Source organism: Nesoenas mayeri (genome assembly GCF_963082525.1).
Source record: "Nesoenas mayeri genome assembly, chromosome: 14".
NCBI lineage: Eukaryota > Metazoa > Chordata > Aves > Columbiformes > Columbidae > Nesoenas > Nesoenas mayeri.
The window spans coordinates 16001660-16494758 of record NC_137556.1 but is presented as its reverse complement, the minus strand read 5'-3'; the positions used below and the strand labels follow the sequence as shown (position 1 = coordinate 16494758).

Sequence of the window (493099 nt, the reverse complement as noted above, 5' to 3'; positions counted from 1 at the left end):
TTTATTCTGTCTCAGAGTAGAGGTTTTGCTTAAACTAGAAGTTTAACCCAGGCCTGTGAGACTTTCAGAATATTTCTTATCTTCTTAGACCAAGTTGATGCATAGGATATGAGCACTTTTAGACTGCAGCTGTTTGTTTTATACAACCAATTCCAAGTGGTACTTGTTAACAACTATACTAAAACCCTATACAGGGTCTGTGTGGGATGAGTCAATGTGAGAGGATCCTATATGAATGATATACCTAACGGCAAGGATTTTCCTTTTTAAACCAGTGTTACTTACAAAGATGTTTTGGGGTGACACACAAATTGTCTTACTACTATATTAGAACCTAATTTCTTTATTGGTATGACTGAAGTCAACCAGCTGGATCTTAGTGCTCTAAACCATACTTTGGTACCATACTTCAGTATTTACCTTAACACAGTTTAAAAACAAAAATTAAAAAATAATTTTAAAAAAGCCCTACCACCCCAACAATTCAGTGAGTGCTTTACTCAGAAAAAAAATAGGGCAGCTTAAGAGGTGCAAAATATGCTGAGGTATAATGAAGGAAGTTTAAGCTCCTCTAAAGTAACTGTCTATTGTGTGTGCTCTTATCACAGCTAGGTGAAAGCATGATAGTATCTCGTGTGAAGTCCCAACGTAAATTACCTTGTGGTATTTGGGTCCTGTAACCTCACTCTGCATGAAGCATGTCTAAAGCAGGGCTGAGTCATTTGCCCATCGTTAACAACCCTTCTCAGTGGACAACCCCGGCTCCAGTTGCTTGTCACTTCACAAAAATTCAGTTTCCTCAAGTGAAGATTTCATGTTTAGTGTCTGACCTGTGCTTTAAGTTTCAGATGAAACCATTTCCAAGGATAAGGCACACCTGCATCTGCGGGCCCCTGAAAATGTAACGGACTGATTCCCCAGAACTTGGAGCTAGTCCTTGAGCACAAAATCCATCGATCCTGTGGGACTCGTGTAACCCTCTTTGCTCCCTTTCACATGTCTCTGAAGCAGGATGTGTATTCTTCCTCCCCAGGTGAGGCACTACAGTCACAAAAGATTATTTTTACAAAAGAGGAGTGATCCTCGTGCTGTGGGGCAAGAGTCACAGGCAATAGGCAGTGTCACCCCCAGGTTACCCTGAGTGTCACTTCACTTTGAAATCACAGAAGCCCTAAGAAAGGAGAAGGTCAAAAGATCACGTAGGAACAAGATGCAAAGCTATGCACGTCCTGCAGCAGCTCTTGTTCCTCCTGCTTGTGAGACTGTGGGCTGCCTCTCTGTGTCCTGGTGTAAGTTTAAGCTTCCTCATACTAACAAGTGCTGCTCATACCACGTGTGCGCTCTGTTGCATGCTTGAGGAGTTTCTCGCTGCCTGCAGGGCTCTCTGAGGGCTGAAGGTGCACAAAGGAACTGCTGCGCTTTCTTGCATAGCCAACAGGTATCATGGTTGCAGGGGTGTGCACCTGCCAGCTCCGAGCAGAGCCCTGCTGGGTAACAAACTCGGCAGGCATGCAGTGTGTGAGCAAACAGCAGCGGAACTAGGGTAGAAACAGCAGAATCCGTTGTTACTCCATAAGGTGCTAGCACCAAAGTAACAGTGGTAACATCAACAGCAGCCTCGTGACACCATTGTGACACTTTCCTGAGGCCACCACAGTGCACAGGCACCAGCTGCCCTGCACACAGAGTTGTCGTCCTGCTGCAGAGGGATGGTGACAAAGAAGTGTTGGAGACACTTAGGTGTTGCACGTGTCCTCCCAGGGCTCGGCAGGGTCATCCTCCTGCTGTTGGTCCTGCCGAGCCCTGAGATGGGCTGCAGGCTCCTGGCCACAGTGACCCCACGGCAAGTCACAGCTCATGGGGACAGCAGGGTCTCCTTTCCTTACAGGACCAATGTGAACAACACTGGGAAGCTGATGGCACACGATCAAGAAAAACTGAGAAAATGTTATTTAAAACTCCCCAGAAAATCCACGTATCACACACACACGTGCTCCTGTAAGGAGCAGCCGAGGACTTTGGGCTTGTTGAGTTTGGAGGAGCCTGACCTACGACCTCATGGCTTTCTGCAGCTTCCTGAGGAGGGGACATGGAGAGGGAGGTGCTGACCTCTCCCCTGGATCCCACGGTTCAGAGCTGCACCAGGAGAGGTTCAGGCTGGACGTGAGGAAGCATTTCATTACGAGAGGGGAGGTCAGATACTGAACAGGCTTCCCAGGCAGGCGGTCGATGCCCCAAGGCTGTCGGAGGCATTTGGACAATGCCCTTAGTGACACGCGTGGGCTTGGTCAGCCCTGACTTGCTCAAGCGGTTGGACTAGATGGTCGTCGTAGGTCCCTTCCAGCTGAAACGCTCCGTCCCAGTCCGTCCCAGTCCCAATCACGCCGCCGAGTGGCCGGACCGCGCTCTGCAGCGCCACCTGCTGGCGGAGCCCGCGCAGCGCCGGAGCTGGGAGCGGAGCGGGGCGGGGCGGGGGGAGGAAAGTCCCCGCGTGTGAAACAACCGAACCCACCCGGGAGGACCTTAAACCGAAGGGATTACTTAAGAGCACCTTGGGCTTGGCAAAACTAAGGTAATTCTGGCTGTCTATTGTCTATGGGTTGTGAGGCGTTCTTTTATAAGCTGAAGTAGGAATTGGGAGGTGACTCATACAAGAGGTCACAGAGACCAGAAGTGACAAGACCCGCAGAGAACAACAAAACCCACAGACAAACACCCTGCGGGCAGCAACACCGTCTGACTCGTCCCTGCTGACTGGAAAAAAGATAAAGGAACCTGTGATAGTTTCTCAGCGCTGTTTGCCCCAGATCAATGGCTAAAAAAACCCTGATGCCTTCTGCAAGCAGAAGCACAATGAGCATTGTATCCTTGGGCTGCGGCTGCTTGAGGACCTGCCGAGAAACCTGTGCACCGCAAAGCCACGGGCAGTGCAAACAACTGCTGTGCACACCCGTTACTTCAGCCAGTACCTAGACATTTTTGAACAGATCTGCTGGCTTTTTTAGTGGGCTCAGCTGGGTTTGCTTTAGGTTAAAACGCTACCATCTGCTACAATTATATAATTAACCTTCATGGTTCAGGCTTAATGACACTCATTAAGGTTGAGTGTTTTTATTGGCTGACTGCTGTCACCAGCTTTGCTTGGAATGGCAAAAGCAACTCCAAACGCCGTAGTTTGAAGCATAATTAGCAACATGTGAGTGCTAACACAGGGGTATGGGTGAGGGAAGGCTGAGGACTAGGTGGGAGCTTCGTTTTGTTCTGTGCTAAGGCTGGAAGGCAATGAACAGAAGAGGTCTGTTATGTTTGGGTCGCTAATAATAATCAGCTACAGGTGTGGCAGCAAATTTGGAATATACGCGTGTCGGGACATTATGAGATCTTTGTCATCCACTGGTGGTTGGGTGGTTTCCATTTCCTCGGTCAGCCCTCCTCTGACCCCAATTCCCAATATTTCTTCATTTATTCTGTCATTAGTTAATAGGCGCATTTTCGCTGCAGGCCTTTCTCACACATTAAACAAAAAAAGGCAGCAAATAAAGTATTTAATTGAAGACAAAGCCCAGGCTCAAAAATGAGGTGGCTTAATTCATCTGTGTGTGTAAGACTCCTAAAGCATTAGGTTGTGATGCCATAAAAATATGTAACCACTGTTCATACTACGTTTAACTACAGCCATTGTCTGACTAGATTTGTCCAGGAGGAACCTGTGCAGTTGCCCCATCATTTTTCGTGAGTTACCTCACATACTCTAAAAGGTCGGACTCAACACCTCAAATACAGATAAAAATAATCTGCACCACAAGGTATGTTACAATCTTCCATAACCCAACAATTTATTTAAACTTACATCACAATGAGAATCTATTAATAAAATACATCAGTTCACACCAGTCTGCATTGCCATTTTTTTAAGGGTAAGCATCTTTCTTCACTTTATATTAAAACTTTATAGAGGTAAAAACTACTGCATTGTACTCGCAGTTCTTGAAATCTATTGTAACATTAGGCAGGTTACAGAGGAACTTTCAGAGCTAATTACACTTCAGTTAACCTCACATTTTTGGCACATCTGAATGCTTTTTATTTTCTTCTTAACATAAAATAATTCTATAGCACAATAGAGAATCAGTGACATAAAGCATCACTATCCAATGGCAAGTGCTGCCTAAAAGCATACAAAAATTGCATCATTTGGTTACAAAATAGATATTCCTAGTCCTTTATCCCAACGGTTAACATTGAAGTGCCATGACAGAAAAGGGACAGCCTTGCTCAGTTGTTGCTGCTCACTTTGCTGCAAGGCTTGGCTTAACTAAATCCCAGAGTGAGGTGTTAATAAGACGATGGCTTTTGCCTTGCCAGTCAAGGCCATTCCTTTTAAAACACCCTCCAGCAGGTGCGAGGCCACGAGTAAATGTCACCTTCTTTCTCGTGCGCATTGCTGCTCAGGGACAGAGCGAACACAGCTTTAGGGGCTCAAAAGGGGCCGTGTTCCTGCAGGCCTGGGCAGTTTAGTGGCTACAAATGGCACAGCGGAGCCCACGGAGGGCCTGCGAGCCACTGCGCAGTCCAGATTTCTTCTGCCTGGCACCATAGCAGCTGCTTCTTTAGGAATTGAAGCATTCTAAGCAGGAATGAAACATTAATGGCAGTGGTGTGCCCGGCACATATTTGCACAACGGTCTGCAGTTACTTGCAGGAATCTCTAAAACCTGTAGGTTGTGGGTTTGGGTGATTTTTGTTGTACACCACAAACTCCGGCTGGTGTGAGCTTCTGACGTTATATTCAAAATAAAAGGCAGCCCACAGAACTTAGACCCAGGGTTAGTTTTTCCCTGGCTCGAGCTGTACTGTTTTCAATCAGTTTGGCATGTTAACTAGTGATTGTTTTGTTTCACTGATCACAGGCTCCACATACTGGTATTTATCTTGCAAGACAACCATTATATTGGTTATGTCTCTTCTGCTGAATTTGCTCTGGTAGTAAGAAATAAATAAGAAGTGTTGCAGTTAGGGAGAGATTGAAGAATGTGAAGCATGTTAAAGCTTTCTGGGTACATGATGGCTAGATTGTCACTTTTCTTTAATGGGAAATAAACTTTCATACCTGTTATGGCAGGGATGCATTCTGTGCACCTTTCCAAAGCCCCAGTCAAACAAAAGCCCCATTTACTTGATTCAACTTTCCTACTCATCCTTTGCTGAATCTTTTTGGCGAGACCAGCGAGTGTTCCCAAAAGGAGCTTATAGCTATTAGGAATCACCTCTGACTTCACCTCACTTAGAGGAAGAGAAATTGAAGAAAGGACCATGATACTTGCTATATTAGCGAAAGACATTACACTGATAATGGGATGGTTGTTGATGGGGATGTTTGAAACAGAAATTTCAAGGTATTCATCAAACTTACTCCCAGAGTCAACTTTTGCCTCACATTCACAGTGAGAATTTATCCCTGCATTGATTTCCATTTCATATTCAGCGTTTGCTCTGAACATACAGCTAAAGTTACCGGGAGCCCTTTGGGAGGCAGGAGTGCAGGACACGAAGCTGTGCAGGTGGAAAAGCTTTGGCTGAACCGGTCGATCTGCACCAAGGGTGAGAAGAGGGTGGGACGGAGCTGTGACACCTCTCCCTGTGCAGAGAGGGCTGCTACGGTGGACAAATGTCAGCTGAATACCTTCACGTGGGTATAGTGCAACTTCTGCTCGTTTAAAAAGCTGTGGAAAAGCAGCCAGCTGCTGGGTACCAGCGTGCGGATGAACAGGCAGCTACAGCCCAGCTTACACCCCTGGCTCAAGCGACACTGGGAGTAAAAGCTGTTGCGTTGCAGCTGCGTTCTGGCACCTGCAGTATTTTCATGCTCTTTACAAGTTAAAGTGTCAAGGCGTGACAAACTATGTAGCAGTGCATTCCTTATATTTCATATACAAAAAAGGGCTCAAGGCTGGGAGCAAGAAGGCACAAACTTGGGAAATAACATAGCTGAGGAGTTTACACAAAAGTACTATGTCATTTATTAGGCGTTACTTAGCACTTATTTCACATTTTGCCCCCAAATTTCCCAAAGCGCATATATTTCCCCACTCTCTTTCCCTCCGTCCCCTTCTTTTGGATAAAGCTGCCTGTGCTCTATAGATACAGTTGCTGAAGAATACAATGTGAACACAGATCAATACAACATACACAGCAAAAAATGCATTCTAGTATTACAATAGCCAAATAATGTAGTCAGCCTCAAGCTAGGGCGGTGCTGTAGGGAACCAGTCCAAGACCAGCAAGCGGAGCCACTGTACAGGAGCAAAGCGGCGTCGGCAGCATCAGGCGGAGCAAGGGATGGAGGGGGAGGATTCTCGGGGTGCCCGAGCAGGTGGGACGGCTGTGGGTCGCGGGATCCGCTCTCGGGACACCCACCCAGAGCCTTGCAGAGTTCTTCAGCCCGGATCAGTTCCGTGGCAGGTCCTTGGAACACCTTTATGTTTGTTCGTTGTGCACACACATAAAGTCACCCCCACGTTTCTCCTGTTCGGCTATGTTTTCTTTATATATATTTTTTTAAATTTTAAGTTTTGAATTTTTTTTTTTCTTACAACTGTTAAAAAACTTCCATGGTAAAAATAACTCACTATATGATACATATACCCAAAGTGGTGCGATACTTTATATAATAAAAGATGAAAATAGTCACTTTCCATAATAAAAATAAGTTCTATTTTTTGCTTATTTTACAATATACTTAATAATTCTTTTCTTCTTCTTCACTCTGAAAGTAAATAGGTCCCGTTTCGGTAGCGCTTCTGAGTTGATTAAAGTGGCAAGAGACTGGAGAACGGCTTACACGCATTTCGAGCAGCCGCATTCCACGTGTCTCTCCAGTTCTTCCGTGAAGGTGGATCCATCCGTGCACTGGAAGAAGTATTTCCGCCTCTTGCTGCGCAGCGGGACGCAGCACTGCCCGCTGCCGCAGCCGCCGCGGCACTCCAGGCGCGGCACTTTGGAGGCCGTGGCACACGCCGTGTAGCCCTGCTGCTTACGGACCACTTCTCGAATGATCTCTCCTTGGCAGAGATTCTCTGGTAAGACAACAAAGATGTAAAGGAAATATAAAAAGGCGGTAACTATTTTGCCAGCTATCCCCCAAACATCAGCAGGCAGCCCTGTACATGTAATGACATTCAAGGCAAACAGATGGCATGAGCAGGACCGTAATCTTTTACTGCTTTGTACCTGCCATCAAACCAGAGCTTGTGTTACACAAATGTGTAATATCCGGCACACGGCAGAGGCCAGGCAGGCCTGCTGGCTTTGATCAGCGCTTCTGGAAGTGCTTTAATGAATGCTGAGTGTTGAATCCTGCAACACTCCTGCAAAATATGAATTAGTTTTACTATGTCTGCTTCTCAGGATCAAAGGTCGGCCCGCTCTGCATGACATTAGCAATCTGGGGTACCTGACGACGCCTGTGCCATTCCGCAGGCACTTCGCAGCATCCAGATACGTTTTGGTGAGGTTGTATGTGTGTATAATTTGGAAAGTCTGTGGTTCATTCACAGGAGAGGCACAACCTAAATAAAAATAATAGAAGCCCGCTCCTTCCTTCTGTACAGGAACAAAAAAAAAGGCAGAACGCATGAAGACAGAATTCAGCGAGTTTCCAGTGAGTCTTTTCAGGTCAGGGCAGAAGAGCTGAGCCCCAGCCCTAGTAGGAAAGTCCAGCATGATCTGTGGGATTCGCAGGAAACCTGCAGCTGCACCAGAGGGAGCAAGCTGAGAAGGTGAGCAGTACCTCCTGCCTTCCAGGTCCTGCTTATGCCATCTGCCAAAACCCCTGGTACGCAGGGTAAGACATCCTTTCCCAGCACTGCAATTCGCCAATCAGTGTTTGCTGAGGGTAAACCTCATGGCAACCTTTTTTAAACATCCCACCAGAATCCTGGGAGCAGCAAACCTCGAGGATTCAGGAGACAGAGAAGAAAACCCTCGTTACAGATGTCTCCCTTTCCATAGGTTTGGGTAGTAGCTAGCTAGCTGTGGTGTGGTTCTTTTCTCCTCCCTGATCTGCAGAGGCTGACTTAGCTTTATCTCCTACTGTTTACCCCCAAATACGAGTCACATGGAAGAGTGTAAAGCAGAAAAGCAGCAGCCCTGCGGCCAAGCGTACCTCTGTCACAGTGCTCTCCGCTGTAGTTCGGTTCGCATTCGCAGTAGGGTTCCCCGTGCTCAGAGATTTTACACTGCCCATGGTTGCATTTCAAAATCCTGCAGGGACTGGAGGAGTTGTTCTTCTTGTCGCAGTACATGCCCGTGTAGCCCTCCACGCACTTACACGTATAAGCAACGTTGGCCGCCACGCACTTCCCGTGCAGACACCTGCAGAAAGAGAAGCGTTTAGAGCCGGCCCATGTGAGACGTGAAAGTTCCTTTTCCCAGAGATGTCTGGGTCTGGCATTTCTGCCTGTTTAATTCCAGGATACTAATCCAAAGACAGCAGTTCAGTGTCAAACACTCTAAAGAAACGGTGAGTTTTCAGCGAATACTGGATAGCGTTCAGAGAATACATTTAGAATTAGCGATCTAAGCGATCTCTTTGAAAACCACGAGGCTCTTCCACGAGCACGGTCCAACGCTTGGCACCCACGCAAGCCAGCTCACATTTACAGCGTCGGCGTGTGGAACTCAGTGCCAACAATCACGCTGCATGCCCAGGCTTCCTTAGCAGAATTACTCTGCAAATAATATCGGGTGATGAAAAACAGTGTGATAAATGAAGGTGCGTCCCTGGGAAAGTAATGGAACAACTTATCCTTGGTGCTATCTCAAGGCATATCAAGGATAAGAAGGTTATTAGGGGCAGTCAGCATGGCTTTACCAAGGGTAAGTCATGCTTGACCAACCTCATAGCCTTTTATGAGAATGTTACAAGGTGGATGGATGATGGCAGAGCCGTGGATGTGGTCTACCTTGACTTCAGTAAAGCCTTTGACACAGTCTCCCACAGCATCCTAGTTGCTAAGTTGCAGAGGTGTGGTCTAGACAATAGAGTAGTGAGGTGGGTTACAAACTGGCTTAAGGAGAGAAGCCAGAGAGTGGTAGTCAATGGTGCGAAGTCTAGTTGGAGACCAGTATCTAGTGGAGTACCTCAGGGGTCAGTACTGGGGCCAGTATTATTCAATATATTCATTAACGACTTAGACGAGGGAATAGAGTGTACTATCAGCAAGTTTGCTGATGACACTAAGCTGGGAGGAGTGGCTGACACGCCAGAAGGCTGTGCTGCCATCCAGCGAGACCTAGACAGGCTGGAGATTTGGGCGGGGAATAACCTAATGAAATTTAACAAGGAAAAGTGTAGAGTCCTGCATCTGGGCAGGAACAACCCCAGGTTCCAGTATCGGTTGGGAAATTACATATTAGAGAGCAGTGTAGGGGAAAGGGACCTGGGGATCCTGGTGGACAACAGGATGACCATGAGCCAGCACTGTGCCCTTGTGGCCAGGAAGGCCAATGGCATCCTGGGATGTATTAGAAGGGGGGTGGTTAGTAGATCAAGAGAGGTCCTCCTTCCCCTCTACTCTGCCCTGGTGAGACCCCATCTGGAATATTGTGTCCAGTTCTGGGCCCCTCAGTTCAAGAAGGACAAGGAACTGCTGGAGAGGGTCCAGCGTAGGGCAACCAAGATGATTAAGGGAGTGGAGCACCTCCCTTATGAGGAAAGGCTGAGGGAGCTGGGTCTCTTTAGTTTGGAGAAGAGGAGACTTAGGGGTGACCTTATTAATGTTTATAAATATATAAAAGATGAGTGCCATGAGGATGGAGCCAGGCTCTTCTCGTTGGCAAACAATGATAGGACAAGGGGCAATGGGATCAAGCTGGAACACAAGAGGTTCCACTTAAATTTGAGAAGAAACTTCTTCTCAGTAAGGGTGACAGAGCACTGGAACAGGCTGCCCAGGGGGGTTGTGGAGTCTCCTTCTCTGGAGACATTCAAGACCCACCTGGACATGTTCCTGTGCAACCTCACTTAGGCGTTCCTGCTCCAGCAGGGGGATTGGACTAGATGATCTTTTGAGGTCCCTTCCAATCCAGAACATACTGTGTGATACTGTGTGATACTGTGTGCTTGTGGAAAAGCTCTGCACAGACTTATTCACGAGCAGTTGTAGCTGAAGGGTTCGCTGTCTCATGTGGTTTGCTGTGTGTGAGCTTTGGTATTTCTGAGGAATACCATGGGGGTGTTGATCCTTAGCAGGTTCTCTGACACCATCCCCACTTCTGAGACAGGGACAGACTTGGAATGGGCTGAGGACAGGGAAGAAAACACTGTCCAGCCAAGGGAAAACTGCTCAGGGCTTATACACCCTTACTATATCAGGTCCTTCTTGACACAAACCCATGTCTTTCTCTTATTTTTGTTTGTTTTCTTTCTGGTAGTTTAAAATTGTTCCCTGCTTATGCGGAATCCTTGTGCATTTCATTTGTAAGCTTTCAACTAAAAAGCACAAATTACAAAAGCACTTTCAGCCAGGTCAAGACATGCAAAATACTGTAATAATGGGAGTCACAGTCTATATAAGCCAGTATTAATCTGCGAGTGTTGGAGCAGACACCTGCCAGCAGGACGCCGTACTCCCTCGGACACAAAGGGCTTGGCTTTAAGGAGTCAACTCCAAAAGGGCTGAAGTGATGTAATGAAAGGTGGGACGGTATGTGAGCATTATAATGCAAAGAGCTACTTCTCTTAGCAAAGGGGATACATTCATTATTGCATCACTCTCCTTGGTGTATGAGAAAAACAATCTCTCATCATGTAAACATCTGGAACACCCTCATTTTTCTCTGTCCAACTACAACAGCTTCATGTTGACATTGGAAATTCAAGGAAACCTTTGGGCCTCTGACTTTTTCTTCACTTGGGTCTTCATAGCTTTGACCTGTAGACTGTCAGGTGCTTCTCAACACCCTCCAGCGTTCAGCACTTTGCAGAATTAGACTCAGAAGAAAGTTTAAAATGGTACCTCTGCCAAGTTAAACTTCTGCCCTTAAGAGAGTGATTATTCACTGTGTCAATTTACCTGTCAAAAGTATGTGCTTGTGAAAAGCCCCTTCCACGGAGAGCGCAACCAAAGTACCTTCTAAAACAAAAGTACTTCCATCTGCTTATGAACCAGCACTGAGCTATGCAGACTGCTGGTCTGCGCTGGACGGTTTCCGTGTGTACTTGACATAAGTAAGTGATTCATCCCGTGTTTCTGATGGGGATGTGGTTACTGAGCCTTTGAACTGTGAATGCTTTTCCACTCGTGCTCCCCTCGCAGGCAACTCCATGCCATCCTTTAAACGTGCACTTTAAAGGGCTGTTCCAGAGTGTAATATTTAAGTCAGCTATTTGGGAAATTTAAAACTGTTCACGCTGGAGCGCAGAATGGTCTTCGGGGAGTTAGTCTGAATATTGCGTCCAATGGTGCTGTGAGCGTATCACTGTAACGTGTTCCTCCCATACCTGTTAACAGGAGTTTTCCTATTTTAATGTGTAAAATCTCAGCTGAAAGCATGACCTGCAGTATTTACAGCTTGGCTCCTCCAGGACAAAGGGCTCCTTCAGAGACTGAGCAACATCAGGACAAGAAGTGGAAACTGAGAGTTGCGGTGGATGCTGACTGACAGCTGTCAATAACCTCCATAGTCAGATATGTGGTGTTACAGGACAAAATCTGAAATATGCATTAGCCACAAAGCCTCTGCCCTCCCATCAGCATTCATTTGAACTTACTTGTGGTTAAGACAGGGGTCTCCAATTTCCTGGTCACACAGGGGTCCCGTCCAGCCTGGGTGACATTCACAAATCACACTTGTTTTCTCTAGGGACCGGCAAATACCGTGCTTGCAGATGTTACAGGATTTGCAGCCAGGAAGGACTCCTAGTGACTGCTGTGGTAAATCCTTGAAATCCTGCAGCTCGTTATTGATGCGGACATCGTGAATGCATCCATGAAAACCATTTGGTGTCTTATCTGCACCCTGGCGCAGTGAAGATAGTCCAGTGGAGGTCGGGATCCCTTCCGATAAAAACAAAAACTCACCGTTACAATGATAGTACATCAATTATGATTGCTAACGTTTCTTTTGTCACAGCCCCTTATAATCTTTAAATAATTGATTTCTATAGAACCTTCGTAAGGTAGCCCGGCCTCATTGTCCTCATTCTGGAAAAGGAAAGAAAGAAAATCACTTGCCCCAGATTAAGTAAGAAGAATATGACAGTTCCTTCTTATATTTAAATGGAACCTCCTGTGTTCCAGTTTGCACCCATTGCCCCTTGTCCTATCACTGGTTGTCACCGAGAAGAGCCTGGCTCCATCCTCCTGACACTCACCCTTTATATATCTGTAAACATTAAAGAGTCACCGCTCAGTCTCCTCTTGTCCAGCTCCAGAGCCCCAGCTCCCCAGCCTTTCCCCATAAGGGAAATGCTCTGTTTTCAACCACATAAGACCTCTGAATTTGCTATCCCTAAGTAACTCCACTGCTAAAGATGGGCTTAAAACAAAACCAGCATCTCTGTTTAACTGTGCGTTAGGAGGAAAGTTGCTGGACCAGGTGATGTAGTTGGAAAGATGGACAAGGCTGTGTGCACACGAAGGCTCAAGTCTATCTTAAAGCTTAGCTTTGGGGTAATTTAATAGACTACTTTGACTACACATTGTGAAGCGGAAGGGCAGCTGCCATCCACGCAATTCTATGTGCAGAGAGGTGGCACGTGCAGAACACTGAGGGGTTAGAAAGAAGCAGGAAGAATTTTAATGGGCAATAAAAAAAGTCTCCACTGAGCCCATGGCTTCTGGTACCCAACAGTCCCTCATTTCAGGGCTCTGATTTGTCCTGTGAATGCATTTTTGTAGGTCTCTGAGAATTAGTATTGATCCCCAATGCTCATCCGCTAACAAAGCTTTTCTGTGTGATTACTTCCCACGTTCCCTGTGTATAAATTGCTGTGGGGTCGGTATCTTTCATGCTGTGCTAGAGGGAGAAATTGTGATGGCCTCATCAGTAGATTATCTTTGATGCATAATGCTCTTTAACAGCCTGTGACATTCTTAATAGAAGCCAATTATAAAAGTTCAGCTCTGTACAAAGCAAGATTAGCCAGTTTTCTGATTTACAAGGGCAATATTCAGGGTTCTTTTAGGAAAGTATCATTAAAAGGAATTATTTACAAAAGGCTTGACCAGCACCAAGTGAAGTTGGGCAGAGTTTTTACTACTGGCTTCAATGATTTTGTTAGAAAAAGCCCAAAGACTTTCTGAGTCTATTATAGTTCTGCTGACTTTTGTATTTAGAAAACCCTGATTAAAAGGTCAAGAACTCTGTGTCACAGAAAGGGAGATTTCAACTTTCAGTCCAGAACAGAGCTGGTGGTTCCAGCAGAGCGCAGCCTTCATCTTGCCCTTTGTATCCAGATACCTAATTAGTGGGATACTCATTATTCTGGGCATCTGCTCCCCACCACACTTGGCTCCTCCTTCCCCCAAAATTCAATACGGAATGGGAAAAAACTTCCTAACCGAGGTTGGGTTAATCCTCATATCTTTCTAATACTGAAACTCTGGCTTCATTTTCCAATGATAAAACTACTAGCCAAGAAGTTCTTAGTCACCTTGGGTGCTAATATGGTTTGGATGTCTTAATATATTAAAAAAAAAAATAAAAATTTAGACCTCTATACAACTTCCATCAGAAGTGCCGCTCATTTATGGTATATTTAAAACTACTGACTACTGATTTGCCTTTTTGCCATGACTGTGATATTCTTCCACCGTGACATCTCGGTGCCAGCCAGCGATGACAAACCACCCTGCGTGTGCTGAGGGTCCCTCCCGGGGCTGGCTAGAGGATGGAAGATGATTTGCTTCTGAGAAGAGCTGTTAAAATGTCAAAGTGCAGAGGAGCTCGCTGTACCTCCGATGTAGAGGGGTGTGTTGAGGCTGCCAGAAGACTGTTTCTGGAGTTTTCCTAGGCTCTTGGGAGTTCCCTTGTCCACCACCAGGTTCAGCGTTTGGTTCAGCATCACAAGTTCCACACTGTGAAACTGCCCATCATTTACTGTTTCCACACTAAAAGGAAAAAAGAGAATTAGAAGATGGTGTTAACAATGAACTGCCTCTGTGACATCCCATATCCCCGTATTACATCCTACAAGGCACAGCTCCCATGCCTGTCACCGTGTTCTTGACATTTCTTTTAGCATGAGCCTCCGAGGTACAAATCTAAACACCGCTGCTTGCCTGTGCAGGCAGCACCTGCACATACATAACACCTGAGAGGGCAGCTCATCAGGTTAGTAGCTACTGTAGCTGTGTTTCACAGGGCGGAAAAGCAAGGGTGTAGTTACATGATACACTGGTGGCAAAACTGCTTACAATCCCCTGTTGTGCACTGTCAGCCACAGCTCCCTGCCCCTCTGTCACACTGCTTGGGGCCCACGTTGCAAGCCGGGGCACTGAAATGATTTCTTTTTGTATGGTTAGTTTAAACTCGAATTATTTTACAGGGACAGGGAGGGACTGCAGTTTGGTGCAAGAGACAGCAGAGGACTCTGAAACCAGCTTTTCCTCGCAGCAGAAGCAGCTTTTAGCTGCATGCTGAGGCACAAGGACAGGCTGAGTCCCTTAAAACCGGAGGAGGAATTAATGAGACTCTGGCTTGTAAATGACTGGGGTACTTTGTTCAATACGATACAGCCCTGCCTGACCGCAAGGAAAACTGACCAATTGCCCCTCCTCTTCGAGAAACATTGAAGTGTAGATTGAAGTTTGAGAATAAGGCAGCAGGAATTTTTTGGGGAGAGGGAGCAGGTAGCCATCCGAGCAGACAAGATATTAAAGGCATCATATATTTATTGCTCAGTGTTTTGAATATGATTTTTTCAAATGCTTGAAGCATGCATGAGTCAGATAACTCGACAGCTAGTCTGCACCACATACAATCTTCACCTTCATTTCTGCCTCCTGGAAATTAAAAGGTGCAATGATACAATTCAGTTTGCATCACACTATCGTGTTTTGTTTTCAGGGCAGCATCAGCTCTCAAGCCTTTATGCTGCATGTTGAAATGGTCTGAAAAAACTTGATATCTTCATGTGCTCCTAAAAGCAGGGAGGGCTGAGGGTGGGATTACCTGCTCTTGAGCAAAGGGGGTTTCAAATTAGGCTGGTAGTTATAGACGTGATGGGACTTTTCCACTACTGAAGATGTAATTAAATGGTACAGCCTCTGTTCCATACGCTCGCAAACACTACTGCATAATGAGAATCTAATAGCAGCAGTGGTTACAGCCGAAATTAAACTGTGTGCTATGTAAACTGCCCACATGCACAGTGCTGCCAACACATTTTAAGCTCGGCCTGCGAGCACCCTTTCCCAAATTCCTCCCGGCAGGCTCATTAGCTGGGTGGTGGTTCTGTTCCATATGGATAAAGACAGAAAACACCAACTGTGGGGTTTAGGCATCCTGACACACTGCTTAGCCAACAATCTGCATTGAGGATTGCTGCACAAGTGGTAAATATCATATTAAAATGTCAAAGGTTAGTTTTAAGAATGGTCTTCTGCTCATTCAAATGGCCCATAAGCTCAGCATCCTCAGCAAGTTATAAAGTCACATGCCAGATTCCCTTCAGGTGTTTTGTAAAGCTGCCAGGTAGATGTATATGAGTTATTTACGCAGATTTTCTTTGCTATCAGTGGAGAGGAACAGGCAGCCTGGAGGCACAACTCATCTCTAAGGATGAGCCACCTTCTAGATGTGTCCATCTCTCAAGCTCGATGGCACGCTGCCCATCTTCAGCACCTCGTCCTGTGTAACTGATACGTATGGCCGTTGTAGCATGGAAACAGGACCTCAACTTCAGAAACAAATTACGTGACTTGGAAATTACCAGAATTCAGTTGTTCCTGGAAGAAGTTTCATTTTCATGGTGTTGTACAGTAGACCTGACATAACCAATTATACATGAGCAATGTCAGGCAGAGAGCCGGCACTGCAGGCACTTCTGAGGACGTGCTTGTTTAAGAAGAGCGTACCGCTGTTTGAGAACGGAGCTGGCGTGCCCTGCAGCGCTGCCATCCCCACAGGGCTTTGGGATGAAGCACAAACACGTACGCCTTCAAAAGTTTACATAAGATTTCCCAGGTTGTAAGATAACAGCAGTACATGAGCACCTTTACTGCCCTGGGCAGCCAGGCCTCGAGAACTGGGAGCTGATGGTACTGTTTGAAGTGTTTTAGAGAAAAAAATATAGTTATATCAAAATATAGCTATATCAAGGCCACTGCAAGGGCAGCGAGTCGCATGAGCCAGGACAAGAGGCTGAGGACTTAAGGAGACACATTCCCGAAGGCAATGCAGTGCCTGCACCTTGGAAAAGCAGCCCTGTCCTCGCTGTACCCCCCGCGTTGGGGCCCACACCTCTGCAGACCATGGATTGACAACTCAAATAAGTTTGAAAACAGCTGGTCCAAACTTTCTCTTTAGATATTTTTGAATTCTGCTAAGTATCTGCCACGTTACAAGAAGCAGCTGCACTACAGCAATGCACGGCCGGGTGATCCTTGTGTCCTCCCTGCGTATCTCACTGTTGTGTCGCAATGCTTAGCACTGAGACTTCCAGCTGAAAGGTGCGAGATAAATGGAAATGCATATTTGCAATTGTTAGTCTGTGCAGAAGTGCCAATGACAGGAGGAAGCACAGCCAAAGCCCATCAGCTCTGGGAGTGGAGCACCGAGGTGGGATGGATGGGTGTACGACAGAGAACCCTTCCCTGGTGGGATCGGTGTCTGAAGCCAACGCACAAAACTACATCGTTATCTGAAGAAGGCCAAGCTATGACCATTTGTCAGAGGACAACATTACCACATCTGGCAGGGCTGGCTCTTCCCCGGGCCAGGATTTCACAGGCATTAATCACCTACTCCTCCACAGCATGTGCTTTTTCCAGATTACGCCTGACTAACAGACAAACAAAAGTCTATGTGTCCTGGCGATGGCAGCGGGACCCCACGGGGTGCTCACTGCTTTCAGCATACCCAGGGCTGGTGGTTCTGCTGGAGAGGTACTGAGAGGTCCTATCTGCAGGTACACGTGGATGAGTATTACTCAGTTCTGACTCTTCTTAACTCTGAATTAAAATAATATGTGTCTGGACTTTGAGAAACAGAGTAATTTACAGCCATCACCCAACACTGTGGCTTTGTAAAGCAGGTTAAGTCAAAACAGGCAAAGCAGTCATTTGCCTTATTGAGAAGACGCAAACACATGATAGAAAAGCTGATTGTGGACAGGCAGGATGGCAGAAAATCCCAGCCAGGGGATACTTGTGTTAAAGCACTTATTGCTGTTGCTGACAGAAAGACGTTAAGATGCCTTTGGATTTTGAGAGAGATGGAGACAACACTGGGGGAGGAACCGGTGACGAGAGAAATGCTACATGAACTCTCCTCAGAGCCTCTTGTGTAGCTGGGCCTTTAGGAGACTCAGCAATCGTCTGAGACAGCTGGAGACAGTGGCTTGGCTGGAGATGAAGGCAGGAAAGCCACAGACGCTGAACAGTGCATCACCACGCAGCTCGCAGCGCAAACTTGCTGCGCTCGGCTTTTCTTTTTTTCCAAGGGGCCTCTTCCTGATCCAGCTCTCTGCAAGGGTTTCATTAAAATCTTAATCGCATTCTCATTAGGGATCAGGTGGGCTTGCGGAGCTATTCCTCCCTGAAACAGCCTCTGGTGTGTAAATACCGGCCCGGAGGCGGGACTCGCCGTGCCCCGCCGGCACGGCCCGGAACCTGCCGGGGGCGCCGGCAGCGGGACGGCGAACACGGGCTGCGGGGAGCGGCGGACACGGGGAGCGGCGGGACCGCCGGGCTGGGAGCACCGGGGGACGGGGAGACCCGGCGCAGGCGGCCAGCAGGGGGCGGTGCAGCACCGCGGCCGGGCCGCGCCCGCAGCCCCGGGGGTCCGCAGCCTCTGGGGGGATCCGCAGCCTCTGGGGGGATCCGCAGCCCCGGGGGGAGACGCATTGAGGGATCCGCAGCCTCTGGGTGTTCCGCAGCCTCGGAGAATCCGCAGCCCCGGGGTTCGACGCCTGGGGACTCCGCAGCCCCAGAGTGGGGATCCACAGCCCTGGGGTTCCGCAGTCCCGGGGGGATCCGCAGCTCCAGGGGATCTGCAGCCTCTGGGGGTTCCACAGCCCTGGGGTTCCCGCAGCCTCTGGGGTTCCACAGCCCCGGGGGTCCCGCAGCCCCGGGGTTTGACGCCTGGGGACTCTGCAGCCCCAGAGTGGGGATCCACAGCCTCTCGGGGGATCTGCAGCCCCGGGGGGATCCGCCACCTCTGGGGGGATATACAGCTCCACGGGATCTGCAGCCTCTGGGGGTTCCACAGCTCTGGGGTTCCCGCAGCCTCTGGGGGATCTGCAGCCTCTGGGGGTTCAGCACCCGGGTGTTCCACAGCCTCTGGGGATTCCGCAGCCCCGAGGGATCCGAAGCCTCTGGGGTTCCGCAACCCTGGGGTTCCGGCACCCGGGGGCTCAGCAGCCCTGTTCCCCACCTGGCCCCGCACCCTCTGACCCACTCAGGATCCCGTGGAGTCGCTCTGAGCTGCCCTGCAGGTTCACATGGGCTCTGTGCTCAGTGTTTATTTACTAAAACAGACCTTGCCATGTCACCCAACTGACAGATGACTTGATGCTACACAATCCCATCCTTTTTGCAAAGGTTTTTGTGCGCTATAGTTAAATCAAAATAATATGTATGAAGAATGCAGGGGAGAGGGGAAAGGAGCTGAAGAAAGAAGCCAAAGGGCTGCTAGATTTGAACCCACTGCTTTTCTCAGGGGCACTAAGAAACCAAGTCCCAGCTTTTGAGATTTTTCCAGGCTATTAAAATAGACAGTCCTGAGTTTTTAGCCAACTTCCAACTGCAGTATTCTGGGCCACCACCATTGGTTATTATGTAGTTTAAAATATATTCTTGTTGATAAAATGGAGGAATTATGTTTGAAGTGCAAACATGTGAAGCGTAAGCAAAGATTTTTCAGGAACTTAATAATTAAACTTGCTAAAAAGTAAGCAGTAAATGGAGCCAAAAGACCAGTTTTATAAAACATAGGAAGATATTTTTCAGGCCCCAGAAACTGCTTCTTGTAGTGCAATGAGCAGCCTGGTGAGGGCTCATCTCCTCTGACGTTCCACAGACTCTACCCACAGTCTCTGCAGGACCTTCACTTGAGCCTTGTTACGAACGTGATGCTGAGAAACCTTCCAGCAAAGGGGACACATCTGCTGCTCCCCAACCAGCAGCACCGTCACCTTTCTCTTCTCCACCACATTCACCTTCTCACAGCTCAGGTTACATGTCTTGCACAACCCATTATGTTGCTTTCATCAAGGTGATCCTCACAGAGACCTGGCCATGGCCAGATTGTATTAAACCTAAAACCCCAGGGAATATATGAAAGAACTGATTTCTACTCTCACTTTTGATCTATTTCTCTTCTCCCTCCTCTGTGTTTTCTTTCCCCTCTACTGCAGCCCTGAGCACACAGATGTTATAAACACTGCCTCCCCTTGCTCTAATACCCATGAGAGATTTAGAGCTGAGCCACTGTAAATATGCCAGTGAACAGAAATGCATTAAAGGATTAAGGCATTCGATTCAAACTTGTAAAATTTGGGCTTTGGGGTTAGTGTTTTCACTGACTTGTAATGCACCTTCAGCGCAGACAGCAGGGCAGAGAAGTCAAAAATAAAAATAGCTTTAAGTATCGCAGCAAACCATGTCACTGAGAAGTGTACAACCATCAATTATGCGAATGAGGACATCGATTCATTAGCTACAGTCTCCAGATTTTCCTGACCTCTGTCTGAATGGGACATGCCTCATTGGAAGCACAGAACAAAGCAAGCACAAGGATGGTAAGTGACTGGGGAGTGAAGGCCACGGGGAACGCTGAACTTAGATAATCTTTGAAAACATTCAGAGTAGAAGGGAATAACCAGAAATACATGTCCAAAAGAGCGGGAGGAGCTCACAACTCACGGGAAGAGCAGGCACCAGAGAAGAGCTACGAAGATCAAGAAACAGAAGGTGAGAGCTGCAGGGAACCGCACTGAGATGGGAGTGATTTGGGAGCTGTGGAACTCATCCTGTGCCAGGCTGACTTCAGGTATCAGCAGGGATGGGTTTTCACCTTTCCAAGCTACAGTTACCTCCTGCCCTTAGTTCCAGCTATAATCACTCCTCAGCTGAAAATAGATTTAAACTTCTCCATGGCAACAAAGGCAAAATCATAATTGGAGTAGTGTTTGTGCTACCTCTACAATAACACATCAATTCAAGCACTATCATCTTCAGAAGCCAAATAAAAACCACATGTTGAGAAAAAGGTATGAAAGATGCTAATGAAACGCAAAGCTAGGGAAATAAGAGGTGAAAGAGATATATTAAAGCACTCAAGTTCATGTTCAGCTTAAAACATACTCTCTTTTGTTACGTTTGGTAATGTTTTCACATGACTCGAGCATTAGGTCTCCCAGGCTGAGAGCACTTGACATTAAGACTTTTTTCCTTCATACCTCCATTTTCATTCGCTCAGTTTTATACCTTTTCTCCTACGTGCAACTCTGTGGACCACCCAAATAAACCATCCTTCTCTTCCTGGTGTTTACAGCCCTTAAACACTGGCAGCTGATTACCGTATCTCCCTTAATGATCTTTTGGCCAGGCTACGCATATCTAATTTCCAGTCATAATTCAATTCCTGCAGCACCCCTGCCAACAGTGAAAAATTATTGTATTACAGAACTTCTAAGGGAAAAGCAAGGACCTTTTTTATACCCTTGCACCATGCAATTAACACAATCCTGACCCCTTTCCCTAGATTATTCATAAAAGGGTCAGGTTCATGGCCAGGGTAAACAGTCCCTGTTTGCAGTGCATTCTCACCATGTCCCTGCCATGGACTCCTGTCCCAGCGCTGCGGTGCTGTATCACCACGGCTCTGCAGAGCTCAATACTTCATTCTGCTAACCGAGGATTTGTTAAATGCAAGCGTAATGGCAGTAAAAATAGCTTGAAGTAACTCTTCAAGTCCAAGGCCTCTCCTGAATGACAGATCGCAGTGTTCCTCCCTCACCCCCCAGAACGAGTTTGTGCGCCACGGCACAGGCGTTCTGCAGTGCAACGACCTATTGCATCTTTACTGTAACATGCATCATATAAAATAACAAACCCAGTAAATATGGAGTGTAAAAACAGTCACATATATATTTGCAGTGCTATCGGGACTCATTAAATCCATTGCCCTTAAAAACTGACATGGCACACGGCGCAGAGGACGGCAGCCCTGGCAGAGCTCCGGGCCGGTGACAGCACCATCCATCCCCTTTTCAGCTCTGGAAAATCTGAAGGTATCTGCCATTTAGCATCAGGGACCAGAGCCGCTACAGATTTCAGTTAGAAGTGCTTCCTATTAGAGCTGTGTATTTAGAAGCCTGATGCATGGCCAGGAAATGAAACTATTTCCAGTTCACCTGTGGCAGCATACCTGTATGCCTCTCCTTCCACAAAAACAAACCAGCCCCACGGCTCTTTGACAAGCGGAGCAGCAGCTGCCATGCCCACCTTCTCCGAGGCAGAGCTGGGGGTCACAGCGGCATAAACGGGATAGAAATCCATCACATACGGTACACATCTGTGTGTTTGTCAGCACGTTTACCAGAAATTTAGAGGCAGAAAAGAAATACACGTTACGTTAGCTTGCTACATTTTGTTGCAAGGCAATACATGAGCCGGTCATAAGTGCACGGGAAGTTTATAAAGTCATTTTGACTATGATTAGGTTTATTCCATCATTGTCTATTACAAGGATACTTCAACTTTATTCTGATCTAATCAGTATAAACCAACTTTGGCAATAGAATATTGGACTAACAACCTGTGCTACAGCAAAAAAAACCCCATGTTTTAGAATACCTTTGCACACCTTTCTCCTAGTTACTCACTGGGAACAGAGTTTGGCACAAGAGCACGTTTCCAACATGCAAAGACCCAAATAACTGTGCAGAAGGTGGAGTAACCTTGGCACTAGTTACAAGGGTCTCACTGGTGCTCTCACTGGAAGAAACAGGGAGGCCACATTACGGACCCACTAGTGACTAAATCAAGTTATCTGCTGGGGCGGAAGAAATAGTTCTTGTTTCACATTGACTTTTGGGTTGGCTGGGCACTTTCAAGGCTTGAACTGAACTGGCTAAACCTCAACCCAGCTACCGACTTTAACAAACAGGGGAAAACCTTCATTTATAATGTGGGTTTCTACATTTTCAGCACCAATTTTCTTTTGATGCTAGAGCTATATTATTTTTAGTCACAGTCACATTAGTGTAGAGAACAGCTCTTAGCTTCACCATTCATTTTCACTTAAACCCAAAGACTAGCATGAAAACCAGCAAGGCGCTGAGCTACTTCTAGAGCTCACCAAGCTTCCAAGAGCAAACATCCTCCTTCTTGAGGCTCTTGGAAAGACTTTTGAACGGTCAGCACCCTCCACTGCAAAGTAAAATGTCATAACTGTGAAGGGTTTGCTTTCCACCATTAGGCGCAATCCTCCGACATGTACCAAAGTTGTATGTACATGTGTGCTGCGCTCCCCTGTTGTGTATAGCTCTTCCTAAAAAGCTGCTGATCGACAAAGAGCAGCTTATGGGTGTTGGGTTTAGAAAACAACATCAAATCAATTTGCTTAATACAATACACAAACTACTCCAAATTTGCTTAGATGTTGTCTATGCATGATAGCCAGCACAGTCTGCTTAAAAAGTAATTTGGGAGGAAGAAGACTGTCCTCTGCCACCTGCTTGAAGTTGATTTGGGTCTGCAGCCGTATTCTGACTTTGTTAAAAAACATTGATAAGTGTGGCAGTGTGGATGGCCATATTCCTAATCAAAAGGATACAAAGGCCTCAGGTTGCACCAGGAGAGGTTTAGATTGGATATTAGGAAAAAATTATTCCTGGAAAGGGTTGTTGGGCATTGGAACAGGCTGCCCAGGGAAGTGGTGGAGTCACCATCCCTGGAGGGGTTTAAAAGGTGTTTAGACGAGGTTCTCAGGGACATGACCATGAGCCAACACTGGGCCCTTGTGGTCAGGAAGCCAATGGTTCCTGGGGTGGGTTAGAAGGGGGTGGTCAGTAGGTCAGAGAGGTTCTCCTGCCCCTCTACTCTGCCCTGGGGAGACTACACCTGGAATCTTGTGTCCAGCTGTGGCCCCTCAGTTCCAGCAGGACAGGGAACTGCTGGAGAGAGTCCAGCGCAGCCACCAAGATGCTGCAGGGAGTGGAGCATCTCCCGTGTGAGGAAAGGCTGAGGGAGCTGGGGCTCTGGAGCTGGACAAGAGGACACTGAGGGGGGACTCATTCATGGGGATCAATATGGAAAGGGAGAGTGTCAGGAGGATGGAGCCAGGCTCTTCTGGTGACAACCAGTGATAGGACAAGGATGCAAACTGGAACACAGGAGGTTCCACTTAAAGATGAGAAGAAACTTGTTCCCGGTGAGGGTGGCAGAGCCTGGCCCAGGCTGCCCAGGGGGGTTGTGGAGTCTCCTTCTGTGCAGACATTCCAACCCGCCTGGACACCTTCCTGTGTAACCTCATCTGGGTGTTCCTGCTCCATGGGGGGATTGCACTGGATGAGCTTTCCAGGGCCCTTCCGACCCCTGACATTCTGGGATTCTGTAATGGTTTAGTGCTACAGTTAGGTTATGGTTGGACTCAATGATCCTGAGAGTCTCTTCCAACTGAAATGATTCTATGATTCTAAATAGCACCTCTGCTTTGACTTTGAGTGGCCATAATACATGTTCATTCAAAGAGTCAGTTAAAACAGCATGAAACACTTTGTGGCAGAGGAGGAGCTACAGAGTTTATTGCCTTCAGAGACTGTGGCGTGAGTTTTCCAGCATTCAGTGCTGAGGGAAGACAAAGCCAAGTGTGTCCCTGCCATGGCCACGGTGCTTTGGGCAAGCCAAGGATCGACAGGACGCCTGAGCACAGTTACATCCATAGCCCCAGATTTGGGTGTTGAAGGAGGTGACTTGGGACTCAAGAATACCAACTTCTATTTCTGTCACTCCCACAGATATTACACTGCATAGAATAAGCTGGGTGGAGGCAAGGCCAGAGAGGAGAGATGAGAAGCTACAATTCTTGCAAGAGATACTGAAGAGATTTACAAAGAAAAAGAATTAATTCAGCTTAACAAGATCTTGCCTGCTAAGTCTTCAGGCAGCCTGAAGGACAAACCTTTACCCTTCTTAAGCTTCATCTCGGCAGCACAAAGTTTTTGAATTTCATGAAAGTAAATATTTGATTCTGAGCCTAATGATAAAAGTTGGATGATATTTTAAAGTCTTGGCCTTACATTTTCACTGCCCTGCTACACAAAAATCCAAGCAAAACCAGGGAAATGCAATGTTTGTAGTCTGACAAGAACTCCCACGCTTGCCTTTTTTGTCCCATTGAAATACACCAGAGCCCTTTATAAAGGCAAAAAATAATTCATCTGTCCTTTGCCTTGGCTCATGCAAGATGTATAAGTACATTCAAATTTTACAACTTCTGCTGTGCAGGTCAGAGATTAATCCTAGTTTCTTTCATTATTTTTGATGTAAAATCCCTAAGGAATACCTGAAAAAAATAAAAGTGCGCGATAGAGAGAATAAAATGAAATGCAAATATGCAGAATTGTTAAGAGCTCCGTGATGTCTCATAGAAATCTCTGAAAAACAGTCTATTTAGGGACCACGCGGCAGGATCAAACAGGAATCCCACCGGGGACAGGCACAGCACAAGCTGCAGACTGGGAAGGGATGAGGAAGAAAAGGACCAGTCGTGCAGTGAGCTCTGCAAAGAGACTTGTGGTAGAAACTGAGTTTGACAAGCTCTAATAATGATCCCAAGAATAATTAATGCTTTCACTCCTCCAGCACATTCCTCCCTAGAAGGCAGTGAATTAATGGTGAAGCCTCCCAGGCTCTTTTGCAGATAAGCAATTGCAGCTGAAGAGAAGAGATTACACCAAAATCCTGCCTCCCTGGTCTGGGGAAGGTGTGGAAGTTCTTCTATCACCAAAGCAACTGCTCAACCTCAGCACCAGGAGCACGGAGAAGTCTATGGGATCTGAGTAGAGGACCCAAATCCTCAAGCACGACCAAGCTCAGCTCTTTGGAACAGCATGGCCAGGGACCTGATGTTGGCCACATCCCACAGCCACCACATATGAGGCTGATACAGTAAGAATTTAAGCTCCCTTATTTCAGGCCTTTTTCTTTAACCACAAGAACATCCATCTATGATATGTAAGAATCAGCCAGACCATGAGAACTGCAAGATACAGCCTGTACGAAATATTTGCAAAACAGATTACACAAGGATACTTTTAAAAGGAATCATAAGGTAATTTGGGTGTAGGCTTTGCAAAAAGACAAATACAATTAATTCTTAGGTTTTCCTAACTGCCTCCTTTTTCATCACTGTCAGGAAACCTGCATGAAAACATGATTTTACACCAATGATGTCTGCATCTTGATCTTTGACAGCCTGTATTGGACATGGAAATCTGGGCACTCTAGAGGGAAATAAATTAGTAGTTTGTGTCCAATTTCTATTTTCCATTTCTTATAAGGAAGGATTAATTTAGCATCCAAATCAATATGACTGTGTAGCAGCATAAAACCTGCTAAAAATATACAAGGCCTCGTCATTGGTTCAAGAAACAGATGTAGGAAAAAAGACTGAAAGTGGGAAGAATATAGTTAAATAGATACCAGTATCAATGGCTGAAGGCTGAAACTACAGAATTACATACTCTTTGTTAATTCAAACTTTTAACAATTGGAGCATGGTGGTAAATAAAAGCAGCACATTCCTCAGTTGATATCTTTAAATTAAGGTAGGGCAACTGTGTAAAAGATTTACTTTACTTCAAGAACGGACTGTTGGCTCAGTGCTAAGTACTGACATGGCACGGAAGAGTAACTCTCACCAGTGCAGAAACCTGGAGGTCAATAAAGCACTTAAAACCAGATTTCTGTTCTCATGTGTGAAACTATAGAATAATTAAATAGAATAAAAGAAAAGAAAAATAGGAATTCAACTTCAAGAATGGGCCTTCTATAAGGTGTTTACTATGACATCCAGGAAACTGTAAATCTGCAGGTTACTTGTGAGGAGTTCCAATAACAGACCAGCCAGCTTTTCTTTTAAAAGGGTGAGTTCAATCATTGCATATTCATGCATTCACTTGCATTCTTTTCTAACTTGATGACAAATGACAATGTATTTTAGGCAGTCTTTTCCATGGGACATTTGCTGACCTTTATCTGACTAGAATGAAAGAAAAGTCCAATGTCAACTTTAACCTTTCTATCCAAACATGCCATAGGCATGAATACATGTAAAGCAAACCTGAACGTACAGCGAGCTAATCTTGGGCTTTTCCAGACTAACTTTGTACTGCAGTTCTACGTAAATCTGCTCCACTCCAACAGCCAGAGACAACTTCCCTTCCCAGGGCAGATCTAATGCAGCCTGCAGCTCGCTGGGGTGCTGCATCCCTGCCCTGCATCTCACACCTGGAATCTTGTGTCCAGCTGTGGCCCCTCAGTTCCAGCAGGACAGGGAACTGCTGGAGAGAGTCCAGCACAGCCACCAAGATGCTGAAGGGAGTGGAGCATCTCCCGTGTGAGGAAAGGCTGAGGGAGCTGGGGCTCTGGAGCTGGACAAGAGGACACTGAGGGGGGACTCATTCATGGGGATCAATATGGAAAGGGGGAGTGTCAGGAGGATGGAGCCAGGCTCTGCTGGTGACAACCAGTGATAGGACAAGGGGCAATGGGTGCAAACTGGAACACAGGAGGTTCCACTGAAATCTGAGAAGAAACTCGTTCCCGGTGAGGGTGTCAGAGCCTGGCCCAGGCTGCCCAGGGGGGTTGTGGAGTCTCCTTCTGTGCAGACATTCCAACCCGCCTGGACACCTTCCTGTGTAACCTCATCTGGGTGTTCCTGCTCCATGGGGGGATTGCACTGGATGAGCTTTCCAGGGCCCTCCCAATCCCTGACACTCTGGGATTCTATGATCTCCCTAATTTTACAGTTCTTAAGCACTATTAATAAACCTTATCATGAAGACTCTGATGAATAATTACAGATGATGTGGTCTGCCAATGATTTCCTCCATCCTATCATGGGAGAACCTCGGCCAGCCAGTGAAACATCCTGGCTACAGCACAGGACCAGGTCGGCTCTAGATGTCCACTCTTCCCACCAGGCAGTATTTTGAAGCCTCCCCCTCTTTTGGCAGACTCTGCTGACGAAAAACATGAGCCAAAGCACTGCTCATCCCTTCCAAGAAGTGGATCCCTTCAGAGGACAGCAGTGCCTGATATGACCTGCAAAAATTGATCTAATAGTCTTTTGATATTGCTTCTCAAAGGCAAACAGTCCACTTTTGCTGAGATGGAGATTTAAATGCTGTGTCTAAACAAGACAGCAAGGAGTAGGCAACAGAGAAGGCAAACTTTTACCAGTGGTGAGGCTAAGATTGGAATGTTGCAGGTTCTCCAAGTAACCTTATTTTTAACGAAGAATGAAAAACTGTAGAAAAGAGTTGCCCAAATTCTTAAGGTTTAGGTAAAATGCATCACACTGAATCAGCTGTTCATTTAATCAAAATGCAAGTTATGAGGCAATGCACTTGGAAGTACAGATAAACTCATGGGAGCCAGCAGCAGGTACAAAAGGACTTTAATTTCCCTGGAGAAAATCTCTAAAACATTCAAAGCATATTAGTGACACAACTCAGAGATTGTGGCCAATGCCTGAGTAATGGAAATAACTGACCATTGTCCAAGCCACTAAAGGAAATGGGGGATTTTCCATTATTTGGTGTTTTCCTGTCAAAACTTGGTGCCAAGCTGGAAATCATGTCGTAGCCAAACAGAACTTATGCCTTAGCTAAAAGTCAAACAGGATACACAGGGAGGTCAAATCAGATCCACTCATGCCTTTTACCCTTAAATCCTATGATTGTAAGGAGAGAAGCAGGCTTCCTCTCCCTTCCCCAGCCCTTAAGGAAAACAAGTCTTTTAATCTATTTAGAGGCCCCTTTTGACATTCTTTAGCTGCAGTTTTTCTCAATCAACCTAATCTTTTCCCATCAAGCTCCATGCTAATCCCATTTTGCTCCACTCCTTAAACTAATAAAAGATTAGAGTGACATTTCAGAAAGGGCATCGTATTAAGCAGCTTCGTTCCCATCTCCACAGATCACACAGTACAAAACGTAGTGAACACGCCATTAATCTTATGGTAATGAGGTGTCAGTCTGAATGGAGACCTCCTCCTTGATCAATATGAAGGGCGCGCGAATAATGAGGACGCTGCCGCTCGCCATCTCCGGCAACTTGGCGAGAAGGCAGCAGATCCATAAGTGTTGCGATGGTGGCAACAGCTCTTGTCACCGCACCCCTCTGCCCTTGACAACGGAGAGCAAGCGCCCGCACCGATCCGTCACCCCCTCTGCTGCCCACACATAATGAGCTCTGCCCCGTGTTCTAATTAGTGGCATAAAACTGTTTAACAACTTCAGCTTTGCTCTAACATGAAATCAATTAGGATTAGCAGCCACACACAGAGACATTTTTCACACCTACCCAGCTGGTGAAAATCACTAACAAATTGCATTCTCCATTCCTACAGTGGACATGCCGTTGCTCTTCCTGGTGACGAGCCTGTGTTGGTATTATCCAATTTGCTTTTATACAGAAAGAATTTTTTCATTTTCTTAAACAAGTCACTGTTGCCCTTAAAGAAAACCCCCTGGAAGACTCGAGTTTTACTAAGCGCTGAGAAAACTTACCAGAAAAAGTACCAGGCACCTGGTGGCATCCTCGCCCTTGCTCTACTAGGATGCTCTTCCATAAGGAGCGAGGTGGGCTGGGAAATGCAGCTCTTCTGCGCACACACCGTGCCATGTGCACTGAACCCAAAAGGGCTCCGATGTGGTCAGAACTGCACGTTTACACAGAGCAAACTGGAGTGACAGGGCTTCAAAATAATCAGAAGGGAGCTGAGCCCGGCAGAGGTTTGCTGAAGGAGCAGCGGAGGACGTGAGCAGCACATCCCTCTCTCCTAGGAAAACGCCTCTGTGCGTGGGTTTTGCTTTTACACTTGCTTTTCGTTCTTAAGGCTAATGAATAAAAACCGTGGGTTTGGTATCCCAAAAGTCAAGTGTCTGAAGGTCAAATTGCTCTGCACTTTACCTTTGTAATTTGTGGTTTTTTCATGGTTTGTGTAGTTACTACTGATATAAGTAGGAGCTCTTGCAAAAATATTCACCCTGTAGAGGAATTCGGTTCTTCTCCTCCTATTTGACACAGTCTAATCCTGCAGTGGCACACTCACTGCTCCGTCTTGGTACAGTAAATTAATCAAAGAAACTCATTACTTAGAGCTATTTCAAGGACAACATTCACCAGAAATTGAACCTTTACAGTAGGTGAGAAAGCACAAAGTTTTTCTGCAGTCACAGTAGGATGCAGTATCACTGCTATTGTAAATAAATGCCAATCTTTAACCATGCAGCCTCTAGCCAAGTCTTTTTTTCTGATTGTCTCATCAAATTGCGTACATAAGGGATACATTGAGGTAAAAATAAAAGCTTATTCTCCCATGCACATTCTTAAAAAAAACGTGCCTCTCCATCTTTTTTTTGGAAATCAACTGTCTCGGTTTAGCTTAACTATTTACCTGTATACTGTGGTAGGTGGAGAATTCAGCGTGTCGTAGATGAGCCTCACGTGTCCTTGATACAACTCCAGAGCCAAAGGGTCGTTGTCTCCTTTGTACAATAAGATGCCATTGTCCTTGTCCGTTGCCACCTGCAAAACATTAAGAACAAGGTAAAGTTGCTTGAGAACGATTAAAAAAGAAATAAACCTGCATTAAAAATCAACCCCAAAATCTTATATACATTCAAATAAGATTTAATAAGTCGTCTATATATGCAAAAAGAAGAGTAAGAGCCATGAGACACAAGGTCGGTTTCCCACTAAGGAACGTCTCCCTTGTGTCAAACAAGAACTAGTTTTCAGGAGACGAAAGCTACAATTTATTTGATCCCTGTCCACAGACTGTTGCTGTGTTTTTGATGACACACGAGTTTATTTCTCAGCTACTACTGCAGCCTGAAGTGGAGGTTTATGCTTCATTTGCAGGGTGAAAGTAGCACAGAAATAGCCCAGATTAACAATCAGTGGCGTAAGAGAGAGATGTATTGTGTTGTGTATGTGCTCCATACATCTCTTTATTAGAAAACATATAAACCTAGAAATTATTCCCTAATTTACTTTGGGATATTAGGGAATAAAAAGATCAGTTTAATGCTTAATAGATTGCTAATGCAAATAACTTCCAAACCACTTAAATATCATACTGGATGAAGCATCCAAAATACCTTTGATCTACAACCACAAAGATGACAGCAGTGGTAAAGCACTTTAGACATCTATTTTCCATTGCCTTCTGAGCCTTAGACCTCAAACCAAACTGAGGTGTAACTACAGGACTGTCACAAAATCCCAGGGCTTTTACCTACTGAATGTGCACAGTAAAAGAGTAAGCAAAATATTGTTTAGAAAGGCCATTTAGAGCAGCCTCTTTTAGTAAGTGTCCTAATATTAAGCACTGATTTCTACAGGATGAAACATACTGCTGTACATCAGTAAAACAACAGAGAGGTTTCCTGACTCAACTCTAGTTACAGTGCCAGTCTGGGAATAAGAAAGGGGTAATGGGTTCAAATTGGAACACAGGAGGTTCCACTTAAATTTGAGAAGAAACTTGTTCCCGGTGAGGGTGTCAGAGCCTGGCCCAGGCTGCCCAGGGGGTTGTGGAGTCTCCTTCTCTGCAGACATTCCAACCCGCCTGGACACCTTCCTGTGTAACCTCATCTGGGTGTTCCTGCTCCATGGGGGGGTTGCACTGGGTGAGCTTTCCAGGGCCCTTCCAACCCCTGACATTCCGTGATCCTGTGAAGTGCTGAGATCTGGAGGCAGGATTTGTGTTCACAAAGGTACAGTGGTGCCCTAGTTGCTCCTTAACTTTTCACTAAGTTTGGAGCAGAAAACTGGCTCACAAGTTGACTCCAACTTCATCAGCATCTTGGCCAACAGACCCCGTTCCTTCAGAATGAAAAAACATATCCGTGTAGATGTATTATTGCTTAGAGGAGCACTGCGCTGGCAACTGATGTTCTGCGCGACATACCTGCAGGGAGATGTTTGCCTGAGGGCGAATTTTGGCTGATGGCAGCTCCACGTAGGAATCCTTCCCCACAAAGTTGACGGTGATGAGCTTCTCGCACTTCTGCCCCGCGAAGCCGGCGAGGCAGCGGCAGACGGGCTCCTGGTGCGCCACGATGCACTGAGCCCCGTTCTGGCACTCGTAGTTGTCACAGGGGCTGGTCTGGAGCAGAACCATGGGCGGAGGAGTTTCACAGAAGAGTCCGCTGTGGGAGATGAAGGAAAGCAGCAGAGGCCTCAGTTATCACCATTGTTTTAGGGAAGGAAACACCTTCAGGTGCTGCTACGCTGCTCCTGTGCTACAGCGACTGAGATTCAGCTGCCGTGCGCCCGCTTTGCTGTGTAAAAGTGATAATATACAGCACAGCGCTGTACAGAAATCCCCATGTGCGGGCTGAAAGAGCCAGTTCAAATACTGACAGCGATCTGTATTGTGCTTTGCACTGGTTACTCAGCTCTGCAAGGCACCACAGCCTGTCTAAAATAGCTCCCTCCCGCGCTGTGCCACGCAGAGGTTCCCAGCAAAAACTGGCAGCTCTTTAAGCCCAAACCTGAGGTTTCCCCATCCTAGGCTTTGTGATTTGAGTCTACCTCTGCTGCTCTAAGTGGCAAGCAAGGGGAAAATCTCTATTTTTAGTGGTCTTTTTACACCCCCCTCACTTGGTTTACTGTATATCAGAGAGCGTATCATCAACACATGGGCAACTGCAAAAAGTCTCAGAAGTGATGCACTGATATCATGCTATTTGATGGGCAGCTTCCCTGAATTGATTGCTTCTAACAGCATCAGGATCATCAACTTTATTTTAGCTCAGTTTGTGGTTGGTAATGTCCTGGATCAGAAAAATGCAAAGGAAAAGAAGGTCTCCCAGAATCAGAGACGGCCGAAAAGCAAATGCCAGATCTGAGTACTTGTGAACTCGAATCATTGAATCATGTTCGGATCTGGAGGAAAGTGCTGTGGTTTGGTCTCAACTCTATGAGAAGCTGAGCAAAACCCACAGGTAGGAACCTGTGAGCTCTGGGGCTTGGGTACATGTCCTGGTGCCAGGGCTGCCTGCTGCGGTCCAGCACAGCCACCGGCTGTTTGCTGGAACGACTCGGCTATGCTGAAATATCGACACCAGCATGGAAGGAGCAGGAAAAGTGACAAAGTGCAAAAAGCTGCAGTCATCTTTTGAGTCATCTTTCCAGCTCTTCTCAGTGACAACCAATGACAGGAGAAGGGGCAATGGGTGCAAACTGGAACACAGGAGGTTCCACTTAAATAGGAGAAGAAATTTGTTCCCGGTAAGGGTGGCAGAGCCTGGCCCAGGCTGCCCAGGGGGGGTGTGGAGTCTCCTTCTGTGCAGACATTCCAACCCGCCTGGACACCTTCCTGTGTAACCTCATCTGGGTGTTCCTGCTCCATGGGGGGATTGCACTGGATGAGCTTTCCAGGGCCCTTCCAACCCCTGACATTGTGTGACTCTGTGATCTTTCACAGTGTTGTCATCTGTCAGACTAAGCTGCAAAAAGTAAATGAAAAGTCTCTGCCCTGTGCACCCACTGGCCAAGGGACGTGCTGCCAAGGGACGGGGCCAGGCTCCCCGGCTGGCTGCACACTGTGTCCCTGCATCCCTACCCCAAATCTCTCACTGCAGCCACTGCCCAAACCCAACAAACCCTTTTTGTACTGATGAGAGAACATAAACTCTTCGCATTGAGTTCTGTGACTGATGGAAAATGTGCAGACAGTATAATGATGAAAAACGGGTAGGTGGTGAACAGGGAGCGTGCGTCAGGCTGTGCCGTGGGGGCTGCTGTGGCTCCTGTGCTGTCCCTCTGTGTCACGCAGCGCTCACCAGCACAGGGGCAGAGGAGACCATTGTGGCAGACCCATCGATGCCATGAATAACCCATCACCGCAGCCCTGGAACACTGAAATCCCACTTGTCACACCAGGAATTTCCTGCCGTTCAGGGAGCACTTTGTGGAATAATAGTACACTTATAAAAACAAAGCAAAAAAAATGCCAAAAACCTCACTGCTCTCCAGAAAAACAAGTGAGACTTGGAAGCTCAGTGAATTTCTAGGCAACCTTCCTAGATACAATTAGAATAGAAACCCAAGCCATTACCCTGCACTAAATAGTACTGATAGAAGACGTGCAAGAACAGCAAACAAAACATCCACAACATACTCAAGAACAATCTTGCTTAGCCACAGAGACCAGAACCTCTGGAACACAAGGAAAAGGAGATGAGTGCTTTCCTTTTCACATTTTCTCATGTGAAATTTTGCAGAGTACCATGGCGCTATTTTTAGCGCTGTGTGGAATGGAAGCCCAAACCTCTCCCTGTCCCTATTCTCCCAACACACACCAAACTCTGGTCTGTCTCTGGGAAACATGAAAGAGAGAGAAATGCACAACAAAATATGGCTGGGCTAAATCCTGAACTGCACCAATCAGAGTTGTTCTGCTTTCCCATCTTGTCTGAGAGAAAAGACACAGGGGTTTACAGTACTACTTACACAAAAGGCAAACCTGAAGAATGCCTTGAAAGATGGAGGAAACATTTGGGATCTGCACCTGGGAGAAGGCCAGAAAAGCTTTGCTTTCCCCACAGCAAACAAAAATCTGTTCCACAGGAATAATCTGTTCCACGGGAATAAGCAGGAGGAGGGTGAGAACCACTGCTGGGGATTTCCAAGGGCTGAAGCACAGTGCTGGGCTGGCCCCTGTGCCCTCCAGCCCCAGTGTCCCTCGGGATGGGCTGTGCTCATCTACACAAACACACAGATGTTTCCTTCTCAGCCAGAACCACCTCTCGGTACTTTCCAGGATAAACTGCATTTCAACGCTTCTCTCATTGCATGGCTCCGAATCTCCTTTATTCACCACACAGACAGGGGGATGTTTCACAGTCAGCTTCACCATCCCATCCCATTCCATCCCATCCCATTCCATCCCATCCCATCCCATCCCATCCCATCCCATCCCATCCCATCCCATCCCATCCCATCCCATCCCATCCCATCCCATCCCATCCCATCCCATCCCTCTAAAGGGACCGGGAGCTGTGGTTAACAGGGTCCCCTTATGTCCCCTCACTGCCCGGGCACTGGGTGCTGTAAGTGACCACAGCCACAGGCTGCTAATACTATCAGCAAAGGGTTTGGAGGGGGGAAAGAAACCACTCCCCATCAGCTAAATATCCTTTACCAGAATAGCAGAATTTTGCATATGGACAAGTCAATCTATTCATTTAAACAAAGGTATCTCAAAAGTGTAACCTGGTAGGCAATACTGCTGGCAATCAATAAACTCCATTTACTTTGCTCCAAGGAGTATTTGAAGGAGACGTGGAGGGTCAGCGGGGTGGGCAGCAGTGGAAATGGGAGCATGGCAGGCAGTGCAGTGTGGGGAATAACTGCAGATGGGAGGTGGTTCTCTTTGCTCAGTCTGATGTGTTTCTCAACATAAATTTGTTCTTGTGAGCACACTGAAACTATGAATTAGTTACAGACTAAGAGACTCTGCCATGCCGAGCGAGACCTTTTGCTGCAGCTCCTCGGTAGAGCACCCCAGGCCACCCCGCTCCCAGAGGGTGAGCACAGCAAGAGATGCTTTGGATTCCCCTTCCCAAGAAAACAGGGAATATTAAATAAAAGAGCAAGAACCTCAAGGGAAGACAGACAATTGAAGGTAGTTACTGTCGTAGCTGCTAATCAGCCCAGCAGTCAGATGCAGGCAGAGCTGAGGACACATCAGCGCCATGTCCCCATCACTGGCCAGGCGCTGCGGGTTCTGTCCCACCGGGGCACCTTCCTGTCCGGATCCTGGTTTCGTTAAGCGTGTGACCTCTCTCCTCAGTGTGGGGCTTTGTGGCTGGCTGGCAAACACGTCCAGAGAGCCAGCAGCGGGACCAGACTCGGGTCACCCCACGGATGGCTGTCACCCCTGGCCCGATGTCAGGTGCCATTAGTTTTCCAGAGGTGACCAGCAGAAAGAAGCACTGCTAACCCAGCCCGTCAGCTTTGTTCTGCCTCATGCCAAGCATTTTGTTTTGTCTATGAGCAACAACTAGAAAGCAGAAGTCAGTGTGTATAATTCTGATTTCATGGAAGTTAAAAATAATAAAAATAATAAAAAAATCCACGCGCCCCGCAGCAGCCTCCACTAACAGAAAGCAAATGTCGCAAGAAGCCAGTGTGTCTGTGCTTGGTGCTGCTCTGAGAGATCCCTGGGCTCCCAGTACAGCTCCTGCACAACCCGTCCTTGCTGTGAAACCCCTTCGGTGGGTGGCTTTGCAAGTGCGTGCAGCTGTCCTGCTTCTGGCATCTACAAGTTGGTGTCTGTCAAAGCCATGGTGTCTGTCAAGGCCTTTTTTTTAAAAAAAAATTAAAATATTTTAAACCATGTATTTTTAGAAATAATTAATACTGTTTTTTCCCCCAGCAGTGGAATGTGGAGCACAGCCTGACTTGCAAAGCTTGGCCGAGTCCATCCTGCCTGGTGCGATCTCACTGATTTAAATAATCACCACTGAGTTTCTTGCAGCAAACTGCCCCGGTGGGGAACTGTGCAGCATCCACGGGCTGGAGGAGCCGTGCTTTCTATCAAGCCCAGCAGTCGTAATGTGCGCTTCCCCACTAGAGCCACATTTATCAGGACAGCACGACTGCGAGGCTGATTGCTAGAGGGAAGGTTTGATAAGTCAGGTTTTATCCAACGGGGCTAACAAATTCTCAAAAACATTTTCATCTTCGGGGGGTAAATGAATGTTGTTTTGGGAAGAAAACACTGAAAACATTTCAGGAGGAAAGTGTATTATGTCATTGGAAAAGATTGCTGAGTGATAAGTAAAGGTGTTGCCTGGAGGACAGCTACACATGAACAGTGAATAGGAAATGCTAAGATGGGAAAACAGGTGTGTGCATGTTGGTACTATTGAATTTTGGGGCTGTCATCAGAGGTGCGTCATTGTGCACACGAGGCCCTACATTGTTAAGAGTTACCAGAGTGACATTTGTTCAACTGTGCAGCGATGTAAGTTTTAACATCTTCATTAACACGTGAATCCAAGTGGCTTTGACGTATGGCATAGTGACAACCATAAAATTGTTACAGATCTATGCATCTATTACTACAGCATAAGCTCCAGGTAACTGGAACGTCACTCTGCGAACTCACTGCTGGGAAATTATTCTTGATACTTAGCCAAAAAACTTTATTAATCATCATCTTAGGTCTCCTAGACATCTTTGTCAGGCTACCCCTTGTGTTCTCTCCTTTTCATCAACACTTGCAGCCTTCAAACACTTGCAAAGTTATCTCCTTGCCGCACAGCCCAGCGCCTGAGGCACGCTTCATGGAGCTCAGTCTACAGCCCTCAACATCAGAAGGCTGAACTCTGTCAATCACCGTCTCTGCAACTGCAATCTTAAGAGGGAAGAGAAAAATCAGAACCCCCTTCAGAGCAGCAGGCCTTTAAACTACAAAAGGCTGGCGTCAGGGAAAGAATAATGAGCAGATCGTATTTTGTTAGCAGAATTTTAATCCCGAAATCAGTCAAGATCAGGGACTATTCTGCATGGAGAACACGAGGGGCTTCAGCTTGCTCTCCCCCTTGGCAGGGGGAACCTGTTAGTGCCCACTGCCATGTTCATCTCCTAAAAAGCCCTTGCTCCCTTGCATCTTGCACAGGAAATTTAGGGAGGTGGCATGGCCTGCTGCAAAAAAAAGCAAGCAAGCAGGAGACCTCAAGTTAATCCTGGCTCTGCTGTTGACAGGCAACAGGACTACTTTGCTTGCCCAACTCTACATTGGGCTATGAAGTGCTGCCTAAGCTAGCAGCTGAGTTTTGAAGCCTTGTGGAGAAAGATGTTTCCTCTTCTTGGAGGACTTTTAGTGGAATCAAACGCCCTCATCTGAGTGAGAGAGCAGGCTGGGATGTTCCAGATTCTGCTCTTGAAGGTCTTGGTGTGAGATGAGCCTACCTGGAGCCCTGCCCAACCTACCAGCAGAGCTGCTTGGTACACAGGAGGGGACCCACCTACCCTTGGTGCTCTGCTCAACTGCGTCACAACTCAAAACATCTCTGCCAAACACTGTGCACCTGCCTTTCTGGGAACAAGACCCCTCATGTTCATCACTGCCTAGTCTTGATGTGCCTTAAAACTCAGGGGACCTGCAGCAGGAGTCTCCCAGTCACCAGCATCTGATGGCAGGTTCGAGTTGTCCTTGACTCCATTTCGCCACTCTAACAAGTAGATAACACTGAACATTTACACTGTGGGACAGCCTCTTGTTATCCTTGCCAGTCACCAATTTGCAAGATCCCTAAGGCCATCAAAGGGATGGAAGGAGAGAATAAAACATGGAGAAAGGGGTATGAATTTGACATTCAAAGGATATCTGATATCCTGTAAATAACAAGTCTGATTCTGTGAAGCCAAGGGCTGATATGTTATATATCAATGCCTATTCAGGGAAGGCTGTCTGCTTTGCAATAAAAATGTGTGTTGAGAGTGGGAAAAAAACCCAAAAACCAGCAAGGATGAAAGGGAGAAGAATGAAAACAGTTGCAGATATAAAGCAGAGAAAATGATTTATAAGTGTTCATGCAATTTCTGCTTTGTCAAGACTGATCTTTTCAGGTACTCCTCCTTTGTCTCGTGTGTGTATTTCAAACACAGAAAAGGTTTAGCTGGAAGGAAGCCAGTAGCCAGCCTCAGGCAATGATTAGTGAATCCATTTGGAGCAGCATGCTTATCTTTGACAGACAGAGAGATTTCCAGGAGTCAGATATATTGGCAGCTGTCACAATCAGAGACTGGAAATTTACAGCCCAAATTGTACCAAGTCCATCCACCAACAGGCACAGAGGTACTGGCACAGAACCTTCAGACTCGTGTTTGCTTTCAGTCAGGTCTGAGGGTTTATATATGTAATTTTGTTACCCTTTGCTCACTCTTGCGCAAGCAGAGTTTATCTCCATATAATTTCTGTGAGTGCATTACCCAGTGTTTTACCAGGAAAAGCTGGGGCAGGCAGGTAAACTGGCACAGCACTGCACAACAGGCAATCTGCTGCTTTCAAAGCGGGAATTGTCAATCCCCTGTATTCAGTTAACTTGTTAAGACCTACTTCAGCTACAAGATGTAAAGCAGTGAGCCACCCATTCCCCTTGGGATGACAGATCAATACTGTATCTAGAGGCTGATTAGCTCTGAGGATGGAAGCAATTAAAGAAAGTGCCCAAACACTGTGTACAGATACAGTCCAGGGAGGAGCTGACTCTCACGTACCTGAAGCCCTGAGGACAGACGCAGGTGTAGCCATTGACGGCATCTACGCAGACGGCTCCATGGCGACACTTATGGCCCACGCAGTCATCATCATCTATTTCACAGTGTTTTCCGCTGTAACCCGGCAAGCACTCACATCTGAAATACAAGACGATCACTGTTAATAGCTTGTTTCAACATTCACAACAATAGCACACACAGGCAGCCTAGCACCAATCTGATTTGAGATGGAAAAGTGTTAGCAATTATTCCTGGAAACATTAGGCACGATTCCTGCCATCAGAAGCGCTCAGGTTCCTCCTGTCTGTCTCCAGCTGAGGTTCTGCAATCTGCTGAAATTCAATCTGAACAAAGTGATACCATACTGCTGCTTTTCCTCAGCCAAGTCTGTGGAGAAGAGTGATCATACAGTAGTCTCCTGATTATTCTAAAGATGACAACATCTTCCCTAACCTTACAGACTCAAAGGGCAATATTCTACAAGGGCAGAATCGCTCTGACGTCTCAGATGATGATTTTGCCAATGTGCCCACTGCTGAGTGTCTGAGGTTGGCCCTGTGCAGCTGCACCGAGCACAGTAAGGTTCTACCTTCCAAATGGAAGCAATCTGCAAGCAAGCCATAAACTGCAGCAAATTTAAAGAAAAAGACCATTGGTTTTAAGACCACCACCTGTTTGTCATTCATTTGCAAGGCATAGCAAATGTTGCTGCAACTATAAGAAGTTGTCTTTGAAGCTTGTCCTTTCCCATGATGACGTTCAGGAGAAGCAGGTACCTGCTGTGATGGGGTAATGCCATTCACAGGAGCAACACAGTGGGATGTGCCAAACCTGCAGACATTGGCTTATTTAATTTTATACAGTCCTCAAGTTTGTTGTATGAAGGCTGCATCAGCATTTCTATTATAAGCCTTGCAGAAGTTTACAACCTGACAACAGAAAATGTATCCCAAAGTCTCTGACTTGGAATACAATTTTGGGATTGCTGAACAGCCTCTTTTTGAATCTATAGCGTAGACAATCTTTAGCCATGAACACACTTTAGTCCATTAAACACATTTTACTCCTCCCAGCTGGATGTTACTGCACATCTGGAAAACAAAAGGCAGATCGCTTACACCAAAACAAGGGAGGAGCTTCAGTTAACTTCAGCAATAAAACAGAGTTCTATGCTCTCTCTAGAGCCCCTTGTTTGGACCCAGTGTGCTTGCCACTGCGAGCTGGAGGAGGAGAAATCATAAATTTGAGGGCAACACCAGGAGGGAAACTACTGCTCCACCAACCTATTCTGCTGGCCTCCTCCTCCCTGCTGGCAGCCCGGTGCGGCAGGTGCAGGAGGAGGCTCCTTATAGAAAACCTCTTCAGAGGAACCAGACACATGGGAGCTGATGAGAAAAGGTATTTGCACTTGCCAGGCAGCAGTCTTTGTGCTCTGCCACCCTCACCATGAAGAAGTTTCTTCTCATCTTCAAGTGGAACCTCCTGTGTTCCAGTTTGCACCCATTGCCCCTTGTCCTATCACTGGTTGTCACCGAGAAGAGCCTGGCTCCATCCTCCTGACACTCCCCCTTTATATATCTGTAAACATTAATGAGGTCACCCCTCAGTCTCCATTACAAAATGTGGCTTGTGACAAGCTAAAAAGAGCAGGGAACAGGGCAAAGCCTATTATCCCACGGGCTGTAGGATAGATAACTTCATGTAGATGCACATACTCCATCCTCCCTACAGGAGACACCCCCATCACGACTGCACAGCCGCAGCACGGCTGATGTTCCAGCTCTGCACGCTTCAGTTGCTTTTTTACACCTTGGCGGCTCGGGGAATACTGTGATTAACATAACGGAGATGACAAAACAGAGCAAAAAGCATTCCTTCCCCAAACCATAAGAAGCGGGCAACATTTTTTGGCAATGTTTTAGTCACACCTGCAAGCAAATAATGTCAATCAAACGGCTTTGTGGGGGGAATTGGCAGCATTTAATCCTGTTGCTTTTTATTGATCCCTGCAGTCCTAATATAAAGTGATGTAATAATGAACGATGTGCAGTTCCTTATTCAGGGCTGCCATGCATCAATTTTATGATGTGTATTGGCTATCTCAGTAATGACAGAACCACCACTTTTCTCTGCAGGGCTGCATTAAATCAGCATTTTAAGCTGTCAGGTAATAATTCCAAGCTTTAGAATAATAAAGTATATTTATATCATGCTCCAACATCAATACAGTGAATGGAAAAACACGCTCCTTTCCTGAAGTTATTTTTTTTAGAAGTAATTTCATTGTGTTAAGTGGCATTTTTTGTTGATTTTTGTTTTGTTTTCTGGCATACAGGAGGCTACTCATCTTCTACAGTAACAGCACCATAAAGTTGCGGAGGCTGGAAGTGAGGAAAGCCACCTGCAATTTTAGCTTAGAAAGCAAAGAGCTCTGTGCAGCCAAGCACACGCTGAAATAGTCCGGTTTGTTTCCAAGCTTGGCTTTCCCTTCAGAAATACGGAATTCCTTCTGGGTCAGTCATCTCTGAGCTCTTAGTGTGTCACATCTAGGCTGAAGCTACCAAAAAATGCATGTCTGGAGTGTCGCTGGTGAGAAGCTCGGTCACACACGTGCCTCATCCCAGAAACCTGGGGAACGATGGCACATTGCCTCCATCCCTATACCACACAGTGCCAGCAAGTGACTGAGTACCAGTAAAAGTATGATGAAGTAAAAGAGAAGGCAAAAATAAAATTCCATATTCAAATCCTGGTAAGAGAGGAAGTTACGCCAATAGGTCAGTTATCTCATTTCTCAGTGACCATCTGACACCAGTATGATTGAAATCTTGTTTGCTGCTATAGCCTTGTAGTGATGGCAACATTCCCAGTATCAGAAAGAGCCGAAAAACACGCCTAGTGCTATTTAAAATGTTGGTCTGTCCATTGGGATTTACATCTGCATGCACTCAGTGTCTATTGTATTAAAGCCGTGAATAATGGCTTCTACTGCACGGCCAGAATGGAATTTCGCTCCCCATATCAATAAATAACTTGGCTTCCTATTTTTTTTCCTGTCTTTGTCATCTTTTCCTCCCTCTAGAGAGTTGCAGACCAGCTAGAGCTGAAGGCAGGACAGACAGACTGACTGGTGTCCTTGCTGCTATGATGTTCTTCACCGGTGTGTCCTCCTCATGTGCTCAGGGCACAAGCCCAACAAGGGGATGCTCAGCTCAGGAACAAGCCTGAACCCTGCCATTAATACTCCCCGTCTCTGTAGGCAGAGCAGATGGCTGGTGCACGAGCCTGACTCATTCTGCACGTGGCATTGCTCTGCACCGTTATGTGATAAGTGTGTGGCAGTCACAGGCCAGGGGTTCAACCTGCTCGAGGGACCAGCAGCAGCGCAGCACCAGAGGTGGCAGCTTCCAGTGAGGCCCAGCAGCAACCACACATCACTGCAAAAGCTGCCGAGGGCTCTCGGCCCATTTCTGAATGGTTTAGTGCAGCTGAAGTATGAAAGAAAAAACAATGCTTGGACAAATCTATGTTCGAGGCTGGGCAGACTTCTTCACCTCTCAAGTCTGGCCTGCTAGAAAGCAAAATGGGACAGAAAAAGTAAAGAAATGATGGATTTTTGTGTAATAGTCTATGAATAGTGGGAAGAACAACACAACAAACAGTAGCAGAAAATACTTACAAGTAGTTATTTAGGCTGCCCTCAAGGGTTACACAGCCCCACTGTGAAGAACACTTTTCTAGCAAGCAAGCAAGAAAAAGTGTCTCATTTACTCCAATTATTTGGCTGGCACATATGAAAATGCTCCCAGCAAGGGTAAAACCATTCAGGACCACAGCTGGCTCCATCCCTTCTTACATCTAGCAACATAAGGTAATTTGAGTTACAAACCTTTGCCTCATAACATGATGTAGCTACTGGATTAGCTGAGTGATGGATTAACTAGGAATGAAAGCTGGAAAGAGCATCAGGGACTATTTTTGTACCAGTTCACACCTCCTTATCCAGCCCTGTGCATAATTTCAGGAACTGTCCTAATCATCTAATAGTTCACCTTCCTGAAGAGTTGCAAAGATTTCTGTCTGGAGGTTTTCAACCAAAAGAAAGGCTTGAGTTGTACAGACTGACTGTCCAGCGCAGAATCAGCTGCCCTTGAGATAGGCAGCATCTCTAAAATTTTGGTTTGCTTCCTTTTAACTACCCTGAAGTGCTCTGCGTATTAGTTTACACTACTCTGACATGCTGGTTGCCTCACAGGACACAATCTGACCCCAAGTGCAAGTTACCAGGCAGACCAGGGACATGCTGGGAGTGATGGGCAAGGGTGTCCCTCACCCAAACCCCAGCCCTCCTTCCCACGAGGGAACCGATCAGCCCCGGCATCGCATCGCAGCACTGAAAACAGCCTTAGGAGAGAGTGTAGAAAGCAGCTCAGATTGCACTGAACTCTCTTGAATTCGCCCTCCTATCTTACATCTTTAATTCAAAGATCTTTTCTTGATGAGCTTTCCACAGAGCCTGGCTTTTCAATTGACTGACTGTATTTGCTACATTGCTCTGAAATTCCATCTCCCTACAAGTGATGAGCACTGCTACTAAGTGCTCAAAACACCCCGACCCTCAAATCTCCAGATGTTTTACTGCCAATTGGAACATGAGGCTTTCCTTTGCCCCTGTGAAGCTGTCAGTGTCAACCGACTCAGGAGAGCTGAGTTACATCTGTTAAGGCTCCTGTTGTGCTGCTTGAATTGAAGACTGCCCTAAGGAACACAAGGAAAGTCCCGAGTTGGAAGAGACCCACAAGGATCATGGAGACCAACTCTGTGCCTGTGGACATCAGGAAACTGTCCTTAGTTTCTGAGGTGGGATATTTTTCAGGAACTGTTCCAGAAGTACTCCTTTTGCCATGCTCTATTCCAGAACAATTTCTCTGCTCTTGAGGTACCTCCGTTATTTTCAAGTAAACTGCAGAAAGCTAGAAAAGTATGTACAGTTGCATTAAAATTAAAATGTGACATGGTCTAAAGCATAGATATAGTTTTCTACTATTTGCATTAATTTTGAAGATTTTTACCCCAAACTCACTGTAAATTCAGCTCTAGTCAGGCCAATGGATGGATCCGCCCCACGTGTGGAGACCAATATACACCCACGCTTACCTGATTCCTTTGTCAAGGGGAAGACATTTGGACTCATGTTGGCACGGATTGAGATCAGGAACACAGTGGTTAATCACCTCATCACACAGTTCACCTGAGGCAAAAGAAAAGCAGTAAAGCTTTAACACAACTTGGACAATTCTGAACCAGCTTTAAGCATGATGTTTGGGAATGCTGAATCTCCCTAAATGGAGACAGCTCAGTAGTTCAGAAGGAGGTGACAACATTGCTTGTGAGGGCGCGTGAGACTTCATTAAAATGGGCTCCTTTGACCTACAGTGACTGTACTGTTTCTATCACATGAATTTAAAAGGCTGGTATAAAAAGTACTGACATATAAACTCCACTTGGAGACAGACTAAGGATCAAATGGGCAGTTCCTGACCCAGAACCTCTTATATCAAAGCAAGCAAGTGACATAAAAGTGAAGCTGCTCATTAGACCATAACATTTTCACACTGAAATATATTTTAGCCGTAGTTAATACTCTGCCAAAGAAGCTGATTTGACATCATTCTGGAAAAGAGCAACAACCCACAAACCCTCCCCCCAAAACCTCTGCGACTCTCAATAATAGGAACCAGCTTTAGGACTGCATGCAATTATAAAACATTCACTATTTATAAGAAAAGTACTAGCTCTATTGCGCTCACAGGAGATGATGTCTTTTGAGAGAAAAAACACATCACATGTAAGCTCAGCTCAGCTGTTTCTAGGTATGGTGTGTTACATGCCATGCGCCTCCCTGGATTTGTATGAATTTTAATAATTAATAGTTACAGAATGTTCAAAAACAGATAGTTTATTTAAATACCACCCTTCTCTGAGTCCTAAATTATTAGGTCACACTTTAGTACCCCAGGATTTGAGATCCAGCCAAAGACCACAGAAAACTTTGCCTTCCCAAGAAACCAACAGAAACCTACCCCACACCTCCCAAAGCCTTGCAGGAAAAGCAAAGGTCAGGTACTCTCAACATGGAAACCCCCAAAAGCTCCAGTCCCCAAGTCCCCTATGCAGCTATATCAGAAGACAACATCTGCCAGGTTTCAAGGTTACGCATATCTTGTGTGCCTGGACATGATACATACCATTACATGAGCAACAAGCCATGTGGATAGCATTGGAAAAAAGATAATGTGGGAGGCACTGGTGGGCTGGCAATGTTTTAGCAGTATTTTCATGAAACTCCACCTGTCTTGGGAGAAACTCCATTTTGAAAAATCCTCACTCGAGTGGCTACAGAGAAACACCAAGCCAAGCAAACCATGAAGGTCAACATTCAGATGGAAAACGCAAATCAGAATCATTCATCTTTTATCAGTCTTGTGATCTGGCAGGGATGACTGAGAGCACAATTCTGAGGATGCCTGTGGTGGTGACAGGTACGGTTTTAGTTGTTAACACCCCCAGCTCACTCCTTCTGGTAATTTCTCCAACATCTCCAGCCTCCCTACACTACAAACTACATAGCTCTTTATTTGACTCTTCATATTAGAATGGAAGTAAAATACATATTTGCAAAAATTAGTTTTGTTTGTTTTTGCTTTGTTTCAAACATGGGACATCTCATAGGTCTGCTTTTGAGAGCTGTCAAGCATAAGCCACCAAGTGGAGCAAGAATGCAAGCCCTGGAGGCACAGGAGAGGGTACCACCAACAAACCCTGTATTCGTGTGCCACACACACCCTCACGACTTTTGGTGGGTTGGGTTTGGCAATGTCGGAGAAGTCTGGCATGGCAACCTGCAGTGGACAGTTGATTATTCATAGCATCGGCTGTAACACAACCAACTCCCTCTGGAGCCAAGGGATCCCAGGAAGCCACCACTACTAAATACTTTTAAAAGTCTTTTTACAGCCCTGGACAAATCTTGGGCAAATGCAACAAATGCGTCCAGCTCAGGAAGGGGGACATGCCAATGAACCGGAATGCTGCAAATCCACAGGAACCACGGAAACAGATCATCTGCTGGGCTTGATGTTTGCCATTGTACTGTTATGCCTCCAAATCAACTAGAGACACTCAGGTCTTACAAATATGAACGCAGCTGTCATTTGGGACAGCTATTAACACATTTTTGAGGTGGCAGAACTGGAGATATGTCTGCTTACTAAGCAATCCCCAAATCCACGGCCCACCAGCCCTCCCAAATACTAACTAGGAAATGGACTCCCCTGGCCCACGGGCAGACAGGAACATGAGCAGGTCAGAACTTGCTGCGATGCCTGGACAACCGCCAGTTCATCATCTTGGTGTTCCTTGTGTCCCTTGTGTGCTATGAATCTGATGTGAAAATAAACACCAAACCAAAAATGGCTGGTGACATTAAAAGAACTCAATGATCTAGAGCTGGAAATATTTTTGGAAGACCATTCAATAACTGAATGCAGTGTGGATAGATGCCTTCAACTATTCTTTCACTAAAAATGGTCAATACATACTTTTGAATTGTTTTTTTTTGGTTGCTTTGAAGAGAAGGAAACAGGCTTTAAAAAAAAAAAAAAGTTTCATAAATTCTCAAAGGAAATCATAATTCTTCTTAAAGTATTCTTCTCAACAGTCTTGACAAGTGCCTAGAGATCCAGTAAAAATCTCCCCAAATGTCAAATATTATGATTCACTGTGTCATTCTGAAGGCACCACTATCAAAATGTAGGAGAATTCTAGGCTAGGTACCAAACATAGCATCCAAAAAACTTTATCATTTTTAACGCAAAACTTGGAACGTTTAAGGACCCTTCCTGTTATTTTTCCCATCTATCACTCATTAGGGAGCTCGCTGGGGAATGCCTTGCAACCAGAGCTGCCTGATCTCGGGGAGAAAATTCTTCTTGATCCATTAGTGCAGGCTCCACCAATGTTCACTAGATGCTGCAGAAAGCATGCCAGGGAAATAAAACACTTTCTGAAAAGCAAAACCCAAGGCACCAGTTGCACGAAGACTTTCTCATGTTTTATTCACTCAGAAAATATTTGGGCCAAAAAATCTGCCCTCAGATCTGAGAGTGCAATGTTCATTGGCCGCTTTAATGTTGGTATCAGAGGAAGAATCTGATCCTCCCTTTTTTTTTGGAGTGACACAGAGCTGCTTCATTGTGCAGCAATTAAAGGTCTTGTCCAAATTTCTCACTGGATAGCTATGTGAACCAAAAAGCAAACCGGACATTAATCTTAGGCCAACTTCCAGCAGCACTGATTATCTTTGTGGAAGATACTTGATTATTCTAAACCAACAGAAATGTTCCATGTAATGCTTTCCCAAATGTAGAAAATAATCCAACCTCCCTATTTTCCTCTCTCCTATGTGTTGTCAAATCAGAGCTCCAGTTTGGGTACACGAGGGTTTCTGAAATGCTTATATAAAGACAGGAAAGTGACACCTGTATTTCTTTTCTAATCGGTCAAGCAATTTTTTAAATCCCAAATAATGTTTCTTGTTTCATCACGGTGCGCTTACTCTCTTCCATCAAAGCCAAAGAGAACAGATCAACACGCAATGCACCCCACTGCAGAACACGTTATGACTATGTCAGATTTACAGGAGGAAAATCACTTATGCCATGAGATTTGACTTTTCACAGTAGCCAGAGGTATTAGGGTCAATAATATTCTGTGATCTGTAGAACTGAGACATGATACAAAGAAGGCACCTCTATAAAGACAGGCACATCCTGAGCTGTGTGAGCAATGCATTGCAAATGTCTTGGTAATCAGTGCTTGTTTTGAAAAAGCATTCTGACATACCACAAAAAATGAAACTTATAGATTAGAACCAAGCTGCACTGACAGGTGGAACACTAACAGGTGGACCTCCCATTGCTGCTGTCTCATGCATTTAAAAACAATAAACAGAGAGAAAAAAAAAAATCCCCAAACAATACATCTTTTGCCCCCATGCAAATACTGCCCTTGTCCCCTTCACCAGCGTTGCTTGGTGCTTTTCAAAAACAACACAACAAAACACTTTTTGTCTCACGCGACATTTTCCTGCTCTTAATTTTTCAGCAAAATCATGAATTTCATGGGGCTTTCCGCATTCACCTTTCGCAGGGCTCCCTGCTTAGGAAGAGCTGCCAAGAAACACGTTCCGGCTCTTCTGTAGCCTTCTGCACGTCTCAGAATGAAGCCAAAACAACAATAGAGCAATAAATACGACTTTTACACACAGTTTAATAATAATCTTTCTTTTTTCCCTTCTGTGCTGTCATGAGAGCTACATATTTCATGCCACATTAGACTTTTAAAACCAGGATCCAAGTTACACTATTTCTCCTTAATCGGTAAAGGAGAGATTGGATGCAGTAACAGTATTTTACTTAGCTGTAAGTAAAACTGCAGTTCTGAAAAGACAATCTAGACCACCGATTTGCAACCAATGAGTTAGATGGTTGTTCTTTTGTTTCACACGTCTGTTGGATGATAGTTTGTGCTCCCATTCTGAGTATTCATTAAATAATTCATAAAGCAACACAGGAAATATTCTCATCCTTAACGTGAGAGAAGCTTTTGAAGGGCCTGGAAGACTATAAGAAAAAAACGCTGTCAAGAATTTCACAATATTACTTGAGAAAAGGAAAGTGCTTACAATGAAGAAATGATGAAGAAAGCCTGGCTTTTATCCACAGAGTAAACTTTTACAGGCTGCACAGGGAGCAGATATATATTTGAGTGGTTAAATAGTATGTTGCAATTTTCTGAACTTTGCCAGGTAAGTCAGACTGGAACTCTTTACTGCTAATAAAAAATACTGTACTGTTTTTCTCACAAGAGATTACTCAGTTTGTATCTAATAACTTGTATCGGAAGAAATGGTTTTTGCATTTTGTTTTCCCCTTCCCTCTTCTCAGCTATTATAAAGAAGTCAGTGCCAACCGGACATTTCAGGAGAACACAGAACCTAAAAATGGTTGGGTGGAACAGGCATAGCGTGTTCCTCCAAGCAAATAATTCACTTAGGAATGCTGTTGATGTTTGATGACAAAGATTTGAAGCTCTTCTTAGAAAAAAAAGAAGGATTTTTTTAACTTCCAAACTGTTTCAACTTGCAATGAAGAAGAGGGAAACTGTGAAAAACCTTCAGTAGGAAATGCACTCGGCTGCCATCTTAGATATCAAAATATAACAGAAATTACCTGAAATGCACTGCAGCAGAATTCTCTGTCTGGATTATTAATGAAGTTGGCTCTTGCTTGACAATCACTGCCCACAATACTTAGTAGAACTAAAGAACTAAAAGGTACTTGATGCTTTTTATTCCATGCTCACACTTTAAAAGCTCGTCATATCAGGTTTTGGCTTATTAAGTGGGAACCTGAAGTTAGACTCCACATTGAGGTTCCTAAAGTGGCTTGTTTTTCAGAATTAAGGAGCAATTATCTCTAATCTTGGGGTAAAACAAAGGGATAACTGATAAAACAACAAGATCTAGGTAGAGCAATAATGATCCTTGCAGTATTTCTGAATCTTGAACAAGGAATATGTTCCAGTTCTACTCATCGCCAAAGTATGAAAAATCATGTTCAATGTCACAAGTGCCACAACACCACAGTGGGTGAAACATTAAACTAGACAATTTCCAGTGCTCTTAGAAGGTGGCAATATCCTTCACCATCCCTCAGAACCACTGTGTCTGAACAGATCCTCATTTTGCTGGACCCCTAGCATTTTGAGCTCTATTGTTTCATACAGATGTATTCCAATTATGTGATTTGTCTAGAATCTATTGGGGCTTAATCCAGTTATTCAGACAACGTAGTGCATCCAGCCACATCTGAGATATCCTCTCAGGGCTGGCAGACAAGACATTGACACTGACTGGGGGATGGGGAATGGGGGCTGTGTTTGTTCACAGGGCTTTGTCTCTGCCACTCCTTCCTCCTCATGCTGTTCCCCTGTGGGCTCCCACCCATGGGATACAACCCTTATGAACTTCTCCAACGTGGGTCCTTCCCACAGGCTGCAGTTCTTCAAGGACTGCTCCAGCATGGGTCATTTCCATGGGATACAGCTCTTCAGGAACAGACTGAAGGGACACAGTTCCTGTCAAAATATCTGTTCCTCCATGGGCTCCTTCTTTCTGAGTCTGTCCACCAGCTCCACCGTGGACATCTGCTCTGCATGGTCCTTCACTGGCTGCAGGGGGACAGCCTCCTTCACTGCGGTTTTCTCCAGAGCAGTTGCTGTTCCAGCACCTGGAGTACCTCTTCCCTCTTCCTCTTCTTCATGGACCTTGGCATTTGCATTGTTGCTTCTCTCACGTTTTTCATCAGTGTTGTTGCTGGGCTCAGCTTTGGGCAGTGGCAGGTCTGACAGAGGAGCAGCGCTTGATCTTTTCTCATAAACCCCACCAATACAGTCCCCCTCCCCCCTGCTACCAAACCTTGCCACATAAACACAACACGGTCTTTGAACCAATAGAGGTCTCTGAAGAATTCTTTATACACAAAAAGATGTACTCATTTCCTGCTGGCAGTTCTAATGTGGCCATCCCTGCAGTGTCTGCATGCCGAATACATTGGGTGTCCATAGCTGGACTCGGCTCCTCCCAGCTTTATTACAATAACTATGCAGTGTGCACCACCAGCATGCCAGTAAGCAGCTAACTAATGGGCTGGTGGTGAACTTCTAATCCTCTGATGTGTTTCTTCACAGAGCGGATTTAATGAATCATGAATCCCATCTGAGGATGATACTCACTCCACCCATCCTTTAAGACAGTAATAGCTGAGATTTCATTTCCTCAAGAGATACGCTGTGGTCCTGATGAACACAAGAGAAGATCTCCGGTATATCTGGTTCCCAAAATATGACACATTGCATTTTACAAACGGGCCAGAGGAAATCCTGGAGCAGAGAGCTCCAGCATGACAGGACACCCACATGGAGACCACAGACAGGCTGCAGCACTGCCAGCCTCCTTCTTCAGCCCCAGTACAATGAGATAAGAGAGTCCAATCTGATAGCAACGACATGTGGGTTCTCAATAAAACAGGGCTGGAAATGGGCTTAAGCTCTTGAACAAAGCTAAAAACTCCCAGCTCTTCCAGCACTTCTCATTCATACTTATGCAAGTGGGAAATGTGGGTGCCTTTTCATTTTCTGCGCAAAAAGCAAATACACTTCACGTTTGTCAAGTAACTAAAACTGAGAAACTTCCATGTAAGGCAGAAATCCTTCAAATAAAAGGAAGAAAATACATCAAACTTTGACCACAATTTTCTCTGTTTGTCTTGAGGAAATTGTGGCTGAAGTTCCAAAATTTAAAAAGAGGCTGATGTTAAATACTTGATAAAGCTTTCAGTGTTTACGAGGCGGCCCCTGTCCTTGTGGAACCGCAAGGCTGAACCACATCACCTAAACCCTCCCCGTTCCTATGTCAAACACGTAGTTAAAAATTCGCAAGGGGCAAAAAACCAACCTAGAGTGCCATGACGCACTGTATTTTCATTCAGCTGCCACCGGTGCCTGTCTTGGGGACTGGCGCAAACCAGCCTGGCGATGGGTAGTGCTGGGGAGCTCCAGCACACGGTGTCAGCCACACGGCATCTTTCTTCCAGAGCTGTTTAGCGTGACTAAGTGCTTGGCTTTGGCCACGCACCATTGCCGCAATCAGCTACGCCAGGAAAAGGGGCCATAATCACTAACAGTGAATAGTGTGCTGTCTAAAAGTAGCTTAACTGCAAAAATCTCAGATACCATCTACCACAGGACACCACAAGGTCCCCTAAGGTAAAATACGTCTTAGCCTTCTCTTCCAAATACATAAAACCAGAAATAGTTTCTAGCTTTTTGTTTTTTTGAGCAATATTTTTTTTGTGCTGTGTTACAAACTGCTTGCAGCTTTTTCCCAGGGAAACAAGCTATTTTAAAACACTTGCTCCCCATCATGGGATGCCTTGTCTTTTAGAAAAGACCTATTTTCAGTAGTAGAAGCCACTAATTTTCTTTGTTTAGGTTTCAGAACAAAGAGGTGTAGCTATTTGCTGAGGCTTTTTAGCATCCTTGGCAAAACCTGAAGTATTTCCTGATGTTTTGTGTAAGTGCTACACATTTCTGCTTCTGGCCAAAACTGAATAGATAGGAAGAAGGAAAAGTCAGAGCAAACAAACAAAACTAAATAAACTAGCAAGTTGAAAGCATAAAACCATAGTACATAGTTTGAAGCATAAAACCACAGCACACACTTTGTACAGCCGATTTTGTCTTTTTTACATGTTTGGACACCTCTTCAAAGGAGAACGACAGTGAGACTGAGGAGGGGATCTCTTTTTGGAGGTATGAAATCCTGTATTTGGATCTGGAAATATAAGCACACAGTGATGGCTCTCAAGGAGGTCTACGACAGTAGTGAATGGCCTACCCTCCCCTCTCCATTTTGTCTTCTTTAACTTACATTCACTTATTTCACAGAATCCCAGAATGTCAGGGATTGGAAGGGCCCTGGAAAGCTCATCCAGTGCAATCCCCCCATGGAGCAGGAACACCCAGATGAGGTTACACAGGAAGGTGTCCAGGCGGGTTGGAATGTCTGCACAGAAGGAGACTCCACAACCCCCCTGGGCAGCCTGGGCCAGGCTCTGACACCCTTGCTGAGAAGAAGTTTGTTCTCATCTTTAAGTGGAACCTCCTGTGTTCCAGTTTGTACCCATTGCCCCTTGTCCTATCACTGGTTGTCACCAGAAGAGCCTGGCTCCATCCTCCTGACACTGCCCCTTTCCATATTGATCCCCATGAATGAGTCCCCCCTCAGTGTCCTCTTGTCCAGCTCCAGATCCCCAGCTCCCTCAGCCTTTCCTCACACGGGAGATGCTCCACTCCCTGCAGCATCTTGGTGGCTGCGCTGGACTCTCTGCAGCAGTTCCCTGTCCTGCTGGAACTGAGGGGCCACAGCTGGACACAAGATTCCAGGTGTGGTCTCACCAGGGCAGAGCAGAGGGGATTTCATAGAATCCATTTGTATTTGCACATTGTTTTAAAGTTGTTAGATGGAAAGGAACTAGGAAAGTGGTTTGTGAGTGTAGGTATTTTTTTCTTTAAATGAAAGTGAGATGGGGCTGGAGTGTGGGAAATTCCTTCCCCCAGCAGTCACTTAACTAATTGCCCATTTTTCATCTACTTTGAGTGGGGGGAAAGACTGTCCAAGAACGTGAAATGAAAACACTGCAAAAAGCTATTAATTGAAGAAAGATCTTTGGCCTTATTATTCCAACCAATGAAAGCAAAATTTATGCATCATTATTTGGGATATTCTTTCCTTAAAAGGCTGTAACAAGTAAAACTAGACAGGCAGAAGATAAAGCAGGAAAATACTAAGGTATTAAAAAAACCCAATCTCTGGATACTGCACTTCTGTCCATAGTCAATATTTCCAACACATGCATTTTTAATTTGCATTTCATTTAGGAACATAAGATTTACTACCACGATTTAACCATTAGTCAACTAAACCAAGAGCAACCCTAAATATTTCTTATAGAGCAACATACATGCACGCTCTTGGATCTTCTTTCTCCCTGTATCCAGACTATTATTTGTATTACAACATACATTTATTTCACACACGTAGCGTTTACTGTAATATCACTGCAGTGTTACCAGTCTTATGGCATCCAAGAGCACAGGAGTGATGTGGGATGCAGAATCCCTACTTTGCAGTGCTACCAGAGCCTTCCTGCCTCCATGGTCGGGAAAAGAAGGGACCTGGGCATCTATAACCAACAGCATGAATGGTGCTCAAAACACCACAGATGCTCAGTACAGAAACATCGAGTCTCATCTCCAGCATAACACAGAGCACTCGGGCACCAACTTGTGTTTTAACTACAGCACCTGCTGAGAAAGCTGTTTTGTATCTAGAAGCAACAACTCTTGTAGAACTACATTGATAAAAATGTGTATTCTGGATTTGTTCAGCCCCAAAGGCCAGTCAATGAACCTTCTAAAGAAATTTCTGTTCTCCATACAAATATTTGTGGAGGTGGAAAAACAAAGAGAAAAGCTTCATCTATCTGCCTACTCTTTGTTAAGCCACAACAGATATTTTTCCTTGAGATCTCCAGGACCTATTCTCAATCCCTCACTGCCTCTTTATGTTTCACCTCTAATCCTCTCTCTCATCTCTCAACTTGCTCCTTGAATTCTGAACAATTCTGAACTAACTATAATATTTGGGCCCAACACAAAGAGATATGAAGTACATTTTCTGTCCTACTAGACTACTCTGCCTATGGATATCACTGCCCTCTTAGGCAAAGTACCACACTGAGAGCTCATTGTACCCCTGACTACTTCACAGAAAAATGCTTCCCTGGAAAGTATCCTCTGTCATCCACTCTTTGTCCAAACAAATATAGATAAAATCCATACACTTGGCAACCCTGAAGCACGCACAGCTTGCTAAAACCATGTTCAGCATAGTCAGAACCTGAGAGGGAAGCAGGTGGCTCAATGCACATTTCTGAGCACAGAATAAGCAATTCCTGATTCCTCCAGTGACCCACTTTCCTCCTGAAATGTTAGCGTTCACTATCCTTAGTACATTCAACATGATATTAAAGCCATCTGCACTTTTTCTTTTTTAATAGATACTGCCATAGTAGCTTCAGGTATTGCTTCAGTATAAAAAGGTTTATTTAAAGAGAATATACACAGAGATGCCCCGGATGCCACAGGAGATTTCAGTCCAACTCTTTGGCCAACAGAGCCCTCTCTTTTCAAGCCAGGCACACAAATCCTTTCCAGGTGCCTCTTCATGACTCACCTCCGTGCCTCCACGGCATCTCCTCAGCTGCTGTTCATTCCAACAGGCAACTTCAGATGCTGTCCAATTTCTTGTGTTTGGACTCAGCTTTTAGAGGACCCTCAAAAACCACGGCTCGGATTTGCTTGGCTTGTATGCAACTTTTGTTTGGCTGGTGGCTTCAGTTCTTCCAGGCATTTTAGGCTGTTCCCTGCCTTTCTGCTCAGAGAGCACCAGGGGGACCTGTGAGGGATCCACCGGCCCAGCTGAGTCCTTCCAGGTCACTGATCGGGTTTGATGAAATATCCCCCTATTGATTTTGAATTTAAGCAACACCCCTATTTTTGCAACCTTTTGCACTTATGACTTGTATTATGTTTTCCAGAAGTATTTCCTGCTCTTCTTCAAAAATACAGTTTGTTTCAACTATAGTCAAAGCTATTGCCTGCATTGTGATAGCAAATACTTGTGTAGTATATACAATTGTGTGCCTCCCACATTGCAAGACTGGGGTCTAGTACTTGACAAGCTCCTGCTGAGAAGCGTAAGCACAGCAATATCCAGGTTAAAAAACCCCAACACACACACAAAACAAAACCAAAAAAACCCCTGTAAGCTGATTAAAAATATTTCAAGACTGAATCTGAAGTATCGTAATCATAGGAGCACTCTGGCCTCTATCCAGACTGCCATTTGAAGAGTCCCAACCTAGTTCTTTCCTACCATTTTTGTCTGCAAAAAACCAAAATAAACTGCAATATGTCCATGAAAAGGGACGGGTATCTGCGTATATACTGGATTCCATTCCTCACTAAATATGTCTTTTCTTGGCTGGGCAAATATATTTCCTCTTGTAAATGTAAAGACTCTGCCTCCTTCTATAGAGTTTTGTTTGAAACCACCCAAGAACAGCTCACATAAATAGTGCACAAGTAAGCACAACAGGCTCAACATCCTATAAGCAGAACTCTTTACTCTGCTAAGCTGCAGTTTTTCAGTTTTTGGCAGAAAGATCATTTTATAACACCAATAAATGTACATTTAAGTCATAAGGCTTTTCTCAGCTAAAGATTTACATGGGCCTCCTTTGTATCAGCCACAAAAATATTTTAAGAGTTTGGAAATTCTAGAAGCTTTCCTACTGCCTTACTCAGCCACTCAAGCTTGATCCTCATTAAATCCCCTGACATGTAATATATTCCAGTGTACAAGAAGCCCTTCATTACTTCTGCATGCTGGAAGGTAATAAACCCATTTCAAAGGATGGAAGCAGGAACTATCGCAGGTGTTTCCTCACCGCGCTAACCCAGTTTGAATGAGTCAACGCCGCTCCACTAACGACTTGAGAAAAAGCATTTTTAGATTCCAGTTAGGAGGGTTTCTGCTCCTGCTGAAGGTTTAGGAAGGAATTTATCTGAAATGCAGGATGGGCGCTGGAGATATTCATTCCATTTCTAACTCTGTTACTAACTTTTGACACTGTGGACCTGGCAGGTGATGGCACATCTGCCATGCAGGGCTCCCCATGGGTGCACTGGGAAGACTACAAGGACACCGACAGTTTCTTACACAGCCTTTGCTTCTCCATTTGTGAACTAGAGATAACGAATTCAAACAGCACGTTGTCAGGCACATTTTAGTTAATAAACGCGGGCCTCTGAGATCTCAGGTGAAAGCCATGCCCCAAAATCTGTTTTCCTACCATAACTCAAACAGGAACTATTTTTATTTTCTAAGATTCAGAACAGATGCACATCAGACTCAGCTCAGTACTGGGAATATTTCTGAAAAACATTTACACAATGTACATGCAAAAGTAAAAATTTCTCCTACACCTTAATCTTCACTATATTTTAATGTATTTTACAATGAAGCATCAGTATTTCGACTCGGAAGAGCGGCCATGTTTGTGAGCATGTGTCTTGCAATACTGGTAGAACTAATCTCTTTCCAGTAAGGCATCCAGGTGGCTTCAATATGGGACTAGATTCTTGGTTAATTATACACTCACAGAAAAAGCAGATGTGCCTTCAGACCCTCCTGGATTCCTGTTCTTCTTTGGTTGTGGCCCTTTCTTACCTGTGTAGTTAGGAGGGCAGAGACAGACATAGTTGTTGATCCCATCCACACATGTAGAGTTGTTCTCGCAGTCATTATCTTCGCAGTCATCTGGGTTTATTTCACATCTTTCCCCCTCATATCCAAGGACACAAGAACAGCTTTGGAGAAAGAAAAAAAGGAATAATGAAAGTTAGCATGGATCTGAATGGGCAGGAGGTTTGAGGTATGAAACTGAAATTAAAAAGCCAGTTGTTAGAGCCCAATTCACCGCAGTTTAACCATATGTGTTTGGTGAGGGATGCAGTCTGATGGTTCATGGGGTCACATAATTATTTACATGAGACATAAAAGCATCAGCAGGAGACAGCCTCTGTGGTGCTTCTTTGTGGATAACCCCAGCCCTGAATTAAAGTGAGCAACTCCAGGGCAGTAAGCAAGTCCAGTTGCATCACGATACTCAAATCCTTGGCTTCTCTGTTCATGATTTTGCGAGTGATACTTGCCTACCGAGGACTAAACACTCATAGAGCGACTTGACAGCTTTTAGATAGCTCACTCTCTTCAAGGAGCAACAGCTTGACTTGAGTTTGCAGACATGAACCTTTTCTTCTCATTACCCCTTTGTCACTTGTCCAAACAAGAAATGTTTGGGAACAATTGCTTTTGCAAGTGCAGTATCGTTTCTGTACTTCTACAGCTTTTCCAACACCTATTTGTAGAAGAGCTGATGATGTCTAGATAATTCAGCTAAAACACAAACAAACAATGGCAGAGCTACGAAAGGTTCTGTCAGGATGTGGACACACATCTTATAATCGAAGAATAATTGCACTAAATATTTTATCTCACAAGACTGTGATATATGGTCCCTAGAGGGACTGTAAGAAACTAAGATGTTGAAGAATGACTTCAGTTTTTTTTGTAAATCTCAGTTTTCTCTCTAGATCCAGAAGTTATGGTTGCTAAGAGAACCTTTATATTTTAAACTAACTGTAAGTGATGAAGAAGTGGAGGCCACAGTTTCTCAAAAGAGAGTCTAAAAACATGTGTTAAGTGCTCCAGTCATTTCAGTGGCTCCTAAGAAGCCAGCAACGATATTTGCAATGTTTGAACAGCATTGCTGTTCACTGGCCACAGAAAGCATGTGTGTGGAAGGGAAGCTGTGTTGAGTTCTAGTCCAAACTACGCATTCATTCAGCTGTTCCTTTCCCATGCAAGTACTGGTGACAGAAAGGGATTGAACAAGCACTAGCGATTGATGAGAATGAAACCCAGAAAGCACCAGAGCAGTCACACTAATTGCCAGCCACTGATTCCTGAAACCAGGAGAGTTTCCAATGCAGAGATGGCTGCAGAGGACTTTTTTCATCTCAGGTGCACGAAGTGGACATGGGGCAGTCACCCTGTTGTATGTAGGTGTCATGGGGTTGAGATGGGGAATGCCCTGGAGAAAAAGATGTTCAGAATCTGTGAAGGAAAGGGTTGGCTGCTCTCAGGGTGACACTGTGACTCTTGCTCCTGTGTGTCCCAGACTGAGCGGGGTGCAGGGACTCCCAAGGCAGGGAGAGTACAGAGTTCTGCATCGCCTTAAGCAGGTCCTAGGTTGGACCCTCAGGATCAAATTAGACTTTTCAAGACATGGGCAACCTTAAAAATGAAGGGAATACTAAGGAGAAAGAAAAAAGGGCAGGGAATGTGTGTTGAGCCACCACAAAAGTAAGATCTTCTAGACGGGTACAGAATAGGCACACAGACCCCATGCTAAGAGTAATCGTCATTCAGTGCTGCAGGGACCACTCACAGGTCATGAGAGTTAGAAAATCTTCACCGTGAATAACCAAAAACCAAACTGCTCAAATAAATCCAATTTAAGACACAATAAATCAATAAGAAATATTTTCTTTTCCTGTCTCAAGCTCATTATTGCTAATAAAAGATGTTCTCTTGCTGACTCCGCGGTGATCCAGAGGATCGCAGGAGGCAGGCAGGAAAGAAGAGCTGGCACACCATCATTTGTGGCGATGCAAGTGTCAGGGAGGGGGTTAAAGACATCTAATTAAATACAGTGGCACATTCGTCATGTCTCCCTTTCTGATTACAAAACCCCATTTTCAGAGGTTTATAACTCAGCCATAAAAATATGCTCCAGGCTGCAACTTGGCATCCAAGGTCTCAGTTTGAGAGCGCATTTTTTCTTCTCTCCATTTAAAGAAAAGCAACAAGAGTGGCTTTGTGTTGGTTATTTTTATGTGAATATAACACCATTTTCCTTCCACAAAAGGACTGGGACAGCTTGGATGTATGCAATTAAAAATGACATTATTAAATACTATCACAGTAATGGTTCAACTCAGTAGAGTTACCATTAGTAACAATACATGTGGGATTGTTAACATACAATTGCTCAGTATTAGGACACATTCCATACTGAAGGAAATGTCAGCATAATTGATGACATTTGGCTACTGGTGGCTATGTATTATAGGGGGTCTTTACATTATTACTTACGTACCATTCTTTATTTTGATTTGCATTCAAATGTGCCAAATATGAGGACTGAAATTAAATGATAAAACACACAGTTTGGGACCCAGACCGAACCATATGTTGAAAGAGTTGCTGCTTGGGACTGTTTGTATGTATTTTCCCAGAAAAAGCTTAGAAGAAAAATGAAGTTTGCAGAGTGACTGGAAGGTCATCGAACTTGGGTTCCATCTGACCAAGAGAGAAAATTAATTCCAGAGACAACGATGAAAAGTTTGTACTGACTAAACATTGAAGCGGTGTGAGACGGCATTTCATTTGGACCTTGGAAACAATACAGTCGAGCAGGAAAGAACTCTTTCTTAAGCTGTAGTGATTGCATAAATGTCCAAACTCCCTGTTCCTTCAGGTTAGGGATTTTCTGTCAGTGTTGTGCTTTCCTAAAAAGAAAGAACTAAATGAAACTCCAAATCATCATTATCCTCATGAAGGGGCAAGGGAACACAGAACTTAATGACAGCATTTGGGGGTAAACTTTTGGAGCTGAAGTATACTGAGCATTTTGTAAGTTTACTATATTAAACAACTTTTTTTTTTCCCAAACTCTAATGAAACAGTTTGGCATCTGTTTATTAACATAGGCATAGATATAGTGTAACATGTTTCAAAAAAAATCAACTTTTAAACAAAGACCGTAAATTCTTTCAGGAATATTACAGTTTCTTGGTAAAGGAGCTTTATACATCTACATCCCAATGGAGCAGCCTGTAAGTCTGGAAACGCAACGTTTTTCCTTGAAGTAAGCAGAATTAACACTAGGGAGTTAATGAGATCCAGGATTTTACATTTATGAGAGAACTTAAAGTTTGTGGAAAATGCTCAAGAAAACGCTCTGGAAAAATGAGTGGGGGTTTATATGGAGACAAGTTAAAATAATCCAGAGACTTTGTTTCCCAGCACAGTAGGTTATCAAAGATCAGCTGGTTGCCTGTGGCTAAACTGAAGCTGAGCTGGCGGCTCTGCCTCCTTCGTCAAAGTCTCAACTTCCAGGCATACTAAAGGATCAGGACACGTCTGACTGACCGTCTTATTTTATCAGTCTGAATAAGCACCTTTTTTGGCAACTTTTTGTCAAAGGAGACATATCTTAGATTAGAATGAGTAATTCAAAGGGAGGAAGAACTTCATATTTTAATCCCCTGAGCCACACAACGCTACTTAACTATTCTTTCATACAGAAGTTACCTGAAAAAAAAAAAAAGAACGTGAAAATTATTCCGAATTGAAAAAGTGCAAGAATAAAAGATGCCAAGGAGGACTGAAGAACTCCAGCTGAACCTTTGCCCTTGGCTGCCCCACCAGGACCTGCTATCACCACAAATCTGAGCGGCTCAGTCCCCTGCTGCCGCCTGTGTCCCGGGTACCTGGCACAGCGGGCGCGTCGGGCTGGAATCTCAGCCATAACTATGAATTTCCTGCCTTTGCCTGGGGAACATCACCACCTCAGCATTAGTTAAAAGGTAATTTTCTTGTCTAGGGCTGCAGAAACTGGAGAGTTAAACTGCTTGGCATTTCATAGGGAAAGAGCTTTGGCTTAAGTTTCCTTTTTACAAGAGTAAAGATTTGACAAGTTTGGCAGCAGAGCTTGTGTATGAATATATTTCCCCAGGGAAGAGAATATACAGAAGATATAATTTCTTTTACAGGCCACACAACAGAAAAAACCAAGGAGGCCTCTCATGAAAATGTTTCTGACATCCACTTCCTCACAGCATATAATCCAAGGCAACGTTTTCCCATCTTGATGCATAGAACTCTGACTGCTGCCATCCAATGGAGAGGAGATTTCCCACCAAAAAGACCCCAAACCAACCAAATTCACTCTCAAAATGTTTCTTGATCTTCCCCTTCACTGTTTCATCCCCACACCACATTTCTCTAAGACGTGCAAAAGCCCCACGCTCGTGTTCTCCAGAGCAGCTGGGGCTATGGACCGACCGAATTAAAAACATGGAGAAAAAACAGAGCAATGCATAAGTGGAACATTCAGTTTTATGAAGCAAGATTTTGACGAGATACAGTTTTATGTGTCTTTTATTAGACCAACTGAAACTACATAAATAACTATAAAAGCAGAAATTTTCCCTAAAAAGCCTCAAATGTTGTTCAGCAACGAAACCACCCCCGTAGTTTTGCAAAGGATCTCAAAACCTACATTCATTTGGAGCTGAAGCAAAGCCTCTGAAATTGTAAAACTACTTACTCAAAAATTTCAGAAGTGGCTTTCATTTCAGATCATTCAAAACTTTTTACTTTCTACCACAGAACAAACGAAAAATGCTAAAGAAAAATCTGATGTAAAACAGAAGCTGAAGCCTTTCATTCCAGTATTATGGATATTATAAAACGTTTTACTAGCACATTTTTAATATCAGCTGTATTTTTGAGAAATGAGTACCGAGTGACAGAAAACAGATATTCTAATACGGCGCAATTTTGCTTTGGCACAAGCTGGAAAAAATCTATCTAAATAGTATTGCATGAGGGCGACCAGAAGGGAACCCGAACTGAAGACCACCAGACCTTTATTCTCTCAAGGAGAAACCAAACCTCAACTTCTACACCAAAAACTGCTGGACCTGCTAAAATGTGAATCAACAAAAGGTCTAGCAGATCACAAGGGTAGAGTAGCATTTCACCCAAATCTCGGGGCTCCTGCCAAGCAACGTGCCCATTTGCATGTGCTGTGATCTGCAGAGCCACCTCATTTCCATTTGCTGCTTCCCCACTCATCCCACCCACAGGGCAAAATGGAAACTTTTCTGTGCCTCGTTCCCACAGGAGGGATTTGGGGAGCCAAAAAGAAGCCGCAATGCTCTGCTGGAAAGATAAAGTGCATCCTGCCACTGGTAGGGGACAGGACACCCAAAGTCCTGCCAGCCACCCAAAGTTTCACCTGACCCTTTCTGTTTTGAAAAAAAAACAACCTATTTTCTGACGTAAGATGATATGAGTTTGCTGACTTGGTTAAGAAACAGTTAACTTCGTTGGAACAGTCTGAAACCGAACTGCAATCAAACTGAAAAAATGAACTGGTTTGTCTCCCTGCTTACAGCGCTGATAAACCCTGCAAAATTCAGTATCTCCCTCCAGCTGTCACTGATAGGAACCTGGACACAGGAGAAGACAAAGCAGCAGCCTTGGTAATGCAGAAAAGCTTTTAGACGTGAGGCTTTCGTATATGCAATTGGAACAGCAGCACGGTGTACTTTTGTACATATTTTGTGCAAGAAATAGGATAAATACTAAGGACCAAATCTATGAAAATCTGAGCAACTCTTTACTAAAAAGCCAAAACCAATCCAGCAACTTTAATGACAACAAGTGACCAAAGCCTCAAACTTGTATTTTCTTAGTGGTAAAGCAGTGCCTGTAGCAGCACAAATCTCTCAGTTACCTCATGAATATATTTGGATTTCTCTTTGAGTAACCCCACTTATGCTACATCTTTCTCGTATGGGAAAACTGAAATCCATAAAGTGCAGCTGTAAAGGTTATTGTCTTGCAGGCACAGCACTCAGGATGTGACAATCCCTCCATGCTTTCTAATTGTTTCTTTAAAGCCTGTTTGTCTACATGATTCTTCAGTATGAAAATATTTTGCATCTGGTTGTCAAGCAACAGACATTTATTTTACAAATACAAAAAAGGGTATATGCGAGTTTGAAATGCCCCAAGGCAAATTAACATACAGATAACACAATGCAGATCAGGGAGATCACTCCAAATGGTTCTTAAGACTATACTGCATTATGAGAAAATAAGGAGGCTTGTTTCAGAGGAAACAATATGTCACCAGTGAAACCAGATTAATTTTTTTGTATGGCAAACAGAAGTGTCACATGCAGCAGCTTTTATAATGTAACCATTATAGTTCATTAATGCAAAGTAGAAACACATTTAATTTTATCACCTCATTTTAAATGAACTTTGTGTTACTACCTGAATCCATCTTTATTTGCCTCGGTGAGGTGGCAGGTCCCTCCATTCTGACATGGATTTTGAATGCAGGAATTAATGGGCACACTGCAGTCTCGACCCTATTTGGGAAAATTCAAAAGAAACAAGGTTAGTAAGACTCATGTCATCTAAATCAACGTCTCTTGCTCTCTTGCCCTACACGTGGCACCATTTACAGGAGGTCTGTGGTGTTCAGACCCAACACATCACCTGATGCTCTTTATTGATGGTCAGATATATTCATCACTTCAGTGAGACTTTGGGCAGGGCAACTGTTCTGACCAGTGGGACTGGTGGGTACCTTGGTATCGTTTCAGTTTCAAGATTTTGGTCAACTCTTTCATTTGACTGTTTTAGGGAAACATTTGGTTTCAGCATTACTCTAACACACTTCAATGTCTAACATTAGCTACAATGAAAAGAATTAATCATGACCAGAGGTAAGCAGAAGGCCACACACAGCACAAGACCGCATAGAGTCAGTGCTCATTTACCAAGTGCTCAGTTAAACACTGCAACAGAACACCCTCCTCATTACTGCACATTGTCCAAACCTAAAGGGGAAAATTCATTTTTATTGTGGGAGTTGAGTTTCAGTTTCTGTACAGCACACAACAAATCCTGTTTGAGATACCATCGTTGAACCAATTCCCTTCTTAAAGTTTGTCCTAAAATACACATTAGTTCCAACTGAACTTCACCAGCTTGAACAACCTCAGCTGCTACCAGCTGACCTTTAATTGGCTTGTCAAGGCACAGACATATTTTTCTGAGCATTGTGTTGATTAGAACAAGCTATTTGTTAAATTGGCAAATACATCAAAGAGTTTGGTCTTGCTTTTCACAATAGGGTGGAATAAAGATACCTGAAAGCCTCAATATCCAAGGGATCTGTGCAACCACAAGATGTTCAAGAGATCTCTCTACTCTTCCTACCAAAGGAGGAAGGGCTAAAGTCCCTGGGTTTGTTCAGCCTGGAGCAGACTGAGGGCAGAGCTCATGGGCTGCAGGTTCCTCAGCAGGAGCAGGAGGGGCAGGGTGAGCTCTTCTCTGTGACAGTGACAGAACCCGGGGAACGGCAGAAGATGTGCCAGGGGAGGGTCAGTGGGACATGAGGAAAAGGTTCTTCACCCAGAGGTGCTGGACACTGAACAGGCTCCCCAGGGAGGTGTCACGGCCCCAACCTGACAGTGTTCAAGAAGAGACTGGACAACGTCCTCAGACACATGGTGTGAATTGTGGAGTTGGACTCAATGATCCTTATGAGTCCCTTCCAATTCAGGACATCCTAAGATTCTATGATTCTTGAGGCTCTGTCCCCAGCATTCCCCACAGACAGGTGAAGTACCTTTGCGTTTTAAAATTTGCACAAATACATGGAAACAGGGACATCCTTGTCCTTGGTTGAATCAGAAGAGAAACACTTCCAAAGACCAACAGGAAGACCTGGCCATCCCCAGGCACACTGCGAGTTCACTCCCCCAGCGCAGCAGCGCGGGCAGCGCGCGCAGACCTGACCCCAGAGCTGGCACATAGCTCTGCTCCATCCAGCCCGCGCTTGCCAAACAGCCTGTCCTTCTCCATTTGAAATCCCCAGCCCCCAAATGTCTTGGGGAAGAACTGGGAAGGTGCCGAGGGAAGCTCACGCAGGTTTTATTCTGGCACCGTGCGTTGCGCAGCACTTGACGGATGCGATCCACACAGCATTAGCGCTAATCCGCTGCCATCCTTCCCAGCGTTGCCTGCTTTGTCCATCTGTGTTGTGAAACCTGGGTGCTTTCCATGTTATCCTCGTGCCATTTTTTATATTTCCAAGATCACAAATACTTTTCCTGTGCTCTCGAATAACTGACTGTTTTATAGACACTTCACTAATATCAACTGCTTCTGTATCACGTGAACTCGTCATCCCTGTATCACTCAAATGTTAAACGCTTTGCAACTAAGCATAGCAAGAAGCAAAGCAGAAACCACAGCATCCATTTTTCTGAAGGTTTTTGTCACAGTTGAACACTATGTAAAACAGTCCCATCACTTCTACTGTAATTATACGGCTTATTTTGAATGTTCTCGTAAAAGATTTAATAAAGAGAAATGTTAAAATGGTAGCAAGGCATTTTCAGTCTCACTGGCACATGAATTTTCTCATGACTTAGACTCAGCTGTCATTTCTGTACTGAACATGGCTGAATTATTGGCTTCTTGGGCCTCAGGCACCATGGAAACCAATTAGTACGTGCTGCTGAATCAGACTTAATTACAACACTAAGTTGCTATGTGGCTTTAGGAAAATTAGAGTCTCTCTGACTCAGTTTACTCATTGTAATAAATGGTCAAACAGCACTCCATCCTTCTCCAAGGATTATCTTCTCAGTGTTGAATTTATCAATCGCACATTGAGAGCCCAAAAAACAAGTACAATTTCTCTAACACAAAAGATTATGAAAACCAAAGCATTCTGAAAGGAGAGAACCCACAGAAAATATTGGTACTGATAAATCTACAGCAAAGCAAGACCATTTTATTTCTCTGTAAGACTGCCACTAACCAGAAGAGCCTAAAGACATTCTAGAAACATCTTTCAAATGAATAATGCAATTCTCCAGTCTCAATTTACAGTAAGACTGTTCTTACTGGAAAAATAGAATTGCTGTCAAGCATCACTAAAATTAATTTATCTGTGAGTTAGGAAAAACTCTTTGAATTAGATTCCCTGGAAATAGCTGTCGTTACAAAGGAGAATATTGTATATTTGCTTGAGGACTAAAGAGCCTTTTCATGAAGTCTGAAGCAGAAAAAGAGGTGCGGACTGTGTTTCAAGGACAGGCAAGAAGATACGACTGTCTCAGCAATTCACAGAAAGAGGATGAAGGTCCCTCTGTGTGCAATATTTTATTTCTAGAGCTTTTTTAAGCTGCAATAAATTTTTGCCTAGTCTGATGGGAAAGCATCAGTTCCAAAACACTTTTATAAAATTTCTCTGGTTTTCTGTAGGAGAGGAAAGGATTAGGTGTTGAACTAAAGTTTCTGCAACTAATCAGGAGACAAGTATGTTCAGAGTCCAGCTGCATTTTAAATGCAAAGTACCTCAACTGGTCCAGATTTTATCTGGGCTGCTCCAGCTCCGTATTTCAGTGAATGAGAATAGAAACTATCCGCCATACTCAGAAAGTGCCAGTTCTTCATTTCATACTCAACAGTAATTAACTGTACTCACTTTGTGAATAGCGAGACCTCTTTCCAGTTCCTTAAAGCCCTGTTCAATGACTACAGCGTTTTAAACCATGCTGGAAAAATGAGCTATACAGAAGAAATACCAAAGTTTGTTTTGAGTTGTTAAAAATATATAATGTGTTCATAATAAATTTTATTTAGATGGTGTATGTCGAGAACAGATGGTAGCATTAATGTGTTTAGTAAAAATATTAATACTAGACGAAGACAAATATAGTGGATAGAGACTTTAAATAAAGAACTAGGACATTTTCATAAACAACTTAATTATCAAGCTCTAAATACAGCTTAAGCTTTTAGGGAAATCAGACAAAAGTACCAGCTACAAAGATACTGTATTGCAAACATAGTCCTTTCCTTTCCTGATAGTGGAAGCAATGCCTCCGCATCCAGCTCTCAGGCTCACACATGTTAATACACTTGTCTTATGGGTGTCCTGGTCAGAAGGTAATAAGCAATCAGAAGTTAATAAGCAGTCATTACACTAAGGGAAAAGGCTAAGTAAGTCTTCCACTTCATGATAGGCTCTGAAGAAAAATTCAAAGAGAGAGAAATTGAGAAATATGCTGTGTTCTATGAGTGTGTGTTCAGGAATGCTATTCAAACTTACAAGTATCTGCCAGCTTTAAAATTTTAACCTCCTAATGTTGTGAAATTAAGAAAAGATGGGCACTTAGAGCCGCTATGTACAGCTTTGCTCTGCCTCCACAGGGCTTGGGAAGTAGTTTAAACGCAGTTTCCTGAACAATTCTGATGTACATAATTGCTTGAGTGTTAAAACTACATCTGCATGTGCCAGCAGGACTGGTTCATATATTCAGATCTGCAAGGGTCCATCAGCAGAATGAGATGAGATGGGATGAGAGGAGAGGGGAAAAAACATCCAGAAATAATAGAAGACACAGCACAGAAATAGAATTCTGTTTAAACACTTGAACAGAGTTTTGAGTTTTGCTTCTTTCATGTTTACTAAAGTAAGAACTACAATGAAAAGTTTTCCTACAGCCATCCAATAAGCGGTAAACTGATGCCACAGTCTTTCACCTAGTGGCATCTTTACCAGTGTTCTTGTTTCATCATTTGAAACCTTTATCCTCCTGGCATAAATGGTCAAAACTGGAGAGTAAATTGAAATATTACCAGCGCAGGAAGGCAAGGAGATGTCTCATGAACAAAGTTTTATCACATTAACTTCAATTTCACTAGAAAATTATGCTAGGAAATAGAAATGAGGTACTCAGCAGTTTCCCTGTAATGAGTACATTTAGCAGCGGTAAATACAAAAAAGAAACAAGAAGACTTTTGCATAATTGACCAAGGAAACCCAATGCCATGAGTTCAGCTACACAGCCAATACATCCAGTTACAAGTCTGGCAGGAAAAATTCTCTCAAGTTCTATTCACGGTTGTGCATTTCAGAGCTTTTCATTGCAAAGAAACCCAATACTTGCTATAATGAGATTGTGAAAAGGAACAGTTTTACATGCACTGCAAATCTTAGAGCAAGTTATGGAAGTTAGCATGCCATCTGATGCCAACTGCAGCATGAAGGCCTCGATGGCCACCTCAGCAATCACTGCAAACACAGCTACTCGGCTTTGTGTATAGAATAAATATGTAGTTATCACGTAATGAGTGGTATTGCGAACTGAGTGAAGGATGAAACTGAGTTAAAATATAAAATTAATCTAAATTCTTTTGCAGGAAAGGCTAAGAAATACAGCATTGGGAATGACTCTACCATTATATCACCAATGGAACCATTTGAAATAGATTTCCTAATTGATGGCACTGATATTAAGAGATATGCAGATAGCTTACACGCTGATATGTATATAAAGATATACAGTAGTCTGAAGCTCTTCAGCAGATCCAGGTGATACTGTTTCCTTGTTCATGCTCTTTTTGCTCATGGACATAATGGCTAAGCCTCAAATCTGGAAAAGATGTAGATGACGCTCATTGGCAAGGTCAAAAACTACAAGAGCTGGCAGGGTGTGTGTCAGATCCATCTGCTTAGGCATATATACAAATTATTTGGCAAGGCATGGGAAATATCACAGTAATTTTGGATCAGATTGCTTTTAGATTGCCAGGTGGAAGCTGAAAGATTTTGATCATCTGTTGTTCACAAAAATGCTGTGACTTGTCCTTCTGAACGCAGACCTTGCTATAGACACCCACGCCTTTGATGCCTATAGATTGGGGTACTCACAGTGCTGACAAATTAACTATTTCTCTTTAGTCACCTATCCCAATGGGGCAATTAAAATGTACCTTCCGAGCATTCCTGTTTATAAGACAATTAATATAACATGCAAAAGTAATTAATTTCATCCATTTCTAGTTTTGAAAAAAGTTTCAGAGTAAATCTGAATTTAGTTGGACAATTCTGACTTCTTTTTTTAGTGTTTTTTCTTTGTAATTATTATTCAGTAAAGTCATTTATAGAGCTGTACTTATATTGACACAGCAACACAACAAAAAAGTTGCCTGCTGCTCACAGGCATCATGAGAAAGACTATTTGCTAAATGGCAGAGAAGCTAGATTATGAAAAGAGGATCCATTGATATTGATGTTGTTGCCGCCCCCCTGCCATGTGGCTGATTTAACTCCCTCTGAGAACTTTCACAGCATTAGTGTCTGAAGTAAAAATACAGATAACAGTTATTTATAACCCACCATCTTCAGCACTGTACAGTTCTCTTCTATGCCAGTCTAGTTTCATCTGGCACTTGATTAAACAATAATTGGGCATGGCAGTGGCACTTCTTAGTGACTTCCTTGTCCTTGTTAATAAATCACAATTGTCAATTTATAGCAAATTAGGCTAACTCTGCTCTCTTAAGCCTCATTTTATTTAAATCAGAAAGATTTATGATCCTCCAGGGTATAATACACCTTCCATTACCTCCGTAGCTAGTAATCAAGAATATGCCAGTCAAAGTCAAAGTGCAAGGATTCATCATATTATTTTTTAAAACCTCTGGTTCTTCTCCTATGAGTATGAAATTTAATTCTCAGTGGACATCTGGGGTTTATTTTGCAATTATATTCACTACCACGTAAATCCTGATTGTCCTTCTAAACCTCTCCTTACAGAGGCGCTTTGGGTTTCAATGGTCTTCTGGGCTTTTAATCAATGACAGACGAGATGCCATTTGTCCATCAGGGGGCGAATTCACACAGCACACAGCTGAACTGAGTCCAGAGGTGCCAAACCAGAAGGGGCAGGTGCTTCCAAGGTTACTCCATCAACCCCCTGATGCAGATCACCGTGGGAATGATTTTGGAAGATGTAGAACAAAATCAGAGACATAAAAAATAGTTGATTTTGCCCAGGCTTGCCTCTGTACATAAAATGCAACCCAAAATACTTGATGTGAAAAAGACTTTGAATATTTTATGTGTAGTTTCCAATTCAACTGATATTTATGAATGAGAACAATGTTTTCAGCGCCTTCCAAACACATAAGGGCTTATTTATTTTAAAACACACATTTCAGTGGCAACAAAACTTTCCCTCTCAGGCTATCAAAAGCTGACAGGTATTTTTTAACATGAACACTGTAAAGATGTTATAAAGATGGGACACTTGTATAGAAAACAGAATCCTATTAATAAGAAAATATAATTGTTCTATGCTAAACTTATTGCTTAAGGTAATCAAGCTATGATTAACACTTAAGCTGTTGAATGCAGCGGCATAAGAGAGGAGGGACACATGACATGCAGGAACCCCATGAAACCTGATGTGAGGCAGGGCTTGTGTGATTAAAAACCCTTTGCAAAGCACTCACTAGATTTCTGAAACAAGCAGAGCTAGAGATGCTCTCAGAAGCAAACACGCACATGAATTTTTCACGCTACTAAAGAAATCAAACAAGCAAGCTAGTCTGGCATTGTATCGTTTCCATTAACAGGAGGGAGTTTAGTCTCACATGATAAAGTTTTCTTTTCAGCTTAGCTTGCTTACAGCAACATCCCCAACTTCATCATCCCCACAGAAAAGGGGAAAATAAGGCAATTAACCTCCTAGGACAACCTCTGTTCATGTCCTTGGGCAACAAAAGAAACCCAAAAGCCATATTGTCAAGTACAGTCAATGGTAAGAAAGCCTCAAGGATAACAGATGACAGGCAGTCACAAGAAAACCTAACAAAAAGGATTTTCAGCTGTGACCAACTATTTCAACTGATTCAGTTATGTGGTGAGATGCAGAAAACTAAGAATTGGTTAAAGAGAACTTGATTAAGCAGAGTCATAGCACCCAGTCATCACCTGAAAGACAGACAAACCACAGAGGAAGAAAAATAATTATATAGTGTAATAGGACTAGGCAAACGTAAGAACAAGAGCCTGAAATTCAGACTAAATGCCAACAAAAACTTGTCCTTTATCCTGGGAAAAGAAAGATTGGAAGCCCGGTCTCTTTAGGCATTTAGAATTAGAGCAGAAAAACAGTCATAAAAACAAAGCGGAGGGGAATAATCCCCGTTGGCAAAAGAATGAATCTGACGGTGCCCACCTGTGTGTGTGACACTATTCACCTCAACTGCTCCGCTACTTCTGCTGGTGCCGCACTGAGCAAACACAGCAAATGCCTGAAGCTGCTCGACATCTGCTTTCTTGCTGGCCTCACAAAAGCAGAAATACTTCTTCAGAGCTGGCTTCGTTGTTAAGAGCCCTCATTAGGACATGCCACAATAGATTACCATGTTTTCTACAGGGCTTGCGGTGGGTGTATGCATGCCTCAGCACCTTCAGCCAGCAACTGTGGTGGTAATCCTCCTTAAGCCTTTCATTTTTATGCTCTTCTAGATGTAAATCTCATTTTCTTTAGACCTACCATAACGGAAAGGGCAAAAAGAAAGAAACACAAATCTGACTGATGCATTCTAAGTTTTACGGAATGAGCATACAATGGAAAACACCGTGATTTCTGCAGTTTTTTTCTGCCCTAGGAGCATTATATGAAAGTATAACCACCTACTGCTGACACTGGTGTTTGCCCTAAAAATCCATACATAAACATAGGTGTACTCACTTCACTTGGCTACCCATTATTTCTCATCCCTAAAGACTTTCTGCTTTATTATACTAAGAGTGGAAAATGCTTCTTCAACATTCATTAATAAGTATTTTAAGCGTGGCTAAAAGAAACACAGAAAAACTAAAACACCCCAGATCACATAAACACACACACCAGGAGAATTGATCAGAATAAAAGTTCCAGGCAGAATCAGCTGCACTGATTTCTCCATATGAAAACTTGGCATTGAGCTTAACATTCCACTGTCTGTCCCCCCGGCCCTGACACTGGGAGAGGAAAGAGGCCAAGACAAAGTAACATGTGAAGGCAGAGACGTTTGCTCTCCTGTCTCACATGGATCAGGGCAGGCTGGTTTAAGAGTTTCTTCCAATTTCTCTTTGCTTTTGCAGTTCCAACTGGGGGATTTATTAGTGCAACGACTGATGTGTATGAAGACTTATATGCATACATGGATAGATCCAAAGAAACAAAAGGACAGAGTTCCATTTCCTAACAGCCTAACAAACTAGGCACGAGCTCCTGCACAGCTGGCATGCATCAGCAGCCAAAGTCTGCACTCAGTTACATTCATATAAGTCCACCCAAAGCAGCGTAACTAGGTGAGAAATGCCCACTGGAATACACAGAATCCCAGAATGTCAGGGGTTGGAAGGGCCCTGGAAAGCTCACCCAGTGCAATCCCCCCATGGAGCAGGAACACCCAGATGAGGTTACACAGGAAGGTGTCCAGGCGGGTTGGAATGTCTGCACAGAAGGAGACTCCACAACCCCCTGGGCAGCCTGGGCCAGGCTCTGACACCCTCACTGGGAACAAGTTGCTTCTCAAATTTAAGTGGAACCTCCTGTGTTCCAGTCTGCACCCACTGCTCCTTGTCTTACCATTGGTTGTCACTGAGGAGAGCCTGGCTCCATCCTGACACTCACCCTTTATGTATTTATAAACATTAATACACTTGCACTGGCTCAGCCTCGAGCTGTAAGAGCTGCCCGGAATATCTGCACACGAGCAAACATGACCATATCTACGTTTTAAGATCAGTCTATGTTGAATACGCCTAAACCAGTCATTATTCTAAGACTGACTCACTGTTGATGTAACACTACAGAAGTACATCTACATGGCAGAGTGCAAATACAGCAAATACCTTTTGCCATGTGCTCCAAGCAAACGCAAGGCCACGTGCACACCCCTGAGCAAACAACATAGTCAGTGTAACACTTAAACCATGCCCATGGGACGGGCTCTGTGCTGATATAACCTGCTTATTATCCCTGTGCTGAGCAGCCGTGGCTTCTGCTCAACTACATCTATCCACTCAAGTGCTGGCACATTAATTGTATCTGTGTACAACGTGACAGACGTGAATCCTGCATATCCCAGAGACACTTTGTTCTGAGATTCTCCATTTCTAACCCTGTTTACAGGGATGAAAACCTGGCGCGGGGGGTGGGGAGGAGGAAGAGCCAAATTCCTAGCAGAACTTTGGAACCAGCTTCCTCAGTAAATATCATTCTGGCTTCACGATAATGCCTCCCACCACAAGAGTCTGGCTGCAAAGAATACTGTCTCTCCAAAGCCCAAGAGCTTTACCCAGGATTTTTCCAATTGTATCTGTTATTCTGGATGACTGGTGAAATTGCTCAAAGCCTCAAGATACTGCAGCGATGCTAGAGAAGTGAGGACACTGGATGAACTCAACAGGGAGGTGAAGAGAGTTGGATAAAATTTACAGGGCGCCTCCACCACAGGCACGCATCAGCATCTGTTGCCTGAAGTGTGCGATATGCACTGTACTAATTGTACTTATCTTCACTTTCCGTTTCAGACAGCTTTTGGTAACAGCAGAACCCATTGCAAACATCCTGCACCCCAGCAGATCAGGCTCCTGTTTATCTGAGCAATGGAAGAGGCTCAGATGCCTGGGCAGGTACTGCACTTCACACTCCAGGCTGGCAATGTTCTCCCATTTCAGATAAAGCACAGATGTATTTTAAGCTCTTTTGCCTCAGTTCTACAAATAACTCTTTTTGGGAGAATGAAAATTATTCTCCTTCATTTGTTACCTCAGTTTTAAGAAAAAAAAAAAGAAGTATGAAAGACACAAAAATCAGCCAAAAAATCAAAAAAGGGCATTTTCAGAATACAGCAATAGCAAATTACACCAAGTGACGGGTTCACTCACCTTCATTTTTACTACAGCTATTCAAGTAAATCCTCTCTCAATGGCTTATTGATTGCAAGTTTGATTATTCTCTTGAATTCTAATACCCATAGACTCGATTTTACAATATCAACAGGAATACACAAAAGCCACACACTGCAGGGTAAGTGAATTAGTATGGTACCGTTATCTATTTACCAGCTCCACTCACACACACTGGCACTGCAGGTGGGCAGCAGCATTTAAAGCAGGAGAAAGCTTCATTTCTCTTCTTGTAATCATACTTCACAATCTAAACCACACGTATTATTTAAATAATCTTTCAAAGAATGTTATGGAGAAGAGGGAAAAAAAACATGTCAGGATAATTACACCTCTGTCTGTGTTTAATAAGAAAACACAAGTTTCATTACATGAGGAGACATTTCCTGCCACCCTGGAGCTCAAACTTGTGCTGCCTGCCAGTTGCGGTTGGTGACACTCTCAGCCCATCTCCCACCGTCTTTGGGGCTTTGTGCCCAAAGAACAACCGAAACGCATTGTTTCAACCATGGTTTATCTACAACAAGCACGGTCAGCGCCCATTTGAAGGAAAGAGCAGCAGCAAAGATGGCTATCAGCACACTGCCTTCCCCACGCCTACGTGGGCAATCTGTATTTCTGTCCTCACAAACCACCTGCCCGGCCACTGACCCATCTCAGCTCAGGCGGTCCATGAGCTATCTCACTTTTCAGTTTACTCAAACCCATCGCAGGCAGCGTTACACATCGCTAAAAGCCCCATAATGTATACATTAAACAGCAAAACTGTTTTGGTGAGTCATCACCAGTGTGATAGTGAAAAATAAGACTAAAGGCTTTTTGTGACTAGAACTGACTGGCAGAAGCTCCTGATTCCATCAGGTACCAGTTTGGCAACCAGTAACTGAGGTGGTTTTCTGCTACCACCTGGACTACTAGTTTTTTTTTCCTAAAGGCCACCATGAGCATAAAAAGCACCCCAGAAAGTGGCCTGTCACTGTCTGTCCCTTTCCAGGGAATGTGATAGAGCCATCAGCTCATTTGAATGAAAAATATTTGAAAAGGGGGTGGGTTTTTCACTTTATTGATGCACTCTTCCACACAGGATTTTTTCAAAATCTACATCAAACAAGGAAAAACAAATGCTGAGAGGGCAGATTTAGGGCAATTTATCAAGGTCTGGGAAATCGCTTCCAGATGGATAGAGCTGTTTGGTGCTGGCTGGTGAGAAGGAAGTAAGGTATTGTTATTGAATTAGCATGAATCTCTGGTGGAGAACCGCGTGGTAGATAGAGTGCTCCTTTCATATGGTTTGCATTTGGACCTGTCAAATTTCATTTTTATTCAAAAACCTGTGGTAAAGACACACAGTTCTTTTTTTGCTTATTAGATTTCCACCAGTTCTCCCCGTGCTGTTATCCAGTCAGTATTTTTAAACTCTGCCCTAAGTGCCATGCCTGGGTCTGCCTGCTCTTTGCCATGCTTGGATAACAGCTTGCTGCTTAAAAGCACACAAGTGGTTTCAGCTTTTGCATTCCCACACTGAATGTTATCTGAGGAAGTGTGCGAGACAGGAGAAAAGCTGGATGCTCTGTGAGATGTTTAAACTGAGTCACTTCAAGACTTTATCAGAACCTTTCTAAGTAAAACAATGCACACTGAGGTCTAATGTACACTAGAAAGTGATTGCTAATATAACTAGAGGTTTATTCTTGATTATCCTTGTTAATAAATCTTCCCTTTGTAAACGTGTCTTCTAGTAGTTAAATGTATCTATACTAGTGCATTTCCTAGTAAGAAATCCTGTTTAAAAAACCAACCGAACAAACAACACAAACCAAACAAAGGAGATATGCCCATAACAAACACATTTCTCCTTTGAACTACCTGCATATCTGTTCCACAATATGTGCCCTGTAAAGTAAGGCATACACAAAGATTTATATATTTTCCTGCTAGTTTTGAAAGCTTTTACTTTTCAAGTTATCTCAACAGTCACCTAGTCTCATCTGACAAATTCAACCGAGTTTATGTTAAACGTCAAATTAAAATGACTGTTCTATTAACCTGAGGAGATAAACAGCCACAGTTTCCCTTATTGCAAAGACAAATCAATTGTTACCAATTAGTTTGTTTCAGTTGAATGGATTTTTGACAATGTGGTCTTTTAAGATCCTAGAACTAGTTGATATGCCAAGGGGCAGAAGGATTTTTAATTAAACTTCCAATAGCTTTTTCAATTATTTAAGACAATTGTTGTTATTCTTGAGTACCAAGCATGGGGGCCTTGGGGGGAAATAGAAGAAATGAGCTTTACATCTTCCCTTTTCCAATGTTCCAGGTATCTAGCACAATTACTCTGTGACCATCTGGGATGTATCCTCAGCGAAGAGAAAAGGGAAATCATGATATCATCAGAACCAGCTAATTCCTAAATCCTACCTGAAAAGCAAGACATGGACACTTGTGCTTACTTCCCACATGTATGTCTGGTTTTGCCTTTTTTTTTTTTTTTTTTTTTTTTTTCCCCTCTAGTTCTTACTATTCTGTGTTTTATGAGCATCTGTTTCAACTGGCCAAGACTCTGCAAGAAATACCCAATGAGGCACACAAAATCACAGCCTGCAGGATGCAACCTACTTTGTTTGCCATAACATCCAATCCCCCCCGGCTGTGAACAGATCATATGCCTCATTTATTACTTATACCTAATCCTCCAGCTACTGACTACTGAGCTCGATTTCCAGTTAGATGGACCCTGAAACAAAGTCTTGGTAGCCTTAAGCTTTCATGATGCGGTGTTAACAATGGGAGTTATAAATGGCTACCAAAATTTATATTACTTAATGACATGATTTTCCGATTTTGAAATGTGTTATCAAGAACCTGACACTGCATGCTCACAATACTTGGTATCTACAGGATTTCAGATCTGCAGATCACTCCATGGACATGAGCACTCAGAATTTAAAGACAGCTAGGCCAGTGGTTGTGTCTGATCAATTGGCACCTTCCTGCTTATCAGTCTGTGTGAGATGGATGTAAACTGGCGGGTATCAACATTCTGCCACCATGGACTCCACTGGCCCTTGATGGTCATCTGAACTGCCTCACCTTTGGCCTGGCAGCCTATTCAATGATCGTCTTGTTGCTGGCAAAAGAAAAGAAATGGAAAGAAAGATAGAATCAACTTGCCATTTCATATGGATGTCTACATTACAGAATGCCCAAGGTTGGAAGCGACCTTTGGAGATCATCTAGTCCAAGCACCCTGCTCAAAGTAGGGTCAACTACATCAAGTTCCTCAGGATGATCTCTACAGTCATGGCACAGAAAGAAAGAAACGCCTTTCCTATTGCACAGGATAAAATTTGTAGTGGGGCACAGCTGAAAGGTCACACACAATCTTCTTGGGCAAGGGATCTTTTGAGCTTAGTTGCCTGTAAATTTGACTTCTCGTGGTACAACGATTAAGGAAACAGAAGGGATGGGGAACACTTTATTGGTTTTCATGTAGTTCATTTGTAGTCATACCTTGAAGCCAAAAGGGCAGGTGCATTGATAAAACTCCACTGGATCATTGCTGCATGTCCCGTTGTTCTTACACGGATTGGAGAGGCAGGGGTTACATTTGGACAGCACGCTGATATCTGTCGGCTCTGGAAAGGCAAAACACAGTGCATTAACAGAGAACTGGACTGCAGAATTAATACTTCCCGTACTCACACTAGCATTGTTTCCGAATGCAGTATTGACCCAGTGTTGGCACAAATGCATACGCTGTGGGTGCAGTTTCACACAACAGCATGGGATTCCCAGGGATTAGAGAGATTTTAAGTACTTAAATCAAGTGCTAGGGAAGTCTCAATGATGCTTATATTTTCCTGGACATGCAAACATCGGCTCTGAAAAAACATGCTGGGACTCTCCAGAGAGTGGGCTTATATATATATGGCTTTCAGCAACTTTCCTTCTCTCAGTGCTGAAAATTCTGCAATAGCAACCCCTAGGGAATCATAACATGACATTTCTATGGCTGGTAACAAGAATGAAAGTGCAGATGCAACAGCAGAAATGAAAAACATGCATAAGAAAGATTTAGTTAGAGGCTTATGGGAATATTTAGGTGCAAAGTGTTCTACCATCCTTAATTTTAACAGAGTTCACAACTGATTTTCTTCCTGTTCTGCCCAGGAGAATGATTATCAACATCCAGGTATCTTGGCAAAATGCAACAAAGACAAATATACAAAGACCTAAATGTATGCTGGTAAATACACATGGCCATATTTAAACCATTTAATAAACCACATTTTTTAACACAACTCTTACAGAGAAGTAGTAATGTTTGTGGGTGAGCAGCAAAATGAACACAGACCAAAATAATACTAAGTACATTTGGGGTACCAAGCCAATCAATATTTTGTTGTTGAGATTTTACAGAAAGCTGATTTTGGCAGTTATATTTACAGCTAAAGAAGTGGTGATTTTGAAATGGCTACATTTCAAATATTAATGAGATAACACTTTTACACGTAAAAAAACTCCAACCTTACCACTTCAAAAAGGCTTTAATTATATCAAGCAGTAAAGACCCTAAAATAATTTAATGTCACTTTCAAGGAAATATATATTAAAATAACTTAAAATTGGTCCTGTGCTAATCAGAAGTGGGCACAGAGCTGCTGTTTTGCAAGATAAATTATAAGAAGGAGTAAACTGTGAAACATCCTGAAAGAAAAGCAGCTTATACTTGATGTTAGAGAGAAGATGGAGCTCTAGAAGATAACCAAACTAGGGACGAAAAAATCCCTTCCAGCCAAGGATTTGCTTTGGACCATCCTGTATGAGATACCAACATAAACCCTCATTATTAACTTTGAGCACTTGCACAACAGCAACAGGGGGGAAGAACACGACAGAAATGGGGACCAAGGAGCCTCAGCTGCAAGAGTCTGTTAACAGGGCACAGCTGACCCCAAACTGCAATAATGAGGAAAAAATACACAAGGAGTAACAAATAATAATAATAAAAAGAAATAAAAGACTTGTTGTCCTCTTCTGTCTTTGCCTTTATGTCTAACTAAATGCCACACATGCTTTTAACTTGCACAGGACAGCAAGAGGAAATAACATTTGAATTCCTGGTACTGACAGGGGGTGGAATGGGACATATCTGAGCTACTTTTGTCTTGAAGGTAGAATATACAAAGAATATAGGAAGGTAGCTCCTTGGAGAGCTCATGAGACAGGCAGCAGTGCTGCTCTTCTAGATTTAGAGGTCACTAAGCCAAAATTTGCTCTATTATTTATTTATTCTGCAATATACACACATATATTCTCCATTTATTCCTTTGGCGTAGATCAAAGCTAATCAATGCAGGAGCTAATAGGAACTGTGTTAGTTCCTAGCAGTTAAGTAGTTCATTAGTTTGCCCTTGTGGATTTGATTTATAAATCCATACAGCAAAATACCCTCAGCCCAGCACATTCCTTTCCTCTACTGCATAATCAGGAGGGCAATTTAATAAAAAGCAGAGCTGAGTTTGCATGACTTGCACATTACATACTTCTATTTTCTTGGCTCTGCTGAGACATAACCTTCTGCTCAGTCACAGGCTAAAAACATAATTTTAACAAGAATAAGTTAAACTCTACATTATTTTTTTAAATGTAAGAGTTACTGGAGGTCACAGAGGACACGTGTGCAAACCTGCACGTGGCATCGCAATAAACCCCTGACGGCCAGACGGACGCGCACGGGGCAGTGGATCTTGAACACGCACATGGGAAATGCATTCGGTTGGACTATCAAATCACACGTTGCTTTTCAAAATAAATGTATTACGATGAGAAAAGGTGAATTTTGCTACGGGCTGGAGCTCCTTGGAGTATGCTGCCACTCATCCTGACCATCAACAGTTTCTGCTTGCCCAAAGATCAGCTCCAAAACAACACTTTTTTCTCCTTTTCCATTCAGATAAAACGAGCCATGGGGACAGCTGGAAGAGTAGAAAGTCCACCAGCTTCCTAATAGATCAAACTAATATCTACATAAAAAACCATGCAGCTGTCATAGTCTGGATCACAGGTTTACTTAACTCTTGCCTAAGAGTTGCTTGCTCAGTTTTGAAAGAAAGTGAGCATAACTATTGATATATCGCAGTTTCAGAATGAAGAATTCATCTAGCTTCTGCTTCTCAATTCATTTTCAGACCCTGTTTAATATGTAAATACAATAATTCTCTTTGTTTCGCTTCATGTGAACAAGTACATTATTTGGTATTTTTAGTATTCAGGGTATATTTGTACTTCACATTTGAGAGACTATTATAAAGTCTGTAGTTCTGATAACTATAGTCAGAGTTCTGATGGTTTAGAGACTGACATTTCAAGTAATTAAATTATAAGGTTACAGTTATTAAAAACATATTTGAAAGGACATAAAATTCAGCCCAAGCTTGGGAACTTGTGTTCTAAAAGCACTTCAACACCTTCATTTGTTTGTTCAGCAGTTTAATCCCAGCCTCTATAAAATCACACTGCCAAGCAGTACTGTAAATGTGCACAGCACTCTGAGAGACATAAAACCAAGCTTTATGCCCTCATTTCCATTTCTAAGAGAGGCTACTGATCCATCTTTTCCACTCCGTCGTCACACACTTGCTGGTAACTTATGTGAACCTCCAAAACTTTTTCTACAATATAAACATACAGGTATATCTTAATCTACATTCAGTAATAAGCTACTTCCTTTATCTACAAAAAAAGTGTGCTCCTTATAATTCGTCTTCCTGCTCTCTAACGCAGCATACTCCTACTGTTGACTACCCCTCATTGCTAATAGTGGCACCTCAACCCTCTCCTGAATGAATTGCATTTGGATGTGAAACATTTTCCATAATCCACAGCTTCTGATACACAGCTGACGAGGACAGCTTGCAAATCTTCAAATGAAAATGTACTTCTGGTAGATATTTGCTTTCCAGAAGAATCCTGAGCTAGAATCATAGAATCATTTCAGTTTAAGAGACCCTCAGGATCATCAAGTCCAGCCATAACCTAACTGTAGCACTAAACCATGTCCCTAAGAACCTCGTCTAAACACCTTTTAAACCCTCCAGGGACGGTGACTCCACCACTGCCCTGGGCAGCCTGTTCCAAGGCCTGACAACCCTTTCTGGGAAGAACTTTTTCCTAATATCCAATGTAAACCTCTTCTGGTACAACTTGGGGCTATTTTCTCTTGTCCTATCACTTGCTACTTGGGAGAAAAGACCAGCATCGGTTTCTCAGCTTTCTAGTAAATGTAGATAATAACTAGAGTGCTCTATGTTTTAAAAACAACCCTTGTTTCCCCAGAGTTTTCTGGGGTAGGTAGAAGGCTGAAAACAATGTATTTGTTCAAATAAATCCTAACAATATCCTGCACGCTACCTTGCCATGATATAATCTGGTGCAAGGAACAGTAACTCTTCTGAGGTTTGCTGATTTGCCTTCCAGTGGTGCAGTTCACCAGGCTTTGCAGAATGCCACTTGGGTACAACGTGATGGTTCAGAAAACGAAAGCTGAGCCCAACCGCCCCCCAAACTCGCTTTAAAACCAAACGCAAAGCACCGCAGATGAGGAAAAGCCCAGAGAGCGTCCCAGCTGGCTCGTACCTCTGCACTGGAAGTGGTGGGTGGGCGTCGTGAGCAGCAGCCTGTCCCCCATGGCGTCGGGGCTGCTGCAGCGCGCGATGCCCGGCTCCTTGTATCCCGCCTTCACCCACTCGGACAGCCAGCGCAGGTGGCAGTCGCAGTGCAGTGGGTTGGTACCCAGAGCCCTGGAGGGGTCAAACAACCAACAGCGGTTATTTTGGCTCGCGAGCAAAGAAAACATCTCACCAAGGCACATTTTATTCCACGCTTTTACAGGAATGCTTCACTTCAAAATGTGGGAAAGATCTTCTGAGTATTCAGGAAGTCTCCTAGATTTATCTCCTTCAGTGTTCCCACTCTTTTCCTTTCTTCCCATCATTAATTAGGGAGGTTGTATAAATACCTAACAGCAAATCACTTTTCCAAACAATAAATCACTTTTTCAAACAATTGTGCTCAAGCAATGTCGCCAAACATGTTGCTTTCATCAAATTTATCACATTGGTTTCTTTTATGTAAATCTTTGGTCTTCAGGAGCAGATTCTAACAGCAAATTGTATATTGAGTGTGGATCTGATGACTCGTGTCAATGTCTCCTCACTAGATGAAAGATACAGAGGATACCACTGGTTTCAAAACTGCAACTTGGTGTCCACTAAGTTTGTTTCTGGCTTTGAAAAGACATTTTCCGCTTAACCCATCACTTGAGTTAGGTCATATGGTTGAAGCAGACACATTCACATAGTGCAATTATAATTCCAAAAACCTTTTCATAATTCATAGCAACAAAACATAGAAAACAAACCCATTTACCTTAAATTTAGGTGCTGCCTTGACTAACTTATACTGATTTTTTCTCTTAAGGAAAGTATCTTTTCAGGCAGTCAATTACAAAGTCCAGACTTCAGAAAAGTCAGTTTAAAAACAATTAATTTTTGAAAGTGTGAAGAAATGCATGTTGGAAGTCTGAATTTATTTTGCTGAAAGTAAACGTAAGGCTTTAGCTGTATAAGACTTACATAGCCATGGGAAGAAAACTAACTACATAAAGATTAGGAAAGAGATACCAAAGAAACTGGTTTTAGACTTCATTATTTCTGCATCTATTACAAACTATTTTTAAGATGGTATTTAAAACTCAAGCTTCTTTCAAATAAAAATGTATCAGACAGGATATTAAGATAGAAACCTCAGTAAATTTGTTGATACGTTTCTATTGGAGTGACTAATGAATCCACAGTGCCCTAGACAGATCCATAATGAGAGTTCATAGGTTCAAACGCTGTTTAGTGCTCATTCATCAAAATTAAATGTGTACTGCAGCACAGTATTAAAAAATAGCCATCCATTCCTTCTGTAAATCCATTGCTTACAATGGGGAAAAAACTACTGGGTTGACTTTTTGACCCTGTAACTGTGATCAACTGGCTGACTTGTCCAAGGTCAAACAAAATGCAGCACTGAAAGCTGGACCAAGAAATTCACTTTAGTGTTGAGCAACTGCCATATATAAAGTGGGAGTGGGAGGACAGTGGAAAGCTGGTTGCCATGTTAATTAATCTTTATAAAGTGCATTAAAAATAAAGCTGCTCTACAGACACTAGAAATCATCACCAATAATGTTGTACAACTGCAGAAATTATCACAGGTATTTTTCCCTTCATTTCTAGGAACTACAGTGAATTCTTGTATTTTCATTCGCGACGTCTAGCATACTCTTATTTCTTTGCCCATTATAGCAAAATATTTCCATAAGGTAAAAATATCCTGGGCTGTAATGAAATACCACCAGCAGCATTTTCAAAATGTTGTGCAAACCTTCCTCTGCAGTGAGGTCTATCAGCTATATAGGTTGTTATAATAACTGCATTACAACAATATGATGTTTTACTATGTAAAGGAAGTTTGGTGAACATTTTCTTGTAGGCTTTAAACAGCCATGGAAAAAGTGATTGAAGTATCCAGATCTCAGTTTTGTTCTTCCAGTTACAGACCAATTTAAAGCTCTTACAGAAGACTCTGAAATCAATAATAAATAAACAAAATATTTCTTCGCAGTTCTAGTGGTTAATTTGATGCCTTCCCCCAAGTGATGCTGAAGGCTCAAGGCTGATCATCCTACTCGTAGCCACAGAGCTTGTACATTTAATATCCAATTTAGTTCTCCCACACATTATGAATTTGATGAGCAGCAATCCCATGTAGCATTTTTAAAATGCTTTCTCCTTGAAGATCTATATATCAGGAAGAGCACAAGAATTAATTTCTTTTCAATCACGTACGAATAAGCACAGCTTTTTCTGGCATGTGAAGAGCAAAATCACCGTGCTTGCTAAAAGTTTCAGAATCCTCTTTAAGAAACTGGAGAGCACAATTGCACTGTAAAATTCAATTGTTCAGCTGTGCAAATTACACCCCAGACAGGTCTTATTTATTTTATGGATCCTATTTATTACTGTTCATTTGAGCTTTGTGTATTTTACATTTCTGGCAGCACATATATCTAAACAGATAGACTGCAGTGATTGTATTGGGCCAAAGGGGTTTTTATCACTCCCTAAGGTGAACAGTTTACCCAGGAAAATTGTATCTGCACTTCATTTCAAGTAAACCCCGAGGAAAATCTAAACAAATGGGGCATGATATGTTTATCTCTTGAGTTCTAAAAATACCCTCAGAAGCCAGATTCCCAGTATGGAAGGTGTCACTGCGTTTCCAAACGGAGATACAGGGCTTCAGCTCGGGCAGACCCTCATTCCAAAACAACCACCAAAATGACCTGACGATGCTGGGAACGCGCTGAAGAAACACATTCTGTGCAAAACAAATATTTCCTCTGACTTAGATACCAAGCCATAAGCATGAAACAGAGAAGGTTGTTTCTCAGTTGAAGTTGAAATTGCCTAAGTTGGTCACATATGACTTCTGTCCCAACCAATCTGACGTATCTTTATTTTTTACTATCTAGAGAGAGAGACTGGGACAGAAAGCTGTTACACACAAATAAACAGTCTGAGGACATATCTGCTATCCAGAAAATACGTAAATATGCACTGAACCTAGTGTTAAGTGTTCCGGAGGGCACGTTTAAGGTTGCAAAGAGAGGAACAGAGATGTAAAACCTACGTTAAATGTACCTGTTTGTATGTCTTGATGTGTGCACATCAACATCAATTCACATGCATGAGAGCAGCATCAAAACAGAAAATACCAACCTGGGAAACTAGTCATTCGGCAAAATGAGCAAGACATGCCCAACCCTCTGATTACTTGAGGACAGTAATCAAGAAACATGCTACACAAAATTACTTTTCCTTTATATCTATTGTCTAATAAGGTGCAGTATCACACAGTATCTCAGTGAAAAAAAACATCTTCTGTTCATTTTCTTGGTATCAACACTTCAGGTTTATTTTGTAACAATTGCAGCTATTTGGTTTTACAGTTCTTTCATCAACTGAACTGTATTTAAAAATACCCTGGACCTCCACCAATACAATAGTAATTTCCTCAAATATCTGACACGTCTAATAATTTTTGCAAATTATGGAATGAAGTTTTAATGCCATGAAATGACCAATTTCCACATGACTAAATATGTATGTCTGAAAGAGTGATTCATCAACAAGTTCATACACTGGCAACGCTTCACTATGCAAAACATATGACACTTATTAAGCAAAGAATTCACATTTGCTTAATATTTGCTCTTTGTGGGAGGTTTCCTGTCTCGCTCAGACCATAACACACTCTGCATTTCACACAGACGATGCTGAAAGAAAGCCTTAAACACAAAGTCCACAGAAGAGGAAACTCACATTTGCTCATTTGGGTTTCCTTAAGAAAATATTTTGGTAACTAATAACAACAGGTTCTAGCATTTTTTTATTTCCTTTGAACAGATGCGCTATGAATATCCAGAGCAGACTATGGAAAGTGAGCAGGAAAACCAGAAAACCTATGCAGTCTGAAATATGTATTAATACGCACTGTTTTATAAATCTGAGACTGTCAATCAGCCAGATGGCTCCAGACAGAAGTACTTACAGATGGGAAAGGGATATCAGGTCGTTGAAAGAACCTTCAGGAACACTGGAAATATCATTTCCATGGAGCGTCCTAGAAGAAGGGAGAAGCAGGAAGGCATCAAAACACAGTATTATATCTGCTCCCCACAAATGAAGGAATTGGTGCTTAAGAAAGATACTTCATTTTGTTCCTTTGAGAGTTTATATGAGCTTCACAACTCTGGAGCTTCCACACTTTATTACTTCTAGATGTTGACATTTAAAACAATGATACAATCACTGTTGTTGGTGACTAATGTTTTACATTAAAAAGGTGACATACTATTTATGCTATAAAGAGTGTACTGATGACAAGCAGACCCTCACGTACAGATCTGTATGCTCTTATAGAATCCCATTAGCTGGAAACACAGAAAAAACAGAACGGGAAAAATGGGAATTGTGAAAGTTAAATTGAATATTGACTTCAGAGAGATCCAAGGAGAGAGTCCATGAGGGCAAATATATCTGCACTTCCACATTCTATTTTCCCATTCTTACAGTAGGAAATATCTCTTTGTGTGGTATTTTTAATATCTCTTTGACAAATACATTTATGCTATCAGGGAAAATACTTGAAAATAGTTATTTTAAGCATGATTCACCCAGTGCAAAGAAACTAACGTTTTTCCAGCAGGATTTTCAGGAACCTTGTGAAAGGGTTCTCCACCGTTTCCAAGGCAATTTAAGCAGCCACTTCATCTCTTTTCTCAGAAATATGTTTATAAGTGAGTTACACGGGCAAGCACAAGTGGAAAGGGTTTTTTGCAGCTTGTAGAGCATGACACTTCTATTCAAAGCAGCAGACAGAAGAGTGAAAGATAATTATTCGTAATTACTTGTGGTTTTCATTGCAATGGCAACTGCCGGCCCCGCTACAAAGTCACGCACCAGCACCAGAGGGGTGGCAGATAAACAGAGGGGACGAGCAGCTCTCGGAGCACCAAGGCTGGGATCAAATAGGAGAACAACAACAAATGGGTGTGCGGGGGGGCACAGGATGCTGGGGGTGACAACTGCATAAAAACCCCCTAAAAAATGCACCAGGGAAGATACACAGTCCCGCCAGGTTTTATTTTATAATTAAATAAAGCAGCCGTTCAGCTGCTGCATCCTCTGCATCACTAGATAATTATCTGGCAAAAAAATAGCGTAGAGAAAAGTATTTATAGTCGGTTCTAACTCTTCCAGTTTGCATGTCACTGAAAAGCAGTTTACTACTCCATGTAATAACAGACAGGAAGGAGGAGCCAACAGGCGTCGATCCCGCTGGATCTCACCAGCCGTTTCTGAAGCAGAAGTCGGTAGAGAACTCGCAAAGGCGAGGGACATCAATATTTTAAAATTATATTTTCTGTTGCACTTCTCCCCTGAGCTGGTTCAGTTACAGCAAACTGCTGTATAGTTTATGTCCTCTTTCCGAGCTCCACGAATTACTGCCAGTGCTGCAGACCTGGCGGAGGAGGCTGGAAAACAGAAACCTGCCGTGTGTCAGGTTTGTAGCAGCTCTTTCCCTCGAGTCATTTATTTTCTAATTTACCTGGTGATTTGCAGAACACACCAATCACGTTTTTTTTTTTATTTTTGTGACTGTACAAATGCTTGAAAAGGCGCACACTGAGTTTGTTTAAAACAAACCAAATGTCTGGGCCCGGGGAAACAGATAATAGCCCCAGATGGAATATTGCGTCCAGTTGTGGCCCCTCAGTTCCAGCAGGACAGGGAACTGCTGCAGAGAGTCCAGCGCAGCCACCAAGATGCTGCAGGGAGTGGAGCATCTCCCGTGTGAGGAAAGGCTGAGGGAGCTGGGGCTCTGGAGCTGGACAAGAGGACACTGAGGGGGGACTCATTCATGGGGATCAATATGGAAAGGGGCAGTGTCAGGAGGATGGAGCCAGGCTCTGCTGGGTGACAACCAGTGACAGGACAAGGGGCAATGGGTTCAAACTGGAACACAAGAGGTTCCACTTAAATATGAGAAGGAACTTGTTCCCGGTGAGGGTGTCAGAGCCTGGCCCAGGCTGCCCAGGGGGTTGTGGAGTCTCCTTCTGTGCAGACATTCCAACCCGCCTGGACACCTTCCTGTGTAACCTCATCTGGGTGTTCCTGCTCCATGGGGGGATTGCACTGGATGAGCTTTCCAGGGCCCTTCTAACCCCTGACACTCTGGGATTCTGTGATTCTGTGAGATGGAAATAAGAGCATCTCTTTTTCCATCCTTTGCTTCCTTTCTCCACCTTAACAGCACTACATGCTTCACCAGGATCCACACAATGCCTTGTAACTTATGAATTCTGCCTTTACCTGCTGTTTTACACCAGCATACACAGCAAGGAAAGGCAAACTCGCCAGGGGAAGATACATCTCATGCTGTCCCCAGCATGGGGCTGTGAATTCCGTGAACAGCGGCATCATCATCACATTTCACAGCGCTCGTGGCAGCTGCAGTTTCTGGAACATCTCAGAGTTTCCCTACAGAGCATCAAAGCTCAACATCTACAGCAGAGTTGCCCTGCTGGCACCTCGCTCCAGCACCAAAAACCTTCCCCTTCCAGCATCCCAATTGGGAAATTTTCTCTTAAGCATACCGAGGTTTCAGCTGTTCATGATAATACTTGGCATTTATAAGGATGGATCTCCAAGCAATTAATCTGAACAGGAAGAGGAAGGACATGAGCTCCCACACAGTAACTCCAGATAAAGCCCACTCACTAATTCTATGCAGAATGACTGAGACATACCCCACAGCTATTAAAATAAGAAGCATTTTTGTTGGTATGAGGATGCAAGATCAGGTCTGAACAACTTGGCATCAAAATGTTCCCTTCTTTAATGAAATAAGCATATTTAAATAAGCAGAAGTTTATGTGAACTTTAAGTAGAATGTAAAATATCTCATGTTAGTAGAATATTTCATAGCTTGTTTTATCTTTTTCATCAATATAACATAGAAAATTGTTTGGTGATGTGGAAAAATGTTTTTATTTCTGGACTTTGCCTCTTAGTTAAACCAGCACTAAATGTCAGAGGTTACAACACTGTCACACAAAAATCATCTCTAAAATTACCCATTCAAGCCTACCAGAGAGTTCTAATATTTATAATTATTTTGTCTCAATCTTGGCTTTAAAAATCTATTTACATTTACCTTCTAAAAAGACTTTGGACAAAAAAACCCACGCAAAACAGAAAGAATAAAAACCCCCACTACTTTCTACTGCAATAGCTTTGGTACAAAAACCTACTGATATCAACGTTTGCTTATGAAAAATCTCTAAAGACTATGTTGAAATTGCTCCCCAGCACACTTCGGCTGCCATTCTGGACTAGCCACATGAAGACCAAAGATTAAAGGCCTGGTTGTGTAAATGCTGATATATATTCAGGCTTAAACATAAACTTGTTGACTCTGCACTTTACTCAGTTGGGTTTGTGCTGAAAAGTCTAAGAGACAGAGGACAGAATCGGATATCTGTCAAAGATCAACATCATACATCTGTGATTATTCTCATTTTCAAATACATATTTACTTTATTTACTACAGAGAGGCTAAAAGTAAAGAAAACATAAGGAATCTGGAAGACACAGAAGCCTGTATGAGAAGGTTCTGCTACCCTCAAAGGCATGAACAGCCAAGGGTAATGAGATCTCGATACTATTTTTATTTAAAATAAAATGTGGAAATTGTTTTGCTGATGTTTTCTCTTTTAAATTCCCCTGAAAATATGGATAATAAATAACTGACAATAACAGATTGCACACTGCCACTCAGAAGCCATTTTCTCTCTGGAGAATTGATTTTTAATAACCACGTTGATGACATGTGGCAAAAGTTGTAGCTGATACCAGAGTTTTGTGGGCCGTGATAAATCAAATCAATCTGCATGCTTCCAAATGCATGGAGCAGAGGCAGAGTTGCCCCTTTAGGCTCCATTTCAATCGTGCTGCTCCATGCAAGACAGGGAGGGCTTTTGAAAAGACATTTTTTCAATTTGATTAGCAGGTCATTGAGTAAAGCCAAAAGAGAACAGTTGTTATTAAAATATTGCCCTTTGTTTCTGTCCCTACGTGACCTGCAAGAATAGAAATGAAAAGACAAATTATAGCTATTGGAAAGAGTGAGGCATGGTATATCTACACTGTAATTCACAGAATCACAGAATCACCGAATCCACTGGGTTGGAAAAGACCTCAGAGATCATCGAGTCCAACCCTTGGTCCAACTCTAGTCTGTTTACTAGATCATGGCACTAAGTGCCATGTCCAACCTCACTTTAAAAACCTCTGGGGATAGCGAGTCCACCACCTCCCTGGGCAGCCATTCCAATGCCTGATCACTCTCTCGGTAAAGAATTGCTTTCTAATATCCAGCTTAAATTTCCCCTGGCAGAGTTTAAGCCCATGCCCCCTTGTCCTGTTGCTGACTGCCTGGGAGAAGAGACCAATCCCCACCTGAAATTCAGGGTAGAGTGTCTTAAACTAGCTTTAATCAAGCTGGCTTGCATATCGGAAGCAGGCCAGAAGATGGTTCTATATGGAATAATTTATTTGGCCATGAAACAGAATATATTAATCTGTGCCCAAATTTCAGGACTCACGAAACAACTCAGATGTGACCATCCTAGTGCACTAAAAATCAGAGTCCCAAGCCAAACTTAAAACAGCAAATCCAAATCACATATCTTTCTAGTTTTTAATGATGAAAACGGGGAAGCTAAAGCTGTCTTGTGAATTAGAAGGTGGAAACGTAGATATCTATTTCACCACTCAAACCACAGTGAAAGAGCCTGGCCAAACAGCATTGCTTTGCCTCATTACTTCCACAGTTGCAGTACTGCCCATGCCAGCACCTTAATTCCACACTTACAGAGCCATTGCACAGCAACCACTGCTCTTTCAATTCACTGAAACCTCTGCATGTGAATGACTTCTTAAAAAAACCCCAACAAAACCAACAGAAAATACTACGTGAATAGTACTCAGGACATATTCTTCAACTCCTCTGTCCTGACCTTTTAGCATTCAAAGCTGTTTCTCCTTCAGCACACTGAATAATCTCATCACAGATACGCTATTTCATTGCTTCGCTTTCAGTTCCCTGTGGAAGAAGTGACGACCCCCGTTGGCTTCTCCACCTTGGCTGGGCAACTGTGCACCGGGTAACGTGTCCACGCAAACACGTGAGCAAACCCTGCCCAAGGGTTGTTTCTGATGGGGCAGGTGGGGAGTGAGAGACAGTAAATATGAGTGTGAGCAAATTGTTCAATCCAGAAAGCTGCTGGAAGTAGCTACACTGGAAGCAAAGAGTGCAGAAAAGGATTTCCGAAGAAAGAAAACACACATAGACATCTCTGTGTGTGCCACCAGTCAACATGAAGCGAAATTTCATTCGCAGCTTAATGGCATTTCAGACAGGCACCACAGCACCACTGGCACCCAGCTGGGCTTGATTTACTCATTGTTTTAGTGTGGGGACTTCTAACTTACTTCCCTTTAGCTTGCACTCTTTTATGCAAAGACTTACCTGCAGAAACCTAAATTAACAGAAAATATTCCAAAAATGTGCAAGTTTTCAGTAAAGACACTCTTGCTGAAGCATCCAATGGAAACCTACACTCTAAAATATGATAACATTCTTATAGACAAAGAGAAAAGTCCTTTCCAGTGGGGCACCCAAACATTGTTCAAGCAGAAGAGAGAAACAGACTTTATGCAGCCTCTTGGAGGCCTATTCTCAGTATAGTTCTTGTCCCTGAACTATCAGAGAAAACTCATTCATCCTGAAAACAGGTAATTGCTTCTTTTCAAAGTTTAGCATTCACCTGCTCTAATCATTACCGGACATATTGCACCTAAGTACAAGTACATTGAAGCTAATTGTGTGAAAATATTTATGACTACTGAATCAAGTGAAAGCCATCTGCTCACGAAAAGCCTCCCTGCCATCAACAGCATTTTAATAAGCTGCAACTCAGCTGCGTTGAAGAAGTGGTACTTACAGCACCCGAAGAGACCTGAGCCCATTGAACGCGTGGACCGGGATGCACCGAAGTCTGTTGTAACTCAGGATGCTGAGGGAAAGAGAGAACAGAGTTACAACCTTGATTATTTCACTACTAGAACAACCACAAAGCAGCACGGAAAACCCCATGCTTAAGAAACAAGATGTATACTATTTGTTCAACACCGAAGATGGTGTCTGAAAAACAATTAAAACTGTTATCAAAACTTTGGGCTACTTACAGCGTTGATAACTGAGTCATGTTGCTGAAGGTGTAATTGGCCAACACACTTATGCTGTTGTTGCTCAGATCACTGAAGAAACACACAGAAAATATCATTTATATATATGAACTGAGAAATGTCTTTTTTAAAGATTACATAATACGTGCACAGCAAAATGCCTGAAGCGATTGAAAAGTCACATATTATCAACCGACACAATATTTTCTAATCAATTGTGAATAAGCTCTAAAACCAAAGCACATCAGACTTCCCTGAAACCCTTCAGACTCATAAATATTAAGGTGCATTTACAGCACATAACATTCCAAAAAAAAAAAGTGAATGCAAGCAAAATTTTTGAAGAAGGATAAATTATTAATAATAGATGATAAAAGCATGGGTGAATATTTGTTGTACCAACTTGCTTTGCAATTTATTACAGGCATTCCATTTCCATCTGCTTTTCACATTGACAGCTATTAGAACAAAATTTCATTTTTCATTTACGAAAGTATTTTAGGCTCAAACAGAACATTTTGTTTTGTTGTTGCTCTCCCTTGAAAAACAAAATCAGATACACTTCCAAATAAGAGACTGTTTTAAAACAGAGGATGCCAGTTTTCTTTCCACGTTGTTTCTGTGTGAGGTTGTTCTGCCCATTTGACTGGAGTATCCACAGCTGATTCGAACAGCATTTGAAAATTTCTGATAAATAGTCCAGCCAAGAAATTTCACTCTTGTGTATTTCAGGGAGCAATTGACTGAAAAAAAGTCTGGTTGAGTCTACCTGTATCGCTGTTCATAGCAGAAACAGCTATGCAAATTTTCATTGCCTCAGTATTATAAATACTGCCTCACCATTATAAATACTGCCTCACCTAGAGCAAATGAACGCCGGCTCCTCTGTTAATGACCTTTACAGCTTCGCACAGATAAATCTGCCAAGCGAAGCCGTAACAGAGGCTCCGTGGGAGCTTGGAACAGGCTCTCTGGTGCCCTCAGTCACCTCACTCTTTATGAACACTTTCTGGCAGCAGTGGCCACTGTGAAATTCTTTCTAAATTCAAATTACAGAAGTCTGTTTACCCCCCCCCCAATACTAATTATTTCTGTTCCACCTACAACATAGTGCAGAAAGCGTAACGCAATTTTCTTGACATTGAAACTGTGTGTTTCTTACATCAGTGTCAGGTGTCTAAAGGCGGAGAGCCCCTTCGGCACAGCAGTCAGATGGTTTCCTTCCAGGTATCTGAAAAAAGTCAGATTTGACAATTACACAAACATGTTAACAAGAACTCCTGTCACTCAGTCTGCAGGATGAATGAGGAAAAGATAAACTCAGTCAATAAGGGAATTATCTTTGATTCATTGCTTGGAATTTTTTAACAGTTTCTCTTTTAAAAGTGAATTATCCAAAATGCAAAGCATGACAATAGCTTATTGCCTTTTTTTTTAAAAGACTTGGAAGTGAAATAAGGATCTCTGGCCTACAGCAAACAGAAATGACCATCTGGTGCTTCTATGACAGCAACTGGAGAAGGGGAGAAAAAATGTGGAGCCTGTGCCCTGAACTCATAGACACCTTTAACAAGTTTCTATAATAGCGCTGAGGGCTTATTGACCCTGTTAGGAAAGTTTTTGTCTTGTGCGTGTAAGTCTCATTTATTCCAGTGTCAACACAAACATCCATCAGTTTGACGCCACATCCATTACAGCAATTCCTACCATGGCACATACACCCTCCTCACCTTCCCTTTTCAAAGTACGCTGGTACAGGAGGAAAACTTGGTATGAATCAAAGACCAAAGACCAAGTTCTCCTTGAATACAAGCACTGAGTGCATTTAATAAAATAGCTTGTGTTTCCAGGGTGGAAGTTGTTTGAGATGGCACTGAATGTGTCTCTATTCAGACACACACACAGTAGGGCTAAAGCCTTTTGGGATAATCCTGGGTCCTCATATGGTGCCTGTATTTTGCAGTTTTTCTCCACTGAAGAAACAAGAACATTCAGTAACCAAGGGAAGAATCCTGAACAAATATAACATTTTCCAAAAGTTTGCCTGGAAGATAGCACAGGTACTCCAGACCACAGCTGACGTGTGCTAGCAACGAGACATGGGGCTTTTCCTGGTTAGCACAAAATACTGGAGACAGAGCTGGAGTTCTCTTCCTTAACCTTGGCTTTTGGCTGAAACTGCATCCCTGGAAGACACCAAAATAACAAGGCTCCAATGGACATTGACCACTGGGGTCCCATGACACTGCCAAGGTGATTCTCCAGACATCTGCACATCCAACCTTCTCAGCAAGTACTATGGAGGAAGAAAGCACTTCTCCCTCCTCAGCTGAGCATAAAAGATGATATTTCTCTTTCTTACAAGATACTTTGGGGGATTTTTCTTAAGGTAGACATGGGGCAATGCAATTGATGTGGGATGTGGGAAAGACAATTAAGCATAGCCAGGAAATGCAGCCCACAGCCATCGGAACACTGAATGTGCTACCTCCTCTTCTGCAAATATGATCTGATAATCATGTTAAAACTTTTTATCCCACACATACAATTTCATTTTCTTTGGCAACAAACCTCCTTGTTCTGCATTTACTATAGCAAACAACAATAATAATAGATTATTACTGTGCTATATGTTCCCTCTCTACATTAACTGTAACAACACAGAGATATTTGTGTAAACTAAACCCAATAAAATTTTCCCACAAACTTTATTTTTACATCATTTAAAAATAAAATCTATAAACACTAACAGAATTTTTACATAAAACATTTTATTAACTGTCACATGTTATTCTTCCCTACGGCTTCTATTTCAGCATAATGCCCTTTCTGCTGCTTCGGTTCTCTTTTCAACTGAACTCTTCCAACCAAACCTCCCCAGTCCCACGTTTATCCATCCTGCCTGCGCACAGGATCCCAGCAAGGCAGGGTCACCTTAGAGCACGCACTGGAGTCGATCTGGTTCCTGCTTAAAATTAGGCTGGACAACGGAGACTACAGGCTTTTGAATTTTTAACCAAAAGCAAAATCATTCCTTAATGAAAAAAAGCCATTGAACAAATTAATCTCTCCATTCACAAAGGTCACAAGCATCGAGTGACAGTGTTGGACATCAAACAGTTAGCTCTCGCAAAATCGTGACAGCTGCTGTGCTGGTGCAGATTATCACAAACCAGAGCACGGGTTAGTTATGCCACATTAACACCTCCCGTGGATATTCATATTCTGCAAGTGTAAAGTCACTTGCTTCATTTTGACTAAATTTCATATAAATTATTTTGAAAATGGAGTTCCTTGGAGAATTCACACCACACATTATGTAGAAGATCCTCAGAAATCAGTCACATGTGTTACTATTTAAAGAGGGCAAACCATGCCTCATTTCCCCAGCCATGGTTTGCTATGGATGCAATAAGTCATGGGGAGTCTGCACCTTCTCTTTCACCCCAGAAAGTCACAAATCTTAAACCCACGCATGACGGTGTGTTAAGGCTCCAGTGTTTATTCCAAGTGCAAAATCCAAAGGATTTCCAAAGGAAATCAAAAGCAGGTCATGTATTATGTATTTGGAAGCTATATATGATTTTCCTTTAGGAAAGGAGACTGGGCTCTTGCAATGTGTTGAAAACTTTAGAAATATATTTTCAGGATATTCTCCTGTTGATCCCAATATAAAATAGCCTGCAATTTGAACAAAGTGATGATGACTGGCCAGGTTCTTCCCCCCTGTTTTGCTTTCTGGTGCAATCAGAAGTCAAGGGTGCACATTTTAATCCAGTGCTTCATTACTCAGCTAACACAGACCCCCAGAGATAAACTCTACAGAGGATCTGCTTTGAATAGCTTTGGATTTGTACTGCATGCAATTTGATGGTTATACAAATGTGCTAGCAGAAAGCTGCAATACTTATACCAGTGGTACAATTTCTGAACAAATACAATTTTACACGGAAAAATTACTGATTATATGCTTTTCGTACACGCATAAGAACAATTCACCACTGTTAAACCTTTCAGCACATTATACAAAGAGTGGCAATATTTTTCAAGCAAAAGGCATTCATTTTTAAAGCACATTTAAGTGAAAGGAATTTGAAATAATGGGAGCTTTTAGGGCATAAGAGCAAGGCAAGAATCAGGAGGATCTGAGCGGCAACGTTAGAAGAAACCCTTTGCTGCAGGTGAGCTGCTCAGAGTGGGCCAGGGGACATAGTGAGGAACAATTACAGTTACAAAACTCTGTGTAATTATGTATACGTATATATAAACAAATAAATCTGGATGAAGCTACAGACACCCTGCCCAAACAACCCAAGCCATAACAGAACGATGCGGAGGAAAGACTGTATTTTGAATTCTTTTCCCTCCTTATCCAAAGTAAGATGACGTACATGGCATCTGGTATGCAAAGTCATTCTGGCATGAATGAAAAAACTATAGGTCTGATTTTAATGCTCAGAGTCAAGTTATTAATACACAGAGTGAAGAGTGGGTGTCAGCTGCCTTAACACAGACATGCTGACTAGTATCCAAAACAACCTCATTTGCTTCCAGAAGTCTCTAGACTCTATAGTTTAATATAGCAAACTGAGCCTGAAGTCTCAATCATGCCTTATAACCAATAAGCAGTTACCAGAGCCAAAACTGAAAAGAACACGGTCACGCCGCGCTCCGGTTGCCGCAGAAGCCCCAGGGCTCATCCAGCACCTTTCGCACACACTCCCAGCGCATACAGAACATTCAAAACTCTGCATAAAAGATGACAGCTGTTCTTTTTCCAACTTGTCTATTTTTATACTGAAACCACTTGGATTGGAGGTGATATAACCAGCGCAAGGTGCCAAAGCGTCATGTAACAATTTGAATCACTTGGAACCTTTTTTTGCACTGAAATGTCTATTCAGCCATAAAGTCAAGCTCACAGCGGCCATCTGTGCTAGGAGAAGAAACTGGAGAGAGAAATCAGTTCTCAAGCAGTAATTGAAAAGGCATAAAGCCTTCTTTAATTTAATATTTCATATAGAATGTTACATTACAAAAAAAGATGATACTCAACAATTTTATGCACCTCTAAAATTAAGTTTAGTCTTATCTTTTTAATGCAGGTATCCCACATCCTAAAATTTTTAAGCAACTTTCATTTCCTAAAAATGATGATCTAGAAGAGCATTGGATTGTGAAAGATGAAACATATCTGCAAAGCATGAATGTTAAGAGCTTCAATTATAGTTTCTTAGGGAGGAAATAAAATTCAAGTGTGGATCTAGGTACAAAGCTGGATCTTGATCCTTTTTAAGTTTGCCAAATTTAGACTCTGGATTTTCCTGCATTTATACATCAGACAACAGCCTACAGGTTTGACACGCAGAAACATGACTGTGTTTGGCAGAAAATTGAAGGCCCTAAAGTTAGATGTACCTCTCTGAGTGCTAAAGTCACCTTTCCAATATGTACCCACACTTCACCAGTCGCTGAACACCCTATTTGATAGTATTGATACTATTTACTTTTTCTAAACAGATTTGAAATACAGATTTAAGTTGTGTACTTCAGCTGCAACTAAAATATCCTTCTGCAGAACTATCTATTCTCTCAATGGGAGAGTTTTCCTCCGCAGTGAATTAAGCCGGCTGTAAAACCTTTTATGACACAGGACCATATAAGCCTAAGCTTTGGTCTAAATTGTTTCTCTATTTTATTTTCAAAGGAAAATTCACTGAAGTCTGTGTTAGGGGTCAGTGTATGAAGCAGTGCAGATTGCCAGACAAGCAAAAGCATTCTGAAGCAGATGATTTTCATCTGATATCTCACTTCAGAGTTATCCCTTTGATCAACGGCAACCCAGGCACGCTGAAAAATGGCACTAAATTGTTACAATCTTCTACATGCATCATAACTAACTGCTTAGAGCATATTTATTGCATCAGTCTGCACGGCCCAGGTGTGAGCCACTATTTGTAGTTACGAGTCAAGAGAAATCACAAGTGCCTTGGAAGATGGAAAGAAGGGTTGAGATCGGTGGCAAATACCTCCGAGTACACGTGGCAGCAAATGCATGGAAAGCAATTGCCAAAATCATCTTGGCAGCTGGGGATTCAGTTGAATAAAGGTGCCGTGCTAAGGCCAAGGCAGCAAGAGGCAGCAAACCAGAGGTGGGGAATAAAGAGCTAAATGAGTTCAGTGGGATCTCTGTGCTGGTGAGCAGGTCAGCGCTTGGGAAAACTGCAGGGCTGTGAACTGAATGGGCTTGCAGGCCACATGAACCCAAATGGGAGAGAAAACGTTTGTGAGGAGAGAAAGAGACATAGCAAAAGTAATGCAAATATTAATGTGTGTTATTATAAATGGCAAGAAAAATAAACATTAACGATGATGCATGGATGCAGATTTTCCTAACCAACCTATCCGTGCTATCTTATAGCTCAGTGTCATGATAACATTTGGAGTCTAGAGATGACATGATTAGTACATATTTATTCTAAAACACACCACGCTCATTATGTTACAGCTTATGCACATGCCGGCCACATTATTGTCTCCCAATGTTTTTCCCCAGTGCAAAATATTATTTGCTGTAGGTCCATAAAAGCAGCTGGATGCCATCAGATAAGACTTCATTAGAAATAGACTATACTTTTGTTTAAAAAAAAAATAGCATTCACACACAGACATAGTATGTGAAAAAAATAAAGAGCATGGGAAACTTAGTTCATATCGACTGCGGGGAGGAGGAAATAAGAAGAAAGAAGGGAAGCCTAAAACACTAACCAGCAGCGAAGCTAAGTTCCAAACTAGCTCGTTGCATGAACATTTTACTCCTGAACATCTGGACTAGAAAACCGAGTATGTTAAAAAAACCCAAGGCTTCTCTTCAGAGCAAGCAAACAGTGGGAAAAAATGTCAGCAGTACGTAAATATACAGCAAAGGAATTTGGAAGAAACAACATATTTCCCTATTCCCAGGAAATTGTAAGGAGGCTTGCCCATGATGATGGGATTTTGTGAAGGAATCACTGGGAAATAGAAACTTCTTGCATCATCATCCCTCTAAAAAGCCAGGAAACTTAGTGATCTTTTCAACTCTCTTCTAGATGGGAGCCTCCCTGCCAAGGTAATCCCTCCTCCCAAGGGGGGTACAAACCAAACACAGGGATGTCTCCTGTCATTCCAAGCTCTAAATACGAAGGAGATAATGGTTTTCACATGCTTTGTGTATATACAATCCAAAAGAGAAACTCAAGAACAAAGTTGGAAGGAGCAAGCCTATGTCTTCAGTCCACCATGTAATAAAACATTGCTGGTGATCCTTTTTGCTGAGCTTTCATACAGTGAAATCTGACCCAGCGAGGGGTATCATTTTCCCTATGGGCCTGTGCAAGAGGTATGTTCATTTTTTGCACGTTGCTATTTAATACCTGTTACAATGAAACAATTCCTGTTTTAAGACCTCTAAAAGAATGTAAAAGAAGTTCTGAGAAGGTTATATTCAGCTGTAACAGACTGGTTTATCTAGATACACGGCAGTTCTTCCCCTTAAACCATGCTGTCTGGTTTACGAAACACACTGCCGCTTAATAAAACGCACTGCGGCTAATATGCCTTGTGAAGGAATATATCAATAATGGAAGCTTATAAATGTCAAAAAAAATTACTCTAAAATGCTCCCCTGCATCATATCGCCATTCAGGCCTCCTGCAGGGAGGGAGCTGTGGGCTACCAACATTCGTAGCTTCAGTACCTGCAGCTCATCTTTTGGTACAGATACAAATAAGGAGCTCAGTTTATGTTGGTTGAGAAGAGAGTGAGATCAGGACTGAATTTTGAGACAGCTGGGACAGTTTCAAGGTTATATTTGCAGAACATGAAATATTCAGAGCCAGCCAGTCCAAGGCTGACTGTTCTGCTGACACATTTCTGGACCGAAAGCAGAAAGGCAAACTAGAGGCTCGCACAGCCAAGAGGCTCCTACTGAAGAAGACAAGTCACGTCAGCTCCTGTGAACTCAAACTGTTCAGTTCCAGGCTACTGACTCATTTGCCAAGAAACAGCTTAAGAAAGATGGCAGTTTTCGAGAATGTGAGATTAATTTCACTCATTCTGTGAAAGTTATGTTGTCAGTGTATCAGAAAGTATCATTAAAAAAAAATGCAAAATTTAAACCTAAAAATTCCTCAGTGGGGCAGTGACAATCATAGTAACATCTGTGGTATCTTATTGTTGGCAAGTCATATTGGAACGCAATGAAACCTGAACAAGAACAGAGCAGAAACCACCTTGCAGACCTTTTATCACTGACAGCAATATATAAGGGAATACAGGCCTGGACTTGGATTTTAATTCAAACCACAATTAACCATGCCCTGGCTAACAGCGTTCCAAGGATGTGCATTCATTAATGCAAAATTTCCATTGTCACTTGAGTTACGACAGACATCTCAGTACACTTCTCATTCAGCAACAGTCTTGTATTTGACTACACCACTGGTAAAAACAGGGCAAACCCCATCCTCACACTGCAAAGGGAGTAAAAATAAGTGTATCTCATTCATCAGCTGTCTTGTTACTAAATAGTAAAAACACTTCTAGATACTGAAAACCAGCAGAATCAGGTTTTAGTTCATTACAAAATTCAGAGAACTTACCAGCTAACTTAACCAATTATTTTCACATAGAAACGTTGATGACATTGCAGCAAGACTCACCTGGGACAGTTTCAATGAGAACCGAAAGGGAAAACAGCTCAGTATTTCTATTACCAACTGTTTAAGCTAAGCAGTTCTACCAGTGTATTTTCTTTCCATGGAAAGAACCAAAATCCACTGTAAAGTCATAGCAAGGGGTGGACAAAAAGACAACTAGAAAGATGGTTCTCAACTAGGATGAATTTACTTTACAATTTAATCTAATTATCTGTTATTTTAGACATCTCATGAGGTTTGGAGAAAATAATCTATTGTTTGTTTCCACCACTGGCTTTCTTTCATTTTTCCTTTCTTTTTCTCTTTCTTTTTCTTTCTCCTTTTCTTTCCTCAGAGGATAATTAGCTCACAGCTGCATAAGTCAGGAACATGTTTTCATCATCCTTTCAAACTGCCTGTTCTGAGTTTAGGCTGCTCAGAAGCACTGCAGGATTATTTGATACTAATATATGCATTTGTTCCCTACATAGAGAATTAATGGACACAGGGATAAACTCTGTTCCCATTACGGTGCAATGTATTCAGTCAAGGGACAAATAAGTACAAAAATACCTGTCAAAACATATGGAAAGCACCAAAACACCAGTCACTACAAGGCAAAACCCCCAAGGCCCTACAAAGCCTCACTATGATGTAATTTCATGAACTTCTCGTGGAAGGAAACGTGTAAAAGGGAACTTACAGCTCGGTCACGTCTTTGGGAATTCCTTTGGGCAATATCCGCAGCCCTTTGTTGCTGCACCGAACCACCGAGTCCACGCAGGTACACTGGGAAGGACAAGGAGGGGAAAGCAAGCAGCTGCTTTCATCGTTACCTGCACAGGGGGAGAAACAGGGCGTTAGGAAATCAGTTTTACAGCCCGATGTTGTGCGCTTGGAAGATAACTGCTTACGAGGGCCCAGGAGGGACACCCTGGAATCCATGGGGACCATCCCAGGATTTTGAAGTAGATCCAATGCTTTGGATGAACCCAGCTTCTTACAGGTTATTTAGGCAACATGAACAACAGTTCAAAAACTGAATAGCAATATTTTTAAATAAATATTTTTTACTAAGGAGTATCAACTTCTCTGTAATTATGGAAATCGCACAAATATCAGTTACGTGAATCCCAAATCCTTCCCCCCTGCCCCCAAATGCACTAGCTGAAATGGAGAACTTGACCAGAACCCTACCTTTAAACTCATCTAGGCAGATGATATCCACTATCTACTCTGCTTTAACAAGATGGTTTTTTTTAATTCAGCTTTTAGATGTTATTTTTAGATGTTAATTTTAGGTGTTCATTTATCAACTGAGTTGTAAAACCTCATTGTTTTTGACAAGGATAAGCAGGCAAAACCCAAACGGAGCAGCATACTTCCAACTGCTGGCAATCCATCTGCGCACACATAAAAATATCTACTTTCTCCAAAAATGGTTTCAAAGTTCCATAAACAGCAGATTAAATCTTGTAACTGAAGAACAATAGGGTTTCTGCAGAACAAACCAACTCTTTGAAGTGAAAACACATTAAAGCACGGATTTTCCCCAAAAGCAACAGGCTTTGCAAAACATAAGGCAAATGCACGTTGAAGTCTCCCAATGTATGTGGAAGGAAACACTAAGTGGCACGTTCTCTAGATGACAGGGAGAGGAACCGCGCAAGGGCTGGTGAGCAGAGGCAGCCGCAGTCCGCAGACCCGGCGCCGCAGTCCCAGCGCACACGGCAGCTGTCGTCCTGTGCAGCTTGAAAAGAAAGAAATGATGCAAGGCCTAATTGAGACAGATCTGCTGCTTTCTTCTCTCTGCTGGTTGTACCCAAGAGCATTGAGATCAAACAATAAGACTGGAAGTCCTGACACGAGATAACAAAATTACCCATAAATGTATGGGTAGGGGATCGTTTGTATTCAGAGGGATGGAGGAGCATGACCAGCCTGCAGAAGAACAGGGGGAATTTGTTAATTTTTCTCTCCTGCTGAGCTTAATGAGCTTAATGACTGGAAACAGAATTCAAAGGCTTTCATAAACCTGCACAAAAAGCACGTTGCTTCAGCATATTCGATTTTCCCCTGTGCTGTGTTTTACACCCTGCCACCATCTACCTTCCAGTCACCGCCGCTGCCTGAGCGACTGTGTGACAGAGAAAGCTCCCGAGCATGGAATGTCATTTTGTGGACCAGGATATTTCCTCTTCTTTCCTCCTAAACTAAACGCAAACTTCTCTTTAATGACTACACTTGGCTCCCTTGAGCTCTGAGCCCAAGCACCTGGGCCTGTTGCCAGTCTGCTCGACTAGGACAGGAATTAATTTCTACTCTGAGTAGGAAACTTCTGTCACTCTCAGGGTCTCTTTAGAGGTATGACTAACTGCAGCTCCAGCATGTCTGGTCTTAGCAGACAATCACAGCCTACAAGTCAAGTTAGCAGTGCATTCATCAGGCAACTTTTCTCCTTACTATTTTCTCTAAAATCTGCTTGATCGGAAGACAAAGAACCACCTGGAGAATGAAAGAAATGTCAAGATTTTTTTTAAACCTATACGGACCCAGCAAAGCATTAAACATCACTGAGTCATTTCAAATCATACCTAAGCTTTTTGAATTCCCTGTATTCATACCTGTTATTGGTGAAACTCAACAACATCCAAAACTAAAAGACTTTCCAAGCAAGCACTGTTCTCACTGGTATCAGAGTGTTAACTAAGTGTATGAATAAGGAAGTGGGAGGAAGGACCAGGAATATACGAAGCAGAGCATTTGTCCATAATAAATTAATTGTGACATTCAGGTGTAGAGTGTAGAAATTCAGAAACTGGGAATCAAGGATAAAAACAAACTCCTGTTAGGGAACAAGGATCTTCAGTTCTAGACGGCTGTCTTCCTCACCACTAAACTGAAATGTTCACCATGCTGTATTGCTTGATAGGAAGGGAGGTGCTCACAGAGGTGCCAGAATTATCATAAATGCCAAATCAAATGGGATTTTCTTACCATCGCAGGTGAAGTCCTGGACATCTACATCTTGGATTGGAATATCCTTTAAGAAAAAGGGTTTCAAGCAGCGTGGATTTCCACTGACAATTCTCTTCTTCCTCAACCATTTTCCCAGCCAGGCCAAGTGGCAGTTACAGTTAAAGGAGTTGGCCAGCAAATTACTGAAATGGAACGGGACAAAATTGCATGAAACATGAGCGTACAGAAATACTGAGGTAACTACAGAAAGGTGACGGGTTCCAAGTCCAAGTGCCTTCCTGACACGTCTTTCTGTGAGATTCTCCTCTGTTCTGCAGATCAGGGAAGGTCTATGCAGGTTTTACACTACAACTAAGGTTGTAATACAAAAAAGACCCCCAAAACATATATATATATATATGTGTTTATAAGCCCATATGCTCATGCATTTCATTTCTATTTCTTAATAGGCTGTGATCCTTTGAATGCAAGGAGTGTAAGGTGACAGTTATTTGGAGCAATCAAATAACTTGGAATTAGTGCTGAGAACCGTGGAAAAAAACCTTTTTCTGGAGTCCTGTACTTAAACATCTCTCCATTATTTTTGTGTAAGCTTTTTTATGACTTAATTTCAGATGAAGAAAAGAGGCTGATATCCCTGGTATGAAAAAAGAAGGCTATCTTACAAACACAGACAGGGAGAATCAATAGCTCCGGTTTGAGGTTGCCTCAAAGAAAAAAACGAGCTGTCACATTCCCATGTATGGAAAATGAAGTAACTAAACCAACATCATATGTGAATATGTCCAAGAATTATTATTTTGGTAGTACAGAAAAAAAGATAATAATGAAATCGCTAAAGCACAGCAAACCTTAAAGGCAAAAAAATGTAAGGCCTTAAAGAAACAGGCTCTTCAAATGCAGGTGAAATAGCTGAAGACCTTGTAAGTCTTCCCTTGCGACATACTTTTACAAACCTAAACATGTAGCCCAAATCACATTAGGTTTTCAGCCAAGCAATTCCTTCAGAAAACAATAGTGCTGAACACAAAAACATATGGCACAGTTGAGGTGTGGCAGCAAGAAAACAAACCCAAATGAATTCCTAAATTACCCGGGTTCTAGGCCAACCTCACATAGGCACAAAATGATTTACAGCTGTTCTCGGCACTGCAACACAGCACAATGCAATCCCCGTGATAGCCCGGAGCTCTGCGTGGGTAATTACGTAGGGGTCTTGCACATCGCGTAGAGGGAGAAAATTCAGCATAATGTTCAATAATAAAAATACTCAACCTATTTCATGCTGACCAAGGATTCAAAGGCAAGGCTAACTTGCTGTATAAACGTGAGAAAACAGATTACTTAGGAGCTTTCAGACTGAATGTGGAGAAAAGCACTGAAAGCATTATTCTAATTCTAGTTACTTTCTTTTAAAATTGTTTTCCATTTTCTTTAATCCATAATGGGACCACATGCAGGATGCCTTGTATATTTTCCATACTGACATACTTTGGCATGAACAGAGTGTTTAAACCAAATGTTTAAACCTCCAACGCTAAGTGAACCAATGCTTCAAAGGCCATTTGTTCCACTGACGGAGGAGCGTGAGATCATATTCACAGAACAACTTCCGTGACTCAAATCTTTAGAATGAAATAATCCACAATTGGAAACAAACAACAGGTGCACATAATCAGGTTTCTGGAAAAACAGCAGCTCTGAATGTAAAGAACATTTTGCATATCTAGAGAGCATCTTATTGGGACATGTCAAGAACTTTCCGAAACATTCAAATGTTCAATCTACAAAATGCTTCCATTAAAAACAGTAATTATCCCTTTACACAGAGGTGAGATTGCATTGATAATGTGTGACTGCTTGCTAGCTGAGCAGCAATAACTGTCCTCAAACACTCATTTTCTTCTTGGCACACAGAGGTTAACAAATAATCTAAGTTATTAAATCCTTGGATTAGAATTCGGATCGTGCTTTTCTTAGGAACTAAGAAAGAAGTTGTTATATATAAAATGAATACATACAGAAAACAAAAATAAACACAGAAACAAACCTACTGTTTTGAAATTCAAATTAAAAAAAAGGACAACTTTGCCTTGTCATGCATTACACTTCTTCCTGCCATTTTAACAACATCTAAATGTTGTCCTTTGTCCAGCTGTAGAGCAGTGATTTTTTTTGCTTTAAAGCAGTATGAAGTTCATACATGTCCCTACATCCACAGCAAAACTATGATGCACCTTCTGGAAAAAATGCAAGATCAAGGCTCTCTATGAAGTATCACGTGGATAAGAGATTCCCTACTGCACTCGAAAAGCAATTGAAACTCCAGAAAGGCCAATTATTTGCAAAAGCTTTATTTCGGAATCCGGCTATTCAAGTGGAGTTCTCAAATCATCAACAGTAATGTTGGGCAGACAGATTGTTATAAAAATTCATAGTTAGCAATCAGAGTTCCTACATGTAAGAGAGTGATTTAACCACTCAAACAGAAGCAAAGCAGTCACGCTTTTAGCCAAGATGTTGCACTAACATTAAATCCAGAAGTGTTTACTCAAGGACATAGACATATTTTTAAAATCAAAGGGGAATAGAAGTCTTGAGGAGTGAAATATGCATATCCTACTACAAGTGTCTCTTAAAAATTACAAAGGAGCCATAATATTAACTATTTAAATGGATTCTAGTGACCTGTTAGAAAAACATACTGAAACACATTGTTGAAATTAGGCTGAAAATATATCCTGGAGTTCAGGTTAAGTTTATACTAGAATATTGTGTGTCATTCTGATGAACCAGTTATCACTCCGGCATTAGCTCCATGCAGCTATTTTAATAATCATGCAAAACCTGTTCTGCTTGCAAATATGCCCACTTCAAATTAGGATGCTACAGTACCTACTTTGACTACTAACATACAAAACTGCTATTTTTTCACAATAACTTACAAAGGAGATGTTCTTCCTCTATTGAAAACCATTAGTCAGGGCATTGTTTTCAGAGCTGTGTTTTGAGAATATCAATGGGGCTGATTCACAGAGAGTAATAACCAAAGGAGCAATATTTTTTAATGCTGTAAATATGCCAAGATAAAAATGGAAATGTTCAATGTTGTATGAATTTCTGGCTCACATTAATAGATGCAAAAAAAAAAGTCATTACAAATCCTGATTAACTCACAAAGTGTGGGTTGAACAGGAAAGGCAGTCATACGATCTATCTTCAGTAGCGTTGTCATCTAATATATCCACCTACAACAGAGCGCTGCCAGGAAATGGACACAGCTGAATTTTGCATTCATATGTGAAATATTACAATGGCCTTAAATCAATGTCTAAAGAAGTCAGAAGCACGCCTTCTCCCGTCTGCGGATCGAGCATCAAGTGAAAATGCGTCAAAGAACAAACTTCTTCATTAAGACACAGCGAGGAACTCGCTATGATCAACATGATTACAAGTCAGTGCCAAAGCAATCCATTCTAATCAGCAGCAGCTTTAATTGCTGTTGCTAGATATTGTAATAATCTCTATCCACAGTTGAAACAAAAGAAGGAAGTGGGCTACCTGCTAACAAAATATGACAAAGATGCTTCCACATAAACAAGGTAAAGACTTTATAGACTTATTGAGAGAGTCGCAGCTATTCAGGGACTCTTGGAAGGAAGCACGGACACAACTGCGCATGAAAACAGTCAATAAAACCAATCCAGTTGTGTTTTCTTTGCCCATCAAGTTTAAGGAGGCTTTTGGGACTACAAAATGTAAAGGGAAGAAAAGTCTGTGTTCTTTACACTGTGTGGAGCTAATGCCAAAACGAAAACTGATTTGCTGGTGAAAAGTTGTAACAACAAAATGAAAGTGTGAGGAACACAACAGCTGAGATTCAACACTTCTTTCTTCTCCCAAACATGATGGAGAAAGCTTTAACAACCTGAAATGCAATAGCACCAGTAGTTTATTTTGACTGGACAATTCGGATGTATTTTCAGGGCAGTGTGAAGGGAATTAAGCAGACAACCTCCATTAACAGCAACATCAAGGTCCCCATTCACAGCTGGAAACAAAGAGAAGACTTTCTTTCCATATTTATTTGTCTGTACTTTATTACAATGGACACACTACAAAAAACATGTAAATGTATTTAAGAAGCAAGTGAAATACTTCAAAGAAGGCTTGAGAAATATAAGGGAATTATCAGAGAAGCTTAGGTTGGAATTTTCAAATTCACATTAAGTAGGACTGGAGTATTTTGTCCTCTTAGGCTCTTCTGAAAATGTAAGCATTAGCTAGCAGATTTCTTCTGATATTTAACTAATTTAACCGAAACCCGAGAAAGCTGTTCTTAAAAAAATTAGACTCTGCTGACAGTAAAGCAGCTTCGGGGAAATGAGGTGTATGATAAGCTGTGCACTTCTGAGTGTGCAGAGGTTGTTTTAGGTGAGCTTCTGCTGTGCACTGGCTATGGCACTGCAGAACATGCAGTCGTCCTGCCTGACGCTGGCAACCTCAAACATTTGCCAGCCACTCCAGCTAAAGCAATCCAAATATTTTTCTACATCACACCTTGAACACTCCAAACCTGTGATTTCAGCATGATGGGGTTTTCTTTCCCTAAATGAGTTTTTCCATATGTGATCAATAAGTAGTTTGGTTTTGAAACTCAAATGTTGTAAGCTTAAAAGGAAAGCACAGAATAACGGCATCGTGACATGTTTGCACCATAAAAAGATAACTTACATTGTAGACAAAGAGACTAAAGTGCTGAAAGCTCCGGGCGTGATGGTGCTGATGTGATTGTCATACAGAGAAAGCAGCCTCACCGAGCTCAGTCCAGCAAAGGTGTCGTTGTTTATACAGCTGATAGAGTTGCTCCTCAGCATCCTGGAAGGATTAAAACAGAGAATTAGGAACTACTGGAAGGAGGTACAATTTCAGGATAGGAGGTCTTTTATCTAGGGCATCAACAGATGCTTTGGCAAGCACTGTTCTCTATTTTTATTGATTGCTGAAGTACAACACAGCTGGGGGGGGGGCTAAATGCACGTAAATGATCTCATGAATTTCAAACGTGTTTCTTCCACACAACATCAGAGGCTGATGAGAGCTCCACGTCTGAAAGTAGCATGCAATTAAAATTATGACTAGTGGCAAACTTGAAATAAAAACTAAAGGCTTAATTTAGTAAATATCTGAGAGTAAGCATATATGTAATTCAGAGATCAATTGAGAAAGACTGCCAGAAACGTGTGACAGTAACAATGCTATAACAGTTACATTACTACTACTTCTGTTATGGATTATTTTTTTTGTAATCCACACTGCAAAAGTATGGAAGGAAGCAGCATCCTCAGCAGAAATAAAGCCGTAGCTTAGGAAAGATTTCCAGACCCAACACAAGCTCTGAAATGTTGTTATGATCATTAATTGACAAGACAGAAAGCAGTAACCATCCTATAAAATGGTCTTTGCTCAGTGCTCGTACCAGATGAATTAGTGCTGTGTTTTGGAAGATACATCTCTGAGTTGTTATGGTAACAATGAACTCGACGATAAAGCCCAATTAGTCTCAAAGACTGTAGTATCTTGTTTCACTCCATAGCAAAAAAGGCTCATGTGTATTTGTTACACTGCATGCTTATCAGCATCTGCATCAGTAAACATCACTACACAGTTGTAATATTCCTACTTAGGCAAAAAATTATTCCTAATTAAAGCATGCTCCCAAAGATCTATAAAATATACGCAGCTCATGCTGCAGTTCCAGTGAACTGATCCTCCAAACTGAGGAGGGTTCTTTCCTTGGTATCAAATTAATACAATGAACAACGAAAATTCAGACTCCCTTAGCTGTCTGGATTTAAATCTCAGATTGGTATCTGCCAGCTGGCCATTCAGATGCTACATCAATAGATGCTTAAAAAACACCACAGAGATATTAGATACAGCTGGGAAGAAATCCACAATGTAATCAACAAACACTCAGTGTTTAAGAGCTGAACACTGTGTTGCTTTAGCATTACCTGTTCTCTATGTACAGCCGCCACCACAGGCACTGCAGTCTCTACAGTTTTGGTTTGCAACTGGGGTAAAGCTGTGTCAGAAAAGTCACAGGGCACAGAGACACACACCTTACATGGGGAGTATTAACCTGCCTGAAAGCCAGGTCCACAAGCTCTAAAATGAATAGGGTAGTAAATCAGAGAAGTAAGGCCCTTAGTGTCTCAGTAGCAGTAGGAAACATTCTCTCAATTCCGTACGCAAAGTACAGGCAGCAGTACTGCAACATGGGGTGACTGCATTTGGATGCCAATACGTTTTGCACAGCGATTTCTTACATTTCAGGAAACACACGCTCCTTTAAAAACTGGACCATGACTGTGCAGTGCGGTCTCTTGGTAAAAGATCCCAATGTTAATGCTCGGAGAAAGTCAATTAATGCATAGAAATGTAGGTCCCTCAAGCCAAAACCTTTGGTTTCGTATCATGGTTCACCGTGCACCGCGTGACCTTCCTGAAGGAAAACTTATACTGACAGATCTTCACCTCATGCTGTGTATATTTAGACTGCTTTATCAGCTAGGGGGAAATGTAGGTCAGGTCAGCAGGATAGCTTGAATGTTAAGCATCTTTTTATTAAAAAATGCTGAGTTTTGTTTAGGAGCACTGCCACGGGCTGCGTTACAGTATAAAAATTAATTTAGTATCTATGGACAGTATTTTCAAATGCCTTCGTGAAGTGCATACATTAAATTAAAGAACAGATGCCTGTAACCACAGGAAAAAAAAAAAGGAAGAGCAAAAGAAAAGTTCCCTATTCGTCATTACAGTCCTTGAAGTGAAACTTGGATTTCTTTTCAGACTTGAGTAAGGACTGAAGTAATTGTGACATGACACTTTGCAACATAAGTATTTGCTGCTAATGAATAAACTGCAGATTTTAAATTGCATTTTGATTTCCAGAGTCTATTTACTGACAGCATCCTTCCAGCCAAATGCTTGCTTTCTACAGTAGGGAAGACTATGCAGGAGAGGTATTGTTCACATACAGATCATACATATCATCTGGTCTTTTCTGCCACTAGAAGCCTAGTCCCTGGCTGCTTCTCAGAATCATCAATGGGTGAATTAGTTACCATCCTGAAATCTTGTCTATGTTCCTTCTTCCTATAGAACTTTCAACATGAAAATAAATCAGTGTTAGGTACTGTGAGTTTATGTTTCTCAGCCTAGAAAAGGCTCCATAGAGACCTTATTGTGGCCTTTCAGTACTTAAAAGGGATGAAAGATGGGGACAGACTTCTTAGAAGGGTGTGTTATGACAAGACAAGGGGTGATGGGTTTAAACTAGAGGAGGGAGATTCAGGCCATACATGAAGAAGAAATTGCTGCCCCTGAGGGTGGTGAGAGCCTGGCCCAGGTTGGCTAGAGAGGTGGTGGATGAACCATCCCTGAGACATCCCAGGCCAGGCTGGATGGGGCTCTGAGCAACCTGAGCTGGTGAAGATGTCCCTGCTCATGGCAGGGGGGGCACTGGGGGAGCTGGGAACGTCCCTTCAACTCAAACTATTCTATGATTCTATGATTCTATGTATAAGTGTTAGTTGTCCAAAATAAATTACACAAATTGTGCAAGCACACAAGTAATACCAAGCTGACTTCTTATGCATCTGGGCTCTGTGTCTCCTTTGGACTCCCCAAAAACAACCACATTAATTGTATCCCCGTGCATAATTTTTCTGGTACTTGGTGTGGGCAAGGAAGAGCATTCTGTGGCTAGTGTCCGTGCTCACAGCTACTACACCTGGTGCAGAGCGAGTGGCTGGTCACTTTCTGTCTGCAGGACCAGTGACAGTTTGGTTATGTCTGTCTTAAAGTTGCTTAGCTATACCTGTTTTGCTGGCAGCAATAACTCGACTCTTTCTTCTCTCTCTACCGATTTCATATAATTTGTAGGATATTAAAAATCTTTTAGGCTACTAGCCTACTCCTAAGACTGGTTTAAGCAGTTTGGATGGAGGCAGAGTGGGAGGGTGGACTAACAGATAGCAAATAGATAGTTCCTATGTGCTTTGTTTCCATAGGAAATACCAAAATAATAAAAGTATTAAATGATTAAGCCATGACAGGTTCACCATCGTGTTGCTCCTGAAATTCCTGAAAATCCATTTTTTCACAGAAATAGCAGACAAATCTCAAACTTACTCAGGACTTCATGACATCGATACAAGACCCTGCCTTAGAGCTTGTTGTGTAGCAACGGATACTTCAGCAGACATTGCTGAACTTCAGCACTCCCACTCAACTCACAGAGGAACAGAGGAAGACGGGTCTTTGCACTTACAACGTCTTTAGCCCTGTGAGGCCTCTAAACATTCGTCCATGCACTGATTCCAGTTGATTCTCTGTCAGGATCAGTTCCTGCACTCCTGAAGCTCCATCGAATGTGCCTTCTCGGATCTCCTTGATCTTATTGTTGCTTAGGTTTCTGGGAGGACACAACCAGTCACAATAAGAAAATTCATAGTGTTTTATTGCAAGCATATGTCATCACAGCAGAAAGAGGAAAATGGGAAGAATATATGCCTTTTGGTGATTATCTAGAGGGACATTCATTCAGAAATAAGTTCAAAAGTATACCTGCCATACTTACGAATAGCTCCCCTTCACTCATCCAAAGCACAATTATGTCAGATATATCAAGAGTATTTAAATTAATGGAATTATCAGCTCTTACACCTCATGTCGTTCTTGCTTATAAGGGCCACAGGTATTCAGTAAGTGGGCATTTCTCATGAAGTTATGGACTATACGTGGGACTGGGTGCTCACCTGGCAAGAATCAGTTATCGTTACTACCACTGAAACAGGTACCACACACTGACACAGGGACCACTTTATTTAGAGTACCAGGACCTTCACTCTTTTTAGACCCAGCACTGGAGTAACATACAAAACCGTGTGACTCCACGTATCTGATACAAATTTTAATATGTGCATTCATGAACTCCCAGGCACTTAAATGTAACACCAGCATACAAAATTAAACGAGTACCGCTTACTTCTCAATTCACAGCTACTGCAATATACAGCATTATTTTCTAAATATTTACTTTGCCTATGCAGTCACAAGATGTTTGCTTATAGATCTACATTGGAAAACTGCAACCTACAAAGTCAAATGAAGTTCTGGTGAAATGCAAAGTTAATCTTTTGAATATTTCATATTTGGGAAAAACACAGTGAACAGAAAACTTCTGAATGATAAAATGCCATTAGAGAGGCATAAAAATAAATGGCATTTAATTATTTAAAACATTTATATAAAAGGCCTTAAGCATACCAAAACCTTAGGCCTCCAGTCTTCAAGCATCTCTTATGATGCTCTGTATAGATTATGATGAATAATCCTATTTGTTTAGGTTTATGACAGGAAACACTATTATTTGTTTTACTGTCTACAACAAAAAAGAGAAAGTAAAAAGTATCTCTTGCTCCCAAGAAGATGCCAAGTTCCAACACTATTACTCATACTGAATAGCTCATTCTTCAAGAAATGATCCCAGTACACAAGCAGCATGAGTAATAGCTTCAAAATCCAATTCCAGGTGATATAAAACAAATGACAAGGTATCAGATTAACACCTGGGCTACTCTGCTGGGGAGAACAGGCAATCTTGTTGGGATAAAAGTTGACAGAAGACACGGCAACAGGACAGCTTGGCCACAAATAGAAATAATGTGGGTCTTGTTCTTTGCAGAAGTCATCACTTAAAAAAAAAGAAAAAGTGAAGTCTCGGAGATATGTTTCATGTGGGAAACTCGAGTATGCTGGTTAATGTCTGCGGAAGAACTGTCAGACAGCGGGCCCTACGGCATGTGGCCCATCACCTCTGGTGCAGTCTGCGATCAGAAAGAATAGGAGTATGCCAGCAATCAGCCAAAAATAACATGAAAACATATAGAAATACTTACATGCAGATTTTGCTTTCCAGAAGTTTAGTGCTTTGTGCTAACATTCACATGAAGAGTTTATGTTCAGTGTCAAAGCGAGTCAAGGAAGGATATTCTGACATATGCATTTAATTTTGGGGCTCAGCTATTTCTCTAGTGGAAATGTTTATAGCTCGGCATCGCTTTTGAATGCTGACATAAATAAATGCTCCCAGTGATCCCTTTCCTGGTAAAGATCATTCCATGATGCATATTTGCACAAAAATAAATGAATAAATAAGCAAATGTTTGCGGTGGGAAGTGAGGGAGAGTTACTACAATACAAAAAGACTTTGACTTTCAATTCAGAGATTGCAAAATGACCTATACGTGTAGTTAGAAGGTTTTATTAGTTTTTACCATCTAAAGATATTTAGTCACATATACTAAAACATGGGCACAATTTTCATGTATTATTAGATACTTAAGGCAAAAAGAGCCAATATTGGACAAAAAGGCTGGCCATGATTCCAAAGGAACCATCCAAATCCATCCGAATCTTAACTGCTGCCAAAGAACTTTTGTAGATAGGGAACTTCACTCATTTAAATTAATAATTCCTAATCATTTCAACAACACAAAATTATCCAAAAATATGCTCACAGTTTCAGAAGCAGCATATTATATATACCTTTCCCACGCAAAATATTTGCGGTGGTGGAATCAAAGTTGCAAGGCAGAGCTGTACAGTAATAAATAGGTAAAGATACTGCCATGCAATCCTGCTTGGAGTGCTGTCAAAGCAGATGCTCTGTCAACCTGGATTTCTTTATCTGTCTTCTTGAATTAAAGCTTCCTGTATCAAAATGCAACCAAAAAAAAAGGTAGATGACAGCACTCATTCACTAAAAAAAAAAAAATCCTCCTTAAATTCTGACCTACTAGAATAATAAACATGAAAAATTACATACTTTTCAGTCCAGAATTACCAGCAAAAATAATCAGCTGATACAAACCTTGAGAAATAAAAGCAATGAAGCTTCTGCCTGCCCTGCAGCTCAGAAAGCTCTGCTCCCTCCTTCCCAGCACTACAAGAATTTTTCATACATGATCATAGCACTTGACAAGGAATTTGCTTTTATCAGAAGAAAACTTGTGACAGACTTTACAGCAAACTCCCATTATAGAAAAGCCCCATACTCTTGCAACCTTTAGCTTCTATAAGGAATTCTTCTTGAAATACTGGAAGGCAGTGGAAAAGAAAATGAGTCTTGGGTATTTCCCAGTATACCTGTGCCCTCTGGCAGGACCCAAATGGGAACCGACAGTCAACCTGGTCATTCAATAAAGGTTATTGTTGCCATAAGGACTCCCTGATTTATCCTGGTGATAAAGTTTAATCCTATTTCCAGACTTGTATTTTGGGCAAGAGGTCAAAATAAATTTTTGGAAAGCCTGGGTTTACTTTATGTGGGGCTGTGAATAGGGAACGAACAGACCTAAGAAGCTATCAAGGTGACATTGTTCACACAGCTCACTTTTCATTCAGACTATATTTCCTTTATGGCTGGAGTTTATGATAATATTACTTCTGTTGATTTTTTTAAAGTTCAACGCAGAACAAGATGGATTCTACTTAGACTTAACAGAACCATTCATGCTGCTGTACCTGCTGGGTCAGTTTTAACATTCATCGCCATGTTACCGTCACACCTTCCACAAAAACAACCTCCAGAGCACAGTCCAACTGCAAAGGCTCTGCCCGGTCTCACCCAAACCCGGCAGTTTTGTCACACAAACAGCCTGTGCTGAGCGGGGCTTTCCCCAGGACATTTGTGTCTATTCGTGATGCATTTGGAATTTAAAAGTATATGTTAGAAGGAAAACCCCAACGCTGTCGCATTCTTCTGGAGGATGCTGAGAAGGTTTTACAGCATTTACCAACAGTCTGACCGGCTTCTATAGAGCTTTTTCTAGAGTTCCTAGAAGCTGGGTGGCACTGCAAGCCTGAGTCACTACAGACAGAGAACTACAACCAGTGACTGTCCCCCATTCATCCAGCAGAGCAGACTGGTGGCCTCGCTGGGGAAAAAGGGAGGCACACAATGTGCCCAAATGCCACGTACCACAACACTCTACAATATCATTTCCAGAAAATAAAGTCCGATTCTGTACAACAAGTGACAGACGACGGCAACCTCAATTGCCATGGCAAAACGTATGCTCAGGGGAAAGAACAGCGGGTAACAGCTGTTTCCAAGGACACAAACTACTTTTACCTCCCCAAGTAACCTGAGATTCTGTTTTCGAAACTGACTTCCAGTCTGCAAATTTTATCATGATTCATTTTTATTTTGACTGGAAAATGTGTTAAATCCTAGGCTGACACTCCATACGATTTAATGTGGAAGAAATATTTACAGACAAATTAAGCCTCCAAAAGCAATTATATACTAGAGGTGGGGTTGGCAGTACCAGCAATTGCCAAGACAGCCTGACACTTCCTATTATAAGGCCATATTTTGAGTTCACTTTGTAACTTTGACAAGATTTAACAGAATGAACCATCAGATGTCCCTTGCAGGTTCTGAGGTAAATATTTTTTATTGTTCCTGTTCTCCAAGAAAAGAGGTCAGTCCTCTTTGTCCCTAGCAGTGCATGAAGTATGGCAGTTCACCTTTTTATTCTGAATGTGAGCTCACTGACACTTTTCTCTCTGCAGAAACTTCTGCTGGGACCTCAGTGCGGATCACAGAATCCCAGAATGTCAGGGGTTGGAAGGGCCCTGGAAAGCTCATCCAGTGCAATCCCCCCATGGAGCAGGAACACCCAGATGAGGTTACACAGGAAGGTGTCCAGGCGGGTTGGGATGTCTGCACAGAAGGAGACTCCACAACCCCCTGGGCAGCCTGGGCCAGGCTCTGCCACCCTCACCGGGAACAAGTTTCTTCTCATCTTTAAGTGGAACCTCCTGTGTTCCAGTTTGCACCCATTGCCCCTTGTCCTGTCACTGGTTGTCACCAGCAGAGCCTGGCTCCATCCTCCTGACACTCCCCCTTTCCATATTGATCCTCATGAATGAGTCCCCCCTCAGTGTCCTCTTGTCCAGCTCCAGAGCCCCAGCTCCCTCAGCCTTTCCTCACACGGGAGATGCTCCGCTCCCTTCAGCATCTTGGTGGCTGTGCTGGACTCTCTCCAGCAGTTCCCTGTCCTGCTGGAACTGAGGGGCCACAGCTGGACACAATATTCCAGGTGTGGTCTCCCCAGGGCAGAGCAGAGGGGCAGGAGAACCTCTCTGACCTACTGACCACCCCCTTCTAACCCACCCCAGGTACCATTGGCTTCCTGGCCACACGGGCACAGTGCTGGCTCATGGTCACCCTGCTGTCCCCAGAACCCCCAGGTCCCTCTTCCAGTCCCAGTCCCACTGATTTCTCATGGGCACCAGAGGGTGGGCAGGACCTGGAGCTGACACTTGGAGCTGCAGCCTCTCCCTGTGGGTCAGCATCCCCTTTCAGCCAGCAACTGCATCTCCGTGCTCCCACTGAGTGAGGTACCCAGCTGGTCTGTCACCTGAACCTGTCTGCTGTGGCCACAGACCCCTCCAGGCTCCCACTGCCATGGGAGTCCCCAGGCACTGGAGGGTTTTTTCACTGATTAACAACTGTGGGGCAGCAGGTCCTAGAGCCTTGTATCTCCCAGGGACAGGATACCCCCAAAAACCCGAGTCATGGAGCTGCTCCCGCTCCCACGGAGCTCGGAAATGCACCCCTGTATTTGTCCTGCACTTCATGCAGATTCAAATTGCTTTTTTCTGACCATGCTGTACAACACCAGCAACACAGTTCTGGGGGGCTGGAAGTCACCGTAATGAGACATTAACTTTCAGAGACAAATTGTCCCGTTACACTAGCAAGATCAGGTGAGGTAATATGGTAAGAATGCAATGAAAGCAACACAGAGTTCAGGGCATTTTGCAAAACCCATTGGAGAAGCCAGTAAATTCCTTCTGGATCAGGTTAGATGTGTCTACAGGAGCCTACATCAGCCTTTTTATTCTACTGTAAAAAAATATTAAACATAAAGATGGATTAAAATTTAGGTTATGAAAAATGCATTATGTATATGGGATTTTGCAGCTAATTATTGAAGTTGATTTTTTTTTTAAAGGCCTATGTAGACATGTTAACCTTTTAAAAACCAGCAGGCTAATATTAGCAATTTAATTCCTAAATAAAATGTGGCATAACTTTGCATTATGGGTCTGTGACCTTTAAATTTCTATATCAAGAATTCAATTTTGGTTTGCATTAAAATGTATTAAATCCTGGGCTGACACATCATACAATAAGATTCAGCTTAGGAGGAATATTTACAGAAAAATTACACCCCAAAATCTAATTATAGATTAGAGGTGGGGTTGGCAGTACCATCTCTTGCAAAGGTGGCCTGACACTGCCCATTTTTTTAATGTTTACTTTATAACATTTGCAATATTTAAAAGAATGAATTGTCAGATGTCCTTTCCATGTTTAGAGGTAGATACTTTTTTGTTTGTTTTTCAATGAGAAAGAAAAAAGAAGGAAATTCACCTACTCCTGTAAATAAAGCTAACCAAAATATTCTTATCTCAAAACTCTGATGATCTTTTTGTGAAAAGCTCAAAGTGCTCAAATTCTGATTGCAAATTTGTTAATTGGTAACTACCATGTAGGTATTTTATCCAAAGGATACATCTTCCCTGTGAACATCTGTTACAATTCGGCTGAATTCTTAGCCTTTAACAAAAAGATTAAAGATTCCTGCCACAATCCAAGGAGACTGCAAGGTGCATCTTTTGGAAAATTTGCATTTTAGGAAGCCATCTTCCAGAGATTTTTTCATTTGAGGTTGTTCTTTAGATGCCATCTTCCAGTGTTTCTCAAGACCAAATTTGCTGATGATGCCAAGTCGGGAGGCAGTGTCGACCTGCTGGAAGGCAGGAGGGCTCTGCAGGGATCTGGGTAGACTGGAAAAACGGGCTGATTCCAATGGGATGAAGTTCAACAAGGCCAAGTGCCAGGTCCTGCACTTTGGCCACAACAACCCCCTGCAGCGCTCCAGGCGGGGCACAGAGTGGCTGGAGAGCAGCCAGGCAGAAAGGGACCTGGGAGTGCTAATGGACAGGAGGCTCAGCATGAGCCAACAGTGTGCCCAGGTGGCCAAGAAGGCCAATGGTATCTTGTCCTGTATCCAAACTAGCGTGGTCAGCAGGACAAGGACAGTGATCATTCCTCTGTGCTCTGCATTGGGGCGGCCACACCTGGAGTGTTGTGTTCAGTTCTGGGCCCCTCAGCTCAGGAAAGAGATTGAAGTGCTGGAGCGGGTCCAGAGAAGAGCAACAAGACTGGGGAAGGGACTTGAGCACAAGCCCTATGGGGAGAGGCTGAGGGAGCTGGGCTTGTTTAGTCTGGAGAAGAGGAGGCTTAGAGCTGAGCTCAGCACTCTCTAGAACTACCTGAAGGGCAGTTCTAGCCAGGTGGGGATTGGTGTCTCTCCCAGGCAGTCGGCAATAGGACAAGGGGCCATGGGCTTCAACTCTGCCAGGGGAAATTGAGGCTGGAGATTAGAAAGCAATTCTGTGCAGAGAGAGTGGTCAGGCATTGGAATGGCTGCCCAGGGAGGTGCTGGACTCACCATCCCTGGAGGTTTTTAAACTGAGATTGGACATGGCACTTAGTGCCATGATCTAGTCAATGGGCTGGAGTTGGACCAAGGGTTGGGCTTGATGATCTTTGAGGTCTTTTCCAACCCAGTTGATTCTGTGATTCTGTGAAGACAGTGCAGGACACTGAGTGCAAGGTTTGGAATTGGGCACATATCTTTATTCAAGTATTTATTCTACCAAACCCAGGCAGTATTAAGAAGTTATGTCAATCAGAGGGCCATCATTCAAATGCCCATTCAGTTATCCAGATTCCAGATATTCAGACTCTTTTCAGAAGAAAGAGAACTACAGAGATTAATCAAAGAGAAAAAAAAGGCAATTTAGGTTAATGGTCTGCCACTTCCAAGCTCTGAACTGTTTTCTTAAGCCTAGGTAGCAAAGCAATTTCCAGCCAGATTCCTCCACCTGCTGTTTTCCTTTAACACTTGAACAGACGAGGAACATGATGAGGCAGATTCAATATTGCCAAACAAATAACAGTAAAATTTCTTGTTCCTTATACACGCTGAAAAATGGGGGCTTGTTCAATATTCTTCCTCCTTAATTTAACAGCAGCAGTAGGACTTAATGAAGAGCACAGGCATCCCATACCTGCCACACACAGAGAGCTGCTGCGTTAAGCATTAGCAGCAGCAGTTCCAGCCACTGGTATTTCCCTACATTTCCCTTCTTGCATGATGGAGAGAGGCCTGTTCTTTTTTCCTTCTGGTAACCCTTTCCCTTCACAAAATGAACTAGGATAACTCAGAAAGAAGTCTAATCTGGCTTTTTGAGGATTAAGCTACTGAATAAGGTTATGGCTGAAATATTGCTCTGCTTATATGAAAAAACAGCCTTTTCAGAAAATGCCTTTAGTTAAATTGAGATACTTCTTTACAACATCTGGTAGAAAAAAATAAATTAGCTCAGCTACCAAGATTATCAAAAGAGCCTCTGCTTAGAGGCTGCCACCAAAAATCCATATGAGAGACACTTTTCATGAGGTGTGGGCACAACTTTTTGCCATCATTTGAACTGCACCTGCACACCTCGGTTCTCATCCCCTACCAAGAACAGAGCAGAAAGACTTTTTGCCTTGGAGAAACAAACTCTTATAAAAAGCTCGGATAATTGTTTCACGCTGCACTGATGCGCAGCAATCCAGCCCCGTGGAGGCATCCCTCCCACCCGAGTGATTGACTGGAATGAGGAGGACAGCACCATAACTTGGCTATGGTAAATTTTAAATAAAATGAAAGAAATTATTCCAGCTATCACACTTGTCCAATTTTCGAAACGTAAATCCTGAAGGTTTGATGAGGACAAATGCTTTCCAATTTGTGTATACTTCTATATACCGTGCATTTTTCATTCCCATTTACTATCTACTTACATAGACAACACAGCACTTCAAGAATGGCAATAACTTTTTCTAAATGCACTGTAGCTACAACTTATGGATCATTCATAAAACACGAGGCTAACGCATATGATTAATTCCCAAAGTCTAGTGGCCTGTACTTGCACGAATATAACCCCCACTCCCAAACTTGCAGTGCTGCATCTGAACCTCTGGCAGAAATACAAATGATAAAAGAATCCCACTGCAGTTATCTCCAAAGCCCCTGAGATCTTACAAGGGTTCAAATGGCCAGGGAGCTCCAGATGGCAGCAACCATGAGACGTGAACGTGGAACAAAAAGCCTGGTTGGTTGGCTTCCCTAAATTACCTTGACTCTAGCAATAAAATCTTACTAGAAGTAAACAGTTAGATGGAACATTAGCAATGGGGACAGAGGCTTAAAGCTTTAAATAACTTCAGAAAGATCCATTTAGAAGGCTATTGGGAGGTATCTAACATATGATCCTCTTTCTACAACACAGCTGTTATTAAGTATATATATTGCACAGTGTCAGGACTCAGGCTGTTAAGAGAATTATACAGATATATTTGAATAACTGGCCTCTAATTTAGCTAATTGAGTTTCCTCACTAAAACAATAATGATCAAAAGAAGATGTTATCATCTATATCTTGTAATATTATTTTCCTTTGACTATTTGAAACAATCACACTAGTTGGAGTCATGCAGTACATCCAAAAGACAAAACCAAAACGCTAAACTTTGTAGCCATCTCTAACAATAAGCATACATTTGAATAAATGGGACAGAATTCCTATCAGTCTCCATGATTCAAAGACTTTAAGAAATATAGCCTGAAGAATACTGAAATGTCAGCCTAGGGATCTCCATCTGTCACTGCGGTTTAACTGGGCCTGTCCATCTCACAGGCAACTCACTCAGTTTCTTTAAATTCACATTAAAAAAGCAATTTCTGCTGCTGCAGTACTAAACAATTAAAAAATCATTCCTTCTTTCCATATAATTCAAGGCAGCACGCATTCTAACACACAAGTGGCTCAAACTTACATTTTTCTGAGGTTGGGCAATTTCTTGAAGAGTCCCGTAGCTTCCAAAACAGAAATATCATTGTCATTCAAACGCCTGATAGGAACAAACAAAGAGACATTTAATACCTCACACATGTCTGTACATATATCTCTGTGACATATAGTGCTGCCACATAGAGAACTATGACCTTTGTTAAGCAAGACACTGTCTGCCATCTCTTTCCGACTCCTGGCGTGAAAAGAGTTTAGTTTTGAAGGAAAGGGAACACAGAAGAGTATCTACAGTAAAAGCTCAGGCAAAGGACAGTGTCAGAATGACACCCTGTTCCAACACACAGGATAAGGGATTATCAACCTTAACCATTGCACAGCCTTGTTGGAGGGACCAAACCTCCCTCATGTATTCTGCTACAGAAGACATGCCACTGGAGATGTGGTCCATGTAAACAGGAGGGATCTGCTTTTCAGGTCCTTCCCCTTCAAAGTCTACTGATCTTCACAATTAATGCAAAGGCCACCGTCTTGGCAGGCTTGGGATGCAAAATTCTTTCTCTCATTACAGGTAGCTCCATTTTTCTATGTATAGACTTTGCTGTGCTTCTGGATGTTTCCCTCTCATATTTCTCTATCTTAACTAGAGATCAACAGTTTTTATGGAGGTTTAAATAGAATACCTTAAGTACAATAAATACTAACACAAAAAGAGAATTGTGTTTGAAGGGGCTACTAATATAACAAAAGATTCTTCAGTTACTAAGTAATAAACTTATTTTCTCGTACTCTCTTCAGCAGTATGTTTGTAATTCTGAAGAATCTCTAAAAGCAAATAAGCTTCATAATACCACTGATAGCGTAACAATTAATTAGTTTTAGTGAGATCCATCTCACCCAAGTAGCAGGCACTGCTGAGATGGAAGGAACTCCTGATCACAGATTCAACTCAAAAGGGTTAATCCACTTCTTAAATAAAAATGACCAGATGCAAAAATAAGGGACTCAAAGGTAGAATGGAAAGGAGCCATAGAGCCTGGGTCACATAACAGGCCAGCACTTCAAGAAGGCACCTACAGGGCCATGGCTCCTTTCTCATCCCCACACTTGACATGAATGCGAAGGAAACAAGAGAGGCATGGTACCCCTTTGAAATAAAATTAACTCCCCATGTTTTCACACGTGGATTAAAGTAGAAGGTGCCTTCAATCAGTCTGAGATTCTTTTACAGCCTTTACAAAGTAGGAAAACCAGCATGCCGTGCTGGTTTTCCAGCACTTACAGATCAGTAGTGTATTCAGGAAGGTGAGCGGGTAACCGAGTGAGCTTTTGGTTAGAGCAGTCTACAATCGTTCCCTCGCAGCGACACTTCTCAGGACAGACCAGGTCCATGAAACACTTCCCGGTGAATTTACTTCTGTAATCCTCTGACCCTGCAATTAAAGGAAAATATATTTCAGCAAACAGTTCCTGATAACTGCAGCAATCAGAGATTTTATGGAATCTATTCTCAACGCTGCCTCCTGTCAGCTCCCAGCTCCTGCGCACAGTTTTAATACTTGCCAAAGAGTTTTGTTCAGCAGTTCTTCATATTAGTCCCAAGATCAGTCTCTGCTTTTTCACTCTTCCCTTGATAAACTAATTCCTTGTATAACTAGCTTACTTGTTAAGATATTTTTTGAAGCATGTCTAATTAGCTGTTAGAGTCTGCTTCAAATGAGCCCCAGTAAAGTCACTTTTTCCCATTTGGAAGTTAGTCTAGCAACACGGAAAAAGGGTCTCACGAAAGCAGGAGCTATCTTGGTCCATTCAACTGACAAAGGATTTTTAAAGATGTCATTACAAAGCCCGAAATTTTCAGACCTCAGCTATTATAGAGTTCTTTTTGAGAGCAATCTTTTATGAGAGAACCTTGTCGATTTTCCAACAATTAGATACCTTTATTAACTACATTAAACAAACAGCAGAGGAAAGTAATAGCAGTTTAAATCATTTTCATTTTAATTAAGAAATGGGTAGACCATACTTAGTGAGAAGCACTCCCTAATGTACCATTATACCATCATTGCCAGACCTCTTTGACTAGGTTTTTGACCCGTTCTAACAAAATGCTTTTCCAATTAGGCTCAGTGAACTAATCTGTCCTTTTCTGGTTTGGTTTTTCTCTTTTAATAACAGCAGGTTGGAAACTTGATCTCTGTGCTTCAAGGAACCAGGAGTATTAATAAACGTGTATGTGAGCAAAGCGTTGCCAAGCCCCCGCCATGCAAAACCTGCCTGCTCACTTCATATTTCATAATGGAAGCACCAGAGTCGTCTCAGGAACCTTGTGCAATGCCCAGCGATCACAACTACCCAGAAGTACTGTTTAGTTTTTCTAGAGTTTTAAAAGTCAATTGCAAGGCTTTCTCCGGAATGGTCTGAGCAAGTTCAACTTTTAAGAACCTGAAAACATCAATAAAAACTTAAACCTGAGATGAGATTTTTTTAGAGGCTTGATGACATTCATCACCTGCTTCCCCTTCCCAGACTGATAAATACACCACTGCTCATTTTATGACCAAATACTATTTTCTGTAAGAAAAAAGAAGTCACCTAACCCCACTATTATTATAATTTATGTTACACATTACCTGCACAGTGAAAGCAAGCAGCTCTGCAGGCAATCTAACATTTCATTCCACAGACACGCTTTGGCTTAGTTTTGTAATTCCAAACTAGATTATGAGAACCATCACATACAGCTTTGTACATTACCACTTCTGAGGTGCTAAATACTTTGCAGATGATCATGTTTATTGTAAATTATACCTCTAAAGTGAGACTTTGTTCCTTTTTTTTTTGTTTTACCTTGCCAGCACAGCACTTAAAATATTAGGACAACCAAGCATTTTAAAGTATAGTGAAAATACAGGCTAAGCCTTTTCCCACACCACCATCATTTAAACTCTTATCCTTCAAAAAAAACCCATCTGATTTGCAGTCCTAAAAATTCCAGGCTTGGTAGTCAGGCTAAAATGTCAAGTGATGAGTGTATGGCCTGATTACAAGAACATACAACTATTCTTTCTTAGGTCTATGAGACAGTACAGTTCATGATTCTTTGGAAATAATACCAAAGATGAACAGATATCAGGACCAGAGTTTATTAAAACTGCTACAATTACAGTATGTCTTGAAAAACCCAACAATTTTTTTTTCAGTGATCACAAAGTGTTTTGAAAACCCCCAAACTGACCCTTGAAGAAGCACTTTAGTTTTCATTGTAAAAGCTTTCTTTGAAAGAATAATCACAAACATCATGAAGTTACATGGTAAAAATTTATGAAGTATAATTTTCAGTCTACCGATGGATTCAAGATTCATCTTCCTACGGGAAAAAGAAGGATGGGAAAGTGGAACGCTTTATGAGGGAGAAAAGGGGGTATATAACACCAGAGGGTACAAATCAGTTTTTGGGCTTCTCCCAAGCTTTTTGGCAAAGTAAATAAAGAATATTTACCACATTTTGACTCAGCAGTATCGATCTCTTGATAGCACACAACTTTCCACATTGCATCAGCTAGAAGATGATCTTGCCCAGGCATCAGTCCAGGCAGCAGGGGAAGCCCCCTCCGCTCAGGGGAGGAAGGGAACAAACAGCACCTTTGTGCTCTTTCTTTCTTTTGTTTCCCTTCTTTCTTTCCTTTCTCTCTCTCTTTCTTACTCTTTTTCACTCTTCCTCTCTTTCTTCTTTCTCTCCCTCTCTTTCTGTCTTTCTTTTTCTCTCTTCCTCTCTTCTTTCTCTTTTCCTCTTCTTCCTCTCTCTCTTTCTCTCTTCTCTCTCTCTTTTTCTCTTTCTCTCTTCCTCTCTTCTTTCTCTTTTCCTCTTCTTCCTCTCTCTCTTTCTCTCTTCTCTCTCTTTCTCTCTTCCTCTCTTCTTTCTCTTTTCCTCTTCTTCCTCTCTCTCTTTCTCTCTTCTCTCTCTCTTTCTGTCTTTCTCTTTCTCTCTTCCTCTCTTCTTCCTCTTTTCCTCTTCTTCCTCTCTCTCTTTCTCTCTTCTCTCCCTCTTTCTGTCTTTCTTTTTCTTTCTTCCTCTCTTCTTTCTCTTTTCCTCTTCTTTCTCTTTCTTCTTTCTCTCTTCCTCTCTTCCTCTTTCTTTCTCTCTTCCTCTCTCTTTCTCTTTCTTCTTCCTCTCTTGCTCCCTTTCTTCTTTCTCTCCTTCTATCTCTCCCCCCGCTGCTTTTTAATTTTTTTTTTTTTTTCCAAATGAGTTTAACTAAGAGTTACCCAGGTAAGCGCTGAGTCAAAAGTAATCAACAGCATGTATATGCTCAGCAAGCACTCGGTCATCCGTCAGACTGGCAGACAGCAGGAATCACCTGCCAAAGACTAGAAAAAATTTACTGTTTGACCTGAGCCTTGAGATCCCTTGGACAGGTGGCTGCTCTATTAAGATATTCCCATCTGGGATACTAATGTGAAATTCAGCCATCTGCTTGCAGCACTACTTCAGCGTGTGTATCTGTTTCTGCACAGAGGGCTTTATCGGCGTCCTGTGCAGGACTGAGCGAACACGACAGGACTGAGGAGGTACCATTAACCATCGCATGTGTGCAGTACGTCTGGCACACCATAAAATCACCCGTGGAAAGCCATGGAGAAGAGATGCAGGACAGTCACACAACAAACACTTGGCTCCAGGTTACTATCCCAGGCCAGCCAGTTGCTCATTTTATTATACCTGGAAGCACATGTGCACTGTAGCTGAGAACTCTGCAAAGCTTGGCTGAATGTAAAACTTGACCTGGGAGTTTCCAGTAATTTCCAAAGCTGAAAAGGATTAAGTTTGCTGTAAAATGAGTAGCCAAGGCAACAGCAAGGGCTGTGTTTAACTGAGGGCAACTGCTTATCTGAATCGCTAGTTACTCTGATAACTCTTTCATTACATGACACCACTATCAGGTCCCAGGGCATCGCAGTTCCTCAGACACACATGCTATTCAACAAAACAGCAGTACTGAGATAAAGTAACACCACAATTCCAAGTGCTCAAAAAATTCAAGTGCCTTTCTAATAGCCACATGCAGAAATTAAACAACTGAGACAAATACCTTTTTGCCCTATTCTTTTTTAAGCATTGTTCAGACAACCTGATTTCAGTTTTTGAAACTTAGCTTTGCCCAAAGGACTTAAAAGAGTGATGGATGGTATGTTCTGGAACAAATCAAGCTGTCTCAACAGCGGCTTGAATACTGACCTGATTTGTTCATTCTAGAAATGATGGATCCAGTTGCCTCAAATCTGGCACCAAGATTATGATCACAGAGATCACTTGGTCTAAAACTTGGATTAAAAAAACCACCAGGAATCCAAACACTTGTTTCTTCATATAATCACTGGATCACAATTCTCATAGGTTATCAGGAAAAAAAAGAGGTACGTTGTCATAATTTCTCATCACTAGAATTAATTCTTATCAGCAATTACAGATAAAATCTAATAATCGCAGATGTCCTTCTGATGGCTCCACAAGAGATGTGTAACAAATTTGCAAGATGAGGTGGTATTTCTGTATAAGAAAACTTCTGTATAAGGCTCTCAAAGTCCTTTATGAAATGTGTGATCATGTCTACTTTACATAAGGGGGAAGTTTGTCAGAACTATGTTAAAAATCTTATCAAAGCTAAAATGGCCCATTTGGGTAGGCTGACTCAGCTCTGTGCTATGTAACTATCGGATAATAATGTTTTTATACAGGCCACGTTACCCACGTCATTTCAAGAGAAAAAATATAATGCTTTGCAGACTCTTAGGCAGTTATTTTGCCGTATACTTCTTCATAATGAAATGCCAGTGCATTAAGGTTGCTCAAATCACATCCAAAGTTACGTAAAGGAGTAGGCATCTTGTTACAGAAACGACATCCAAAGTGCACCCGGAGCAGAGGACTCACTGGACAGCTCAAACAGAGAGATGTAGCTTACATTATTTATAAGGTAAATGATTTTTGATCTTTGTAGGTATGGCTGGAATCACCCTTGAATCACATTGATCAACAGGATGCCTAACTTCTTCATCTGAAGCGCAGTTAAACAGATTAATTATTTAGAAACGGTTATTCTGCATGCAGAAAGTCTGTCGCAAACATCACTAGGGCTCCCCCCCGCAGTGCCCGCGAATCTGGGGAAGCAACACTTCACCTTTGTCGTTTTTTCCTGGGAGAAAAGGGGAATCTCTCACCTTTCGATGCTTCTGAAAACAGCAGGAGTTTCCCAGCATGCCATGCGGCAGGGAGTATGCAGCCTTCCATGGTGCTTGACAGAACCATGTTCCATTTGTATTGTTCTACCACATGGTTAGATCAAGCACAAAGGAAAACCCCACAAACAGCCAGAGTCAGAGTTAGCGCCAAAGAGAGAGGAGCGTTGAGAGGAAGCAGCACGGAGAAGGACAAGCTGAAGGTTCACGGAGAGCTGCTCTCCACTCCACCCATGCAAAAAGGTGCTGGATACCAGAGGTCATCCTGTACGCTACAACTGCAGGAACACCCTGGAGCACAATCGGGGTTAGTGTACAAGAACAGAGCCCAGGCGAATCCAGAGACAGAACTCATACGACAGAAAATACGACCAAAGGGCTGCAAACGGCTCCTTGCAGGAATGATGCGCAAGTTCCACCACATATTGAATGCGCAAGCTACGCTGCTCTTTATTAGCTACTTACTCTCGCCCGGTGTCTCCTTTCAGTACAAATGCCATACTGGTTTGCTCCATTTATTTAAATGCAATCTTAGAAATACTGTAGCTTATATTAATAATAGTAGATCCTGAGCTGATGGCCGAGCTCTGGCATTAAATGCTCCCCAAGCTCCTTTGAGCCTCATTTCACCTCCCAGTGGCCTTTCATGCTGGTGGCACTTGCACTGACAATCTGTTTTTACCACTGACTTTTCTTTTTTAATTTCAGCTGCATTTTGCAGTAAGGTATTACACATGTGCTACGACAGACATATTAAGGCAAACAGGAGTATTTTGTTATTCTGTTTCTTGGCATAATATTTGTTGGGTTTTGTACATCATTTGCTGACGGCAGCATTCTCTTTTCCTGCCATCGTGGATTATTTCAAACAGCTTTACTTCTTGTAACTCATTCCCACAACTTTGACGCATAAAATAGGGCATTTGTTTCTGGCTCGACTGCTCCCTCTGCAATAAACCTCCCATTGACTTTAACGTCCGCAGAGCCAGGCCAGAGGAGAGGGCTTTCGAGTCACATCCCGAATGTTCTTGCAGTCTTCACAGAGGAGGGGAAGCGGTTGTCCTCTGCAACCGCACACAACGTTTTGCTGGACTTGAGTGAAGGCCAGTGCTCGTGCTTTTAAAAAAAATACCACTTTCCTTAGAAAGGGGTTTGCATTGGCCAAAGAACAGCGTCAGCATCCAGTAGGTTATTCATTGCCTGCATGGAGAGCAATGCAAGTGTGTGAGCGGAGATGACAGATAATACAGCAAAGGGCTCTGCTTCACCATTTTGCTATGAACCAGCATTATTATGCAGAAAAGTCAACACACAATTACTTGGGAAACTCGAGAAAATAAGTACAGTGTTAACTTAGTCACCTCATACTGTGGGTTTGCACACAGCAACGAAAGTAAGACAATTTGATTTACTGTCTATCTTTAGAATCTATGAAAGAAACTAAAGCAGCTTTTTAGGGGAGCCTAACACAATAAACCTTCAATCCCCACAAGAGGCCAAACTAGCCAGACTCCTGATACAAAAAATAGATTATTAATTTTCTTTTGTGACTCATGCAACATGGGACAAAGACACATTAATTTTCTTCCATGATTCATTCAAAGTATGTGTAACCCTGGAATCCACACCTCATTTATTTAGAAAATATACCTATAACTAGCATTCCTGCCAATAATTTTGTATGGCCCTAGCGAAAAAGGATGCAGAGTTCCATATCCTGCACTGGTTTAATCATGCAACAATTTTGGCATGGGCTCTTCAAATAAATTCATCTGCAGTACTGTGTTAAGTAATGAGAATAGTTCCTATCTTCCAAAGACTTTTATATTATATACTGATTTTCAGTATTAAGTGGAATATCTGTAATCAACTCAGTAATTTCGGTGTCAATGAACTCTTTCACTCCTACTGGAAACAAATGCAGTCAGAGCCCCGCAAACGTCTTCCTGAGAAACCCCTGGAGAATGTTTTGAACAAGTCTCTATTCCTCCGCTGCACTAATTAAACACCGCTTACAATGACTGCCTAAGCTCATCATCAAGTACAACGAACAAGAGGTACCAGCACACAAGGAAAAGGTTGCCAAAACCCTCATTTATGTCCCCAGAAGATGAGAGGCCGAGTACTCCACAGGCACATTCTGGCCTTTCAGCTTGTCGCAGGCTACTGCAAAAAATGTGCAAGAACACAGCCTCCTCCCCTCTTTTTTAAAAAAAATATTCCATAAGAATTTGCTTATAAGATCATTCTGCATAAATCTTTGCAAAAAAAAAAGAAGTTGAAAAGGGGTGATCGTATTTCCAGATATTTGCCGATTTTAATGCAAACCCCCACCCTTTAGATACACTCTAGATCCAAGCAGCATTGTATGGTTTGGTCTCAGCATTAATTCACCTCTAGTAATCCAAGATCTGTTTGTTTATCAGTCACTGAAGCTGCAATTTGCTAAGAATTTGTATATAGGACCCTATTTTTAACTGTCCCATCAAGCTGGAACACCTTGAGAGACTGCCGCAGTACCAGAGCAGTCAGATGAGAATTTATTGCCCAATTGCCGGCTCAGACGTTCTTGCAGTGGTTTTAGCTGACCAGCTCTGTCCATGCCAATGACTCTCCAATTATTTTCTTTATCATATTCAGGTGACTGCTATATACATAAAAATTGGCTATCTTTGCATCTCTGGTAAGCGTTGCTCTGCTTAATCTCAGCACGTGCCATGGCAATGTGAGTCAAGAGCACAAACTTTGTCCCACCTTAGTTCTTGAGGTGTCTCAGTCATGAGAGTAATCACTCAGCTTTCTGCCAAAACTAATGAAGGCACCTCCAGAGGACAATGCAGATCTCAAGAGAGGAATCTGTACAGCTCTGTATTCTGCCTAACTGGAGAATCTAGGCCATCTTTGGATGCCTAAGTGATATAGTTGCATCTGTGACTTAACATTCATTCTCCTTCTTTTCATTGTTTCTTTACTATAATGCCAAATGAGGATGTTGGCTGGTAACAAACCAGCTTGGATGTTTAGATTTTTGAAGACTACTTCAACTTAAAAATAAAACGAGGCACAGCCTTAAAATAAGCTTTTAAACTGGGATGTGTCAATTTACTTTCTTATTAAGAACTGGACTCTCTGCCAAACAGCCCCACCTGTTCTATGTCAAGCTTCTGCTTCCTCGAGTAAAACAGTTTCCATTCTGCTTGCTCTCCCCTACTGCAGTGCAGGAAACATCTACCGTAGTTTTCATCATAGCGAAGGGCTGGAGTAACTGCTGCAAATATTAACATAAAGATCTGAACGGCTATCAAAGATTTACCAAAAAGGAGGGCTATAATCAGTATACAGTATAGCCAAATGACTTTTTTGACAAGAACACTTCTACAGTACAAGGGAATTGAGCTCCATTACTATCAAACATAGCAGCTGTGTTGTGTTCTTTAATGACTTCAACTTCAGAAACACTTAATGCAAAATGAAGATCAAACATACTCAGTTACAGTGTACAATGCTCATAATTATGAATTTACTCTAGGATTTAATCTGCAGGTGATTTGTTTCTGTTAAACAACCTCCATTCAGATAAAATTACTCACATGCACAGCAAATGCATATCTTCAGTTTCACTATATTCAGAGTTTCTGAAGGTACATTTGCTGAGTCTTTGTCTTTCTCTCGGGGAAAAAAGCAGAATACACAGTATTTAACTGAATAAAACCAAAACACAACACACAAAAAAACTCACAGAAAGAAATGGGAATGCAGTTAATCTTCCAGTTGTCCAGATGTTTTGTACTCCTCTCCCTCACGCCGCTCAAGCAAAAGCCCTCATGAGGAAAAGTGCTGGAGTTTGACCTCAAACAAGATTTCCCGCAAACCTGCGCAGGACACCAGTCCCCACCGCTGTCACCTCCGCATGGACAGATGGACAGACCAACATGGCTTGGTGCATCCTCAGGCAGGAGCTGTTGGACAGAGAGCTCAGGGCAGACACAACAGAGAATCCCCGAGCACGTGTCACCGCAGCACTGTCACCAGGCACACAAGAGCAGGTGGACATCAGCACTTTTCATCAACCAGAGAATGCTAAAGGCAGGAACACGAATACATAGTCTGTCAATGACTATTCGCTCACAGAAAAACAGAGGGAATTTGCAAAATCCTCATCAGAGTGATTGGCAAGCTATGGGAACAACTGTAGAGCGTTTCAATCGGATGCATGACGTAAGATTTGGATTAAATTGACTTTCTTTTCGTGACTTTTAAACACTAGTGGAGAAGTAACAATACGCTGCACCTTTCATTTTGAGAGCTCAAAGAGCTTAAATCGTGTTTACGTGTCAGTAAGAGCAGAGAAGGGATAACCGAGGGAGACCAAGGGACAGTGTGAACTGCCACAGGGACTGGACCAGAAGCCCTGATGTGCAGCCATGTTCTCCTGGCTGGAGCACTCCATCCATTGCTTCCAAGGCTCAAACAATGCAGAGAAGAGGGAGGGAAAACTCAGGTGATCACAAGTAATAGGAACTCTGTTCTAAAGCAGACAGGTAAGCCAAGAAAGATTAATATCTATGAAGACAGAGGCTGGAAAAGACACAAAGAATTAGGAGGAAAACTGCAACTAGTAAGAAGAGGCTTTATCAAATACCTTCAAAAATTATGAGTCAACAACCAGCAACTACATTACTATCTAATAATGGATAGCACAAGAAATGACACTAGTCCTGAACACGCAAGCTCTGGATCCATATGTACCACAGAGTTCGCTTTGCTTTGGGTTGGGTTCACAAGAGGCAGTGTCCAAACAGGAGAGAATTATCCTGGCAGATGGTCCATTGTCCTCCTATTATTATTCCCTGTGCTTTTGATTTGTACAGCACTATCTGGAAGAGAAGTAACTAATTAAAGTCACTTAGATCCAACACATGCCCCAATGCAAGAGGAAACTGCAAGAGAGGTTTGTTTCATAGTATTTCAAATAGTAACCTTATTTCTAAGATTCTTATTTCTAAGAATCAGAAGATAAAAAGCTTTCATGATGTGTTGCTCGCGGATATACATATGCTTTGATTGTTATCAGAAATGGTTTGTGTCAGTATGGCAGGTGGAACTTTCATTGCTTTTGAAATACACAATATACTGAAAAACACAAACATATCTCAAGGAACAAACATACAGCTGAACACAAGGGCAGCTCTCTGCAAAAGCTATTTCATACACAGTGTCACACAGCAATCGAGGATCCTGCCAGCTCTTGAAGTGACAATAAGATACCACAGAGACAACACAATCTGCTCATATATTGAGTTCCCTTCCTCCTAAAACCCGGTGCTGCTTCAGAAAACAAAACTGCTGCGTAGTGAACTTCATCAAATTCCCCACACACACACCTCTTATTGGTACTAAGAATGGGAGCTTCCAGTGACCTAACACTGGCAAGTACCATTTGGATCCTTGGGTGGACAGTGGGCAGATGCAGCCAAAAAGAAAATGATCATCAGAGTTTTACTGTTGTCACTGAACATGCAAGAGAATTAGTCACAGCCTGTTCCTCCAATTTCTCTTTCAAGAAAAACCTTTCTTAGTCTCAGATTTTATAGCTGCGTGGGGAGAGTTGAACAAGGGGGAGGTTTATTATCATTTTGGTGCATCGCATTAAATGGAAGGCAGAAAAACATGGAAAATAGTATTTGTTGCAATCTGAGGCTTAAACATATTTGATAGTATATTCAACAGCTTTGCCTGTCTCACAGCCCCAGGCAAAAACACGACCCTTTCCCTGCCGTTCCTTCATTTCACACTATAATGCTTCAAATTCTCCTTTAAAAAAGAATTATGTACATTTTCTACCTGTTGCAAAGAATCTCCTTCCTATGGCCACTCATAACCTTTGCAGATGTTGTTCCATCATTATCAGTAAAAGCTTGAGTCATTTGTTTCAGGGAGGAAATAGCATCTGGGAAAAGTGGCTCAACGATGAATTAAAAAAAGAAGGCAAGTTCTTATTGCTAAATACCATCTAAAAGGATGGTGGGAGCTGGAATAAAAACTGAAGGAGACAACTTGCAGAACACAGTTTTCTAGATATGATTTTTATTTTTTTCACTATGCTGCATAGTTTTATCTTTACAGTTTGAATTAATTAATGAAATATGGTTCTATTTAGCCCATCTGCACCTCTGAATGTGTCCTCTTGACGCTCCTCTATCATTTCAGATTGATGACACTTCAAACATCTCAGCTTTTCTTCCCCATTCCTGCTATCCACTCCTCCCTCCCATCCTCACACAAAAAGCCCTTCCCTTCTCTTAATTTACTGAACAATCACCTATTTTCTCCCGCCAGGTCCTTCCTGACAGTCCCCTTCACAATACCTTTTAGAATCCAAATAAATCTGGAAAACACACAAACTGCTTCAGGACAACCTCAGAATTTTATGACTTCAGAATTGGTCCTTTCCCTGATGCCAAGGTATTAAGATCACCTAAATGTAACTACTCACGGGTGTGATGCTGACACCGGCTGAGTATCTCTAGTCCCACAGAGCTCACACTGTGCGTCCTCATCACTTCTCAAAGGTCAAAGACCAGGTCAGGATAAAATCTCTCATGTATCTACTGCTTTTTGCCCCCCAAAATCATCTTTCTAACCATTGACAACTACTAAAGGTATTAAACAAGCTACATTAAAATATCAGGATTCTGAAACAAGAACCCTTTGAAAAAAGAGATGCACAAAAGGATTTACAAAAAAAAAAAAAAAAAGATTTACAAAAGGATTTCAAATAAAAATTGAGCAAATAATGTAAAAGCTGGACTGTGAGAAAGCCACAGGCAGCAAGGACACTGCTGAGTTGCTAAGCGCTGCATCCCAGCGGGACTGTGCAGGCTCGTCCCCGGGTAACACGAAGCACTGCTCAACAGTCTGACTTTGAGTGATGAGGATTCATACCTCATGGACGTCTCCGCGCAGAGACGTGCTGTGCTAAATCCTGGGATGAAACATGGAAAATTCCTGCTAAATGCCAAGTCTGAAGCAGCCATGATTCAAAGGGACAAGTTGAGCACAACAGGTGCCAAGGATGTCTGTTCTCTGGATTGATTTACAAACCAAGACTCTTCTAAACCATTAGACATTCCCCCATCTCATGTGCGCAGACAGTGAGTCGAGTTCAATGTATCTCACTGCCATCTGGAATCTCTACAGGCAAGGATATCGTCTCTATTGAGCTTTTGAATAGAATTAGTTTTCATGCAGCTGAAATCTTTGTTCTGAAGCTGTACAATCCCCGCTCTCCTCCTTCATAAGTCAGGTTTCTGCCTTTTCCATGTGGTTTTGATATACTCGTAGAACTGGAGACCAAGGGAAAAACAGCCTAATGCCTCGAGGAAAGGACCCCCAAGATAAGAACTCACACCAAACCTTATTCTCAGCATCACCAGGTACTGTGTTCTGCATTGTTGCTCATCTTAGCCATGACCTTTCCTAAATGATATCAGATGGCGCTTGCCTCATCCAATAGCCTGTACCGTTGTTCAAGGCACGCATGCACATCCATAACATTAATTTCTCTAGCCGATTAAAAAAAGCAGAAGAAAATAACAATGGCAAATTGGGTACAGATTTATACTGATCTGTTTCTGCAGCCTGCTTTCCTTTCTAAACTGTATTTATGCATTTTCATTTCCAGTTTCGTTAAATATGAATATTACTGACTAATTATCTTGTTACTATGTTGGACATAATCCAAAAACCTAGATAAAAGTATGTCATGATTTCAGTTCTGGTTACAAATTTTGTGGCTTGAGTCACAAGTGATTGAAGACTTTAACAAGCATGCCCAAGAAAACCTGACTGCAAATGAAGTTATCCTCATTTTATTTTCCCCATAAAGAGAAGGTTTAGCTCAGCATATTGCTCGCAGAGACACACAAAGCACAACGGCTTGTTTTGGGCTGCTGCCATTCAGCCTCATGCTGCATCCCCATCTAGACTCATTAATCTTTTACCACCAGGAACATAGTTAATCACGGTGATTTTTTTTTTTCCAGAGGAAAAAGACAAAAATCATAGTAATTTTTATAGAAAACACCGCAAGGTAGTCCATCAATAACAGTCATTTCTCTTCTCAGTGCACACTAATAGACTTGCTCACTGAAACCTGCTTGTCTTTACAGTATACAAAAATGCAGTAATCTAAAATACATACAACCAATACAAAAAACACATGAAGAAGCAGCCTGCTTAGCTGTGCTGTATAAGGCAATAAATGTCCTTTTACTGGTAGCTGGACCATAAATAAAGAACGGGTCGGACTGAGAAAAAGGTGTTTATGTTCCTTGGGAGGTTATTTTCAGATGGAAACACTTTTCCATCTAGCCCACAACACAAAACCTTCGCCTAAACTATGATGCATGTTTAGATTCAAAGCTTCCTGAAACAAAAAAATCTTACCCACTTCAATAGCAGTTTTACTTGAATTAGAGCAGGTTTCTTGTAGATACACATAAAACAAAGACCTAGGAAAGTATGTGAATCGATGCCATCCCCTCGCCCTCAGGTTCACTCACAACCTAGGTCAGAAATGCCCATTGCCAGTTATATGAAAATCTCACTCAGTGTTCTCAGTCTTTTAGGTCTGAGAACTTACTTGAGCTCAGCTCTCATTAAGGTCAATAAGAGTTCAAACGAAAATCCATCCACCTTCCACCCCTTCAAATTATGACATTTGCCACACGGATTAATATACATCTTAATTGTTTTCCTCAGACATTTTATAACTTAGTAATTCTTTAAAATTAGATGTCGAAAGCTTTTCTCTTTTGTTTTTTAGAAGACACACAGAAGACAGCTATAGACTGCCTTTTTTTTTCTTCCCCCCCTTTTTTTTTAAAATCCATAAAGTAATTTGCTTTCTGAAGAACTAACTGAATTTTCCAAATTTAATTTTAAAAGATGCTCCATAATATCCATTATAGCAAACACTGTCTTGCAGATTCGATTAGTAGGCTCTCTGGACCTGCTTATTTCTGAATTGAAAGTGCAGTACAGCCTGGATAAATGAATTACCTGAGCAGCGGAACTTCTTGCTCTTGATCTGGCTGATTCGTTTGTTGGCAAGGCGACGCGGATTGCTGCATCGAGCGCCGCTGGTTTCTATCGGATTATCCTGCAGGTAATCAGCCAGCCACTTCAAATGGCAGTCGCACACAAATGGATTCTGAGCTAAATGTCTGCGAGAAGGATGGGATGTTTAATCAGAAGTGACCTGTGACACTGTACTCCATCACTGTTTTTCACAAACGCAAACCTGAAGAGTAATTGAATAAGCTTCCAAAAACCCAGGCCTGGCGGAAGCCACACAGAGCTGCGCATGAATGGGAGAATTCTGTGGACTATCACATTTCGGAGCTCATTAAGTCTGCTGCAAGTCCGTTCACAGAGGAAACAGAAATTAAGATAGCAAAGCCTGCTTTAAAGAACACAGACCTCCTGCCTACAAAGCCAAATATTTTCTCCTGAGAGCTTGATATGCTGCCTTTTGAGAGAAATGCACCTTCTCAGATGCACCTGGCCTGAAGATCATTTTGCATCCAGGTTTAAAAGAAATTCAATTGGCAAGCTCAGTTTCCTAGAGATCAAAATGTGAATTGATAAGGTGGGTCTGCGGGCAAAGCAAGAAGTGATCCAGAGGTCTTTTCTCAAGAATTAAATTGCTATTTACATATTCTCACGTGTAATAGTACCCCCTTATATGTAATTTTTCCTGGATCAAAACTTTTTACTTTTGAGATTGAACTGTTTATGCAAGGTTGAATTCTACTCAATCCTGCACCAAACTTTGCACAGCATATTTCCCATTTATTTGGAAATAGGTATTATAGCACTGACTTTAACTGCATATTTAGATTTTGTTCATATTAATCTGCTGGGGTATCTTAGAGAGAAACAGCATTTCTCTGCTGCTGTACTGATTCATTCTGCTTGATAAAGTTGAGCACTACACCAGGAGAGCTCGGCAGGTCTTTCCCAGAGCCTGACTCTGATCTCAGTTAACTCGCACCAGTCCCTCTGACCTCCAAGGCAGCAGGACACAGCTCTCCAATAACTACAAAGACAGTTTAAAAAGACAGATGTTTCAATCTGGTTCGGACAGAGGTGTAAAGTTATAGCCTCACAAGAACTCTGCTCTGGTCCTGTTAGTGTGATTTTTTCCAACTGCAGAAACTTCTTTTCTGTTTGCAGTTATATTTATGAACTGTCACTTAACAGAATAAGCATAAAACACAGGAGGGCAAGGGCTGTCAAGGGGTGGGAAGTGAAAGCATATATTGCAGAAAGTGCCTCAAGAACCTAACAATTACTTTTGTAATAGAGCCATGCCTGGTGTGAAAGGTCCAAAGAACAAGTAAGCATATAGAGATAGGATATGGGACTGGGTTTGTAGCTCTAGAAAAAAAGGCAGAAAATGGCAATCACTTGGAGTACTAAAAATGGGAGAATGAATCAAAATATTTCATGAAAAAGTGTCTCGGTGTGAAGCAACAAGTCCATTCTAAGTAACTGTCATGAGGAGTGCCAATAAAACCCCACGGAAACCAAGGAGAAAGTTTTATACCTTAAGCGTGTTGTCTGTTGGTTAACTTGACAAATCTTATATACCTCTGTAAAGGAACCTTCTCTTTCACCCTTGTTTTTATGTCTATATATCTATGTACATACATAGCATGTTCAGCAGAAAGAAAGTATGGTAGAGGTGTGGGGGGCAAGACTAGGGAGAGGCTGTACATGATTATTCTGCCTTAATGGCTTGCAGCAATATCTACTGGCCAGGTCTCTGTTGGAAACGAAGGTTGTGCTTGTGGCTGTCTGAGGAGGCAGCAGGCAGCATTCATAAAACTAATTTGGCCAATGAATGCCCAGTATTAAAATATACATGTGCATGTGCATATATACATTTCCAGTACTATAGTATGGGTATGCATATATATATATAATGTGCATATTCCAGTATATGTGTGTGTGTGTGTGTGTATATATATATACACACACATACATAAAGACTGGAAATTCATATACTTACACACTGCATAAGCACACATAGCCTTATATCTATATATGCACACACAAATATATCTAAACACACATACAGAATATTGGGTGGGGAGGTTCTTCCTTGTTTTTCACTTCTCTCAGGCTGCCAACTCCAGCTTTGAAGGAGTACTATTTACCTTATTATCTTGCTACTCACAGCTTTAAGACGACACCGTCTTCTGTAAAATACTGAGTCACTTCATTACTTTTGCTTCCAATTTTGCTTCTGATGCCTCTTCTCCTAATGCCTCCAATTCAAAGACTCTCAGAAAATGCTTAGTGGATTTTCTTAACGGATCAAGTACTACAATGTATCATTTCCCTTATGTGGAATGTCAGCTGAAATATGATTTCAGAAGTCACGAACTGTACGGCAGGACTCGGACCCAATAAGGAGAGATGCCAAGTCACTAGCTCATTAAAACCTGTGAGGTAACGGGTTTAACAGAATCTGCTGTTGATGCACAGGACAGAGACCAATTTATGTATTATCTTCCCAACAAACAGTATGAATGAATTACTTTGGGAGCTTAATAAACTTATGACATTTCTGTCACTATGGGCAGGCTGTATCGATAGCTGGCTGTGCTGAATTTATGCAATACTTCTTTTTCTTGCTCCTTTTATTTCTGTCAGAAAAGGAGGGGCTGCTACCTTGGGGCCTCTTCCAAACTGTCTTAATGTCAGACGCAAAGCCTTTGCAACATCTTTGGGGGAAAAAGAGACAGCTGTCATTTATGATACGCCTGCATACTCACAGAGTCTGGATCGATCGGAGAGGTGCAAAGAGCCCCTTGCTGATGGTCTGCAGTTTGTTGTCATAAAGAGATAGCAGTTTCAGATTATGCAGACCTTGGAACGTGTTTACCCTCAGGCAGTTGATCTTATTGGCATTGAGAAGCCTGAAAACAGAGGAAAGGTTTGTAATTCATTAATCTCGCAATAATCAAATAAAAATAGACTGAACTTCGGGGTTAAATCTAAAAAAATATTAACCCAGTCACCAAAGCCAACCCACATATAGAGGTGTTCATTTGTCTGTTACATTAAAAAGGTGAAAAAAGCCCCACAGTCCACATTACTACTCTCATAACTGGGGAATATACAGATATACGAGAGTGTCAGCTATCTTAAAATACCTTTTTTTTTGGTAAACTGAGCACACCCATTTGTTCAAAATTCTACTCAAATATTTAAATAAGTCTTCAGTTTAATATACATAGAAATGGCAAATACTCCCCACCTTGCTATTCTACACACACACTCAATGCACGAAGTCCACAATGAGAAGAACCTTTCTATAAAATTTTCTCTGCTAGTGGCGGTCTTAAGTCTAATGGAAATTCACAGAGTCACAGGATGTCAGGGGTTGGAAGGGCCCTGGAAAGCTCATCCAGTGCAATCCCCCCATGGAGCAGGAACACCCAGATGAGGTTACACAGGAAGGTGTCCAGGCGGGTTGGGATGTCTGCAGAGAAGGAGACTCCACAACCCCCTGGGCAGCCTGGGCCAGGCTCTGCCACCCTCACCGGGAACAAGTTTCTTCTCATCTTTAAGTGGAACCTCCTGTGTTCCAGTTTGCACCCATTGCCCCTTGTCCTGTCACTGGTTGTCACCAGCAGAGCCTGGCTCCATCCTCCTGACACTCCCCCTTTCCATATTGATCCCCGTGAATGAGTCCCCCCTCAGTGTCCTCTTGTCCAGCTCCAGAGCCCCAGCTCCCTCAGCCTTTCCTCACACGGGAGATGCTCCACTCCCTGCAGCATCTTGGTGGCTGCGCTGGACTCTCTCCAGCAGTTCCCTGTCCTGCTGGAACTGAGGGGCCAGAATCGGACACAATATTCCAGGTGTGGTCTCCCCAGGGCAGAGCAGACGGGTAGGAGAACCTCTCTTAAATACTAATTTTCTTTCTAATATAACAGTAATATTTTATGTTGCAAGAGGTGCTTGTAACAAAACATAAAGCAAATATGAAAATAATCTCAGTAATAAGAGAATTTACAACTGAACTACAGTTTATTTGTATATGTGGACAACCGCATGTCTTTTTGTGATACTTAAGATGCGCACACACAGCAGAGCAGTGTTGTACAGATGCTGTTCACTCCTGTGCAAAGAGTGGCCTTGAAGTCCAGCTATCACCAATGCCAATTAATGAACCCTCAGAGCAAAGCTGACCCAGAACTGCAGTGCATCAAATCCATTCTCTGATTATTTTCAACAAACATGAATAAACCCAGAGCTAGCAATTAGAATTTACAATGTGACATGTTTTCCTGGCATTAATTTTCGATGACTAGATTCATGGTGATATAATCTGTGACATTTCTGTAAGAGCCAAATACCAAAAATGAGAGAAACTGATCCAGAGCGGCACGCTCTCTCCTGTAAGGATCCGAGAAAGTAATTTGGAACACGAAAGGGCTTGTGCAGACTGTTCAAAGTGGGAACTCAGGTCCTACAAAGCTTTTCTGAGGTGCCAACACCTATTCTGTATATCATCTATGCAATATATGTGCAGGACCTAAATCTAAAGAGGACATAGTGTGCTCAACAGTAGTAAAGATGTGGCCATACTCAGTGAGATAAGAGAAAGATTAATGTCCTATTCCTGGTCAGAATCAGGGAAAATGGGGTGGGGAAAAGTGAAAAACTGTGACAAAGCAAAATAAATCATCCCTAAAAATTTTTTCCTCCTACTTAGAGTTAAACTTTCAGCCAGATGCTTTACGGTTTACACTCCTTTCAAAACTCTCAGCTATTTTAAATACCCCTCTATGAATATTCCCCTATATAAATTCCAACTCTTTGCTTAATCCTTCTTCACTACCACAGCCCTGCTAATAGCATCTAATTAGCAATTAGGTATACGAGGCTTAACTCACATGGAGTTAGAAGTGGTTATAAGATTTTCTTATTTTTTTTTTAAACTAAAACAAGGCAGATGAGAAAAACATATTCCAGGAAGCAGAAACACCGATCTTCCTTAAATACTGAACCATGCTGTAAAACCCACTAAGGCTTCCTTTTATTGGACTCACACCAAAAGAAGGGACAATGTTAAAAGGTGAAACCTATTTTAGCAAGAATCACATGGTATTTATTTTGCACCGATTTATGGTGAAAGTAAAATCCACTAATTTTCCTATTTCGTTATCAGCTTGATTGGATGAGATTTACACACGGCCTCCAGATGTGGGGCAGCATTCAAAAGGAGGTTAAAAATTCAAGTAGAAATAAAGCCGCCTGCTACGCAGGGGGATGATGGATTATTAACTCAAGTCTCCATTTTCATCCCTCTGGGTATGTTAAAAACATGAAGAAATCGCTCGTAATCCCAGGACCACCTCAGAATACAGGCGAATGGTTAAAGACCTTGTGGTTTACACACCACTGAAAGCAATGAGCAGAGCAGTACTACAATTCCATGAACCCATTTCCCGAAAAAGTGAATTTGTCCACACACATTGAAATAATAATGTGTTTCAGCTAAGCCCTTTGAATGAATGTGTACTGAATTGGCACTGTAATTGTATCAGATGCTCATAAGCACCATCTGCATAATTAAGATGGTTCCATAATTGAATTATATGCCCAAGCACAGTTTCAAGTGATTAACATTTAAATAACGTTTTGAACTCCAAACCCAAAATGATTGAATAAATTGTTTTTTAAGAGCAAACGGGGATGTTTATATGGCTTTTACCCTTAGCAGTGTTTGCATTTTCAGCTCAGTCAAGTCAAGTAATCAAACTATCAGCAAATAGTTACAAAACTTGCAGAACAAACCAGCAGCATAGCAACCTTAACACATGCTGGAGACTGCAAGCTGATTTCTGCTGCGGCAGGGTGGACCAGAAACCATCCCAAGTACATTAATGAGCCAAAAGAAAAGTGTCGGGGAGGAAAGTTGCACAGAGCCACTGGAAAACTCTCTCTTTATCACTAGCTTTGTGTTTTGACAGTGAGGATGACATGATGGGAGTGAAAATGTTCAGCATCCCATGAACTGGCTGGCACATCCCACATGCCATTCTCCGCCGGGGAAAATGAGAAATCATCAGGAAAAGGCAGATGTAAAATGTATAGGAGACTTGTATGGAGAACTAGGCAACAGTTTTGCTTAACAGCAGGATAAAAATTGAATATACATGACTTTTATAGAATATCACTAGTTAAAGGCTTCACCTACATTCAAAGGCACTGTAGGGCAGCAAAAAAAGGATTCTTGGCAGGAAGCATAGCTTAGGATATACAATACCTGGTACAAAAAGTAAAAACACCTTTTTGGTGTGGTTTTTTCCCAGCATTTTCTATCGAAATTTATAGGGAATCCATCGTCATACTTGATTTAACATAACTTATCACAGGAGAACAGCTGAAGTGCCCCTATGGAAGTATCTACTCAAGTACGTCTTCTTCCCAGCCATCAACGACAAGCAACGGCTAATGGAGGAAATGTGTCTGTCCCTGCTTGCTTATTGCCAAAATAATTATATTAGGCTCCAGGAATGGTTTAAAATGGCCTGGAGTTTTGGGGAGCAATCTGATTGCCTCTCACTGCGTCAAGATATTTAGACGTCTACTAAAATTTTCATTTTCTAATGTGATGACTGACCACTGAACAGTCTGTCAGTACTTCAGGTGATAATAAGCAGTGTGAAATCATCATCATCCTTGCTTGAGCCAGCTTCAAGTGTTACTCCGTGTTCAGGAAACTGGGTGATGGTGATGACAAATTTATTCAACATAAATTAAAATGGGGAAGTCACGAGCTGATCACGAGTTAAGAAGGAAGCACAGAGCAGTCCGGCAGTCCTGTTTTAGAGAGATTTTAAGGATGTCCTTTCATTTCTGGTCCAAAAGACTGCAACTCCATTTGAACACCATCCATAAAACAATCCTGCAGTACTCGTGTTACTACCTAGAGAATTACAGTTATTAGCCACAGCATCTGGGCTTCTGTCATTCAAAATTCAATGCTGTCTGACTTACACCTGCAGGTAAGGTCATAGCTGATTTTAGATAACCACGTGGTAACTCGGATGCACAACAGAATAAGTCCATTTTCCCAGCTTTCTGTGCTATCAGGAAGCTAGTTTCTTGTGTAATAATGAGTAGGGGAGCTTCTGTCAGGTGAGTCCAGCCTGGAGCGCTGGCGTCAGAAGTGCTAATGAATTACATGCTGACGTACGAGCTACCGGTTGTTTTGGGAAGTTGCAGGCAGGCTACAGAAGTGACATGGAAAAGGCAGATGCTGCTTTAGTCTTTCATTAGTGCTTGACTGTAATTGTATTTCTGTGTCTGGCAGATGCTGCTCCCTCACTTTAACAGCAGCTATTGAGTTTAGTAATATCACTACAATGGCAGCCTAAATGAAGAAATCAGGAGGAAAAAAAGCTTGAGGCAAAGGGCTTGAAAACAATTCTAAAGCTATTAAACAGGTCTGTGCAGAGTATTCTGCCCTGGACTAGACGGACAAGGGTCGCATAGCATCTCTGCTGTAGCCAGAAATCTTTTGAGTAATAAAGGGAAAAGTTCCCTGTGTCATTTTGCTAAGAATTTATAATGGCAAAAGTCAGAAATGACATAGGTTGCAAAGGACCTCCAGAGGTCACCTGGTCTGAACCCCTCTCAAAGCATGGCCAATTTACAGATATTTAATGCAGATATTTGCTTTATATGAGAAAAATAATTACTTCATCCGATCGTGGGATCATTCAGAATGGCAGGAAGCTTGAGAGTTTTCTTGTCCTATTAGACTGCCTTAAATGGGGTGAGATATCAGGTCAGAGCATGTTGCCTAGAGTTTTGTTCAGTCTGGTCTTCAAATCTCCAAGGACAGAGAACGCACGGCTTTCTGGACAGCCCACTCCACTGCCTGATTTGTAACTGTGAACATGTTTCCCCTTACATCTAGTCAGAAGGTCTCTTTTTTTATGGCTTGTCGTCTCTTCTCCATGAGAAAAAATGAAGAACTCCATGGAACAAGCAGATTTCATACATCACTTAAAGCTCAGAAGATTCCTATGGGGAGGAGGAGAGACTACTGTGCTATGAAGGACCTGGAAATGGAAAACTGTAATTTCTTTATTCTGGCATTTATATACCGTTTGCATCACTGTTTAATGCTACTTATGCATATAACAGTGTAATGTATACAATGCAAACCACTGGAATAGATGTACATTCTTTAGAGTAATTTTATATTTTTGCTTTTTCCCAAATCCTTTGAATGGGTTTGTGCTTCACTGGATTTTCTTTGAGCTTGCAGCAAGCTCAAAAAGTATACAATAAATAATTGGCAGATTCTATCTAAAGCTCTTAAGTACTGGGATTCAATTTACAATTACAAATCAACATAAACACTTCAAACTTGGCAAATTTGCCATGGAGATATTTTCCAAACAACCTCACCAGAAGAGCTATGGGAGTACCAAGTATCTCATGATTCATCCAAGGAGAAACAGCATAAAAAAATGGTGGAAAAGGAGAATAATTCAAAGCAAAATTTGACTGGTTGCATTTTGGGGAAGTACACACACAACTAGTCACTTCGTGCAAGTCTATTTTAAATGAAGGTCAGTTGAAGTTTCAAATATTAGATCTAGTTCCAGTTTTAACCCAGGTCAGATGAATTGATCTGGAACTCTAATTTTTCACCACTTTTGAAGTTAGTTTGTCTGTCAATATGTCAGACTCCAGGCACCAATGAGTATTTTTCCAACTACAATGTTGAATTTTCCCTAATGATCAGACATCAGGAGGAGGAGGAGAAGGCTGTGAGCTCCTGGCTTCATTGTATGCAAGAGGAATTCAACAAACCTCTGATTTCAATATACATGTACCCCAGGAGTATATCTACTGCTAGCAACATCAAGTACACTACAGGGATTCTTTCTTGCCCAGCAAGCCACGGGGATCTCAGCCATAAGACGGGGATCAACACGCCTAAGCACTTGTATGATTAGTAACTATGCAAAGTAATTTTCCCCAAGGCAAAAGATGCTTTGCAGACATTTAAAAAATTAGATTTCATCCCCTATATTGTTTTGCTATACAATCTCTTTAAACAGTAGAAATTTCATGGCACCTTCTTGTTGCAGGAAATAGAGCACTGTGAATCACACACTGTGTAAGTGTAATAAAAAGGCTCCTATGTTTGCTTTAATATAGCTGCAGAGAGGAAAGCGTATTACTTAGATATGAAAAATCCTGGTTAACAAACGCGGTGCCCCCGACTCGCTGTGTCCCTATGGACGGGCAGAGAAACCCTCAGGTTTATTTGTCACGGGGCTGCTGGAAAAGCAAGAGCGGCGCAGGGTTGCGTTGTGCCCCCTGTGCGGTGACCCATGGACAGTTTGGCAAAGCCCAAGGGCTCCTGGAAGAGCTTGTCCACACTCCAGGGAAACTAAGAGGCAGGTGGGAAGGACATTTTAACATAATCCAGTTTCTAGATCAACCAAGGTCAGTCTAAAGCAGGGGGTGTCAAACCCATTTGTACCAGCAGCCACATCAGCCTCACGGTTGCCTTCAAAGGGCCGGATGGAATTTTAGGACTATTTATACAGTCCTAAAGTTACATTTATACAGTCCTGTTTTAAAAGGTCTATATAAACTAAATCAGATTTAATGCTTGCATTTTGGAATGCTAGGTTTGGTTTTAATTAACAAAAGCAAATATTTGTAATAATCCACTAGACGTGAAACTGGTTTTGAGAGCAACAGGAAAGACTTTCAGAATAGAATCAGAAGGGGTGTGTGGCTTCTTAGCACTCCACGGCAACTCAACAGCACTAGTTTCACCAGTTTCAATAACACTAGTGGAAACTCAATAGTTTCCACTCAATAACTGCAATTACATATTAACTAAAAAGGGATAAAATATTCAGGTACTCTTACGCAGCCTTTAGCTTTTTCGATACTTCTCTCTGACCCTCTTCATTCTCTGAACTGTTACACATGAACACATCGTCTAATCAGAAATACCATAGAAATTACAGCATAATGCTCCTCCACACTTCGCTTGAGCATCTCGAAATATCCCTGTTAGCACAAGCAGAAGAGGGCAACGCTGGCATCACGTAATAACGCAACATACAGCTGGTAAAATTATAAACACCGGAGAGAAAAACAAACAGACCAAAGTTATTTTAAAAACTATGCTGTGCTCTCTTCTGCAAGGCCCATTTGTTCTGTGCACAGAGAAATCCCAAAAGGTGTTTTCTCCAACCGCAACTTTATCGCAATGATAATCCTGTAATCAAGGCCTCCTGGCCAGGAGTTTAAACTGGCCACAGCTGATGTGCACTTGAAAACTTCCACCTTAAGCTGAACCCCTTTCCATTCTTTCGATATTCAAATGTAGGCTACCCAAACAATGATAATTAATCAAACACTGTTTCACAGTGTTTAATTGTTAATTGTTGCCTCAATTAAATGAAAGTTTCAGCTTACTGTAAGAAAAAAAAATATATCAGACTCGACTGATCGCTTTCCAGCTCTTTCATATCCAAAATGATCTGAAATTCTCAGAAGACACTTGATCCAGCCTGCTGAAAAGAAGAATGTATGAGGACAGGGTACAGCAGCTACAGCAGCTTTCTAGCATCCTCTCTCCTGGCAACTTCAAACAGGATAAGGAAAAAGACGGAGGCCAAGAAAAGCTTCTGTTCCACGGAACAGATGCGCAGTTGGACTCGTACAGTGATGTTTGCTGCTGGGTCGGGTACAATCGCATATTCAGGAAGACAAAAGATTCCTGAAATAGCAATTTCGCAGAAATCCAATTGTGATTATTCATGTAGGAAATATTAACCACTTAAGATAGCTAATTATGAGGAAGACTTAAGGCATAACATTTTAAATTAAACCAATATGGTTTAAAGAAAAAACAACAACAACAAACACACCACCACCCCCCTCCAAGAAAAACCCCTTATTATCTAACCATGCCTGGTTATTTTCTTGCCTCACTGACCTCTGCCTTATAACACAGAAATACAGAATTCTAACGCTAGCCAGGTGGTCTAAAACTTGTTCTGAATTCTTCATTTCCCACCCAGCGAAGTCAAATGGGGCAGCTGAAGATGCAGTTACGCCTGAGCTGAGCATCGCTTGACCCAGCTATGGTGTTCCTGCTGTCAGTGGGGCTGTCAGTGGGATTGTCACAAAACAATTTGGCCAGAATAAAATTGGAATAATCTGAGCCTAGATTGTGACAGTATATTTAAACAGAAGGATAGTGACATGCCTGAGAAACTCTGATGAGCCTTATCCAAAACAGTAAGTAGCAATATTATCTGCTCTACAATTTCACAGAAATTACTTTTTCCTTCTAAATATAATCTCAATGATTTTATACAGGACCCACACTGACTTCCCTTTACTGACTGTGTCCTGCCTTACCATAATGCCAGTATATTTTAAAAAATGCTCCAGCTCAAACTTAGGAAATTATACTGGCTACCAGGATACCTTAATCAGAGCGTTCTTATCAGTGTGTCTCCAGACTAATAAGAAGAAATCCAATCTAGAGCCCACTGAACACTAAATTAGATCTAATCATAGGGCATTCTTCCAACTGTTCAACAGCAGGTCTAAAACCAACAAATGCCTTTTAGTTGTTTTGGTTTTTTTTTTCTTTTTAAATCCATTAAAATAGTACAAGCAAACCCATAATGACTGCTTCAAAGTCACAATCAGAAAAGCGTGCAGACATTTGTCTGCATGTAAAGCATGCTCACTTTCCTTGTCAAAAGCTACTTTACATTAAAACACTTTCAAGAAGACCCTGAAAGGCTCCAGAGCCAGAATACTCCAGGAATCCCACAACAGGGCAACCTACTCACACCTCCTCGGCTTGAGGTGGTTTGAATGGTTGAAGCACAATACCTTCTAATGGTTCTCTGGCATACAGGTTCTGCCCCCTTAACAAAAAAGCATCACTTGAGCTAATTCAGACTGGAAAATTACTGCAACTGGGCTTAAATATGTAATTCATTGAAAGGCTGCACTACATGTGCACAGGGACTATAGTATAAAGGCAGTGAAGCCTGCTTAATGCTTTCTGCAAAAGTTCTAGAACCACATTTTTATAGGACACGGTGAGCCTTGTTTTGATTTTTATCTTCCCTACTGGGAAAGATCCTGTCTGTAAAGTGTCCTGGCTTAGGCAGAGCAACTGGGCATCACTTTGAACTTGTAACCACCAAACATTTATGGGGAGAACCATGGTAAAGCTCAGGTTTTTAAAATATAGTTTTTCTCAGAGGTCAAAGGGACACGTTAAGTTTTCTCTCTCCTTTTGCTTGCAGTGCCTTCATTGTACCAAACACAACCTGAGTCTGACGATGACTAACACGCCAGTTCTACCAACAGCTACCGATCCCAGCTTCTGGGCACTTTCATGTTTATTGTTCTCACACATGGCAATCCACCTCCCCCTAATACAGTCTCCTCTTGCTGTGCAGGCTGTTCTTAACGTACTAATAAACTTGTGAGGTATGGGACAAGACCCTTGGAATGGAGCTGCCAGAAGAAGGATGTGCAAAAGGCGAAGACAAAATAATTGGCTGTGTGCAAGAGGGGGCAAACAGCTTCCAACCATCGCGGCTCCAGCACTGTCATAACCAAACCACACGTGCTCTTGCTTGTCCTTCTCTAAAACAGCGTGGCCCATGTTTGCAATTAAGACCTTATGGATAAATTACACATCTGACTAGTGCTTCATTGAACATATAGAGCAATTTCAATTATTTCTCATTTTACTTCTTTGATTTTGCTCACGGATTTCTAGTCTATATCTATGCTTATTTTTACATAGCATATAAGTGCAGCAAAGACTGCAATCACGGAGTGACACATGCAATGGTAATCATGAACTTTTGCATATTCGTTTCCGGTTATGTCGAGACAGTCAGAAAGGTTTAAAATACCATGTGTAAAAGCTACTCTTCATTTTATATTTCACATAATTTATTGTTTTGGGGTGAAGCATTTCGTGTGATATAAACCACAATTAATTTATCATATATCACCTTTCCTTACTGAGTGCGTTGTCCATGATGGTAATCGGAATGCCAGGAATACATATTAAACTCACTTCACTTCTGCACCCTGTTCTGACTGGCTGGAATCGTAGCTAATTGTCTTCTCTTTGAAGGAGTTACTGGTTTCCAGTGTGATTAAGGACAAAAGAATGAGTGAAATTTGCAATTTCCCATTTGGTTTAGGAGATTTTTTTTATGCTACATCGATAAATACTGAAGAGAGTATGATATATAGCTTACCCCAATCATGACCATGTGTTAAATCACACATGGCATATAATATTCAAATACACAATATATTCTGAAATCATTTCTCCAGTAACTAAGCCAGATTTGGCATAAGCAGAACATGGGACTGAGCATGGCTCCCAACAGTAAGGTCTTTCATGCTGCTGTTTTGTTTGCGTGCGCAGGTACTTGCAGCACAGTAGCCCTCAAGGATCTAGATAATTCAACCACAAGTGCTAAATGTGTAACAACAATCAGATGGCACCCCGCTCACACATCAGCCGGCGACCAAATTTCCTTCCTTGGACTTCAGTCTCTCATTTCCTCCCCACACTTAAATCCTCCATGTCTATCACCCATTATACACACTGTGCTATAAAACTGTTGGCACCTTCTCTTTTTTTCTTTTCCAGCCCTTGCCTGACACAGAAACAACAGAATAGCACGTCCCAGCGAGTTTTCAGTGGAAAAAGGTGATTATATTAATGTCAGAAGCTGAAAACCACCAGTAAATCTAGCTAGTCTGTAAAATAAAGAAGAGGAAGGGATCATACTCACAGCAGCTGCAGAGACACAAGATCATCAAAAAGGCCCTGGGGAATCTCCGTGATCTTGTTTCCATAGAGCACTCTGAAAGATTCAGGAAGACAAAACAAATCTTCAGTAACAGAGGAGTTTAGTGTCCTCCCACCTCCCTGCATTATCATCTTTATTGATCTTGTGCACCGTGCCCGGGATCTGTGGCCATTTCATTTAACTACCGCTCTCATTTTCTTTTCGGAGAGCACATGGTATTAAATGAGTCGTTATGATTCAGGCTTCGTCTGGTGTTGGAAAGCATTTTTAATGTAGAAACTGGACATCATCCAAAAACTGTATCTGAAATATTTTTCATTCTCTTGAGGGATTTTTTTCCACCCTTTTTAGAAATATTTTAACCATTGGAAGGCACATTGTCTGATGGAAAAACCTAGAATTTTGCTCAGTGATAGTGAATTTAAAAGGCAGGGAGCATGAGCTGGCTGTACATAAAAATTCATATAACTGAATCTCTTAAGATATAATAATTGGCATGAAATGTGACACAGGCATCATTGGATAAAATATTACGGCTTCGCCAGCTGCTGTTACCATTTCCACCAGCTAATATAAAGAAATGTAGCCTCAACTGGAAACAGACATTTATTTCCGAAACTCAAAAATAATTTAGGTATCATTTAGTTATAAAAATCAGTAAAGATTTAAAACACAAATCAGAGCTGCTGTATATTAATTCAACCATAAATATATACAACCTGATATCCATGATTCAGTTTTAATATGAAAAACATTAAAAAACCCCACACATATATTACCTTTAGAAATTGAACTAAAGGGAAAAACAGACAAAACCACCATTATGCTAAGATGTGTTACCTAGATATCAGAGCAAAACCATACATGACAGGAACATCTGAATTTCAATCATGGCTGAAGTATTTACTCATGTCATGTCTGCACGTTGATAACATTTGTCAACACCAGAAAGTGAGCCTGGAACCTACATGGGTCCTGGTAAAAAGCAAGAAGATTGGGCTCCCTCTGAAAATTGTATGCCTTATCTACACATTTTAATAGACTTCAAATTGTGACAAATAGTATTTCTGTCATTTCTATGCTCTACATAGGACATGGTAAATGGTTATAAACCAGCTCATGCCAAAACTTTGTTGCTTATGAGTCCCTATGCTGGTCAATTCTCTATCTTTTTAGTGTGGAATTATATGCCAGCAATGAATCAAATAGCCATGTGAGGCTTGGATGATGGCTGAAATTCTGGCTTACCCTGTCTTTCAACACTTGAAATATTACGGTGATTTGAACATACTGAAAAGCAAAGACTTAGCAGGACGGACCATTTCCAACCCCCCCGGCCCTCCCAGAGCATCCCAACTTCAGTTCACTCTTCATCACTCACTGGAAGCATCATCTCTGCTCCCAGATCAGCTCATTTCTGAACGTAAATAAAATGAATCTAAATAAAATAACACCACTTAGATATGAAAACCTCAACTTGAAACTTCATTTTTCATTACTTTTGTAGTTTAGCAGGAACTGAACTGCTATGCAAGAAGCTAATGATCATTCAGCATTATATTTTCTGTAAACAAATGTAACATAATTTCTCTTTATTTACTGCAGAGTCAGAAGGTTGGATTTTAATGTGCTGTTACAGTCAGTGGGGTTTGTGAGTAATCAATGCTAGTACCACTAATTTTTTCTAATTGTTTCCTAATTTCACCTTCAGAAGACACACAATTTCTTCTTCAACAAAATTCCATGCGATGTATGCAGGTTTTTATACTCTATGCAAAATTAGACAGAAATGATGGTTTAATTTTGAAAGGTCTAGCAGGTCCATTTAGAGAGTGGTTTCAAAATATGAGATAATACTCCAGTCACTGAATTTCACTGGGCTCTAAACCAACATCCAAATGCTTGTCTCACTCACTTCTTCCTGAACATAGAAACTGATGTGAGCACCTGTGTTAGGAAGCAAAAGCAAAACCTCTGCAAAGAAAAGATTTATAAAAGGTTAAAAAAAAAAAAAAATCAGTATATTTCTATTTCAGGGCATAACATCTATACAAAGTTTAGAGGATAAACTCTGTGATGCTGGATGAACATCTTCCTCAGTTTTGTGAAGCAGCAGGATCATCAGTGCTGATCAATAATGCATAATGCTACAGCATAGAAGAAAGAGTTGAGAAGCTTTACAAAATGCCCATGGAAAGTGGTAAAAAATTCCCCAGACTCAGGGTTACTCTGGCTGTAGAGGTAAAAACACTTATGAAAAGTAAAACCTTAAAGAAATCTCAACACTCACACCCAGTGCTATCGTTAGCTATGATACTACTAAATGCAAATATCAAAAAACTACTCTTCTTAGAGCAATTTTTCATTTACTTTTAATTAAGAGTCAGAAGGCGACAGGGCAGTGTTCCACTGAATTTTAAACCTTGGATGTGTTTATACATCCTCTTTATTATTTTGAGTGAAATTAAACAGATTAAAATAGCTTATAAAATAAATCAGAGGTTCAATTTTTAGAAGCCACAAAAAGAAAAGAGGCATTTTCAAACCTAATTGGGCTTATGTGCATGTGGCACATTAACATTCAAACAAATTAACAGCTAAACAAAAGTCAGTATGAGAGCTCAGGCACTTGTCTCTAATTCATATTCATGTGGAGCGCTACGCAGAGCCAAATTAGCTAATGCCATTGTGTGCCTGCCATGGCAGAGCTGGAGTCAATCGGTCCTCCAGCAAGAAGCAAAGAGAAGGGGACAGACACAACGCATTGCATCTCATTCCTCAAGGTCCACATTTCCATTTACTCTAATAAAAAGCACAGAAACTTGCTTTTCTCAGAGTTCTCTCTTTTTTTTCTGTTTAAGATAGAGGCAGATTTTAAGACATATTCATATGGCATTAGAAGTTCTAAAAATATATGTTCGCTTGCATCCCTCACATATATCACAGGACATGCAGGTGTCCTGGCTACTGTGCAAGCTCGGCACAGGAATACAAGCTTCCTTCTATCCTCTAGCACCTCAAACTTTAGATCCCAAATATTCTTTAATTAAAAATAAACTAAAACTCTTAATATGTAATAAAAATAATCTCAGTAATTGCTGCCAATAGGCAGCAAATCAGTGAATCAAAACAACACTTATTAGAATGCAGGCCTGACAAATACCATTTACTATCATTTACTATTAGGTGGAGAAGATATTACCCTAAATACGATGTACATTTTGAGATAAACAGAAAAGTGAGCTACAGCTTAATTCTATGTTCTCAATGTTAATCTTAAAAGTAACAACTGGAGACGAAGACTGAGAGAACAGGTATCCTTTTTGTTGTGGTTCCCTTCTTTATCTTATCACCACACATGGGAGTCTCTGACAAAGACGGAAACCAGGCTGAATGGAGACAACAGTCAGAGATGTGCAAACACATCAGACTAGCCAGTGCATGAGGTTTATTGTTTTCCACAAGGCAGGTACATCTAACATCAAACTGACCAGTGTGAAGTCAGGGACAGGGTTTAGAGGTGGAATTGACAGTGCTGGGTTAACAGCTGGACTCGATCTTAAAGGTCACGAGGATGGAGCCAGGCTCTTCTTGGTGACAACCAGTGACAGGACAAGGGGTAATGGGTACAAACTGGATCACAAAAGGGCCTGGCCCAGGCTGCCCAGGGAGGCTGTGGAGTCTCCTTCTCTGCAGACATTCCAACCCGCCTGGACACCTTCCTGTGTAACCTCATCTGGGTGTTCCTGCTCCACGGGGGGATTGCACTGGATGAGCTTTCCAGGGCCCTTCCAGCCCCTGACACTCTGGGATTCTGTGTTTTCCAACCAAAACGATGCTATGAAGAATCATCCACTGTGTTTTTAACCCATGCAAACTCCTCCCACGTTTTTGCAGGTGGGTTTCTGACAGCAGCCGGTTGCTGCTGCGGCTCAGGTTCTGCTCCTAGCGGCACGTTGAGCCACCCGCTTTGCCACTTTGCAGCTAAACGCTTCCAGCGTGGCCACAAACCACTGGTGCAGTGCTTCAAAACAGCTTGGCAGACTGACTCACAACTCACAGCAGTTTTCAGGCTGCCATCAACCTTCCGAAGAATGGGAAGGGCAAGAAACACAAAGCACAGACCCCTGGCTGCACTGTACGCATTGGAGGAGAACCCTGGAAGAAGCACCCCATTCAGTGGAAGAGTTATTTTGGATCTGCAATAAGAAATTAGACAAATATTTAAGTCATAATGAGGTGTTATTCTTCTTCAGCCTGATTCTGGCATCATATTTTAATAATCCCCTCCCCAAAATGTATCTATTCCAAGACACAAATATTACATTTCCAGTCGAACAATTAATTGTTACTACTATACTTAAAATTTTGCAGATTAATCCAACTGATGTACTAAGCAGTTAAAAATAAAGATTAAATGGTGAAAATAGCCACTGCAAAGATTCATCTAAAAGCTTGGGACGTACCAGACAAAGAAAGTACTGGAAGGCCACATAGCAACAAGTGTGTTATCTTGGGTGAGAATGCAATTCAGCATCTAACAAACTTTCAGTGGCACGACCTGGAAACCCACACGTCTCACTGGTTCTTCACAGTCTCTACACATTCTGATCTCTTGAACAATTTTAAAATTAAGGGATTTGCAAAGACTTTACCAACATGTGGCCTTTGAAGCACACTGAAGTTTAGCATACCGTCTTCTAAGGAAATGAAACAAGAACTCTTGTGTTGTTTTTATTTTACAGTTTGTTGGCCTACCTTCCTTGCAAATGTAGTTGCAATTTAGCTGCTTCGTTAAGTAAGATCACAGAATACAGCGATTTTTCCCTGAAAGGTGACATGGAACTTTTTGGGGGTATGAAAGCCTAGCACAGAATCCTTACTCAAGACCATATGGTTTCCAGCTAAGTGTGCCTTTATTTTGGCTTGGCTGAAACATTCTGACAGAAGTGTCAGATTTTGACTTTATGCAATGTCTTTTTCAGTCCTCAGAATGCTTTTAACTTTCCTTTAGACTGTGAAAAATTCTTGCTAGGAAGAATTATATTTCCCAAGCTACGTACAATGGCACAGGCTCAATAAGAATTCAAGTTTTCAAAAGAGGAGGAATTGATAGGAGTAAAAACAGCAATAAATTTCTAATATCTGAAAGAAACTTAGACATGTAATTTTTTTTCCCTGCACTATTTCATATTTCTTGAGAACAAGTTTGGCTAAATAAATCACAATAAAACTATCCAAAGCAATTCGTTACCTTAAAATAAGTTTGGCAGTTATTGCAATAGACAGTGTTTTATTGCAGATTTCAAATTACCATGAATGACACCACATACATCATCATTCCGGAGATGATGGTCTAAATGGGACTGCTGTTGTCAAAATCTAAGCTGTCTCTTGTCTTTCTGCCCAGGCTGATCTAAGCTTTTAAACTGTTCACCAGCTTAATTCAGCATGTGAACAAAAGCAAAGGAATTCTCCCTCTGCAGTGGTCTAAAATTTATTCGTTCAGTTTAACACACTGAAGGCTTAGACCATTTTGTCATATCTCATAAAACGTCCCCAGACAGTCTGGATAAGACCTTCCAAACCTACATTTGTAGGAAGTTTACCGATCCCAAGAATAACACATATCTTTGATACTATTAACAATAACCAAATGCTGATACAATCCTCTCAGTGATATTAGACAGATTTTTTGAGTTGATTAAATGAAAAATTAATTTACTTCAGAAAGTGCATACAGCAATCTTGAAACATGAAACTACTCACAACTTAGCCCCCGTGGTCTGCACCGAGTTATTAGCTGCTCCAACGCCGGCAAAGAGCAATTCTAACTATGTAACACAAGCACAATATACTACAGACAAGGCATCTCTTAAAATTTTGCTAAAGATAACACATTCTTCAGCAATCAACAAATTTGCCACACTTCTCAATGCAAGGGCACTCTTTGCTCTAATGTTTGTGTGGAAACAAGTATTGGGTGGCAAGACTAATCCCTCCAACACAAAAGCGCTGGCTACATCACCACAGCTCACATCTGTGCTGCTTAGTGGTTTTTTAGATTCAAACCATTCCAGCTGTTTGTTTTTTTTTCTCATCTTGGATATTTCATATGGTTCCAAGTAATTGCAGTATCACTACAACTCACAGATTTCAATGATACACCTTTGTAGAGTCTCTTTGAGACAGAGAAATGCTTCCGCCTTTTCAAGAGGGGAGACTTAGGTATAGAAAAGCAGTTTATTTGTCCAACAGTTATCACTGAAATCAGGCAATATAAGTTGTTCTGCCCAAATCCCACAGTAGCATCTTTAAGACCTGTTTTCTCATGGTCTGATCCACAACACCCTCCATTCTCCACCATGGCTTTATCGCTAGCTCTCCACAACTCTTTTCTCAAAACCAGGGGATAGATCTTCTTGCATCTGCAGTTTTGCCCATAAACAGGTTTGAAGTTTGGTTCATATAAAAAATATGTTAAGGATCTAAGCCCGAGGCCCTAAATATTGAAAAAGAATTTCAGACACCGTAACAGAATTAAATCCAGAGAACAGACAGACTGAGTTAACCAGGACTCACAGTGTCACCTGCATGGGACACAAGGGGAACAGGAAAAGCCAGAAACTCTGGCAAGAAGAACAAAATGTCACTGCAGAACAATGATTTTGGTGCCTTAACTGTTGTCACAACCAGGAAAAAAACAGTTGTGCATATACCCAAATATTTCTAATGGATCTCCCCACAGTCACTATATGACTAGGGAACAAAATCCCACTGAAAAATGGGCATAGAGAAAACATGATTTTATTCTCCTGTATGTGGGGAAAGGAGAAGTCTTGAGTCTTTACAAGAACAAACTTGCTTTTCTTTTGCTAAATGCAGAAAAAAAGTATGATATAAGCCACTTATTTAAAGCGTTAAGATTTTGTGACCCTTCTGACTCCCATAGGTGGATTTCTTGTTACAGAAAATATATAGATTTAAAATAAAAACATATGACCTGCTAGCATATAGATCACTTAGCACTTTTAAAAGATTTAAGGTTTATGCATTTCAGGGCAAACTGCTCCTGTAATAAACATTCCTGTGTTTTGAAAACGTCAATACCCCACTTTTTCTTCCCTCTCTAGATGGGTACAATAGGCAGAGTACTCTGGGAAACAGTTCTGCCTGGAAACGCTGGCCAAAGTTAACTTCAAAAGCAAGTAGAGCAGCAACCCACCATATCTAGGGCTCCATTAGCCAGCTCCACTAACAATGTTGGCCATCTTCCAGAGAAGCACTTTCCCTCTGCGCGACCCACAGGGAGCACTGCAATTGCATGCTAGCAGGAGGAAAGGGAGGAGCACAGAATGGGAATAATGAAGGTGGGGAAAAACGCAAGGATTTTAGGCAGTACAGCAGTACTTCATTTTTAATGGAAGCAAAGTTGCTCACTTTCGTGCATTAATATTTCCCCCTCTATTCTTGTTTTAACTCAGCTAGCAGAAGTCCAGCTGCTCTGGGCACAGATTAAGCCTCAATGGTGTCTCATTAAAACGTGTGCCGCTAATCACATTTGACTTACATGTACGAAAAATACAAGTTCCTCTCAGCTGAGCTGAACACTGTATGAAGAGCCGCGTTCCTTCAGGGCACACAGCTGACTAAAGTTACTGAGGCCTCAGGCACCAAAAACTGAGCTGCTTCAAAGAGAAAACACTAGTAAGCAAACTGTGTTATTAATACCTCATTTCTACATCCCGGGTCTTTCCCCTTTGGCAGGTTCACCGGGAGTTGTCTTCTCTTGCACCTACTGGTCTTTCTGCGGGTGACAGAACTGGACTGGAAGCTATAGCAGAGTTCAGCTAAAAGAAGATCCTCTGCTTCTCAGAATCAGAAACCCGGGGGAGATTCCTCCAGAGAAACCCAGGTTCTGTACAACAGCTGACAGTCTTGCTCCATAAAGGGCTGAGAAACTGCAACAACTACAGAAGTGCCCAGTGGGGAAGAACCTGCCAGAGGTCTGGGTGACGGGTCACGGAAGATCAGCAAACTAACTCCTGCCTGTCAGCCACAGCAAAAACATTTCTAAGACCTACCTGCAACACACAACGAGAGTAAAACTTTGCAAAAGAAAGTAAAAGCCAACAGCAAGCACAATGGGTAACTGAACTTAGAGAAGGAGGCTGACTATTTCAAGGCTGGAGTCAATACTGTCCTAGAAATGAGTCTGCCAAAGAGAGAAGACACAGACTGTGCGTTACAACAGCTTCGTGCAGCTGCAGCAGAAGGAAACTGAGGCAGAAACAAACACTGAACAAAGGAGAGGCTGTTGAGAGGCAGCTCCCCTACTACAGCCCTTTCTGTGCTGCATCCCGGCTCTCTCCCCTCTCTTTTCCCCTTGTAACCTCCTGGTGCTAACTTAAGCAATATTTTACCCACTTGGATATAAACATATTTAAACATCATTTACTAAAATATCGTTTTGGATGACTGGGCAGAGAATACACAGTCATTTCACTTGCTTCTGTGTGCAAGTCCAAACACTATAAATCCCTGCCCAGTTTATATTCTCATTTCCTCTCTGTCCGCTCTGATGTGTTGTGTCCCAGTCCTGGGGCCACCTGGGGGTATCTGAATTAGCTACAGAGCTAAAGCCAAATAACTTCTGAGTTGGGAAGTCAACCCCAGTAGAAGTGTCTTGCCTGTGCAGCTTGCTCCTAGCCAGGAGGTTTGCCAAGCCCAGAAAGATGCAGCATTGCAGCATCGGCAGTAGGTTCGGACCAAGCCAGAAGTGTAGTGTTCAGTAAATGTCATTCTCTTTCTTACTGAATCGTTTCCAGACAGCATTGAGGGATTTGGCCATTTCCACAGCATGTTGAGTAACACCCCCCTAAGTATTCAACAAGAGCTAGCAACACTTAATATATATTTCTGGCAATCTTCCAGCAGGATTCAGGGCACAAAAAAAAGGCCCATCCTTCTGCATTCTGGCTCAGAAGTTTACTGCAACATATAAGTTCAGTACTGAGTAACCTTCTAATATTAGCATTAGACAACAACGAGTCATAGAGGTTGTTAGAATTATCCAGTATTCAGAGAATAAAATTATGGCAGCTTTCAGAAATGAATTATACTCTTAAAAATCAAACAGAGCTACATGAATATTAATAAGATAAATGTTTTAAATCTGTCTTTAAAATTAACACAAGTAAATATTCCAGTTGAACCTGCCCTCTTATCTCAGCCTGGGGCTCTTTCTAATACCCTATTCTAGTTCATTCTCCACATGCAGCTTTTGACCTTCTATTGCTCTTTTTACCCATTAAAAGCTCCACTGTTTTAATAGTGCTCTGGGTAGCCAGGTTGAAATACAGCTGCATTTAAATTCTACTTGGTGCTAAAACAGTTTCTGTGTTCTATAAAGAGAAACAAATAGTTGTCAAGAGATCCACCTTCCTTTTTTCTTCTGTATGAAGTCATATTTTAGTCCCCTTTCAGATTAATAAAGTAGTGATGACAGTTAAGAAATCTAAACATTTTCTTAAGAACTTAGGTTCTTCTCTAACTCGTTTGGAAAACAAACAAGCAACAACAACAAAATCCAACCAACCAATACAACAAAAGAGAAAACAAATAAACCAAATAACTCACAAGAGACCGCAATTTCAGTTCCTTAATATGGATGAAAAATTTGGGTGTGGAAGTATTTCCTCTCTGATTAACACCACTACAAGTGTGTCTGAGTTAGGATGAGGCGTTTGTGTGCTGTGATGAGCCAGGGGCATGGATTAGCCTACAGGCGCACATGTACGGCAGATCAACAAATGCACTGATTTGAAGAAGAGACCAAGTCAGTAATCTTGGGGGTGTTCATCTATAAAAGAACTTACTGGAGACATGTTCTCCCTTCTAACCTTCATGACCAATTTTTCATTTACAAAACATGAGATGCTTCACACAAGCTGACAATTGCACAGAGAAACATAGTTCTCCCCTCCCGGACAGAACATTATCATTTTTATTTCTCTGACATTCAAGCTTGTCCCCAAATGCCCATTCAGTTCTGTCTTCTACTTACAATGAAATGAGAGATTTCAGGCCTTTGAATGCATCAGGTGCAATGTCAGAAATCTGATTCTTGCTGATGTCTCTGCAAAGAGAAGGCAGGATTAAAAAATATATTTGTAAACAGGACTTTGATGAAAATATTATCACTGTATTTTATTGGAAAAATGCACTTGATGCAAAACAGAACTAGAAGTTCATGTTATCTCAGAGACATTATGAGCTATGTAAGGACACAGGCAAATTCCAGGAACGATCAGAAATCATCAGCCAGTACAACAGCTCCCCTGTTAATACAGTCTTTCATTTTACAGACATTGAAACAAAGAGTTTTACGAAGACTTCTGAAGAACAACAGTGCAGTTGCCCGTTGAATAAAAACAGCTGATAAACCTTCTTAGGAACTACTAATAAATGAAACTGCACTGTGACTCTAAGGGGTGGCCCTCAAGCATGGAGTTTGTCTGAATGTTTAAAGGCGGGAATGGAAGGGTCACTTTGTAACAGTACAGAAGACCATATTTTGATTATCAGTGGAATTATAGATAAGGTGAAATGAGGTTCTGAGGTAGCTGGAAAACGCTAGCAGGACATATATTCAGGAAGATGATGGGATTAATGCTGTCAGCCTGGCGTAGACATGAGGGAAAGAGCTTCTGAGGCAGCAATACCCTGTTTGTCTAAGAGAAGAAACCTTGTGGTGAGATGATAAGACTCTACTGAGGCAGGACTTTTCCCACACCACCTCTGTTTAATACCAAGGGGAAAGGTGGTGGGAAACAGACCACGCAGCCCCTGATCTCAAAGCAGGCACCAGCGTCGCTGCGGAGTTCGGCACCGTACCAGGGGTGTCCGGTTTCTAATGGCCTAGAGAAAACAAGTGGCACAAAATTCTCCCATGTCCTTCACCAGGCAGGTGAGAGAAGGGCCGGCAGAGCACCGGCAGCTCTGCCCAGAGCTTCCAGGCACTAGGGAAACCCTTCGAGCATCTGGATGGGAATCGCGGACCTTGGGATGCGGCAGCACTGCAGGGAACGCCCAGCGCGCCGCAGACCCAGTGAGATTCCACCCTTTCAGCTACGATGTGAGCGGAATTCAATGCCAGCCTGCAGTCATCTTCAAGGGAAGCTGTGCTCCTGGTTTGGGAAACAACCCTCAGTTTTAATCACAACCAAGTACACAAACATAAATACAGATTATGTCACTGTTTCTTCATACATGGAGTCACATTTCCTACACTTGAGACTCAGATGCTCAGAACTGGGTGCCTTATCGTGACTGTCACTGCAAACCAATGTTTCTGTCAATCAGTTCAAGCAGGTGCTTAGCTACAGGCAGAGCTTTCAGCCACCTCGTTGCACTCACTGACAGTTGGTATCAGCTTGTGTCAGTAGTATCAAATCTTCCCACTGATAGCTGAAGGTGGAGTAATACAACATTTCATGTACATCTTCACTGTTATTTCCACTTGGGCACATAGCTAAAGAACCCAGTCAGACTCCAAATAAACATCACTTGAAGAAGGAGTTAAGAAAGTACAAACCTTTTCCATCCTACACCTGTTTAAGCTACAAATTCTGCCAGTTAAAATTTTAACAAAGTCCTTGAACTGTTTTCAAAACTAGCCACAAAAAGTGGGGTTTTCTTTGGTTCTTTTATAAGGCTATGAAACAGCTGCTCTGCAACCTACTGATGTTTTCTGTTACGACATCCTGCCTACGAGGACAGCGTTCAGTGAGGCTTTCCAGCTCTTCAGCTCAGCCCAGAGCAGCCAAAGTTGTGACAGACAAAGTAGGAATGTTTATTTTTCTACAGCTTTTTGTGAAACTTGTTTAGAGTGCCTGGTGGCATTTGCTGCTTTTTATCTAGTAATTCTTATGTAAGCAGAAGTCTGATGTCACTCTCTGCTATCTATTTATTGAGGAACATATTAAAACTTATTACAGTGCCATGAAATCATGAGTTTGCTGAACAATGACAAGCATCTGAGAAGAGGCATCTTGTTTTTGAAACAAGTATTTCAGCACTATTTTGTGGATTTGCTACATTTCAACATTTCCTCTCTTCCTCTCTCCCCATGTCTGGATGCTAATGAGCATATAACTAATGGTGCCTGAACGTGCATAAATGCCATGCTGGGTGATGACACTCATTCACTTCATGCAGATCCACTACAATCAGCATTAGAAGATAATTAGACACATTATTTCCTTTCCATTAGGGCCCAAGCTCCACTGCTGTTGGATAAAGAGGCTCCACCTCCTTCTGACTTGACTGAGGCAAAGATTCAATAATGTCCTTGTACTTTGTTCCCTTCCTTTGGTCTGCTTTGGTAAGATCATTCTCTTCTGTGCTTGATTTACACCAAGGCAGAGAGATATGGATTTTTCTAACCTGCACAACTAACTAAGGCTTATTTTCATGGTTTAGGGTATCTCTGAATCACTCAGTGGAAATGTGGTTCTTTAGATGGAAACGTAATAAACTTATCAGGATTCCACCCAGGCAGGGAATACATTAGTCACCCTACGCTTGTCTCCCTGCACCTCTGACAGCACGGCAGAAATCTTCTTTGGAAAGGCTGTTGAACCCCCGTCGGGGGGTGGCTGTGCTCAGCGACCAGCTTGGGACAGAAACTGGGTTTGACTTTGCACCGGGGGAGCCAGGATGCCCTGTGAGTCACTGTATAACACATGCCTGTATGGCTTCAATGTCTTTACTGTAAAAGGTTTTGAAACAAAACAGATTTATTTTTAGATGCAGCCAAATGCAAAGCTATTAATAGCATTGGATGAATATTCTCTTTGTCAACTAACATTATTAGGAACAGATTACTTGATTATCTCTAACATGTAAAATAGACCGTACTCATTTGACAAGAGTACTCAGCAAAAATCCATGTCATATATGGTTTAGTTTTGAGAAGCAGCTTAACATAAGTAGGAATGCTACAGAGCCATTGGGAAGACTATGAAATCTCAACGTGTTTTCTGCTAATATATGGTAAAACTGACAACGTGAAATGGCACTACAAGCAGCAGAGCTAGAGAGGTCCAACCCCATCTTTCAAGGCAGTCTTGTGCTACAAACTTGTTAGCTAAAAGCTTCAGGAAAGCAAAGACAAAATGTGGGAGATAATGCCAGAAACTCTGGAACTCGTATGCTGGAAGTTACAAAACTATGGCACAAGCACAACTGCTCTGTAAATGAATTCAAAATGGGATGTCTGGGCTTGGATACTTCATGCAATAATGACAACAACTTCTGTCTCTGGAGATGGGATGTATCCCCTTTGAGCCCCTCAAATTTCTTCTAATGCCCTTGAATAATGAAGCACAGAACTGCGACCTGTTACATTCACCCCAAATCAGGGGAATCATCATCCCAAATGATATAATCCAACTGCATATTTGAATCCTACAGGTGCCAAGTCTTCCTTCTGAGACAGCTTCATGTGAGAAGATGTGGCCAGTTATGATGAAGTCCAAGACACCAAAGATTTCCAGCTCCTTCACTATAACTGAAGCACCAAAGCAACTCTCTCATCCTGGATGCTATTGAGGAGACATTCTAAACAGCAAACTTCAGCTAGATGCAAATACAACACTTCAATTAATATACATATATCTGCTATCATCTTCTACTAGTAATATCAAGTCATATAAGATTATCTTAGACAACTGGCTCTTACCTAAAAATGAATCTCAGTTATCCAATTATCTAAGGAAAATGCATAATCTTGTAGGAAGTATTCGGTAAACAATCAAAATACTGGGAGAGCTGCAAGTGAGCATGCTACTGTCCTTAACATTCTTGCATATTTATTCATCGGGAGCAAAATACAATACATTTCACAATGTTATGCGAATGCTATCCTCTAAATTATATAAAGATATTATTATGAGTAATAGTTAACACTACTACTACTACTGATGCTCTTCATTTGTACCCCATGTAAGGCATCAATTAAATCAACCATCTTCACGCTATTGCACTGCTCATTAAAGTGACACAAATTAAGAAAGTCCGACAACTTCTGTATTATTGAACATGTCTTTCTTCTATAAGGAAAAGGATGGATAATTCATTGTTTTAAGAGGCAGTCTTTTGATAAAGTATATCTTTGTGTTACCAGTACTGGGAACCTTGCACACTGAAAAGATGATGTTAATAATCTCTTCAAACAGTGGAACAAACCCCCTCAATTAAACTTTATGCACAAGAGCGATGCCCAATTTAGAGCCTCGCTGTCCAGCAGGAATAAAACTCTAAAAAGGAGACAGGGCAATAACCAAATGGCAAAACATCCTATTTGTTATGGGACATTCTGCAGCCTTCCTTTCTATCCCAAGTTCTTATACAAAACGCTGTCACATTAATGGAGCTTCGATACAGATGTGGCACAATAACTGATTATTTAACTAATAATAATAAGTGCCACATTGGTTGTGCAGCTAGTCAAGTTAAAGAACATTTTTTGGTGAACTCCCATAAAACTACAGTTCAGCAGTCATGAAAAACGGAAGGACATTAAAACATTGCCAAAATCTAAAATTAGTCACACCTCAGAAAGAGCTAAGTAGTGACTTTAATAATGAAAAAGTTACAAGTTAGGTCACTGAAAAAGGATCCATCATTTTTCACTGAAATTACCGCCTTGCTATCTAATACAGTACTTCTTTAAAAATACATACAGCTATATCCAAAGTGAGACAGAAGAAGAGAGACTCATAAGATTGATGATTTGACCTGTTAAATATTAAGATTCGTATTTACAGCTCTTCAGCTCGAGGAACTTGATAAATTTGGACTGGCAAACACGGTAATTTTACCCTTAAATCCAAAGGTACAGCACAATCTCATTTCACTTTCCAAGCTATCTGAGAATCCAGTGAAATTAGCTGACACTGTCTTAATTCCAGTAAGTATTGTTCATGTCAGAAAACTGGAAAAGGCACCTTTTTAGCAGTGTTGGCACTGAGCTACAAAGCCACAATGACTTCTGGAAGCTACAGGTTCCCATCAACACCTTGACACTATGGCAAAGCAGGTGCAACCCGGTTTACCATTGTCCGTATGGCTGTATTTTTGTCACAGCATCTCTATACGTCACTTAAAAAGGAAGACTGCCAAATGGGAGAGCCCAGGTTATCTGCATGGCAGTGCTGCTACAAATCAGGAGTTTTTTGCTTTAAATCCAAAGAGAAAACACAAGAGCTAATAAGAAAATAATTGTCTGGGTATCGGCTGGTGATTGAGAAAGCAAGAAAACAAGGTCCAGCAGGTTTCTTTGTTTTCTTGTAAACAATCAAACCATTTCAACATCAGGACATTGAGTGCACTACAAAAAAACCCTAACGACTCAGCTAGAACATGCATTCCTGCTATAACTGGGGTCAACTATTATAAACTGAAGTAGTGCGAACATTTACCAGAATGAAAGAAAAAAGCAAACAAAAACACACCATACAACTTAAAATCTTTTCTGAGGAAGCAGATTTGAAGTTTGAACAGACTAACAACTAATTAGCTCACATCGTTTATAATAGGAAGTGAAATTAAGCATTATTAAGGATTTCATGCACTGTTAATCATCCTGAAAAAAATTCCATTGTTGCTTACACTTTGAAGAGATTATCTGAGCAATCCCCAGTGATTTCAACATAGAAATTGCCAATGTGTTTCTAAAATAAAGATGCTGTATTTGAAGCTAGAAGATTCACGATTGCTCTTGCATGTTGGTCTTATTAAAACTTACATTCTCTTCAGCTTCTTGTACTGAGTAAAAGCTCCAGGGGGAATGACTTTGATGAGGTTTTGTTCCAAACGTCTGAAAACAAACAAAGTAATATACATGTTAACTACACAATTACAGGACAGGAATATCATTAAACATGATAATACATTTTTATATAAATATGAAACAATTTTATAGAGTTTTTATGCAAAGCAGATTTTTCTTTTGAAAGCCACTAAGTAGAGAAAATACTGAGAAAATAACTTGGAAAATAATCGCACTGATTACGCTAAGTGTGCAAAGACAAACAAAGGCACAGGCTATAGAAATTGCACCTTTAAAGCTCACAGAATTACTTAAAAATACTAAGTATGTTTTATTGCTACTTAATCAAAGGTAGAAAATACAGATGCTTTCCTTGACTAGCTGTTGTAAGTGGAACATAGCTACCTAAATTAAACGCTACGCTACGTTGTGACAGCTTAATAAGCAGATTAATAATACTATCAGAGCGAGTGAGGAGAAACAATCTGTGGGAACACGCTGAATAACAAACTGGAATTCACTGCAATATGAATCCAGATTTTTAAGGTGAGGGGAGTCTGTGTTGAAGCAGAATAAAAAAGGACTGTATCTTCCTATTGTAACTACCAAATACTGAAAGTGTTTGAAAATATAGTCCAGACTATATGAAAATGCTGTTTTAATTTCTGAGATTCGTTTTGAAAGAAACATTCTTTATGAAGTATCATAAATGTATGTATCGCTAACATAAAATGCACGCAGCTTTACGACACTGCATACAATAACCACTAAGATTAATTTCTGTTCCTTCCAGAAGCGTTTTCAAGTCTTTCACAGAATTCCAGAATGTCAGAGACTGGAAGGGCCCTGGAAAGCTCATCCAGTGCAATCCCCCCATGGAGCAGGAACACCCAGATGAGGTTACACAGGAAGGTGTCCAGGCGGGTTGGAATGTCTGCACAGAAGGAGACTCCACAACCCCCTGGGCAGCCTGGGCCAGGCTCTGACACCCTCACCCCAAACAAGTTTCTTCTCCTCTTTCAGTGGAACCTCCTGTGTTCCAGTTTGAACCCATTGCCCCTTGTCCTATCAGTGGTTGTCACCAAGAAGAGCCTGGCTCCATCCTCCTGACACTCAGCCTTTATATATCGGTAAACATGAATGAGTCACCCCTCAGTGTCCTCTTGTCCAGCTCCAGAGCCCCAGCTCCCTCAGCCTTTCCTCACACGGGAGATGCTCAGCATCCCTTCAGATGCTCCACTCCCTTCAGCATCTTTGTCAGCACGTTCCCCAGCTTCCTGCCAGGACCATCTTGTCCTCAGATGAACCCAAAATATTCAACTCAATTAGAAATATAAAAGTGGACCCCAAGCAAAAAATTCAAATGACCATGGCAGCTGAAGTTCTACAGAGTTGGGACTGAAAGCCAAACTTGATTTTACCTAGCTCATGCTTATTATTCAAATATCGTGTATTTTTTCCAAAAACTGTAATAAAAAGAAACAGTTTCAATAGCAAAAAATCTGTGGTTGGAAATGGTTTAAAACTAAAATAAAAAAACCACAGTGAAGTGATGGAATGAATCACTCCAGCCATTTAGAACTGCTGCAGCAATGCAGAGGAGAGAAAGAAATTTCAAAGCAGGAACAGAGATAAAACGAGATGCGGGGAGAAGTACATCTTGTTTTTTAAAAGACTTGGGAATAACGCAGAGAAAATGTGTAGGGCCCATCAGCCCTTTATTGCAAAGCACATCCTTGTGTTGATCTGTGCTTTCAATAGCCAGAAGAAAAATCTTGAAAATAAGACATTTGCCAGCTCGGTTGTAGTCTATGAAGCTGGTTAAGTCATTAATATTGTGATACTTGCACAGTCCACATCATGCATCCTCTTCTTCCTGCAGCCTCTTTTACAGGTTGTGATCAGAGTTAATTCTATCCCTTGTTTTGTGATTTGAATGAGTGTCTGAGATTTCCCTTCCAGTTGGTCTAAATATAACGTGCTTAGTTTCTGGCAAGTCCACAGTGAAATGCAAATTGCTGGAAGCTTCAGCACGCTACTATTGTTGGGTGTTTGTCACCAGAATTAGCAGCACACATACTCTTCCCAGAAAGGCTTTTTGTCAGCTTGCCAGCTTGGTGTGTAACTCCTCCGAGTATTTCCATGCAGACACTTCTAGGAACAAAAGAGAGACCAAGCCCGTCCAATTCCTTTGCCTTGGGGATGGAAATTGGGGGCTCAGACACGCTGCACACTGGGGCAGCATCGCAGTCTTTACAGGGAAACTCAGATATAGCGAAGGGGGGAAATACGGCCCCTTTTAATAATAACTGCAAATTTCAAGGAAATTTTAGTGACTCAAGGGTCAAGATATACACAGAAATATTGCCCCCAAAGGGCAAAAAAGCCAAAATTGGAATAGCCACAGATACCGATTAATAAGAGAATAATAAATTCCTAGAAAAGGTGGAAAAGAATACAGAAAAGAGTTGTTTTGGAGAGCTACCTTCTGAAGCAGTATTGAATTCTTCACGCTCTCCTACAAAATTTGCCTGTACAGATAAAGATGGACAAGGCTGTTCTCCCATGCTGCTGTACCTTCACCGCAGCACCTTGCATTTTATTAATTGTATGACTGTGACTGAAGAACTAAACACTACACACGACACATTAGATTTAGTGCACTACGACTCGCAGATGCTGGCAGAGAAGCGACCAGCAGCACCGTGTGCTTCCATCAGGGGTGTCTGCAGGTGGACTCCAATAGGGCACAGAATGCAGGTGAGCGTGGAGCATTAAATAAAGTGCAGCATCAAATAAGCATATATTTTTAGAGTATTTTTTCATAAATGCATGTTATAGATTGGCAGGCATAGGCTGAAAAACCCAATGCAGTTACAAAACTAAAATAGTAGAAAACAAATTATTTGTATTAATTCTTTCTGCTGCCACCTCATGTGAGCTCATAAGTGACGGCTGAAGGACAGTGCAGGATTAAAATTCTCTAGGAAACGCTAAGTTTTGCCAGAAGGAGTGTTGGCAATTTCAAGGTGATGAAGGCTTAATTATAAACCAGTGCTATTCATAATATAATGGGAAACTGCTGCTACAGGTGCCATCTTTCAAACAAACTGAAAATCAGAGTTTTTCTTTCTTAGTGTTGTCATTTTTTTCCTCCAAAAACTGAAAAGTTAATAACAATTTTACAGCCACATTTTATTTCAGAGAAAATTACCCAGTTTACCTAGAACACAACCTCTGGAAAACTGTATTTTTCATGGTCTATCCCTGCACATCCTGTTTCCCCAAATATAAGATAGGGTCTTATACAATTTTTGCTCCAAAAGATGCTTCCTTTTTTACATGTATAGCTGCCTGGACACTATTTAAAATTACTTTTTAAATGAAATGTAACTAGGGCTTCATTTTGGAGTAGGGCTTAAATTTTGAGCATCCTCAAAAATCCTGATAAATCATGCTAGGGCTTATTTTCAGGGTAGGGCTTATTTTCAGGGAAACAGGGTAGCACAAAGTTCTGTCACACACTATAAAACCACCTGCGCTAGTGCAAAGAAACATCAGTGAGTTCATTTTTTTTCCTGTGTCACCAGAAAATAATATAAAATAATTTCAAAATACATTAGAGAACTCTGCGCAAGAGACACAGCCCTAAAAGGCAAAAATGTTGATCATTCAAACTACTATCCCCCACACTTAAGATTTCTTACAACTCCATAAAATTTTCCTTGTTTTTCCTCTGATATTCTATAATAAAATCTACTTAAAGGACTCCACAAGTAGATTCACAAAAGGGATAAAATAAGATAAAAACGTTGAAACCCCTCAGGGGCTTTAGTTGCTCCTTTCAGTTCCCTGTGTCACCGTGCATGTCACCCGCTGCCAGCTCCATCGCTCAGACGAACTGAAGCGCATCTCCTTCTTCTGACACACAGCGATGCTCCGTCTGCCTCTTGACGCTTTATTTTAGAGTCTTTGACAACAACATCAAAGGACAAGAACAATTTCCTTTCTCTTTTCTAATACTCAGACGCATTTTTCTTGCGCTAACATGATGTTAGACAGGATAAAATCCTCCTTCTTCCCCCTCACTTTAAATGACTTAGCAGTGATGAGAGCAAAAAGTAAATATATTGGAGAAAAAAAAAAAAATAAAACAAATGAGGTACACTATGAAGTTAAATAGGAAAAACTATCCTGGAGTAAAAAAATAAGCACTCAAATTCCCATTCTCATCCATCTCAAAGTTCACTGAGGTGCAAATCTTTTCATCACCTCCTCATCTGGCGCCTGTACCGCTCAGATCCAGGATGGCAAAACACAAAGGATAAGAAACTCCGCCTAATGATGCTTTCCAAGAGTCAGCTCGTGCTCTCAGGAGTGACGAAGCCGTTTGTCTTGAAGAGTGATTCCCCCCGCAGAGTGGGGGAGACAGGCGTATTAATTCAGGCTTTAACTATCTCTCATTCATTGAGGGAAAGAAAGAATTTGTTATTTGGGTCTCTAATGGAGCAGTTTGCTAGCAATTTTCCCGTTTCAAACAACGTCTTGGCTGCTAATGTGTAATGTTTTGTCAAGCTCACCTACCCATAACATAGACAAATCACTAGCTCGGAGAAAAAGAGAGAGGGAGTGAAGCATCAGTCCTGATAATTCTTAGCTGTCAGATGAGCAGAGCCTACAAATGAGACAGCCATGCTCTATTAACAGTGCCGTGAGCTCTTGCCCGAGACGTGTCAGAAACGTCCCTATGCACTGGGCAGTCGTGAACTTCCCTGCTGGGAAAGTGGGGGAATGATTCAGGCTGCTCTGGATCGCATCACTCTGCTTCCCGCACTACGGCTCTTTTGGGCTCGCATCGCTCAGCCCAACACCAAAAGCACAGAAAGAGCAGATCAGCGTGCAGCACGAACCTGGAGCACGCTGGTGTGCGGCGGGACGCACACAACCTGCGTGAAGGGTGTTGGGAAGGGTAAACCCCTCGCTTTTCTCCTGCCCTGCAAGCAGGGATTTGCAGAGAGCTGGTTAAGGGCTGTCTGGGGGAAACAGGCAGCATTGCGTCCCCCACAGTGACAAAGCCCAGGGCTGGGGAGATCTGTTTATATTAGGAAAGAGAAAACTTCTAAAGCACATAACAATAGAGAGAGACTGCTCGTCCTTGCCAAGGAGTGAGAACAACTGGATTATAAAAGCTGCTTGGACCCTTATCTTACATTTATCTCATATTTTGGACTTATATATCTTATTGTATATTTTGGACCCTGATGAAGAAAAGCCCACAGATATATTTTCAGTATACAAGAGGACTAAATCACACTTAAAATCTAGTCTTCTTACTACAAATATGGGCTAGATCCGATTCCTGTCCTGACCCCACTCTTGCCTCTTCATTTGAAATATGAGCTTTATTCTTACCATGCACAAGAGGCTGAGGCAGCTGCACTGAAGACTTTACCCACAGACAGCCCTGGACAGGAGGCACCCTTGCTGGGAAGAAGGGGATCCTTCCACTGTCAGAACCTGCAGCTTATTCTGCACTGAAAGATGCAGAAGCCATCACCCTTCATCACCCCTCACAGCCCAGTGCTGCACAGGGCACTGCTCTGCAAAGGGCAATGCAAAAAACCTGCGTTTCCACTGCTTCAGAAAGGGTTTGTGGACCTGCATTACCAAGGCGCAGCCTTTTCATGGCTGTCTCTCACCCCTCAATTCTCTGACAGGTACAAAACAAAGTGCTTTGGGATGAGAAGACATTCAGCATTTTAAATATCTATGCTTACTGCTTGTTTCAACACAGTTAAAGCCTTCGATCTCCACCTCAGCCAAAGACTCTACCGCCACTATAAAAACCCTAAACACATACGCTTCTCCAAGACTCTTACACTGCTGCCTTCCATCACAGTACCGCAATGACTTCCAAATAAAATTAATAATATGTATTATATATCCCTCCCATTGAGTCTGTGTTAGGAATTGAAAAGCTGAGAGCCAGTAAGCTGTCCGCCTGTATTAATACAAGGTGACAAATAGAGTTTCCCTTCATATTCCAATGGTTGGTGTTGATTTTCAGGGTCCAGCTGTCGAGCTCCTGCTATAGTTTCCAAAAGGATTCCTTCCCAACTATTCACCCAAGGGCAGATCTTCAATAGACAAAATCCCATCAAGAATGAAGTAACTTTTCAACATCAATCTACCTAGGCAGCCACACAGATAATTCTGCTCACCAAAAGGCATCTTCCAGAATGAAAACAGATGTTTTGATCTGTTCCTTGATACTACAGTGTCCACCTCAAAGCAGTGCTAGTGAGATGGGATCTCCTGGCAGAGCACACCGAACTCAGTTGAAGCCAATACAAGTCCATAGTTATGCAACTGGTCAGGTACCTGCTGGTAAGTGTGGGGTTCCTAAGGGCAGTCACGGCCGGCTCTGTTGCGGTGTGGTAATTTTGCACCGAATGTGGTACAGACAAACAGGAAGACACCAGAGAAATCTCTAGATGGGTATTTTGCAAAATAATTCTTGACACAACACCAATGTCTCTACCAACACAAACAGCCAGAATGCAGCAATATACCGCCAAACCTCGAGGGTTCCCCATCTCCCACTGTGATACTCCACATTCTCGGTGCTGCTTTTGGCGCTTCTCATCACCTCCCATCCTCAGTTCTCCTGCCAGCCTCATTCATTCTCGCACTCGCTTCAACAATGCAGCACCTGCTCAACCTGAGATCCCATCTGAGCACTCTGGATTGGGCCTTGGGGAGTTTATTTTATTCTTTATCTATTTATTTATTTAATCTGAACCTTGAACACTTGTGAAACACACAGTTTCTCCAGTGCCTACTGGAAAACAACAGTTGGCAAATGGTTGCATTTCATAAATGTAAACAAGTAGGAATGGTTTTTAACCAAGTAGACTCATAACGTTTGCTTTACGGAGGGTAAGTTCTTGTTCCGGTGGTTTCCAGAAAGACACATTGCTATCTCATCATTACTTTAGTAGGTCAGTGCTGCCCACCCTCTATTGACTTCCAATTACTTCAAGAAACTCCCAGCCCAGATCGCTTTCAATATTTTCTAGCAATGCAATAACTAGCTCAGGGATCTGAGGATTTCAAGTTGCTTTGCACTATATTTGTCAAGTTGTACCACAACAATATATTTTTAGAGTTAGTGGAAATGGAAGCAATAAGCTGAAAGGAAAAAATTGTTTAGTCTATAATCTGACCTATTGTGAAGAGCTCCGTACATCCTGTAGCGTCTATTTTTAGCACACATTTGCAAATGCTGACAAGGAAAAGGTAAAACACAAGAAATAAGTAGGCAAATCAAATAGCCTTCTGGTAGTTGAAGTTCTGCCATCTGTATTTTGTTAACAAAACAGATTCTGTCATTTGAACATTCCTCAAATCCTTAGTTCTTTACTTTCTTTTTTAGCAAAATAAAGAGACGAACACATGTAAGCCCAAAGACAAGTAGTGTTACCTGCAGTAAAAAATCTGATCAGTATTATTTATGCAGCCTATTTTATTTTCTGTGATTCATTCTAAACTTTCATAATGAGCTTTCAGGATGTATACACTCATTATACATTGAAATGTTCTCATTTTGCTTGGCAAAACAGGAACCTTTGAGTGACATTTGTGTTAGATAAAACAGATATGTCTTTTTGCTCATACAATTCATTTTTATTAATAAAGTCTCAGTTTATGTTCCTGCTGGACTGAAGTGATATACTCTGGGTAAAAAACTACCACCAACAAAACAACCCAAACAGAGAAACAACAGCAACCCCAAACCTACAAACCTTGTAAGGTTACTAACTTCTACACAGCTCGTCTGAGTAAAATTCACCTGCACGTAGATTCTGCTCTTGCTTTTAAAGAAACCTCACAAGTATAACAAGGAGAGAAGCAGGTAAAAAATGACACAGACAAATGAAAGTTGTCCTGCGTTGAAAGCTAGATTTATCAAAACAAACCCATCTTCTTATGCCTATAGGTGACATTCGTTACACTTAATTTTACAAATAAAAGATACAAGAAATAAATCCTGCCTTGATCTCACAGCAGAAACCCCCTTGCTGTTACTGCTTGTTTCTTTAATCTGTCTCAGCACAGAAAACCCCCTCAACATTTCGCATATATTTATACTTTCTCTACTTTCAATCTAGAATATTTTCTTTATTCTTTCCTTATTATTTTCGCGTCTTGCCCTCACAGAATACGAGATTTTCTGCATACTTTTGGCCTGACAATAAAACTCCCTTTTTTTACATGGAATGCAAGGAGTGAACGACACAGATTGCCTAGTGAGATCCAGAAAATAGTAGTCAAATTTGACATGTGAAGTTGTCCAGAGGCAATTTACAGCAGCGAACGAAAATCATATTATATGATTTAGCTACAGGAGCCAACCTGATTCCCCAGCCAGAGAACTTGCCACCAGAGGCAATTATGGAACATTTATTACAGTGTTCAAAAATACAGTGCTGGCTTCAGCTACAGTATTTACTGGAAGCCTGGGAAAATTATTATAATTTTCTTTTAGGACAAAGAACACTGTTAAATGCAGAACTGTCATTCCACTGTTCCCAAAGTTTACAGTTTCTACACACTTATATTATTGAAAAAAGAAAAAACACTTGCCTTTAAGAGGCCGAGAACTTCAAAGCCAGTTGTTAATATACATGAAAGTGTTATGGTGCAGTTAATTTAAAATTTATTTACGAAATAATTATTTTCATTACAATAAACAGAGTTAACCAGTGCTCAATCTTTTCATAATAGCTTTCTGACTTTCTTTTCATTGGTGGAAAGTTTATTTTGTATATCCCAGTAATTTAAATGCCCAGAATCTGTTGATCACTTGTTGATCACAAAAGCTCCATCGAGGTTCACAACTGAAGTCCCAGCTCTCCTACAATACACACTCCACCAGATACTGAGCAACAGAGGAGGGAGTTTCTACCCAAGAGAATTATTGAAGCAACAATAGCAACAAACTCATCCATCTACAGGTCTGTCTGCAACACTGCCCAGCACAGGGGTACCCTTGCGACTGCAATGCCCTAAATACTCAATTTGGCAGAAGAGTATCCATTAAAAGGTGGGATAAGTGGAACACTACATTTCAAAGTGATTCGGTTGCAGAAAAGTAGGTCATTTTGACAGAGCCAAGAGAAAACCAACGGTTAAGTGTATTTAAATTTTTCCTAGTGCTCAGACCCTAGCATTTTTCCTAAAATTAGAAATTATGCACCACAGTCAAGCACTACTCATACCTACAATAATATTAGTCACCAATTCAGCTATCAGCTATGAGAATGATAAACTAACCAATACAGAACAAGTGACTCAAACCTGACCTTAAGCCGAGCCTGGAGGCTGGTCGAAGGGCTGCCATCCTATCCAAGCACTCAGCAGCCCGGGGGAAGCAGAGCTTTTCCTCAAGGGCCTGTCAGTCTCTTTACTCCGTCTGGAGCAATTACATCAGTACTCAAACAAAAGCTCCCCGTTTCCGACTTAGATGTGTCCCATCCAGCATTACTCTTGGTTCACACAATTATATTTCTCTTAATCTCACCAGAGAGTATTGCAAAGGTTAAATAACAGTGATAAAGCAAGTGTGATATGAAAAAAGCACAGGTTTGAAGTCTAAGATCAGTTTCAAGATCTAAGGATATACTTTAGATTGCGGAGTTTGATTTCTAAGTCTGCAGATGACTGGGACTTGGCTTTTCAAAGTAATTAGCGTTGCACGGCACACGTTCAAAGCGCAGCTCCGATTGACTTTTGCTGCAGCTGTGAGTCCTCAGCACTTCTGAATATCTCAGCTGAGTCAGCCAGAAAGCGAGGATTACATCACTAGTGACCACCCACGAAAAGTTTGTGCAAGTCACTTGCCCAGAATCAATTAATAAAACCTCTGGCAAGAACAGATACAATCTACTTCTCTGAACAGCATTCATGAGGTTATATTCACCACAGTCCCCATTTGAGGATTTTCCTGTTTCTGCAACAAATAAACAGATCCTATACATACAGGCTCCCTCACTACACAACCCTGATGCATCCCTAGACAACAATAAACTAATCCAGTCTTTTAACAGCAACATGAGACGACACTGTAATTAAAGCGCATACAACAGATACATACAAAAGTACTGAATGAAGACTGCAGCTACAAGCATTAGCTGTGGCGTTTTCTATTTTTTTTTTTTTTACTTTTAAAAAATAATATATTTAATTTAGTGGATTCGAAAACAAAATCTGAAATAACTAATTCCATCACAAGTAAACTCACGTGCAACAAAAGCATACCCCCAGCCCTGCAGTCTAACTGGAACAGCAGCAGTTAAAGCAGTAAACCCCTGTGCAGTTTAATAGTTAATCTCTGCATAGATGGTCACTAGTGCACAGGGACAAAGATGTGCAAATTGTTGTTGGGTTTCTCCAGCACACGGTGACCAGGCAGGAAGGCTCTGGAGGTTGTGTGTGTTTTCTGGTGGGAAGGGACTCCTTGGCTCATCCTTTGGTCGTGTCCTCCTAACACATCCCCAACACCTACCTTGCAGAGATGGTGTCTCAGGCTCATTACCAGCAATCTCAGGCCTCGCTTGCTCAGACTCACAGGACTTTTATCAACCAGTTGTGATTTCCTTTGTTCCCAGTATTTATCATCCCATGTTTTGTTGTTTCCTCACTCAAGTTCAGCCTTCTTTTCCCAACAGTGTCCGGACTGGACCCAGCCAGCCTTTATTCTCTCAGTGTCTGTCCTCTGCCATATGCTCAGGACCAGACAGCGGTGCTGTTCCTGCTTTGGCTCAGGATGCTCTTACACAAAGTTTTACAGAACGCAAAAGGCAGCAGCAGTAGACCCTGCACTACTGTTTCAGGGTGCACAAAACTCTCAGACAAAAGCTGTTCAGAACACAGGAGGTTCCACTTAAATATGAGAAGAAACTTCTTCATGGTGAGGGTGGCAGAGCCTGGCCCAGGCTGCCCAGGGGGGTTGTGGAGTCTCCTTCTGTGCAGACATTGCAACCCGCCTGGACACCTTCCTGTGTAACCTCATCTGGGTGTTCCTGCTCCATGGGGGGATTGCACTGGATGAGCTTTCCAGGTCCCTTCTGATCCCTGACATTCCATGATTCTTTGTAATGTCCTAAAATGCAGTCTTGTTCTCAGCGATAAATAAATTAAGTGGATCAGGCTGAGATAGACAAACAGCATGAAAACTTCATTCTGAAGAACAGACAGAGGAAAGGTGTAGTGAGGCGGGGAAAAGATTAGCAGGGAGTTACTGATCACTCTCCATACTGGGAGGCATCAAATGAACCTGGCAGGCAGCGTGTTTAAGCAAGGGCCATTTGAAACACCACAGCCAGGGACAGCAATGCCCTTCCTGCCGGTGCCCCGCACCTGCAAGTGCAGCAAAGCCGTCCCTTCCCTGGTGTAAAACCAGCCGGACACTAATGACTGAGAGCGGGCAGATAGTGCCAGGGCTCAGACCCCTCCAGCCCCACGTCCTGAGCCAACCACAGCCCAAACCACACGCTGGGTGTTGTGGCACGAGCGTTACTCACAACACCCCTCCAGCGGCAGCGGCTCTCGCAGGCACAGCCCGTGGCTTTGCGTTTAACAGGTCTCTACTATGTCCTGGCTGAGCTTTCATTCGGTATGACAGGCACTGGCTGCAAGGCTGAGATCAAGTCTGATCGGAACAGATTCTTTGGAGACTTTGTCTCCGACTAGTTTGCAGGTCATCCTTCCCTCTCTATATCCCTCCAAGGTCAAGTGCATTCTGCATTCACACTGTGTTCCCTGTTTAACTTGGATGCGTTTTCCCTTACCCTTTCTAAACAAATGCAAACTTCTCCTTTTATTGCAGATGCTGTTGCAATGTAGTGAAATGACTATATTGTTCATTTACCAGCAAACCATCAAGGCATATTTGTTTTGGTATTTCTTTTTCAGTAAATGCCTCCAGGTGCCTAATGACTTTTGTTTTCATCCAAGTATTCATACAAAACTTTTCTGTGCTTATTCTCATGTGTTTCTCTATAACATACACTGCTCATTTCTCCTCTGAAAAACACTTTGTAAGCAGAGAATCTTTTATAACATTCAACCATACAGCCTGTATTCCTCAGCTTCAATTTCTTGTAACTCATTTTTCCTCAGTCAATTTGGCTGCTGCTGTCAGCTCCCCACTGAACAAGAAGCTTTATAAAAAAAATGAATTGCATTCTGTACTTTCTAGCTGCCAATTTTATGAAATTATGAAAAAGCAAGGCTGGGATACAGATTTCTAGCTTTCCTAAATTCCTTTATTTAATAATAACCACTCTTGCAATGTGGACCTCCAGGATAATGCACTTCAGGGAGACGTGTAATAGAGCAACACAAGAGAATTCTAAGTCGCATGTGGCAGAGGAAAGCAGCAAGGGAAAACCAGTGTTATATGAGGCTTGTTTTATGTTCTGCGGCAGGCGAGTTGACTGTTTTCTGGTAGGTTTTTATCAACAAAAACAAATTTAGACTTGTTGGCAGCTTTGTCAGAGAAGGTCCTGCCTACCCATGTTAATGAAGAAAGGTGGGAAGGCTGAGTAAAAAAATCTTTAATTAATACCAAAACACATAGCGAAATGTAGGTCACCTTTAATCACCATGTTAGAGCAGCAGCTGTGTGTTTCATTTTGGTAGAACAGTTTGTCAGTCAAGGGTTCTTGTCGGATACAATTTGGCTTACAAAGAAATACTGAGTTAAGGGGAAATACAAGAACTAGAAAGCTGTAACTGAATGCAACTAATAACCAAGCAAAGGAACTTGGAAACGCCCCAAGTGGAACCGAGGAAGGAACAGCATTTCTATACTATCATATAAATATTATGAATGGACTACAGTCTTCAGGGAGAAGTGTATTTTAGTGGAGTGGGTATTTACAACGTTAGACAGAAACAGCTGAATGAAAAATACACCATCTCAAGTAATATCCCTTAGGATTCTACGTAATAGCAACCCAGCCACGTAGTTTGTCAGTGCCACGTATGCCATAGGAGGAATTCCATCTCTAGGAAGAGTCAGCTCTCCCAAAGTTGACGAGGATCAGATCACAGGATTACAGGATCCAGAAAGAAGTGCTCAGGTAGCACCACTACGTGGCCACCTTTTACATAAAGGGTCTGACTAAATGCCAACCATGGGGTATAAATCCCCAGGGAAAATCACCAGCAGTCCTGCTGTGTGAGAGCAAGAGCTGTGGGTTCAGTGTGTACGGAGAATTTGCTTGGCCCCATTACTATAACATTACAACAAGATTATTATTCTGCCTATCATATCCAATCAAGAGTCATTATTCCATGTGTAGCTGGAACCAGGCCTCCGGATGAATTTTATATTCAATAAGCCTAGAGCAGCCTCAGACAAACTGCATTTCTGAGCAGTATGACAGACTCCCGCATAAACCAGAATGGCTATCTTGCTCAAAAGAATTTATGTCAGGATTTTCCTGGGAAAACACTGTGGCAGCTTCTTCTAATTTTCCAGAAATATTTTTCTATGTGACTATATCCTTTCTGTGCAAGTATGTAATACTTTGCCCCTGGATATAAGGTTAATTGCTCTTTTTTACTAGGACCTTTACAAAATCAAAATACCATTAGGAAAAACTATATGTGATGTCACTTGCTAAGCCTTATTCTCATAGTATCATAGAACCACGGTATAGTTTGGGTTGAATGGACCTTCCAAGCTCATCCAGTGCCCCCCTCCCATGAGCAGGGACATCTTCCCCAGCTCAGGTTGCTCAGAGCCCCGTCCAGCCTGGCCTGGGGTGTCTCCAGGGATGGTTCATCCACCACCTCTCTGGGCAACCTGGAACAGGATCTCACCACCCTCAGTGTAAATAAACAGAACTACTTAATTTTATATTTATATCTATATATATATATCTATATCTCCCATAAAAATGATGGGACTGATTCCCACAGAAAACGAGCAGTAATTTTTTTCATGAGGGTTACACGGTGAAGCTCTGCAGAACTACTCCCACCTGAAGGAGCTGTGCATGAACATGTACGTGCAGGATCAGAGCAACATAAGAGGTTTATCTACAGGTGAAGACTCCAATAAGTACGGCCTAAAATGCAAGAACTCTGACAGATCTAAATCATTAAATAGTGTGCTAAGAGCGTTATGTGGTGTTGCACAGATCTAGAAGGTTTCTTAAAATATTATATGCATCTTGACTTGCTGCCTACCACTGAACTTAAAGCCTCTCCAAGTTGTCCTTCACTTTCTGCTCTCCTAAGGAGAACTTCTAAGTTGCTTTTAGCACACGTTATAGGGCCCATGTTTGTGGGCTGCAGCAACCACGATGGAGACCCGACATGGGTGCTCGATTATAACCACACCAGGGGAGAACATTTTCACTTGGTTTCTCACACTGCGAACCGCTGCTGTCGGGGGAGCGCCGAGCACACCAACCTCGGTCTTCTTGCAGATACTGCTCTCCATGTGACTCTGGCACGGAGCCACACGGATCATCTGATTCCTGATAGAATTGTCAACACCACAAAACAAAATTTTAGCTTTCTCCTTGCTCAACTCTGGACTAATTTAATCCTCTGTCTCTTACTGAACCATTCCAGCCCCTCCCGAAAATTTGTACTCCATGTGACAGAATTGGAAACAGGACAGAACATTGAATATTCTTAGTATGCCAAACACAATTTCTATTTTCAGGATAATTTTAACCAACTTTCTTGCACAGAAAAATAAGTATTACAGGCGTATTTTCTATGCCACAATATAATGGAAATGAACACAACCAATACACTCTGTTAGGGGGCGACAAGCAGGTAATGGGCATTCAGAACAGCTCACACAGAGCTTATATTTCCTGTAAATATTTTTACATGCTCTAGACACGTTCTCAACAATGCTAATTTTAAGATGTTGTTTATTCTTTGCATTTACTGAGCTAATTTTTGCATTTCTAATATATCTTTTCTGTGAAGGTGCAGAGCCAAGCATAAGCTACCTCTGAACTGCTGTGCTGAGATAGCAATCCAAACAAATTTGAGGTGAATCTTAAATTATAAAAGTAACTGTTAAAGTGACTTAGAGGACTGGAGGTGTAGAGGAGATCACCAGCAAACAATATAGCACATCATCTTCATTGGCCATAACTGTCACATTCCTGGCATAACACTGTGGGCCAGGCTACGCAGGAGCAATTCAACTCATGCTTTATCTAGTGAAATTTGCTGTGTAGCAGCATTTCTACAGCAATGAGAAGCTGAATGAGTCCAGTGACTATACAAATATTTGAATCTATACTATGTAGACTGTAAAAGCTGTTTGGATGTCAGTAACCTCTGCATGACGAACACCTATATAGGAAAAGACCTGATCTGCATTCCCTACAGACTAATCAAAAGCATGATTTAATGTAACAGTATTGCAGGACTAGAGTAATATGAAGTCATGAACACAAAAATAGATCATTACAATTCCTAAAGGTAGTAAAGACAAACTGGTCTGTAACAGCAGCATCTGACTTCACCACACAAAAAATGTCACAAAGCTGTTAACCAATTGGGAAAAACAAAATGCAGGAGACAAGAAATAGAAGGTAAAATCAGCAGGAACGGTGTGTTCTGATGTCATACTTCACTTCATCACAAATGCATCCTGCCAAGCTCACAACAAATCCCTTCATCTCTTAGGGAATTCACCAACTAAAAATAATTAAAAAAAAAGACTGCATTTTTCCTGCTCTTGACTATAAAACTATAATCCCAGATTTCCAGATTTGTGAGTTATAAACACAATCTGAACGTAATACACTAAGAAATTAATTTTGCTTTGGGGTAGAGCAGCTTCAAATAAGATCTTAATTCACACCAAAGAATGGTTTGAGTCCTTAGATCAATAGCAAAGAGGACAACACCTCTGATAACTGCTCAGAATAGTTTTCAAAACACGTGCCTTTTTCTACATAGGAGGCTACGACATGGACTAAAACCAGACAGAAACGGAAAAGTGCATTACATTGGCACTTACATTTCCCAAATGTCCTCTGGCAGGTTGGCTGGAATTTCTGTTAAGCCCCTTCCTCGACAATCCACCACGTTGTTGCTGCAGGTGCAGGCAGATGGGCAAGTGATGGAACTGGCACTGCACGACGGAGGCTCAGACGGGGAACCTGAGACACAGGGAAAACATTCAACGTTAGTTTTGAAAAGTGATCGCCTGAGAGTTTAACAACAAAATACATCAGCCTCTGAGTTTCCCAGATCCTTTTACTGTATTAAGTAATAATTTATTTGCATTCAGTGAATATAATGTGCTACAAAGCAAATGAAAACATATAAACCATTCATGTGTTCTTATTCTACCTCAGTCTCCACTCTACCCAACTCTGACCCTCATGAACACTTTCTTGGTCCCCTCCACAACCAGTCATATAGATTTATTCAAAGATTTAAAAAATAAGCCTAAAGAACAAGTAGTATTTCCAAAAGCTATCGTTGCCTGGAAGTTTCCATGGCACAAACACTCCTTGAGTATTTTTATATACTGAGAGAAGACTGTCATTGACAGTGACTTATGGTTTTGAAATGAGGTAGCCTGTTATGGCATGAAGACTGGAAACATAAAGCTAGTGTTTTCAAGATGAGACAATGCACCTAATGGAAGCACAAAAAGAATTTAGGAAAATGTGAGTTCAAACCTTCAAATCCTTCCTTGATCTAATAAGACAACAAGCTACCTATAGAGCAAAGGTTTAGCATGACGACGTTGCTCTGTATACGTAATCGTCTACTCATTAGACTGAGGTTTAATTGCCATTAAGTTTTTTGATGCTGTCGCAATTATGGTAATTTTACTCAAATTGTTATGATACGTACATTTAATGTTTTGATAGACACATACATTTAGACATAGATAAAATGGTTTTGCTACACTGAGGTTATCAAAACATAGCAGTTATCGACTGACTTATGGTAAGTCATATTTCCAAAGTATATGTAACACAAGAAACCTCAAGTATCTTTTTGACCAGACACAGAGGACTAAATGTGAAGGCTTGTGTTGGTAAAAAGTGACAATATCATAACAGAAACAGGAAAAGCTGGTATTTTTCTAGATTACAGCAGATTATAATCACAAAACATATTTGGTCTTTTGTTTGGAAAAATTAAAACATCATAATCGTCAAATCACGAATACATATCAAAACATGGAAAACTACACACAAAGCTCTATATTCTTGGGGTTTGTCTTGGAAAAGACCCATGACTGATACTTTCATATATTAGAATTGCAGACAACAAAAAGTCCAAAAATGTTTGTTTGCATCAATTTGCAATCCTGTATCATTATGACAATTACAATTTTATAGCAAGGCAATGTTTTTTTATAAATATGCACCATTTTTATAATTTTTTTCTCTGGATTTATGCCTCCTTACCCTCTGGGTTAGCCCTTAACCATGCACAGCAATGGCAACTCATACAGCAAGTCTACATATGTTCCTATTTTCAAAGACTTGTAAACAGCAATTGAAAGTAAACATCAGAAAGACATTGGGTGGCACCACTAAGTATCGACACCTGCAGAGGGAACCCTCTGGAAAGCAAAAGATAGATACTCCAAAATCATGCCTTCCCTTAGAAAGGGATTAAATTCCCATGTGAATCCATTTCTGATTGTCTAAATTTGCCTTAGTTCAAGTAAGTGGTCACCCCCTTTAGATGTTATTTTGTAGCCAGGGATGACAAACTATCTTATATTAAAGTATATTGTTGAGTTTCACGATAAGATGATGGTTTCACAGTGTTGCCAAATTAAAGTACTGGGTTGAATATCTTTTTTTTATTGGGTCATCACCTGACTTTCTGTCAGGACAGCAGGAGAAAAATGTATGTGTTTCCAATATAGCTTTCAGTGATGCTAATCAGAGCTGTGAGCGACTGCATTTTGGCAGACCAGACCCCAGAACTCCAATTCGGGCATGCAGAAATTAGATTTTAAGAGGTAGTGACCATCTTGACAACAAATTAATCTCACAGGACATTTGTGGCACGGGTAGGAGTCAAGTTCATTCTTTATGAGAGTGGGCAGCTGCTTTCATCATGAGATCATCCCAATGATCCTTTCTCTTTGCTAAAATATCCTGTCTCCTTTATAGCCCACTTCCCAACCTCCGTGACAGTTGCAGATAAGGATTTTACCAGCAACAGTTTTTTATCTCAACACAGAGCTGGTTTTAGTACTAGAGCAGCTCCACCCTACAGAATACTGCACAAAAATAGACTGTAAAAAAATCATTCAATAATTAATTAAAATCTAAACCCTAACACACATAGCCCAATGAATCTAATTTATACTTAACAGGCAATCTGAACTTTGTGTTGTTCCAGTTTCAAAATCTTCTTGGACACTGTCTTAACACAGTCTACATATGTGACCATGTGTGTAAAGCAGTATTGAAGTTGTAGCCATTTAAACTAAGCAAACAAACAATCTTCACTAGGTAAACATGTCCAGTTGCCATTTGAAATGTGGTCCATCTCTTGGAAACACCTTGTACCTGTATAACAGGCAGGACAAGCAGCTCTCTTGGATCTGTCTTCTGCAAGACAGACATTGCGAATGAACAGAATTCCTTCAGAATTAATGGAGCAGCACCATCAGCTTCGCCCTTTATGGAGTTTAAGGTTTCTGTAAGATTTTAACTGTGACTACTTCCAAAAGTAGTTTATATTACCTCAAAACGCACACAGGCCTCTGTTATCTTTGCATAAGAACAAGAGGTTTGTTCTTACAACCTGATCACATATGCCTGACATTTCTTTCCTATTTGCCTGCCTGCCTTACGGTGCAATGTCCAAACCGAAATGAAGAGTGGGGAAGCGCAAACGAGCGACCGCAAGCTTTTAGGGATACGGAGAAATGATCAAACTGGGAAGAAGCACTTCAGAGCAATCTTCGCTCCCTGGGAGGCAGAAAGAAAGTCGGCGGCAAGGTCAAATCTTCCACACACCCTTTATCATCACGCATCTGATGTGCTTTCTGAAGAGGCTTTGTTGCAAGGAGAAAAAGCATTTTGCATGGTTACAACCCCACAATGTATCCCTGTGGGTTAGAGGAGCAGTAATACACTCCCTCTTCATTAGGGCACAGCATCAAAAACCCTGACAGGTTGGCAGGTGGAGTTTTAAGAGTCTGTTCCTGACTGTACTGCACCTAAATCAACAGTGGGAGGTTCAGTGGGGCTCAGCCCATCACCCCCACGTTTTGTGCGCTAAGGAACGGTTGGAAAGGTGGTTATCATCTCTGAAAAGAGAGAGAAAAGGCAGAAACACCAGTCTCCCTTGCAAAAAAAACCATTAACAAAGCGATCATTAACATCATACTACAGTTACATATCATGGATCTCTCCAGCAACTTGTTGAATGGAAAGGCCAAAAGGTAAATCAGAACATTATTTGTGCCGCCGTCTAAGCCTTTCGGATCCTCTCCAAACAAACACCTGACATACAGTTGACTGAAGCCAACAGGACTCCTTTTATTTACCCTGAATTTGGACCATAAACCATTTACCTGTGATTTTCCACTACGAAAGCGGTACTCTTATGTGAGCAGAGTTTTGATTTATGCCTAGTGAGTAAAACAAATAACCCATTAGTTAACCAGAGAGGGAGATGATGTCAAAACAGTGAAAGAGAAAGCAATATAATGGCTTTATTCTGAGCACAGATGCAACCAAAATGGGATAAAAAATAACAGCTTATGATGAAAGGAAGTAAAAGATAAAGAAAGAGTCTGTCTTTGTGTGGATTTCTTTGTTTTCCACATGTAAGTGACCATTTTTCTCATTTCACTTAAAAACAGGATGGGAAAAGGAGTGTTTTTATAAACTTAATTTCTCATTATGAGCTTGAATTCTCTGAGTGCCCCAAAATATCCACTACTCCTGCCACTTTTCACTGACATTTTGTGCTTAGAGTAAAAATACTTCTGACGGCATGTTGAATACAGCCCTATATATTTGCTGAATTTCTTTCTTCTCCATGAGCAAAAGTAGGTCTAGACTATAGATTTACGAAAACTTTAATGAAATAAAAAGACACTGTGCAAAAATTGCTATCATTATTATCGAATGCTTTTGCTTATGTTTTTCCTTTGCAAAGAGTAAAATACTGTATTACACATGAACACCCAACAGGCATCCAGCACATATTCCATCAGCTCTTACACAAACAGTCATCTGTTAAGGTAAGGCTTTCTTGAATAATGCTATAAACAGAATTTCAAATCTGATTTGGATTTAACTGCTTCAGTTAAACAAGGATTTATTGTTGGTCCATAGCAGATCTATAGAATTAAAGCACAAAAAAATCCTAGAGTGTTTAAACAGTTTAATGATTGTATAGTTGTGGAGAGATGGTAAATAAAGGACTGGCCAAGAAAACAAGTCTAAGTAGGCTATGGAAGTTAAAGTTCTCACAACCAAAACTTGGGTATGATTTTCATAGGCATGCAGAACGTAAGCATACAGACAGACAAAGGGCCCCAAGGCAATACAGCCTCTAAAGAATGGTATTTGACATCTAAAAATGAATTTTCCTTTGGCTGCCAATACTTCTTCAAAAGAAAAGACACAGGAAAAGCAAAAATATTTCAGGATCCCTGTTTGTGTCCTTCACAAGTGAACTAAACTGCTCACGGCATGGACGCAACAAAAGGAAATGGCCATGGACAAGCCAGCTGCATTTATATTATTTTCCGAAGTCCTCCTTGCTATCAGTCACCTTGCCATTTCAGGTTCTTTCTGTTACACAGCAGCACTAGTTCACCATGTTAATTGTATTTTTCTCTAAGAGATAAAAATCATCAACTCAATTATACATTTTGCTATAAAAAACCAACACTAAGAAAATGTGGAAACTACGATAGGAACACGATCAACAAAAATTACTCTGCTTAGTGTGCCTGCTGTAATGCAATGAGGAGGGGAGCTCACATCTGGTCTGTCATCAGCTTGCACTGTGGGTTACAGAGAGAGAGGAGACAGGGGAAAGACTTAAGACCCAGCAGTTTACAGACAAATTAAGTGCTTCTTTCAAATAAGCATCTCATTGGCCTCTAGCCCTTTAGGAGTAGCAAATAGATTGATATTACAATTAGAATAGAATGGTTACAGTGCATAAATTAATGGCTTAAATGTCACAGGCATTTAAAATAAATTTTGCAATGACTAAATAAGCTAAATAATCTCATTTGCACTGACACCCAATTACAGCACACTAACTAGTGTGCTTTATTACCTCCTCACCTATCCAATTGACTTTGCAGCAGTTCTTTTCCACCAGCTAAATGTTAGTTATGTGTAAATAATATTAATGGATTTTAAGAAAAATCTGACACGATTTATGTGTTAAAAATCTGTGGTATAGTGGACATGAAATTATTGATCAATAAAAAAATCCCTACAAGTGTTGCAGATCTGTGGATACATTATGACCTTTTGTGGTTTAATTAAATGACTCACTGGAACTTCTTAAAATGCTGGGACATCTGAAATCAATTACTACCACATGAGTTATAGTTTTCACTAGACTCCCAGTAATACAATCTCAAAAAGATACCTAAAGCAGATGTATTGTTTATCATTGGTGTCTGCACCCCAGGATTAAAATACACTTGACTGTGCACAGTCCTGCAGAAAGATAAAGGTCACAACTGACTATCTGCAAAGTTAACATCCCTTATTGATGGAAAATATTCCACTAACTGAGAAAAATTGTACAGATGTGTTTATTCTACAGGAATGTGCAACAAATGGTTTAGGCAAATATTTCCATCTAGGGTAGTTCAACAGCTTTTCGCTGAGCACAGCAATAAGTATTTACGATTAGTGGCTTGAAACCACAATTGATGATGTTGATACTATCAAGTTCATGCTACGCAAAAATTTGCTAGTCGTGAATATTCATTATTTGATTCAAGTTCACTGTTTTGCTGAACATTCCCTAACAGTAAATTTATCTGTTAATAATTCATGGCTCATGAGCACAACTGTTCTGTAGGCAAAGTCAACACCAATTGGTTAACAAATATTGAGGGGAAAAAAAAGGAAACATTGCAGTGAAAGGAAGGTCTGGTGTAACAAATGGGGCATACTTCATTCTACAAAAAAATACTTTGTGTGTTTCAAAATGCATTACTGAAGTAACACCAGTGAAAATCAGGCCTTACTTCACATTGTCTTATCCTAAATGCACTAACTAAAATTGCAATTATTTAACAATAAGAGCATCAAAATTGTATGGAATACTTCTATCATTATTAATAAACAAAATAGAAGAAAGTACACCAAAGCAGCCAGCTCACCTGTAACAACTGAGGTCTAACAGGTTTGTTCTTCTGAACGATTAATAACACTGCAACAGAATCTGTGAGACAACTTACATCTTTTTAAAACTATGACAAGGTTGTTTTTCTGTCAGGGAAATTAATTCCATTTAAGTTTTCCATAGGAGGGATTGACAAGTTATAGTTTGAATGTCTCTATGCCCTGCGCCCACTCTGAACCTTCCTTTGAATGTCCTTCTCCAGTCTTGTCAACACAGACGCGTTCCCCTAGGAACAGCCGGAACTTTCTGACTATTGCATCATAAGGAAGGCTGGTAGCGTGTATTTGGTTCCCTGGGTTTGTACACTATTTGCTCTTCCAAAACAGGCTAAAGAGTAAAAAAATAATGCTACTAGAAAGTATTAAAAGATGTAGTGCTTCTGCAGTTCAAATACCAGCTATGCACAATAATCTCATTAGAGCCAGTTCCACAATTTGTACCAGCAGTCTGGAAGGTGCATACGATGTGACATTTAAAAATATGTCCAGACATAATACAGTGAACTTATAAATATATTCAAGCATAAAGATGAAGACAAATTATTTAAGTGAAAGAATGCCACCTGTACAAGGTTAAATGATGGATAATGGTCATGACCAATTGTAAGCCTGGGAAGGGAGTAATAGCTCTGCCATGGCCGTCTAACCAGGTTATCCATTAAAGAACCTGTATTGCTTCATGATGAAGTTTGATAAAGTTATGGAAGGGACAGGAATAGTTTACGACTATGCTTGAGCCCCTGGGGTTTGACTTGCTGGTATTTAAAAAGGAATTTTAAACACAACTTGATTTTGTTTGATGGCACATTTCTCTTTGCTTCTGCACCTGCCTCCTTGGGTCCTGCTGCAGGACGTAGGGCTTCCCTGGCCCGGCACAAAACCCAGGCTCTTCTGGAGGAGGAGGAGGAGGGGATTCACTCCCGTCAGAAGCATTTTGGATTGACACAGCTATTCACAGGAAGCTGGGCAGAACGTGACATTTCTCCTGATAATGCACCTGCGGGGTTCAGCCTTGTCACCAGCACACCCGATGCCCAGATCTGGAGGGAGGAAACACTTGTTCTCAGGTATGTGGGCAAGGACTGAAGCGTGAGGCATCATCCCACCCCAGAGCCACCTTGGAATTCCTTGGATCAAGTTCTTGGGCATTTGGGGCACGCTGAGGAATGCAGGGCAAGACATTTCTTGCCCTCCTGCTGGGACAAGCTGGGGCTGCTGCCCTTGGTCTTCTGCAAGAGACCTCTGGTACATCCAAGCTCTTTATGGTATCTGCAGCCTACAGAATAAAATTCTGATGGATCTTCTGACCTAAACACGTTTGCCTGCAATTAAGAGGAAGTGTGAGAAAGAGCCCAATGGGCAGCAAAGTTGGAGAATGAGGAGAAGGAGCTGGAGCAGAGCTTGTTTTGTCCCTGTCCTGCTAAGGAGGAGGAATGAGAGCAGCTGGGGGGGTGTCCGACAGCTGGCCGTGGTCAACCCACCACAGTTTCAATGCAACTATATAACATCACTAAATTCCATAGAATCATAAAATATCATGTTGGAAAAGACCACAAGGATCATCTAGTTCAACCTTTCTTGGCAAAAGCCCAGTCTGGACAAGCTGGCCCAGCACCCTGTCCAGCTGAATCTTAAAAGTGTCCAATGCTGAGGAGTCCACCAGTTCCCTGGGGAGGTTATTCCAAAGGCAGATTGTTCTCATTGTGAAAAATCTCCCTTGTGTCCAGGAATGTAATTGTCAATAGAACAGAAATTCACATGAACCTGATATCAACTGTGTGCAACTTTGAGTTTGCCACCTATTCATTTATGGAATTCTGCAGTCATCTCAAAAGCAGCTCTATGCTTTTTTAAAATACTCTTATTGAGTATCCATAAATGTGTTGACAATCACATACATGTATCAAACAGAAAAAGTCTACAGATTTCATACAAATCCTTGGCCACATGCTCAAAGTGAACCATCTGCCTTCGTATGTAACCCCACTGCTCTCCATGAACTACCCCAGAGCAAGGCTGTGAACCGACCCACGGGGGGCAGACCACCCTGATGCATTGCCATTCTATACCAACATACCTGCACGCTAGTAATGAGACAAGCCACCGGTTCTGGACATAACACGAAAGCTAAATATATTATTATTCATACAGCCACAGTTCAAAAGCTCAATGACTAAATAATTATACCCCAACCTGCCATCATTAAATAAGCATTATAGAGCTACACATACTGCTTTGGGGAAAAAAGAATTCCAGAAAACAAAAAAAAAGTAATGACCCTGAAAAGGTAGGACATCTTTTTTTTGGATAGTAGAACTAAAATTACTGTAATTTAAAGCCAATTTTCAGGTTTGGTCTTAAAAGAAATAATAAGTGCCTTAATAAATACATGTTCATCCCTCAGAATTGCAAGATGGCCTCCCAAATAGAAAACACTGTATGTAACATCTTACATACAAAGCAATTCAAGAAGTAAATTCTTTCAGTATGAAATAAAATAACTGCTAGTACTAGAGTAAATTTAAATTTGTAATAAGAAACGGAATGAAAACAGAAAACAAAATCTGATAAACAGCAACTAGTACCTCTCTAAACCTCCTATATGATTTCATTTGAGAAGCAACTAACAAATGCACAGTATTGAAATGTTTCTTTAGACTAGATGTCAGTGTTAGTTTGTTGTAGCATATTATAACAGGAGGTAAAAATTCTATCAGAGTTGCACAAGAAGGTCTCCTCACCTCCTCCTCCTCCTCCCACTTGGTTTACCCAGGATGGTGTGGCCATTAAACCTGAGGGCCATTAACAGCCCTTCTCCGCATGAACTGGAATGGACTGCACAGCAAGAAACCGCTCCGCTCCCTCAGGAGCAATTCCTGCTGCCCAGCACTAGCAAAACCGGTGTAATAACCAAACAGCCATCCCCCACCGCGAATTTCCAGGGAGCACCAAACCTTATGTGCTGGCAGAACCTCCACGTCTCATGTTGGAAGCAGCGGACATGCTGCTAGTTATGCAGATATACTGTCGCACAGAGTCTTTTAAATAGGAGCAGATGGGAGGGAGTTCCTCTCCCCACACACTTTTTGGCAGCTTCTGAATGTTCTCATTAAGATGCTAAGCTTGAGAAGTGCTATTTTATTAGTTACTCATTGTTGGTTGTCTCCTCAACAATATGCAATGCTGTTATTAGGAGGAAAACGGAGTAAGAGCGTCTATGGAGCTTTATGGTTTGGGCCAGAGAGCAACAGCAATGTTTTAAGATGGTTTGACCTCACCTAAGCAAATAAATCTGCTTCCTCATTAGGGCTCCCAGTCTGCATTCAGCAGTAGGAAGCGAACATATTTTCCTCTTTATTATACCTCAGCTGCAGTCTCACTGCATGAATCAGAAAATCAAGATCTTCAATTGAGATTGGGGTCAATCCACTATTTTCTTAAAATTGGTATCAGAGTATTAAGCCAGAAATCATGAGACGCACGGCTCTGGTAATGACTTCTCTCTTGCATTAATTTCAGACTGAATTTTAATATATTTAATCCAATTTATGCATCTTAATTTTCTTCATGTTCTTGTAGATCCTCTAAATGGGAACTAACGATCAAGACTCAGAGAAAACAGTGTCTAATGAAAAAGAGAATGGTGTATGAATTCAACTTCATACTCTAAAGCGCTTGTTTCATTATTAAAGAAAACTATCTTAGAAAATTACTTAAAAATCACATGTTTTACACTTAAACTTTGCTAAATTTCTTACCACAAGACATACAGGACAAATCAGCTCCAAACTAACATCAAGGTTTTAGAATGTGGTGCTTGAGAAAAGTCTAAATTAATTATCTCTTAGAAATATCAATCTCTGGTCTATTATATGAAATCTCATCCAATCTTCACACGCCATTGTAAACGCTGGCATTGGCCAAAACTATAATAAATCTGCATCAACCTGCAACTTCAGAGTCAACACCAAGTCCTCACATAGTGCCTCAGAATTGGCAGCAACGGTGCAAGAGAAACATCAGCTTCCTCCCACCAAAACCAACCCACAGTCTCTGCCCATCTACCAGAGTCTCCTCTGCCAGCGACCAGGGGACAGCCGGTGACATCTGAGCTGTTGTGACGGCAGCGGTGGCTGAAGTTTGCTACACAGCATGAGACACAACGCTCCTGGATGCATCTGCTTTATCCTTAGATGTGCAGTTCAGACCCATGTTTATTTTCTTATGTATATACTTTAGGAAAAACAGAAGGGTCCGTCATTGTAAAAAAGTTCAAAGCGGGGGACTCCGTGGGTCCTGCACAGAGCACTGAAAAGATGGAGGCGCTGCTGATGGTGCAGCTTCATGAACACACTGCTTAAGCCACACTAAGGCAGGTGAGAAAACACATTATGATTTGACATAACCGATCAATATGTAGATTAATTTCAACTTCAATAAGTAAAGAGTAGGTAGAAGAAGAATCAAAGAGACGTAATAAAATTTATATGAGAGGAAAATGAAATACAATTACTATCCTAAGGAGGTCAGAGAAGGACAAGAGACAGACAAAAAAGCAGAGAGTGTTTGAGAGAGACAGGAAGAGTTAGAAATGGAGCTAGAGAAAGAGAAGCCAGTTAAGAGTGAAACATTTGAACATGGGAAGGAAGCTGGGCTGGATCCAAGCAAAGACTGGAAGGCTCTACAAGGTACCGAGCATACGCCAGCACCCCCAGATGCTTCTCTGCAAGCTAAGGGAATAGAAAAATAAACAGTTCCCAAGGCTCAGAGTGCAGATAGTATTTCAACTGGCATGAAGACGTTATTTGCAACTGCGCACTATTTAATCCTACACATTTACCTACAGCTCTGAGCCAAACAATCATGGGCATGAACAAGTCAAATCTGGAAGAGCTTTTCCGCTGCTCGCAATTTGCCTTCAAGTGCCGTTTGTACCAGCATTTTTATAATTTACGTGCACAAGATTAAGAACGTTTTTGAAAGACTGACTCTCAGTTTACACAGGTATGACTCAGTTTGCACAGATATATCTGCACATAGCTGTGACTTCAGCAATGTTATCTTGAGAGACTTGGCACCCATTGCTTACAAACACCACTGTACAGAAATGGTGACATAGTGTCCAGAATTACACAAGCAATTTGGGTTCCAGTTATGGCACTTCTCTACCAGTTTTTCACTTTTTCTTTTCCAACTCATGTATTCCTTGGTATGTAGCATTCAAAATTTGTTTCTAAAGGAACATTTGCCATAAAATTATATAAAACAAACAACTATTTTTGCATAGAGTTCAAAGAATAACCAGAAGTCAGTTTTTCAAGGATATTTTTCTTCTCTCCCCAAATTATTTGATTCTACTCTTTCTGCTCTAAAGCATGCAGCAGCACAAATTTTGAACTGGAATGCTCTGATGAAAACCATTCTACAGTGAAGGAAAATCTGGGTTTTCTTTTGCTGTGATGATATTCCCACCGCCATAAAAACACAGTGTTTGAAATGCTGAGCCTATGCTTAAATAGAGTAGTTCATTGTGTTTCAGCTCTTCATAACTATGATGCAAAGGCGGCTTTCACTGCCAGCTTGAGGCTAGTTACTGTGGTTCATATAAGCTTAAGTTTTATAGAATTCCTTTGCAGAGGGACAAGTTCAGTTCACTATTCACCTCCTGTCCTAGTTTGACTTCATAGTCAAACACGAACAAAGTATGCTGTAAAATTAGGAATAAGAACGGTAATAAGGAGCGGGGAAGATTTATATCCTCTTTAAACTAGCTGTCCATGTAGGTTTTTGTCAAAATAGCACATACTAAGCTGAGTTCTCTGCTAAATCCTCCACTAAAATGAGCTCTTCAAGTGCATTTCTTTTTCAATACATTTGGTTTCCCAAATGAGGGTTAGAGGATAAAGTTGATGGACTGTCTCACCAGAAGCTTCTTCTCTTTGATTTTTATTCATTTATGTCTTACAAAAAAAAGGAGGCCAATCTTGAAAGTTCTCTTATATGTTTTTGGTCCAACAGACAACTGTGTAAAACCCTTTCTCTTGTAATGTGCACAGAAAACTCCATTTAGATGAGTTCTGTCCACATTACATTTCTCATTCAGCAACTATAATCTCCCTTCCTGATTTAAACAACTCTTTTTCTTCGCTATGTCATAAATCCAAATAGCTGAACTCATGCCCCATCTGAAACTTCATTTCATGAGGTGGTAAAATTAGATTCTGCTAATAGTTGAACTCATTTATCCATTTCTTTTATCCTTCCTCTCCCAAGACTGTCAGATTTTCTTTAAGTTAAACTTTTTATCAGATATTCTGGGCACCCTCAAATCTCCACAACTGTGTAGAAGCTGCTCAGTACTCTTGAAAATTATGTCACAGAAATCACTGGTGCACAACTCCGTTTTCCATGTGCCTGTAACACTTCTGCTCACCTGCAGGGCTGTGCATTCATTTACCATCCACTAAACAGGGATAAAAAATAGAGGATCAAACCTTTCTTAGTACAACTGTTTCTCTCTTTGTCACATGTAACTGAAACTACAAAACAAAGGCATTCCTAAAAACATTTCTAGCATGAGCACTTGTACTGCGTTCCCATCAGTCAACCCACGTATCAAGAGGATAAAGCTTTAGGGCTCCCAGGCTATGAGTGATGAAGAGCTCAATACCACAAGACTCACAGTCCATCAAGATCAGGACTCACATCAGCTTCAGAACAAGCTCCCTGTGTTACCATTTGGTCTGCAAAACCACCTCCAGACTTGTGTCTGGTTTTGTCACAGCACGCACACTGGCGTGCCTCTGCTGCCATATCTCCTCCTTTCTGTCAAATTCAGAGATTTCTTTTCCCAATTGTTCTATTTTTTATTTTCTAATTTTTTTTCTTTGTCTTCTTCTTATAAGAAAATGCATTTCTAGCACAGAAGAGCCAAGTGCAGTTCCAGAGACTTGATGAATAGGCCCAACATCCAGACACATGGTTTCTACATTGGCCATGTATCATCAGCCTTCATTTATCAGTGTGGAAACTTGTAGAACAGCAAAAGTGCACGAGCTTCCTAAGAATCCTATTTCAGTCCCCAGCATAAAATCTGCTCCTCATGTTCTATAGTCCAATCATTTATCAACAGACTAAGATTAGCATTTTCTATTTCCTTTCTTTCGTATTCCAGTCAGCTGTAGAGCTCTTTCCTTGAGAAATAACAAATTATCCACACTGAATTGACTTCTTATGTTGATATCATTGGCAACGCTAACATAGACAAAATAATTTGAGAACTGAAATGTTAACTGGAATCCAATAATTCTTATAAAGCTGGAAAAATTAAGAGTTTCATCTACTCCCATACAGTTTAGCAATGATCAAAACAAACAAGACTGCCACAGAACGGCATTCAAACGCAACACAGTAATTGCCCGCTCACTGTATTCATATGAATATCAATATAAACACGTCAGCTGACAGATAAATGGAAAAACGGCGTAATTACCAGAGCAGACAAAGTCCTTCTTCTGCACCTCTGCCACCAGGAAGCCGCGCAGGTTGACGGGCGCCAGGCAGAAGGTGAACTGGCCGATGGTGCGTCGCTGCCGCAGCCAGTCCGACAGCCAGGCCAGGTGGCAGTCGCAGTGCAGGACGTTGGAGTGGAGCCGCCTGCCAGAGACAACAACCTGCACTTAGGCTTTTAAACACACGACCCAAACCAGAGCAATCAAGTACAAGCCTGGCTGGCTCTTCACTACACTTTAGAGAATCCCAGAATGTCAGGGATCAGAAGGGACCTGGAAAGCTCACCCAGTGCAATCCCCCCATGGAGCAGGAACACCCAGATGAGGTTACACAGGAAGGTGTCCAGGCGGGTTGGAATGTCTGCACAGAAGGAGACTCCACAACCCCCCTGGGCAGCCTGGGCCAGGCTCTGACACCCTCACCAGGAACAAGTTTCTTCTCATATTTAAGTGGAACCTCCTGTGTTCCAGTTTGCACCCATTGCCCCTTGTCCTGTCACTGGTTGTCACCGAGAAGAGCCTGGCTCCATCCTCCTGACACTCACCCTTTATATATTTATAAACATTAATGAGTCAGGTCTTGACCACCTGCATTGCCATATAATATACAAATGTCCACATATAAATTAGAGCTGTTATTTATAATTCCTTGGAAGAATGAAGTTAAATAATTACGTGCCTATAAGTAATCATGAGCTCATCATTCTAGAGAGAAAAAAATGTGTGGAATTTAAGATTCTTCCAAGTAACTACTTTGCCTGTGATTTCATATCAGAAAAAAAGCTGCATGAATGCGGTATCTTTGAGAGAATTCTAAGGATGGCTTGTATAAACACAAGGATCAGGCTGAAAAATGGGATGATAGGTTATTCTCCCCTCTTCTGTCTCCTTTGGAGAGAAAAACCCCACATGCTAGAGGCTACTGATGCCTCGTATGCTCCTGTGTTGCCTGTACATATTGATCAATGCTCTTGTTTTGCTGTGGCAGTTTAATGCAATATGCAAGTTCTAGACAGGGATTTTCAACTCCTGACGAAGAACGGGACCAGGACAGGGTCACACCACATGGCAATGCCGAGGAAAGAGAAGATCCATCCCGGCCGGTTCGTGCCTGGCCAATCTGGTAATGTTAACAGCTACCAAACTTTTGGTCAAAACAAAAGCCCAAGACATTAATTATTTCATTCCTTGTAATGAGTCATAGATTTGCAGTGTTATTCCAAAGCTGAAATGATAAAAGAGATTGAAAATGCTGTCAGAAATGGTTAGGCAAAGTGTTATTCACTAATACTACAAGCATTACACACACAATTGGTGTGCACAGGATCTGGCCTTGTCCGTCCACCAAAGACATTAACTGTCTATGTGTGAGCTCTCCATCCAGTGCCACAGGCAGCTGTGTCCAGGGTGACGGTCCCAGCTCTGTCTGGGGTGGGTGGACACTACAAAGGGCCACAAACCTGGGACTGGGAGTTAAGTGGAAGACTCAGTCTCCTGGGAGACTGTAAAACGTAATTATTTTAGAAGGGTGGCTAGGAGACCCCGTGTTTAGGGATTATGATGCTATTTAATTGACTCTGCAGTAAGATTTCTAGTACAACGTTTTATTATTATGAACCATTAATCTATCTGGAACACTTCTTGTTGATTGAAAACAAACAAATAAATACATTTACAAACAAAAAGGGAACAAATATCATCTAGCCAGAAATCATCTGAAGTAAGGCTTTGTTCTAACTTAAGAGTGTAAGCACTTCATTTAAATCCTCACAGTAGCATGGCAACTACGATATGCAGAATCGTCCTCCTTCAGGAACTGAGACAGAGCTCATCCCAGGCCATTCCCTGCCTCCCCTGTAAGGGTGTGGGCAGGTAGGAGTCATAAAACTGCTTTTCATTCTGTTGGCTGTTCTATTTCCTCACTAGTTTGTGTAGCTGGTTTCTGCGGTGCCCCCTGTGAGCAGTGCAAACTGTCCCCCCTTGGCAGCCCACCTGCCCTGCCTGGTCATTTGGTTGGGATTTTTCCACAGATATTTCACAGTTTGCTTTTGAGAGGAGACCATCTAGGGGGCCTATAAAGCTTCAAAAAGCTGCCTATTAGAATACATTTTTGATAATTATATTAATGAATATGGCCACAAAAATACTTTTCACGGTACTTCAAAAGCACAATACACCAATTCCCTAGGAACAAGAAAAGCACTGAAGTGGTTTGGTACATTTTCAGTTCACCCTTAAATAAAAAAAATTAAAAGAAATTAGGCAATTAGCTATCTCAGCAGTCACTGCCACATGCAGAGACAACAGGACGCTTACCATTAAGCAAATAGGTATGGGGGACAGGCTTTAACATAAATAAAGCTGTTTCAAGCAAAGGAAAGCAGATCAATAAAAACTAATTCCTGTCACCTCCAATCAAGGCTAAAAGATAAATGAAACTTAGCAAGAGAAAAGACAGTTAAATGAAAAAGGTTAGCACAGAAGAGCTGATTTGTTTAAAGAATTCTTCAAGTGCCTCAAATCTTACTAGCACTCTCTTTCTTGAGAGGTCATGCCCAAGTTTAATGTACTCTTTATTTTTCCTTCTCTGTTCTTCTCAAATGAGCAGATTGTTTTGAGAGCCATGAAGAAAAAGCTATTTATCCCCAGAACTAGCAGAGCAGACGCAGCTGCAGCCCCACATGTCCTGCTAATGGATCTCGCTGGTGTGCAAAAGGGACACACAGGGACAACAGCACCCGCACCGCGCTGGAGGGGACAAAGGGCTGGTTCCCACTGAATGAACACTCAGACCAGGGATTCCCTACAAGGGCTTCTAAAAAAACCCCATGTCTAAGTGTGAAGCTATTTGAGAAGGTGTACAAACTGCTGATCGCTTTTTAAGAGAACAGGAGAGTCAGCAAACTGTAATGAGCATCATTCATCAGCCATTTGGACTGAATTTGCATCAACCACTGAGAGATTAAATAGTAGATGTGATTCAGGCATTACGCCTCAGACAGCTTTCTCCTTTCAGGCAAACTATTCATTGAGGTTGGAGATTAGTGCAGGAGAAACAAGGTATCAAGTGAAATAAAGCTCAGGAAACTAGAGACAATATTAACATCTTCCCCAAATCATATCTCTATATAAATATTGTACATAGGTGAACAAAAACTGATCAGTTCTACATGTGCTCAGCAGTATGTGAGTTGTTAGGGTATTACTATCCATTTACATAAAACTTGGTTAAATCAAAACAGTATTAGCCTAAATTCCAAATAGAAGATATTCAGAAAATATTGAGTAATATGTAGCTATGAAACCCTGTTTTATTGATAGTTATAATTAATAAAGTATTAATTGTGAAAAGTGGTAAGATAACATGGAGATAGAGGAAGAAATTTTAATATGAAGGAGCAGCAGAAAAAAATATGAAATGCTATTAGATACCTCTATTGATCTTATATTAATTGCCATTGTGACGACTTTTCTGCCTCTGTTGAAATAGGTGGAAGGAAATACAGAAACCAAAACCATCTTCCTGTATTTCCACCTATCAATGTAGGATTTAATTCCTACATTGAACTGCTAAGAAAGGTACTACATGTTATTTGGCAGTATTTTGAGACTGAAACATGCCACTTGATATTGATGAAACTACCTTCACAGAACATATGAATGAATATGAATGCAAGTTTGCAAAGGTGCCCTTTTAGCCACAGACCCTAAATTAAATTTCCAGCAAATCCTTTTAGAGTGGGTCAGCATTCATGTTCCATAAAATGTGGCTCTCAGAATTCAATATAAAAGCTTCCCTTTATAAATCCTATTTATGACTTCCTTCCTTTTATTTTTTTTTCCCTTTTTTTCGTTTTTTTTCTTAATTACAGCAGAGGGGGATTAGTCAGTGTAAGTCCCCAGAGAGCTATATACAAAGCCATCTCCGAAATTAAACTAAGAGGAAGATGGTAGAAGGCATCGAGCTCCAGCAACAGACAAGACTGACTAATGTGAAGAAGCCAGGCAAATTTTCTGGACCACTGTGACTGAATGAGAAAAGGCAAAACTCCAGGAACTGTAACCCTACACCTTTATCTTCTTTATCCATTTTCTTCTAAAATGTAAACATTTACTTTCCATTTAATTATTTACATTAAGATCTATAAATGTCACAATTTAATGAAGAATGTAAATTTAAATCAGAGGTTATCTTACATAGATATTGTCATGAGCAAGAGCCATTTTTCCTCAGTTCTGTTAACTTATTTAATGTGATTTTACATATGCATATGTAGCATCCTTGAAGTATTTCACTTTTTCAATGCCACAGAAAATGTTCAGGCTAGCTACTGTTTCTTTGCTTTTAGGACTGAGGACGTCTTGGTTGAGTTTGACATTTTGGAGGAAATAAGATGACTTTTCCTGAAGTTATGTATTCCCTAAAGGAATTTAAAGGAATAATTTACTTAAGGAAAATGATTTGGGTACGCTTTGGCTAAATTTTGTAAATGCACAGAGTCCAGGTGGCCTCAGCTGTCCCCACGAGGACAGGGCGAGTTGCTCACAGTGGGGACAGACTGAAATAAGATCATGACAAGACGACAAATACCCAAAGAGGCGGCTTACACCATTATTATTATGATTATATTTGAAGATAGTACTCACAGTGTCCTGATCTTTGGCATGTGATTGAAACTGGTAACAGGAATGCGGGTGATGTTGTTATTGTTGAGAGTACTGTTAGGAGAAAAAAAAAAAAGAGAAAAGAGAATAATACATTAATCAATTATTTACATTTCTTCACCAATACACTATTTACAGAAACAAGCTAAAACTCTTGGTAATAAATCTGCCAGGCTGCGAGCAGTAAGACACGTTTGATGGATACCTCTGACAATTGTGACGGATCATGAAAGATATTGCTGGGACAAAGCAACCATCAGCTGCATAGGAATGGATGAAGGTTACTATTTCCCGTGTCTGAGTACTAAGGGTACAGGAGATGAGTTTTTATCAACTGCTGGGAAAAACCAGGTGCCACCTGAGCAGAGAAACATCAAACTCACACATGGTGATGGGAAAGCTTTGTGCTCAAAGCACTCACTCTCACACAAAACCAGAGCTGTTGACTCACAGCTTGTTAACACAGCAGCTTCCACGGACAGACAGCTCCAGCCACCCTTTCGAAAACCCACGGATGGATGCGTACCCTCTCTTTGGTTTCCTTACGAAAAAATATACGGCTAGTGGAACAGACCATAATAAAACATGCCATGGTAAAGGCATGTAAGGATTTCTGATGCTCTAGGAGACCTTGAAGAGAAAATGCTCTCAGCTGTTGGTAGAGACCCCCTGAGCGCTTCTTAAGAAAAATGAACTGACTCGATTATCATCAGCTGAGTGTGCTGCTCCCATTTATGTAGCTCCTAATTATATCAATGACTCTCTAGCAAATTAGAAGCTATAAAGTTTATCAAGATGGCACACGAAATGAAAGCACTCCAATGGGGCATAATTGCCATCCTCCAAGTGCACCGAATCTGCAAACACAGTAGCCCAGTTTGTCATGACAACTGATGTGACGGGTGATGCTCCCGTGTCGCAGCCAAGCCTGTCCTGCCTGTTGGAGACGCGTGGTGCCCGCAGCACTGAGGCACGGAGCAAACTCTGCTTTGCACAGGGGAGCAGCGCTTGGGCAGAACACAGCACTTCTGTGCATCTGGATGTGCTGAAGAAAACACCTGGGTATCAGAACATTGGCCCAGGCTGCCCAGGGGGTTTGTGGAGTCTCCTTCTGTGCAGACATTCCAACCCGCCTGGACACCTTCCTGTGTAACCTCATCTGGGTGTTCCTGCTCCATGGGGGGATTGCACTGGATGAGCTTTCCAGGGCCCTTCCAATCCCTGACATTCTGGGATTCTGTGAACCTGAAGGCACATCACCCTTCCTGGAACTATTTAGTTGTTCCGATGTTATATATTTACATAGGACATTTAATCAAAAGCTCTTGAAGTGCTTTACAGAAGTTAACTAGCCCTCCTGGTCATCTCCCAATTTAAAAACATTTTTACAATTCTGCACATAAATCTTCGGCAAAACCACCATCTACAACATCAGCAAATTAAAGCTATATTAGGTTATACCCTATTAAGACTGTTTTGTGGTATACAGGAACACACGTGGGCACACTGGCAAAGCCGGGAGGTCGCAGGGTAACACGGCTATGCCCAGGCACATCAGGAGAGGTGTGTGCCAGGTCTGACACGGAGCAGCGTGTTTGTGCTGCTGCTGTGCTGCTGCTGCAACACATCCCAGCAGGACACAACAGCACTGCAGGGTTAGTGGGATGTAGCTGGCACAGCAGCACATGGATGCACCATCGATCTGCCGCCAGTTTCAGGGCTGACATACCCAGGACAGCAAACTGCATCCAACAGAGCAAAATTACCCTTCCTTTCCAACCTGTGAGCAGAGTTATGTCACTAAAGGCAAAGTTTTAGAAATCTGGAATCTGCGTGTGAGGTCTGTTGCCAGAGATCTGTCAGGCAAGGCACACACGTTCACACACCAGGCTGATAAGAGCTGCAGGGCTCAGTGCATTGTGGCTTATAGTATAGTATCTGGTATTCATTCCAGATCCTCTGGAAAACTTGCTGCTGCCAAAAATCGGACAAGAAACACATAGCTAAGTATTGGGATCAATTGTTATACAAAATTATGGCTTTGTGTATTCAATTTCTCGATATGTAAAGGCTCGAACGCAGCCTATTATAAATTTACTGGATAAGATGAAGAGGGATATACTGCAAACCAAATTCTTTTGTGGATGGTTAGCCAAAACAAGCCGTACAACAATTTCAGAAAGTGAACAAAACCTCTTGTAAGGGTGCATACATATATACATCAACACACCCACCCCTCCATATCTATGTTTATTTGCCATTTGCATTTGAACATGCATGTTGGGAAGTTCAAACAGGGCTCACAAATGGAATTTCTAATTGGACCACCATTTTTTTTTTCTGCAAACATAAAAATACAATTCATTGTCTGCCTCAGTTGCCTGTTACATAAAAAACGAGCTATGCACTCCGTTGGAAGATTTTAGGTGTACACTGATAAATAAAAGCCACATGTAAAGTCAGCCCACAAAAATCAAATCCCATGCACAGCCGATGTCTGAATAGGTCACACACGGCACTACAGGAGCCCGTGGAAGCCGTAGGAATTCTAGGGAGACTGTCTATTGATTTCAAAAGGCCGTGGATTGGATTCAGGCAGAACAGGACGTGACAGCCGCCCTCCTGCTGTGCTGAGGGCAGAGAGCATGTCCCTGTCTCCCAGCGCAATTCTTCATCTGGATGCAGAAAGGTCAGCCTTTGCTGTCTGATTCCACGGTTGAAAAATATTGTATAATTTCTTAAAATATTTGTTTAACAGACAAAGCGTTATTCCAATCACGCAGTATTTCTACTCACAAAATATCAGAGTGGCTCACGTTTTGCCCCTTATAAGCAAGGTTTCCCATAATTCATCAACAAATATACAACCCTCCTCCTAAGAATCCTAAGCCGGTGCTGAATTAATATTCTCCTTCAACACAAATTTCAGAGGTAACTCTAGCAGATAGCTATTGCGCAGATGACTTAGTAGCATACTATTTCATTGATATTTAAATGTTAACCATAATGAAGGCAATAAAACATCTATGATAACAGCAATTATTTCAGAACAAAGAAGGCCAAACACTGCAAAGGGCACTAATTGACAGTGAACTGTCTGCATTCCAGCCCGGCTCTAGCTGGGGGAATTTAACCTCCTTGGCTTTTGAGCAGGGACATTTTCAGGCAGCGGGGTGCTCTAGAAGCATCCTGCAAACCTTCCTGATGTGCACAGGGAGCCTTTCCAGCAAGGATTTTTGAGAGTACGTGTCCTGACACACAATACAGCAGCACTTCTGACACGTGAAGGGGAAAACTGAATTCTGCTCCAGTCATCCGCTAGCTGCTCCAAGGCCCCAGTCTCATTTTGATCCAGCTAAGACTTAAATCCATAGAAACAGAGGCACAAAACACCAGGAAGCTGTGGGAAACACAAAACTTCAGGATCTTCTGACTTCTCCAACATCATATAGGGAAACCTGTATTCTGCTGGGTTCTCCCCAGCCTTACACCTCCCACTTCTTCCACAACTCAATATACCCTTGTCCCGTGAAAAGCACTGTCCTCGCAGTTAGGAGAACTCTCCCTGCAAACCATTCACATCCAAAATGCTGAATCAGGACACGGAGGTTATAGACAATATTATTTATGCCAGCAAACTTCCCACCTTGGGCCATGATCCTTGGCAGATCTTGCAAGCTAAGCAGAAGCGGACTGCAGCAGTCCTGAGGATCCTCCAAGGACTGCTCCGAAGACACAGAGCGTGGGATCAGCAATCTTCGAGGTGGTACATCCTCCACCGCTATCAGCTGTCACGCTCCCACCGACTTCAATTTACAGCCCCAGAGAAACTGCTCTGCTAACTCACGCCCCTGCCCAAAGTGGGGAGAGGCACGTGTGGAGCTGCTTTCTTCCTTCTGAAGAATAAAGATGATTTATAGCCCCTACTAATCAGATTTTTTAAAGGAGAGAATGCTCACTCTGCAATCCTGTCACGATTTGAAAACAATTACTTATCTCCTTCCTCAAAGTTCTTGTGCAAATTTAACTACATGTGGCTGCATTTCTGTTCTCACTTGCTCTAAATTCATGTACATCACTGTAGTTCCCTGAAAAGAGTAGTTTATTCGAGACTCAATGTAATTACATTAAAGTCATTAACCTACAGAAAGTACTGTCATGTGTGTATTTTTTAAAATAATATTTATGTCTTATTCTTTACGCATTTCTCCATCCTCCTGAATAGGAACACAGGAGTTCAGGACTAGATGAGAGTCAGAAATAATTATAGTCATAATGCTAGAATGAAATCACACAACTTCTATGGAAGATACTTTGGAAAATACAAAAAGGACAGGATTTAAATTTTGAATCCTATTAATAACACAAGTATATTATTTTAAAAACTCATGAACTTTCATGTTCTGTGGACTAATCCAGAGAGCAGAAATCCCAACACAAACACTCTCAATTCTGTAAATTACAGACTACACAGAGGTTTTGCTTCTCTTACTTGGAATTCAATTAATGATATAATTTAGAGTATATAATGAATGTCAGAATGCCTGGTGACTTATTAATCTGAAATAATACTACTTAGAATATATCTACCCGCTCTGTTCCAGTTAAGTACTAGACATGAACCAAAAGGATCTTCTGGCAATGATGTCAGAAAAAGCTACACAACATAACAGAACTATCTGAAATATTAACCATTTAATTGCTTCAATTAGTACTTCAATATGTACACTGTAAAATAGTAACTGTCTTAATGCTTTCCAGTCACATTTCAAGTTGTACAATAGGTAGGAGTGTTGGGATTTTTGTTAAACACATAACAGTGTTTGATGACAATACCACCTGCTACATCCCAGCTTAAAAAAAGGTTAAGGTACCCTATGTTATCATTGGCAAAAGGAAAAACCAGGATGCAAATGGCCGTTTTTCTAAGTACAAGGCATTTTCATAACGTACATATAAATTACTAGCTGTGCATCAGTGCAATAGCCACACTGATGCTTCTTGTTTACCATCTGAGTGGGCTGAAAGGGGAAGGGGAGAACAAGCAGCATGCTGGAGACATCCTTTGTTTTTTGATGGTAACAGAGACTGATTTACTTTCACACTCCGTTTCTGCAGCTAATCAAATTGAGAAACGATATGGTAGATTATATTTTTGATTAACACGTTTCCCCAAGCTTTAATAAGCACCTACCATAGTTACTAGAGGTCTGCTGCGCTGGCCATTCAGGGTTTTGATACGTGCCAGGCTGCTTTTGGGTCACATTTGGCTGATCACAGGACACTGCAGCATTTGCAAAATTCTCAGAAAGAAACAATCAGACACATGTATTGACAGGTAAACGGAGACAGAGATCTGAAAAGGCACCTGCTCATTTATCATATTTCTGGTTTTGAATGCCTTTTACGTTTGGGCACTAGAGATTCTTTACAGACTCTTAACACACACACGATTCGATAGCAGGAACCCTGCAAACAATAGTCCTCATTTGGCAGCTCTCACTTTTGTGCATCTCTGGGCTTCACTCTATGTTAAACAATGATGTCCATTGCCTTGTCCTGCTCAAGTCTCTCCCAACACGCTGTGGAAAGAACAAGGTGCTGCGTTACCTCCCTCTGTGATAAATCTATATTTTGAAAGGGAGACTCTGAACTGGAGCAGAAAAGCCAAGGGGGCTGGCGGGGCAGAGCCGGCCCAGGCCCCGCGGCGCTGGTAGCGCTGCCACTTCTGACATTTCCTTCTGTCTCCTCCAATTACACCGCGGCTTTATCACAGACTGCGCCTCGGCTCTGTGTGTAATCCGTGTGTTGTGTGGCCATAACACCATGTAATTGGGCCTAATGCAAGATTATTATCTCTGTGCATGCAACGGATAGCTACAAATGGTGCATCTGCAGGCTTGTACCATTCCCAAGAGCGAATTACTGTCATGCTTCCCGATTACTGCTTCTCCCATAACCGCCGTGGTTTCCAGGCTTCCTATCCCCAGTGCAACTATACATCCAGTAAATGAGACTAGCAAATTTATTAAGACTTAACTGAGGCATCTCCGAGCATAATTAAGCCTCTCATGTAAATAGTTTTCTTGATAATGTTATTTCCGTTCAGAAGTGGGTGAACTGATGCTAAGAAGGACTGAGCCGCTCAGCCCAGGATGCCAGTGGAGCTCAGAAGGGAACACAACAGTCTGGCCCTGGCAGTGACAGAAACACTCCTCCAAGACCCCAAAGCTTTGGGTGAAGTGGGGCATTGGCAAATAAAAATATGTGAAGGAACCTTTTCATAGCGTAGCTGCGGACTGAAACTGTTGAATCCGTGCAAGATTAGACGTCTCCATCAGTATTTATGAACCTAAAGAAGAGCATCTTGGGGTCTGTCTGAAATAATAGAGATGAAAGATGAATATGGGTGACTACGACAGCAGTGAAATTTAAACCTGACAGTGACAGGAGCATAGAGCGTTATGCTAGCAGATTCATGTCACTTTTACTCCTCATATCACCTCTTTCCAACTACAAAAAAAGCCATTGCACATGGAAAAGAAGTTCTCTGTTCCTGATATTCCAAAAGGGTTAAGCAAAGTAGTAACAGGTTTAGATTTCAGAAAGGGGAATTTTTATTAGATATGAGGGGAATGTTTCTTACAATAAGAAAAGGAAAATACAGACGATAGCTGTTCCAGAGTGTGCAGCCATCGGCTGCGATGAAAGCCTGAATGAGTCCCCGGTGGGAATGACATGGGGCTCAATGGGCTGGGACAACACAGGACAACCTCAGAGCCCTTCCAGCCCTTCCCTACCACCCAATTCAACCAAAAGCAGGTGCATTTCACCAATTCCAAAAAGTGAACCTAACTCCATTTTTAGCAATAAAACCAAGACTTGAATTTTATAGACTGCCATAATTAATGTTTGTAATTAACTTTGAGATTGTAGGGCAAAAGAAGCTATATTTTCAATAGCTGTAAAGAGCTATTTTTCACAGAGGCCAGAAGGCATTTGCATTAAATTAAATATTTACTGCTTCTCATGGCGTCTAACAAAAAAGCAAAGAGGCTTTGGCACTCTGTCCGTCAGCACTGAGCGCAGCCCTCACCCTTGACTTTCAGGAAACCCCAGATTTGCTCACTGGGGAAGTTCCAAATCTCAGCTGAGCCTCTCGGGAGTTTTGGTGAGTCCTGGATGCCTCTTGTACTCAAGCCTTTGGTCTCCCCACAGACTGTTTAAGGTTAAAGCCCAAAACTACGGTGTGGGCACATCATGAAAGCAACTGATGCTGCACTGATTGAACCATTACTCTCAACCATTAGACAACAAAATGATCTCACAAGGGGCCTTATTCAGTGACGTACGGCAGCAGAGCTCCGATCTGACACCGCAAATTAGCAGCAAAAGCAAGAACAGCTGGGTTTTTGTCTCAATGTTTGTACCCAACTCCAAAATGAGTTGGCACTATACAAGTGCTATTTTTAAACACAATGTTAGCCCAGGCAAATCATCTTCTAAATAGTCTCCAGGTGACACGTAAAATCCACAGAAATAAATAACTAGTTGCCAATTTGTGGTTTCTGTACTAGTATTATTCTTTTGCTGATGGGTTCACAAATGTTCTCATCACAGCAACATGAGAGGCTCTAGATTTGTTTACTTGGGAAGCCGACATAAGAAATATGACTGGTGTCAAGGTTACAGAGGAAAGAAAATGTTCTTTTTAGAAACGTATAAAAAAATAAAATAAATAAGCTTAGCAAGGAATTATGCACAAAAGTGCCAGCAGTGTTTACTGCTACAATTGCCTGATTCTTCCCATCCCGTGGCTGATTTTAATTTGCATATAACTGTCAGATTTTAACTATTTAAGCTTATTATGAAGGCCAGATGTTTATGGCAGATTGTTTTTTTTTTTTTTCCCTGTCAAAGGAGTGAGATTAGTTTAAAAAACTTCAGGCTCTGGGGAAACCAGGTTATTACAATAACAATATTTTGTTTGTTGTTGTTTGGTTGGTTATCTTTTTAATGCCTGTTTTGTCACCCAGCAATAACCAGGGTGCTCACATTTGCCTGTAGCCATAACTTTAGGGCATATTAACTTAAGTCCTGTAACTGCTGCGTTAACCTTCCCTAGAGCCTGGTTGTGTCTTGGCTTGGATGGCGAGGTCGAGAGCTGAGGCTGAGAGCAGTGCAGAGGGCAAGATAGGACCCGCAGCAAGAAAAAGGTCGGGGAAGCTATTTGGGTTGAGATATTGGAACTAGGAATCGGTGCAAATGGGTAAAAGAGGCCAGAAAAAAAATCCTACAAGTCTGTACAATCAAAGATGGTATTGTCTGTATACAAGCAGGACCAAAATTAAGGATTCTGGAGGTTTGTGTCTGGTGACTGATGCTGAAACCTTTCTAGTGTTATCTTTAGCCCCGCATTTTTGTTGTATGTGCATATAGGCATAATTATGGCTGAATTTACTTAGTTATACCAACGCACATATAAATAAAATAAGCTAAAACAAGATAAATTGGGAACGGAATAGAATAGGCCAAGTCAAGCTGAAATAAAATATAATAAAGGTTATACAGAGAATGAGACTACATAGTTCATTTAGGTTGTGGACTGTGTTAGATGTTAAGTCAAGAATATCATCCACGTGGTCCTGCATGAAATGGCTTAGCGTGTCCTCTCAAAGAAGTCTCCTCTTCCTATATACAAAAAGACATATCACTTTCCCACACTATGAAATCACCTCTATTAGCTGTAAAAAATACAGGTACCAGTTGTATCTCCCAATTCTTTCTAACGTCTACGCCCACTGAGAGCTGGAAAAGCTTTTTAGAGAAATTTCCATCAGCTTTTCAGTCTTTTACATGACATCCTAATTCTGGCAAAAAAAAAAATACAAATTCAATTCAGTCTGAATGGAAATTTTAGTTCTAAAAGCATTTGTGCAAAGACAAAAGAATGCAGGCTGAAACTATTCAGACACTCCTTCAGTTTTAAATTAAGGATTCTCCAATGAGTTATTTTTCTAAACTCAAAAATGGCACAAGAAACACTGCTTTTTTGAATAAAGACATTTTCTCAAGTCTTTGCCCACAGGCTACACATTCTTCAGCACACTGTATCGCAAATGACTGCTGTGGCTCTAACTCCCATTCATATCCATACTTTCCTGTAAGTATTTGGACTCCGAGAAATACAAGTATTTGTGCAAACACTGAATAAATGTTTTACATCAAGGTGGTTTTGATGTTTCTCTATGGTATCCAATTTCCAGGTCTGGTATTATTGGCTAGAACCACTGGGAACAAGTCGAGTTATCGTAATACTCAGACCAGTGTCCACTGAAGTCATTGCAATCCTGCTGCTCATTGCAGTAGGGAGTGATTCTAGTCCCTGTGATCTATTTATTTATGTCCAGATTTTCACAGGAGCTACAGTGATCAAAAATCTAATTCTATTGTATTTCAATTTACCCATGTTGAAAAATCTCTTGTTTAATGAATTAATATAATTAAATTAACAAGAGTTATTTTAATATAATTTAATTGTTAAATAGATACGCTTTTTTTTTAGGCTGTATAAATATTTTTCTTCACAAATACATCTCTCAGTGTTACCCAAGTGCATGCATGTCAGGTACTGTAGTTTATGAATTCTGTGCTACTCCTGCCAAAATCAATGGAAAGTAGATTGGGTTCTCAAAGCATACGGCGGTCTGAAAGCCTACCGGAGTGTATTTATGGAAAGGATGAAAAAGAATCAACAAGACAGAGTCAGATCATACAAACCTTCAGTTTGACGCATCAGTACTTCAGCAAGATAAATAATTTCTCAGACTCCTGCCTGAACGGTTGTTTCTGTTTAGTCCTTTCTGAAGCTAAAGCAATCTTATAAACATCATCTCATTCAAACTAACACAGTCCAACTCTATAATTTGAAAGGAGCAAACAACCTTGGCTATTTGTTGAGGCTGAAGGCATTTCATGATGGACATTTCCAAGGTAGAAGACTTCAGCATGCCGGCAGCTGAGTGCTGCAGTTTTCTTTCAGGACTCCACCAAAAGAAATTCTAAAGAAACTGATTCAATTTGGATCAGAACGGAACAGCATCATTCTTCAAAACCATGTTTTAATTTGTCTCATCTCGAATACACTGCAACCTTAATGCTATAACCTCATGGTAAAAGCCTCTATTTTGATAATGAACATATCCTATTCATACTTGTTGGCGTAACACACCCAGGAACAGAAAAGCCATTCCAAGCGGCAGATAGAAATTAGTTGTCTTTTCAGAACTAGAGAAAGTGGCGAAAAATGGACTTGTCCATGCATTGTAAAGACTGCGTGACGATACCCAACCTCTTTGGGACCCCCGCGCCGGGCTGCTGCCACCTCCCAAGTGCCGCAATGCGGCACGGCCTGCGGGACCGCGCGGGGAGGGGAGGGGCGAGCTGGCCAACCCAGACCTGCCCCACAACAAGCACAATCAGCACCTGCAGCGGTTCAGTTGGAGTCTCTGGGCGTCAGTGCGAAAGGTTCGACAAAAGCCTTTTAGGCAGCTCCACGCCAGAGCCCTGGGTTTCCATGTCCCTCCAACAGCAGATCCACCCGCTCCTATAGGTGAAATAACGGCCATGGTCGCCCTGTTCGGGGCAGCGCCCTGGTCCCAGGAGCCCCTCGGCTCCCCGGGCATTCGCAGCGGGAAGAGACCGTTCATGGCTCCGGCAACACGCCCGCGGACCCGGTGCGGCACGGAGCCACAGAGGCAATGCTCTGCTCCTGAGAGCGCAGGAAGGAAAAGAAGCAAATCTTTTAAAGAGTGAACTTCACCTCTGCTGCCAAAACTGCATCCTCAAAATGCAAGAGATGCAGACCGTATTTCGGGAATAATTTTATGTTCTAACAGTCTGTGATGGCCCTACCTGCAATCTGCACATGCTGGAAATTAAGGCTATTACATAGGCTCATTTAAATCCACATGAATGAAACAGGGAATGTGTGACATACACATTCTGTGAATTCAGACTTGCATGTATGAACAGTTCTTAAGGAAAAGTTACACTTATAGAGGAAAGAAATGTTTTGAAAGAACAAAGACAACACGTAGTTCCTAGACAAGGGCAATTACATGTTTCTTGGTGAAGCTGGAAAGGGATCTGCTTTCCATCAGGAATTAAATGTTGAGCTTATCTTCTAACAATACATTAGACAGCGCTTGCAGGCATCACACAAGGAAAAGGTCAATAGGTTTAAAAACATATACCTCTGCAAATTTTAAACTTCTCCCAAACACCACCTGCCCATGAGAAGATGCAATACTTGCTTATATGCATGCATGAGTATGCAATACAGCCAAGAAACCATAACAATTTGAATAATGAATACTCACGGTGTTTCATTTGCGTTCAGTCCAGGGAGGGAAAAAGTGGAAATTAAAATATATACAGAAAAAAATTCGAAGCGCTCATGATCTGTTCAGGAATATTCTACAAGTGCAAGTAGCAGCTAAATAAAAGAAGTCAACTGTTCTCCATGCATGGCTGCTTCCCCATAATATCTGCATGCACACAAAAGAAAATATAACTACCATTAGGGATGGTCTGTCCTTACAGTTTCAGCCTAAGTATTAGCTGAAGCACCTCACCTGATTTCTAACGCCCTAGCCGTGGCTGGGAAGACGGGGTGTCTCGCAGATAAAATGGACCCAACCCTTTTAAGACACCACTGAAATTGCCCAAGGAGCCAGTAGGAAGCGCGGGCGGTGGCGGTGGGGGCTACCCCCTCCCCAGAGCCCGCCCAGCACCAACCTCCCCCTGCACCAGTGGGGCTCCCGGCGGCCCCCCAGCCCCGGCGCAGAGATGCTGCATTGCGGCAAACATCCATCACGGGAGCCAAGTCCAAAGCTGCAAGCCATGAGCAAGACCTGCTCTGCCACCCTCCTTTCTCCCCCCCAAAAAAGCTCTTCTGGTGACAGATGCAATCTAAGATTCTAATGGTAAAACATGCAAAAGCGAATCTAACTTCCCAACCTGGTGAACAAAGACCTAGTTCAGTACATGCTCCCACATCCTCTCAGCGCAGCCATCGACTTGTCTTCCGCGATGTTCTCTTGTGTTCTACCCTCAGACAAATCCCCATCTCAGCCATTCTGGCGCTTGCAAACCCCAGATACCTCACATCACCCAGCACCACGAAGATATGCAACTTGAAAAATAACTGGCACTAGTGTTGGTTGTTTCCTTCAATGACTTGATGCAGCCATCTCATTTGATGCCCTTTCAATTGACCAAGCTATTTTCTGAGGTATCTCTACAATACTCAAGAGCAACATGGTATATCACAACAAAGGGTTCTGGATGAACTTAAAGCATTTTAAAATTCATTCCTAAGGGTCTGCAGGTGTCCCAAGCATGGCCAGCCATCACCCGTCCATACTAAATCAATGCATTTGGATTATTCACCCCAAAACTGAAGCTCGGGAAATGTAATTCTACTTCAAAAGTATCAAACCAATTAACATGAAATTGCTTCATTTATGATAATTAAATTAACACAGAAATTGTGATTATTTGGCTTCAAATTACTTTAAAAATATTACATACTTCCATCCTCAATGTAGCTCTTATATTTTCTTTTTCTTCAACACAGAATTGGATACAGTACATAAAGACTAATTTACACTAATTATATCCCTTTCTTTTTAAAGTTTAAAAAAATACTTTTCTTGATTTGAACATAAAATATCTTCTTTTTTCATTACATATGCTTACATACATATGCTTACATACATATATAGTCACGCTAAATGCATAACATTGTGAACAGCAGGAAAAAGACACTATTTGATTTTTAGAACAGAGGCAGTTTCTAACTATGCTTCTTTCAGGTGCAGATGTAATTACCTACTTCAGTTGAAAGCTAACTCTCTACATATTACTCTTTTGGTTTCTATTTTACTATGGATACAATATTATTGTCCCAGCTAAAGTACTGAATAATGCTAATAATAAGTAGTTTATAGTACCCTCGTCTCAGAAGCTACAGTTTAAGGTTAAATATCTGACACAATGCTTGAAGTGGTAAACCAACAATTGTGGTATACAGAGCTCCCATCATAATTATACTCTCTCTCATCAGATAAATGAGAGTTTTGAGCCCTCTCTTGCATAAAGACTGGCTCCGGCACAGCCTTTGTCTGTGTTGCTGCACCGGCACAGCAGAGGGACAAAAGCAACCTCTGAAAAAGACACACCTTTTCTATCCTCACAGGTCACCAACAATACCTTTCCTGGCACACAGAAAAGAAGGTAAGCACCACATGCTTTGAAACAGTTTTTTTTTTAAAAATCATCATTTTTTTGCTGTTGTGGTGACCGACCCCAGAGCAAGCAGGAGCTCCCGCATTCCCCACTAGCTCTGGACCCCAAACGGTGTCCAAGAGAATCTCAGAATGTCCCGCGTTGGAAGGGACCCATAAGGATCATTGAGAGGCTGAGGATGTGCTGGTGTATTTGGCATTGATAGCACAGGAGCCTGTGCCACACAGACATGCAGCCTTCACCCCCTTATTAATGCCAAAAGGATTACAGCCAGCTACTGCAGCATCGTCATCCAGCTGCTTTGGGGAGTCATATAAACAATGAATTCCAAGTTACGGTATAAAATGACTCCTCATCCACCTTACTTTCCCTCAAGAACTCTGTAATCACCTCAACTTTATCTGCAAGGAGTTTTATTCCCATCATACTCTTCAGTTCAGCTTTTGGTTGAGGTGTTAAGCTGCACATCTGCATTAAATATACAGTTGAGTGTCCTCTGGATTAGGTCGTTCACATTCATTTGACTTTCAACAGTCAAAATGCTTGTTCTACATCTTTTATATTACTGACGAAGAAACTATATTAGTCAAAGGGGAGGGAGGGCAGGTCACAAGATGAGCAGAGCATGCAAATGAAACAATTAATATCATGGGAGAGAAGGTTTGCCAGAAATCTCTGTCTCCTGGAGTTGTGACTTTGGAGTCTCGGAGCAGTGACTGCAGCACCAATAAAGGGTTTACACCACACAAGCCATAAACCCAGGCTTCCTCAAAAAGCATATTGGTCAGTGATTCATGAAACTAATAATTCGAACCTGGCACTGCTCTTATCTTGATAAGTTCTGCAGCCTGCATAGCTCCAGGCTATTCTTAAAGGGAAAAAAAACCTCCAGCCTAATGGGAGCAGGAAAGGAGAATGAGCGCAGCATTCAACTACTACATATGCTCCAGGAGGGGAAAAATCCATCTTTTCTAAATACATAATATAATTAGCTATCCGCACTGAGGACTGATAGAAACGTTCATCAGTTTGCTGGGACATGCCTGGAATACTGCAGGATTAGCAAAATCATTGATCAATGAATTTATGCAAATATATTCTCCCCATAAACAGAGAGTTACATTACATCTGTAACAGGCACCAGTGATTTTCTCTTGCCCACTCTTATTTTATCTCGGCTGGTCTTTGACAGAAAGCCTGTCACCGTGGTGCCATCTGGACAGTGTTGCTTTCACCCTGCCGTACTTCCAACCTCATATTTTGTAAGATGTTACAGAACAGAGGTTATCTCCGCGTTCATTTCCATATCTTGAGCAGTGACTCCAGATCTCCCACCAACATGTGTCAACAAATAAAAACATTTCTTATTGAGGACACCACCTTTCCTCCATCACTTCTTTAGCTAATTCTGCATCTCATTTCACTAGGGTTCACTGGGGGTGCAGTAGCTTTCTAAATCTTCTCTAGAAAAAGGCATTTCTGTAGCTAATCTTATTTCCAACTGATTTAATTAACACAAAGCTTGTAATAGCAGCAGCCACACTCGTCAGGAGCATTTCTCCTTCCCTTGAAGACCTACGGCGATACAGGAGACAGAATGGGAAGGACATAAACTACCGGACAGTCTAGTAAGTAATGGAGTAAAGAGACACAGAAATTATCATTTGTCCACTTGTATAGTCTAGGAATGACTTTTGTTCTTCCTCTGGCATACCCTGATTACCTGTGATACAAGCTCAACAAGGAAAACTGGGGATACTCTTAGAAAAGCCAAACTCGTATTTCACCTAACTGGTAAATACTTCAATTACTCTTCTATGGCCAACAGTTACTCCCTTCAGTTCTGTTTTTATGACATGTACTAAGCACATGCTGACTGATGAAATAACTGAAGATATTGAATTCATTTTGCTCATTTACATATATTTGAGCTAACATCTACCCTTGGGGGAAAACACACACACAAACCAATCCCAACCTACCAAACCAACCCCAAAATCCAATCATTTTAATTATGCTGTACTCAAGTATGCGTAAGTAAAACAGCTACACACAACATTTTAAATAGAAATCTCATTCTCATTATTGTATTTAGGTCCTTTGGTATCAGTTATAGGAACACAATTTGCAGAGTTCAAATTTGATCCTGATTGCCTCAACCAATCATAATTTCCAGCAAAACAGAGGAGGAAATCACATTCGTGTGGCATTTTCAGGCTTTCATTAAGCAATGACATCTCATATATTTAGAATTATGTCATGACTTTTGCTCCCTGACTCTTCAGGTTGGGAAAACAAATAAAAATCTTCTATCTAGTTAGGACATGCCCAGAAGAGCATTTTGCAAATAAATAAAACTGACTATAGAACTGAGTGTTCAGCATGCAGAAGATGAGCAAAGGAACAATTAAATCCTGGCTATCGCACAAAATACCAATTCATGTTCAGAAAAGTTCTTAAAAGTTTGCCAGGACAAAAGGCAGCGTGCATTATAAGCACGCTCATCCATGACATCTCGATCAGAAATTGCACAGATTATTAATATTTTTATGAAACACAACATCTTGTGACAGGAGCAGACTGGAAGTGGGGACGCAGACACCAACTGGTCGGACAGACCGCGCTCTGTCCTGAGAACACGACCCGGTGCCGAATAAGAGTTTGAAAAAAGCCAGAGCGCGGCACGTGTAGTTGTGGGTTCTGAGCATTCGGCACGGGGTAGGGAGAAAAGGGAGGCAGAAATATTTGGAGAGAAAAGGTTCTATTCAAACACTGACGGAACAATTTTAATTACTAAGAGATCTATTATTTTCACTTTAAGATTTTGGGCATAGAAAGGTAGTGTGTTTTCATTTATGTTTGCTATTTACAATCTGAAGAACTTTCATTTTTTAATAATATCAAATACCTAGGGCTCATTTGGAAGTTATGACATAATTGCTGTGGATATTTGGGTGACTGTACTTGCACTTCACTATTACTTGAGAGTGGATTATCACCATCTTTTACACCAGGGCTGAATGGCAGACTCCTGTCGCTACAGTCTCAATGACGGAGTCAGTGCTCATTCATTTCAAAAAGCAGGGGAAAGCCGGGAAAGAGGATTTTCAGGCTCAGAGACATTACATGAAAGACCTACAACAATTAACATAACCAACAAAAAAGAAAACCCCAAATCATTCTGTACGAGCTCCATACAGCGAGAACTCATTTGCCTTCTTTATACAACATTATCCACAGTCCTCTTCAGATTAGCTCTTGTTATGATAAAATCTTTTGGGTTTGGGAATATTTTTTTCCAGAAAATCTGCAATGAATAAAATGTCTTGCAGCTCCACTCCCTCTGGCTATCATTGTGAAGTAGGAGGGAAAAGACTTTTACAATATAAAACCAGGAAAGCGCTCCACCTAAGTTGCCAACAGAGACTCGTAATTCTTTCTGTCCTGTCCTCATGGCACAACTGCCATGTCACCACTCCGTTTTTAAGCTACCCAGTGAGACAAAACAATAATAAATTAAAAGGGGTTTTTGCTAAATTGAGTTTTGCATCTCACTGAGAAACAAATACTAAAAACACAAGTATTGTTCAGCACTTCCAGGTCCAATGTCAATAGCATGTACATTCACTCCATATGATTATATAGCTTGACTGAGCTCACTGAACCAACTTGCAATTAATTCCTTTTATTCTGAGATTGAGGTGAAATTCTGAGCTCTGAGAGTTTTATCTCATATGCTTCATAATTTTGGAAATAAAGCTGTGGACTGATTTCTAATTTACGCAGGACGGGAACATCGTATTGCCACACACTGTGAGGAATACTGGACAATTATTCAAAGAATTCTCTAGTAGGTGGGGTTTTTTGTTCGTTTGGGTTGGGTTTGTGTGTGTGTGAGGGTTTTTTTAATAATCTTTAAACATGCTTACAGCTACGCTAATACATATTTCTCAATAATACTGTTATTGCCAGATATTGCCACAGGACATAACTAGAAATTAAGCAGAGCAGAAAATCTTCTCCTGCTAAAACCGACATTTTAGTCAGGGAAAGTTTCACACCAATTTTCTTCAACTCTTCTGCACATTTCTATTCCAACAGGTCGTAAGTTAGTTAATAACTTTTGCCACTCCTTTACAAATACACGTCCCTTTTACATATTCTTGCTGTTTCAGTGGTTGCACACACCTTGCTGTGTCTTGGAACGCAAGAACAAACCCACCGCAATATGCTTTACAGGCTTACAAAAAGGGGAGAAGGAAGTACGTCAACAAGAAAACCCCCCATTTTGACGACAGATTAAAACCAAGACTTTGACGGGAAGCCATAAAGAAAACCTGATGCAAAAATGAGCAAAACCAGCCCCGATGCAGAACTACCAAGAGGGGATGTTTAATTAAACGTGTCAGTTCTGCGTGTCATCGCTCAGACGGTATTTTCACCTTGCTGCAGGGGCAAAGACAATCAACACAAGGCACCAAAGCACTTTATACTAAACACTTTTGCAGCTTTTCAACCCAAAACTCAGAGTCGCCAGTAGCACCTGCATTGAGGTCTCCATAGGTCAGAGCACAGGAGCAGGGGCACCTCTGGGGACATTTCAGACACGGAAGCTCCTAAACAAAGAGGTGACCAAAAGCCTATGTTTGCATTGGGAGCTCTGCAGTTAGCGACCCATGGCACCGTGCCACGTACTGGAATTAGCCTCAAATTTGCTTATCCATAACATAGGAAAAGGAAAACAAAACTAGTAAATGAAAATGGTTTGCTCAACAAGCAGAAATAAGTAACATGGACCACAGAGTGCCCTTCACTGTGACTTCATTGCATGACTTCCTTCTCTTTGCATGTCTATCAGATCACCAAGCTCCTTGAGCTCAAGGTTTTTGAGGAATTCAAGGGCAATGAGAAGTGCAATCTAGAAACCACGGTGCTTTTGAATAGCATTCTTAATTTTATATATATTATATATTTTTTTTTTTTGAGAAACACTAAGCCTTTTGTCTCTGCTCCAAATTATCTACAGACTATAGAATTCCATAGACAGGTAGGTGTGCAGAGAAAAGATGTAGAAAGGTAAATGTTTGATATCAGAAAGGTCACAAGATTTCAGTAAGAAGAATTACATTATTTGGTATCCTGGCAAACTGTTTAAATGGATAATTAGATTAATTTTTGCCAGAATTATTAAGTATTTTCTACAGATCGCATCACAGGTTAAAATTTATCTGCATAAAATATATAGTGCCTTTGAAAGGATGAACTTTGTTTTCACTTGTTAATGTTCTTTGATCATTCAAATCCCTTTAATTTTTTAACATTTATGACTGCTTTACAACTGAAGATATTATATTCTCCAGGGCAATAAGCAGATTTATTTTGATAGCCATATTTAAATGTTCAAACTTTCTTTGACGAAAAGCTTGGTAGAAAATTCAAATTAGGTTGGAAACATGAAACTCATATTTTGTGACTGCAAGAAAAATACCTTTAGAAATAGCTACTATCAATCTATTTTCTCATCTTTTAGAGTTAAGATTGATTTTTCCTGTAGCAGTATGTCAGTGCTGAAAATTAAAAATACATTAAAGAACTGATTATGATTTATTTTATATATCCTCCTCTTCTCCCACCCACAAATAACTAGCATAAAATTAAGCAATTAAAAGCAGGGAGGTAAATAAACTAATTCAACATTTAGTACATGCTGGGGAGAAGGATTCTTGCGTTCCCAGCAACTTTCTCAGAGCCTGCAGAACTCGGTGTATTACAAAAAAGGCTTCATTTATTGTCCAGCCTATTTTAGCGAAAGTTATAGCATAGTCTGCTCTCAGGGGAGGACTGATTCACTCTCTGCGGGTATGGAAAACCAGTCCATTAAACAAAAAAATAAAGTCAATTTTATAGGAGTTTGTGATTTGTTTTTCTTCCTTTCTTCCACCCCACAGTGGACTTTTCAATCTGACCGACAAGTAAAAGTTTATAGCAGTAACACATTGCTTTTCCTAAAAAGTGCTATTAGTATAGAATTCAGACAATAGTCTTGATAACATGAGTTTCCAGATAAGAAACTCTGCATATACCTCCTGCTAGCTCTGTGTGAGCAACATACACCCCCTGGTCACTGTCAGCACCCAGCCTGCCAGAGAGAGGGACCAAAGGTGTCTCAGCCGTGACAAACACGCAGAGCCACCCCCGCGGTCCCTCAGGACGCCAAACCTGCTTCTGCTGAAGCCGATGGCCAAACTCCTCTGAGCATCACCGCGGGGTGGGCAGGGCCCTTGGGGAAGGATGCCGGCCATTATGACACGCGTGTTCCGGTCACCGTGGCGCTGGCCGTACCCGCAGTGTCTCTCCGTGCTCAGAGCGCGGGCGATGCTCCAGCTGCTGGATCCCCAGCACCGCGTGAGGCAGACGCCGAGCGTGACCATCTACCATTGACTGTCTCGTACCGTGTAATTTAACAGCAAGCTCCTCCGCAGTCTGCGCAGGCCTTCTCTGCTGTATTTACACGTATCCTGTGCGGGAGCGGTGTTAACTCCAGTTTGGAAGCTGAGGGTTTGAATTTTGGTTCCCCCCTGCCCCGTTCCCTCTCCATTTTGGCTAAGGACTGTGTGCTTTCACAAGGATTAACACTTTCAGCTTTGCAGCATTAACTTTTGGGTAAAAAGGAAAGCTTTCTATCAGTTCATATAGTCAAAAGCTATTCCAGAAAAGGTCTCTAAGCGAACAAGTAACTATTAGTAATAAGCAAATTATCTGCTCAGACTCTGAGTCCTGGGTGATATTGGATTTTACATTACAATGATAGTGCTTTAAATCTGATGTGCTTTATCTCTGTCAGAGTCACCTTTCACTGTCAAATCCTTTTATTTTGGCCTGTGTGGCAGCATTAGCAGCTGATGTGTAAAGTTTGTGCTACATGAAGAGCACAACGTGGTGTTACAACATTTCAGCCCTCAGAGCAGGATCCTCCCCAAAACCAATGACTGCACTGAACAAGCCTGCCAAACGCCCGTCTCTCCTCCCTCTGACACACCAAACACCTTTCAAACAGCTTTTTGTCTAGGGCAATTGTCAGATATCTCATCATATTGTTCCCCACGAACCTGTTACCCGACATCAGGCAGACCCGGCCGGGTTTGCGGCTGCAGAGCACACATCGGACGCACTCGGAATCCCACTGAACCCCATCTGTTCACACAGCAGCCTGCACGGCAACGTCCCCGCTCCTGAGAAAAGTCGTCTATTGTGGCTTAATAAGCAGTAACCCCAGCCTGGGGGAAGCCTGAGCTTTCACTTTGCTGCCTACACGCCCGGTCTGAGGTGGGCAGGAAGGATTTCAAGCCCCAGAGTCACCGCAGCCCGGGCAGAGCCCCCCCCGCCGCCCCGGCACCAAGTCAACTCACAGGATCTCCAGGTCGCGCAGGGCTCGGAAGGCTCCATCTTCGATGCAGCTGATCTGGTTGTTGTCCAGTTGCCTGCAGAAAGGAAGGGGAGAGGATGAAGGCTGCGGCCGGCACGGGCAGAGCCGCCTCGGAGCGCCAGGCTGGGGGCTCCCCCGTCACCGAGGTGTCCCCGCCGCCCCCGGCAGCGCCGGCTCGGCCGCCACGCCGCTCCCCGCACTGCTCTGCTGGCTGCCGCCTGCCAGCGCGGCACGCCACCGCACACTGGAGCCTGGCAGCTCTCAGGAAATATTAATTGCGCCTTTTTTTTTTTTTTTTTTTTTTTTTAAAGGCAGAAGGGAGTAATTTCATTACATTAGGGCATCCAATCCATTATGAGCTTTTACCGTCATGTCACTGAAACAATTTCATTAAGCTAAAGGCCTGTAAATCATTGGAGGTCACTGGGCTGCCCTCCGTGACCTCCCAGAAAGCCTTTTCTTCTTTCAGTGGAAGTTGGAGTCCTCTGTCCTGACAGTACTAAATCTCCAGGCTTTATCTGCCCGAGAGCTGTGAGAGTGCATGGGGAATATACCAATTCCAAATTAGACTCGACTAATCTAATTTTATAGTCTTTTTATTATTCTAAGCACCAAATGTCTGTGGTGGTTCGATGCCTCTCTGCATTGTTACTGGTCCCATCTGGTAGCCCGTTCTATTGAAAGATTTCTGACTAAACACAGATTCTGTCTAACTGCATCAGGGAGAGCAATCCAGTGACAGAAAGCATTATACGCATGTACACTTAAAACACTATCTTGCTTCAAAATGTGTAATTTAATATTTGGATGGCGGAGTTCTCTCATTTGTCTCCCTGCATACGCAATTTAAATATGTTTTACAACATACGCGGATACAGCAGTGCCGCCACATCTGTCCCGTTTGCTTAGAAAATTAAAGTTATAAGTCACATTTAAAATTCAGTGATTATGTTTTCTGACATCTGATCCTTTAAAGTTCACACTTAGAGAAATAAAATTATGTACCTACCCACATGTAAGTACAATATCTGCATCTCACAAAAAAACAGAAGCAGGCTCCTGATTCTATATTATACTGCCCTCTGCATAGCATGTACTTTAGATCTGGCGAGGCAGGGAGTGTTTGCCCTCTGTGTGTAAAGTATCATGAACAAAGATCCCAAGATTGTATTGCAGCTTCCGGCTACTATCACAAAGTAATAAATATATATGCAGAGATAGCAAATACATTACACTCGTAAATAGAAAGAACACTATAGTATAATTACAAAACAAACACAAACCAAACCAAAGACTCTTTGGGGTAAAGAGCAGAAGGCAATACAAGGTTTAAATGAAGCAGTGGTAAATATAATCTTTATGCAGCCCTTTAAAGACTGAGTTTGGTCTATTAATATTGAACACCTTGAATATGTATATACGGGAAACTTATCCTTTGTAATGTAGTGTGGTCTCATTTTTTATGATTTAAAGTGCATGAAAGACCATACACACTATAAGGTCTACTAAAAAGCTTAGCAAGCACAAAGCCCAGCTATGGTTTCTCATAGGTCTCATAACTGAATAACATGCTGAATTTGACAAAACTTCAGCAATGTGTCCTATACTGACAGATACCGGGATGTACAATAATCCAAAATTGATTTTTCTGTAGCATAAGAGTTCATGCATAGAATATATACATAAGCATATAAGTATACACATCCATATTTATGTTCTTTCTGCTTCTCCCGCCACCTAGGAAAGATGCTAAAAACTATCTATTTTTGACTGCTGGAAGGACCAGGGCTTGCTGAGTGGCTTTTTCCAAGATCCCTGTTTAATTGTGTGGGTTGTTAAATATTTGTTGCTCAAACAGAAAAAATGGTGCATTTGAGGCAGAATAAACTTAAAATGAGTTAAATATAACGCTGGTTGCATGACTAAGTACTTCGCACTTCAGTTGGCTTTATTAAACACAAAGTTGGCACACGTTAGCATGACGAAGAGAAAGGCACAACTTCAGAACCACCTCTGTCTTGCACAGAAAGTACTATATATTGCCTATTTTTATTTGAGTTACACTATAATATTGATTTTTCTGCCAAATAGACTAAAATAAGCAAATAAACCAAGTGTGCTAGTCAAACAGCCTTCTGATTGAAGGGCTTCCTATGCACGGCATTGGGTTTTTTAAAAACCGCTACTCTCATAGATTGATTTTTTGTTGAAAAAGCGTAATGACAATCTTAATCATATTTCTATAGGTCCAGCCATGCTAGCGCTAACAACCAGCTTTAGTCCGTGTGATTCATCCCCAAAATCACAGCCAGGGAAACCTCCAGGTGCCCAGAAGACACGCACTTAGCAGTATAGTAGGAAATAGGGAAACCATTCCTTAGAGATAGACTCTGATTCTGCCTGCCCCATAAACGCGTTCAGCGCAGTCTCTGGAGACACTCGCACGTTTAATGCTGCTTTGGAACAGAGCTCACGACTCCTGGTATCTATCACGCCAAAACATTCACATCTGTGTTTAACTCTAAGCATGAGAATTTCTTCTCAAAAGGAACAGAACTATTAGTTGCCTTAAAATTAAGCATGACTGTTTTTAAGACCCTTCAGCTCCCCATTTATTTTGCTGTGTGTAAAGATGGAAACTCTTTTTCCTTGCATGTGTAGAACACCCTGGTGAGTGTCTAAGCAGAGACTAGAGATTTGAGAGCCTAAAGTCTAAACAACATCATCCTTCCAGGACTATGTGTTTAAAGTTTCGAGACAACCTCAGGTAAAGCCATACAGAAAGGCAAAGACAGGTGCTCAACACGTCATTTTCTACCCGTGAAAACACAAATCCTGTGATGTGGGCGAGCAGCCAGATCACATCCTCAGCGTGGCTAAGCTGTGCATGCAGCTCTTCAACGTGCAGAACAGACGTGCCTACCATTTGTTGAGAACATCTGAACATCTTACCATAATAAAACTAATCGTACGCAGATAAAGTAAAAATTCAGTTTTTAAAAAATATAATAAGAAAAAATCAGTATTTCAGAGCAGGTAGCACATACATTTCTTTGTGGAACTTGCAACACTGCTCTCATTTCTTCACTGAACGCGCCCTCACCCGCACACGTTACCTGAGACACAGATCAGCTGCTCCAGCCTTACAGGTAAATTCAAAAAGTGGTCCCAGCCAGCAGAAGAATTTATTCAGATTTAAATGTCATCTCCATTTGTCAGTGTTCATACTGCTTCTAGAGGATCTTTTTCTCCTCAATACTACATACAGGATGTTATGTATGTAATGGTGTAACGTGATGGTGAAAAAAGGTCAGATAACACAAACTGAGGTTTAAGACACAATTTTAAAATGGACAAAGTTTTTATGCCTCCATTTCCTCCTGCCTTTTGAAGGAACACAGCACTAAACTCAGACTTCATCTAAAAATACCCCATGATTCAGCTGCCTCCGAAGAAAATAAGGGTTCTCACGCAGAAAAAGCAAGCCTCTATATTTAAAGATGCTAAAGAATGAATGAAACCGTAATAAGCAAGGTGTGTGAAATAGCCATGCCATCCATGTGGCGCGTTATAAGAGCTATAAGTCAAGACAAGAACAAATAAACACAGCCAAACTTGGAGCTTCCAGCTTTTTGCTAAGTGAGACGGATATCTACCTCTTCCTTGGGTTAGAGTGTTTGGGTGAAATGCCGCATCTCTTGAGCATCAAACCCGGGCTGGGTGATGCTGTCAGAAGGTTCTTGCTCCAACAGGCAGTGAACTAGCAGCTTACGGGCCACCGAACCCCCCTGTGACCCACTGAGGGGCACAAAGAGCATCACCAGGATCTCACAGAATGGAGCAAAACACTCAAGCATGGAAAATACTCTATGGGTACATGGGGTTTAGGTGAAGCGTGACACAGACAAATGCGAACAAACAACGGGAGAATGTAGAAAACTGTTCGGGGAAAAGGCATCTTTCATAAGGTAGAGCTATAATACATCATGCCATGTGTATTATTATAATCTGACTCTAAGCATGACCCAATAGTCTCAGTTTTATTAAAAAGCAGGAAAACTATGTGACTAAATTATATGCAACTGATTAATCATTGTCTATCTTTAAAATTGATGCTTTGAAGAAAAACACTTGGACACAAATCACCTTTCTATGAAATGAGAAATAATGCTGCATCCTATTAGATTTATATCACCGGACGGTCTATGCTTTGGCCAAGACACGGCTTTAACTGTTTAAAACACTGTTCTCCTGACAGGGTAGAACTGCAGCTTATCCATTTACATTTGTACATTATCTATCATACATGAGAGTGAAATTTCAAATAACATTTGGAAGAAATAGGATTTTACAATGTTCATATTCTTTTGCCATTTGAAGCAATTCTTGAAATACCAAGGCTTGAAGTTTTTGCTCACAGCAAAAGCTGATGTCATTTCTATCACGCTACTGGATTTAATACTAAAAACAAACCAACCAAACAAAAATCCACTGTTCTAAAATACTAAAGAATTGAATTCATCAAGGGTAAATTGTTCTGAAACTGAAATAATCTAATCTTTTACTAACATTAAAAGATAGTCAATGTTTAAAACCCTACGTTTATATTTCTAGCAATGTTTCTTCATATTGTAACAACTAACCTGAAGCCATATGTAAGAGCTTTTGGTATTTTTTCTGCAATTAACGAAGAAGAGGTCCTTCAAACATCAACATTCTCAATAATAAACGATATATTTGGTGTTTTATACTTTGTTTCAGCGAGGGTTTTTTTTATATTTACAAACATTACCAGGGCAACTGCAATGCTCAAATGTTAATCTGCTTTTTAATTATACTGTGACAGGAGTTTAAATACTATAACCTCTTTATATATGTTACCCAGAATCTAGTTAAATACTCAAATAAAAGCCTGTATTAGCACGTACTGTAATAAATACTTTTCAGATTTCTTTCTTTGTCATATTTTACATGTTTAGTATAAAAAGAATAGTAAGAATAGTTGCACATGTAAGAAAGTTCTACTCTTACAGATACAAAATTACTACTCTTATAAATATCCACTGCTATAGATCCAAGATTAAGCAAGAGCCATTTCCTTGTTAATAAAAGACTTGCATATTTAACCAGAAGTATCCATATTAAAAGTATTGTCTTACTGAAATGGAATTCTCAATCGCTATTTCACAGGAAGGTAAATTCACCGTAACTTCCTATAGAACTGCTGTTATAAAAAAGAAATAATTTTGTTAATTACATCTCCAAACCAGCCTCAGTTTGGACAACAGTTTTTGCTAAACCTTTTCCATTTTGTTCTAATTCAAACTGCTGGGTCTATACCATCACTTTCCTGACAGTTGACACTCTTCAATAACCTGTAAGGATTAGACAGACACTCTATAACATTTATTTTCCAGTCTCCAAACCAGTCCTTACATAAGTTTGAGAATGTTAAAATTTCAAAGGAAAGTGACCCAATATTCTGTGTGAAACTTTTTACCTACCAAACTAAATTCCTTGTCCTTAAATTAAATTGATAAGGAAGCACCATAAATGGCAACAGATAGTCCTTTGAACCGAAACTAAATTCGATTAAATTGAATGAATATAAAGTTATTACAAAGTAGCTTTTCATCCATTTTTATTCTTTATTGTTGCTTTACTGAGATCATTCTATAAGATGTTGATTGAATGAGAAAATTTAAATAATTGATGCATTAAATTCAACTTGAAAACAATTAATGAGTGGAGTAAATCAGTGGTACAAAACACAAATAACAGAGCGGCTGCGATCAAGCTGAAATCTCTCTCTGGGATTTCTACAAGTGTTCCAAAATGTATTTATTTGTTTCTTTCTCCCAAAGACGTGGTTTTGCCAAAAGCTACGGCTGAAGCATTGTGCAGAAAGAGCACATCCTCGTGAAACAATCGGACACAGCCATATTCTCTGCCTCCAGTTTTCATGCCCGACCTATGTTGCCAGGCTGTTCAATAAGGAGGGAAGGATATCTGATGTGGAGGGACAGAGTTGCTTCTAAATAATCACTCTGCAAACTATTCAAAAGTATTAAGTTGTTATTATTATTATTATTATTAATACTACATTAACTCACAATTCAAAAGGCTGCTGTCAAAAACCAGGCAGTGTGTTAGCTTAATGAAAAACTTAAGTGACAACAAGTAGACTCCTCCTGCCTCTTCCCACAAGAATACACACACACAAACCCACGATTTCCTTCAATAGCTGGGGGTTTAGAACATTTTTTTTCCTTTTTTTAACTCCCTCTGGTTGCTGATGTAACAAATAGTGCATACCAAGCACAGAAATGGCTGTCTCCATAGCAATTGGGGCAGGTTTTGTGGTTTCCCTAGTTACTCTTGACTGATAACCATCTGTTGTTCTCCTCTGCCATAGCCCCAAAGGGGGAAAGGGGAAGAAATGAGGAAGATAAAATGGGTGTTAGAGAATATGGAACTTATTTACTGTAGTGGTTTTTACATTTTCAGAAGGTTTGCACTTCCTTTAATCTCTGTTTCATTTATTGTTACCTTTGGTTGACAAGTATCAAATACCACATATAAAGAAAAGCTGAATTCCAAAATATCACTAATCATTCACCTTATTAACAGCAAATCATGTTACGAATATCAATAGGAAATCATATAACTAGTGATGTTACTATGTGGAAAAGTTGAAACTAAGGCACTTATATAGAAAAAATATGCAGATATTTAATCTAAATAATTAGTAGAAATGTGTAATGTCCAAAGAGCATGGGGTAGAGGTGGCGCAGAAGGTTTGCACCCTGCACACTGCTGCGGGTGGAACTGTATCACTCAATAGCTGCCACTTTCCACCCCTGACCTACAAGAACAGCTGGAAGTCACCTCTGGTTCCACCTCTGTGGCCGACACTTCCATCGAGCCCTGAGCCCCTTCGTCCCCATTCGCAAGCCTGTGCAGTGTCCTAAGGGGACACAGGAATGGTGCGTCTGCAGGGACAGGCTCCCCGTGTCCTCAGCGACAGGCTCCCCATGGCCATGTCCCTCCTGCAGGACAGCAGCACCACTCAACTTGCCCCACAGGCAGCCCCGGTGGCCCCGCAGCCCAAGTCATGCAGCGAGGTGTGTTCTATGAGCAAAGTCAATCTTTACACAGACTCGTGTGCCATCACAGTATTACTTACACAGAACTAATAGCACATAAGTCATGCTCATTTTGAAGGAAAACCAAATAAGCCTCCGCAGGCTGGCTTTTACAGCAGATAAACATAGCAGCATGCAACTGGGGTTTGGGTTTTTCTCCTTGAAAATGATTCTGTGCGTATGTTCCGTGTAGTAACAAATCCATTACAGAACCAAAACTGAAAAAAGAAAGACACAGAATGCTTCATCCCTTAGTATTAAAATTTATATCAGCTGTCACCTGTTAGAGACAGACACAATTTGTTTGGCGCTACCCATATCTCTAAACCATGGCTTCAGCTGCAGGAAACTCCGCTGAGTGCTGCAGCAAGGCAGGTTATTGCTGTGCTGGTTCTCATCTCCAGCGTGGGACAGGAGCGGACAGGACAGGGGTGACATTGCCACTGCCCTGACGACATGGCACAAGAGCATCCCTGGGGTGCTGAGGATGCCCGTGGGTACTGCCAGGATAAGGGGCAGGATGCAGCAAAGCAAGGGGATGCTTCGCAAACGACATAGTAATTCACGTGTTTCACTGTTTACACGTTTTTATCATTAATAATTCACTAAACTCAGCTTTGAGAGGAAAACCGGGGCTCTCATGCCTTTAAGAGGCTCAGACTTTTTCAGCAAACATGAAAATTGCATGGCAGGATAGAGGCTGTGGCAGGGAGCAAATGCAATAGACCTCGGCAATTAAGCGAAGGTGAATGTGCCCAAGGGCCAGACACCAGAAGCTCCACTCTTACACAGTTAGGGAGATGACAGGGCAAAAAGGAATCTTGACATTCAGTCTCCAGACATCTGTCCCCTTTGAAATCACATATTACATTAGAGTAATTCTATCACCTGCACTCATACAATGGCTTGAGATATGTTTTCTAGCTCTTAAGAAAAAAATTAGGAGGAAATAATACCAAAATAGCAAATGTTGTGAGTAAAATCACAGCAGAGTATCAGCTTTGTTACATGGCTGGTAAATTTGGGCAAACCAGTACAGAATCTTGAGGTTTTGTGATGTTTTTGTTAAATTAGAAAATGAATATAAATACCTGGTGGATGAATCGTGGATGAACAGGCCAGTTATATCCATAGAGGGATGAAAAATTTTGAATATCTCAGTGCCTCACTTTGGTTTGAAGGATTATTATTATTATTTTTTAACGTGGTTGTATTCAGTCCCTCAGCATCCAAGGAGTGCTAAAATACTGAAACCCACAGTCACTGGAGTATCGTTAACAAATGCTACACGTTCCAAGATTCTGCATTAGTTTTAAATGACTCTGCCACGGGTTTCCAGTACTGATCCTGCTTAGCAGAAGCTCGGAAGCTTTTCTACAAGGCTCCAAAGAGAATCTCATCTTGAATACTGCTCTAGGCTCCAATTTTAGGATAAGTGGCACTCCAGAGCACAAAAGCTGTGGGGGCGGCTGCTTTCAGGTGTTTTGTTTGGCTTTAACCCTTTTCTCTTGTACTGATCAGGCAGCAGCACTCACCTTTGAGACATGAACTTTATTCTAGTAATTTCTGCAGTAAAATTTGCCACCGAAAAATAACCAATGAAAAAATAAGTGTTTGCAATTACTTTACGAGAAGGAGACACGTGGCTTAGCCAGAGCTTGTCTGTTCACTGCCTACCTGTCCGGGCATTAGTAAAGACAGAGATTTTGTTCGTAACACACAAATGCTCCAAAAATGGCTGAGGTGCACATGCGGCTCCAAATTCTGACTCCTCACTCTGATTTCATGTTTTTCTGCTTTCCAGGTAGGCGACTTCCAGGTCTTACGGGAAAAATAGCAGCAGACCCAGGTACATCATAAAACTGCACTCCAAAGGCTGCTGCCCTCTTACCGATACAAAACAAGACCAGCAATAGATACTATAAAAACATTTGAGATTTGTTTTCCAGTGGTTGCTCCAATGCACATGCAATGTCCTGATCCTCTGTACTTCAGAGTCTTTATATTTGTCATTTCTTAGCATCACATCTCATTTTGCAAGTCAGATCTGCGGTTGACTTGCAATCAATACTAGATGAGCATATGCACAAGTTAAGATGAATCGGTGCTAAGGGTGGGAGAGACGTTAGAATTTATCGTCAAGCTTCTGAGCTTTTAAAGCATTTACATCAAACTTCATTCTCACTACCGAAGGCAATGAATTCAAGTTCCACATCCAAATTCCCACTGGAACTACTTCTTATGGTTACAGCTCTGAATCTGCACTTCCTTGCCCCAAATTTGCTTGTTCTCCTATGTGACTTCAAACAAATAAGTTAACATAATATGTGCTCTGGATTTCTGCACTACCCACTTAGGCTACAAAAACCTTGATGAAAGGGTGGGTTCTTGCTGTGCACTTCTACATATTTATTTATATTTGTACTATGTTCATAAAAATAGCACTCTGCACTTCTCTAGGCACTCTGCTTATACACACAACTTACGTAGTTATGTGTGTATATTTGCTTACTCATATATATATATATATATATGTATGTATGTATGTATTTATGAGTAAGCAAATAACACTCCTGTTAGTCTGAGAAGCCTGGTAAAAGGTTCAAAAAAGCACTAAAATCTTCAATTTTTGTTACAGAATCCCAGAATGTCAAGGATTGGAAGGGACCTGGAAAGCTCATCCAGTGCAATCCCCCCATGGAGCAGGAACACCCAGCTGAGGTTACACAGGAAGGTGTCCAGGCGGGTTGGAATGTCTGCACAGAAGGAGACTCCACAACCCCCCTGGGCAGCCTGGGCCAGGCTCTGCCACCCTCACCATGAAGAAGTTTCTTCTCAAATTTAAGTGGAACCTCCTGTGTTCCAGTTTGCACCCATTGCCCCTTGTCCTGTCACTGGTTGTCACCAGAAGAGCCTGGCTCCATCCTCCTGACACTCACCCTTTACATATTGATCCCCAGGAATGAGTCCCCCCTCAGTGTCCTCTTGTCCAGCTCCAGAGCCCCAGCTCCCTCAGCCTTTCCTCACACGGGAGATGCTCCACTCCCTTCAGCATCTTTGTTGCCCCATTCAAATTAACCATCTGACATATTCCATAAAGAAGATGTCACTCAAGCCTTGCCTTTGTAGATTGTGTCCTCCTCTACCATTCAATCCTTTGTCCAAATCTACACCATTGCTGGAACACCTGCAAAACTCACCTACGCTGTCAATATAATACCTGCATATCACAAATTAAAGTCCAACAGGGCATCTACAGAACAAGAAGGGTTAGGAAAGAATAATTAAAAAAAAAAGAACTTTAAAGAAGAGTCAAAAGAAAACCCAGGACTGATTGTAGGAAAGGAAAGCAAATAGATGACCTGATATATGAAAGGGGAACCAAAAATAACATTGCTCTTGCTTATCTCAGGACCTAGTAATTATGGCAATTTTAAAATGCTTTGAAAAGTGCTATGGAATACACAGCAAACTGGATCACAGTTGACCAAAAAAACAACCCAAAAACCCCACCAAAACCCATTTTGTTTTATTGTTTTCAAGCCAGCCAAATTCACGTCATCTGTGAAATGTTTATCACCCAGGGTAAGGACAGCAATCCACCCTGCAGATTTATGTTTACAAGCATTTTGGAACAAATGTTCCTACTTGAACACCCATGTGAACCATAAGCATCCAATATGTTGGGATTACTACATTCAGTTTTTGTTAGCACATCTTTCATTTTCTGAACAATGGTTTACAAAATCAGTGTGGCACTGCTGTCCGTCCTGCAGGAACAGGGCACAGAGCATATGGGACAACTCTGCCATATATTCACCAGAGAATGTTTATTTCCACCTACATGAAACCATAGGTCTATTTCTTTTAATTCATAAAAGCAAATGGCATCCATCTATTTCTGGCATTTATGCAATTGCTGCAGCATTTGAGTCCCTTCCCCTTTAATATATTTATTAATCCACGCCGCAGATGCACAACTGTCAGCAGCATCATGAGGTTTTATAAAATTTCAGGGACTAAATGCAAAACTCCCAGTTCCACTAACCCACATCATTTCTAAATTAACCTCAGGACATGTAAAGTACCAACTGAAAACACAGAACAGGGAGAGTTTCTATCAAAAGCTGCTGTAAGCTCTCATTGCTGAACACCACTCACTGCAATGAATAGTTATTGATCATGTTGTTGTTGTCACAAAATAAAGGTATAGGTAAAACACACATAACAGCCCTAAAGTTTTACTGAATTGCAGTACTTGAAAAGAAAAATATCAAAAACCCTATTGGTACCTGACATCATCACATAAACTTAGTTCTTAAAAGCAGCCCAACAGGTGCTCAAGTCTTTTTCCAGCCTTCCTCCTGGGTCGCTGACCCTGGGTAGGAAACTCCGCAGCTGAGAAACCCCAGTACCAAGGGACAACCATCATCTCCAGGACAACACGCTCTGCAAAACCAGGCTGACAGGTCACCTCCAACGGGCTTCGTTCCATCTTGCAGGAGACTCGAGTGAGGTAACTTAAAGAACTCTATTTAGGAATAAATGCAGGACTTTTAATGAACTGAAATGTGAAAGAATTATCCCACTTTAAACTGGTATAAACAGCATCAAGAAATAACTGCATCCCTAATTTTAAAAGGATATAGATAGAAGATGGCTTATTATTACAATTAGGGTTAGAATTATTAACTAATTTCCACACCTTACATCTAAAATCAACAGCAAATATTGCAGATGCAGATTTATATAAAGGATTTCCTAGAAGTTATAGACTTTAATATTTTTGTATGTAGATTGCAGGGTTTTTTTAAGAAAAATATTTCATTTTAAAATTAACATCATCAACCTTCAGGTCATCTTAGGCACTGTGATTTCTTAATGTTCATTCACACTTACTAGCCACTGAATAGTGCTTCTAGGAGCCTTACAAAATTGAAGCCATTAACAAAGAATCTTAAAAGTTAATTTAATCCACATGACTTGAAAATTTGCTTGCTAGGTGGTATTTTTTTATTTGTATTTTTTTTTCCTGACATTAATCCATAAATATATTCCCAGCAGAGACAGCTGCTTCCCCTGCCAGGACTGTCATAACAATAAGGCAGCCTTGTGCAACACAACTTGGACTCTCTAGCAGGCTTAGGCAGCAAGTTGGGACCAAAAGACCACACCAGTTACCTTACCTGACCCTTGGAACAAAATCTCAAGCATCTAATTCATGCTGAAACGTGACAGCACTTCAATAAAAAGGCCAGAGAAAAACTCTGCCCCCCCCAAGTTTTCTTCCTTGCAATCAAAGCAACAAATCTTTGGTAAGTAGGCAAAGAGGATACCTGCAGCACTGGCTTCACAGGACATCTCTCCCATCCTTCTCCGTCATTCTCCGAGTGCTGCTCCCCCAACTCACAGCAAGAGCTCCCGCTTGTCTCCCTGCCTGAACATTAACCCTTTGTTACACTTCCCAGCCGCTCCACAGCTTTGAAAAGCAATGGGAGCTAAAAACCAAACCAACCCCTCAGCCACCACCACCCCTATGGAAATGGTTCCAAAAGCTGTGAGCCCCCTTACTCCGTGAATGGTTCCAGGCAAACCACTTGACCTCCCTGCAGGAGTCATTGTCCTTGTAAGACTGGTTTTAAAAGCAGGACCTAATCAATAGCTGATGCTGCATATGACCTGAGCTTGGGCATGTAAATTAAATACAAAATAAGGCAGGTTCAGGGGTGAAACTCACACACAGGGCTACCGAACGGCCACAAAAGAAAGTAGGAGGAAGAAGGAGAGAGGAAAAAACCCAAACAAATAAAAATCAATCCCATTTCTAAAGCTAATTTTCACACCAGAAAGATCCATTTCCCACCACACATCATGACAAGCAATTTTTAATGTGTGTGAAAAAGACCAATGTTTCACTGTACCGAGAAGTAAACTGGATGCGGTGACTTGTGTGTTGTGCATCTGGAAATGCAGCAAGAACTGCTTACGGGGATCTTAACGCAAATAATTGGCATTAAGAAAGCTTGCGCACCATGTCACAGTTCTACAGGCATTAGTTTATCTGTGTAAGTGAGTTGCATTCTGGTTTTCAGTGAGTTGGTTTCTTTCTTTTGGAAAAGCATCGTTGCCTATATTCCACTATTAACAAAGCATGACTGCCTTATAAGCAACTTCTGATTGACAGGATATTAAAACAGAGGGAAATAATCTTGGTCATTCTTGAAAGTCTCATATTGCTTTAAAAGAACAATTACGAAATCCTCAGTTTCCCTAGTAAAACAAGAGAAAGGAAGAAGAATTCTCAGTGTGAAAACAGCACCTCGACAAGCTGTACATGCGTGTTATCAGAGCGTCACTGTACTGCTGTTCAATGGCTTGGAAAAATAACTCCAAAAAGAGCTTTAGAGAAACCGCAAAGGACTGGAGCAGAGGTTACTTCCACAGGAAGACAGAATTCTCTCATTTGTTTCTTTGACATTTATGGGACAAGCAAAGGGTAAACAAAAGCAAAATTAGATCCCACAGGCTTTTGGTAGGAAAAAAAGGTGGAGGAAAATGGTATTCGGTAGCAGAAATCAGTTGTACAAATGAGACCATCATCTAAGGGCCCTTTCCAATGCTGCTATCTCACAGTCACCCTGTGTCATCTGGCCTTAAACAAAAGCGGTTTTATTCTTGCCTACCTCAAAGCTATTTTACTAAAGCCATTCTCAGATTTACACCTAGATAATCAACTTTACACTTTTTCCATTAATCTCATAACAGATATTTGAGTGCCTGAGGATTCCCTCCACGCTTCACTTAAGAGTTAGATCCTTCTTTTACATTGGAAGAAAACAATGCAGATCCAACCGCAAGCACAATTTCTTAGAAATAAAAGAAAAGAAGGATTTTCCACAGGAACTTCTCCATGTCCGTGTGCAATTTACATGACCTGAGCTTCTTTTGAGGAAATTTTAAAATGATGCAGCAATGTGGCTGTTTAAAAGGACCGTATAACATCCCTTGCTCTATGAACAGAGCGAGCATATGTTCATGTAAAACCAATTTATGATTGAAAGGCTGTAAAATACAATTATACCATACCAAAAGTGTTTTCCTTTCTAAGCATAACAACTTCGGGTTTAACTGAATTGCAGGTGGCTTCATTTTCATACGGCCACTTTATCTCCTGGAGCCATCCAACTGCAAGATAGCGGAGACACGTAACACACTGCAACACCGAATGAGAAACATAATCATTCCTTTCTGGGTTCTAAATATGGCAAGAAAACTATAGGGGCTTTGTCGCCGTTGCTTTAAACACCTGGTTCTGCTCGCTCCCAGAAAGGTGCAGCTGAGTTCTGGGCTGATGAAAGCCAAGCAGCAGCCTGGCTGAGGTGGGGGTCAAGAAGAGGGAACATCCACCTTTTCTTCTGTGGTCAAGGAAGAGGGGTGCAGGAAATCTGGTCCCCCAATCAATTACTGAAATTAATTTTTGAGCCTAAGTCATTGCCTTCTGGAGGAAACAAGAATCCTGATTTGCAGCAGTGTTTTCATCACTTTTTTTTTTAACAAAGACTAAAAAGGAGAATTGTGTTATCCAGGGAAAAAAAGTGATGCAGTATTAAGCAATGAGGAAGTTTTATTCGCCTGTAAAGGGACAACAAATCCAGGAACACTGTTGCCTATGTACAAAATGAAATATCAACACTCAGTCCCAGTGAGATGGGAAAACAACTGGAGACTCCAGAGACCCACACCAGCTCTGCCTTGAAATCTGAAAAGCACTTTGGCTGTTCCAAACGCACCCAGGGCAGGCGGCAGCGCTCCCGGCGTGTCCCTGCGCTGGAGCAGCGTCCCACGGGCACGGAGGGAGAGGAGAGAACTAAAAAGAACATTTTAAATAATAATAATATATTTTTTTTAAATGTCTCAAGCAATGGCTTTAACTTCGTCCAGCTGGAAAGGTCAAGAGGAGAAGGCAAACTTTGTTCTGCGGATGGACGGTGTTTACAACCCCCACTTATTCATGGAGTCTGCACTGAAGTGAGGTTGCTGTGCTGTTTTGGCTAGAGCCTGCAAGCGCTGACCCCTCCATGCCCAGCACCGCACCGCAATGATTCCGTACAAAAGGTTTGCATTAAATGTAATGAAGCAAATGACAAAATCAATAAACCTGGAACGGTGCGGGTATCATAAAAATGATGTAAATTCAGAGTTCACAGTGGTTATGAAGCTATTTAGAATTATAATTAAAACCAGTGCTATTTTTTTTTTTCAGAATAAAAGCTCCTTTTGACAGTCACAGATGAATGTTACAGGAAATTTTCAACAAATGTATTCAAAATTAAGGTATGGCACAAAGACAGCATAAATTATCCAAAGATAAACTGCATGCATAGGTTAGCCTAAAAAGGTATAAAGAAAATCTGATTTTCATGCTTTTTCAACTGATGTCACATCCCATTTTAATCAAGTTTTATATCAAAAGGACAGTAAGAATACCGCATAGCCTGTTTTTAAATCATGGTTATTTTCTGGAGTTTGTTTCTGTCAAAGAGACTTTCGCAAGACTAATAAAATAGAAAAGGGCCAAATCTGCTATTCATTACTCTCTGTACAAAAGCGGAGCTGCAGTATGGGTGTTGCATCAAAATTTATCTATGCTTTATTAGGATAAAGGAATAATCAGCCCAGAGAGCACCGAGCAGAGCTCAGCAAAATAAGTAAGCAGATAAGTAATCCCTGAAAATATCAATAGTCACCCTGATTTTCTGTACCTGATTTCCAACCCCAGATAGCGGATCCCATTAAACCTGCTGGGAGGTTTTCTCTTGTCAAGCTCTGGACATTAAGCTTGGGGTCTCATTTAAAAATCTACAGCAATGTCGCGTTGAGGCAAGTGAATTACATACAACTTGAATCTCTAGATTCCTGAAACTTATTTTTTAATTAGTTTCCACCTAATCAAACAAAATTCACTACAAATTTTACCATCAAGCCTGGGGTTCTCACACCCAAACACTGAACGTTTTCAGTCTCCCATGCAAATGGTTCCCATCCAAAAATCCTACTAATGACCAACTTTCAGAGCGGCACTGCTAATGGCTATAGAAGCAGGGAAGGCAATAAATTACGCAAAATAGAAAGCATAGGGAAGATCAGAACAGAATTTGAAGTAGATGGAAAGGCCAACTTAGGCCTGCGTGGTATGCTTCAGCTTTCCTGTCATCAGCATTAGGATTTTACCATAAGAACAAGGGAAGTGCTGCCTTAAAATGGTGCTTAAAGTGCATTTCCAGAAAAGCTAAAAACAAGTGGTATTTATGCTTGTCTCAGGTCTACAAGAAATATATAGAAATCTAGGATTTGCCTAAAACATGATATTGAATACAGCATATATTGCAGTAGATAAACTGAATAGAGAAACTGGGTAAACCAAAGTTATGTATAACCTTATTATGGAGGTAGTCAGCCCTGATTCACATCAGAACAATGAAAATTATAAGACTATTAAATGCCACCAGATTAAATGCCACCAAACATCCATCCTCCACTACTAAATACTGCAGGCTTATGTACTTCTATTTCATAGGTAGAGCACACTTAAGAGATATTTCAGCTTTTATTTATCTGACATTTTACTCAGGGGAGAGCAACCTTTACAGTGAGGAAATCTGTTTCTCAGGAGTGATGGTTCGGCTTCTAATGAGTTGTTGGTGACAGATCCCTTGCGGCTCTGTGAAACAAAGACTTCCTGAAATGCAACTGGACAGAACAGAGCAGACATCCACTCTACATAATGCAGATGTTTTCATTAAAAAACATAAAATAAAAATCCACAGTGCACGTTCAATCTGTGAAATCAATCTCAAGTGAAGCACAAGTGGTAGTTCAGCACATTCAACAGATTTAAGATCATTTCGCGCTGTTTAGTCCGCCTGGTGTTTTATTTATTAGTGAGGAACATGGGAAAGGGGGTTATATAAAGCAAACTGTGTTTTAAAAATACAAGTGTAGTCTAATTACACTACCCAATATGACATACATTTAAATACTTCTTTAAATGGTTCTTTTCCAGTATTTATCATGTGTGTTGCAGAATTTGCAGGTTATTAGTCTGCACATGTTTCTGCCATTGCTCCCTGATGCATTTGGGACCGTGACAATCTGTTCAGGAATAAAGAAGGAAGCAACATTCCCCTTAGCAGCTCTTCTCATAAAATACAGGAATATCCTGCATGTTGGGGCCAAACCGTGCAGCTCGCCATGCGAAGAGCTGACATAACATTACTGTAGAGCACTCGCAAAAATGCACTATGGATACTGAAATTAACTCACTAGCTAGAAAGATCAGCACTGAACTGGCATCTTTTACTATCAGTGGACAATGCAAAAATCCCACAGAGCTTTGAATAACGACTGCTCCTTACGATATGAGAGATTTATGCAAAATTTTCAGGATTGTAATGACGCTTGAAAAACACCATATCTCTCGACTATCATGTTAAACTGGTAGAGAGCGCAGCCATTCAGAAGGCACAGCCTGGGGGTACCACAGCCTAGAAAACCACAGAATTAACTCCTTATTCAAACACTCTGCTCACCCCTGGCCCCGCTGTGAGTGCGGGGAGCCAGGCAGCCTGTCCCCAGACAGGACACACACCTTGTGCCCAGGGACATCGTGCCCGGCACATCCCACCTGGCCGTGCACAAACAGCAGGAGAAGAAACTGGGATTAAAAAGATGCGCTTTCCGAATTACATTTTAAGTTTGAACCTCTGCGTTCCTAACAGTTTTACTTTTGGCCACGTCTGTGGCAGCTGTGAAGTTCTGATGGCAACGGGCAGGGTGATCTGTGAGGCACCTTCAAGCGGGGACAACGAAAACGCAACTCCTTCCTACGCCTTCCTGCCGGCTGCAAGTCCAGCTCCACAGCATTTAGGGCTTTCCCCCCTCCCTTTTTTTTTTTCTTTAACTTTTACTATAGGACAGACAAGAGAAGTTATTTAGAAAGATCAGGGTAGGAAGATTTTAAAGGTTAGTGGTTCAGAACTGAACAAACTGGAAGAGGGGGAAGCAAAGGGATGATCCATGCCGAAGTGTCCTCAGGCAGCACAGTCAGCAGCAGCTGCCCAAGCAGAGCTGGATCCACAGCCGGTCGGTCCCTCCAAAGGTGGGTCAGGACTCTCACACAACAAACGAAGCAACCGGCATCTCTGCCGCTTGGTGCGATCGTCCTCTGCACCAGGCCGGCTGAGGGTGGAAAGACGCGAGCATCACCGTACCACAGAACACCCACTGCTAACACTCAGACTCTGCTTGGTTGGCTTCGCGTATCTCACCTTAAATGCGTTCTGCAAGGAACATGCATGTGCATTTCAATCAATCATAGCTTTTTAATGAGTTATTTGTGAAATATATGCTTTTTGCATTTATTATGAGGGGTAGAACAGATGGCAAAAGCTCAAACTAATATATTCATAAAATTAACTTACGCTGCAGGTGATGTTTCTCCATAGAAGGCGGTAAGTTGGTAACGTGTTATTTTAGCATTATAATAATGGTGCATTACAATGGAATGTCTAGAAAAGCAAATGTGATGGCCACAGAGATCTCCCTTGAATTCATTACGGTCACTACCACAATGAATACCAATTACAGGAGACAGAAAGGAATACACTGTTGGAATACATTGAGTGCAGTGTGAATTTACAGATAAGGAGGAGAAAAACTATTTGCAAATTTTTAAGGTTCAAGTAATATGTTCTTTTCACCCCCTATAGAGTGCAAAAGGGTTGTCTCTAACGAGTATTTTCAAATAGCTGACTGTTTCAATACCTCTGACTTGTTTTGTCAGCTCTGAAAACAATCAAAAATACCAGCTGAGATCAAAGCAACCTGAAATCTGTTCCATAATACAAATTTAGACTTCCTTTACATTTTCACGTATTGATATTTAAAATATACTGTGCCTTTCACGCACATCATCAAATACAGACACACTTTGTTCAGTCTGTAGAAGGATACATAAGCAAACGCACAAGCCAGCATGTGATGAGCAATTCTTCTCTAGCCATTTCATTGCTTTTATTTGAGGCCAACCACTAACTTCAGTAGACTTAGTCCAGATTTTACACCAAACGAGTGGAAAATCTGGCCAAACATTTATCTTCCTCTTTCTGTTTTATTTAACTGCAAACTGCAATAGTAACGCTGAATACCGTACACAAACGTCAAGAAACTAACGCCAAGAATTTCAGAGGGCTCCGCATAACTCCTTTAGTGTGTGTTCTCAAGGGAAGCTGTTAAGTTTTCTAGTGTAACATTTCATTAAGATATACTGTGTATTTATGTACCGCAAATAACTCAGAACCACTTGCTTGCTTTCTGCTAGTGAAATGGCTACACACAAATCAATCATTATTTCCCTGGGTTTATTCATTATTTTAACTTGACAAGCATGTTTAATTATTTCTATTCTATGGCTGAATGGCAAGTATTACAAATATGCTCTACAATGCTAGTTGTGATGGATACAAAAATTACATAGGAATGGTTTCATGTTTTGTGTAGGTGAATACAAAACACCTCCCAACTTGAAAAGCAGGTTCAGCTTTTTCCAAAACCTGAATGTGCAATTTGGATGTTTAATATTTGTAAAAGTCACATGGATTGATGCTAATAGTAGATGCATGCAGAAAAAGTAGAAGTATCTTCCAGGAAAAGCCATTTAACAAATAAAAAACTGAAACTAATAGTCAGAAAAATATTTTACAGCACTTGCACAGCTCTGACTTTTTATATTGCACACGTAATGTGACCACTCGGGAAGTAAATGTGTAATGACTTAGAGAAGCGGTAAATGTTACATAGGTGCTTATGTATTTCTGCATTTTTAAAAGAAATCTAAATGCTTGATTTCTTCCTCCAAAGGAACCGTTAGGGCTATAAAGAAGAACATTACCCGCAATTTCCTAAGTGGCCCCAGGATGCAAGGAAAGTAGCTTGCAGGTCTAGTAATATGAGCTATTATCTTCAGTGCGGCTGAGAAATATTTAGACAGAAACGCAACGAGCCTGTATTATCATGACAGATGAACCTGTTAGCCTGTGTTTTTCTGAATCAACGCTACCAAATGCTATCTTACAATCAAAGCCTACAAAAGGAAAAGGACAGAAGCTGAACACACACGGAACCAAGTTCCAGCAAATCAAAACCAAGAAATGGCAGCAACTGCTCAGAGAACAAGCAGGAGCTGTGTAATTGAACGTGGCCCCAGCTCCGTGTGCTGTTCAATGGGGTGTCTCCCCTCTGCTCTGCCATTCTCCCCACACATCTACACTGCAAACGGATTCGTGTTTTCCTCTTGACAAATCATTTAGTGTCCTGTAGAGCACTCTGTAGGGGATGAAAAGAACATATTACTTGAACCTTAAAAATTTGCAAATAGTTTTTCTCCTCCTTATCTGTAAATTCGTGTCGTGTGGACACAGCTCCTGCCACCAGCACTTGCACCATGCCATGGATCTAGACGCTGACAGCAAGTCTGTGTCCTCTGCATACACACGCCGTGTACATTTGTGCTCTCACTGCCTATAGAAGTAGCTTTTCCTGAGAGGTGCAAGGTGGGGGCAGGTGACAAAGGAGCAAGACTCAGGGAAACACGCAACCAGGGTCCTGCCATTTTGGTCTTGGGCAGATCTCTGCTTGCTGGTAAGTCTCAGGCTATCCATTTTCCTCACTGCAATGCTGCAAAAACTTCTGCCAAGAGACGGCAAGAGGACACAGGGCAGCAGTTTGCCAGGAGGAGTAATTCTTTGCAATCTGTGCATCTCTTATGGGGGAACGATCCTTGCAAGACAAGCAGCTCCGGTATCACCCTCCCTCCAGAATCACATTCCCGCAACGCTTGGCAATCCCCACACAACGCAATGGGTTGTGTTCAGCTTCGCAGTCCTGAACTGAGCAAAGCGAGAGGAAGAGCCGGGAATATACTGCCGTAACCACAAGTAAACCCCTAACGGAGAGGCTGGTGCTGTTACAAGATCTTTATTTGAGTCAAGCTTTGCACATTTCTGTTCTAGGAAGCTGGCTGCCCTTGGTGCAGTGGGCTTGGCCGCTTAATTCACCAGGAACGCCTCACCAGAGAAACGCTGGATGCCGCGATGTGACACAAGCAGGGGAAACGTGCCGAAATCCAAGAAGCGGCTCTATCTGTTTTTATGATGGAAGGCCATGGCTGACAGTGCTGAGTTAGCCCAAAGCTCAATGAAACCCACATCTATATACTTTAATTCTTGAAATAAACGTGCTTACTCGGGGCTGGATTCCTGCAAGAGACATTTCCTGCTCTCTAAGTAATAAGGAACAGAAATTGAACACAGGTGCGCACTGCAAGCTGGCCCTCGCTTGCCCTTTCTTCTGCTGCTCTTCTAGGACCACTGAGTAGCATTTACACATCTATTCTGCAATGCGTTCGAAGCGTCAGTTTACACCCAGTTCCCAAATAAGTTCACCTCTGGTAATGGACATTATGTGTTTATGAAACTTTCTAAAAGCTGTATAATTATTTCTATAATTTAATCAGAAGTAGACTTACTAGCTTATTGCATGCAGATGCTTCATTTGATTTTACAGTTAAATAGCAGAAAACACTTGTTATATTAAAATAATTCACAAAACGAACTTTCTCCCACTCAGGAGTTTTAAAGCCTCGTCTTGCCAGCCTCTGCTTTGGCTTCACCTCATGCAAAAAACCTTGGCCTCCTGACATTTAAAAGCTCTTGTTTAGCACAGCTCCTCTACAAGCCCATTTTCCTGGGCTCACTGCTCTGCTAAGAGAATGACAAAAGATAGAAAGCTTTTCCCATTTAAAAAGAAATGCACGGTGAAGAATACCCTGAAACACTGCTTTCTATAACACTTTTCTTAAAATTATTTCCTATCACCACAACATTTTTCTTTTATTTTTAATGACCAAGGTTGTAGCGGTATCAAGCCAGTTCTGCAGTTTGGGTGCTCAAAGGACATCACCAAAGACTCTCATCTCTCAGCACACGCAGCAGCACCTCTTCCTTTAAATTCAGGATTTTTACTTATTTTATTTTCTTTTTACACCAGTACGCTCCAACTGTTCACAGCCTGACGCTTGATGTTGCTCGCTGCTATGGCCGTGATGAGACAGAGTAATTCTCACAGAGTTTCCAAATGGCACCCACTCTAAGTTACATTAAACCCTTCAGCTGAGCATTTCGGTGCCCATACCCTAAATCAGTTCAGACCCCAGCTTAGTCTTTTGCATTAACCTTGCTGCATTTTTTCCTGAGGAACACTTTAACACTGTCTTTAACAGCGGTTTGGAATCTGGGGACCTTCACATGGCCTAACACTTGCAGTGGACCTGTTATAATATCTACAGAGTTATTATTTTTTTCACAACATTTAGACACTTCATGGAGTAACTGGAAGAATCCGAGGCCATGTCAAATGCCAAGCCATGACAACAAGGACCATTCCATGCCAGCCTTTCCCGATATCAATTCTAAAGATAAACTGGAAAGGGTCGGAGAGCGTGGGAGAATATGTAACTTATTTCTTATGTCTAAAAGTCTCCAAGACCCCTCAAAAACATGCTTTCTAAGGTGGAAGAACACTGAGATAGTACAAGAAATCTGCAAAGCGATAACCTTAGGAACGGCCGACCCTGCTGCTCTCATGTCAGCGTAGGTTTGTGTGTCAGGAAGTCACTGGGAACCAGCACATCTAAGCCTCTAAGAGCTTTAAATATTAACTTGGTTCAACTTGCATCCCACCCTTACCGATATTGCTGCAGAAATGTTGATGTGTTTCCAGCAGCAAGGTGGCTCAAGGTTCTGTCACATTTTTCTCAGCAACTCATAGGCCACCGATCTGTGTCTGGAAGGAACAGTCATCTGATGTAATGAACCACCCCAGATACACAATTCATCTGTTCCTTATAGAGAAAAAATTTACTGTCGTTCTGAGTGAAAAGTCTGCTTCTCCTGCTATTTACCTAAACAATGAGTACTCATTGCTCACATCAGCAAATCTGTTAATTAGACTACTAAACTTTGTGCTCCTGCTGAACTTGAGTGCGGACTAGATGACCTCCAGAGGTCACTTCCAACCAGAACTATTTTATGATTCTGTGATAACTTCAGTATTCCTGAAAGACAGTGGCTACGGGGAGGCACTTCTGACGCTGTGTCCTTTACAGCAAATTAATAGATACTGCCTAAATGACAGTCACAAATTTTGTTAAAGCTTCAGATGCCAAGACTTAGAGAGTTCCCCTGAGGACTCCAGCCATCCATGCCTTGCTATCAGCTCAGGTAAAGGTGGGAGCCCGGTTCCTTCTGTGCTGAGATTGGGGGCAAAAATTACAGGACACCTGTGATTTTTCTGACAGCTTACCAGAGGTGAAATCAACTCCAAATACAGATGTTACTATTTTAAATGAAGTTAGACAATTAACAGTGAATTACAGTCAGAAAAGGTAGATTTTTGTAACCAGAAAGCATCTACTGTTCCTCTAGATTATACAATGTAAGTAAAGTTGATGCTAATGTGACAAAAATGCCATGCTTCTGTCTAAAATCCACAATCTTACAAACTAGACCTGTTCACACAGGTCCTCAGGTGCTCCTCCACTGAAAAGCAGGCTTAGATGAGTTTAAACGGCCCATCAGGATGCGTTTTCTCCAGCTGACTTTCAGGTAAAAAGCCTTCACACCTGAAAAGCCGAAGTCGCTGTTGAACATACCAGCAATAAGTAACAAGCCATTAAAGAAACACAAGCTCAGGATGCTGAATGCCTGCAGAAACATCTGCACGTGTTATACAACGTGTAAAAGCCTTCACGCCCTGCCTGCCTGCAGGTCTCCAAAGGAGCCTTGCGCACCGCTCAGAGAGACAAGGGCCATCTCACCGCCTTGTTCCTCTGCTCATGTTTCCCAGTTTGCAGGAGGTCCTGCTGTGTTTTTTTGCGGTGCTGTCTCCCTTGCACGAACCCCAGTGACGCGACAGACCCCACAGGACAGCATCCCCAGAGAAGGCACAAGGACTGTGCTTTGCTCTTGGACGTGGACACGGTCACGCTCTGACTCCTGCTGACACCCCTTAGCAGCCTAGAGGAAAAAATTTAGTCTGGACACTAAAGAAGTTGTTCATTGGGGCAAGAAAACTGAGCATGAATATGTTGTAAGACTGTTAGGTAGAAAAGTGCACGTTTTCAGATCTTCTTCAGCTGATTCTTCTACTAATTAAACAACAAAAAAAACCCAAACCATTTACACGATGCTTACAATATAGAACATGTTGGGGTCACAGATTTCAGGTACCGGTGTGGGAACACAAGGCTAAAACTAATGGCTCTGAAACGGTTCTGAGAGCGGCTGCATTTTTGTCAGGAAATCCCGACTCTGGCTGTTATTTCCTTTTTCAATTCACCTCGTGTTGACTCCGATGATGCCAATGGTGCATTAGCTTGTGGGTGCACACAGAAATGCATTACTGGTAAGAAACATGTAAGAGCCTCTAGCAGCTCTGGAAATATAGAGCTGAAAATCTTTACACATAATTCAGACTACATGTTCTAGAAAAGGCTAGGCCAGACTAGCTTATTAGCACAAATGGCAAAATGCACTTTTCACTCCTTAATGGCTTTCAAAAGTTCCTTTAATTTTTGATACATATAAACTGTCAAAGCACGCACAGTTTATTTGCCAAATTGTTATTTTTTTCATTTTCTGCTATTTGTCCTCAAGCACTGTACCTGTGTGCCACATTTACCATACGTACTACATCTAAGTGAAGTTGTTCAATTCTCCCCCAACTCTACCAATTCTTTTCCTATGAGTATCGTGCTTCAAGGCTTGGACAGTGATTTCACTGGATTTTGCAGGGAGGGATAAAGCCTTGAAGTCTATTTTTCCTTTACTCGGAGGTTACACACACACAGCAGCGCTCGCAACTCCGGTCTGTGCTGCACAGAGTGACCGTGGGGCACCGGAACAGACTGAACAGCCAGATGTGACCCAGGGAGAATGGTTTTCACCACAAGTATTAAAGACATTGTCACTTACAAGTTCTTCACATCAATGATTCCTCGAAAGGCCTTTCTAGGGATTCCTTTTATCTGGTTTTCGCTCAGGTCTCTGAATATGGGAAGAGAAAAAAATACACTGTATTAATGAAAAGAATACATTTCTCAAATCTACACCAGATAATGGAACATAAATGCGCTTGGAAATGTAAATATTTCTGGATTTGTTACATCGCACTATGTCTTATACTTTCTTTATCTCCTCTAGAGCTCTGTGACATGAGCTGAAATGACTCTCTGATGAAAATCACCAGAATTCATGATACAAATGACATAACTTTCAGAAAACTTGACTCAAATGTGGTCACGACAGTGGCACAATGCCACAATGCCGCGGCTCGCTGTCAGGTACCTGCAGCCAAACCTATGCCTTCAAATTCAACACCTGCAAATGTCATTTTCTCACCGTGCTCCTGTTTACTGCCCACAAAAATACTGTGATCACAGTCCCTCATCTGAAATTAATAGTCAGGAAAAAAAATGACAATCATTCTCTTTTGGGTTTTGTAAATTTACAGTGAAAAGATCTTGATCATTAAAAGAAAAAAAACCCAAACAAAACAAAACAACACCCCTGCATTATGTATCAATAGGAATGACACATTTTTAAACTCGTTTAAAAAACAAACCACCAGCAATTCAAAATGTCTTTCTGGTACTTAAAACATGACAATGTGCTTCAATTTAAATCATTACATCTGCATTGCGAGTGCAAGTAGAGCAATGAGCACTGCGGGTTACAGTTTGCTGTTACACAACCTGCAGCCAGTCGCTTTTTCCTTTGATGTGCTATGAATATTTTCCCTGGAATTTTCCAAGTTCACACCCCCCTCCCAGTGCCACGGGAGCAGGAAGGAGACTCCAGGAATGGGGGAGACACGGACACAAAGTCAGAAATCTGCAGTGTTTTCAGGTGTGGAAAAGCAGCACTCACAATGATCTCTGAGCTGTGCCCTGTCAGCATGGAAATGAGGAGCAATTTCAGTCCAGTTCAGGGTACAGAGTGAGGGGAACAGAGCAGCGCAGGGAGATGAAAGGAACGCAGAAGAGCGGGAAAGAAAAACAGAAGAAAGAAGCAATTGGAGGAAATGGAAGGTACAGGGACGGCTGGAGAAAAGGACAAAGAAAGGCGACCCCAAGGCGCGGGAGATGACACAGTGCATCGCTTGGTGTGACTGTGTCCCTGTGCTACACAAACCCAAGACTTTGCCCCAATTTCAGAAAGAAACCCTGACTTTCTAATGCTTATTAAGACTGACTGGCAGTCATCTGTACTCCCCAGCAGCTCCTCTTTTCTGTAAGTACATTTTGTGTTGCAGCAAGCCCCCTTCCTAGGCTCCACCAAATTGGCTTTATCAAATGAGAGGCCAGAAATCAGAGCCTGTCACAAAAGCCCACAGTGACATCGCGGGTCAAGACGTGTCACCCCGGGCTTTATTCTGCTTTCCATCAGGCAGATAGAAAAAAAAGGGGACTATGTCCTTGTCATGAGACTAATTCAATTTATACCAGTCATGCAGTCTACACCAAATTCTCAAAGTAGCCACAATTGTCCATTCAGGCTATCACACACAAAAATGTGCTGCTGGATACAAGTCTCTTTTTCAAGCCAGATTAAAATTCTTTGTGACCTTCACAATTTGTTTAACACTGATCCACACCCTGACCCTTCCTTCACCTCCCCTTTCTTGTGCCAGCAACAAAATATTAGTTCTTTAAAGACAGACCTTCAACCCAGACAAATGTCCAGGCGACCCGAATGGAGAAGAGTTGAAAGAGTATTTCAGACCTACAAGAAGGAATTCTTATGCTGAAGACCTATTTCATGACAAGGAATCACTTTGGTGTGACACTGAGGCACAGCAGAACTGCACCCAGCGGTAAAAGTGTGACAAAATGGCTTAGGAAGGCAAAAACTAGTAAGATCTGAAAGCAAGAGACACACACAAAGCAGAACAAAAAGGGCTTGACACAGAAGAACTGTGTGATTGAATAAAACCCCACTAAACTCAGCAACACTTCGAGCTGCACTTGGCCAGCATTTTATTGTACATTATTTTCAAATCAAGTTTAAAAATAAATTAGGTTTCCAAGTTCATTTTTTGTTGTTGTTGTTCTTGTCGTTTTTGTTTGCTTGTTTTGTTGTTTGTGGAGGTTTTTGTTGTTGTTGTTGGGGTTTTTTTCCTAATATTATCATGGTCTAAAGGGCTAACTATATTTTAGCTCTCTGCTTTGTCTTTACGCTCAGGTCTTACTTGCAGACTGGCAAAATCAGGAAATTCATGCATTTTCTATAACAATCTTCTTGTAAGCTGTATTAATTTTATTTCCCATGTAGGCACTCTCCTCTAGCTAACAATGCTGCCTCTCTAAACCTCCAGGACCATGGACTGATTGCATAAATACCCCTCATGCTCTGAAGAACTGACAGTCTGAATGGCGTTAGTGACGCAGCATGGAAGACAATTCCCAACCGCATGCTCAGTTTTCCGTAAGTACCATCTCAATTTATAATCCTCCCCTTTTGAGACAGTTAGGAGGAGCGACCATCTCTGCTTCCTAACGCTGTGCCAAACTTTTGTTGAGCGCCTTTCATAAGCAAACAAACGGCAACCAGGCTCAGCCCGCACGCTTCACAGAATTAGCTCCGAAGGGCAGAAGGATGTAATGAGCAACTTGTCTATATAGTTTATCTTAAAGTTTCAGCTTTTCATTCCCTACATCTCATAATAGACATAATAAGCAGCTCTTACTGACATTATGTAAATTAAGTCTTAGTTATTAGTAACTGCAGAAAACCAGATAAACAAATGTGAGGACAAAACAAAAACCCCCTGAAACAGGCAAAAAAAAAAAAAAAGAGTTATGGTATTAAAAAAAAATGAACAACTAATCTGAATAAAAACTAAATGATGATTACTAGTACGTTTCCTGTTTCTTATAGAGAGGTTTCAAGCTGTTTATTTCTGTAATGGAAGATGAGTTCAATGCCTGGATGTGTGACGGATCTTAAGGAGGAATCAGAAAAATTCCAGCTTTAGAGGAACACTCAGGTGGGGTTACACAGGAAGGTGTCCAGGCGGGTTGGAATGTCTGCACAGAAGGAGACTCCACAACCCCCTGGGCAGCCTGGGCCAGGCTCTGACACCCTCACCGGGAAGACGGTTCTTCTCAAATTTAAGTGGAGCCTCCTGTGTTCCACTTTGAACCCATTGCCCCTTGTCCTATCACTGGTTGTCACCGAGAAGAGCCTGGCTCCATCCTCCTGACACTCACCCTTTTGCATATTGATCACTATGAATGAGTCACCCCTCAGTCTCCTCTTCTCCAAACTAAAGAGACCCAGTTTCACCCAGTTCAACCCACCACACAGCTTTCAAGCAGTGCAAATGGCACAGAGATCCTGCCCCAGCCCCAGCAAAGTCTCTTTTACGACGTATGCCCCCCCGCCTCCTTCAACCCCAGTCCTGTTCGATGGAAACACGCTTGGAAAGGCCTCGGCAGGTCACAGAGGAACCCACCAGGTGACTAGATGATCTTTGATGGTCCCTTCAACCCAAACCACTCTATGAAAAGCGCAGCAGGACACGATGCTGGACACACTGGATCAACAGCTTCCAGAGGCAGCGCCACATGGTTAGTGCCATCGTTTCAGAGACAGGGACACACAGGAACAGGTATTCAAGAACTTTGGCTGCAAGCTGGCACAGATCAGAGACACAGGAGCCAACCTGATCCAGCAGCAAACCCGCCCTCACAGACCACACGTTAGTCTCACTCTGATCCAAACAAGAGCTGGCACAAGTCAATACACTTTTTAGTTCTTATTTTAATTTAACTAAAATGCTTTGGACACAGATTAACTCCCTCTGCAAGTCTAATGCTGTTTTCCTGATCCTCAAATGTGAATTGCAAGAGCTTTATTGATAAAAGGATTGGAAGGGGAAAAAAATCCCTCTCCAAACTGCTGATGTTTTCTAAGTGCCTCTGGAGTCTTTGCTACAACGCTGGGTTTTAGCTTCTTGCTTTGACACCGGTTATTGCATCCTAAGTGAAATTTCAACTAACGTAGCAATAAAAGACATTAAGACTCTTTTTTTTTTTTTTTTTTAATTTGCCAGTGACAGAACGTAAATCAGTTAATTGGAACACGGACCCTACGAACATTTGTAAAATAAGAGCCCTCACTTGAACTGTAGATCTAAAAGATTAAAACAGCTACTTTAATACAACTCACAAAGTTATGGTGGTACTAAAAATAAGATGTACTACATGGAAATGAGAAAAAAAAAATCAATCCTGATAGCTTTATGCTGAAGTTGCCACCTTTTTCAAAAACAAACAGAAAATCCCTTCGAGCAGTTTCCAGTTGTTTTCCAGACATTTTTGCCATACAGATTCTAACATTTAAAAAGACTGTTTTTAAAAAAAACACTTGACTGAAAAGCAGCTTGATTAAGAAATATTTATTGTGGGTGAACACTACTCTCTTATGATTTCTCCTGCACAAATGAGCCAAAAGATCATCGTTCAGTGTTCTCCAATTAAGAACTAGACTTGCCCTTAATGTCTAAAAAGCTTAATGCAAAGACTTAAAGAACTAGTCAAGAGCAAATGCTTCACAGCAGAACATGTATCTTTCCCAATATGTTATTATATGTCAATTCCATAATAAAACAGTAAACTCACAGAGTTAACGGTTAACACATGGAACCAACGTGCAGCTAAAATGAAGGAAAAATCCAGAGTAACTAACCTGATTCCTTCAAGTACCTTCTAGCTTATCTACAATTCAATTGCTTCTTGGAATATCAAAGAGAGCTCACACACAACTCTTTGGTGGCCGCTGATACAAGACCATAACACATTGACTCTGGTCAATTCAACTATACGGGGATTTATAGGTTAAAAAACCATTTCAGTCTTATGCATTTACAAAAAAATAAAACAAAATGAAACATTCTTGAGGTTTTGTGCTTTAAAGTTTAGTGGCTATTCTTCAACTCAACATGTCTTTATAACTAGACTAAAACCAGGCTGAACCACTCCTCAAAAGGTCACATACTTAACACAACCTGGTCACTGCAATTTGTCTCATTAGAACTAGTTTTAATTTGTACAGCACGTTACACATAAACTCTATCCTACAGCCTTTTACTGAATTAACACAATTAAGAAGTTAAAGAGTAACAGATGAGTAAAAATTAGGGACTATAATCCAAAGAGAAAAGGTATCTCTAGGCAACACATAATAGAAGATAAGCAAGTCAGTGAAGTGGGGAATGATGTAAGTCAGGTTTTGGATCTGGAGGTGTAGGTGCCAGTACACGCCAGCTCAAGGATGCAGACACTGAAATCAGATCAAAACAGACTCTGTAGATATATTCAACTACATTTTTTAAAAAATGTCTTTGTATCACATTAAGCTGGCATTTCATTCACAGCAAAGAATGGAAGATTTTTTCTTCCTGTTCTGCCAGAATTGCGTGGCAGTTCTTTAATGGTTTAAATTAACATTTAACATTTTCAACAGCTAAATACTTTCTCACCTAGGAGCTATTGCCCTAGTATTTCCAAAACTGTCCAATATTAGAGACTTTTCCCATTCTATAGATGGATTAACAAATAACCGAGCTATTTAGGGGAAATTTGTAACTTTGAGCCTCGTAGGTATGCAAGATAAATTCAAGATATTGATAATCTTCACACTGACCACATCAGCACCTCTGTTTTCAGGAGGGGTCTTACACATTCAGCAAGGCAATGGCCTCTCCCTTGCTCTATGTTCAGCGTAAGAGATGGGATTTACCATGAAGCAGCAGTTCGAGCTCTTGGTCTAAAAGGAAAATGGGTAAGTCTTGTTGCTGATGGGCTACAAGGCAAGAGCTGAAGAACAATAGTGTTGTATAGCATTATTCTGTGGAAACTTGGCATCACTGCTCATTTTCTAAAAGGAAAAAAAAAACATCCAAGTTCTGCAAAACAAAAGCAGGTCCTTGTATCGTAAGAGTTGCAACGTGATTGTGGTTTTGCTAAATATAATATAGTTGGATATCAACTGATGGTCTGGGAAGCCATTGAAGAGATGCTTCTAGTTTTGCTTTGTTCGTTTTAAGCGAGAGAATTTAGCTCAAAAATTCCAATTAAACCAGTCCTCGTTGCTTTCACACAGTCACACACGACTGCACAGTCCTACCGCTGAGCTCCCCGAAGACAAACACGACAAGTTCTTTGTTGGTGGAGCTTTACGGTGAGGTGATAGACGGTAACTCTGTACTTCAACATTGTCTCATGTGCTCTAATTAACACAAGTTAATCTCAAGAGCAGGACACCCAACACAGGCTGAGCTTAAAGACTGGGGAAGGGTGCTCGCTAGGCAATCAAGGAGGAAAAAGATCTCAGCAGTAGTTTATTACTTCAGCATCATCATCTGCTTTCTCCAAAGCCAAATTAAAAGCCATCTGTTAATAAAGACCCTTCAAGGGACCCAACCTACATGGACCTGGACAAATTCATGACTTTGGTCCTGACACAACTATAGGGATCACTCAGTACATGGGGAAGTCTTTCTAAATGTCTAAAAGAACAGAGGACACGCTTTTGTGCACGCTTCTTAAGAGGTTCTTAAAATTTTCTTAGTCACTTCAAACAAAACATCTCACCCTGTTTCACTAAATGAGACATGATGCTACAACATTTGAATGTCAACGCACCCAACACAAAACCAGGAAAAAATACATCTACTAGGATATCTTTAACAAGGTCAGTAAATATTTTTATATTCTACTAAATGAACTGTAAAACTCATCTGTGTATCAATGCCCAATTAAAAGCAATATTTGTCTTTAGGACCTCTATTCTTCCTCCGTCCTCCTGCGATTTCCAAAATGCCGAGCAAATAGTGAGCAGACAGCATTTACGAGACTCTTATTTTAAAACCGCCCGTGTTGAGACAGATCAGAGTTTTCATTTGAGAAGGCAGCATCTGTTTTGCCTTTCGGAACATACCCATAGAAAACAAATTTTACCTCAATGTCTTTATACTCAACTTTGGACATGACCAGGAGCAGGAACTGGAAAGTAACTAACAGTGGACTCAGTGAGAATGTGTGAAGAGAAGCACCTCTCTGAAATATGATAAAGCTTCTAACTCAGGAATGACAATAAGGCTTCTTTAGTAGTCGTATTTAATATAGGTTTTTAGTGCTTTACAAAATGGTATCAATACTAATCCTTCATTTTTATCAAGGAGACAATGTGACTAGAGTAAGATCCTCAAGCAGGGTGTGGGAAGAGACAAAAAACCCCTTGGAAGTCACAGATATTAGTTATTCCATTTAATGCAATTTATACATTAAGTCTTCCTACATGTGGTGAGATTGGCAGAGAAACAGCATGCACACTTCTGACAGTGTATTTAAGAGAGATTCACAGCATCACAGAATGTGAGGGGTTGGAAGGGCCCTGGAAAGCTCATCCAGTGCAATCCCCCCATGGAGCAGGAACACCCAGATGAGGTTACACAGGAAGGTGTCCAGGCGGGTTGGAATGTCTGCACAGAAGGAGACTCCACAACCCCCTGGGCAGCCTGGGCCAGGCTCTGACACCCTCACCGGGAAGAGTTTCTTCTCATATTTAAGTGGAACCTCCTGTGTTCCAGTTTGAACCCATTGCCCCTTGTCCTATCACTGGTTGTCACCGAGAAGAGCCTGGCTCCATCCTCCTGACACTCACCCTTTCCATATTGATCCCCAGGAATGAGTCCCCCCTCAGTGTCCTCTTGTCCAGCTCCAGAGCCCCAGCTCCCTCAGCCTTTCCTCACACGGGAGATGCTCCACTCCCTTCAGCATCTCGGTGGCTGCGCTGGACTCTCTGCAGCAGTTCCCTGTCCTGCTGGAACTGAGGGGCCACAACTGGACACAAGATTCCAGGTGTGGTCTCCCCAGGGCAGAGCAGAGGGGCAGGAGAACCTCTCTGACCTACTGACCACCCCCTTCTAACCTACCCCAGGTACCATTGGCCTAATTTTGATAGAAAAATCTCTTTTACTGTGGAACTATCCAGTACTACTATAAATGTGCATCCACATCACTGACAAAGCAAAGGGATCCCAACGTGATGTTGTTTCTGTGCAATATCGGTTCGAGTTTCTATTACACTGTTCTCCACCAATTGAGATTACAACACAGAGGCGTTAAAATGATTTATTACAGCAGGAACAACATACATCCCAAGGAGGTAGGAGAGAAGCACTGACATCAGTAGAAAGAAATGATTCTCCCAGTGATGTTCTGTTTTTGTAAATATTTTCTTCCTGCTAAAACAATGTGAATTCAAAAAGATCTCTTCCTGCTTTTTAATGATAAATGCTTTATAAAGTGGAAATTCAGCTATATGGATGCTCCTGTATTTTTAGCTAATTAAGGAAAATAAGTTTTACGCTGTTGACCTGTTTGTTTTATACTTCTGTCTGCTGAGCTGTATTGGAAAGAAATCCTACGTACTTGCAAATTCTAATAAAAATCAGTAGGCAATATTACCCTCCCCTGATCTCCACAGACCAAAAAGGAACCCCTGTTTAAGCCCAGCCTGATCACTTAGCAAAAAGACATTTGCAGTTCATCTGCTATATCTTTTTAAAAATATGGTGAGTTTTTATTTTAGGACATAAATATGTGAAATCATAAAGCCTGAAACATGAGCTAATGAACTGCACCATTGCTGGATAACTGGTCAGCATGAGGAGAAAGACGTGCTCTTTAATGATCTTTCTTTACCTAATTCTGCCTTTGTTGATTATGAGGATTTTTATTTTAAAGAACTGTTTGTACTTAACTGATACATTCAGAAAAACACCTCTCTGACCAGTTATATTCTGGCGCACCTAACCATCACAAAGCAGAATAAAAATGATGGCCACAATAGTAATTATTTAATCCAGGCTGTGATCTTGTACTCTAGCTATGAAAACAGACTGTTGCTATAGGAGTAAGTAGCAATTGCATGTGTAAAGATCTAGGCTTTATTTTCTACAAAGTTCTCCTGAAAGAGGTCAAATGTTTAATTTGTTTGCATGGTCAGCATAGGCGTTTCTGTGGATCCATAAAAGGAATAAAAATTATACTGAAACCACGGATAGGAAAACCAAGTACAATGACATTCCATTTCTTCTAGTGAGGCAGACATGAATTGCAAATTATCAGAACGCACTGCAGTAAGAAAAACTGCATTCTGGTTATAGCTAAGCCCTGCTTACCAAGAGGCCATTACTCTGTGGTAAAAAGAGCACCAGCATAAGAGGGGTACACTAGTGCTTTAGCTGTAATAGAAGTTTAAAAATTAAATTATAATATCGGACAAGTAGTATCTATTGCAGTGAAGTTCAGCAGTCTGTATCTCCTTAACATCCAATGAAGCCCTAGACATAGGACACAAGAGTCCCTTCTTTCTTTCCTAATATTTTAATTCCTATTTTTCTTCCACAACTCCACCTTTATGTTTCTTTCCTGCCATGAATCATTTAGTCACTGGAAGTGCCTGTGAAATGCTGCAGATGTAAGAAGATACAGTTTGGAATGGTTTGTAGCCTTAATTCGTTTTTCTATGTGGATATGTGACATCTAGATTTATTAGACCAAGATGCAATACCACAAAGTGGTTAACTCTGCTGGGGATATTCATGCAAGATGCAACTGTTTTAAGTGCTAGTGGCTTCTCCTTTTTATGGCGGGCTCCATGAACCCACAAGCTATTCAATTGTTTGAGAGCAGGTCCACTCTGACCATTACAGCTGAATGATACCTGCAAGCCTCATTCTGCTGCATTATCTGCAGATACAAGAAAAGATTGACTGAACCGTAACCAAATAACCTTTTTTTTTTTTCTCGAAGACTATCCAGGTAGGCAAAGCAGCTTCAAGCATCCCACTCCATGCACAGAAAGTTTATCATTCAACAGTGCTACGCTTTAGAAAAAGGCATCTAAATAGAAGACAGGTGTTTTAAACACAGAAAATAAAAATATACTAGTAGAACAAACACGCTAACATAAGATAGACCCAAACCTAAGATAACGCACACACAAAATGATAAATGACTCCAAAGGGAAGTTAGACTTGTAATCACATCACCTTTTGTAGATCACCTACCAAGGCACTAGAACTTTATTGAAGACTAAGCTGACATCAAGACCATTCACAAACACCCAAAATACTCATAGTGAGCTGTGGGCACGTGTGAATTATTTACAGGAACTCTCAAAGCTGTTTGCGGCACATTTGGAGCTTTACTCCTGAAGCCGGCAGGGACACAAGGGTGGGCGCCTCGCTCCAGCGAGCTGCACGAGGGGTTATCTGCATAAAGCCACTCTCAGAAATGAACCCGGCTTTCCTCTGACTCACTGTCAAGCATGTTGCTGAATTTCAGATTGACAATGTCAGCTCAGAAAATTAAATTAAACCTAAAAAAGCTGCCAGCTGACCGGGAAGAAGGAAGAGGTCCTTGTGCACAGCCTCCAAAGGGAAGCAGCGAGAAGTCTACATGCTGCTGGTTCATCACTGAAGCACTCTCAAATCAAAGAATATCCAATCCCAGGGTGATCTGATTTAATCACTGCTGGTAAGGATGATGACTTTCTCTAAATTCCACTACAGCTATGCGAATGTGCAGAATAAACGATGCCTGAACGGCAACACTTGGCTTTCAGTTATCCCAAACTTTAAAGTTTCTTCAATTTATGACACCTCTGTCCAACTACTTTAGCAAGCTCTTGAAAAAACAATGAGCTAAGGGTTGCCATGCACTAAGTACAGAATGATTCACAGGAAAGCTTTTGATGATGAAGATGCTTTGCTTTACTTTCAAAATACTTGGCACTTGGAAAAAACTCAAAAACTTTCAAATGCAAAAGTAGAGGGAAATCACGCCACTGAGGCTGGAAGCCTCTGTATTTGCAGCTTTAGATGAGGTATTACATTCAATTTGTTATTGAAAGAAAAACTGCAAATGATAATGGTACCTCACGGCTCCCCCCGCTTCCTGGCACTGATCTGACTAAGCTTCTCACCAGAAAACTGGCATCCAGAATTATTGTTGTTTTTTAAATAAAATCAATGCACACTAACAAAGTTTAAAAAACAAAGAACCCAACCAAAAACCAAACACACACACAACTCAGAAGTAAACTGATTGCCCAAGAACACTGAAACTAGACATAGCCATCTCTAGTAATGAATGAGGAGCAAGTGTGTTGTAAACTGTTTGTTCTCCATTACACGTTTACACACCATTTAAAGACTATGATTTCTCCCTAAATATTCTATTTGATAATACAAAATTTAAAACCTTTTCATACAACAGAAATAGTTCTATCTTATTAGAAAACCAATTTAACTTCATTATTAAACTTGGAAAGTTTACATTTCAGTATTATTTATTCACATCATTACTTCCAGATGTACATATAGAAAACCAACAATCAAGAGGCGGAAACTAAGAGCCAGTCACAAAAAAATACAATTTCTGCATGGCAGTTCCATACACAAAGGTTTTTGTTTGGTTCCACAAAGTAATTCGAGGTGGAATCTGTTTGTATCCCAGCTCAGATGCAATCACTCGCCCTTTCTTTGAAGAGTTAATTTCTGGAAAGACAACTCTAAATACTGGGGAACTAAGTTTAACCCAGAAAGGGGTTTTCTAACTAAACCTATCCCACCCTCTTAAATTTAGATGATTATGATATAGATTATATACATCTATAACACATATGGTTCCAATGATGTTTCTAGCTTGCAGTCTTTGTTCAGTCTTTCTAAATCACAGAATATAAGAATGATATAAAAGAAGAAAGGCAAAACAAATACTAGATGGTAGGGTTGGGATGCATTACCACCACTTCACCCAACACAGTAATACAGTATAGTTTTACATCCATTACATATTTTGAATTTTCAGAAGATACATGCTCTCATTAGTAATATTATGCAAGAGTCAAAGTATATTCCTCCATCTATTTAGCTTATTTGGAAGTATTAGACACACCAAACATACATGCCTTCTTCAGAAGGTTCTATATGTTGAAACAAACCCAAGTACTTTCAGTAAATGCTGAAATGCTGATATTAGTTACTGGAAAACAACATTCACTGTAAGACAGATGAGACTAATCCTTCTGCTTTTCCATTGTGCCTAGTAATTAGAAATATTTTAACCAGGTCAAAATCATACATCACAGGCAAGTACCAGTGTAATTTTGTGAAATAGCCCAGAACTACTCCTACTAATTATTTCAATAACTTCTATACATTAATCCGTTACCTCTCTGGGGGTTTACACGATGATTTTGTTCAGTTTGTATGGCAGACAGCACCCCTCACAGAGAAGCTGGCAAAGATTGGGCTCCCTGAAGTCTTCCATTCAGATCGTGACCCTCAGTTACAGTCTTGAGCCCTTCAACAATCACTGCACACTCAGCAATGACCGCTGGTCAGCCCAGCACATCTGAGGGTTTAAAAATGAGAAGGTCCAAAGGAACATCCTCTAATTCCCTTAGTTTTAACCCATCACCTTCAAACCAACAGGGAGAAGTGCCAGCAAAGCTGGCGAGCACAGACACTCCTGCAGTTCAGGCTTTGGGACACAACCACCCTCCTCGGGACCAGAGGTGTCCCTAGTTTGAGCGATGCCATGGTGCTCCTGACTGAAGCTCCTGATGGGAGCATACTTACACAGAACAAGTTCTACACTGCCTGAACAACCCAATAATATTGAATTATGATTTTCTTTTCCTTGCACACGTCTCATTTGGTTATCAAAGTCAGGCATTCTTTTAAAGATGCAGTATTATTTACAGGAAATGAAGCCTTAAAATATAGATAGAAGGTAGGATGAAGCAGCATCAGTGCACTGCAATAGTACCTGAAGGACTTGCTTCCTTCAAAGGCCATCTGCATGTTAGAGAAACATCGCCAGTGCCACAAGGACAGCAGAGCTTGTCTAGTCAGAGCAAAATAATGCCGTGAATCTGTGACTGAGATTTACAATTACAAGTCTAACAGGGTGAGGTTTCCATAGTGGTCAAAGCAACCCACCCATGTAGGAACCTCTGCCCCGGCTCAGTCTGAGAGGGTTCCAGCAGAGGCACGGCCCCCTTGTGCCCCACCACTTGTCCCCGCATTGGCCTTTTGGCTGTAACACACCCCACACTAGAACTAGACATGCTCATGGTCAGCAAGCTGATTTTAAAGGCAACTTTAAAAATTTCTTTGGGGTATTTTCTCCAAAAAACAACAGAGGTGACCTATGACCCTTCACTATCACTGATAAACCCTCACTTGGCACATTTCTCACATACTCCCCTTCTCTGGCAAGGTTGGAATAATTCAGCTAACTGGGGAAAATACCTACTTGACCGTGACCAGTCCCAACCCAAAAGAAAGGATTTCCAATGTGGCTGTAGGAAGGAAGTCACAGAAGCCAAACAGATGCAAATGTGTTTGTTTTTGTCTAACTTGATAAGCAAATTCCATAGAGGACACTCGGGACTTTGAGCACGGGGAGTTTCTGTGTCTCTGAGACTTCCAACATCACAAGCATCTTTGCTAAGGTAACATAAAATTTCAGAGCACATAGTTAATGTTCAAATGGCAGAATATATTGATTCTCTGCCCATCCCCTAGTATCTTAAGTTTACCCAGAAGACTATTTTATTTAATTAACTTGGTGCTTTATTAATATAAATATTCCGCTATTGATCATAAGAGAAGCTGACGCATGTTTGAGTCAGGCATACATCAGATCCATTTAATGGAGCTCCACTTAGAAGAGTAGTTGGCTCTAAATCAAGGTAAATGGTACCAAGTGCTCCTCTGGGATGACAGAGCTTAGCTGAATCTATAACATTTTTACGGAGCTAGTTTTTTTAAAAGCAGAAAGCGTATGGAAATTAGATATGAAAATGGTCTCTCCTTGCACGTATCAATTAAGCATGTCAATACCTTAATTAAATTGCTCAACTTAATGAGATTTATACCAATGAATATGTTTTATAGTTATAATAGCTTTTCTGGCTGCTGTTCAAGATGTCAAATAAATTGTGAAAAGAGGATTAAAAAAGTAGTAATTGACATTCTGAACTGAAGCCAGTATTTTTTCTCTCATTTTTTTTCCTTCATTCATGTGATTTTGGAGAACATATAAATAAAGTAATGAACCCTGTAATAGCTTTGCTTTTAAAAATGTCTTTCTTTTCCAGTTCTAATCCTTCTTATCAAATTCTCTAAGTAACACAGAATTTGAATTAAGAAGCACTTCAGCCTAAATGATTATAGGCCTCTTTCTCCTTTGAGGCTCGTTGCTCTGCATTTCCTCCAAACAGAAAGGAAGCAAAACTCTTCTATCCAGACATGCAATTACTATAAAGACTTCTATATGAGCCTGTGTTAGCACAATGTCCTGAGGTGCATGGATCTTACCCATCGGCAATGGGGAACTCTACTCGCACCCTGGACTTGCTTCAATTTTGTGTCCACCATCTCTGGCCAAACGTAACTTTCCAAAATCTAGACCACACCTGAAGAAGCTGTGCAGAAGTGTCAGAAAATATATTTTGGAGAAGAAGTTCTTCCAGTGCTCTGATGCTTCACAGTGCTCTAACTTGCAAGCACTGTTAAAATAACTAACAATAATAAATACTAACCCTCCTCTATTAAAATATATCTCAAAAAAAGAGAAAAAATATATATTTAGTTTGCAAGCTGCCACCCCATGTCTCACTGGCCTCAGCAGCTTCCCAGTGAAACCCAAATCTAAGTAACGTTTATCAGAAACACCTGCTGTGTTGGAAACTATAGAATAAATCACAATTTTGCAGGTCACCAGCTTGGAAGTACAAAACCATACAGCACAGCCTTAGAAAAAGACAGAGCCAACACAAATGTCTCCTGCAGGCAGAAGGATGGGCATTTCTCATCTGGAGGTTAAAGAAAAGTGGTGGATGCTACATTTCCTGGCATAATTCCTGGCTCTCAATATGCTTTTGCAACTTTGACAAAGTCGTTGTCTGTCTCAGTGACTCCGTTCTCGAGTATATGACAAGGGACACGTGAAAAATACCTAACTTAAATGTAAAACAAAAATACGAGAAAAGTTATTTTCATATGTGGTTCTCTGTTTCATTCCCCAATAGCAAATACAGAGAAACTGAAACTAAAAAAATCATCCCAGGGGAGCTTCACATCCAAAGAAACCTACACAAAATAAAACGTTTATGACGCCTTCATCTTGTCTTTCAGCTGAACGATCTCCTGCATTTCATTAGAAAAGTAATGTCCAGCTCAAACCTTTGCAAAATCTAGATTTCAGGTTTCTATATATTGCACTCCAGCTAGGAGATTTTGCCTTTAAGTATTTAAAAGAAAGTATTTATTTTACAGTCATTCTATGGTCTGTACTGGGTGTCATAAAAACCCTTATTAATCTAGGATTAAAAGCCAAGTGTAACTTAAGAATTGTCATTCAGAACTAAGAAATGTACAGTTCTATACTTTTTCATGTCAAACGGCATCACCTGTTCAGCTTCCCCAGACTTTCCCCACTCCAAAGTTACCAATATTATTGTCCTGGTTTTGTTAAAAACAAGTTTTTCTTTTAGTGAATTTGCCTGTCAGGTAAAGCTTCATATGAGCTGCGTTTTCCTGGAGAACCAGATACATGTTTTGGTAAACACAGCAATGAAATGTGAAGTTATTGATAAGGACAGATTCACATCTCGCGAGAGGGGCAACGAGAAACAGGTGACCAAGAGACTGACCAACTGTGTATAACATCCCATTCACCTGAATACTTCATATAAAAGTGGGAGATCACCAGGATCTCGTCCCTTTCCCTTTCTTTTCCCTTTTTCCTTATGGCCGACATTAGGAGAGGACCTTGCGAGTCGTCCCTGCGAAACGAAGGCCTAGTGAGAGACTGAATCCAGCTCCGGTTGGCTGCAGGGTCCAGTCCAGGACTTTGGTTGCCGGCTCCGCAGTTGCTGAGACTTTGAAGATTGTTTTGTATATTTTGTATTATTTTCTCTATTCTTATTAGTAGCATTAGTAAAACAGTTTTAATTTTTCCAACTCTCTTCTCTCTGTCCTTCTTTCCCTCCCGATCACCTATCCTGAGTGGGAAGGAGGGAGAAGGAGGGGGAGAGGAGGTTAACAATACATCTGCCAGGGTTTTATTGTCACCCCCCAATCAAAAACCTTGACAAGTATTTTAACTGATACACTTCAGCAGTGAGAGATGTGCATTACAAGTGTTTTGACTTTATTTCTTATCCTTATTAAATGTTTCTCTGTGATGCCAATCTAATTTTTCTCCTTTGTCAAACCGTAAATTGATTTCTTTAGCTGACTTCCATGGCAGCATCTTCTGTGACAGCGAATGATAAACTTCTTGACATACATCAGTTTCTTAGGTTAAAAAAAATAAATCTTAAGAATGATGGCTGAAATGTCAGGAAGGAAGAGAAGGAATAATTGGTAGAAGCCTCTTCCCACCTCTCTCCAAAATTCTTACAAATATTTAAGATATAAACTAATTTTCAGTTGGTTAACGTACACAGAATTTCCCAGCTTTATAGCAATGTTTCTCATATATTGAAGTACCATTATTTAAATAAAGCAGAAAGTAATTCCTTATTTGATTGGAGTACCCACAGTTTTCTTCATATAGTTGAACTACAACCAATCTTTTTCTGTTTAAATGACATTTGGAATAACGAGTATTCAATTACATTCTGAACAGCACAGCTAATTATTTCAGTGTAGCTTTTTATCCCTTTACTGCAGTAGTCAACAGGTAAGCCTAAACAGATACTAAATACTAATTCGTCATACATTTCTAAATTTATACCTGATAAACTACATTTCAGGAAAAAACAACCCATTCCAACCCACTGTTGATCTAAATAAGATGCTATAGTACAAAAAAGTCAAGGTTTTGCACAGGATTTTCTGCTACGACCTTTCCATGAGCAGGGTCTCCTCAATACAAAAATCTGCAATGCAAAATGTGACAGATGAGCAAAGGGTCATTAGATTGGTCATCAGAAGCTGTGCTGTGCTGCTGCTCAAAGCTTTCTGTTAGCGAATGACCCCAAATGACAACACCCACGGACTATTTGTATATAACGCAATCCATGCTTTTAAAGCAAAAAAAAAATATATCATTTTTTTCATGGTTAACTTGAAGTCCTAATGCACTATTTTGAACACCGCTTCCAAAACTCCAACCTTTATGAATGTGGTGTTTTCTCGATACTCAGAATTGCATTTTCTTTGTCTGCACTCACGGCATTAAATTGGTTGTCTGTACCATGGTACATTCTTGAAATATCTCCCCTCTTCCATCTATGCCTAAATTTCATTCATTCACAGTCATTCATGGAACTGCAGATTTAAGGGCAGTATTTTTAACTTAAATAAAAGCTATCAGATGTTTTATTTTGAAGTCATTTAAGACTAAACTTGGTTTTATGTAAAAATGGTTGCCAGATGTGACAACTCAATATATTGCTATGAGGAGACAGCAATACCTACATGATTGTCAGAACTTGCTTTAATTTTTATCTTTCTTAGGCTATGTCAGAACCCAAGAACCAAAGAAACAGAATATAACAAATTGTCAGGTTACATGCAACTGTTGAACAGGCATTTATTTCCCAAGTTCTTCATGCACTAAAAATGAGAAGTGGCACTAGTTTCAGCTCAAGCAATACTATGAAGCAAAGCTGAAACCCCCTGATAATTACTCTGAAGTATTACTGAAGTATTCCACATTTACAGAATAATGGGGGGGATCTGATTGGTTACAAGAGAATAAATCTAGTTTTTCTTCACAGTATTTGCTCTAATCCAACTGTATGAGTTTGTTATAAAACACATTGTGTTCTGCTTGGAAAAGGATGCGCAGAGAGGTATATGTCTTTAAAGAAAATAAAAATATCTAATCAAAAGACCTTATGCAGAACCTTCAGTCATCCTTAACAGGAAAATCATAGCAGATTAATTAAATGTTTGACTGATTATACCTATTCATTTGAGAGATTTTTACCTCTGTGTTAATGAGACTGAAGATTTGGACAGCTGACTGCAAACCACAGAAACTACAGAATCAAAGCTGGAATGCCCTAATGAGCAGATTTGCTCATTACTAAAGATGTTGCTCGGGATTTTTTTGTTTCAAATACAACAAGAAGTTATGGGGTATTTTTTTTTGACAATTCAAACGGCAGACACGACTGTGACATGTAACTCAGCTGCTTAGATGCCGTATTCTCTGCAAGTGACGCATTGCAGGAAAGCCGGGTTTGCTGTGACACCAAAATACACTGACCTTGGTGCAGAAATATTTTCTGGAAGTGTTCTTCCAGTCCTGCGATGCTTCACAGTACTCTGACATGCAATTGCAAGCATCAGCAATATATTAAAGAAATACTAATCCACCCCTATTAAAGCATATTTTGAAAAAGAAAGTGATCCTGGGTTTGCAGGCTGCCTGCCTGGGTCGCACGGGCCCCCTGCCTTCCCAGCCCATGTCACTCAACAACTTCACTGCACTAAAAATGAAATTAAGACCTCAGAATGGAACACTTCAATTCTATAAACAGAGAACAAGGTTCATTTACTTTAGAACTAGACTTACAACACATTCCAAAAGAAATAACTCTTCTTCAAATAGAAAAGTACTGCTTTAATTAGTTATTACGTTAAGTTTTACAAGAAGAAGAGGTATATTTTACTTAAATGCCAAATTATTATTAAAAACATACTTGCCAAGAGAGACCAATTAGAGAATATGTACCTTGTGAATATATTTCTATTTAAAATAATGAAGATGTTTCTTCAAATCTAAGCGTACTATTATACAGAATAGTTGCAGCAATACACAAGCTGTTTAGCATATAATGCTCTATTATTCTTTCACTTAACTAGTTCTGTTGGCTGGAATAGAAAACATGTACCAAATATTGTCTAAAACTAAGAAAATATTTTTTAATGTGCAACACTAATACTAAATACTTTATTTTTAATCAAATTAGCTAAGATTAAATGAGCTGAAGATGCACACAGTCAATGTCTATCGGATAAAGGATCGACTTAATGCTTCCTAATGTAGAAAGGAAGAAGATTCCCCAGCACGCTCGCCTGTCTGGTGACTCTGGTCACAGTTACCGTACATCAAATTGCTGTTCCACGTGTTCCTCTCCGGTCACCTTTCCTTGCTTCCACCTCTTGTGTGCTGCTTTTTTATAGATGGGTTTCGTCAGGGACTCCTTGCTCCCCCTTGTCACCTCTGCTGGAGTTCCTGCTCATTGGGGTGGACTAGTTGAGCTTGGAGATGATCATCATTGAACCAACACATTGTGCTTCTGTACACAAAATGTCACCCAGAGCCAGCTGGAAACTTTTGGTTAACTGGAGTTTAAAACATTTTCATGTAAGGGCTCTCTAGAAACATTTTATTGTGTTTTATTTTTTGGTAATATCTCTTTATGCCAGTATTCAACTAAATTCCTTATGTGATTAGGCAAATGAGGTTTGTCCTCTATAGAGAATTAGAAATTTTGTCTAATGTTTTACCAATGAGAAGAGGGAGAAAAGGGAGAGAAGTGAAATGGAACAAGTGGAAATCCAACACGCTACATACTGAAAGTATTTCCAAAGGAGTCTCACTGCTTCATTTCTTTTACTGGAACTATGGCCACGGTGCCAGTGCCACGTATATCCCAGCACAGCATGGAGCAGGGACACATCCTCATCTGTGTATATGCATCATTTACTGTACTCTGCACAAAGCGTTGCTGACTGCCCCTCATTACTGCTAATGGAATCTCAAGGTCAACGACCAGTCATAAATGTCCATTCTAAATAAAATGTATTGAAGACGCCCTGCCCAAAGCCTTTCACACAGGTTTCTGGAGAGACTGGGAGTGTCAAAAACCCAGTTGACCTTTCAGGATAAAACCCATTATCAGCTGGCATGGATTTAGTTTTTAATCTGTTTCAATTAAGTGTACCCACCGAGATTATATATTTCCTGTGGGCTATCCACAGTTTGTGACATGTTTTATCAATTTTCATTTTCGCTCCCCCATGCTCATAGTATTTCTCCCATGTGGTGTGGTCTCCTATCATGCATATGTATGAGGCCTCCAGTGAGAGTACTGGTATTACAACAGTGCTGTAACACTCCTCAGCATTTTGTTATTAAAATATATATCTTTTGTATGCTTAGTCTGCATGTTTCTCCCTTCTTACATGGAACAGCTGTAAGTCATTAAGAATAACCCCACAATCCTCATCAGGGAGGATGAATAACATGCTTGAATTCATAGATAAAGAAGAAAAAAGACAATCTGACAGAGAAAGTTAAAATCCAACCAACAAAAAACCCACAAACAAGCAAAAATAATTCCACCTCCCCCAACCCTAGAGCTCAGAAAAGCTGCTGCACTGGACAGACGTGGAGCATCAGCAGCAATAGAGAAACACGTTCTCTGCATGAAGCAACATGGAAACTCATCCCCAGCTCCTGCAAGTGCAGATTTTGATGGCATTCAAAATGAACTGCTGTCTCAAATATTTCATAACTTTGTTACCATAGAGAGGAACTGATTTTCTAGAAGAGGAAGAAGAAAGAAGATCCGAACAAAGCTACAGGTTGCCAAGACAGAACTAGATGTTGGTTTTCTCCACTTCACTGAAAATAAGTAATATCAGAATGAATTTTTGTATCAAATAGGAAGTGATATTGAGTAGCTATCAGATCTTCCCTTCAAAAGGAAGGGCCTTGTAATAACAAGTTGACTTTGAACTCTGAAGAAGGGAAGCAGAGGAGTGGGAAAGCACCAGAAAACGGATCCTCTGATGGAACATGAAGCCATTACTGGAGAGAAACAAAGAAGGGATATCGTACCAATGCCAGAACACAATATTAGAATAATAGACAGATTTACAAATGAACAAGCAACACTCCCTTTCCCCCCTAAAAAGAATAATTTAAAAAAGACACATCCTAGAATTAGATGGGGAAAAAAAACCAATGCTATCTGCACTTGTGATGAGATGGGCAGCCCAGCTATGTAGGCCATTCACACGCTGGCATGTTACTTTATGTATTTACAAAAAGGATTATGCATGTGGTACTTTCTATGCTCTGACAACAGTGTAAAGATACTTCTGGCAAAGTACTTTTTGCCCATTTGAAGGCCAAGTCACAATCTGCTAGCAAAGTTGCAACACGGTGGAAGAATGCCCTAAAATAGTGAGTAGCAGCTGACAGCATAGAATGGGAAAGCTGTAAATGAACATTGAATTAAATATAACCTAGAATTCTTCCTGAATGCTCATCCGCTACCGTCCAGCCCCTCCAATAGAAGCTTTAACCAAACAAAATAACCTCTTCCTAGTCATTATGTTCACCATATATACTTATTTAACCCAAGATCAGTTACTTCAGAGAGAATACTGACGGTTCAGGTCTAGAACACATAACAACCAGGAAGTAGAGGCTCTAGCACATTTGTGCTACTTGGCCTTTGATCATAGGTATAAATACTTGGTATGACACTCATCACTTCTGCATGAACATACTACATTCCTTTACATTACATTATATTCAGAAGTCTGACTAGTTTGGGTGATACTTGGAACATCAGCAATTGCACAGGGGTTTATAACTTCCCCTAGAACAGAAGTTATAACACAGAGATTTACAGGTTTTCCAAACAAGACTGAAGCTGCTTTATATTGCAGATCTGCAGAGTTCCTTTTAGTGCTTGTTGTTTGGGTCAGTTGGTTTGTTTTGTTGTGGTTTTGTTGGTTTGGTTTGTTTGTTTTTTTCTTTTTTCTTTCCTTCAGTGCAATAGAGAAGCTGCGTTTGACAGGAGAATGTACTGGAAAACGTAAAAATATTGCATTTAATTTTTTGAAAATGTCACTAAACATTTCATGCATTGGATGGGAACAGCTTAACAAAAGAACACAGAAACAGCCAAGTAATTTTTACAGCACAAGAACCACAGTCATACTGTGTAAGTGCCAGTCTGTTTAGAACATAAGGGTTAATTTTATAGGGGCTTGTTCAAGCATATTGTTTTTTTCAGATGAGCTACATTAGCCAGATGCCAAGCTGATACAATAAACAGCCATGCCCAATCTAATGAATTAAGAAAAAGAGAAGCACACGAAGAAACTTTCACATGAAATCAGGTAATGACAGGAAAGAAAAATTAAGATCTATCAAAATAAGTTTTAAAAGTTCAACAGTCAAGTCGTAGAGAGATTCTACAAATGAGGACGGAGGACTTGCCTTTATCATACTATGCATTTTATTCTAGTACATAAAAAATTATCTATTTTGACATGGAAGCACTAGAACTTTAAATAAACCTAAACACCAGTAAATATTCCAGGCAGAGGATTCATTTTCTATTGAATGATCAGAATAAATGACAAGAGTAGCTAAAATTTTATCATACCATTTCTTATAAAAAATTTTGCATTTAATTCCATTGCTGTGCGGTTATTGCTCACATCAAACAGGGCTACAGAGGCTTCTTGATTGCAGACAAGAAACGAGCAGAATAGGGATGCCTGCGCTCATTTACAGATGCTAATGAAGTTAAATGACCATTTCATTTTTTTTAACCAAGGTAAAAGTGATGTAGGAGTCCAACCATGTTGCGAACAGAAGCTAAACGAACCGCAGAACGACACAAGTGTTGCGATGTGCTTTATTAACCCAGCGCAAGATAAGCCTCCATCAAGAAAAGCATTCATAGTTAAGAAAAAACTTCTCCACTTTGCACTATCTGAAATTATTTTCAATCCCTTTTCATACAGATTAGATAGAAGCGGACAAGTACCTGAAAGAAAATAGCCAGCAAAAGTGTGTGTATATATATATATATATATATATATATATATGGCAAGGGGCAGTGTGATTTTTTTTCAAACACAGACAACACTTCATGGGACCATCATCACCACCACAGGACTCAAGGCTCAGAAAACAAAATGCGCAGCAGCAGGATAAATGATACCATTAATATATAACTTGCTTCTGCTTTACAAGATGCAGGCAAAATTTAAACTGCCCCCAAAGCACTGAAACTCAGTAATGTGAGCCCTCCACTGTATGTTGCGACATTATTAAACGGTGACAAGATGATTAAGATTCAGGTCAGGGTTGGATCAAGTCAGTAACATGAGCGCCCACATCTTCCCTCTGTGTGTGTGTGTGTGTGAGCATGAATAAACATGATATTAACTATGAGATTATAGACATTTCAAATGCTATCACTAAAACATAGACCACATTTGATTAACTAGTTGCAGAAGCTCTACAATACACATATATTCAAACTAAATGTGGGACAGCTGCATTTCATGAAGGAGCAAACATTATTTAGAAAAACTAACAGTCCCTTGCTAACTTTGTAGGTCTAAGCCTAAAGGTGTTAGGAAAGTCCAAATTGTTACTACTATGGGAGAATAATTTTTAAAACCAAGAATAATCATATTGCATTGTTGTAAGATTTCAGAGTAGAGATAAATGTGTCTGTGTAAAAGTTCAGCTCTGCTGTACTGGACCCACTGAGTTATTCAGAAGTTGGATTCCTGAACCCTCCCTTTGTAAATCATGTTCCATGCGCAAGAATAATTTGCTTTTTTTCAGATTTCTTTTGGATTTTATAACACTAAGCGACTAAAATAATACGGGTTGGATGGATATCTACAGTTGTAGTGGGATAAGAATGGATATCAGTTTGGCTCACGTACTGTACAGTCAAAATCCAAAAAGCTTTAAAAATGTCTGCGTATTTTGCAACTTGCAAACTTAGAAATCAACTAAAATATATTTGCCAGAATGAGTGTTTTGGGGTTTTGTTTGTTTCTTTTCACAGAGCGGCTGATCTCCCAGCCTGTGACCCTACCACAGACGCCCTAGGAAGATAAGCAGTGGTTGTGCAGCGCTGCAGCTCCAACAATCCTTGCTCTGTATTTAAGAGAACTTTGAAACTCTGGCTCATGGAGAACACGCAGTTCACAGCCCAGCATCAATCACTTGGTGTCTTTTGCAAAAATTGTTTTAAAAGCTAATACAATACTCACACAGCTTCGTCTGTACTAAGTCTCTCTGTTAAAGATTACATAGCTTAGCAACAGCAATGGCTTTGTCCTACATAATGGCAGAGCATAGATAGTTTAGAAGAATCAGTTAAACTCCAGTGGAATCACTCTTCTCTGTCCTAGCAAATACCGTAACACAAATGTCAGCCAACCATTCTACTGAAGAACGTTACCTGGTTTTCTACAAAGGAGGCATCCAAATGACGATATTCCATACAAAGTCACTGGCACTGAAATACTTTTTTAATCTACAGTACTGCAATACTGATCATGAATTATATCGTTTGTGGTTTTGGTATTAGATGGAAGATAATAAAAAGTAAATTGCAGCATACAAAGGAAAAAATGATATCTTCCCAAGGAGCAGATGATGTTTAAATTCAATACAGTAATAAAGGGTACTTGCGTAGCAAGCAGACAAATCCCTAGTAAATATAACAAATGAATCCTGACGCGGGTCCATTTAATACACTCTCACATATCTCTTTATGCATGCTCTTTCCACTAAAAATCTTTATGCCTATCTGCTTTAATATTACCTTGTACTGAAACTACTGCCTCCAGCTCCCTCTTCCAGATAATTCTCAGGAACGGGGCACTCGGCTCATCTGCCTCTTTGCTACTAAGGAATAGAACAGCAAAGATTTTTAAAAGGCGATTCTAGAAATATAAAGGTTTAAGCATAATCAAAACTGTGCCCTTTGGTGTCTGAGAATGCTCCCTGGGGATGTCATGAAGGAAAATACAGACACACCATGCAGACCAAAGATGTATGAGAAAAATACATTAACTTTTGGAAAATGAAGGGCTGAAGTTCCTAAAAGAAATAGCCACTGTTTCTCCGTAAAAGGCTATGTAAGTAGTACATAGAAGCCACATTACAAAGAGGTCTACTGAAGTAGAAACTGCTGCCTTGCAAAAACCCACGATCTTTACCCACGCCGACATCCTTTGCCCCGTTACCCTCTGCTCACAGAGAATGTGAGGAAGCTACTGAATGCAAATGAGATGGATAGAACAAAGTGACCTCAAGTTCAAATCCTATAAAATATCGCCAGCTACATTTTTACAAGCTCTTCTTAGAGATACATTTAATTAAAACAAAAGCATGATATATGCCACTGTGCAAAGCTATTCTGATAACTGAAGTAGCTAAGAAATAATGACATAGAAGTTCCCCTTAAGAGAGTTATTTTAGAAAGGCACACAGATCACTGCATCTGGGGCTTGTGGCCAATTTATCATATGCCTACTAATTTTTCCAATGCTTCAAGTATGTTTCAGGAAGAGTCTATGAAAAAGGAAAGATAGTGCTTCTTTTCTCATCTCCACTTCCCTGGGAGAAAAATTTTAAAAGGAGAATGAGTACTTGAGCCTGCTGGACGTTAACTAATGTTCGGTATGTTTTCAGTCAGAAAATACACATTTCTTATTTCCTTGTTGTGAATTTGCCAGGGCAGGGTTGATATGATAAACTATTTATTTTCTAAAGAAGGTGTCCACAGAGAGGTAGCATGTGCCACACCAGACATACCATTATCCACTCCTTATCCAAAGGCTGCGACCAATACAAAGCACATGGGAAAATGGAAGGACCCTCAGCCTCCTTGTGGCGATGGCAAAATTTGTCACTGCTCGGATCCTCAACATTTCAAGATAGCTTTCTTCAGCCTTTTTTATTGAGGGGAAATGGAAGAAAACTGATTCTATTACCTATGTTAACCCTTATATAGGTGCTATTTTCGTAGGCAGGAGCTGAGTTGAAAGCCAAATCATTTTGATCTAAACCCGTTGTCTTAGGAACACACTGCTTTGGGATGGTAAGCAGGCTCCCCTCTGGCTAGTGGGATGGAAAAGGAGCAGAGCCACAGCCCATGTAACCAGCAGGTTTTCCTCCACTGGGTCTGCAGGCCACAGGGCTCCTCTCCATCTTCTCTCCCTGCAGTCTGCTTAAAGCTCTGGCTTGGTCTGTCGGTTCCATATTTTGCATTCACCGGAGAGCACAGTTTATTCTTTGCTGCTCCCTGTGTCATCCGGTTATTCAAGCCTCCTTATCTTCGGCGTGCCTGCAGGAAATCAGACTGCAAATAGCAGTCCCTTCACAAACACCACAAGAAGGATTGCTTTACAAGACTATTATGGATTGCCGACCATTAGGCATAGCTTTCCGAACAGGGGTGGCCCCTGACCCGGGTGGCCCTGGCCACACAGCCACCTCGCAGGGCTGTCACCACCTCCTGGCGGTAACTAATGGGCTGAAGTCACAGCTGGAGTTCACGGGTCTAAGCAGCCTCCTTCACACAACATAATGATATCCCACAGTAACTGCAACACTGCATTTCTTAGAGCAATGCCTTTTAATACTATGAAAGATCACTGGAAGGCATAGGCCTGCATAACTCCCACTGAAATGTAACAAACACAGAGGTACTAATTAATAGCATACACAATGCAGCCTGCTGCCAACCTCACATTAGGAATCTTTCCTTTGTGGGTTCTCAAAATTTCCAGCTTGCTTTATGACAATTCTGACCTCCATAAATTTGCCTCAACCGCTGCACCTTGTTAGGAGACTGGTGAGCAGGAGGTTTTCTGCAGGGATGACTGTTGTGGTGACAACGGACGCAGGGTGAAGTTTGTTTTTCCAACACCAGCAGTGCGCTCACTGTTGCTGTCCCATCAGAGACGCATATTCAAGGCAACATTACACATCTGATTGTCAGTTTTAGTTACTCTTACTAATTTGAGAAGTATTTCTTTCTCCACTTCTAGTGAAGTCCCAACTTCAATCCCCAACTATGCCAGTGCCTCTACCAAAATGACATTGGAAAGGCACTCACCTCCTACAAAATTAATAAATGTTATATCTTATCAACACAAATATGCATTTAAACAGGAGGAAGCACTCTTTCAGCCAAAGGAGAAGGAAGATGAAGCTCTCCACTCTTGCCTTTTTTAAGGCAGCTTGGAAAGTCAGTGGCCAGCATCAACATCCTCTTCTGCTAGAGTGAGTTCAAACCCTACCTTTCCCCATCAGAAGAGAGAGTCATTAATACCAAACCCATGGCTATGCTGGGGAGGGCAGTCTCTTCTAGCCTCCCTCTTGAAGCTGTGCCATTAGCAGAAAGAAAAATGAACATTCCAGAAAGACAAAATCAGAAAGAAGCAGGACTAAGGAACATCAGTGTAAAAAGTTGCCTAGAGGAAGGAAAACCTGGGTTGCCAGTCCTTGCTGTAAAGCTATTTATAGAATCACAGAAAACTCTGGGTTGGAAGGGATCATCTCATTCCACGCCTCTGCCATGGGCAGGGACACCTCCCACTAGACCAGGTTGCTCAGAGCCCCATCCAACCTGCCCTTCAACACTTCTAGGGATGGGACATCCATGGCTTCTGTGGGCAGCCTGTCTCAGTGCCTCAGGAATACTGGATGTACACTTTACCCAGTGACATACATGCAAAAGTAAAACATGACGGTGACCTCTTGGAGCAGAGGGAAAAAGCCGGTGGTTTCACAGGCACTGGATTTAGCTCTCATCTCCCCACTACCAGTATAATGGCTTCATACAACTGACTTTCAAGATGAATTGCTTCTGATTCATGCCTGTGTGAAGTCAGAGTAAACCACTTAATTAGATTAACTGATCTAATAAGCAGGGAGCTGCACACAGACCTTAAAGCACACCCGCCCTTCCTCCCCCAGGGACATCCTTCATATACATGCCCAAAAGGACTTTTTACCATAATGACAAACAAATTCTCCCAAAGATGCATCCAAATCACCTCAGCAATAACATCTCTAGAGGTCTTAAAATCCTTTAGCATCAATATTCAGAGTTAAAAAGTAAAATCGCCAGCCTGTTACATATATTAAAGCATCTGATGCATTTCACTGTAGGTGAAATACATAGTCCATTCCTTAAAATTAATACAAAAGGCATTTCCTCCCCCTCCTTTGCTGTTCCCTCTCCCTATCCTAGCGCATGCTGCTTTTCTCTTAAGAAGCACACCAGATTTCCTGTCTTAAACACACTCTATAATTAACAACCAGCAAATAATGAGTACCCAGGATATACAAGTCTATTAGAGCGCTGGCAGTGCTAAAGACTCATGCTGTTTCACTGTGGGCTCCACTTGAAGAGGTGATTTACGGAGGACATTTTTTCATTAAGTAATAGCAAATGGTTTCCACCCTCACAGTACCCAGCAATCTTCTGGGAACAGAGCAGCAACACCGAGTCCTTTTCAGGAGAGGAACATTTCAAGGACTCTGGCTAGAACGTAAAATGACAATCATTTACTCGCGGTCAGGAAAAAATAAGGGCAAATACAACCAGGGGTTAAGCATAAAGCATTTGATTGCATAAAATCTGTCAGTTAGACACATAATACAGTTGCTTTCAAAACTACTAAGAGCTCTAACTAAACCCTTGCAGAAATAAAAAGAGGGCCAGATTGTCACCAGGTGTCTCAAATTATCATTACTGTTTCTACTTCTTCTATAGTCATTATTACCCCTGAACAGCTAAGCTCTTATTTCCCTTAATTACTTGAAATCCTTCTACCTTGAGTGAATCATATAGAAAACTCCACTATAAAGAGACAAAGCTTTGAGTACTGCCTGTGTGCCATCTAATACCATTGTAATATTGGTACCTAATCATTTCAGTTACCTAATTCCTTCTCCCCTAGGAGTAATGGCACAGAAGAACAAAATATAATTACATTGGCATTCCTGTTATTGCACATCTACTTTCTTTGCAGTTCTCCAGTACTATATACTATGAGATTGTGCCTGCTAATAGGGACTTCTCCAGTGTAAAGACATGTAAGAATCAAAATATCATAATTACAATACCTTACCTTCCTAGGCAACTAATTTAAGGCATTCGAGTATCGCAAAAATATTAAAATAAACTTTATGACATTCAAGGGAATTGTTCTTCATATATCGTGGATACAGATGCTGAATTATCAGTGACAGCACACCAAATCACTGGCAGAGGTAGTAAAAGTACACCGGAATCTTGGCTCCCAAAGATCCAACACTGATTTTCTCAAATGTTTTCTTCCCCCGTCACATTAATTAAAAAATATTGCCTACATTGAAAGATTGCCATTCAGGAGTCCAAATAAGTACATAAAGCTACTAGTACAGCTTAATTTTCTGGGTTGCTAAGAACAGATTTTGCTGTGACCTGGCTCCACAAGACATATATTAAATTCATTCAATACCCCTTTGTGGTATAATACAAGCTTTTCTTGTGGATCAGTACAGTTTTACAACAAAGTATGACAACAGGATAGGAAATCTGAAGTCCCAATGTAATCCAAACACGCACGAGAGCCTTGATAGAACATCCCTCCCTATAATACCACTGTATCGTGGCAAAGGGGGGCACAAAAACTGTGTGCAGGCAACACTGACACGCAGGAGGACGGTTTTGTGGGTGTCCTTTGACCAAGGACATGCATTTCTGCACAACTCGCTGGTAACACAGGCAAAGCTAGAGATTCATCCCACTGCTGAAGGCACCGTAAATTGGAAAGCACTGTCGTACTGATCGGTATTATGCGCAAACAGTTTTCCCTCAACACACATAATAGTTGGCATCGTGCTTACTTTTCCATTTCAATTGACTTTGTAATAGTCTGAACATGAGAGGAGAGCAAGTACAGAGCTCAAAACATTGTTCAGTCATCACTTTACTACTTTTATTAATTTCTTCCCTTCAGTATTTCATATACACTGAACATCACCTCCTGCCTCCTGGATACAGTAACGTAACGCTCAGAGCAATCGCTGACCGTCGCTGTCATGGCTGGGACAGGTTGTTGAAATCCAATAGGCCCAAATTGCATAAGATGCTTAGGTGCTTATTATAGATCTTACACACTTTCCATAACATCCCTGTGAAAACACTCCCAAACTCTGCAGTGAGAATCTTAACCTGGTCTCTCCTGAACACACAAAATTTGCCCCGTGCCCTCCGTAAGAAAAAAGGATCCTACTTGTTGTCTATAGCTCATTTTCTCACTTGAAAGGAGCCATATTTTCAAAAATACAATGCTTTTTGAAACCTACAGGAGACAGGCACATGGCACTTCCCATGAGCAGCATGAACAATCAGATAAAATCACACTACAGCAATTTTAACATTAGTATTAATGTACACAAATCAAAATAATGTTTCCTAAGTAACTCCTCATTTAATAACTAAAATTTTTGTTTGATGTCACTACACTTTTCTGCCATCTCTCCACTCGTGACATTTTCTAGAAATTTAATCTCTCACAACCTGTACTTTTCTGTGCACAGCAAGGAATACATGTAGCTAAGAAGCACTGAATAAACTTTCCACCTGCCTAAATTTCTGCTCTCCTTAACACTATAAAATGCTTCTGTTAAGGGGCATTTGATAGTTTGATAAAGAGAAAACCGTATATCTTTAAAGACTTGAAGTCTGCCCTGCAAAATAATCAGTTTGCAAAGCAAATATTTCACTTTTAATACATTCACTAATATCTTTCCTTTCACAGTAATTTCTGTTATCTAAAATGGTCTGTGCTGCTCAGAAAACCTCTCAAAAAGAAGCAAAAGAGTAGTTAGTGCAACTACACGTTCATTGAAGGGAATCCACACGGTGCTCTTGATATTCCTTAGACTGGACAACTGAAGACATGAGCGAGAGTTCCAGTCTGCACTCCTTGTCTACTCAGAATTCAATTCTATTCATCTTTATTACTTTAATTGATAAAGTGTAGATTAGAGTAAAAGCTTAGATGTTTCAGTGGTCCTATACTGTAGTCTTGTCCTTGCATTTTAAAAAGCAAGGAAGGATTTGGAGAATTCAATTTCAGCCCAAGACTTCAAAAACACAAGAAACCTGGATTTCACCTTATCAAGAGTCTGCAATACTCATTTTACTTAGATAAACAGGGAGAAAGACCATGCCTTTCATGATCAAGACTTCCATTTATACTGTTACTATAGTATAAATACTATTTGTATTACTTAATATAAAGACTGTATTTAGCAGCTAAGTTAATAAGTGCTATTTGTCAGTTTAATTATTACAAAATGCAGCTTAACTGAAGTCTGGTAGAAAGTATATTTCCATAGAGTTCCAATAAACAGTCTGTCTTTCTAACATTCACAGCTTAACAATTTTCTTAATATTTAGCAGTATTGCAAAGGGTAGAGAAAAGGATGCAAAACATTATTTTGCAACTGCTACATAATTCTTGAGCCCTATCACTACTTCCCAATTTGATTCTCCCTAACATTAAACATGAAAAGAGCAAACCCATCTATTTATGCAGGCTTGGTTCAGCATCTCTATAACTTTAAGTACTTTTATGTGACAGCTTTGTAAAGTGAACGTTACTTAGCCTACCAACCTGTTTTTTCATAGACCTATTGACAGTGTAACATGATTGTATATGATTGACATATTTAACAGAAAATTAAGTTTCCGATCAAATTATAAACTAATATAATCATAACTGTATGATTTAGCAGCTACATGAGTAATCTGTTCTGCTGCAAGAATACGCAGTCTATGGAATCTATTTAGTCTTCGCGTATAGTATTTGAATAAATGATTTACACAATGCTACCTAATCAAGGACTCTGGTCAAGCAGAAGGCACGTTAAGTTCAGTGCTTTTCATTAACTTTTTTAGCTGTCTGCATACTAAGAATCCTTCAGGTAAACAGCACATAGTATTGTTTCAAATGGGTAGGATTTGTCCATAAGGAAATTCAGCTTCTGCTGGGGCAAGGCTGGGCTTAGGTACTCTCATTTCAGGAAGAATATGAGCCTTTCGCCATATCAACACAAGCTTTTTGCTGTAATGGAACTAACTTCATATTCATCAGGTGCTACACCACAGTATCACTTGTGCTGCATTTCCAGCATGCTTAACAATGGAACAGAAAGAAACAGTGTCAGACGTTCAGCTGGAGGTACAGGAAAAGCTTGGGAAACTTGCAAAATATTAATTGACCCTGAAAAAGGCACAACACCACAAATGATATCATTGCACATAGTAAAACATGATTTGCAGTGATGCATTCCTGGATTAAAAACTCAGCCTGTTGCAGTAAGAAAGCAAAATAACTATTAATAAAACAGTTTTCTTTATCATATTAAAATCCACTACAGCTTGCTTACTAAGTACTGGCAGTCTAGTTCTTTAATAGTGTTGCCTTGCCTATTTGTCATGCAGAACAGGGTTTCCTTTTGTTTCATTTCCTCCTTTACTGCCTTTAGGAAGGGACACAAAAAATTACTTAACAGTTTATGTCATTCTCTAAAGATTGTCTACAGCTTAAGAACTAAAATCATGGTATTAAATCTGTGCAGAATGATAGAACATTATTCTCAATATTCACAAAGCTCTTGGTATAAAAAATATAAACTAATGGCTCAAAGAAATCTTAGTCTTGAGTTTTCTTTGTTATTTTAAGTAAAATAAAGCTATGTCTCCTGAAGTCATCAGATGCTTCTGGGATCCTTCAAAATATGTCATTTTGGAGGAAAATCTCTACAAACCGGGCAGACTGCAAACTCCACTGACACTTCACAATCAATGTACTTCCTCTGCCAAAAATACCCCAAAAGTCCCCCATTAAAAATCATGGAATGCCTTAATTCAGTGCCTAGCAATAAAAGAAAACTTTTATGAAAACAAACCTGCTGAGGTACAGAAGAAGAATTAAATACAATTCTTGGTTATAAAAGGTTACTCGATTCATGTCTTTGATTCCAGTATTTCAAGTTAAAAGTCTTTACTCTTCCAAAAAGTTTTAATTTCATATAACTAGTAGAAGGTTAAATTGCCGTTTAACATCATTTCTTTATATCACTCTGTTAACTTCTAGTCAAATCTCAGAGATGGATTTTCCAGCAATACAATATGGTTCAAACATTCAGCCACGCAGCATAGTTAATACAAAAGCCACCCTATTAAGCCAGATGACTAAAACATGTACATATGCACTACATTTTATGGCAAATCTGCTTTAAGACCTGCAGCAAAACCTGCGATGGAGTGAAACTTAGAAGGGTTTTAGAACATGCTTTAATGACTCCCCAGAAATAACCTGCTCCCAACACCTGGCTGGGCTGTGGGTAACAGGGACAGCGATGCCTCCTCTGCAAACAGGCGCATTCCCTTCTCATCATTACTTTGAAATGGAGGGAAGAGATGACTATAAAATTAATCCATTACTAATGAAAAAAAAGGAGAAAAAAAAAAATCAAAGAAGGATTTCAATTGCATATAATTCTGGTTTCAGACACCTGGAAGTTGAGGAAATAGTTACAGAAAACCAGCACATACTACAGTAACGCAAAGTACTGCAGGAATTTACGCTAGCAACCAATGAGGTCAAGCACCACATTAGATAGGAGGGCTTGCTCATCAACACCCTCCTTCACTGATGGAAAAAGTCTTTTCCACACGTTTGCATGCAGCACAGCAATAACCACAAAATACTGAGCAACTAGAAGGAAACAAACTGCTTCGTGATAACACTGCAGAGCAAACATAGCATGGGATAAAAAGGCAAGAGGACAAGAAAGAGAAGGTGGGCCACTGATCCTATAAAACGGGATACAACAGGAAACTTGCTACTTTAAGCACACAATTTCCACATGAATATTCCCCTATGTTGTGAGAAAAAAATGCAAGCAATCCCACAGAGCTCGGCAATGACAGATTTTTGTCAAGACATTACTCAAGGATTTTCCTATTTTAAGTGAAAGCATTTATACAGGCCTTACATGATAAGGTTTGCATATTGTCTTTGGGGAAAACAGGGCAAATTGATCACGTTGTAAGACTAAACCGTGTTAAGTGTTAACACTCCAATGGCCAGGGAAGGCAGCAAGCACCTGCCTCATGTGGTTCACCCTTGTTATGGCCCAAAAGTTATATATGAATGGACAAAGGTCACATATATGAATTTAGTAGGAACAGTCACACTGCACATGAAATCAACGCCCAGTCAGGCTCATCAGCCTGCACAGCTCTAATGTAATTTAAAAATTCTTAATAGAATTTGTAGGAAGCGAATACAGTCTTTTAATTTCTTTGTTTTACGACTATTCAGTATTAGTTCATGTTAGAAAGTCTGGAGCGTAAAGGAGTGAAATCAGAAGATACAAATTAAATCATCTCTAGAATGCTGCTTCTGGGTTTCAGCACAAATTAACTTTCAGCGCAAAGTTTGTGAGTAATTTTAATTATCTTCAATCCATTATCAACATATATGGTTTACTAAAAATATTGCACAAAATAATGGAAACATGTTCATATCATCATAAAAATATTTTATCATCAAATCAAAATTGCTGAAAAGTAGAAGTTAAGACTGAGCATCGGAAATCAGGCAGATGTGACCTTACTCTTAAAGATGCAACTTTTTAATGTTGCCTTGGACAAGCAATGCGCCACCTATGTCTTAGTTTAATTCTTCTCTAATAATGATCATATATATCATTCACAAATACTGTATGTTTTATATAAATATATATGCCATGAACACAGAGCAACGATTGCCAACATACTTCAAGAAACCCAAAAGTATCATCAGCTTATGTAAAAAAAATAATCCTCTAGTGACAAGGAAATAAAGTACACTATTATTTTTAATGAAAACAGAAAACACTCAGTTTTGAGATGAAAAGTTTCCATTGTAAAAATATAAAAGTTGAGGATAGGTGCAAAAGTACCTGGAATTCTGAGACCTCCCGAATACTGTTTTTCTTTGATTCACTCTTTAAATTTACATATACCTATGGTAACCCTTCTCAATTTCAGTGAAGAAAGAATTATGCTTCACGTTTTCCTCCCTTGAAATAAAAGACTTGCAGAACTGAATTAGAACCCCCTGAAAACAGAGGTTTAATAGAACCATCAAAAGGACCGCAGCTGCACTATTGGATACCACCCTAATTAATATTACATAATCCATACGACACATGTGATCAATTTAAAGGTCCCAGGCGGTTCTTAAGTGAATGAATGCAATTTGTAAGCTCTGATCTGTCACTTCCACTTAGAGCAGAAGTGTCTACATTTCATATTACATTGTAATGCATGCTGCAAGCCTCTATCAGAACTCTAATTACTCATATAATGATCCAGTTCCACAGACATAATTAGGAAATGGGGAAGACAGGACAAGTAAAATCACGAGACCATGGCGGAGCAAAGGTAAGAGAAAGGCAGGAAAAAGTTGCAGAAGGGTCAAGTGTAGGCGGCTTGGAAAGGCTGCAGGTATTGGCCATGGGTTGGCACTGCGAGCAGGAATTCGTCAAAATCTGCTTTACTTCAGGGTTACTTTGCACAAGGTGGAAAAATGTAGCAGCTTAAGCAGCTCACTTTAAAGGAAAATTAGGTGCTGAATCTGGTAAAACTTCAACAGCAAGCTTTCTGCATGTCTTATTTCCTACACCTATTCTATTACAGCGGTTAAAAGGAAGCACAGCTTCAGTAGTTCACCTCTAAAACCAAAAAATATGTCTGAATTAAGTGTTGAGTAGCTTTGATCAGGAAATGAACTTGCCTTACTAAAGCATAAGCAAGAGCTGCAGTTTTCACAGTGACTTTTATAAATTCCAAAATTTGAACTAGTGAACTACAGCCCCATTTAGAAAGACTAAAAGGTTACGCTTAGTTAAGCTTGAAACCTGTCTCTATAGCAGAAATTGGAAACCTGAAAGGTAGCAGATCTGAGATCTTCCTAACAGGATAAGCGTCTCATTTTAAAAACCAGCTACAACAGGAATGGCTTAATTTTGGCAAACTTTTAAAATTAAACAACAAAATAAGCATCAAAGCATTTTTAAAACCTATTTAGAAATTCACCCCAAAAGATAACATGGAATGAAGGGAGATGGAAGTGTCTAAATTTCACAGAAAAGAAAGCTTACAAGCCATTTTTGCTAGTGAATCAAATCCAAACGCTCCCACCAAGGAAATCTCTAAGACAATCACATTTTGTCCCCAGCCAGACCACACGTTCAAGTAACGTCGTTTTGAAGTAAAGCCAGTTAACAGCACAGGTCTGGGAAGGAAAGCTGTGGGTTGGCAACCCTGGCTCTGATACACGCACAAAAACCTAGGGCACAGCTACTAACCTTTTTTTTTTTAAAGCATAACACTTACTTTATAAGATGCTGAAACAATTCATGTAGTTTAAAAAATAATCTAGTATTGCCTACAGACTAGTAAATCTTATCCGGAACTAAAATAAATCAGATTTACCATTTTAGAGTAAATATATATGAAAAAAGATCCTATAATTACACTCACTAAATATGGCTCCAGATAATTATTATGCCAGCTTTCATTGAAAGAAAAAACTACAAATGAAAGAAGGGAAGGAAACTATTTTAGGAAGGGGAGGGGAAAAGCCGGGGCAATGACATTAGTTATGTTCCATTACGTTCTTATTCAATTCTGTGGCAAAGATCCCTCTGACTTCAAGGAGAGTATGATTTGGCAGGAAAGAGAGAAGCAGAATTAAATAGTTTCAAAACAATGTTAATGCACTGTTTTCCTTTCTCAACTCTGACAAGCCCATCTTGCCTTTTTTTTCCTCCTCCTTCTTGTTGTTGTTGCAGTTCCTGTACTTCAAGAGAGAAAGTGATTCCTCTGCAGCCTCCAAAATGCTGGGTTTTGTGCACAGAAAATGCACCAAGACCCACTGTGCATGGAAGACCATAATAATCAAAGTAGAAATGTAGTTAGTGACAGTAGTTAATGTGAGTGAGGTGTAAAACTGGAAATGGAAGTCTTCACAGTCTGACTGGTTAATAAGCACCGTGACTCATAATGTTTATGCCGATCAAAACTAGAAAGCAAGAAGAGAGAAACAAAGGAAAAAAAATGCAAGTGAAAAACTGTGTTATGGAGTTATTAAACCTGCTGTGAAGTCAATAACTGAGATGATGACTAATCAGTCTAATATTTAAAAAAATATCTTTCAGAGAGAAGACATAGCATTGTACCAACTATTAATATTATTTGTAAAATTAATTCCAACATTGCAAGTACAGAAAGTTTTAGGATGTTTCACTGCTCTAGAAAACAGACATTACCTACTGTGGCAACGTAGACGGCAATAGGCAGCAGTTAAAAACACAGAATGGTCAGAGAAACACTTCTCTTTTCCACTACCCTGAACTATTCATTAGAAAAACTTGTCTCGGGGATGCACGAGATTTCCACACCACCATTGCAGGTTTCTAATACTTTGCGTTATTCCGTGTAATAACTTCATTCACCACTGCCCGTCGCCGGGTGTGTGTCATGGTTGGGCCTGGGCGGCGCAGGCGCCTCGCTCCGTTAAGCTCAGCTCTAATCTTTTTACAATGGCCTTAATCCAGTTAACGGCAAAGAATGGCAAAATGTCAGAGTAACTGGATAACAGCCTGAGATGCTGTAATTATTTCATTACGGCAGCAGACGCTGTTTAAAGCGGGGACGCCCACCGGCGCTGACGGGCCCCCGGCGGCTCCCTGCCTGAGGGTGACTGGCGTCACCACACCAGCAGCTCACAGAAATCCAAACTGTATTTAGGACAAACTTTGCGTTATGTTGTTGTTAACTACAAGCCAAGTGGCTCAACCAGCTTTGGCACAATATCCAATATTCCAGTGGACTTGTCTTTCTGTCACATTTTCTGCAACACTTGAGCTTTGGTTCCTCGACAGCCCCAGGACTCCCCAGTCGACCTTCCCTCCTTTTCGTCCCTTTGCTCTCCGCTGTGTCCCCTCGACAAAGAGGAGGGAACACGCTGGATCCAGTGCCCAGAGCCAGCACCCTGCAGGGGTCTGGCACCCAAAGGGAGCGTGAGGTCCCACCTCAGACCCAGATACATTTCCATAGATCCTTTATCTTCCTACCAATTTTGTCTGAAGTTCGGTTTTGGGGCACATGAACAGTGGGAGTATTTAGGAATGGAAAACAATACTTCTAATGAGGAGAAGAGCATTGTCTCAAATGCATAATAAAACAGACCACAATATTTCCATGGATAACGTCTAATACTGACCAAAACACCTGTAGATTAAGTGCCTCAGGTCTCTACCAGCACCAATCTCTATACTACAGGCACAGGTACGCCCGAGGTGATGACGGCGGATGATGGTGCGTGATCCTCACTCGTGTGGACCAACAGTGACACCTTGGGGAGAGCGCGGCGGGAGGAGCAGAGCTTCCTCCATTGCCCAGGAATGGAGCAACTGAGCGTCTGTAACCACCCACCTGCCCCTTTCGCCTCTTGATAAATTCTAATTAATTTTTTAAAAGTCAGTGGCTTCTTAAATTTTAAGTTCTAGCTACCTATTTATTGCCAGCAGATCTGAGCATCTTGCGTTCAATTGTGGAGTGGTGTTGACTCGCTGTGAGGAGCCAGTGAGGTCACCCAGCACCGTTTCATGCCCAAAATAGGAAAAGCATAGAGGTATTTATATTCTTATGAGTAGTAACACAAATTTTAAACTTTGCTTATTGCAGGTGTAAGACTCTTTTCACAAAAACATTTCTATTTCCTTGAAATAAAATAATGAGCCATGAGGAATTATAATATAAATTCAGTCTAAAATAATAGGACTTTACAAAGAAAGACTGATTTTTTTAAAAAGTTTTTTTTGAGGATCTAAAACTGCCAATGACAACACACTGTATTTTGTATTAACTACAGACTGAAAATGCAAACTCTAGGGTGCACTTCACAAAGGACTAAGTGACCTCCCACGCTTTCTTCTTTCCTCCTCCCCATCTGCACCAACTCCTCAACTCCCACACTTGACTTCTTGCCTCCCTTTTGAACAACCTGTCTCCCTGACCACTGTCACTATTTATTGACATATTCATTCTTATCGCCAGGGCAAAGGGCTGGAGAGGGTTCCTGCCTGCACCGAATTATCCCCCCCTCTTTCTTCTACTGTGGTGGAGGAAGCAAAGCAGGTTCAGTGGACTTGGACATCGGCAGCTTCTGTGGCCTTGCACACACTAGAAATAAGAGAGTAGACAAGCAGTTCCAGTTAGTTGCTGGAGTTGCTTTGCTCTGTGGGTGGTCCCAACGATAAGGTCTGATTCTCTGAAAATAAACCTGAACAACTATTTCAGCATTCCAATGAACCTGCAGTGATACCTGTGATAATGCGCTGTGATCTCAAATGTTTATCTGGAGTACTATAAATCTGATTAACAAAATTCATAGCAAATTGCTCAGTAGTCAGTTAACTTGACAACAGCAGTTTCCTCCTCTTTGACTTCATTTGCTGTTCATAGCTCAAAGCTATGTTTTTTCAGGGGTTTTGCATAAAGCATTTAGGTTGGGTTTTTTTCCATTTTCAAGTGAATATCAAATGGCTCTCAGGAGCCATTACTGCCTTCAACTCAGACTCTTCTGCAGAATATTTTTGCACAAGTACTTGAAAGAAGTGGCTCATCACAATTCCTGTAACAATATTTTTTCCTCCAATACCCACTACTTCTCCCTTATATGATTATTCTGCTATTCCCTCTCCGCAGAAATATACTATCCTGCAACTTTCTTACTTTCTCTAGATGAGCTCATGAGATTAACACTTCACAGCAACTTTACAGTGCTTCTCAAGTCATATTCTATGACATTGGGAGGGATTTGAGCAAAGCATTTGAGCTGGACACGAGGTGAACCTGACCACAGGTGCTTATGGCACACACGGCCTGGGGAAAGGACATAGGATTAAATATCAGCAAGACAAGTGTGAGGAAGAAGCTACTGCAAAAGGCAAAAGCTTTTGCTCCTCCTGAAGGTAATTTCCTATTTTAAGATTGCCTCTTCTATATGCTTAGGGTGAGGAGGGAGAAACTAACACAGGTAGTTGAAGCTTCCCAGACAGAACAGACAATTTTATTTTACGAAAAGCAGTGATAGTAAGAACTTCAAATTGCTAATAAGAAAATTGACTGTTTCTGAAGCATGACTCAGAAGTTTGAATCACTGAACATGTTTCACATAATCAACATAGAAGAGAAAGAATACGGAAATCTACTTAAACTACTGTATTGATACAGCTGTAGAAGTCATGGATTTGAGATCCTGTTTCAGCTTAGGAGAAGATTACATCTTAGGAATGGTGACCGTGTGGTTACTTGTACCAACAAATCCAACTATCACAGGGAAAATCAACACCTAACGTACACACAGGGACAGGTAAGCAGACACAACACCTTGCTGCTCTCTATATCTCAAAATCAACACTTCCCACGCACCACAAGAATGAAATCCTGCTGCGGTCATGCTAACGATACACGGTCATCTCAGCTCATCCGGCCAAGCACAGAGCTGAATCCTTCCTGATGGAAACAACCACAATATGTTGCCTGTACTTTAGGATATTTTCCCCTTGAATGCAGATAATGAAAACAGTCAACAAATCAGAATGAAAGAAGACAGGGAGTACTTATGCCACGATAAGGACTGGAGAACACAGACGGATGAAATGCTGAACCTGAGTGGAACAACATCTGTCAGATAACGATCTCACAAGCTTCCTTACTAAATAAGGAAAGGACTGAACAACACTGTATAACAAGTAGGACTACAAATTGCAAGCACGGCTACAATGTACCTCCTCCCTGTAAGTTCAGAGTATAGTTTCACAAAGCAGCTTCTTAAAAAAATATTTCCCTTTAATCATATGTACAAGAGCCCATAAAGTGAGAGAAGTGTGGTGCAAACTTAGTGAATCAAACCCTCACTCTATCAAGGGCATGCTTTTTGTGTACGATTACATGCAAAATTTACAGCTCTTAAAGCAGCCAGATGACTTTTTAGTCATTCACACTCAGGATGTATTAGGACTGCACTAACTCACTAGGCTGATGTGTTGTAATTATTAGGGATCAACAGAAAACAAACTCCAATTATACTGAATCACCGAATCCACAGCCAGTGAAAACCAAAACATTGTGCAGGGACAGATCACACCATACACTGTAGGAATGCACCAATTCAATGGCCTTGTGAAAAAATCACACTTGTAAGTGAAAGGAATCCTCCTTTCCTACGGCTGATGAGAAAACAAGGTTTGTCCTTAAAAAAGCCACCCGGTTCTGAACAGGTTTGACACAGCGTTGTCAGGGCAGGGTACTGCGTATTTTGAATATTAGACAAGCAATTTGAAGTAGTGGCCACAAATCCAGCGGAGCAAGGTTGACGGGCAGAGCTGTGGCCTCCATCTGCTTTCCCAGCATCAGTGGGCACTGCAGATCAAGAAACTCTTACACAGAACAGGGGAGACAGCACGTGCACGCACAGGTGTTATCAGGGATGCACCAAAAGACACCTCTAGTCCTACATCTGACATTTTCTTCTATTGCATGGGATGAATTAGTAAATACACTTCGACATTTAATTGGTTGTGAAACATGCTGAAGAGTTTAAAAGTGTTCTTTGATATAAATAAAATCAGTTATTGTGAAAGATGTCAGTAGTATCGTATTTTCTTATGATACAAAATGCTGGAAATGGCCTCTAACAAATTTTAGTGAAGATGGATCACTATTCTAAAAGGATGAAATGGACAAGGGGAAAAATAAATATAAGTAGAAGCCAGAGCCTGATATAGTTGAAGTTAAAAAGAGAGACCTCATTTTTCTTTCCATCCTGAACATTACAGCTGTAACAGCTTTATTACTACAGCTTTATATATGTTTACATTTTTTGCTGATTGTTGGCATTACAGCCACATCTGGTATCATTTTTCTTAACTTGCCTTATTACCATTTGTAACGTGTTTCACCCCACTCCCTGAGCCTCTCAAGGATCAATCTTGCCTTGCCATTCCACCCCGTCCGGCCCTCCCACCTTCTCCTCCAAGTGTCGTACTTTGCAAGACCTTCTTTCAGGAGGTAATCGCAACGTGAACAAATCTTTTTCACTCCTTTTTTTTCCTATTTTCCTTTTTTCCCCTCCTCTCTTTTTAAATAAAGAAGAATGCAACTAGAAGGGCTGATCTGGCAGCCCGACTGTCGGGCTGTGCTTGCTCCACTCTCGTAACCCCAATTCCAACTCCTGCTCTGATCTGCCAGCCAAGCAACGTCTTTAATCGTATCACACTGGTAGTACCAGGCCCAGATAACTGTTTTGCTGGCAGCGTTTTCCTAAACTGACCCTATGGCAAATATCTCAGCTTCCACAGCTTAAAATAAATATCAGGCAGCAGAGTATGGATTTATCACCTGGGAGACACCCCCTCCCGCACCCAGCGCTGAGTTATGGGGAAGCTGCCGCCCTCTGGAGCACATCCACATCAAAGAGAAACTACAGGGCCTCCTTTCCGTCTTCTGTGTTTTAGTTGCAAGTAATTAACAATCTGTGACATTTGCACATTTTCACACTAATTGAGAACATACAAAGTAAATTTTTATCTTAAGTACAGTTTTAAAACCTGAGGGAATCTTCCACTCCTATTAATGAAAAACAGAGTTGTGGATTATTTTGGGGTCGGAGGAGTCAAATTTGTCATTATAATAGAAAAAAATAAGGTTTAAACTGTCTCAGTTAATCAGAAAATACTTGTTTCACACTAGCGTTTATACAAGAAAATGAAACCAAGTCTTATAGGGCAAACTGAAAATCACCTCTCAGCCCAAGGAATTGCCAGGAACAGGGCATGGGGAATGTTCCTATCAAGAAGGCAAGAAAACTGTATTTGGAAAATGCTGTTATTCTTCTACTGTCCTTGCAGGCATTGAATAGATATTTATTTGGTTAAGGAAAAAGACAGAGTTAAAGCCACTTTGTAGGGAAAAAAAACCTGCTAATGCTCTCTACAAACACCACAGCAACTGGGACACCGTGCTCTGGGGTGATTGTGGTGCTGCTGAACAGAACTGGCACTTTGGGGTGGACTCGCAAATGTTGGAGAAATTTGGATTTGGTGGCTAGTGGATGAAATAATTCCTTTCATCACAAAACGATGTATTCACATCACAGTAGAGGTTTGGAGTCTGGGTAAAGAGGAAGGACTCCACCCTGTGAGAAGTACCAGATAAATGGACATTCCCATATGAAGATCAACTTGCTAAGGTGGTTACTGACCCCACAGAGCTTTTGAAGGACTTGACTTCAATGCCAACCTCCCCCATGAGCCGCCCGTAACAGAAAATTTACTGAATGGAGAGTAGAGCCATAAATTAAGAAAAAAAAATAACAACTGAAAGGTTAATAGTTTTCTTAATGCATTTAGCTATAGTCTATCACAGTGTTTAAAGGTCAAATAGTAGGAATATTTCCAGGAATGCTGAAAAACACAGGTGTGGTTCCTTACACAGATTTGCTAAAAATGGGTATGTTTGAGGAAGTCTTGAAAGGTGGAGGGAAGATGTCTCCACCTGGGGAAGCTGCAGCATCTCCTTGTATTATTGTCACAGAAAATACCTGCTTTTTGTTTATAATTTTTCCCTCCAAAGTGTGGTAATTCCAACTGAGGAAAATACAAACGGAGAGATCTATTCAGTACGCACCTGTTGATGTTTGGTCCCATTTGGGGTACACTACATAAAAGTTTAACTCTGACATGGTATTTGCTCCTGCCACTTAGAGGCACTCCTGGCCTTGGAAAAGGGATGTCAGAACAGACAGGTGGTTCTTATTTCATTTTGACATGAAGATTTTAAGAAGATGAAATTATAAGAATGACATTGTCTCCAGAGGTATGTATGGTTTCTAAAGTTGGACATTTGCTGCCAAAACATAACACGTATCAAAGAATGATGCTTTTTCTTCCTTATATACAACGTAATTACACCAATTTGATGAGAATTCAGCTCCAAGCATTTTCTTTTCACACAGAATCCCAGAATGTCAGGAGTTGGAAGGGACCTGGAAAGCTCATCCAGTGCAACCCCCCCATGGAGCAGGAACACCCAGATGAGGTTACACAGGAAGGTGTCCAGGCGGGTTGGAATGTCTGCACAGAATGAGACTCCACAGCCCCCTGGGCAGCCTGGGCCAGGCTCTGCCACCCTCAATGGGAAGAAGTTTCTTCTCAAATTCAAGTGGAACCTCCTGTGTTCCAGTTTGTACCCATTGCCCCTTGTCCTATCACTGGTTGTCACCGAGAAGAGCCTGGCTCCATCCTTCTGACACTCACTCTTTACATATTGATAACCATTAATGAGGTCACCCCTCCATAAACTGTCACGCCTCTTGGCTACTCTTTGCTACCCATGCAGAAACATCAATTTTGGCACAAAATATTGAAGAGAACAAAAAAAGGTGTAAAAAGCATAGTGGTCACTGGGCACCTATGAAAATGTTTTGCACTGGAATGGGCCTCTCAGCTTCCCTTTCCGGATCAATAAATGTTTGCGGACTCCACCAGCATCCTCAGCTCCCGCAGCTGCACCCTCAGCACCCCAAAACTCACTTGGACTGCTCTCGTTTGCAACTGAGGCGTTTCACCAGGGAACTCAATATTCAAAAGTTTGCTGTATGGATTTGAGGTTTAATATGTATGTTTGTAGATAGATATTATATACATGCTGTATATAGCACCCGTTGTACGGTATCCTTGCTAAAATGGTTAAGAACAAACCCGAGTACAAGCCCTGCATGATTAGCTATTTCACATAGCCCCCCAAAATTTCAGTGCAGAAAAGGTCATTCTGTGTAGAACTAACACATATAATTTGGTTTGGATTAAGATTTTTGTAACTGCATTTATATCTAAAATGTAGTTTCTCTTTTCTAACTCTATAGTAAGCTTTTTTTGCACACAGAAATGAGAAATCATTGGCAGCTCTGGAAGAAATTAATTATTTCAAATTAAGATTAAAAGATGCATATAGCTGATCAAGAGGAAATATTTCTATATATATATATTTCATAAAATTCCCATCAGGGACTTATTTCCAAGATCTCACCTAAGGAAGCACAGCTGGGCACGGCTCTGCTGAGCAGCTCTGGGTCACTGCAGCCTCACAACACCAAAGACCAGATGCCCCAAACACCAGAGGCCGAGTCGCCAGCCCCGTTCCGGGGCTCAGCCTGAGCTTGTGTGCAAACACCAAACGTGCAAACACCGCTTAGTTTGAAACGTCACGCAATCTCAGCTTAAATTGACGTGGCTTCATCAGGCAGAAATGAAGAAATAAATCAAATGAAACTTTGGAACCCCAGAACACATTACATTTAAAAAATTTTAAAAAGAAAATCCATGTTTATTTAAAGAGAATTTTAATGAGCATGCAAATCAGTGAAAAAGGAAAAGAATAAAGAGGAGGAGGACAGTTGGGACAGTTTTCTCTAGGAGGTGTTTATTTTCCCCGTCTTGGCACCAGCAGAGATGGAGGAACCCCAGTACTACAGTTGAATTCAGTCATTCAACTTGCAATGTAAAAGGAGCACAGTTCTGACCTCTTCAAACTTCATTTTTCCTGTTGCTTTGCAGTGGATGCCAGGTATTTTTTCTTTTAATGTTTTCATGAAAAGAAACAGAGTTGCCCCCCAAAAAGCAAGACGCTTTTTAGAAAGTCCAGTTATCATGAAATCTAGAAAGCCATTGCGGCTTAGACTAACTGTGCCAACCTTATAAAAGGCAACAGGTGGTGTAAATAAAAAAAGGTTGGCCTCAGTTACACATGCCTTGATTATTTATTCTTATTTTCTGAATTAGTGTCTGGAGTTGGACAGATAAAGGAGCGGGACAGCAGACAACGTAACTGGCTAGTGGTCACGACAGCTGTTACCCATATGCTGACAGAAGGAGGACTCTGTTCCCAGCAACTGGGACCAAAAATATGTATTTCTGTGAGTATCTAAGGATGGAGAGGTGACAATCAGTGGTTCCCTGACCAGGGAGTTTCTGATAGTCTCCATAGCAAAAGCAGGTCAAGCTGTTAAATGAGCACGCCAAGTCTGGAAGGCATATTGAGCGTGTTCCCTGACGATGATATCATAAAGGTTCCTGCAATGGGAAACACATGGCATCAATTCCGCACATTCCCTAACCTGTACGCATGAAGCTTCGTTCACCTCTGATCACTGCAGTGACAAAAATCAAAAGGTATCGGGATCTAAGATTAAGAAAATAAACTCAGGGCGCCTGAATTTCTCGCACTAATCCTGCATTGGGATACACATTTTTTCAAGAACCCAGGTGTATTCTCAACTGATAATCAGCTTTAGTCTAAAATTCAGCATAACATTTTGAGTTCACTCCTGATGTAAAAACACAAGGCGTGATCTGGAGCTGTTTATTACTAAGGGTGTCTCAGAAGGGATGACATTAAAGCAAACTCCTTTCTCCAATATAAACATCCATATGTTCATTGAAACACCGAAAAATCTGGCAAAAGAGTTCTATGAAAGCAAAGTTACCAGATGTAAGTGCTATCGTAGCTGCTGGAGCTCCATGGAAGGACTCGACCACGCTGGGAAACAGCAAACGGAGAAGGACACGTATTGAAATGGTAGAGAACGAATCCCCAACACCAAACTCTGTGTTTGTTGCAGCGTGTTTCAGAAAAAAAACGCCATTTATGACGCATTTTATTCAAAAAAAGTCATTGGCATCTATGAGATGCAGAATCATTGAATATGGAAGGGAAAAGTGCTTGCTGGCAAAAATTATCTATGAAAAGAGCTACCATGAATGTGGCTGGGAAGGAAAATTATCTCCTCCTGCTGAGAGAAATGACACATCTCTCAAAAAACTTTTAAAGCCGCTCTTTGTCTCTGAAATTTATGACATACCTTCGAGTTCAGACAGCGTTTCTTACTATTTTGACAGTAGGATACCTGATACTTCCACAGGCATCTTACCCAAGTTGAGAAGAAAATTCTCATGTCAACTTATTTAGAGACAGGGAATGAACCTTAATTCACTAACACGTAGATTTTACTTATTGATTTTCATGAAAAACATTCTACTTTATCTCAGTGGAAGTCACAGTATTGTTATTGCTGCATTATACATGAGAGGACCAGAAATGCAGACAGATAAAATGACTTATTCCAGCGGGAAAAATGAAAAGAAATAGACTATGCTAAAACCTGAGCTGTCAAGAGTATTGGTTCAGTGTGCTGTCCCCAGGGAACATAACATCTTACCGATTAGAAGAAAGGATTAAATACCATTGAAAAAACAGAAGCAAGCCTAAGCTTTTCACACTGATATTTCAAGCCATTCTTCAACAAAGAAAACAAAAAAATCTGGAAGATGACTTGAAATGTAATTGCCTTTGGTTGGAATGTATAAGCTACTCTTGTATGAAGTGCCATACTCTGTCATTCTAAATAAAAGCTCGCTTGATTATTAAAAACTTGTAAACAAAATGAAAGTCAAAACCAGAAAAATCACACAGCCAGTGTATCTCAGAATAGTCACTATAATTTAAAAAACGTGTCATACAATTTCAGTTCCCCATATGGCACCTTCTATAGAAGGTCCAGACATGCTGAGAACGCAGCCACTGTTCCCCGACTGCTGAACGTGCTCTGCAGACACACTTTTATGTCACAAAATAACCATTTCTTCTTCAGTGACTATCAGCATCCTGAACAGCAAGTTTATTTTCAATGCCAGAGGGACACAGCACAAGAGAGGGTTAGGCCAGACCTAAGCGGCACAGGGAGCTGATCTGCAGCCTCAGCAGACTGCAGCAAAAAACCTGGTATCTGCAACAAATTAAAATCAAACAGGTGATCTCATGAAAACCTTTAAAACATTATCAGAGTGCTCAGGAAACTTCTAAATATGTATCAAAGCTATACTTTTTACATAGAAATGTATATGTGTGAAGCTATTTTGCTCCATCTGGCAGCCTCTTAAAATGATTTGGAGAACTGGGCCAGCACGTGTGGGTCTAGACAGAGGTGAGGTGGGAAAGCCCACGTTCTGTCTGCCTGCAATTGTTCGGTTCTAGCCGGAGCTATAAAAATATTTAGATCCAAATGAGTACATACATACACATAAAAATATATATATTTTTGTACAGAAGTATATGAAATGATATATTTAGAAAAAATGTTTGAAACTTCTTCTCAAAAGCCATTTTCAAAAAAGTCTCTTTACTATTAAGGAAAACATGAGGCAAAAAAATGGATGCATCTTTCCTTGAGGCACTTCAGCATTTCCTTTTTATCTTGTTTTTTTCTTCAATGGACAATGTATAGTTTCCCATAAGAAAGAAATTACCATGAGACAAATGCTCACCGTCATATCTGGACACATGTTAACAGGTTACTTGTTCTTCGCTCTGCCCCACTGGTGGATGCTGCAGCTCACGTGTGTGATCACTATCATTACAGTATCATTACTATCATTACGGTATTAATCCCAACAAGGAGCTTCCTTATTGGCCAATCAAAATGGTGCATAATTAATAAATACCAGAGACTTCACCTTCTAGAGACATAGTGATTTATGACCTGTTTTCTCACATGCCTTTCATCTTAGAAACACTTGGCATGTGGTTTTATGTAACCCGACATTTTTCAAGGATTCTGTTTAACCCTTGCATTGCCTGGTTAGATCTGACAAACAAAACAGTCATGGAAAATGTACTAATGGCATCAAAAAAATCTCTAACAGCAAAATAAAAATACCAACCAGACAAAATTACTGGTTTTCAGCTGAGCCCCATAAGATGAGCTAGTTTTGAGGTTTTTGTGTGTTTTTTTTTTAAACAAAGACTAAAATCACTCTTGAGTTCCTAAATACTTAAGAAAGATAAAAAACCCATATAAAGTCCAACTTTTGAAGGCACTTTGGATGCAAACACCAAACTGGAGGCATCATTAACTCTGACGCACAAGGCACCGATTACCATCCCAGCCATCGCAGCAGCTAATGACCCCGGACACTCCTCCTGAACACACGGATACTGGCTACTAATGCACGGAAGCATCAGATCTGCTCGATTTGTCTTCACAATTTCTTTATGACTGATGGCATAGCCCTGGTTAACCATTAATCAATAAAGCATCTGAGGAGCTCTTTTTTATATAAGAACTATTTATCAAAATTGCCAAGTCGTTTTAACCCATTAATAACAGCACAGAACTACTCTAGGAAGTTTGCTCCTACCTGGCACAAGTGTTTCCCTTGCCTTTGGATTGCCCCAGGAGTCTAAAGGCAAAGAAGTGTTCTGAATTTATTGATTATTTTAACTTTTCTAGTGAATGACAAAAGAAATCACACCTGAAAAATATTTTAAACAAAAGTAACTTCACAGGACCGAAAGACTGTCCCGTTCCTGTATGTGATTCCTACTTGAGAGACACACAGGTTAGGATTTGAACTCCCTAGTATCAGCTTCTTCAATATCAAAATGGCAGTTTGCTCTTGTTACTGAACAAGCTCAGAAAACAAATGTATGTTGTGGAATAAAAATGAGCCTTCTGCTTCTTCATAAACTCACTAATCATAAACGACAAAGTTTAGGAAAACTAAGTGATGCTCTAGACAACATATGAGATACAAACAACATCTCCACATTGGTTTGCTCACATAATTTTCAATATGAGTAGGGTTCTTCAGAAACAACTCAACCTGAAGTTTCAAAAATCATCACATTTACTTATTTCTTTGATCCAGCACAACTAAGACTGAGGTGAGAAAATCACATATCAAATAGGGGAATACAATCAAAGCTGAAAACAGTGTATATTGGACACTGCTATGTTGAATGAAACCTTATGCAAGTTCTGAATGTACATTCAGCAAATGAATGTATACGAACAAGCTGGCTCTTGCGAAATCTGACCTACTCCTCCTAAACAAGCACTTCAGGCTCTAGTGGAGATCTATGTCAAAGACAAACTAGACCAAAGATGTTTTTCCAGGGATCTTGATAGGATCACACCACAAAGAGGGTACCATATATTGCCCTGTTTAAAAAACTATTGAGGTATGGACAAGGCTTCATAATGATGAGCTTCTGATCCATAATACCAGAGGAACATTCAAGATCAGATGTAGCAAAGGCTGGTCAAATATGCAAACATTCCTCACAGGACCTTGCTGGCAGTTCAGTCCAGAGATGCATTTGTGTGTCTCAGAAAATATAATCCAATTTCAATATATTTGGTCTAAAATGTTTCAATCAATTCCAACTCCAAGATGTGTCTTTCCATACAGTTGGAATACAACAGAATTAAACCAATGGTTTATTTCTGAAAAGACTTGTCTAGATTTCGTTTTGAATTTATTAAGCATGTGCAAGTCACAGAATGTACAGTCAGCATAATAACCTCCTGTGGCAAAGAGAAGCATCATTTCAAGACATTCACACCTTGACACTCACATTATCTATTCAGAGCATGTTGGACAGAAATGCCTATCTATATCAAAAGATTTAGTAGGAAAGTGTTTCTTTAAGGATTTCATTTATGTGTTTCTATGAAAGATTGCATTTTATATTAAATTCAGTCCTTGAAATACTGTAAGTACTGTATAGTCTCTAGTTTCCACTTGGTAACTCCTAATATTATATTAATATTTGATTAGCAAAATGTCTGAAATGTGTAAGAATTCTCAAGTCTATAGTTCAAGCCAGCAGTCTAAAGAAAGAGTAGAACAGCAGTTTAGTAGTTGGTAAATTACTTAACTAATACAATTTTAATCCCATGTCTAGCCTATTGCTCTCATGACAGTCATCAGTGGATGTAATGGAAGGAAAATAACATTTCAATTGTACACTTTTCAGCATTAACTTCTAAATTAAACCAAGACTAAAAACATATTTTTTTTTCTGTTTTCCCCTTAAATTTGCTGACATCTTTAACTGAGACTAGCACTTTTCAAAGCAATAGTAATTATTTTTGAAATACAGTGATGCAATCGTTTCCTGCATGCTGTAGTTATAGCTACTTGACTTATTAAAATTGTCTAACTACGCTATAGAACAGTCCATAAACAATTAACTGGATTTAGCATTGTCATACTTCAAAAATGTAATTTGATGGGAACAATTTCCATGGGGTTACAAGACTGAGTCAGACAACTGATTATAACCCAATAACAGAAGAATCCCTTAAAATGATTCATTATATTAGTAAGTGAATGATCATTGGCTGATAGCAAAAAATAAACTGCTTAGTAATCAGAACTCTGTTAGGAAAAGCAGCATATTCGTAGAAAATTTGCAGATAGTTCATCTATAGGAGTAAAAAAAAAGACCTTAGTAACACAGACAAGTTTACAATGCAACAATAAAAATAAAACCACGCACAACTATTCTAGGCGGTTAGACTAATTTAAGATTAGGTCAAGCTGACGGATCTGTATGTCTGGAGAAAACAAGTCACATGAATCACTGACATCAGCCATATACTGGACAGGCTTAAAAAAAGATACAGGATAAAGGGGATGCAGAAGTCCATGTAGTCGATGCACAATTTCTGGCTTCAGTAAAGGATATCAGAACACGTAAATGTGACCACAGCATGGCTTTTTCTCCTGCTGAAAACACCATCTAGACATTCATGGGATAACGTTCTGACACCTTCAGAAGAACTTTCTCCTTAGAGAGAGCTAAAAGTAGCCACGTCACACTACGAGTAGGATTAAAGAGTGTCTGTAGGAAAGACTAACCTCAGCCAACACAACTGGAGAGAAGAAGAGACCCTGGAGTCACCAGCCAGAAGCATATTGACTTGGATTTTCCAAAGGTGGATGGATATTGATTCCCTCAGATTCCTATGGAAATAGTTGCTTTCAAATAAAAATCTAGAGCACAAGCCACAGAAGGAGAAATACAAGAACAGTCTGGGATGTATGGACTCAGAAAAAGCTCCAGTGAGCAGTAACACCCGTGGTCTCAGGGTGGCCAGAGCAGATATCCAGAGATGAGCGTACAAACGGGGCACATATGCAGCAATACTTACTCAGCTAATGCTTTCTAAAGAGAAAGCTCTCATGAATACACCTGAACATTCCTTGGTCAACTCTTTTCCTTGCTCTTAGTCTGTTCCCTACAATCCTAAACACAAGCAGTGAAACTCAGTATTTGCAAAGCACAACTAAAACTTGCGTTAAAATACACTGAAAAACTAAGAGTTGGAGTTATTCATTTTAAGGTGGATTTTAAGCTTATTCTCTATTTCATCTTCAGTTTACTCAGGACTAACTTATGCCAGTGAAATAATACCACTGCCGAATGAAAATGGCTGGAACCTTGGCTTTGAAACATTTATGGCAATATGCAGCAGTTGAAGCCAAGCCAAAAGGTGAATCTCTTGCTTGGGTAATTAATTCTGTTTACCACCCGGCCAAAATGAATTACCATCTAGTCATCCAGTGCAGACTATTTTCCTCTTCCTTTTTTTGCACTCGTACAAATCATAAATTAATTTCCAAAGGGATCCAGATGCAAACCTTCAACATTTCTGTAGGCAAAATAAACTACGACGTATGTTCTTCTTGGCAAATACAACATGCAAAAGGTGCCTGGAGATATGCTATACTGATTATGAGATATTATTGTGAGGTTTTATTATCCTTCTAAACAATAAAACAAGAAAAGAAACCAACATAAAAGCAAGCAGTTCTGTGCCAGATGTGAGAATTTAATGCCATCCATCCCTGACTAGCATTTGGAACATGTGCTTCAAACATGAAACTTTGGTAAGTCTCCCCAGGTGAGCAGTTGATCTTATCTTGCAATTCCTGCCTCTTTTCAAACAGTGCACAGCACAATCTAGCAGCTGAGGGATCCTAAGAATGTTGAAGCTGAAATAAGGGGGAGGATTTTTATTCTTCAACACCATCTTTCTCAAGTAAACGTTACATTCAGAAGAAAAATTTCATTGCAGTATCAACTCCGAATCTTTGGAGGGAACAAGAGAGCATGGAATACTTCGGGGCTTGTCCTTCCCTTTCATTTTTAAGTGATCTTTCCTACGAATCTCTTTGCATTCTTAAAAGGCTAGAATGTAAAGAGCATTTTCAGTCACTTAAGGGGAAATAGGTATTCAAAGATGTAGTAAAATGGTCAAATCAAAACACTGGGGCCAAGTTCCTCATCTTTAATAGGTCTGAATACATTTCTTGCAAACAGCTTTACAATTGGGGTTCTAAATTCTCCAAGGGAGAAATCTATATAAACATAAGAACTTCCTACTGTATTTATGGTGACTTGAACATAAACAAAATGATATGCAAATTCATGAAAAAAATTTCCTGGACTTGTTTTTCAGATGGAAAGCATCTTTCCTTAGGTTCTCTTGCAAAAGGTCTGCCTTTGGACAAGAAAAGCACCTGTAAAAAACGTTATTTTAGAATTTCAGCTTATTGTTTTCTTTGAAGTGGACATGGAGACAGTTAAACGAAATGACACATTCAGGAATAAGTAGCGAATCAGCTTTCACTTGTGATAAATAAATTATGAAGATGTTTGTTCTCCTCAGCTGACATCTGTAAGGGCTTAGCTGCCAAAAGGAGCATTTAGCTCACTTCAGAGAAATCTGAAGTACCCTGCTACTAAATTCTGTTTTCCAACTGGTTCTTATTTACAGTAGAGTTATTAAATATTTATTAGAGCCGAAAGCAAGTATTTTCAGTTGTCCTAACTTGATGTCTTTCAGTGAAGTAATAGGTTGCTTAGATTTTTTTATCTGAACCTACAATATCATTGGCAAGAGAAGACACAAATGGGCTCCCACCGCTTGACAAGGCCCGTATACAAAAATACATTTTCTGACAATTTACTGGTTGACAGCTCGCTAAACGAGGAAGAGCAACACTACAATAATAGTTGACAGATGCTGTTTCCACTTTCAAATTCCTTAAACATTTCCAAAAACACAGGCAGATCGGTTTCGATCTGCTTGTCTGTTGACTTTGGACTCCAAGCAGTGATGTTCTGATACCATGGGCCTATCAGTTTACATGGGATACTCTTACATTATTCAAAAGCAGATGAACACAACTGACAGAAAGAAAACATTCAGCAGAACTCCTTGTATTTCTCCTTACAAAACATACTACTTTGAAGCAGCATCTGTAGAAAGTTTCTAGAATCTAAATTTAAAATACAAGCACAATGTTAAGCTACACTTGCCAAATAATCAAGGCTCTTCCATTTTCTGGCACCTGGTTACGAGGCAGCCCGCACCATCCCGTTTGTCATCCTGTGCTGATTTGTATCTTGTTCACATGTGGTTTACATTGTATATGGGCCAGACAGATTAGAACAAAGGGTAAAAAAGCTACTGTTGAAGAACACCTAACCAATAGGTCTAAAACATTGGTGTTGATTGCTTATAAAATGAAGTGCCTTGTCTGTTAGTTTTCAATTGCATAAATGCCATTTGCCACAGAAGTCATGCTCTCAATAATTAATGCCATTTGTACAAGCCTGTTGGCAATACCTAAAACGTTTGCCTTTAGCAAAGATTTTTTTCACCACTCATGCTCTACCCTTTGAACTAGAACACTGGCAGATTTTTCACTATTTATTGGGAAGCTGTAAGCAAGAACAGATCCTAAACTGTATGCTCAAGCCTATGAGCTGTCGATGTCATTTATTTCTAATGAGTCACTGGAATACCGCACAGAGAAATACGATGAATCTCATCTCAACTGCCTAAATGGTGGGCACTTAGCAAATAATACCAATTTTGAGGGCCTAAAACAAAAACACACACCATTTTGAATCATGTCTTCACTGTAACACTGAGGGATTTGCTGGTTTTGAGAGTCCAGATCCCTAAAGATCCTTAGTTCTTTAAAAAGAAAGAGTGAAGATGCCAGACTCGCTCTACCAAAATTAAGGTGACCAGTGAAGCTAAAATGTCAGGGGGAGCCTCAGCCCCTAAATGCAGCAAATACAGCACATTGCTCAGGGCGCGGATGCTCAGCGGCTGAACACGTGGAAAGGGCAAATGATGGTCGTGAAAACCTTTCCACCCGTGCTGAGAATTGCTGCAGCGTGGGATGGGTCAAGATTGAAGTGCAGAGACCTTCTCAAGTGTAGGACACACACACCGACACTACATGATACTTCATTTGAATAGGCAGATGTTTTACTCCATGTCACTCATCGATTTGTTATTTCCTTCCACATTACCACCACATTTAAAATCTTGGAAGCACCATACATGGAACTCACAGTCCGGGATAGGTAATTGTATCCCGCAGTGGGGGGAAAAAACCCAACATCCTATAGGAAACATACAATATGGATCCTCTGAAATTCTAAAAAACCCCTGACTTCTATACAGATGTTTTCTGCTGGCACATGAAACAGGACATGGGTTAACAAAAAAGTAAAAATACACCGGAAATATGTACTAAATTAATTGTTATTTTTATTCTCCAGTGAAAAGCACAGAATGAATATTTTCTCATCTCATCCATTACCATATAAGTGGCAAACAAAAAAATAAAATGAGAAATCACAGAACTAAAAGTATTTTTTCCTTGTTTCCCGCCTCTCATGTTGATACCATAAGCACATGTATCACCGTGCTGCATTTCCTTTCCAGGTTCTCCAAAATACTCTCTTCTGGGGAAACGTTAATCATGGCCCAAAGGTAAATAAGCTTTATAGGTAACGTAGTTCCTTTGGGAAGCCAGGAAAGAGTTTTTAATTTGATCTCTGGCATTCAGAGGTTGGTGTGCAAACTACAGCAGAAAATATCTAGGTTCTTCCCTAAACAAGTCGTTCATAAAAAAAGTCTGCAAGACTTACCACCCTATAGCTGCTCCACAGAACCCTTTGAAAGAGTAACATTTAGTACCTGATCCGCCCCATGCAGCTCTACTGACGTTCTAGGAGAAACCCTAAAGGATATTGTGGCCCCCCCCAGATACTTTAATTGATGTTTTAATTTCATTGGGCGAGACTTGAATGGCCTGACTGCTGCAGGTAGGTAAATATTAATTTTTAAACATTCTTTATATAACAGGAGGTGAGGGAGATGATGTACTGGTGTCTTAAGCAGTTTAGGTATTCTAGTCACTGCCATGTTTCTGTTCAAAGCAGTCAGGTAAGAGCAAATAAAATTGTTTCATGTTAAATCTAGAAGCTCTACAGATCACAGAATCGACTGGGTTGGAAAAGACCTCAGAGATCATCAAGCCCAACCCTTGGTCCAACTCCAGTCCATTGACTAGATCATGGCACTAAGTGCCATGTCCAATCTCAGTTTAAAAACCTCCAGGGATGGTGAGTCTAGCACCTCCCTGGGCAGCCATTCCAATGCCTGACCACTCTCTCTGCACAGAATTGCTTTCTAATATCCAGCCTCAATTTCCCCTGGCAGAGTTGAAGCCTATGGCCCCTTGTCCTATTGCTGACTGCCTGGGAGAGACACCAATCCCCCCCTGGCTAGAACTGCCCTTCAGGTAGTTCTAGAGAGTGCTGAGCTCACCTCTAAGCCTCCTCTTCTCCAGACTAAACAAGCCCAGCTCCCTCAGCCTCTCCCCATAGGGCTTGTGTTCCAGTCCCTTCCCCAGTCTTGTTGCTCTTCTCTGGACCCTTCAGCACTTCAATCTCTTTCCTGAGCTGAGGGCCCAGAACTGAACACAACACTCCAGGTGTGGCCTCCCCAATGCAGAGCACAGGGGAATGATCACTGCCCTTGTCCTGCTGACCACGCTGGTTTGGATATAGGACAGGACACCGTTGGCCTTCTTGGCCACCTGGACACACTGTTGGCTCATGTTGAGCTTCCTGTCCATTAGTCCCCCCAGGTCCCTTTCTGCCTGGCTGCTCTCCAGCCACTCTGCGCCCAGCCTGGAGTGCTGCAGGGGGTTGTTGTGGCCAAAGTGCAGGATCTGGGACTTGGTCTTGTTGAACTTCATCCCATTGGAATCGGCCCATTTTTCCAGTCTATCCAGATACAGCATACTGAATTGCTTAATGGCCAGTGTCACACAGTGTAAGATTTTGTAATCTTCAACTTGCCATAACCTCCAGTGCCAATGTCACGGGCAATAAGAACCGCGTCCAACACCAGGACTCAGCCCACTCTTCCACACGGTGAAACACAATGCTGGACAAATCCTGAATCAATCTGTGCCGCTCCGCTAGAAATCACTTCCTGAAGTGACAGCGACAAAGGAAGGGAAGCTGACAACGTGTACTTCCCACAGCCGAACACAACACTTGGTTAAAAACACCTGGTTTACATGGGGATTTTTCAATTCCTGAGGCTTTAAAGCTATGAAAAATCTTTTGAGAGGAATAAAAGGCAGAGCAGAAGCCAACCTATAAGCAAAGGCGGCTGATCTAGGACAGAAAACAGATTTTCATATTTACTGGAAGTGACAGCTGGATGAATTACACAGATCATCCGTCTCTCTCCATTTCCTTCTATCCATCATACTGTATTTCTTCATCTTTTCTTCTGCCTGTCTTCAGCCTTAGAAAATACATATAGCACAGCTTAAATTATTAATTTTCTGTTGAGTTCCTTCTAACACCAGTTTCAGTTCATAGACCTGTGTAACTCGCTGATTTAACTAATGCATTATCTACAACGCAATGTATTATTAACTAAGTTTGGTCTCTTAAAATATTTCCATGGCAACGCATCAAAATAACACAATCATATTAGTCTGGCACATGAAATTATTTCTTCCTTTTCATATCATCCTCAGAAAAAGTGAATTACATATAGATTGCTCTGTTCCTGTAGCAGTAGCCAGATTAGCAACTGATAGCCTAAACCTTGCTCTCCCTGAATAACCTGCAGATCTGTCAGACTCTGTATTCCCTCTGCCATCGGTATTATTAATCAAAGTTTTCTGCTACATTGACATACACTAGTAAAAAATGTAAAGTCTCTGAGGGTATAAAAAAGGCAAGAAGCATTTCATGCAAAGACTAAATAAAAGGCTTTTTCAGAGTCACAACAAATGCAGAAATACACTGAACCAAAGCCAGGAAAAACTGCAAACTCTTTGCCCTCTCCCACCTAACTGTGACATCTGCTACCCCCGGGGAAGGAACCCCAGCCAACATCAGATCCCATGTTTGCTGCAAAGTCATCATTAAACCTAATGTGTGGGACTGCAACGTTTTGTTCCATCAAAACGGTACTTTATGTCAGTTAACCACTTGCATGGTCTTTAGGAATAGTATGAAGGAGCTGAGGACATTTTGCCTTGGCTGGGAGAGAGATGGAAGGATTGTGTTGCTGCCAACAAAACCTGTGAGCATTTTACTAAATAAATACTTGTTTTCCTAATTAAACCATCTGTTTTCATCAAGCTTTTCTCTTGCCCTTTCAGGGGTTAATGTCAATAAACTTAAATTCCTTTGCAATTCTTACGGAAAAGCAAGCCAGAAGCTGGTGTGATGTTTAGAAAAGCTTTGTTCATGAGTTTTCTGATACCCTTCCCCATTCAGCAACTCTGGCAATATGAAATTAATACCCTGTCCAAAGAACCATCTCCTGCTGGTCTGTTTCGACCTTCCCTGTTAAACTTTCTCTGTTGTCGTTTTGTTTGTTTGGTTGGGGGTTTTTGCTTGTTTGGGTTTTGGGAGGTTTTTGTTTGGATTTGTTTGTTTGGGTTTGGTTCTGTTGTTCCTTGGTTGGGTTTATGTGTGTGTGTGGTGGTTTCTTTTTTTTTTTTTCCTTGGTTTTAGAATTTTAAGTCATAACTAAATAACCTTATTTCCCCTGAGATCACGGAACGCTGTGAGTACACAGCTCGGAGTCCCACCGCCTTGGGAAAGGAGACATTGCAGCACGTTACTCACCTGAAATTTCCTTTTGAACAATATACTGTAAAATCGAAATAACATCACTTTATGGTCCAAAAGACATTGAAGGAAAGCATGTAGAAAGAATTAAAATCACAGAACTCCAATCTCTGCTGAAGATCAAAGTCACAATGCAATTCTTAAAGGTATCGAGCAAACCCGCGCTCACCCTTTCCCCCAGGTCGGAGCTGTGCTGGTGGGATATGGTGCCCTCTGCTGATCACCGCTACCTCAGCCTAAGAGCTACCACAACGGTCTCCACTCCATCAACTCTTTTTCTAGTTGCTGTGAGATACAAGACATGTATTGGTATATTTTTCAAATGAGTTTCAGCGGTCCCGGTGCACACGGAGCCTCGAGCACCTTTTGCTGCTTTGTGACAAGACAGTGAGAAAGATGGAGACGGCAGAAGATCCAGCCAGTCCCACCCGTCCTCATCCCCTACAGATGCTGCTGAGCAAAAGCAGATTAAAACAGCCCAGTCCCAGCTACCGGGAGCAACAATGGCCTCCTGCAGCTGCCGAGAGAAGGAACTTTGTGTCGTATTGCCAGCAAAACGCTGTGGCGCCTTCCCTGGTAACCAACTAAAGTGAAGTGTCATTAAAGTACAGCGACTGCTGGGGACAACCCATCAAACGCAGGGCTCACAGTTTTCATCCGCTACCGAAACCTGGACAGATTCATTACTCTCAGCCACTACTGGCACGCGGGGTGCGAATTAAAGACAACAAAATCCAGAAGTCACGAAGCAATGTAGTTTTAAGCTCTTATTCCACTCCACAGATAATTCTGCTTCCTGAAGCTAAACAACTAAAATGCAAAGTACCACATTCGCAGTGTTAAATTGGCAGCTTCGTTCAGATCTCATGATCTGCAATGACCGGACTCCCATTCTCAACAACAAACGGTTCCACTGCAGTAGGTTACAAAGGTTCCTATGAGCCATGTCAAACACATGTTCTGATATATTTCCATAGGCCCAGACTATCAAACAGCAAAAGTCGGCCAATTACATTCCATAAATAATCATTTTGACACTGGTATTATTAAATGTTGAAGCATTTCATCAAGCGCTTCAAATACATTAGAAGTTTCATCCATACATCATTCTGGCGGGAGCCTGAGTATGGCTTCGTGGTTAAAAAGTAGAACATCTCCCTTAAAATTAGGTTAGCAGAACAAATAACCACATTAATACATTCTTTAGTATTTCTCTTCAGGCATGATCTAATTTGGATTAACATCTGTTCTTCACACAAATATTCATAGTAAGAATTTTAGTCTAAGAATATTTGCATAAAGCAAACAGCTTTTTCTAACTTCCAAATTAATGCTTCTACAATATCTTGGCTGTGGTTAAGAAAGGTATTCCATGTGTATCCTTTGACATATCAGTCATTTAAAAGCAAAACAAAAAACCAGAGACACACACACACACAAAAAGAAACAAACAAACACACTTAACAAACCTGTCATGCTGTCTTGACCATCGGTAGAGTTAAAAATAGGGTGCCAACATATTCTGGTTTTGTTAGAACACTTAAATATGCAATGTTACTGTCTAGCTATTTGTCTGTATGACAATAAATACACAACTTAGCTCTTAGAAATCTCAATCTGAACAAAACACAATGTTTATCTACCTATACCGTCTGAAAGAAGTGACAGTATGTGGAATTCCATAGATAATGATTTGGCTTGCCATGCCAAGGAAAAAAAAAAAATGCTTCCTGCAAATAAATACACCAGATTAACGTAAAACAATGTCTATGCAAATCAGTACTTACATTCGTGTTCTATTATTTTAGGTTCTGTCAGTGCTCTGTTAGATAAAATTAACGCCCTGTCCTCACCCTCCCTTTTCCATCTGCCACCGTGGGGTGCTGTTCATCCCACCAAACAAAGCTCATCACAAACACTCTATTCACCTCTAGCTACAGCAATGACTTTCTCAAACCACCACCATCCAGTTCACATCATGGGTCTGTTTGGGCTTTTGGAAGCAGCTCAGCCCCGGGACACCAACACCTGGAGAAGAACCCAAGCTCAGCCCCGGTGTCCTGAGCCCACAGGTCCCCCTTGGTCCATCGCTGCTGGAGAACGCCGGGTCCAACGCACCACCAAATGTAACCCGATATTCTCACCACCCAGCTGGTTCAAGAAAAGCTCTGGGAGAAATGAAAGGTAAAATCCTTGGAAAAATAAACTCAAGTCTGTAAAATATTAGCCAATGTTTTCATAACTTTTCCAGCAACGAGAGCTTCTAATAGATCAACTGTGACTATATAAAGCTACACGGAGAAGTCTGAGCGACAGAGATGGACATATTGCGACTTTTCCTATAATGCACAGATAACACATCTTCCAAACACGCTGAAAAGCACTGCTTGGGTTATAATTTATGTTTTATATACGTGAAGGTGAACCACAATGGGAAACTTTGTTTTTCAGCTGTGTTATTTCAGGGAAATTTATTGACTCCTACAGCTGTGAAGGTATGAAACAGATGCATATTTTTCCCATGTGAAAACAACTTAAAGCATCTTTTTCATACTAGTACCTCAAATATGCAGGTAAAACCAAAATCTTTTTCATAGAGTTCTCGCAGAGAGCATAGGTTCACAGCTCACTATATATTAACCGCAGAAATTAACTACTGAAATAATTAACACCTCCAGTAACTACATTAAATTACATATTTTTAAAAAAAATTCTCTTTTTTTTCCAATTCAAATTTATTTTGCACCAAGAAAATGTTTATTGTCAGCCTGCCTCACACTGTTGGCCACAGCTTCATTGTTTTCTTCCCCTTCCCTAAGTTATTATTTACACTCTACACTGTGTTTTCCACTATTAGAATAAACACAGGAGACTGTTCAACAACAATTTAAATCAAACCCACGCAGAGGTCCCATGAAAGATCCGAAAAACAGCAATGAAGCAGCACCCAACACCTACTACAAAACTACTGGTCCCTCTTCATCTCTTGAACAAACCCACGAACCATTTATTCTACCATTTAAATAAGAAATCACACTCTGAATATTATGTTTTGATTTAAGCTACGTTTAGAGCACTCGAGCTGTGACAGGCACTGTAAATACTGTCACAAGCACATGTGAACTGACACAAAACAAATCAACCATTAATTTAATACGGTTTCAGATCATGCTCTATACATCACACAGATATATGTTCAAATCTGGTAAATTCATCCCTAATTTGGGGTCTAATTTACTTTTAGACTGGGATCCCTGCACGTTGCCAGAGAATTACAAAAGGGGCTTGGTGGGAGAACTTCCTTTTAGGTAACGTTGTCAAGGACAAGACATGAAGGACATGAAGGACAAGACACAAAGGACATGAAGGACAAGACAGGACAACAGCCAAAGGCAGCAAGGGGCTCTCAGGCCACCTAAGCTGCAGGTTTTATTTTACAGCGTGTGGGTCGTAACTACTGCTGGAAAAATACTTTCCAAGCAGCACTAGTGAAATGAGCAACAATCTTTCCCAGGCTTTTAGATTTATTTAAAACTCTAGACGCAGAGATCAAAATGTTAAAACCTCTTCAGCTGTAACACACCCAGATTACAACGAATATAAACTCGAGAAGGAAATGTTTGTAAAGATATTCAGAATAGTTTACCGTTCCAGTACTCACAGTTTAGCCCATGACCTCTTTTAATTCTGGCCAGCCTGAAGAATGATTTATGGCTATTTAAACAGTTTCACTAACTCAAAAATTTAATATAGAATAGCCTAAAACTGTGTTTTACAGGAAAAAAAATATTTGCAAAGTGACATCTAGTATCAGGAAGACATCAGCCTACCCTGCTCCTTCTATAATACCTCCTAGTAAGGGGAAAACCATCAAGCATAAACCATTTGGCTCTCCCCTCCTGTTGCAAAATCAGTCAAACCAACCTCCCTAGTGCTAACATGACATCCTAGCTTATGAAAATACATTGCAAACTGCATTTCTGAAGCCCTTCATGGGCTTTGCAGGGTACGTCAGGAATGCAGAGTCCCTCACATTTGTTTCTCTTTCCAAAAGCCCTGTGTGGTTCAGTGTGTCTCCCAATTAATTACACAAGACCAAGCAGGGGAGCGGGACAGAATCTGCTTGAAGGTTTTCATATTTTAGGCAATTTTGCTTGGCTTCTTTTGCCTTCAAATAAGGGGGGGATATAACTAAAGCTTTGCTTTTTCTATTAGAAATGGTTTTTGATTTTGTCTGGATAATAAGAATTTATAGTGTTGGTGAAAGGCCCTGGGGACAGTCCTGGAGACTGAAGTCTATTTACTCACAGCACAAGCACAAACTACACAAGCACCTGCTGCAGGAGCCCAGTTTGTTGGCTTTTTTCAAGAAATAGTGTGTGAAAAGTAAGTTTACAATCCAGCAAGAGTTCAAAGAATTCTTAAGAAATGTGACTGAAAAGTTTGCCTGCTTTGAATGAAGCATCAGACCTCCCCGAGGTCATTGATGTGGCTTCCAGTCTTTGTTACTAAGCAAACACACAGCTTTGGAACCTTCAAAAAATGGGGGGGGGGAATAAGATATGAATTCACCCAGACAGACAGCAAACCTAGAAATAATAGCTACATTCATAAGAATAGCAGTTACTATTTAGATTTATGGAGTGCGATGTACTAATGCCCATAATGAAGCAGACAATTTAATGACTAAGTGCTAAAAAGGGGGGAAAAATAAATCCACAGAAGTCACAAGATTGACTTTCAAGATTAATGGGGATAAGCCAAACATTCCAGATGTTCTAATCCAGTGTTCTTGTCTCTATGCCACAGAAAATCACCTTTCCCAATGAAAAAAACAACCCTCTTGCTTTCAACCTGCACTTTTGTTCCCATTACCAATCATGAATAGTCAATTTTCATCTATCTTCTGTTTCTTCCACTTATACAATCAGAATGAAGGAGCAAACGTACTTTGTCTATAAACCATTTTAATAAAAGTCTCCCTGAAGACAAAAATCCTATATAGCAGAGGCATCCGTAATATGCAATTTATCAAGATGAAGCAAAACAGTATTTTTTTTCATAATTGCTGTTTGAATTATATGAAAATACTAGAATCGCTTTTACAACTGCCTTTGTAACCATTTTTCTTCCGCTGTATAAACAGTGGTATCACAGCTAAGTACATGCTCTATTTACCGGAAAAAATTTACTGTTCTAATTACTGGACCTGTTACAGCTAATGGAAAACAAGAATTATTGGGGTTTGCTCTGAAGAGGAAAGCTGTTCAACAACACGGTAACAGCCGGATATAAAAGAGATTGGGGAACCTGATAGGAGTCTGTGACTTGCTGTTACTATGGAAATCGGTGATTATAACAAAATATTCACATTTTGATTGCGTTCCCTAGAGGACTGACATCCCAAAATTAGTTCTATTTTTAAATCCAAGATTTGCTAATCTACTAATCCAACATCAACCACAAAAAGTTACCTGGGAAGTGGCCGCAGAGCTGAGCTTTTCCTGCACGCCCGATGCCCAAAGCTCAGACTGGGCAGCCAGTGCCACCCAGTGCACTTCCATTTCCATTTTCTTCGACAAGAACAAACTGACCTTTATGTTAATACCAGGAATGTTAACTCTCAGAATCATGTGCTGTATTAGCTATGCTCGGGTTTTCCAAAGCACCTTTTAAAAGAGGACTGAATAACGTATATACCACATAAACCGTGCAGTCGCACCACCAGCTACTCAAACTCTCACACCTCAACGTTATCTACAAAGCAAACATAAGTGTAGAGAACATGAACTGAACACAGGATACAGCAAACTGGGAGATTAAAAAGAAACTACTTCAAGTCTTACTAGTATCAAGAGCTGCCTGCTTAGAATTGAGCTTCTGGGAGGTGTGAAAATAATTTCTTAATCACTGTCAAGACTGTATTTTTTATTTTTGACAGGTATCTAAGAATTTGATTGCATGGCTACTTGCAAGCCCTGCATTATTCTAATTCAGCCTCTAAAATTCGCTGTGACAAATATAAATTAATCCCCTATCGTGTCTGGTCCTTTTCATAATATCAGAAAACAAAACAAACAAACAAAGGTCAACAAACCAACAACGACCAAAAAAACCCACAAACCACCAAAAAAAACCCACACCCACACTCCAAAGCTAAAAATAAGTTATATGAGAAGACTTTCTATAGAAAGAGCATGGTAAACAGGCTTATGCAGGAAGCAGAATGTCAGAAATGCTGTGGGTATCAGAGATCCAGGTCTGTGAAGAGCAGGGATTGGCTCGAGTGCTGCTGGAGACATCCTTTGGTCAGAGGTTCTTAGGAGATGCCCATCTGCCTTCACACAGACCTGCATTTCACACAGACCTACATTTCACACAGACCTTGAAAGAAAGGGCTTGGGTTTCTTCCTTTTCATTTTTCATTTTGCAGTAGGAAAGCCAACCTTGTACTTCACTATTTGTTAATAACTCTTGCTTAATAAGGTCCGGCAAGAGGAGAGATGGTGCGACCTGCCACCGCTTTTCTTGGGAGTAACAACTTTCCATACTGCTGTTCATGCCCATGGAGAGATTTACCATCCCCAGCAGGTTTTGAGGCTCCCAGGAGCTGAGGAGAGCTTTTTCCAACAAGTTGCAGAGGGGTGAGCGCTTGGCAGAGTCAGCGTGCCAGGTTGGCGGTGCAGCGCTTCCAGGGCAGCGGTAATCACGGCCACATGAGAAGCAGCCGCTCGGAGGGAGGAGGACAACTTTGGTGATTTTAGAGCTAATTTTGCATGTGGTTACCACATTTGAAACCCCACTCAGCTTCCCACATAACGATCGTTCCCTGCTACAGAAAGTCACACGCCAGCTTTAGGTCTCCCGCCTCTGTCTACCCCAGTCAGATGGAATCTGGTGATGATGCGGAGCCAAGAATGTGCAAACAGCGTGTCTGCCTCTGCTTCTCATCTCTGCATTTCAGCAGAGATGCTGAGATAAACAACTGTGCTCTGAAAGGAGGGCTAGGGAAAATACTACATTATTTGTACGTTACATTGCAAACACGTTATTGTGCCCAATTAAATAAAAACCCAATTCCGTTTTTAAAAACCTTGAAGTGCAAAATCCTAAATAGTGTTTTTCAGAAGAGTGGTAAGAACCAGTTTAATAAGTTAGCTTCCAAATAAGATAAAGAAACCAGCCTTTATTAAATTATATGCAAGGGGGTCAGAGATTAAAAATCCTCTGCCTCTCATTATTAGACTTGAGATGACAGATTCATTCCAGAGCACACAAGGAAATATATTATCCCAAAACAGGATATGAAGTTCAGTCCCAGTAGATTAGTCTCTGTTAAGTAAATTTATTGCCTAATCTTTTAACTCTCCCCCCAAACTGCTGCCCAAGATCCTCTTCCCTATCAGCACTAAATCCCCTTTCCTTCCCTGTACAACCCAGCCCCCAAAGCTCCCAACGTCGTCGCCCTCTGGTCGCGTTCCCACTAGGGCTGCGATGGTGCATGAACCTCATAGAAAAACAAGGAGTGATGGGAGCAGAAGGGAAAGGACTTACCCCTGCAATCAACCACCTAATAAAACCAGGCTGTGCTCGGAATCGCCGGGCAGAGAGAAAAGCAGGATAAATGTTTTGCTTGCTTTAAACAACAGCAGCAGGCCTGGTGGTGAGCTCGTTCTGTGCGTTTGTGTGTGTGTGTTCCTAGTAACCACTTGGTAATTTGGATACAGACGTGAAGAAAACCTTCAAAAGAGCTGTATTAGTATGGGAGTACTTTCTGGGAAGAATTAAATGTACTATGTGAAGCTAGAAGGCACATCAAACAAAGAGCAACTCTATCCCCTTTTTGTTTACCAAGGCAGAAGCAATCTTCCATACAATGATACATTTCTACTGCACTGTTTAGTCTAACTTTAGACTCCATGAAATTATTTGCAAAGACAGGGATTCCCAAAAAATTCCAGTAGAAAAAGGCAGTGTTTGCCCTCATCCTCCCTTCCCCTCTCTTTAATGGCATGAAATTTAATTGTATGATTTAATTGCATGGAAGGGACACACTATGACAAAACTAAAGTCACAACAGGGGAATGCACTGAGTGGTGCAGCTGGAAGTGTTTCTGTATGGGCTCTACGATGGTTCCATCATCAAGGAGTACAAATATTTCACAAAGATAACAAGCCCAATATGCAATACCCCTAAGATCACTGGTGGATTCAACTGGTAAGATCACTTGTGTTTTCTTGCTTTAACAGTAAGTTATAAAAATATTCCTATCAGGTATGATGTACCACTGTTACGCACACAAAAATTGCACAGAGCTTGGTTTCACCAACAGTGTGCTGTTATTTTGTTATTAAATGAGGGCAACACCATTAAGAAAGACTTTTGAAACTGTTTTATCTGGAGTTCTGTTGCAAATACTCAGTTCTATAATGAGATGCTTAAATAACTATCTCCACTTAAAACAGTTGATTTTCACAGCATCTGCTACAAAATGCTATTCTTGGCCACGTCTTGCATGGCTGATGATGTACAGTCCCGAGCCACACAACTGTTTCTCTGCAAACCCTCCTCTTATTTACTTTGGGATTCTTCTGTTTCTCTTTGGACGCTGGGTGGAGAAGGCACAGGAAGCTCTAACAACACAGTTACTGAGTCTGCACCATACCAATGGTGAAGATAAGCACTCGTAGCCATAAAAGTACCCTTGCTTAGACTACCTTTTTCTCCAATTGGATAATTCTAAGATTGTTACTTCCTCAACTAACCTGCCATTTCAGTTCATTGTATTTTCAAAATGCATATTATACTAATTTTTACTACTGAAATTTATTTCTAAATCGTCACCGTGGAACAAGTTCAGGTTAAAAAAAACATGCAAGGAAAGAATCCTGCTGTATTTTCTATGTAGTTTTAGTTTGGTTTTAATCCATAACTTCTTTGTAATGTTTGCACTGATCTTTAATAGATTTAAAGTTATCTCAATGACAGACATAGTGTTACTGAGAGTTCACTGAAAACAAATCTGACACAACACTCCAGAAAATTCTGTATTCTTCCCATTGCACCTGAATGAAAATAAGATGATACACATATAGTAAAGCCTAAAGGTCTCCAGACAGAAGCCTGCATAAGCCATTATATATATATCTAGCTTACCTTTCCTTGGAAATTCATTCTTCAAATAGTTAAGCATTTGTAAGCAACCAAAAACACATTTGTTTCTCTCTATTGATCTAAGTCCCACAGCAAGCAGCTTCGCTCTGTTTTGTGTACTCAACATCACTTTGCAAACAGGCTTTAAGTCATCTGGTGAAAGAGTCTATGGGGCCACAAAGCAAACGGATGGATCAGACATCTGAAAACGACTCCCAGTGCAAAGTGCAGGAGCGGTTTACATCTGCACGGAAATATTCCTGTGGCCACAGGAGGGGCGCACGCACCCCTGAGCCCGCACTCCCGGCCCAGCAGCTCCGCAACTTCAGCAAGAGCCTCTTAGTGCATTCTGATCTCCTCGGTAACCTTCTGCTCCGGGAACAAGCACCATGGGCTCTGGCCAAAGAAATTCATGGGTACTCAGCACACTGGAAGAACTGAACACATCTACTGCTGATGTAAATAAGATGACAGTAATACAAATCTGAATCAAGATACTCAGATGGGACTTCTGGGAGAAGTATACTAAGGACAGAGTAAATCCCTATCCAGACGTACCCAGCAGCACCACACAGTCCTGACTGAACTACTAAAAGGCTGAAATATTTCTTTTTGTCCGTTAAAATAATAATCTACAAAATTATATGAAAGGAAAAGACAGGACAGCAGTCCTAATGCCTGCCTGACTCCCTCTGCAGCTCCCAGAATCAACTACTATTTCATGTAAGAATCTGTGAAATTAATCGTTATTTCCATTAAACACAAAAAAGAAACTAATGTTTCCTTGTATTTTAAATACTCAGCTAAACTGAACATCTAATGCAACAATTCTCAGATTATCAGGGCGGGGTAAAGAACGAACACTAACACTATTTAAATCAAAATTCAGATGCAAGATTCAAAGCAAAACTCCAGAAACCCAATGAGAGTCTGTCCTGAGATTTTAGACCAGAATGGACTCTCGTGTTCATGAAGTCTGATCTCTTGTATAACACAGACTAGACTTAGCTACTACTTAATTTAAATGAACTATTAATACTAGAATATATCTATTTTGAGCCTTTTTAAAGGATATATATTCTATATGAAACACTACGCAATTATTCACACATGCAGGATAAACAGTGCATGATTACTGATATATTTATGCCATATTAGACTGAAGCCTCAAATGAGGAGTGCACCACGGTTCAGAGGTGGCCAGAAAAATTCACATCTAAACTATGGAAAGCTTTAGTCTAACAGGGTTTTGCAAGGTCCTGCTTATGGGACCAACTGCTTTCAAAGGCAATATTTGTATCAGCAGTATCATGCTATCATTCAACTTACCTAGTTGAAATAAAGCCAAGGTCTTGATACCATGTGAATGTTATTAAAACTCAAATGAGATTTTCTGTAGGACTATCCCTGTCATCCAAGCAAAACCAAAACAAAAACAACAAAAAACCACCAAAGCCAACAACAAAACAACCCCTCTACCAACCAAACCACCTTTCCAATTAAACCTCATTTTTAAATCACTCATTGTACCTTTTCCATTAAGCAAAACTTGATTTAACTGCCTCCTCTTGATCTACACCTATTGTAACAGACTGCAACATACTGAATAACAACAATATTTTAAAAGTGAGTGCAAGTACAGTCGAAGTATTTAAGGTGACTACTTAACACACAGGAATGTGGCCCAAATTTGACAAATTCACGCATCTCTCCATTTAATCTCACAGGAAATTATGAACGTAGAAACAAGGGAAGAAACTCATCAGAATTGCAATGGCTGGAGTTATTTTTTGTTTCCCTACTCTCAGTCACAATCCATCACTCAATTATAGATAGCCATTTGAATTCCAAATGACTGGTATGTTCTCAATGATATATATATCGCACTGGCCCAACAAAAGGACGGCAGTGTCAAGGACGGGGTTTGCGTGCTGCAGGCGTGCAGACGTGCCATTGTGACACCATAACCACCAGCACAAGTCTTCCTTCTCTTGTGAGCCTGTGCGCTTGACACGCTGACTCAGAACAGATAATCATCATTGAGTAATTCTTTAAACAAAATTTCTGAAACAGATGTAGACAACTTATGGAAAAAGTGACATTAATTTTGGAAGTATAGTCAAAAAAAAAAAAAAAAAGTTATCACCCCACTAGGTTTGGATTAAAAAACTAGAGCTCTAGTTTCATAATGAAAGCCAAACATACTGAGAAGGCAAGATCAAAATCCCTACTGGGAAGGATTTCTCTACAAATCAGTTTCTGAGTTCAGAAACTAATTAGTCCAGAAACTAATTTAAAACCCAGTGCATTATAAACCCAGATTCACTGGCCATTTCTGTTTTTCTCAGAAAGAAAATGTGTCAGTTCAGAAGGGTCACAACAAAACAGGCAAAGGAAAATGTAAGGAAATCTCTTCATACAATAAAAATGGGGTGACTAATGTGGATGACTCAGTTAATTGCATGACTTTCTACTAAGTGTATTCACAGGGACAGAAATAACACTAAATCACAAGGAATATATGGGAAAATTAGTTTGGACCAGTAAAAAAAGTTACTCCAGAAGAAACGTACAGGTCTTCAAAGCAGTATCTTCTTGGGTGTACCGCAGCTTCCAACAGCAGAGATGGGGTCTCTGCCTTGCCCCACTTGTCACCCAAAACCCTGGAGTCACGAGATAATTCATGCTGAATGGGAGCCTGGATGTTTTACTCCAAAACGGGGCCAGCTCTGCAGTCAGACTTGGTTGCTCATGGCTTTATCCAGTTTGGTCTTCAAAACCTCCACGGACAGAGACTGCACAACTGTACGGGCAGCCTGGGGTCTGTGCTCCACCATCTTCACAGAAAACAAGATAACAAGATACAGAGTATAGCGCATACAGGGCTACAGAGCATCCTGGAGATGAGTCTGCTTTTGTAGAACAACTCAAAAGTTGATTTTAAACTCAAGACTTAACATCTAACAGTATGTATCCTATGTTGTTTACACAAAGGTGCCATCTATCTTCTGTAGATAACATCAAGAACATCTGCTCACATGAGTCCTCAGGTGCCAGACCTGACCAGAAGCAATTTGGGATTGAAAACACCTGGTGCAGTAATAAAGAGCTGAATTAGCACTAGTTTGGGTCTATTTGATCCCTTCACCTGGCTTAGCAGAGAGTTCAGCCCCCAGATCTGTGACACTTGCCCATCCCTAAGCATGCACTAAGGAGAAGGAAATTCAGGAGTAGGTGGTTATTGCTGTAACATTATACATATGTTTATAAATGTATGTCACATATATTAAATATGTTTGCATATATAATAAATATGATTAAATAGCATTCCGGTGTCCTTTAACTTTTTTGTGATGCTAAAATATCGAATACCTACATGCATTATGAAGCAGCTCTAATTTTTCCCCCTCTTAGTAGCTACTAGAACCTGGAAACATTCACCATTTTAGAATTAATAAATAAAATAATTAAAATACAGCCAGATAGTGGAAAGCCACGACCATAAATTCACAGTCTTCATAGCTGTTGCACTTGGCTGCGTGTACTGCAATATAAAATAATGAAATTGTGAATGTTATCATTAATTTGGTAACAAATATAATTGTTAGTCCTACAGAAAACTATTAGAGTGGTAACTTGATTTGCTTGTCATCTCTGTTCTGTATTAAGGAAAAAATGAACAAAAAAATAAAATGCAAATGATGTAATGATTTTTGCAACAAGTATCTAATTGATTTTTCTGCCGCTACTATAATTTACAAATAGTCCTACAGTAATTGTTTGGTTTAACTGAAAATATCACACAAATGCTTCTGTAGTGATATTAATTATGTCACATTTTAACCATAGAGAAATTATGGGTCAACAATGTATTCCATAAATGAAAGAAAGCTCACAATAGAAAAACTGAACTGCACTAATAATACAGTAGGAAAACGGTGCCAAATCTTTTTTTTTTTTTCAATTTTGGATGTCTCTTACCTCACTAAAACTTAACAGAGCATCAACAGGCAGGAGAAATCAAGTAGTGGACAGGCTGAGCAACTTTGAGGATACATACTTTCTTTTGGGTTTCAAGAGATGATTTTCCTTGCTAATGCAGGCATGTGTAATATGCCACTCCATCCATTTTATTGCTCCTCCAAGAAAAGCCAACTGATTGTACCATTGTTCATTTCTTACGGAGATTTTTCCATGAGAAGCTGGGACAGCCTTCCCCTTTACCCAATCCTATAGGAGACTAAGTGTCCCTGACAGATTAAGAAAAGACTGAAGCCACCAGTTGCAATGTTGGGTCCTTCCAAGGCAGCACCATCCATCCATCCATCCATCCATCCATCCATCCAGCCCTGCTCCAGGTCCTGCCAGGGGAACCTGCTCCTCCAGAGCCCTCCCAAGGGCACCACCACCCCCATAGAGGAGATATTTCATGTCTTGAGCATACTCATGAGTAATGTTCAATGAACAATGGAGATTTCTGGTCAGTGACTGAAATACAGATCTTCAGAGAAACCTCTACCACAAAGACATGAAGGAATTACCTTTCTTAATTGTCAAAGAATTATTTACTAACTGAATTGAGCTAATTAATCATTAGTTTTTGGTCTCCATGCAGAGAAGTATTGGTGTCTAGTTTTGTTCAATATTTATCTAGTCAAGCTGTTTCCACCACTGCAAGCAAAGAAATGATACATTCCTGTTGGTTTACCTCCTTGCTCTAGCACACAGTGGTCCACGACACAGCATGGGCAACACACCATCTCATCAGCAATGACTACAGATGTAATAGACCATCTGTTAATTAGTAACACTTATCACTCCACAGCTATGGATCTGCTGGGGCCCTTCTGGAAGGAGCAAGTTTGCTCCTGGTAGATGCAACATTTTGCATGGCAAGGACAGGTGGTATCTGTCCTACCAGAATCAGAGCCTGGTGATTATTTAGTCCTGCTTACTCTGTATTTCAAACACTGGACTTGCTAACTCACTGGTAGGACCTGAAGATACCTCATTCAGGTGCTTACCCTATGGATGTAGCAAGTGTATACATTGGAAAGAACGACTTAGATAATATTGCTCAAAAAAAACATTCTTGAAACGGTAGCAGAGGCATTTGTGCTCACACATAAAGACGCTGCACAGAACACAGCACTTGACGCTGACCGGTAAAACCAAGTAACTGCTTTCACGTCCAACAGAAAACTGTTGGTAATTACATGAGCAGACTTACTATCTGAGGTTGGCTTGGCCTCTGAGTTACAGCATTTAGTATGTCAAGAACATCAACATCTTTCTAGTTTCACATTTCTCAGTTTTTCAATTGAGCCAATAACATGAAAGAACGTTAAATTTACCAAACAACTGGGACAATCCCAAGGAAAAATGATGACTCCGAGCCACAGGCTAATCTCAGAGATTCATTTCTGTTTGTTTACCTTAAATGCATCTAAGATCCTTCTCATGATACATTACTATAAACAAATAACTATTCCAACTGCATTATGTTTATACCAGAATCTTAACCCCTTATAGCCTACAATAATTACAGTACTCCATAATAATTAAAGAGCTACAATAATTACAGTACTCCATCTTTACTTGTCAAAAGGCTAAGAAAATAGCATTCGAGTGTGGCCCACATTTGTGGAAAGCACCTGATATAAAACATGCTCAGTTCTGGTTCCACAAGTTTCTTTAAAAGAATGGAAACCCTGGAGGTTTTGTGTGCTGGACCTACCGCCTGACCCACAGCAGCGTACGGGGGCACCAAGAGCCAGCGCAACACGGAGCAAAATGCTTCACAAACAGCAACGCCACAGAATGGGAAATCACAGTGCCGAAAGTAGTTTCATGGCCCACGCAATCAAATTTTTGTTATATTCAGAATGAAATCTTATCTTTCCTTTAGGGAAAAACATGTAATTTAAAAAACATATTCCTGAAAGAAACCATTCTGGTAAACCACAGCTTTCCTGACTCAGTTTTCTCAAAACCATAGCATTGGTGTTATAACCTTTTTTCAGACAGCGAGACAGATACAAAAACGCAAGAAAATAAAATTCATTTGTGAAAATAGCTCCACTTCCTTCAGAGAAAATCCTTTCAATGTACCCGTCGACCTGCTTACATGAGGACATCAAAATCTTCAACAGGTGCAAAGAAAAAGATTCTATTAGATTACTCTGTGAATTTTCAATTATTTTAGAGATTCTCAAGTGCAGGAAGGTAAAGAACTGTCCCTGAACCCTCTCTGGGATCCAGCTTTTACTTGCTTCAGTGGCCTGGTAACTGATAATGGCAGAGATGAAAAGTTCTAAGCTTAAAACAAGGTCTGGCAGTGATTTATCAATAGCCAAGTGTGCTATGGCCAGTACTCAGCTAAATTGCTATTGAAAATTTACTGGAAAAACTACACAGATCCTGGAATGAAGTAGTATTAGGATGTTAAAACAATTCTACTGAATGCTTCTTCCCAACAAAAACATACCATTTCTCTCTTTTCAGAAAAGATATCTCATCAATACAGGGCATGTATTTTGCCAAACAAGGACTTTAATCAAAAGACTTTCCTTTTGTGCAGGTTTAATGTTGTTAATGGATTAGCTCACTGGAAAGCGAGTATGGCTGACACCTTGCAGCACTGGACAAGTGAAATAGAGCAAATAGGCACATCAGTAGAGAACAAGGAATTTAAATTCGTTTTCCCAATATTTTCTTCAAAGCGTAACACAGGAAAGATCTGTTGTTAAGGAGGAGGATTGCTGAAATAGTAATTGAATAAACAACTGTTTTTCTTTACTAAACTAAACAGCCACGTATGCTTTAACAAAGTCTAGTTGCACGCTAATTATACCCGTCTGTTTTGCATTACCCATTTAACATTTTCTTCATTCACATCAGCATAGCAGGCCATAGATAATTCACAATACTTCATCCACAAATATTGGAGATTACATTGAAAAACCTACATTGAAATGATTGGCCAATGATCATTTCACTCCTCACCGCATGTCTAGGTCAGTGCCTTCATCTCCTCTACCTGATTAACAGTTAAATCAGCAAAGTCTCGACACACATGGCAGTTGTGGGGCTGGGAAGTTGCCCTACAGCTACACCCTCAGTTGCTTGTTTCTTTTGAAACACCCCAAGTTATCCCATCAAAGATCAACTTATTGTATTTATACAGTCTTTCCCTTTCCAAGCCAAAGTTAAATGAAGTTGAAGGCAGCATCTACAGGACAAACCATAGTCACAGCCTTAAAGGATTAGAAGAAGCCATTGTTTTCATGTCAGACATGTTTTTATAATACAGACCATGTCTATTCTCGTTATTTCATTTTCCTCATCACACCAGCTTTTCAGCAGTCAGCCGACCCTTTCCCACACCACAGTTTTAAAGGCTCATAAACATTATCTTTATTATATTAGGAGAGATTCAAAAATTTTAAAACAGATGTGAAGTCACTTCTGCCAAGAGCCTACACACAGTGTGATTCAATAGGATGTGGGTGCTGTAACGTACTCAAGACAAGTCATTCTAAAACTCTGAGCTCAACTTTCTGAACAATTATTTTTGTCTAGGAAAACAAAAGCCTACAGTAAGTTAAGAGCTCCCATCTGCCTGGGGCTACGAGTGATCTGATGACCTGACTATGGATGCTCCTCAAAGATGTTGCCATTGACAGCCTCTGTGGACACAGGAGTGATGAAAAAACACAGATGAATTATTTCTTTGCTTCTTAAGGAAGCTGCAAGGCAAACAGCATCCATCACATACCTTCCAGTGAAGAGAGACAACAGAAACTCCATCACTCACTGTACGTAGCTACAGGTCAGCCAAGTTTTCCCTTCCCACCACTAACCGGCTCACGGGGGCTTGAATTCCTGTCATGTACCTAACAGCCTCGAGCCCAGCGACAGCAGATGGGTTTTCCCGGGCCGTGTGCTGCTCACATTTCCCCGCCGCGCTCCCAAGGGTTTGCTGGGAGCTCCATCCTTCGCTGCCGCAGCTCCTGGAGCACTCGTGGCTTTTTCTCCTCAACATTTGGGGCTAAGTCAATGTTTTTCCCACAACGCGCAGTTGATCCATGTGGCATCAGTATTGCTTTTTCCATTTCCTTTCAGCAGCCGGTAGCTTTGGTTTTCCAGCTTTTTAAGTAAAAATCCCTGCGTGGTGATATCTGCAGGAGTTTTTCTGCATGTGTCGCTTGGAATTCACCACATTCATCTGCAGGCAGTCAGCTTAATTTTCGAAAAAGCTGAGAACTTTATATAAAACACAGCGGGCAGTCTCAAGAAACAGCTTTTCCTTAGATAAGGATAAGACCAGATTTGGTTGTTGGGTTGTTTTGTTGCCTTTTTGCCTGGCTATGACACAATCCTTTGACTTGTTAGAGCGTGTCCAGTGGGGGACCTCGCCATGGCTGATACATTGGGAGGGTTCTGGAGATACAGGTGACACAGTTTTGCTCTGGGACACCTCACTTGCAAGCGCAGTGGCACCAAGAGAAGGCCAAGAATAAGGTGTCAGCAAGTGTCACGGTACCAAGTGTCCCACTTGAGGAGCTGTGTGTGACTCATTCGGTTGCCCAGCAGGGCTCCCCAGCTACTGCACCAAGACCCCACACCAGGATGAGCCGAGAACACAGACAGAATAGCTCTGTTCCTGTTGGCTACTTAAAGGCATTAAGCTCACAGTTCATCTTTTTAACCGCTTATCTCTCCCCCACGTCACATTCCCCAGGTTTCCTCTTACCACGACGGTCTAGTCTGCAGTTGCATTCAAGCAGTCATGACCACAACTAAATGAAAGTAAAGGAACTATTTTGTCATTTCCACTATTTGTCTAACAGATAACACAGACAGTATAAACAATGAGGTAGGAAGAGGTGGAATCTTGTAAAGTATTCCATATACGCAACTCTTAAATACTCCAAATGGCACTGGGCACAAGGAATCAAATCCCACGTGGTTTGAAAACCAGCTACAGCTCGGCAATATTTGCCATCTGGACAGATAAAGTGGGGCAGTGAGCAGGAGCAGATTCCAGGGTGTTTAGGTTGGCAGCAACACGAGCCTCCTGTTTGCCAGGAGAGGGCAGACAGGCCCACAGCCTTCCCTGAAAGCTCTGCTGGATTTAAGAGGCGCTGTGCAACTACATGAACATCTGAACATAACACGCCAAAAGTGAACATAAATTCACTTATGAAACAAGATTTGCATTTGTAAATAGGCAACAGTAACTCCACAAGAAAATATTGTCTAAAAATACATGGTAAGCAACACCCTCTGCATAGTAATGTACATGCAATAAATGCACGGAGAGAGACCAATGGAATCCTGCCAGGCTGTGGAACATGCGCATGTCCCGGTCAAGTCCTCCTGGCTCCATGCATCCCCCACTTCCCTGCTAACACCTCAAGTACTGTGTTTTGTCAGCAAAGACTTTTACACAAGTTACAGTAAAGATGAAAACGCAAACACAAGTCCAGTATGTTAACTGGGATGAACATTATTTACTAGTGCAGACAAAACGTACGCTCACTTTCGCACAACTACGAGATACCCGGGCAAATCCTCACCCTTGAAAGGGTTTAATTGTGTTGGAAGAGAGGACCTGCTGGGCTTCTGTTTTCACATGCATGTGATGAACAGGACCATAAATATCTCTTCTTTATGCTGAGGACCACGCAGACGCTGGTGATGCCGCCCAAGCAGCTGGCGCTTGCCGGCTGCCATCGGGGCTCTGCAGGTCACCACTGCCCTCTCCTGGAAGCAGCTCAGCTGCAGGTCCTTGGACTTCTGCCATCAGCCTTCAACATCTTTTTTCTTCTAAAATTGCTAATGATTTTAATTTTCCAAGCAGCAGTATACAAACAGGATACTAGACTAATATTAAACAGGGCAGTTACTTATAGGTCATCATAACCAGTATTTTCTGTTTCAGAAACAAAGCACTAGGAGGTTGACACAAACTTTCTCCAAAACCAGCCAAAGTAACTGGCCCTCAGACCAGTCAGTATAACTTGAAACACTTCAACTAGGAAAATTAAATGCATACAGAACCATTAAAGCAGATGGTCTGCTCTACAGAGCGCCCTCCAGGTACCATGCGACGTTAAAAAGCAACTTTCGTTTCTTATTTGAAACCAAAGTAAACAGCAACATAAAATCCCAATATAACAAACTCACTGTGCGAGTAGGGATGTGCCTGGAGCAAAATTTCCTAATTTTCCTGAAAACATGCATTTTGCTCTTTGGACTAACGCCATCTCTCTCTGTTGGCTCTGCCCCCTCGGGGCCACGCACTATTCAGCCGAACAACTGTGAGGTTCTCACTTGCAGGCAAATAGGAAGGAGTTTAATGAATCACAACATTTTGTTCATATTTTGCTTGGAGGAAGCATTTTCCACATTTTCTCTCTCTTAGTGAAGTTCAGAGAAATTCCACCCAAACCCTGTATAACTGCTTTATTGAGACCAAAAGTTCACTGTCAGATCCCAGGGTTTCCCTACCAACCAAAAAGAAAGGGAAAAGGGGGCAGGGAAAATAAATGCCTGTATGGAGAGAATTAACTAATGAGCTTGCTGAGGCTTACTTATATTCCTCCGGAGACCTATGAAGACCAAGGCTGTGAACGGGGCTTGCGCGCACGTACAATCGCAGCTCACACGCTGTGGAATGCTCTTTCAACTATAAAAAAATTCTTTTGAAATTCCTTCTCAATGATACGGGATTCATTGGAACTCAAATTCCCGTTGCTGTTCAATGTCAAGTAAAGAGAAAGATACGTGGGAGAAAACAGAAGAGATTTGTGCAACAGAAAATCTGACTTTTCGTAAAAGACACAGCCCTTGCCAATGGGTTTTATCATCTCATATAAGGGCTGGAAGAATGGAAATCAATGCACAGCCGCTCACTGCAGGGGCTTTGATTCCTGCGCTGCTCTTTCTTGGTGCAAAGAAGTGGAAGGGCTTGGGGGAGAGCTGGGATTTCTAGTCACCCCAAATGTCCTTTTGAGACAGGCATGGCCAGTGAGGACAGTGTGGAGCAAAACTACAGTTTGGCTTCTAAACTGGACTTAGGGAAATAACTTTACAAAACAAGAGAGTCATTTCAACACTAAGAGGTCCCTTGTTTTGACTCCAAGAGTTGAAAGAAAAGCAAGACGTAGCACAAATGAACTGAAGAACAACTGTACTACCTCTGCTGAAACAGGATGGTAAGGACATAGAGATGTGCACAGTTCAGTATTTAGATGCATATTTTTTCATAAAGAATTAATTTGCTTATTTTACTTATTTCAAACTTTTAATTAAATGTTCAGCAATGTGGGATTCTAAACAGAGGAAATTAGCTTGAAGGCATGTTCCTTTGTAATATAAAAGGGTCTTTCATTAATCCCTAATTAAATATTGCTCCACACTTAAATCAGCTAGACATTCAAATAAGAAAGAATGAAGACACAACTTCCAGGGAAATTGTATACGCAGTTCAAGAGAAAAATAGTATTCAGTTCTACCTTTCCTTCTTTTTCCCTCCTCTAATACCTTTCCTTCCAGACAAGTGCTCCTGAATGCCCTGATAAACAATTTACTCTCATTTCCAAAATACATTAAAAATAAAGCGCGGAGATATTGGCTACTTTAGAAATAGCTCTTCTCTCCAAATGTTTAAATATTTTCAGAACAAGCTCTTAAACTGCAGGAGAAGAAAGGGCTATTATTACAGATGAATTGGAAAAATATAAAACCAAAGCTGTAGATGGGTGGAACAAAAGCTGCTGACGTTTACACAGAATTCTTTTCTCTTTTTTAAGTAGTGAGCATAAGGAAGCTGAAAGAGGTGGAGGAGCTTCCAGGAAATCTGTGGTAGTAATATTGTCTTTCAAACATAGATTTTCTTAATAAAAGCACAGTAAGGGCAAATTACATTCAGTAGCAAAGAAGATTAAAATACCAACCCTTCTTTCACATTTTTCCACCCCGCTTTTACCTCAACAGATCAAACAAAGTACTTTAACAGTGCTATGAAGTTACTCAACAAGCAAAAAGCATGAAAAAACATGTTCTAAAGAAAAACATTTTATATTTAGACAACAACTTAGAGTATTAGTGTGGTAAAGGAAAATAATTTTTACACTGGATTTGATGTAAAGAAAATTCACCAGTATAAAACAAATAGGTTCATATCATAAAAATCAATGCGATGTACAGATATCTTTGCTATGAGTCTCATCTCTCAGCATCTTTTCTTGCTTGTGCTTCTTTTTCCCACCCCTTACGAAACTTTGATCTTGAACTTGAGAGTCTTGATGTGGATTTTAGTAATTAGCAAAGCAACCCATGGCTGCTGCTCCCCCCATTTGTGCTATTAGGGAAGGCAGACAAGTGCAATAGCAGGAACCAGCCCGTGCTGGCTGCAGAATCTGCCTCTGTACAATCAGCTAAAAGCAACTGTGCTCTACAGGGAAATATAATTTCAGGGGGTTGTCTTATTATTAAGGAAAAAACCTCAACATTAAATACAAAGCTGAGCTCATCAGGAGCTGAAAGTGTAAATTCATTCCGGTTTTAATTGCAAATTAGATTCTTCAGATCCTTCATCTCTCCATGGAATAAAACCCATGTACAGACTCTGCATTTCTGAGTCTGACCTCTTCAAGTTTGTCCAACTTCATAAAGAGTTGCAAACAAACAGCAGAGAAAAATAAGCCAAGTGAAGTACCACTCCTATCTTCTGAACAGGAGAAAATCGAACAGTAGAAGCAAAGGCAGCGTATTTCTGTGAATAACAGAAGTAAAAACCTGTCTTGGCCATAACTGTGTCCCTCCTGTTTGTTTTTGCTGTCTTAGCATGCCAGACTCAAACTTTTTTCAGTAGTTGTAGCATTTAAACAGTAGAATCCCTGTTGTATAAGGAAAATAAGTTCTTGCCGTAGCCCTGTCCTCATTCTGGTCAGTTCTGCAGCCCGTCTCTTCCACCTATCTGCATGTTCTCAGGCTGCTTCCTATTAGAGGTCAGAATCAACCCCTGTCCTCCCACAGGAGTGAGGATAATGTAGAGTCAGCTGGGTTTCCACAGAAAGCCACATTACAAAAGGTAAATCAAAATCCATACGCAGCACCACACACATGCAATATTTCCACAAATAGGTAAGGGAAACATCAACTTTATTAAATAACATGCCAATTAAAGAATATCCTACGCAGTACAAACTGCCCTGCCCAACCAAACCCGGTCTAGTGGGAAGTGTCCCGGCCCATGGCAGGGGCTTGGAACGAGATGATCTTTACAGTCCCTTCCAACCCAAACTATTCTATCAGTCTATGATTATTTAGCAGCTGTCACCCAGACCGCAGTCACATTACCCACAGCTCCCAACGCCAGAGCAGAAAGGAAGGAGGCTAAACACTCCAAATCCACCCGTGCTCCACAGCATCACTGTGCTGTCATAGGAAACACTGGCGGTGGCAGCGCTGGATAATGCTGATTGATGGGCAATGACATACATGGACATGCAACAAAAGTAGAATGAGAATGGGGAAGCACAGCAGCAGTCACTATTTAGACATGAGTTATCAGATAATCCTGTGATTTCCTGTGTTAAGGAGAATGTATGAATGTATCTTGTAACTGAGCTTTAGCTAATACGCACCATCTCTTACTTCAATTTAGACCTTTTGAAAGCTTCTTGAAATGCAACCAGAGGTTGTGCCAGAGGTTCAAGTCACACGTGGCTTTTTCTGGGTATTTTTTAAAAGTATCTGGCATTGCTCTGCTGGCAATAGCCACAGCAAGCACGGAAACAGAAGCATGTAAGTAGATACAGGAAGAAAGCAGAACTGTTGCAAAGGATGAAAGCACAACAGCTATGGAACCTTCCATTACCTCCACAGAAAACAGAGACCGTCACATCAGGAGGCACAGCAGAGCCTACAGCCAAGGGTGTGAGCAGCAGCAGCTTCGCTGAGCAGCTGGCAGGGAACCTCAAACAGAAAAGCAATAGTTGACTTAACCTGGGGCAGCGTGTGGTACCTGGGTACGTGTCAGCATCAAAGAGCTGCTCCGCAATACCGACCACAGCGCGCTCAGATGCAACATCCGCACAGGAACAGCAAGAACGTAGCTTAGGGGGATTTTTTGTTTAATTTCAAAAGCAGAAACTGCAGGAAAGTAAGAAAAGGAGTTTAAGTTCTTAACAAGGAGCTAAAAGAGGCAGTTGACACACAAAGCCCTTGGTGGGAAGCACAGAAACCATTTAAAGGCACCACACTGAAGATTCAAAGAAAATATCACTCATCAAAAAGAACTTTAGGACTAAGAGAAAGCCACCGCAGCTGGCAAATATGGTAAAAGATACCACAAAAAACCCCAAACAAACAAATGAAAAAACCACCAACCACACAACTCAAAACTGATGCTCGCAAAAGAACCCACAGAGTCCCCCAAACCAGTAATGCACTCATTTATGAAAAGCAACAACCCTGCCAGAAAAAGCCTAAAGGACCACAAGATAATCAAAGCTTAGAAGTAACATTCAGAGATAACGCCAGGACAAAACCAGAAAAAAGTGTCTTTGTATCCATGCTCCTGCTGAGGAAGTTCTCGTCCCAGGACACCGCTGTTCCGTGAATGCCTCAGAAGCATCATTAGACTGTGGAAGGTATCAAGTGAACAGCAAGATACTGTCAGGATGAGACATTGTCTACCTAAAATTCTAAAGTGTTTCTAGAATTAAACATTCAAAGCCACAGAAACATCAGCTCAATAGCGTTTTGGTATTAAAAAAAAAAAATATATATATATATCATGAGTAGAGCAAAATGCAAAGGATAAGTCATTATATTGTTCTTTAAATTCCAGATGTGCTTTCCACCTTCAACGCAACCTTTAGTATTGTTATAGCTGCTACAGAAAGAGCTGCAAAACAACTGGGGAAGATGCTACTGGTAGAACTGGGAGAGGTTCAGAGAAGGGCAAGAGGGAAGAAACAGCTTCCACATCAGAATGATGCAGTAAGCCAGGACTATTCGAGATGGAGAAGCAGCAGCTCGGAGGACATAGCATAGAGGTCTATAAATTCAGATGTGACACACACTGATAGAGTGCAAACATTTATGGCTGCTTATCCAAAGTAGCTGCCATCAAACAAACCAAAGGCAGACAGGGTGAAAATAAAGTCGAGGCAGCTCTTCAAACACGGGAAAGCTGTGACACCTTCTTGCTGAAATAAATCTAGATGCAGATGTCAACATGAATTCAAACAGCCACAGGTCAACCTAAGGGAAGAAAATTCCCCTGGAATTATTCTTAAAGACACAAAAAAACCCCAAACAAAACCACCACACATAAAGCCACCCCAACAACAAAACCTTAAAGCATCTGAGGCCTTGTCTATCTGCTCTGAAACACATTTCACACCAGAGGCTTAGTTAGCGAAGAAGTATTAACAAAGACTGGCCTACATGCGCTACTCTCTTAAAGTTGGACAGAGCTAGAACTTCAATGTTACTGTTGCATTACAGCGATGTAATAGCACAAAGTGTATAGAGGAAGTTCCAAGCCAAGTAATTTAACACAAACTCCAAACATATAGTTAGACAGATACACCACAATCTTCCCTCCTTAGTTCTTAAAATAAAAAAAGCAACAGGGCCAACCAAATATTGAGAGAAGATTCAAATAAAAACATGCCCAAAAACTCGAGTTTCCCTTGCTCAGGATTCTGGGCTTTATCACAGTGTATCCTCACTGTGACTACAGGTCTAGACACGGTGGTACAAGTCCATGCTCCTACACCTTGTGCTGACTACGCACAACCTCAGGACAGCTGAGATCTTGAAGTACAAAATGGATCTGCATTTGCAATCCCTCTGACGCTCTTCACACCACATTTAAAGGTGAGAGGGATGAGGGGGGTCCACCCAAAGTGATGGTAAAAGACGACAGATTCTCCAAGTCAGGGAGAGGAGCAACATTTCATAGAGGATAATACATTAAATGCAGGAACAGAAGACGGTAGGATTGGCAAAGAACCTTGTATTGATTTGGTAGCCAAGCCCCATTATTATTTTTAATGCCATCTGGTTCCTCAGTTGCAAGTGAAAATCCCGTCCAAGGAGAACATGAAATGCAACAACAGAGATAAAGGTGGAAGATTCTGGGAAGAAGAAACCAAAAATTGTGAGGACGACAGGTTCAGCCAAGTAAAGCAGATTTTAAGTTCAATTGAAGGAGATTGAGCTTGACGACGCTAGAGATACTTAAAAACTGGCACTTAAGATGAGAACTAACCGAAAAGTATTTGTTGACTTTTACATTTGACCTCAGAAAGAAAAGAAGTTCTCAAAAACAATTTTTAAAATAGTTAAAAGCTCACTCAACACATATTTCACCATACTAAAAAATAAGAAACAATAACTTCCTTTTTACACAGAGAAGTTGACCACAGTCAACCCAATCCAGCTGGCCGAATTTTGACTGATAATGCACTTAGAATGACATCTTCCTGTGGGTTTTGTAACCCAGGATTGCCAAATTATTCAAGTTCCAAACCAACACTACTAATACTTGAGTTTCACTGCCCAAAATCAATGGAAAAGTGAAGTGACAACACATATTTTCCTACCGTGAATGAGTATTGTGAGTTTTGGAAGCATTTCCTCTCCTATATAAATCAACCCAGTGTGTTCTTACTCTCTTCCCTGCAACTTCTCAAGCCATCCATGCAACAGAGGTAATACTTTTCATAAACATCCTTGCAGCCAGTGATTCAGGTGCAAAACAATCAGCAACTCATCTTACAAATCAATATTTATGCATTAACACTGTGAAGCACATGGGAAAATATAGATCTGCCAAATGAGCTGGGCCACAAGGTACAGGATAACTGTGTATGTGTCAATTAGTTTTCATTCCTCCTTTCTTTTGCAATTTAATTTCCTAAATCATATGAGATGCATGAAAGGAAGTGCCAGAAACCTTAGCTGCCTTTTAGGCAAGGAACATGGAAAAACAATGGTAACAAATACATATATTTTTCTACAGGAATTATTATTAGATATCCAAACCTTAATCCAATGTTTTCTACAGATCATCCTGAAACCATTCCATCCTACCAAATAAAAGGTGTGATTTTCGTTCTGCTTACAAAGATTTAGGAAATTTTGAGGAAGACCATTTGTTTGAGTTACATTCAGCGCGGACTTATACCACAACCGTGTGTACAGTGTGCACTAAACTGCACGTTAAGGTATAGTGACTGGAAAAAAAACAACGAACAACCGAAAAGCTGACTCTGTCTTTTTTCCAAGTCTCCTGTTTTGCTGCTGAGAAAACAGCTCGCGCTGGCTTTGGGCCTGTGAATGCTCTGTCAAATCAATCAATGAACGATAAAGATACCGGAGTCGAGCAGCACCGACAGGGGACTTCTTAAGGCCTCTTGCCAGATATAACAAGAGTAAATATGAAAGGTTTAATATTCCAGGAATGACCTAGTGTCAAGTTTGCAACCAGTAAATACCCAATACCTCAACAGCTTCAGATTTACTGCATGGATCACGGCTTCCCTTGGAGTGCTCACATCTTGTCTCTGGGAAATATTTCTTGCTCTAAAAGCCATAGCAGCCTGTAACTATTCCTTGCTTTAACAAGACTGCTAGCTTACAAACATAAGGACTGACTCATTTTTGCCCAGCAAAATTCCATTTATTTCTTTCTTTCTCTCACACTGTAGCTACCGTGAGCACAGTCTTGGTATTGAGACTGCTGTCAGCAAAGGAGAAATGGGGTTGGATCCAGTGACCTCCTCACAGTTCCTGCCAACCTGAACAACTCTGTGTTCTCGGCATTTTTGGTACCAGCACCTACATTTTGTGCTCTTATTCCAGTTAACAAACGAACCGCCTTTCAGGTCTCCGTCAGAGCCTGGGCTGACCCCCACTTTAACACCTGTATCTTGCTTGGTTCCACACCAGCCCACACTGATCTCCCCATTACTACTGTAAATCCCTGACACAGAACATGAAGATGTTAGACCTGTAACAGAGCAACAGCTTTAGTGGGCTTCATATAAAATTGTACTCATTTTTTAAGCTGCTGCCCAAAGTAATGTTCTAAGTGTGACAACTTCAAAAAAGAACATTATTATGAGAAATAAACAAACAAACAGCTTTAAAGAATATAATAGCTTGGAAAAAGATACCACTGATTTAATTGATGTAGTTCCAGAAAAAGGCAAAAGAACCCCAGCCAGCAAGATGCAATCACAGAAATACTGTGCTTCTGAGCAGCTGTACAAGTGGCTGTCCTTACTCATGGCCTATTCTTCTAACCTACAATCTGAACTTCTCCATTTCATTTAAATCGAATTGCAGTCTCATTCAAATACTCAAGTCCCAAATAAAGAACTTTGAGTAGGCAGAAGTTGTATAAAGATTTTCATCACTCTAACACAAAGGACTAGTAAGATTTTCTCAACAGTGAAGCCATTTACGATGCAACAATAATTGGCACACTATTGTCAGTCCACAGCCCTTCCGAGCACCTCTACTACCCTTTGCGATTAAAGAATGGATAGTAGCCCACAATAATACCAGAGTAGGGCAAAGGCTGTGTCATACCTGAAACCATGCAAAAAGGAGGAGGGAAGCAGAAATGGCAGCAATTAATAATAAATGCATTTTTAAAGAGACCAAATACATTCTTAATACACTCTTAATACATTCTTTAATTTTCGTCTTTGGAAGTCTTATAAGACATGGTCCCAGGGAACAGTGTGTGGGATCAGATGGGGCTGGCAGTCCTCTCCGAGATCTATTACCTGGGAGCACGGGGACATGAAATGCAGGTGCTGCTTTGTGATCCCACAACAAAATAGTTTATTTGCCTCTTACTGCTGGACTAACACAAAGAGGAGGCTGAGGGGAGTCAGTTAGGCAGGGTCTGCCACCCCCAGGGACTACGACCCCAGAGGTTCTCTGGACAGATCTAACAGGGGCTCTACGCTTGCCTCAGAGTTTGCTATCAGCTCCCTATCCGCTACTGCCAAAGTACAGAAAAGCTGCAATTTTACCTGTTTTAAGCAAAGAAACTATTCCGGCTCCTTACACCTTAGTGCTAATTATGGTCTATTAGAGCACTTCCTTGAGGCCGTGTCTGTAGGAAAAGATGGTGTTTTACTTCGTAACTGAAACAACTTGGGGGAGGGAACAAACACAACTACTTTTATCCTTCAAAGTATCTGAAGCTCAAATCTTGTGTTTTTCCCAGTGGTACTGGCTTCCTAGCTTGTATCTTTAGACTATCGCAGTTATAACACAGTGACATTTAACTAAGATAACATTAATCACAGAATCATTTTGGTTGGAAAAGACCCTCAGGATCATCAAGTCCAACCATAACCCAACTCCAGCACTAAACCATGTCCCTGAGAACCTCGTCTAAACACCTTTTAAACCCTCCAGGGATGGTGACTCCACCACTGCCCTGGGCAGCCTGTTCCAATGCCTGACAGCCCCTTCCATGTACATTTTTTTCCTATTATCCAATCTGAACCTCCCCTGGTGCAACTTGAGGCCATTTCCTCTTGTCCTAGCGCTTGTTACTTTCATGCATTTAAAAATATTTTCATTCTTTTCCTAGCAGAAATACAAACAGCATATACAACCATGGGAGAAAAAGATTTAATACATTACACAGTCAGCGGTGCAGAAACTCTAACAATAATGGAAGAGCAGCAGGGATGGATCTCTTTCCATACGACCTTTAAGCATTCCAGTTTCAGGAAGCGCCCTAATCATAACCCATAGAATACTGTAGGAGTACAAAAGTGAGATTAGAAAGGAGGTATACAGACTGGCATTAAATTTTGGTCCAAAATATACTGGGGCATCTACCACAAAAACAGTAACCATCAATTAGATTTACCGCAAATGTCAAACATATGTTTAAGCCAAACCAAATCCTATCATAACTGCATAAAAACTTGGGAGCAAACCAGCCCATTTCTATATAAAACTTAATTCACATGACTTTTGATGCTGTCTGAAGGAGCTTTGTAAAGGCACATCTACACTTCACAGAAAGTCAACTGAAAATATAGGCAAATTCCCCCAATCCCAACTTTTAAGTCCCTTTCCACACAAGGACTTGAAAAATCCATGTTTTCTCGGACAGATCTCAAGTGTTGTGGTGCTTGCAGGTCTTTCACACAGACACACGTGTGGATGTTACGCTGTGGCACCACCGCGCATAGAGAACAGCAGCTGTCAGTCCAGATCATCAAGCAGTATCAGAGGTTTATATGCAGCCACGTTGGTGCCATCACACCCACTTACTCATGATCGTGAGGTCACATACAGTCAAATTATATCTGTGCTTTGATAATCTGCCAATTTGTGCTTTCTCTGGGTAAAACTGGACTAATCTGGTGGTGTTATTCCAGTAATAGCTCAAAACCACTGCAAAAATAGCTAACAAAATACACACGCACTTTTAACTCATTTGCGATAAAAGTTTGAAAGTTGCAAGTCATCAGCATCAGCTGCTCATTTTTCTTCTTTTAGGAAGCATTAGAAGCATTTGGTTTCCATACCATTCCCACTGCAAACCAACTGTTTTCTTTCTCAGTGCCAGATCCAACATTCCTTGCAGCCTTTGAGGATTAAGTCACTTCTACTCTTTATCCCACACAGGAAAAATAAAACCAAAATTAGTATAGCAAACAGAGCCATCAATATTTTAGATAAAGATTTATGAATGATGCAGAGAAGAATTAAAACATAAATTGCAATAATGCATTAAAATCACATTTAAAAGTTCTGATAATTGCACTTCCATGCTTAGCAAACATTCCTTCTAGGTGCTCTTCCAATCCTATCTTGCAACTGGTGTAAAATCCTGCTCTAGGAATCTCCAAAGCCCCACAATGGGGCCTTGGCTTTGTGTCTTGTTTATCAAAGACAGGAACAGTCACCTACGAGTCCAAACTCAGGACTGAAAAATTATTAACTAGACGTCTCACAAAAAGTCTTATTATTAATAAGACTCGGGCTCAAGGGAAAGCTGCCGTACCACACATGAGCACCTGGTTGGCTTTTGCTCGCTCTTCCTTCTGTGGCCAAGAGTGGAAAACAAGTGTCCTCTAGCTGCATTCCTGGCAAGATAGCAGAGATTATTCCTGAAATCAAGGGTTTGGGGCTGTGATAACACAGTCACGTCTGCATTTTTTATGGGAGTCCTCACATTAGGAACTCCAGCTCTGGCTTTGTTACTCAGTATCACAGACGCTTTTCTCTATTTTTACTTGGAAATAATTACAACTTCACAACTCTAACGACAAGAGCGTTTCAACCGCACACAAACATGCGATGTTAACAAAGGATTCTGCAATCCTAAAGGCTCATTAATGTGATTATCAGAGCACAAGCCATGCCTTGCAGCTTAGCACTTATGGTTTACCATTAAAAGACTGCAACAAGTATTTATAAAAGAAAGAAAAAAAACAACACCTCGGAGCAAATCAATTGAGGGACCACAGATTGTTAATTATACTTAAATTATAACACTTCATACCATGTTTTTCTATTATTATTCTAAAAACCATGCTCCAGAAACAAAACTAAACTACATTTCATGTAAATAGCGTTTACCAGCTGAAGACCTCAAGAGCAGACTGCACAGGAGATGCTGAGACTGACCCCCTGCTACGGAAAACCAGCATCTGGGGGAGGTTGGCAGCTGGAAGACACATCTGCTTCGGCTGAGATTGTGCAATGAAGCTATTGAGCAATGTGCATTCACTGGTCTGAAAATGTCATCATTAGGTACCTGTACCACAGTCAGCGCTCACCCGCGTTACCCTGTCCGAGATACTAAATGATTTGGGCATGCTGACCACAAAAGGAAATGATAAACAGATTGTCATTCCTCTTTTATCTGAAGAAGAGAATCTGCCTGTCTGTCCCACCGCCAAACTGAGCAGCTGGCTCAGAAATGGGAATGAAAAAGCCTGGGACCAGCAGGCGCAAGAACAGCTCAAACCGATTCCTGACCTTTGCCTGTTGAGAGTGAGCGATAACACATTTCACTGCAACAACTGTCTGAACCGCGAGCACATCGCTGAGCTCCACGCAGAGCCTGAGTTGCCAGAGCTCATTCTTGTTCCGTGTATTGCTCTAGCACTGCGAGAACACGGGCTCACAATGTTCAAGATGAAATGAAGCATTTGTGTACAAATATGGTTTGAATTAATAGCGGGAGAAAGGGAGAAAGCAACACTTTTTTCCTTCTCAAAAATCACTGAATGTAACACTTTTGGTAAGTGTCACAGCTTTAACACAGATTACCAGCTCAAAAGATTTGTTGCCATATTCTCAGTGAATCACCGACCTCTTTAAGGCGGCAAAGGACATACTGGAAGCAGAAAAGGAAGGGGAAATGTCCTTGTAAATCGTTTTCCTCTCTCTACCCTCATATTCAAAACTTCTATGTTTGTTCATGAAACTGTGGTTTGAGATTTAATAATGACTGCTTTGTGCTAGGACAACTAAACAGAGGTCTCCATCACAATAGGTTTGAGATTTAATAATGACCGCCTTTTGCTAGGACAACTAAACAGAAGTCTCCATCACAATAACTCTATTGTCAACAAAATTACCAACTGATGTAAAAAAAGTCTCATCATCCAAACGACTGAAAAGACGCTGTACAAATAATAAGATTCACCGAAGTCACTACACAGCATTTGTAGCATGATCCAAAACTAACCTACAACCACCTATAAGCTTTCAGTTTTCAAATCTTGTATAGAGGAAAAACATCTGCAGAGCTACCGTCTCTAGAAGTACATAAGGAGGTGACCAGAGGTCTGAAAATCCCTCACTATTACACTGCCAGATGTTTGACCACGGGCTACTGCAGTGGTGTAACACTGCAATCTTTTACAGACGCTGCTGAAGGCGCTGCCGTCCCAGCCGAGCTGGAGAAGACGCGCTGCAGAAGGTCAAAGGAGGTGGAAAACAACTATTCAGAAAATATAAAAGGCGCAATACATGGGAATATTTCAATGCTTACAAGTTAGTTTTGTATTAAAAAGGGATAGGCAACGAGGTGATGAAATCTGCTCGAGGCACTGCCACAGCCAACCCAGCTGTCTGCAAAGGGCTCTGAGAGCTGACGCTGGGATCTCAGACACCCCCCAGCCCAGCAGTAATTGAGATATTGTCTTTACACAGGCACATCCTGAGCCTGGAAAAGCAAAACAGGCTGGACCCAAGAGTGCTCTGCTGCTTGTGAGCCACCGAGCACAACAGCAGCTCCATGAATCACAGCCTGCCCATTGACTCCGAGGGAATATCCTGGCATTTAAACATTTTAATGGTATAAGAGTGAAGATGTTGCTTGCCATTACTGCAATTTCAGATGTCCCATTCTGAATTCATTTAAAGCATTATACATACTCACTTCTAACCACTTTACAGTGCACATCCTCATTTAAGTCTGAAAGGTTAATGTAGTTGCCAGAATTTCGGTATAAGAATTCTGAAAACGATCGTCGTTTTCCCTTCAGCAAAAATGCTTTGAGATGACTTAAAAAACACAAAGTAAAATGGTACTGCTCACAGAGTAACTGCCATTCCCTGTATTTGTTCTACACACGGATGCATTAAAGCATCTAGACTGCTGCGGCAACTAAGTCCAAGAGGATATACAGAAAAATATTGCCCCGAAGGCACAGGTGCAAATGGCCAAAATGAGGAGTTCCACTTTAAATATTTAATAAATACAAAGCCACGAAAAACAAGACAATTTTTTCTGTTGATTTGATAAGGGAGAATGAATAAATTAAGTCTTTTCAGATTTAACTATCAAATGCTGAATCATCCAGAAAATGAATGGAAATTTACAGGATAAATTTTAAACTCAAATAACAAATATTATAAAGATTTTCCATCAAATAAAGTATGGACCGTCTTAGGTAAGAATGCACATAAATTTCTATCATTATTTCCATTTCCACTCAGCATTTCCTCCTCCCAATCTCCCCCAATGCATGTTGAAAAATTCTACATTGATTTTTAATCCAAAAGAGTCTTCATATTTAAGAGTTGGTGTGAGATCAATACAACTCACCTACTCCCATAAGCAGAAGGGGAAAACAAACGTTCACCACTTAGAGAAATAATACTCCTTTACTATTAAATATTTACTATTGGTATTCTAAGGGGCTCACAAGCTGAATTGCAGCGAAAGGTATTTTGTATTACTAAGCAGTAAACTTAGTGGCAAACCTCCTTTTGAAGAAGAAAGCAGTATCGATCCTACATGTCACGTACACCAAGAGTAATCGAGTTGTCTCCATTTGACACCTTCTTGCCAACACAGGCTGCACCTATAAACTCAAACCCAGTATGTTTATAATTTAGGAAAGCTGAGCTCTGGAGATGCTACACAAAGCTCAGTGTTCTGCTGGGCAAGCTTGGTGGGTGAACCAGAAACACAAATAAACCTCAAAGCCATAAGATCCCTAAAATATCGTCATTCCTTGTTGTTTCTGGAAAAACCATAACTTGTTGGGCTACTTTTTTTTGGTTCATCATCTTTTTCTTGCCCACGGACACCCGCTAAGAGACAATAAGCTCACTTGGTTAACAAACCCCTAAGTTAAAATGCTGACTGTGATTTATGAAGCAGCAAGGCGTGCAAAGAGTGAGACTGTCCCCTTGTGAATTTGCTTTTAAGCCATGGAAAAATATAATTATCAGGAATATATGTTAGTAGGAAACTGTGGTCTGACGGCTCAATTATTGCTTTCAGCATGGCATACTACCATAGCACATCATCATAAGTTAACATTTCAGCAAGAGAATCAAAGTCACGTGACAAATTTTATTTATACATACTAATTATGCAATTAATAATCTTGATAGAACTGTTTTCGCAATCATGGCAGATATTTGCCATACGCACACCAGGGGATCACACAGAGAAATTTGTAATCCTGTAGGAAGCAGAAAACAGCTTTCCCCTCTATAGCGAAAATATAGATTTCTATGTCAGGGCCATTTCTTGTGGTCTGTGCAGGAGGTGGCCATTGTAGGAACCACACAACAGCTTCATGTCCCATTACAGCCTCTCACCCACCTGAGACTAAAGGGAAATGACTATTGCTCTTAGACATCTCCAGTTTTCAGTACTTTAGTTACCAGGCAAAACAAACATGAAACACAGGAAAGCACAACCTTCTATTTTAAAAGGTTGCTTGGAGCTGGTTTGGGCATCAGATAGAAGAACACACCAAGCTCACTAAGTGAAAAAGAAAATTTTAAGTATGTTGCATATGAAACTCAGCTGCTGACCTCATTTATTTGATAGACAAACAACTTTTTGCACAGTTGAAAATAAATGTTGACACAGCAATGAAATTTTACCAGCGTATTACACAAACATAACCTCCAGCATCGGAGATATAAAGATCAAACTAACAGCATAGGAGATATAAAGATCAAACTAACGTGACCTTAGCAAAGGTCAGCAGGTAATAGCACTGGAATGAGAAAGGCTGGAGATGGAAGCCAAGGCAGCAGCAGGTAACTCTGCAATGAAGAGCCATTACGGAAAGAATACTCTGATTTGGTTAAGAGTTTCACTAAAATTTACATGAGCTACATCAAGAGAAAGATAAAAACAGCTGAAAATCCTTTACTGGAGTTTATTTTGAATCAGAAGTGCCTACAGGATGCACTGAACTAAGCAGTGGCACTTGATTCAGATTGGCTTTCCAATCTTTTCTCTTGGTCCTAGAGGTCAGCAGAGTGGCACAAAGCTGATCCTTCCAGACCTTTTCCAGCACCAGTCACTCATGTGCAAATGATCCTCAAACCTGCATGTGCTGTATCGATAGAGCCCATGTAAGTATTGTTTTATACACACTGCCAGATTGCAGACAGATATTTGTAAGATAATTCTGTTGAGTGAAATTATAAAGATATGATCATGAAACTATCTAAATAGGTAATTACACACTCTTCAACTGATTCTCTATGATAAGCATCCTAAATTAAGAGGTCTCGAAACTTCCAACCATTGAAACAATTTATTGAACCAATGGACACTTCTACTAGTAATTGGCACCAGCCTAATGTAACATACAGACAAAATGAATAAACAACAGAGGAGACTGGAGGCGAGTACCAGGTTAATCACCCATCTAAGCGGTGAAATTACCAGAAGCAACCAGACCAAAATAAAACTCATATTCCTGTGTATACCAGTAGCAGAAATTATCCCAATACAGACCAGTTACAGTTACATTTTGTGACAGGAAGTTATTTTTAGACACTAGACATTTTTAGATATCATCAATTAAAAAAAAAGTTTCAAGTAGCATAAGCATTGATTAAAGACGTAAGTGTCTTGGAAAGGAGAAATGCCATCTTTCCAGTAATAAATAAAAAATAACAAGACAAGGCAAGACAGATTCTGAGGAACAACTTGCTAAAGGTATAAAAAGGACTGTTATATTTATTTTCATAGACTTCTAAAGCAAGAAAACTTCCATAGAGAATTAAGGGTAAAAAGATGATAAAGATGCAGCAGATATACCTCTGAGACTTAAGGCCACAGCAGAAAAGTTAAGTATAAATAAATACAGTGGAGCTCAATAAATTCCTGCTCTGGAGCCTTTCATTAAACGGGGTGAAAGTCAGAGGAGCTGTCAGGAGGAGAGAGGCAGGGGAAGAGGCTCTACAGCGACAGGCAGAATTCACAGAAACCCCCTGGGAACAAGTGTCGTTCAAAGAGCAGTTCTGGCATAAAGGCACAAATGCGCTTTATTTTTGTGGTGCCACCTCAAGATAAGCTTCCCACGTTACTCTACACAAGTGCTTCCAGATCTTCATGACTACCATTAAATTTCTCCATTAACTACTACAGAGCAAACTGACTTCAGCAGAAAACAAACAAAAGGTGACAAATGCGAAGACAATATTCAGAAGCAGCTTACAGAAGAAGACGTACTCCTGCAATCTTCATATTTAACTGAGATTAATACCAATCAGGATTAGAAGACTCATATATTGACTTAATACAGTTCTATCGAGCTCAGTCTTGCCTCAAACTAAAATAATTATTTGAAGTGGCCAACAACTATATTATTCAGGGTGACCTTGTTATAGTGTATTGTAATTTCTGAAAAGCTTTTCGCAAGGTCCTTCACAAAAGACACTTACAAAGACTAAGCAGCCACAGGATGAAAGAAAAGGGTCTCTGTGTGCATTAAAATATTAAAAAAGCAAGGCACGGAAAATGGGAATAAAGGCGCAATGAATGGGAGTTCGCAGAGCGGTTCCCAAGGCGCTGCGGCTGGTCAAGGCACTTGTGAAATGAAGAGAGCACATGAAGCAAAGCGTGCAGGTGATTCAAATTTTTCCAGTGTTATAAAAACAAGTTAAAACAGAAAAGGGCAGCAGGAAGCCTCCTTGTATGAAGCAACCACGGATAAAGTGGAAAACGCATTTATCGAAGTTGAGAAGTGCCGTGTAACAGACATTCAGAGCCAAGGTCATGACGAGAAAGCTCAAGAAGATGGAATGGTCTCTGAAAAAGGGCAGAGACAGCTGTGGACTTCCAGCCTGGAAAGGAGTTAAAGAGTGGGTATCATGATATTGTATGAAATATTCAGCAGAAAAACATTTTTTACCACTTAGGCCATGTGGAGAATTGGAGTATGTCAAATAAAATTACCAGCATATAGTAGCGTGGAACTTCTTGTTATAAAATCTTATGAAAATAAGAAAATACTACTTGTTCTCTGAACCAGAAACACAGATATTTGTGAGGAAAAACTATATCAGTGATCACTAAAAAACAAAACAAACAAACAAAAGAATCCACAACCAACCAACCAACAATAAAGCACCACAAACCACACAACCAAAAAACTACCACACCACCAAAAAACCCCACACAAACCTTGTAGTTACTATTAGTGAGCGTGGAATATCTGAATGTCAGTATCACGTTTGCGGGTGTCAGTAAAGCCCATTCCAACACAAAACCCCGGCGCTCGGCTCGCTGGACCAGAACCATCACTGCTCTGACCAGTTGGACCATTCTGACCCTTTTGTTTGCTCAATAAAGCCTTAGCCACACAAATCACCCCACAGGAATATTTTAACAGGATCAATTCAGCAAAACAGCATAAACCACTCGCTGATTACTGCATACTTTGAAATATAATAAAGGTTAATGCTTCAAAGTCGGCATGTGAAAAATATTTTGTAAGTTTAGGCGAGTGTGCTTGAATGCTTTATTCTTGGAAACAGCTATTCTTGAGATGCCATAAGAGTTTTATTAACAAACCAGAATACATGAAGATTTAATCAAGCTGTCATCTTTTCTGCTTATATTTTGTATGTAACATGAAGCAAAGACAAATCTCTATGGTTTTTCTTCCTTGCAAAGCACGTATGCAGTGGATGTACAAGCAGAAGAAATGTATAGCAGAGGGAACCTCACATTCAAATATTTGTTTGGTTTTTGATTTTTTTTTTTCGAGGTGAGTTATTCTAAATATTCTGTAACTGAATAAAATGTGGATTCAAGGTTGAACTGCGAACCAAAGGAGACTCAACTTTCCAGCTGCAGATCACATGAGGAAAATGTTGTTACTACCTTAGAAGTGCACATAAATCTCCTGATGCGGGGGAAAATGAGAATAAATGATTTTCCTATCAGTTTTTATTACAGCACTACTCTGATCATCTGGATCTGAGGTGCAAAGCTATCCATCATTCCTGGAGCTTAAAAACTGTATATTATACACCAAGACTCCAAGCAGCTGAAGATAAAAAGAGAGACAAAGATGAAACTCACATTGCAAAACACTTGCTGCACCAGAAGTGAGAAAGAAGACAGACAAATGTGTACAAGGCTGAGAGCTGAGGGACTTGTAAGGAAACGCCAGACTCAGTGAGACGGGAAGGGCTTTTAGCATATTAGCAGAAGGCTGCAGACAAATTGTCATCAGGAAACAAGACAGGAAAGAATTTAAAGGGCAGATGTGGTGGAGCAAAAATGAAGGGCTCAGTAGGTTTTTACAGGGAATTCAATTCCTTTCCTGTATAAGAACAGTGTGGGGAGAACAAAACTTGTTTAAAAGCTTCAAAACTGAAGGAGACAAATGCATCGCAAGCTAAGTGGATGATGGATTGCACCTTCAGTTTTGAGGACGAGTCCTGAAACTGAAGACAAATGGGTTCCGCGTCACACACGTCTGGGGATTCCAGCTCCCCAGCACAGCAAACACGTCAGCAGCCACAGAGTTTGAAAATGACCTTTGCAGCAGCACCCTGGATTGACACCGGGAAGCAAAACCCGATTCTGCAACCCTAGAAAAACAAATGATGTGATAATAAACAGCCCAAATTAGTATTTATCAATGTGAACCTAAACAAAAGGCTGAATTTAGAAGCAGCACACACACATAATCACACTTCAGGATATTACAGCCACAGCACCCAGGTCTTGTTTGGTTTTCAATTTTGACTTGGTAATAATCTGTAAATCCTGAACACTTACTACATACACCGCAGGCTCTTTAAAGAAATAGGTCAGTAGCCTCCAAAACAACATTTTAAAAAATATGTTTAGGTATTCATCTTTTCAATCTGTACCTGAAGGATACTCTCACACACAGAATCAAAGCTGAACGCAGCTCATTATGCCTTTCTACAGCTAACAAAACTCGAGGATAGAGGTCTCTTTGGTTTTGTAATTAAAACTGAAAGACGAACCCTTTCTTTCTGGAGTCTCAACTCCCAGCTCCAATTTCAAACCATTTACCTTGATGTTTATTAAAATCTCAACATGTCCAAAGTATTGAATTACTCAACACTCAGCAGCTGCTTGACCTCTCTTATTTAATCTCCTCCCCAGGTGAACACCCAAATTGAATTAAATGTTTACTAAATACGTGGCTCAGGGTGGAAATCTATGCCAGTTCTGAGCCTTATGCTATAAAAGGATGGTGTTGGTTACCAGCAAATAAGTAATTCAGATTTCTTTAAGCCAACAGGCAGTTTTGCTGCAAGAAATAGAAAACAATGTGCCAAATTCATGGCAGAATAAGCAGAAGGGAAAAGACTTCTAAGAAGCTTAACAGATTCTCTTAGAAAGTATTTACCTACCATATTTCTGTGCTTTGTTATTTTGACTTTATATTACATCTCCCTTTAGCATAGAATACCTATAACTTCAATAATAAACCTTCCAGAACATAGCAGCATCTTTACTAAGCCTGCTCCTATTTAAGCGGCTCTAGAGTTTTACATGGTTATTGATCCAATTAAGCCTCGAGACTTCTGCTACAACTTTTGTGCTTTTCTTTTAACCTTTAAAATGAAAAAACACCAGCTCTGTGAGCTTGTGATTCTTGAGTTCATCAGCTAATTTGCTTCATTTCACCTAAATCTATACCTTTAAATAGAAAGCTGCGGAGATAACCTCAGCCATACTTCCTTCCCATATGCTCATGGAAATGACAGTAATCCAAAGAGTTCCTCTCACTGACAATGTTCCTGTACCATGTTCATTACTTTGCAAAACTCGAGGCTGAAGAGCTTCATTTTGCTTTGATTCATTTTGCTGTTTGCATTCACGGACGGTTGGGCCAAACCTTTAGGGACTCTTTGCTGCTCTTCCCTCTTATATATCGGAGAACATGAAATCTCCTACAAAGTTATGCGCTTCTAGCAAAGTGCATCGAATAAGGCAAGACAGTGCTTGATCCAGGCCCATCCATATCAGATCTCTAAAGCTGTATTGGGAGAATTTTTTTTAATTCTTTCTGTATTATTTTATGCACATTTTCATTTCTTATTTCTTTACTCTTGACATTATCAATTGAATTGTGTTACTCTGCTCACTTCCTCACTGCGCCCCATTGGTACTTGTCTCAAGTGCAAACACTTGCAATCATCCTGCCATAGTCTCATGCATTCCTCAGTTGCCATTAAAAATGAACCAGTAGCTACATCAAAAATAGACAAAAGGCAGCTGGTATTAGAGAAGCTGACCAAAATCCCAGCCCACACGCACCTACCCTAGCAGCTAACAATGAGCTCATGCTGCCATCTATTAGATCCTTTATTCTCTGTAGAGGCCAACAGCTATTCTTAAATAAAAGCCATGGTACTACCCAATTTTATACCCTCAGACCAAATTAAATAACTATTCTGTCCTTTGGTTTGTGAGCATTTCATCCTCCCAAGTATGAAAGTATTACTAGCAGTTGTTATCCAAGTTCATGTGCTTATTTCCTTTCTCCACACCAAATTACAAGCTAGCCTGTGCTCATCAGTAGCTTCATTTATAATAGGATATATGTCAGGCAAAAGCACAGAATAGAAAATACTACAAGAAGATAACACAACAAAGTACATGCACATCAATTAAGTTAAGATAAACTGAAAATTGAACACCAGCTTCAAAGAATTCATATGACGGCACCACCCAGCCAAATATTAGCCATCTATCTGGTACGCAGTGTCCCCAAATTCTGTTAGAAAGCTCCCAGCTCCAGCTGGACACCTGCTGAGCTCTTCTGTGTTCCTGCTGCAGCACATTTTCTACTGATTTAATTAAAGTTAACAAAGCAATGCCATTTACCCAACTTATAACTTTCCAAGTCACATGCCACATGAATTCTGAAATATTATTAGAAATATCATAAATCAAGGTAACAAGTCATCCAGTAAAATGTGGGCAAGAGGGAAAAAGCTTGGAACTGTTATACAGAAGTGCAGATGCTAAAATGCTTATACTAGAAGAAGAAAAACCAAAGACTTTGACAACTCTAGCAAACAAAAGAGACTTAATTCATAGGATTAGGGGTCATTTGGAAGCATCAGCTATATCAGAGCATCTTTATAGCCCAGACCTCAGCTCAATCCTAGCTCTGTTACCAAAATTATGCAAACTGACTAAAAATTCTCTCTCCACCTCAAAATAGGGGGGGAGAGGAGGAGGGGCAGCCTTTACCTAACATTTTTCTAACTATCCTATTTATTGAACTTGTGTTTCCCTTATGATCAAGCTGTTGGGTAGATGAACAAGCACAGGCTTTGAGAGAAATCCAAGTGCCTTTCTGAGTTTCTGAAGTGGAGAAGCCTTCATCCTTTCTCTCCCTCTCCCTATGTCTGGAAAACAAAATATTTAAATCTGTGGCAAAGCTGGTCACGACTTGAAAGAATCCAGGACTAATAAATGTTAAGTTGAACAAACACATCTGCGTTATTTAAATTAAAACTTCGCTCTTTGAACTACATTGATAAACTTGTTAAAATAGGGCAAGAAATAGGAAAACATACATTTTCAGATGCTTCTGTTCAGAGGAAGCAGTTATTTAAATGCACAGGGAATCAGCAGCTTCATAAACTGAGAGACTAAATCCCTGTGTATCATACTAGCAATTTATGTCAGCATAAATCACCACTACAGCAACTCTGTGTTTCGGGTATTACAACAATATTAAAAGGAAAGCAATAAGCCATGGAATGCAATGTCAATACTGTGAAGTGGGCTAGTGTAGAGGTCAACAGTTCTCAGCAGCAGCGATCACTAAGGAGATGCAAAAAATTCCCTTTCCTCTCAGACTGTATCAAAGGAAGGATTTCTGCAAAAACAGCTCCCTGTCCCACCAACCTCTGCAGAGACGCGGGCAAAGCAAAACCAGAGGGACCACAGGGACATGGAGCTCAACTCAGGACTGATCAGAAATAAAAGCACACGCAAGGAAGGAGACAAAGCTGCATCACCTGTGGCGGCGCCGGTACCTGAGCTTGGCTGGAGGCTCCTCAGCGCAGGGACACGACACGGCAGGACAGAAGGACGCCAGGCAGGACTGGGCTGTGCGTCCAACCTGCCCCGGACACGGTTCTACCTCTGCAGAGCACAGCAGGGTCACTGTGATGTAACAAGTGAGCCCCAAGACGTCACACCCACCCTGTCACCCCACCGGGACCAAAACACCGGGCAGGAGGCATCACTCGATCCGATTCCTGTACGTGTTTCCAAGCAAAACCAGCCAAACCATAATCTTCGTTCCACAGCAAAAGAAAATTACCATCACGTATCCGTCTCCTCTTCTACAGTCATGGCAAATGTAAGCACACACCACACCTCTCACACGGCAACATTATCTACGCTGTCTGCTAAAGACATTAGGTATCAAAGTTAAAATACTTCTGCGTTTGAAGCAACAACTAACTAAGCATATGCTAGGTTATCCCACAATGCTTAAAACAGAGCGGCAGACAGGGAGGCTTTAGACTTGCTAAATCCTCTGCTTTTTTCATCATAAATTACGCTCCAGGACACAGGCTGTTATAAATTGCCATTACCAATAGTCATTTTTCAAGCTATAACTTTTAAATCTAGCGGAGAATAGGCAAGAAGAAATCTCACATACTTAACTAAAGTATACATCCCAGATAATCCCACAAACCATTTCAGATTTGTAGAAGCCTTCTAGCCGTTTTCTGAACTATGTTTAAGAATAACAATGCTAAGAATAAAGCAAGAGCCAAAGGGAAACCAAACAAGACCACTTCAAGTTTTCTTTCCAAGACAAGCAGCAGGCACAGTAGTAAAAAGCCCCCTGTGAGCTAACAGATAAACACAAGCCAGCGCAGGCTTGCGGCACGAATACTACCCAAGGAAAGAAGCACTGAGACGTCCCAGGGCTGCCCAAATGACACTCTCCATTTGTCTAGTGCAGGAAGACGCGTCTTCATCAAAAGCGCGTACAAGCATTTCACCGCCGAGGACCAGAACACGACCCCACGGGCCAGACCAGGCTCTGGCTGCAAACACACCATCCGTTACTTGTGACTGCTCCAAATAACACTGGGGGATGCAGTCCCCAAGATGAACCAATAGCAGGAAAGCTTTGCAAAGAAAATAAAGCTTTTAAGACTTGGCCTTCTAGGGATGTTTAACAGCACTTCCATCTGGTCTTACTTCGCTTTTCATCTAGGCTTCGTTTCACCTCAGGAGTACATGTATAAGCCTTTGCACCACCCCTCTCTTCAAGCACAAAAAAATACCTAATCCAGTATCGACCACTGTTTCAATCAGAAAAAGCTGCTGTATAAAGAAGCTCAGAGTTGAAGCTAAAAACCCACATAGAATTAAGATGAGGAGAATTAATTGTTAAGGGGTGAAGAACAGCATTTGTCATGGAGAAAAGGCAACATAATACACACATAACACGTGCCTTGAATCACTCGAGTGACTCACTACATGGACGTCCCTTCTACTTAATCCTATAGACTACGAACGCTCTGGGGACAAAAGCCTGCTCATTATATGCGGTTGGAAAGTATCTACGCAATAGGAAATACTATTTATCTGTAAAAACCACACAGAAATAGTGCTCACCTAAAAAGACCTCACACTGGTCTATCTTGGTGGAGCAAAAAGACATCTTAAAGTAAAAATCATATTTTCTCTTAGACCGGCCACACGCAGACAGATCAGGAAGAGACAAAATTACAGCAAAGGAAGTTAGAACAAAGTTGAAACTTAGAGGATTGGTATGAAGAACTATCATATACAAAGTGGTACAAAGACTGCAAAGATCAGACACCCACAAAGCCAACAACAAAATTTTAACTTAACAGAAAGTGGCACGGCACCAAAGTGTTAGTAATCATGAAATAATTACAAAGTAAATTACTTTAACAAATTGCCAAGTAAATTTGCAAAGCTATCAATGCACGAAATGTGTACACTCGCTGTAAATAAGATGTTAGAAATTTCTGGCTTTTAATTAAATATATTCTGCAAATTTAATAAAAATCTACTCCAACAAAAAATCCACCTCTGCAAACACAGCAATTGGCTGGAACTCTTTGATGTTGTTTAGTAGTATAAAATAACAACAAATTCAACACCTTTGCCAAGCCTAAGCAAAATTTCTTTAAAGCAAATAGCACCATCTTCAACTTCAGGAAATCCAGGAAAAGTTAAAAACCATGTGCCTTGGTGTTAGACCACCCACATTAAACAACACCTTATTTTCGGGAAGCGCTTGTGTAAAATCCCATCAACGCTAATATGAAGAAAGCAGCAATCAAGTCCTTCTGAATTCCTTGTGATGGCAACAGCACTGAGTTTCCCAGGTTTGCATTGAGGGGAGGATGCTCTGGCAGCCCCTGGCTGGTGAGGCCCAGGGGGGATCCACTCGGATGAACAATTGCATGAGTTGTGCTTCTTTACTAGATAATTATTTTGTTCAAGCAACCTTCAACAACCCCAGAATAACCTGGTTCCTCCATAAACATGTAAAGCCACCCTGAAACAGGATCTACTAAAGCTCTCTCTAAGGGGATCTACTTCTTCAAGGATTTTCCCACATGTATACAGTCCAAAGTCAAACAGGGGGGTTTATTTGTTTGGAGGAGGAGGTCAGGAATTAAGTGCTGGCCCAAGGTGTGAAATCAGGTGCACAGCTGCCACCTCTGACATGCCACAGTCCAGTTTCCTGTCCCACACATCACCAGCTGCATACAGCCTGGTGACCATGCTGGTGACAGTCCTGGGGACCCCTCAGCCAGTTGCCAGGGCAACGCAGCTGAGGATGCAGCAGGATACGGGTGCCAACCGCACAACCCGGGCAGGCAAAGGGGGAGGCATATCTTGTTCAAAAACACGATGCTTTTCATTTCCGTAGCAACGCTTGAGTTTTGAGCTCTTACGCTGCAGCGGTATTTGATATCTGTATCTGGACATGTCATTATTCCTATGCCAGATTATAAATTCATTTTCCAATCAACATGGAAAGAACATGACTGCACTTGATAGTCAAATACTTTATGGGAAAGTGTATGTTCCAAAACACAGCGAAAACAGGATGGTTTAAACAGAACACCCAAATATTTAGGCTGTTACATCAGTTCAAACTCATGTAGTAGATGAAACAATGAATTCAGAGGCAGTTGAAAATTCCTAGAGGCATATCTCTAGGTACATCAAAGCTGAATTGCTGGCTATTTACTCATTTCAATTCCTGAACTATATAGTGTTGGCTTCATCACGTATCTGGAAGCCGTTTGCTTTTTAACAGTTCAAACGAATGAGGATTGATTCATCAGCCCACAGCTGGACTGCACGGAGCTGCTGGGCACATACAGCGATTCTGCTGCAAGTCTCATGGCATTTGATGGCTTAGAACTTCAGGTTCAGGAGTCGGGAATTAACATGAAATTGCTGGCTTTCATTTTAAGAAAGATTCCAGGAGTGGTTGCTTTTTCACATGGAAAAGTTGAAAATTGAACTAAATCATGAAAAAATAAAAGGAATGAGAAATACAAGAAAAACACATTTTATTTTCAGTGCTTGACAAGCCAGTTTTATGTCACTTCAATGAAATGGTAATTTTTCATTTTAAAAAAGAGTGCTTATACTCAAAGTGCTAGGAAATTCTGCAGCTGTTTTTCCTATCGTTCTCCTTGAGATTCGGAACTCGGTTCCCTGCTAATTTTCCCTCTGAAGAGCTTTGCCATCCGCCAGCACTTGGATGACGAGCTCTCCCGCACGCGGTACCACGGGTGTCACACAGACCCGCAGGGGCCAACACTGCAACGCAGGGCTGGCAGGAGGAGAACTTCCTAAACAAATCTAATATAAAAAAACCTAATCAAGTAGCAAATATTTCAGTTGAAGAGAAACCCAGTGGTAGCCTGGTTACTGAGAAACTTTATTGATAGCAGTAATTCAAAGGTTGGTTTGTTTGCTTGCTTTGCAGATACACCAAATAGCAATTTTGTCTAAATATTTGCGGATATAAGATTGCTTTCCAGGCACATGGGAAAAGATAATACAGAAAACACTCGCTGAATAACAGGCTACCAAAGCAACACTAGCAAGAATGTGCTAGAATTGCTGTTGTCACTATTTTAAGTTAGTAGTTGTGAACTCCTTGAAGGTGCTGGAGAAGTAAAGAGTCCAAATACCTGCCTGACCCTGGATCTCGCTTTGCTTTCATGTTTTGCTGCACCTACATGGAGGGGATTTCTCTGGGTGGATCCAGCTGCAAAGCCCAGGTCTGTTCCTCCCGGGGTGCAGCACCGTGATGGGCAGCAATGGGAATGTCAAGTCCTTGCTTTCTCACAAGTATTCTGAGCAGAATGGCACGATTCTGCCTAAAGAGACCTGCTAAATTGAACACTACTTCAAACTAGGTTCTAACATCAATATTATTATAAAAACAAGAAGTAAGAAAGTAAATCTTCAGCATGTGTTTAACATTAAACGGCTATCCACAAAAAAAGAAAATTTTCCATTATGGTCAGTAGCAAACTTGATCAAAGGATTTAAACCCTTAGAAGAGATAATTTCTAATGATTTCCAATAATTAAAAGTGTGTTTTAAAATCCAAGAGTTGTTTGTTTGTTTTAATGGGAAAGAGTCTTTAAAAACTCTAATTTGTGACCTTAAATGGAAGTTACTAAATGAAAAAATAACCCTCTCATAATAACAAATACTAATACTGATGCTGAAAAAAATCCATACTTCTAAAATTTAAAAGAAATGTTTTTAAAAGTTGTGTGTCACAAGCAATGGTCCAAGAGCCATCGGCAAAAACGGAGAACAGACCTGTAGAAATTCCCACCTCTAAATTGTTGGGTTTGGGGTTTTGCTTCCATTTTAATACCAGTCATTTGAATTCTCATTTACAAATTCAACAGGCAAACATGGAAAAAACCATCTCCTTGCAGGAACGGCAGCAGTTGTTCCCAACACAGAGGGCTCAGCGCGCTCGAACAAGAGAACGTGCTGCAGAGCAAGGGCAGGTCTCTCTTCACCAAGACTTTGACAAACAGAGAGACAGGAGAAGAAATGAAACACAGACTTTTATTACTACACGTTTAAGTTGTCCTGGTCTTTCCAAGTTAAGTGGAGTTTAATGTTTTCTCTGGACTGCCAAGTAACTCCTGTCAGAAAACCACATGCGCTTCGACATAATAAGCAGCCTCTGCTCAAGATCTCTCCTCCGAGAAAGAATTACACACCTCACCCACGGGCAGGGTGGTCTGTCACATTAATGCTGAAGCCTTTCTGGCAGGGCAGAGAGCATGGACGAGTGCCTGGTGCACAGATAAAAATGAGAACAAGAAGAGTTCTGCAGCACTTCATAGCCCCAAGCCTGAAAAAAAACCCCTCTCATCTTTGGTGTCTGCAAACCCTGCTCACCCTGCTGACTGTCTCAGAAATGAAACATCTTCACTAATCTACATACACCTGAGTGAACCCTGAACTCAAGATATTATTTGTGACTGTAAAGAGAATGTATAGGGGTGAACCCACCAAACCAGCTGTGTTATCTACCACAAACTGTCCTGTGGTGCAATCCCAGCCCAGCTGTCCCAGTCCTGCATCAGGAAGCCGCCACTTCACCGAGGTCGGCATGTTGGAGTCTCAAACACAAAGACAAACCATGGCCCGGCCGACTTGGCTGCCTTTGTCAAGGCGGTGACAGTCCAACATTCACAACATCCCTTTCTGAACATGTGCTACCATGCACCGTGATCACATTCCCTTCAGACAAGGGCTCCAAATGAATAATGTACCTTCGTCACATTACGAGTGCTCTCGCTGAGAGGTGGTACGAAACAGGGCTGGGTTTCCTTCGCTCGCTGAACGCAGAGGTGTTCAGGTTAGATTCGATTTCAGAAGCCTACTTGTTCCTCCAAAATAAATGGGAACTACCCAAATACTTTAAAAAAAAAATTAAAAAATTGCTTTCTTAAAGATAAAATTAATGCAAAATCTAGCAATTGTAAATGATAATATCATTCAGGGCACTACGGGACTACGATAGAGCTGGGACCTACAGCACTAGATTGCTTCAGAAGATAAACTGCTGTTTATAGACTCTCACTAATAAGCTGTGTAATTTGGATTTAAGTTAGTTTCAGCACTTAAACAGAGGTTTCAACCAAAGTGTCGTTGTCTGTGTGTCTGTACCCCACCACAGAAACCAGGTGAGCTCACCCAGAGCTGTGCAGTGAATGACTACAGATGTGATGCTGATGCCCTACGTGGGCACAAGAGCAAGAGAGCCGCTGTAAAAGATGCTGATGAGACTTCTGACAACACACTGCTCTAGTGCCTATGACCACACAGCTCAGGAAGGGAGATATAGTCAAATAGAGAAATCTGGGTACCAGCGTACTGCATGAGAGAAAATGAAAAGATCGTGGCTTGGCCAAGTAATTGGGGTTTCATGCTCAATGCCAAAACAGCAGAGGGTTTGTGTTAAGAGATCAGAACACATATCCTAAATCCTGTGGAATGATCAGAGAAAAATAGCAAGGGAAAAGAGAAGGCAAGATGAATTTCAGAGCGCGCTGAGGAGTGAGCAGTCCCTAACACTACTGCTTTGCAAATCGCAGCTGCACCAGTTCTGCCAAACACTCCTTCCCTCCTGCCTTACCTTGCTCTGAGTGCCTGTATTCTCAGCCTCCTGCCGTGGATCTTAGAGGGCTGCACTAATCCACAGCATTAGCTGAATGATGAGAAAACTAGAGCTTTTTACCCTGTTACACCTCCAGGCAAGCAAATCAGAAACGCTGAGCATCTTCCACTCATTTACATCTCTTAGCTCAGACTCAACACTTCTTGCCTTTTTCAATCAAAGGCATATAAAATTACATATTCTAATCCATTATTCACAAGTGATATTTAGAGGAAGAAGAAGCAGGCAACTGCGTTTTGGGACTAGGAGCTCTCTAAAGCATTTGGCTAAGAGAGCGAAGCCCCCTAAAGAGAGCGTGTGCAGTAAAGCCAGAGAGACTCGGCCAGGGAAGCAGGACTTCAACCTGCTGTGGAAGAACAACTCTTTGTTCAACCAGCTCTCCAAACCCCACACCATTCCATTGGAGCTCATCAGAAATTTCCATGTAAAACAAGTCATAGTTACAGAAAAGAAGCAGTGGTTGAGTTACAGGCTTCTTGGTTTAAGACCCTGGATGCAGGACATTTCTGAAGCCCCAGGCAGAGTCCCACTGGTGATGGAACCCACTCAGGTGTCAGGTGGCCCTGAGATCGCAGCTGCCCACAGAACATGATGCTCGCTGACCCTGTCATGGTCTGGGAGCTCCCAGCTTATCAGGAGCTATTGGGTTTGGGGGGCTACAGGGGTGGCTTCTGTGAGAAGCTGCTAGAAGCTTCCCCCATGTCCCAGGCTATGAGAAGCAAAATCAGACCAGGGAAGGAGAGCACTGACCAGCCCTCAGCAAGAGGAACACACTCAGAAAATAGCAATCCCAAAATGTTTTTTTAACGTATGTGAAACTTACTCTGAAGAGTAAGGGGTTGCCATTGCAACCATTTACTGTAAAATTGTGGCCTATGACTCAAAGAGCAGGAGGAACAGTTAAATTTGTTTCTTTCTATAAGGAAACAAGTTTAGGCAATTCCACACTTAGCATTTTTATGACTGCTAACAAATGGGAACCCCACTTGAATGTATAGACACATTGACACGAGGGTCATCACTTAAGCATTTTTTTTCATATGCAGCTGAGACTTCTTAGTATTGATAATAATGTAAATTTTTGTCCCTCACATGCTACAGACAGAAAAGACAAACAAACGTATAAACAATTACCCTTTAGTTCTCATTACTTTTGTCGTGTACTCTGACAAGGGAACCCTTCTATTGAGTTGTCTTTGCTCCTTTACGTTCTGTGGTAAAAAAACAGTTAAACTTTTGCAAGCATCACTGCTTGTTCACTGGCACTTTTACAAGTAGTGGAAATACACATAACATTTTAATTAATCACATTCTTCTTACAGTTAAGAAATGAAAGCTAGGAGCACATTCTACCCCTATTTCTGTGAAACATCCAGAATTTCCTGCAATATCCTCCAGTATTACAGTAGTTATATTTTGCAGCCTTCCGGCCCTTATTGATCAAATAACAAAGTTGTGCTTTCCATTCTAAAATATGTTCCAACACAATTATTCAATTCTTCAGTAAATCCACATTATATATACAATGAAGATAGCTTTATATATATTATCAGTATTATAAACACATTCTCATACAACTGCAATAGGATGGAGAAAAGGGAAATGATAACCTATATCACGCTGTCCCACTGCTCTGTTAAATAGGTAAGAACTATAAGCATCTCATGGAAATCTCCAACATTTGGAAAACCCCAACTGACATTTCCTCAAATACTCCAGGAAATAAGCAGTTCAAGACTTCACACTATTTCAGCTAAAAAACCCACTGTCACAGTAAGACTTTGTATTTAAACATAGTATTTCATGCATATTTCCTACTCGTTCTATTCAAACCACAAACCAAGAAGGGATCAGAAGATAAACATATAAAAGCTTTCTTAAAATTTTATCAGCATTTCTAGCAGGAGTACTTCTGTGCCACATAAATATTATCACCCGCGCAAAGACAGGGCTGTTACTCACTGGGATTCTTGGATATTCAACATTTAACTTTTTTTGACAGTGATCTGGTGAAATGCTATCAAAATAAGCAAAGAGATGGAAATCAAACAACCTGGTGTTTTTTTCTGCTGCTGTGTCCTGGTTTTGTTAAAAACAAGTTTCTCTTTTAGTGAATTTGCCTGTCAGGTAAAGCTTCATATGAGCTGCATTTTCCTGGAAAACCAGATACATGTTTTGGTAAACATAGCAATGGAATGTGAGGTTACTGATAACGACAGATTCACATCTCCTGAGAGGGGCAACGAGAAACAGGTGACCAAGAAACTGACCAACGGAGTATAACATCCCATTCACCTGAATATTTCATATAAAAGTGGGAGATCACGAGGATCTCGTCCCCTTCCTTTTCTTTTCCCTTATTCCATATGGCCAACATTAGAAGATGACCTTGCTAGTCATCCCTGCAAAACGAAGGCCTAGTGACAGACTGAATCCAGCTCCGGTTGGCTGCAGAGTCCAGTCCAGGACTTCAGGTGCCAGCTCCGCAGTTGCTGAGACTTTCAAGGTTGTTTTGTATATTTTGTATTATTTTCTCTATTCTTACTAGTAGTAACTTTTTTAATTTTTCCAACTCTCTTCTCTCGGTCCTTCTTTCCCTCCCGATCGCCTGTCCTGAGTGGGAAGGGGGGGGAGCGAATGGGAAAGCGGGGGAGAGGGGGTTAACAATACATCTGCCACAGTTTTATTGTCACCCCACAATCAAAAACCCTCGACGTGCCGTACAGATGAGCAGCTTGCAGTTGCCTTTCCATCCGCTGCACTTTGAGCATCTCTTCCCCATTCTCCCAGATTCTCCTATAGATGCTGAGAAATATTCCAGCTGCTTTTTCATCCTGTCCTGTGACATTTCCGCCACTGCTGCACTGGGGACTCTGTCCAAAGACCAGCACCAGTATTTCATTTTTCTGTTCTTGTATTTCTGCGTGAGAGCTCTATAAAAATGTGTGACCACATGAACCTCCTCCATGAAAGTAGGACCCATACCACAGAATCCCTTCCACTGTCTATTTCTACAAATATTCATGCATTTATACAAATCAATTCATCATATTCTACAGTGGTATCAATACATTTTAGCTTTCTCCAAGTATATGAACACAAAGAGATATATTGGTAGTGTCTAAGCAAAACACGTGAGTACAGTAGAAGAGATTTTATACTCAATTCTCAACATATTTCTCAGCATCTAAATTTAGAAAAGAAAAAAAAGAGATACAACCCTTCTCCTGGGGTGTGACTATTGGATTTCAGATCTATTCCTTCTTTCTTCAAGTTTTTATGAAAACCCTTCAGATTTAATTTATGTAATTTCTAAGAATATGGAAATTGTAACTTTATGCAATAGAAACAATAATCTCTCTGCAAAATCGTTTTATTAATCATTTACTCTGCATAAAATTCCTCCAAAGAGCCTAAGAATGTTGCATTCCTGGCTCAGCATAGGAAATCACAGAAAATATTCTGAAATAATCCCAAGTTGGTGATGAGAACCGTTTGCTGAAGCCTTTGTGAAGACAGCAGACACAAAAATCAAATAAAGCAGGAGCAAGGAAGCCTCCTTCTTAAAAATATGGTCTATGAAACAACAACAACAGTTCTATCCAAATTCCAGGCTTGGAACATAAGTGGGAATAAAACGAAGTGGTTTAAAGCTGGCCCCTGGCTGTGGTGGTGTCAGTACTGCTGAGAACTCTCAATACTCATTTATGTCAACAGGCATTAACAGCTCTTAGAGCAGGATTAAGCGCTTGCACTCCTGGCCCCTTTACCATTCAAACATCAAATGTAGACTATATGTCGGATAGACCTTAAGAAATAACACACTAAGGCTAAAAAAGAATAGGGTGGGGTTTCCTAGCCTGAAATACAGTTGTCTCCCAGATTCAGATGCTGTAAGTGCTGGTCTGGACTCCAAACTACCTCAAAGCTCTGAGACCTTGCCTAGATCACCGCTACCAAATCCCCTGGCACAACAGAGATCAAAATGCTTTATAACACCTGTTTACGCTCTCTTCATGCTCCGATAATTTAAAGACGGCAGTCTCCATCGCTCTCAAAAACTAAACGTAGTTTGACACAACTTCAGAGCCTATGTAAGTAAGAAAAACTCTACAAAAAGTACAAAAAATAATTGACTGAAGAGTCTGTGATAGTAAAAAAACCCAAAACCACTACACACAGCACACACAACAATAACAAAACAACAAAAAAAGGGGGGGTGGAGGAGAATAAACATCGACCTTTGGCTGAAGATCCAAGGGAAGCAAAGGATTTGAAACATGCAAGAGAAAACAAATCTCTTTTTATTATGGAAACTACAACTCAAGAGCTGACCAAAGAGTGTGAAATCAAATGTCAGTCAAGCAAAAGAGAATACAGGAGAACGACTTCATTCCTTCTCGTTTCATAAAGAAAATGTAAATATAGAGCATTTAATTTCTCAATAGAGAAATGTTCTTTTTATTGAAATGTTAAGCAGGGATTAAAGATACAATAGGTTATAACTCAATCCTTAGTTATGTTTGGTTTTCCTGAAGCATCATGGGATATTTTGGAATGAGCAGTTTTTTTCTTGTTTTCCTCCTCAGAATCAGGTTCTTTAAATTATACACTGGTTTTGTCATTCAAAATAAATTCAGTTTATTACTGTCTTTTAGACGCCACTTGAAGTACAGTTGAACAATACTCAGAAATAGCGAAAAATCGCAGATTTGAATTGCTAAATGACTCATTCTCACAAAAGATCCAAGGGTGCCAGAGGCCACACAAAGTCCTAATATTAAGATAGGCATCTCATCGTATGAGTCTTTACCCGGCTTACTTGTCTTTCTCTGAGAAAATACTCTCAAGCAAAGTTATACCCTATGCAACATCAAATAAAATGTGAGCCTTTTCTGTAAAAAACCGTGCACCCAAGCGGGATTTAATGCCGGCATTGAGCGTGTATTGCTCTTCTAGCCGATCCCAACAAATGGCACTGCAAACCATTTGTGTGCCTCCAACCCGGCAAACACAGGGCAGAAAATAGTTGCAGTGAGTTTGCTGTTAGCGCAGAACATCAAACAAACCTCCTGCTAACTGCAAACACCAAGCTGTCAAAGCAACTGGTTTCTTTCCCTGGTAAAACAGTCATGCGAAACACGCTTGGCAATATTTCACGAGCACACGGACAAAAGCCGGGAGCAGGAATTTAAGCAGGACTCTTAATTAACTTGTTACAGTAAGTGCCCAAGGGCTGTTTGAGACACAGCGGGCACAGCCTGAGTCTCAGGCTCCCAGCGTGCTGAGTCAGCACACCAGCACAGAACCGGAGGCTGCACGTCAAGTCATTTCCCAGTGTGGTTTGGGTTTTTGGTGTTTCTTCAGGGTGACAGGCACACACACACCTCAGATGGACAGGACGCTTCATCTGGGCTCCACGCAAGTACATGGAGACGTCTGTCATCCCACCTGAGTCAACTCAGTGTGTCTTTATTTTATAGCCTTCCCATCCAACTCTGAAAATGGAACCGCAGCTCACACTCCTACTTCCTGCTTCCATGGGAAATATGGGGTGGAGAAAGGCTTTAGATTAGAGATGCCAATGCAGAGTAAATGCACACGAAGCTAAATACTTTTTTTCCTTAGACTAACCTTTATCTGTTCTCTGCTGGGACACATTACAAGCCCAAACACTTCTGTTAAGAACAGCAGCTTCACAAAAACTCTGTCAGGTGAAGAAGACAAGGTCAGAATCTTTAATGTCACCCATGAAACAACCGTCAGCATCTTCTCCTCTGAAAAGAGACTCCCAGGAGCGTCATAGGACGTTTCTTCAGAGGGGTGTGTTTATCAGGTGGGTGAAGAGATATCCAGGAGCCCTCACACTGAGCACTGCCATTCCCCTCTGCCTCTCGCATCCACACACCAGCTTTGAGGAGATACAGGAGCGCAGTGGGACACCGCACATGGCACACTGCTGGGAGATTTAACAGGTATTAAACACTTCCTCATCACTGGCTTCCTTTAGCAGCTATGTTCAACTCACATAAAATTGCCCTGTTCCATTCTCAGTGTCATCCACTTCCAAATCTGACACATTTGTGAACAATGAATTAAATGGTTAAGGCACACAGTTACTGCTTTTTTGGCTTAAGAGCCCTGTTCGTGAATTGAAAGCATTCTCTGCCCAAAATACCTTCTGTGACTACCATTTTCTGGTACTTCAGTCATTGTGGTGGCTAAAATCAAACAAATCTCCTGTAATATCCAACTGAAGGACTGGAGCTGTTTGGTACAGTAGGCTGCCTACTTGGTGACTTCATAATTACACTGCATTATTTGCAGATGTTTTTCTCTGAAAATGAATCTTAAACCACGTTAACAGTGAAAACGCTCACTGGCAAACTGCTGTCACAGTAGCGTCATGATGAATACATGATTTTGTGATCACAAGTCAGGTGGTTTTCAAGAGTCAAATTACTTTATTATTCCACTCTATGGAATGAAAGAAGATGTCAAAAGGACACTGAGGTAGCTAAACTGAGCGAAGCCTTGCAACCAGAAAAAAAACCCACACATCCTAAAATAGTAAACAGGTGTACAAAAGGGGAGGTCAAAGCAAACAAGAAATAGATCGCAATAGTTTTCTGAAAGCATTTCTATCAGATATAGATACCCAGGAGGAACAACAAAGCTCCATCTGCTTCAGTAACGTATCTCCTCTAGCGGCCAGGAGCTCTTGCCCGGGGTATTTCTCTGCAAGTAAGGAAAATACTGAACATTCTTGTCTCTATGCTAAAGGTTAGATCTAAACTACTGTGATTAATAGCCCCTGACAAAGACAACAGAACCCCCAGTTAGCATTTAGGAGGTAATAAAGAGACGTAAAGACCTAGAAATAGTTGAACAGCATATGACCTATTACATCACCTATCAAAGACATGCAACTAAATATCCAAAGAGAAAAGGAAGGTCTATTTAGACACACGTCAGGTGTTGCAAATCCAAAGTAATCCTTCGGCTCTGAGCACAGTCCTAACACGCTGTTCTAAAGATAATATTGAAAATAATCTTCACCTTTACCAGCCACAGATTGTGCAACATTGGAAGTTATAGACAAAGCTGACAGCAAAGCAGATAGCGGAAAATGTCCAATATTTTGAAAAAGATAACCTTTTCAGTTACTTTCCCCCCCCCCCCCAAATAAGCTAAAAACTTCAGCAAAAGTGATTCTACAATTTCCCAGCAGGTTGTTAGAGAGAAATAGTTTGCCCATATGATGCATTCTTCTACAAATCTTTTGATCTGAACCAGCTGGACTTGTGCAGCCAAAGGACCTGTGCACCTCCAGCAGCAACAGAACCACGTGAAGAAAGAGCACAGACCCCACCAGCCGTATTAACAGTGCGTGTGTATGTCCCATCCCCCTCACTCCAGCCAAGTTTATCCTCACTTTGGAAATGAAGAGCCTAAAATAAGAAAGAATCCCAGTGCTATGAGAGCTGCGGCAGCATCGGCTGGACAGGCGACACTAACAGGGATCACAATTCACTTGCTGTTGTTGCAGGGATCGCCCCTATCGCACATTAGAGCTTGCAACCACACTGAATTCAAATGAAATGAAAAGAATGCCACATATCAAGAGACGTTCATGCATCGTGGGGAGAAATATTCAAACCTGCCTGTTTGTGTATGTGACAGAGCTTCCTTAACTAGGCCACTCATTTTAATGTGTTTTCACATAACTAACACTAACCACAAATTATGTAAAGCTCAGCCCTTCTGAATGCATGTAACATCAAAAAATGTGTCAGGTATCTCAACAACAATCTGTTAGGAATAGCAGAATCTATATATAGGTTAATATCTCCTGAGCTCAGATGCATATTAGCAGCCCGTTTTAGCTGTTAACTACCACAGGATTTATCATGCTGTTGTCAGAAAGTTTGCCCACTCTCTACATATTTGGAATTTTATCCGTTATCTGATATGATGTTCAGGGAACACTGGCTTTTATACACAGTGCACAATCCCTTCTATTCAGCAATTAATGCAAGCTGCTATAGTACTCCCTATGTGAAAGTTAAACATCCAAAGAGCAAAATATTACACTTATTACACTTGTAGAAATTAATACCGACTTGACTTGTCCTGTGTTCACAGGACGTCACTGAATAAATCTTGGAGCTGATTTACAGAGACATCCCTTCCACACAGCTCCTATCAAAAACAAGCAAAACATAAGCCTGCTTTGGTCCACACTGTTTATATTAATTTCTAGTTTGCATCGCAAAAATAGATGATCTGTAATCATGGCCTGGCAGGCTGGTTCAACAAAATGAACGTGTTTTTTGGTTTGTGTATGCCTCCATCATCTCTGTATATTGGTTTAATAAAACAGTAGTTAATCTAAATAGGAATGTTAGCCTTCTGTCCCAAAATAATACACCCAACTTTCAGGAATGCTTAATTTTAGAACCTATATGGGCAATAAATGATACAAATATTTATAAGTTCCAAAATAAATTAAACTGGAAACAAAATACTTTGCAACTGCGCTGTTTGTTCCTCCTCGCAGAGCCGCAGCCTGTGTTTGGGAGATGTACACTTTCTCTCCATGTAAAACCTCCTCTCCTCGACACTCGTTTCCTGCACGCTTAGAGACAGAAGATGAATGTTCAGCGCAGTGTACGACTGTGATTGAGCTCCCAGCACTTTCTTCATCTGCAGTCCAGCTGGCAGAGCGTCCCCACTGCTCCTCTGCTATGGGAGAAGATTCTGATGGACAGAGCTTTGCAGAAAGGTGTCGGATTAAAAAAATACAATAATCTCGAAAGACTCTCCAAAATTTATGATCTCAATACGTTATCCCCTCCTAAGGGATAAAAAGTGGAAAGTGTTAGGGCTCTGCCCAATCTCAGGAATTGTCTTTTACAGAAAAACACATTAAAAGGGAAGTGAGCCTTTACCTGTTCATTGTGCTTTGATATTAAATTCATAGTTGAGAACCGTTTCTCTGAACTTTATGAAGCAGTATAACATGTTTTGATAAAGATTACAACAAATACCTACGTTTTTACCACCTCTCACCACAGCCACATTCCCCCCACGCACAACTCAGCAGTGCCACAGCAAAGCACAGGGAAGCTCAGTTTCTTTTCATGTCAGTGCCTTCCCTACCACAGCACAAATAAAACAACTTCTACAAACTGCTACCACTCAGCTCTCCCATGTACCCATCACAGGGTGGCAGCAAGGAGTACTAAAGGCAGGGTGGACCTGTTCAATTATTTCAAGAAGCACAGGGACAAACGTGTCACAGTTAAAGTTCTCAACCAGAAATAAGCTCATCCTGTCTCCCAGAACTACAAGCCTTTTACAGTCTCACATAAGTGCATTACAAATTACAGTACAACATCACTTTTCAAAACCTGTATGCTTTTTAACCTGTGCTGCCCATGTAGCACATTCCACAGCCAAGACATCAATCCGAAACACAGCTGTCTACACTGAGGACAAACGGTACCCAAGAGCAAAGTCTCTCTTCGATCTCTGTGTGTCCAGGAAAAAATGAAGTCCCTTCTAAAAAAATCTCCCAAACATCTGCACATTCTAAGCTTTGAACAAATGGTTTCCTTCTGTTCGCATATTTTCCCTTCTCCTGGTAGTCTGGCATCCTTGCAGTTTCTACAGGGTCTCAGAATAGGTGACACTGGAAGGGACACCTGGAGGTGGAGTCCAACACCCTGCTCAAGCACAGCTGTGTCCAGTCAACCAAGGTGATCTCCATCACCTCTCTGGGCAGCCTGTGCCAGTGTTCTACAACCTTTGTAGGTGAAAAGGTCTTCCATATTTAAAAGGGTTTCCTTGTGTTTCCACTGGTACCCATTGCCTCTTGCCCAGTCACTAGGCACCACTGAGAAGAACCCAGATCTGCCTTCTTTAGTCCCCTTCATCAGGTATCTATACACACTGATAAGATCCCCAGAGCCTCCCATGTTCCAGACTGGACAGTCCCAGCTCTCCCAGGGCCTCCCCATGTGTCAGACGCATCAATCCCTTAATCAGTCGCATGGCCCTTTGCTGGACTAATTTCAGTAAGTTCACATCTGTCTTGTGCTGGGGACATCAGCACTGGACACAGCCCCCAGATGTGTCTCAGCATGTCCTGGTGCAGAGGGCTATTCCTCCCAGGTGCAGGATGTTGCTGAGCTTCAGGAACACATCAGCCTATTTCTCTAGGCTGGTGGGATCCCTCTCAGTCTGTACCTGGAAATTTTCACCTTCTGAAATTGGAGGCTAAACCAAAGATAGATGCACAAGCCAGGGGGACATTCTGTTAAAGAAAAGTAAATCTATAGTCGGCAGCTCAACAGATTTCCCTTCCACACCACCAGAATGACTTTCACAGAAATGAGAGACTTCCTTCAGCTTTAATTCACTCATATAAGCACTCAGCTTAAGTGTAATCACTAAAATAGGATTATGCTGAGAAGTCTCCCTTCGGGTCTAGCTTCCATCTGGGATTTTTGTTTTACATTTTCCAGTTGTCTGCAAAAGGAATATCTGTTGTAGACACAGAACTCCATCTAGCAACACCCAGTTATTCAACTAACAGACTTCTGCTTTGCAGGGAAACAGGTCAGTGGTAATCTAGATAACATTTATTTTATGACTGGCTACAGTATATTCTATGCAGAACACACAGACTGTCAGACACACATTCCTGTTCCCTAATTAAGCTCTAGGAAATACCTACTCCTTTAAAAAAAAAAAAAAAAACAGGCAACTTCAAATTTCACCCATCCAGCCTTGATTTTCCTTCCCCTCACTCCTCCTCTGTCACTAGTACCTGTTAAATCTGTCAAATGTTCCCTTTCCTGATGCTTCCTAACTTCACAGACTCCTACTGTCTCTAATCTCCAACCATTTTCCTTATGTTTGCAGCCATGCATTGCTATACATATACAGACCTTTTAAAGTTACCAGTTTACGCATGGATCTCTCTTAAAAAGAAAATACACAAACTGGAAGTTTTCCTCCTTACACAAGCACGTGTCCAAAGCTGCGGTACAGCAACATTTGCAGCCCAAGCTAAATTCAGTAACAGAGAGTGGGGCAGCCCAAATCCCGCTACAGAGCAGAGAATGGCCTATTTAATAAGTCACAGAAAAACTTCCCTTTCAGGCAACCCGTAGCAGACAGCAGGATCACCAAATCACAAGTGTTTGCAGTAATATTGTATAACACGCAGCAAGACTAAACTGCTGTGCTAGAACGCAGTCGACTTTTCAAAATACTATTGCCTACGAAGTTTCTTCTCTTTTTTTTTTTTTTTCACAGTCTTGTGCAGTTGCATAAAATCCTTCTGTGAAACTGAATCTAACACCCCTTCCATCCGCCCGTTAATTAAGGAAAAACAGAAAAAGTGGAAAGATTGCTTTATGTTAAAGCAGAATGTACCAGTTGTATAAGAGCCTTTGGAGAATTTCCAACTCTATTGAAACTTCCCTCTTCAGAGGAAGGAAAAAAAGGGGGTCAGAAAAGGCCTAAATTACCTTTTTGATTATGGAAAGGCTTTACCCAATTCACATCACACATTAAAAAAAGTCCTCAGAAGCTAAGCGAGGTTTCACAGGAGCCTGAAGCACTGTGAATTCATAAAAAATGAATTTAATCGTCAAAGCTGAGACCAGGAAGAGCTGTTCTACATAACAAAAAAGTTCTCAGCTGCATTATTAAAATCATTGCTTAATAGATCCATTTATTTCAAAGGGTTAACTCCCTGCATTAGAAGTTATCAAAGAGACATGATCTAAAAGGAATCTTTACCAAGCACAGTATCCATCTGCTGTAACTCCAACTCTCTTACAATTGCAATGCTTACGATCATTTTGTGTATCTGGGGTTTTATTTCTATCTAAATGTAGACATAAGATGGCTGCAAAGCCCATTAAAGACAGAAAATGGCAGGATTGATAATACCAACAAGTGACTTGCTTAACTGAAATAATGTTCATATTTCCTTCGACTTCCATATAAACCATTAGATTTCATTCAGTCCCCATTCTAAGCCCAAACTCTAACCTGACGCACATAAAATAAACTGTACATACCCATCAGCTTTAATCAAAATACCCCCTTCAACAGATTGAGATAGGTTCCAGAAAAATAATACCAACATGAAGGTAAATCTGAAAGCGAAAAAATCACTCCTCTTATCAGCAACAATTTCTCCCCGCACAGAAGGAAGCCTGTGTACACCTGCCGAGTGTTCTGCATGATGCTCGTACAAGAATGAGAATAAGTAAGGACTGGAGCCAATTCCTACTCCTCAGAAAACATATAGAAAAGCAACAAATCAGAAGGTGTAAGGGCTTTGCTTCTCAGTATGGCACTTTTCCCCACTCAGTTCTCACATGTTATATTTTAAAAAGAGCCAAATTTCAACAATTATAGGTAACTGGAAGAAAAAATAAAGGACCACAAAATGAAAGACTTCTCCCTGCCACCTGAATAGACCATAATAAGATTAATGTAGACATTTGGCCTACGGGTTCCACTTACATGGAATCTACACAACCCAGAAATACAACTGTATTTTGCAAGATCATAATACCTCACAGTATCTACCTTATTTTCTGATTGCCCCTTAAAAGAAGTCATCACTCAGTACGATGTCTCTCCAGTCTTCTCTCTTCTTTTAAAAGCACATGTGGCTACTAAGGCGCTCAACAACGGACCGCCCAGCTCCTTTAATATCCCATCGTCTGTATTTGCCTCCGCTTAAAAGATGTAATTCTGAGAGTCTACTCTTTGTGAAATACTCCGATATAAATCTTGATGATGAGGTTTTGGACCTATAAATAACACAAGACCCCCATTGCTAACTGTGCTGTAGCTTCCCAGTAACTATGGGAAACCAGATGAAATCTGTACCCATTCATCACCACAGAAAATACTCCTCCTTCCAGCGAGGGAGATTGTGCTTGTAGTATCTAAGTCGGTAAACAGAACGCCGTTTCCCACTGTTACAATGTTAGATCATTTATTATACCTGCTGATAGCAAACCAAACATAAATAGAAAAGAAAAACAACCAGTCGCCCAAAATAATAATAATAAAAAAGCTTCATCCTTCCATTTAGGAAACACTGGCATTTTTGAAACAGAATAACCAGTGTTTGCCATGAGTCCTGCTATGGATGTTGTTTAATGGGAAATAATTATTAAGCTCAAGCTTCCAACACAAGACAATGTGTAATAATGTGGTTTTAAAACAGAATGGCCATACGTTTAAAAAGGCAACTCTAGTCTGATAAATTTAAACTCACTAATTTGGGGTTGTGTGCACAAATCTGTTTGCTTTGGTAACTCAATTTCCTAATAATTAGCTACAAGTTAAATGTTAGGAATGTAACCATGTCGGGAGCCTGCAAAGTTTTTTTTATAGAATATGGTTTTAATTGCAATTTAGGCCCCTCAAAAAACTACACAGAGATAAACCTGGAAATGACAAGCGTCTTAATATCTACTCATTTATAAAGAAATCTTCTCCTAAGTTCATACTAAACAACAGCTCCTTCTCCAAATATTACCAGTGTGTTTCCTCTTGTTCTCCAGCAGCTCCTTCTCTGAATTGGAAAGCTCCAATAAACGCTGCCTTTATTTTAACATCTGTTATCAAAGCTTGCTAGCCATGATAATTGCAGTCACGCTCCAAAAATAACACAGAAAGGCAAAATTAAAGGCTAACTCCCCATCTTCAATTTGCTACTACTACTATGGAACACATCGCTTGCACAAGCTACTATGGGCAGTGCAATACCTTCTATTATGTCATAAAATACCAGGGCAAAGGCTCAGATAACCAGCTGGATTGTAGAGATTTCCAGTTCCACATGCAGAATGCTCAAATGCTTCAAGATTCACACCTTCCCTGCTCGGTGGCTGCGAGTAACAACTGCAGCCGGAGTGCTGGTGATATTTTCTGCAGGACTGGCTGCCAATGTCCAGGTACTCAGCTCTACAGCGAGGAAGAGGAAAGTCTGATCTCCCATCATGGCATTTAATTCACAAGTGCTGCTGCAACAACTATTCAAGGTTAGGCATAAATCTGATTTCAAGACAAATGAGGTCTTGGTTCAATTTAATTTCAGTTTTCTACGGGGAATAACAAAACTTAAAATTGATGCAAGACTGGGCTTAGTCCAAGCAAACAATTCACCTTGAATTTTACCAGCTCTTGAAACACAAGTGACCATTCCACAGCCTATTTTTGGCAGCCAGGAGTTTTCAGTGGAAGTTCGAGACAAACAGGCTTGTAGGTCCTAAATCTCCCGTAATTTATAACAACTTCATCAGGAACCAGGAGACAGGGCAGAGGAACTAGTTAGCAAGACCCAGTTTGGAGACAGATTGTGTAAATGTGGTTTTCATAATACTTGCACAACAGTTCATTGCATACCTCTGTCATACATGCAAAGTACGGTCCAGAAGGAAAAAATGAGCCAAGTAAAATTACTGAGCCTGTTACTGCTGCAGATGTCATGATGTGATCGGAACACAAAGACACCACAGGCATTGCAAACTAAAATGTATGAAGCCACACACCAATGGTAACTAGGCCTTGAGGACATTCTGGATTTGTTTCTCGCACAGGGCCATTTGGCTCAAGACTTATGAAAGTGCTTCAGCAAGGTAAAGGAAAAAACATCACTTGAAAACTGCACTGACACTGACGGATCAGGTCCCACAGTAGTGAGCATCATTTCTATGTGACTACACTAGAGCTATACAGCTAGGAAAACAGCGCAGACTTGTAGTTTACACAAGGAGTTGAGTTTCTTAAGTGTTTAACGAGGAAATGATTAAAATCCAACAGTTTTTACCTCCAGAGGGGAGTATCAGCCTTATCTGTGAGCTCTGTGTTTTTATTTGCTGCTTGTCACAATTACAAACTTTCAGTAAGGAACTGGACCAGTCATGGTAATTTAGTAAGAGATAAAGATCTATGAAGCCAGCTAGTAGCTCATGCTAACAGCTACAAATTGCTAAATTGGCATGGGAAATCAAGATAGTTATCAATTCATTATTATTATTTCATGTTTTCCATTCCTTCTCTGTTTCTATCTTAACTATTTAAGCAACCTAGACAGACATTTTAACCCATGGTTGCTATTTTTCATAGCTATAGCTAGGGCCAAATGCAGTGATCTGAGTAGGGATGGCAGTTTCAGACCATTTGAATGTGTATTCAGTTATTTCAACTAAAGTCACCAAATTTAGTCTATAAATGTAAACATTTTGCCCATCATACACACTATTGACTTAGCAAAGTCTCTCCTTCAGTAACCTTTATATTTCCAATACCACAAAAATAATTTAAGACTCTAACATTTCGCATCCAAAGCTCAAATATAAAAATTGACGCCACTCTCACTGACAAAACCTCCTATTGTTTCATTTCAGTTACTACTTAGCCAAAAAAAACACGTTTGCTGAAATTTGACCATGTCTAATAACCTCTTCCAGCAATAAATAATCAAGGTAGAGATAAAAGGTGGTTTGTTTGACCTTTGCAAAGTCTATCAAGCTTTATTCAGCCAGGACAGCTTTTAAAAAGCTATTTTAGTTTCCAAGGCTTAGGTTTGTTGGCCAGACTGGACGTGTCTGCGCAGGGTCTGCATTAGTGTCTGTAAATGCTCAGCTGAACGGGACAAGCTCAGCAGAGGAAATGAATTCACACCGGGGGATCCTCCAGTTGATTAACTTCCCCCTGAGCTGGGGATGTCAGTCATGGTAATTGGAATCAATACACAGCAGTTAAGGGGGCAGAGGGATAATCAGGCAGGGCAGGGGACAGGCCCATCACTTCTTAAAATAAGCTATCTGTTAACAACTTACAGTGGCATGTGACAAACCTGCCCTCCAAAGGAATGCAAAGCATCTCTAAAATTCCAATTTAACACACAAATAAAGATTATTTGGCAACACTTAGGTTACAATCTAGCAATAAAGGAAACAGTCATTACAAATTAAATCAATGTTAAACAGATCAAAGTGGTAAAATGAGAAATTAGGCTCTCAGAAAAGCTTATAGGAAATCCTTGATCCCAATTTACACAGAATAAAAAGGGAAGTTAAGGTCTTAAAATCCTGCCATAGATAATTTTAATTATGCCCAACTGCAATTCTATTGTACACCTAAGGCTGCAATTCAATGTGCAGTTTCAAAAGTGGTAATAGGCCACAAGATGAAAAGAGAATAATATCCCCAAGTTTTTCTAGTCTTTTGGTGAAAAATCGCACAGGATACCATTAGAATAGTCACATCTGAAGCATCTTTTTCTCTCTCACATCTAGTCCAGCACTGTGCCTTGTTCCTCCCGCTCTGCAACCCAGCACGCTATCCTGACCTGGAAATGCAAGATTTGCAACGTCTGATACATGGGGTGTTGGAATAAGACACATCTAAGTATTAATGCCATCCACAGAAAAGCCTCTTGGACAGATCCCACCACCAATTCCTGCAGAAAAATACAGTCTGGTCTGTAGCACCGTGAGTCCTCCAAACATGGCCGGGTGCTGGCCAGGGCTGTGATACACCAGATGTCAATCCCTGTGGCATGAGAAGTTGAGAAATACGTTCCAATACAATACTAAGACAAATAATGCACCTGTAAGAAAATGTATCTTCATTTCTTTCAGAATAGGAAGTATCGCAGAATTTTTTTTAAAAAAGGAGTAAATTAACCTTTGGGCAAAGGCTTTGGTACCTTTATTCCTTTAGGGAGTGAAATGAATGCCAGATGTTTCATTGCAATATCTTCACTCTCTACAGCAAATATCTCCAAGACAGGATCAGTGTATTTTATTTGTCATTACAAAGGCATCAAATCATATTTAACAGATTTATAGAAAAGCTGTAGCCATCTTCATTCATTCTTCCCATTAAACTTGACCTAGCCTAACCAATTAAGTGCACACATTAAGATCACAGGTTCTTTCCTCCTCAGACCTACACAAAGACTTTGTGAAATCTGGTTAAGCACTTCAAGGTGGGAGGTTTTCTGTTCACCTCCTTAAGTCATTAGAAAGTGTAACAAAAGGAAAGGAAATAAGGGCATCCTACTCTTTATTGTCAATATCAACTGGTCAACTCCTCTGCAAATGAACATATTTTACAGAGCCCACAGTTGTTAAAAGAGCTCGAGTGAATCAAAAGCAATGATTTCCCCTTCAAAAATCACAGCTCTGCCTTTTGAGTTTCTGCCACCTACCAGTGCTAAAATACTGACCCCATCATTGAGCGGGTCAGTCCTGCTTTGTAGATGATGGTGTCTTCCACCCACCTTAAGCTCACTTGGATATCAAGGGAAGGAGAGACATTCAGTTTGCTAATGCAGAGAAAAGAGCTTTTTCAAGCAAACAGGCTCAAAGCCATGGGCACATCACAATGAAACCGTGTTTTGAATTAATTACAAAGAAAGATTACTGATATCGCTCTGCATTTTGAGAACTTTAAAAGAATCATTTCCCAGTTCACTGGGGTTATGCATCAACATGTCCTCTGTTTCTATATAATTATGCATCAGAACAGCCTTAGGAGATAAACCCAGTACACGTGAAAAACATTCCAACCAAATATTGGACTACTTCGGGTTCTTGAGGCTTCTTTTAGGAAGTAATCTTCTCTCACCACCTTATGCAAAGCAGCAGATCCAGTGTTGAGGGGTTTTTTTAATTCACACTATTTGTGTGATTTACGGTGCCAGTGTGTTTTTTTCTGAAAAAGGTTCCATTTTCAGGAAGAACGTGAACACAAAGCATGGCAGAGCAGGGTTTCCAGGCCTGGATTATGTAGTAGCTGGCCTGACATCAAGTTTCTGAGTGCTCTGGCCAGAATAACCCACCACACGATCTAGTGAAAGTCCATACTATCTCTTGACTTTCAGTTTCTTTGTATACAAAAACAACACTAAAATTACCACACCCAACCAAATACTGTTTAAAGTTTATGATCTTCAAAATAAATGCTTTTCTTAACATATAACTTACAAAACAAAAAAGTCTGTCCACACAACAGTAAAATCTGAATGTAAACCAGACATTAGAGCACTGTACTTCTTGGGGCATCTACCTTAATTTTATGCACGTTCCCACATCAACTACTTCAACAACAGACAGAATCATCACTTGCCAAGGGAAGACTCAGATGTCAAACCAAGAGACTTGCCTATACAGGCTATATAATAGCAGCAAATGCACAAGGTATAACATAAAAACACTGACTGGATTTCATCACCTCACTACAGTTTAAAACTTCCAGCAAACAAGGCAGATAGTTGGACAATTCTCAAGATTATTGTTAAGTATGGGCACAGCTGGTATGATTTTCTTCCCTGGTTAAATGAAGTATAAATGAAGATGCAGTGGCTTCAGCAAATAATCTGCTTTCAGACAAAATTCATCTGGGAGACTCTCAATACTCAAAGTACTTATTCTACCCTTTTAGTTTAATAACTGTTTTCATCAACTAATAGAGGTGATCTGGTAAGATAAAGGAATCTCAGAATCACAGAATGTCAGGGACTGGAAGGGCCCTGGAAAGCTCACCCAGTGCAATCCCCCCATGGAGCAGGAACACCCAGATGAGGTTACACAGGAAGGTGTCCAGGCGGGTTGGAATGTCTGCACAGAAGGAGACTCCACAACCCCCCTGGGCAGCCTGGGCCAGGCTCTGACACCCTCACCGGGAAGAGTTTCTTCTCATATTTAAGTGGAACCTCCTAAGTTCCAGTTTGTACCCACTGCCCCTTGTCCTGTCACTGGTTGTCACTGAGAAGAGCCTGGCTCCATCCTCCTGACACTCCCCCTTTCCATATTGATCCCCATGAATGAGTCCCCCCTCAGTCTCCTCTTCTTCAGCTCCAGAGCCCCAGCTCCCTCAGCCTTTCCTCACACGGGAGATGCTCCACTATCAGCTAGGCTGATATTTCTAGCACTCCTTTGGGTGAAAAGAAGAAAAACAATTATCCTTTCCTTTTGTAGAAAGCTAATTTATTTTCTTGTATTTGCCTAACTCACTTAAAATCTTCAGGCATTTCACTCTAATAGGACCACATGCAGAGCACTATGTTCTATCCTGTACCCTGTCTTTACCCCAGGAATAGACAAAACAAAGAATGAACAAGCACAGGATGAAAATTCAAGTAGAGTGCTCTATGATGAGTGTGCTGAACTCCCTATAGCAGGTGTGGGATCCTGGGTGCAAATGGCACTTTGGTAAGAGAATCAAATGCCTTTGCTTGAAAACATCCATCAGCCCCATGCTCACTAGTGGCCACACTACATTTTCAAGCTGCAGAACCCACTGAATTGCCATTTACATATTGATCTACCCAAACGCAGAGCTCCTGTCTATCCCGTGTCATTTCCTGATTGATATTGGTACGCTTGCTCACTTCCAAATGGCAGCCACTGCAAATACAAGTCAATCCAACTTCATTTAAGTGGAGAAAGTCAATATCTGTATGGTTCTGGAATAAATCCCCAGTGAAGTCTTAGACCCACAGCAATTCAAGCATCAAGTTAACAAAAATTTTTTTTCAACAGTTTTGCATTAATAGATGCAAACAATATCAGTTTAACTAGACCAAGAGAAGAGACCAAGGCAGTAGTCTTGACACAGCATAGGAGTGTGAATGAGTTCAATGTGATACGCTGTCAAATTTAATAGCTTTGAAAATAACAAATTAGAGATGTAATTTGAATTTTAGCTTGTTTCTGAAGCAAAGAACTTCTCTTTTTAAGCAAATCAAGACTGAGGGAATGTTCTTGCATTTTCATCCTTAACTTGGAATACTCTATCAAAAGTGTACATGGATGAAAATGAAACAAAACGTAACATTTGTGTAAGTATAAGATACTTTTTGCATTATTTTCATACTTTAATAATCAAAAAGCTATTGCAATTCACTTCTAGAAGAGATATTCAAACTTAAGGGATATTTGTCAGCTTCCAGAAAATAAGGATTTTCGTTCCACTATCACAAATGGTTTCAATCAAAACTCGTGTCTTGTTTTGACAGCATGTACATTTTTATATTAGCTGTATCATACCTGGAATTTTTTATATAAGCCTTAGAACTATTTCTATAGTTGGTTTCCATAAACTGGAAAGAATTAATAACTTTAACTAATAATTTTTTTATTCCAGCAAGTTCATACACACTGAAGACAAGCTAGTTCTAACAAAGTCCAGTTTAACTGCCTACATCTTGGCATAGTACTGAGACTTGCTAGGTCAGCACTATGGGTCTTGACCACCTTTCCAGATGTGAAGAGGCTTACGGGGTAAGCAAGACCACAGCTCCTTCAGACCGGAAGGGTGAGAATTAGCTGACAGTACTGGCTGCAAATATCTAAATTATCTTGAGAACTGTTAAATGCCTCTGATTGATGGATGAGGCCTGGTTCTCCCAAGGCAAGGGGCATTCGCTCCTCTGGCCTATAATGCATTGATGGCTCATTCTGGAGGAACCAAGCCTGTTACTGACATAAGGAATCACACAAAAATCAGTTAACTGAGGAATTCCTACTCTCTCTCTCAGAAAAAAGAAAGCTTGAAAAGCATCTGATTAGATAAGCCGTGTTTCTTATTAAATGAATCAACGCAGTATGAGCAGTCACTAATGTAAAATACTGTAAACACTTAATTAAAAATTGGCAAACTTAGTCTAAGTCATTTCACATACCTAAAAGACTGTAAATATGAATAAGGGCCGAGTCTCCCAGCAAGAGCAAACCTAAACCTGATATTTCCTGGAATCACACTAAGAGGGCTGGTCCTGGCATTGGGTGAGTAAACTGCCAAACCCAGCTTACCCCAAGTGTCCCTCCTGCTCAACACTATAACCAGTCAGCGCTTCTTCAGGGGTCCCACTTAACAGAAGACTGCACTTAATTCAAACTGAGCAACTTAAAAACCACCACGTTACCTTTTGAACCAACAAGATGAACACAGGATTGAGGTTGAAAGTTGAAAGGAAGAGGAGCCTTCTCGGTGAAGCAGTCGGTGGGAGGCTTACTTGAGAAATTCGGGTTTTTTTCCTAATTTATTTCCTTGAGACACAAACCATATTTTTATTGAATACATATGGTACTCCATTCTTCATGAGAGTCTCTAAATACTATCTTAATAAAAGCAACACAACTAAACCCAAATATGTGTTTTGTAGTTCTTCTGAAATACATGAGAAACCGTCTCAAATATGAAGAGCTGCCAAGTACAGGATTCCCTGGAATTCAAGTGCATACAATTTGTGTTCTTATAGATTACAGTGCATCAGCCTTGCAAAGATCACATACCCTAAACTGCTTTTTTAAAAATTTCTTTTTATCTCAGCATTAATACACCAGCTGTATGTTTTAGAAACAAACTACATCAATCAACAGTTAAGTACTGTTGGGATTTCAGGGCTTGCCTCTTTTATTTTCATTAAAACCCATCCTTAGTTCTTCTGGCATTACAAAATTTCTCTCAGTTACTGTTGCCTTACTCCATATTAACTGAAGCTACACAGAAACAACATTAATTGAAAGGTCAGAAAACAACCAACTCAGTCTCACCACATCAGTCTCAGTCTGGCTCACCCTCTGCTCTCAAGATTGCAAACCACATTTTACAGAAATACAAATGTGAGGGGGATAGCGGCCTAGAAAGAAAACGAGACAGAAATTTCCTCAGGCAGGTAGTTAATAGAAGTTAGAGAACAGAGTCTTCAGCAAAGGGAAAGGTACCTCTGGAATTGAAGCTGAAAATACTCCTCTAACAGAGAATCCAGCAGGAAGGACCAGTCACACTCCATGCAAAAAGCTAATTGGGACTGCAATAACAGCTGGTAGGAGGGACCTAAGAAAAGCAGCAGCTGATGCCTATCTAGTAAATTAACGCACAAGTGCAGGACATCAGCACTTAGAGTTCCAATCCTAAACTCAATTAACAATTCTTAGTAAAGAATAGGAAAACTGAGGAAAAACTGCCTGCATGGTAACTTCACACAGCAGTCAATCACCTTTCTGCACCCTCAATGCACATTTTCTCCATTAAAGATGGGCTGATGGCATAAAATCGATCTAGAGCACCCCAGAACTGCTGCTGAAAAGTGTTTAACTCCTATACCATGATTAGGATCCCTTATTGCCAAGAGATGTCTTGTAGAAGCTGCTTGGCAAAAACCGCAATAAATGTGCTTTGTGCTTCAAGAAGGAACTAGAAGAGACAAATGATGCTATCGGATTACCGATACACTCATCACGCAGTCAAAACCAGATGCCTTCTCCTTACCTAGACGCAAAGCTCTGAAAGAAGGTTATAAAAACAAAAAAGTTCTCAGCATGGCTTAAGTAGTCACAGAATTCTTGCATGCACATCATTATTTTATTAGCTACCGCTCAACCACAGCATTCGTGTCTCTACCTGGTTATTCATGGAAATGTATAACTAAATAGAAGATTTTACTCATTGCTTACTTTGATTTTTGTACTCTGCTCCCGTCAGCGTAACAACGACTTAGTTAAAAAGCAAGATGCTGCAGGCTGAGCTGGACACAAAACAACCGGCTACAACACTCAGAAACCGGAACAGAGGAAAATGTCTCAACTAGAGCGAGTTAAGTGTCATTAAAACAGCCCTAAAAGCTATTTTATTTCTTTGAGTCAGGTTGTGGCTACTGAAGTGTAGAAATTTGTCTGACAAATAAGGAACACATACCCTCTTCTCGAATGACTAGCAAGCTTGGGGCTGCTAACGAGAGATAATGCTCAACAGCTGAATTCATACAACTCCCAAACAGCTCAACTCCTGAAAGAGCAGCCCCTGCTGCAAAGGTGGGTTTACACTGTACATGCCATTCAATCACCCTTGTATCTGAGAGACTATTGACAAAGCAGCTTGTTAACTCCAGGTCTTTGAAGTTTTGCATAACTTTTACATTAAACTGCTATATTTTAAATCTGTTGAGTGTTGGGGGTTTTTGGTGGAGGGGTGTGTGGTTTTTTGTTGTTTTTTTTTAATCAGCCTACAATTCATTTGTATTCAGGTGCTTCATATATTTATTATTCTTTAAAGATAAAACCACTTATAGTCATGATGTTTAACAAGCACTTTATTTTGGAAAGATCATCAGTATCGACTGCAAAGATCAGGAGACAATGGAAATGGGAAGGGCCCAGCTTTACTACTGCTTTAAAGTTCTTAAAACAGTTTTCTTGCTCCTACCAACACCTTCCTGGGGCAAGCGAGGGGTGGAATTTCTCACACTATTTAAGTACTTTGGTATTGATATCTTCAGGAGAACTGTTACTTTCCTAACCCTACTACATGCTGCCTTCGACTTCTTGTCTTACAGTAAAAGCCACTTGCAAACTGGCTACACGTGGCATGCAAAAACTAGGGAGAATACTGCACAGAAAGCTTTGTATGATGTCTTGCATTGTAAATCTGACTCCCTGTCAGTGTTTAAACCTGTGAAATGCAGAGGGAATTTAAATAATAATTTAGTTATGGGAACAGGTGGTTGTTCAACTTGCTGAATGTTCATCCTGCTGCTAACAGCTTACACATTTATACTACAGTACATGAAATGGCACAGCACTAGAAAGAATATAAGGTGTTAACAACCACTACAAAATACTTCTGTAAGGGTACATTTCCTCAATTTCCCATCAACATAAATTCTGACAACAAAAAACAAAGTTAATCCATACATTGATTCATCTTTAGCATCTGCTTTTAATTTACACATTAATAGAAGGCTACATTTCATAATTAAGGGGTTTTATTGGTGACTGAATCAATATTTCTGCCGCTTCGGTAGTGTCAGTTCATTAATTTCCTGAACCTGATCAAGTTTATCCAGATATTTCAAAAGGAGCACATATTCTATTTAAACAAACAGACAATATAGACCATGTTGCTTCACAGAGGCTTCACTGCACATCTGCATCTCCTTAAGTGGAATCACTTCGTTAGCAGCAGAGCCTTCCCTTCCCATCTAACAAGCCGAGCCAAGTTTAATCCACATGTAATCACACCACACGGGTGGGCACTTCAGTACCCTCATGTCACCAAAGGCCATTTAATTGGAAAAACCACACAATGCCTGTGCCAACACAATGGTCCATATTCTGTCACCAAAATAATTGTTTTTCTAGCTCGTACCAAAATACACTCTACACTTATGACTATGGGTGCAAATTCTCCATAGTTATAAAGTCTTTGGTAATACCAAATAGCGCATAAATTTGCAAGCCCCTCAGATAACACGTCAAAACGCGCCGGTTTAGATTTAGTAACACGGCGTAAACACAGGGCTGTTGTGAATTCATTTTTCAACCAAATTCGAAATTAGCAAAACTATCACAAACGGTGGAGAAAGCCCTGACAGCAGTGTTCCTTACCAGCGCTCAACTGGTATTGTCAGAAAATAACACAGACAGGTTTTGCAGCCAGAAAGCCTTTAGGCAGCAGCTTTACACTTCGGGGCACACAGCACCGTGCTGACAGATACATTTCATCGACCGAGGAAATTTTTAGGCTACCCCTAAATTCCTCTGCAGTTCTATGAGTTCAGAAAGAAGTTGTAATACAAATTCATGATGATGAGAGGGATAGAGCACCTGATCCCTTTGGAAATCATTTGCAGCAGTTAGATACGCTGTCCTTTTTCTTGTGCCAGAGATTAGAGTCCTGACAGCAAAAACTATCATGGGAGCAAGTCCATAATCCCTTCCCCTGCACAGACTGTGGTCAAGTCCTCTTTACTGGCTGATTTTGACACACAGAGTCCTGCCTCTGCTGAGCCTGCCACAGAAAAAAGACATTGTAATATCTTAATCATGATGGCTAAATTTTAAGGGGTGGGGGGTTACAAAACAGCCACCCACCCAACACTTCCTTACTGTGCTGTATTATAGGAGCAGAAACAACTGTTGGCAAGCAGTCAGCTCCTTCCTCCCAGAGAAAGCGATGGGTTGTGTGCTGCGATGCATTTAGAGACACACAGATACTACAGAGTATTATACTGTGATTATTCATTCACCTCTTTGCAGACAGTTTTTCACCCAGCATTCTATATTCAGGACTGCTGAGGGGTTGGTTTTGGCATCTGTGTTTTGTGGTGGGGTTTTTGTTTGGTTCGCTGGGGTTTTTTTTAAGAATTTTGACAGATACCTAAATGCAAGTTGAATTAACGGAATGGTTGCAGTTGCCAAGCAAATAGTGAGTGTAAATGATGAACAATATTCTTTAGTGACACTGAAACCTGGGAAATAAGTGAAAGGCAGTTTATACAAACAACAGCTTCTGTAGCTGCATAAAAGGAGTGAGACAGCTGACAAAAACATATCACTTTTGTACTTTCAAATAATCTGTTTTGACAGTGTCAGAGCAGAACACATCCATTAGTGATTTCTCATTTGTATCAGCTTCACTGGTGGAGAATCAGAGCTAATTTCCTAACTAAAGAAAACCACATGCGTGTTTTACCACTTCCTGCCGTTTGGTAAAGTTGACCTGCAGTCCCAGCTTAGGAACCAACTTCACAGTTTCCTTTGAAAGATGACAGGAATCCACTAATGATGTTGATGACTACAAAGTTTTAGAAATTGAGACAATTACCTCTTTCAGTCTCAAAACAGGTCATCAGTTGTGACCAACTTTTCTCAATTTGCTAACAATCAGTACGTCTTAACTAAACATTCAAAAGCATACGGACTTCATTTAAAAGTTTAAGTAGAATCAGTATAAAACTTAAATGACACCATCTGTTCTTAGCAGACCACATTCTTTAAGTGTTTTAAGTAGAACAGGGCTGTACAGATCATCAAAAAAAAGAAAACTGCATGCTACAGTTAACGCAATCCATTGAAATTCAACTCCAGAAATATTGTGAAGCACTTTCTTAATTGTTATCTACCACCAAAAGGCAACATGTCCGTTCATATTGCATATGCCACTGAAGGGCATAGAAGAAAACAAAAGAAGGAAAACACACCACACTGGGATTTGAGAGTAAAAGAACTGCAGATAATAATGTACAGTAATAAGAAATCATGGTTTAACTCTAATTTGTTCTGTAAAATCAGAAAAAGTGTACAAGAATTTAAATATATGAAAATATAGATAAAGTTTTAATAAGCTGGTACGGTTTTCTAATAAGCTACGGTGAAGAGAAAACACACTAAGTGTCACAATTTCACCACAAAACCATGTAGTATACTCTATAATGCTACATTCTAGTGCTTTGACAAATAATCTGATATAAACCACAGTGAAAACCTGCAGTGTGTGTCCTGTGTGGAGTAGTCAGGAACTTGAGTGTCCCCTCTGTTACGGTGAAAACTCACGTGCACGCACCACAAACCATTCTGCTTCTGCTCATTAAGACTTTACTTAAATGATTATGGAAGTTCAACGCCAGCTTCTACTAGAACCAGGTTTAACAGCAGCTAAACCCTTGGTGTTTGTTGCACTACTCAGACTAACTCTACCTTTATCCAGAGCACTTGAAGTGGATTACTTGAATTTCTTTTCCCTCTAGTCTTTATTTTCTGATTTGCCACCCTTGTTGAGGCATGGTTGTGATAGGGGAGGGAATTCAATAATTCTTTGCTGAAAGCCTGTTAGAAAAACTGTCAACCAGGGAACCTAAGGCACTCGTCCCTTTCCTGAAAGTGTCGCACTAAACACGTGAACACAAGGGAGAATTTGCAGCTGATGAGAGCAAGCAGTGTCTTTCTCAAATATACAAAAGCCTGTCCTGTTAAGCTGGTGTTTTAGTAAGAGTTTCTGAACAGAGCAAAGGCCATAAATCACAATTCCAAGGCCGGGGTGAGGGCCAGGCCTGGGCCCGCAGGTGCAGCCTCATTCCAGCGACTCCGGAGACAAGTCACTTTATAAACCTTTGCTCTCACCCTGTCATCTGTAAAATCTGTACAAAAGCCTAAGTGATTTTCAGCACAGCGTTAGGACACACACCACATCCCAGTTACAGCAAATGTTATTTCTGCATGGATGGAAAATGATCTGGAGACACATTTGCAACCTACAAGAGGTTTGTTTCAGATTTATGAACGTACCTGACTCCACTCCAAGGCACTATTGCATTCACATGCATAAAGCTTTCCAGCAGCGCAAGAATCTCAAAATTAATGGAGAGTACAAAAAAGTTGTGCTATAGATGTGTATTTACATATTACAGTTTTGATACCAACTCAGCCAAATCACAGTTTGCAATTGTTTGGGTTTTTCCAAGTTAAGCCTTCTGAGTTTTCACCATATACTTATGCTGGAAAATCTCCTATAACAAAATTATGGAGAACACAAAATAGACGTGGGTCTATTTTGAATCCCTGCCACATGTACTGTTATAAAGAACTATACACTTAAAATAAGTCAACACCAGTGTTCAATACCCACAGAATAACACTATCTTCAGGCTTATTAGGGAAGCTGGAATAGGGAGAGGTTTATTAACCTCAATTAACCAGCATCAAATTTCCATCCAACCAAATCTTGAAACTACAAAGCCTCACAAGGAAATCATTCTCAGAAGATCTGCAGACTACACACATTTAATACCAATGTGTTAAGAGCCCCAGCCTCAACACGGCAAGTCTATACGCGTGGATACGCAGACAGAACAACAACAGCTCTTCCATGACTAAGATTACACCCTTTTTCCTGCTCTCACAACCTCTCTGAAGCATCACTTTCCTCCCCATATCAACAAAAACCTCAAACTCGTCTTTTCCACTGGACAACAAACAAGTCCTCGCTCAGTTACCATCTTTTACAAACATTATAACCTATTATTGAACAATTAGTGACACACCAAGAAAAAACATTATCAGCTCCACTTGGAAATACTTTTGATTTATCTATGGTCCACTATATGAAAACAGTCACTTCATCACTGCCTTGGTTTGCCATTCTGTACCATATAGACTTTGAGAGCCAGGAGACTGACATTTAATACTACTAAGTATTTTTGTTTCTTGGTTTTCATTCCAATTAACTGAAGGTATCAGCTGCTATAGAAGAGTACTATATTCTCATTCAGAAATGGACAAGAACAAATTTCATACACATTATATCATTTTCAATACTGGTACACTTATATTCTTTATAGATTACGTTATTGATTTTCACTTTTGTTTTATAGAGAGGAAGACATTTCAGTTACTATCACTTCATTTGTAAAAAGGCTATAAATGAGACGCAAGTGAGATGCATTGCCTGGAAACTGCTAATATGAGACTCAAAATGTGCTGAAATACCTGAATGCAATTATTTAGCTATGATTGTAATTAGCTGCTTTTAAATCATCGTAACGAGCCAATGGAGTAGCACTCATGCAGAGGAAGTCAATGGGAATCCATTATAAAGCTAATTAAAAGACAGTCTCTAAGAAGAGTCATGGGTTCTTTTCTCCCTATTAGGTCACATAAACTACTGAATTGTGCACTTGGAAAATTTCTGGTAGCAAAGCTGGGAAGCACCACCCGCCTTGTGCCTATAAAACCGCAATCAATTTTGCTTTAAGGGAATCTTCCGCTTTAACAAAAGACAGGAAAATATTTCATTCTGTTTTATGTGTGAATAGAATACAAATAGGAGAGGCGTAATAAAGAATATGTAGGGGACACACTACACTCATAATTACTTGCTGAATATTTATGCTGCACTAGCAATGAAGATAAATGCCAAACAACTGGGTAAGATAGAACTTGGCCAACCCTTTCACCCTTACTTCAGCGCAGAAGGAAACCTTCAAGAAAGAAAACAATGTAAAGTCGTTCACAATTTAATAATACTAACTTTAACAAAACCTATAGTAAAATATTTTAGTAATGACTTGTAATTGACCCAGTAGATAAAGAATCATGGAAGGTTCAACAACAGCAAAAGTAGAAGCAAATACCTGAGTAAAATTGCATTACTATTTCAGGTTGGGTAAAAAGAAAAGAGAAAAAAAGATGCCTAGAAGGCAAACATAGCTCCTAACTCATTGGTTACAGCAAGGAGCGGGATGATGAATGACTGTGCTGTGCTGAAAGGGCACATGACAAGAGGATGTTGTTCTCACCTGTGGACCTCGACTTCACTCAGATTTTAATGAATCATAGTCCTTTCAGTTCACTCACAAGTCTCAGCTCTTTACTCTCTGTACAAGAACTTTAACTGTTCCCAGTGTTCGTAAAACTACTGTCGACTGAATAATTTATTGCTCAGTGGAGCTGACAGTATGCTGGAAACAGAAGAGATTTAGTCTGTCTTTCTATACATTCTCAACAACATCTCATTTTTACTCAGGAAATATTCATCATTTTCTAAAATGTCCCCCCTGCTCCTTTAGCTGCAACACAGCCAAGGAGTCAAAGAATAAAACTGTGCTACACATACGAAAACACAGACTTACTGAAAGGTTTTATTTAAAGCTTTTATTATAACTGTAGTCACAGCATGAGAAGTAAGTTCACTATGCCATCCCTAATGCAAAAATTCAATTTCAGGCTGCAATAAACACTTTACACGCCTCTCCTTTAAACTGAATTTAACAGAAATGTCTTTCTGCACCTATCGAAGTCATAGCATCTAATGAGGATTTTTAATGTTTTGCCATTCTATTGCACCTGACAAATAAGCAACTGTCCAATAACCCAACAAACTGCACGTAGGTGTTTCGCCACCCTCGAAAGTTAAAGACAAAGATTAAATGCCGTAAAGCAAAAGTCAATTTCAGCTTTTCGTTAGTTTCTAATAAAAAAAATAATTGAGTAAATATAGCATCTTTGATGGAACAGAACCTTCAGCTTTTTCTTTTAAAAAAATCTAGGCAGTGGTGTCCAGTCAATTCTGTGCTGTTTACAGAAGCAAAGCCTTGCTTCCAGGTGTTTCCCTATATTCCAACAGAAAAGCTGCAGCTTTGCAGCAACTTGCAGAGTCTCATGTTCACTATTTGTTGCCAGCGGCCACAATTTTTATTTTGCCAACAGTAGAGGTTCCAACTAAAATTTGTGTAAACCAAGAGATGGTCTATACTGATAGAAGAACAGTAATTAATGATGCAACAAATATTAGTAACATATTTTTGCCTGTGACCGCACAGCTAAACACCAGCAAACCTATGAACAAAACAAGTTTTCTGAATCCCAGTACAGCACCTTTTATTGGCTCAAGTTGCTTCCTGCTTTATGTTTTAAGACTCAAGAGTCCCAATACCTTCTACATTGGCACTGGAAGGTATGATACACCTTGCTTGTGGAAGCCATTTTCCATGATAAATCCCTGCTCTTGAAAGGTTAGATCCTTCATTAAGCCTAAAAGGTTAGGTTTGGGCACCAGAGATGAAGCTTTACCAAGTTTTGGGAAATGGGAGAGGTGCCTGAGGACTGAAGGAAAGCAAATGTCACTGCAGTCTTCAAAAAGGGCAAGAAGGAGGACCTGCGTAACTATAAGCCAGTCAGCTTCACCTCCATCCCTGGGAAACTGATGGAACGACTTCGTCTTGGTGCCATCTCAAGGCATATCAGGGGTAAGAGGGTTATTGGGGCAGTCAACATGGCTTCACCAAGGGGAAGTCGTGCTTGACCAACCTCATTGACTTTGATGAGGACATAACAAGATGGATGGGTGATGGCAGAGTGGTGGACATGATCCACCTTGACTTGAGTAAGGCATTTGACACAGTCTCCCACAGCATCCTCACAGCTAAACTGAGGGAGTGGGGTCTGGATGAGCGGGCAGTGAAGTGGACTGTGAACTGGCTGAAGGGAAGAAGCCAGAGAGTCGTGGTCAATGGGGCAGAGTCCATTTGAGGCCTGTATCCAGTGCAGTGCCTCAGGGGTCAGTACTGGGGCCTGTATTATTCAATATATTCATCAATGATTTGGACAAGGGAAGAGAGTGCACTATCAGCAAGTTTGCTGATGACACCAAGCTGGGAGGAGTGGCTGACACACCAGAAGGCTGTGCTGCCATCAGAGACCTGGACAGGCTGGAGAGTTGAGCAGGGAAAAATTTAATGCAATATAACAAGGGCAAGTGTAGAGTCTTGTATCTGGGTAGGAACAACCCCAGGTTCCAGTGTAAGTTGGGGAATGACGTATTAGAGAGCAGTGTAGGGGAAAGGGACCTGGGGGTCCTGGTGGACAGCAGGGTGACCATGAGCCAGCACTGGGCCCTTGTGGCCAGGAAGCCAATGGTACCTGGGGTGGGTTAGAAAGGGGTGGTCAGTAGGTCAGAGAGGTTCTCCTGCCCCTCTGCTCTGCCCTGGGGAGACCACATCTGGAATACTGTGTCCAGTTGTGGCCCCTCAGTTCCAGCAGGACAGGGAACTGCTGGAGAGAGTCCAGCACAGCCACCAAGATGCTGGAGGGAGTGGAGCATCTCCCGTGTGAGGAAAGGCTGAGGGAGCTGGGGCTCTGGAGCTGGACAAGAGGACACTGAGGGGTGACCTCATTAATGTTTACAGATATATAAAGGTTGAGTGACACAAGGATGGAGCCAGGCTCTTCTCGGTGACAACCAGTGATAGGACAAGGGGTGATGGGTTCAAACTGGAACACAAAAGCTTCCACTTAAATTTGAGAAGAAACTTGTTTCCAGTGAGGGTGTCAGAGCCTGGCCCAGGCTGCCCAGGGAGGTTGTGGACTCTCCTTCTGTGCAGACATTCCAACCCGCCTGGACACCTTCCTGTGTAACCTCATCTGGGCGTTCCTGATCCATGGGAGGATTGCACTGGATGAGCTTTCCAGGTTCCTTCCAATCCCTGACATTCTGTGATTCTGTGAACTAAAAATTACACTTCGAAAATATTGATATCATCTCAGAACTAAAACTCAAGCAATCATGTATTCACCTACAACAGTCATCTAAGTGGTGTCTTCCAATTTATGAAATGCTCTTAAACAATGCTGGTTTTCCATTTGGAACAACTGGCATCTCAATCCTGTAAACTGACTCCAGTCTATCAGCAGTCTATGTCCTTTACAGTCATTCAAAATGGCATGTGCTGTAGTCAAATTACTATCAACAGTAAAGCTAATGAAGCTAATGATATGGGCCATCCAAAAACATGCTCTGTGAATGGGCAGACTCTTCTTTTTCCTAATACAAAGTCATGCCAGAGCCTTCAAGCAGTTTTGGAGATTGAAACAGTGAAACAACTGATTGCACTTTTATTTCAGAAGGGTGTCACTTAAAAAGAAAAAGTCCTATCTGTTTATCAGTCTGGTATTCCAAATGAATTTGAGAGCAGTCTCAAAAGTAATTATCTATGCTTTCCTAGCACAATTTGGAAACACTTCCTTATACTCAACCTCATAAAACTTTTCTCATGTTACTAAACCTGAATAACTGGTCTGTTCTGAAACCACAGGCTTACACCTCACTAAAAAGCATTTAAGCAACTGAACAGTAGGAACTAAAAAAATACTCTGATCTTTGTGTTAAGTAATCAGTGCTTTTCTTTTGTACCTATCCATGTTATACAGTGTGTTTAAAACGACAATGCTTTGGCCTACTTAATGAGGTGAGCAGTTACTTATCAGTGATTGCAACCTTTCCAATTTCAACCAAACCAATGGGTGGATAATCCTGCAGTATGTTACCATGTCCAACATGTGCTAATGAAGGATCATTTCTTCTGCCATACTCAAACAGCAAGCATACGACAAGGGGCTGTGCTCTTTTGATAATTGTAGTGTTTTTGTTAAAGCGGAATAGGAGTCTCTCCTATGGGGAGAATTGGGCCCAGCCAGCAAAAATTAACACCTCTTGTATATCTTGTCTTGGCTGTCATGTTTTGCTTCCAATGGAACCTTCTAGGGAAAGAGCCGAACCTTCTGCAGACAATGAAAAGCATGGCAAGAAGGCACAAATCTAGAGCTCATCTACAGATTAAAAGAATCCTGAAAGGACCATCTTAATTCTTTCTAACAACCCTAACACAAAGAGTAAACTGAAAATCTGTTGGGGCTGATGAAGAAGAGGAAGCTTTTCTAAAAGGACAAGAAGCTACATGACATGTGTGGGAAGGCAAGAGTGCTCTGACAGACCTACTTAAGAAAAGGATCCACTCAGCTGGAAATAAGCAGCAACAGGAGGAAAATGCCTTGGTTAACTGGAGCTCTGGAAATCAGATTCCAGTGTATGTCACTGGTTATGTCAGTGAATCGTAGTGCGACCTTTACAACATTTCAGGACAAACATTCAGATCTCCTGAGCAGCTGGTGCTACTATTACCATCACAAGTAGAGGTGCGCACAGTAGATCTGAAATCAGAACCACAATTTCTTCAGCTTTATAAAATGAAGGACACACACTCACCTCAAATCTTTCCTTTAACTCATTCCTGGAAACACCACTGCAGCAGAGGATACTTTATTATCAGGTCTACAATTATTTAGATGTTTCAGTAATGTTTAAAAACTCTTGGTTTTTTTTCTACGAAATGCTTTCCTCAGATATCAAAAAGTAACCGCACATTTAAAAAAAAAAAAATAAAAAGGAAAAAAAATCTGCATTTAACAGTGAAGTTGGATAATATTGCTACGCTCAGCTTCAGAAGGAGCCTTATGCTATGGTGAAGCAAGGCAACACATGTGCACATGCAAATACTTTAACTAGAATTTCATATCATCCTCGCTATTCTCACACAGCTCCCAAGAGGAAGGTTCCAAACATGTGTCCCAGTGTGGTGAGTCCGGCTAGGGTGCAGCTCTGGGTGTCCAGGACCTGCACCAGCCTCGCCAATGGAAAAACACGACGGGTTTTACAGGCAGCAAGAGCTAGTTATGCATAGGCCACACATTGTAAATTCTTTTACTGTTATGGAAATTCCTAATGCTGTGTGGCCTTGAAAACTAATATGACTCCCTTTCAAAGGCCTTTCTTCAGAGTTTCCAAGCTCTGGCGTTTTCCTACCATCTTTCCCAGATTTTTTGGGTTCACCTTTGCAGAGCTGCAGGGCTCGAAGATGAGCTGAGGGCACAAAAGGAGACGTCCCAGAGCAGTGCATGCTGTATATTCGACTTGGGTAACAGCACTGTAGGTCGCGTTTGGGTTTAATTCCCTTCCACCTCATTTAAAATATCAATTCTTACCTACGTTCCTGCCAAAAACTTGCAATGTTGCATAGTCAATTCCCTCAACCCCATTTCTCTTGAGCACCAAAGGGAAAAACCTTAACTGGCTGGTTTTAGTCACAGCTTTAATGTTCTGTGAATTCTTTCAGCTGTGCAATGCAAACAATGTTTTATAAATAACTTGGGAGAGGGTTCTCAGGTAATAAAATAACTGAAATTGAGGTTCTTTTTTCCCTCTCCCATCATCATTTTCTTCTTGGTCTCTCTGTTAGGAAGGTGATCAGACCTGTTGTTTCGTTATTACCTTCAGACAACCTGCTTGTACACCAGAGGTGATTTCAAAGCACTTATAAGAACGAAACCCCAAACCAGGCTAAATACATTAGCAACACCCTCTGAAAGAGGCACCAGTTCTGTGTCAGCCTGTGCCTGATTTCAACCTCTTCAACAGCTGGTATTTTAAAAGCTAAGGTGCTCCACTAAATCTCTACATTCTGATCCACAGAAAGCCAAGTAGAGAACAGTATGTTACTTCCTCTGAGGACTTAATAACAGGCTTTGAAAATCTTAGGGTTTAGATGTTTAATGATTCACATTTTGGGGGTTTCTGTTCCTTGGTAAATGAGAGCATCTTTGTCCTCCATTCATACATACAAAAGAAGGAGTTATACTACACTTAAAAGCTGTCTCTGAAATGAAATGAGGAATTGTAACAGAAATCACATACTGACCAAACAAACAAAAATCTACAGAACTCCAAACCTGAGTGCCCATCACCATCACAAAATAATACAATTGTATTAAAAAACTCCAAAGATATTGTTCTTATCTAAACACAGTAAATGTGAGCCAGGAAACTATAAATTCTTAATGAAAGTTTACTGTGGACCCTCAAATTCCTTCACAAAGGCAGCAGGAAGCATTTACTAATCTATAAAGACATTTCTTTTTACAACAGATTTCTAAGGGAGGTAAAATTTTTTTCTGACAGATCTATTTATTGTTTGGAGAACAATCTTTCTGACATCGCATAATACGAAACTTTGGTATAACCTCGAAGTTCACAACAGCAAACAAATCTTCCTCAAAAATAATTTATAGTGTATTTACGCTGAGCAGACCGTCCTTCTGCTCCTACTGATATTTTCAGTTAGGAGTTATTATAAAGTAACAGTGTACACGTATGTTTGAAAGTGTAATTTACTGTCTATATAAAGAATCACTTCTGTGCGATTACTCTGTTACCATGACAGTACTGGAGAAATATTAGAGGTATCGAGTTTTGGATGGTAGACCATCTACTTAAACTTTGTGACTGTCAGGCAATGTTTTCATATATAAAGCTCCATTTATATGACTAAAGTAGATCGACTGGTATCAAAAAGATTGCACTCTAGTATTTTAGTCTGACTTGCTCCCAATTTTGCCTGAAGATAAAGTAGTGAAAGGGTATGGGCTCTATCAACTATGAATTTAGAAGCATTAAACCTCATGACGTAATACAGGCAAATTTCATTTTGTAATCCTTGCTAAAGCATACAAAGATGATTGGAAGAGGGAATATATTATATTACAGACCAAATGACCCCTTTTAAATTAGGAAAAATCCTTAATGAATTGGACCCTGCTTACAAAAGGCTGAAAACCTGCACTGAGTGTCGTATTTGCTCATCGCACAGCAACCAACGTGCTGCTGGATGCCAGGAATGGGCTTAGTCTAAGTTAACACAGCCGAGCCTCCGCATTAAGCCGTATCTGAAGTAAAGCAACTAACAGGAAATTGTTCTTGTGATCTCCTGTTCTTCAAAGCACCAGCCTCTCAAATCTGTTTATTGGTTCAAAGTTTAATTACCCATCTCCATGCGGCCAATCTGTGCACAGCGGGGAACACAAAGCGCTGTCGGGGCTGTGCTGAGACGCCCCGGGCTGCGGGAACACTGAGCCTGGCGTGCCGCAGCGGCTCCCCGGATACCTGCGCACTCCTCCAACCATGATGTGCTCTGCACCTTAAAGCCATAAGATTTCCCTTCACATTAGGATGCCGTCTGCATTCCTGGAAACACCACTGCAGTAGAGGATACTTTATGGAACAAATACACCAAGGGAAAACACTTTCGGTATCTATAGTTTGACTGTTCTAAGAGCCCAAATACTAATTACCAGGTTCTTAAGCTTCTATCTCAGCTGCCTTGGAAGATTTTGCAAAGCAGCAACTCCAGTTTCTTTTCTCAGAAACAAATCTTCAGTTCAGAAACAAAGGAACAACATGATTTCGTGTCAGTAAGACAAGTTATGTGCTTAACATAGTTGTACTGGACTAGCAAAAAATTGTACGGATGCATTTTGTGGTAGACAACAATACTTCAATAGCACAAATGTATTTTAGTGGCTAAAAATACACAAAACTTATGGGGAAAAAACTCAAGTAGAGTCCTACAAGTTTTTCCAAAGTTTGTGGAAAGTCATACAATTGAACTGCATGCTACAGATGAGGAAACTATTTCAAATCTGCAGGGAAATTTATCTAAAAAGTAGCAGTAAAAAAGAAGGTAATTTATTAAAAGGGTTTTATAACATAATTCCTATATGCAAATGGTGAGGGTGAATGAAGAAAAAGAAATCTCCCGACTCAAGTTCCCTAGAAGTAGCTCAGAGAAAACTAGTACTACTTTGATGGCATCACCTCAGATTTATTTAAAAAAAAGAGCATAGAACCATCAAATAGTTTGGGTTGAAGGGACCTTCCCAGCTGCCCCAGTGCCCCCCCTGCCATGAGCAGGGACATCTTCACCAGCTCAGGTTGCTCAGAGCCCCGTCCAGCCTGGCCTTAAGCGGGACCGTATCTTATCTGATGCTGTGAAAACTCTAAATCAAGCCCATATTTACATAGCGAGAAAAGCAAATTTCTCACTACTGACAGTGAAGCAATTGCTGTCTAGTTGCCCTATCAAAAGGGATGAAGGAAGCAAAACAAATTAATTACACAGCTCTTAGGGGCACTGACGCACCATCTGGCACAACCAAATCCCATATGCAGAGCACTCACGCACACCATCGTGCGTGACAGAACCGGATTGTTTCAGAGACCTACTTGGAGTCTAACACCCAAGTCACCCATTTTGAGAGCTGACTAACTTAATTCCTCGCACAAATAATAAGAATAAAAATTTGCATTAGGGAAGGAAACCTTCTTGTTTTTCTGTGTACTTGCCTATGGATCAAGTGATAGATGTCAAACCGCTATCCTCCCTACACAAGGACAAGGAGCTGTGTAAAGACTCAGAGTTAACATTAAGTCCTTTAACTTGCTAATGGAAAGAAATGCAGAAAACTACTGAAGCCAAATCAGTTGGAGGTACCTGTAACACACAAAAAAAACGTTAGCTGAATAATCAGAAAAGTTCGATCACTGCCGGGATTTTTGATTACGCAGCAGATTTTATATTAAATGAGAACAGATTGTAGATGGTATTTTAAAAGTTTATCAACTACAAAAGCTCTCAGGGCTAATGGGAAAAAAAAAACCAACAAAAGAGAGATAACTCATGCTTATGAATGCAAAGAGAGGAAAGCAGGAGAGCTTTCCAAAATGATATCCAGGCAAGGCTGCATTCCTGCTTGAGAGAGCACACCTGGGCCACCGCTCTGCTGCGCAAGGGAAACTTGGCACACAAAAGGTCAAGAGGAGAGTTTGACAGGCACACAAACACGGCAGGTAAACCAGAAAGCAATCTGCCACCTCCACAGGGCTGGAGATTTTCTAAATTCATAGCATACTTTGTCATCAATAAGGCCTGGAATAAAGACCAGATGCCAGAGTGAGTCAGTGCAGATAGCATTCTTTCCTTACTGATTTCCAATTTATAAACCAAACTTAGCACCTTGGAAAAAAACCCTCTGCTACTGCCCAGGGAAAGCAGAAAAAGAGACGGAAAGGTATTATGAAGTATAACTTACGATTTCACTTAATCACCACTAAATCTACACTTGGCAATTTCTGAGTGCATTTACTGATTTTTAAGCAACATACTACAAAGATTAACTGCTTTGCAAAAGAACCGCCATTCAATGTATGGCTAACTTTTCATGGCTGCTTTGGAAGGAGAGAATTATTGTACAGTGCCATTTCATATAATCCTGATATCAAAAAACTTCAATACTACAGTTTAACTCTTGCCAAGTTGAACCCCCACTCTGGTATACTTTCAAGCAGCTTAAATTGTGAAACTGCAAAAGGAATATCATCTGCGTTACAGAGCAAATTTTAAGAAGAAACAAGGTTTAAGGAGCAAAAAAAAAAGAATATCTCTCAATCAATCTAATATCTCAGTAACTGAATAAATATTATTGATACATATTGATACAACAGGAAAATATTGGGGTTAAAAAGGGAGTAACGAGCAAAGCTCATGCATGGAAACAGCAACCTGCACGGTACAAACACACACCAAATAACCAGCTTTAAAAAGATCATAGGCTATACTTCCTACCTATATATTGCTATTTTATTAAAGGAAAAAAATACATATACATATATATATTTGTGGGGGAGCTTGGCTTTGTTCCAACACAAAACCCCAGGCTTCTGAGAATGTGCAGTTCCTAATCCTTCCTCCAGAATCCCATAGAAAGCAGGAGCCTCACAAACCACCGGCATGTTCCCAGTCTCCCAGGTTCCCGGTTCATTACTAAAGAGCACATTGCCAAAGAACTGTTAATTTTTTAAGTCTCCTATTCCCTAATTCTGTAGCAAATAAATCTTCCCCGAGCCCACAGCTGCGAAAACAAAAACATAGAAATACATCTGAAATATGAATGAAATTTCCAGAAATGTTGGTCCTCTCTCACTATCCCACCTACCAAAAAATGCGGGGAAGATCGCTGCAACATACTGAGGGGTTCAGTACCCTTTTAAAGTCTGTTTTTCCAGGGACATCTCATTTCTAACAATATTTCCTTTTAAATCAAGGAAGCAATTTGGACGGGGTAGAGCAGCTGTTGTATTTTGTTTCTTCTTCAGCCGAAGACTCAAGCGCCAGCGGAGCCAGGCGAGCAGGACCCAGCTGCACACATATTACCTGCTTTGCTGCAGGAGACAGGACTTCAGATTTATTTTGGAAGGGAGCGCTTACACCAAGGAAAGACATTCCATGTATTTTTTGCTGAACCAGTTTAGTTCTGACAGGTGTAAACAGGAAAAGAGAGATGAAGGGAAAACGCAAAGTTTTCTTCTGTGAGCCCATGCACAGTCTTCAGAATGGGATACAACTGACACGTCAGTAGTTTTACGATATTCTACAGGCTGAATTACAAAATGACAGACTTTCCTAACTCGTCACATATCCTGTTTCTCCAGGATCCTCTTCCAAAAATAACACTAGTCTTACTATATAACACTGCATTGTGCTCAATTCAGCTCTTACACATGATGCTTCTAATTCCCATCATTCACTTTGCAGCCTTTAGCACCCAATTTGTTGAATTACTGTTCTGTCGCACTAGACAGACTGTAAGGGAAAAAATACATAATAGATAGGAGATTTTTTAATTATTTTCATTTCCCAGAGAAAAATAACAGATTAAAAAGCCCTCATACTAATATGCTTACTAACATTAAGAATACTTATAAATGCTAAACTAATTTTCATGTATTTATTCATCCTTCACGCTATTTTTCTAATTCCTTTTTTTAAAGCAATAAGCAATGGAACTTTCATTATGCTTCAAGCAGTGACTAAATCAATTAATGGTGGACTAAAAATGTCTTGCAGCCAGATTTCACCTCCACAGGTAAATACAGATATCTGCTTAAGCATCGTACATCCAATAGTACTTAGTTCATTTAAAAGGGATACAATTTGAACTATACTGTATTTCATAATAAAGTTGCTGAAAAGTCTGGTCTACAAACATTGTGCTTTCCTAAGGAGATCAACAATCCAGTCAGCTGCCTGCTGTCTGCAAAGAACAGCTGGAGTAGCTGTGCTATGAAGAAAAGTTGGCCCTTGGAACTTTATGTTCCTCCCTTTTTTTCTTTTCTAACTGCACCATTTCTGGTTGTAGAAGAACTTGTTTCATTGAATGCACAGGATCAGCCATCCTGAACTCCTCCATATGCCTCTTTTCCCCACCGGTGAGTGGTTAAACAGGGTTGCCCAGGGAGGGGATGGAGTCTCCATCCTTGGAGATGCCCCAGATGCCAGTGGACACGGCCCCAAGGAAGCTGCTCTTGCTGATCCTGCTTTGTGCGGGCAGGTTGGACAGGATCTCCAGGCTCCTGCCAACCTCAGCTGTTCTATGATTCTGAACTGCTGGAATTCCTCTTATTCCAATTGTTTTCCCATCCTCCTGTGTAACAAAATCTTTCCTCTTGCAAAAAACATTGCGGGACATGGGGGAAAAAAACATTCCGTTTTCCATAACTTCATACTCAATTGAACACAGCAGTTTTGAAAACTAAATTCTAACTTCCACTGTGCTCACATGCTGCAAAGGGAAATGAAGTGAACATTAAGAAAAAGCAGAAAGGAGATGGAAAGCACAGAGAAATATTTTGTGGTGGAAAAACAAAACAAAAAACACAAAACAAACAAAAAACCCCCAAACAAAAAAAAAAAGAAACACAAAAAAGCCCCACAACTCCAGCTGCTATGAAAAGTGACACATCTCAGAAATTTGTGCTAGCACATGTCTCAAAGAGATGTGCTATACTCAATCATTCCTCTTCTATTTCTCCGGGAAAGCTCTCCATTGGCAATATGTCCCTCAGAAGATGTTTTCTTTTTAGTTAAGTGGAACCACACCATACGTGTCCAAGTAATGTGCTGCATCATTCCACAAAACACAGACCTACACAACAAACTCCCCAGTAGTACACTTCATTTTGTCGTCTTTGTGTGCTCTTAGCATATTAAGTGCAACCTAAGGCTAGAACAAAGCAATATTAAATCCTCACTGGTCCTACCACTGGGTTGTATCAAAACAGGAAAACAAAAACAAATATTAGGAGGTTCTACAATTGATAATTCCCTCCATAAGGAACTGGGAATAAAGCTTGGAATCTTGGTCCTGACCTTCAAAAAGCTCTAAATTGATTCTGTTTATCTTAAAAATCTACATGTAATCCCAGCTGAAGAGTGTAGTCAACATCTTAGCTCCTGTAGCACATGAGAATTCTCCCTCTTACTAATTCAGAAAGAGATCAGGCTCCCTGACCATAAAACAACCTCAGGATGAATGCTGAGCTGCAATCACTGTTGGATTCAATGCACTCTATGGCTAACATACATTATTTAGTTGTTTAAAGCATTCCTCAGACACCTGTGTTAGACTGCTTGAAGACAGATGTTGGCAAATCAACAATTCAAAGTTTGATCTCTGTTTTCTCAATAAAAATGTGAAGATAAGCAGTAGGAAACTTCTTAAAGACTGGCAGTTCAGATCAGATTTGTCCTCTCATTTATTTCAGTGAAGGTCTCTACATGCGCATGAATTAAATGAAAATACTCCAATTTAATTTATTTCAGAAGTTCTTGACTCCAGAACTTAATAGCCAAGAAACTGTTCCTTCACTCCATGAGGATTTAGGTTCAAACATTTCTTAAAATTTTTATTAAACATAAGTAACAGAGTACAGGAAATTCCAGAATTGAATACTCAGGCGAATGATAAATTTCCTTTTTATAAGACTTCAGGAGGCAAAAAATGAGTGCTGAATGCTAGCTGGACAACTTCGGCTCTAGAGTCAAGTGAAGCAAAAGAGCACACATGGAAAATGAACCCATATCCCAGCAATCTGTCAAGAGGAACGCAAAGCAGCTCGACACAGGCGGACGGCAGAGCGGCTGCAGGTGAGCAGAGACTCTGCCCAGTATCAGCTCTGGATCACTGCAAACAATGTGATGTGCAGAACCAGCCCTGCCGTGACACCCAGCAGGATGACAGAGCAGCCTGGACTGGGACCACCAGCGACAGAAGTCTGGATGGGAAGTTTAAAAAGAGCACGGAATAATGTTCACCTTACGAGATCACAGAATCCCAGAATGTCAGGGACTGGAAGGGACCTGGAAAGCTCATCCAGTGCAATCCCCCCATGAAGCAGGAACACCCAGATGAGGTTACACAGGAAGGTGTCCAGGCGGGTTGGAATGTCTGCACAGAAGGAGACTCCACAACCCCCCTGGGCAGCCTGGGCCAGGCTCTGACACCCTCACCAGGAAGAAGTTTCTTCTCAAATTCAAGTGGAACCTCTTGTGTTCCAGTTTGCATCCATTGCCACTTGTCCTACCATTGGTTGTCAAGATGCAGCCTTTTTGTCCAGAATAACTTATTTAGAATTCTAACTCAGGCTCAGCACCTCCAGAATAACAAGCAGAGATGCATTTGAACATATTTCATGTTAAGAGCATTGAAAGATGAGGTTTGAGGTGTTAGATAGAATGTTTCTGCCTGGCTGGTGCATTGTCTCTGTATAGCTGATAACACCGGCGCCTGAATCAGGAAGGGCAGGTGCTTAACTCTTCTCTCTGTGACAGTGACAGAACCCAGGGAATGGCAGAAGATGTGCCAGGGGAGGGTCAGTGGGACATGAGGAAAAGGTTCTTCACCCAGAGGGGCTGGACACTGAACAGGCTCCCCAGGGAGGTGTCACAGCCCCAATCTGACAGTGTTCAAGAAGAGACTGGACAACATCCTCATGGTGTGACCTGTGGGGTGTCCTGTGCAGGGACAGGAGTTGGACTCAATGATCCTTGTGGGTCCCTTCCAGCTCAGGACATTCTGGGATTCTATGAATCACATGTATTAAGCTTTCATATCCTGACAGTCTTGACCAAGCTCACGTTTCTGTTATGTATATCCACATTAGTCAAGAATTTCTCTTCCCTTTCCCCAAAATACTCAAGCAAAATGGCCAGCTATATCAAATGCACTTCTTAATTCAAATAAAATACATGAAAAGTTCAGCAGGTAATTATCACAGGTTAATTTATACATTTCTACACAGAGTGGCAATTTTTTCTTTGCATTGAGTCTTTTGCTAATTCACTACTGAACAGATTAACAAAAATGATACAACTATAAAACGTACAGACACACTAAATTGCTTAAAATGAATACTATGAAACAAGAAACAACTACCAACATGAAGAACACTATCTGCCCATTCCACAACATGCTTCCAAGATATTAATTATATTCTGAGCAATTACAGAACCTAAAAATCAGATTGATCAGCTGTGCAACCATTTACGTTCTCACTCCCTAAGTTTTATTTATTTTTCTATTTTAAATTTACATTCACAGTCCCAAATACACCTTTCCACACCTTGCAATGCTATGTTCCTAAGATTTTTTTTTCAATAGTAACATATGGCATCTTTTCATCTTCTTTATCCCCTAGAAGTTACTTTAAGCATCACTGTTTGCTACAGTATGAGCACAAAATGGAATGACTGAAGATCATTCCTTTTTTGCACTAGTAGCAAGAAAGATGTCAGGAATGTTTCACCGGATTATATTTTTCACTGGATGATATTTTTCACTTCCTACTCTGTGCATTTGCTTGTTACGAAGAAATTTTTGGGAGGAAATCTGAGTGTTACCACATCCGGGAATGCATATGTATTTGATGTTGTTTAGAAGAATATAGTATTCATCTTCTGCCAGAGCTTAAGCACTCATGTCATATTTAAGGGAAACATCAAACTGCATTTAAAAAAAATGGGTAGAACATAGAGCGAGAGGTTATTCCTCCAAATTATACCCTTGTTATGCCTGAAATAGTCTTTGCCTCTAACTGCCCTTGCTTGGTGACTGAACAATCAAGGGAGCAAGCGCTGAGTGTTTGCAGCCTTTTCTGTCTGTGTGGTTTCTGCTCACAGGGAGCTTGGTTCCCTGCCTGACCACCTGGAAAGGAGACTGAAAACAACTGAATGTCTCCCAGATGTCCAGAGATGCAAAGCTCCAATCAAGCCACCGACATAACAACTGGCAGCCACCACTCCTGGCACTCTTTAAAAGAGTGATATGGTAATTTAACAGCCAAATTCTCCCAATTAAGCAGTTTGGGGAACTTCATCCACCTCAAAACATCAGTGCTAAAGTAGATGGAGAAGCTCTTTTTTCACTAGATGAGGAGTGTCTTTGTCCTGTCCAAAGCTCTAACAGCTTCAGATCCACAGTTTGCACGTCAGCTCACTGTGCATCAGGCACGACGATGGGAGAACAGGCTCAAGGGAATGGGGTGGGAGGCCTGGACCTGCACTTTGGGGTGCACTACAAACAGCCTCCTCCGTCTCTCAGAGATAACGGTGACACTGCAAGAGCCATTTATGAAAAACAATATTTTTTTTCTTCTTAAAACCAGCTGCATAACTTACACTTTTTCTTTTTGCAGCTCAAGATTCACTATTCCTACATTTCCTGGGATAACGCATCCAACAAGGATGGGGTGTGTGAGGAGTAATTAATATCCAACAGCATAGCCAAGGTGGCAGTTCAAAGCCCTGCAGGATGTTTTTTGGGATTCACTGTTGGTGTTCCCAACAGCACTATGCTGACTCCTGAGCATCATCACAGTAGCGAGAGCGTCTATTTCTTTATTTTCTCAATGAAGAGTCCAGGCAACCGGTGAAGGAATGAGAGCACAACATTATAAACAGAATGACTGTACGTGGACCACAGCACCAAGTAAAACAAGTTGGTGTTTTTATGTTGTATTGCACTGAAAAAAGTTCTTACAAGAAACATCTGTCTTTTTCCTTATAATAAACAAAATCCATTTACAAAAGCCTGGGTTGCAAAATGATTACACAAACTAAAGAATCATTTTTATCAAAAGCAGAAGAACAGAACACTCCAAGAATCCTCACTTGCAGGAAAACAAGCGCAGAGATCCCTATATTTTTTGTTTGGTTCACATACCCTGCACAAGCTGTGTACTTCAGTCACCCCAAACTGAGCCAGCGAGGCTGCACCGGGGGGTTCTGTCCCCCGGGTTGTCCCACCAGGGCATTTCAACAGCACAGCTGAGCTCACACACCTTCCAGCACACACTGACACAGGCTACAGTCCATGGTAATGACAACTCTATGGTATTTTACATCTTTTAAACAGAACTTCTAAAACCAACCCACAATTGATCTTTTTTTTTTTTTTTTTAATAAAAAAGTAATTGTTTTAGTGCATCACAGGTTTTCAGAGACTCTTGTCCACCCGCAGATCTTTTGCTGCATTCAGGCACAAACGATGTTATATAAGTAAAATACAATACCCATATGACTTATTAAATAATCAAGCTATTGCCTGTGCTTTTTGAAATGACACCTGTGTTCACTGGAGAGTGAGGAACCAGCTAGTTCACTGGCACAGATTTGAGCTTTATGTTCTGCAAGCTTAATGCATTTGGAGCACTGTCTCCCTGTACTTGTAAAGATGGATTTCTCACAACCAAACGACTTAATTTACAAGTTTCAAGCTTCATTGAGTTTTAAGTATTGTTGTTCTTGTGACACAGCTGAATTCTTGAAGGATTTAATTGCCCTAAGACATGTTCCATTGGGATAAACCTGATATTCAGCATCAGTAAAGATGAAACTCAGACATTGATGTGTTCCACAGATCCTCTCTCCTATATCGTACCATGTTGTCATCTCACAAAAACACTGCGTAAGTACGGATGCAATGTTCGCTCTGCTTCCCAAACACAAAAATCCTCCAGTACAGAGCTAAAAGAGGAATATTGGAGATGTTTGTATCTGAACTCAAAAAAGAGAATTATACTCTCAAATTAACTCGCATCTCCTAGAACGTTCGACTTCTCCTCCTAATGTTTGCTCTTTCCAGAACAGTCATTCAACAGATTTTTTTCATCATACACAACATCAGTTTCCTCATGCAGATTGCACTTATTAATTCTTGTGGAACAACCTAAAGGACTTATGAAGCAACACAACAGAAACATACATCAGAATAGCAGCTTATTCGCAAATATCTATGTCTGGAAAGGGAAAGACTTCAAAATCTTTTCTTCAGGGATCACCCCCTGCAGAAGTGCATGTTAAAAGTCCTCATTAACAGCTGGACACATATACTGAAATACCACAGAATAACAAGATGTAAATTAAATAACAGTTACGAAATAAAAGGAGCATTTATTTTGCACCTTCTTAGGTATTAGTTTTATATTTGGCATCTCCAAAGCCTATGTATGCTTCAAAGCATAAAACTAGAGCAGGTATTCAGGACTTCATCCCACACGCAGGAGAGCTGACCTGTAGGTGACACTTCAATTGTCGTAAAGCTTGGTAATCACGAATTAAAATACACTTATTTTATAACAGGTAATATGCATTAAAGAGCTCACACAGAGAGTGTGACATACATGGACTTGGGCTGGTTTAAGCCACAACATGCACTAGTGAACCCTCTGTCAAATTTTATTCACCAAGAACATGGCTTGTTTAATTGCCTTGGCAATGACATTGGATAAACATGATTTTGACATTCAGGGCCAAATTTGACAGCCATTAAATCGCAAAACAAATCAATTAATAGAAATAAGACTGGATTAGATTCATCCCAGACACACTTAGACAAACATTTGATTTCAGTTAGTGATACATTGATTTACTCAAGTTTGAAATAAATTTCATACCATTTACATAAATTTTCTTCTTAAAAACAGATCTGTCTTTTACACATTGAAGCTGAAAAGATGCCTTCAACAAGCGGGGGATTTTCTGGCACGGGTCCGTGCTGAAAGCCGATTGGTAGAATTTTCTACTAACTAATTAGTGGCATGCCCTATTTTCCTATTGATTTATAGCTTCTGATCAGGCTGGTTGTGGAACGCATTACAAAACAGCATCACATCTGAAGTTTGTTTTATTTCGGGCTAGCCTGTTACTCATTTTCAGATACAGAGATCCTCTTAAATAGAACGTAAAATGAAGGCTGTCCTAAGTATAAATTTGCGTACAATCGAGTTCTATTACACGCTTTCATTACAGAAACAGAGGTCTTAACCCACATCTTTCCCTGCTCAACTCAGACTGCCTATTTTATGCTCTTTACATGGTTATTAGTGCAACCACTGAAATTAAACCAAGACTGCCTTAGCGTTCAGTGTAGTATTTTTGGGAGCCTCTTTTCTTCATGCTCAAATCTCACACACGCAAAAACCCCATAGTCCGTTCTTTGATAAGTAATTTCTGCAAAACGCAATAGGACAACCTGGGCAATGCTTCACTGTCCACTTCTGCAAATAAACTAGAGTTCCTAGAGATTCTCCTTAGACTTTATTTGTTCTAGTGAAATGTTGTTCATCATCATAGCTTAGGATAAACAAGCCAGACCTTAGAGAAATTTAAGACCATGAGAATTTAGACAAACAGGCCACAAACATCAGGCATCAGCTAACACTGCCAGCCTGCCAAAGCAGAATCAATATCTGCAAGTAAATAAATTTCCCAGTATGAATCATAAAGCCAAATGAGAAGTGCACAAACATGTTAAGAAGAAAAAAGAAAGCATCCTCGGACTGTATAATCCTGATGAGGCTTCCAGGCCACAGAATGCAGGACAACCGCATTCCTCCCATACTAAGCCCCTGCTTCAAGAAATCAGGCCTGGAATCAGTTTCTGAAACGCATTTGACAGACCTGCTCTGCTTTTCCCAAAGCTCAGAGAATAGACTAAAATTCAAACTAATTTGCACATGTGAAAAACAATGAATGCTCCTAATTAGTCAATCACTCCCCCAAAACGTTTGAATGTCTCCCTATTTTAAAAGTATTTTTAAGCTTATGTAGATGTTAAAATATGATAATTTCACATGCATAATGCTAAAGGAATTTCTCCTTAGAAGTCACTAACTGTTAAGGGGTTCACAATAGTTCAGCTGGAAAAGAACAAATGTGCACAAATCAAAGGCATCTCACAGACAGGAACTGCAATTCTGGAACGTTGTATTTTACCCAAAGCCACACGCAGGATGCTGCCGTGAGTCGCAGAGGAAAAGCACAGTGGTTAAACATACTGTACAGGGAAAGAGTCACTGGAAAATTCAGTAGCAGAAGGAAAGGTCGTATAGCAAAGGACTTAAATATCTCAAAATGAACTTCTGTTTAAACCTAAGTGAAACCTATATCTTGAGATCCTTCAAATCCCTATTAAACAATTTTAAAGTACTAGTACATTTAAAAGAAAAACAAAAAACACCTTCAAAAAGCAACACCATTTGAAAGCAAACAACCTTCCAAATAGCACAGAGCTGATAAGAAAGTCAAAACATGGGCAAGTGGCAATACTGAAGTGTCCATCAACATTCCTTTCTGAAAGAAAAACACGTCTGTGGAATAAAGACCATTTCATCAAGAATTTCCTTTTGCTAAATCTGACAAAAACGGTCTATCACCATTATTGTCCATCCATCCACAGCAATAATTTTCAAAGCAATCTGCAGTCTGAGTGGAAGTGTTCTACATTTTGTTAAATGCCCTCCTCTCAAAAAAAATTCAAAAGTAGCTTATCATATTTGGGAGCGATCCAGATGTGTGTGTGCATGGCCCGATGCCATGACTCCCTTTTCTCCAAGGTGTCTGTGTGTGCCTAAGAATACTGCAAATCCTACTTGATTGTACACATACAAAACCCATTTGCAGATACACAAGGCAACTAATTTACTTATTTGGGATTAAAATCTGTAAATCAACACCACACTGGCCACCTTGGGCCTCCCATGATAATACTGCCTCCTACTTAGGTAGTACAAATTCAACTCAGGAGAATGAGATTTGGTTTGCCTAATGAACCACACTTAATAAACATCCTTCTTGCATCCGTCTTTTAAACTGTTGTACATCATGTTTGTTCCTACATAATCATCCACATATTACTCTCTTTAAAGCAGAGTTTGCTGATGAAGTGCCTGCTTCACACTGGCTTAGGACTGATCCTTCAGTGAAGTCTATCTAACACCACTTTTGCCTTCATGCATCTTCAAGCCTGTGTTTCCAGTTTCTTTCAACTTAAAACATGTAGTTTAAAGCTTTAGAGAAAGAATAATCTGGTATTCTGCTAAATATTAATTTGAGCAGACAATATGTTGAGTTTTTTCATAAACATATTGCAGAAGTCCTCTGATTTCATTCCTTAAAACATATTTTGTTCAATCAGCAAGAACTCCTGCAAGTAGCTGTTTGGAGAAGCTGTTAGTCTGTCTTTGCCCTCTTGCTTCACACCCAGGTTTGTGTCACTGCACCACGCTTGGCTCCTATTGCAGACGGACACCTTTCTTATGCCACTGAAGGGTTCACCTGACCAAGATGCTTTGTTCAAACAAATCACAATAGATCAAAACCACAAGGCAAATTCTGCTGGACTTGGACACTGTCAGCTTCCACAGCTTGTTCTAACCCTTGCAGCATGGTGTTAAGCCCTATGCTCGCACCAGCACATTTGTGGAGCTGTGCTGTATGCTAGAGCAAGTGGAGGATTCATTATTATTTTATTAAGAGAACAGTGAAGTCAGCTTCCCATTGCAATTCATCCTGTGCCTGTAAATGCTGCACAGATACAGAGAAGATAGAGGTCCCACCATCAAACAGAGCTTTCCTAAGCACACAGCTCAGGAAACACCGATGCCTGTTCCTGCCCACGCACCACAGTTGAGCGCTGCCTTGGCTGTGCCAGTAGGACTGGGGGGCATTCAGCTTTAATACATACAATCAGATTGAGAAAAAAATCCAAACTGCAGAAAGAAAAAGACTATTGATAAAGCAGATGACTTCAGGGAGGTCCACAATCAAGTGCATCAACAAAATCAGGAGAGCTCCAGCCCGGCAGCAATAGGAAACCAAAAGGAAGGGTGATGGCACATGCAAGCGGCTTCCTTACATGCAAGCCGACATCTCAAGAAACTGCATCCTTAGACACAAGGCACCAAATAAACCTGCAGGAAACTGGCGCTTTTCCCCTGCTGCTCATTGAATGACTTAAAATCCCAAGGATCTCATGTCTCAGCTTCCCTTCTTTGGAGCACACGTTTCCCATCTGTGCTGCGCACAGTCTGACTCCATGAGGATTTTGCACACAAATAAACCAGAGCTACATTTTGAAGGTAGTTCTATATTACCGGATGTAAAACTCCTTGGAAGAAAACATTTTATTACATAACCATGTGAACCACATGTCCACGCACAGAGGAATCAGTGTAAATGCACTCTCCTTGAAATGTAAAAGCATTTGCCAGTAGACAACAGTTGGGTGCAGAGATTGTGAGGCACGTAAAAAGAAACAAGGAAGAGTGATATTCTCCATAACTTCCTTTTCAAACCATGCATAACATACAGACCTATGAGCTCAGATCCAAACCTGGATCCTCTTAGGCCACCCAGATACAACCCTTTAAGGTGGCAAGCCTAAACAAGAAGAAACCTATGTGCCCAAAATCAGAGTTTCGTTTTTTCCCCCTAAGGAGCCATAAAAAGCCCAAATGAAGAACCAAATATTCAGCTGAGGCTAACTTTCTGGTTGTCATCATAAAACATTGTAATCTGGTATATTAATTAATAAACATTGCTTGTTTTCTGTACAACACTATCAGTTTACCTGACATGACAGAAACATTTAAATTACTTTTTTTTAACTTAGGTCACTATGTTAATGACACATTCATCCTAAACAGGAACCCAACCATCCGTTTCTTTGGAGACTGGCTTCATGGAAAATCTCAGCCACATCTCACCTCACCAGATCCAATTCGACACAAGTCAGCTTGTCATTGATGACATCCGAAATGGTGCCTATCACCACAGGGTCTGTGAACACCTTAAAAATATCTCTAGCAGATCCAAAGAAAGGTGTAGTATCTGCAAAAGCAGATGGTGCAATAGGTCTGGGCCAGTTGGAGAAAAGCCCAGGTTTTCATACCTTAGAATCAATTGAAAGCTTGAGCAAAATGAATCCAGCAGCTTTCTGAATATGTCCAGATTTGCACCTCAGCATAGTTTTTGCATGAGCAACCTTTCTTCACAGTCTGGAACAGTGTTTAACAAGATAAATGGAGAAAGCATGTTGCCACATAATGCAAGTAAAACCAGAATCTAGAATACAATAGTCCGTACTTAGACCGGCGAGCAGCAGGCGTACTCAAAGTCAGGTATAAGAAGAAAAGAAACTGGAGACAGTATCACTAAGGTCTTCCTAGCAATATTACCACTAAACTTCAGGTTGTAATTTGTTAATTTGTTGCTATAAAGGAAATTAATAAGCTAGTACAAAGTATTAGTAGAGAACACTATGATGTACATGCCTGTGATATTTGCAGATGCAACTACAGCTACTAAGTAATTGTCACTATTTACACAAGAGGTCCATTACAAGCTGTGACTGCAACGCTCAGGACAATCGGTGCACCACGTGTAGCCCACAGGCAGCTCAAACTCAGACCTGCCTGCAAAATACCACCTAGAGATTTACGCTGGTTTTCCCTGGTCTTAGCACATCTCTGTTCTGTGGCCTTCCAGCAGCTGCAATAAACAGGACCTTGTAAGATCTAAAACAAACTGAGCTGCACAGTCAGGTTTCATGCCTGCAAGCACCTCCACAAATTCAGCAGCAGCCACATGCGTACCTGCTCACAAGTTATAGTTTGATTTACAACCCAGCTCTTTGGGAAAATACATCCTTGTCTTGACTTTGCAGCTTTTCCCACAATTTAACTAGAAACATCTAAGGAGCTGTGCAAATGCACCACTCCCCAACAGCTTTCTGCCATCACCAGACCATTCTGCTGGCTCCCCAGCTGCATTCAAGGCTCCCCTTCCAAAATGGGCCTCTTGCTACAGGCGCCTTCCTCAGCACGTTCAATACATAAGGCAAACACATCTATTCAAACATCGTTGCCTTTTGACCTTTAACTCACTCACATGCCAGTACCTCAAGGACCTCTTGATGTTTTGTGTTGCAAATTTTATGTTGCACAATAAGTTCTTGTCAAATGAACTTCAATCCAATCAGCAAAGTACAAAAAGGTTTCATGGTCTTTTACGCCTCTGTGAAGACAGTGGTGAACATGGACCAGAGCGGCTCCGTGAAAACATCACTGCACATCAGGTTGAGGTGTTGTAATCAATATGTGTTACTAATTAAACTCACCATGCCCATAATTACTTGGCTCTGCTTTTGGCATCAACTGTGCCTTTCAGGTTATTCTCTAACTTGCTAAAGCTTAATGACAACCCATTTTTGACGGCTGTGCTTTCCAGGCTTCCCGCTTTTGAGAGTGCAACAATCTCTCCAAAAGACTTTGAATCTGCGAAAATAAAAGGCTTGAAAAACACTATTTTGTATGCTCCAAAGAGCAGCATTTTGACATAACATGGTACAGTCTTTTAAAACTATGTTTGGCCAAATTACTCAGTGACACAATAGGGAGATGATTTTTTTTTTAGATTGGCAATATAATAAGCGAGATCACAGAATATTTCATTTTTTTCAAAGTCCACAGACAAAAAGGAAAAGCTGCTAATTCTAAACCAGCATTAAACAAAAAAACAAACAAACAACTTCTGATGTTTGCCTCAGAATGACCATAATTAGAATGATTCTGAACAGAAAAGCTTGTGTGTCAAAAGCTTTCCACTGAAACTAAAGAACACTTAAAACAGACTAAAATGCTTCAGCTTTTATCCAAATTGCAGGTACTGTTTTCATTACTTTGCAACCAGCTGCTGCAGCTCTAATGCCCACAGCTCTACTTCGTGGCAGCATCTCCAACCATGGGTTGGTATGTGACTGACAACCAAATAAAGCTCATGATTCTGTGACAGTTGTTTACTTGGTTTACAAACTAACTGGCCAGTTGTTCAGACCAACAGTTCAGCCCTCATTCATGTTTTTCACTCTGAAATTACTATCACTTAAAAAAAAATATATCTATTAGTCCCCCTACAGCAGAAACCAGGACCTGGGCTATTATCTCATGAACATCATGTTCAGGCTTCCTTTGACACTGCTCCAAAAGGAGCAAAATACACTCTTTCAATGACAGAATAACAGACTCAATGAAAATCAGACACTTGTTTTATCTGGTTTGAATGGCACTTGTAGGTCAGACTTTGTATGTTTGCTTACATGTAGGCATTAAGGAAAAGAGAGTTACACTGGACAAGCAAGTGGTACATACCGTGCAAACCTGAGGAGATGCCAATACATGTCCTCTCATCGACTGTGTCAGCCATAACTTCAACTCCAGTACAGGAGGCTTTCAAGTATCAGTGTCTAACAAAAACCACTGAATTTACCCTCTACCTAGCTTTACATGCACAAACCAACAAATCATGTTTTTCTCATGATTATATGTAAGAGTAGTTTTAAGACTGCAAGAGAGTCTGCAACATTTAATCAGTGAGCTCAGGAACAACTCACCTAACAAGATCATGATCATACTGTAAAATAACTCCAGGTAGGAACAAAGGGCATCAGGGCATCAGCATGTGCCACACATCTCCCGACAGACATCACAGCTCTAGCTAATCTGAAACTTAATCTTGACAAGGAAAATGCAATATAATAAAGACTAAGAGCTTTAACTTTCTGAGAGGGTTTTCAGCCCCGAGATTGCTAAGGTTTAAAACTATATAAAACACATAGTATTTTAAATGTTATACCTTGTCTTCTGATGATCTGGTTATATCTTAAACTTAGTAAGTTGACTATTTTTTTTTTGTATGCTGTGCGACTTTTTTGCTTTAAAAATATTTTGAGTCTTTAGGAAAAGATACAGAAACTTAATTCCTGCCCAGTGGTAGAATTTCATCCAAGTGCCACCTCTCTGAGTAGAGAACCCTTGGAGCATGTCAGGAACAGGCCCACACATCCCCTGAACAGAAAGATGCTTGAACACAGCAGTTGTCTGCGAAAATGAAAAATTTATCTGCATTACCTTCTCTTTTAGCCTTCAGAAAAATCCATAATCCAAACAATGTTTTGCACATGCATTTTATACAGTTGTACCCTAGCTTAAAGCTACTGCAGGGATGCTCAGGAATATTCAGGCTCTAACCGTCCCTTGCAGGTGCCAATCCAGCAGAGCCACCACGGCACCCAAGGCACGGGCACGACACGATGAGCACCACCACTCAATGAGAACCCAAGGGAAGGCAGGACCAAACTAGCAGATCTGGAGACACCGCAGTGAAGCTGTGAAGAATCACACATCACAGCTTTTATCGGGATCGGGAGCGTTCCGTGACAGCTCTTTACGCAATATAACACATTGTATCTCACAGGTTTGGATGTCAAAGTGACAAATCGTAGCAATCCTTTGCCAGCTGACTGCTCCATTCCATCACACCAGCCCATTTTTTTTACATAAAGGTTTCTGATTATCTACCGTTTAATCTAGTGCTTCATCCAAACTTTCAAACCTGAAAATACAACTTAGAACACAACGTATAAAAGGTATTCCTGGGGGAGAAGGGACTGTTTGTGTGGGATTGTTTTTCATTTAATATCTGGTTATGGATTCAGATACATCATAATAGCTGCTGGAGAACAGTAGCATTAATAAAAGGATGGTTTCCATGGAGAACAAAAAAGGTCAAATGATAATTTATTGAAAAGAATTCAACTTCATCAGTTAAGACTGGTACATGCTCTTAAAAATAATGTTTAAACCTGCCATCTATGTCAATTGTTTACACTGCGTATCATCCGCAACTCAAAGACAACATCTCAGGTAAAAGGTGTCATGGAAATAAATTTTTATTGAAAATGAGAAGTTGACGGGAAGATAAAGCAGGTGAAAATAGCTAAATACATGTCCTGCACTCACAGTGTGAGGTGTGCACATAGAATTTAACTTCTGTAATTAAACGTCAGTTTACAAAAAGCAAGAATATAATTAGTTCAGCATAATTTAGTGCCATTCAGATGGAACTGGAGCCTTGTGTACTCTCCAAACAATTTGTACTAAAACAACACAAGCTGTTCAAACAAATTGACATTTTTAATTCCTACATGTAACAGACCTTTATTACCAGTTTCTGAGATAGGATGTTTATTACAAATACAAAATCTTTCAAAATACTTTGGGAAGGATGAATGTAGAAAATGCCAGAGCCTTTACCACAAAATAATCAAGTCAACATAACACTGCAATAATATGTATCCACTTATTAGGATAATCTAAGGAGAGGTAGCACCATATGAAAAAAGGCAAATTAAAATCTGAAGGTAATAAATTAATAATTTAGTTGGGTTACACAAAACCTTCTGCACTGAAAAGACATTTGAGTATTTCTCTATAAGGAGGTGGAATATGTGCAGGAAATGTGCTGCTCTTGATATTGGTCCAAATCCTCCTCGCTTCTGGCATTATTCAAACATCCTTTCCTCCAAGCCGATCAAGAACTGAACTTGTTCGGCATTTCAGCACAAGGTGTTTCAAAATCAAGTGCAGTGCCTCAAGGGTCAGTACTGGGGCCTGTATTATTCAATATATTCATCAATGATTTGGACAAGGGAAGAGAGTGCACTATCCGCAAGTTTGCTGGTGACACCAAGCTGGGAGGAGTGGCTGACACTGAAGCTGTGCTGCCATCAGAGACCTGGACAGGCTGGAGAGTTGAGGGGGGAAAAATGTAATGAAATAGAACATGGGCAAGTGTAGAACAAGGGCAAGTGTAGAGTCTTGAATCTGGGTAGGAACAACCCCAGGTTTCAGTGTAAGTTGGGGAATGAGCTATTAGAGAGCAGCGTAGGGGAAAGGGACCTGGGGGTCCTGGGGACAGCAGGGTGACCATGAGCCAGCACTGGGCCCTTGTGGCCAGGAAGCCAATGGTACCTGGGGTGGGTTAGAAGGGGGTGGTCAGTAGGTCAAAGAGGTTCTCCTGCCCCTCTGCTCTGCCCTGGGGAGACCACACCCAGAATATTGTGTCCAGTTGTGGCCCCTCAGTTCCAGCAGGACAGGGAACTGCTGCAGAGAGTCCAGCGCAGCCACCAAGATGCTGGAGGGAGTGGAGCATCTCCCGTGTGAGGAAAGGCTGAGGGAGCTGGGGCTCTGGAGCTGGACAAGAGGACACTGAGGGGTGACCTCATTAACAGTTATCAATATGTAAAGGGTGAGTGTCAGGAGGACAGAGCCAGGCTCTTCTCAGTGACAACTAACAGTAGGACAAGGGGTAAGGGGTTCAAACTGGAACACAAGAGGTTCCACTTAAATATGAGAAGAAACTTGTTCCCGGTGAGGGTGGCAGAGCCTGGCCCAGGCTGCCCAGGGGGGTTGTGGAGTCTCCTTCTGTGCAGACATTCCAACCCGCCTGGACACCTTCCTGTGTAACCTCATCTGGGTGTTCCTGCTCCATGGGGGGATTGCACTGGATGAGCTTTCAAGCTCCCCTCCAATCCCTGACATTCTGTGATTCTGTGAAAATATACCAAAAACTGTGATTAAAAGGAAATAAACATCCTGATGTTCCTAGAAGATGAAATAAATACCCATGGTCTTGAGATAAGTCAATATCTGAAATCCTTACTCAAGAAAAAAAAAAAACTCAAGTCATCAAGGGTAAGGATTCAGATAAGAAAAACCTACAACCCAAGCTTTAAGATCCAACCCTTACCAAAATGAAAAATCTGTTAATTATTGCAAAACGTGATTGATTTAGCCTTTACCTGTTGTTAACTTTCCTCAAAGCATTTCTGCATCAGAGTATATGCAAAAATTTCCACTGGTGCTACTTTAAAAAATACAATCTTCTTCTTCATCCCAGTCAAAGCAAGTAATCCTACACTTTATGCATTTATTGCTAATTGTGTTTGGAATCTGACTCTTGTTGCTACCTAGTCTTAATCTTATTTAAGAAAAGATTAACCTTTATTGACTTTTCACCACAGAATCAACTCTTGAGAATTACAGTGTGAGAAGAGACACGTGACACTCATGCATCCTGTGTCATTAAAGCACATTGCCAATTACTCTCACATTGCCTGTCTCAGGCCACATAAACTGTTTACAAGAGAAAATTTCTGTATTTCATGAAATTCTAATTAGTAAATATCAACGGACGTGTCAGAACAGTCAGTTTCTGCACAAGACAGAAACTGTTTTGATTGCAGAACACAAAGTAATTACTTCTACTTTACAGCAATGGTAGATGCGTAAACACTTGTAGCTGAGTAACTATGGTAAAACCTGGCTAAAATATTCAAATAATTTAAACCATATCTATACAAACTGAGCAATGCTGACAGAGAACATGACTTAGCTGAATGAAAAAGAGCACTGTTCCCCTCCAGAATGATATTCCCAAAGGCGGCATTTGAAATTAGGCTCCATATATATTCTTATATTTTGAATAACCCACAAAGGTTCTTAAGGTTTCCACTTGGAGTTCATTTTTATTTTTAAATATATACATGGGGGAAGGGTGTGAAGAAGTGTTGATAGCATATTAAGAAAAGGGAAGAAATTCTTCCAGAAAACAGTTCATGCACAGATGTCGTAGCCTTAAATTGACAGGAAACCCATTTTCATTGAAGACGAGCGTTCCAGAGAGCCACCAATGGTCCAGCAGTGAAACGGAGAGCACAGGGCTCTTCAATCAGTTCTACAACTCTCATCCCAAACACCGGGGCTTTGCAGAAGGAATTGTGAAGAGACCTCTTCTCTAGAGCTCCACACAGGACTGGCACACTGGACAGACTGAGATGCATCCATATGCCTAAAAGTGACTTTGTGATGCCCGGTGAAAAGCGCCTAAGGGCACACATACAAAGTAAGGCAACTGCTTGTGTTCTGGATTCACTCTCTGCCAAATACTTTCTTAAGCTAATATTGATATTTTAACCACAGCTCAGTCTTTGACTGAAGTAAATATGCCTTCACAGTGGATTGCTTTTTCTGGACATTTGCCACCCCAGACATTACAGTTCGTTAATGACAGAAATGGGACTAGCCCTTGTCAAGAAACTTCTTAATAACACACATTCTGGTTGTTAGCGTTTTGTTTTTTTAAACATAGAATATGGAAAACATTAACTTAGTCAACTATAAACAGCAAATATTTCTTTAAAAATTAAAGATTTGAACTTCTTTTAGTACAATTAATTCTCATCTCCAGGTATTTTTTAGAGTATTATTCTTAGATGTCCTTGAATTCAGACTCTATTTCATCTCTGCAGAGCTACTAATGTCAGATAACTTATTTGATTCGTCATGCTACAGTGACTGAAACACATTATGCCACTGATTTTAGAAGACCAAGTGAAATGACACGTTTCTTGCACATTATGAAACTATATATCAATAGTATGTACAGTCTCTATGGTGCATTCATACACAGGCTCTGGAATTCCTTCTACCCTATTACTTCTCAACTTAAGATTTCTCTTAAAAAATTACTATAAATAAAAGCTGATCAGTGGAACTATAAATAAAATGATATTATTAGTACAAGTATGATATAAAGATGCATTGCCTCTTTGTGGGTTTGGGTGGTTTTTTTCAATACAGCTCCTCTTCCATTAACAAGAGCATGTCAGCTTTACTGTCAGTAAGCTGATGCCAATGAAATCATGTAATTACCAATAATTCAGACTAAGAAAACAGGCGAAAACAATCATGACTCATCTGAGGTGACATCCTAACAATGCATCAGCAAGGAAAATCAAAGAGATCATGGCTACAAGCAAGTCATGCTGATGCCAAGACAATCACAACAGCTGTTGGGAAAACCTTGAGGGACCATTTTTCCTCAGTCGCTGTTATTACACATGAACATTAAAAAGTCTAAAAGTGAATAACATTTTTTCCTTCAGAGAACAGCACAAAGCAATTCCTCATTCTTAAATTACTGAAGGAGTTAAAAGGAGTCTACTGCTATTTTTTTAAAGACAATTTGTAACATCATGTGTTTCAAATATTCTCTTACCCTGTTTTTTATTATTAAAATTGCTTGACAGATACATCAGAAGCCATTCCTATGACAATCATCACAAATAAGTAAAGCCTTGAAGAGCAGACAGGAACCTACTGGGAGGCAAACACTTCTTCCACTTCTGCTATCTCTCTGATACACTAGCAACTCCATTCACCTGTGTTCATTTTAATTACTCAGTATTGATCTTTTCTCTTTGGACAGTACCTTTCTACAAGCAAGAAAACTAAATCATCATGTACTATATAATACAAAGTTCAGGAGAGCGCCAGTGAGATCTCACAACTGTCAGCAGTTAACTCTGAACTGTATTTGAATTGGTTTGGGAAGTTGTAGGTTCAACTACCTTGCTGAAGCAGATCTGCACTTGGCAAAACCCACATGCAGAAGTTTTAAAGTTGTCAACATCTGTTTGCAAGTAGTCACAAACACGGAATTTCCATTTGTTTTAGAACTCCATCAAGATTCAGAATCTTCATGGCATTAATTATATGACTCTTGGAAAAGGGAAGAAAATAAAGGTGAGACTTTGCAACCCATACGTACTCTCTCAGCCCATCGTGAATTTCAAAAAATTTGTATTGGATATTTAAAGACCAACTAATGCTCAGATTCTTACAATTGCCCATAAATTAAAGCCTCCACAACTGTAATAGGAGAAATTAAAAAATTAAGGAAGATATATGCCACAGGGGCTTGTATGAGAGGCTGCCACGCAGAGATTACTTCCCACTGCGGTGAGTGATTTAATTTTGATTTGCATTGGGTTTGATTGGTGTGGTTTGTTTTGGTTTGGGTTGTTGTTTTGGTTGGTTGTTTTTTTGTGGTAGTTTGGGGGTTTTGTTTGTTTTCTTTCTTATTGCTTTATGAATTTATTTGAATCAACTGTTGTAAACACAACACTGGATAAGACAAGTCACTCGCCACTTCCCTTCCTATTGTACTCTTTGTAATGATTATTCAAGAACAGCCTTTTGCAAATCACTTTCATTTCAAAAAATATATGGAGCTGATATAACCCATTCCCATATCATTTTCTCACATACCTTCTGCTCCCCTCTGCTCTTTCACTCATAACCTACAGTGAAGTAAAAAAACCTCAAAGTACTTCTGTATTTTTCTTCATTCAATTACAATTTAAGTTTCAAAGATACCAAATGACATTCACAGACCTCTGAGGAAAGAAAAGGCTGTTATTGGAACTAGTCATACATAAGCACAGAGTATCACTTAACTCAGCAAGCAGCCAAGCAATAGTTCAACACACAGAAATTACTCAAATTTAAGTCCTATTCTGCATATTGGGGAGACAGAATTTCTGCTACATGGAAAAAAGCATCATGACACAATCTGCTGTTATAGGAAAGCACTGCCCTTGCACATCCAAGCTTCTTAACCTCTGTGCTCTATTTCTCTATCCTGAAAAAGATCTGTCTCCACCTTAGAGACTTAAAATAATTAAGTGATGAGGGGAGGAAGAGAGTTGGTTTGTTTACAAAGCAGAGAAACAAGAACCAAGTACAGAAAAGTTGAAATAAAGATTCTACAACACAATTTAACAAAAAAGTAGGATCAAGTTGTCACAAGGTTCTACTTATGAGAAAAAAAAAAAAAGTCTTCAACAACATTACTAATTCAGTTTCAAACAAGTGCTGAACTCAGATAACAGCCAGTCCTACCAATTTCCTAAATGCAAGAGTTAGTTTCTCATTCAGAGCCAGATTCTCATTACCTAATTTTCAAGGAGACTTTCTCTCCACTCTAACCTATACATGAGCTCACCTTGGAATTAGTGTTTGTTTTTTAATTTCACTAATAACTTCACAGAATCACAGAGTCACAGAATGTCAGGGATTGGAAGGGACCTTGAAACCTCTTTCAACCTACTGACCCTCCCCCCTTCTAACCCACCCCAGGGACCATTGGCCTGCCTGGCCACAGGGGCCCAGTGCTGGCTCATGGTCATCCTGCTGTCCAACAGGACCCCCACGTCCCTTTCTCCTACACTGCTAATAGGTCATTCCCCAACTTATACTGGAACCTGGGGATGTTCCTACCCAGATGCAGGACTCCACACTTGCCCTTGTTATATTGCATTAAATTTTTCCCCACCCAACTCTCCAGCCTGTCCAGGTCTCTGATGGCAGCACAGCTTCCAGTGTCAGACACTCCTCCCAGCTTGGTGTCATCAGCAAACTTGCTGACAGTCACTCTGTTCCCTCGTCCAAATCATTGATGAATATACTGAATAATACAGGCCCCAGCACTGCCCCCTGAGGCACTCCACTAGATAGGGGTCTCAACTGGACTCTGCCCCATTGACCATGACTCTCTGGCTTCTTTCCTTCAGCCAGTTCACAGTCCACTTCACTACCCGGTCATCCAGACCCCACTCCCTCAGTTTAGCTGTGAGGATGCTGTGGGACACTGTGCCAAATGCCTTACTCAAGTCAAGATAGATCATGTCCACCGCTCTGCCATCATCCGTCCAACTTGTTATGTCCTCATCAAAGTCAATGAGGTTGGTCAAGCACGACTTCCCCTTGGTGAAGCCATGTTGACTGCCCCAATGACCCTCTTACCCCTGATATGCCTTGAGATGGCACCAAGGAGAAGTTGTTTCGTCAGTTTCCCAGGGATGGAGGTGAAGCTGACTGGTCTATAGTTACCCGGGTCCTCCTCCTTGCCCTTTTTGAAGACTGCAGTGACATTTGCTTTCCTCCAGTCCTCAGGCACCTCTCCCATTTCCCAAGACGTGGCAAAGATGATGGAGAGCGGTCCAGCAATGACCTCAGCCAGCTCCCTCAGCACCCGTGGGTGCATCCCATCCGGACCCATGGATTTATGGATGTCCAGATTGCCTAGCTTGTACAAACAGAAGATTTTTTCATTATAATTGAACTGATTCTGCAAAATCTTTTGGAATATCTGAGAACGAATCTTCTTACTGAATTCATCAAATTCTATAATAATTGTATTTATAGAAACAAAGACAGGTAGCTTCCCATAAACACTGCGAAATATTTAGAAATGTAAAAATCAGTTACATGCTATTCACTAGAAATATCTGACTCCACAATTCAGACCTGTCACATACCACAGACACAGCTTTTGAAATATTCACAAAACCCAAACGAAGCAAAAAAAAAAAAACAGAAAAAGAAATGCTAACTTGGTAAATTTGAACAACACACTCATTGTCTGATGATAGCGAACAACAGTTTGCTGAAGGAGTTATATACTAAGTTGTTCTTCACGCTCTCGTGACTTACCGAAGGACAAGGAGGTTTCATACATAAATGTTTCAGGTGTCATATAACCCAACAACTAATGTAAATTGAATACAATCAACTAAAGTGGTTGGTTTCCATTTTGGCTGATGTGAGGTTATACAGAAAGGTCCTAATCATCTTAATGGGACTTGTTGGCATAGCTAAGCGCACCAGCAGCTCAAACTCTGGCTAGAAGCTGATAATACAGCAAATAGAAAAGTTAATGTCTTTCAAAAAAACAAACCAAAACAAAAAAAATCTCACACATGCCATGCAGAAAGAACAACAAATTCAGGAATTAAAAAAAAAAGCCCAGAGGAACTAGCTGCTTATTACAACAAATTATATCATGAACATTGACCTCCCAAATACTGCAAAATTCAGTGATAAAACTGTGCTTTCCTATGTACATCCAGATAACACAAGTTTTGAAGAGTCAAAAGAACCTCCAAACCTACAGCAGTTAAATATCCCCAGACACATGTAAAGCTCTGCTATTAGAAACCAAACAAGTGAAACGCCAACCCGCTCCGTGCCACCCGTGCGCTCGTTCTGCTGAGCAGGGATTTGGATCTTCCCAAACCTCCAACTCGACAGGTCATGTCCAGCAACTCCCCCCATTGCTCTGGAGAGACAAGAGGGGGCTGGAGGGCACCGAGCTGGTCCTGCTCATCTCATAAGTACTTGGGGATTTTCTCACTACTGTGATATACCCATAAGTGTGTGAAACAAGCAGCAGGAGCCACCTTGCACGGTAAAAACAGATGTTTAACTATTTAAATTGCAGCATCTCCTGATGACAAGCAAACCAGCTGTTTGTAGAAATTCCCCATACCTAAACCAAGCAGCTTATATGTAGCTTCACAAGTGTTATTTTACAAATTCCTCAAGCTGTTCACCTAATAAATCTTGAGAATTAAGATCCATTGCATCTGCAGTATCTAGTCTATACTCTGTTATTTCGTAAAATTAAGTAGGATTTCTGATGATTCTGTAGCTTATAAATTGCAGCATGTTCCTGCCTACAACTTTACATGTAGGTTAAACAGCTGCCCTGTGAAATTAAGCAAGTAGCTGTAGTTACTATCTGTGTTTAGAACACCAAAAAATAACAAATTTAGCTTCATGGGACCAGATCCCCCCTCCCCGTTAGCAAATCTGTTATGACTGAAATACCACGACAACTTCTCAAAAGATTAAGTCAGATTCCGAGTCTCCTTTCTTTCCGCATCTGTTCCCAGGCGCACGGGGGAGGCACAGACACGTCCTGTCCTTAGGCAGGTTCTGCAGCACATGAAAATAAACAGCTTGAGAACCCTGTTTGCCTTCCAAATAAATACCTCTACGCTCTTTATTTGGGAAAGATACTTATGAAGACAAAAGATGACAGAAGTAGCAGCTTTTGTACAGGAAAGGAAGATGCTTTGTAGGAGCTTTTAAAAATAGTCTATGCAAAATATAGGGTCTTTTTCTCTCCATAATCAGCAAAAGTTTGTATCTTTAAATGTCATTATTTTGTGTGTAATCAGACACTTTTGTCCAAAGGTTACAATTATCACTGATTTGCTCTGAGCTGCTATATTAATGAACCTGTAATGAGGCAGTTTTTCAATTAGGAAATGTTCATCTATAGACAGAAGTAAGACTCAACACTTACAGGGAACTAGTTTTTAACATACTTTGTACTTCAAAAGAATGAAAAGCATATAGAATATTTATTCTTTTAAATTCTCAGATAGCTAATACAGACAAATTTAACAACTGGCTTCCTGCCTAAATAAGTACCAAAAAAAATATGTTTGAGTTATTCAGCTAACCGGTTTTTTAAAAGCCCAGAAGACAAACATACATAGGTTTCCAACAGCAAATATTCAGAATATTTATATTATGTGGCTCCACGTCCTTATTTACCTCTCAGGAATGGTCATTAATGAAACCTTCTCCACTTTAACTACCCCTGGATGCCACTATTTCACACCCATCTCTGCACTTCTTCGCTGACTTGGAACAGGAGTCATTTTTCTACACAACTGTAAGAATCTGTTCCACACTTAATAGGACAAGCTCATTTATCCTCATTGTTCAGCTGTCAGAGGAAAGATTTCATTGCCTATGGGCACCTGCAGAAATATTTTGTAACTGTACATAGCTTGTACAGCTTTATCCAAACACTTCCCATCTGAATTTCAGTGCAAACACAATCCATCAACTGTTCTAGAAGGGCACACAGCCTAAACATGGGTCACACACAAGTGTGGGTCGCTGATAAGTGGCACAGACAAAATTCATTCTTATCTGTCCCCTGAGACTTCTGCCAACAAGGGAGAAGCTGAAGAACAAGGCTTTAAAGTCTGTCTGCCTTTTTAGGATAAGGAAAACAAAAAAAACCACCAAACCAAACAGCTGTACGTTCTTTTCTATTTAAAGACTGACTGAAGCCTTCTGCATCACCAGCTCACTAATAGCGTAAACCCATTCGGAAGTAAAGCTGACGAGCAGTCCTTCTCCCAAAATGACTGAATCACAGATTTAATTTCATCTCCTTTACAAGTTTATATTTAATTTTCTATTTCTCTGCATGGTCTCTCTTTGCAGCAAGCTAACAGGTTTTTTAATCATACAGCGTGCATCTAAAAATGCAGTCATTAACAATGTATTCTTCCATCACATCAAAATACAATTAAAAATATCATCTTGGAGGGGGGAGGAATCAGACGGATCAAGTGAGGCATTGTAAATATAATCTCTTTGATACTGATATATTAATTCTATGGAGTATCCATAGAATAGACACATGAAAATGATTTTACACCAGATTGTAAGAAGTAAAATGGTAAGTTTATCTGGCCACAGATTCCTTAAAAAACATGCAAGCAAGAAAAAAATATAGCACATTCCCCTACCCAGAAGTGAGATATTATGGTAACTGCACCTTCAACTTAGCTTTTCTGTGGTACAGTCAATGTATGATTTATCTTGGAGCCCAAACTCAACATTAGACAAAAATAACAAAAAATGTGACTAAGTCACAGCTGGGATAAGCAACACTTACAATGGAAATAGCAGAGACAGCAATGATATACCCCATTGAAAGTATATACTTCTTACCTCTGAAAGACAAAGCCTTACAGCTTCCATCTTAACAGTAAGAACAGGCTCACCTATATAAATATTTTCTCATTTTTACATTTGCAATAACAGGTTAGCCCTAAGTTGCAAATAACCAACATCCTAACACTAAGACTAAATACATATTTCATTTAATTTTGCAGTTTTAAAGAGTGTTAAAGTTATTTTAAATGTCCAAAGCAATAGAGATTAATGCTTTACTCTGTCTGTTAAAACAAATTCACGTCTGTTTATGAGGTCGCAAAGGCCGGTGTTTTAAAGCTGTCCCCACAAACAGGACTCCAGAAATACTCCAGACACATCCAGTCAGTCTCCACGGCAAAGTCACCTCCTCACTCCACCCTTGAGTTGTGGAGCTTGAAGGAGCCCCAGGTACCATTTAAGACCAGAATCCTGCCCCTAAATGTCGCAAGCCCAGAAATGAAACAGCACCAAGATGGAAACACTTTAACTCCCACCCACCCCCATGCAGTCAGCCCCATAAGCCAAACCCAGGCAAGGAGGGTTCGATACAAAATCCAGCTCCCTTGCTCAGCGTAATTCATCATCCCCACGCTTCACCAACACCGCCAGTCAGTTCCTCTCTAATTTTACATCTATTGAGAACTATTTTCTTATCTGCTGCAACATTTCTACTCGACAAGACTTTCCCAATGCAGGCTGATGAATAGCATCATGCGGCTCATTCTCATTACCCCAACACACCGAAAAGGACAAAGAAAACTATGAGCTTACTAAACTTTAATTTCACAGAACATTTACTAAGACATAGGACATTGGCTCACAAGCCCATCTTCACAAGCAAGAAGCCAACTGAGAATACAAAAAATAAGAAAATTACCTAAAGTGACAAGGAAATGACAAACTCACGGAAAAGATTTCCAAAGCTTGAAACGAGGATCTTCATTCGGCTTATCTCGGAGAAAAAAAAAAACGGAGACTGGCTAAGACCTGGAACAGTGTATGTTCCATTTACACACATAGTAGCGCTAGACCAGTGTACAGCACCCAGCTGAGTTCAATATACAATGATCTGCACAGTGCTGTTGTAAGCATATCATACATGAACCAAATGCAACTTCAAGCTCTAATATCTACATATGAACAGGGAAAATGTGACTGTAAAATGAACTGGTTTTAAATCAGGCATATTATTTTTGGTTGTTATTGTTAAGCCAACATTTTCTTGTATTGTGTACATTCCTATGGCAAGAAATGTTCTCCATAAAGACAGAGATGACTTAGAACCCCTGCCCAAATGCTAGCATGAAGAGATCTTTCAAAGCATAAAACAGTTAAGACTAACCAACATAAATTAGTAAGTTACATCAACAGAATCTAACCTAGAATTAATGGACAGCCTGCTCCATTTCCCACAACTTGGTCAATTACCTTATCGAAGATGTATTTCAAATCCTTTCTAGAAAACAGGATCACTTAATGGGATCAAATATTATTCTGTTCAGTTCATTGCAAGTTTTTACTCTAGTCACTAAATTTTCTGTTTATCTGAATAAAAGACTGGATTGGTACAGTCTGTTTCTCTTTCAATAGCCCAAGAACCACTCAGAAAATATTTATGTGAATTAAATACTATGTTCAGTTATGTCTTGTTATTATAAAAGTATCAGACTTCTCTCTGAATTAAACATTCACAGTCTCCATTCTCAGGAGACTTTTTCAACGACTAGAGAGAGAAAATTCTGCTTAGAATCCCATGGGACAGCAAAGAGTCATCTGAGTGCTAAATCCTCCTCCTGATCTTGTCTGTCAAAACCATCCCCAGATCTTTTACAAACACCTTAGTAAACCTCCATCTGTCTTGTGGCAAAACAGCAAAGCTTCACCAGAAGCACTTCAGTGCCATTTAGGCTCTAATCTGAATGTCTAATCTCACATTAGTTTAGAGTAAACCCCACAAGACTACCCTGCACTTGGTGATATAACAGTGCTGGCAAATGCACTTAGATAACCAAAACCTGGCCGGTTTGTCTCTCATCACTCGCCCTCCCCCTTTTCTGCTAGCTAATACTTGGATGGCAGCTCTAATTTGGTAACTTTGGTTGCCCTCATTCAGTAGCAATGCAGAAAACCTACAGAGCAATTCAAATAACTGTGTCCTAAATGGTAAGGTGCAAAGCAAAAAACAGCAATAAAATCAGTCCCACAAAACTCAAGACAAGGTTAGAAAACAAGTATGAAAAGAAGTAAATGTCCAAAAAGTTTATCTAAGGCATCCTGTTTACAGAAACACAATTCCCTGACTAACAAGTTGATTTGTCCAGCACTTAAAAACATCGTCCAGGTGCAAATCACAAACTCTCACCATTATGGAGTCTTTTTTGCCACGTTCATTCAAGAGTCCTGTTCTACCAGTAGCAGAATGGAAAATGACTCCAGGCTCTCTTTTTAAGGGCCCTCTTTCCATGTTTCATAATATATTGTTGTCCTGGGGGGAAATCTCTTTATTTTAATCTTTGTTTCTGTGCAGAAGATTAGTTCCCCAAAGCCACACACGCAAAACAGTTCTCATGATTTGCAGCAACTGCTATTGAAAATTATCTTTATCAGGCTCGATATGGAAGTATGTAATGAACTGCAGTAAGTTGGACATGTTTCCAGAAGTGATTAAAAACTGTCAGGTTTTGGAATGAATATGTCACAGAACAGCAGGGTTTCCATGAGGAGTCCGATGGACACTGAGCAGCCGGACTGGGAAGTACCACATGGGGCAACCACAGTTACTGCAAGGCAGCTATACAGAAGTAAGACACTGTATTTAAACAGAAGCAGATTTTTTTAAACTAAGTTGTCCACTATGTGTTTCCTATGGCTCTAGTTCTGAGTCCACCATGCAATCTCATTAAAGGCGCAATTTATAGCCTATCTGTTTCCATGAACTGCAGTCACTCCTTCCCATTTTGCCTTTTGAAACTTTTCATTATTTTCATGGCATGTGTTTTCCCAGCAAATAGTTCCTCACACACACCTCTCCCTCCAGCAACCGAACTGCAGTAATTTCATTACTTGGAAGATACATTAGTCTGGAAATCTGGCCTCATGTTAGTAAGGCAGCCAACAGTAAAAACACGTATGCGTTGCTGTTAGAACAACATGATCTGATCTCTGACAACAGAAGCCTTGCCCATCAGGAGTTGAGACAGTTCTTTGCAGATAAATTTCTGGAACATTAGCTGCTACATTTCCAGTATGTTAATCGCCAGAAGACAGACCACACAGATCACAAAACGCAGTTGGATGGAGTTGTATAACTGTGCTAAATTTTGAAAGAGACAATAAGTTACCATATTTATTCATTTGCTTTGTGATTTGTTTTGTGCTGTCAAACTGCTGCCAATGACAAGCCTGCTACATACACCCTCTCATGTCTCTTTAATATAATACCTTCAGGGATCCCAAGAACCAAGTCATCTTCAAAACATGCATGAATACTTCACATATGGCAACCTTCAAAGACAGAAGATTTCTTACCATATTCTTCACACAACTTTCAGCAGTTCTACATTTCCTTTTCTGTCTGAGATGATGATGATGAGGAACAACATGCCAGTATTTCCAGGCGCAGAAATGCACTGAAAAGCTCTGACACCATTCACACTGTGCAGACCTAACTCCTCTTCCTACGTGAGATCAAAATATTTCACACACAGGACTACATGAAAACAATGTAATTAAAAACATGCTTCAAAGTCATCATGTGTGTCATTATGGTATCCACACATTCAAACTAGAAATCTCTTTTACACACTTGGGCATTTTTAATGCTTTCATCTTGTTTAAGAATGCAGAAAACTCAGGGCTATTAACATACATTGCCGGATGCCTCTGTTACCTCTCCATCCTTTGAAGGTTGTCCTGCGCTTCCTTCCTGTTCTTCCCTTCTCCCTCAAAAATTTGCCAGAAGCAGCAGTATATTTTGTCATTGGTTACACTGGAACACGCTCATCACCATAGCATAGCACTGCCTCATCCTCTGACTCCAGTATTACGTGGTTAGAAGTTCTTGCAGTAGCTTCTTAATCCCTCTATTAAGATGTTAAGATTTCTTCTGAGATACCTTTCCAATCCTGCATATCACTCTATGCAAACAGAGCCCACAACAGCACACTGCCGACAATACAGAATAGATCTGCATTTTATGCTTATCAATCCTATTCATCCTGTAGGAATGAGACATGCCCCAAATCTGGAGTCTCCCATCAAAGCAGAGACTCTGATGTCACCATAGGTGAACAACTTTATTTCACTGCAGCTCCTGCCTATTCTACTTCAGTTACTTTTTAGTGGAAAAAAACCTCTCACTTAGGAAATGGATGTTTTTCATAAGACAACATATGAATCTCAAGCACTATATGTCCTACTAGACTGCTGCTATTGCTTCAACCTAACCTTGCAAAAATATATGATAAACAACACAGATCCATTCCAAATACTTTTTATATACTGCTTACACTTTGACAGGTTTGGGTTTTTTGAGCAAGAGAATGCACCAGTATTATCACTGTGAAGACAAAGCGTGTCCTCCAGCCAAACGCTTCCTGCTTCATCTGTGATGTCTCAACTGCTCAAACAGTCCCTCATTTAAATCTGAGGCTGCAGCAAACAACTCTCGGCTTCCACAGCAGATACTAAACCATGTGTCATAAATCACGGATGATTCTGCTGCTTCTCATTGCTCTGTGCAGAGAAGCAGAGGAAGGATGGCTCTACGTGGGAAAGAGCTCCAGTCTTTGGTATAGAGGTCTGCAAACCTCTGCTCATTTACAGTAGTATTCTTGAAACACTGACCAGTAAATGCTTCGCAATCACTAAAGAAATAGGCTGGATAGTTTAATTCAAACAATCAGATTAACACAACCATTTATAATTACTGACATGTAAATTGCAGGGACTCACATTTAGGCTAAGCTTTCTGTAACATTCACATGAGTAAAGAATGTGGAATTGTATTTACTGAAATGTATTTAGTAAAACACGTAAGGAAATGAAAAAATAATGAAGATCAACTGGAAATGTCATTAGTATCGTGAAAGGAGGGAGCAAGAAATAAATAAAAGCAGTCCAGCCATCAGAAAATAAATCTCAGTCCTATGTAAGTCCTGACACATGGGCTGTTTGCAAACTGTTTGATCAGCATTTCTTTCAGTTGCAGTTGTGGCATCACCAGCCTTCACCATTTCAACGGCCCCTGCCTTGGCTGGCGTGCTAGCGGCACCTGCCCGGGGGATCGGGAAACAAGGCTGCATGGCTTCAGAGTTAACACAGGTACAAGGAATTGTCTTGTTTCCTACCCCCCACCCCCCCACCTCAGTCAGTTCCTCCCTCTGGTCACCATGCAGAGGAGCATGTTCCCCAATCAGGGAGCTCAGCATCCTTATGCTCAATAAGCAGAGCAGGTGACTGGCAGCAAGAGCAGCGTGACCACGGTCACTGAGACTCAGACTCTAGACAGGAGGAACGCCAGGGAGCCCGGAGCTCAGCATCCCTTGGGAGCCCACACAAAGCACCCACGCTTTCCACCGCTCTTCAGGGAAGTGATTCAGAAAGGACCTGACTAACTCCTCGTGCTGTGGGCTCCTACGGTGAAACAAGCTGCTACAATCAATTCCATCTACAGCCTGTTCCCGGAGTAATTCAGAAGTATTAAAAACATGGAGTGAGGGGAAAATGAATGGTTCTGACTGTGGTTGGCCTCCACCTGTCTCAGGGAGCAGTGGCACAACCTCTCTCTGCTCAGAGCTTGGCACAAGAGCTGTTCCCAGACCCATGGGGTGGGAAACAACCACAGCAGCGCAAAAGCAAGTGCCTCTGTTTACTTAACTGAGGTGAATGACTAAAGGGGTTTGAGTCGGAAAACTGTAGCGTCCCAGAACTAGGAAAATTCTACTTGAGAGCACTCACAAATCATACCCACAGCAGGTCTGACCAACGCGGCAGGTATTTACAACAGCTTGCCTCACACCGCGATTCAATGCATGTTAGTGTATTGAAAGCAGTTTCGGTTTTCTGCTTTGCTTTTTTAGCCTACAGTCATAGCGTTAGAGAGAAAAAAGTAAAATACTTTAGCCTATTCCCTCAATAGGCTCCATGATTTCTTTGAATTTAAGATTCAGAAAAAAAAAACAGTTTAAAGCCATTTTGGGATCGCTAATACACACAAAAAAGACCCTTTCCTGTAGGTAAATTTCATAAGAGAAAAATCAGTGCTGATTCATGAGAGAATTCTTTTAATCCAAAGAAAAAGCAGCTGAGTAGCTATTAACTTTTCAGATTTCCTTCTCTCTCCCCCCTTCCCACTTCTCTTTTCAACAAAGTATGGCAGCAATTTGATAGCCCAGCAGTGTTTTGCCCTCCTGAACCCTGGCAATGACCCAGAGGATTTGCACTCTCCTGCTAATCAGGAGTCTGGCTGTGGCCATTTCCCATGACATAGCTGAAATTCTCCCCAACCTGCCCTCTCGACTTCACCAGCCTCGCCATGCTGAAACTATTTGCTGTATCCTTGGGCTGTCAATCACAACACGCATCCCTGAGCCCTGCTGCACCAGCCCCGTGGTTTCGGGGCTGCCAAACCTTCCACCCGCACCCCTGACCCACAATCAGAGCCCAGAGCTCTGTGGGGAAGCGGCTGCTTCTGCAAACCTGCTTTGCAACCACCGCAGCACAAGCAGCAGGTGCTTACCTGACACACTCTTTAAAAGCAAACCAAGCATTTTGGTTTGAAACTTTAAAAAAGTACTCTTGTGGACATGAATTACATTTGCTACTCAAGATAAAACAATTTCAGATATTTCATTTTTTTTTCTTCAAAAATAAACCTTCCTAAAATTCAAATACTTGTATCATTCACACAGTTAAAAATTACTGCATGTATTACCTATGATTGTCATACCAGTCTGAACAAAGTAACTTTTTGGCTGACTAGCTGAGAACTCTAAACTAATTAATCTGTATAAACACAAGTGTTAGGATTTTGGAATATTTTGGATGATTTTGTATACACAAGGCTCCCACATGAATTCTGTAAGGATCTGGGGGGAGGGGAAACACTACTATTAAGTAACTAACTCAAGTTGATCCTTTCCCATGAAGCCATTCCCTTTAGTGTGAGGTGAACTGATAATCATACAAGGAATAGTGTTATATTTTCCTTAGCTGGAGCTTTATGACAAGCTTCAAAATCGGCACACTGGATTTCCAAAACACCCAGGGATACACTTGAGGTTTTTCCATAAGCACAGATGATATTAAAGACTACGGACTCAACACTATTTGTCTCCACAGGGTCATCCCAACTCTACCACCTCATTTTATATATTGTTAAACCTATTTGAATCTGGTCATCTTTTACTTCACTTAACAAACCCATGACATTGGCATAATTTAAAACATCTGAAATTCAGCATAACCCAGTGGACGTGAAGATAACATCTCCTTTTAACCATCCTTTTAAAATAGTTGGGATTTTTTTGGTAATTTAAATAGACTGCTGACATAGTAACATTACCTTAGAGGCTGTTTGGAAATAAACTTGCAAATTAAATCAAGATCATCAAGATTAAGATCAGAAAGAGAACAATCATATTTCTGTAGTTGCAACCTGAAACTAAGTTAATATAATCTAAATTCAAAAGCTATGTTCTTAGATATTGCGAGGTTGAGACCAATTTGCCCTCCTTTCAAACTTTACCATTAGATACATCCATAAAAATGCCACAGAGCAGAACTGAAAATCTTGGCAGATTCAGTAATGTGCGTTCTGAAAAAAATCTAAGCTATTGTAGCGTTTTCAATAATGAGAGCCCAATGCTATTAGAAAAACTGCAGGCTGGCACTATTGCTACAGCACCATGAGCACCCAGACTGTGGCCAGGAAGGGCAATGGGCTGGTAGCCAACGGGCAGCTGCCATCTCCACCGCAAGACCTGTAAGAAGCTACAAATGGCACGAGCAGTGCCAACCCCGAATGTCCTGCTGGGCATCTCACCACTCGGCCTCCTGTACAAGGCAGAAAAATACGGGTCCTGCAGAAATAAACCATGAACCATCTATATGATACTCCCTTATTTCCTTATTATTTTTGGAGGAGAAACAGGGAAGCACCTATGTGTATTATATTATAGAATAATCCTAACATAGCCTACTGTGCAAGTCATTCTGTTGCTACAGGGTGGTTGTGAGCAGGGCAGAATCAGGTCACATTCAGGAAAGGGATATAGCAAATAACTTGCTCTCACAATGAGATGCTAACAAGATAAAATGTAAAAATACCAAATACCAAGGCACATCCTACCTCTGAAAAGTATACCAAAGCCAACTTTACAAGCAGATCTGAACAGCACAATTTAGGGCAAGAGATAGCTAAAAATGACTTACTTTAGCAGCAGTTCATCAATTCCAGCTCCTGATGACTTTCAAATTTTGTGGGAGTTGAGAAACCCCATCTCACACTCTTGCAAGATCCTGGTGATTGAGCTCAATCTTGCAGCTCTTAAGCACAATATCTTCCAGCACCCACAAAAATCCTGTCTACTACATTGAATCTTTAGTTTGGAATAGGAGAGGGGAAAAAAAGAAAAAACCCACAGTCTAGTATCCCATCCACATTAACTGCCAAACCTTGAACGAGCTAAAAGCTTCCAAACCATGACATTAAATACTGTAAATAATATATTTAACCACAGAATATTTCAGGTTGTAGGGGACTTCTGGAGGTCATGGGGTTCAACTTCCCACTCCAAGTGCAGCCAGTTTCAAAGTCAGGGGAGCTTAATGCATTCCATTCTTAAACAACAGCAAGAAAACCAGGAGAAACGATTGAGCTTGACAATGTGATAACTGAAATCCTTAAAAATCAAGCATATTCATGGGGAAAATAAAACACCCCTAAACACCCCAGTGACTGCTCATTCAAGACAAGCCACTGCCTCTATATATACAACTAATCCTCACAACCTGATGTTCAAACACTGATGTAAGTACAGAAAAAAATAAGCTGAAGAAACTCTCTGCTGAACTTCTCTCATTTTTGGGACAAGGCTACAGTCATGCTAGAGTCAAAAGGTCTCACTTTTCCATACATTTTGCTATGTTCAATGTGCTTTAAATGAAGAGAGTAATATTTTTTTCCTGTTGATGGCATTATTGTCAAAGGAAGTACTCTATGAAATGAATTAGGAGATATTTAAAACAAAAGACAAACAGACTAGTAACAAACAAGTGTCCACTTTTAGAGGTCTACCATTTACACTTTCCATAAAATTGTATTTATTTACATACATAATCTACAAATTTTAACTACCTAGTTTAAAGTAATCTACCCTACATTTTGCCATCAGACAAAAGGTCCATTACCAGCTACTTGCATCCACAGGCCAGACAATCCAGTGATTGGTTCTTTGTTCACACACTTATCTAAACAGAACAAAATCAGTTTACCTCATTAAAAAGGAGCTGGAGTGAGCCACAGCCGTAAGAGATTTAGGTGGTCCTCATTTTTAAAAACTAGCAATTCTATTTGGGAACAAGAGGAACAAGCAGTGAAGAAAAATAATTCCCCTCAAGCAATTGAAATACCAGTTTTGAAGACAAAATAGTGAAAAACCTGAGGCCAGTAAAAACAAACATTATTTTCTTTTGAAATTCACCACCAACTGGGGCAAGTAGCATGTTGCATTCCCCAGGCTTATTGGAAATTTGTTTCCTGACATGTCAGGAAAAAAATACCATTATTGCTCTGGTCTCTCTGGAGCATGTAATTACTGACACGTACAAATTACACTTTATCAAAAAAATCCAAAAAATGTTGCCTTGAAAGTCAAAACTAAACAGTCATCCTGAGCAATGTTAGTCTGATTCTGTTGCCATTAGAGGAAGGACTGGTAGAAATGGAAAGGATGTACCATGCACATGTATTTCCCAGTTCCATGACTAATACTGGAAAAGAATGATGGAGCTTCACTAGATAATAATTCCTTCAGGTGAGCCATTGCGTTCCGGGACAATGCTCTTGCTCAGGGAGAGATGTGCCACTACATCCTCTCAATAAACCAAGTACAATTACCTTGCTAGATTTACGTGCTTTATTAAGCCAATCTTACTGCAACGCAAAATCCTGGGACTGGTATTTCAAGTGTAGTCTTTGGCAGTCATAAAAGTACTTACTACAGCAGAAGAAATCTCAAGCCTCTTGAGTAAATGAAGGAAGTTGTTTAAGTGAAGTACCTCCTACCGACCAACAACTACTCCCAGCAAGTAACACCAACATCAGACATTAGAACAGCTGCCACTTCTGGGTAAAAAGCTCAAGTGCTAACAAAAGCTCAGCACAATACTCCAGCAGCTCTGCCGCAAATAACGGACTGCAAGGTGCGGGGTTAATTGAGCAATTATTGGGAAAAAGTAGGAAAGGGTGGTATGAGTACAAGAGACAAGAAATAAAGCAAAACTCCCATTCAAATACTTCCAAAGATTGTGTGCATATGCTAGTTATGGAAAAATCAGTTTACAGCTTGGAGACTGATAAGATCCTAGTGCACTCAGCAACCTTCTTCACTCTAGTGGTACAGAAAACACACTGAGGCAGGACTGACCCAGTGATGATTATCAGAACTAACACAATAGGGAGTTCTATTCATGTGATTGTCTGGTAGGAAACAAGATTATTCTCTTAACAAAAGAAACTAGCTGTGTAAGCATTACATTTGGTTTTGTATCAGATGCATTCAACATTTTTCCCCTCATAGTTCATTAAGCATTGGCATTGTATCTTGCATGTAAACCACTCAGAACATGAAATTTAACATTCCTCCATACATCAATAGGAATGAAGCAAATCCATAGCCTTTTCCTGGAGAAAAATCCCTCATAGATATGTCTCTAGTAACAGCCCATCAGTGAGTCTAACAGAGCAAAGCAAAACACAGGTACTTAATTCCAAATATGCTTTGTTCAATTTTCTGAATAGTATTTGCAATTTCATTGTAGAAAATCTCAAACTTCAACAGCAGCAATTACTGTATGTTTAGATAATCCCACTAAGTTCTAAAGCATTATGTAAGGGAAATATATTAAAAAATCAGCTCATGGACTTTTTATAGCACAAGGAGTTATAAGCCTTCATTTTCGGTATGTCACACTGAGTAAAGAAATAAAAGCAGCTCAAAGGCACACTGGGTATGACATCCTTCTCCTAGTCAGAATAAGATAATAAACTGCCCTTGCCACTCTGTTCTTGTAGCACCATTACATTTAATGACTTGCACCAGTTATTTTCATTTTATTTCGTAAATAGTTTCTACTCTTACAAGTTTTACAACATAGACTGCATTTGAGACATGGAACTGCATCAGCCTCTAGATCAAATACCTCCTGGTTCAGCTCTGCGTTGACCCTTCTGACCGGCACACATCTGCCTCAGAGCGCGATCCCATGGCTGCTCTCAACTCATTTGAATCATAATGAAAACCTGGATCATTTATGACTGTATTACAAAAGTAACCACAGTGCATTTAAAAGTAATAGCAGTATTCATTTCGGTGACCTTTAATTGTCAGAAATACTTTAAACAGGCATGCCCTGTTACCCCGTGAAGCATTTTGAAAAGTTCCAGAAAGCCCAACTTAAGCTTCCCATTGCACACATTACAGTTGTCAAGAATAAAACCAAATGAGAATTAAAACACAGAAGTGTCTGGTCTTGCATCATTTTACCCACCATACCCTTAGCTCACGGGGCGCTTGGATCACACATAAATCTCTGCTGCTGAAGCCGAGTTCTGCTGCTGGGAAACAGCAACCAGTAGAGCTGGATGCCAGAAACCAGTGACGGGAAATGGCTTTTCGGTTTTGATGTTGCTGATCGAAATCAAGACTTCATGTTCAGTGCTTATAATTGAGCCCTCATTAGTACCTCTAGAACAATGACCACGTCCCCCACTTCTACTACCCACTTGCACATCAAAGGAAAATCTTATAATTTGCAATGTATTTCCAAAATATTAGAAAGGACTTTTACAAGGCAACAAATGTAAACTTATCTTTACCCTCAGGATGATAGCCTATTATGGACAGCAATGTAAATATTTACATTATCATTGTTATATTTTTTCTGTTACACAGATGAGACATCTGTGGTTCAGGTCACCAGGTCTATCTGCTCCTACATTCACCTTGTGTGAGGAAGTGGCCTCAAATATGAAAAAAATGCTAAACACTCCTATTCTAATCTCCTGTTCACCAAAATATGAAAGTTACATTTATTCTGCATTTCTCCTAGTTGCAGTAATGAAAACTTCTGAGTGAATTTAGCACTGTTCATTCTGTGGCCAGTAGTCTAGGAGTTCCATACCACCTTACTGAACTAACCATTTGACAAAACGTTTCTCGGCTCCTTTCAACGTACAGTCAATAGGGAAAGTGCAAAAAACATTCACACATGAATTGAATAATTAAAAGTAGTATTTAAACAAGAAAAACTATATCCATATAGCAACAAATTATGTGCAAGTACACCACAATGTGCTGACATTTGCAGGATAGCCCTAGTAGCAAGGCCAAAAAGCCATGTTACCAAAGCAAATCTGAGTCTGACAAACTTTGAGCGCACACAATCCAGCTAACAGGGTTATGCAGTTTGGGAAAGGAGCCTGCCTACAAACCATCAGGTCAGGATAACTACAGGTGTAATACACGTGAAGGTACAACCTGCCTGTGCTCTGACCACAGTCTACACAGCTATCCAGTGCTGTCAAGCAAAAGAACGAAGTTCTGAAGACTAATGTTAGAAAATGGTGAGCCAATAGCGCCCACCCACAATTACTGTATTGTGAGAACTCTGTAATAGCTCTGTCATGTGGAAGCCCTCCCAACAGGGAGCTGAGTCACTGTGTTTTTCCCAGTTTTGACTTGTCACTCGAAACACCCAAGTTGAAACCTGTGAAAAAAAGATGCATTTCAGAGCTTGTGTGACCACCCTCAGAAAGCCCGGCTCCAGCTATCGAGGTGATGACTGACCGTGGAGTCCTCATTGAGTTCTCATTGCTGCAACCCACTTAAAGCAGAAACTCAGCCTGTGGAAGCTCTGAAAAGCCTAATTTTGCTAAACATTTCCATGATGTTCTCAAATATCCTGACTGTGGAGAACAGAAACCTTGGGAATTAATGTCTAACTGGCTAAAGTGACTACATACCAAATTTTATCAACATCAGTTTTTTTGATACTAAGAAGAAATTTAAGAAGCATCAAAAACTATTTACAATAGCCCTGTTGATGTCAAGTTCTGAGACAGACTTAAGTGTACAAAGCTACCATTGGTGTTAGTTAAATAAATTTTCCAATCCAGGATGGCATTGAACAGGCAATAACAGCAGAATAGTTTCTAATGTTATCTCAAAGACATGCAATTGGAAACTAGAAGGTGTTTGATAGTGCTTTAAAAGTAATCACATTCAGGAAAACTGACAGCCAGCAACATGGTTAAGGCTACAAAATAACTTAGTGGCAAATTTATCTCAAAAATTGTGAGCCTCTATTTCTTGAGCTGAACACCAACCAGAAGAGCACGTTGCCTTTCTAAGTGCATAGGAAAAAACAGTGAAAATGAAAGGCTGTAGTTAGCTGAGTAAAACAACTTATTTACAAAGACTGCACATGTGGTGTTTTTTCTAGAAATGTAGAATTCTTTGCCACAAACCACCTTATTACTAAGATGACCTGATCACAGAAGTTGGCAATAGATGTCTTTGTAGAAGAAAGATGCCACTAAAACCCAGAAGTAATTTTCACAAAGAGCGCCATTCCTTCTCCAATTGCGCCTATTTCCCCTAAGAGGGGAAACAATCCATCTGGAGACTGTACAATTAGAAATAACCAATTTTACACAGGGGACAAAGTAGCATTGAGGAGGGAGCCTTCTGTCTTTTTGACATATCTTCATTTGTTTTCTACTCTCACAACAATAAGAAAAAATTTTATTCACTTTTTTAAAAATTAACCTTCTGCACTAATTTAAACAGGAAAAAATCCTTAGACTCTCCAAATAAAACTGGTATACTTGTATTAAAAAAAATTGCTACATACGTTATTTACAATCAGAGCCAAAAAGAAGATACACAGAATGACTTCAGCTTGATAAATAGTATAAATGTCATCCAGCTATCTGCAGCACAAGCCTCTGACCTAATGCACATCTTTCTCAAGCCAGAAGTGCACCCCAGAGACCAGCAAACACTTACTGTAATTATTTACTGTCTTCTAAAAAGACCTGCTGTGATCTATACACAGTGAAACTACAATTATTGGATGTGGATAAAACCACAAAAACACACTGTTACAAGCCCATGCTATTTTGTCATGGCAACACCATAACTCAAAGCCATGTAACAATGGAATTGTCAGGATCCTGGCTTTCATGTGAGACGATAATGGAGCTCAGAGTCAGCAATCTGTGAGATATCTCTTGCTGGAAAAAGGAACAAACAGAAAAACAAAGAGGATACTGAGGAAATTTATGAACTGATTGCTTTTGCAAGCACAGCTTCTGAAGACAGCCAGGAGATAAAAGACTGAATTTGATCAGGAGTCATGATTTGATACTTCAGGCTTGCTAAGGAGCAGGCTGCAAAGGACAGTTTACAAGGGGCTGCTCTAGCAAGGCTTTCAGCAGCAAATTCTTGGCAAATCTACACATGCGAAACAGCCTCCTAACTACAATAAACATCTCAGCTATAAACGCACCCAACAGAAAGGAGACGTTGGTAAAACCTCATGCGCGCTGCCCTGGTCAAGCTCAAACCCAAAGTCACTGACTCAGCCCAGCCAACTTGTGCCTGCAGGCACAGCACACAAGAAAGACACCATATTGCACCTCAGCACCTTTATATTTCTGTTCCACAAGGTCAGTTTCCTAAGTAGAGCAGTAACCAGTTCCAGCTACCCCTACTAGGAATTACCTAATGAAACTACTTACACAAAATCAGATATACACACTGCACAAACACAAAAATCATAAGGAAACACACAAATCGAGAAAGGAGACGGCAAATAGTAATGTCTAAAAACAAAACTAAAAGCTAATACGATAAACAATTAAACAGACTACATTGGTTTTCAGTGTCTAATACATTTATGATCAAAATTGCTTGTAAGTATGCACAGCCACACAGTAATATGCATTTCTCACCAGCATCTCCAAAGTGTATGAATTACAGAACAAACCACTGCTTCCAGGCAGGTTTCATGTGGTTTTAACACCTAGCTTGAGGAGAAAAATGGAGCAATTAATGTATTAAAGCCAGCAAAAATAATAAAACTTGGCCTGGAAAGTCTTCAGAAGCATTTGCTATGTTTTGTATGTGTGCACTTTGTTTCTAACCTGCCTTTAAAAAATTAATAACAAAGGTCAAACAGATAATCAGTTTTTCCTGGTCCTCCTATAGGCATCACACTTGCATTTATGTATTTGACTGGTTTACACTGATACACATACCTCACTAGCTATTAACACGCATTTATTGCATAATGAACTACAAAACTTAGATCATCTAATAAAATGCATGGCTGTAGCTATAAAAAGCAGATAAGATGCATATCAGTGTTTTAAATTATTTTGAGGAAGAAAACATTAAATTAAATATAATCAGATAAAACACATTTTAAATTTCATTACAAATGACAGTGGATCAAGTTAAAGTTCGTTCTTATTATCCTCCTTCATCCTCCCAAACGCAGCAGTTGTATACAGAGAAAGAGGCCAGATAATTCCTGACAACCACTAACCGAACGGAACATCATGATGTAGTGGGTCCAACAAAAGATTCCCCTGTATCATTTTAGAAGTTCGCTAAGTAGCCCCCTTCCCCCCACTTGAGCCTTTTTTTGTTCCATCTTTGAACAATGAAGTGACACATTTCCCAATTTGTTTCAACGAAGCATTACCTAATTACTGTCTGAGTAGCACTTTAAAAAGCCAAACGTAATTACTGATAGTCACTGTTAGTGACTACTTGTCACTAATGCTACCCTGGGAAACATTAACTTACAATTAGGAGATACACACTCAACAGAAAACTGCAGGACTTATTATAATAATCTTACACTTTCATGACTGAAGATGAATGACCTCAGGCTAAGAAATCAAGTAATAGCATTCAAGCTTCGTTCGGAGTATATTTAGTACAAAATGTTTTTCTGTCTAAAATGCAGCTTGCTTCGCTACATATAAAGCATTCCCACTAATCCAGCTTTACTGACAAATCTCACTGAGCTACAAATACATGTTAAAAACAAGCAACACGTTACACAGTGGCTATTACTGATACTAAGAGGTTCACAGAATCCCAGAATGTCAGGGGTTGGAAGGGACCTGGAAAGCTCATCCAGTGCAATCCCCCCATGGAGCAGGAACACCCAGATGAGGTTACACAGGAAGGTGTCCAGGCGGGTTGGAATGTCTGCACAGAAGGAGACTCCACAACCCCCCTGGGTAGCCTGGGCCAGGCTCTGACACCCTCACCGGGAACAAGTTGCTTCTCATCTTTAAGTGGAACCTCCTCTGTTCCAGTTTGTACCCATTGCCCCTTGTCCTATCACTGGTTGTCACCGAGAAGAGCCTGGCTCCATCCTCCTGACACTCACCCTTTATATATCTGTAAACATTAATGAGTCCCCCCTCAGTGTCCTCTTGTCCAGCTCCAGAGCCCCAGCTCCCTCAGCCTTTCCTCACACGGGAGATGCTCCACTCCCTTCAGCATCTTGGTGGCTGCGCTGGACTCTCTCCAGCAGTTCCCTGTCCTGCTGGAACTGAGGGGCCACAACTGGACACAATATTCCAGGTGTGGTCTCCCCAGGGCAGAGCAGAGGGGCAGGAGAACCTCTCTTGACCTACTGATCCGTCCCCCTTCTAATCCACCCCAGGTACCATTGGCTTCCCGGCCACAAGGGCCCAGTGCTGGCTCATGTTCACCCTGCTGTCCCCAGGACCCCCAGGTCCCTTTCCCCTACACTGCTCTCTAATAGGTCATTCCCAACTATACTGGAACCTGGGGTTGTTCCTACCCAGATACAAGACTCTACATTTGCCCTTGTTATATTGCATTAAATTCTCTCTGCCCAGCTCTCCAGCCTGTCCAGGTCTCTGATGGCAGCACAGCTTCCAGTGTCAGCCACTCCTCCCAGCTTGGTGTCATCAGCAAACTTGCTGATAGTGCACTCTATTGGTTGTCCCATTCCATTAAAACAAATCATTTGTCTACAATATCTCCATCCTGTTTATCTTGCTACTTTAATGTCCTTTGGAAATAACTATACATGAATACAGTAAGACATTGGGCCACTGATAACTACAAAGTTTAAAAACCTTGAGATGTAACAGGTGGCTCCCAGGGCTCTGCTCTCACAGCGCTCAGCTTTAGTCTCAATTTTAGATTCTGATACTACCATAAAAAGTAAACTAGTTTATTTCAGAGTCTAATGGATACCTCAACTAGTCAGTTTTGGTACCAGATTTCAGAATGTTTAAGCTTCCAGAGCCTGGTTTGTTTTGTCAAGTGACAACTAGGAGAGTCCATTAAAAGTGAATGGACCCAATAAATGCTCCATGGGTGTAAATTTGGTGGAGGTGTAAACCCTCACTGCAAGACCTGAGTTTAAAGCACTTTTCAGAGTTTTTTTCATCTACACAAAGGAATTTTACCTCGACTAAGTGTTATGGCTTTAGGTATGGAAGTGGCAACAATGAAACAAGTATTTCCTTACATGATGAGGTGTTGGTGTTTTGTTTTTAAATATCTTTAAGTACCTCATGGACCACTAACATACTTGGACTTTAGTGAAAAGCAGATACACTCTGATCATTTTATATACCAGCTGTGCACACAAAGGAAACTCAGGATCCCAGCATGCACAAAGCTTTGTTTACAAACTGGGCCAATAAATTTCACAAGTTGTTTTGGCTATTAGAAAATAATTGTCTTGGAATCAAACCCCAGTTATATACCTGTTAAATTATGTTTTGGTATAGTTTAATTTTTCTGTGCATTTCATCACTCATTTATATTAATAGTACTATTTATTAATATCTAGTCATAAAGAAAATGGTATCTGAAACTATATATAAAAAAATCTTGCTTGTATCCATTTCTGAATTTATTAAAAGTGCTTTTTCTTTGATTCAGTTTTCTCATTAAAAGCATTTGTGGTTTGAATTATTAGATGCTTATTTATCCCAGATAAAATATTTAAGATGCTTTAAAACCTAGGAAATTAAGGCAACAGAGCAATGGCAAACATTTCCACTAGAGAATCCAATCAAGTGTCCATTCACCATCCAACTTAAACTTCAAACTCTAATCTAAACTAAAGCAAACAAAACACACAAGTCTCAAAGCCACTCTTTCTAGAAGACAAGGCCCAAAATCTTATGAGAAACTCATTTTGTGGGACGTTTCGCATTCCATCTGAGGTTTATTCCCCTATATATGTATTCCTGCTTCTAATATCAACCAGATGTGACAATGAAGACTAAGCAGCACTGTGAAAGATGCAAGGATATCTTGTAACTCAGCATTGCAGGAGAAAAAAAGGCAAAGGTACCGGAGCTAAGTGACTGAAGAAGTCATTCTAACCCAAGAAGCATTCTAAGTTAGATTCTATTACTTATTAGACTGCATTTCAGTGAAAATGCACAGTGTCCTGCCATAAACACGCTCTGGTGACAAACACAAGCCACCAGGGACAACAGCAGAGTTGTCCCAAACTATGACAACGGTGTACATGTGAAACAAGAGAAGAACCCAATGTCACCAAACAGGTTTGTTGTCCAGCTTTTCAAACATCATTGATGGGAAAAATTAACATTCTACATTTCAATTTCCGGCAGCAACAAGGCTGAAGAGACTTTGACACTGGACTAGATGAAAAGGTTTGTTCCTTTAGTCTACTCAGCGGCAGATTTCAGCCCAGCCGACAGAGCGCTGCGAAAAGTCTTCACGTTTGTTTGGCAACCTTTAACTGCTCCTGAAACATGAACGGGTTCTTCCCTGAAACCCTCCAGTGTACAAAATTCCTGCGTGTTTAAGCAGGGCAGTCACTCCATCTCCACCTAATTCCATTAATGCTAATAAATATACCCAACTTTCGCATGATTATCAAGTTATCCAACTTAAAATGTCCCCTTTGAGTTTAGTTTTATATTTTAAAATAATTGAATCTGCACTTTCCTTAACAAAGTCATAGGCTGTTACAGTTCACCACATGCCTGCTAAAGAGAGCAGCTGTAAGAATCACTGCTGATTACATCTGTATTTGCTATGTGGACAAGACCACATATGAGCTGCTCTTTCCAGCAAATAAAGCCAAATTTTTCATTTTAGCCATACCACATAGCAATATTTAGTTCTTAAAACTTTGCACCTCTGGCGCTGTAGCAAGCTTAACAATTAAAACACTCAATTTTGTACTTGGTGGTTTATCAGGATCATAGCTATTAGAGTACAATAACTGACTCGCAGCTTAGTAGCCCAGACTCAGTTTGCAAATATAACAACAGAAGTAATATACCTATACTATGGAAAAGAAAAATTGAGATCGCTCTTATCTACACTTCCTAACATCCGTTTTAATTCACTCATCGTAAATTCCAGAGACAAGTCATAACACACTTGTTATGGGAGAGAACAGCTCGGAAATTCAACCAGCAGTAGGACCAAGACAGTCACACACCCAAAGAAAAGGAAACTAACCCTCTTAGACTCATATTTCTGTTGTGCCTCAAAGTATGAAGATGCATATACATGCATGTATTTTTACAAACTCTACTGGGTAGCATATTGTGCATTCTTATGCCATCACTGAAAAATGTACAACCAAACCGCAATTGGAACCGTAACAGTTCACTCAGCTAGGGTTGACTTAAATAAATATAGTGAATATTTTAAGTAACAATTGTATCTTCAAAATAAAAGGCAAATTTCTACTAACAGTGCTGAAGTGATCTATCTAAAGCATCACTGAGCAGCAAGCAGGACCCTGAATGAATGTCAGCCAATAAAGACAATGTTTCAACAGCACCCGTTGGGAGGCATTACAGAACAGGGCATTCTTATTAATCATTTAATGTAACTTGTTTGCAATCTTTATATTCTAAACCTAAAATTATTACCCTTGTTTTTAAGAACTATAAGGTATTATGATTACATGATCACTCTGGTATTGAAAAGCCTCAATTACTGTCACTTCACTTCTTTGTGCAAGGTTCCCTAAGGCAGATGCACACAAGTTCAACACACACAACCTTCCCTCAAAACCACAAATCACCAGAAAGTTCCTTTGAGTTTGATGATACCACGTAGAGCATAACCTCTCACAGAGGAAGTTCCAGCATGTTCAACTGGAATTTGTGTTAGCAGATACATCTACACTCTATAAAAAACAATTATCTTGAAAGCATCACAACCTATATAAAGCAACTCTTCTATGAAAAAAATATAACTAGCATCTTCTGGAGACCAGATAATGGTATCTGCAAGTCAGTACCGGCTCACACTTGAGACTCAAGAGAAGTTTCAAGATAGAGAATTTCAAACACATGCAAAAACAACATTAGGAAATAGAACCAAATCACTCAACCTTAGCAAATCCATTGAGCAAACATTTTCTAGTGCATTCAAAAGCTGCAACAAAGCTTGCAAAAACAAGTCTAACAAAGATTATTCAAGCAAATTTTGAGATTAAGACACAGCTATTATTTGCAATTATTAATATTTGTATACATATTTTTCATCTCTGGAACAACAACATTGACTTGAACAGTTTTTCCAGAAGCATGTTCCGGCAACAAAGTTCTCCAAAACTGTATCAGTATCATCCACTGGACAAGACCATTCAATGTGTCTGCTTTTAAAACATCAAAGACTCTATTTGTCTAATTAGTCAGCTGATTCCAAAATCAGTCTTCACCATCACCATGTGTTTTATATTTCCACAGGAAGAAAAAAATTACCTCACTGCCTAAATGGTTTGTTTGCATACAGGGGTATTAAAACAATTATGAAAACCCCACATGGCTCTCAGCTTTTTAAGTCTCTTTTATAAATCATCCAGTCATTGTGCTAACACCCAAAAAAAAAAGCCAAGCTCATATTAGTCTTCTCTTTCTGTTCAAACTGGTCTTGATGCCATCTAAACATTCGATAACACAGTTTTTATTTTTCAAAGAGATCAAAAATTCTTTACCTCTCCATATTTCTTCATCTTCCTGACAAGCCAGCAGCCATAACTTTGCTAATCTGCCTGACAATGCCTTAATTTAAAAATATTTTTTTAAAAACTAAAAAGAAATTATAACAATCTGTATTATGCCAACAGGCTCATTTTTAAATATAAGTATGCCACCTCCCTCTGTGGACATCTAGACTACACTGGTGTGGCAGGATGCAAACCCTCCTCTCTCCCCCTCCCTCCTTCAATATGGAAGGAGTAGACACATCTCCCTCTCTCTCTGCTGCTTGAGGCTAACAGCGTTTTTTGGCCCCAGAGCCCCTGGCCAGGGCCGTTAGGAGAAGGGAGCACCAAGGCACCAGGAGCCGCTGGGCACCCGCGGCCAGTGCGGAGGATGTTTGGAAGCTTCAGGGGCACCCACAGCCAGAGTGGGGGCGCAGAGAAGCTTCTGGAATGTCCACAGTCAGATCTGATCAGCCTATAAAAATGGGATTCTTGTCAAGACTCTGCCCCTTGCGCATGACCTCTTGGAGTTGAGCCACTGCTGCCAGGAGCCACTGCCCCCCGTCCCAGGACGGAGACTCCGCTTGCCTTGCCGTCACATGTGTGAGCAAAATTAACCCTCGCGGGATTCCGAGTGTATCTACTTTCCACGCAGATTTGCACGTGTATTTATACTTTCCGTGCTCAATACAAGCATGTGTATAAATTAATCCTCGCAGAACCGCGAGTGTGTTTTCCTCCTGTGCTTCCACATAAGCACGTGTAATAAATATTCCATGCACATTTGCATGTGTATTGCTCCTCACAGGATTGCTAGTGTATTATAAATTTACCCTCACGGAATCGTGAGTGTACACTTTCCGTACTCAATACGTGTACGTGTAACTCTTTAAAGTGATTCCACACCACGTTCAGGCAAGTGTGGACTCTTCCCGGACTCAGGGACGGCTCCGGCATTATTTTGGGTGAGGCCACGTGCACGCACGCTGTGGACCTCTTGTTGTATTAGTTGCTGCCCCTTAATAATTTTCCTCAACTGATACCCAAACCTGTATTCAAGCCACTTCTGGAGTGCTAAAACCCTGTTTCTCACCAGTTTATTAAAAGTTGTTTTGGACCGTGTTGTCCCTAAAACTAACCTCGGGGTGCCTTCGTGACAACTGGATATGAAAAGGTGACACTTTTCATAGTTTCTATAATTCTTTACAGACGGTTGAAAATAACTTACCTTGAGGTCATCATGGTAAATATACAAGAAACAGAAAAAAATATGTAGTTTCTCTTCCCTCTGATCTTTATGCTCTACTGAATTATGACTACACAGATGCAAACTTAACACATGATCTTGAGAACACTTATTATCTAGCAGTTCTAAGTCCACGGAAAGTAAACATATCACAACAGTAAAAATACAAACAAGTAAATCTGAATAATAAGACACAAACAACAGAAACAAATCAGATCGTACTTACAATCTCGTCAACTTCTGTGTGTTCTGAAAAAGCAGCTCTGGAAGAACTTGCAATTTATTCTTGTTCAGACGCCTAAAGAGAGTTATAGTTATAAAAAAAAATTAGATTATCTTGAAATTTAAGAAGGTTATTCCATTATGCATAAACACATGAAGCTCCAGTTGTATTAAACCTCATGCTACAAACTCAGCATAGAATGCATTTCGTATGTTATTCATACACAAGCCAAACAGATCATGCCATCTGGAGACCGCCTGCCTATGTGCTTCAGGTAGGGAGAGAAATGACAATCACCACAAACTCAATGTTTTAATGCAGATAAGTACACAAATATATTTTCTTTAATTTTGCTCTGGATGCCTCCTAAAGGTGAGTCCTACATCCCTCAAGGTCAGATTCCACCGCTCCAAGAGTAGTTACCAGGAGGGATCTGGATGTTCTCTCTCCTTCTAAAAATGTAGACACAGTAAATTAAGTAATTTGACCAACTGAGACAACTTCCAGATTAGCTATTATTTCTATGGTATATACACAAGATATTATTTTTAAGAATTGCCATATGAACATACAGGTAACCAGGGGAACCAAACAACTATAGGTGATTTGAAATATTATAGAATCCTAATCTTTAAGATTCTTCCAGAAACATTGTAGACAACTGCTTGATGTTTACACATTAGTTCATTTTACTAACTGTGAAAAGCTCTACACTGATGACCACAACAAGAAAACAACTGTTCCAAGTTGCCCCAGCCCAGTAGCTATAAAAAGCTTCAGCTTCCCCTCCTTCCTAAAACACATGACAGCCCTGCAGAACTCCACAAGTCGTTCCGCTTAGAAGCAACAATCATTTTCTACAATCCTTTTTCTGCTGACTATGAAAACAGTTGATTTCACAGCCCTAACGCTGTTATTTACATAATGACATTGACCTAAATTACATACAACTCCACTGTTCTAAATAGGAAGCTGACTTTGTCGTATATGTTCACACATAAGCCTGTATTTCTGCCTCCTTTGTTCCCAGCCTACCTGAAAAGTTAACTTTGATAACAGATCTAATTTTGCTAGAGTTAGGATCTCAGCAGACACCTGGAACTTTCAGATAAGTATTGAATAGCTCAGCACCCAGTATCTGGTTTCCAGTTTTCTTGCACGCTGCTAATTTCACTACCAGAATCCAAGAATTTTTCGGAATTGAGAAGCCTTCCTTGGAGATCAAACTAGTGTTGTGGGGTTTTCATACAGCAGAGTTTTCATATGGCTACCATATGAACACATCTTGCAATATAAAAGGGTGATGGGGGAGAGGGAAATATTTCCTTCTCTTCCTGACACCTAGACTCGATCAAAGGCTGCACTCACAAGCTTGCTTACAGAGCCTAAATGTGATGTGTTATGCACACCACGGTCCGACTTAAGCAGGTTGGATAACTGGTTATTTCACAGTGTTTTTGATGACTACCCAATTACATTTGAGATAAATGAACAAACCAGTAAATGAAAAACTAAACAAGAGAGACACTAAGCATTTGGGAAAATACACAGGAAGGTTTTAAGCTGGATTCCTCTACTGACGTGAAATTTCACACTTTACGGCAAATTAATCTTCTTTAACTTAAGGTTGATAGCAATGTGCTACTTAATCAAATTCATATTTTCAGTTAAACATGTTCATATTCTGGAATAGTTGATCTGCTGAGCAAAACAAAATACTATGAAAAAAACTAGTTATGATAATACAGGTCTTAGCACTCTTGAGTTCCATCCTCACTCATTAAGACCACCATCAGTTCTTGAGAGACACTAAATATGTTGAACTTAATTATTGATCAGATGAAATCAAGACCACCAGTGAAATGCATCAATTCCACAGAGCTGTCTGATGTTTATGACTGTGTCTGATCATCATTTCAGCTCTCACCATGTACCTGCAATTACCCACTGCCAATCCAAAGTCATGTACCTTATCTCAAAGCAATGTCCAAGGAATATGTTTTAAGAATCTTATCTCTGTGTGCTAGAATTTCACAAATGCTGAGTTTATGCTTATTGTTTTAAACCACAGAAACTAAGCCAAGTCAGATTAAGTTTCTACAACATGACTTAGAAGAGCAACAAACAGACAAGAAAATGTATATAGAAACAAAATATTGTATTTTCAAGGTTCGAAAGTTTGTAACCCGAGAACTCAAACATTTACAATCTACAGTGACACAAACAACTACTTAAATAAAAAAGGCTAACATCACTTTCTTCCCCCTAGTTCATTACAAAATTAATCCAGATCATCAAATATGTTAAGTAATTTTCTATTCTCTGTATGGGCCCTACCTGTGACAGACGAAGCAACAAGTTCTCAGCTGCCTTTTAAAATCGTCATAAGCATTTTAACATTTCATCCTGACATTACCTTAGTATTGATTTTCTTTCAAACATCACATGAAGTAAAGTACACACAATGATGCATTTGAAAAGCTCACATTGTGACCTACTGTTCACTGGCAGCAAACATTTTGTATTGGCCTAAATTTAATATTTTTAACATTATATTGTTATAAATGAAGTGTTGGTCTTTCTATCCTGCAGCAGTAAGCAAGCCAAACCCATCTATCAAGACTAATAACTTGGTGACGTTATTCCTTTGCTTTAACTCATATAAGGTCGATTTTCAAAATATCCCATCAGCACAGGTTAGTGCTCCTGCACTGCACGTGGCCCTGTCCTCAAAACACCGCACAGGCACAGCACTTGTGTCACAAGGAGACCTTGCAGCCTCTAAGCCAAGGCTATGGTACAAAGTGATAACTAAGTGAATCTTAGGTAACAACAAACATCTGAAGAGCCCATGGCTACTGGTGGCTCTCTTCAAGCTATGGAAACTCTCCAACCATCACTTTTCTAAGATTTACCTCAAGTTGGAATTCCTGCCAAAATCATTTCATTGATCATTTGATTCTCAAGGGAACTCAAAATGAATAGGGTTTTGTTTCTCTTGAACATCACCTACTGCATTTAAATAACTCCTACTGCAGTACTCACTTCAGTGTAAGACTAGATCACCTCATATAAATTTAGACATACTTGATGCCGGATAATAAATATTAATACAAGCATGTTAAATCTATGTGCCAGAACACCACCAGTAGCCTGGGAAAAAACCCAATCACACATCTTATTTCTCCTCCTGGGCTTGAGAGGAAGGCCATTAAGAAAGTTCTCAATACAGCAGTATCAATATACCAGACAGGATGTTTTTAAATCCTATAAAAGAGACACAGAAGTGTTTCAAAATTATATAATGAAAAGAGCAAATGTTCTGAATGGTCATTTATAAGCACTGTTTCCTCCAGTTTGACAGAGAAGTGCCAAACAAATGAAATGTAGTGGAATAGTTCCCAACACACCATTTGACAAGAATGTCACTTCATCCTCATCTATCAGAAAGCTCCAGGACAAAATACAGAAATTTCAAATACAAGGAGCAGGATTGCAAGCCCAGGACAGCACAAGCTCTAATGCAGCTGCTCCTTAGAAGTAACTCACAAGCACAGGCTGAGCTCAGCGTAAGAAAACCGGAGTGCAGCAGCCCCCGTGTACACAAAACACCCCAAAGACAGGTATGGAAATTCCTTATGCTTGCCTATGAGAGCCTTTCACCATCATGTTACTGCCCAAGTCTTTTTCTGTCAAGTGTTTAATTCTAATTACAACAGTGTTTCTGATTTTATAACATACCCTGGAAAAAGTGAAGCCATATTTTATTACAATAAAATAAAAATAATCTGCAAGAAAATCATAATGAAATGAGCCAAAATCTTGTGAAATGATTTTCTGGACATTGTTCTTGTGACTGCACTGTACTAACAAATACAGATATTCCAAATTTTAAATTAGTGACTTATTTGAAATAGAAATGACATTAAGATATGATGTCTGGAAACTGGCTTTCAAAGCCAAGACATTTTTGCAACTGCAGCTTACTACATCATGGAGGAATGACATCAGTTCTGTGAATCTGGAGAGCAGACCAGAATTAAAGACAGTCTCATTTACACTCTCTCGAGCAAAATCAGCCAGATTTCAACTGTCACACTGAATCCTTTGCTCAAACTGGGAACAGCAGCTGGGACTCCAAGCACACCAACTAACATCTTCGATCCATCCTCTTCTCTCACATTAGAACATCCACCCTGTGTTTGGCACCTGTGTACACACAACACCAACCATCGCCAGACCGGTACCGATGGACACCGGGGAAAGGAAGGAATCTGGGGCACAGAGCCAGACGAGATCTGGTCCAGGTTATTTGACCTGGGACTGCTGGATGAGAATGCAGCTGTTCAGTCTCTGTAGTATTTTGAACTGAATGTTTTACAGCTAATAAGACCTGCAAAGTATTCCGGGAATTCAGAGCACTGGGCAGAATGATGCATAATCATCTAAAGATTAGCTCTAGTGCTGGATCAGAAGCAACTCTGGATGTGCACAGCATGGAGTCCAGACTAATAAAACCTCCTGGAAGCTGAAGAACTGTGCAGAGAGGCTCTCCAGGAGTCATATCAGCTCTGGCAATACCTGCATTGAGTCAAATTTATTAAGTCTGACTAGACACATGCTGATTGTACGGTCAACAGTCTCCATACACCACAACTCCCTCCATCTTCCAGATTACTTTATCCGCTATTATGCGTCAAAAACACAACTTAGCACATTCTGTTTTGTTAGTCTGCTCCTCAAGTCCCCATAAGTGACTCATAAAAGCTGACCGACCACCAACCATGCACAATAGCTCTCAGCATGGAAGCAATGGGCCCCCAGAAGTCCATAGGTCACCTCCAAGGCATCCAGGTAAGATCACCTTTCTGGCACAAGGTCCTCTCAGTAGTCTCAAATGTATATTCACCTTTGCTGCCGTTGGAAGATGTTTAGGAAGCGGTACATGGTAAAGGCGGAAAACCTGTATTTATGTATGCAGGAATTCACTACAAAAGTGAATTAGTGTTACTTTTGAAATTATTACTGGCACTCTTTCCGTAACTAAGATTGCTTAGTAAACCAAAAAATTCAGTCCAGGATATAAGCTTACCTAGGAATTTAGTTGTGTTTGCATACAATATGCTTTCATCCTCTTAAAATCCCTCATATGGAATCAGACGTATAAATGGTTCAACTCTTTTAATCACGTTATAAAATAATAGAGAGTTAAAACTTCAGTGTATGAAGTACCAGGGTGCTACGGGAGCACTTCTATAAAACGTGTATATTATATATAATCATGTCCGTAACATTTATATGCATAGTATCTCTCCCAACCACAATGGTTTTGAATGACAGCTTTATATAACAAAACTTGATACTTACTAGATGTGTTCATGAATTTTTAATAAAAGAAGAACAACTCCTCCTTTCAATGCTGCAGACAGTGAGACACGTCAGCATTATTTTCTAAGATATATAGCTCAGGTGACTTGTTAACTATTGTTCTGAATATTGCATGACATTATTTTCAAGGCAGATATAAAATAAGCATGAAACAAAGCAAACAAAATGAGATGTTACCTACAAGAAGAAAACTAATCATACCTTTAAAAGCAACTGGTGAGCTATACACTGAGAAAGGGCTGCTTTTCTGAAACAGTGCTAAGCTACTTAATGGGCACAAAAACAGACAAGTAGTAGGGAGAGAAGAGTGCAAAAAGAGACCAAGAAATCAGAATGCAAATAAGAACATCTTTTAAAAATTAAAAACCAAGAGACTTGCCTACTATTCCCAAAAGGCAGAGTCTTCCACAGTACTGTCAGAAATGGGAACTGCTGGAAACAGTCCAGCACAGGGCAACAAAGGTGCTGAAGGGAGTGGAGCATCTCCCGTGTGAGAAAAGGCTGAGGGAGCTGGGGATCTGGAGCTGGACAAGAGGAGACTGAGGGGTGACCTCATTAATGTTTACAGATATATAAAGGGTGAGTGTCAGGAGGATGGAGCCAGGCTCTTCTCTGTGACAACCAATGGTAGGACAAGGAGTAATGGGTTCAAACTGGAACACAAAAGGTTCCACTTCAATTTGAGAAGAAACTTGTTCCTGGTAAGGGTGGCAGAGCCTGGCCCAGGCTGCCCAGGGGGGTTGTGGAGTCTCCTCCTCTGCAGACATTCCAACCCGCCTGGACACCTTCCTGTGTAACCTCATCTGGGTGTTCCTGCTCCGGCAGGAGGACTGGACTGGATGAGCTTTCGAGGTCCCTTCCAATCCCTGACATTCTGTGATTCTGTAGGAAAGAGTAAGAAGGTCACTAGAAGCAAAAAAGAACTTTATGCTGGCCCAAACTGCTCAGCATACTCATAGGTGAGCCAAAGAATTGGAGGTGTAGGGGATAACAAAATTTGTTGAACATATGAAGTGAAGGCTGATAAACTCAAGAAAGAACTGATGGTATTTAGTGCCTGAATGGCAAAAAGACATTTATAATTCATGGCAGGTAAAATTTAACAGATATGCAAGGAAACATGTTTTAAGTTCATGCACACAACAGCAGTCTCAAACCTGAAAGTCACTTCTTAGGAAGCAGAGCCATGAAAACATCAACTCACAGCTCTGTAGCAATCAATAGAACAAGTGTTACAATTGTTAGAAGAGTAATGGATGAAATTATCATTTCTCTACGTAAATATGTGATATATCCACATGTTAAAGACCGAAAACTTTTGGAATTTCCACTGAGAAAGGATCCCATGAAGTCTGGATAAAGATAGCAAGGATGATCAGAATTACAGAGCAGCTTCCATATTGGAACAACTCAGACACAGACTCCCCACAAGGAAAACAGCTGACAACACACTAAAGGGCTGTACAATTATGATGCAAAGGAAGGTGATAAAAAACAGTTGTTCTCATCTTCTGTAACACAAGAAAAAGCTTGGAAGTATCAAACACTGTTGATGGTAGCTTCAAAAAACAAATGGAGTTAATTTTCTCACACAACTTGCAGTTAAATTGTGTAATAACCGATTGCGTATCAACAGTCGTTAATGTGGATATAGAAGACAAACAATTAAGAAAAAACATTAATATTAATTACAAAGACCAAATTGATGATTCAAGTGATCTCTGCCATTATGTAATGCACATGTACTTATGTACATATTCAGTTTTTCTTCATTTGCTCTTCCTTAGAGTTTCAATTGGAGACATGACACAGCCTGACTTACACTTAGGGTCTCAGTTACTATGGCCATTATCTTTCGGTGCAATTTTTCTGTTCAGTCTCACCAGGAAAGAATATAAACTCAGTACTAGAGATTTTAATTAACACTAAACAACACTAATGTAGATTTTAAGCCTCTATTCAAAGCACCACTGGAAAGACTCCAGACTGTGACATTTGCCTGCTGCACAAATCCAATGTGTTCCCAGTATAGGGCTTAAAAAGACTATATGAACATCAACAAGCGAAATACAAGATGCATAATTACAGTTCCAATTAAGAGATAATTATACGTGTACGTATGAACATAGGTAAATGTATATCCACATATCTGTGCATACAGCTCCAACATTACTTCCCTCTCATTTTATTTCAGCCAACGCCCCTGTGTCCCAGCTTTGACACCCCCAAATGCCTCCAAGTGAGGTCTCTGCCCCTCCTGGTTACACTGCATGCTGAATTCTACTCTCATATGATATAAACACAGAAATGTCTATACTTCACAGCTTTATCACATTACAAACTTCACTTCTTTGCTTTATGATTCAGATAGCCTAAAATGTAGATTTCTAGAATTGGTGACCTTTAAAAGTCCCAAGAAGTATGCATGCAACATTGCCCTCCAGCATATTATTATTTTCTTTAGAGCAGCTACATATAGCATCAAACACACTGTTTCCACAAAGGACACACTCCCTCTCACCTCCCAAAATTATTTTGCTGACATTCACAAGTACCAGTTTCTCCCTCTCCTGCCTGCTTGGGAGCTCCTATGTCCTGAAGGGAAAGGGACACAGGGAAACAACAATGTCAATCATGGACTATCAAGGACCCTTAAAAACAACAATGGAGAAGTTATTAACTGTGAAATTCCTACCTTCCTGGCTCCAACCTCTGTCTGAAGCAGGGATAGGAGAAAACTTAACTATTAAGATTTCCCTGGCTATTGAAAAACAGAGTAAGAAACTACCACTGGAGCTTGGGAAGAGGCAACGCCAGCCCAGAGGTAGATTGGAGACATTGTCAGGACCATTCTATGAAATAAAATGTGGAAAGACCTACACTTTATAAGGGTTTTTTTTACCTTTATTATATTTTTTGGTTTATTCCTTTTCTTGGCCTCTGGATAACTTCTGGATGAGGAAAGCATCTCAATTTTGACTGGAAAATTTTCAAGCTGTTTTCAAGCCAGAGGTCATGTTTTCGTAGAGGGGAAACTTTCTTGGGGGTACTGACTTCAGCTGCATCCCTCGTGTTTGCACAGTGGCAGGGTCACATCCAGCTCGGGTACTGTTGTCTCATGGATTTCCACTCGCAAGAAAAGCAAACAGAGCTGAATCTAATCTATATCAAAGGCACGATCAGTGTAGATGGAAAAGAACAAGATGCATACAGAAGCTCAACTGTAACAAAGCAAGAAGCCAGCCGGCAGCTTCCCCTGCCCTTTCCACCGAGGGAGACAGTTTGCATTACAGTAAAATGACTATTCTTTTATCTGCCACTGCAGCCACATGTATTTGAAGCCTTTAACTGCTCAGCTCTCAACCTTTTCTTTTTCCTCCCAAGAAGGATCTAATCATATTTTTTGTTACTGCAAATTATGAAGGAGAAAATTTCAACCACCATACAGCATAATACTCCTTACATACAGAATATCCCTTCCTTTTCAAGGCTTCCATCACCATTGAAAGTTCAGAGGAACGTCAGGGTTCAGAAGCCAAATAAACAGGTAAAAGAACATGTTAAGTCTCAGAGACCTATACATTCCATATACAATTAATTTGGAAAACTGGAAACTGTTTAAGGCAATCACACTCCTTCTTGATATTTTACAACTCACGCATCACTATTTCTCTGTGAGTGAATGTATTTTTCTGTGATCTGCAACATGGCAGATATGGGGTTAAGATATTACTGTTACAGTGACTTTTCTGGTTTATTTACACCAAAAGCGGACAAACACATGCTTAGTGTGAGTCTGACAGAGCAGCAACTTCAACAGATCATATCAAATATCATATCAAGCACAATTGTATCCAGTATTTTCAGAAGGAACATTTTCAGCTTTGTGCTTCATTCTCACAGCTGCAGAACAGTTTTACTCTGAGTAAGAAGCAAACCTCTAAACTCCTTTTCTACAAAGTTACAGTGAGGGGATGCCCAGTAACTGCATGACAAATTTCCTCAAAGCCCCCGAGAGGCATTCACCTCCTTCCCATGGAATGTTGTCATCAATATAAAATCCCAATGCAAAAGCAATGCAAGTGTTATTTATTCAAACTTGAGAAATTGTGCAATTTTCCAAGGCAGTTTCATTTCCCATTGTGCTACTGACTTCATTTGAAAATTATGAATCCCATAACATCAGTAAAACAGGCTTCATGCAAATGGCAAATACTGAAGGCGTGAGCAGAAGTCACCACATTGACATGGCTATGGAGGAAAAAGGAAAGGACCCGGCTTCTAGTAGAAGATCTCACAACCAAAAGCTCTAACGCACATCATTTTATATTTAAAATGTCTTGCAGTGTTTTATTTCCTAATGCTATTTTTCTATATTACTGAACACGTTCCACCTAGAAATTTAAGTTGATACACAGGCTACGATATAAACTGTCAGTTATCTGGCTTTAGCCCCATTGGCCTCCAAATACTGTGTCTGCTTTTCTACTGAGCATTGACAGCTTTACTACCAAATCCAAGTACTGCATATTTGTCATTAAATAAGTAGTACTCCATTCCTTTCCACACAAGTTCAGCAACTTGCAAATTTGATTTATCATCTATATTCACATTGCTACCTATTATACAACTCAGTCTCCAACAGAAAATAAAAACTACGGTGCTTTTAATTTTTTAAAACCGGTAGCTTTAAGGGAGCAGTCCTGGTACTCCAGCATTTAATAGATGAAAATTATCCAAGTAACTTCAGGTTCACTCCCCAATTTGGTCATTTATTTTATTTCACACTTAAAACATCTGAGTCTCATTTTTGGCAATAAACAAGCTAGTTTTTTTTTCTCCTTTGTTATTAAGAGCTCTATGGCATTGTCCTTGGAGAACAGCCTCAGGGAACATGATGTAGTTGAAGCAGTTTCTAAGAGTCGGTTTAAGGGAGAAACGGTTACATCACAAGCTTGGGCGTAACCAAGAAGCAATAAAAATGAATTAATGCAGAACAGGAGACTCAGATAGAAAGACGGGAGTTACTGAACTCTAAGGAGTGACTAAGTTTGCTCTTTTGAACAGCACTGACTTGGGAAACAGTAAAGCAGGAGCACAGTCCATTTCATTCAATGGTTTTCACAAGAAAATCCTATTAGCATCGAGAAATGCGTTGCGGTCGTTAACATGACCTCTTCCTTTGCTTTGTGTCCCTTCCTTTCTGTAAGGGAACACAGTCACGATACAGCACTCATTAAAAAACTCAACCCTGATCATTACTTTCTGTCAGCACCTCTTTATATTACTACACTAGGAAATAAAGCCAGATGACATATAACGGAATTTCAATAAGGTTGCTACAGGAAGCACAGTACAACCATATTATAGGATTGGTGAAGAATAAAAGAACTTCTTTATTTACATGACATGCTAGTACAGAAGCTTTTCCAAAAACTGAGAGAGATACCACTGCATGTCGCTAAGGAACTGGTTTTGGAAGGAAAACTGTTTACAGCAGTTACAACTTCGAGATCCTTTATTATAAACACAGCAGACTGGGTGGTCCTGGTTCACATTTCCAAAGCTGTCAGAAGTAATAACCTTTATTAGTAACTTTTCATTAGACTGAAAAAGATCAGCTACCCTCTATCAGAAGCAGACTACATTTCCTCATACAAAGCAGCACCATACCAACTGGTAGATCTATAAGAAGTTTTAACTATAAAAATCTCACTTTATTTCCTTTTCTTTTTTGGATCTCTTCATACGAAAAAAATCTGACATTAGGATGGAGGACAGAACTAGTATGTAAGCATTATACACAGATTTCCTCTAGCTAGGAACAAACTAGTAACACCGTAAAATAAAATGAGGTTTAACGTCAAAATTTTCCCAAAGCCAACATGAAGAATAAAGAACTCTAAATACATTCATGTATGCATTAAATACCAAGGTGAATGCTCTACATCATACAGAAATGGATAGAGAGGTTGGTACCAGCTTAATTAGACAAGGGAATAGAGAATCTTAAGTACCAGAGAGTGCTTATTAATGACAACGTCAAGAGCAAGAAAAGCTGTATATCCAGAAGTAGCAAGCAAAAGTCCATGGACAATCTCTTAACTCACTGCATATTTATATAACCAATCAATTACATTCATGCAGTATGGTACGTTACATCTGCCTTTCTCAGCCTCTATCCTACAAGAATTTACAATTTTTATTAACTATTACACAAATTTAAAAAAGCTTGATCAATAAACCCTCAGAGACAATCTCTGCAGAAGCTCCGTTTCTCAGTATCTGCAATGCTTTGAGTCAGTTCTCTTACTTCAAATTTTAAAAAATTAGAAATTCACAAAATCTTCCCATTTTCATATTTTCAAAGCTCTAATATGGATTGAGAAAGAGTTGTTATTTTCTCATTATTCCTCCACAGACGATATGAATACAACAGGACTTCATTCAAGGAATATAAAGAATCTATTGCAATATTCCTATATGGCGACCACTTTTAAAGCTTGGTCAATTATTTTAAGGACAATAAGAGTAAGATAGACATGGTTAAACCATTTTCTTACACCAGACAGTAATCTCTCCAGATCAGGGCTGAAGTCCTATGAAGAAAGCAAGAAGTAACTTTTAGCATGCACATCTCCAAGCCATGTTGTGCTTACCAACAAGTCTTACAAGTTTGTATTACTCAAACTAACCATTTCCAGAAGCCAGAAATAGCTGTGAATAATTAGCAAGAAAACTTGCAAGTAGAAATATTATTGCCGTTTTTACCAGAAGAAATAGAACACTGTTCCTATTTGATCTGTTTTAATAACTCGATATCGGGCTGGCTCACCACGTCTCTCCATATATAGTCAAGAATTCTTGTGTGGCACCGTGCTCCTCCTCCTCCTCCCCGGGGCTATATGCCAAGCAGAACTATTAAAAAAGGAAGACTAGCAGAATCATCTCCTGCCTGAAATCAAACTGGATGCTTCACAAAGGATGCATCATCCAAAGCCAACAGAATGAATATAAGGAAATAATTAAGTAGAACAAAGAGCACCCTGTACACTTGACTTAAATTTGAGAATGAAAAAGCAGCTCTTGTGAGTGCTTTATCCCAAGCCTGTGGGAATCACCTATCGCAACTCATTCAAAGGACATTTTCGCACTAGGAAGCCACAAGGAGTAACCGGTCACAAAATCTGTTGTTGTTAAAGCAGCTCTTATCTAAAAATTGAGCACACCCAATTTCTGCGATAATTACCTCTGATCCACTTCCACTTTCCCAGCAAGTTATCAAATGCAGGGGGTCATATTGTCTGAAGTGCTTCAGTACCTACCAGTTCCTATTTATGTCTTGTATTCCTAATGTACCGCATCACACCCATCCTACTCAGACTTAAAGACTAAAATTAAAATGTATTTGCAATACCCATAACATCTGAAGGAACCCTAGAACCCTCTTCTTGTGATCCTCATACTATACCACTTTGAGAGAAACATCTGGCGAAGAGATCATCTCCAAGCAACTGAGTACATAATGCTATACCATAAGGTTGACTATAAGACAACGTGAATTAGTTTATTCTGTTCTATATGGAAAGCTGCAGCTTCTGGTGAGCTCCAGTTCAAGGGACAGAGTTAAATGGAGTTGTGCCAGAGGAAAAGCAATATCAAAACTATCCCCGTCTGCCCAATGACAGTCTTCAAGACCTACACGTTCATATAATCTCCAAGAAAGAACTAAAAGCTTAAGTGCTTCAAATTCACCATCAGTGGTTCACTCAGGAACAGGATCATTTAAGGATTGCAGTGCTTGACAGCATGAAATTCAGCCAGTAACACTTAATGGTACTTCTAAGATGGCAAGCAGTATAATCCTTCTAATATGTGGAAGCTCAAAAAAACAAACCCCTTTTGATACAGTCATTTTTGCTAAACAAAGTTCATATGAATTATTCCAGACCAGTGATGCAGCAATTCTTATCCAACAGTAACTACAGATGCTGGAGAAATGACTGCTAAATCCTTAAGTGTTTTGCTTAGGCAAATTCTCCCATAAATCTTTAAAAAGTATTTTTAAAAAGTGCTAAAAATCAAACAAACATGCCACAGAAAAGAATTATGTTTAAAACTTCTGACGTAACATTCAATGCTGACCAGCTATTCCAACTGAATTATGGTTACATTGTAGTGGAAGTGTTGATAATCCATTTGCTTTGTAACCGTCGCTTCCAGAAGCTGAAGAATCCCATGGTTACAGAACCTCTTGTCTACACAAATGAAACGCAAATCTGTTTCTCCATGAGCTCTTATGGGTCAGTGACCTACTATGAAAATGTTTTGCATGAACCCAGGCTCGTTTATTATCATATTGTTGAAATACCCCCCTTTGTTTTGTAGCCCTGGTCAGATGTACTAATGCAAACCAAACCCGGTCACTGGAGCATGCATCCTGCTTTCTGCGAGCTGCCCTTTGCCTGTGTTTGGATTCCTCCTGTGCAGACCTGTTGACAGAGCTGCTAATGGCTTCCTTCAGAAAAGAGGGGCCAATTTATATTTTTCTAATGTTTACAAAAGAAATAAAAGGTTCGCTCTTGCATCAGCAAAAACAAAAAAAAGGTCTGGCTGTCCAGCAACGGCTGAGTAATATGTAACTATATAATTATGTGTTATAGACAGACAGACACAATAAACTATGAAATCTGAGGATATTAGTGCCCTCTAGGAGTCCACAGTACATAAACAAAGTAATCGGGAACTATCGTTTTCCCAAATGTGTAGATCCATTAGAAGACATAACCACTACACATTTATAAATCTACACATCTTCAAAGATTCCTTAAAAGTGGTTTCTCATAACTACTTTATTCACTGAATATTCCTCAAAGGGTAAGAAAGTGACAGCTACTGTATCATTTCAAAATTTATTCCAACAGTTCCATATAAATAAACACGTATAGTTCCTGTTCACTCGATTTATGATAGAGTGGAAGGCATTAATCTTTGAACTAGTTTTTCATTCACTATAACAAGCTTAAGAAATTTTTTGCTAAATAAAGATGATCCCACCTAAACATGGTTTTGGGGAAAGGTTACACTGGTGTAGAGCAGCAGATAGTGCAGACTCAAAACCACCAGCTGATCAGTGCATACACATCTCTTCTTCCTTGTTCTTTCCATTTTACCTCCAGATTGTGTGCACAAGGTCTAGCTCATGCAAGGTATTTATCAATAGTAGAAGCCAAAGGGTAAAATTCCTACCGTTTAAGTGTGTTTGTGCCACTCACATCAACCACAATTCAAAACCAAAATGTCCTCCTGATGTGCAAGGACACACGATCAAAGCTACTGTTGATAGATATGAAGCAACTTTCACCAAGTTGACAGTGGACTTCTTTCCTGAATTGATCTGAAACTACTTGTTCAGTCCTGAAACTTCAGGCACAGCAATCACATAGTTTTGTGGCAAACTGACAGTTCGTGTGTTTTTATAGGATAATAGAAAAGAATAAGGTAATTATTACTTATTTTTCCTCAATTGGTCATGAGAAATTTAAACGATTTCCAAGCATATAACCACTAAGTGCAAAACAATGTCTCATATGTGTACAAAAAGCATTACACAGATTTCAATACTTGCAATAATGCTTGACTAACTTCAATAAATAAAGTTATATGCTTTAAAATAAGGAAAAAATGAACATCAAGATCCAAAACTGCAAATGTCTCCCATCTGAGGCAACACCATGATCAGAGTACATTATATGGCCAAGCACTACTGGATTTCTAATACACAATGTCCACAGAATGACAGAGCATGCTTCCAAAAAAACAAACAAAAAAAGCCCAAATATAGTTTTTCATGTTAAACCTTTTCTTACTCTTATAGAAGAGTTATGTTTCCAGTGATGTTTCTAAAACTTCTCTGACCTTTTTACGATGTGGCTTAAACTACTTAAATATTTTGAAGCAGAAGGGTAGCAAGCTTTATTAAGACAATAAACAGGACCCGGACTTTATGCATAAGCAACATGCAGCCTGGGCATCTCTCAGAATTATCAGATTTGGCTTCTACAAATCGTTTCATGCTTATTTTCTTCCACTACAGTCTTACTAGACTAGTGATCTATACTTAGACTTGTAACACTGTGCATCCAAAAAAAACCCCAAGTTCTACCTGTAAATCCCTATTGACATAGGAACATAAACACTAGTTAATCTTGAGAAACTGAGACATGGATATCACAGAAGTGTGTGTATATACGTATCGTGCACTCACTGTGTTGTACAGTTAGGTTATATCTTATCAAGTTCTAACCTTGAATATAACACATTCATAGGATTTTAGTAGCTAGCCCCCAAAACTTTCTATTCTGCCTTTCTGAAATAGAGCGTGAATTCTTTTGTTTCAAAGTTCTAATGGCACCTCAGTCCTGTGGTACATCTTTTAAAGAAAATTCAATAAGCTCTTATTAATAGGAACTGACCAAGCTTGTGGCTACAGTTTTTGTTACACAAATACGTTTTTTGAACATGCATTGTCCTGCCTCGCACTTGGGACCAGACAGCTTCTCAGAGCTGCAAGAAGTTGTACAGGTGTCTGAAGTGTCCAACTGCCACTTGTTGGAAAGCTTTTAAGGACCAAAATCATAGCAATCGACACCACACCCAGCTGGACTACGGTGTGACAGTTCACAGCAAAAGTGTCTCAAGGAAGGGCTAAAATAGAGAGTTGCACTAAACGTGAAATCAACAAAAGGTATGTTGGACTTCAAAAATGTTAAGATGATCTTAAAGCTTTAATAGCACTTCATTTTGGGATATGTGTTTACTGCTCACACTACATTTAAGAAATTACTTATTACTGGACAGTATCATTCTACTACAGACAAAGTAACACTGAAAATTTAATATAAATGATAGAATACATTATTCACTATAGGAATTTGGGTATCTGCATGAAATAGGCCATACTCAAGTATTTTTTTCACTCCTTAACAGTTGTGAAAAGCCTGACTCTATATGGAAATATATGTACTGGAGAACTTACAACATCCCTTTGCAACCAGAACAAGTTTTTGGACTAATACTTGCAAACTCCCCTCCCAACAAAAACCCCAAATCTCTCCTGACCGTATCTAGTATGTCATTTACACAAATGACTAACATTCCTCTAAATTACTGACAGTTAAGAAAAATAAATTTCAGTGAAATCTTCCAGAGCATCCAGCTTATAGTATTGATAGATAAGTGAAGTATGCAAGTGATATCTTGGCAACATTTATTTTAGCCATTTGAGCCAAGAGCAACACAAAGTGGAATCAAAAGCAACATAAAATTAATAAGCTTCCTTCTTTCCTTCCAAGAATTAATAAAGGTGAGCTGTCAGCCTGAGCCAAAATGTGATTTGATAAGATATAGCACTTATATTCCTCCTCTATGATTTACTGAAGTGTAGTATTCACACTCAGGCTGTCAAGATCTGTTTTATCATTTTGTTTTTTATTTGTAGACACACAAACCACATCTATACTAAGAACTACCACGTTATTGCTGGTTTTGTCCTGTGTGATTCCAAGTGTAAACTGAGGCATCAACCACACAGTTAAGTAAACCACCATTTGCATCTTGTATAGCAGTTTCCATCATGAAAAAAATTTGTAACTATTATTTTATCTTCTCATTATCATTCACATTTCTCAGGATAGCTACTGATTTTACCTGGTTTTTTGTTAATCGAGCCTTATAGGAAGCAAGGATTCCTATACCCCCCCCTCCCCATTTTCCTGTTCTTCAACCCTGAACTGCATCTACTGTATCACAGTCCCTCAATCTCATCAAGTGCTTCTACAATTCCACATTAAAACTGGCCACGAAGCAGTTTTCTGGAAAGCAAGGGTGATGAGAGATAGAGCAGCTTGGGTCTCAACCACTCTGCTCACAGAGTTCATCTTTATCATGCAGGTTATTTTACAGATAACCCCAACAGCGCAAGAGGCAAATTCATACATATTGTTCTGTAAGAAGGAACGGACAAGGCTCGAGGTCTTGGCTCATACTTCAGCCAGTCAAATGAGTCAAGCCAGTTCCAAAATGTTTTGTCTGGCTGGAAATGATACTCATGGTTTAGAAGACTGGTCAATCTACCTACCAGTAATTGGAGAAAGATTTAATGGAGAGCACCAAGGTTGTATTCAGAGAAGAGACCGTCAGCTGCAAGAATGAGTCAAGCATTCCTGGTTTAATGTTACCCAGCCCACGAGCACACAGACACAACCATTTTCTCTTGAAAGAAAGGAAAAGCATTGGTGAAGACCAGCAGCACACAAAAGAGCAGAACATCCCTGTGGTAAGACATGGGCTGTCTGGGGAACAGCAAATCGTGCTTTTATCACAATACCTGAAAAGATGGCATAAGGCAGGAGATCACAGCGCTCAGACCAGCACCGCATGGTGCAATGAGCACGGGGGAATAATGAGAAAGCAGAAGTAATGACAGAGACCAGTAAAACCTGTAGTAATCCAAGCCCACAAAAGAAACCCACGAAGCATCTCTTGAGCAGATGCCCAAAGAGCTATTATACACAGTACCACAGGAAGATGCAACATTTCACTGTGATGAATTTGCACAAAGCCTCAACACAAGAACACTTAGGGACTCAATTCTTTTCTTCATGTGGGCATTAGGAAGCAAGAGCTTCCACTTGGCTTGTTCCACACATGATGAACTACAACACAAACACTGCTCTCCTGATGTCACTTTGGGACAGCCACTCTGAGATTCAACAGTAGAGACAGGGAGAATGACCCTGCAATCTGTAGAAAGAACAAGTGTGCTCTTCACCAGAGTGCGAACACCTCAGAGAGGGTTTAGTCTTCCTCTAGACTTGTGGTTCCAAGTCAGAAGCAGGATCAAACTGTGGAAGACTTTTAATGTAATAAGTTGATGAAGGGTCTCATGAACTTAGAAAGCTGCTATAGGAGGGTGTTGCTGCTACTCCACTGCTATCAGGGTCAGAAAACTATGCAGATGAAGTAGTTGATGAAGTAGTGCAGCCCTCATTTAAGCAGTAAAAACAACATTATGGCCACTTGAAACAGAAGACCCACATTCCAAAACAAAACAATTCTTGAGGAAAGTAGTAAGGCTATACCCATGCAAGTTAAACCAAACAGTGGCTCCAAATACATTCATAATTTTCCCATGTATTTTTCTGAGACACTGTCTGAGAGGAAAGCCTTGGGCCAAACCCCAAGAAAAGGAAAAAGGAATGGAAGCGACTTCAAACAATACTGGGAAGATCCTGCAGTACAGCATGCTCTACTCTCCATGTTTGTTCCATCTGTATCTAGGAATAAAACCAATGGCACCTCCTCAGATACTCACACCCCAAACATCACAGACTTCTCACAACATGAACAGTCACACAGACACTCGTTTGAAATGTAATTCTAAGCTCTTCTCAAAATCACAAGGTAGAAGAGACTGCCTTTCTCAGATGTTGGCTATAGTATCCTTTTTCTTTAACTGGAATAATTTCTCAAAAGATATGGGACAAAAAATACTAACAATATTAATTAAATATATATAATTTTATATCCTTTGCCAGCCCCTAGGAAGAGCTGTTAGGCTTACAACTGTTGTCTTTTAGAAACTGGTTTCCCCACTTACAAAAGATACACCATTGACACATGTGATCTGGGACTAGACAGCACGGGTTCATTTTACCCCAATGACAATGGGTTGCTGCAGCAGTAACTCTGCCCAGTATGGAAGATGAACTCAGGTTTTGACACACGCTACACCCAGTTCCTCAGATGTCAGCTGGGGGATGCTACTGTCTTTGGTATGAATGCAAAGAAATCCATCCCTCCCAGATGCAAAGACACCAGAGCTTCAAGATGCCCCAGTTTGCCATCCACACCTCCTCAGAGGGGAAAGGCCACGTGCGAGGAGCCATCTTGGGAGCAGAACAGGCAAAGGTTCCGTTTCTCACACCTAAAGCACCACCTGGTCCTGGGGACTTGAGGAAAAAACCTGGTACCGGCACCAACTAGTTTGAAAAAGAAGAGCGAAGTATGCAAGTAATAAAATTAATTCATCATCACGCTGCAGCTCTAAATCCATTTTTGTGTGTCTTTGTTCTCAAGCATTTCCAGGTAAGCATCTTATGATCACTGATTTCCAACTAGTTATGTTACGCATAATGGCATAGGGAAATGGAAACTCAAAACAATCAAGTTTTTTTTCTGGAAGGTTACATTCAAACTGTCTTACATATTTATAAATCCATATGGCTTCCCAGTGTAGTATATGCTGTTCCAGCAAAACATCTAAACTGCACACACTGCAAACCTTGTATAAACACTATAGATTTGTCCGTGCTGCCAAAGATTTGCAATAAGCTTTTGTTTATAAGAACTGTCCAATGCTTTTATTATTTTGCCCGCTACTCTGAAGCACTTAGCAATCTTTCCACTCAGCATGTTAATTATGGAAGATGCTTTTTGTATTACATGATTTATTTAAAGCCTGCTCAATCTCAATTTATGAAATCCAGATTGTAAAGCATCACATAACAATTTATTCTTCTCCTTAGCATCTTTGGTCACTAATAGCGATTTTACAGTACACTATGCCAAATAAATCTACTTTAATACCTTAATCAGGCATTTATAGAAGCTGCTTACAAAGACTCAATGCCCAGTAGCATTTCTGCAAATAAAGGTCAAACACAATTTTGATTTTCACCTCTGTCTTAGCAAGTGTAAAGACAAAAACATATATCTATATGTTAGGGTTAAAATCTGGATTCTAGTTGGCCTCTTTTTTTTTCAGTTAATTATTTTTCCCAACTTCGAAAAGATTTTATTTGGCCACGCTTACACATTTTTCCTCCCTCCTTTAAACAACAAAAACACGTTTTTAGTGTTTTCAGATGTTGAGATCTTTTGTGCTAGCTAAAGACACTAATTTGAGTAGAAAGAACCAGCCATCAGCCAAAGTCCAGTCTTTTGAAGATAATGCAGCTACGTGACAATTTCTGGCAGTTGGCCATGGAAAAGTCAGGATCAGTTGGTGTCTTATATCCTGCCTCGTTTTTCACATGAATATGTGACATACATCTGGCTCTGGAAGAAACTTCAGTTCATCTTTTAGGCCCACCAGTACACTGCTTTCATCTTGATCCTCTTTGCCTACGAAATTTCATGATCATTTTATCTTAAAATCATACGTTGTGTTAACAGCAAAGCATACAGCTGAAGTGCTAAAACGCAAAATAAATTTGGGTCTAATTGATTGTGTCAGTCTAGCACTGTGTTAGTGTGAGCATACACACGCTACTTCAAACCACAGAAAACAGGACCAGGAGAGGGGATCAAAGTCAGGCCTTTCACAGTTAACTACAAGGAAAAAAAACACAGAAGGGAACTAGGAAAACAAATAATGACAGTTTCTGAACCCTTCCTTCTGTACACCAAAAGGCACAGGTGGTGTTCTCTAATGGTTACCCTACTACTGGCAAGGAGGGCAGACTATCAAACCTTACAACTGTCACTTTCAAGTTTCAGCAGAATATTTCCATGGCTTCTTAAACACTTACTGAACATAGACATATATTTGCCTGCAAAGTCCACTCAGCATCAACTGGTGGTATTTTTGGGGAGCCAAAGGAGAGGGGATGGCTGGAAAAGCCGGGCAGAACCCACTGCACAACAGGGCAGCTATACCTGTGTGCACCAGTTACATCAGCTCATTTTGTCTCCCGGCTGCTTGACTTTCGATGGTCAGCCAGCTCACCACTAATCTTTATGTTCTGGAATAAAACTGGAGAAACTTATTGGAATAAAACCACTAGAACCATTTCTGGTTTTCCACTATGGTGAGAGCCACTGGATATTCTGAAGAGTTCTGAATCTTAAGACTCAGCAGTACAACTCCTAAGAAAAATAGCAAATTTTGCTAAGAGGCATTTCCTGCATATCTGGAAAGCTGAGTAAAAATATGCCAAAGAAAGAAGTGGCTTCCACCTTCCACATCATTCCTCAACTTTGTTCTGCTTGTCACCTGAACATACATTGCATTATGTGCTTCCTTCAATGGATATTCCAAAACTTTGTTAAGCTAATATATAATTTTGCCAATATCCTGCCCTATATCTACCTATGCCTTTAGATGCTCCATTGGGATTGTGAGCAGTTATCTCCCACCAAGAAAAAAAAAAAAGAGTAAAAAAAAAAAAGAAACATCCAAATAACTAGAGCCATCACCATGGTGTTTTTGGCAGCACTAACAGCTTTACATACATTTTATTTAATATTTACTTAGACTGTTATGCAGGACATATCAAAGAAAATTCTGTTAATTTACTCAGTTAATATTGATGGATTTATTTCAATATCCACACAAGTGAAAATAATATTCACCTAAGGTTATGTCCTTCGAATGATATCACAGGGCACGAAGCAGAACAATATATTTCCGCTATTACTTTGAATGCAAGACCTTTATATATGGTATTTTGCCAGGAATAGAAATTACTTCTATTTTTTCAAGTCTGACCCAATGCAGCTGCTTTGTTTAAAAAGAAGTTAATGATTACTTCTGCATCCACTTCAACAGATCAAAACCAAACATTATTCCAAAATCGAAGCAATATAAGCAATTTTTGTTATTTGAAAGAAATTAAATGGAAGAAAGCCAGTTTTCTGAAATTCAATCATACTGTCTTCATTAACATTTTGCAATGTTTGACAATACTTAATAAAATAGCTTTAATATTACCTCAAATGTTGCAATTAAGCCTTTATAAGTTATGCCAAACTTTCCAGAGTTCATTCTCTAAAGCCTACTGACTCATAGCAAAAAAATCAGATTTATAGTTTTGTCCTAAAAATGATTTAAGCTAAAATACCAAAAAGTTGCAAGTTTCCAGACCTCCCTTTCATGTTACGTTCATTTAGGAAATACTTTAATGAAGGGCAATCCTAAAAGAGAAGCCGAGATGCAGTATATTTAACGGGCCAAGTTAAGAGTTCACACAGGAAAAAAGGAGTAAGACTTTAAAAGATCACACACTTCAACAGGCACTATTAAAGGTAGTGCATTTCCTAACTTCTGATATGAGAAAATCCATTTGCTAACAGAGCAGGCTCCACAGAAAAATAACACGTTAAGACAACACTTGAGTATCTACCTAGATCAAGATATAGAAAAGATTTTATATATATATATATATATATACACACATATATAAGATAAGCTTAAAACTAGGACTTGAGGTACTGACTCAAAGATGATCCATAACATGAAAAAAAAACCTTTCTGCAGTGTCAGGCTATGCTTAATTTTGGAAAATTAAGCTGGTTATTATTTCTTACTTCCCAAGAAATGTGAAATAAATCACGTATGGCAAAACTATTGTCCCGAAAGTGCTTTCTGAAAAAAAAAGTTAGAATTATGACTTAAATCTCATCTCCCTTATTGCCATAGAGCTTTGTACCTCGAGACAAAATCACTTTAAGAGTTCAAGGACTAGTCAAAAAACTTAAATGCAAATCTAATCCTGCAATCATCTGAAACAGTTTTAGTACAACATACAGTCAATACTCCAAATTTCTTTTGAACAATTGCTAATGGGAACTTAACTCTTGAAAGCTGCTTTAGAAAATACCTCTTAGAAAATACCAAGTTCTACAACAAACACCTTGCAGACAACTGAGTTAACAGAAGCATAAACTCCCTGTTTCTCCACTTAAACAACAGGCATTCCAAACCAGCATGCAGTTTTGTTTTAGTCATCTTCCTCTAGCAAGGAAGAATTCCCAGAAATATTGCAGAGATTTTGTTCAGCTCCCATCATACACAGACAAAATTAATCCAACTTCATGAAGTCCTGAACAACACACCCAACTAAGAATGGCAACTCCATATAGCATCACTTCTGTACTACTTAAGTTTATACTCTTACAGGGCCAGTAGTTTTCTATAAATCAGATTCTGTATTAAGAGATCTCTCATATTCACTTTTTTTAATAAAAGAATTCACCATCAAAAGCAAAGGAAATCTACAGTCTTTTACCCACTAAGTCTAGCATGACAACCTGGAATCTACTGGTATGCAGTATGCAGCTTGAAAGGAAATTAAGCTAAACAAAAAATTAGGTCTAAAAGCAATTTTAGAAATACTGTGGTTCTCAAAGGATGCAGTTGCAACTTCCATTGGCATAGATTTATACATATCTATATATAAAATTACAAATGTATGTAATTATTACATGTTACTAGATACAAACAAAACTTTCTTCACCTGCGTATCAGTTTTAAGACTCTGCCAGATCATGTCCTTTTGATAATAGTTAAGATTCTGGTGTCACCAACAGTTGTATTTTCTTGGCAAGCAATTGGACACTTTATTTCAAGTATTAGTATCATGCAATGGAAATTCAACTGTGTTTAAGAGCATAATTTAGGCAGGTACCCATCTCTCTTAAAGGAAATTAATTTTCTAATCATGAAATACTATGAATGAACATGAACAGTGAGGTAGAAAAACTGCAGATTTCTCATAGGTATATAAATAGAGATACTTACAGTCGTTCGAGTTGTTTTAGATCCTGAAACGCTCCACGTTCTATCACACTAATCTGATTTTCTTCCAAGTGTCTGCAATTCCAGAAATACTAGTTAATTTTTAGACAACAGAATAAAAGAACTTCCCCAGTTCTCTTCACACGTGCTAGAAAATTGCTTTTCACAGAAGTATCCATAACAGTTATAATTATAGATTATTAAAACAATATGAACAGCACAGCACTGTTGCTCTTGGTCACTTAGCAAGCAATGATTCAAAAATTGACTCCTGACTGCCAGATCTGGTTAATGTTTTTGACTCTAAACTTCAATAACCATAACAAATACACTTATAAAGGTGTCAGTCTAGAGGCTGATTGTGACATCCATACTATATTACTCTTAGTTTATATAATGTAATTGAGATAATTGACTCCTACAGCCCATAGCAGGAACCATGTGCTGCTCCTGCCAGAGTGCCCAGACACATGGACCACATCTCTAGGCTGTCTGAACATACTACGTGACTTCTGCTAAAACATGGAAAGGAACAACTTAATGCACAGTAAAGTCTTAGCTAACTAGTGAAAAAGCACTACAGGGTGTTTCAAAAAGATGGACCCAATTTCAAAGAAGTAGTGATTTCAGAAAGGGTCCATCTTTATGAAATGCCATGTATCCTTGTCTGGTACAAACAGCTGCTCCTCTGCGCTCAACCTATGAGGATGCTCAGAGCTGTTCAACCGGGTAACAGCTGAGAAGACGGAGAGCAGAAAGTATTCCTCAGCTACAACCACATATCAAGGTCAAAAAAAACAACAAAAAACTATAAAAACCCAATGACATGAACGGAAGAGGCATGTTCATTCCTAAAAGAAGGGGGAGAAAAAAATGCATGAGGAAAGGGGAAAAAAAAATGAAGTTCGGGGATAAAAGCAAAATATTCCTTTGGGCACCTTTTTCATGTATGTTGGTCATTTAAGGCCAGAAGCTTTTTTCTGTTTACTGTTCTACCAGTTACTGGATCCCTTGTTTGTTGTCCTCATTCTGATGACTGAGAACAGGACTTTTCTAGGAACTCTGGGACAGACTTCATGTGTCTGTGCTTCCCACTATACCCACACCACACATGGAGAGGAAAAAAATAGGTGGTCAGTAATACAGAATAGCCAGAATTATGAAGACACTATAAGAGAAAGCAAAGAAAAAAACATCTGAAGGACTGCTAGAGACCAGAAGTGTAGGAAGTAAAAGCTGCACAAAGTAAAGTAAGAACAACTACAAACTCATAGCAGATATGACAGGAACACAGAGCACAGGGAAATAAGTAACAGTGAACAAAAATGGGTATGTCAGCAGCCAGTGAAATGGCATGTCTTGGGGTTCCAGGTGGTCTTCATACATCAGAAGACAAAGTTAATACAAAATATATATGCTTTTTAATAGGTGTATTCTGGTTTTATTCCTAATGACTTCTGTGGCAAACACTACACTACTCAAAGGCTGAGCGCACATGTTACGTAAACCCATAATGAACACGGAACAAAAAAATTCATGTAAAGATGGCAATCGCATATTTTGCTTATTGTTAAGGGCGTTAAATATAAATGACTGCAGCAGCATTAGGCAATGCTATAAAAAACCAACCAAACCAAAACAGCTACTGACATTAATTATAGTATAGTACATGCATTTCAATAGACTTCCAAAATGGTATTGATGGTTGACACAGGAGCCAAGAAAATCTAAGCAAGTCCACAGCTAGAGAGGAGAGAAACATCACAAGAATGAAAAGAGAAACACCATAGGAACAAAAAGCTTTCCAATGGATTTTAAAAGTATCCTGGGCATAGGACAACTTGTTCTAAAGTGGTAAGGTAGCAGAAGAAAAGATTCAATTATCACTAAATAACTGTAACAGCTGTACTTTTAAGGACAGAACTTTGGAAAATACTCAAAGGAAAACAGTAACCATAGAGAATTACAGAAAGGAAATTTAGGGGTTGCTGGTCAGATGACTTGTGTGTTTCCTAACTTCTGACAGCTGTTTATTTCAGAAGTAGTCAAGAGAATGAGAAGTTAGTAGCATTTGCTCTCTAGAATGACAAACAGGACCAGCACCCAAAACAGTCTGTTAAAGAATGACAAGTTTCATGTTTACTCACAAGACACGGAGATTCTTCAGTCCTGTGAAGTCTGTCTTCGTGATTCTTGTGATATTATTCTTTTCTAGATCACTGTGGGGGAAAAAGAAACCAGCATTCAGGCACTATAACCGACACCCAAAAATCCATTGGCAAAAAGCATTTCCATCAATGCAGCATCTATTGGCTGCTAAAATTGTACAAACTAATGTTCCCATTAAAATCTCAAAAGCAAGTCATCAATCCTGATGCATTTTGCCTCCTCTGATTACACTGCTCCCACACAGGAAGATTCTTCCACTTTTATTTCTAGTATCAGTGATCACTATATGCTGCTTTCTCCCTCAAGACTAAAATCTTGTAAGAGGCTAGCTATATCCGAGACCCAGTTGGTCTAAGACAGCTGAAACAGAGTACTCTGTGCCAAAATGAAGATCAGGCTCTGGGGTTATTCTAAACCCAACTGAGGCCGCAGAAACGTTGGCTACACAGAGCTTGAGAACATCTTAACTTCAGTGACTCCCAAGTGCGGTCCTACCCAAATGATCAGAAGATCTGCAAAATTATAGAACAGGTTATGATTTTGTTCAAGCACCCTAAGCAGGCAGCCACCTGACCCCGGCTTTTTGGAAGTGCTGTTTTCAGAAGATGCTGGTAATCACACTGACCTGTTTCCCACGTGTGTTCACCCTTTGCCAGTTCCTACATTCCGACTTAAAACTCTCCATTTCCTAACACCTCTGTTATGTGCTGACACATTTTCCTCAGCTGGTCACATCCTGAGTATTACCTCCTGCAGTCTCTTTCAGTCTGTGCTAATTTATGCTCTACATTCAAAATTAATAAGTAACTGGCTTCTTTTCCACAGGAGTGAAAAGCCACTTAATGAGACCTTGAGCTTCCCACTTTTCTGCAGCTTCTCTTTGGAGTGAGAAACGCCAAAAATACAGAAGAATTTAATGTCCAAACTTACATCTTAATAGAAAAGACATCAAAATAAGACACTCCAGTTTGAGACAAATTCTATTTAATTCAAAGAAGAGTCAAATTAAAAATAAACTATTTCATAAACTAATCCTTCTTGACAGACTGATCCTCTACTTAAGGACAGATCCCCATACACTAACTTGGGTGCTTTTAGAGTCACAGCAAACCAAGAATAACTCCTTTTGTTTCACAAAGTCAAGTCTTTGTTATTTCATTTAGAACAAATACACCAAATAGCTGTTTGTGCTATAGGTCCTGTGTTCTCTCCTATAGACTTGCCTTTGCTCGGCACCTCTCAGGTTCTTCTGGTTGACCATGTCCCGTTTGGGGTTTATTTGGATTTTTTTCTGTTCAGATTATTCTACCTTACCTAGTGCTAACTTAGATGGGCAAGGCAAACAGCTAGTCTATCTCAGATAAATTGATATGGACTTAATCTCCTTTTAATGTCATTTAACATGCTGGTACATTCACTTACTGGGGAAAAGCAAAACAAAACAAAAACAAAATCCACACACCACAAACCTGAGAGTCAAGAAAAATATCCTGCCTATACGTCTACATTTGTGATTTGTGCCAGAGACAAACCAGCTACAGCTTAAGATCTCCATCTTTTCCACAGCACCTTAATTGGCCTTAGACAACATGAACAAAGAACAGATTAAGGACTATTTATTTTCTTTAATCTCTACATCTCAGCTATTACTACATGCACAAGACAGACAGTATCCCTGCTTGACTTACATCAACTACATTTAAAAAAAAAAGTCCATTAAAGAAAAAAGATTCACATAACTACAGGGCACTTTGATTTCACGTCCCAGCCATTCTCTTCCATTTGCATTTATCCTGTTGATGGAGTTGTACTTTTCTCCAGGAATACGTTTGAATCACTGCCCACATTTTTCAGATTTTCCAGCTTAATTTCCTCTTCTGTTTTCAGTTCAGTTCTTCCACCCTGGTGCATCATTAACTACTCACTGGTGCGCCAGGGTGACCTGATTGTGAGATGCATTGGAAAGAATTAAGTTTGGAGTAAGCAACACAAATAGCTTCTGGTTTACTTGCATGATGTTTCCCATCTGCTTTTCATATCATTCCTTCACCAGTTTTCCCTTGCCTGTATCTCAGAACAGGTCTAGCAAAGCACAGCATTAGGCTGGTCCGAATTCTGCAGGGCAGATGGGAGTCAGCCAAGGTATACAGAGCAAGGCGGTGTCATTGGTCCTGCTTTTTGTGCATTCTCCTAAGACTTAATTTTCAGCCAGCCTGACTCAGCTTGAGCAGGTGCATGCAGAGCTGCGTTCCCGTCCTGTACATCACAATCTCTCCACCTCACCACCCTTCCTGCCAGTCTGCGAGACCAACCATCAGCCCTACCACTGTCTACTTTCAGCCCCAAGAACACTCCTACTATTCAACAACCTTCCCCTGGTGAAGTCTCCAGTTTCCTATTCTGAAACAGACTTAAACATCCCTTGATCAACACATATCTTGAGACGGCTCTTTCCTCCTGCAGCTTGGCACAGCCTACGCTGTGCACATAAAATCCATCTATTAATCCCTTCTGAAGGTTAGTATCTCAGTTGAAGGTTTCCAGTTCTATAAGTACAATTACCTGGACAATGCTCCAAGACAACAGTTTTTCATGAAGTTCACTTTCTTTAAACCACTTATGATTTAACTGATAACCACTGCCTTTATTTTAAACAAAGCTGTATTTACCTTCTGAACAATTGTCTGTCCCACCATGCTCTAACACCTCAAGGTTTATCAGCCATCTGAAGAAAACCAGACTCCAACCTTCATGAACCACAACATAACACCCCTCCTCCTGCTCACTGTAGGTCTAACACCACTGCAGAACAGATTGCCACAGGTTACCCCATCAGTCAATTAAACTTTGTGAAGTTCCTGAACTAATGCAGACGTGAGTGGTTTACAGCCGGTATTTGTGGGAAACATAATATTTTACGTTTCCTTTATAAAGTTTGGCAGCTGATTATGGGCTCTCTAGTGGGTTTCAGCTACAAAAAGCTAAACCTTAACATGTAATCTTGGTTGGCTTTCAAATACATCAGCATTCGTAAGAACTGCTGGAAGCAAACACACAGCTTTCAAAATAAATTGTCTGGGTCAAAGACATGGGGAAAATTCTAATGCAAAGGTGAATTTAGTTCATATTTAACTTGAACAAATACCTATGTGCAGATACATTCATTCGACAAATTATTGTGCAGGATTCCAACATTTTGCATAGTATTTGGTGCCAAGCGGATCTCAGATCTTACTCAACACATCTACTTTACCCACACATACACAAGCCTGGCTACTACGCTTTGTCATTTCACATTCAGGTGACATTGTCCCATCCTGTAAGAACATCTAAGGACACTGCATTAAGGAAAACAGGTCTCTTCTGGTGTGTCAGCTGCAAAGTTGATAGAAATCAAAAATAGACTAAAACTGTCACTTATACCAGCTTTAGTAAAGGTATTAGGTCTCTCTTGTCAAAGTATATTTCTTTTTAGCGTAAAACCTGTTCAGGACAATGCAGGTGTAGAGGCAATTTAAGCAAACAGACATGGAAGGAATTATTTCAGTGGGAATGAAACATGGACTAGAATGGTATAAGACATCATGAAAGTGAGTTCAGATCAACTATTAAAGTGAGCTTTACTCACATACACACCCTGCTATGCTCTAATAACACTTTAATTCAATACATATTTTGTAGATGTTGAAGATCAAGTCACACAATGTACACACAGGGATATTTGGAGCAACTAGAGCAAGTCCTTCTTCACAGCAAGAATTCCCCTGAATTGCTTCATCTTTCATTCTTCTCTAAAGACAATTTACTGAACTTAAGACACACTTTTAGATGTTTTAAAGCATCTCCAATGTTCTCTGCAGCACGCTATTATCCAGCTTCAAACTGCACTAGGCATGCACAGATTACCTTTGTTACATTACTCACATTTCAGTTGATAATTATTCTACTTAGCTATTCTGCTCTTCCAGAATACCCTGACACTGCTCTTCTTAATCCCCACCTTCTTCTTGGACTGCGTAAAGTTTATGACTTGAAAAGTAAATCCACTTGCTAGTTGAAACCACATGCTTCTGTCCTGTAGACTCACAAACCTTGGCAAATATACACACTCATTTTAGTTCTAAGCCTACACTTATTTAACATACAAGATCAGAATTGACTTGGACAACACAACACTGCCACCATAGACATTACAACTCTTACAAAAGAGCTAATAACAAAGACAAGCAAATGCTTAAGTCCTGCAACAATCTTCAAAGCAATAATACAGTACTTCCACATAAATATTAAAATCCTTTTACAAAATTTAAATAATCTTATATACAAGGACGCAAAAATTCAAAGCACTGCTACTAGATTGTAGCAAGCTTCTATTACTCAGATGTCATTTTGCTACCTGTTGAACCCCCTACACACTGTACTCCCCAAGATAATCCAAAGTTTAGGCCCTCATCATACTTATGAGTCTTGAACATAGCCAGGTGAACCCCTAACTTAATGCCTCAACTCTTCCAAGACTACAACTGCTTTTTTAAGTCCATTGCCCATGTTGGAGCTTGCTCTGGTTGCCTACTTGTGCTTCTCTGGGCACACAGAAGCCAAAGGCAAAAGCCTTCCTAGAGCATCAAAACCAGTTAGCTCTGAGTACAGCTCCCTCAGACTCTTAGCCTAATCCTGTTCACTTTTAGTCAGAAAAGAAGTTGCTTAAATGTATTTCTATTTCTAGAAGAAATACAGTTATTTCATTTGGTTAAAGCCATACACTATCAATAAGTGTTGTGTAAAAACAGAGTGTTCCCCCTTCCAGAGGACTCTCAGGTGCCAATCTGGCGCAAACAGTCGCATTCCTAACAACAAAACTAAAGATCACCTCTGATGCCCAATAATTTCAAGGCAGCAGCTGATTTTGCATCTCAACGGCAAACACAAGACCTAGACAGGAAGTATTTAGGAAAGTATTAATCCATTTGCCTTTAACCTAGGGAGAAATGACACGAAATGAAAATAACCTGCAATCTAAGAAGAAGGTAATCTAGAGTACCAGTTCCAACTCCATTCAAAACCTCAGATGTTTATTCATTTATATTAATGAACAAATAATGCGATAAGAGCAGTAGAGAAACTGCATACTGTATTTAGAAAAAAATAACTGCCATACGCTCCAAAGGCCAACTCCTACCCAAGTTACACGGCACTAGGATTCTTCCCTGTCCAACAGCTTCATAACTAAGGTGAGAATGTTTTCTAGTCACAGAACCTCAAACACAAAATTTCATTTCTGCTCCTGCTCAGTTTTCGAAGTGGCCACCATGTACCAGCCTGAAGCCACACACATTTGTGTCAATCAGCATAAAACTCGATACTCTAAAAAGAACCTTGATTAAACCAACACTCCGTGTAACCTAGAGGGAAGATGCCTTTCCTCCTCATCTCATTTTTTGGTATTTCCCAAAAAGGGATGCATCAAATTTGGCTCACATAGAACAATGCACTTAGGAATTAATTTTAAAAAGTATCTATTGTCCTTCTGAACCAGACAGGTTAGGATCTAACACGCTATCTAGAACTTAGAGCAAAACAAACCCCAAGCTACAACAATTCATGGAACTTCCAAAAGTTCATGACGACCAGAAGAAAAATAGTTTCCCCCCAAAATTTAAAAGCAACTCTTTTGAAGCTAATAGCACACACTCCTTGTTATGATTTATTTTAATACATTCCAAAGGATTTATTTAAACGATAAATTAACTTGGCAGTAACATCCAGAATGCGGAAGCCAGAATTCAAGTGATAACGATTGGATCTGGATTCCTGATCTGAATATTTTTCATTCGCCCAATTCCTCTGAATAACTCAAGCATCACATATTCTTGGGAAACAAGGCTTTTATTGTTTTGCCATCACACTGCTGAAGAACCTTCTCGATCCAGATGACCTGCTAGAATGTCAGCTGAGTCATCCCCTCAGAATTTTCCTGCTTGATTTCGTTTCCCAGCCCCCGATCACTAGGCAAGGTAACCATGAACACACACATCTAAACTGGAGAAACACACATTTTCACAGCTCAGTTAACCATTCACTTGGCTACCTGCAGAAGCTCAGAGGCAGGAGGAATACCCGCTTTATTTTCACAAAAGCTCTCTGAAAGGTTGGAGGCGACAGGTTCTTCACTAAAGCGCTCCTCCCTTTACAAGTACTTCTGTTGTTAGCTTGGGAACATGCTAACAGCCATACCCACTAAAAAGGAGAAAAATCCACTCCCATGTGCGAATGTATCCACAGAGCAGCTTTTGGCTACCCTTTGCATTCTTTACACACCCTGTATGCTTTGTTATTTCAACCATTTTACAGAATTTCAGCTAAAGAATCTATTTGTCTTTAATGGGCATGGCCCACCACTACTCTCCTAACCTTAAATGACTATAAATCCCCACAGAAAATGCTTGGCAATTCTCTTATGCCTTCAATCCAAAAACTTCAAAGTTACAATGATAAACTACTCAATTATAACACTACGCTAAAACCCTCTGGCAGCACAATCTGCATATCTTCAGATTTAACATATTTCCATCTCAACTTCTGCAATGCACGAACTAAAGTCCTGGGACTGGATTTTGTGAAATACACAAATACCATCAGTTTCTAAATCATTTGGGCAAGTAGGAACATCACTTGTAAAGAAAGAGACAAAAAACTTCAAAATCATGTTCAGCTGAAGTAATTTCATTTGCTTACAAGATGGTACATGGGTTCTCTATAGAAGAGGGTGTTTTGGTCTTCAGCTCTTTTTTCTTCTTAAACAGTTGACTTTGTAAAGGAGCATGAGAAATTTTAAGGGGACATCTTACTCCAGTCTGTAACTACATAGTACAGGGGTGTCAAACTCATTTTCAATGGGGGCCACATCTGCCTCACAGTTGCCTCCAAAGGACCAAACAGAATTCTAAGACTGCATAAACATAGCTACTCCTACATTTACACAGTCCTAAAATGACATCAGGCCCTTTGAAGGCAACCACGAGGTTGATGCGGCCTCCGGTGAAAATGAGTTTCACATGCCTAACCTAGTAGGTATGAGAATCCAGACTCGCTTCTCCGATTTGCAGCAAGATCAGGTCAGATGTAGAAAAACTTAAGTAGAGCAAAAACAAGCCCTGCTACAACCACCAGTTCTTACAAGGATTAAAAAGTTCTTCATAACTTCAGTAACAGGTATTGCACAGAGTGTTTTAACACAGTAATATTGGGATTCAGGAATTTTGATATTCCTTGCTATCCATGTTAAACCAGAACAATAAACTTACAATCCACCATTTAATAATTTTTTGTTATTGGCTAATACCACATGCATGACACTGGGTAGTTTCAGTCTCCAAAATAATTTAAATGTAATTAAACAGCCACACAATAGCTGGAATGTGCAAATTCTGTCCATCATACTTTTGTAACACACCTACACCATACAACTTTTAATTCAAAAAAGCCAGATCATTCCTTGTGATTACAGAAGGCTTTCAGCTATGACTCAGACTGTTTTCTTTCTGTCTCAACAATGACAGAACTGATCTTAGAGGTTAAGTGCTCTAATTTTGTGAATACGTTATCCATTCTTAAATCCATTACAGAAGTGCTTGGTTAATAACTCACATTAAGTGTCCAAATGATCTGGAACTGCTTGCAGGCAACACGCTTCTGTCCCCATCCTTATAAAAATACAATAAATGGCCTGCCAAAATAGAGGTGTTCAACACCAAGGAAGGAAAACCAACAAAAAACACTTTTGCAGCTTGTGCAGTGGCTGAATTCCTTACTGAGCAGATTGCTGTTGCTGTACCCAAGACCTGCAGAAAGCAGCATAATGGGCTGAGTAATTCAAGTACTCTGTTTCTTGCAAGGAAACAGGTTTGTCCCAGCCTGCAGGAACTCCCAATTATTATAGTTTGCAGGTTATTATTTATAAAGGAAATGCTATCCTGGCAGAAAAATGTTCTAACAGTATATCTGATACTCCCATACCCTTCACCTTTGTCCCAAAAGTTTTTTAGCTACTCTTGATGTGTTCTAGATGTCACTTGGCAGTGGCATCCACGTGCTCGTGAAAGATACAGAGAGCCTGCAGGAAGAACAAAACAGGCAGAGAGGATGTACTGGCACAACATGTGCCACCACACAAACACAAAGCTTATGAAACAAGGAGGAAGAACCAGTGTTTTGAGTACAGATGGAGAAATGCAGCACCATTGGAATCACTAACATGGTGGAATAGCTCTTTTTGTGATACGTATGTTTGGTGATGGTTGAGTAGACAGGCGAGGAAGAGGAAGAGAGGCTGCCCTTCACTGGAAGTAACAGTGCAAATATCTGGTGCTCAGAGTCAAGCTCAGTGAAGGTAACATTACAGTAGGATCTTGTTGCCAACCACCCACTCAGGGTGAAGGAGGTACCAAGAGTCCTCTTGAAGGAATAGAAGGAAATCTCCAGAAGTATGAGGATTAATGGTATTACTACAATTTATGGCAAACATTTATACTTTCCCAAATTTTTAATAATCTCTCCAGTGTGTTTACTGCTTATTTAAGGTTAATTAAGGACTTGTGGAACAGAATCTCATCAATAAAGTGAAAAACTAGGACTGGCAAAACATGCTGTTTCTCATGAGACTGTTTTTCACCCTGACTCTTCTATACACTGTCAGTTCTGGTTTTTAATGCTATACACAATGCAGTAAGCTCATCTGGTAGAAAAAAAAAAATGCATGTAAACTTCAGAAAAATTCACTCTGCTTTATTCTACAAAGTCAATACCCAACGTTTGCATTTAAGTTTATATTTCATTTAACTGTGTGCTATATGACTGAATATAATTGCAGTGAAGAGACCGCTATCTGTTTAAGTGCTCTTCACTAATACAGACAATTTGATGTTTAAAGACTTGAGATATTTCACACCTGCTCTGACTGCTGTAATTCATGTAATTCAGATTATTTTAGTGAAGTGTGACAAGAAAAAAAATCAAGCCTTGATTTCATCTCCTTGCTCACTTTCAGACATGCACGGGCTAGAAACTCTTCCCAGGAGATCTTTTCCTGGAAAGGTAACAGACGCTTGTCTTTGTGTTTGGAGTTTTTTGTTGCTGTTTTTCAGGTTATTTTTCTTAACAAGCATCCAGTTTCACCAACTCTGTCCCTTCCAAGAAGTACCACACTGAGCGTTCACGTCTACTGCAGCCACTAAGGAGCAGATTAGGCCAGTTAGTTGTAGTAAAAGATGTAGAACGGTTTTAATATGCAGAAGAAAAATGTGAAGGAAGTTGTGTATTGACTTAAGATTGGATCTAGATGTTACAATCACAAGTGATTATCTCCATTCTCAAGTAGATTCCAACCTTCCCTATCCCCCCCATCATCCTAAAACTTTTGTTTTTCAATAGTGGACTTGCTGGAGTGAAGCTGAATTGATTTTTATAATGTTTGCTAAATGAATACAAAACTCAAGTTTTTCTAAACAAGACTTGGCACATGTTTGATGTTTCAAGTTCCTGAAACTACTCATGTTTATTAAACTACCTAGAACTAAGCCTGCTACATACCTGAGAACTACAGAGTAACAACCTTGGAAAATATCTATTCTAAAAAAATAAGCTAACATCAAATGGGATTAATTCATTTTCAGTTTCAAAAAAACTTAATAAGCAATTAGCTAAAGAATTTCTCAGAGAAAAAAAAACACACCACATAACACACACCCCCCAAAAAAGCCATAAAACACTTTTGATTGCTCCTTATCTTTTGCTGCCTTTTCATATGTTATCTATTAAAACTCTCAACTCCAAGGATCATTGGGCTGTTTTTTATACTTGCACATTCTTATCTGTGAAAGTTATATCCAGATGTGTGTTTTCATCTCCCTCTGCAGAACCAGCTTTGCCTTGGGGCTTTATTTCTCCATATCTACTTTCACTTCTGGAAAACAAGTTTTCTTCGCTCAAGAATTTTACTTCCACGATTTGCTTCAGCACTTGAGTCTCGCCTGCAGCTTACCTCCCTCCTGCATTTGTTTAGGCATTTCAGAAATGCACAATTGCTTCCCACTGCTATTCGCTTACAATGACTTCTCTTCTTTGCTCCCCAGCTATATTCTTAGAACACAACCTCTAACCGGCTCTACCACTTCCAGGGGATGAGGCAACTTGCCTCTTCTCATCACTCTACAACTATGGCAGAGAGGCTTGTGACCCACAAGTTCACACCTCGCTAAGTGATGCTGTAACCACTGCCAGACTCACCAAGGAAAAATGTTTCATACAAGCTTTTACAAAATACCTTCAAAAAAACTGTCCTGAATATAATGCCTTCTCAGTCTAAACAAAATCATCACACCGACAAAAGATGAATTTGGAGAAAAACCTGTAAGTTAAGGTCCCACTAAAGTCCACAGAAAACACACTTGGTGACTAACAGGTAGGCACAAGGCATTTGAACTGCTTTCAGGATGCAGCTTTTTCTTGCTTAAACTTATTGGAGTCATATTTCAATAACACAAGTGTATTAATTCACATTAGTGTTTCTGTACCTGTGGACAACCAGTATGCATATATGCAGCAATTAATTTTAATGGGCTTGCTGTCATGTGATAACATTTGTTATATGAGCTTTATTTTCTATGTATCATATTCCATAACAGAGACAATGGGCAACAAAACCTTGGGTAGACAAGGATTCTGTGCTGTTTCGTATTTTCTTACTGTGAAGTGGAAAAATCATGAATATAAATCTAAATTATATTCTTACACAGAGCTCTGGGTAACAATTGAGAATTTCTTTGGTCATCCATCTTCTACAAGACAGCATGTCCCAAGGAATATGACCACAGAATCCTAGGGAAATGTCTTCCATTTTAGGATGAACTTTTTGGACTCTCTAAAGAAACACTGAAGTTCGGAGATTGGATCTTTTCGACTTTGGGGCAAGTTTTTTTTTTTTGTGGAAAAAGCTCTTCCAAGTGAAGTTGTTGTATTAAGTCAGTATTATGTAATATATGAAACTATATCTACTGCTAATGCTAATAACCATTTTTGCCAGACAAGCGATACCTCTTCAAATTTAAAAGCTGCTAAACTATCTGAAGAAGTGCTCATTATTCACCAGTGCACACCCAGTGAAAACAATACAGTAGGACAGTTTGGCTGAGCGGACTGAAAATATATAGTTCTGCTAAGACCTGTGAAAGTGCATAATTCTCACAACTCACAGGCCATATCTTCTGAAACTGTCAAGGTTATTTACTGGGGTCCCATAACAACATGCACCAGTAATACCTTACAATCTATCAAAATATTTGTTTTGTACAAGTCAATTACACATTCCTTACCGGCCACTGCAATAAAGGAAAAAAAGACCAACTGTAAAAACAAAGATTAATAAACAGTCCTCTAACTATTAGTATGCACAAGAATGTACCTCCGCATCTGCTTTCATCAGGGTATTTTCATAATAATTAAGTGCTTATCTTTTGAAAGATTTCATGAGAATGATCATTCACGTCCTCTTGCCTTCCCCTCCAATCCTGACAGATCCGAGCTCCTTTGAAAATAAAGAGTTTGGAGCCAGACAATAAAAACTGCATTGTACAGTGCTGTGATTTTGGACATCAGAACCTCAGATGCACTAATATGAAATTGATTACCATTTGTTATTGTGCCTAGGAGCATCCTGACAATAGATCAAGATTTCATCATGTTAAGTGTTGCACAAAAAAGTGCCAAAGGGCTTTCAAAGACAAAAGGGTGAAGGGATGAACACAAACAGATACAACAGTACTGACCACCACACCCCACATCTACAAGCATGTTCACAGGCTGCTAAAATGGGTTACTGATCTCCAAATCACCCACCTCCAGAGCAGTTTAGCCCTCCACTTACATGGAGCCCTGGTTGAAACAGAACCACCAGTCTCTTCCTACATAGACAGGAACAACTGTGAAGCCACACAGAAAATATTCTGGAAAGTTACAGGCAAGTGATTTATCTTGTTCTTTTGGGCAATTGCCTGTATGTACAGTCACAGCATAATGTACTACAGCATCCCCACACAGACGAGGGTTGAAGCATCTCTACTGAAACTCCTAAACAGCATCCCTGCTAAAAGCCTCGTACTTCCACCTGGAACAAACTGAGGTCCAGACAGCAGCCAGTGAGCTATCAACGATAAGAACAGTATCTACCAAAATTATCAGCGCTGCTTGGACTCTAAATACATTTAATAGCTGTTTGTGTCTTCATTAGTAACCTGATAATACTTCTACAAGGTTGATACTTCACCCTGAGACTGCAGTCGAGGGCAGTCATGCGGATCTCTCTGCAGAAGAGAGAACAGAGGGCTCTCATAAGAAGTCCCTTTGACACAAGAATTCAAAAATAATTCCTGCAACAGCACTGCAAGCTTTCAGGAAAGGTAAAAGTGAGTTGTGGTGAGCAACACAATCCTGAAATTAATTTAGAAGTACATTTCAAAGAGGTTTTGTAGATTGCTTGATGGAAAGTCAAGGCAAGACCAGCTTTAAACCACCAAACTTTCTTCCTCATTTTAACTGAGCTGATGCTTATTGAACATGCCCCTTCATCAGTGACAGCAGAGGAAAAAATACAGCCATTGGTTAAAATTATTTCTACCTGAGCAACAAAATTAAATTAAGGTCTCAGAAAAAGAAGCAACTCACAGCCAGAAAGGTAAAAATCTAATTAAAAGTTCCAGAAATCCATCAATCATAAGATTAAAAGCATATATTGCAGCCAAACAGATGGTGTAAAACTGAAATACAAGACAAATTTATTCTGACAGATACAACCGACAGACCAGATTCAGTTGAGGTGGAAAAAAAATGCTGAAAATAACTAGCAGAGAGGTAAGAAGCAGCAGCAAACTTTTTCTACAGATGTGGCCCTCAACTCATTTAAAATTTACTCTGAGTACAAGACCACAGACCCATCCTCCTTATGTAAATAGGTAGATAGATCTTTTATGTATTTAGCACCATTAGAAAATACTGTCAGTTACTTACAAGGCCATTTCTCTCAGTGGGGAAGAACAAGTTCCGGGAATTCCTGAGAGCCATTCAAGACTTCAAATTATACATCTGACTGGGCAACATTGGAAACAGATTGGAAAACAGAGTATTACAGATCTCTAGAGAAAAGTCTTAAATAGTGGAAACAGAATAGCTTGGGCCACTAGAATATTACTAGAACCCAGCCCTTTCTGAGCCTGAAAATTACATAAAAACAAAAAAGTCAAATTGATATGGCTTTAAACTGGCAAGCAAAACCTGTTAAGGAACATAAAAGGGAGTGACAACAGCAGCCCCAAGCCAGAATCGGTACAATACTACAGTGATGCACTCAAATCAACAGGAATTAATAGAAACTCCCTGTCACCCGAGGAGCAGGAAGGAGCCAAGGGCAGGAGGCACATTCTACCTCCTGCCTGAATCACAGACTTCAACAAAACACAGGACACAAAATCTACCTCTAGGATGATAACACTGAACACCACCACTCATCTATACATCCTTGTAACAGGGACATACAGACAGGCAATCACTAGGAGAGATCTTGGCCACACATTACTTTTAGTCATTCTCTGTGACACCGCTGACATTGTCTTTTCTCAGAAAGCTTGGCCATTTGAAGTTCACTTCAGCTTTTCTCCCCAAAGTTATCCTGACTCCTTCCTTCCTCACCTGAAGTTAGAAACTTGTTTTCTCCCGATGTAAAGAGGACGAACACTACTTTGCCTTGAACGAGAAAAAGATTTCAAAGAGCCAAACAGAAGAGAATCCCCTTTAGGGAGCTGTGGAACTACAAGACAGAGGATGTGCACGTTGATCGCTACAGCTGCCATCATCAAGCCTCCACCAGAAAGCTGGCTCTACTTAAAACTACTACATTTTCTGCATTTGCTCCCAGTCCCACCTTCTCCCCAGCCACACCAGACCGGCCACTGGCGAAATGGGTTTCAATACTGAGCCACAGAAATTCTTTATGTGCTCCAGTATCTGTCTGTAGTTGCAGAGAGCAAATGGGTGAAAGAACTAAGAGGTACTAGGTTACTTATGAAGAACATTCCACCACCTACTCTTGAGGTTAATACAACATTTGAGAGAATTCAGTAGTTACAGTATTACAAGGCAGATTGAAACTTATAGTGAGACCAAAGTCCCACAGCAGACCTGCACTTCATATAAAGCATTTGAGTTCATCAGGTTAATCTGGAAAGGAAGAATCATCCCTTTAATCACAAACGCTTTAAAAGAGCCTCCAGCCCTATGAGGCTGTAGTAAAGACAAAAGAGGCTCCAGAACTTGCAAGCTCACAATCATTCCAAATTGGTAGCATAACTAGCTGTTCCTTCAATAGTAGGACTTAGTTATATTATGTAGGTTCAAATTGGAGAGGCAAGTAAGGTAAAAAAAAAAAAAAAATAGAGAGGAAATCAGGAATTCCAGGGCAGGGAGAAGGGGCAATTTACTTCTTAATTAGATATCTTCTTAAAACCCACAAATAATTTCATTTTCTTGAAAAATTACTTGAGTGGTCAACTGCAGTCCTCAGCCAAAGACAAAAGAGAGCTCAATTCAAGCTCAGTCTCTGGAAAATTTATCTGAACATTACACCACACTTAGGCAGGTGCAATATGTGGAAAATAAAGAGCAACACAGTTGTGATTAGGAAAAGATCCTTACAAATTGCAACTCTGAACTTGAAGCAGAACAGTTTTCCATTAATTTCTAATGAATCAAGTGCGAGCCAACACAACTCCAATTTAAGCAATGGCTTCTATTCCCCATCTTTGTTCAGGAATAATTATACCTTCTAATCAAGCTAAAATGGATCCCACTAGACCAGCAGCAGACAAAAAGCATTCCGTTTTAAAAGGTCAGCTGCAGCAACAGCCAGCCAAGGGAAATCAAGCACTGTGGGCACCGCAAGAACTATATCAAGAGTTGAAAAAAACTTAAGCTTCCAGTCACTTGAGCTGTTAGTTTCTGCAGGGGAACACATCCTGATTTAAGTCCTCTGAACAGTGTCTCCAGTAAACACGCTTAATTCTTAACATACGGTGTCTGAAACTTACTCACTGAATATCCCTATTAGAGCCAAGTTCTATTCCTCTATCATCCTTACAACTCCCCAAGCGTCTTGTGAGACTCTTGTGGGAAAACTATCTTCTTTCTGCTCTGTGGAAGCTGAGGAATAGCTTAGATACTACTGAAATGCAGACAACAAATCATATCAGATATTCATGTCCACACAAGACAGGATATTTTTGGCTTAAATCTCAGTGGAAATTCTTGAAGTAAAAAAAAAAATAATTTAAAAATATAAAAATGCTCGTCAGTGACATTCCAAAAGATTAGTGACAGTACTCACAATGAAGATCAAATAACTTCATAGCAATCGATGTACAAGTGACAGAGTGTACAACAGTAGGATTTTATACAGATTACTGTACAAATAAGAACATTAGGAGTTACTTATTTTTGCCTCACAATTTATCTACACAGGTAAGCTACACCGACTTGGGTACACACATCCCCGAACTCACAGACACACAAATTCTAGGGGGAAAAAGGCAACACTCATCTTTCAGGACTTCCTAAAAGACAACAGCTGTTGTTTAGAGGGGAAACTTTCACCTAATTCTTTTGCATGAATCCATACTCAGCTGCCAAAGTAAGAACATGGATAAAAAGTGAACAGTCTCAGAGGAATGTGTTAGAATTTTGCGGTAACTACTCTGGTTCTTCTGATGTCAAAACCTGATCCAAATTTGTGCAAACAAATACAGACAAGATGACAATGGCCACTATTTTCTTCCATTGAGCTAATTTCATCCTCCTTCCTGGTTCAATCATTACAAAACAAGGTAACATTTAATACCGTAAAACTCTGATCCTAGACAAGTGCATGTCAATGGCCAGTCAAGTGCAAGTAGTCTGCATCATGTTAGTAAAGGGAAGTGTCCAAATTAAATTAAGCAACTCAGTGATGTTTTCCCAGGATGAGCACCTCTGAGAACAAGCCCTTTGAAGCTAAAGCCATGTATGTCTAGTTATTGACACATGAACAAGGAGAGGGGCGAAGAAAAAAAAGGCAGAAAAAGGAGGCTCCATGCAAGGTTTTGGAGACTATTACTACACAAATGAGTGGTAATGCCTAGTGGGAACAACTCTAGAAAAACAGAATATTAATGCAAGAGTCAGTATAATTATATTTGCATGTGTTTAACATTGCCTTCTGCAGTAATATGGAAGCCTTCAAAACAGGAGCTTCGATTTAATTTGGAGACAAAATTGAGGAAGTTGAAGACTTATTACAAGCCAGTGCAACTTCAGCAGCTACATGCACCTAGGCCAAAAACACCATAATAATATATTTGTATAACAGAAACCCCAGACCACATGAAAACTCCAGAGTAAGCAGATGACTAAGCTACTAAATTGCACCTAAATGTGGACACACTCAATTTAGCTACTCCGACAAAGCACAGAACAGATTAGTCTTGCAAGCTTTATCAATTTAGCAAGGTAAAGAAGCCTTCAAAGTAAAAGACAAAACAACGATTAGCACAGGAAAGCTATCAATTAAACAAGATTCTAAGTCACCAAGCATAAATTCATCAAGAATTCAAACATGGCTAAACTCTGCGAAGTAGCCTGTATACATACATAATGTGCTGCTAATAGGCAGGGAGAGAACTAGACACAAATGGAAGGAAAGACACAAAGGCTTGTGCTTCATGTTCAAACAGAAAGCAGATAGTGACCCAGAAGACTCGGGCAGTTCCTCCCTATCACTTGCTCCTTTCAGAGCTGGGGAATACAACTGTCAGGCAGGTGGCTTTGATCTGCTCACTGCATTTACACGGCATCTCAAACTAAACTTGACTATCAGAATTATTAAGTGCTATAAAAAGCCACATGTATAATATTTTACATATATAGAAAACATCTCTACTGAAGAAAATTATATATGATTCTCTATTTACGTAAAAACTGAAGTGCTGCTACACAAACTCTAGTCGGAGGAGTCTGATGAAGCAGTCCTAAAGCACCTTTCAAAAGGATAAAAGATGCGAGATTTTTATGGTCGTATTTACATATTCTTAATTTCTAACCCTTAACTTCTGGTTCTTTACTAGCACAAAACAACAACTGCATAGGTTAAGAATCACTGTGCTCACCCCCAAAAGTTAACCATTACATTATTAGATTTCTCCACAACACAAGAAGTCTATAAACTTGTTTTGGTTTTAGTATGCTAAGCTATTTAGCAAATGTAGAACAGCTCAGTAAGTACTAATGAGAAGCCACAAAGTCAGCCATATCAGGCTGCTCATGTACAAGGTCCTCTGCGGAGCATCACATCTTGCAATTTCAGGAAAAGCCTTAGACCTAGTTTCATGGCTCTCTCTTCCTATGTGAGCCGATGGCTGCTCTGGGGGTTCCTTCTCTAGAACAAAGGTAAATGGAAGTTACTCCTTGGAAGTGACAAATATTTGTCCCATGACTTATCTTCTCCAGACTGAATCGTTTCTTTGTGTAGTACACACCGTTCACCTCCTTTCACCTCTTCGTGAAACCTAATTGAGCAAAAGCTTCAATCTATACCACACAATTAGACTGTCGTAGAATGTAATAACAAGGTAAACTACAAAACAAACCTAGTACTACTTGCTATATTTGTAAAGCTGCTATTAAAGATGAATCTGTGTAAAAAGAAAAAGCTTAGGCTAGTTCTACAATCCCATTTCTGTGATCTCTGGTTAACCTGTGCATTCCTCTCAAGACAGAAATCACAAGTACAACTATTTACACAAACTACACCTTCAAAGCATACAAAAAAATGAATTTAAAAAGTATGCATCACATTTCTCATAAAGAATCAGTAATCAAAGCTCCAGAAGCCCATTTTTCAGGGTAGGAGATGATCACCTGTTAATTTAACAGAGCTTAATGAGAGATTTTCCCCCCCTAAAGAGATTTTCAATTTTTTCCTTAATGTTACATTTTCAGTTTTCCTGGGGTTTCATATTAACACAAATTCAAATAATATTTAACTTGGCTCCACTGGCCATTCTGTGACAGTTGTACAAGCATAACTCTAAAAGCTTAGTGGCAAAATATTTTAAGTGGTGCCATTAGATCTCTTATTAATTAAAGTAAAAAGTTCCCAATTTGAACAAGTATGGAGAATTGGTAGCTCAAAAGAACACAGATGCAAAGACCTTTTCATAGCCTAAGTGTGTGGCCATCAAGAAACTTATTAAAAATATTTTCCTAACATATAAATATTTCTCTGAGATTAAAAATATCTTCGTCATTTCAGATATAATCAATTCAGGTTTATTTACAAATGAAACAAACTAGTTGAAGACTACACATCATGCCAGTGTTATGTCATAAACAGTTACAGGTTGCCATGGACCATAGGGAAAAAAATGACTCTCTGATATACCCAATGGCTGATTGATGTTTCACCTATGACCAGAATTCAGACCCAGGAGAACATAGTGTCTTTTTCTCTCTACTGCTTACATTGGAAAAATCAAGTTAGTGTAATCAGTAGCAATCTAGGTTTGAAAGAGTTTATAGAAGCTTTAAAACACAGTCATAATGAAGATGACAGTGAACATGACAAAACCTGTAAAAAGCTTATCGTGGACTAACAGAAGTGAAGACAGTATTTAAAAATATGGAATAATGTGTTACTCTGCAATCCTCTGTATGCTATTTCCACAAGGTTTAAGTCACTGAATGCTCCAATAATACACTACTTGAAAAAGAAAACAAAACATCCAACACTGCTACATTTCCTATTTGTCAGTAGTAAATCTGAAGTTAAATATTCAAACCCAATATTGTGAAATAGCTATTACTGTTCTTCATAGCCAATAATCTAAAAATCTAAATCTGCAAGTAACACATATTACGACCAATAGCACAGTTATTACACTGTCTTTCATTCTTTTTAATGCTTAAAATGCCAAGAACCTCTCTCAGCTTGGCCTCTTACAGAAGGCAAGGAGAAGTAACATCTCTGATAAGCATATTATCACAAATGAAACCCAGGAACAAAATTAATTCAATCCCCCTAAAATTTAGGCAATAACAAATTACCATTTTCAAATTCTTCTCAGGTGGCCAACTGACATCACTCTTGTGAATCCTTTTAACCTGCAACTCAAAAGCATGATTCCAGCTCTCGACCCTTAAGCCACACAAACACACCTCAGCAATGACATCTGTGTTATCACACAGACTTTGGCTGGTATCTGCTTCAGGAGTGGTTTGTGGTGGAGCTTGTTGCTTTGTTTGCTTAGAGGTTGTTTTGTTTGGGTGTGGTTTTTTGTTTTTGTTGGTCTTGGGTGTGGTTTTTGTTTGTTTGGGGGTTTTTTTGTGTTTGGGGACTTTGTTTTTTTGTCTCTAAATTGCCAGGTTGCTACCCATTAATTTTCAAGCATCCACAGTTTCATGCATACAAGTTAAGCTTGCTATAACACTGCCACCTGAAAACTATTGTTCAGACAGCCGGGGTGAAAAGGAAGGATGATAGGGCCACAAAACATTAAAGATGGTTGAGTAATCTAGTAAGAAACAGAAACCGGTGTATTGCTATCATTTAAGAGGTCTCAGCACTAGAAAATGCATTTATAAACATTTAAGGACGCTATAAAATTTCATTCTGGGACAGAACTTAGCCTTTAAGAGGACTCAGCAGAACAACTTTGTTTGCTTAGTAACCTCATCTAGCTTTCATTCTTAAAGGAAAAATTACTTGAGAGTTTGAAGTTTCCTGAACTCTCTGACCCAGAAGGAAATAAAATTGCGAGTCAGGCCATACAATCTACAGCATTTGCTTACAAGTTCAAAAACATTTTAAATTATCAGCTAATCCACATAAAGCGCAACTAACTACACTCTCCTGAGGTCACATGCGGAGCCCAGCGCAGAGCCACGCCGAAGCTCTGTTTAACATTCCGGTCTGGACATCTTCCTATCTAGCAGCACCGGGCATTTGCTGAAATATGCCATATGCTCTGCATTAAGCAACATCAGAGATGCCGTCCCCTACACCAAGCGAGTGCCAGAGCTCTATCAGAGAACTCAAGTTTGCTTTCAGCTTTCTCCTTCGAAACTTGTTAAGTAAAAAGAGTCGAGTAAAAAAATCCTGAAAACTTATGATACGGAAGATTTACTATGAACACATTCATTACGTTCTCCTGTGCCAAGGTTGGAAGCACTCCACAACGTTACACTACTATTATAAACCCTGAAGCAGACTAAAAACTAAATAACCAGTTTCTCCACAGCAGTTTAAAACAGAAATTAGATGCTGCTTTTAATGCAACTTCTTATCCATTTTGAGGGATTTATGGCAGCAGCCGATTTTTCCATGGTGATGAAGTCACCATGCTAAGAAATAAGGAGAAGCTGCTACCAGCAACCAGGTGAAAACAACCAGATTTCTAATTGCATATTAAATGGTTGTTTGCATTGACAATTATTATTGCTGGGAGCACCACAGGGAGAGCTCTCAACTCCATTGCAAATCACTGCAAAACTCAATCAGTTCATAAGTGAAACTGAAAAGACAAACTCTTAAAATTATATTTTCTTTCTTTTTTTAAAGCAAGAACAACAGCAAAATAGCTATGACTTCTAAAAAGCTCCTCCCCTTCTCTCCTGAAAACATTAACCTGTGTTTGATTACTGAAACTGCTGTTAGGATGCTCTTCGCACTGATAGGCAGGTGCTAAGAAACTCATCTCAGGTGCTTCTACAAGCACTTGAGGAGCCCTTAACAGTTTTTACTTACAGTCTCTCTGCATTCCTGGGAATATCCCTCGGTACAGTTTTGAGTCCTAGTCCATGACAATCCACGTTGGAAGCAATACATGTACATTTGTGCGGGCATCCTCCAACAGGCATCCAACTTGCGGAGCTCCAAAAGCTCAAGACCATTCCAAGGTACAGAAACGCACTTCTTCCACCCGACAACATGGTTTCTCGATCGCTTCGGTGGGTATAAAAGTGCGTGCAAGCAGCCGGCCCTTAAAGATGAAACGCCTCTAAGAAGAAAGGGAAAAGAAAATAAGAGGCTCTTAGTGCAGCCCAAGGGAACCCACCACTGCCATCACCGCCGGAGCACCAGCCAACCTTCAAAGGCGCCTGAAAAGGTTACGTTAGGTGGAAGAAGGTGGGGAATTGCCTTTCGGGCTCAGGTTTCTTTCTGTTATCTGCGAAGGGTACCAGAAGGCAGATAGTTTAACAGAGCTTGAGCCAGATGCGTCCTCAGATGAAAGAGAAACCGGGAGCGGAGGTAAACACACACAAAACATCCATCAGAAGCCGCGGCAATCTCCAAAGCAGCCTCCTCCGCTCTGCATCGCCCCACCTGGGCCGGGCAGGTAACCCGCGGAGGAGATGGCTGGCAATTCAAAGCCACCCCGCTGCGAGCTCTTCAGGCGCTGCCTCCCGCCCCTCGGCTGCTGCTGCCGCGGGCCCGCACCGGGGGAGCCGAGACCGGGAGGCGGCGAGAGGCGCCGGTGTGGCCGGAGGTGGCTGCGCTCCCCGCCGGCGCTGCGCTCGCCGGCCGCCCGCTCTCCATTCACTGTGCATGGCAGCCGGGCGAGCGCCCGCGGCACCGTGCCACCCCTCCCCCCGCCCTCCCAAAAATATCACCCGCAGCGCCCATTGGCTGCGCAGGCCCTGACGTCACGAAACTGCTCAACTTTTGGAGCGGAGGGAGGGTGAAAGTTTGGGGGCGCCCTCGGTGGAGCGGGGCCGCCCGGGCCCGCCGCGTCCCGCAGCCCCTTCCCCAGCCCGCTGGCGCGGCCGGGACGCGGGTGCCGCTCGGCTCCGCGGTGCCCAGTATAGGGGCGAGCCCGCCCCCTTCCCCCGGTTCGGGTTTCGGAAAGGAATGTGCGGGCTGGAGTACGGGAACCCCCGCCCGGCGCTCCGTGAGCCGGGATCAAGTTTCCCCCCTCCGAGGAGAAATTCACCTCGTTTTGTTCCCCGCGTTTCCACTCCCCGAGTACCCTCTGGTGGCGGCAGGAGGACGGTTCAGCTCCCGCTCCCAGCACCGGGGCTGCCCCGAGCAGCTCTGCACCCCACTGCTCCAGCGGCTGTGCTTCCAGCTCGAAAGTTCAGTGCCATGTTGAGCTTCAGCAACATTTTGTTGAAATAAGAGCGACGGTAATTACGTGAGTTTAAGGCTCAAAACATTTTACCTAAAATACTGAAAAGGTACAAAAAATGCTGCACACTCTGAAGATTTGTTAACATGTAACAATTGTGAGTTCTGGGAGACATAGAAGAAGGTACTGCTTTATGTCTAGGGACAGACCCTTTACCACAGCCTGTTGCAATAGCACAAGGGGAAACAGCTTTAAACTAAAAGATAGCAGATATAGCCTAGATATAAGGAAGAAATTTTTTTACAATGATTGTAGTAAAACACCAGCCCAGTGTGCCCAGAGCGGTGATGGATGCCCCAGCCCTACAGACATCCCAGGCCAGGCTGGACAGGGCTCTGGGCAAGCTGAGCTGGTGAAGATGTCCCTGCTTATGGCAGGGATGCCACTGGGTGAGCTTCAAAGGTCCCTTCAACCCAACTCTTAGATGGTTCTGTGATTCTAAGGTATGTCTTAACCCATTAACACGCTGTAGAGCAGGGGTGTCAAACTTGTTTTCATATTTCACTGTATAAAGGTAACTACTCCTACTGTAGGAGTAGTTCCATTTATATAGTCCTAAAATTCCATTCAGTCCTTTGAAGGCAGCCACGGGGCTAATGTGGCCCTCAGTGAAAGTGAGTTTGACACCCTTGCTCTAGAGCATTTCCCTGTGAAAACAAATTTGCTGAAGAGCACATAGACAACCACAGGTTAACCTTCACCTCTCCAATTCTCCCTAAAAAAGCAATAAAGTGATTTTTCTCATTTTATAGGAGATTTACATAAGCAATTTCATTTTTATATAGAAAGCATTTTGATCAAGACTTAAAATTGAACCACTAACATGACTAGACTCAAAGCTCAGTTAAGTGGTCCTTATCTTGCAGTATCCAATGCCAGATGGCTCAGTGACAAATGACAAGGTTTGAAAATGCACGGAGGGACTCAGCTGTCACCCCTTTAAGAGGCTGCTTTATGCTGCTTCAGAAAAGATTAGAAAATACTGTTCTCCCACCTCTCTCACATCTACAGAAGCCGAACATCTGAGAAGGTGTATGTAATTCCATATGGATACCCAAATGAACCAAAAAGCAAAAGGCAGAGGAAAATTACTTTAACTTCCAGGATTAACCGATAAAGTTAGGAGCAAAGCCCCAACAACCCCCTTTCCAGCCCTACAGTACCCAAAGCAGCAACAATAACTGCAGGAGCTCGAACCGTATCCCTCTTCTTTACCCTCTTAAGAGGGCAAAAGCACAGGCAGCTCCAGGCACATCATTGACACTCATCACTATCTATTCTGAGGCAAGCACCCTCAATCAAGTGTGAGCCTACATGAGACCAGCTCTTGTACAAGGAACAGCTGGTTCAGGCCAGACAAGACAGAAACTGCACTGCTTGGGAAGACAAAGTACACTGAAAATTCTGAAGTCTCCTTCACACAGACTGAAGATATGCAGCCTTAGCTCATTCAAGCAGACAAAATACTTTTGTTGGAACCAAACTTTCCTTGGCAGCCTAGCAACATCATTCCAAAGAAAGATTTTTTTTCCTTTTGAGTTTACTAGCAAACATCTTCCCAGCTACCAAGACATGAAGAGGCACACACCCGTAACCTACAGAAGCTGTTGGATATCAAATATTATTGTAAGTAATGCAAATGTCACAGCCTGATGTTTGGGGTTTTCTTCAGTTACTAATGCTTAGTTGTGATGAACTTCAAATTCTAAGAGATGCTGAAAAAACCTCTCTAAAACCCCTCCCACACTAATCCATGGCAGTCAGCATATTCCATGCTTCACTGCTGATCTTTCACAACAAAATTTCCCTGAAAAGGACAAGTGAACCAGACAAAGTGGCAGGAAAAAAAGAATAGATAAGCCAAAAGTCAACTCCATCCTTGAAACACCATTATGGTAAAAACTAAAGAGGCTTGTTTTCCTACATTCCAGTTAAAATAGCTCTTAAGAGGAGATGATCACATATTCTCAAGCCATGCCACAGTGAAACTGACTGTTGACTCTGCTGGTTTGGTTTTTTTAATAC

At 40.8% G+C, this 493099-nt stretch overlaps 1 protein-coding gene across 1 annotated transcript; it reads right to left on the bottom strand.

The window, feature by feature from the left end:
* Positions 1-6837: 6837 nt before the first annotated feature.
* On the bottom strand, positions 6838-489878 carry SLIT3 (slit guidance ligand 3; the record flags this gene model as incomplete). Its single annotated transcript, XM_080353334.1, has 36 exons — positions 6838-7076; positions 8165-8373; positions 11774-12059; positions 13960-14114; positions 29860-29990; positions 31378-31618; positions 38706-38843; positions 43863-43956; positions 56683-56822; positions 63151-63248; positions 77174-77298; positions 81302-81465; positions 85328-85399; positions 91347-91418; positions 91591-91662; positions 92753-92821; positions 100972-101104; positions 103266-103429; positions 107982-108125; positions 111586-111729; positions 121291-121365; positions 122545-122695; positions 136566-136729; positions 139349-139492; positions 150428-150499; positions 160512-160583; positions 166257-166328; positions 182350-182491; positions 196203-196366; positions 200869-200940; positions 221607-221678; positions 246858-246929; positions 442685-442756; positions 466653-466724; positions 468797-468868; positions 489694-489878. The coding sequence occupies 36 exons, from the start codon at positions 489876-489878 to the stop codon at positions 6838-6840; spliced, it is 4563 nt and encodes a 1520-aa protein (XP_080209460.1).
* Positions 489879-493099: the final 3221 nt, after the last annotated feature.